This window comes from Ciconia boyciana, chromosome 20, assembly GCF_034638445.1.
Source record: "Ciconia boyciana chromosome 20, ASM3463844v1, whole genome shotgun sequence".
NCBI lineage: Eukaryota > Metazoa > Chordata > Aves > Ciconiiformes > Ciconiidae > Ciconia > Ciconia boyciana.
This window is the reverse complement of record NC_132953.1, coordinates 2,470,575-2,939,836: the sequence shown is the minus strand read 5'-3', so window position 1 is coordinate 2,939,836 and position 469,262 is coordinate 2,470,575. Positions and strand designations below refer to the sequence as shown.

The window sequence follows — 469,262 nt, the reverse complement described above, 5'->3', positions numbered from 1 at the left end:
ACGCTGGCTTACCTGATGGGCAGGGATCTGGCACGGTACGGCACTGACCGGGCGAGTCCGCGTCCTGCGGTCCCTGCGGTGCTGCTCCGCTTCTCCGCTGGCGTACCGGAAAGGTGGCACCGGCAGCGATCCCGCTCCTACCCCGTGGCCCCGGGCGCCTTCGCAGAGCAGGGATGCCACCGTCTTCAGCCGCCACAGCGGCACACATGTCCTTCCCCACGTGCCCGCTTCAAAAGTACCCTTGGGGTGCAGGAAATGCCTCGCCCCGATGCCTCCCCTGGTCCGCGCCTCCCCATGACAGCCCCGCCGCCACCCCGCCACCTCCCTCTGCCAGCCCCAAATGTCTCTCTCCTCGCAGCAGAAATGCTGAACTAGCCCCAGACACGCAGGGCCAGAGGCCGTGGTGTATCGGAGAGCGGAGGCGACGATGAGACGCTGTGGCGCACGCCGAGGCCGGCAGAGCCGGGGCCACCCCCCTCCCCCCCGCACCCCCCATTCTTCTCCTCCCCGGGCCAGGTCGGCTCCCCTGTCCTCCTCCTCCGCCGGGACGGCGTTCGACTTTCTCGTGCCGTGTAACGTGCCATTGTGAGGAACGTGTTGGCTGTCCGAGGCCGGCCCCGCCATGGCTCGGCCGGGCGGCAGACCCCTTCGCGACTGCCGCTCTCCGCATTCGGACGCTCGGGGGGTGGCCGGGTGCCCGGGGCGGGGGGACCGCGGCTCCTGGGTCTCTCCTGCCGATGGCCGCGACGTCCGGTCTTGAGTTTCCGTCGATCATTGTATTCCAAGGGTGGCTATACTACCTGAGATTTGTGCATGTTACATTGTAGTTGTAACCTTTTCTAATTCGGCAAGAATAAGAGATGGTTGTGATTGTGCAGTGTATCAATAAAGTTTGACGAACTTTGTACCTTCGGGGCTTCGCTTCGTGGAACCCGCATGCCCCGGGGAGGGGACATGGCACCCGCCGCACCGAGCCGGGAGGGCTCCCGAGCGCCCGGGACCTCCATCACTCCTGTAGCCTCGCCCGACGCTTAGTTGGAGCCTCTTTTGATCGCCCCGTGATGGCGATGCTTCAAGCCCCCCCAGGCAGGGGCCCGCTGCCATTTGGGCCGTCCCTCGCCCCGTCTCCCACCTCCCCCAGGAATCAGCCTTGCGGCTCCACCGATGGGTCCCAGATCCCGCTCGCCTCCGTCTCCCGATGAGCATGTACCTGTTGATGAAGCCCTGCTGGGTAAGGACCGGCTTTGCTCTCATCGCTCACCTATGTTCGGCAGAAGCGGCGTGATCGGGAGCCTCCTTCCAGCGACAGAGCCGTTCCCGGCATCTTCTCCATCGTCTCGTAACAACGCCTGCTCCAACAACTAAACCTACCCCACCCCGTGACAAGGGACGCCTCTACAGATGACACCACTCCTCAGGGTGGTTTGCTCCTATCGCAATCTGCTAGCACGTGACACGGACAAAACGCCTTCATCGGGACAGACGGCGAAGACCGCGAGGCGAAGGACTACTATCTCACCCTAAAAACACGGGACTGAGGCGGCAGGCTGCTCCCCTGGGGACACTGCACCTTTCTACCCCATCAACACGGAAAAAACATTCAACAAGCTCTCCTAATGTTGGGCTGGTGGCTGCCAAGCGTTGAGACCCCCATCTCGGGCACGTGCCGGAGGACGGCTGTTGCCTGATCCCCTCGTTGCTGCGTGCCGCTGACAGAGCTCGCATGGCCACCGAGTGGATGAGCGTCCCTGTTTCCCTAGGGAAATCCCAAGGCTGACGCCCCTCGGCCACATGTCCCAGGATGGGAAGGCCACTGGGGCACTTGGGGCGACCGTGGGGGAGCGGGGAGGACTAGGGGCTGCGGGACGATGCCGGATGCCTCGGGGGGTTGCTTCCTTTGTGCAATCCCCTCGGTGGGAGCGGGCCTCTCTCTTCGCCTTCCCTGACGTACAGATGAAAAGCCTGGTCCCAAGAGTTTATCCCCGAACCCCGCAGCAAACTGCCCTCCCGCTGATGACGGGCGCTTGTGGGCAGCAGGCGGCTGAGCAAACAGCTCCATCCCGGCACCGCTACAAACTACCGCAACTCCATACATCAGGAACATCTCTGCTGTCCCCATCAGGTGACCCTGGCAGAAAGGTAAGTGCTTCCCAAAACCCGCCAGCCTCCCCGGGACAGGGGTCCGGGAGGGGAGAGCCGCCCTGCTGCCCCAAACACCGCTGCCCCTGCAGCTTTCTGGGTTGTCTGACCCTGGCAGAAAGACCTCGGGCACGGGACGAGCAACATCCAAACCTCCACGCTCCCTTTTGCATCCGTGCTGGGGCCCCAGACAAGATGCCTTCCCTGATGTTCCCTGCAGGAAGGCAAGTGGTGTGGGTGATTGCTGTGGGAAACCCTCTGTTTTGAGCCTCTTCCAAAATAAAACCCCATCAGGGAGCCAGGACTGGTGCCATGAAGGAACACTTGCCTCTTGCCCGCAGCCCGTACGTGTCTCTCCACCAACGGGGCCTTGCTAATGCTTCCACTGGAGAGAAACGCCTGCAGACGCCCAAATGCCCCCGCTCATGGCACGTCCCGACGCCTCGCCTACATTACCCCCCTTTATGTGATCACTGGGGGAGGCAACGTGGCCTGAGCCCGGCCACAGAGTGCCTGCCGGCTCCCTCCCCGGGTCAAGGAGGGGTTTCCTCCATGGCCCTCGGCAACACCCAACCTGTGCGGTCTAAGGACCGCAGCTATGCCCAGAAGGACAGAGAGCATATTTCAGGCCATGACATCCATTCCTCTCCCTCCCACCAAGACGCACCAAGACATATGTCAATAAATTAATACATAAATGCATCCGTCAACCAGCCTCTCCCTCTTTAACTTGCTCTTTGTCTCTCAAACCCTGCCACCAGAAACCCCTTGCTATCTCACCTACAGCACCAAAAAATTTGACATTAAAGGGAGGAGGTGAGGGAGACAGCCCCGGTACCTCCGTACCTGTCCTTGGGTGCCGGGTCAGATCCCTCCCCGCACCCTCAAGCACCTGGGTGCTGCTTCTCCTGCCAGGCTTGCTCTGCCACAGATGACCATCCCGGCCTGGGAGTCCTAAGACCTGCACAAAGACCCCCACCATCTTTTCTCCTGGGAGAAAGGACAAGGACAGAACTGGCCGCAACACACTCTCCTATAAACCACGGGACCGGGAGGACTGGCTCCAGCACAGCCCCGTGGGGCTGGGTTGGCCGGCCACCTCCTCCTGTGCCATCCTGACCCTGGGATGCAGAAAGCTGCCTGCGCCCGGCCGTCCTGTCCCCACGTCCTCGCTTGGGATGTGCCATGAAGGCTTAAGGACATGGCTCTCCCCTTCCCTGGCACCGGTATCTCTCAGCTGCCACATATCACACCACAAAGCAACACCTTGCCATCCATTTTGATCTCTCCCCATTATCTGTGCCCATTTCTTCAGCTGCACAAACTCATCATAGGGTCAGGAAAAAAAAAAACAACAAAAAACCCAAACAGTTCCGGCATCGCTACAGACTTGCTTCTGATCCTACAAAAACATCCTGGGTGCCTTGGGGAAGCAGGCGGCCTGGAGGCTACAGTCGAGGCTGAGGACCAAACGCACCAAGGAACCTTCTGCAAATCAGCAAAAAACCAAGACGCCGGCCCAGACAAGCCCCGACGCAGCCCCGGCCCCTGAGGTCGCACCTACACCCAAACGTGTGGCTCCATCCCGCCGTGCTTCGCCCGTACGCAGCTTTGCACCCGGGCACCCGGTTTCCTACACCCACCGCGTGTCGCTGTCTCTCTCCTTCCCGCGGGACTCACTTTGGCCGCTCCGCAAGCATCCCCTGCAGCGCTGCGCCGCCGGGGCAGAGGGCTACACGGAAACATTTTGGGGCCCCGAGTGGGATCCTGCACGGGGGGAATAGGGCAGAGCTGCGCCCCGCACCCTCGCCGTCTACTCACCAAAGCCTTACCTTGTGACAGCATCCCCGCTGGGCTCACCGGCGAGGTCCGGGTGCCATCTCTCCGACACTCTCCTGGCCCGGTGCAACGATCCGGTGCTCCCACCCGGCATCCCTCCCCCGGCATCCCTCCCCCGGCATCCCTCCCCGCGTCCCCAGCGGCGCGGGGGGAGAGCGCAGGGCGGCCCCGGCCCCCGCGGCAATGACCACAACCAGACGGAGCGGCCACATGGAACAATCGTTTTAATGGATAGGCAGAGAGAGCCCCCTCGCCGCCCGCCCGCCCGCGCCCGGGCCCCCCACGTGCCCCCCACCATCGGCCGCGGGGAAGGAAAGGAAACCGAAGGAGGAAAACCGACCGCAGGGAAGACCCCCGCCGAAACGTACCACGAGTCGACTGGTCCCGCGTTTCAGCCGATGGCACGGCCGACTGCCGATAATCACTTTGCCTTCTTTTCCTAATTTTTTTTTTATATATATATATATACACACACACGCGCACGCACACACACATATACATACATATATATATATATATATAAAAAATATAAAACTGAGCTATATAGATCTCCCTCTGTCCCTCGGTTCGCTTTATTCTGCCGCGAAGGGGCCGGGGCCGCGCGGCAAAAGGTGACGGAGAGGGGCCCCGGTCCCCCACGGCCCTTCAACCCTGGCAACCCGAGGGCAGAAAGGCGATGGGGGTTTGGGGACGCGGGGACCGAGACGCTCGTCTCGTCTCGTTGAGGACCGATACACACCTAACTCCATATACAGCATGCAGTAATGGCAGCGGAAGGACCCTGCTGGGAACTGTGGCTAGAACGCTAACAAAAAAAAAATTATATATATATATGTATATTTATATATACTGTATATATATATCCCATAAAAAGATTCAGCATCTCCCTCCGCCTCGACGCGCGGCGAGCGTCGCCCGTGCCCTCGGCAGGAACTGTTCGGACGACCGCTTTTTGGGCCGCTTTTGGGGGGTTGCGGCGCGGGACGACTCCTCCTCCTCCTCCTCCTCCTCCTCCTCCTCCTCCTCCTCCTCCATGCCAACTCGCCAGGCTCGCGAACCTCCTCGGCCGGTCGCCTCCTCGGGTGCGTGGCACTCGGCAAACCAACTTCTTCTCTCCGCTTGCTCCCCCTCTCCTTTTCTCCTTTCTGGTTTTGTTTCTTTCTCTCTTTTTTTCTTTTTTTTCCTCCCCTCTTTTTTGCGTTTCTGTTTTTTAGGAACTAAGAGTTCTAGGCTCGTATCAGAAAATATAATTAATAAAATTAATCATGACTCAGAATCCCTTATCATTCACGATGTCCGCGGGTGGTACGATGAATGCGTGGCTCGACGCCGGTCTCCTTCCTCCCTTTCCGTTCGTGGCGGCGTGGTAACTGTTGAAGATCTATATATCTATACATATATATATATATATGTATACATGGATATATATATATATATTCTGGAACACAAATGGCGGCACGGTCCATGAGAAGACGGGGAAATCTCAGCAAAGAAGAAAACCGGTGCGTCTGGACGGAGGGGTCCTCGTGGGAGGGAGCGGGCGGGCGGAGGCGGCGAAGGGGACCGGGGTGGGGGGAGCGCCGCGCCCCGACGGCCCCATCCATCCTCCGCGCTGGCCCGTGGCAGAGAACGGCGAAACCGGGGAGGGAAAAGGGGTGGGAGACAAAAAAAATAGGGGGAAAAGAAAAAGACTCAGTCGCGTTGCATCTTCAGCAGGAAGCCTTGGATTTTTTTTTTTTCCTCTCTCCTTTCCAAATTCCCGTTGCGGTTTTTTGCGTGTTTTTCCTCTCTCCCCCTCCCCCAGGTGGCCTGGCCGGATACTCTCTCAATTCTTATGATTATTTTCGGAAACGGTGAACACTTCTTCTTCCTCTCCTTTCTGCTTGCGCTCGCTGGCCGTGGTCGTCGCCGCCGCTGCTCCGCGGGCCGGCTCTCGGGTCAAAACTGGCGGGCGAGCTGGGCGAGCGGGAGGGCCAGCAGCCACGCGCAGCCGCCTCGCCGCCACGCACCGTTGTTCCCGTCATGCACTGCACCGGGGCCTGCGGGAAGGGAGAGAAACGCCCGCGTGGTTAGCCACAAAGCCAACAAAAACCATAAAATAAACAAAAAACCCCAACGAAGCCACACCATTTGGGCCCACTATTGCACATGGTGGCATTGCCTTGTGCGAGAGCTCCCGGGCACCCCCATCCGCCCGGGCCGTCCTTGCGAGCACGGCGCTAGCCATCCCTGTCCCCACCAACCCCGGTCGTTGGGACGCAACCCCGCCATGGTCCCACTTCAGCCCCGAGTCCCCATCCCAAGACCACCCCTTGCTCATCGCCGCCAAGCGACCTCCTCCAACACCCTTTGCCCCTCCTCCAAAATTTGTCCAAGTTTCCAGCCACGCTTGTTGGGGAGATGAGAGCTTTTGCCCAACGCTGCCCACGCTCTGCCAGCCCCAGCGAGCCGGGCGCAGGGGCGACCGCCCCGTTGCTCCCCGCTTGCCTCCCTTGGGGGGACACAATCACCACCCAGCAGAGACACCGCCAGCAGCACTGCACTCAGGACTCGGTGTTTTGCACCTCCCCAGAGCCCGTGTGGGGCTTGCCACTGACAAAATGCTCTGCCCACCGGCCCGGACCATCTCAAGAAGAATGAGATGGGACGAGAAGGGTGGTCAAGAAGAGCCAAGCCCATCCACGCCTTTGGGGATCAGAGGGGGTGAGGAGCTTCTAGCTCACTATGGGAAAGGATGTGGAGGGTGCCTGACCCAGCGGCTTTCACCAAAACACCCCAAACAACTGGCCCAGGGGAACACTAGGCTGGGAAAAGATCTCAGGAAGGCATCCAGGCCAGTGCCCTGCCAGAGCGGGGCTGCCCACGAGGTCTGATCGACCTGTGCTTTTGAAACCCCAGGACACATCCCCTCGCTTCAAAGCCCGACCGGGGCACCGAGAACCATTAACCGTTTGGTGTCCCGCCAGCAGCACTCTTCCAACACACTCACAGAGACCTCGCAACGCTTCCCACTTAGCCCCAAATCCTGGCATGGCCGGGAAGCCGTGCGCAAGGGCAAATCTGGAGACGTGACTGTCTCCGTGCTACCTCCGTAGCCCTCCCGACATCTACAAGTCATCCCAAGGGCTGGTCACTCCATGCATCACAAATGAAGCCGCCTGGCTATGGAACCCCAAAATCGAGACGACACCAAGCCAGCTGGACGGCCGATGAGATTGCCTGGCAGAGTGCCGGCCGCCCTGGCCACGAATAACATCGGGAAGGGGACCGAATGCCTCTCCACCCCTACCACATCCTGGAAAAAAGGCACTAGAAGCATCCCAGAGGAGGAAGGATCTGCCACAAGACCCATTTACACAGCAACACGGGGAAAGCGGACCACAGAGACATCCCTGCTTTTGCCCCAGCGACAGGGAGGAGAGTGCAGCGGCGACGGGGAGGGAGCATGGGAGCGGGGGACCACGGCAGGGGGACACGGCATGCAGAGGGCACAGACCACCACCGGACGGGCACAGTAGGCTGGCGGGGAGGAGGCAGGACGGGAGGGCAGCTAGACAACGGTGAGAAAACCCTAATTCATCGCTATACCAAAGGGAGCTGTGGGGTGGTGGGGCAGGAGGTCGAGGCGGTGGGTGCCACGGCTCCCGCCGAGACAACTTGGGGTGGGAGCTGGAGGGGCCCACAGGGAAACGGAGCAGGGGGAGTGCTGGTGTTGCAGGGGCCCCGAATTACTGACCTTTCCAGGGTGTCAGAGCGGTAGTTGTCTCTTCTAAAAATTAAAGAACAAGGGAAAGTTAAGGCAAAAGGGCAATGGAAAGCGCAGGCTCGAGACTCTTCGCTCAGCCTGCCCTCGACCTGGGGCCGGGGAAAACAAGCAGATGGGATAGCAAGTGTGATGCTGCTGCCCGAATCGCGCCCTAGTCCTCTGGGGCCACGGTCCCCCTGTCCGGGAAGAGTACCACACGAGCTGAAACGAGCCGCCTGCGGGACCCCAGACCTGGGGCGTGGGGCTGGTAACGTCCGCAGTTGCACCCCAAGCAAAAAGCAAAGTGCAGGGGCTAGGATTTGGGGGATCCTGGGGGTTCAGCTCTCCCCCACGCTCCTCCCGTTCCCCTCCGGCGCAGGTTCGGGGCCCATCCATCTTGCAACATCCCAAATGGGTTTATCCCCTGCAACATCCCACATGGGTTTATTGCCCGACACCAGCCTCTGGGAAGCAACACGGACCGCACAACGGGGGAGAAGCGGAGGGCTTCCCCCCCCCCCAACTCCACAAAATGACGTGGTTTCACCAAACACTCCATCACATCACAGACAGCACCAAATGAGCCGCTGAATGAGACGGCAGGCCTATAATAACGAGTGCTACATGTTAAATAAAGCACTAGTTGACCTCCCTGAAAAATTAGATTAAAAAAAGGATTAAAAGATGTACGCTACATTAGCCTCTGTCGCATGGCCCCGGAAAGGCTCACGTCACAGAACCCGCAGGGATTAAACCTCCATTTGGGGGTGGGGAAATCCCCAAAATACTCGCTTGGCTTCAGGAAAAGGGGATACGCATAAAATTGGTCCCCCAAAACTGCATGGGTGAGATGTTTCTCGTGCCGCAGGTAGCGCAGCCATCGCATGCCACTTCCCTCTCGTCTTTCATTACAATAAATAAAGACACATTAACCGCCAGACCAAAGGATCCGGTTGCTTAGGGACCGGTGAGCTCGGCCCGGTGACGCTCGATAGCAGTGCGCGGGGCCACCCGCATTGCTGCTAATTACGGGGGGTTGTTCCCGGCGGTGCCGGGGAGCCCTGCGCCAGGAGAGGGGGGACCCCTGTGTGTCACGGTCCCCGTGGGTCCGCCGTGGGTTAGGGCGGTCCAGGGAACTGTTGCCCCCCAAGGGGACTCAATTGAAAAAGACTGAAAGGATTATTCAATCAATGTGGCTTTATGGAAATTACGGCCGGTCAAAGGACTCCGATTTCATTCCCCGATGGGAGTCACAGTCAGACCGACAAAGCTAAGGGGGATCATGAAACTTAGGCTTAGACTTTGGCAGGACGCTTCACTGCATCCTGCCCGACACTGCCATGACGGCACGAGTCACACAAAACATTGCTCATGGGTTAGAAACCGAATATTTGACAGCTCTCAAAGCCGTCAGCAGGGAGAAGTTGTCTTTAACTTAGGGGGCTTTTCATCCAGGCTTAGGCTTAGTTGTCTTTAACTTAGGATTTTCATCCAGGCTGCATCAGCAGATGCCAGACCGAGGTCCCACTTAAGGTTTAAACCCCATAAACCCGTAGGGAGCCTACAACATCGAGGCTAAGGATGTACACGTAGCCCAGGCTACGCCGGGTCCTTGGCACAACCGGCTTGGCACAGCCACAAAAGGACGGGCCCGGGCCGGGGCGGCTCTGCGGTGCCAGAGGTGTCTGACTCCCTGAAAAATGGGGTTATTGGGGACACCAATTATAAGGAAGCCCGGTGGGGAACAGAGCCGAGATAGTTCCTAGGCAACACTAATGATGGCTTAACGGGCAGCGTTAAGACGCTAATGTTCATCACTGACAGCACGGACTTTTTTGGGGAACAAATGGCTGTTAGGCTCATTAACATCCAAGGTTAGCTCCACGTCGGGGCTGCGGGCACGGAGCCAAGCATCCGAGATGGGACGAGCTCCTCTGCCGCAGCTCAGGGGAACCCGACGCAGCTGCCGATACCCACAGCCGGCGAGGACGAGCCCTTCTTGCGATGCCGCTGGCGAGGCCCCGCAGCTGCGGAGCGTGCTTCCCGGGAAAGCCCGGCATCCTCTACTCTCCCCAAAGCGACCTCTTCCCTGGCCTGGGGCTCCCCTGAACCACATCCAGCCCCTCCGTGAGGATAGCGAGAAGCGGACGTCGCTTCCCAGGGTCTCAACACACCTTGTTTGCCACGCTGCAACGACGTCCTAAACAAAATGACACGTACTTCAGGATTGCCCGCTATCCCGGTGTGCTCTGCACCGCTGAGCGCCCAGCCTCCTAGCCCTGAGCCGCCCCACCGAGGGACCTGGGGACGAGGAAAGCTCGTCTCCCCCTCCGCTCCCCTCCAGACATACAATGACAAGAGGTGAGAAAAAGACAAAGCAGAACAGCCAGGGACACGATGCTTTGCGGCACAGAGCCTTGCAAGTCGCCCGGCGCACGCTGCTTGAGCTTGTGCACTCAGGGAGGAAGCAACAGAAGGGAAAAATTACACGACGATGGATTATTTACGACTTTGCAAAGGCACCGGCATGGGCGATGCCCAGGATGATAGAGATGCCCGGGATAATGGCAGCTGGTTGCCAATACATCGTCCCCCTTCCAGGGAGAACAAAACTATCTGGGAGGAAAAAAGGGTGCGCTGCTTTAGGGGGGGAGTGACACAACACACTGCATGGCCACTGCAAAAGGGTGACAAACACCACGGAAGCACCTACTGAGCCCCTGCCAAGCTGGTCACCGTGCCCGCTCCCGCTGAACCAGAAAAGCTTCCCACGCACGTACAAGACGATGGAAAGAAGACATGAGATGGGCATTGCCTTCTGCAAAGATACAGAGGAGGACAGTGGCAAAGAGAGCAGCTTTCCAGGGACACGCTGCGACGCTTCCTTCCTTTCACTGGGTATTCCTTCCACTTCTTGCAACCATCGCACGCCTACAAGCCGGCCGAGCCCCCGTGTTCGGACCCCCCGGGACCCTGCTGCGCTCCAGTCCCATCTCTCTTACGGAAGAGGGGGTCTCCTGCACGCTCTCTGTGGGTTTAATTAAACCCTTCGTACACGCTAGGAAAGGGTTTGCAATACCAGGACGGCTCGAGGCCGTAGGAAACCGGCGCTTTCCATCAAACGCTCTTAGTGGTGATTAATGCCAACCTCTGCACCGCTCCATGGTTTGCTTATCACGGGCCGGTATTAATGTCACCCACGGTCAGCGCTCGCCACGGAGTGGGACTGCCGGGGGAGGGTGGGTGGCAAGGAGGAGGACGACGCCGGGGTGATGTCGGGAGAGGACGGAGGTCCCCAAGCCTCGCTTCTCCCGTGTGTTCAGCAGTGAGGACTGCCCGCCCCGTATCCCTGGCAGGGAAATATCCCCGCGGCAGTGGCTGGGACGAGGTCTGCTGTCCATCTCCAGCTCTTGGTGGCCGTGAGAGGGATCTGGGGAGCGCGGCCCCCTGCTCTGGCTCTGCTGCCGCCTGAAGAGGCTTGACAAAGGTGTTGAGGAATTACAGCCCTTCCCGACCATGAGCAGTGTCAGATGGACGCATTGCTCTCATCACAGCTCCAGCACGCAGAGAAAACAGCCCCCGGATGCGGGTACAGAGCTGCTCCTGCTCCCTGCCCTCTGCACCTTCCCGCCTCTCTCTGGCACCGTCAGTAAGAATATATCTGCTTGGCAGGAGCAGAAAATGTGACCTGGAAGGTGGCGGAGCCACGGGGGCTGTTTATTTTTGGGTGGGCACGGGGTGCACCGCACCGCAGCCTGCGGCGTGGTCCCGCAGGTTTGCCACAACGACCCTGAGCACCATCTCTCCTCCCGCTGATCAACACAGGAGGATGCCTTGAGACAGAGACTCTCCTAGGTATTCGTCAGAGCGAGAAGATGGAAACCCGCAGCCACGTCCTAACTTTGCATCGATGGTGGACCCCGAACACGGTGCCAACCACCTCAGAGCAGTGGCAGACATGGGGCCTGCGTCAGGAGTTAGGTTTGGAGGTTTTCACGCTCTCCCTGGGCTCGCCGCAACCTCCGGCCCACGTGCCGGGGCAGAAAGGATCAGCAGCAAACGCACCTCTCCCCCAAAAGACAAGAGACACCCTTCCCGTGTCTCGCACGTCGGCCGTCTCGCCGTTAAGCCGGCTGGCTCCCTCGGAGCTACTCACCGTAGAGGATCATGCTGGCGTTGGTGTTTCCTAGCTGGTTGGAGGCTACGCAGGTGTAGTTGCCGTAGTCCTGCTCGGAGACGTTGAAGAAAGTCAGCCTGGAGAAGAAGGCTTTGTTCTCCACTTTCAGTCCTTTCTGTCCTTCAGCCAGCCTGGGAGAAAGGCAGAAGGGGAGAGGGTCATGGGGACGGCATCGGGAGGAGAAGTACCTGCTATTTTCCATGACCCGCTGGTCCTGCCTGAGAGCGGGGACATGAAGCTTGGGGGAAAGATCAGGCATGAAGAGGGAATGTACTGGGAGAGACATGGGAGCTGCTCTGCTGGGTTCTCGTCCCTTAGCTGCCAGCCCACGCTGTCCCCGTGATGTCTACAGGCATCCTCACAGTCTGCTGAAGGGGATGGCTTTGGGGCTTGCCAAATGCCGTGCAGAGGCAGGGATGCGCACACGCCCAAGGAGGGTACCTGGGAAAGGCTCCTTCCCACCCAGCAGAAGAGCCCGGCTTCCCGCTCGCGCTGGCCTCGAGGGCTCCTCGGCCCTCCCGGCTCTGCGGGACGCCTTCTCGCACCTTCCCCTTCCCTGCCCCCCGCCAGCTCCCCACACGCCCCTGACGGGGCTGGCAGCACGCTCAGGCAGCAGACGCGGCTGCAAACCCCTTTGGTGGACCCAAACGCCGGCACGGCGGCGGGCGCTGCACCCTGTAGCGGGGATGCTCTTCTCAGCCACCACAAACGGTGAAGCCTTAACCAAGTACTTTGACTTCCCCGAACTGGTGTCCCCCTTCCGCTTCGCTCCTGCAGCTCTTTTACTTGCTGTTTCCTCCCGGGAGCAGCCAGATCCCCATTATCACCCCTGCCGGGCTCCGACTGCCGATCCGGGTGGGCTGAGCCCGCTCCTGCCGCTGTTTCACGGGCCCTTATGATCTGACCTACTTCTGAGCAAAGCCTTTCATCTGCCATGCAAACATCCGCTGCTTTGTACACTCCGCCTGCTCCTTTCCTCCCAAAACAGCCTAGGCAGGCAGCCCCAGCCTCCCCCGTAGCTACTGTAGCATCTTTTTCGGCTAAAACATGCCTCCTTATTAGCGACCTGCGTGGCTCGTCCTGTGTTTGGATGCACCGCGGCCCCTCTGGGCTTCCCAGGGAGAAGCAATGCAAAAATGGGTTAAAAAAGCTTTGCCTGGGGTCAGGGAGACACATGTGCTGCAGAGTGGGACCCTACCCCTGCCTGCGCTGCTCCCCTCCTCGCTCCCCCGCCACGGCCCTGTGCCGCTGCTTCGGCATGACAACGGGAGCTGCCGGTTGACCTAAAAGGGCGACTTTCACCCCAGCACTGGGCAGGCCGTCTCTGCGGTGTAGCAAACCCTCTCTCTCGACCGACACCACATTTCTTCTGCCTTTCCAAGAGCAAGAGGCTGATGCTGCCTTCCGGCCAAAGTGTTTAAAAAGATGACGGGGATTTCATCTGCTCCTAAGTACTTGGATTCGCACTGCCAATATCACTCTTGGCCATTACGCTTCACCCAAGCGGGGATTTACCACGAGACCGTAAAACGGAGGCACGGGCAGCAGTATCCTGCCCGTGCTGCCCACCCAGAGGGAGGCCAAAACCCGCCTGACAGAGACCCCTGCAAAAATCCCCCCCCTCACATGCCCCTCATCTATTTTCCACCACGCAGACAGCGCTGATTTAAATATAAAGCCCTGGCCTGCTTTGAATAGATATCGAGCGGCGGGCGCTGCGGATGCCAGCCGCCTGCTGAGACACCCGGATTAGCCCCCGGGCGAGCACAACCTGCTGCTGTGGGAGGGGACCTGCCCCCGCATCCAGACCCGGGTTGAGCCAAGGGTTATCAGGGATTCAACTGGCTACCGCAGCCCCATCGCCGAGAGGGGCCCGGTTAGCAAATGCCGAAGCTGCTGGCCCTGGGGGCAGCTTGCACGGGGTCGGTGCGTGCCCTCCCGTTTTGCCCCCCGGGCTCTTACCGCTTGTCGTCTTTGTACCACTGGAAGTCGGCGGAGGGGACGGCGGAGGCTTCACACAGCAGGATGCCCTTCTGCCCCACCGGCACCCCGGTGTTCTTCGCATCCGAGATGTACGGTGGGTCTGGGGGGAAGATGGGAAACCTGGGGTCAACGCCCAGTAGCCTTGGGGCATCCTACCCCCTTCCCTTGCTCCTCAAGCTCCCTTTTCTTTCCCTGCTTAGGGGAAGGAGCCAAAATCATCTCTGAGCCCGTGCCCAGCTCCTACCGCTCTGGTGCTGCTGTCCAGGGGTTGTCGGGCTCATGGGGGACCCCACACCGCAGCCCACCGAGGGCTCCTCCAAGGACTGGAGCCCCCCAGCTCTTGGGCACCAGATGTGCCCCTGTGCTAACCCCAGGCAGCTGAAGGGGTGGCCAGAGAGGGCTTTAGGAGTGTCTTCACTTCTGTCTGAGCACGAAATAAGCTGCTTTCTTCCTCGCTCTCTTTCTTTCTCTCTCGCATTTTTTCTAAAGAAAAAAAAAATTCCTATTTACTGCTCACTTCTCTCCTCTCCCTGGAGGTTATCAGCACAGCATCTCACCATGGGCAGAAAACCCAGGTTGATGGAGACAGCTGAGGAGGAGGTGGTGGAAAAAAATGGAGCTCGAAAAGAAGGGGAAAAAAGGCCAAAACACCACCTGCTCAGAAAACTGCCGCTGCCTGTCTCAGCTCTGGGGCCCGCAGGACGGATTTGCCCTGCTTCCCACCGCCAAAGTCCCATGCCCTCGCAGGGCGGCATGTGACCCGCTCCATCCCCGGCCCCCGACAGCCCCCAGGCTACTCACAGTTGACGGTGACTTTGACTCGCTGGACGACGGGCGCTGCCACGTCGTTGGAGGCACTGCACTCGTACTCGCCCGACTGCTCCCGCGTGATGCCCGTGATCTCCAGGTACTCGTCCTCACTGATGAAGCCCACGGCTGCAGAGGGAAAGGGCCGTGAGTGATGGGGAGGCACGGCAAACCTGTGCGCACCGGCCGGTCACCATCTGCGACCGTGGTGACACCCACCCCGCAAGTCCCGGCTCCTGGCATGCCCACGCGCCTGTGCCCCACCACCCCAAGAAAACCCCTGCCAGAAACGTGTCTGCAAGCGCTGGACCTCTGCGGTGGCCCCGGCCCCGCCAAGCGCATCACTTGCTGGAGATAACGTCCCCATCGTGCGCAGGATGAGCAAAGCGGTCCTCGCCAAACCTGCACCCTGCTAGAATAACCTGAAATCACCTCTCCTGGGCATCTGCGCATCCCACCCCACCCTCCGGCTGGGACGCACCGCCGGGCTCGCCCAGCTCTACATAGACACCCCTCTCTAATTTTCCAGTTTCAATTAATTCACAGCCAGTTTATCCCCGTTAGTTGCGGTGCCAACGTCTCCCTTCAGCTGAATCGCTTTGTCCCTGTGCCGCTCCAAGCTCATTTCTACGGTCCCCGTGGGGGGCCACGCTCGCCCCCCTCTACCCCGCCAGCGCTGCACCACAGCTCCTGGTTTCGCTCAAAGCCGGGCAGATGCGATCGGCAGCCTTTCCTTTTGTCTGGCATCTTACGGCTCCCTTGCTTCCCTCCAAGAGCCCGCTTCGCTTTGAAGCGCTCCTGGAAACCCACGGCGCTCGGCTGGCACGGTGCAGGTGTTGGGCCGCGATAGTCTCCGGGTTGAGAGAGATCACGGCGTTACAACAAATGCAGAGTTAGAGAAAGAAACACGGCAATTAGGACACATCCGCTAAACATCCTGGAGAAACGCCGCTTGCCCCTGAACGAACGGCACGAGCGGGTTTTCGAAAGCCCCCGAACAGGGACAACTTCTCCCTTCCTTTGGTTTACATCTCCCCATCAGATCTCCCGCAGCCGAGATGCCGTAATTACTGTGCGAAGCATCTCCGAGACCAGTGTCACACTTAATATTCCTATAAATTTTAAACGGTAGTCCTTGGTACATATGTGTGGCAATTGGTGTCATATTTTAATTAGGCTTGCCCTACACCATCTGAAATTAATAATAGCTCGAATTACCAGTGTAATTTATAAATTAACATTGCTGCAGCATTAGGAAATAAATTAGCTCTGGACAGCTGTTTCTGGGAGTGAGTGCCAATGGCAGAGAGGCCGAGCGCAGGTCCCCGGTCCCCGGGGGACGTGGCGAGCTCGGCCGGCAGAGTCGGGCGATCCTGTGCTTGCCCTCGCTTTCCATCCGGCTACCACGTCTCTGCGCTAGCGTGATCCAACGGGTCACGGCTTGCCACGCGTGACCAGTCAACCGTATGCATCTTGCTCCTAACAAATGCACGCAAAGTATACACGCGGGAGGCTCCCGTCAACACACACGCTGTCTGCATCCCACCGGCTGATACTTTTATAGCATCTCGTCCTGCGGTACATAAATAGTGAGCGTGGTCACACGCCACCACCCGCCAAGGCGGCCGTCTCAAAAGCACGCGTACGCGGGGGTTCGCACGCAGGGCCCCGAGCTAGCACCGGTGCAATTTCTGTAACGCCCCCGCACAGCTCGACATGGCGAGCTCCTGTGGCGAGCACCCCGGGCACCCACTGGGATCCCACTGCTGCGATCCCAGGTGCTGCTATTGTCAGCTCAGACAAGCGCAAATACGCTCAGCTGTAACGAAATCACACCTTGGCTCTCCCCTGCACCCCGGTGGCCCCGGGGACTTTGCACGTCCGCTGCCCCCTCGCACGCTCAGCAGCCAAACCGAGGAGCCTGCGTGCACACATGGCGTGCATCCCACCATCCCAGGCAGGCTGACCCAAGCGGGAAGGCAGCCCTGCACTGCCCTGCGAGCTTCTTCGGAAAGGGTTGAAGCGAGTTTTCCCGTGCAACCTGCCGTGATGAATTGCTGACACTCACCCACGCCCTCGGCCCCGCGCCAAAATTCCCACCCGAGCGGCTCGCAGTCACAACCGCTGAGCTCATCGGTACTTAGCGCAACCAAAGGGCAAGATATGAAGGCGTTACCCCAAAATCAATATCCTTTGGAGACACACAAATTGCAGCGTTACATCCAGCACTATGTGCTGCAAAAAAAGGAGAAAGGGGGGGGAAAAAAAAAAATCCCTTTTATGGCTGACCTAGAATCGGCTTCTCTGTAGCACAGCGCTGCCTGCTGATAAAATAACGACACAGCCGGTGTCCTTCACATGCTCCGCGCACAAATCTGACTCCGGTTTGTGCAAAGGCTCAGATAACACTCCACTTCCTAACTAACCAAAAGCCCTTTCCCGAGCGCGCCGGAGCCGGCTCGCACGCAGCAAGAATTAGCTCTCGCCGTAGCGTGCGTCCCCGGTTTGATCTGGGAGCAAAGCAGCTCGAGTGCGTTTCATTACCCAGCAAAAGACTTCATTAAAGTAACTGCGAGGGTCAGCTTTCCACCTGCAAAAGCTCTGGAAATTGAGAGATGAAGGCTTCCTCTGTGCCAGCGTAGCACTGAAGTCTGAGATACGTGGTAATCGGCCGACAGAGAGGCAGAGCACAAAGAGTTCAGGGTTTCAGGGTCTGGCGTGCCTCGCTTTGGCAACCGCTGGATTTCCGCTACAGCCCATCGACCCTGACGCTCAGAGCCCGCCCTGGACCGAAACGGGATGCTTTGCACCAGAGCCGACGCCTGCTTTTGCCCTGAGCGTGATCTGGTATTATTCATGCTCAGATAACGATGATGATAGCATGAGGAAGATCGTCCCTCTGGCCAGATCCTGCCTCGTTGGCACCAGCTACTACATCTCTAGGAATAAGGTGACACGAGGGATCCCTGCCCCAAGGGCATCGCTTCCCGCTGGCGAAGCGGGTGACACCAGGCGACCGGGACACCCGCCCGCATCCCCGTCCCCTCCTGCACAAGGGGCTTTGCAGGAAAACCGGGCCCGTAAAGCCTCTTTGCTGCCGCCTGCGCTGCCGGATCGTTCCGGCACCCGTGTCGGCCGAGGGGCGAAGGTGCGGACCGAGGGTAATTGCCGAACCACTCGTCTCCCTGGCCTCTGCATTTTTGCCTATTTATAATGGGAAGTCTTGTTGATAGTTGGACAAATCTCATTCATGAGTGACCGCCAGGAATGGGAAAACAAATAGATGGGACCGAGGGAGCAGGGCTGGGGTTAAGCAAACGCCATCTGTAAGTGCAGACCTTGCTTTATAGAAAGCAACAGGGTGCCCGTGTCACGTGGCTGCTGGGGTCCCCTCGGGGCTGGCGGGGCACGGGAGGGACATTTATCTGCTCGCCGGGTTGCACGGGGACACAGACGCTGCTTTGGGTGAAGCTCAGCTCCCCGGGCTTAGGAGCGAGGCAAGCCCCAGCCCAGGTTTTGGATGGGGGCTATTTGTCCCATCAGTCTCACGCGCATCAGGCCCTTTGGGACTGCTCCCACTGCTCGCCTGAGGCTGGAGCTAGAGCAATGCAATGGGCACCCAACTGCCACGGTCCCTGCCTCCGAAAGCGCCTGGAGCTCGGGGATGCTCGGGGCAGGGCTGGCCCAGGGCCCCGCGGCTCCGGGAGCTCCCCCAGGGCTACCAGCCCTGCTCCGCATAAATTGATGGTGGGAACTTTTCAAGGCTGTCTCTGCTTGAGCACAATTAGGAGCTGAAATATTGCAGGAATTAATGGGAGAGCTCTCATCTCCTCAGGAGCTAGAAAACCAGCAAAGCCAGCTCCCATCATTATTATTATTAATACTAATAACATAATACAGGCCAGAAATGGAACAGCCATGGACTAGGCAAAAGCGTAATCCTTGCTCATCGGCCGAGGATGATGAACTAACCCTGTGTGAGCTGGGGAGATGGAAAACCAGAGCCTGAATCCACCTGCTCGGCGAGCAGGAGCCTGCGCACAGACCGCCATGCGCTATTTAGGACTTGCTCTGCCAGACCTGCAACTCTGCAGATCTCCATAAAAAACCTCAGGGAAGGGGAAGCACAAGCACAAAGGAGCAAGGGGGGAAAACTCAGCCCAGAGCTGCAAAATAGCCAAGACAGACTCAACGCACAATGAACAGCCCACATCATGAGCAGAGCCGGGGAGCTCAGCAGCGTTCGGCGTGGCATTCGGGAGCCTCCATCCAGAGACGGCCGAGCATCACGGCAGCGAGCAGCCCGAAATACAGAGGTACAGATAACCGAATGATGCCTCTCATGTGGCACGGATAAGCCACTGTGGGTACATTAGAGAGATTGCCATCAACAAGGCAGCGGTCGGTGGCACACGTTGCAAGGCCCCCGGCGCAGAGGAGCTTGGCCGTCACGGCGGTGGGGAGCTGTGGAGGCGAGATCCTGGTCTGGCACGGAGCACCGAGGCAGACCCAACAGACGGCAAAGCTGCGCTTGGGGTCCCACACAGCGTGGATGCGATGAGGTGTGGGCAGATGCCTCGTGCATCCATATTCCTCTCTCCTTGCCTTTCTCCTTCCCTTGCTGCTCCGCATTTTCCCAGCTCGACTCGTCTCCCTTCTGCCTCCTCCTACCCGTTTGCTTCCATTGAGCCTCTGACAAGATAATAACTCACCGGAAAGCGAACACATGTTCCCAAATTAAAGACATGCCACTGTCCCCCCTGCTCGCCACTGCAGCCATGTTCAGGTCTCTAGGACACACCGCTTATGGCTTTCCCTGGCTGAACACTGCCCCGCAATGCCATGAAAAAAGCTTCGCTGAACTGGGAGCGAGGCACTTGCTCTCTGCCGCGGTGTCCTGCCAGCGACCCGTGGTGCAGAGGCAAGCGGCACATCTACTGTCGTCGCTTCTGTGCACCACGCTAGCTCCCGAGGACCACAACCCTAAGGAAGCACTCCCTGCCCCTGCCACGTGGCACGTCATGCCAACCGCACGGCACGCGGCACCCAGCAGCAAGGCGTTATCTTCCACGCTGCCACGTGCGCATCCCAACTCCCTGCACCTCGGATCAAGGCGAGCCAGCCCAGCCGCCCAGGGCTGCGATATTTCCACCTCTGAAGCTCAAAGGCGCAACCCCAGCAATCGTCCTGCAATGGGTTTGATCTCTGGATGCCCAAAGTCCCAGGGCCGGTCCCGAGGCGCTACCCTGCCCGTTATGCCGTGCCGCTGCATTTTCCCGGCACGGATCGTCCGGAGAAGGAGAATATTTTATGGAGATAATTTTATTAAAATGTTTACAACAATGCAGATATTGACATCTCATTTCAATCAATAGCACAATTTATTGTCCTTCAAGGTGAACATTAAGCCAAGCTGCCCATTAGTCAATATTTACCTCCAAGGTCTATAAATCTTTATACGGGCTTCAGCAGATGTTGACAGCGGCTGATTCCAGATAAGTAAAAGTAAGAGCGTGAAACATTGCTCCTTTTGGAGGTGAAATAGTAACTAGTTAATTACAGTCCCTACAGCGATTCTGAACTATCAATTTATGGCTACTTCTGGCGATAAAAATTAACATTGTGCAGACTCCAAGTGACGCGCTAAAACCGAGAGCCATATATTTCAAATGCCACTCCGATGAGGTAGTGATGGCCATCCTATAACAGTTTATAGTAAATAAATAAAACACACAAAGGTACTAAGAGCAAATTGTCGGCATCCGAGACCCGCTTCACCTCTCCTCCGCTGTGGCAGCGGGTGGAAAAATGCAGGGTGGGTGATTTAGTAGCATCGCACGGGCAGCTCGGCTCCCGGTGTGCAGGGAAGGAGGTGGGGGAAGGAATCACCCCAAACGTGGGCTCTCCAAGCAGGTAGGACAGCCCTGGTGACACGGGTAAAGAAGAGCTAAGGCTGCCTCCAGCACATGCCCTGGCCGAAGATGGGGGAAGAGGCTTCACCTCTTATTAATCAGTATTACCCACTCCTGACTGCTCAATTAACACATACAGAAGGAAGTTCAGGCAGTTCAAAAATTCCCTTTCCCTTTTTCTTTTGATCAGGCGAATGACACCGGTTAGGGCAGCTTCCCCTCCGCGCACCCCCTCTTTCCAACTCCCCAGTGCCGGCTTAACTCTGCCACGCTCCGGTGGGGAAAGATTGGGGGTAATTAACCTGCTGGAAATCATCCAGAGCAATCATTAAAAAAATGATTTTTTTAAGATTACCCTATCGACCCAGGCAAGCAGAGCATGCTCCTCTCCTCCTCTCGCGAATATTACATCCCCAGATCACAGGCTCCAGCCCATTTCCATCTGCGACCCCCCTTAGAGGAGCGATGCCCTTAGAAAGCACACCCACACGACCAGCGTACGGCAGATATGGGGGGTATGAACCTCCACCTCTTCATTTTTCACAAGCCTTCAGAAGAAGGACTGTAACCCCAGAAACAGGCACACAGAGTCTGCATCGTGCTTACACGGGGCCAAGCCTCTCTCTTTTTGAAGCTTCCCCATGACAAGGAAAGAAATCTCACCTCTTACATGTTTTTCTGTGTTAATTAGCATGTTTCCGTGGCCTGATGTTGCGCAAAGCTCCAGGGGATGGTACTCTCGCTGCCTGGCTTTTGTGCGGTGCTCAGGGCTGCGGGAGCTTTGCAGCAGCTCCCTCCGCTGCTGCAGCCTGGGGTTCCTCCTCATCCTCACACCCCAGGGGCGATGACCGTCACCAGTTGTGCCCAATGTCACCAAAGAGAGGGGAAACATCATGTTTGCCTTACTCGTACCCTTCATTAAATTGGATTTGGCAGAACTCGTACAGCCAATTTTGCTCCGTGCACTCGTGCGCGGTGGCACAGGCTGCGAGGGAGAAGGGTGGCCGGTGCCGACCGCTGCGCCGAGGGCTCCCAACACACCCCGGGCAGGTGCAAGGTGAGCGATAGATGCACGCTTGCCATAAAGTCCTTCTCCTGCACCGGTATCGGTGTCCCCTCCTCCCCCGGGCTGCAGGAGCCTCTCCTCGTGCATGGCCATGCAGCACCCTGGCTTCTCTTCTCCTTGCAACTATTTTGGGCGTAACGGGGAGCCGATAGTGCCTCACGCTTCTCCTTGAGATGTGATGGAGAAGCGCCCCCGGGCATGATTTTGGCCTGACGTGAGCAGAGGTGCTCTGCTCACGTCAATGTTTCAGTATTTCTGAAAGCCCCGTCTCTGGCTGCCGGTGAGCACGGGGACAGGACACCCTCCGAACGCAACCGCCAACCGGGAGCCATCACGAAGGCTGCGGCTCTGCAGCCCCCTGCCAAACCTCTGCTCTTTGCTGCCAGGGAAGACATTTTCTTCAAGTCCTTGTGCTACTCAGAGCTAGATCTGAGATGGGGCTCACCTTTGTGGCTACGTTTGCTCAGTGCATCTACAGTCAGCCCCAAGACCACGCTCAGGGCTCACACGTCCTACAACAACTCAAATATTTAACTATTAAGTGGGTGCATGCAACACATCTCACTAGTCGCTGGGACATGCAACTTGCAGAGACCCTCCAGATGCCACCACATCGCCTGCTCCTGGTCGCTCAGCCTACATTCCCAGCCTATAGCCTATATCCAGCATCCACACCACGCACAGCCAAAGCAAGGCTCGGGGAGCCGGAACGCGAGCGGGCTCCCCCAGCACGGCCACCTCGCCGCCATGCCCTGCGTCCAGGGCCAGACCTCCCGCGCAAAGCCGTGCCACGGCACGCTGGGGATGCCTGCCCGGTCCACTCGCCTCGCCGGTGCTGCACCGCGCAGCCGAGTCAGTCGAGCTGCCCATTATAGCACCATTGTGAAGAATTTTTAGCTTTTAAGTCCTTGAAAGTTTCCCACTGTGACTCGTCAAACAAGATCTTTTTCACTTTTCCTCTCTTCTCCGCTAACAATATTTATACTAATTTCTTTTATTGAAATCTATCTGCCGCCTGTTCTATTAAAGCCGCCTGAGTGGCAGCTCCTATTCTCCGGGAGCCCGCAGCCCATCTATTCTCCAGACAATGAGGTACAAGCAGTCTATCTTCTATTGTGCTCCCCGGCCTTCGGCTCTCAAATCTTCCATCTCAAAAAGCCATGTCAGGGATGCCTCCATGCAAAAGATGGGGATCCCGGGGGCTTCCCGGCGCCAGCCGGGCTCGCTGCCCTCCCTCTCCGGGTGAGCATCTCTGGGCAGACGCTGCCGCGGGACCCGCGATTCCTCGGGGATGCTTCTCTCCCATCCCCTGCGCACCGCAATTCATACTTAAACGCAGTTCATCGCCGTCAGGCGGCTGCTGCACAGGCACGGCTCGCTGCTGCCGGGATGTTTGCACGCCTCAGACAACTTATTTGTTACGGGGAATAAAAGAGGAGCATTAAACCTTTTGTTTGCAAGAAGTAGTTTATGGAAATTAATATTTAAAGAAACAAAACAAAACGACTCGGGCACCAACCACCCTTGAATGAGGCTCTAACTCAGGAGCAAATGAGTTGAATAAAGAACGAGCCCTTTTGTTTCTGCAGGCGGGAGAGCTGGGCTAGCCGGGCTAGCTCGGAGGCAGCTCAGGGCTCGGCAAACTGGCAGCGACTGTCCTTGGCCTCTCCCAGCCCCTGCCTCCTTCCGGGGTGCTGGGAAGGATCCTGAGCCCCAGGAAAAGATCCAGACAGCACATCCCACCCCGTTAGAGCAAATTAGCAGTTCACAAAGTGCCTAAGCGGTGTCAGATCTGTAGCAAAGGTGGGTGTAGGGCTCATTAGGGGACTGCTTTTCTTAACGATACTCATGCATTATTCGCAAGCACAGAGCCGGACATCATCTTCCTCGGCTCCTGGGGTCCACCTGCTCGGAAGGCAAGGTGGTGGCCCTCGCGGTGGCACTGGGAGGGCCGGATGCTCCTAGAGCAAAGGTTTGGCAGAGGCTGCGACTGGCACCGAGACACCTCCCACGCAGCTTTTCTGCCTCCTTGCAGGAACGCGTGCAAAAGGCACATGAAAACCAACTATCGAGGCTCCCACGGAGCCAAGCCTTCTCCAGCGAGCTACTGATGAGACAGCATCTCCCGGCAGCTCCGTGCTCCCGCTCGAGCACCGATGCTGCTCTCGGGGCACCCGAGCCACTCTTCCTCCCATGCTCTCTCCTGCAGCCTAGAGCCAGACCCTAACGAGCCACCCAACAAGAAGCCCTCTCTCCTTTCTTTCCTTACTCTTTCTTCCTCCCCACGATTTTTTCCCTGTTGCCGCTTGCAAGGTGAGAGAGGACAGCGTCGCCAGAATAAAAGATTCTCCTGCGTGCCCTCTCCCAGCAGCGGCCCTAATTCATTTTTCATGGCCCCTTGCAGTGACAAAAGCCGCTGCTTCTCTCTTGTAAGCGTGCGCCATGCAATAAGTCAAAGCTGATGTGCATTTTCCCCCTGGGTGCCGAAGCTGTGCTTTTGATTTAATTTGTCCTGTTGTTTGGCTCTCAGCCTTTGCCGGTGAGTTCCTTTGGAGAGGCGGCAAGGTAGGGCCCCATACGTGTGGAGGGGCTGCCTGACAGATGGGGTACAGTGGGTAGTGTTTAAATAATTTGCTGCAATGCTACCAAGATGTTGGAGAGTGACAGATGCTGCCAGAGAAAATCGCTCAGACAAACACACGCATCCTGTTTGCGGGAGCGCTGCTCCTCGATTAAATCCTGTTGCAACTTGGCTTTCCTGGAGTCCATCCCATTTCTGGCAGCTTTCTCGCTGTCTCTAGGAGAAGCCGTGGTGCACACGGCTTGGCAAGGAGACATAACACCAAGAAATGAGGTGCTCCTGCCTGCTATTTGCAGGTCTCTTGCAAAGCACCCCCCCAAAAAATACCCAGCTGGGATACTGGGGGCGAGATCCACCGCATCCCCTCCCAACCACGCGCCCTTGCATGCAACCAGCATTGCTCTGCAGGCGAGAGCATCCCTGGGATGGGGATGCTCTTGCCGAACGCAAGGAGCCCTGCTTTCCTCCGGATTTCTCTGAAAAACGGCTGCTGGTGGCCAGGACCGTAGGGTCCCTCTGGCTGCAAACTTAAACCCGAAGGCTTTCTCCGTAGGACAAGCTCTTAAGAAGCAATTGCAATCCAAAGCGTTAAATGGCTGTAACCTCAGTTAAGCTGTATTTCAGCCGCATTAAGAAAATATCCCTAGGATGGGAAGCAAGTGGCATAATGGCATTAGAGTGAAAAAATAAGCATCAAGTGCCGGCTAAATCCATTCCCAGCGCTGGCAAGACATCACGGGGATCTGGGAAACTTTCCCTTCTCCCTGCGTATCCCTGCACGTGGCTCCCGGCAAGCCCAGACGTGGCTTTCTGCAGATGGGGCATATTTTCCTTCCCTCTTCTTCCCCTGGGACCCCCTGACCCCTCTTCACCCCCCAGAGCCATCCGAATCACGGCAGGGTGAAGTTCGCTGTCTCCTCTCCATCATCTTTAGCCCGTCTTTATTTTTTCAGACATGCTATTTTCCAGCCCAGTGGCCTTGCTCTGTCCCTCGTGTTTTATGGCACTGATGTCTCCATTTCTGGAGGATCATTCGCAATATTGCGGCTTATTGAGAGAAGCTGGGGAAACGCACGGGCGGCGAGATGGATGGGCTCGGCGTGGCCGGGGGGCTGGCGAGGATGCCGTGAGCCTGGGGAAGGGAGATGGGGAGCGGGGGGCCGTGCCAGGAATTGCAGGGACGCTGGCCTTGGGGTGCTGGGGGGGACTGGGAACAGGGGGACCGGAGACCGGGCTGAGCCCCCTCGCTCCAGCCCATCGTCCCCTCTCCAGGACTCCTGCGAAGGTATCGGCCCTGCTACGGGCGCTGGGAGGGCAGCGAGAGGCATTGCTCTGCAAGGGAAAAGCCATTTTAAATAACAGCGCTGTATCACAGGAAGGGGAAAAACCCATGGGCTACAGCATTGCTCTGGCTTTAAATTATACTGTAGGAAGATAAAAATAAAAGAGAGGAAGACAGAGAGAGAGACCAGGAGGAAAAAGAATTGCCATTGTTTTACCAAGCAGATGGGAAAGTTCAGGGGATCAGAAAAAGACTATTATTATCTTGACTTGACCGAGAGAAGATGGGAAAGGAAGAGGCATTTTTTTTCCCTGCAGTGAGGAATACTGTGGCAGAAGTCATTTCAGCAAAGAAACGGAAGGAAATGGTGCCATCGGCTCCGGGCAGCGCCCGAGTTACCCCCACGGCCTGGGCACACCGCCGGGATTTGGCTTTTTGTCCCCTTCCCCCTGGCAGTGACACCGCATCACGCACCGCTATCTGCAAGGACGGGGCGGCGGGCAGGGGAGGGGTAACCGGGGCGCACATCCATCCCTCACCGCCTCCAGCTGCAGCAACGTGCCAGCTGTGCCACCAGATGTGCCCGCTGCCAGCGGCGCTGCAGCTGGGGGCACCCTGCGGTGGCACTGCTGGCCCCGGTGCAGGCTGCCTGCCCGCTGCCTGCCTGCTGCCTGCCCAGCCTCGTGGCAGGACCACCTGCCCCAACTACCCAAACTCCTGCTGCCCTGCCCCAGAGCGACCGTTCAATCCGCTACAAACCATTAAAGAATACACTAAACACACAACAAATCTCCCCACTTTTCCTGCTGGCCATGTAACCACGAGCAGAACGTGTTGTTGGGTTTCCCCCCCCGCCCCAATTTATGTGACAAGCCCTTTTCCTGCGTGTGCAATGGTGCCTGTAACGCCGGGGCTATTCACTGCCATTCTGTAGCTCGGTACGGGGCAGCCAAGCAGCTCCGGCTCGTGAGCACGTTTCAGCTGCTTGCCCATACAAGCGCAGCAGGGTTTCTCAGCCTCACCAGAGACAAGGAAACTCTCTTTCTATCCATGCTCAGGCTAGGGAAGGGCACAGCCCCAAAGCCCCCGGCACTGGCCAAGCACAGACACCAACAACTGATTTACAAACTGGAGTAGACACTGGTGCGACATCTTCCCTGCCAAGTATCAAGGTCATGGAACAGGGAAACGAGGAGGTGGAGCACAGGTCTACTCCGTCGGAGCATCCTTCGCCCACCGCATCCCTCCTTGCAGCCAGTCTCTTTGCCACTCTCCAAATTTTATCCCTTTCCCTCCAGCATATTTTGCACAGTTTCTTCTTCTCCTCCCCCTTTCCCTCTTCCTCCCCCTGCCACGCGGTCCTTCCCTCGCTCCCTAGACCTCACCTTGCCACTTTTCCTTCTCTGCACCCACGTCTCTCCCGCACCCCGAGGATGCAGAGAGGGGCTGGCAACCTGCCCTGCCTAATCCTGTGGCTACTGACTCCTCGGGCACTTAATATTCACGACAGAGAGAAACATTTCACGGCGAATTGGACGCACATTCAACTGGAAATGGAAATTTTATGACTCTTCTCACTCTGCGCCGCAGATTACACCAGCTGAGAAAACACGGAAGCAAATGAACAACCTGTGAACTGTAAAGTATATTAATAATGAAATCACAGCCTGGGAAATGAAGGCGTTATTCTGTTTATATTCTGCTCCATTAATAGAGAGCGGTCGCGCTAGCTCCACCCCATTAGCCGGCAATCTGCGCCGAGGAAGAGCGCAAGGACGGCAGGGGAACGGCGGCGGTGGGCAAAAACCTCCTTCCCACCGGGGCCAACGTCCCAAGGGCAGGAGGTTGGCTCAGAGCACTTCCTCGCGCTGTCTCTCTCCGCTGACGGATGGTGCGGGCCCGCGAACACGGGGGATGTCTTTGGCCTCGGTGCCCTGCCCCGTGCAAGCTCAGTGAGCGGAGCAGATGTTGCAAGGGAAGGAAGGGAGCAAATGGCGATGCTGGGAAAAAGAAAGGAACAAATGCGGGGGGAAATCAGCTCCAATGCCATCAGAAGCCCCCCAGCAATGCGCTGGCAGCAGGAAAACCATCCACGCTCAGCCTCGCGGCAGAGACGCTTCCTCCCTCTGTTCATTCCCATCGCCCGCCTGCTGGGGTTTGAGCATCTCCACCACCTCTCCAGGCATCCTTCCCACCCCTCATCATGATGTCCCGTCCCTCCGGGGACGGAGGTACCCCATTTGTGCGCCTGCAGCCCCAAGAGTGGTGGCAGACTGAGCCGGGCTAGCAGGGCTTGGGCAAATAAATATTTCGGTGCTATTCCCCCACAGCCAGCCCTGCCCTTGGCTCGGCAGACCTGGGCCACATGTGAGGCAGCCCAGCCGGGCTCTCTCCTCCCCGAAAACAACTGCGGCAGCTTATGCAAAGCACATCATGGGAGCTAAAACGAGCTGGAGCCGAGTTTTCTATAGCTGAAGCGACCCGGTGTTGACAGAATGGGGACGCGTTTCCACAGCTCAGATTTTTATAATAATACCTCGGGGGAGTCTCTGGCAAAGTTTGGCCCAAATATAATTAGTTTGCACAGCTATTAGGGGCTGATAAAAGGTTTTAATTTGTGTGGAGATCTCTCAAATCTCAGACACTCCCGTCCCTTGCTCTTCCCCACGCCAGCCGAATGAAAGGCGAGTCCCAGGCAGGGAGCGAGCTGCCGACACAAAGCCACACATTTACCGGGGAAGGAGGGAGCCGCGCTCAGCGCCGAAGAAAAGACAGAAAATCCGGCAAGCTGACGCTGGCAGCGTATTGGATTTTGTCCGCCTCGTCCCACCACGCTAGAGAAATAACTAACATACCCACTTCTTCCCATGGTTAGCAGAGGCACCGCTGGGGATGGAGGAAAGCCACCGGCGTGGGCGATGCTGCCAGTGGTGTGAAAATCACCATCTCCGCACAAAGCCGGCGCGCGGGATGCTCGGGCGGGGGTGGCGAGGGCGTTATCCCGGGCAATGGGAGCAAATAAAAACTTCCCTGCTGCCCTAACCCGGTCCCACCGCCGCTTCATGCACGCAGGGCTGATGAGATTGTCATGCAAGCGTCAGCTCGGGAGCGAGAAAAAATAAATCTCCAATATTCTTATTAATACCGCTTTGTACGGGGTGCCAGCTCCCTCGCGCTGGGCACGGCGGCAGCACCGATGGGGAACGTTTGTAATACCGTAGCGGCTCTTGCCCTTGTAGGAAAGGTAGCCAGCGACCGACGGGATGAGCCGAAGGATAAAACATGGGGATGCGGGCAGAGCTGCCTGCTTTTGCCCCCCAGCAGGGCAGCAACCGGCAGCACCGCGGCTCCACGAGAGCAACTGGCCCACCCGCTTCCCCAGGCTGAGATAAGGAGCTGAGCACGTTCCGCCTCTGGCAAGGAGGGAAAGCGTGACATTGCAAAGCTACGTTTAGGGAATATGCTGAAGCAGAGAGGGGTCTTTTTCCTCCTTTTCTTAAGGGAAAGATATTGCCTCATTTGTAGCTGGTAGGGGTCTTGTTATTTTTGTACCAAGATGCGTATTTTAAAGGCAGCTATGCCAAATGTGCAAACAAACCAGCTCAGAGAGTTCATTTCCACCATGCGGGGAATCAAAAATATTACTTTTATATATATACACGTACAAGTACATAATCTCCCATCGCTTTGAAAAGGCAGGAGGAACCAGGGCACATCAGTGGAAGGGAAATGCTAAAAGGAGCCACCCACAACCAAGCCCTTCGCACGTGGCACGCTAACCATGTTCAACCCTGGAGCCCGTGATGCAATGCTGGGCCAGATCCTGCTTCATGGGAGCCGATGGGGAAGCTGCTGGCCCTCAAGGGGCTAAATATTCACCCCGCTCCTGGCAGGATCCCGTTGCTGGTCACAGCACATGTCCACATGCTTTGCAAGCAACCCCTGGCAATGCCAGCTTCTCCTTCACCACGACCATGCGCAAAACTAGCGTCCATCTCAAAGTTCTGCTTCTCCAAGAGCACTGCAACCTATTTATTTGCACCCCACGCAGTGCAAACGGAGCCGGGCCACCGGTGACCCTTTTCCCAGCCGATCTGTCCGGCACGCGCTGATTAAGAGCGCATCAAAACCGGTGGCAGATTTACAGGTTAACAATGATTTAGTGGAGTGCACCGCAGCCAAATTAATGCCAGCTATAATGTAGTTTACCTCATTAAACAATGCACACCAAGATCCTGTCTGTTGTAAAACAATTGGTCTCTGAAGCCTAGTGTTCATCTTCCAGGGTTGCTAGGAGATAATAAATGGGTAATATTCCGGCGATAATGGTAATGGAGTCATGGCTCAGAGCTAATATTATGGCAAAGCAGTAATTATTTCAACAGTAAACAAGGGGACAGTTGAGCTGCCGACAGGATTGGAGCCGGTTGAAATGCTTCAGTTAATTTAGCTGGAGCCCAGGCCTGCAACCGCCTCTGGGAAGGAGGACGAGGTGCTCGGCCACCGAATGAGTCCGACGAGCCTCCGTGAGACACTTGGCCACCACGAGACCGGAGGGACGCACGCAACGAGGTGAGGTGGGACGTCACGTACGGCACAGTGGCCAATCCAACCCAATGCTGCAGCTCGGGGCTGGCTCTGTGCTCCACCATACAGCCACAGTAGGAGGACTCGCGTCCCTTCTTTGAGACACCACTTGTGTTGGCTCACACAACACCTCCCCCAATCCTTCTTCCTCAAGAGGGGCTCAAACCCCTCGTTTCTGCAAGGCACTACAAGCTTTGGTTGGCTCTTTGGCACGTGTTCAGCCTGGGGCAACGCAGACAAACTCTCCCTGCTACCTAAACACTAGGAGAGGCGAGACGGGTGCTTGGCCTCCTCCAAAACCACCTGAACCCTCAACAGGAGACAAGAGACAGCGCAGAAACACGAGACCCAGGATGAACACAGAAGCAGCCTTACGCAAACCATCTGCTCACTCCGAGAGAGACTTCCCTGTTAAAAGGACCACCAGAGAGCACGACTCCTTGTCTGAAGTTAATTAGGTGACTTGAGGCAGGGTTAAAGGGAGCAACGCTGTGGGACGCTGAGCCGATCACTGCGAGGGACAAGGCAGCACAGAAGCAGGTGGGGATTTTCCCACCCAAGTGGATCCCCCTTCTCTCGGAGCCTCCCGGCCAGGCTCCAGATATCCGGCCTACAAATATCCCCTGCCTCCTGTCCAGAAAGGATCCTGGAAAGATGAAGGGCAGCAAGAGATGTGCTTAATGGACAAACCTCTGAGAAGGGAGGATGTGTCCCCTGCCCAGGGACAAGCAACTCTTCAAGCTGGATTTTTTTTGCAGTCGCTTGTCCTCTTGTTTTAAGCCCCACCAAGAGCCAGAGAGAATCAATATATCCAAATATACTGGACTTCTCCCAGAGTCCCTTCGCTGGTTTGCTGCTGATGTATAGACAGATGATCTCATGAGACCTCTGCCACATTAGGCCACCGTGTCTCATCTATCTTAAGTGCACATCCGAGCTGTGATTACTACTGCATCCGAGAGCCTCACGTCTTGAATGTATTTATCCTCCCATCGGTCCTGCGAGACAAGGGACTGCTATTGTACCTCTTCCAGGGAGGACGCGGAGGGCCACGGAGGTTGAACGGACTGATTGCCGAGGATATCCGGGCCATGGCAACGTCGGGACCCTGCGAGCATCGCCCCGTCTCGTGCCTCTGCCTTGCGAAGCACCCAGGCGGCACCTACCCCACAAATCACAGCTCGGACTCAGCTCAGGACTCTGGCTCTGCAGAGGATCTAGCTTTCAGTGCCGAGCCTAATCCTGAGATTAATGAGGGATTCCCGCTATAAAGACCTCTCGATCAGACCTCCTACAAGTAAATACACCACCAAGCCAAACCGTAATGTTTTCCTACCCTGGCAGCTGCTGTCTTAAGCCTTACACCAGAATTCATCATGCTACAGCAATAATCAAAAAGCAATTAGACAAGACAATGGCAGAAAAGTCCATCAAGGGTCGTTAAGGATGACGACTTGGATGCAGCCTCTGGCTCAGGACGGCCGCGCGTGGCAGACCGGTGCCGGCCAGGCAGATGTGCCAGCAAAGGTATCTGCGTGCACACACCTAGTTTTTACCCCATTTCCTCGTGTCCCTGGCCCCGTCACAGCAGGATAACCGCGCTTGCCGTCTGACCACAGAGCCCTCGTTATCATCACTGCTAAGCCATGCCTGCTTCTCCCGGACAGAGGCTGCCGAGCTCTCATCCCTCCTGGGAGAGCCCTCACTGCAATTTCTCAGCACTTTTCCCAAGCTTAACGGGCGGCATGACGAGTCTCGTGTCTGCAGCACGGATAAATATCCCCCGGTTAGCTCAACACAGCACCGCTCACTCTGCGAGCGAGCAGCTCCGCGCGCTTCGGCGTCACCCTGTGCTCGGCAGCTCGGGACGCCGCACTTTTTCCCAGCCAAGAAATTCCAGCCTTCGTCCGCCGAGGGATGACAACCAGCCTGACAACATGGCAATCGCCATGACAACATCAGTTACCCCCCAAAAAATAAATAAAGAGCCCAGTAACTATGGAAACACCCGAGTGACCAAAACCAGACTATTAACTAGAAGACCTCTCCGCAGTTTACAGATGGCATCGGCACCGCGAGGCTGGGGACCATAATACATCGACAGCCTTCGAAACAGAGATGCTTGGCACCTATGGGTGCAAACGAGAACGTGCATGGGCACACACAACGCTGCCTTTCGGACCCCAGTGCCCAAGTCCCCTACGCCTCCTCGGGAAAGAGGCTGCTGCCTTCATGCTGGATGTTATATCCTGACCATGGTTATCTACATCCTTCTCTCCCTCTCTGCCCTCCTCCCTGCTGAGGACACCTCTCTTGACTGCCGTCCTAATGGTCTCGGCACCGCAGGGGTGCCAAGGGGGGATGGAGCCGCCCCATCGCATGCCAGAGCTTGGCTTCCAGGTCTGGTTTTGGTGAGCTGCGTTTTCAAGCCCCGCTGCCTGGCGTTCCCAGCCCAGGGCAGAGCCCCAGTGCAGTTAAGCCTCCTCCGCCGAGGGAGGAGCAGCTGTGACCACACCAGCTCCCCTTTTTTTTTTTTCCACCTCAACTTGTTCAGCTGCATTAACAGGAGTTGCCGTGGGTTAGTACAGCATTACTGGGAGAAGAAATAAAAAAGGACAGAGAGAGGTGAGGCAGAAGGACAGAAGATAGGCTGTAACACATCTTGGCTGGACTGGCCACAGGTTCACAAAACCCTTCTCCAGAGCCAGCGTCCTGCTTTTGCCCGCAGCAGGAGGATGAGGATGGGCACCGGCAGGGCCAGCTACTGCGCAAGGCTCTGAGCGGGGATGGAGGCACCGACAGAGCCCGTGCTCGTGTGCTTCACGAGCAGAAAACTCTTGCTCAGGGTCACTCAGCTCTTGAGTTATACAGCAAAAATGCTCTCCTCCTCCTGCCTGCGAGGAACTCTTCCAGCCCCCAAACCAAACAGAGCCTCAAAACCAGGCTTAATGGCTCCCACAACGTGGCAACAACTGCAGACACGAAAATTCAGTAGAGCTTACCAGACCAAGCTGCTAAATGCAGATTGCACTGGACTAGAGCAATGCATGGGAGAGAAAACAGCCGAGCAGTCAAGGGAGCTGGGAGCGGCTGGAAAAGGGTCTCGAGTGAGGTCAGTCACTGCGGAACCGGGCTGCTCTTGGTGTAAAACCTCTGGAGGACCCGACCGCATGCTCCCCCGGTGAGCAAACACTCTTATTTGCTCCATTTCCCACCAAGAGCCGCACAGTAGGCTTACAGCTGCCAAGAAAATAATACAGCCCATGAAGTGCCTTTGCACAGAGGAGCACTCGCCAGCGTAAGCATGGGGACCGGCTCCTTCAGCTACCGGTCTGCCCGTGCCTGGCACAGACAGCGCTATCAAAGCCTCTCCCCAGCGCCATCGGTGAGAGCCGCTTACCCATCCGCTCTGTAAACCCTTAAATTATGCACCAGCCTTCCCTTAACCAATTCTCCCCCGACCCTTTTCTCCACCACTCCAAGCGAGAGGGAGAAAGACGGCAAGAAGCAACAGGAGGCGGCTCGCTCGGGACTTCCCCGGGGATGAGCGGCGAGGCAGACCTACAACCAAGAGAGGGGCTGGCAGCTAGCTTTGGGTCCCCACTCACTCCCGGCTCTCCAAATTAGAGTACATCCTACTAAAGAAAGGGTTACCGTCTCGGCATCTGCTGTAGCACCTCTGTGCACCCGCCCTGGCTCTTATTGCAGTCGCCACGCTTGCAATCCTCGTCTCTCCTATGTGCGCTGAATGCAAAATGGAGAAGTAGAGGTCCCCCTTGGTGGCTTGGCAGACCCAGAGAGAGAAACAGAGGAGCTGCCTACGGAGACGGGCAGAAGTTGTCTTGGGCCACCTCTGGGCTCAGCACCCTCCATCAGCAGGAGGCCAGACTCAAGTAAATCTCTGTGATCATTTGTTCCCTTTGAGTTTTGAAAGCAGAATGCCTAATCATGGCCAAAATCAGGTAAGAGCTGCTGCTGCAAATTACACAGCGCCACAGGTAATTTCTGATTAGCTCACTCTTCCTCTCCTGGTGCATCCTCAGTTTCCATAGCAGCTAAGTCCTAAGTAAAATGGAAACATCTGGTTCAAGCGCAGGTAAAGATTCCCCGGGGAAAGAAACCTGCTGGATGGCAGCAAACACAGAAAATCGCCCTCGCGAAAGACAGAGGCATCATAAGCCGGGAGCCTGGTTAGGAGAGGATGGATGGCGTGCAGGAGAAGGCAGCGAGGGGCACAGGAGTGGGAGAGGAGGGTCCTGGGGGAGCAGGAGGGGATGCAGGGAAAACGAGATGCATGTGAAAAACAGGCGGTGAGGAGCTCAAGCGAGACAAAAAGACATTGTCAGGGTAGACAAGGGGAAGAGGAGAAAGAAAAAAAGGCTTCAAGGTGGGAGCACACGGACTGCCTCAACCATAAATGCTGCCTGATGGTGGCAGATACAGTGACAGCTACCTCGATGCCATGGATAGATGCTCGGGGCCGGAGACGAGCACACGGGTCTGCACCCTGCATTTCATCATTTATCCACGCACAGGCCCCGACCGAAGGCCACCGTCTCGGAGGCACGACCACCTAAGGTGGATAAGCCAACACGTGCACCAGGGCGGGGGGAACGATTTCTACAGAGGCTCCTGTCAAGGGAAGGGGCTGAGATGCCAGCGACTCGGCGCGCTCTCTGCCTGGGCTATGGAGAGCGTTGGACCTGGCCCAGCAGTTTGCTACAGCGCAGACAAATAGGAAAAAATCAATGGAGCTGCACCGAGACACCGCAGCCATTGTCAGGCAGCTGAACAGAGAGAGCAGAGGCGGCACCATCCATCACTGCCGCCTCTGTGTCGTCTCCTTCAGCTGCCGGACAGCCCGGCCGGGGGGTCCCCGAGGAGAACTGGAGGCAGTTGTCTGGGACAGCAGCCCATGCTGGTAAAACCTCAGGGGAAAAATGACTGAGGTTGAACTGAAGCACTTAGATGGGATCAGAGGATCAGAGCCAGGCACTGCCCCTTGGCTGGATGCCTTGTCCCACCCCAAAGCCCCCAGATCTCACCCCCAGCTCATCGGTGAGAACCTTGCAGCCACCTGGGAATAACAGGGCAGCAAAATGCAAAGCAAATGCCAAAAAGCAGCTGGGAAACGGTTTTGAAATAATATGCTCCCGAACGGGCATGTATGGGAATTTGCTTCCCAGCAGTCACACCCACGCAGTTCTGCTCAGGGTTTGCTTACCAATTAACAAGGCCACCAATTAATGCTTCATGTGTTATCCTGCTCATTTGCACTATTTACAGTCCTCCTTTGAAGCAACGTGCGAGAATTCCCCAAAAAGTTTTCAAAATAGGGCCGGACAAGCACATTCAATCCCAACCTGGTACCTACTGCCGGTCCTCCACACGAGCAAAACCATAAGCTCCTCTCCCAGAGCACCAAGATGGATGTTTCTCCACCAGAGTCATCAACTCCTGCATTAAGTCACATCCTTTCGGTGCACATCACCTTCTCTTTGCAACTGAAGTGCCACATCAACCAGCCAACCATACCTCCCCAGCCGCTCGCGAATCCCAGGATATTTCTGGTAATGTTTGGCTCTTACCTTTGGGCGAGATGTGTCTCCAGGTGATTGTTGGATCTGGCCTGCCCGTGGCTATGCAGGTGAGGCTGACGTTGCCGCCCTCGTTGATGGAGATGTCAGAAGAGATCTCGGTGATTTTCGGAGACACTGCAATGACACAAAGAGGGAAATGAAAATGCAACCGGGTCTGCTCCGACTCAAATCTCAAAATGTGAGTGAAGTCAGCTGAATTGCTTTCCTCCCTCCACCTCGACAAGCTATGCAGTAGCCCATCAGTCTCATCTGACTTGACAGGAACACACAGGGGAAAGGGGGGGGCAGAGAAGACAGGGTTGAAATGGGAAGAAATTGTAGCCAGAGGGGATTCAGTCATCTCAGGGAGGCTCGAGACAGCTCCTCCTCAGCACCTCCGTGGTGTGCGAGACAGTACTTCTTCCCCACCCCGCTTCCAGGACTCATCATGTCCTCCCAGCCACGACGAACCCTTTCCAGCAGAGCTGCATCCTACCGAGAAAACACCATCCACCCCCTTTAAACTCCTCCAAAGGCAGCAGTCGCTCCTGGAGCAACAAGAGCACCCAAAGCATGCACATGGCTTGCAGCTCTTTCTGCAGCCATGCAGGCTCTCTGTCATGCCCTTGCAACCAGAAAAGCACTAAGGGGAGCTGGGCATGAAGACGAGAAGTCCACGGACGAGCCTCTAAGGTCTACCATCGTGCAAAGGACGGGAAATTTAATCGGGACGAAAGCCATCCCACTGCATTGGCACCGCGATCATGAGCACTCAGGAGCGGGTCAGATACATGGGGCCCAGACCCAAAGAGAGGACGCACATACAGGACGGGGGGTGACAAGAAGGGGGGTTGAGAAGGGGAAGGGATGAGGAGCAAGCAGGGAGCGCTCGGCCCCTGCTGCTGCGTGAGCGGAAGACGCGATGCGGCTGCCGGGGAGGGCCGGGGTTTCTACGAGCTCTACGGCAGGGCTGTACGAGAAAAACGATTGGCTGCCGTTATCAGCCTGCACCTGCAGAACATAATAAAGACCATCACCTTCCTCGGTTTATTTTTTTTCAGGCCATTCTCCAGAGCCTAGCAGCGGATTGGCACCCCACTGCGGCGCTTTGCAGGAGAGTCACAAATCACTTGCAAAGCATCCTGCTCCTTCCACCCTCCCCGGGCGAGCCCCGTTCATCGACCTGCTTGAAGCTGCAGCCCAGACCATTGCAACACCCCTGTTCCTGGCTTGGACCCCACTCCCGCGCACCCCTTCCCTGCCTCTCCCCACCTCCCACACCTTCCCGGGGCTGCACCGAGCTGGAATGACTGCAATGGCCTTGCACGCATTGCCTCTGCTGTGCAGGTAAGTAATTTATTGATCCGTAAAGCACTCCAAGACGCTCTGGAAGGGATTATGTCATGCCAGTGCCGTGCAATAAAATAAAAAATGATGGATTTTTTGTGAACATGAGGGTGATTTAGGGTTTGTAGTTGGAAGTGTAGTTAAAGTACATTTTAAGTGGAAATCAAGGTGGGTAATGAATTATTCTCTGTTTTGAAGGGCTTCTGGGAGTTCATTTTTTTTGCTGCTCTGGGCACGACAGCTAATCTGCTAATCACGCACCGGAGGACAACTATGGATCAGATGCTCCCAGAACAGTGGGGTCTCTGGGGCTGGGCAATGGAGGGCATGAAGACGACACCGAAAGAAATATTAATATGCATCAGTGTCATTAAGCCCAGTGTAAGGAGACAGCACATGCCTCCTGGGACCACCGGCCCGCACGGAGCTGGGAGATGCTCTGCCCATAGCCAGGTAGTCCACTGAGGAGATGCAATTAATTACAACGGCACTACGATTGCCCCGCCGTGTTCCTGGCGAGGCTGGGACCGCTAGCCAGGAAACCCATGTGCGCTTTAAAAAGAGCGAGCTTACGGTCTGGACAACAAAAATAGGCCAAGGAGGTATTACCGTTGCCATTTCAGAGAGGTGGAACGAGACAAGTGGAGGCGCAGTGAATTGCCTGCCATCACCCGGGAAGAAGCAATAGCTTCCAGCTGTAAGTCCCGACAAAACTAGAGCAATATCTATCATCTTCAATGCGATGCTCGCTAAATCACACAGGAACCTTTCTGATGTTTTTAACTACTGAATCTACATCAACCCCATTCAGCTTGTTTTGCAGAGCTCACTGAGACTTTAAAAAATAAAAATTAAAAAAAAAAATCAAGCCAGACTTTGCACCGCGACTCTGGTAGTGCATACACGGATTTGCACCCGCCCAGGCGAGAGACAAAAATCTGTAATCAAATCAACTGACCAGATTCTAAAACATAATTAAAACAAATTGAACCTGGATTTCCCGAAACACGAGCGTTACATCCTCCTCCTCAGCAATACAGCAGGAGATTTAAATTTTGCTCCATCAGGCAGAGGAGGAGAGATGATTGCATTGCTGCTTGGCCGGGCAACAGGAGACTTTGCAACTCTCTCCGACAAGCACAAAAGCAGCTCGAGCCGCTCGTGCGCTGGGGAAAAAGCCCACCGTGCCCCGGCGAGCCTGGGACAGGCAATTTACTGTGGCCCATCTGGGATGAGATGAGGCAGGAATGGCTGGGAAGTAAACCAGAGCGACAACGTCAGCGAAGTCGTTAGCTAACCCTTAAATTAAATGTGCAGTGGTAGGATTTAACACGACAGTTATTGTATGCTAATTAAACGTTTGAATAATTAACCACACGAACTATTTAAAATGCCTTTCTGGGGACTGAACAGGTATGTTGTAAGGCTTTTACCACACTAGGGAGGGAAACCTTAATAAATAAGTGATGCAAGTATATATTTAATTTTATTTAACGGTCACCGGGGCTCCCGTTCCCTCTGCATTAAAACGCTTTCACCGTCAGCTGGCATTTCTGCAGCAATGGGGCAGAGGAGAAATTTCTTATGCTGAATGCGGGACGCAGATGGAGCTGCACCCCTGTGGGAATGAATAAATAAATAAAGCTAAATAAATGCAGGCTTCCCAGGCGGGAACCCTCTCCTTGCGGGCAGTCCTTTTGTGTTCAGCATCTCTCTTGCTCAGAAGTGATTAAACATGGCAGTGTTGGCCAAGCTGCTCCAGTTACACAGCGCAGATTTCCCCAGAGACGGGCTGGTGTTTTATCGATCTGACTTCTTTTTTTCCCCTATCCTTGCCATGATGATGGGAAAGGTCTCTGGACTGCTCTCAGCCACTGCAGCCCTCCGCAGGTGCCCAGGGCATGCCCCCAGTTTGCCTGGACTTGGTGCTCGCTCGCACACACGGAGTCCCCGAGACAGAAAGCAGCTTGCTTAAATATTTAACCAAACCATATGGCGCGTTACACGTTCGAGGGTGTTCAGTCAGGTGATATATGTCTTTACGGATCCAAGCATATGCACTTGCCTACACAGATATATTCCCTGGCGCACAGACACCCTCCTGCCACTGGCACCGACTATATCCCCGCTACGCTTTCACCTCCAAACGCCCGTCCCGGAGCAAACACAGGTGCAAAAGCTCACGCCTCCCATGCACGTAACCCTTGGCCCTGCCATCTCCTATCATCGTGACTTCCCCATCCACCTTCCTTGCATGCAATGGCCGTGCTGCTGCCCGTGCTTGCCTCTCCCTGACACCGTGTCCCTGCCGCTGTCTCCTGCCGCACCCCTTGGCACAGCTGGGCTCCCTGGGCACCCCAAATTTCAGCCACGCATCGGGCGAGAGGCAAGGAGATCCCTGAGTATTAGGGGAGCGTGGATCTGGAGCAACCTCTCCACCGGAGACAGGGAAGGAGACCTCAGATGAGCCTCACCAAGTTGGGTGCCTTCAGGAGTAATTGCACTTTTTTCCCTTAACCACCTCCTTTCTACCCAGTTTTGGGAGCCAAGCAAGTAGCGCGGAAACACACGTGTCACCTTTCCAGACCTGCAAATCCCTTCTCGTGCGGGAGCTCGCCCCAGCGAAGCGCCCTGCACTGCGGCGGGACTCGCAGCCCCCAGCAGCAGCCGGCGAGCGAGCGGGCTCTCCCGGTAAGCCTAGCAGTGCCTTGCTTCCCCCTCATAAAACATGCAAACCTCCATCTTCCAGCACGAGCAACATCTGCTCCAGATCAAAGGAAACAACAAAGAACAACTATAAAAGCGTCTCGAAGAAAGAAAAAGAGGGAGATTCAGACTTGCGTTCTGCGGGCGATCTGTGATGTGCACTGGCAGCTTCCTGAACATCAGGCTGCTGCTGCTCCTGCTTTTAATAACAGCCTCTTACCGCCGTCACCCACAGACTTCCCCGTGTTTTACAGAGTGCTGCTACCATGGGTCCTGCCTCTGGGACTCGGCGAGCGAGAGCCCTGGCTGCCCCAGCCCTGCTCGCGGCCATGCTACGAGTCGGACCGAGCCCATGCTCCCATGCCAATGATGGCGGGGTCCACCAAGGCCACCTGGGACTGAGAGCCAGGCAGGGACCCCAGTATCGGGCTCCCCATGCAACTCCTCCAGGTTGCAGCCAGAGCAGCTTCCACTTCTCGGGCAGCAGCCGCCGGGCTGGGAGAAGGAACGGTGCTCCCGCTGCCGCAGCGCCAGGCACCTCCATTGTGCCTTCTCCCTCTTGTGTTCAAAACCTTTCTGCTTTTTAAGGAAGGCAGAGAGCCAATTGAGAGACCTGCGCCTTCAATTACAGGTGTATTATAATGGGCTTTTAAATCAGTTTGCGCCACTCTAACACAACCATAATTAAGAGAAAAGCAGAGAGGGCTTCATCCTGCCATCGTATCAACACAGCTCAGGCGCCGTATTGAAGTCCACGGGGTGCGAGGAAGGGCAAACACAGCCTTACAGCCTGCTTCCAGCTACGTTGCTCAGTCACGTAGGCTTGTAGACAAAAACCTTACAATTACAGGAGCCGATCCTGCCCCCCGGCGCTGCCTCTGCCCTGCGTTTGCACAATTTCCCCCTTCCCCAGGTTCGGCTGGGCTTTGCCGAGGGACCGAGCCTCTGCGCAAACCTGGCGGCAGCCGAAGACATGAAGAAAGCAGCCTGGAAATGAAGAGGACATACGTAACGACCTTAATAAGCAATTAATAAATAACTAATGGCAATTGCTCGTTTTAAAGCAAGGCGTAATGAGATGTGTCATACGGCACTGAGATGTGTCTAAATGATTTCCCAAGTAGATAACGGCTCCTGTTGCAGCACAGCTCTCCCGAGCTTGGAGGACGCAAAATTTTTTATGCCCGTCTCTGCAGCAGGTTATACGGCACGGCATCGTAATAAGTCAGAGGAGGAGGGGGGAAACAAGACGTTTCCAATCATTCATTAGTAAAGTATTTGTGAACGCGGGTATAATTCACCACATAAGCAGCAGGGTTTCTGCAGACAAACTTTATAGCTAAGTGCCAAAAGGGAGCCCAATCTGATTCCACTTACGACAGCATAAATCAGTGATACTCCTACTGCAGTCAACAAGGGATATGGCAGAATAAACATGGCACGAAAGGAGAGTAGAGTCTCCAGCACAAGGACTTTTTTCTGACTTTCGGATGGGTCAACGTCACCACCCTGGATTCAGATTGCCGCTACCCTAAGGAGCCGGGGTGCTGCCTGGCTAGACTTGGTCCCTGCTTTCAAGGCTCTGGAGGGATCTACAGCTTTTTTCCTACCACGAAAAGGAAGAAACACCTGACACCAAGCTCCACACCTTTGGGGAATCAAGCAAGAGTTTGCTTAGCATGACTATTAATAAGCAGCTTTATAGAGCAGGCAGAATCCATCATTCAGGTTTGGGAGACCTGAGTTCTGCTTTCACGTTACGATGCCCAAAGGAAGTCGTGGCACTGCTGTGGACTTTGTTGCCTTCTCTAAAAGGAGTTTAATGATGCTGATCTCCTTTATAAACTACTTCATACTCCTCTTTCAAAAAAAACCAAAAACCCAAAAAACCACAACACCCAAAAACCCAAAGAACCCCATAAAGATGTAAGAACAAAGTGTTTGCATCCGTTAACTGTGAAGAAATGCAGACTAACAAGGACTGTGTGATGGTTCAGCTCCCTGTCTAGACAGATCTCATTTTCAGCTCCACGCACGCCGCAGGGAGCAAGGATCTAGTTTCCAGTTCTTGCACCCCGAGCCACCTGGGATTCCCCCCTGCAAGTCAAGCAACGCCTCATAAAAAGCAGAAAATTGAAGGATCTTGAGACACCTGCATCATCTTTCCAGCATCATTGACACCTCTCCTCAAAGCACGACAGCCTCTCTCACAGCTACCTCCGCGGTGACCATCAAAGCGACTGTGACTCCGTGTCACCCTGTCTGGGGACGCAGGGTCCCCGGCTCTGCCCCTCCCGTCCCACCAGGCGCTGGTGGAGGCTCCGTCAGACCCCCTGGGAAAAGTCCCCGCGTGGGGATGAGCCGCAGCGTGCCGAGGGCGCCCAAGAAAGTTTGAACGCGACTTCTTGTTAATACAAAGCTTGTCAAACCCATCACCTAGAAATGCTGAATGTCTTTATTAGATTCTTTTATCTCCCCCTGAGATCGGAGGGACACGACGAGATGATTCTCAGCGGAGATGTCATCATCCAGAAACTAATTAAAGGCTGTGCGGGAAGTCGGGCCACGCGCACTCTGGAGAACAAAACGCATTAGCAACCCGAGTCGAGAAAAATATTACAAGTGAACTTCAGATCAGAAAGGGCAAGCTAGGGATTTGACAATAGCTCTCCTCTCCCTGTCTTTCCTCCCGCTCGTCCCCACACTCCCTCGTTCTGGATAGCTGTCCCCCAGCAGAAGCAAACCGCCGGGATCTCAAAGCTGTCTGGGACCAGCCCCTGCACTGCCATCTCCTGAGGGATGCAGGACAGCGCTGGATCCTCTCCTCTACCAAGTCACGTTCCAGGAGAAAATCATGATTCGTGGAATTTCCTTTTTTTTTTTTAATGTTAGAAAAGCCTCCTTGCTGCTGGTCAATAAGCTGCAGAGAAGGATGGGTTGATGCCTGCACCGCTCCCTGCTCCAGAGGAGTCCTAGGCAAAACGCTCCGTCTCTTTGGGTCTCAACTCTCTATCAATGCAATGACAAGTATTTCTCTTCCTCGCATGCTTATTACGAAGACAACAGCATAAGAGATGATAAGATACCCAGAGCCTATGGTCACAGGAACTGTAGGTGGGGAGATTTCTGCACAGGGACAGTCCTACCAGCCACGTCCTTTGTGTAGCCAGGGCTCACGTAAGCCAAGATGCGCAGATCTAGTTTAGGGCGTGCATCCCGAGTGGATGCTCCTGCAAATAGCACTTCCAACGAGCGGCAAGTTTACATGATATTCCTCAATCTGGTCCATCAGCACACACTGTCCTGCTCAACTCGGCGTGAAACCTCAGCTCCCCTCCCCAAAATCAGCCAGAGGACAAGGGGCCATGCCCCGCGCTGACGGTGCAGGTCCTGCTCCCAGCCCCGCTCCCGGAGAGTGGGGGGCTCTCCCTGTGCCCCCCCAGCTCTCCGTCCACGAGGAGCAAGCATCACGCAGAGGGCCGAGCACGCCGAACCAGCCCTGCACCACTTCGCTTGTCAACAGGGAGCCGGCAGGCACAAAGGAGCTCCAACATCCTTTCCAAAGACACATCAGATGCTCTAATGCAGCCCGCATCTCCAATGAATATAGGGCAGGTGTCTCTGAAGTGAAGTATTAGTTAAAATGATGCTCTTTAAATTACATTTCGGCTATTTCAGGCAGACAGGTTGTGTGTGGGTTGGGTTGGGTTTTTTTATGATCTATCTAGAGGCTTAAAAAGACACAGAGAGAAATAAATCTCCCTTCCATTAAAAACACACTACGCCTTTGCATATTTGTTCTTATCTCCGCGCTCTGGCACTCGTGCTCCCTCTCCCCCGACTCGAGCACAAAGTAAGTGTTTATGATTACACTTTCCACACTGACACTAATCTAATTCGAGGAGCCACGCAGCCCGTGCCCAGGGAAAGCGCGGCAGCTTGCCCGTCCTTGCAGGAGGATGAGCGGCGCTTCCCAAAATGCTGCGACGGACGCCAGGCGCCTGATGGTTTTACTTCAAAAACCATCAAGATTCATGGTGGAACCGAGTGACAGCCCCAAGTTTTGACAGAATCGCAGCTGAAGTCTATTTTGTATCTTCTGGGTCTATCTGTGTCCCTTTCGCCTCTATTTATCCAACTATTTACATCCCTCCTCCCCTCCCAAGCTCCCCTACAACATTTTTGACATCCTCAGACCCCACTGCACTGGGTGCTGTACTGACAAGACACAAAAATACAGCCTTTGTCCCACGGGGCTCTTGAACACATGAAAAAGGAGACAGCAGATGGACGCAGGCTGCATCCTCAGCCCTCCCGGCCCTCACCGCTTGCGAACTACTTTTAGGCACCACGCCGGCATCCGGCTTAGGGGAGGGATGCAACGGGGAGCAAGAGGTGGATGTGCAGAGAGCTGCCCTCGTTGGTGCGGGGAGCAGGGTTGGACGCAAACAATCTCGAACAATACAGGTGTCGTTGCCATCACCGCTTGTCCCCAAACAGCCCCTTTCCTCCCGTCGTTCCCAAGCCCTCTGCACACCAGGCTCCAGCCCTTGCAGGTGCCTCCTCATGCTCCAGCCAGAGCCTTTACTTCTGCTTGGGCTTCTTCCTGTGATCGCCTTTGACTGCAGCGAAAAATTAATGGATCCGGCAGGGAGCACAACCCTATTATTCTCTGATGAGGTGGTCTGGAGGCTGCTCCTTATGACCAGACCTTTTGTTCATCTGCTTATAAAGCAGGAGGTCGGCAAGGCTCAGCAGTTCAAAATGAACCGCAGGTGAGGTGATTTACGCCTCCAGATGCTGCCACTCCTCCTGTCCCCATGGGAACACCTCTCTTCACACAAGACTTGTGAACCCATCCATCACTCCGGCAGAGGCAGGTCTACCTTCCCAAAGCTGCCTTGGTCCACTCCTTCCTCCCCTGAGTCATTTCTTTACACAACCTTGCTCTTGCAGGCTCTCCTCCCTGGGCTCCAGGAGCTCCCCCAGACTTCCTCCCTCCTCCCATGGTCCTGTACCTTCTGCTACCTACCTGTACCTTCTGGTCCTGTACTCCACTGCGCAGCCAAGGGTCACGAGGCACCTTCAAGCATCCACCCTGACCCAACACGCCAACTGCCCCAAACCCAGGGGATCAACCCAAGGCTTGGCCAAAACAGCCAGAAACAAGCAGGAGAGCAGAAGCCCGCGAACCAGAGTCCGTGCAATGACGCACACCATCCTTCCCGCAGCTTAAAATGTCCTTAAAAGAGCGGTCTTAGCACTGCAGGGTTTAGCCCTCAGAAATTTCAGCAAGGGTAGAGGTAGGGTTGGTCTCTGCTGCCTTAACTCACCTTCCCAGCTCACGCACCCCGAGGACGACGCTTTCCCGCGCGTGCCCGGCTTCTCTCGGTACCTGTGCACATCACCGCCTCTGCCTTCTCGGGGTCTGCCAGCAGTGCGGGCGTTAATAACCCTATCATCAAAACACCCCGGTGAGATAAGGGAGTGTTATTATCCCCACTTTACAGGTGGAGAAATGAGGCCCAAAGAGCAGATGGCCCAAAAGCGCCCGTTCGGATCGATGCTCCACCAGCGCCTGCTTTTCAGGCTCCACGGTGCTCGGGAAGCCACGGAAAAGTCACAGGGATGGCTGCCAGGCCAGATATTTCCAACGGGCCGCACCAGACGAGAGCGCTGCGGTTAAAAATTAGTCATCAGGTGGTAGAGAGCACAGCAGGATATCCGTGTACACAGAGGGGCAACTGAAATTTCACCACCAAATTTCAACCCCAGTAGGCAACGCTTGACAGAGTTAAAAGCAAAGGGAAAGGAGGGAGCAACGCTGCCGCAAGGCAGGGATATCGGTGTGCCCCGAGTATGCGGGGGTTGTTCTCCTTTTCCATTAGGACTGCTCCTACATTTCCCATTCCTCCTAAACGAAGCCCACTAGCCGCCTTCTTGGCCACCCCCATGCCTCCGAGAATGCCAGAAAAGCCACAGGGAGTTATCTCCCCCCAGAGCATCCTTTAATTTCCCTATTTGTCTTCCTAATGCCCAGCCTCATCAACGGCACCGTCTATTCCCCATGTGCTCCTGCTTTTCACGGAAGGACTATTTTTACCCCTTCCTTCCTATGCCTCCTTCTCCTCCCATTTAATAATTTCGGAGGCTCTTTATCCACAGTTTCCTTTCCTTTCTTTTCTCTTTCCCTTTCATTTTTAAAACCTGTGGTTCTCCGATTCAAAATCATTACTGTTTTTAACTTGGCTCGAGCCTCTTTAATTAAGTTACTTTCCATTATTTTTTATCTAGTCCATTTGTCTACATCCCCCGCACCCTCCCTCATTCTTCCTTTCCTCCCCAAGGCAGGCTGGGTATGAAATCTTACATTTCCATTTGGCTAACAATCACTTTGAATTTTTAAATGCTATTAAATTGGATCACACCAGTCACTGGACTGGAGTTGTCGAGCTGTGATATTTACTTGCGCCAGTGAAAGGGAAATGAAATTGCGGTGGCGCGGGGCGGGGGGGAGGCGATGGGGGAGCGCAGATTTATTCTGCCCGCGGTACTTGCAAACAGGCACAATCCCTTTGGATTTTCGAGCGAGTTCAAAGGAAACTCTTACGCTCAACCATGAATGTATTGTAATGTCTTTAATAAATCAATTACTTGTTGGCAGGGAAGTGTCTCCAATCCTTGTAATCACCTCAGCCTTGCTGTGTTTTAAGTGCTGAAAAACCACGGAGGTAGACGGGGAGCCAGAAGAAGCATCGGTAGTAGGGCAAACCAGAGAAAGCACTTCTGCTTCGTCTTGCCAGCAAAGGCCGAAAGATGCAGAAAGCGATTTGCATCACGCAAAAACACATCATGCAAAACCACATCATGCATCATGCAAAAACACACCCACCCAGTGACCCCCAGCACCAGAGTAAGGAAATCATGGTGCTGGAGGGACTCTGCCAGCACTGCACGGGGCTCGCCTGTCCCGGAGCAGCTCGTGGGATGCAAAAGCTTGGGAGGATGACCACAACAGGCTCACCAAGAAGCCCAGGTATTAAGCCCGTGGCAATCAGAGCAGCCCCCTGCTCCCGCCTGCCTGGGGCCGAGCATCGCTCTCGCAGGCAATTTGCAAAGCAGCATTTTCCTGCCGCCCCCAAGAGCGAAACAACCTTTTGCTGCACGTTAATTAGGGGCCTGAGTCTTGTACTCCTGCCTTCGGGAGGGTGCCGGTATTTCAATTTTGCTAAAAGAGGCCTTTTCCACTCAAAAATTCGCTAAAAAGAAAGAGAGCAGGATTTGATTACAAAGCAGTCCTGGCCAAATCCAGCCCCTCCTCCCCTCTCTCTGCTGACAACATCCTCCCCTCCACGACAACAATCATCTGAGCACAAACAGACAACAAAGCTTTTCAGAAAGTAATGAACTCCGGTCGGAGCCAAGGCAGGAAGGGTTTAATGTTCAGCTCGGAAAGCTTGGCGAGGCCATCAATTATATAGCCCTGCTGCTGAAGGAGTGAAAAAAAATAATATTTCAGACAGCCTCGGCCAAAAAGAAAAGATAGGGAAGGAAAACACTGCGAGAGAGATTTAATTCCACGAGCAGAAAGAAGTGTTTGCAAAAGAGGAGGAGGATCAAAGGCTGAAGCTCTCGGGCTGGCTGGGAGGAGGAGGGATTACAAGGAGGGCAAACCATGGAGAAGACATCTCTGTTGACTCCTCGTCTCAAAGCGGGCCCAGGCAAGGACAGCTCCGGGTACAAATCGGGGAGCCTGTTCGCTGCAAGGGCTCGGTGATGGGGAGGCTTTGGCAGCGAGGGGGTGGATTGAGACCTGTTCATCTCATCTCACCTAGGACAGCAAGTCAGGACAGGGTCCTGCCACCTCCACTGCCTCGTCCCAGTCTTACACTAGATGCTACCAAGAGAAAGGAGAGGAACCCAGAGCTGAAATCTTCTGGGCATCTCTACTGCTGGCGTGATGGGACCAGCAACCCAGACATGAAAAATGAGCACGTGGGTCCACCTCGAGCAACGAGAGCTCCCTGTCCGCTCCCTGCACCCGGTGGGGCCGTGCTGTAGGGCTCTTCCAGGGATCTGGCCCTGCACTATTGAACACAGCCCCCTAGTTTCTGAGGGATGGGGCAGAAGGGACTCGCTGCTATCCCACACCACCAGCTTCGCAAGCAGACAACCAGCCAGACCCGGAAAACCCAAACCAGAAATATTTCAAGACCACATTTCCACATCTTTTCCGAAGGCCCTTGCCTTTTCATTCTCCGCTTCCCATTTTTCCTCCCTTTTCTCCATTTCGAAATCTCTTTCTCCTCCATTGCAGCACCAGAACGGACAGGAAAAGAAGGGTAAAATGAGATCACAACTCTCCCAATGTTTCAGTGCAACTCCCCTTTTACAAGCTTCAACCTCTCCTTCGAGACCAAAGCAAAACCAGTGCAGAAAACACCACGTTTCCCCCCTGGTCCTCCCGGTCATTTTCCCACAGGCTCGGTGACCTCCTCCAGCCCATTCGTAAGCTCGTGGATATTTGCTGGAGGTCTTCTAGCACTCGGTGCCTGCGGCAGGAGGTGGCCGGGCCGGGCCGGCTCTTCGGCAGCTGTTCCCTTGGCCTCTCCTTTATCTCCAGCACTGTGTGCACATCTGCTTCCCCCTCTGCCTCTTTCCCTGCTGCTGGGAGCCTGGTTTTAAATCACTGCTCAGGCTGCCAGGCGTGGGTTTCATGCCGCCCAGCATGCCCTGTTTGGATGGGGATCCAAAAGCTGTTTGCAAGCCTCCCCTGCCTGCTTTTTTTTTTTTTCCTTCCCATTTTTTTTATCCTCCTGAACCTGCCAGCGCTGCCACACTGCTGTCCCCTCCTCCCTTTTGGCCATGGAGTTATCTTGGCTCTGGAAACATGTTCAGACACCTGGTTGCTGGCAGCGTGGGACTTTGGCAGCGGCTGGCTGCATGCAGCTCTCTGATAGGGAAGGGGAGGCGAGCAGGGCCCAGCCGGTGCGGGTCAACACGACCCACCTTGGCTATCGGGGACGTGCTGGTGGCTGCCTGCATTGCTCCCGCCTGGCCGGTGGCTTTCTCGAGCCTGGCGCTGGCGGCAATCCCACCACCCGCATCTCTCTGGCTTTGCCTGGAGTTTTGGCTGAGGCCAAATGCTGGTTTCGCTGGGGATTTGCACGGTAGAAAAGCACAGCTTTGTACAGCATCGCCCAGGAGCTGTGTTTTAAGAGATGCATTTAGGACAAGACATCGCCATCTGCGGCTTCCTGCCCCAGCAGAGAGTACTGCTCCTGAGCATGGCAATTTTGGCAGAGCAAGGCAGCAAAAACTCCAGGGAGCAAACAGAGCAGGGCACGTGGAGGGATGCCTCACTGCCACTCTGCCCGCGCAGTGGCTCCAGACTAAAGTCCCCTTTCAGATTGCAATTTCTCCACCCTAGCAAAAAAAGAGAGGGCTATATCCTTCCCCCAGCCAACAACACACAAACTTCCCTGAAAAGCTTGGCTGATGGCTCCCCAAAATCCTTTCACTCATGGTCTGTGCAGCATTGCAAGCCGGGATCCCCATGGACCCCACCTTCGACGGCAAAGGCTGCACCAAACAGACCAAACCCCCGCGGGCAGAGCTCCCTGCTCCTGCTCTCCGATTCCTCAAGCCTCTGCAACAGGCTCTGGCTTCTGGACTCACCTCTGGGGGAACTGGCCAGAACAATCAGCTCTAAAGGCCAAAAAGAAGAGCCAGATTAAAGTATCAACTCTGAATTTATGCTCGGGACTTAAGGTTTAATAATGCAACAGAAAATCAATATTTAATAAAGCAAATGATGGAGAAAAACACTGAAAGGGAGATGAGCCACTGCTCGTGTTTTCAAACATGTAACTCCCGGAGGAGCCGGTTTGGCAGGATGGATGCAGTACCAGATTGCCACGAAGAGCTGGCACGCAGGACGCCCCAGGTCCCACCGATTCCAGCTCGGGTGTCAAGGGGGCTCACGGGTCTTTTATTAAAGGACAAACAAGGAATTACTGCAGTGGTCAGAGTCCAAATACCCATGGAGAGAGATCAAATGCTGATGCACAAGGGGAGCCGAGCAGCTGCCTCGCTGAACAGGCCCAGATTTGTGCTAGGGCTGGAGGCTGGGCTTGCAAAACGCGGGCAGGCAGGCAGCAGCGCACCCAAATTCAGGTTTCAAACGCACCGAGAAGAGCTGTCAAGGGACGGAGATCTCCTGACGAGCCAGGAGCGAGCACAGGGGCTCAAAGCAGGAGGATAAATCCCTGCCTGCCAAGCAGGAGAGGAGGCGGTGTAGGTAGTTCAGGGCTGCAAGCTAGCAATCGGGGCATCGAACCCGGCTGGCAGGTGTGGTGGCATGGCAAGCACGGCGGCATGGCACGGGTGGCGGCATGGTGGTGGCATGGCAAGTGTGGTGGTACGGCATGGTGGTGGCATGGCAAGTGTGGTGGTACGGCAAGCGCGGCGGCATGGCAAGGGCGGCGGCATGGCACGGGCGGCGGCATGGCGGTGGCATGGCAAGTGTGGTGGTATGGCAAGCGCGGCGGCATGGCGGTGGCATGGCAAGTGTGGCAGCATGGCAAGCGCGGTGGCATGGCAAGGGCGGCGGCATGGCACAGGCGGCGGCACGGCACAGGCGGCGGCACGGCAAGGGCAGTGGCATGGCAAGCGTGGTGGCATGGCAAGGGCAGCGGCATGGCAAGGGCGGCGGCATGGCAAGGGCGGCGGCATGGCAAGGGCGGCGGCATGGCAAGGGTGGCGGCATGGCAAGGGCGGCGGCATGGCAAGGGCGGCGGCATGGCAAGGGCGGCGGCATGGCAAGGGCGGCGGCATGGCAAGGGCGGCGGCATGGCAAGGGCGGCGCATGGCAAGCGTGTATCCCTCGGCATGCTCGGCCCAGGCAGGACGAGGGACATGCCGCTGCGATGCTGGGGACAGATCGGCAGCTCTGACTCCCTCCCCTGGAGGCTGGAGAAAACTGCAGCGAGCCTGTGCGTGGCACAGAGATGTCACCTGCGCCTTGTGCAAACCCACAGCTATCCCAGCAGCCACGCTCTACCAACGCGTACGAGTTGCCTCACAGCATTTGTCAGATCGGAGCCCCACGAAAGCGGGCTGAACGAGCGAGCCTGAGGAACAGATGCTCCAAGACGTTCAATCCCGCAGCCCCAGCCAGGACTCCCCTCGCTCGAGCCGTACCCGCCCTCGCTCTCCCACGCCTGGGGCTGCACAAAGCACTGATGCCCGACGCTGAGCTGCCGAGCGAACCACGCAACGACCAGCGTTGCAATAGTAGATGTCTTTTGCAGCAGCGATCCTCCCTGTCCCCTTACCCCACGGCCTGCACCGTGCCTTTCCAGCCCCGACACAAGCTGCGCTGCCAGCTGGGACGGGGGGGATTTTTCCCTGTGCCCACCCAGGGGACGGCGGGTGCTGCCTGGGGCGTGCGGCTCGGGATGCACGAAGACCCCTGCCCTGTCTCCAAAAGTTTGGGGACTCTGGATAAGTCCTCTAAACAAAGCAGACTCTCACCCACATAGGTATCAGTGCTCAGCAGGTAGGTATCTCAGCGTGTGTCTCTCTGGGGCAGCAAAGCGAGCTCCGGTGCCCTTGGATGAAACCCCCTCCTCTCACACGCAGCGTGTGCCGGGTTGCCTGCCTGGCCCTGCAGCACAGCAATAATTTGTAGCTTGTGCCGGGATCCTTCACGATGAAAGATGACATATAAATATAAAACGTTATCGCTCCATAACAGCCACATGCTATAAAACGCTGGGCAGAAGGATCTGGAACTAGATGGAGGCAATGCTTTAAATCCTTCCCTGCAGAGTTACTGCCGCTAAAACAACAGACCCGCTCCGAAGAGCTCCGGCAACGGAGGGAGAAGAAGAAAGGCCCCAATAAAAACACCACAATCGTGGAATTAGGCGAATAAGGTGACTTTATACCGGTGTGCCCTTCCTGTACTGACAGCCCTGGGGTAGCTGTAGTACCGGCACGCCAGCGACGTCTCCTCCCATTCATCCCCTGCCGCGACTTTCGGCGGATGCTCCGCGTTACTATAGTAACAATAAAGCGCTGGTACCGATGTTACACTACAACGAGTTGACTCTGCTCCCACGATTACGCTAACAATGCTGTTACTGTAGTAACATTACATCGGTGAGGTCTCACCGTTCCACCTTTAATTTTATTGTCGTAAGATTAAATTGCAATAATGTTATTGAGCCGCCATTAGCGTTACCATGGTAACAATAACATTAAGGTAGCGATATCGCGTTACAGCGGTCCAGCCGTTCCGCCACAAATATTTTAATGTAGTAAAACAAAAGAGATTACTGCAGTAACATTAAACTGCAGTGACCTCATTAAACCACCACCGGCTTTATCACGCTGAACGACGGTACTTTGGAAACCGTACGCAGCGGCGGGGAGATGCCCGGCGTGCATCCCGGAGGCGCGGGTGCTGCCGTGCCACCCCTTCGGCTGGCAAAGTCCTTGGGGAAGGAGGGGGACCTGCCGTGCAGGGGCTGAGCACGAGACCTACAGACAACTCGAGCCTTCCTCCAGCCCTGCTTGGAGAGCTGTCGGCACAGCGTGCCGCTCGCCTCCTGGTTTCACCCGCTCCGCAGAAGGGATTAGCGGAGTCGCTGTTGAATCGCTCCGGGTGAGGCGGGTGACCTCTGCCTGAAAGCGTTTGGAGAGGACGGGGGAACGGGGCTGCCGGGAGCTCACGCGCTCAGGAAGGCTCAAAGAGGAGCAGGCTCTTGTTTTCTAGAAGAGGGGTGATCAGAGGGCAACCTCCGCGGCTCTGCACATCTCCGAGGGACTAGCAAGGAGAGTTACGCCGAGCTCGCCTCGCCGCCACAAAAGTGCATGCAGCTGCAGCTGGGAAGGAGGGAAATAGCGGAGCCACGGGGGTGTCGGAGGTGGAAATGGCCCCAGCGGGCATCGATGTGCCGTCCCAGCACCAGGGCATGGCACAGCCTGCAGGGACCGCAAAGGGTTTGTGTCTGCGCTGCTTAGGGGAGCCCCGCAACACACCGGATTACAGCGTTAGCAGTTCAAAGGGGGAGAAAAACAGGGAAATTAGCCACAGCCTTGGCGTATGCGGAAAAGAAAAACATGAAGGAAATGAAAACGGTCTGTGTGTCCTATGAATCACTGGTTCTTCCTTCCCCTCGCTCCATTCTCCTGCCAATTATTTCTCCTTGGGAACAGGGTACATCCTCCCATGGGTCTGGCGGTGCCTGGCCTGCTAGCATTGCTGGGATGCCAGGCAAGCATGGAGGACGCCTTCCCACCCCTACTCCTCCGTTACCGACCCGCTCCCTTTGTAACAAGGACAGCAGTTAACCCACTGGGGCACCGTTCACCTCCCCATCCCTCCCACTCCTCAGGCCCCCTGCACCAGCGGGGCTCACCCACGCGCTCCGGGAAGGAGGACACGCTGCAGCACAAGTGGGACACGTCCCCGGCGAGATGCAGCGTGCCCGGCTCCCTCCAGCAGCAGAACGGGCACGTAACTGGGGCAGCCCGAAGCCGCAGCGAGGGCAGGTATGCGAGCCCGGAGCAAGCGCTTCCAGTACGGGCTCCGGAGTCTCTGCTTTCCCCCCGCTCCCGCCCCACGATATAATTGCTAATTAATAATAACGTTTAGCTCTCAGATAGCGCGTTCCATCTTCAAAGACCTCTGTTGACATTAATGAATTAATCCTCATCAACCCCCCTGTGAAGTAGGTGACAATTATTATCTCTGCCTCGCAGATGTTAAACTGATTTGCAAAGAGGTCAAGTGACTTGGGGGAGGTCGGAGGGAGCCTGCCCAGCCGCACGCCGGCTACGCGGCCACGTCGCAAGGGAGCGTAGATGGGCACAGATGCGGGTTAAGCCCACCCACCGGGCTGATGGGCCCCCGTGGAGAAGCGAGGGCTGGTATAACCTTGGGAGGGAGATGGAGAGATCCGGGGGCAGCAACGGGAGCAGCAGAGAGGAGGGGATGCTCCCAGGTGGCAGAGCAAAACAGGGATGCAAAGCCAACGAGTAGGACAGCGCGTGAGAGCGCGTGGGAGACCTTCAGTCCTCGACAACAGCCCTGATACAAAAGGAAAAGATGCTTTGACGGACGGACGGTGATTAGCAACAAAAGAGAGACGGGGAAGGAACGCATCAGTCAAAGGAGCCGAGAGCGCGGGCGAAGCGAGGGAGGATTTCGATTTCGTGCTGCTGGTTTCTTCCCCTCCACCGGTTTTGGGAGGCTCTCCCAGCTCTCTGCATGCCATTTAGAAAGCATTATCTAAACCTGCTTTTGCTTCTAGAAGGGACAGCTGCTCTCACAGGGGAAAGGTGCGGACGCACCAGAAAAACCCATGCCAGAAGCAGCTCCTGTGGTTTCTGCTGGGAAGCATCCTACCTAGTGTGAAACTCCAGCCCGTGGCTTCAATACACAGCCAACGTCTACACACCCTCGCTGCCACCGAGTTACCAAACAGCCCTGGGCGAGCCCCTCTGCCCCTCTCAGCCCCAGCACCGGTGGCTTTGGCGGCACAGGGGACAGGCTCAGCCCCACGGGCGCTCGGCCGCACCCCGGCTCCGGCAGCGGTGCCAAAGCTGCTGGGCGGAGGGCGGTCAGGAAGGCTCTGAGCACCTCCGGCAAAAAAACCCAGGCGCGAGCAATGCATTTCCATCTACTCTGTTTTCCCTGCAAGCCACCTTGAGGCCTTTTGGACAAGAGTGACGATGACTGCAGGGACTGATCCTTCCTCCCTGCCACGTGAACGGCTGCCCCTCCGCTCGGCAGGGCAGGCGCTTCCCGTGCACCCCGCTGCAAGGCAGAAAAGCGGCTGCAAAAAGTTATCCTTATTCTCCCACGAGCGAAAGGGGCTTATGGCATCGAAAGGAAAATTAATTGGGCAGACTTCGGCGCTTGAAACAAAGCCGGCTCGGGCACCGCAGCCCCACCGGTGGCTTTATCTCACCGGCACACACCTTGGCAGCGATGCTCCCGGGGTGGCCCCGGCGCTGGGCGAGGTGCCACCGGCATGCCACGTGTGCCCCCCGCCACCAGGGCGGCCCCACGCCACCTACGCCCGCAGCCCCCCGACTCTGGCGAGCAGGTAATTAACTCCCAAACAAAGGCAGGGATTTGCAGATTAACCCAGGCCGGGGAAGGAGTGGGAAAACTCATTTACACCAAACAAAAGGGGAGGGGTGATTAGTTGCTCCAGTGACAACAGAAAGAGCCAGATAGGGCCAGGGAAACTGATAAAGAAGCGAGAAAGCCTAATATCCCCCAGTTGCCTGCCTTATTTTTCTTTTTTCCCCCTTATTTCTTTCTTTCTAAGCACTAAAAATTCCACCATTTTCTGTCATGCAAATTTGTGTGCCTAAGTGAGATTAAACTCTGGCAGGCACCGTGCCTCCTTCCCCAAGTCCATTTCCCGCGCTGAGATAAGGCCAACTTTCCTTAATGCATTTTACAAGGCAGTGGGAGTGTTTTGCAGGCGCGCATTAGAGACGGCTTATTATCAATACAAATAAAAGCTTTCCAGACACCGTCCTCCTCCCTCCCCTCTCTCTTTTAAACCCAGGAACCCGGAGAACAGCTTAAATAGCTGAAGTGTCCTGCCGGGAGCGGGGAGAAGGGGGAGGCTGCGCCTGGGATGCTGCTGCAGGGGCAAGAAGTGGGACTTGCTAAGGAAACCAGAGTGGGATACAGGAGAGGAGAGGAAGGGAAAGCATCGCTCCTCGGAGGTCAGTGGGGCCCAAGTCCTCTTTCTCGCTCTGGGTTTCTGCCTCCCTCCAAGTTCAGAGCTTGCCTGTTGCAAGTGCAGCTTCCCTGGATTCTCTCTCTTTGGGATTTTCACCCAGAAACGCCTCTCTCTTCCCGAGAGTCCGAAGCAAACTCCGGCAAACACGGGCAGTGCTGCTTCTCTGTGCTTTGTCTGGCCTTACGGCAACTCCTCCTAAGAAGAAATGAGGGCTGAGCAAGCGGGACAGGCAGGGACCACCTTCCAGACCCTGCAGATGACATGGGCACTGCCTGAACTGTTCATTTTAGGTCCAGCTGTAGCCTGGGATCTTCTTTCCCGGGGAGATCCAGGTGCAAAGAACCTCCTTGTACCTTTTGCAGCTATGTTGGTGGCTCACATCAACTTGGCATCGCCAACGCTGAGCCTGACCCCATTTAAAGCAGTCCCCGAAACAGCAAGTCTGAACTTTGAAGCATTCAATGCCAAGGGTCTGTTGTCTCGTTCCCGGGCTCATTTGTCCCACATTAGCGCAGAGGCTCACCGGCAGCGGGAAGGAGAGATGCACCGACCTGCTATTCCTGGATCGGCAGCAATCACCTTTTGCCTTTCGTAGCAGGATTGCAAGACTGACAAGTGTTTCTGAAAGCCTGACCGACGAGGAAAGGTGGGAGAAACGGGGCTTGCATCATTTCAGAAAGAAGGTGGCTAAGGGGCAACATGGTAACAACCTTCCCAAAAGCTAAAGGTTGTTACAAAAAGGACATTGATCAATTGTTCCCCACGTCCGCTGGGGATAGGCTGAGAAAAACTCCACTTCGTTTGCGACAAAGAAGGTTTAAGTTAGATATTAGCTATACATTTCCTAATTATAAAGATAGCGAAGCAGGAGAATAGATCGTCTAGGGAGACTGAAGAACCTGCTTTGTTAAAGATTTTTCAAGAATAGCTTTCACACGTGTTTGCCAGCGACGTGTCTGCCTCATTGCAGGGGGACGGGCTAAATTAGCTCTTGAGGTGCCTTCTACCCACCTATTTTGGGAGCTCAGCCATCAATATAGTCAGCCTAGAAATAAATGTGCAGCACTTCCCTTGCTGCAGCGTGGACATCCTTGGTTCCTGGTGGTTTCTAGCTGATTCTCTCCCACTGCCTTGAGGGACCATCCCCAACCCTCAGACCCTAAAGGAAGCTCCTTCTCCCATCCCCATCCCTCGTCTGTTTTTCGCTCTTTCCCCCCACAGCACCGCTTCCTCCGGCAGCCCTTGGCAGACACCAGCGATGCCCCGCTCCCTCCATCCACGGCCGTTTCCCAGCGATGTTCCCTAAACTTGGGGAGAAGGAGGGATGCGCAGCGTGGGCTGAGGGTGTTTGGACCCTGGCCGATATGCACCCATCGCGCCTGCCTGGGGGAGCAGCAGGCTGCTGACATCCCGGCTGGAAGGGGAAGAGCTCCTTGCCCCTCCTCGCCTCCCGGGCCAGTCCCTTTGGAGAGCCCCGGGGCACGACTTAATTGCATCCTGAGAGGCTGGAGTGCTCCTGCCTCCGGAGCTGTGCCCCCAGGCCCTTTCCTAGTGCAGCAAGGGGAAAGTCAGGACCTGCTTAGAGCAACCTGCGCACCTCCCTCTTCCTTTCTGCACCTGGACTAACCCCGTTTGAAAGAGGAGACAGCCTTTCCCACCTCCTCTCACCGCTTCTCCTTTCCTATCAGGCTGCGGGAAGGGGGAAGAGGTCCCACAGCCACACGCTGAACTTGGCACATCCCCGAAATGCGGTGCTCAGACACCCTGCTTTCCTGGGAAGACGGGCTAAGCACTGCTTCCCGCAAGCTGAATGTCTTTTAGGACAGGATTATACCAGCTTGCGTATTTATTGGGCCCATTTTCCAAGGCAGGAGAGTTAATCCTGGCACCCCAGCCAAATTTTAATTGGGGTCATTAAGGCAGGCTTCCCTTTAATTGGACACGATATTCACTTTCATGTCCTGCTCCAGCGCGTTGCTGCACATTATGCTCTTGCCACCTTCCACCCGAGCAAGAGCTGGGTGAGCCAAGCAATAGCTCTTGAAATTAGGGGGCCTGCTCCCGAGAGCCGGTATTTCTGTCAGCAGCGGCAGGGATGTTCAGCACGTTATAGGACTGAGCCCATCACTGAATCCTCCAGTACTTAACTCTACCGCTGCAAGGAGTTAAGATCCGACCTTTTCCTCCCGTACCCAAACGTCTCTTCCTAATGATATAGCAAGACACAGGAGAGATGGACCCGGATGTCTGGTGATATGGGAAATTTAGGTCAGGAAACAGGAATCAGAAGAGAGCTGATAGAAATTGTCCTGCATCACCCCAGCGCCTGATAGCAACTTCAGAACTTGCGGGTGATCGACTTTGGCTTAAGAAACTCAGGCAGGTATTAACAGATTGCAAGATAAACAGCAAGGACCCGGGCTGGCAATGCATCCGCTTTCTCTCCGCGGTTAATGGAGATGGAGAAAGTCCGGCTCTGTTTAGCTTGCTTGATTGCGCGAGGAGGAAAGAGAAAACGGAAAGGGGGGGCGGGGGAAAGAAAGGCCCTGGGTTTGTTTTTTTCCCCCCTTCTATTCATTAGGCTGTCAATAACGCTCAGGCCTGGCATATTGACGGCAGATTAGCTCAACCCAACTCTGTGTACAAGACCAATGCCTTTTTAACCCAGCTTGTTTCCAAATCAATACACCCATCAGCATTCGAAAATTAGCCCGAGACGAGATTCCAATACTCAAGCTGGTGTGTCATGCTAAGAGGGCTCCTGGCCAAATCACAGAAGAAGAAGAAGAAAAAAAGGTTGCTAGCAAGGGATTAGAAATTTTCCATTAATCCTTCCCGAGGCTGCTTCCCTAAGAGCGCAGTGGGCCCCGTGTGTCCCACCATGCGGGCTCCCCCTCGCCCAGCACACGTCCCCACCGAGCCCCGCAGCACGGACACAGGAGCGATCTTGCGCGAACGTCCATCTGCTTGACCATCGCGTGTGGCCACGCTTGTACGTCCCCTCTCGAGAGCGCGTGTGTGCTTGCACGCCTGCTGAAGAGCGCACGCATGCACCCCGCAGACTCTGCAGCCTCGGCGAGGCACGCTCACGTGCCAGCGAGCACGTGCTTGGCCACCACGAGCGCTCCACCACCCCATGCTGGCCTTCCTCCTCCTCTTCCTCCTCCTCCTCCTCCTCCCAGAAGTACAGAGTTTCAACACACAAACACATATTGTTGCTAGGCATACACACACCCCCACAAAGTACACAAATCTGCCAGCTCTGTCTTTTCCCCCAACACAAGTTTTACTTGAAGCATTGCCTCCAGCATGGAAAAGAAAAAAACCCATCAAAATACAACAAGAACAACAACAACAAACAGCAACGCGGGTGTTTGCCAGTGACTACTTCGGGAGGCAGAGCTGCCTGTATCAGAGCCCCGTGACTACTTCAGGAAAGCTGGATCAATGCATTGCCCAGCTTCACTGGGACTCCCCGAGCCTGTTGATCAGCCTCTACGTTAGCACCAAGTTGTCTTACATACTCAACGTAGAGCAACGGGAGGAGAAGACACCAGGGCAAAAGGGAGGAACAGAAATCAAAGCACCAAGCCCAACCCCTCTACGAATTCCCTCCCTCTTACCTTGCACGATGAGATGGACACGCGATGTCTTGGGGTGATTGTCTGTCTGCACAGAGCAGGTGTAGGGACCCTCATCGTACACGTCCACATCTTGGATCTGGATGCTGTACTGGGTTTTGGTGTTGGCCAAGAGCACCACCCGAGGGTCCAAGCACCACTTGTCATTGCCGGCATAGAGGATGCTGCTGCGGTTCAGCCAGGCCACTCGGGTGACTCGGTTATCCACGGAGCACCTGGGGAGAGGCAGAGAGGTAACCTGTCAGTGCTCTGCTCTTGGTTGGGTGCTCTGCCCTCCCTTCCCCAGCCCCTCCTGGTCCTCCTGGCACTATTTTTAGCTTTGCTGCCAGCAGCAGTTTCGGAGACCAAGTGCTCTCAGTGTCCAAAGAGGACAATGTCAGCACTTTACCTGCGGCGCTCAGGGCACTGACATGCATCTGAACTGGTGGCTCCAGAGATTCGCCCAACAGCTTCACAATGATTTCAGATGTAGAGAGGTCAGAGCCACCCAGCACCAGCCACCAAAGGACCTCGCACCCCTCCGTTCCCATTTGCTCCTTCGCAAACTCAGAGACAACCAGAGCCGAGCCCAGACTTCCATCCTGAGTTCAAACCACACTTTTTTGGGGGGATGCAGGTTGCTACCTCCTGCCCAAACCCATCACTTGTCATTCTCTCCACAGACCTTCACATCCTTGCAGCCAGGCAAAGAAATGCAAAGCGGAGCCGGGAAAGCAGCTCGCTCTGCTTCACAAAGGAGCGAGGAAAATTTATCTCAGGAGAAAGCCAGCTCTGAAACACCTCTAAAGAGAAACCTCGAGCTTTCTACCGTTTATCCCTTCTGTCAGCTCTTCCTTCCCTACCCATCAACTGCATCGCTGCATCTCCCTCGCTTACCCCAGCTAAGCATTTCACCTATCTAGTGATGTTTTGGAGGCAGAAATCTTCTATTTCCAGCCTCATTAGGAAACTGAGCCCCCCCAGAAGACAACACGGTGCAAACCTAGAAAAGACTTTGCTCCTGAAGGAGATTATTTTCCTGTCCACGTTAGCAGGGGCCAGCCTTGCTCCCCCCCGAAGCTCTCCGCCAGCCCTGTGACCCTCCATCCCCACGTCCCCAAGCCAGGTTTGAATCCTCCACTTCCATGAACCGTCTCCAGATGAGCAAAGAGCAGAGGGCCTGGAGGCTGTCTGCTGTCCAAGCCCTTCCCTAGGCAGCAGAAACCTGCAGCCCCCCGAGCCAGCTAAAATCCCGCTTCTCTCCAATGGGATTACGGAGCCATTAAGACTTAGCCGCACTTTGCTGGATGCCGGCGACAGAGGATAATGTCCCTGCATAAAACCACTCAGCCTAAGATCCACTGTTTATATTCTCCCCAATCTACTTCATTACTTGAGCAGTGGCTGGGATGCAAATTAACTTCGGAGGCACCAAAAAAGAGCACGGCAGCCTCTGCGAGGTCTCGCACGGGGTAACTTCAACGAATGCGAGGGGCTTAATGGGCTATACACGCCAAATTGCGGTAGCAGGGGAGTTAACGGCAAGGATGAATATATCTGTGGCACGCGGTCCGTCAGGGACTTATCCTGACGCTTTAGGGATTGTTTCTCAGGGTGAGCACGCTTGGGCAGAGCCACCGAGTAAGCAGTAATAATAAAAGCAACCTGCAAGACAGCTCGAGTCCTCGCTGAGATTCATGCAGCCGTCTACAGCCCCTCTCCCTGCATCTGCACGTCCGCCTCCTCGCTGCTGGGCTGCTTCCCTTGCCGTGTCCGCTAGCGGTGCCAGCAAAGACACAGGTACCCACCGAGGGACAAGCTGTCTCGCCTCATCTCGCCTCTTTTTGGAGGTATCTCTTTGGCCCCAGTGATTACAGGAGAAGCCTAAATAACCCTCTCAGCCACAACACACAACTTTTGGAGGTTGGGGATGACAGACCCCCATGAGGTGACGTGCCCAAGGTGAGATGGGTAGTCTGCAGCCCAGGACTCCCCTGCTGATTTGCTAGGCAAGTACCCAAGCTACTGCACCAGCCTCCCTCTCTGGTGTGAAAAACATCCGATAAATTAAACAATTTTACTGCTGTTCCATAATGATATTACGATAATAATAAATTAAATGTGAGCAGATTTTTATTATCTACATAAAAAAAGCAATAGATTCAGCCTGGGCTGAACACCAAGAACTTTGGCTCTTGCTCTCAGCTGCATTACAACTTGAGCAAAACCTGAGAGTTTAGTTGCTCAAGTCGAACAAAACTTGAGATTTCTTCCCAGAGCATTGTACCCCCGACCTCAACTATGCCGGTAGCTTCGACCTACGGGTTTTGAATAAAATGCAGGTGGATATTTGATGCTTGGCTCTGGCCTGCCCATCACGATGCCATGAAATAGGCTCCCGCAATTGCACTGAGCAGCACTTCTGCACAGACACAGGGATGTCCACCCTCGCTGCCAAAGCCGTATCATGGAGAAGGGCTGGGTGATGAGCAGCCAGACGTGGCTTGAATTTCTCGGACCGGTCCCTTCTGCAGAGATTATCCCTGAGGACCTGTAAGCAGGCTGAACTAAAAATATGTATTTCCTCTCTCCTTCTCCACGCCAGTTTTTTTGTGAAATGCATCAGCTTGGAGATCCCTGGATAATAATGGAGCCAGACAGTGTGTAATCCAAGCATTCCCTCTATCATATGGGCATTTAAGTGCTTTTGAAAAGCAACGGGGCTCAGGTAACGCATGAGGCAACAGTGAAATAAGTGCTTTCGCCCTTCACAGCACCCGGTCACAATCTCTTCTTATCACCTAGACACGCTTCTCTGTCCCTGGGATCGGCAAGCTTAAAGTTGTTATTTTATTTTCTTCCCTGCCTCTTAAAGCTCCCAAGCCAATATATATATAATAAAGTGCAGAAACCGCTCCCAGGAAAGACGCACTTTGACCTCTGGATAGGGTGTGCTGTTTAGGGGACGGCGGGTCGTGCTCCTAGCCGAGCTCCTTCCAGCCACCGTGCCAACCCCGCTCCTCCTCGCACAAGTGCCGGTCGGGGTCCCCGCGGCCGAGGCTCGCCACAGCGACCCGATGCTCTTCCACCCAGCCCCTCCATCTGCTCCCCCTTCCCTCCTCCAGCAGCTCCTCTCTCCACAAGCCCGGCGCAGGGACGGGAAGCCCTCCTCTCCTGCATGCAGGCAGCCGAGCGGAAAGCCTTTGGCTTTGGCCGAGAAGCCAGGCTCCAAGCACAGGTGGAGGAGAGCAAAGCCACTGTCGAGCCTGCAGCCTCCCCCCTTTCCACCCTGCTCCTGGCAAGGTGCAAAGCCCAGAGATGCTTCCTCCACCTCGCTGGAGGCTCTCACCCTCCCTCTCGCCCCTCTATGTGCCAGGGAGGGAGGGGAGAGAGAGGTCCCCGGGGTGGCGGAAAACAGCGCTTGCCTCCAAAAAGAAGATGTAAAAATAATTAAGCACAGATGAGGTCATTTTCTCTCTCAAGATCCTTAATCCTTGTTATGTTCCTGCTTGGAAGGCAAGGCCTTCTCCTCCAGGAAGATGAAAAACTGCTGTCTGTCAGCACAAGGAGGAGATGATACTGCTCCCTCTCTCTGCTGGTTCTTTCCCTCCAAACCCAGGGTTCCCAAGCCCCAGGGTTTCTCCTCCGAGAGGTGGAAACGCTGCTAACACACCACTGCTGCATCCGCCTGGGGGTAGGTGGTGATGGTCTGCAGAGAGATACAGCTCCTCACACTGCACCAGACCCTCTGCTCCCTGCTGCCACATTGAGGGCACCTCAAAATGGCCACGAGCGACGGACTTTGGGCATTTTAAGACAGTTGCGTGCACCGACCAAAGGTGAGAGCTGCGTGCGTGCATCCTCCCCGCGCGTCCCAGCCTGCTTGTTCACGCCCTTGTCCCACACTCCCTGGGCAGTGCTGCACGGCGGGTGTAAAGGGGATATGGGCGCAGGCTGGTGCTGCCCTTTCCAGACCCGTTAGCATCTCTGCAGCAAAGCTCCTTGGCTTTGCTATCCGCCCTCTGCAAGCAAGCTGGTCCATTAGGGCTGGCCACTCTCCCCCAAATCAGCTGGTATTCGCGGAGCCTGAGAGGCTGAGCTCGTACAGCCAAAGTCCTCACGCCTGCACCCTCCACACTCCATGCGAGGGGTCCAAGGGTGCAGCCGACAGCCCGCCCGGCTGCAGGGACAGCAGCTGGAGATGAAAATTGGAAGAGGGAAAGCATCGCCATCAGGTTTCTCCCGCCTTGGGTAACACAAGCACAAAGATGAGCAGGGCTGAAAACGCCAACGAAGCCCTCGGTGGGGACAACCCAGCCCTGGCCAGAGGGGAGCAGGCTGCTTTGCAGACATAGACCGGCTACCAAAGAGCCCACGACCAAACTGCAGCCGCCACAAGCCAGTATCAGGAACAAAGAAGCAACAGGGTGCCAAAGCTGAGCGCCCTGACCACTGATCCCACCCGTGCTTCGTACAGCCCCCGGTATCTCCCTGCGTTTTCGGTGCAGACACAGATGGCACACGCCAGCAATGACATGCCCTCCTGAATTTCACTCTTTGCTTTCACGAGTTTGCACACAGAAAATGATGGGAGAGGAGGTGGCACGGCAGTGGGGGGAAGGAGGTTTTTAATTACTGAAGTGTAGTAATTGGCACACAACACTTTTTTTGTTGCCTCTTATGCAGATCGCTGGTGTTCCAGAGGGCTGGGCTGGAGAGCACAGATTGTCTCAACCCAGCAGGACACACAAGAAATGAATAATGTTAATTAGAACTGAAAAGAGCTCAGCGAAATTACCAACCTGATTGCCACTTTCATCACAATTATCAGGGTACAAGCTCCATCGCAGGGAGGCAGGGACGGGGCTAAGCCTGGCTCACCCCAGCAAACTTGGTGGCCCAACCTGGGGCCGTGACCAAGCTGACCCCCCCTGCACTCGACACCCCCCTGGGCTCGCTTCTCCTTCCACCACCACCACCTAATTTTCACTGTGTGCCCGCCCTAGAGAAACCCCCTTCCCAAATCCAGGCCACCTGATGGAGTTTCACTCGCGTTGTGCCACAGCACCGACCCACCATCAAGCACCCCGAGATGTCTCATCTTTTCCTTCCCAGTCTAACTCGGCAATTCCCATACACCTCCGGATTTTGAAGCAATCCCTTCCACGCCAGCAGTGTTTTGTCTCTGCTACGGGCTAGACCAAGCTGGAAATCAGTTTGCAGGAACTAGCTTGGGGTTTAGTTTAAAATTAGGGGGCAAAAGCCTCCCGCTGAGGCTGGGCAAGGAGACAAGCTGCTCCAACCCTGCCTTGTCCCCAGCATCTCATGTTCCAGGCAGAACCTTCCAGCCTCTGCGCTATCAGCCGTGCTATAAATGATCAACTAAACTAGACCGCCGCCGGAGGCAGGAGCTTCACATCTCAGATTTATTTCTGTGATTATCACATTTTATTGTTATTTATTAGGATTAATTAAAGGCTGGGCTGTGAACAACTCAATCCTATTCAAGCACAGTCCCACCGCTCTCATAGACTTTCCTATGATGTTCATGCTCCGGTGGCAACAGAAGTTTGGCCATCAATTCCTGAGCGAAGGGAAAGTTGGGGTCAGATTGTCCAATGCTCCTTGGGACACGTGCTGCCCGTGACCCCGTAAGGCTGGGATGCGCGCACCATGGACAGCCCGAGGTGTGGTTATCATGGAAAAGGTGGTCTGGAACCTTTTTTTATTAATATTTATTAAGCCAAAACCCTCGTTGCCACAACCCAGTCTGGTTTCCCTCTCCTCACTCCCTGCCGTATTGGGTTAAGTCATGCACTAGCAATTTCTACCAATCCAGCCCTTCTTCAGCAGGATTTACAGCATCTGCTCACTTTCCGTGCACATACAGACTGTGTACGCTTACACGCACTCACTGCAGCACCGTATGCTCACATAGGCACCAACACACAATGCTACCCTACACGCCAAGCGCCAACCCGACAGACAAGGCTGGTGCAGACGTACTGCATTTTTTGCAGGTGTTGAGTGCATGCGACACACGCGACACATACCGAGAGCACGCGTGCTCATCGACACACGTGGTAAACGGCGTGTGCACCTCCAGCAATGATCCCGTCCCGCTGACCCCTCCGCACGCTGCAAGCGGGGCAGCAGCGGGGACACCCATCTCAGTCCATCGAGCTTGGATGACTAGGCTTGATAACAGGCTCCACGCAGGGGACGTTCACAGTGGCAGAGGGACTATGGGATTAAAACGGTCCATAGGTTTGGTCCCGGCCTGCTGAAAGCCCCAGCTGTTCACCCAGGCAGCTCTAACAGGGGCTCAAGGCTTGTCCCCACTGGGGTCTGCATGCCTGCGTGGTTGACATGGTGGTGGGGTTCTTGGCACGTCCATCCTCACCTGCGCCCCAGGACTACCCCAGCCATCCTCGGACTCAACCGCAAGATCGGCTGGAGGGCATCCCTTGAGCTCACCCTGATGTGACACCACCAAAGACGCAGCCCGAGGACTTCTTCAAAGCACAGCATGGCTATCGGGGCTGAGAAACCGCTTCCCCGCACGGGGAGCCTGCCGCCTGCCAGGCAGGAGCTGACCAAATGATTAATTTGGCAGCGGGGTCCAGCAGAAAAGGGGGGGGGGGGCCCGCTGGGGCTGGCGCCTACCTCCAGTCCCCCCCCCGCAGCAGCCAGAGCATCTCCAAAGGCTGCAGGGTGAGGTGCCCTCAGATCAGCTGCCGCCCCGGTGCCTCTTCAAAATCACGCTGAGCTGGTCGAAAGCAACGCTCAGAAGTGGAAAATAAAAACCCTTTGTGCTTCCCCCTCTCTTCCCTGCCCAGACAGAGTTTCATCTCGGCTGTTGCAGCGGGAGTCGGGGCTCTGGACCGGGAGGTCCTGCCTTTCCCACCAGCTCACGCTGCAACCCGCAGCAAGTTCCTTGCAAGTCCCTGCCCTTCATTTCTGCCCTCTGCAAGGCTTTGAAGATATTTGGCACCTCCTTGCCAGGGAAGGCGAGTTAACGCATGTTTGTAAAGTACCTGATCTCCTCAATTGAAAGTTTATACATGCAAATGATTCACACTAATTACATTAATAATAATATACTGGGCTCGAAAAGATCCGCCTTGGTTCATTGCCCGGGATTCGCAGAGCTGCAAACAACTCCCAGTATGCTGCCTTAGACGAGCTTATTGGCAAACGCCAAGTAAACAGGAGGAAACCGGACTGGGGAGGAAGGAAGAGCTGCAAAAAGAGCCGGAGCTCCCACTTTGCAGCCTCCTGACCCAGCAGAAGGCAGGGCACGGAGCAGGCAGGAGTCACGCAAGCACCTCTGCGTGCACCCAGCACCCCGCCGGTCCCGGGAGACCCCTGCACTGGCACCGAGGACTGGTGCAAAGCAGGCAGGTCGCAATGCAGCAAGCAGGGATGGCTTGTCTGGAAAAGTCTTTATCTCTCTGCAATGCAGCAGTGCACTAGCACCTTTCCAAGTCCCCTGCTCCCGTGCTCGGCTCATCCAGCCTTTCTATTTATCCTCCTATTGTCTCTGCTAACAACAGGGCTCTGCACATCTATAGCATCTTCCATCTCAGCATCTCGGAGCGTGCCACAAAACATCAATGAGGGCGGCCGCTCCGAGACCGCGCGTCGAGGAAAAGCGTCCCTAACCTGGGCTCCCACCCCTGCGGCTGACCCCGCGGAGCGGCATCGCAGCGTGCTCCTGGCCCATCTGCTTGGGTGCCCTCCAAAAGTGCTAATGGCACCGGGGAACGGGGGTGACGCCAGCACCAAACTGCCTGTAGGCAGCTGTGCAGGGACACGGCCGGTTTACTAATGAAATGCCACCCCGCCGGGGAGCTCCTGCAGCGCCGGAATCCTGCGCTGAGCTCGAGGGACATTTTGTTCCTCCTGATTTTCTCCTTTTTCGCATTCCCTCAGCCCAAGTAATTGCTCGGGGGGCTCCTGGACGCCAGCAGGCAAACAGCCCTGGGCGAAACACCCCTTCCCCGGCGGTCTTTCAGGGTTGCCTACGAAAGAGTCCTCCCTTCTGCAGGGAGAGCAGCACCCCAGACCAGGTCCAGGCTCTGGCAGCTGCCCGCATACCATCTTGAGAAGCTTCAAAAGGAGGCGTGGGAAATGCCACCAGAAGAAAATAACTCCGTAATGATCTCATCCTCTCCTCCCAAGCGTTACAGAGCAGTTTAAACCCTGTAAAATAAGGTCTCCTCATCTGAGGAGGTGTGGAGAAGTCTCCTCTCTCTGCCTCCAAAAACCTGGAGAGATCTCTCCTTGCTATGCGCTTTTCTCTAGAAAAACGCTCCTTTGCCACCTGCAAGCCCTGGGTTGAGCCACTCAAGACACCCCAACTCCCCATCCTTCTCAGCCCCCCCGGCAGCTCCTGCTCTCCTCCTCCAGCCCAGCGGGGAAGTTCCTCCAGGCTGCACTCCCAGCAGTTAGTGCCGATCCCCGGCACTGAACTCGCTCAATTATGAGCCGTGCCCCCTGAATAAATCCTGGTTCTGCTTTGCACAATTGACAGTAATGGCCCGGGAATAAAGCGATGCCATCCACCCCAACGGTCTGCAAAGGAGCGTGTTTAACTAAGCACGCAGGCAAGGGACTGCTGAGCTTAACTGCACTGAAAATGTATTCGAAAGGAAGCGATGCACTTAACTTATTACAAGTGCGGAATTATCACTAAAGTGGCTTTTCCTTAGAAGTTGAGGCACAAAATAGGAATGGCGAGGGCTGAGCGCTCTCTGCCAGGACTGCGGAGAGGAGCGAGCAGGAGCCGGCTGCTGAAGGATGCTGTGGGTCAGGAGGCAGCGGGACAGGAGGAGCAGGGGGCAAGCGGGAGCGAGAAGTGCCGCAAACAGAGGGCTGAAGGGCACCGCGGGGGACAACATGGGGAAAGCAACCCAGGGAAGAGCACGAGATCGGGTATCAGGTTTTTGAAGCACTGGCAGAGCTCTCCAGTAGCGCGGGATACCGCAACGCAGGGCTGCGATGGGGAGACGGGGGAAGCTTGCACTGGTACCGGCTGCGGCTGACCAACCAGGTCTACCTGTAGCAACTGTATCCTGTTACACACTACCTGTATATTTGCAGACTGAGAATAAACCACATCACCTTCCTACGCCGGTTCTCCCTCACGCTCCTAATTGCGATTTCATCACAACACCCAAGCTCATATTGCTTCTACTAGCAGATGGGCAGAGATGGACAGAAAGAGGATGATGAGCAAACCTTTAAAATTGAGAGAGAGAGGTGGTCCAGGCAACACAAGACTGCATGGGAGGAGCAGGGCATCCCAAGCCTTTGGGGATGAATCCCCAAGACTTGTAGCACCAATCGGGGTCCCAGGGTGATGGGGAGAGGACCTTCCCCTTTGGCAGAAGAAAAGGCTACCCCATCCAAGGTCACAAGAGACCAAGACAAGACGGTAACCTGTGCCTCTTGCTCCGACATCTATCTCCTCATGGAAACCAGCCCCCTAGCAAGAACTTACACAGCTTCTTAGAGACACTCAAAACCCACCACGTAGCCAGATCTTCCCCGTCACACAACCAGAAGGTTGTTTGCCACATGAACAAAGTGCAAGCGTCTTGTCTCATGACCTCCTGTCACGATGGGATGGGGACATGTACCTGAGAGAAGGTGCCGGAGGAGACATTGGTGCCACAAGGAAAGTGGAGAACCAAGTATGGAGGAGAGGATGGACAGGAGGGACGTCAAGGAAGGCAACATGACGGAGCCAAAAGCAATGGGACCTTCCCCAGCCGTGCCACTCGCACCAATACCCTCTCCCCCTTTATAAAATGGCACTAATGAGAGCGAAAACAAGAGAGGGAGGGAGGGAAAGGACCCTTCCCAGTACAGACCCCCCCTTTCCTCCCCTCTCCCCTTGAGGACATCATCCTTAAAATATATTTCATTTCACAGCTGCATTATGGTACCACAAAATCCTGCGAATCCAATTTAAGAACAGATTACCTCCTCACTTACTTCATTTGAAGCAATTACATGTTAATTTTCATTGAGACCAGCCTAATGCATACCAATCTGATGCTGCAATCTCATTTGAATACTTGAGGGAACACTAGTTGGGCTCCGGGCTCTGGAGGCTCATATTTAAAGGGCCACTTCACATTTCCTTTCCCTTTTCCCCTGGTTATTTACGCTTTCGTCACACTTGTGGTGCTCCCTCCCTCCCTTCCCGACGTTCCCAACAGCTGGTGCCACTCATGAGACCAACTAAAAAGGCCAAATAAGTTTTGCAGCGAACCTTGCAGAACGATGCTGCACCCATCACCAGCCTGGTCCCCAAGGCAGGACCTTCCCCAGGCCAGAATTCAATATCGCCGACGTCTTTCTGCATCGAGTAAATAACCTTCCAGTGTCAAAGTCACTGGTAAACACGTGCTGCTACTGCACGTCTCTGCAAAGCGACTCCTCCTCCTCCTCCCAGGCCACGAGCAGGCTCCGCCAGGTTTCTAGCTGATGGTTATCTTCTGCTCCCTCATGCTCACTATCTAGCCAGGCCCACGGTATCGATTGGTGTCTTGGACACCAAGCTTTGGGTAATTAATAACGCCACGAGAGTGTGGATTCAGCTCCTGGTTGAGTCGTGGAGGCACGCCGCCTCTGCCTCGCTGTACGCATTTCGGTGATAAGCATTCATGTTGGAGGCTGCACCTTAATTAGATTTTTCAGATTGTAAAGGGCCCTGAGACACTTGTGCAGACACCATATAAATGTATATTGCATTGTACTGTAATTAATCCAAGGTGACGCAGAAGCAGACGGAGCAGGAGCTCACTGATTCACAGTGAGACAGCCAGCCCCAAGACTTCAGCACATGGCAAGCCCAAGCCCACCCTGCAGCCCAAGCTCCATCAGCTGCAAACCAAGCAAGCTCCCTCCTCCTGCCACCCACCGAGTGCTGGGCTACCACCAGAGACGTGTTGGACAACAGGTATTTGCATGAGCATCTCAGAAGCAAAAGGTTTCCAACAAAAAGCAATAAAGACAAGAAGAGATTAATTGCAGCTCTCCCTCCCCAAAAGAAATAATCGATTGCATCGGGCGGTTGTCTATGCCGCTGCCGAAAGCACTTGGACATCACAGCCGTGGGCTGCAGCGGGGCGTCCCCAGACATTCGTGTCCCACATCGGACAGTAGGATGCTCCATGAGCACCGGTGGAAGTGACGGGATAAGGCTGGTGAGATCGTTTTGTTGGAGAAAATCTTTGGGGAAGGAGTTTGCGCTGAGGATAACTCAGGAAAGGTGCAGAAGCTGATGAAGTGATAGAGGAAAAACTATTGTCTGAAACATTATTCAACCTCCTAAAGCCTTCTGCACCCATGGAAGTGACCTGCCAAGAGCTGGGAGAAGGCTTTTGGGTGCTAAGGATGCTAAGAGCTGTGGGACTTAGCGCTGGTCATTTTTTGCCTGACTCATATGAGTTCCCCTTAAAACAGAGACGTGAAATCCGGGGTTGGATAGCGTGGGGCTGGTCTCTGTGCCCATGGGTATTCTGCCTGCAGCAGAGATGCCCTGCTGACTCCGAACACGTGCAAACCTGGAGAGGAGCTCGCTTTGTACATGACCGCCTCACCGTGACGCTGCTCCCTTTGTACTGGGCCAGCCAAGAGGCTTCACACACATTTGGGAACTCCCTTTATTTCAATTAATGCAATACAGCTGCTGCTGCTCGAATCCAACAGCCTTTGCCTCCAGGAAGCCAGCTGAAACACCAAGCAGGCGTCAACCTGAAGCTACAGCACTACCACCGGCACACTGGACCCTTTACGCACAATCGCTGGGCTGGATGAGGCCCCCGGGGAACTTCATGGCTACTCCAAGCCCCACGGTAGCTTGTTTGATGGGTCCCAGCATGGTGGGCGAGATCTCCACCTCGCCACGAACACAATGTCTCAGCCTCAACTGTGCCCAGGTACTGACCCACAACCCTCCAGGGCCTGGGAGGCTGCACTTGCAGAAGGAGAGCATGCTCTCTGCCAAGGCGCCGGGGGGTTTGGACGGGGTGAAATAAGTCTCGGGGCCCCACGGGGTATGGCGAGGAAGCAGATAATCAGGATTCAGGGGAGGAAAGGCAGTTACCTGGGTAACAGTGTGCCACTAACACATCTGCCACCCCGCAGGACTTCCCAGATGCTGCTCAGCTGCAATAGCAGACCCGCAGACCAGACTGCCGCTCCAGCGGCTCTGCGGCTTCACGAGGACGAACGCACGGGTGTTTTCCTCGACACGCTTCCAGGCTGGTGCGAAACCAGAGGTCGCCCTGCCCTGACGCAGCCCCCACCCACGGGCAGCTTTCGGCAGGGCCAGCAGCTCTCGCTACCCATCCCCACAGCCCGAATGACGGTGGCCGTCACCAAGACACAGAAGGGGCTGACATCCCACGCCTCTGCTGTCCTGCCCTGGGCAGCATCCCTTCCTAACAGCCTCGCCACGGTTTTATTTCCTTCTCCATCTCCCAATCACGCTGGCTTCCCAAGAGCTCCTCTGCAGCGAGCGAGGCAGGAGATGCCTCTGCGCTGGGAGACACGGATGCAGATGCCAAGGTGACGCAAGGACACAGCGGGTGCTGGTGATCAGTCCCCACCGAGCGGGCTCCCACAGCCCCAACCTCTTCCACCGTTTCACCCTCATCTCCCCAGCATTCCCGTCACCCGCCCCTCCGCGGCGAGGTGAGGACCGCAGCCTCCTCCGCTCCCCACGCAGCTGACTGCAGTACGTCTTTGGCAGGTGGAGAAGCATCCGCGCTCCAGCTAAAACAACAGGGTTGCGGTGGCTTGGGGACACGCTTTCAAAGCGCCAGGAGAGACTTTGGTTGCCCGTTTCCCACTGAACCAACTCAGTCCCTGTACGTGTCTTTGAAAAACGTGTCCTTTATAGTTTTTCATTTTGATGTCACATCTGTAAGAATATATGGTGGGTTTTTTTTCCTTCTCCTCACCCTCTTCTTCTTTTTAAGAGGAGATGTCACACTTTGAACTCTAATTTTTATTTATTTTCCTAGAAAAGGGCTGACTCCCCACCGAGCATGGAAGGAGAAAGAGAAAGGGAGGTGGGGAGGGAGCCTTCAAAAAGCACCCAGATTTTTTATCAGAGGAACAGAAAGAGAAATTTGTTGATGATCAAACAGATTCAAGTACCTTAAAAGAAAGGGACCGTCAGTAAATGGAAACTAGTTAAGGAATTACATGAAAGACATGGGAGGCACTCAAGAAGCAGAAAAGATGCTGTAACCAAGTGGAAAGCCAAACCCATCAGTCCCAAACCACTGGAGCAGTGAGAATCGGTGGGTGAAGTATCTGCTCTGCAAAAGCAGCAGACGATGGGATAGCTGGTGGTTTGCAGAGGTGCTGAGCCGGCTCAGCACCAGCGGCTGCCTGAGCAAGAGCAGCCCCAGCAGGCTTTTTACCCGCTCGCTTCCCTGCATAGCTAAAACAAGTAGAGGCAGTCAAATAAAGGGCTGCATTGCTTTGAAAAATGGCACCCCGGGGGCTTTGTGTTTTCCTTTTTCTCCTCGGCACCTTCCAGCTCAAGTGTGCTCAGTTTATAAATCCAAAGAGGGTGGGATTGGTTGGGTTTTTGTGTGGTTTTTTTTTTCCCCCTTTGCTTTGGTTTTAATCCACTGGCAGCGCTTTGCAACTCAAGCTGGGATCTGAAAAGCCAGCGGTGCCCTTTGCGGGTTGGGCAACGGCACGCGGGACAGAGCGATTTAGGGAAGGGATGGGCAAGAATAAGAGGAGGAGGAGGAGGAGGAAGAGGAGGGGGAGAGACCACAGCAGCACCGAGATAGCCTGCAGCAGAGTCAGAGGCGGACAGGACTTGAGAGATGGGAGACCAATCCATCCTCAACCCCTAACCCACCTTCTCAAGCCCCTCCTTGCCAAAGCCTTGAGGAGGCCAGATCCTATTGCTTCCTGTGTGACCCACCCGGCTTAGCTCGGAAATCTTTTAAATGGGAAAACAGAGCCGCCGTTTGCTTTCATGCAGAGTCAGTGGTGAGCAAAGCCCAAGGGTTGCATTAGATTAGCAGCCGGCTCCTCCGAAGGCATGGAAACTTTGATCATTTAATATGTATGTGCCGTGTCGGAACGAACAGGTCTCCAAACCCCAGTAAATGTTTTTATTAGGGCAGCTCTGGCTTTTGTGCCCAAGCCTTGCTCCTTTTGGACTCCGGGGATCTTGTTGTGATTGGAGAGACATTGCTTATCATCTCCCTCTCTCCCAAGAAGGGCCGTGCAGCTCCTGCCTTGCTTTTGCCTTGCATCACACTTAAAACGCGTTACAGCCCAGTAGCCTGAATGATGGCACGAGCACCCCGAAACCAGCCCCCGCCTTCCTCAAAGCACTCGTTCCTCTTGCACCTTGCGAGGAGACCCAAAGCACGGACGCAGATATCGACACCGATCACGGCGAGAGCGGGGCTCTGCTCTTCCTCCTCCATCATCACCAAAGCAGCCATCACAACTGCCTGGAGCTTCCAACCCTCCTAGGACAGGGCAGAGTCAGCCACCCTCGGTGGGAACCCACCGGGCAGGAGCAGAAATCTCCTCTCTGGAGCTGGCTTGAGGTATTGCAGGAACCAACCCCAACCTCCCCCGAGCGCAGAAGCAGGAATGAAGTATCTCAGTGTTATCAGAAGCACCATATGATTTTTTTTTTTTTCTCTTCTTTTTCATTTGCAAACGACTCGCAATGGCTCGGGTTTGGAAATGAGTTATTCCCGAAGCGATTATTTGTTGTTGAAAATGTCAACTTTGCCGGAAATTTCAAGGGGAAAAAAAAAAAGGCGTAAGTTGTAGGTCGTTCATGTGTCCGTCCCCCCCCCCCGCTGCAATGCAAAATGAATATACCCCTGCTTGTCTCTGGATTTCCAGCTCCCAGACAGCTGGGCTTCAGATTAGGAAACAGTGCATGAAGAAAGAACGGGGCCAGATATGATCTCGGCATACAAGGACTCCTATTCAAAGGACACTGGGCCAGTATCATAAATATAAGTGCACACAGCTACTTCCCCGCTTACATCTGTGCCTCAAGAAGCCCTACAAGAGCCATTCTGGGGGAGAAATTACACCACTTATGTCCTGTTAAAGCAGCTCACATTTATTTTTTTCTGACTCTAAAAAATATTTACATCCAAAATAGACAAGAAAAGCCTAGTGCCAAGAAAATAGGGGATTTTTATAGATCTTGTTTCTTCAAGAAATTACCAAGACAACAAGTCACTAAGTTCTGAGAAAGGATTTGACATTTTCCTGAGTAAAAATAGCACCTGAAGTGGCACTGCTTAGGATAACACCTTATGGGCAAGTGCTACCAAAGCAACCGGAGAATGAAAACCTTCCCAGGGCACAGCAAAACTCGCCCGTGGGATCCCACCAGGGACGCCTCATTGTCTACCCTTTTCTATAGGATTTCACACTAATTTCCACAGAACTCTATTGGTCTCTTCCCTGTTAAGTTTGATCGGGTTTTTTTTGGTGCCATGAAGGAAATTACAAAGGCTAGCAATTGTCTTGCTTCGAGGCATACACACATCATCAGCTCGGAGCAGAATGACAATTACCCACGCGATGCCATGCTGTACAGCTAGGTGTGTTAGGGGATTTTTGTATTAAGCAGAAGGGCAGGCTTTTTTTTTCTTTCCCCTCCATCAGCTTTGGCTCAAATCCCACGTACAGCCACTTGGGTCACAAGATCTGCCTATAAAAACACATTCCAATGATCCAACCCACGACCGCACCGGGCTACTGCTGCTGAATGCAAGAGCGAGAGGGATGGGTGCGGATAGGTACCGGGTAGGAAGGGACCACCTGGTGCAGGCAAAGGATGCGTCTGCCAGAGATGCAGCTCTGGCACTTTTACCATTCACTCTTTCTCTTAAAAGCAAAAAACCAAACCGAAACAAAACAAAAAAACCCAAACACAAACCAGAAAACCCATCAAACCTGCGCACACGGTATCATGCCATAGAAAAAAGAGACTGGAGGCCAAGTTGAAATACAGGGGGAAAGCCTGGACAACGAATGATTGAACGAGGACACCGGGATTTTGTATAAGCACTATGACCATCACAGCTTTCTCCATTTTCTACCTCCAGCAACAGAAAGCCCTGAGGCACGGGGAGAAAGGCAGACCACGTGGCGTTCCCAGTGCCACAACCACCACGGACCTTACGGGGAAAGCCGCTATGGGCTGCACCATGTGCACCCACCAGCGCGGACGGGATCCGAGCTCTCCCCAGGAACACGCATCCAACTCCCGGAGCTGCGAGCTGGACGCAGCCCAGCTGCATCTCTCCACTCCGGGAGAGATCATGTCTCCGCAAGCCACGGTCCTCTCTTCCCCACGACTGCTAATTAACACCCGACCCGTTTTGTGACTAATGATCCCCTTCCCGTGCACGCACGCCAAGTCCCAGGCGTTGACCCAAGGCCAACGCTGCCTCCTGCGCCTTTGGATGCGGCCGCGCGGGCAGATGGACGGCGAGGAGGAGGAGAAGCAGCGGCAACGCCGACCGTGCCGGGAGAGCCAGGGAAGGGAAGGGACGGGAAGGGGCATGCCTTCTGCTAGGTGCTTTTGTGCACTGATCTGCTGCTCTCCCCAGCTCCTCTGGCGAGGCCAAGCTGCCCCGTCTCATCGCTGCCAACGTGGAGCTTGACCCTATTTATCCAGATGGCCCAAATCTCCCAAGCACCGAGGTTCCCGCAGTTTGCCAGCAAAATGCCCAGCGGTCTCATTACATCCAAACCCTCCTCCTTCACCCAGCCCAGCACATCCACTCCTTCCTCCCTGCCTGCCCCAAAAGTCAGAGGAACAGGCGGAAAGTAGAGACTGGCCTGGAGAGGTGGGGATTTCATCTATCGAGGGGCTTGCTTTCTTCCCCTGTTTTAAAAACTAGAATATGAATGTGTTTATTTATAAATCGGAATTCAAACTAATTATTAGCTGGAGGCTTTCAAGTAAAAATGTAGGTCACGCAATATTTTGTGGGATAATAGCAATTGTCTCTGCTTCAGGAAGCGCATAAGTAATGGAGACTCACTAGTTGTCCAGCTTGGTCAAGCAGCAGATGCATCCACCCGGCAGGCCGTTAGCTCCGGCACCGGCTATAACACAAAATTTAGCACCCTTTCGACTTCTGTCCCCTGCCTTCAGCCCAGCCACCCTCTTCTCTTGCACCCGAGGAGTGCTGGCCCAGAGCTGCGTGGTCCCCACCCCAGCAGCCAGCAAGGGTTTTGCAAAGGGCTTAGACACGGGGGGTTGAAGCACACCGCACAGCATACCCAAACTCACCCCAAAGGACAAGCTGGACCTGACAATTATGATATTTAGAAATAACAATAATAATTTTTGAAAAATCCAAATAGACGAGAATTGTGGAGACTTCAAAGACAGGAGCCCGGGATGCGCATTTTAAGCTACTCCTTAAAACAGAGGTGAAAGCATGGTGAGGCCTTCCTCCTCCTGCCCCTCAGCCATCAGAACCGACTAAACTCATCGCACAAAAGAAACGCTCTTTGTGCCCATTTCTGTTTTAAGAGGAGCCTTTCTAATCTTGGGATGTGAAGAGCTGTGAATCTTCAACAGCTTTTCACCAGTGCCAGTGCTTGTGGGCAGCAGGTATCAAAGCCCAAGCCAAGAAAAGTGAAACGTGGAGTTTACATGTAAGGAAACGTTTTGCAGCGAGAATATCTTTGTGCCCGCACGCAGTCAAAAGGAGATAACTTCTCCAAGCCGGCCCAAGTGCCTGAGACAGCACGCATAGCAAATGTAACCTACTTGCAGTCAACTGTGATCAAGGCAAAACAGAAAGGTTGCCAATTAAAAACACTGAATTATTTCAAAGAACAAAGAAATCTGTGGACATTGTTTGATTGTGCATATTCTGCAAGAGAGGGAAAAAAAAATAAAAAAAGAGGCTAAAAATAGGCTGGATGCTGTGAGCCAGATCCTCAGCCCGGCAAAGACACCAGCTTCGGGGAGTTATGCGGCTTTACCCATGCAGCCGTCATTGTTGCTAAGTTCTGATCTCTATTTAAACTTGCAAAAGGTTTTCTTTTCCTGCAAAAATACAAGAATCTCCCCCCCATCTTGGAGCTCATCTCTCCTAAAGCAGCTCACATGATGATGATCAAAAATAAGCCCTCCAAGCCTAAGCTCACTAACATTCATTTCTCTCCTGCTAATGCTGGACTTCTTACTGTTAATCCCTAAATATATCCTTAAATAAGAATGACAGTACCTGAAGCGCCTAACAACCCCATATCATAAACAGAGACAGCCTCTGCATTCCTAATTTAGCTTGCCACATGAGAGCTGACACTAATCCCAGATCCTGAGTCCCGGATATCTCCAACATAAATGCCATCGCCTTGCTCACCTTGACATCACAGAGCAGCCTGAACTTCCCTTGTCCTGCTCAACTTTCATAACTGGTTGTTGGGTTACCGCATCAAAAATTGCCAATTTTTGCAGGCTGCAATTGCAGGTAACTCCTTGTAGGTCTGAGAGTCCAGTTTTCCAAGGGCTCCAGACCGGCACAGAGCGAAACAGCGAGAAACAGGCATCCAGCCTCCTTCGCAGCCTAACTGCGAGTAAATGGATTTACTCCCAAAATACTGGGAACCTGGGCAAGTGGGTGCACTTAGGATGCAGGAAAAAAGCACTTGACATTTTGCAGGGACTCCAGAAAGAAAGGAAAGTGAGGCTTTACAAAGAAGAGCTTGCCCATCATTCCTCGGTGGATGTTAGTATTTATCTCCAAAAAGGCAATCTGAAAACAAAAGACTACAAGGAACCGCAGCTGTCTCCTGCAAAGCCGGCACCAAACCCAGCATCTTTAACATGAAAAGCAGAGAGGAGGGAAGGATTTTAGCCTCGCTCTGCAAGCAAATTTTAGCACAGCTTTAACTCCACACCAACTTCTGGGGCACGCAGAATAATTACCCCCATCAGGGTGAAGGTTAGCACGCTGCAGCTGCAAGCCAGCCACGAGCCAGAGACAAGAAATACCGCCGGAGCAGCGAGGAGAAGCAGCAAGTGCCAACAAAAAGCCAGGCGCAAGCCCTAAACTTTATTGCAAGCCCCCGTGGACCTGGCAGGCACGCCGTGGGCCAGCTCCAAGCTGGTGAAGGGAAGGTGCCAAAGCCCATCATCCTGTCAAAGCCATCAGCTGGCAGGGCTGCTGTGGCATGCCGGGGTAGGTGGCCCCGCGCCACGGCCGGGGAACGGGCAGCGTCCCCCCGCAAAGCATCTGCCGCCGAGGTGCCACGGTAGGAATAACAAGTCAGAGCAAGCGCTTTGCACCGGTCTTCCGCAAATTTGCATTGCGTAAGCTACGGGCACCCCAGAGCCGAGCGGAGCGCCGGGTCTTTGCAGTCCAAATTGGCTCCGCTCTGCTTAGGAGCGGCAAGAAGCTGGTGCTGTGCTTTAATGCATCGACCCGCGCTACGTCGTGAGCACCTGTAACTACTGGAGGGGCTGGGTGTCTACCAGGGGTTTGGGAGCTGGAGCACCCCTGACCGGGCTGGGCACCCCGAATCGGTGCAGGCGGGCAGCACGCTGGCTTCAGTGCCGTCCCCACCGGCTACTCGCATAATGCGGGTCTGCACGAGCGTGCCGTGAATGGCAAAACAGGGCTTGGCGTTGCTTTGCCTGAAAGCCAGGCACTGGCTCTCCTCGCTTTGATTTTCATCCCGTGGCAAAACGGAAAGGATAACGCCCGCCTAGCTCCCAGGTAGCCGGAGAGATGGTTAGTTATACAGTGCTTGCTGCAAAGCAGCGGCGTTAGTCTTCCAGCACAGAAGCGCTCGCAGATTTTAGAGACGGACGAACGCCCCCGAGGCTTACACCTCTGCAGGACAGGGCAACTACGCTCCAACGCTCAGGTGCTGCGACAGAGGAGACACGCAGATTTCCAGGTTTGATTCCTATCATGGCTGAGATAAGCAGCAACCGCAGCCTGGGAGCGGGTTCAGCTTTCAGGCTTTTGTTCAGAGCTGTGATTTTGCTTTGGGCCCATCCTTAGCCAACAGTGAAGTGGAACAAAATCACTAGAAGAAAGCATTTGGCTTCTCCGTTTCTCTGGACAAGGTCTGGTTCCCCCTCGCTCACACTCCGATGGCTTAGGAAAACAAAATCGCGCTCCTTCTGTGTCTCAGATCACGCACACAAATGGGAACTGGCAAACGTCTCCACCGCTCACCAGCAATTTCTGCTGGAGGAAGGAGACTCAGATCTAAGCACGCCTGCGGTATATACAATTTACATCCCACTTAAGGACTTACAAGACAAAATAAGGGGACTGTGCTGTGTTTGCCTTCTGCTGGACCCGCTTTCATCCTTGGATGGAGCACGCAAAGCTTTGTTCCATGCAATAACACACGAGGATATCTCTTGGTGCTGCCAAACCTTACGATATGACCAAGTATTTCATAACCTCTCTTATTTTCCTTTTAAGCCCCAGCTCTCAGTCGTATGCAGTTATACAAGAACCTCGGCTTTCATTAAGGAAAAATAAACCCTTCGCACTCCTCCCTCTTCCCCTTCCAAAAAAAAAAAACAAACCCCAAATCAAACAAAAAAGACCCAACAAAGCAACACTGAAATGCTTCAGAAACCGCCTCCACTCTTCAGACACATGGTTTTAAAAGCGAGGCTCCAGTTTTGAATCCGTGAGCTCTGCCGTGCGTACTCCGTACCGCACAGGAGCCCCTAGAACAACTCTCAGGCTCCTTCCTGTCTTTAATCTGTCTCAGCAGGCACAATAAACAACTACAAATGGAATAACAATATCGAAAAAGGGGGCCGGGAGGAGGAGACAGAAGATGCTGTAATGCAGAGAAGGCCTGTGAGATACCAGCGAAGGCTTTTAAGAGCCATACATGCTAATTACGGTGTTAAAAATCTGTCAGTCGAAAGGCTGGATATTAAATGGAATTGGCTTTAGATGACAGGGCTGAACTGGATTTTAAAAAATTATTTATTAAAATGCTCTGGATACAAATTACTGTTCTTAGTTCAAAATGTATTATTGTCTCTCTGGCTTTGATCTGCGGAGCACTTTGAGCGATGAAATGGGAAAGGTTGTCAAATTTCCCTCTGCACGCACTCTAAGTGACTCCGCATCCCTCGCCGAAGAGCTGCTTTGCAATTTCCTACAGCAATACCTCTCATTACATCCCCGGGAAGGATCTGCACGCCGCAGCCGTGCCCTGCAGCAACGAGGAGGAGCGGGGTTTGCTCCCCAGCCCTTGCCCGGGGGGTGCCGCTGGCTCGATGGCACGGGCACCGGCCGCCGTTTGCAAGCAGCCCTGGGGCCAGGCTGCGGGCCGAGCTCCTCTCCTGCCTGCCCTGCCTGCTGCAAGGTCTGCAGCAAGGTGCGAGGCCAGTGCTGGGGCGAACTGCTTGGGAGAAAGAGCAGGGACCTGCACGGCCAACTGCCCCACGCTTGGGACTGACAGCGAGCTTGCTGAAGCCAGGGGTAAGGCTGTCTGACCCAGCTTTTTAAACAAGCTTTGGATCTAAGAGCCAGGACTCGGCTTTGCCCGGTGCAAAGCATCCTTGGGAAGGACTCGTCTCTCCTCTCCCGCTGATAGCAAGCGGCCGCTTGGTCTACGCGCACCGGTCAGACAGAAAACAACCGATCTCTTCTAGGAAACCTGAGGCTGAGGGGTGTTGCCCATCTCCAAATCAACGGGGCAGAGAGGCCGGGACTAGCAGCACAGCGTGCTTGTCCTTCAAACAGCCCGGACGAGGTGTGAGGGTCCTCGTGCTGATGTGCGGGCTGCCCGGGAGGCTCCAGCTCCCGGCCGTGCACTGCGGTCCTGTAACCAGCGAGCAGAGCTCAGATGCAAACCCCCTCCAGTGGAAACCCTCGCTTGTGTTTTTGGGCAAGCCCATCACTGCTCTGCACCCCTGCACCACGCCTGGGTCCGGGGAATCGCCCTGCCCTGCCCGAGCAGCCCGGCTCATCCATCACATGCAAATTCACCCGCCGCCTCCAGCAGCCACGTGCCTTGGCTCTCTATAGAGTTCACTCCACTTGGCTCCCAGGTCACCTCCTTCCTTCCCACTTTATCTCTTCTTATTTTTTATTTTTTAATTTTTTTTTTTTTTTTTAACAATGTCTGTACAATTTCACTCTCGATAACACGCAAGTTAATTAAGCCGTGATCTCCTGGAGACAGGTTGCTACAAGGAGATAAGCAGCAGCTTCTGTTCACCATAAACAGCTGTGCTCCTGACCAGCTTCTGGGGATTTGCTGCTTTTGTACAGAAGACAAAACAATCATTGCCAATTAAACCTGGACATCATATTTTCCCCACCATCGGTGAGTCTCTTGACGTCACCTTCCCCATGATCCTTCCAGAGGAGTCGAGGGCGCAGCGGTGTACCGTGCGGCTTAGGGGAAATTAATACCTGAAGTTGTAGTATGCCAGATAACTGCATTAATTCACTGGCGGTGCGGCTGTGCTGCTTGAAAGACAAAAGGCGAGCGGTGCTGGCCCCCTTGCTCCGAGTCACTAGGAAAAAAAAAAAAAATCCCAGGGATAAAAAAAAAAATAATAATCCCAGGGGTGGGGGAAAAAAAAAAAAAAATCCTGCAGGGTCAAGCAAAATGTTTCATTTGACCCAAAAAAACCTTCTCGTTTTTGCATTTATATTCTGACACCAGCTCAGCCGCGAGCGAAGGCAGCTCTCGGCAGCGCGCTGTCAGAGCGGGACACGTCAAGCTGGGCTCTGCCAGGGTTTGCCTGGCACCAGCGGCCGTCCCCATTTTCACCGACTATCAGAGACGACGCACGTTTTACAAGGGCTGGGTGACACCGAGCTGGGGGGTTTGCAAGGGCTTTGGAGGAACAGATCTGGAATTCAAAAGGTCTCAAAACACTGGAGAGATGGCCTGATGCGAAAAGGAGGAAATTCAACAAGTAAAAGCACGAAGCAGGGAAAAATCAAAGCAAATTAAAGCAAAACCAAACAATTTTGCTCTGCCCAGCGTGGGAGACCTTTGCTCAGTTTCCTACCTGCTATTCTTCACCACTGCAGAACCGCTGATTTTTACCAGTTCTCATCGATTTCACCAATAGGAGAACAGCAAACCCCCAGTATGGACCCAGAACCACCCGTAAAACGGGGATAACAACCTTGACATCACTCTACCCAAGGACAGCTACTGCCAAGGCTGGAGGACGTTCCGACCCAGCAGTAACGAGAGACCTGGAGGTGCACAGAGCCGGACTCTCTGCACCCGCTGGCGACGCAGGGCTGGGTGCCGGATCAGAAAAATCACCAAAATGGCAGGATCTGAGACTTTCATACTTCTGGATGTTCAGTAACCTCCTCTTGGGCTGCTCTGCTGCCGACACAATTACCAGAATATCATAAGTGATATGCCAGGAGCTGCTCATTAAACACAGTCACTCTGTCTCAAGGGGTTGGGGGGGGAGAAAAGCAAGGTGGGGGTTCCTTTTTTATTCCCCTTGAATGTGGCTTTAATGATTTTAAATCCCTTCAACCCAATTACAGCTCTGTATCCTGATTAGGGACTCTGAGCTATTGTGCACTGGAGCCATTATCTGGCGGCCCATAGAAAAATTAGTACCTGGAGAGGCTGCACTGGGAAATAAATCTTTCCCTGACATTTTGGGACCAATTCTTGGCCAATTAGAGCACAGTTTGCCGTGTAGGAAATGTGTATCCAAACTGCTCTCCCTGCTGAAAAGGCCAAGCAGAGAACAAGCGTAATCCATGCAAAAGAGAAGGAAAAATTACCCGCCGCAGACTTGTAACTCGCCAGTGCTCCCCGACAAGTTATGCACCCCGCTGCAAAGAGCCGCCTCGCCCAGCAGCGACAAGCTCCCTCTGACCCCAAGGCCGTGGGGCACGGAGCAAAAAAAGCTGCCGATCTTCATGCGACCAGCCCCATCCCGCTCCTCTCCTGTCACCCGTGCCATCTCAGAGCCCTGGGCTTGTCCAGGACATTGCTTTTGCCTGCAAACCCTGAGCCGCACATGTCTGCGGGCACAGAGCGCAAAGGATGGCTACAAAGCCAAAGAAGGGGACCTGAGTGGTGATGGATGTGTCCCAGCATGGCCCCAAGGGTTTTGACCTTGCAATGATGACAGGCCCACCTGGGCAGTCAGGACCATGCTGACGGAGCCAGGCTAGACTTAGCGTGGGCTGCGCAGCAAGCGGTGACGGCTCCGAGACACGCCAGAGGGGACAGGAGAGACCCCAGGTGGATCTGAGGAGGTTTACGTCCAACCTGGGGTGGGATGGACCAGAAAGCTGCTCCACCAGCTCCCTGCAGCTGGCCACAGCGAGAAACGGGAACCCGAAACAAGCCCCCGTGGCACACAGAGAGCGCGTGGGCAAGGTGGACGGACAAGGGGGACATCGGAGATGGCCGGAGGGAAAAAAAGGCAGCAATTTCTTCTGGTTCAACAAGAGAAACACAGCTTCCCTACAGTAAAACCAGGAGGAAGCTCTTTCTGAGCTTTTTCTCCTGCGCTGGCACTTGTCCAGCTGATTTTGCACCTCTCTGTCTCCTCTTCTACCCATCAGCTGGAGTTTTCCTTACAGAGGCTCCCAAATTGCTAAAAGTTGCAAATAACCTCTCGCTTGGGTGTCCCAGGCCCATAACTGGTGCTGTGGACAACCCCACGGTGCAGCACGAGATGCTCCCACAGCCGCCCTACGCGCAGGAACCGCCCGGTCCCCGGCTCTCCCTCCTCCCGTCCCTCTCCTCTGCAGTGTTTCCAGGGCAACGGGGAAAACAAGGATTAAAACAAAACCGAACCCAAGAAGGAGAAGATCATCCCAAATCTACCAGCTCCTGGCTGAGCAGGGGGATCTGCTCAGCCCAAAGACCTGCCACGGGACATCAGGCAAATGCGGGAGGGCAGGTGAGCATCAAGCACAGTATTACACGACGTTTTGAGCATGGATCAGCCCTGGTAGGGTCAGAAACCACAACCACATGGTGCCTCCTGGCTCGGAGAAGATCTCACACTACGTGGCTCCCAGAGCAGACTTCTGCAGCCATGGGGTGGATGCTCCCTCTGGGCCAGCTCCTCGGTGTCTTTGCGAGGGGGGAAAAGCCTGGCTCTACCTTACAGATGAATTTTGAAATAACCAGTAGTCCTGCCCACCCCTCCAGAGGCAAAGGACTGAGCAAAGAGCTAAGACCACAGCAGAAAGCAGGTATCGGCACGTATAAAGCATACCAGCCTCCCCAGCACAAAAACTCCGCTCAGCAAAGACCAAAACCCCCAAAGTTCCCACCTGCCGCCAACTTCGAAACAGAAAGTTGAGCTACAAACGGCAACCGTGTGTTTATGATGTATTTGCACTTGGTTCAACAGCAAGAACAAGGAGAGCAGCCCTGCCTGCCACGAGCACAGCGGTCCAGCTGTGCAGGCACTAATGGCACAGCTGGCTCCGCGCGCCGCAGTGACGGCAGAGCCAGTCGCTTGGCAAATTAAACTGGTTGCCTTGCCTTGCCTTTTAACACCTTCCTCGCTCACCCGCCCGGGGAGGCAGCAGGAGAAGGGATGGAGGGTCTGCGGGTTCATCACGCAGTCAAAGCAACCCGGGGAAGGCTCGAGAGGGAAAGCGCGCACGCAGGCTGGATCAGAATGCATCTCCGCTCTGGGGTCAAGTTAATGTTGCATGGGCATCTTCATGCAACTTTTTGTCTATAATAATACTAATGGTGAGCGGTTAAATTCATCCCTGGTGAGATGATGATCATAGTTAATGGAATTAAATGCAAGGTTTTAATTTGCCTCTTGCTGCTCGGTCCTAGCAACTCCCCAGCCTCCGGCAGAAGCACCAAAAATATGGTGTTTGATCTTCCCTCCCCTGATACTCATGTACTTTTCATAGTATTCACCATCTGGAGGTGAGAAAACCCATCAGGCCTCCCGGCTCCGCTGCAGCACCGGTAATCAGGCAATCTGATGGTGCAGTCCCAGCTCAACCCTCAGCTCTCCCAGCCCACCCTCACCTCCGGGCGTGCCAGAAGCAGAGGTTGAATTTGTGGACCTCAATACGTGGTCCAGCAGCTTCTGGGAAAAGGCTGGGGGCAGGAGAGGTGGGCAGTGCAGGGCTTACATGGCCACAGCATTGCTGGCATCTCCTCTTTCTCCAGGAGCACCCAGGGATGCCGCCAGACCGTGTGTAAATAAGGGAGAAATAAGTGGACATGGTGCAAATTTGGGGATGCAGGCCTATAAGCAGAAGGGTTTGGGGGCTGCTGGGAGCACTGCGGGCAGTTGGGACGGCTGAGCTGCTGGGGAGCACACCCAGCATGGAAAAAAAACATGGAAAAGCTGCAAAACCAAGTAAAGAACCAACCAGGAAAAGTCTGATCCAAATAGACTGGGACAGCAGAGATGAGGGGAAAGGAAAACAGTATTAAAAAAAGCAGCGGCGTGTTGCTGAAATGAGATTAGAACAGTAACAGGTTCACTCCCGTGCCAGCTAAATCCCCATTAAATCAGATTAATGCAGATGGTCTGTATGTAACTGACCAAGAAGATCAATATTGCTGTTTCAGTGGGGGAAGGAAAAAACTTGTCCTGTTTGACAAAAACATATCATTGATTACATACAGCAATCTCCATCAGGGCTACCTTGCTCAGGACTACCAAAATTAGGCTGGCTAGGTGGGACTGGCTAGACCAAAACCATCAGGGGTGGCTCGTGCCCATAACCACTGCACCCCGGAGGTTTTTTCTTTCTTGAGGGGAAGAAAGTTGGGGTTTCTCCCCTTGCCAGGGCTGCGAAGCTGTGTCCCATGGCAGGGCCCTTGCTGGGAAGTCCCTCGGCAGCCACACAGCCCCATTTCTAATCCATCCAGAAGTTTTCCTGTGCCAGCAATACTGAAAAGCCGCATCCCATCCCTAAGTCACACCTGCAATGACATTTTCTATTATTCCCCACTCCTACTAAACCCACTCCCACTTTCTGCTGCGGACAGAATTGCGTCTCCCTGCGGGCAGCGGACATCGCTAGAATTCACCCCTCCCGAAGCCTCCCAGCCCTCCAGGATCCACCGAGAGTTTGCAGAATGAAGAGGGAGGAAGAAGGCAGGGGAGGGAAGGAGGGAAGAGAGCGCAGGAGAGCCTGGGATTATTTTCTCCAGGAGCCATTATCCAAGAGCCTATAGCACCATTAGCACCTGGAGAGGCTGTGCTGTGATATAAATCTTCCCGTGACATTTCAGGACTGATTCCCCGCCAATTAGAGGGCCCTCGCTCACACCATAAGCGGGCTTGCCGTGACAAAGGCCAACCCCGGAGGATGGGAAAATCCATCCGGAGGCGAGACGGAGCGGTGGCATCGCTTTGGGAGGGGGCAGGAAAGCTGGGGAGGGGGACTGGAGCCGGGCATCTCCCCTGCCAGCCTGGTCCGTGCTCCTGCATCGCGCCGGGCGATGGGGAATTGCGTCCGCCGGCTGCCGAGAGCTCCAAAGCCCATCCAAAAGCTCTGGCCCAAGCCCAAGCTTTTCCCAGAGTTTGGAAAAGCACCCAGGAGCTCTGGCTCCCTCTCTCCCCATCTCATCATTAGGGATGGATGCGATGCTCTGCAGAAAGCGCTATTTTTGTTATTCAATCCTGGTTTCGCAAATGGAGAAGGACCAACGTATTTCCACGAACACGCCAATTCGTTCGCCTTTTTGTCCTGGTCTTGAATTCAAAACTCTTGTGTTTAAAACAGTCTTTCGCTGCAACCTTTCCTTTACATTTGCTTTATATCAGCCGTAAATCTGAAAGCTCAAAAGCAAACAGAAGACTACTTTGATTTTGTCGAGGCAAAAGAGTGAAATCCAGTCAGAATATTTTCCTGGATTTTAAACCCAGTGACATTTTGAAACGTTTTGTTTGCGAGCTGAACCCAAATGATTTTTTTTTTTTTTTTTTTGGATACTGCCATCAACGCAAGCACCACTTCCAACCTCAACTCCTGGTTTTTCTAAACAATTTGTCCTCTGCAAGAGCACATTTCCTCCATCTCCCCTCCTATCTGCTTTGCATCGGTGCCTCTAAGTGCAAATACGCTGCGATTCCTCACGGATTACGGCTGCTTAGCACGAGGAAGGTGAGCTATAAGGATCCCTAACTTTCCAAAAAGTATCCCATTTTCCTCATTTTGACATGCTCCCGGCAAACGTGCCGCGCCGGGGTGGGCTGCGAGGGGTTAAGGCAGGCAGGGCTCAGCCCTGCCCATGGAATCCCCCCGGGTGCTCACAAAGCTAAAAATAATCATAAATTGCTTCCCCAGGTAGCGCTCGCCTGTCCCTCAGGGGAATCAATCACAGCATCAAAGGGAAGGCATCTCCAAAGGACTCCGGCAGATGCAGAAATGCACGCGCTCCGAGAGAGGTGCCGGCTGGATAACTGCAGCAAAGCATGTAGTCAGCAACCCCCCCTCCCCACCTGCTTTTTGGGGATTTGTTTTGTTCTTTGGTTGTTGGGTTTGGTTTTTTTAAATTATTTTTAAAGTTTTTTTCAGATTTGCTCAGGAATGAGTAGCAGAAATCTCAAATTTAATTTAATTAGCACCTCCTCCCTGCCTGGAAATGGCTTTTCTTCAACCCTGACGGTTTCATCCTTTGCTGGCTTCCTTTGGCTAACATTGACTACTTCCCTCTGTGTTTCTAATGGACCTGAAAGACTCTTGTTACATACTTTATTTGTGCTCCAGCACCAGCGAAGATAGACTAAAAGCTGCCGGGGGAATAGATTCAGATGGCAAAGGGATGCAGCAGGCCCAGCAAGGAGGGGGGAGAAACAGCACACGCACTGCTTTTTCTTTCTCTCCATCCTAGGGAGATGCTGATTCATTTCGGTTTTTAATTGTATTTATTCCTCGGCAATCAGCGGTGGACGTGGAAGTGACAGGGACGCTAGATGGAAGGCAGCTAATAAGTACCAGCATTTAAAAAAAAAAACCAACAACCTGTGTGCGGATGCTGAGCGCTGTAAATCGGCGTCCGTGCGGGACGAGAGACGTCTGCCAACGTCTCATCGCGAAGCTCTCCGCATACAGCGTTAATGGAGCGGGGAAGGCATTTAAAATGCAAAGATTACCTCCTGCTCTTACAAGCCCCTGCATGTTGAGGGCAGAGGTAAAGCTCCCAGATCAGCAGCTGGACTTGCAAATCCACTTGAACACAGCGGGCAACGAGCACGAAAGGAATAACCTGCCTGCTCAGGCGTCCCTTTCCCCCAAAAAAAGCACCCATGCAAACCCCTCCTTCCCACAAGCGGCAGAAGTAGCCTTGAATACATCCCTCCTGCGAGACAGGAATTTGTTATTCTAAATATATCCTAATTGCACGTTGCCGGCGAGAGCGAGGAGACCCTGCACCGCCGCGGGCACGGCCGAATGAACGCACCTTGATTGGCATCGAGGGCTCCGCTGCGCTGTGTCGTAACACGCGCGTGGCGTGTTTGCCGATGGGGAGGTGGGCTGGCTCTGGGGGGCTGGCTAGGAGCACAGGATTAAGGTGCAGTAGAGGCTCCCTGTGAAATCAGTGTGGACCTTGCCTGCAATCAGGGACAGCAAGGTTACTCTCGTGATTAGCTAAGAAAAACGTAGGCGTAGGGGGTGCACGTATCACCTGCCTGTGTGCCTGTTGTTCAGTGAAGTTATGTAAAGAATTATTTTTGAAGCAAAATTTGATCTCTCGCCAAGAAACGGACCTCTTAAATACTTCTGCCTCAGTTTTGAAGAGATTTGGGGAGCTCTACGGTGCGCTGGCCGGGAGGACTTGCAGGTGTCTGATGAAAACCCTGCATTTCTATGGGAAAAATTTGAGTATTTACAATTGTCTGCTTTCAGAGACGTTTTCTTAAGAGAAAGGGAAAAGAAAAACAAATCCCACTTGACCGTGCCCTTGGCTCCAGCAGGCTGCTACTTAACCCCTTTGTCACCCATAATGTTTTACTAGGGGGTGAGTACAGTCACTTATAAGTGTATAGTCATATATTGCATCAACTATAGTGCTGTTAATCACGATGCTGGGAAGGGATTTGCACTGGGGAGCAGGACAACACCCAGATGGGGGATAAAGCCCATCGCGCTTGGCACAGCACGACAGAGGGAAGGGAAAGCAAGCGGAGACGGAGCCCAGAGCTCTTTGTTCCCAGGCAGGATCTCTTCCACCAGACCTCTCCTGCCAGCGTCTAAAACTGTCAGAGGGATAGGTGATGCCCTCATGGGCACAACCGCGGTGGGACAGACCTGCAGCTGATGGGGACTTGCAATACCCAGAAAGCACAGACTCACAGACACGAGCAGCAGGAGCAAAACGGACACAACTACGTCTCTCCCTCACCTTCCTCCAGCAACCTGGAAACGCGGTACCCTCTCTTGCATCCTTCTCCCTCTGCTCTCCAACCTCTACACCCCATCAAGCCGGCGGGGTGAGCCACTCTCCTCCTGATGATGACCCTCCTGTTGTTCAAGCACGCACACACACACACAGACACTCAGCATTGCACTTTCTAAATATAATCCACTACCTAGCAATTACCGAGTGGAGAGAGTAGTACTGGAGTTGTATTGACTTACAAAGCCCACACAGTCGGAATGCAGCCCAAACAAATCAATGGCATATTTAGCCAAATAAACCGCTCTAGCAAGCTGATGACTCCAAGGCCTCCTTGTATTCACTGGTCTGGAGGCACATTTTACTGGAATGCCCTGTGGTTTGCAGGGAGAGCAGTTTTAAAAGCATGAGGCAAACTAATGCTGGTGCTATGGACCTGACTTCCACATCGGCGGGGGGTTCAACCTGATGATGTCCAAGAAGTCGCATCCAGCTTAAATTATTACACGGTTCTGCCCACTTACGGTCACGAGAATGTTGGCAACCACTCCCAGTCATTCCCTCTTCCCCGTTAAAATCTGATGGTGAGAAAGGATTAGCGACACCGTACCGGGGCTCATGGCTCTTGCAGAAAAGCAGATGGCAAACCAAGACTGTCGAGGAAGAGGAGATACCAGGGAAGAGGTGGTATTGAAGGGGCGAGTGGAAACACAAGCAGGTGTAGCTCAGCTCTTCTACAAAAGCGAGTGCCTTTTGAAATAGCAAACCCAGCCACTTTTGCACCTCATGGCTCCCAATTTCAATTTTCAGCTTAAGAGCCGGAACAGACGTTGGACCATTTGCGCTCAGAGACTGTCTCCCTTCCCCAGAGAAGTCGGTCCTTAAGCCCTCCCACCGACACGGACCCGGTGGCAGCGTCTCGACCCTGCCACGGACAGGGCCAGGTTGCAATAATCACTGTGCAAGCACCAAACAGGTCCCTAAGCAGGCAGGACCTGCTTCTCCCATAGCTCTGTGTCCAGGGAGCAAAAATATTTCCCACACAGAAGCAACAAGTCAAATGACCTAAGTACTTGAGGCCATCTTCTCCAAACCCTTTAAAAATATACATTATTAAACAGGCAAATGTCAACAGAAAATGTAATTTGGAAAGAAAGACCTGAAATGTTTGTTTTGAAAAGTGGTTTTGAAAATGGACGTTTTCCAGGCTTTTTAATTTTTCCTTTTCTTTCTTTCTTTCTTGGCTGAAACTCTTCACCAGATTTGGCAGGGCTTCACAGATGGCGCTGGCCGACCCACAACTGAATTTTCAGAGAATAAGCTATTTGTCCAAAAGAAGAAAACATGCCCAGATTTCCTAGGCTCCAACCCTCTCCCACGCTGCTCTCCCTGCCGCTGCAGCCATCGGCTCGCCCACCCCGCGGCAGAGGCTCCAGCAAGAGACTGCGTGGAGGAAAGCTCCTCTAGGGCAGGCGAGGAGCTATTCCTTCAGCAGCAGACAGATGCAGATGGGCAAAGAGCATCTCTTGCAAAGAGCATCCTCTGCCGTGAGCGGTGGAAGACGCAACAGCACCCAACGCCTTTCCGCAACAGCACCCAACGCCTTTCCACAACAGCACCCAACGCCTTTCCGCAACAGCACCCAATGCCTTTCCACAACAGCACCCAACACCTTTCTGCAACAGCACCCAACGCCTTTCCGCAACTTTGCTTCTCCCTGTGCTTAATGCGGAAGGATATTTGTACCCAACAGGACTGTTTGCTTGCTGAGCAAGTTCCCTTGGTCTCTGCTGCCCGCAAACATGATGCAAAGCTTGGCCTGGGCACACAGAAACGGTCGTGATTCGCAAGTAAACAAATGTGCTGTTTAAGATTTGCTCTATCGCTGGGCAAATCCTCTTTGATTCTGAGCCTCCGGAAGCGGAGCCAGTCGAGGAGACTAATCCCGAGAGCCCCTATTCAGGCAAGCTCAGCACTGAGGCTCTCTGCCGGGGTTGATGCTCAGGGAGGTGCGGGTGCTCAGCACCCATCAGGATGTAGCCCACCAGCTCGCCCCTGCTCTCTCAGCACCTCCAGGAGAGCTGGGAGATGCTTTTTAACGCCACTTCGGAACCTCTTTGCAGCCCACGGCAGGAAAGGAGAGCAGAAAGTGCCGCCGCTCTGCTCGTGTGCAGGCAGGAGGAGACCAGCACCGCGTGCTTTTGCAAGACAAGAGATGCCAGCAGCTCCCCTGACTGCCACGCCGCCGCAATCCCAAAGGTCCCCCCTCACACTGCAACCTCCCCCAAAACCATGATACCACAACCTCGCTGCTTGCAGTAGCAAAAAGGACGACGGGGATGGCTGGCACTGGGCTGCAGAGGGACCGTGACTCCAACTCCACCTCTCCTCAGCACCGAGACCCTCTGACGGACAAAGCACCCACCAGACCCAACCCTGATCTCCTTACAGAGATAACGCTCAGGCCCTGATCCCCAACGAGGGAAACGAGGAGCATTTAGCCATGCCTGGCATGGGAAGACTGGATCCTACAAATGCAGGCTGAAATCCTCGCTTAGCTTGGATTCCCTGCGGTTTTGGGGGCAAGACAGAGAAAGGTGGGTTGACACAAGTATTTAAGGCCCTGGAGAAGCAGACAGGCACCCAGGGGGATTGTCAAAAGACGACATGAGAGTTAGGGCGCTAGGGAAAGTCTTTACCGACCTAACCCTCATCTCCATCAGTACCCCACAGATACAGCACTGGCTCAACCCCTAACGGCATCGTCAGGAGCAACACGTTAATAGCTGATGCATATAAAGACAAGCGAGGATTTGATACAGCTCGGTGGAAGTCACCACATGGCTATGTCATTTGCAGCAGCTGAGAAGCTAGCTGTTGGTGTTTGCTCACAAACAATATGTTCGTCAGGATTTGGCCTCGTCTCTCAACTAGAAGATTTCCTTATGGAAGTTTCTCTGCAGGGAGCAATGCCACAGAAGATGCATGGTGGGATCAGTCTGGCATCCAAAGCTCCCAAAGAAAAGGCACGGCCAGTGCTCTAGTCACCTCCTCTCCATCGGATCCGTCTCTCAGTAAACTAAATATTGCTTCAAATCATTTAAATATTTTTCCCTCCTTGCCTGCAGTGCCCTGATGCTGCTATTGCCCTGCTGGTACTGAGCTAGTGAGGGCCCAAAAGAAGCACTTTGATGGTTTTTTACACTTGCACTTAAAAAAAAAAAAAATCAACTAAAAATCTATTTCTGGTTATTTGTGTTTTTGCTTCCTGACAGGTTCACACCTTTGTTGTCCCTTCAGAGGACGCATCAAACACTTGCGATGTGCCAAGTGACCTGGAAGCGGCCCCAGCTTGTGCTGTGAGATGATACCCAGTGCTCGAGAAGCAGACGCAGCCTCATTTTCCCAGGAAGCACAACGGAGCCGCATCCACCTGGAGGGGAGGGCTCCCAGCGAGCACCGGCAGCCCGATTTTACGACTAGCACGACGCAAAGCCCAAGGAAGTAGGATGATTTTTATGCTCTGGAGAAGTACCGCATGGCAGCTAGCAAGCAAAGTCTTTTTTTTTTTTTTTTTTTTTAAAACCTAGAGGATAGACGCAACTTGGCTGTGCAGCGTGAGCACAGCCGGGGAGCTGAGCCTGGAAGGAAAGCACCCCCCGTCCTGCAACCGAGCCCCCAACCCTACCTGCAAAGTCAATTTACTGCTTGGGTTTATTCGTCGGGAAGAAAATTCCCCATCCGTGGAGGCGTGTAGGGAGGAGGACTGTAAATCTGCCAGCTGCCGCTCCCCACGCCTCCCCGGGGCCGGCCGCAGCCGGAGGGGGTCTGCGCTGCCGAGGGAGCCGCATGCAGCTCGGTGCGGTCGTTCGAGTGTCTGATCAACTGTGGAGAGTTTGCACAGCTTGGGAGGAAATTAGCTCTTCCAACTCATTTCTACAATTGCCAGCTCTTCCTTTTAGCCCCCTGCCTGAGCTCCTTGGAAGAACTGACTTCGCCCATAAAAGCAGTGCAGCAGTTATTGTAATGTCCAGGGACCCCAAATGCTGCTATTTCCAGCACTGTCAATAATAAAAAGGCAAAAAGCCGGTCCCGTGGGCACTGCAACATTCACCCCTTGGGCCCATGGGGCTGCCCACAAAGGCACCTGGTCTTAAATTAATCTGAATTTCTGCAAAGGCTCCCCAGTATCCAGCAGCCTTGGACCCAGTCGGTGGCTCGTTCAACTTCCAGTTTACAAGGGGAATGGCGATTCCCCTCAAGCAACAACACTTCTCACGCCTTGAATGACAAGTACCCGCACAAGACAGGCTGCCCTCCAAGATTTGGGCTGGGAAGCCAAGGGGACCTGGGGAGCCCGACACGCACATCAGGCCCGAGGCCGTGCGCTGTTTTCCCCTCTCTGCTGCTGTTGTGCGGCATCCCATAATGTCATGTCCATTTGCAGATTGCACTTTATTGGTTTTTATTTGGCAGCCTCGCTTGACTCTGCCCTTTAATTTATCCATTATACATTCTGATTAATTGGCCGATAAAGCTCTGTCCAGTTTTTAAAACAAATTCCCAGTCCATTTGCTTTTAGTGGAACTACGAACAAGCAGTTTAACTCATTACATTATAGCGCTCGCGCTTAAGGTTCACTCTGGAAGAAGATATTTCAGGATCATACGTATGGAAAACAGCTCTGATCTGCATTAATAACCCCTCAGAGGGCTGGGGCACGGTGCTAGCGAAGGACTGATCCCATGGCTCTCCCTGCGAGCTGCACGGGAACGGACCCTTCCTCCTGGTGGTCCCTTCCCCAGCAGACGGGAAACCTTTCTATCCATGCACTGACGCCAAGTTAACGATTAGTTCCCATAAAACCAACTTTTGCACCTCTCTTTTTCTGGGCTTCATTGCCCAGCCGCCCTCTTTTGCCACGAGCCATCTCCAGGCTCCCTTTCCTCCCGCGTAACCTCTTTTAGGCTGGGAAAACACCTCCTTAAGCAATGCCTAGAGCCACCGCCGGAGCTTCTTTCCAGCCCACCTCCGTGCCGTTGCCTTCAAAGCCCTCGGTGGTAGCTCCATCACCAGATTTCCGGCTGCCAGCGCGATACGGCCACGGCAGCAATCCCTCATACCCAGATATCTTCAAGCACAAACAACCCCGCCTGAGCAGCACTTCTGGAGGAGAATTCCACACATTGCAGATGCCTCCTTGGGCATCCCCTGCTCCCACACTGCTACTTGCTTTGTCTGCAAAAAAAAGAATCCCTCTTTTTCTCAGCACCCAAAGCCGCAGATGTAAATCTGTCAGACCCTATTACAGGTGCAAATGAGGAGTGACACATGCAGAGATGGGAGCGAGGGGAGAAGCGAATTAATTCTGCCGGGTTGGCTTTTAAAAAGCATGAAAGGGAGAAAGAAAACTAACCGGAAAGCAAACGCCATTTCCCCTGAATATGAAACTAGGAGTGACTAAGCGATGGACTTCCACAGGGCACCTTAATTCCCGTCCGTCAGCCTCTCTGCCTTTTCTCCCCTCGAAACGTTATTATCTATCACTCTCCTGGCGTGAACAGGACTGGGTGCATCTCTCCGTCTCACTAGCTCAGCTGATAAGCTTGACAGACCTGGGCACTGGTGACAGCATTCACATTTCCAGTGGATAAAGTGCCATTTACATGAGGCAAGCGCTGGTGATTTTCCATCAGCTGGGACAGAATGAGGATGGGAACAGCTTGTAAGCTTCCCCTCTGGAGCAGCACTTTTTTTTTTTTCCAGTTTGCTTTTTTTGTTGTTGGTTTTTTTTTGGTTGGGGTTTTGTTGTTGTTTTTTTTAAGGGCAAAATCTGGACCTTCTCCTCCACTCAGATTTATAAACACCACCATGAACAAGGCCCTAGCCCTGATTAAAATTCCCAGCATGCCAGAGTTTGCAAAAATCTCCGGACCAAAGCAAAACAAGCTCAGGGGAAAGTCTGGCAACCCATTATATCTGGCTGTTGTCGAGGGGATTAGAGGGGAATTTGGCATGCTCCCTTTTTCCTTCCTTCGGACTCATGCCTTATATTTTTCAAGGATCCTTCTTTAGACCACGCTGCTTTCTTCTGGAGGAGCTGGTTGGTTTTTAATGTTCCCTTTTGTCTTCCTGACACTGCCGCTTTCTTTGCCTTTTACTTTGCAAATCGTTGCCTTCTTTAGGCAGGAACAACTAAAGGCCAGTTCCCACAAGGGAAACCGGGGGCGGGGGGGGCTGGGGAAAGCGCCTGGTCGAGACAAATTCCTTCAACTATCAGTCTCCTTCCATCCTACGCCTTCAAGTTCTCCATCCTCCTGCTCCAGGCAAGCTGGACCACTCAATGCTTAAGGGAGAGCGTGGTCCACGCACCCTTCTGCTCCAGTTGACCTCATTTTGTCCCATTCTACCATGGGTGAAGAGAAGAGGGTCTGCAAGGCACAGAGCCATCCCCAGGGTTTGCACGGGGGAGCAAGGGGCTGGGGGATGCAGCAAGGATGCTGCTGCAGCACTAGGGTGTGTGAAATAGCTGCAAAACCACTGCCTTGGTCCCAAAGCCCTGCTCGGTGGCTCGTCCCCCCCAGCGCCCAGACGAGTCACGTCGCGAGCAGTCACGCCACCAACACAAGTAAAACTTCATCCCCGGCAAGCGTGATGGAAGCAATAAAGATCTCCGACAGCACTGATAACTGCCAAGGTCACCAGCTTAAGGGCATGCTCCTCTCTGACAACCAAGGCTTTATTGACTTAAAGAAAAAAAAAAAAAAGAAAAAAGAAATCTCTATTTTTGTTTTGTTTTGGTTTGGTTTTTTTACTTCATCTGGAAACTTATTTGCAGGCCTGTTTCAAATCAGGGGTCCCGAAGCCAGGGAGGTGGATCCCCATCCAACAGCCTCTTCGGCTAATCGCTGTCATGTTCGGAGGACCCCGTTAGCTCTGCAATGCATGTGGCTCCACAGAGGAGAGGAGAATGGGACAGAGCTCAACGGCTGCAGCCTTGGAGGTTCATGCACGGCAATGCTGGAGCTAAGGGCAATGCAAGGCCGACAAACCTTGTTTTGGGCTCGAACCAACCAGCAACCCAACTTTTGGCCAATGAACAGCACAACTGATTAAAAGATGGGAAAATCTTTCACTTGCCCTGCGTTCTTTAAATTATACTTGCAAGAAGACTCTACATTTAGGAGGTTTTTTATCAGAATACTAAACCTACCTATTGCTCTACATCTCCATCTTCTTTCCTAATTGGGAAAGGATCTAGATGAGGGGAAAATCTCACACTTTTACCATCGATACTGTTCCTCTTCACCCTCCACAAGCAGAAACCAGGCATTTACACAAAGGACTACAGGACACAGCCATGCCATAGGCGAGGGAGTAGGGAAATAGAGGATGACCTCAGGAACAGGAGGGGGAGTAGCAACAGTGGGAGAGGAAAAAGTAGGAGAGATTTCACCTTGCTTCTGCCCCGTTTCATCTAGGCACCAGCCCATCACTGCTGTAAAGTCATCTGTTTGGCTACCTGCCCGGTGCTGGGGACGGCACGGATGCGCCAAGCCATTGCCCATGGCATTCACCCCCAGCTACAGCCTTTGCCCAGAGGGCACCTGCAAGGAGCTGCTCTGATTTCACACCTAAATTCCTTGTTGCAGAGGGCAACCTCTAACCCCCAGCTATCCAGAGGGGTAGTCGCCCTAAGGTATGCCGCCGGGTTTCCAAGGATATTATGCAAGGATAAGCCCAGGTCCCGTATCTGAGGAAAGGCTGCTCTGCCCGGGGTCAGGCACAGCATGGGTGGGAGGCTGCTGACCACAGGAGCTGAGCAGCAGCCGTGGTGTTTCTTTGCCTCAGCCATTAATCATAAGGACGCAGGGAAGGTTTACAGTTACTCCAAAGCAGGCAGCGAGCCAGTCATAGAGGAGGAGGGAGATACTCCTTTCGGCTTGTCTCCTTCAGGGCTACTTCTGGAAACACCAGAAGCCAGGAGAAGTCTTGGGCTCCATCTCCTCCCTCGAGCCGCTCCAGCAAAGCCCAGGAGCTGCAGCTATCAAAGGAAGCAGGAGGAATCTTCCTCCTTTCTTCCCCCCTGCAAAGCTCCTCCCGGCACGGCAGAGCCGGCCTGGCAGGAGGCTGCGCAGGGAGGAGCTGCTCGCCGGAGAAGCCATTCTCGCCCGCGTGCCTTTGCTTCCTCCTCTCCTGAAACCTGCCTGGGCCAGCCCCTCAACATCTGCCGTGCTGCTCCTCTTGCCCCTCACCTGCTGTTCAGACAGACCTTCCCACCCGTCTCCAGGTGGCCAGCCGCACTGGTTTTTTCCAGCAACCTCCTCCTCCTCCATCCAACCCTGCAGAGCATCTCCGTTCCCACGTCCTCCCGCTGCTGGACACAGCGAGAGCTGGAGGGACTGCAACCTCAACCCGCTTATTCAGCTGCAAAACTCAGATCTGGGAGACGTGATGCTCAAGCTCCTACTGAATTCATCCAGAGATCTGCATAGAGCCTCTGCCTGGCAGAGGGAGGGTGCCCTAACAGCACAGAGCCCGGGAGAAAAAGCTCATTTGCCACTATTAACATTAATTCATACAATCTGCGCCTCGAATCCTAACCCGTGGAAAGGAGATTGCAGGAATTCACAAACCTTTAGGGATACAAATATTGCACAGAGCGCGACAGCCTCGCAAACTGTACAAGATAGGTACGAAAATCAACTCTCAGCCTCGTCGGAGAAGGCTCCAGAGCCCAAGGCAGCTCTGAAGCTCCAGCTCGCCTTGGTTTGCACTGCAAAAAATAACCCCCCGGAGTCCAGACTTGCAGCCATGCCCCCAACTATCTCCCCAGCCGTTCCCTCACAAAGTCTTTCTTCTTGTCCTGGTGCTAAGAAGGGTTATTACTCCTTCCTCATAGCATGTGACAGAAATGTTTGTGCAGAGAAAAAAAAAAATCCCCCAAGTCAGTACATTAATGTCCTGCAATGAAAAATAGATCTGTCTAAATATGCTCAAGGTAATTCAGAATACATTTGAGGTGATTTCAGGCTCTAAAGTCTGCCTGTAACAGCACTTCAGGCTGTGTTTATCAGTGCTTTCCCCTGCACTTGCATTTTTTTTCTCCCTAGTTATTTTTAAAACATTTGCACAACAACAGAACAAAATGATCACGGCTAAGGGTAGAAATCAGCCTCACAGCAGCCTCTCCCAGCAGCTCTGGAAATTTTATCATCCCATTTACTGAACCCAAAGCCTTGCCTACCGCAGGCTGGGGTTCAGCTTAGGTCAAGGCGAGGAGTCTGATCCCCATCCTACAGCCGCAAGTCTGCTACGAGTTCCCTGAATTCAGCCAAGTCAAAGCCAAATTTCAACCTGGGCAACGTGCAGCAATTCAGAGTGACACCAAAGGTCAGGCTTTTAGCTTTGCCTTTGTGGCTCTTGCACAAGAGCTCCCATTTAGCAGCTAAACCTGAGGACGCTCCACAAGTTTCAACAGAACCTGACCCTCCTCTGGGTCAGGTTCTGTTGAACCTGACTCTACCAGAGCAGGTAGAACCTGCTCTCTACCAGAGCAACCGCCCAACAGCCACCCAACCCCACGCCTGCTGAAAGATAAACCTTCCCGACCCAAAGCGTGTGCAGGGTTAGGTTAAACCCCCATATCTGCCGCTGGGAAAGGGCCAGAGTGCCCACTCGGAGAGCTCAGAAAAGCTCCTGCAGGTGCCCTGGACGCCATCCCAGCCCTCCCTGCCGATGCACCGCAAGCAGACAGGAGCTTGAGAGATGACCAAGAGCGGCGAGCCATAGATCCTAGAAATGAAACATCAAACGGGCTGTTCCCAGTAACAGATCACACTGCAGAAGTTCTGCAAAAGCCCATTACACATGCACAGCAGAGCTTTGGGGAACAGCACCGTGGTTCCCCCCCAAAGCTGCAGAATCGCATCCTATTTGCAGAGCAGAGCGGAGTTTTGCAGCAGGGCAAGGAAACCCAAGCAGAAGCAGGCACGCAGGCTGCCGCAGGGGTATTTTCCCCATATGACGAAGAGAAATTGGGCGACTTGTAGCCAGTTCGGATGTATTACCTATGGCAAAACCACCCGGTACAGACCACGCACTGGCAACACACTGCGGCAGAGGAGAGCGCGTGTGCGTGTCGTGCACAACTCGTACGCTGTTCTGAAGTACGAGCTTGAAAAGAAACAAAGAGAGATGGCTTTCGGCTCAAGGGGACCCATCTGTTTTCGAGGAGTATTTATTTATTTATCAATTAATGTATCTATTTTACCTTGTGCTTTTGCACCATCTTGAAAACAAGGAGTCATAATATCCCTCAAGCAATTCTGCCCCTTATCCATCTGGTAAACAGCCATTCCGCTTTATTTTCTTGGTAGTTTGTTTTTTTTTTAAGCTCTCCGGTTTCTAACAGAGCTGAAATCCACCAATTTCATGACAAGGACAACACCATTAATGATGATAGCAGTAATAATGACATTGCACTTGCGCAGCGTGCCTCCGCCGGTAGACTTCAACCCATTTTACAGTCACCTGCAAGCACCCATCTGAGGGAGCCAAACACGATGCTAATTTTAGAAGAAGTAAGAACTTGTAGAGAGAAGCTGAGCTCTTCCTCCAGTCCCAAGACAAGTCTTTAACAGGGTTATAAATAGGAGCCACGATTGCCAGCACCTTTTCTCCCGGTAAATACGGGATATCACGTGTGTGTACGCTCAGTGACATTTTCCCAAGCACTTCTGCAATTAAACCCTTTCTCTGGCTTTACACCGGCTCAGTATAATTACCGAGAGCTTTTCAGGGGCCAGAGCCTGGCGTTTGCCAGCAGAGGGAACCTTCCCATTGCTGGCTGGGAGACTGAGGGACCCAGCAGAGCTTCTCTGCAGCAGCCAGCATCCCTTCTGCTGGCTTTGGGGCCATGGGCACAAGGACGGCTTGGGACCCGCTCGGGCACCCCGACGCGTTTCGAGTCGGTGCAAAGTGCCTGCCTGCTGCACATGCTCCACTTGCTGGGATGGGCACGGGCGGCCAACACAGCCCCGTGCACGAATCTCCCCGCTGACAGCATTGCAAAAAGCCATTTGCATCCCCCCGGGACACGTCCCCGCAGAGCCCACGCTACCTGGCTATTGCTCGACACAGCAGCTGATACCCAAGACTCCCCAGCAGCCCCCAAAATAAAAAGCAGCCTCTTCCCAAGGCCGGGGGGAATGCACAGCTCACAGCCCCGTGGGCAGGGGGGGTCTCTGCCCGTTGGGTGGGAGAGAGCTGCTGCCTTACCCCAAACGTAGCACGCTCAAACCCGATTTATGCGTGACTGAAGCGTGTGCCTGCATCCATTATTCATGCTGCTCACCCTAGGCTATAAAATGTTCCTTTTAAAAAGTTTTTAAGTAAAATTGAGTCTCTAAACGAATGACGCAGGGTTAAACTCTGTCTATTTCCCAGCAAAAACATGAAATTATTTCATCTCTCTATTCCCCCCTTGAATGACGGAGCCGGTGCTGCAGCTGGAGGCAGGGCTAGGAAAGGAGAGACACGCGGGATTTATAGCCTGAAAGCCTCTAACAGTTGTTCACAGCATTAGCTCTCTGCACATTATAAACACTTACCATTTCCATCTCATGCACTGATTGTACTTTGCAGTTATGAAGTTGTTTCCACTTTCTCCTCCCCACCCCCCTCCTTCCCTACTATAATATTTAGTCTGCAGCTCTGCTTATTTACATACTTAATTTCAGTTCTGTTTGCAAACACAAATTAGTTTTGTGCAATTACTTTGTGCATGGACATGGAGTTTATCCGCTTCAGCGATTTAACAACACTGAAAGTGACTGCATAGGACCATATGGCTCTCTATATATAATCACAGTATTACCTGCACATATTAGTTACATAAGAGCTACGTTATAATTAGCGCAGTTCAAAGAGGTTCAAAGAGAGAAGGAAAGGAAAAGAGGAAAGGAAAAGAGAAAAGGGGGGGACACACACACCCCAAAAGGAAAAGTAGAAAAGGAAAAAAGAAAAAAAAAAAAAGGGTGGAAACGCAAAAAAAAAAAAACCAAACCAAAAAAACCAAAAACCAAAACCCACAAGGAAAAAAGAAGAAAAAATAGAAAAGAAAAAAAAAGGGAGGGAAAGGAAAAAATAACACAAAGAAAAGAAAGGCGAAAAGGATTCCCCGACCGCATCACGCTGGCAGCGTGGGAGAACAGAGCTATGCAGGAAATTGATTTTATGACAGAACTGAAAAATCAGGTGAAAAATTGGTTGGGTCAAATTAAATATTTTGCTCAACCAGAAAATAAAGGTTTTGTTTCATCGTCAGGTTCTCTCTTTTTAGTTAGCGTGTTTGTTTAACCTTAATAACAACAGTTTGGTACTTTTTTTTTTTAAGCAAAATAATGTAATTGAAACAAAAATCCAAATGTCTTTCTGGAAAATGAAACAAGTTTTTTCTAGATTGTTTTCTTCCTTTCCCCAACCCAAAATTGCTGGCCTGAGCTTAGTTCAGTAATACTTCCAGTGGACCCAGACCTCCCTTTTCCAGGGAAATGAATATTATCATGAAAACCTGTAATGGGATCTACTGGATGGAAGTTTTTAACCACCCCGGTCAGTGGCTCCTGAGTGCAAAGACATGCAGGGTATTGGGGTGGGGTTTGCAACTATTTCCCACATTTTTTCAGGGGTTTTGGTGGGTTTCTTTTAAAATCAAACTCTGAATAGGCACATTTTTTGCTGAAAAGTAGTTTAGCCACGTCTAGACACCAGGGATCCCTAATGCCCCCCCCAAAGCTGCCTGGTGCTGGTGACCTCGCAAGGGGCGGCTGGGCTTTCCCATTCACGCTCATTCCTGGTGCCGCCAAGACAATTTGCCCTGAAAAGTGTGGAAATTTGGTAGGGACAGCGGGGTCCACATCCCTGACTTCCCAGAGGACCCCAAAGGTGCAGGGACCGCGTCTGAAGGATGCTCTCCCGCTTCGCTCCTCTGCGGTACCCCCTTCTCCCCCTACGGACGTGGCAGGGCAGGTTTTGGCCCCCAGCACTGCCCCTCGAAGGGGCGAGGGGATGGGGAGAAGGGACCCATCCACCACGCGAGCATCCAGCAGCGGCGGTGACGGTACCCTCGCTGCAGCACCTCCACCGCAGCTCAATCTCCACGGCCCATTTAATCACCGGTCTTTCCATACAAGCAGGCAAAGACCCCGCGAGTGCATCGTATTTTATGGTCTGCTAGGAACTGGTGTAAGAACACAAATTCATTTCACGTGCGGTGAACAGCCTCCAGATTGAAAAGCCTGCCGGCCTGGAGCGATGGGAGCCTCTGACCTACCACACAGCATCCCGGACAGCTTTTCCCCTTGGCCCCTTTGGGTGCTGGGGACTTCAAATCGCTTCACAGCTTCACCTATTCCCACAAATGTCGCAGAAATTATTATTTTTTTTTTTTAATTCCCCTTCTCCCCTGCTGCTTGCAAGACAGTCTTTATTTATATAACGCATTTCACATCCAAGGCATTGCTGAGAGCTCTACACAAATATTAATTACCAAGCCCTGGGTGGTAAATTATAAATATCCATTCTCTCAAGATTAAAAATCCTACTTTTAATAATAATAATAATAATAATAATAATAATAATAGACTGCACTGTGGCACATGAAGTGCTACATGAAGGAGTACTCCTTTGCTCCAGGGCTGCAATAAAACACTCTAGACACCAGAAAACTTAAAATAGAGAATGACCGAGGGTCGGTACTTAGCAGCCAGGCCACCAAGGTGGGTACAGGCACACTCAGACACGCAGCTCCCCGAGAGGACGCCGGGCGTTTGCAGCCTTGCAAAACACAGCAAGCTGATGCAGGGGGTGAGTGGAAGTCGGTGCAAATAACGCCGGGTGGGAGCAACGCTTGCAAAGATCTGGCGAGTAACAGAGGGGCTTCGCAGCCCCTAAGCTTCTCTCCTCTGCCTGGCCTTTATCTAGCAGCTGGAAATCGTTACTCTGCGATACCATCTCTTAGGCAAAGCAGGGCAGCATCCCTTTGCTTGTCTAACACTGATTATACCCGGCAGGATTTCTGAGCTACACGAAGTGTCAGAGTCCCCGACAACATGATGATGGACTTGCTGGGTACAAGGCCAGGTGTAATAAGGAAGCAGCTGCTTTTCGATTCTGCTCTGGGATCTCTCGTCCTTGCAGAGCACATTTCTGGGGTGTACTTGACACTCGTTCCCCAAGCAAAAACTGCCACAGCTGACAGTGAGGAATGAGCGGAGCACGCCTGGCGGAGATAAGGCCCTGCAGCGATAAGAGACCCGGGGTCGGTTCTGCTCGTCCGCAGCACGAGGCAGTCCCTGGGGCTGATGCTGCTGCTGCCTGCCCTGCCCGCTCGCAGCTGGGTCCGGACACAACCAAGCAAAACCCAACGCACGACCAAACTCCAAGTCCTTCTGGTTGCCCTGTCGGGACGGCGCAGGACCGCTAATGTGGGACGGCTGAAGCCCATCCGTGAGCAGACCGATGTGTATCTAAGGGATGCGCCTTCAGCAAGATAAGGAGGAAGAGGCAAAGCTTCCTCCTCTCCTTCTTTTTATCTCCTGCCGTAACGCATCTCAGGCCACGCTGACGGTGTCAAACCCCAAACATCTCAGTTCTCCCTAGCAGCCCTTGCAGCCTTAGCAAGACTTGCCAGGTTTCTCCCAGTACTAAAGCAAACCCGCGAGCCACAGGTCGCCTCCAAAGCCCCCGAACAGCAGCCGTTTGCTGCAGTTCTTGCTCTCTGCAGCCCTGCCCAAGCCTGCTCAGCTTCGGATCAAGTGCTCAAGTGCCTCGCTTCCAAGCTATGGATGGTACAAACCGGGCAGATCATTTAGGGCTTGGGATTTTTTTGGTTGTTATTTATTATTATTTTTTTTAATTTTTATTTTCTTTGTTGCTGCCTGCTGGCCTCCCCTTTTCTGTGTAGATCAGAGCAATCAACGAAGAGGACAAAACCCCGGCTTCCCAAAGCGGGAGAGGCAGGCAATCAGAGCTAGTGGAAAGGACATGCCGGGAAGTCAATGAAGATTGGAAATAGCATTTACAAAACTGGGACTCAGCGGGCCCAGGGTACTTTGCCTGGCTGTTTGAACAGTGTGTGCTCCTCTTTCCCTTTGAGTGCAGCAAACAGCTGGTCTCTAAGTAAGGGTACCTGAGGATAATAACGCTGGTGATGATCACTGCAGTAGCCTCCCTGTGCTTCGACCGTGATTTCTGCTTGCATGGCTAGCAAAGTCCGTGCGGCTGACTTTGTACACCGAGGGTGTTTAACGATTTGCCTCTGTCCACTAGCTACCTCCACGCCAGACCCCAGCAATGTTTTAAGGACCTCGAGCAGCTCTCTGTCCCCATACATGGCTGGCAGCAGGGCTAACGGCTCTGCAAGGGGCAGGCAGGAGGCTGGATGCAGCACCCTCACCGCACTCCCCCTCCGGTTGCCCTCATTTTGCACAAAATATTAAGCAGAAACGGACAGTGGCTCAGTTTGCCACCTCATTTCAAAGGCTGGTGCTTCCAGCTGCCTCTTCAAACCACCCTTGTAGAGGAAGGAGGCTTAATTTGGCACTCGTTTAGCAAGAAAAAGCATGGGTCCTACAAAAAACCATGAGCAGAATGTCATAACTATTCAACGCCCAACCACAGCACGATGCCCACTGGATTGCTGTTGCAGCATTATTAAGCATCCTCTCCAGTACAGACGTGCCATCCCCAAGGAACAGCCACAGTAAAGCACGACACATCTTCAGAGGAGCGAAGGGGAGACACACAAAGAGGAGGACAGGGAAAAAACATCTCCAACTAGAAGACTATTTGATTTAAAAAGAAACCTCTCATATGTTCACACAAAGAACAAGAGTAACCGTTACTTCTCAGACAGATTGGAGGTTTGACACGGAAAAAAAGCCCACCCTGTCCCCCTTTTTCTGCCTCAGCACGGTGCCTTGGAGCACAGCCTACGTGTCGGGAAAGCTTTTGCCCATTTTGGCTACCACCACTATTGCAGAGGAGATGGAGAACTTTGGGCTACCAAAATGCCACCTCTCCATCTACTCATCCATAGCCCAGGACCTGATTAGCTACATAACTCCCAAGGAGCAGAATAAGTAGGACCTTCTATAGACTATAGGAGGTCAAGACATATGGGGAGCAATACTAATACCTATAGCCATAACGGCTTCCTCCCAGCCCTGATGTCCCCCATCACCCAGCTGTACTCCCTGTTTCTCCTCCTCCAGCCCCAGCTGTGGTCAATGGGTCCAATTTCACAGCTGCTCAGTTCCAAATTGGACTTGTGCTTCCCAGCTGTACTCCAACTCCCACATTTGTTTCCCATCAGCTTCAATTAGGAAAGGTTTCATTGCCTGACACATCCAACCCTCTGCTCCAGGCTCCTCCAAGGCCACCTTCCTCACCCGCTCCACGCCGAGCGGCTTGAAAGCTTGCAGCCACTGCCTTGGACCCATCTCTTCATCTCCTGCCCTGCCAGCTACGAAACGGCACGGCGTGAAGGCATATATCCCCCTGCCCCACTGATGGGCACCTCTGCTGGGTCTCTCCCTGCCTGCTCTTGCTGAGCCGTGATGCAGAACTGAGCTGGAGAAATCAAAGCTGATACCAATCTTATTATCCAACACGGCCCTATCAGCTGAGACAGCGACATTTATCACATTAATAGGAATGATAGAAGAAAACTGGGATCCTGTCCAACAAGAGCACTTTATCACATGTTGCACTGTCTTACAAATCCAATTATCACCAGCCGAAGGTCTTAACGGCCCTCCAAGAGTGGCTCTGGAAATCTTAAAAGACTATAAAAGCACTTGTCCAGAGCCTGCAGTATCGCCTTTGCCAGGGCATGAGAAGAAGCATCACGTGCTTTTCAGGAGACTGTAGCAGCTTCATCCCTTAAAAGAGAAGTCCAGAAAAGGGGCAGTTGTCACTAGGAAGTCTCCCGTCGTGGCAGGGGAGAAGGAAGGAGAAAGCCAGATGCTATTATCCAGGTGCTATGCCGCACGAAGAAGGGGAGCCCGCCACCGATGGAGCAGGGATGCAAGCGATGCTCTCCCTGCCAAACCACATCCCAGGTCCATGCTCTGCCTCAGGGTGCTGCCCGAAACCTGGGGATGTGTCCATGTAAAGCACGAGGTGCCACCTGAAGGAGAGGCAGCAGGAGTTTGCTCTTCTCCCTGGTTTTCCAGACGGAGAGCGCTGCCAGGAACAGACCGCTACAGGCAGGATCTCAAAGGACTTGGCTGCTCTCTTGCCCTTCTGGCCTGTCTCGCTAGGAAAACACTCGAGCAAAGCTTTTCTCAGGTTCTCACCGAATGAGGAACAGTCAACCTAGCATCAATTCCCTTATTTTCCTTCAGCCATCGGTTATTAAGGTTTCATTCTAGCTTGATCCAAAATGACTTCTCTTCCCCTTTTTCAAGATTGCAAGCAAAGCAAAAAGCAAAAAATTTGCCTTCCCCCCACCCCATTGCTCTAATGATTGTACCTTAAATAATTTATCCACTCCTCTTCTATACTCCCGCCCTTCACTCACCATTACCTAAGTATGCTTCAGCATTCCTCCTCCTGCCCCACTTCAGCTACCGCTTGCGGTCAGAAACAATGACCAGGGGAATTCATCACAGCGGGACAGGCTTTTCATTTCATTCTACTCCGCTGAGCATCTAGAAACAACAGCTTCTTATTTTTACTGTCTCCTGCCCCATGCAGTCATTTCGCTATTCCCCCAGGCACACGTGGCACAGAGACACCTCCGAAAGCCACCGCGAGTGAAGCATCTGGGCACCATTTGTGCCTCGTCTTTGAAAGCCTCCTTTGAACTTCAGCAGGATGCTAAGACCAAATGAGCGTGATGACAGGAGTGAGAAAGACAAGGTGCAGGGCAGTGGAAAATCCCGGCCGTTGTCTTCAGCCATGTGAGTGTGCAGCGCTGGCTTCCCGGCAGCCGAGAGGAACAAATTCTCCTCTTGTTTGTGCTTCGCTAATGCAGGGTTGGCGTGGGTACAATAGGGGAGCGTCTGCTTAATTTTGCACTGGCTTTTACGATGGGTGCAGGGAGCTTGGAGAGGGTTGGGAGACACCTCATCCCCCCTCACGGGGATGGCAGTCTCGCATCCTGGGTGAGAAGAAACGGGACACGTGTCCCCCTCGGCTGCTCTAACCTTTGAGGGGCCCTAACAGCTCTGCCGACGGCTGTCCTTCGTCCTGTTGCCATCGTTAGGGGCAGATTTATGGGATAAAGCCAGAAAGCATGGCCCAACTTTGCTGGACCAGAGGCAGAGGTGATACAGGCTCAACTGGACAGGACTAAAGCATCACTTGGATCCTACCATAGAGAGATGGTCCATCATCAGAGCAGGAGGTGAAGACTATGGCAAGGGCCGTATTCTAGCCCTGATATAGCACAGCCCCTAATCAGCGACAAAGTTCATGGGCACAGAGCCTTTCCTGGATGGCGATTCACCATCTTACACAAGCACAGCAGGTCCCTATAATCTGGATTATTTCTGCCCACTGGAAACCCACTCTCCAGGCATAAAGCTGCCATAAAGTGAGCTTTACCCGGCTGAAGCCTGCAAAGCCAGACCAGCTGCTGCCTCGCATAAGCTCCGGCGGCACCGCCATGAACTAATGCACGCCCGACCCATAGAGCCAACGTGGGAATCTCTCTCCCGATTCACACCCTACATTTCCAGGCATTACTGCTAAATAAAGCACCAACCAGACAAATTACTCCGGTCCTCTACAGGGTCCTCCCTTTTGTGGCCGTGGCACAAGAGGGAGCAACGTGCTTAGCCGCACCTGCATGGCATTACCAGTGCCAGGAAGCAAGGGGTCTCCATCGCGCTGCTCGTAGATATTTAAAGTGATTTAATGGTTGTCATTCATTATTAATCATGGTTATTAGAAGGATGCCTATGAACACATGGAGAATGGGATCTTGCGAGGCTAGACGCCGCACAAACACTGAGCGGAATAAAAAGGTCCCTTCTAGGAAAAGCCCCGCTCTGATAAAACAACAGCACTTGCGGGAAATATTTTGATTTTGGGGGTAGGATAAGGAGAGAGACAGATACACATTTCATAAAAGCTTTTCCAGCTTTTAACCCTGGCGTGTTTCACGGCTGTGTAATCCCAGCAGGGCTTGCCGCTCTCCTCTGCTTACTCATGCCGAGGTGGCCTGGGAGCCCCTATGAGGGACATGGGCTCCACTGTACAGGCTGAGATAAAAAAGAGTTTCTCTTGCCTCCAAGCATCACCCTCCAAAAGACTCCTGGCAGGTATAAACCTAGTGAATTCATAAGGCAGTGGGGAAAAAAACCCAAAATTTGCAGAGCTCCGGGAATGTTCAGGGCAATAAAGAGAGTTTTTAATAAGCGCCGTAATGGAAATTTATGTCAGGGTCCACAAAATATTATAGATGGTAGCTTATGAGGCCCTTGTATTAAAAACAAAGTAAATTATATTATCCTAAAACAGTAGATGAAATTATAAAGAATAAAAAGAAATGGAACATACCCAGCTCCTTCCCCGGCGGCACAGGCACGACCCAGCTCCGCACCCTGGCCCCAGCATCCCACCGCTGGATGCTGCCCCTCACAAATCACTTCGTTGCCTTCGCTCGCTCTTAATTAAAACCAAAAGAAGCTCCCAAGGCTTGGACAACAGAAAGGACCCTCTCCGCGCGCGTACAGCAAAGCGATGGATGACAGCGAGGAGCGTTGGATGCGCAGGGAGATGGAGGGGAGAGAAAGCAGGAGGAAGAAGAGGGGGAAAAAAAGAAAAGAAACCAGCAGAAAACCTGGGGATTTTCAAAAGCGCAGCTTTAATCTTTTTAGAAATGATGGGGATTTGGCAAAGCTGAGATGCATGCCAGGCACCCTGGAGGCACAGGCTGCTTTTAACGCAGGTGCCTCGTCCCGGCACAGGACCCGTGCCCATGCAGGGAGCGTGAGGGTCTCCCAGCTCTCCAGCCCATTTCTCTGCCCCGGGAAGGCTGAGGGACTTGGGGGTGGGCTAAGAAATGAGACCAAGCAGATGCTATCACGCTCCTCGCTTCTCACCACCTTCCCCAGCAGGCTACCCAATCTTCTCTCGGTAAACTATCTCCCGCGCCCTTCATTTTTCACAACTGTGGGGAGAAAGAGAAGGAGGGATAAGAGAAGAAAAATCCCAAAGCTCAGCCACCGTCCATTTTTCAGCCTTGCGAGGTTTCGCTCAGCTTCAGGGATGGCAGAAGGTGCTAGAGCTGGTTGTTCGATGCAGTTTGTTTGCAGCCCATAAAAGCACTTACAAGGTGGATTTTCTTCCATTTCCACAGAGCCCTGCACACCGATGCTGAAAGCTCTGGTAAGAGGAGCTGTCAGGGCACATTATCCAGAGGGGCTGATGCCTCTGGAGAAAGGAAAGTTGAAACTATGAGCGAGAACGAGGAGAGATGACCGCCGAACGAGATGTGCATTAAAAAGAGAGAAGGATACGATCAAGAATTTTAAAATCCATTTGGAGATTCATTGCTTGGTTTTGCATGGACTGATAACACGCCAAACTTCTGCTTTAGCAGGCATTGGGCTTTTTACCTATGCTGCAACCACTGCCCAGTGGCATTGCCTCCTAAAAGGCGGGATTTGTCTTCCCGACAGAGATTTCTAACAGCATGTTGTTTATACCGACGGCAGCGGTCTAAGGTCCTCCCGTAGCATGAGTCCTACTAAATCTCTTGAACGTCTGACATAGGTTGGGACGAGCTCCTCTTGGAGATGCTCTCTGCTGATCCCTGACGGGGCTCAGAGGACCTCCTTACCCACCAACAACCCACGCTTACAGCTCCGCGTTTTGGTCAAATTAATTTTGTCCTGAGCACACAGTTGGTCCAGTGGCAACGGAACAACATTTTCCAAAATTCACAGCGCATCCTTCGTGGTCTCCATCAGCAGCCCCGGTTCAGAAAAGCAGCAAGCACCGGAGCTGGTGCTTCACCTTGTGTGTTGTTATCACCCGGACAACGTTGACACCCTCAGCTACTTCCCCTGAGACCAAAATCCAACGCACCAAACAAGAATGGGGATGATTCACGGTGATTATCACAGCGTGTGCCTGCCCCTGCCTGTGGACAGCCACTACCAGCTGGGGCAGGACACAGCAAAAAGTACCAAATAACCAACTTTTGGGGAAGTTTGTTCCAAACCGCCATCACTGGAAAACCAGTCTGTGGCTTGAAACAGATTTCATGGCCCTTTTGCCCCTTTTTTTTTTTTTTTTTTTAAATTTTTATTATCCTAATGTAATTGAGGATAGTCTCATTCCCTATATTAAGCGCCTAACCCCCCCAGACCGAGTCACGGTGTGAGACAGAAGTGGCCAGGAGGGAGCATGGCAGCTTGTCACATAAAAAAAGTTAGCAGCAGCACATCGCCGGGGGAGGAGGAGGAAGAGAAGGAGGAGGAGGAGGAGGACAGCAGAGGTGTCTCCAGGACTCTGCTCAATCCTGCAAGTCACCATGTCTTCCGCCCTGAGGCCCCTGTCATCCCTCGGCTCATTTTAGACCGGTGCGAGGATCAGCAGCAATTGGAAGTCTGGGTTTTTTAATGCCTGCAGCCTTGGCTTTCTCCCGGCAGAATTCAGAGGAGCTCTGAAAACCCTTCTCGGAAGACACTGAAGGTCTCTCTAATTGGCGCAATGCAGTACTAGGAGAGAGAGGTCCAGAGTAGGTGCAAGAAAGCTGGTTTGGGTACCCGAAGTTAAGAGCATGGCAACACCAAGCCCTGTCCCAGCTAATTAGCCCCTGCAATCAATAGGGTGTGTTAATTTGTTGAGGATACCCCTCTCCAAACCAGTTTCCCCATATCCCTGCTAACGGGGATGGGAGATGCGTGCAGACCACCACGATGTGTGGGGGCTGGGGCTGCCCCTGCCTGCCCCGGGTGAGAGGAGCGAGCCGAGACCCCAGGGTTTCCACGGCTGCCTTGCGACCCTGCGGACACGATGCAGCTCACTGCTGGGCAGCACCTTTCACAACAAAAAAATGACAGATCTGAACACCCCGGAGCAGTGTTACGCTTCCGATGCAAGGGGAAGATTTAAAAAAATGCAAGCAGGGCACAAACTCAAAGGCTGTTCGGTGAGCTAACGCAGCCCTTCTTGGCAAATACCACCCGAAGGAGCCATTTACCTGCTGCTTCTCCATCCATCCGTGCCGCAGGACTTCCTAAGAGGCAGCAGGAACTGGAAAATCTCTTTGACAAGAAGAAAGGTGATATTATTTGCATTACCGAGCGATTGGAATGACTGGCCCGTCGAAGTCTTTGCCATAATCCCTTGAGTTTCCTACTTTTAGAGCTGTTGATCCTTTAGACCCATTGGATACATATGGATTGCTACCGACACAAGCGGTGCTGGTCCAAGCAGGCACAGACCATCAAGGGAAACTACAAACCAGGCTGAATTGCTAAATGAGCACCATGCTGCAAACAAGGGGAAAGATAAACAGCTCAGTCCTGAGGAGCTTGATTTGGGGAGATAATAAATTAGAACTCCCAGGCAGGCAGTATTGAAACATCAGAGTCGAAAGACCATCAATGGTGATCGTCTAACAAAGGAGTATTCATCTCCTCCATGCAGGGTAACTGTACTTGGCTGAGCATCCTTCATAGTAAAATACCGCAGACCTGAGTACCGGGGACAGCATTGCACTGACAATGTAAACACATTAAGAAATCAAAGAGTTACAAGCTCAGATGCCGAGTGTCGCAATCACGTCCAAGCTATTTAGCAAATAACGTGGAAAGAAGACATGATGGATAAAGACGAAATTAATGACTGAACTGGTGCTCAGTGATTATCAAGAAACTAGTGATGAGGACCTGATTACATTCACAATGGATAATAAAGGCTTGCCCCAATCAGTAATATATATACTCAGTGCTTCAAAAGGACTCATTTCCAACACTGGGGAAAATTATGGGAGAAATTGGCTGGAAGGAAAAATGTCAACAGAGAAATGTGGGCTCGTAACACAAAACTTATTAGAGAGCCAAAAAGTCAGGACTCCACAATCCAAAAAAGACAATTTTGGCTAAAAGCCCTATTCTTATTGCTAAAGCAGCAATCAAGCATAATGCAAAAATAAAAGGAGAAATAGACAGCAATCAATGTACATTAGAAGTTATGAAGTGCATTGATAAGGAAAGCTAAAAACACCACGGGGGAGGCAATTGCTGGCTGGCAGAACCACGGAGGTGATTTTAACAGCGCTACACCCAGCCTAGCCCAAGGCAAGCTGGTATCTCACCCCCAGCCTAGCCCAAGGCAGCTGGTTTCTCTCTGCTAAAAGGCATCGCCAGAAATAAATCGGCTTCGAGTCTGCTGCAGACCCTCTGCAGCCCCGGCCGTGACTTGTCACCCCTCTGCAGCTCTGTTCCCAGCTGAGCAATGGGTACAACGATAGCTCCCGTCCCCGTGGTTGGCGTGTTCTTCATGCAATGCAACGACTTCCCACTGCTATCAATGGAGCTGCACCCACCTACCAGTGCAGCACCCTCGTCAACAGGGCTAGAGCCAAATCACCACCGCGACAAACAAATTCACAACCATCCCCAACAGTTTGGACCCAAACTGCCCGATTTTGAGCAGAAACAGGAGTCCAGAACTCCTCCTCCAGACGTTGGTTCCAACCTTTTCCTGTGCAAGGAGTGAATTAATTGCGAACCAGCATCAGGGGGCAATTCGGTTTGGCCGATACAAAAACCACGGTGCTAATGTTGGGAAAGGAGGGGCTGCCCAGCGCGTTTTGTCTTAGGAACCCCAGATCCCAGCTAAGTTTTAGCTCAGGGAATTACAATCAATCTCCCCAGATGCTCAAGCAGAGGAAGATACCTTCCTCCCACCCGGCCCTGAGCGGCAGAGCTGGAAACGCTGCGCACAGACAAACAGATGTGCCAGGCATTGATATTATTGTAACGTCTTTCAAACAATTTGTATCCCCAGAACGGTGGTAAAGAGATACTGTATGGCAAATAAATTAAAGCATTTGGCCATAAAGCCAATAACAGAGAGACAGAGAGAAAGCAGCACAGACATTGGAGGAGCGAGAGGTTTTTAAATGAGATTAAAGAAAGATGGAACATCAACGGGGGGAAAAAAAGGAATCCTAAAAAAAAAATATTAAAGCAGCAGCAAGGATGTGCTTTCTGGGATTTGTGGATATGGCTCGAACAAAAGGGCAGCCCAATTTTGCCAGTCTCACGAAAAGCGCTCGGAGGCGAGAGGTTAAGCCCTTATAAACACCTGAAGAAACAATAACAGTGGAAAACAGAAAACCAGGGGAGGAGAGGAGAGGAGAGAGGGGAGCTGCTCCGCTCGCTCTCCGGCTTGGCTGAGCCGCCCCGCTCGCACCTCCCTGCTCGGCCGGAGCAGGCGGCACAGGTAGACCGACCGCTCGCATGACTGCTGCTATTCGCTCCCAAGTCCCTGGGATGGCTTAAAAAACATTTTTATTAAGCCAGATGGAGAGAGGGGGAAGGGGAAGAGGAGGAGGGGAGGAGGGAGATACGTCTATGTGCCAGGTGCCAACAAGGGGGAAGGAAGAGAAAAAGAGAAATCAAGCGTGGAAAATAAAAGAAAATGTAGTCGGAGATATAAAGCCTGTCAAATTGGCTGCAAACAGTAACAAAAGCAAAGGAGAGATAGTTTTCTCTTTAACAAATGCTTTGATCAGCTGTAGTTGATATAATTACTATATAAAGCTACAGCAAGACAGAAATAAGATACATTTATCTTTGCAGAGCAAAGAGAACCTTTCTGATCACTTCCTTTCTTTCCCAAGCTGTGACAAACAGACTCCAGGCTGGAAGGTCACACAGCTGAGATTTTGCTGCTCCCTCTCCGTGGGGACACAGGACCCGAGCCTGGCCCCTGGGGCTTGGCTTTGCTCGTATGGCCCCCGGGAGCCACCACGGGTCCTGGAGACCACGCCAAGCAATGGGCTGGCACGATGGGCCATGCCCTGGGCACGTAGCTGGCGGAAACGAGGTGGTCGTAGCTATGGAGGAAGCCACTGGTATTGAGTTTTCCTCCTTCTGGTGAGGACCGGCTCAGGGGAAGGGTAGAAACATCCCAGCTGAAAACTCTGGCTGCTGAGAAGCAGATGCCCATGGAAATGAGAAACGGGGAAGGGCTCGGGGTGAGCAGCACCGTGCACACCCAGCAACCAAGACCTCACCTCACCATCACCTTGCATGGTGCAGACAAGAGGACAACAGCCGAGGAAGTTTCCATTGCAAGTCCAGACCCTCAACTTGCTGCTGCAACCGCTCCATGGCTCCAACCACATGTGCTTCGCCTCCTTCCTCCGGCTACACTGACCTTCACCACGTCCCTCTCGCTTGCAACTGCTTCACCATGGCAGCTGGGCAGAGGAGACTCCCAGCACCAAGAAACATTTCCCTGCCCCCGGTAGCGAGGGAAGGCAGGATCCACCCCAAGCGTTCCCATTTTCAGGTCGTACCACACCAAGAGGTCTGATTCTGTAGTTTCCAAACATCACATCTGAATTTCAACCACTCTCATTTATTTTAGTCTAGCTGGGTAACATTAAAAAAAAAAAAAAAAAAGGCAAGCCACAACAAGCTATTTCTATGAAATATTTCCCTTTTGACAAACTGACATTGCTCAATGAAAATACAATTTAGCCAAAAAACCCTGCCAAACCCCAGCAGCTCTCATTGCAACCGCTACCGTGCGCTGAGGTCTGTCCCTGCCTCGGTGACAGCCAGTCTAGCATCTGTTTGTGCAGGGAAAGCAGAGACAGACCCGTAATGCCACTGGGGTTTCAGCCTGGGGCACGGGGGACATGAGTGATCCCAAAGGGTTACTGGGCAGCGCGGTGCTGGAGTGACTGGGTACCTACGTGTGCGTTTGGTGCGAGCACGGACGGCGTAAGCGTGTGCGCGCATAATGCAAGATGAGTGATGCAGCAGAAAACCGTGCCCAGGGGAAGCGAGCGTGTAGGCAGCAGTGCCTACAGCCCAGCAGAAAGCTCTGCAAGATGCATCATGGCTCGCAGCAGGACGACCAAGACGTGCCCGTAAGGACGGCAGAGCACGCAGGTCACCGGGGACGGGGGGGGGTTGGCACCGGTCCCGCATGGGCACCAGGGACAAATGCACGAGGAGCACACGCGTGTCCCTGCCTGCAGGCAGCCTGGCTTGCAGGGGGGAGCGGGGCTCCTCTCTCATACTACATGCAAAGCCCTGATTTATTTAGACTGGAACAATTTGTCGGTGGCTGTAATTTTAACTACCTCCGTGCTGAGGAGCCAATCAGGAGCTGTGCTCATCGAGGCTTTTATGAGTTCCCATAAAAGCAGCAAAATGAAAACTCAGGGGCCCTTAAAATATACTCCATGGGTTTGTGCAGTGCAATTGGAGGCTTTTATGACTCCTGTCAGGGCTTTTATGACCCTGTAAAACTGTGCAGCAGCCTAGCCTGCGATGAAAAGTGGCCTCAGATGTCTTAAAAGCCTAAATGGTCCTGTACATTTATAAGACCTGTTGGTACAATGCAGGGAAACCCCGCGGGACGTCGCCCCGGCTCAGCTCTGCCGCAGCTGGGGCTGGGTGCTGCCAGGAAGGGTGCGGGACGGGAGGCAGCACTGCAGAGGTTTATCATCTCCCTTGAAAGGAGAAAACCCACAGTTTTCCTAAAATATCGTGAAAAATAAGCAGCTGCCCTCCCGTCAGGGGCAGGGCGCAGGCCACGGGAGACACGCTGCCGAGCAATGAGCAACCTGGCTCCGCAAAATGCGATTTGCAAGCAGCCGGGATGCGAACCCAGCCAATCTCCAGAATAAGTGACTTTGATGGCATCACACTCTCATTTCCCAACACAAACACCACTTGATTTAGCAGAAGCAGCAGGGTTTTGTTCCCCCCCCAGCTTAAATGAAGCCAAGACTGTAAGATTAGGGATGCTGCAGGAAAGCAGAAAGAAAACCCATCAGGCAGGCAGTGACAAAGGAGCATTAATAAACTGTACAAGGTACAAAATGCCAAACAGAAATGGGGGAAAGGAACGAAGAGCAAAAAGGATAATACAAGAGCCAGGGACACAGCCAGAGGTTGCAGGATGCTGGGGTTCGGTGCTGCGAGCCAGGGCAGAAGCACGCTGGGTCACTAAGCCACGGAATTGCAGCAAATGGTGCAAGTAAAACCGGTAGCACATCACAGAGGGCATTAACAAAACACATGCCTGATCCCATCAAAAAATAAGCCATTTCCCTATGCTCTCCTGAGCAAGAAAATACACCACAGTCTCCTAAAATAAGAAGAGTTGCTTCATGCATGAGAAAAATGCTCGTATATCAGCACAGGAAAACTTCCAGTCTCCTACACGCCACGTCTAAATATCTGTTTTACTGCTCTGAGAAGGTAAGTGAGGAGACCCATCCCCGGCTGGGTCACACATCCAGCAACGTACAGCCTGAGCTGCTGCCCAGGCGGTGGCTTTGCAGCATTTCTCAGTGAACTGCAAACCAAAAATGACTAGCTAGCGAGACCGGCTGAATACAAAATGGATTTGGGAAAACTATGACCAGCGTGCGAACAACCTGCCCAAACTCACTGAGCTGAAACTGGATGACTTTGTAATCCAGTAGGGATTTTTTCATGGGACTCCAGTGACAATATCTATCTCAGCTTCCCCCTGGGTGATGGTGGGACCAGCGTGGCTGCTGAAGCAACCCCCTCTCTCCCAAAACTTTGCTTTTTGAATAAATAATTTTTAATCCAAGCTCAGATGGCAGAAATCAGTTCCTGATTAATATCGCTAACAGAGAACAAAACCAGCTTCTGATGGATATTTCAGAACACGCTGTTTCTGCCTTCCTCCACCGCTTCAGCAGCCTTGCAGCTTTAGCACAGTGCAGAAAGATGCAGAGAGGTATTAATTCCACCAAACAAGGGCTGAAATGAAAATGCCAACAGATCGGTAATGTGCCAGACCTGCCAAAAAGCTGCAATCCCTCTGTAAGTGCTCCTAAGCAACTCTGCACACCCAGCAAAAAGCAAATCCCATGGTAAAGCCTGCATTTAGCATGCAAGTTATTGGCTATTCATGTTCATAGCCAACACATGCAAAATCAGGGTAAGGTGAAAAAAAGAGAAATTGTCTTTATTTTCCCTTCCCTCTCCCCTCTCCCCCCTCTCCCTTTTTTTAGGAACAGAGCATGGATGTGGAAAATAGCCTATTGAGCCCACTTCCCCGCCTCAGAGGAGCTGCAAATGTGATCCTTTGCTAGCTCAGACAAAATCTGCCATGCTACATTAGGCTTGATAGCAAATTTGCTACTTGCAAGCTTTTATCAAAACTGTATATCTAAAAATCTTAATAATACGGAGCTTTTGGTTGGCCTTCCCGGCTGCCTCCTCCCAGCCCACCGCATCCCTCTCCCCGCCAAGCGCACGGGGCTCTGCTCGGAACCAATTCCCAATTTGGAGCTCAGCATTTTTAGCCAAGCAAGAAAGCAGAGCATGCCAGGGAGGGGAGAAATCGGCCAGATCTCGACGGCTGAAATTTATTCTGGTGCAGAGACGACCGAACAAGGCCTGTACGCTTCTTCCATCCCGCTCGTGACCTATTTTGAGGACTTACAAGTTCATTTCTGAATGAACAAGCCATCCACAGTCAGTGGAACAAATGTAACACAGCCTTCAAGGGCTCTACAGCCAGGTTCCCCAGCGGCTGTTAAGGTGCAAGGGCCGGTCAAAGATTTTTTATTTTTTTTTCCCCCTGAAATTGCTTATACAGAAAGTCTTTCTCCTCGGATACTGTTTGATGTTTAACAAAGGCTCTGCATATGCCGGAGCCCGAGTCTCATGGGGCTGCTGTAATAGCCGGTCCCTTCTACCCAGCCACCTATTTTAATGAAAATTATAGAAATTTAATATCTCTGAGACCTCTTTCCTTCTGTCAAAGTGGGTAGAAATTGGCCAAAGGGCTCAAAAACTACAGAGGGGAAGGAATGGGTACGGCAGACAGACAGAGACTGCATGATTGCATAGTCTCCTCTCTGGAAGGATCCAAACTAAAAATCAATATCTTTTTCTTTTGTCTCCACGGGTTTGTATTTCTTTTTTGGGTTTGGCTTTTTGAGGTCATTTTTTACAGAGCAAAATTTGCCCTTAAAAAAACAAAACCAAAACCCAAGATTCTCCCATGGAAAATTTTCTGTGCCAAACACATGATGGGAGGCTTTCAGCCAGCATCGGTCGGAGCTGCAGGACAGGCTTTGGAAAGGGGATGCTGTCATTCGCATCCCCCTCGCTGCTCAGCGCTCAATACCTGGGGTTTTCCCGAGTCCCATCCCCACGTTGTCTCAAACTACAAGACAGGTGATGGAAAAGCAGAGAAGGTTTTGTGCCTAAAGTACATAGAGGACAACCTACACGGTCGTCCAGTTGGAGGACCAACTCCATGAACTGGAAAAAGACACTTCACCTCCCCAAACCTCTCTGCAAAACACCAGCATCTGCAGCGAAAAAGCTCATTCAGCCTCAAAATCAAGCGAAAAATGAGAAAAACTTTGGTGGAGCCGTTTAAACTGCTCTTCCAGATCCATCTGCAACCGCAGGTTGGAGCCAGATTGACCAGTTTTTTGTTTCTGGAGCGAATTCTATCACCCAGCAACTGGCTGAGCCAGCTGGGAGCTGAGGGGTTTCCTTGAATTATATTAGAGGGATAATCTCCGTGCCCTGGCTCAGGAAGCAGGGGGGTCTTAACTCCATTACCAAAGTCGATAGAGCAGATGGATGCAAAGCTTTCTAGGAAAATGGATGCTCTGCAGATGTCCCTGAGCTAAGCAGGGCAAATGCAAAGGAAGCCATCTGAGATTGCTGGGAGGGACTGCCGAAATGCAGAGGACTCCACTTAATTCTTAATGGAAGTTTGTTCAAGCTTTAGCAAAGGACAAAGCTTTCCCCTCCGCAAGGAGCGCGATGCTCTTGCCAAGTACAACAATATCTGGATTTTGTAGCTTGCCCAGTTCCAGCAGGCCAAATCCTCAAATAATACTTAAAGATATTCTCCGAGGCTGTTCGGCTCTGAGCACGGAAAGCTTGCTAACACTTCCTATCCGAGGGGCAACCAGCGCTTTGGCAGGCTCGCCTGAAATTAAGCTTTCAAATGGTGGCTAATGAGATTCCTTCCTCTCCTTTCAGCCCCTTCAGAAACCTCTGATTTAGGGTAAGACCTTGTGGGCTGGAGCATTTCTTTTGGTTCTCCTTACAATTATAAGGAGGGAGAGATCCCGAGGTTCTCTTTATTCCGCTACAGGGTTTTTTGCAGGGATCCAAATGCCCAAATCCGCCCACCCTGATGTTCTCCTCACCACAGAAATGGCAAAGCTGCCAGCATCTCCTTCCACTTCTCGTATCGATAACTAAGCGTGAAGCTGTCTAGTCTCTCCCAGACAAGTCACCAAGATGAGTATTTTTGCCACATTAACCACCTCGCTCCTCCATTGACTGACTAGTTGCTATGCGGGATCCTCTGTATTTCCATTAGGAAGGGAAAGCGACAACAGAAGCACGTATTTCTTCGGGTTAATCTTGCGTTGTGTCATCTTTCTTTTAAAGCAAACAAAGAAACAATCTGCAAACACACCGAATCCTTCTGGGAAAGGCGAAGGTGTGCATCTACAGGAGGCAATTCCTAAACTCCCCAGGGAAAGCGGCTTGCCCCAAAACGCATTTCCTTGCACCATCTCTCTTGACCGCTTCAGCAATGCTTCTCTGGTTGTCCCCTCGCGCTCTGCCCCTGCTCTGGCCTCCGTTCCCCCCGCCATGCTCAGCACGCCGCATCCCCAATGAGGCTTTGGTCACAGCCACGCTCCTCCGGCAGCACCGATTCCCTCAAGCACAGCGACCAGATAAGACCTTTATCAGCCGTTTCTATTCGGCAACAGGGAGAACACGGGGTGAAATTCAAAGAGGTTGGAGTCGGACTTCATAAAAAGGGCTGATTACCCACTTCACGAACCGCAGCAAAGCGCGGCAGCTCCCTGCGCGCCTCTGTTTTTCCTGCGTTGGCTCGGAAGAGGGATGCTCGAACAGGGAGAGAGCACCCTTGTTTCCTTCTCCCCCTTTCCCAGCCAAGCAACATCTCTATCAGGGCTGCAGAGCCTCCCCAAACCCGTGGCTCCCTGCCTGCAGATCCTAGGTACAAGGTGTTGAGAAGGCATCTCTGTATTTCAACCACTGCCTTTCCAAACTCAAACCCCAGCAGGGAAGGCAAATCCTTGAGGGGCTGAGATCGCCCTCGGCTACACACCGAGCATCTCCCAAGGGAGCTATTTCCTCGCCCTGCTGCACCGCTCCGCATGTGTCAAAGGGAGCAAAGGATTTGGCATGGCACGTCCGAGTCTCACTTAAAAATGAATGGTTTCTTCTATTTCCCCTGAGAAGAAAGGAGCGCACACCCGCACAGACACACACACACAAAATCAATAAGTCGTTGGGTCTCAGGGAACAGCTCTTTTAATTACAACTCTCCCCCGAGCTGGACACGGGGCAGGGTTTGCAGGCTGGCAATGAGGTGCCTGAAGTGGCAGACGGGGAAGGACGGTCCCTGGGGATGTATGGGGGCCGGGGCGACCATCGTGATGCTGGAGGCAGAAGGGTGGGAAATTATCCATTTCCCCCAGTGCTCTCCCAGTCCCACCTGGGGACTGCCCAGATCTGAACTTGCTTCGCTGCAAAGCGGCCGGCCAGTGCAGGAACCTCAAACTAGGCAGCAACGTGCCTGCTATTTATCATAAAGGGACTTAATCCAAAGAACCTTTTGCTGCTGGTTTTATCCGTTGCATTTATCTGCTGATCTCTCCCATCTCATCTCGCATTCAGCGCAGCCTCCCCTGAGCTGCAGCTGGTTTGTGAGCAGCAGGCATAAATCCTGATTTAATACCTGGGAATGGGGGGCAGAGCCCTTTTCTGGGGAGCAGCAGCTGGGGCGATTCCCTTGCAGGGGGCACTGGGATGCTGCCAGTCCCATCAGGCTTCTCCAGGCAAACAGGCAGCCTGAGCCACTTGATCCCCCAAAAGCATTGCCAGAAGAAAGGTGAGATCTTTGCCCTAAGACTCCCCTGGATTCAGCCGGCTCCCCCATCCCTCCCCCCTCCCGCCCGCACACTCTCGCTCCTTCTTTAGCTCTGTTTCCAAGTGCTGAGTTACCATCAAGGAAGGTTTAATAGGGTCCTGGATTTTAAAGCCACTGGCAACACAGTCTAGGCCTTTTATGGTTAGTAATGAATAAAAGAACCCAAATCACCTTTTTTTTCTTTTTTTTTTTTTTTTCCTTTCTCCTCTCTCTTAACAGTCTCTGCCTACAAATTAAAGTCATTGTGCTTCTCGCTCTGTCTCGCTCCTTTTGTCTTCCTCTAACACCATCCTAGCCCATGCAGCACTAGTCCAAGACCTACTGTGCCCTGCTTCCCTTGCCCCCCCCCTTTTTTTTTTTAATACTTTGCAATAGTTACCCTTTCCCATTCTTCTCGTTATTTCCTCTCACTTTCATTCCGTCTTTTCTCCTCCCTATCCTTTCCCTTTTTTTTTTTTTTTACCCCAAAATTGTCACAGGGGTAATGACATTTTGGAGCCACGCTGCGGAATGAAGCCCTTGACTCCTTTCCGTAGGGCTGGCAACCAGCCCCTTCACGCTACAATAAGCCAAAATTGCTACTATCTTGTCACCAATTCTGGTTATTTTTAGCACTCTTTCCCTTAAAGCGCCAGCTCCCTGAATCATGTGATAACAGCAAGAATCTTATCTCCCATCTAAAAAAGTTTCATGCCCTCACAGCTGCCGAGAAGTGCTGGGAAATATGAGTCAGACTTTTAAAAACACGCAGAAAGACTGAGCTTAAGTGCATCTTGCTGAAACCGTAACTCAGAGGGCACCTAACCCCGCTTATTAAATGCTGCTAATTTTTAATTCCATGCTGGAGAGAATTAGCCATCCAAACACTGTCAGGTGGCTTCAAAAGTCTCCCTGTTACCTCTTTTAATTAAGACAGCACAGAAGATCTTCATATCCTTTGGGTGAAGCACTGGCTCTGTTGGACATTTTTTCATTAGCTTCACCATAAATAAGATCGCAAGTCTTGGCATTTACCACAGGAGCAGAATGAAGAAATCAACATGAAGACAAACCCTTTTGGTAACCACAAGTGGATTTCAAGGCAAAACCGACTCTCTTATCTTCACATTTATCTTTATCCCATTGATAAAGCGCTATCAATGCCCGGCAGCTATCTGATGGCACGCTAACGGCTCTATTTGTAGCTTGCAATGCGATAGCCCCGCTCTCTCCCCCCCTGGCCAGCAGATTTTGTATGACAGGAACGTCACACGAGCTTTTCTTCCACTTTTTCACCCGCCCTGGCCTTATTCCGCACGCAGAAATGACCAACCTCAGTGAGCCCTAAATAGCACCCGGATCCCAGTTCACTGGGAATTATATAATTATAATAGAGAAGCCAAGAAGAAAAAGGACAAGAAGAGGAAAAAGATGAACCTCCTGATCTTCATCTCATCTCCCTGTGAGTCCCTGCCTCCTTGTCTCATATTTACCCTTCTCACATGCGCTTACAATTTTTCCTCTGTGAAGTACAGGGAGATGCACTGAACAACGCAGGATATATAAGTACACATTTTAGCGTACTACTGTTATTTATTATTAATAATAGTAATGCTAACTCTGCCCTTGTAGGCACCTCTGTGAGGGAAACAGTGTTTGTAAATGTCAATAAGCAGTTTTCCAAAATGCCCAGGCGCGTGAGGCAGCCGTGCTCCTTCCCTGTGCCATTAAATGGGGGCACATCCCCGTTTCTGTCCCCCCTGGTCCTCATGTCCTTTCTCTGGCTCTTTTTACATGGAGGATATAGCTGGGTAGATGCTTCCTCCACGCCCCACAGAAGAAAAACAAATCCCTTCAGACTAGTCCCCAAAATACTTTTTTCCCCACCTTGGTGACTGAACTTGAACCTCCTTCACTTAACACTCCTTTCAAAATAACTCCCGAGTTAAGCAGTTCAACTTAAAACGACAAGAACTGTGTGTTTGTCCCCCCTCATTCCAAATGACACACTCAAAAATAAAAAGCCATTTTTGTCTTAATGTTTTTCCATGCTTTCCCTTTCCCCCAAATAACTTGAGAGCTCTGGTATGAATGGGGAAATGATTTCAGATGGCCCAAAAGGGCATTATTACTTCTGCAGTAAAAATGCGTGCGGAATTTGATCCGGCTGCCGCCAGAAGAGAGATCCCACATCCAACTGACTACAAAGGCCGATCTATGTAGGACATAAACACTTCACGGAAATTAGAGCAGCACAAGGGCTTCCTCCAAACTCCATCTGGCTCATGGGGACAGCACCATGGCCACCAAGGCCACCGAGGCAGCTCTTGGTGCAGGGGACACGTTGGGTCCCTCTCTTTTGGGACCAAAACCTTTTCACACAAAGTCCACCGGGCTTTGGATGTGTTACCTGGGCTCCACAAAAATTCACCTTCCAGCAGAAGAATTTGTTGAAACGTTGCTGCCTGCCAGAATATGGTTGTACTAAAGGACAGCTGATGCCTGGCATATATCTTCATGACTGAAGACTGTAGACCACGGAACATGAGAGGCAGAGTTAGTTATCTTCTCCTTACCCATGATTGACAGTAAATGTCAGGAAAGATTAGTTATTCTGTATCATATACATGCGTGGCATGTTTTTAATTCTCCTACTGCTCCAGTACTATTTTCAGTCACAGTTGTAATAAATCAAATGTGCTTGCTCTGCGTGAAGAAGAGACTCTGCAAATGGAGAAGACCTGCTGGTCACCCACCGAACCTACCTCACGCGTCCTCAGCCCAGCCAGGGACTTCCCTGCTCTGTGCTATTCTGACCATGAGACATTAATTTCAGTTAAAATTGTAATTAAACCCATTTGCTATTTGTGCATCACCTTCCATCATGACGGACCCAACAACACAAGCTAATAAACAAGTGGGTTGCTTTCCCCATCAGTGAAACACAGCTGCTTCTGGGGTGAAAGTCCCAGTATTTAACAACCTGATGCCAACTGCACAGCAATTTCGGACAGCCAACGGAAAGACATGAAGGAAAAATTTAGAAATGAACAACGGCAAAATCTGGAAGACACTAAAAGTACCGCCTTTGCCAGCAGAAATAAAAAACAACTATCTGGAACGTGGTAAGCAGTCAAAAACTTTGGTTTTACTCTTGTCTAAATGACGGGGCTTATTGCAGCAGTGTGACCTGCCACCACGCTCACGAGAACAACAAACTCGACGTGCTCCGTGGAGAACACGTATTAACGTAGCGTTTTAAATCACAGCCGCCAGCTTTGTGATCGAGCTAATTACGGCTTCGGCGCAAGATACAGCAAGCTCTGCCGCAGCAGCCAGGCTTTCCTGCGGTCAGGCTGGAAGGCAGCCTGCCCGAAACTCCCCTGGCCGTCTGAGCTAGCATTTCCTTGTGCTCAGATCCCCCTTAAATCCATGCTACACAGAGGGGCTGGGAAGGACTCCATCTCGCCCAGCCCTAGGTGCCTAGTCATCTGTACCCAAGCTAGCAGCCTACTTTTCCTTTACTGTCCAAGGAGGGCATCTCTAAGCTGCCACAGATACCTTTTGAAAGACGAGCTGCTTGCTCCTTTACAATCCCTGCAGAGGCTGATTACATGACTAGGTTTTATAGTGCTGAAGTAGGTGAGATTAATCTCATCATAAACCACCAAGATCTCTCTCCGATCAGAAATTCCCCTCTGTGTATGAAACAGCTTCCTAAAAGACCTTCCTATAAGCCAGCCCTGCCTTGTAAAAAAAAAAAAAAAAAAAAAAGAAGCCATTTAGTTGAAGTCTCCCCGGCTAGCTTTAATCACAGCAAAATGCAAAATGGTGACAATTATCACAGATGGAGCTGTGTCACAGGCAGTGAAGCCCTTTTTGTCAGCAGGACCTGGTGACCAAGAGGGTGCTAGGTTTAGATCTTGTTTCCCCAGTGTGAATTACCGGGCAGAGGGGAAGGCATGCCAAGCCTAGGCCGTAGTCCTTTCCGATCGTAACTAGGAGCTGCGGGAACAGAAACTAACTCCACAAGACATGGAGAAACAACAGGGAAGGCTAACGTTGTCCTGACCTGCTGTCTGTCTTGTTAAAAGGGATTTCAACGTGTAAGACAGAGCACGAGTCATTTCCGAGCACATCACAGCTCCGTATTTGCCCGTGCAAACCTGACAGTATCTAACGCCTTGCTTTTCGCACGAGGTTTGAGATTCTTCCGCAGTTTAACAAGCGTCACGTAAATTCAGGCTCTTACTAGGATGACGTGCCCATGAAGCACAAGAAATGGGTTCAGCTGGGACTACCTCCTTCTGGTGCGCGTGTGCGTATCACACAGGCTCAATCCTCCTTCAAGGAGAAGCTGGAAGGAAGACCCTCACTGTGCATCGCATCCCTAAAGATGCTGAACTGCCTGTCCTTGGGAATCAAGTCCTCTGTCTAGGGGAGGAGCGATGAACACAAGGGATATCACGTCTTGACTCTCCGCACGTAACCTAGAGTTGGAGCAGCAGGGCTGGCTAACGCCGGCCTCCTCTTTTGGGATGAACCTGCCTTGCGTGGGCTTTGCTGTTCTCCCTTTTTTGGGGTCCACGCCAAGCTGCCCCTCATTGCACCCAGCCAACCAATTCCAAACCAAAACTTTGAGGCCACCGGAAAACCAACTCCAACTTTAGGCCAAGGTAGTTAGCATCTTTGCTTCATCCCACACGCCTCCTGTCCCCTGTGTCGGTGCTGGTGTTTGCAGACAGCCCTGCAAGCTGACTAGGGGAAGCATGGAGAAGACTGCAATATCTCCGGGGGGCACCAGGTCCCTTCCTAATGGCTTTCATGTCTTCCTGTATCTTTAAATAATTGAAATCTCTTTGTTGCTAAGTACATCCAAGCAAGAGGGCACTAAAAGTTTTAAGCCTCCCTAGGGACACCAGGGCCAGGAAATCTACACAACTCACAAGATGTCCTGCCACCAAAGTACCTTGTCTCCTGAAACGAGACCAACTACGCTGCTCATCCAAGCTGCTTGCCTTAATGGCTGCTCTCTCAGGATGCTTGTCACTACTACGGGAAAGGCGTCCTCCTCTATTCATAACAGCGTTTTCAAATCTAGTTTAAAAAAATCATTTCAGAGTAGAGCATGATGTCTACAAAGTGCTCCTCCAGAGAGAAGTGCCAGCAAGGTAACTTGAGGTTCCTGTCAACCCTAGAAAAGCACAGCACATAGCTATACGTGGCTGGCCCTTATGCAGATGCATTACCCTGCCTAGATCAGGCGTAGCAATGGAGAGGTAGTTGACATCTTTCTGCCCCGTGAATTACCCAAGAGGAGAGAAGACCTAAAAGGTGTATTTTCTCCCCATATATCAGCAAGGCGGGCAACTCCTTTACAGCTACAAGGGGTCCGGACATTGCAACCAGCAGACAGTCACTGGTCGGATCAACTTTGGGTCTGGTTTGGGCCAACACAACGGGTTAAAACTTTGGGTCTGGTTCACTCACGGGAGCGCAGCTACCCGCCGTCAGCCCACCCCGAGCCATTCGGCAGCAGGCTACGGCCGACAGCCAGCAGGATGCCAGCAAGGCATCGCTCGAGTCAGAAATTGGATCTAACAGCTTTCCCTGAAAAGTCTGTGTCTCTTCAGATATGTGCCTAATTAAATCATTTTTTGCATTTTATTTGAAGATAGCGGAGCGCTCTTAAAGACCCTAACAGCTTGCTAACGATCCCGAGATGGTGAGTAAGTATTCGCCGTGTTACAGAGGAAGAAGGTTAGCACCGGAGAGGTGCCTAGGCACGCAAGGGTCTCGGAGGAATGACCCCAGACAACTGTCCTTTGCTGCAACCATCAGTTCACACTTCCGATAACTAAATCCCTGTGCATCACTGCTGATGTAAATAACCATCCATTTATAACTCATTGTAATTACCTGCCTATTTCTGCGTCCCGCCTTCACAAGGTAGTCTCTCTGCAATTATAGTTAATTGCCTTGATTGCTACTGCATATTTCAAGAAAGTTCAGAAAAAAAATACATGAGACAGGATAGTCTAACGAGGAGCCATATGGGGACCAGCACAGAAAGAGTTAATATTTGAGGCATTTGATTTATTTTTCATTCCTGCCACCAAAGCAAACCCTATGCATGTGAAAGCCCTACCAGAACCGCAGACGCAAATCTTGACCATTTCTGTAGCGGCCCATGAAACTTTCTTTGGAAAAAAGTCCGAAGCAGCAGCTGAAACAGCCCCCTGCCAGCCCTCTGCAGATGTTCTCGGCATCACGGTAGCAGCGGCAGGTTTGTATCAGATACCAGGTTTACTGCAGGTATTCTTTAACCCATAATCAACTCATCCTTGGCCAGGCTCTAAATTTCCCGAGGGGGCGAGCTCCATCGGAGGACTGATTTAGTAAAGTACGCAAGCCCCACGGGCTGCCCCCCGGCCTGAGCAATCGCTAGTGATGCTGGAACGCTACCCCCTGCTCTGCCATGGGACTTGAGCACAGGCTTCGACACAAGACCAAATGGCAACCCCAGCTCTGAATGCCACCACAAGCCATCGGTGTCCTCAGCTGCCCTCTGTCCATCCTCCGCTATCCCTCCCTGCCCATGTCTCCTCGCTCCCGCCCAGCGCCCCGCGCCCAGCTCCCGGGGCTGCCCCGACGGCGTTACCATGCCCGGCTGCTCCTCGAGGGGAAGGTCAAGCAGAGCAAAGGCTCCCACCCAACCACGAAACCTCAGCTCGGCTTCCTTCTGAAGGGACATCAATTACTCGGGGCTGTCAGGATGATAAGGCAGCCCAGCCTCCACAATAAGGAGGACATTCAGGCTAATAACTTCCCATTAAGCTCCTCGGAGCTGGATGTTTTCCATGCTTTTCTGCAGGGCTGCTGCCAGGGCTTGTTTGCTCCCCTTACCCAGCTAACTCTTGAAGGGATATGGCTTGAGGCACTGTTGTAAAATAAGCTCTCTACCACCAGCCCTGCCTGGAAATCCTTGGCAGAGCTGGACCGAGAAACCACAACCTCTCAGTTTTCATTCTGATGCCAGGTTAGCCTTCCTCCTCCAAAGGAGGATGACAGCATTCAACGCAGAAGATTTAAACAAGATACAAAAGAAAAGAAAGAAACCTCTTGTCCGTCACTTCTGACCAAGTTACTGCCTGCAAGCACATTGCCAGCGTGCTGAAGGGAAAGCCAGGTGAGGATGGCCGGGATGCCATGTTCCACTCTTTCTCCTCCCGACATTCGCTAACCTTCAAACAGCCTTCACCACGACCTGAGAGGCGAACTGCAAGTGTTCTCGGGTTCAGGGCTAGTTCACGACACAGCTGAATATCCACATTTGCATCCCTCCACTTCTTCAATGCATCCTGCACCTCCTGCCCGCCCTTCCCAGCGGCTTCTCCCCTTCTCCAGGGCCAACCACCACAACGCCACCGCACGCACCGGGGATGGGAATGAGCCCTTCCCTCCCTTCCCGCAAGCCATGGCTCAGGGCACTACCCTAAAGCACTCCGTGTCCTATGTTTCTCAAGAATGCTAAACCGGGCTGGACTTGGGGGGGTTACCTTCACCTCATAAAATTTGCTTGGGAGAAAAAAAAATCTCCAATCCATTAATGCTTCATGAAAATTTTACAAGGTTTCTGCTAAAGGAAGGAAAACAAACAGAGACGGTGTCAGCATCCAGGCACTCTTTAAATCAAACATTCTTTCTCTAATGCATTTTTTTTTTTTTTTTTTAATAGTACCAATCAGGAAAGCAATGAAGCATGAAGCCCACAGCTCCCAGTGCTTCCATTTCCAGCATCTGAATTTTTCCCAGCTCAGGGCGTACGACCCCAGTGCTCCCGTCAGCCCTGTGCCGGCTACAACAGCGTGTCCCACCAAGTTGCTGGAGCAGCTGCGAGGGTGAGCTGAACAACCAAAACCACCGCCCAGGAAGCCAAGGACACAGCATCCTGCCAAGGATCCTGATCTACAGGAGAGATGCTTTGATTGAGTTAATTAACTTTACAGTGCCAGCATCCAGAACCAGAATGGGATCGATGCATGGCGTGCACGGGGACTGTGAGCATCTTTCAAGCACGTGGGGATGGGTGAGGGAGTGAGGAAGCTCCTGTCCTTTTACACCCACCGCAGCATTAACAACTCCTTCGTTAAAAACCAGAGCCTAGGCTGCTTTCCCAGCAGGGAACGGTGCAGCACGGCTGGGCTAGCAACAAGAGGTTTGCCATTAAATCAGCAGCTGAGGTCCAGTCCAGGCAGAGACATTTGGAAACTGGGTACCAGAGTCAGCTCGGGACCTGTCTAATAAGTCTGGGAAAATGTCAAAGGTATTTCTGCAGTATTCACTGTCCAGAAAGGCCCAATAATCTTTTTTTTTCCTCCCTCTTATTTGTGTGTTCCTTTGTTTTTCTGAGACCTTCCCTTTCGCTGCAGAAATGTTCTGCTGCAAACGTACATCATTCCCAAAATCAGGCTTCTTCATAAACAGTATATTAAAAACCAACCCCCCAAAGAAAACTCTGCAACTGAATACAAAACACAGTTATTGAGGAGCTGCACAGTGACAGCTAGCGATGAGAAACAAGAACACCAAAAGTAAGGGGGGAAAAGTAAATAAACAAAACACCGAGCAAAATATTGTGCTGACAATTCAGGAGACATTATATATCTAACAACAAATGTGTATATATAAAATACACATAAGCTTCATGAATCTACATGATATGTAGATATACAACGTTAAATATATATAATTTATTTTGCAAAACTTTAATTTAAAAAGTCAATTTTCAACCATAAATGGTTTTTGCCCTCTTCTACCTGCCACAGACCCTGAGAAAGGAAAAAGTTTTTTTTTTTCCTGAAGAACTGCACAGAGATTTGAGATAATTCCCGGCGGATGGGCAGTGGGGTGGGGGACGGGAAGGACGCAAAGCTGGTGACGAAGCCACCAGCATCTCGGGCACCTCTGCCGCGAGACCCTGCCTCTTGCTGGCCCCCAGCCTCGAGCCCCCCTTATCCCTCACCACCAGCCCTTGGCAGCCTCTATCTTAAACAAAACCAAGACAGAGAGGCAAGAAACCCTTTTGCCCTTTTGACTGGAGCCCTTCAGCAGAGCACCCCCCCTGCTAACACCCCCAAGAGCTCACTCCGTACCCCGCTACCCACAGCCTGGCCACGCTCCATCCCTAAGCGAAAGCTTTGCAGATGGGCAGCAAAAGCATCGGAGCTGCCAAATAAAGCCAGAAGAGGCGGCTTCTCCCATCCATCTTCCCCCACGGCTATTTCACAGAGCTATCTATGGACGTCTAAGCTGGTTAAATAAATAGCGGGCCTCCCAAAACACAGATACACACTGGGGATAAGTCAGATTAGGGGAGCTTCATTTCCACCTCATATTTTTTCTGCTCCATTCTCAAACCCCTCTACCTCTCCCAGCCTGCAGCCAGAGCTGCTGAGCATTAGCAAAGAGCAACGGGAGAGAAACGCACAAGCCTAAGAGAAAAAATTAGCAATAAAGCCTTTGCTGCCTCCATCCCTTGCTCTGGAGAAGCTGGGAGGCTGGTTAATGGATGTCAGTTCTGTTTCCATTGAAGAAAATAAAAATCAATGAAAGCCTCTTAGGCAGGCAGGGCACAGCCACGGCCCTCGTGCTGCCTTGCCTTTCGGCACTCACCGCCCCAGCCAGAAAAGGAGTTTGCACTCGTGTTACCCAACACACGACACACAGCCAAGCAGCCCCTGTAGGGTTCCTATAGTTCCTATAGGGGCCCTATAGTTCCCCTATAGTTCCTATATGGGCAGGAGAAAGCAGAGCATCCCTAACCTAACCCTCAATGCTGTCTCTTTACCTACAGATGTTTACTCCTATGGATTTCTGCAGTGATGGCTGTGCTGGGGTGGGAAGATTCTCAGCTCAGACTGCCACATTGGCAGAGGCCCCGTTGCAGATGCAATTACAAAGATAAATTCTCTTCCGACCACTTTTGGGTTTGTTTTTTTTTTTTTTTTTTTTTTTTCTCCTGTGGTTTTGCCACACTGACACGAACAGCGCTTTGCTGGCAGAAAGGGCCCGCTCTGGGTGGTCTCCATAGGGCTGGACTCTTGATTTTTCCCTTACTGCTAAGGCGTTTCAGCTTCTCATGCAGAAAAGATGCAGCTCGGACATTTCGTTAGCACTAAAAAGAATACTAATGAACTTGCAGGTTTGCTGGGTGAGGTACCTAATGACAAGCCACACGCAGAATTGCTTAGCTGAGTCTCCTGGAATTTAGAGGGATGAGATGCAAATGGACTCAGGATCAAAAAAAAAAAAAAAAAAAAAATCACCAAAAAAACCCCCATTTCTTCCCCCATTTCTGCCTGGTGAAGTATCAGGTGCATTCCTGCTGCTTAACGCCCTTGCCTGGCTCCAATACCACGCCCTGATCAATGTTAGATATTTCCCATTTTGATCCTATGGCTTCTTCTAAATGCTTGGGTTGCGATTTATCACCTCGACATGCAAGCTAGCCATTTGGACCCCGTTTTATAGCAAACGGAGAGAAAAAGGCACTGCTAGGACACAATCTGTCTGACCTATTTTAGACATCTGCCTTAGACTGGGATGAATTGCACCCTAAAAAGGCCCATTGCTCTCCAGCGACTACAAAGGGGGACTAGACAACACGCTCAGATGCAGACATCCATCATCTCAGACACCTGCAGTTACAGGAGCAAGTATCCCAGATTGCTCCTGCTTTTCTGGGCTCCTACAGAAATGCTAATGGATCACGAGCAACCCAGCCTTTGACGGGGTTTTGCCAGTTCCTTTGCTTTTTCTCTCTTCTAACAGCTGCATTTCATCTCGCCTTAGCCCGTGCTGGTCATCTATGTCCCCCTGTAGCCAGTGACAAGGGACAGGACTCTGGGAGATGGACTGGTCCCCTCTCTCTTTCCAAGATCCGCTTAGATCAGGCACCTAATTTGTGGATGCCCAAAGCTAAGACTGATCTGACCGGGAACATCCTGGTTTTACAACTTACTCCCAGATGAAGCAGTCAGCGACACGAGCACGCCGAGCTTCCCTGGTGAACGCCTGACGATGCCACGCAGGCATCGCATTAGCCAGCGCTCACAGGGGGAACGCGTGGCATGCACAGGAGGAGCTGGTTACCCCATCCATCCAAACAGCATGGCACAAAGCCTCTCCGCAGGTTTCTTGCTACCCGTGGTCCCCAGCAAGATCTCCCCAGCCATTTCACATAGGTAATCCCATCCAGCGCCCGCTCAGGTTTTTGCACGCAGGAGGAGCGCGTCCAGCCAACGCCTGGAGGAGAGCTCTTGGAAGAAAGTGCCAGCCCTCCCAGAGCTAACGTCCTACTTGGGCTAAGAAACACTGCACTGAGCGATACAAAACCAGAGACGGGCACTTGGGAAGGTCTGCAGGAGGCACACCCCAGCACGTCGAGCAGAGAGCTCAGCCTGAGACTCCTCCTCTTCACTTGACCTTCTTACCCGCATCCAACCCTCCCCTTTCCTTTCCTCCAGCAAGGGAAGCTCACTACTAACCGGCCAAGCTGCACGCTTGCCTCTGCAGCCGCTGCGGTGCCAGCGATGCTGCATGCCCCTGCCAACAAACACCTCATCCCAGCTCTTGTCGGAGGAGTTCTTCAGCAAACGGCTGCCTGAAAGTACAGCTGCAGCATCTCGGCGTAAGGGTCAGTGCCTCGGAACAGGAGAGGGGGAACAGGGCTCATTTTGGACAGAAAGCCACATGATACAAGAAAGAAAAGATAAGGCGGCACATCCTACCCAAAGCAAAGTCCATCTCCACGGAGGAGCCTTCTACAGCACCAAAAAATAGACCCAAGTCTAATATCTCTCACGCCGGGGAAAGGTTGGATGTGGATCCCGGCTCCCCAGCTGCCTTGTCTCCAAATCATATACCCTAATGTATTTTTAGCCTTGACTCCTACTGGAATTAGCTTATGCAATTGCGCTCTTTGCCTGTGTGCCTCTGTCTAGCAATCTTCCCCAATAATTTGTGAAGCCTTTGGCCAATTTTAACTAAATTTGACAGAGGAACAGATGGCTCAAAGACATTAAGTACCTGCAAGTCTAGTACAGATAGGCAGCCAGGTACAGGAGAGGGACTCTGCGAGTGCCCCACGGAGGGAAAGGCCACATAAAAATGAGATTCATCCTCATCTGAACCTCAGAGAATCCACACAGCACAAAGCCTTTCCAAACGTCCCCGCTGCAGGCGGCAAGTCATTTACTCCTACTTGGGCCAAAAAGAAGCAAACTTGTAAGAAACCAGGGTTTATCGGCTTCTGTGCCAGTCAGAGGACGGGTGTTGCATATGAAAGCAGAGCCTGCGTGAGAATTTAGACGAAGGAGGAAAACCAACAAGGAAGGAAAGTCAAATTGCTGCTGGCATCAAGGAACTGCTGGAAATCTCGCACCGAGAGCAAACCTTCTCACATCTATCCCAGGGCCTTGGACCCTGCAGCCGGGGCGAGGGGATGGTTCAGGCACCAAATTGAGACATTTCTTGCATCAAGGGAGGGCGTGCAGCACATTGTGTCGGCGGCACCGGGCTTGCATGGCACGCTACACGCCAGTAATAGAGCTGCTCATCTCTTTCTCATCAATGTATCTTTTTAATGAAGGAAGATGGCTTTTTAATAAATAAAACCTTTCACCAAAAATAGCCGCACGGTCATCTATAATCCTCTGAAAACTTAAAAAGGCCCAAAGTCGAGATGCAAAGCACGGAGCAATAGTTAGTGGTGGGGAGGTTGGTGCCGAAATAAGGCAGCCACCTCCAAATCTTTTGCAGGGAAAAAAAAAAAAAACCAAAAAAACCCACGCAACCTGCACATACCTGCAAATGCCTCACCCTCCCATCACCAGAATAGTGTCAAAAGCATTTTGCAAACTAATGAATACTCACAAATTCCCAACGGTTAGGCAAGTACTATTGTTCCTATTTCAACACAGGGGGGAAAGAGGCAAAGAGCGGCAAAATGACTCCATCGGAAAGGGTGAGCTAGAGCTACAACCGGGGTGGAGGATGCAGCGGCCCCCCACGCCCTGCCTGAGCCAAAACCGGGGAGGGATTAGGCACCGAGCCGTGGGGCCACCTCCCCTTTCGCGTCTATCAGCACCATCTCCCCTTTCCTCCAAGTAAAACAGATTTGTCCACAAAATCAGCTCCGGGTGGCGCAGCCTCGCCCAGCAGGTACAGATGGGCTCGCTGATCAAGATGAATCATTTGGCACGTTAAAATGACCTGGACGCAACCGCAGAACGGGCTCTTGCTCAGCGACTCCTCCACAGCCAGGGCATCGGGGGAGAAAAACAAGAGGAGCCTCCGAAATAGGGAGGACCTCCACATCTGGCCCCTCCGGCTCGCCTCCCCCCTCCCCACCAAGGTCTGGCTTATTTGCTTCACCAAAGCCCCCCTCCCCACTCTCAGACAAGGTTAATAGGGTAGAGAGAGAGCATCTGTTTATGAGAAGGTTATCAAGTGAAAGGCAGTAACGCAGCCTCCAAACCAGCTTTTCATAGCCTCTTACTTATTATTTAATTTGGCTCCAGTACGTGAAATTAGGCTAATGGCTGTTAAGTGGTTAAGGCACGCACATTGTCCATCTGCCGAGAAGGCTCCGGGCCGTTGTTCTGTTTCAAAGGCTAAGGAGGAAAAATAATATGAGAGTTGCATGCTGTTAGTTTGAGAGCTCATAAATGCATTTTCTCCCTCTTTCCCCTGCTTTTTTATTTCTTTTATCTCCAGTGCTTTGCCTGTTGCAGCATTAGGAACTTCTGGAAAGCGAGCTACTGGCTTTTTTTTTTTTTTTTTGGTCATTGCTGTTGTGCTTTTTTTTTTTTTCCCCTTTATTTTTTTTTAACTGAAGGGAAGGGTGAGCCAGCCGGTTTCAGCAATGCCACAGCGACCAGCTGTTGCAGTCTTCCGATTCCGGCAAGCAAAGTGCAGCATCCCTCGTTTGATATCAGCTGCATTACGAACAAAACGCTGAGCTTTTGTCTCTTCTCCTTGACACCAGGACTGGCAGGCTGTCTCCGTCAACACATCGTCATCTTCACGGTTTTCCTTACACGCAATCTGGAGCCCTCAACCCCTCCCCACCTGGCCTCCTTGCTGCATTTAATAAGTAGCTCCACACACCCCATGGAGGACGTGTGGTTTCCTACATGTTTTAGTCTCAAATGACACAAGCTCAGGCTGGAGCTCCCTCTTCCCTCGAGTCTTGCATATGGCCAATGCCCACGCGGATTCTCGGGTGTCTCGTACAAGAGTTGAGCTCATTCTGTCATTATTTCAGAGGACTAACGAGGTGTCTCAACCTCTACCTGCCTATTTTCATGGAAGTTGTAGAAACAGAACACCCAGCCCTCTGTAAAACCTGACCAAAATCAGCCAGCTGATTCATAAAAGCTAGCAGAAATGGTGAAGGGGAAAAGGGACACAAAAAGGAAGAGGGATCACCTGCACCTTGCTTCCATGAATTCACAAAGAAGCTCTGAACGACTTCTAGGCAAGTGAGCTAGAGAGAGGGTGGCTAAACTGCATGCAAAACCTGGCCAAAAATCCTTAGGGGAAGATCCCATAGACATCAAAACCCATCTCCACAGAGACACTTTTTGTCCCTCGGTCCCCAGACACAGGTTGCAAGCTCTGCCTCACCCACAGCAGGACAACGCCTCACTGCTGGATAAAGCTCTCGCACGGCTGGACCTCTTTTCTTACAAGAGGGTGGGCACGGAAGGATCATGGAGTATCCTGGGCATTTTAAGCAGTTTTTGGCTATCTCCCCAGGAGCAGGCACCTGGGATTGCTGCTGTCCGTCCCCCCAAAGGCTCACGCTTCACTCGTCAGCATTTGACTTAAGGAAGCCGGGACTGGCACCACGGTAGCACCATGGCTTGGGACCTCCTTGGCATCAGCCACAGCGCTCGTGCCCAAGAGCGACGGCTGCTGGGGAGCAGCCCTGCCCGCCCGCAAACCGGAGCCCACGTCAGCAGAGGAACCACCTTCCCGGAGAGCAGCAGGCCCCGACGAGGTGCACTGCAGGCAGGAAAGGGAAGGGGCTCTTGAGCTGCAGCAAAAAAATAACAGCCAAACCCCAGCTCTCTCCTCTTAAGTAAGAGCCGAGCCGTCTCCGAGCGAGAAGGGTTATTTATGGGGACGCAAGGAAGGAGAAGGCAGCTGAAGAGCATTTCTCATTTCCCTCCATTACTGCAACACTTGAAATCCAACTTTATTTCTTCCTTCCCAAGCCAGGGGAAAAAAAAAAAAACCCACAAAAGTCATCCTCCCCTCCCTTGTTATCCTCCTGATTTTGCCAGAGGTTAGCGGGGCTGTTTCAGACTCACAGCAGGAGAAACAAGCAGCAGTTGGCACCCCCCAGAGAAAAGATCAGAGCATTTACCCACAGGCTTGTCCCCCCCACCTCTCCCCAAAGTGGCCCCCGCCGCTGCTTTGCCAAGGTACCGCTTTTCCCGGGTACGGCTGGGGTATCTGCACCGGCTCCTGCTGGCTTTATCCCCATGGCCTGCCTCTCTCGACAGGTATCTGCATGAATTGCTCTTCCCCGGTACTCTATCTGTCTTTGTTCATTAGCCCTGCACAAGGTATATAAATATATATACACACACAAATTCGGTCTGTGTGTGACGACGGCTGGCGTGTGCAGAATGCAAGTGTGCTCGGGGGTGGTTGGTTATAACACTCAAAAACCCCAAATTACCACCCATCTATTCATTTTGATACTTGTCTCCTGGGCTCCTGCTGAACCTAACCCAAAATGCACCATCCGGACTCCGCTTTTTGGGGAAGGGATGAGGAAAAAGGAAATTAAGCTGAGGAGGAGTGCTGATCGCGCTGCCTGACGCGAGAATAAAGCGGCTGTACGCTGGAATAACCACCAAAGCGAGATGCTCAGCCCGTGTCCTGCAGCTCTGCACCTGCTTGCGCTGACAAATAAATGCACGGCATGCAAAGCTGCCGGGGATTATGGAGAGGAGAGCGGGATTCACGGAAACTTGCCCAGATTTGGCCGACCGGTGCGGAAAACTTTCGCTGGTACAGCAATCTCCATTGGGGGGGGGAGTGAGCTTCTGCAATATTTTTTACGCTGGCAAAACCCCTGCTTTGACACATTTATGCTTGCGCGTCTGTACTGTTGCCAGTCCTGCTTATTCCCCTCGCAGGCTGGTAGGAGCTATTACGCTATCCTAGCAGAAGTCTGACACCAGGAGAGTTTTGTGTGAATAGCATATCCCGGCAAATCTGCAGGATAGAGAACATCTAAAAATCAGGTTAAGGGATAAACACTGACAAGCCCTGACTGGAGAAAAGAGAGCGCTCATTCAAACACCTGCACAAACTGGAGGATTGCTACAGTTTTCCCCCAAACCGATGCTGAACCAAATCGGCGGCGACTGAGCCACATGGAAGACCAGAAGAAGGAGGCGATTCCCAAGCTGAAGGACTCATGTGAATCTTGCCAGGGTTTTACAGACCCTTCAATCTGCACCCGGAGCATGGGGGGCTTCCATGTGAATTTGGGGGGAAAGCTGGCAGGGCAGGACTTGCAGGAAGCCTCCTTCGAGGAGTCCTTAGCACTAACATGCTGCCAGGGAGCATATGCAAGGAAGGGAAGCATTACAGCTCTTTGCTTCTGATCATCAGTGTTTTGAAGGGTTTTCTTGGCCTTAGTCGCCAGCAAATTTGGCAAGAGGTTTCCCAAGCACTGAGCTGGCAGTTGTAGGAAAGAGGGTGGCTTTATCCAAGACATAAAAATCCAGGGAGATGGCTTTGAACTAAAGCTGACAGGGGAGAAACGCGAAAGGAAATGTCCTTGCGGACACAGCAGCTGCTTCGGAGGCAGCAGAGAAAATTTGTGGAGATGAGGGTGAGCTTGGAGGAGAGTTTTTCCCAGGCTGGAGGATCGCAGCCTGGAAGGAGAACTGAGGAGGGCAGGCTCCATCTTTTTCCTCCAACTGCTTTGAGAAAAGGAAGCTTTGACTCCCTCCTCTCCTCCCAGGGGAGCGGTGAAGAAGCACGAGATGCTCTCAGCCTGCAGCCTCGCCGGTGGGACGGGAAATTGCCCTGCCCCTGCTGGGATCCGCAGCCCGGGGCACTAAGGGGAGCCATGGTGAAAGGGAGGGAGAGGAGGAGGAAGCTGCGTCTTCAGGCTCTGCAGCAGCAAACAGCCTTAGCGATTAAAACTGAGTGGGCAGTTGTGTATCACTTTGGATTTTCTGCCTGTTTCATCACTAGCAGTGACTCGGGAATATTCTTCATCGCCCTCAAGTGAGGATATGATCATTTTCTGCCACTTGAGATGAGGCTAATTTTACAGCAGCTTAGAGAGAGAGATGTCATGTGCTGATGTCTATACTGCCAGCATCACACATCAGTGTAGCACGGCAAGGCTATAGGTGCTGACTGCTGAAAGTTATACCACCCGATACTGGGAGAGAAACACCCTGGGCCAAGGGAGGGCTGTTTGGAGCTGCAAGGGTCCCTGAAAGGTGAAAGGAGCAAAGCAGTACAGGATCGAGACTTCCCAGCAAGGAGAAAGACAACAGCATCCCCTCTCCAGTCAGGTTTGTTCGGAGGAGAAGCATCCAGACTGCCTGAAGGTTTGGAATATGCTCCTAATAGTACAAGCGTGCTGAGCAAGACCGATGGGCTCCAAGGACAGATCTCTCTGCTCAAATCCAACCCAGTCCCGGAGTGACTGAATTTACCGAAACCAAAGCCTGATGCATGAGGAGCCCACACTCCAAAGTGAAAAGCATTTGCGGTGCCAGTGCCAAATTGCTCCCTTGGCACATCAAAGCCCAGGTCTGGCTGGGCTCCCCATCTCATCCTACCTGTGCTTCCCACGAGGCTGGGACAAGACGGCAGAGGAACCGGTGCCACCACCGGCACTGCAGCTGGACCGCCCGGGATCCTGGCTGGGAACCTATCAGCCCTACAGCCACATTCAAATGGGTTTTCTTGCTCGCTGATCAGGCCATTTATTTATTTTCGAGCTGTAAAAGCTGCCTTCGCACCAGGCCCTGGCAACGCCTCGCTGGGCTCCCTGCGCGAAGCCACAGTCTCCCAGCCACCGGCCGGCACGCGATTCCTTGACAGCCCTGGCTTCACGAGCTAACTGGCAGTGGTAGCTGCATTTGCAGGGGAAACGGAGCGGTACTGCCAGCTTTTAGTGACAAAAGGAGTGTTTATAACAGGCGTGGTGACAGCTGTCCGAATGCCACATTTATTTACAAAACGTTAGTTAAATTACTGACAGTTGGCGCTGCAAAGGGAAGCTGAGAGGAAGAGCTGACATCTCCCCATCGCGCTAATTCGGCAGCCCCGCGGTGCCTCTCCGCACGCCGCGGGGTTTCAGCCTCCCTTTCCACCGCGGGCTGCAAACCCCTTGGTGCTCAGGACATCGCTCTGCACCTTCCCTTCCCACTGAACCTGCAAGGGGTTCGGGCTGCAACTCCCACCGACCCTGGAGGGTCAGTCCCAGCAGGGTGGGCGAAGTTTCTCCTACGCAATGCGTTGCCATCAAGCCTTCAGTCTTTTCTAGAAGGACCAACAGGATATTCATCACTCTGTGGTCTCTTCGGACCTTGGCCATCAGTTGAGCCTACTTAGGGCAGTCCCCGTTGAATGGATGAAGGTCACCAAGCAGACCTCTGAATGGCCAGAAGTGTCTGCAACGCTGGTTTCAGGCTCGTAGAGGTGTCTGAGGTGAAGGGCCCCATGTCTCGCTAAACAATGTCAACAGTCTGCACGCTGCTGGCTTTAAACCAGCGAGGAAATTGCAGCTGCTGTCCTCCACAAGCCAAGGACAACCAGAGAAATTTAGGAGACTCAGCTGACGTGCACCAGCGAAGGCATCTCCCTCAACCAACCACCTCCATGACTAAGCAATAACAACCCAAGACAGGATTTTTGACCTTCTGACCACGTCCTACCCTGCCACAGAGCGTAAGCATCTAGAGAGGGGAGAGGCTTTCTTTAATTTCACGAGTGCACAAGTCAAGGCTAACGGATACCTTTTGCTCTTCGTGTTTGTAGAGGACTAAATCACATCGCACCATCAGAGCATCTCCAAACTGCTCCCTCCCGACGCTGCCGCGTTTTGCCCCGACTCTCACACTGTGCAAGTTTGCTGAGCAAACAGGGTCACGACACGCATTGGCCAGCCTGAAATTTGGCCTTGGAAAACATATATTCAGCATCAACTTTGTCTGATTCAAAGCAGAACAGCTCCTCCAACTAGAAGAAAGCAATAGGAGGGATGACGGAAAAATTGACTCCAAAATGTAAAGCAGTTCAGAGGTGAGCAGGGAAAGATTTTTTTCAGCTAAAGGGAAACTCTGTGTATCCAGAAATCCTTCCCTTCTGATACTGAATGAAATCAAAATCGCACTATCTCCTATAAAACATTTTTAAACCCAAAATCTCGCTTTAGCTTAATCAGAGCATTTCCTGTAAAATTTGACAAGATGCTTCAATGAACTCATAAACTCAGGTTAAAAGAAAGAAATACTATTTTTCCAACCCAACCCAAACCTGCCCTTTTTCCAACAAGGAAATTCTGAACTGAATATTTTCCAGTCAAGGTACACAAGAAAGAAATGGATTGTTTAGTAAAAAGATCTATTTCAGAACTTAAAAAAAAAAAAGTATTTTCTTCTGTAAAAAACTGTACAAGTCTGAAATTTTTGAATAAAAGTATGAGAAGCAGGTGCTCACCTAGCTCCCACTGAATTGCAATGCAAGAAAAGCACCAAACCTTGGAAAATACTTGCTCAAGTTTTTACCTAGGTCGCTCTTCCTTTGAGCTCATCAAGAGCTTTGTAGTGGACTGTAAGAGAAGAACAGGGATGTAAAATAATAAAGATTATCCTGGAATAAAGCCCTCTACCTATAATTTACTGAATTTGGAGGACTTAAGAGTAAGAACCCAAATATACCTTCAAATATTAATGCTGTGCCTATCTGTAGGTCCAAATGATCTTGAGATTTGGAAGTGGCTCTGAACCTGGAGCTGCCCTGCTCTTCCTCCATGCCTTTGAGAATTTGCTTTTCTCGACAGCTTTCTATCATGCTTCTTATCAGAGATGTGTAAGAAACATAAACCTGAAAAACATACCAGTTTGGCTGAACAGAGGATGTGAAGCTGGGAAAATAATGATCCCACCAGGAAAAAAAAAAAAAAAGGGAAGAAAAAAACCAAATCAGACTCAAAAATCCAAAGTAATGAATGTTTGGATCATGTCCGGGGCTCTGCATGTGTCTGATAAAACAGACGCAGGTGTCAGAGCCATTTATGGTTGCAGGCGCAGAGCCGGTCAAAATCTCCCATCTCTGGGAAAAAAAAAAATAAAAAAAAACAAAACTGTGATATTTCACCAGCTGCTCATGTTGGAAGGTGGTTTTATTCCTTATTTACTCTGTCCTCATTGACATGCAGAGCTGGACTCGCACGTCTCCTGTTTGACCCTTGGTGTCCTTTCCTATTCAGCACTCTCCCCAAAGGTGTCCCCACCTTCAGACCAGGCTCAGCTCTCCAGACCTTGTCTCCATCTCACTGACACTGGCTTTTCCAGGGGAGAATCCAGCCGCAAAGTCAAGTTTGCCTTCAGCCTTTCCCTACCCACCCATCTGCTCTTCTGCCTCCCGACTTTGCATACAAACTAACGACCGCTTCCCAGCATGACTGCTGGTGGTGAGAGCCAACACCACTCACCGCCAGCTGAAGAATCCTTATTTAAGGCAAGATTTTTAATGTACTAATGATTAAGACGCGTTTGGCATTTCAGCAAACACTGCATCATCCAGACAGCCAAGCCCAAGTCTCAGACTTGGCTCCTTCACAGCCTTGCACCTCTGAAAACTAAACCTAAGGAGAGCAGAAGGTATTTCCCATTTGCCTTGCAAAGGTGCAGCATGCCACAACGAGCAAACTCTTTCTGGGAGGAGAGGGCTTTCTGCATTGCTATTCCACTCGCAACCCGTTAACAGTTTGCATATTGTAGCAAGACTAAAATGCTGTCTTCCAACCTGATCCACAGTCCATTACAGTTAGGATAAAGACTTGTGGTGACATTAATGAGCACTGGATCAGCCCCTTTGTCGGCATAAATCTCTCTATTGCATTGGTGGGATTGCATTTTCCCATTTGCTTGTTTGTTTGGCTCTGTATTCTCATTACAATTTCTATTAGCCCGTTCTCCCAGTGATGCAGTTGTAGACTGTTCCTTCCTGATTTTCCTCTTTCCTCCTAAAGGAAAATAAGGGTGTCTGAGCTCAAACTGGCAGGTTTGAGTGGGTCTGGGAGTAGGAAAGAACAACTCTGCTAGATCAAGAGGAGGATTTTTCAACAGCGTAAGTTGGAGTAACTCCAGTGAAGCCAACGGAAGAGACAATGATTTAGGCAAGCTGAGGAAGACCCACATCCCCAACCCACCTCTTGTTAACCCACGCACGGAGCTGCCAGTTCACAACGTGCAATGCCAAGCAGCAGCGTCCTCGTTGCCACGAAGGACTCTGCCAAGGCGGAGCAGGGCAGCACAGGGATGGCGCATCAGGATGGCCAAGAGCTAGAGACGAGGCCAGTTGCCATCCCTTGGACTGTCACCCACAAGCGCTTCGGTCCGAGGCTTAGGTTAGCTTACGGTCACGATGAGAGCAGCTTCCCAGCAGAGTTTGGGGCTATAGGTAGTCCCACGGTTGGGGATGGCACTGCTTTCGCTGGCCCCAATCCCTGATTTTGCTTCAGCGCCTACCCAATGATCATCCACCCACCAAGCAGCTCTGCAGTACCACAACCATACACCATATACCCCTGCACTGACAATTCCCTGGCACTCCCAACTGAAAAATGCTCACAGTTGCCCCTTTAAACTCCAAGCAAGGGCAGGATGCTGGTGGACATCTGTGGTGCCCTCCAGTAGGGCACTCGTAGCATTTTCATTACAGTGGGATGCATCCTGCCACAAAAAGACTGCAATGCAAGCAGATGACTCACGGAGCCAGAGAAAGGAAGTGTTGCAATTGCCGCACACGAACATACACATTTATAGGACCTAGGAGAGCACCTAAAGTCACATGAGGAGTCGATAACAGGGCTCAGAACTGAACCTCCATTTCATAACCCCAGCTTAACGATTAGAAGTGCCACTCCAGCAACCTTCCACTGGCCAGCTCTGTCACATGCAAGGATGCTCTGACCTCCCTCCCTCCTCGCCTTTCTTCCTTCTCGTCAGCCCTTCCCATCCCAGAGGAGCAGGGTACAAGTCTGTTTGACTTAAATCTTTCCAGAGCTGGTAGATCGGAGATACTTAACCCTAGGATGGAGATGACAGCTCCAGAAAGGCATGCTTATCCCCTAGGAGACCCCAGCCCGGCCAGCTCCAGTGAACTACAAGCAGCAGCTCTACCAGGAGAGCTATAAAGGGAAACCCTCCTCCGGCACAGCAATCAGGAGCTTGTCTCATCTCAGATGGAAATTGCACTCAGGAAAAAAAAAAAAAAAAAAAAATCCATGCATACGACAGTTTTTTTCCCCACTTTAAGCTGATTCCATCTCTGAGATGGGAGAGAGGTGGCGAAGATTTGCTGACATGTCACTTTAGCAATAAACTCCTCTTTCAAAAACATGCCATCGCAAGCAAAGCAATCGACTCGCAAGCTACAAACAGCCGCGAGCATCGCACGTGGGCACCGCTCGGGGCTTCTGCAGCCCCTCGGATGGAGAATCTCCAGGAACATGGAAAGGAAACCCTGGCCAGAAAGGAGGACCCAGCAATGATGGGAGCAGGGGAGAGGCAGGGGTACCGTGCACCGATGGGAGCAGAAACTCCAGTCCTAACCCTCAGTACTGGTCATGTTTGCACTGATTTCCTGAATAAGGACACAGGTGCAGGAGAACTCTCCCCCTCCTTCACCTTAATACAAGAGGGGACACCACAGCCCTGAATTTCTGCCCTAACCCTCAGGAACAAAAAGGAGAGAGGTTTGAAGGAGAAGGTGAGTGTGCTGGAGTCAGGAGAATAAACTTTGGTTGTTAACGTATGAGTCGGCAGCTGAGCTCCATCCTCACCCCATGCCCATGCCTGCAGGACTGCTGGGGCTGGTCCCATCCAAGCCCACGCCTTCAGAAGTCCTTCACTGCTCAGGAACCAGCGACGGCAAAGTAATTACACCTTGGACTCCAGGCTACGTCCCCCTGGTCTGGGCTTGGGAAGTGGGCAGGGAAGCAACCAGGACCTTCACCCTCTGCCGGGTGAGGCTCTGAAATAAGTATTTGTAGCAGGACAAAAAAATACCAGGTACTGAGCCTGGAGACCATCGGAACGGGATGAATATCTCACAGGAGCAGCGTGCCACAGGCCTAAGCCCTGGGGAGGGAGATGCATGCTGATCCGGTAATGAGGAGTTTGGCAGTTGTGCAAGGATGGGGGAGCTGGTCGAGCAGGGCAGACGGGATTGCTGTGATGAGCAGCGCATGACTCAGGGTGTCCGTGGGGTTGCCAGCATGTGGGAAAAGGCTGGACAAGCAACACCCCTCGCTGGGGTTATTGCAGCTCCTACCACCAGTGAAGGGTGCGGTGGGAGCGGGGAGCCTCGAGCAAAACGGGCACAGAGCTGTGCCGCTACCAAACGAGCTTTAGCAATCACGGCTGGACCCTTTCGCGGACAGCGTCTGCCCTGTCTTGCTTTCCTTATTTGCACCAGGAGCCCAGCCCCACGCCGAGCGCCTGGCAGTGCCCTGCGAGCCCCCCATCGCTCAGCCCCGAGGCTACGGGGATGACAAGCACCACTTTCCCAGGGACAGAGAGCCCGGAGCGGGTACCCCTGCCCCCCAGCAGGCTTTCTGCACTCATCGACTGCAAACCACAAAGGCAGCTGCCCAAAACCTCAGCGGAGAACGGCCATCGCTCAAGCCCCAGCAGGAGCAGCCCTGCCGTGGCACGGGGGGAGAACACACAGCATCCCACCAGCACCCAAGCAAAAGCAGCGTGCTGGAGCACACCACGCTGTTATCTATCAGAGACAGGCCCTATTTTTCATTTTACACAATAACAACACGAAAAGGCAAATTCCTGTGGATAAAGGGGGAAAGATGGGGCAGTGAAGAGTCGCAGAAAACAGACCCGTTTCTGAGAAAGATTCTTTTCTGCTTAGCAAACAAGCACTTTCTGTTTGCATCCGTCAAACAAACATGCTTGATTTTGTTTTGTTTCGCAGCCAAGTTATAATTTCTCCAAAATTATTTCAAGAGCACAACAGGAGCAAAATAAATTTGCAAAACAGGCTTAGGTAAACCATGGTAGAGCTCAGTGGCAAAGTGCACGGCCCTTTCCAATGCCCAAGTGGAAACCACGGGAAACATAAGGGTTAAAAAAAAAAGCTTTGACTCACGTTAAACTCAGATTTGACTTTTAGCATTAGAATCAAAGGGGAAACAAATAAAGGCATCGCATCACCCTGCCAAGAAAACCAGAGACGTACAGAGGAGAAGTGGCCCTCGTCCTACAGCCAGATCTGCAAGCCATCTGCCTGGGGCACCAGCAAATTCGGGGGGACACCACGCAAGTGCCTGTGCATGCTGATGGGATTGTCAGAGCCTCGCCGTGGAAAGCGCTGACTGATGCCAATTAAAGCGAAATCATAATCAAGCCATTTGTTTTGGTGCTGAGAGAACTGCTCCAAAGGTCTCAGCAACGCCTGGACGTGGTTCAAGCGCTGGATGAAAGTTCAGCGTGGGTCTTCTCCAGCATGAAGCCCTCGCTACTAGTGAGGGAAGATGCTGTCCGGACATGGTGGGAGGGGATGCAGACCAGCCTCATCCTCATGATGTGGCCTTGCAAAAGCCAGCAAGAAAGACAGCTCTGACCCGTCTTGTCACACACACGAGCCCTAGGTGTAAGCCCAAGAGCAGGAGCAGCTCCAGCTCAGGGACCAACGCATGCATCAATAAAAACGCCAAGCCGTTGGACCCAACACTCACAAACCCTTTTCCTATTCCTGCAGGTTTTGCTGCATCCAGGAGTAAATCCTGCTCCTGCTATCCCAGATGGTAGCTCTATCCCAAGGTCTAACCCTAGATTTACATTTAATACAATGATCTAAAGTGCTGGTACCAAAGCAAGACACGTGACTGTACCCTCCAGCAGACATCACGAGACAGAAGGAAGTATCTGAACATCCCTGGTGTCTCTGGTCCTAAACTGACTCCTAACAGCAGATTTACGGTAGCCGGGTTAACACGGAGCAAAGCCTGCACCCTGTACGATGGGGGGGGCTCCTCATGGCCGCCAATCCAGCTTCTTTCTCCAGCGCCGAATTAGCTCTGCTCGGAGGGGCTGCGGGGACAGAGCTGAAAAGAGCCTCCTTGGCAGGGCACCGCTGCTCAACAGCAGCTCGGGCTCCTCGGCACCCCACCCCAGATAAAATAACCTATTTCCAACAGCCAAGCCCTCTCCCTCGGGAGGGACAGGACTTTCCGAGTGCTTCAGAGAAGCAGCAACTTCTGCTGCTAAGTTCTCAGCTTGCTCTCCCTTTTGTCAGCTGTAAAAAACCAAGAAGGGACCTCTAGAAACATCTCTTTCCTTCCAAATCCTTGGCTGCGACTCACCATCCTCCCACCTTGCGTGGAAATGAGTGGGAAAAGAGGAGATCCTATTTTTTATTTTTTTTTCCCTTCTTGTGCACCCTTCCCTGACTGCTACCCGGGCAGGGCTGCTGCCTGCGCTCTGGGCAGGAGGTGGCCAGGAGCAGCGGCGGGGTCCGCCGAAGCCTTTCTGAGCGGCATTGCTATTCTGAACAAGTTAACTCCTCCACAACAGATCGATGGTTACGCCGGGAGCGGGGCTAGGGCTGGGAGGGGAGCGGGGCAGGAAGATTCACGCTTCCTTGATTCCCTTCTCAGGAAATGCGTGGTTTTCACGTGCTCGTCTCCCCTCGGCTCCTGCCACAGCGCAGCACGGCTGCAGGGACCGGGACCCACCGGGGGATGCAGCAATGTACCGCTGCCTGCCAGACTAACCGCCTCCACCTTAAACCAGAAGGAAAATGCCCCAAAATGCCAGTGCAATACACAGTCCTCCACCTCTCCAGCTACCAAACCAGTGCACCGAGCTGGCAGCAGCAGCAAGCCCCACTCTAGGGGCAGGACAGCGGGAAACTCATCATTGGCGCAGCCTGCACACCCCAAAGCCCACGCGCCTGTCTGCTGAGGCACGCTCGTACGGACCAGCTGCCTGCGCAGGGACACGGACGTCACCTGCCACCAGACAGGCTCCCCAGCTGAACTGGGATGCGCACACAGCAGCTCTGGGGCGATGGCAAGCCCCTGCCCTCCCTCTCCAGGGCCACCTCCCAGGGGCAGGATTTGTCCCCCTTCCCACCAGGCCTCACGGACAGAAGGAAAGCATCCCTCCTGCTGACTCACCCCGGCTTTCCTTTGTTCTCCACCGACACCGGGCGAGCACCCGGTGCCGGCACACAGCACCGGCATGGTCTGAGCCAGAAACGCTGTGCCAGAACCCCTTTGCAGGCCCCCGCTACAGCGTGAGCGATTCGCCTCCTTCCAGTAAGTTTGCACAGCACCCGTGCCCGTACCACCCTGCTGCTGCTGTCCTCCTGGGTATTTTGCTGCCCAGACCTCCAGTAACCCAAACCCCTCCCTCTGCTACCCCCATGGCAAGATCCGTAGGATTTTTTGGTGCTTGGGAGAGCCCAGCAATTCAGGAGACGAAAGGAGCTACTTTTTTTTTTTGTAGCCCAGCTCAGTGGGGCAAATTCCTAAGGGAGACACCCCGTTCTCCACCCTCGGCCACCCATTTTCAAACCCCTTTGCCCAGTCGTGCCATGACGCAAGACAAATCCGGAGGGACGGCCACAACACAGCTCCCTCCCTTCCTCCTGGGAACACGCAAGGGCTTGGGGGGGAGAAAGCCTTGGCTGCAAACAGCTGAGTTGCAGGAGATACATAGGGAGGGGATTCACCTTTCCAGGGGCCGAACTGAGCCCGTGGTTTAAGTCCTCCCACTGCTTGAAAAGAGACCTGACTGCAATTCCTCCTTAGGTTTTTTGCCCTGCTTTGGCCCTGCTCCACTCGCTGGCATAAAGCAGGAGTGCGGCTTTCGCCGCACACACCCAGCTGGCCCCGCAGATGTTAGTGTCACCTATGCAACGCGCCGGCAGAGGAAAGTCACTCCCCAGCACGCCGGAGTTGCAAGCACCGCTTCCCAGCGCTGCAATTAAAACCTGGCTTTTTATTTTTAATGTCCCTATCAAACATCTTCGCCAGGATCTCTTCTGGGATGACTGCGCCCATCTGCTGCGAGGACAGGGACGGGTATCTGGGCATAAGACGTCCCAGAAGTTACGCCGATCAACATTACAGTTTTGTCGGCAGCCCCTGCACCCCTCAGACTGCTGCTGCAAGCGACAGGACCCCGGTGCAACGCCCAGCCCCACATTTCTCCCCACCCTGAAGAGTTAACGCTAGCAGGTAGCAGCAACCCCCTGCCTCCCGAGCAAGGGGATTTTTAAGGAGGTCAGCATCAACGCGCCCGAAGCCAGCCCCATCCTGCACCCCCCTCATCCCAGGAGGTCTGGGCATGGGGGAAAGGCACAAAACCCACCGGGGGGTCAACAACTCCCCCCTTCCCCAGGCTGGGTTGGTTTGACAGGCACGAAGGCACCCCCGGCACTGCACCCCAGAAGCCCCACCAAACGCAGCCAAAGTGCCCGAGTCACGACTGCCGACAGCAGGAGCTGAGCCCATGGCTCACACCGGTGTAGGGCAGGGGGCCAAGAGGGAATCGCACTCCCCTTTCTTCACCCCCCAGTAACTTTCCCGAAGACAAGTGGGGGGGCTGAGCCAAAGCCCGCTCCGCTGGCACCCAAATCTCCCTCTTGGCTTGCTGCCCGGCGCCCATCCTGCACCGCCAATCAACGTGATGCATCCTCCGTGGGGAAACTGAGTCACGTCCCCGAAGGCACCGGCTTGCCCTCCCCACGCAGTGGGACCCCCCCGTGCCCCCCAAGGCAGAAATCCACCTGCTCCTACCTGAGCGTGGCACTCTCCCCTTGCCGCACAGTCACGTTGTCCATAGCTTTGGGGAAGGTGGCATCTCCGCTGCGCACGGGCACTCCTGCGGGCACAAGGAAGAGCAGCCTGAGACAGAGGACGACTAGGCACCTCCAGGGCAGGGCTAAGCACCCACCGACCCCCATCCTGGGCAGCAGGGACTTTTCCAACAGGCAAAAAACACACCCGACAAGGCCACCGGGAGCGAAAAGGAGGGGCGGGGGGGGGGAGAGGAGGGAAGGGGGTGCGTGCGTGTGGGGACGGGGGGGAGCAAAACCACCGGGGCGAGCGATGCGGAGCTCCACGGAGATCAGGAGAGCCCCCGGCAAGGCAGCCTGCGAGCACTGAGCCTGCCGAGCGGCATCCGGAGGGAGTCCCCGGTATCCTTGGGTGAGGGAGGAGGACGGGAGGGCCGGGAGGGAGGAGGAAGAGGAGGAGGAGAAGTGACAAAGGTGCTGGACGCTGGACGAGCCGGCTCTTCCCGGGAAGCAGTCCGAGGCTCACTTGGGCGAGAGGCGGCGGGGGAGCCGCCCGGCTGCGCCCCGCTCCCGCCCCGCACACTTGTCCCGAGTTGGCAGCGCGGAGCGAGGGCAGTCCGAAAACCAGTCAAAAACCACAAAAAAAAAAAAAAACCACCCCCGGAGCAAGCTAGCAAACGGGTCCGGATGCAAAAAGGCACGGCGGGCAAAGGCCTCCGAGGTGCCCAGCAGTTCTTCTCCCCCAGCCCCGCTGTCGGGTCCCAAAGGCGGGCTGGTCCAGGCGGGATGCAGGGTAGGGGAGGGGACGCCGGTGATGCGGGGACGGCAGGAGGCCGGGATGCGGGGACGGCAGGACGGATGCCGGAGCCCCCGGCTGCCCTCAGCGGCGGGAGAAGGGGCGGCGGGGGAGCGGGCGAGGCGGCGGCGGCGGCGGCAGCAGCATCCCAGCCCCGGCGGCGCGGCGGGCCGGCAGCATCCCCGGGCGGCGCGCAGGCTGACTGCCCGGGGTTGTCATGGCAGCGGCTCCATCGCTGACCGGCGCTGGGGCTCCCGCACACCCGCACGCACCCCACCCCGCACAACGGGCGGAGCGGAGCGGAGCGGAGCGGAGGGGAGCGGAGCGGCGGCGCGCACCTCGCACGCCAGCCTTTAACCCCCGCCGCACCGCGCTCCTCGGGGGACGGGATGTCAGGACACCCCCCCCCCCCCCTTCTCCTCCCTTCCCCTCCGTGCTTACCTGCACCCAGCAGCCACCACCGGACTACCTCTAGCATTTCCCTTCCTCTACCTCTGCACCGTCCCCTCCTCAGGCGGCAAAGCCGCTACGCAGGAGGGGAAACTGAGGCACGGGGCAATTCTCCCCCCCTCCCCCCCCAAAGTCAGGCAGGTGGTGATGAGGAGAGGCAGGAGCGTGCCCTCCTGGTCCTCTGCACCTCACACAGCATGAGCTTAAGTGGCAAATTCCTCCCCAGCCGCAAGCACGGTCCCCGCGTACTTTTTATCAGCTCGTAATTTAACAAATATCGCATTTGCTTATGCCTAGTAATTCCTCCTTCCCTCCGCTAGCGGCTAAACACATTAATATTTCCAGGCACAGTTTCATGCTGGTAAAAGGTGCCGGGGAGCCATCCTCAGAGCACAAAAGTCCTGGAGCCACTGAGCAAATGCAGAGCGAGCGACTGAGCCACAGCTTTCGGGGCGCTGCGCCCCTGGAAGCCCCCCCAGAGCTGCGTCAGCCCAGCGTTAGGGGAAACCAGGCCTCCTCCACCCGCTGTCCCCGACGGCTTCTCCACGACACTGGACCTTATCCAAATGTCCTCCCTCCCTCCATTCCCCACCGTGTGCTCTGCAGCTATTACACGGCACCAATTTTTTTTAATTTTTTTTCTCTGAAATCGCTGCCAACCTGAGCTGGATTCAGACTGGTGACCTAGATGTGAAAGGATCCATAGCCCGTTACTAATCCCTGGAGTCTCCGAATCCCCTGTAAACTACTGCTTAATTCACTAACTGTGCTATTTAATCTCTAAAACATTATGAGCTGTGCCGGGCAGAGGAAACACTCAATCAAATAAAGCTTTATTATTATTGTGCGTGCTGATAGGTCATATGAGAAGGGGATTGCTTTGCAAGTCACTCTACTTCTTCCTCCTCTGAAGGCTCTGCTCCTTGAATTTAGCGCTGGTGTGACGTGCTGCCTCAAGTCCTACTTCTCCCCAGAGGAGACAGCAGCTTTCCCCAGCTCTTGGCAGGAAGAGTTTAATCTCCGCAGCTCACTCTGCTCCTGGCCGGTCCGGCAGGGGAGGGGTAAACGCCTGCCTTTAGCAGATCCCCTTTGGGCCCACAAATTACATGGGAGGGGTCTCTGAAACCTAATGGCAAAAAGCAAGCCCATCAGCGGTAGGGTGAAACTCCTCGGACAGGGTTGTGGCATTGCACTGGGGTGCACAAGTCAGCGAAGAAAAAAAAAAACAAAAAAAACTGCTTTTGCTGATTGCTGCAGCATCCAAGCACCCCCGGCAGGATGAGGACCCTGCCGTGCTACCTATTTGCTGCTGGGGAACACCCTTGTGAGCAGGACCTACAAGCCATCGCCATGCTCATCACGCAGGAGCTTGCTCTCTTCGCGAGGCTGCTCCTTTGGATGGGCAGAGACCACCTCCTGAGTCAGCAAAACCAAAGGGATTCCAATAACCACAGCCAGTTAACCTTTTAACACAGCCCAGATTGCCAGGAGCATCTTTAATCACGAGAGAAAGCACCTGCCTACGCTGAAAGCACACGAGGTTGGGGCAGAACGTGACCAGCTGAGCAGCTTCAGCCCTTGCAAGGGCTGATTTTGGCCCGCTGTTAGGAGATCGTCAGCATCGTTTGAAAATCCCAAGGAATTTAAACCCAGCATTGCCAGCTCCTGCATACTAAAGCCCAGCAGAATCCCTGGTCTATCTCCCCGTCTCCAGCTCTCCCTCTCTTGCATACATACAATGTACATGTAACTCAGCCTGTCACAGCTCATCTCTTTTCTGACAGCTGTAATTGCTTCAGACTATAAAAATATCTATAGACAATAAACACAACGCATGAAAACAGCAAAGAGAAAACGAAATCAAGATTCCTTTAAATAATTCAGTTGCTCCAGCAGCAGAGGAGCCAGCAACTGAGTCCAGCTGTGAAGGTTCAGCAGCAAGAGAAAGAGAGCTTTGTAGCTTCCTCTGGGGATGAGAGAGTCTTTTTTCCTTCGCTGGTTTTTGACCACAGCAGAAGAAGAGTCTGCCGTACACGGGCTAAGCCGCTTGCAAAGCGGCACCTATCCGAGCACGAAACGCAGCCTCTCGCTTTCAGCTTCTTCCCTTTCTTCCTACTTAGATAAAAGTCCTTTATTTTCCGTTGTGAGCAACAGGCAGGAGACAAACAGAACGAGCAAAGCACCGGCACGCTCTAGGTATATATTTATCTCCGTATCTATCTCCTCAACCTCCTTCTTTCCAGCAAGGCTAAAGGCCCCCCTCTCCTGGCAGAGACCACAAACAGGGTAGCACAAGCAGCGCGGGCAGGCGTTGCTTGGGACTGCGGTGGGAGAGGAGCAGCAGCACGGATGGAGGCAGGGGAAGGATTTCCCGTGGGGAGATGGCAACCGGCAGGGAGGATGCTGAAACCACGGACGGGGAAGGGGTTAGGACGAGCAAGAGCCCGTGGGTTTGCTTTGCAGAGGAGCATCTCTATCGGAGCGGCCAGAGAGATGATAGCTGGGGAGGGGGAGCCTTGTAGGCAGAGCAGAGGGCAGCGACTGCAAGCCCGGCCGTTCGTCAGCCAGGCAAAACCGTTCTCAGCAGATATTTACTCAATTTTCTAGAAAGAGACTGGACAGGGTGAAAGGCGGCAGTGCCAGTTCACAGCGACTCCCGTAAACATCTTTCTCTCCTTGGTTCACGTGGGCCTTCGGCCGGCCAGTGGGGGCTTTCATTTTAAGATTTTCAGCAAATCAGTCTCAAAAAATGCCCTCAGGGAAGAACCACGGCGTTTGGCCCAGGCTAGCGTTTCCTGCAGCCCGCTGCAAGGGACCCCAGCTCCTTCTGCAAAGCCCGGCAGCCTTCCAGCAAACGCTGCCCCGGTCTCAGGCTTTTTGAGCAGAACCAAGCCTAAGCGTCTAATCTGCAGATTTGAGTGATCCCGAAGGCTGATAACCAGATGCAAAACCGCAGTTATGGTTCTTCTATCAAGTAAAACAACATGATTGCCGCATTTTTTTTTTCAGCTTTCTCAGAAATACCTAGCACAATTCCAGCATCTATTTTGCATGTAGCTGCTTGCAGGGACGGTTGATAGATCCTCCCATACAACCTATGCCTATATACCTGCCTACAAACCTATATACATACAATACTACGCCTCCCCACACTGAAAGACTTCATTCCCGAAAAAAAAAAAAAAATTTACTTTCAATAAGTAGGTCACTGCAAGGCAATTTGTACAGCCAGATTTTTCTTTTAATTCCTTTTTTCCTTTTCATGAAGCTGATAGATGGCAATCTATAACCCCAAAGTGGAAATTTATTTTTAATCTGAAATTGCCAAATATGATCAGAAACATAATTTATGCTCGAGCCATTCTTGTTCCTTCAAAATGAAAACATGATTTCATAACCCTATTCATGCTATCGCATACCACATTATTCTCCAATAAGTCCAGAGTTGCAAAAAAGTGCTTAATTTTCTTGGCATTAGTCAGGTGAATGACACACAAGTCCGGGGGAGCTTTTCCTGAATAACTACTGAGCCCTCAATGTCTACAACCATTCACTGCGGACACAAAGGACGTGGGCTCCCGCTCCGCTCACCACGCTGACTCATTTATCCCCTTGTTAACGGTGGCCCCAATTAAGAAACAATGATTGAGAGCCTTACTTGGCTGGAGCCATTTTGAGCCCTTCTCACCCCAAAGGCATTCCTGCGCCGAGCTGGAGAAATTGCCCGTTTGGGGCCGTTTTCTAGGCCAGTTTTCTGAATGCAAGAAGCATCCTCCTGGGAACTCAGCCCTCAATCCCTTACACTGAAGGCAGACAGCGACTACCAGCACCCTCTTCACGGTGTTTAAAAACAACGCAAGAGACCCCATTAATCCCCGCTAAAGATGCCATTAATATTTAACTGGCATTTATATAAACTTACAGTAACCGTCCTATTAAATTCGAATTAAGTGTGCTTTTGGGAGCCTTCCCCTAAAGCCACGCCGGGATCCGCTGCCCCGCTGCCTGCACTTTGCACTAGGCGCCTCGCTGTAGAAAGGAACATTTTGTTTGCCCTTTAAAAAACTGCTGGGCTTGGGTTTATTGCTCGCTCTCATCATGCTCAGGGGCCTGGGATTTTCAAGCACGCGTTAACTCCTTCCAGGGCACCCCTGGCTGAGCCGCACTGCCTCGTGCTCACTGCAACCGAGGGGCTGGAGGACCAGCCGCCCCGGGAAAGCTTGCAAAAGCCTGCCCCGAGTCCACGGTTCAAAGCCAAAGCCAGCAAAGGATTCACCTCCCTGCAACGCCTCAAGAGGTAACCCAGAAAGTACCACCTGAGGAAGAGGAAGGTGGCCTGGGCAGGAGGAAGGCCTCGTCACTAGCTGCCAAAATAACCCCTAGCACTGCCATCCCTTATATACGCGGAGATACCCGACAGCATCCTTGAGGATGCTCTGATGTACGCTACAGATGGGCCAGGCAGCGCTGCAGCTCGGACGCGAGCTCGGGAAGGGAGGCACAGCAGTCCCCAGGGCCTGGCTTTTCCTTCGGGATTACTCCTTTCTCCCACAGTTCTCAGTCTTTGAGCATTTTACAACGGCCCAGCCAGCACAACATGCGTATTTATGAAGCTACACCTCCATATGTGCAGCCTTAATATTGAACACCTATACAGGGAGTTAAAAAAAAATTATCGAGGAGATACTGAGCCACCCCGGCACAGTAAAAGTTATGAACAGGGATTGATCCTTGGTACAAATCAATATCGGTTTTATATAAATCTGCTTCTCGTTGCATTGTTGTGAGGTTACGTCGCTATATTAACGCCCCGAAAGGCATCCTTTACTCTCATTCCGCATCCACAGCAGTCTTTGATTGGGATGAATCAGGTGCCAGAGACAGCTGACGACATGGGATAAAACCATGCCATTAGCCATCTAATAGCATTTCATAAGCGTATGACATTAACCCAGTGCTCTACAACTCAATCCACTCTGCGTTTTAACAGGAGCAAGTGCGCACGGGAAGAGCGAAAAAGCTGAATAGGCTGAAAAGCAAAACCAGCCACGCCTCGGGTCCCACTGCGGACGATGGGGAGCTCCAGCATGGCTATCTTAAACGTGAAGACATGAGCTTCTCCCCCCTGAACTTCTGCCCACAGTTTGGGGGCATTCCTGAGCTCTGCATTGAATAACCCTTTGGAGGAGCAGCTCCAAGAGCTGCTGTGCCCTCTCCCGGGCAACAAGGATGGCCCCAAACGAGAGACACCAAGCCAAACCTTCCCCAGCCCATCCGGATATCAACCCACGCATCCCAAACCCCAGGGGAAGCAGGAAGGGAAATGTCCCTGGCCGATGCTGGCCCATCACCACATCCCCCCCCCTTCACCTCCTTTTCCCCAGCCAAGCCCTTTCCTACCAGAAAGCCGCTTGGACCACGCAAACCAGGCGGAGCAGGCACCGGGAGAGGAGTAAATATGTTGATTAAGACCACGACGTTCAATAAAAAGCAGGTATTAAGAGCAGAGCCCCTGAAATCCCTCTTCTGAAACCATGGAGCATGCTCAGCAGCTCAGTGAAACCCCAGCCCACTACCAGGTGTTCGGCATCTTTGAAAATTATACTCTCCTGGAGACACTGATTTGTCTTTTGTCCGCAGCTGGCTTTGGACCTAGATCACCCACCCTCAAAAATAGGGTGGTGAGATGCACACTTCGCTTTCCAACTGCCGACCAGCCACAGCCAAAAAGGGGCTTCTTCAGATGTTCCTCAAACCTGAAGGCCTGCACCTTTGCAGGGCCCATCTTTTGCCAACCTCAAGTCTCATTTCCCAAGGCACCGAGGTTGCCAAATTGCTCGAGCGCTCCTCGGGAACAAAAGCCGGGCACGCTGCTGTCTGCCTGTATCAATTTGAGTTTTGTCACTGGTCCTCTGACCCTCGCGGTGCTATGCATCCAAGAATAATATTAATAATAGTCATGCCATTAAGCAAGATGCTTGGTTTGAATCTGAAGATTTTGAGAAATGATCTCATAAATTTAATTCCCGGGGTACCATCTTTGAGCGTTAACAGGCACAGTCGCTTCTGAATTCTGGGAAATGAGCATAATTACATGGAGATCGACAAGGCACAAATGCCAAGAATTCTGTTAACCTTTAATACTGCAAAAAAACTCTCCCCTTGTAATTATCTCTTTCCTTTGTCTTAAATGTTACTGATGAATATTTAGTGGGATAAGCAAATAAAAGGAGGCTGAGGGGCGCAAGGAAGTGCAGCCCTCTGCAGAGTCAGTCTGCAAACCTCGCAGCATCGCTGTGGGTCGGGGACTGGGGACAGGCTGGGACCCCGGGTCACAAGATCGGACACCCAGGACAATGACAACCCCACGGTGACATGCAGCCACTGCGGAGCCAGCGGAGAGTTTTATGAGTTACAACAAAATCCGAATTAATGCCCAGCACTGCTGCAAACGCACCTTTGCTCAGGTCCGTGGTGCGGGCAGGGAGCGATCCCGCAGCCCCCAGCGGGATGGTTTCAGGTGCCCTTTCTCCAAACCGAACTTTGTCTTGGAATAAAACTTCCTGGGTAAAAAACACATCACCTTTCAAACATATCCTCCCTAGGGTTGCAAATAGCACTGCCCTCTTGCTGCACATTGAGTCTGATGGAAAGAAGATTTTCTCCCGGTGTGAACTGCATTAATATCTGTCACCACTCTGGCATTTCTGCCTATAATGATGAAAAATATGTGCAGAGAATGCGGGGTGCTCTCAGCATCACCTCCCTCCCCATGAAGCGAAATTAGAAGCAGCTGTTCGCGTTCCTGTCCTCTCTTAGGGCCCTACAGCATTATCTCTGGAAGCTTATTATTTGGGAGATGGCACGGGGATAACCGAGACTCATGACCTATCCGTATTCAAAATGTGCCTTGCTGCAGACGGGGGCTCAGCTCTCCCCTCCCCTGAGCTGGAGAACGGTGTAAAGGTCACTCTACTCTTTTAATGTCGCGTCAGACCGACCGCTGCGTGAACAAGGAAAGGAAAAAGGCACATCTCCCTCGCCAGACGGAGAAAACCCATCTCTGTCTTGGGAGGAGCATGCCAGCATGAAGTGGCCGGGCTGTAACCACCTGCAGCACCCAAAGGCTTTTGGACCACCGTCCAGGAGCCCTGGAAGAGGTGGAAGGAGCTTCCTCCTGGCTTCGAAGAGGCTGCTTTCAACCGCATCCCAACCAGCAGACGGACCCGCCGGTTGGGATGAGCAAGGAGGCAGCGAATCCCACGCCATGGAGGAGGGGGATTGCAGCACATCCCTACCCGTGCCCCAAAACGCGGCAGGCAGCAGGGGGGACAAGAGCAAGCACTGGTCACGAGCGTGCCAGCCCCAGACCTTCGAGATGTCAGACGCCAGCTGCCCGGGTCCTCCTGCTCTTCGTTGCTGCTGCAAGCTGTGCTCAACCCAGCTGGAATCGCACCTCCCCATCACTCTGCAAACACGTCCCAAATTAACTGACGCTGCCCGGGCCACCGAGTTTGTGAGCTGGTCCGCCTCGGAGTCCCGCAGTCCCAGCGGAGAGGTTGGGTGTCACGGGGGAGGCTGGAGCAGTCTGCAGAGCAAACTTTCCCTCCAGCCTCAGAGCGAGACCTTTACAGACTCCCTCCTCCCGCGTTCCAGGAGGAACGAAGCCAAAGCAGTATTTATTCACAAAGGACCGGGGAGAAAAATGAAATAAAGGAGGTTAGCTCATTAAGTACGACACCTACCCCTCCCAAGAGAGGTCTGAGGAACCGGCTTTGCAGTCGCTGAGAAGAGGAACACATATGGAGCCCAGAGCCAGGGCTGCTAATAGCAGCGAGGGCTCCAAACCTCCCCGAGGTGGGTGACACCACAACCGGCTTGGACCTGGGGTCCCAGCAGCCCCCATCCACCACCACCCCGGTTACTTCTGACCTCAGGACACGGCAGATGTTTGCTCTCCTGCCTTCTTTTCTTGCCTGCCTCCTCCTCTCTCTTTTTGCCTGCCTTCAACTGGAGCAAGCTTTCTAGTCGCCAAGCTGCTTTTATGCCCCTTTAAAAGGTTATAAAAGCTGTCTTTATATTCCAATAAAGGGATATAAAAACAACCTTTTTCGCAGTTCAATAAATGTGGTTAACTTTTCCCCCATTAATACTTTTTGCCTCAGCGCCGTGCGTATGCGCGGGCTGCTGCAGGGCACGGAGGAGGACGGGGCTTCGGGCATCGAGGAGGACAAGCAGGAGACAGCACAGCATCCCAAGGGAGAAGGAGCAAGAGGCCGAGGCTCAGGTCAGGTCGGGGCACCAGGCAGGTCTGATGCCAAGCAGAGACGAGCATCGCGACCCCAGCTGCTGCCCAGAAAGGAGAGAGATGAGGCTACAGCAAGAAATTTATCACTGGATACCCTGTGCTGGTACATTTACCTCCAAGACAATACCTCCCGAAAGCTGGCTTGGGCCCAAGGAAGGGCTATGCTGCAGCAGGAGAAAAATTCAAAGGGACCAAGCGATGGACTATACACACCAAGGGGCGAGCGGTCGTCCAGCAAGGTTTTGCATCTCCTGGCAAAGCTCTCTGGAACGTAAGCGATGATAAACTGCAGCCATCCTGGTCAGCATCCTCGCACGATCTAGCTAGCTAGCTGCAGCATCTAGGACCGTGCCACCTTTCCTCCTGGGTGACAAGGGACAGGTCGCTTCACCGCTCGCTGGCAACCCCCTGCTCTTTGCACTATCCATTCAGACCTGACGGACCGTGGGTCAGGGATCGTCCCTTTCAGAGCATCAGTGCTGCACGTCGTGTGATGGGACCCTGTTCCCCACCGCAGCCTCCCGACACGGCTCTAATTATTATTTACCATTTGCGCAGCCATCCCATGGCTCGCAATCAGTCTTTCTCAAAAGCGCCTCTTTCCTTGGAAGAGGATCTAAACCCGTCCTGCCGCCCGTCCAACAGCCTCTCCGGGCATTAAAACAAGGAGGTTTATTATTTTTTGTGACAGCCCGTTCTGCAAGGTGAACACAACTCGTATGAATCAAACCGACTTGGATTTCATACATCATTCCCCAGCACCACCAACGTGAAGGGCAGGAGGGGGTTCGGCTGCCGAATACAGAGCAGAAGAGCGTGTTTATCGGTGGTGATCTATTAGTGATCAGGAGGCTGCGGGGACCGTGGCTGCTGGCACGACGCTGCCAGAGGGAGAGGAGCGAGGGAGATGCGAGTCCATAAATAAGGCGTGCCTGGTGCGAGCAGCTATCGGGAGCCGAAATTAAAGCCCAGCACCAAGGCAGTGAGAACCTTTCCAGTCTGTGCCCCCAGTCCCTGACCTAATTTATCCCCCCTGCCCCTCCACACTTACTGTGGGATGGGGACCACACTCCGGCCAGGGCAGGAGCAGAGGAGATGGTCTTGCACGCTTTCGCCGAGAGGCTCCTTGCCCCCACCACGTTCCCTGCCCCAGCTCGCTCCTTCACACCCCTGCAGGCAGGCTGAGCCCACCGCCAGCTAATTAATCTTGCTAATTACCATTACCAGGCTCCTTTTTGAAGGATGCAGGAGAACGACGAGGGCCAAGGGAGAAGGTGAGCATCCGGGGCTCCCCGGGGAATTCAGAAGTGTTTACAGTCCCTGGCACGAGAAAATCCATACTCATCCTGGCTCCAGGAGGCAGGGCTACCCTCCCACGCTCCTATTAGCAATTTCCCATCATCTTTTATTAGGCCTGCATTAATTTGCTGCTCATTTCGGTAGGAATGAAGGCCTAAGAGCCTCGACCCGGTCTCAGGCGAGGAATCCAGGCGTGGAGCCAACGGTGCTGGTAGGAGAGCGGAGGGGAGCGACGGGCTGGGATGCTGACATGGGTTCAGCCGTGCCCTTAGCAGAGCAGAAGCACAGCTGCCATTTCCAAACAGCCTCACACATCTTTTCCACGGCCAGTCAGCATGTGTGGAAGAGGGACCAAGGGCAGGAGGGGCTGGGGGCTCCTCCTGATCTTTATTTAGGGAGCTCATTCTGTGCTGGGGAGGGGGATTTGCTCCGTGCCCCTTTCTAGCAGGAATTTCTGGAGCCCTGTCTCTGCCTGCTGGGAGAATCACAGAATCGTATAGGTTGGAAAAGACCTTTAAGATCATCGAGTCCAACCGTAAACCTAACACTGCCAAGCCCACCGCTACACCATGTCCCTAAGCACCTCATCCAAACGGCTTTTAAATACCTCCAGGGATGGGGACTCCACCACTTCCCTGGGCAGCCTGGTCCAATGCTGGACAACCCTTTCGGTGAAGTAAAATTTCCTAATATCCAGTCTAAACCTCCCCTGGCGCAACCTGAGGCCATTTCCTCTTGTCCTATGGCTTGTTACCTGGGAGAAGAGACCGACCCCCAAGAAGAAGTCACCCGCATCCCACGCTCCAAAACCCAACCCTGCAGAGCAGCTCGGGGCCAGCTATTACCCCCTGGGAGAAACAGGCTCCTAACGCTACACTTCTGTTTCCAAGCCAACATTTCCAAGTAGCTTGTGAAACAGAAATTCTTTTAGGATCCATCTGAATATTTTGTTCCAATAATGCCATAACACCAGCGTACACTTTAGCACATGCACCACATGGAAAGGAGTATTTGAATATCAAAACAAAGTGAATTTACAGGGGTTTTTTAGTTTGTTTGTTTGGTTTTTTTTCCCTCCTGGCAAAGCCATCACTGCAAGTTATCAGTTTCCAACTGTTTGCACCACAGCTTTTCTCTGCACGTCCCTGCTCTCATCAAACCTGCTGCTCTCTGCACCCCGTGTCCTCAGATAACCCGAGATGTGCGGACATGGGTACAAACGGACCTCGCAGCCTGTGGGAAGGGGACCCCAGTGCCGGCAGGGAAGCAAGCAGGGTGGCAGCTCTTTGAGCCCTGCAGAGGAGATGGTGAGAGATGCAAACCTCCGTGTGTCCGAGCCTCAGATATATCCCTCTGCACCCAATGGCACCCACCTCATCCCATCACAGCACCCGCCTCATCCCATCGCAGCACCCGCCTCATCCCATCGCAGCCTCATCCCATCGCAGCACCCGCCTCATCCCATCACACGCTGGCCTTCTCAGAAGACCAAGGCGGGGAGGATCCACTAAAAGCAACAACTTTGGTGCATTTAGACTTAATTTTATATATATATATATATATATATATATATAATATATATATATAATTATATATAAAATTATATATACAATTATATATATATATATTAAAATGCCCCTGCATTTAGAGAGCGAGAGCCACTCTCTAAACCACCCCAGGAAATATTAAAACGGGAGAGCCGACTCAGAGGAGAGCGGTTCACAAACGCCTGCGGTGAGGCGGATGAAACCCAAGGGCTGCAAGCCTTGGATGTGCCTCACTTCAGACGGCGCGGGAGAAAATACAGACGCTCTTAAACTCTGCACCAGATCTGCCAGCACAGAAACTTGAACTCCGCTTTGAACCAGGCGACTGAATTATCTCCCCGGGAAGCGGCCGCCTCCGGGCAGCGTTCGGGAGGCGATGGGGAAGCTGAGCCCGGCCCTCGCTGGTGCGGATGACGGAGGGGTCCAGCGTCTGCCCGGCGGGTGGTGGCCGGGGTGATGCCGCGGGAGGGACTGTCACCGAGCCGGGCGACGCTGGGGCTGCAGCACTCAGGACCCTGCAAAGGATGGGCTGAGGAGATTTGGAGGCTCTCCCAAAATTGCCCTGCATGGGGATGCGGTGGCGAGCCTGGTGCCCGCCACCAGGTAAACTTTGCCACCAGGAAAAGAGGCTTTGCTCCTAAGCACACATCTCCGATGCCAATTACAAGCACGTAATGAGCAAATTGGGTCTGATCCAGAGGGCCTGGGAGCAGCAGCTCTTCAGCTTTGAGACAGCTTTTCCTCATATTATTTAAGGATCCGCTGCCCATTTTTCCCCCTCTTGGTTTTTTTTCTGCATACCTCCAGGCAGTCGGGGAAGAGGACAGGGAGATGAAACCTGGAATACCATGAGATGCGAAGCCCTACGATGAGCACGGTGTTTGACTCCCCCTTCTCTCCCCATCAGCGGACACTGGTGCCCCAAACCAAACGACGATTTAGGGACTTTTGTCCCACGCTGAAATTGGGCTGTCAAAGCCCTTGCTGGCACCCGCTGTGCCTTTCGACTGGCATCAGCGCACAGCTAGCAAACGAAGCGGGCCAAATTTCTCCCTGGCGTAGCTTAATTAAAGTCAATGATGTTACACCAGGGAGGAACCTGGCCCACTGTCCTGAGCTGGAGTCCACAACAAGTCCAGCTGGCAACTCGCAGGCAGCTCAGCAGCGGCAGGAAGGATCCCTGGCACCGGGAGCAGCGCTGGGAACCGTATTCAGCATTTGCGAGTGGGAGACAGACTCAATAAACACAGCGCTAAGTAAACCAGATCCGTAATAAATAACAACCACCAGCGTTTCACCTCTTCCAAACGCTACAGAGAACCCGACCAAATTGTCCTCCCAACTCCCATGAGCGGTGGGGACATTTCATTAGCCCTATTACTCTGACAGGGAAAAGAGTCACCGGGAGCTTAATAATAATAAAAATCCATTATGTTACAGCGCTCGTCATCTGTGTGTCTCAACTAGCTCCAAAAGGCAGGGAAATGGCTCTGCTTGTTTTAATGGAGTAGGGGGGGGGGACGGAGATGCGTGAGGGGGTCAGCAATTAGCTTCAGGTCGCTCATCAAGCCGGACCCGAAGTTTGCTGAGCGGTGCCGCTAAGCCACGTCCAGGCTGGGCTGACGGGCTCGAAGCCGCAAGCAGGACGGATTGGGCAAACTGCTGTTTCACAGCCTTTAAGTGAAGGAGGTTTGTGCCTGGCCGGAGGGATCTGCTACAGCTCGGCTCCGTCTGCCCAACCGAACCTGTGCCAAAAGACCCAGGGGAGGTCCCACCAAAACTTTAACGTGGTTATACGCTAACAGCAGAAGGGGTGCAATTACCCAGCAATCGCGGTATGATTACACGGTAGCTACGCTTCCCACACCTGTAATTTCCACTACATTCCTACAACTCCAAGGCTAGCTCCATGGCTGCAAATTAATTAGCCTAAGTGCAGTATCGGTGGTGCCACTGAATGCTAAAAACACACAGCCACGGTGACCGGGAAGCCAAAGCCGCAATTGTGGAGATGTAGGTAGCCGTACAGCTGAAATGTAGAGAAATTCCAGTTATAGGGACTGGTGGGTGGTGATGAGGTTATTCAAAAGCCTTACCACGGGGTAATTATACTGTATTCGTAAGGTAATTACAGCCCCGCTATTATACGCTACAACCCTCCATTTCACGCCTAATCCCATAAGGTAGATTCAGAGGGATAAAAGGCAGCAGCAAAAGACACCTGACTGTTGGAAGAAGGAAGGACGGACACGGATTGACAGGGGCAGCAAAAGGAGAGGAGGGAGGAATAAAAATGCTCCAGGCATCCGGAGACATTGCTAACGCCCAGACCAGCCCCACGGGCACGCCGACCCTCCGATGCTCCGGGGATTCAGACCAGGCAAGGGGGAAGAACTGGGCTCGGTTGACTGGGACCTATCGAGGAGGTATAAGCATTCATCAAAAGCCAATCTGCTTTTGAAAAGCAGAAAAAGAGGTTACTTCGGATTAATTTTTCACTTCAGAAGCTTTATGGGTGAGTTCTGAAACTGTCAGGTCGAGATGCTTCAATATTTTCTGAATGGAAAGCTTGAGTGCTGGTTCAAAACGCCTCTCTACTTGGATTGTCAGGTAATTTGTACCCAAACATTTAAATTAAAACTTTCTGTTGGCTCATCTGGTTTTTTGGGGAGGCGGATTTGGAGCTTTTGTTTATTTCCCAATTTCTGAAATTCTGATTCTTCATACTCTACTTCAGGGTTGAATGGGGGGGGGGGGGGGGGGGGCGGTGAGGAAACCTAAAAGCCCGTCGCAGAGAGAGAGCATCCAGCCCCAGCTAAAGGGATGAGTTCATCCCTACAGCCCCTTCCCTTGCCCGGTGTCATGTTTGAGCATGTCGTGGTCCTTAGGGCATTTTTTCTGGCAGCACCCTTGTGTGGTGGCAACGCGCTGACCTCCTCCAACGCAATGATGGAGGGACAAGCCATCTGCTAGCACACGAGGCCACCAGAAACAGGGGACAGGCTTGGGCACCCTGCTCGGGAGGAGCGGCCCCCCAGCATCCCAACCCTGAGCCACCTTTCCAGAAACCACCAGAGTTTTCTGGACGCTGCCATGGCTTTCTGCCTTTCAAGTCAATGGGATTTTTGCCCATCGAGCTCAACCTGCACATTTCCAGGGCTTGCCTACACCCAGAGCAGCACAGGGCTCCTCCGCCACAAGGCTGGGTAAATATTCAGATTATTAACTTCCACCCGGCTCCGTCAGGTCCCATTTGGACCTCCAGTGCTGCACAAGCTTATTTAAAACTAGCTTCATTACTCAACGCAGCCCAGTCCCAGCCTGGCAGCCAGACCTGATGTGACTTACGTGTCTCCTACCGCTCCGTATCTCCACCTGATCTTATCTGCCTGGTGCTATTTGCATTCGTATTTCCACTTGCTCATGAGGCAGCGGGTGGGAAGATGCAGGCACAGGAGGGGACGTGCGGTACAGTATCCGTGGTGTAATTCAGCAAGGTCTCCGAATAAACCAAACCCTTTCAGTCGCACAGCACGTCACTGCAACAAGAGACTATTCCCCCCGGTGCTCCAAAAACATTTATGCAGAGCAGACGTGTGGGCATGAAAATACAATCAGATGGGACCCCAACTGTGCTTTTTTCACTTTTTTTTTTTTTCCCCCTCCTTCTTTTTCTTTGTTTTAAGAATAGATGCAGTTGTGAGAGTCAAAATTAAATTGATATTAGAAAATTTCCTGAGGGGAAAAAAGTCACACACTGCCTGCAGAAACAGCATCTCACAGACAGCCGACTAGAAAAGGAAATCCACTGAAACTCAAATATATATATTTAATGAAAAAAAAAAAAAAAATCCCCTAACTTCCCCATCTCAGCAGAAAGTCCCAAAAAGTAAAATTTCCGTGGAACGGATTTTTTTTTTTTTTTTTTTTTTCCCTCCTTGGAAGTACCATTTCAGCTAATGCAAGAAGGACATTTCAGCTACCTCCCAGCCCCTGGAAGAGTCACCTGCGTTTCACAAACTCCCTTTAGATAGGACACAACATGGCAAGCTGCCTTCCAGGTGGGCTTGGGGCAGGGGGGCCTCCCCTCTGCCTCCCAACAGGTCTCCCTGGCCAGCAAGGACAACTCCTCCTGGCTTAGCCATCAGACAGCCAAACCGCTGAGCTCCTTCCAGGCAACCAGCCATCATTAGGTTGATTTAGGTTTTCCTAATGGAAAATCAATTTCTCTGGAAAAACGGACATTGTCCCAAGAAACTGTGTGGTTTTTGCAATAAGGGCACTTTGTGGGGGTAAAGGTGCTTTGATGGAAGATTCCCAGCCAGAGTTTCAAAGGTGGCTTTCTCCACCCTTACTCACCGTGCCCTGATGTGCATTTGGGAACCGGCGAACGGGGGTAAAGCAAAAAGATGCGGATGTGAAAGCGGGGAGCACGCTGCCCGGGTGCGGACACGGAAATCTCTCATGCGTCGGCCTTCCTTGTCTACCTCCAACCTGACAAAAGCACCAGGAGCTTGCATGCTGCAATTTGCATTCGCAGGGAGAGCGGGGACTGCTCCAGATGCATTCACAAGGGGACCCTTCAGATCAGATTAACAAAAAGCCACCGACGGCGACAGTTCCTCTGCTGCGCCGTCGCCTGCTAACAATTTACTGTAACAGCCTCTGAAAAGGGACACGCATTCCTTTGGCATTTATGCACTACTCAGCCCAAGGAAAGGTGGAAGCTCCTTGGGGAGCGCAGCCTCGGGGCAAACGGGAAGGAAGCTGGCAGCACCCACTCGCCCTCACCCCGGGGCATCGCTCCCGGACATGCTGCTCGTCCCAGCCCGCCAGCGCGGGGACACAGCCATCCAGCCTCGGCACCGCTTCAAACGCCGTCCCTCCCCTGCCTGTCACCGATTTTCTTAAATAAAAGCAGCCGGCGTGGCCGGCTCCCCTCCAGGGATGAGTCGAAGCTCCCCAAGCTTCGCACCTCCCCAGCTCCTTTCCAGCCCTGCAATATAGGGCCACCCCTCCATCACCACAGCCCAAGCCAGCACAGCACCGCACCCGTTAAAAACCCTCCCTCGGAGAACCGCCATACCTCCACCGCTCCAAGTTAGACCCTTCCCCCAAACCTTCATTTTCACATCGAAAATAAAAATGGTCATAATTAAGATGGGCTGGTTTTATTAGCCTACAGGTTCCAGTCGTATTTCCGTGCTTTTTTCTGCAACCCTGGCATCTCAAAGCGGCTGCTAAATGAAAGCCCAGATTCCTGCGCAATCGCGTGATGCCAGTAACATTAAGAAAAGCATCAAGGCTGATGAGACCTATGAGACCTGCAGTAAAAACAGGAGGGCTGGTAGCACTGCACGCATCTGCTGCCAGCAACATCCTCCACACCTTCGGCAGCCGATTCCTGCTCTCCAGGCTGGTATCAAAAAGGGTCACGGCACCCCTTTTGTGCAACTCTGCAACGCAGCGGGGCTGAAGCGAGGTGAGAAAGGGAAAAATCAGTGGACCTCAAGAGTCCGTGCTCTGAGAGGGAAGCTAATAAAAAGGCATCATCCCTTCGCAGACAGTGAATTGTTGCTTAAACCCGAGGATCACAGACAGCCCTCTCATCTTAAGGGGAGCAGTCAAGTGAAGAGATTTCCTAGCCATTAAGTCAAGCTATAAAGTGCCCAGAGTAAAGTAGGGTAAGTGGAATTTATCATGGCACCGTATAGACCGTAGGGCCAGGAGAGAGCTGGCTTGGGTCAACAGGTTGACCTCTCGCGTTATCTAAAGATCCTTCCCTTCATCATCCCCATTAACATCTCGTCTCCCGTGCTGCCGGCCGGCGCCTGCGCTCCCTCCCCGGGGACTCTCCCCCCACTGCCCACTTGCTTGCCTGCAAGGCACTTTCTTAATGGCCAGGCAGAAAAACTTTCCCTTCCTTAGCTCCAGGCCACCGCTCCTTGTCCTACCACCTTTGGAGACCATGAATAATTCCCTTTCTTCATTTCCAACCTCGCCTGGAAGGTATTTATAGGCTGTGATCACTTCCCACCTCCTCAGGAGGCTTCTCCTTTGCTAGACTATAATTTAGCATCAGAGCCAGGCAGCCCAGCCTTGCGATGCGCATGCCCGAGGAAGCCACCTCCCCGGCTTCTCTATTAACTACCAGGGAAGGAGTTTTACCCTGCCAATGATTTCCCCCCCGCCCCCCCTCAAATTTGTGCAGGAATCATCCTGCTCCTCCCAGGCAGCGACACAAGTTTAAGGTCCTCTTTGGTCTTAAATAAATACATTTTTTAAAATCACGTGCAGCTAGGAAGGGAAATTTGGGGCAATTGCTTTGCAGTCAGGGATGGCAAAAATTCCTCCAAACCCCTGTGATCTGAGATCTCGGCCATTCAACTAATATCAGGCGGGTTTTTACTTAGGATCAATGACCTTGTTTAGACCCAAACCAACCAAGACCCAGCAAGACCTGCAGCGTAGAGGATGTTTTCTTGGTGGTGGTTGGTTGGAGTTATTCTCATTTCTGCCTTTTTCTATTTCCTAGCAGAGGCGAGGCAGGAGCAGAGACAGCAGAATAACCAACGGGAAGACAATTCCCAAGACAATTCCTGCCTCGTAGCAGAGGAGCCAAAATGCGCAGATGAAAACTCTGCAAATGTTTTGCAAGGGAACAGGAGCCCTTTTGAAGATGGCTGATTTCCCAGCACAAATATTTCATCTAGCCCCGCAAGTTCTCTGCAAAACAGTTTGAGCCCCACAAAAAAAAAAAAAAAACAAACCAACCCAAACCCACAAAAACCTGTCAAAACATTGTGAAGGAAGCTGAAATTTTCTGGTTGCTTAAAAAAAAAAAAAATAATAAATAAATCAGCATCTGCTTGTCCAGCAGACTGGTGGATGTACAGAAGTGCAGGTAAATCAGGTGGTTGGTGTTTCTGCCTTCTCCATGCCACAGCCAAGCAGTTGCAGTGCTCCGTGCTCGAGGGACAGCACAGGGTCACCGGTCCTGGGCAGGGAACAACGTCCCCAGCAGTGGCACTGCTCTGCAAGGGCTCCTTCACTTAATAGATGGTCACAGCCCTGCCAAGCCCGTTGCCGTCGCAACTGGGAGAGAAAGCCTGCAGGTGCAATTCAGTCCGGCCCAGCCGGCATCACTCGGTTAATGAGCTTCTCTCAGGCCATTAATTTTTTGGGGACTTGGGAAGAAATTACCCTCACCCGGGGGGTTGGCTTGTCTTAAGATTGATCGCTCCAGGAAGGAGGACAGCGTTCAAGGGGACAGCCCCTCTCTTCACCCACAGCCCCAACATGAAGCACCTAACCCTGCTGCACCCAAAAAAGAGCTGAACCCTGCTGCACCCACATATGATGTGCCTGATGCCATGCTGCTTTCTCCTCCCTGCCTGGCTGCTTTCCACCCTTCTCCCCCATGACTGCAGCCTCTCCTGCTGTCCCCAGGTTCCCCTGATCCCCACAAACCCTCCCAGCCAGCCCGGCTCCCTCGGCGGCTACCCAGCGGTGCAGATGGCTGCCGGGAGCCCGGGGGAGGCTTTGCCGGCCACCCCTGCAGCACGCGGGGGCTGCGTGCGGGCAGCGAGGCGGGCAGCCCTGCCTGTGCGCAGCGGGCACGCCGGCGAGCCGTCTCGCCCCGTTTCCTCCTCTCCACCTGGCTGCTCTGCCGGCCCGGCTCCTGCCAAGAGCAGCGAGGCGAGGGGAGCGGGGGGAGCGCCGGACGGATGAGCAGCAACTGTCAGCGCAGCCAGCGTCGCGCAGACGCGCCGAACAAGTGCCTAGGGGTGCGTGCCAGCTCCGGACCCGGTGTGCTCACAGCTATTCCTTCGACCCCATCCCCTCGCCCCTGGCTCGCTACGGCTGGGGCACCATCCTTCTTGAGGAGCAAGAAAACCAAACCACTGGACTACGCTCAGCGTGAGGAATACGGATGTTACCGCGCACTCCTGGCTCGCCTGCCAAGCTCGACCAGGGCCCCGAGCCTGTGGTTGCCCCCGGAGCTAGCCTAGAGCAGAGCAAGAGCGACGTGACCTGTCCCCGTGCCGGCGCGGGCTGCGTGTGCGCAGCAGGCTGCCCGAAGCAGCACGCGACCCGCTCCGACACCCAAACTCTCCAGACACATCCCCCCCGAGCTGCTGCCCAGCCCCTCCAGCCCCCTCTCTCCTTTCTCCGTATCCAGCAGCCGGTTATAAAAGCCAGCTGGGAGGGAGGGAGCTGCTGCTTTTTGACAAAGCCAGAACGCAGCTACGACGCGATGAGCTTCCCCTCCCCGTGCAAGCGCCGAGAAGAGGATTGGTACCTTGAGCGCAGCAGGGCTGGGGGCTGATAGGATGCATCAGCTAATTTGCACTAATGGTCCCAGAAAGGCGGGGAGTGCTCTCCAGAGGAGAATGCACTCGAGCAATAACCTAAATAGATCCGCGTTTCCAAGCAAAAAGTCCTTGAGGAGGGAAGAGAGGCCCTACAGTTGAATTTCTCTCCCCACTTGCACCGAAACTTGGCTGGGGATATTGGAAAGGAGCTGCCTGGGCAGGGAAACACACCGGCTCTGCAATCTGGGAAGCAGCTCTTGGAAGAAGCCGGACCACGGCTGGACGTCCAGCCGCGCTTTCGGAGCCCGCTTGGACAGACTGATGGCAGCCCTGGGAAGAGCCCAGCCCGGAGCACGCTTGGCTCTGTCGTCAGCCCAAAGCAAAAAAGTCAGCCCATCTGTGCTGCGACAGGTTGATATAGAGGGCGAAATGCCTAAGTAAAATTCCACAACAGGGCATTAAAAAGATGTAATAAAATATACACGAGTTATTAAATATTGTCATCAAGATGAACCATAAATCAGAGATTTTATGGTTTCTGATTATAAATTCCATTTATTCTGTAAGCGTTTAAAGAAAGAAAAATGGAGACTGAGCAAAGATTTAAGCCCAGCCATGATGCTGCTGATATTTCACTGTTGCTCGTGGATGTCACGTCTGGGGGAGCCCAGCGCTGGGTGCACAGAGTTGCCTGGAAGGAGCCTCTCGCCAGGCAGCTTGCCGTGCCGTCAACCTCCCCAGTGTCCTTACGGACACCGCTACAGATGCTCCTGCCTGTGCAAACACGATGACGGGGTCCCCACGCTGCCTTCCCCACGTGCACCAGACGTCCGCACCCTCGCAGGCACCGCTTCTCCTCTCCACGCCCTGTTTATGGGTTGCGAGACGCAGCTGGCTTTTGCAGAGTGAGAAATCAACATCACTTCGGGGAAGGGGAGGACGAAAATGGTGAGCGTATGTGGGAAATACTACCTTTTCCCCCCCTTCAAATGCCAAGAGGAATACCAAAGAAATTGCTTTCGTGGAAAGACTCAAGGGTTCGAATAAATTGTCAAGTGTCAGTCGCCAGCGCTTCCCCTGTGATGCTTCTCTTGTAGCGGTGACGCTTCTCTTGTAGCCGGCATTTCTCCTTCCCGCTCAGCCCCGGGGCAGAGGGAGATGCAGAGGGACTGAGCTGCACCTCCTGCCACCACGAAGAAACGTCAGGAGAAGCAAACCTTGAAAAGTTTTCTGTGGGAAAACAAGCAAATGGACGGCCTGTGCCCACACCCTTCTGAGGAGCACCTTGGCTCAAGGCAGCCTGAGATTGCCGAAAAAACAGTCTGCCCTAATATTTTATAGGCAGCAGTACCCAGGAGCCTCGATAGCCCTGCCATATCCTAGAGGTGCTCGCTCCAAAACGAGCATTTCCTATGTTTAATGCCCATTCCCATTTTTCAGCCTCACGAAACGGTATTAGATATTCCTTCTCCAACCCTAAAATCGGTTCGCTCGGTTCCCAACCTGCATTTTTCAGCTAAGACCCTTGCCGAAACCCATGTGTGACGTACAGCTTCGCATGGGCAGTTTCCGTTCACCTTAATCTGTTCACCACCCGACTGCAGTTCATTTGCACAGGGACCAAAGCCCACCGACGCAGAACCATAAGCCCAGCAGTTAAATCCCATCCCTCAGATAGGCTGGGTGGAAGGTAGACCACAGGGCAGATCCTGTTTAATTAGGGCTTGTAAAAACGGCTCCGTACTGCACCAGAGAGTGGGGCTGATTTGCAGCTGCCTTTAAAACTGAGCAGGGTTACTGCTTCAGCAGTTTTCCCGGCCAGTTTTATGGATGAAACAATAAAGCAAAAAAAGTTTGCGTGCTGAGAGTTTTACTGCTGAAGCATCTGATAACGTCACGCCAGCTTATCGCGGGATCGAGGGAAGGGGAGTGCTGGGATGGGGAGCAGAGACGCAGACAAGCTGCAGGAGGGAAGCAAACCCAGCCTTGCTAAGCCACAGCAGCTTCTCAACGGGGAGATAAGACGTGCTTAAAACGAGCTTTGCCGTATTTCCAAATAGCCTGTGCAAAGGTTTATATCCTTCCAGATGAAGCAATGATGGGCTGCCAGGCCTGGGAGCCGCCGGCCTGTATTTATCTGCCCGTCGGGGAGCAGCTATTCACCGCGGCCCCGGCACTGAAGCGGCTGGGGTTTACGAGGTGCACCGTGGAGGAGACCCCACCGAACCGTGCTCTGCACCGTGCCTCGACCAGGCGAAAACACTGGGAAATATCATCAACACCTATTAAATAAGGATTTTTTATTTATTTTTTTTTTATTTACTGGGTAGAAATGCTGCCTCCCCCCTCCCAAACTCCTCCTGAGCATCGCAGGCTGCACCTGAACTGCTGTGCTGGGGCTTTACAGCCCAGTGCACCTTGCTGGGCAAGCTCTCCACCTCGCAGAGCGGCTGTTTGCAGAGGGCACCCGCCAAGCAAGAGGCCAGGCTGGGGGACGGGAGCAGGGATAAGTTTATTCCTGATGCTGAGCCTCCAGCGTGCAGCCTGGCCCCTGCACGAGGGGAGCTGGCTCTCCATGAGAGCCCCCAGCGCTACGGCAGCCCTGGGCACGGGCAAGAAAATCCAGGTGGGCGTTTGGAATTAAGTACCAGCAGATCAGGGAAACACGAGGGGAAAAAGTAGCACAGGAGGTTTCTGGGATAGCAAAATAATCAGAGGATGAAAACCTCCCTCAATGCCTATACTCAGCCAGGGCAAATCAGTGCTTCGCCAGCTGTAGCTTTGGGTAAAAATATGATGAAGCAAGCTTTATGCATGAAAAAGGCCAATTTTAAAAAAAAAAAAAAAAAACAAAACAGGGCAAGTGTGAGGAAAAAGAAGAACAGAGCGAGACTGATGGGGTCAGGGCACTGTTAAGGATGTCAATACCCATCACTCACCAATAACCTTTCTGTAACTCCTGACCTAGCAGTGGCTGTCGCGAAACCGCAGCAAAATTAAAGCAGAAACGAAGCAGCATTAGGTCCCGGCGAGAGGAGGCAGCGGCTGACAGGCAAGGTAAGGGCCTGACGGGGAGACAAGAGTGGGCACGGCGCTGGGTCTGCCAACCTGCGCCGAAGCATCCCCCTGCGCTCCCGGGAAAAATGCAAGGGATGCAGGATGCGGCGGGCGGGCAGCGGGAAGGGGGAGCGGGTCAGATGCGTGCTGCCCGGCGCAGCGGGGCACGGAGGAGGAGAGGGCAGGCAGTTCAGCTGACAGCAGCGGGCTGGTGGAGGTGAGCGTCCTCCCCGGGGAGAGGGGAAGGACGAGGCTGATGTAGCCCCAACAGCCGAGGCTGGCGGAGGGACAGCGGCTCGCGACAGCCGGTGGGGTTACAACACAATCGCTCTGTGCTTTGGGGGATTTCTGCTAAGAAAAGGCTATTTCCTCAGGTTCCAGGTGGGTCTGGGGGCCTTCGTGTGGGCCGGTATCCCATCCATCCATCCAAGCAGCAAAAAAAGCAGCAGCAAACCTCCCTCTGCAAGGGCTGGAGCTGCTGCAGCACTGCCCTCCCCTCTCCTCCTGCCCCCTGCTCTCTGTGCAAATTTAAGGCATGTTCAAGATATGGGCTGACCTTTACAGTACACATGAAAAGGCAAAAGGAGAGTTGGAAATGCACAGAAGGGAAAATAGGCCTTGCAAGAGAAAACAGACCGTGCACATCCCAGCTAGCAGAACGGGGGAGATGGGGGAGGAAGGGTCTCTGGCCTAGGATCAGTCCTCACCAAAACCAAAACTAAATCTTCATTTCAATGCCCTCCTGATGCCAAAGGGGAAGTCCCAAGGGCAGACCCCGAGTGCCTTTAGCCCCAGAGCCCGCGGGACCAGCTTTTCTGCTGAGCAGACCTGCCACCACCCTCATCGCACTCCCCCAGAGCTTTGAAACGAGTCTAGCGAGGGGCAAAGCATCAAGCCCCATCAGAAGGGGTTGCCCTTGCTGGGGAGCATCCCTAAGGCTCATTCGCAATGACCTCTCAGCTATTTAAGCAGTCACAGGGAGAGAGATTGAGGGAGGTGAATTCCCCAGGTTGGCTTATGGAGCAGACCGTGGCCAGTAGACCATGGCCAAGTCTTTCCAGCAGCCACTCGCCCATCTCATGCAGCAGGCAGAGCATCTTTCTCCCTCCCCGTCGCATGGATACCTGCTGCCTTTCTGTTTTACCAGCCACTCCCCCATCCTGCTGTTGTGAGAAAAGGAGGACAAGCGCATCCCCCCCGTGCCAGCGGTTCTTCGCCGCACCAGGCACAGCCCTCGCCAAGAAAAAGCACACAGAGGGAAGGCAATCAGGCGAACCGCAGGAGACGCACTGGCACACGCAAACAGCAGCGAACCTGCTGGGAACCCGCGGACGCGTGCGTACGGCAAGGACACGCAGGCTCCTGGGGTCCAGCCTTTCCCGTCACGGCTCTTTCGGCTTTAACTTGGGGCGAGGCGAGGGCTCCTGCCTTGTGGGCATGACCCTCCCTCCATCTCCCAGCCTGGCAGCGGCGTGCAGGATCGGCTCAGGCTCCTCTCTGCAAGACATCCAGAAGCTGAGACAGAGCTGATCCATCTTCCCTGCTGAAAGAGTGTAAACAACTCAGCTGCAGGCTTGGAGTGCAAGAGAGGACACGCAGTTGGAAATTTTAAGGGCCAATTTACTAGGTAATTTACTAAACACGCTAATAATTGACATTGCAAGCACCATACCGCTGTCCCCAGCTCCCTCCTAATACCCGTAGCAAGAGGGAGAGAACAGCTTTCCCTGTCCTAGCCGCTCCGCAAAGCCTCCTCTGCCAGACACGATCCTGTTTGCCATCTGGGCAGCCTCGCTCTGCTCAATCCCAACCAACACAACAGCAACCCTGGCATAAAACACTCTCCTGATTAGTATGCATATTTCCGAGCACTGATTTCACCTGAGGATCTTTGCGAGGGAAGGGTGTGTTGTAATTACCACCTCTTCCCTAGCTGTAATTAAAGACAAACTGAAGGGAGTTATGCCCAGTCTCTTAGTTTCCGTGAAGCTTTTCCCCGTGCCAAAAAAATATCTCTGCAAGAAAACTCCCAGCAGCTTCTTGGAAAAAGGGAGCAGCTCAGACTGGAGTTGCAACCTGTTTCGGATTACAGTAGTTAGACTAGGCTTCCCGTCCAGCCAAGAGGAGAGAGATGGTGTCCAGGTATCCCACATCCTTTAGGCACCTGCTTCAGGAGAGGATGAACTGTCCTCTCTGGGAGGAACACAGGTGACCAGGTTAGACCCGACACCTACGATTTAAGCGACTAAGCCTGGGTGAGGTGAACCCCAGCCTACGTATTCATCAGTAATGGCATCTTTATACCAGTGGAAGTTACACGTTCGGTCCTAAGAGATGTTGAGCTAACCATCCCAGGTCATTTAACCCCTGCACAAACGGGAGGGATGCGGGATGTTTGGTCAGAAATGCTGTTTTGTTGAAATCTAAACTTCCCACGGGAACGTGTTGATTTTGACAAAATCACACTTGTGCTTTTATTGGCTGAGATTCACTTCTTTTCATTTCCAGGCACCTTTGCTGGTTCTTAGTGGTTTATATTCTCATCTAGCAAACCTTTTGGAGAGGCACCCTGCGAACGGGACCAGCTGACCCCCCCTCCTCCTCCCCACCACAAAACTCCATTTCCAGGGCAGGAAATCAAATTCAAAACCCAGTTCAAAATTCAAAACCCAATTCAAAAGTAACGCAAACCTAGGCAATATTGACATCGATTCAAAATCAACACATTCCTGGGCACTATTGATAGCAGCTTCTCATGCCACCACAGCCGGGTGCTCAAAGGACTGGTGAGCACGTTTGCATTTATTTCTGTCCTGCACCTGGCTGGATCCACACGTTAGAAAAAAGGATGAAAAATCTGATGAGCAGTAAGTGACTCCGAGTGCTCAAAGGTGCAGGGGTTTAAAGAGCCCTCTCAACCACTCTCACAAGAAAAACCCAAAACAAGAAACCTCTTGGGCTCCTTAATGGCATTTCACATTGAGCATCTTCAGCCTGAAAATCCCTCAAAACTTGTCACTTACAGCAACCGGGGTCACATTTTGCAATTAATCATTCACTTGATTAATTTTGCCTCCTTTTCGGCTGGCGTGCAGCCTGCCAGTCCCTACAGGCACGGCACGCTGCCGGTGCAATTACTCCGCGGGTGGGCTGCAAGCACGCTGCGTCTGTGCCGCGCGGTCGCAACCGGCCTGGGAAATCGCAGAGCGAGTAATCAATGTCGATGCTGCCTAGATGGGAGCACGAAGCCAAGCCACCCACAGCACCCTGCAAACAGGGCTGGGCATGGACGCAAGGTCAAAGATCTTGCCCAAATGCTTGGTCAGACTTAACAAATTCCTCTGCTGGGTGTAAATGATCTCGCTGAGATATCGCATCACCCACGCCTCCTCGTCATCTTCTCTATCAGGAGATGCTCAGCTCTACACTACTCTCTCCAATGGACCAGCAAAACATTCCTTTAGAGTTGGTTTTGTTTTGGTTTTTTTTCCTGGTGGTGGATTTCTTTCTTTTTCTTCCATTAGGAGACATGTTCATTAGCAAAATATCAGAAACCTCTGGGGCAGCTTGTGCTTCTAATTCATTTTCCAAATGTATAATGAGCCAGGAGTAAATTTTTTAGGGTGAATTTAATTGACCTTTGCAGTGGCATTAGGCAGATTGGCTTAAAGTCTATTAGAGCATAATAGAACCTGGTGAGATTTTAGGGAAGGTTATTGGAAAAACCTATCGAGTTGGACCGCTTTTCTCCTTTCCTCCCCCTTCCTCCCCTTAGCTTTCTTCATGGAGAAAAAGAAGGATGGCTCGAGAATAGAGAGGGATGAACAGAAGGGGAGAGGGATGAACAGACGGGGAGAGAATTAAAAGGGAGAAGTGTGGAAAAGAGTAGGAGGGAGGGAGAGGAGAGCACTTCAAACTGGCCCTCAGCTGCAGAGCGGTGCAGCAGGCTTGGCTGCTCGGGGACGGGCATCAACATCCACCGACCGAGCAGCTGGCCCATTTGCTCGGTGACACGGTGCCAGCTTACACCAGCTGAGGATCAGGCCCTCCGGCGATGGAAGACATCCCAGCTTTGCGGGAATGGCTCGCGAGCCGCTGTCTCATAGGGAAATACGGATCTGCAACGGCTGACAGATGTCGGGCTCGGCGCTGCCTTGCTCTGGATGCCACGGCCAGGGACGCCAGCCTGCTATCCGCACCTGCTTAAAGACACCGTTTTGGGTCAGATATAAGCTGTCCCTGTGGAGGCTGGGGGAGGCAGGTCAGCGACACGGCCCAGCTCCTATCCAGGAGGATATGTCAGACCTCCAGTATTGCTAATAGGGGCTCTCCAGGGGCTGCTGAGAAGCAGCAAAAGGTGAAAAACACTGAATTCCACTCCAGTGCAGAGGAACAGCACCACAAGTAGGCACCGCTCTACAAAACCATGTCCTGCGCACCCCTGTGTCTCTGGTCTTGTGCTCTCAAGAGCACACCTGGGACCCAAACGTACCGTGGTGCTACCCCATACGGCACAAGGAGGCTCCAAGCACCCCAACAGCCCACGCACATACCCAGGAGGTGTTTAGAAAACACCCAGCCTTCGCACCAGCGACAACTCTCCATCCTCTGGGCGTGACTCCTGCCCGCTTCTAGCAGCTGCAGAGAGGGGGTCTCCTTTCAGGGTCAGCACCCTCAACCCAAGCCCCATTTGCAGCAGCAGCCGGGATCTGGGGCTGGGAGGGGGCACAGCACGCGTACGCTGTGCACCCGCACACCTCTGCAAGCGCTCTTAGATGTGCATTAATAAAATTGCAGCAATCAAAGGCCCCGGGCGAAGCACAGACCATCCCAACCCTTCCCCATTTTGCAATCCCAGCACGCCGACCCCAGGAGCATTCCGTGCATTTAGAGAGAAGGTGCCGGATGGGAGCCAGCTCTCCCAGGGATCACGCCACAGTACGGGGGCCTGGTGCCCTGGCAAGGGCTCTGGTTCATGGCACCACTCCGCTTTGCAGCCTCCTCTTGAAGCCAACCCGGGCGGCCGGCTCTCAGCCCCACCGGAGCCAGCCCGTTTATCACAGTCCTGGTCACGGCTCGGCACAGGGGTGCCCCGGGGAGAGCATCCAGAAACACCCTGCTCTAACCCGTCAGCGCTAAAGAAGTATTTTTTCCTTTGGTGTCTTTGCACCAGCCCAGAAACAAGGGCCAGCAAATCAGTCTGGGAAAATCTGCTTGGCAGTATTTTGAAACATCACTTGTTTTCTGGTGGTTTCTTTCCCCACCCAGCCCTGATAATCTCAGGCACACCCTGTCCACGCAGGGGTGGGGGATGAAATGCCGGGCTCGCTCCAGCCCGCACCATTCCCACCCGGCATGCAGCAATCCTCCCTGAACTCATCCCCTCGCCGCCGATGAGGAGACAGGGTGCAAACCCCCGAGATGGGTGAGCGACGTGCCTCTGAGAGCCCAGGGCAGGGCAGGGCTGAACCCAGCTACCCCTGGGCTTGGGCTGGCGCCTTGATGTTGAAACCATCCTCCCTCCCCAGCCCTACAGACCTCCCTTTCGGAGAGCTCCGCCGGGATGCTCTGCTCTACGCCATGGCAGAGAGGCAGCTCTCGCTTGCTTTTCCCCTACTGTGACATAAATGAGATTTCAAGCGTCCCGATTTCCAGTTACAAATCCTCTGCCGTGCACTGACCTGTGCTAAACGTGCCTGCTGTGCCGGCAGGTCTTTGCTCGCGCAAACGCTTATGCACAAGCAGGGGTAGAAGATGCCTCTTGCTGCCCTCCCTGCACCAAACCGGCCACAAAAGGGTTACCGACCTGCTCTCCTTTCCAAACTTTGCTGGTTTCTGTTCCTCCCCTGAGAGGCTGCAGCGAGGGAGAGGAGGGTTTCAAAAGAGAGCCAGAAAATGAGAGAGAAAAGGGGAACGTTTCAGCTGGATGCAGTGAAATGGAAGGCTTTATGTCTTAGAAAATTAAGGGTGTAAGGGGTCTCTTTGTGCTAAATGCTCCGGATGGGATGAAAGTAAATAGAGCTCAGCTGGGCAGGGGAGTTAGGGCGACACTGAGAACAATTTTTAGCCCTGTTAGATATTAATTTCCCATACATCATCTGCCTGTCCTCTGCCTGTTTGAAGTGCTCAAGGTTTCAGGCTTCAAAGCGCACCACGACTGCCATTTGCACAAAGCTCATGGATCCGTGGGGAGCCGCATCAGCAGGTTACAGCCCCGCGTCCCAGCAGGACCCCCTCCCGCACGGCCGGCCCCCCTCCATCGGCAGCCAGGGCCAGCCCGGGGATGCAGCGGCTCGTGCCACCGTGTGGCGAGTTCCTCGGGTCTCTGCTGCAGGAGGGAGCCGGAGCGGGGTGGGGTGGGGAGAAGCCAGAGCAGATGAAAGCGCTGACCCACTTCGCAGCCCAAAGCGCTCATTAAAACCCAACCGCATGTACGCGGATGCCTGGAAAAGCCGGTGGGGTCATAAACCCCATCCCTTGCATCCCTGCCACTGATGAAGTACCTACCAAAATCAATGGCGCTTTGTTAGGTTGCGTCAGCTAACGAGGATAAGGCCATTTATTGTTTCAGCAGTGGAAAGGCTGACGCACCACAAAGACGGGCCTTTGCCTGACTCGGAGCAGGCAGCCTGCAAATATCTGGGGGCTTTCCAGGATGACTTGGCTTTGACAAGAGGCTTCTGTCCTCTAGCAAGATGCCTGGGCTCACGGCGGTGCCAGGGTCCCCCCTCACCTGTCCCCGCTGGGAAAAGCAGCGGGGCATCTTCAGATTCCCACCTAAGGCTTTGCAGCAATTTCATACCACCACCAGTAAGTTTTCCTGCGATGCCTGGCCTGAGCACGGAGCGAAGCAGGCAGAGGTATTCCCAATTTGCTTGTGGGCGAACAGAGGCGCGACTGACCAAAGGGCAGGAGGCAGAGCTGAACCTGAACCAGAGCCAGGCCAGGCAAAGCCCTACCATCTGCCTACTGCAAAGCGAAACAAGCTGAGGTTACTTGATTGAAATAACAAGTGCATAAATATCCAACAAAATAAACAGCAGCCATAATTAATAATAATAAAATAAAATAAAAAATAGCCTTTCCTTTTTGCCCCTGCACTTTGCAGCCACAGCTCTCAGGGCACATATCACGCGCCAGAGCAACAACTAATTATAAGTACCAATTACGATGATAATGAAATAATCTACCTTCGAAAGCTGACTCCCATTAATTTTCTCCTGCTGTAAATAAGGTTGGGCGCTCGCACCGGACACAGCGACCGGCGTGGTTTCACCCTGCCCTGCGTTACCAACCCGCATGGCAGCGGGGGACAGGGCCATCCTTGCTCCCCCAACCCTCCCGCAGCAGCGAGTTCCCCAAGTCGGCAGAAAAACCGTGCACTATTTGGGGCGAGACAGAAGAAAACCAGCACCGCAAAGGCTTGATCTATCCCCTCCTTCCAACGACTGAAAGCAAAGTGAAGCTTTTATTTCATAACACCGTCAGCGGCAGGGGAAAAAAAGGGGGTGAAGGAGGACACTTTGGATGGAGATGCCGAGGAGCAGTGTTTTTCCCCTCCTAGACTGTGACTCAGGAAAGCACGTGGGCACGGACTGATGTGTAAGCCAGCAGTTAAGCAAGAGCCTGACTGATGAAGCACTCAAGGTTTGCACTTCATTGCTCTCCTGAGTCAGAGCCTGCATCTTGCTCCTGCTACCGACTCATCTCACATAAGGCTGCAGATGTCACTTGGCTGACCCACGCCTCCGTTAATCCACGGGGAGACCAGCAATAATGATGCTGAAGCATAGCTCTTCTTTGGTGCCGCCAAGACGCGATAAATACGCTCCGCTTTCTGGCTTCGGATCTGGCTTTTGATTGCAGAGGAGCCCAGTCGATGCATTGCATCAGCTAGGGTGGCCACCAAGCCCTGAAACGCTCTCCTCCAACCTTGCAGAGAGCCGCTGAAGTGCAGTATTTGGTCAGAAATGCAAAATTTGTGGGCTGCAAAGAGGGAAAAGCAAAAAGTCTGCGTGCCAGAGAGGCGCTGAAAGACCCTTGCGTCCCTCGGACAGGATTTTCCCAGCCCAAATGCTTTTGAGCAACGAGATGTGCTAAAAACCACAGGGCTGGGGCTGGCACCAGGGGCTGAGCAAGGCCTGTAGGATTTTTTTTGTTGTTTTTTGTTTTCGACTGACGGCGTCTTTGCTAGAAAATGTCATTTTCAGGAACCGAAACTATCTGTGGATTCAAGTCAGGTTTAGCGAACAGTTTTCGCAGAAAATAAATAGAACGGGGAGAGGAGGGAGCTGAAGAGAAGTCAAAACATCTCACGGTGATGTTTCTTCTGTGTTACATTTCAATCTCTCACTTGAAATGTCATTGTCATTCCAAAAAATTGACATTTATATAAAGGTTAAAAAAAGGCTATGTAAGTGAAGCATATGGGTTTATTTTCAGGTTTGCATAAACTGTTTCATTATGATTTGACAGAAACACTGGTTTTACGCCACTGAAAAAAAAAACCAAACCTCCCTACTTTTCTCCGAGGTGACCCCAAGCCAATGTTATTTCTTTACTCTGGCCACCAACCAAGCTGTGAAAAATAATTTGAAAAGCCATTATTCACCCAGCATTAGCGCAGAGCACCGCTGAGGTTAGATGAGCACGTGGAGCGATTCCCACCGGCGGGAATCTTTCGGAGCAACGTAGGTGTGCAGACCCCCCGGAAAAGTCATGGCGGGTTTCAGCAGCTCTCATGGAGTAAAACCAGCACGAGTCCTTATTGCAGCTAATGGAGGATGCTAAACCCCACGAACACGGAAAAAATGGGGCCGAAACATGACGCAACCAGCATGAGCAGGGAATATAAATTGTCCCATCCCTCCTGATGTTGACCCCGGATCCCAGGAAGCCCACGGAATTGTAACCACCAGCTCTCACTGATTTAAGCCTGCGATTTAATCCTATGATAATTATAACGCCATGCTTCCAGGCTGTTTTTCATTCCCAGACCCTGGAAATCTGAACAAACAATCCCCCCCCGAGGCAGAAAAGGCCCTTTCATCCAACCTCTGAAAGAACCGGTCAAAGTCCTGATTTTTCCGAATTCCCCCCCACGCTGATGTAATGCAAATAAAAATTACAGGGCCGGGGGGAATGATTGACTGGAAAATAGAGGGAAAACTTCTCTGTGAAATGGCCAGTCAATGGGTCTTTTGTGATATATCAATTTGAAATTTCCAACGAGAGGACCGCTGGAGGGGAAATATTCAGACCAACTTTAGGAAGATGTTTGCTTTCCCCGGGCACCCGCTGAGCAGGCGCTTCCCCCCACGGGCAGCATCGGCAGGCAGGAGCGGCCGGGGAAGGACCGAGATGCCCAGCTCCTTCCAACTTCACGCACGGTTGGATCTCAACATCCCCTGGAAGGGGCACACCGAGGATTTCGCCCTGCCCTCTCATCACCCTCCTACCCCAGCACCTAAGAGGAAGAGACTTATTTTTTTACAACCTACTTCAAACGGGCTCTGCTTATAAATTAACCGTTTTAACGGCGTCGGCTCTTCCCAACAGCGGCAAAAATTCAAATCAGAGAGAAAGGCGGGTGGTTTTAGCAGCTGGAGCGCTGGCAACATTTCTGAACTGGATGTCAACTCTGTAGCAGCTCCTTTTCTTTCTTTTTTTAATTCTTTAGTTGTTTTTATTTTTTAATATTTATCTATTCTTCTTTTTAAACAAAGCTTCGAGATCCTTAGAAAAAGGATGCGTGTTTTTCTATTCTATGCTTGGATGATTCTCAGCCCCCTGACGGAGAATCCGGAGGTGCTAACAAAATACAAATGGATAATTAATCACCATAATTGTGGATTGGGTGGTTTTTATTCACTTCAATCTCCTCTGTGGTGTTTCTTCAAAAGAAAAGGGGGGGGGGGGGGGAATCTAGTAGAAAAGAGAAGAAAAGAAAACCCGTAAGCCTAAATGGGCTGCACAGATTTATGGAGAATTAGTTTAGTCCCAGGGACCTTGTGACATGAGAGTCCAACCAAACTCCATTCTTGGCTTTATGATGTTTTCAAGCCCCCTCAATGCAATTATTTCCTTGTCTCCCTACAGCCCATCCATTATTCTCTATAATAATATGTTTTCTGAAACTCCTTTCCATAAACAACTATAGCAGGCAGCAAGAAACCTCATTGTTATTGATATCATGTCACATCACCAGTAAAACGGCTTATGGAAAATGGACTGTGAATGGAGATGGTTTCAATTTAAAACATCCCGACCTTTTACATCATTTAAAGATAAATCAAGCTAACGCGCAGTGACGTCACAGGTGGAAATTCAACCCCGACGGTGCCGGCGACTGGGGGTCATTTTAGGGGCAAGGTTGAGACAATCTTGCTGTGGATCCCAAACCGTTGGTAGGAAACGAGTCCCCAGAGGAGTTTCGTTTGCTCCTTCCACCAAATCCAGCCCTACACCATCGCTTACCCGCCAGCAAGCAAAGGCCTTCTTTGCCCGAGCTGCAGCCGCCAAACTTCTAAAAGCAAAAGGCTACGAGTTTATTTGCCCTTGAACACCACAGTTATGTAAGGAAACAGCACAGCCTCCGAACAGCCAGCAATGCAGTAAAACGTGGTTCTTCACCGCGCATACTGAATACGACGTTCAAAAGCACGCGCGCTACCCAGCTCTCATTAAAACAGCCAGCAGCAATCCTCACTCCCCAAAGCATCATCCTGGGGGGTTCAAACCCACAATTCTCATTATAATAGGTAAAATCACAGCAGTTGCATGGTCTAACTGGTAGTTTCAACGGCAATATCACAAACAAAGCGTACGAGATGCGCTTAAGTATATAAAAGCAATGCTTGCAGCAATGCTTACTCAATGTAGGACTGTATGGTGGATGTCTGGAGGCTGGGCAGATAGAGCTGGGCTATAGCTCAAGCCACACCGATGCTGCCTTTACGCTCAAGCACATGGATCATGCTCACTCGGTCAATTAAGATAGTCCAGTTCTGGTGCTGGCAACATCAAATAGGGAGTAATAAACTTTCTATGCTTTCTAGCTAGACCCAAGAGTATGTCTGACCCACCCCCACCCCACCCCCCCCCTCCCCCAAAGCTCCTCCATGTCTCTCAAAATTTCAGGTACAGTCTGAGTTATCCTAAGCCTTAGAAAAAAAATCCTTCTAGAATCATAGAATCATTTAGGTTGGAAAAGACCTCTAGGATCATCTAGTCCAACCGTCAACCCAACACCTCCATGCCTACTAAACAATGAGGACGATGGAATCAGCTTATTCATAGATTCAAGAATAAAGATTTCATGTTAAAAGATCAAGAGAGAAAATTCCTTATTTGCCACTAAAGAACAATAAAAATTAAATCAACATGCCCCAACAGACCTTGAAGCAGCCCCAGAGGACGAGCTAACTGATCCCAGAGGCCCTTGCATCCTTCCTCATCCTCCTGTTTATTTTGACATTTCTGCAATAGGAGCAGCCAGGCAGCGTACTTTCTCAGGGACCAGATTTTTATCTTCCTAATCATGGTCTGGGACCAATACATGGAAGCATTTACTGGTCCAGAAAGCATTTGTACTGTTCCAGTAACTAAGCACTTTTGAAATACTCTTTTCCACTCGATTGTAGGAGCTGATAGCTCGTGAGCCGCTAGCTAGAGATTGATGCTTCATATGTTTGAAAGCTAAAACTCCAAGAAGAGTATATAGCGCTGGTTTCTAGCTCTAGTGGTTTTCATAACATCCGGCAGCAATATCATGTCAGAACAGCAGCTGCAAAATCTGGTCTTCAATTATTGCCAACTTCAAGTTCAAGGAGAGCTAAATCCAGGGGTTTGGTGCAACCTGTTGTAAAATGTAGCTCTTAACAGGGCTCCCTTGTTTTTTTTCCCCCCCATACATATTTCAGGAGCAACCAGGTGTCCGCACCGAATTAGAGACTGCAGAGTTCAAAGGGGTGCATTGCTAGAGGCATCCCCTGCCACATACAGCTGAAATAAATGGGATAAATGGCACGGATAAACAAAACCTTATTGCTTTCAACCTCAGTCAAAGGGAACCTTCAACCCTTCCCCCCCACCTTTTATAGCCTGCAAAGGGGCGAGTCGAGCAGCAGAAAGTGGTAGGTTGAGACCTGCTTTCCTGTCTGTACTCATTTAGCCCAGGAAAAAAACGCAAAGGAGATTTATGACATCTTTGGGGAGGGCAACCTACATCCCATTAGCTTGCACAGTCTCTAATGCCGTTGTATACGTGAGCAGGTACTACGGAGAGACAGGTGCGTGCTAACCCTGCTGCCCCCATCGCTTTAGAGCCTTATATTCCGGGCTTTCCCACCATTCCCAGCGAGAAGATTCCGGCAGTTAAAATTCACCAGATTACGCACATTTCCACGGGACAGATTATTTAGACAGCAAAGAGATTATTCAGACAGCAGGGCTGCTGAGCTTCCCCCCTGCAATGACACGTGCAAACACGTCCAGAGGAATTTTGATAGCACCACACACGGGTTGTGCAAAAACCCGCAGCAAAGAGTTTCATTTAATGTCATGCGAGCGACCTGTGCCAAGTATTAAAGCAGAGGATCAGGATATGCTAATGCTATCGCTTTTGCAAACAAAATTAATGCTTTTCAAGCCCTGGAGCCACCAGACTCCCCTTCTCCTGCAGGGACTTGTGTTGGGTGAACACTGAGGCATGTGGGAGTTTCATACTCCAGCGATATAAGAGATGAGATTTTAGCACGTAGGGAAGCTACGTAAGGACACAAGAGAAAGGCCATGATGAGTTTCCATCAATCCACAATGTCAAAGGCCAAAAGAGACAATCAAATCTGACAGCCTGAAGATGTCACGCCACGCAATTTCACTCTGTAAGCCCTGTAGGAAACAGAAGGATTATTCCCTTGCACTCGGGCAAACACTATCAAACCCGGTAACTTCTTGCTGATGCAACGTGTAGGTTTTAGCGGGACAATCAGTCTTGCTTAAAAGACTTCAAGTGATGATGAATTTACCATTTTCCCCATGTAATCAAGGGATAGCTTGGTTTGCATCTGGCTTCCATTTCACTGGAGTTCAAAAGATGTATTACACAAACCAGCCTGGATTTAGGTCATGCATCACTGACATCTCCATCGAAAGAGTAAGGCTTTGCCAGCATCTACAAGCTTCTCTACAATCTCCTCTTCCTCCAAACCAGCCCCTCAGTGCCCAGGACGGAAGCCATGCTAGCCGGGGGTTGGTGAAGGGGACGCACCCCCGTGCTGCCTTAACACCAGTCTCCAGCCTGGGAAGCTGCGGAGAACCTCCATGTGCTTCTTGACACCTCCACGCCAGTAAAGAGACAGGGCAAAAGACCCACAAACCTGCTGCAATGGTCAGATCGGACCCAAAGCATCCTCTGGGTCCTGCCTGGGCGGGGAGGAAACATGGGCAAAATAAATAAATAAAAAACCAATCTCCATTTGGAGGCACTAAATCCCCACTCCTTTCCAGATGGCTGGGAGATTTCTCCCAGGTGGTAAATATATTATTAAGAACTCATTTCACCGTGAAATTGACTATTCAAAACACAGACAGAAGTTAATATATTAGGACAACCTGTCTGAAAAACTCACGTTAGAGGGAATTTATTTTTGTTTAATATAAAACGCAGCACTATACACGTGGCCTTCCTCAAGCTTCCTCCATTGTAAGCACCCCGGCAGGAACATGTGTTCATACACTGGGCAGGCTGCTACAACAAGACAAAGGTCACTGGATAAAGTCACCGTCACCTCTGGGGCTCCCCAACAATCAAGGAACATGGTGACTGGGAAGTGGTACCCATGCCTTGGCTAGGATGCCTCTCTAGCTCTCGTTGACCATCTCAATGCTTTCATTCTGGCACTCCTCAGGAGTCCAGCACTTAAAGAGAGGAAATCAAAGCATGGTAATAAGAAAGATCAACTTTCACAGCTGCTCAGAGACTTCCTTCCACTGACTCTGAAGAAAAAAACCCAAGCAACATGATGAGAACACGAAGAACATCTTTCACAAGGGCATCATTTAGGACAGAAGAGTCCTCTGGAGATGACCTGATCTAGTCCCCCACTCTAAGCGGGGGTAGGTTTCAACCTGAAGTTGAGCCTAAACTTCCTCCAAATTTAGATTAAGCCTACACCTTCAAGCTATTTTCATTCACGTACTGAATCCACTCAAAGGTTTGGGAAGGCTGGAACCTAACTGCACAATTAATGCATTATTTCTTATTAACCATTGTCTAATAAGAAGATGCCTAACTAATATGTTTGCTGAAACATTTTCTAGTCGAGTCAATTGTTTTGATTTGGGTAATTATTTAAAAGTATCCCAGATATTTTTGGGCGACCAGCATAATTTTGCAAATTGGTAAAGAATTAGCCTCAAAAGAACGACAAATAATTTCTATTGTTTAATTTGCTTCACAGCCTTTCTGTCAAGGAGCTTCAGCTTTCCTTTGGTGTAAGATCTGCCTGGTGGAAGGTCAGAGAGGGTGACCTTTTTCTTCCCACTTAATAGCAGAGGATGAGAGTCTGACTGCTGGACGCATGCAGACTTCAGAGTGTGTCTTCATTATAAGCTATGCAACATCTCCGAAGTCCTAGCCCTTCTAGGAAAGCACAGATGGAAGAAATCTCTGCAACTCACAGGTCCGTCAGACTAGAACTTCTCCTCTCATTTTAATTCAGCTGCTAATTAACTCACTTTAAGCTAAATGCCTATATCCAGAATAAAGTGAACTCTTTGCAGACCTTTGGTCCAGGACACACATGGCTAAGCATGCCCTCTTCTACAGTGGGTTGGGAGACTGGGTGTATGTTAGCCTGGACAGACATAATACGGGTTGTGCAAGTTCTTCTTTGAGAAGGGAAACTGGTGGAAGATATCTGAGGAGCAAGAGAGCATAGAGGTCCAATAGGAAAGAAGGGAAAGAGTTACCCCATCCTGGAAAAAGCTGGACATTTCAAAGAACCACCGCCTTCCCTACCCCCTTGGAAAATTTCCATACAGAGAAATACAAACACCCCCGCTGTCATCATCCCCGAACCAGCCCCATTTATCGGGAGCCACCTCTAAAATCCAGTATAGCCTTTCTGCTCAGACCTAGAGCAGAAAACCCACTTGAACCTTAAAAAAGCCAGTTATCTGCAGTAATAAAAAATCACGGCCTCTCTTGGCAACTAAATCTCTCAGCTATCAGGCTACAGACTTGGCCTCTGGCTCTTTCTCTCAGTCTCTTCTCCGAGCCATTCTGCTGCAGATAAATAATTAAACACACATTGGAACAGGGACCTGAGCACACGTCTCCTCCATCCCGGCTGAGTGCCCTAGCTGATGGGCTATAAAATCTCTGCTGGCCCAACAAATATTTATTCGTGCAAAATGGAGCAGCTTCGATCATGCTCTATCCTTTTGCTCTTCAGAGAACTCACCCAGGAGCAAACACTGACAACGTGGACGTGTGGTTTTTGTTGGCCAAACTCAGAATGTTTTCATCTCTTGGCTGAACTCGTCATCCTTCCAAACTCAACCATACAAGTAACCTTTGGAATTAGATGAGCGTCTGAGGCGAGCGGGGCAGTAGAGAGGAGGAGCGCGGGACCGGTGATTTCCCACAAGCGCAACGGTAATTTTGTATCTCTCGCCAGTTTGGTGGCAACGTCTGCCAGGCCAGCGCCAGTTTGCCGGCGGCACCTGCCAGGCCGTCACCAGCTTGGCATCGGCATCTGCCCGCGATGGCCACCCAACTAACTGCAAACTCCACCAGGAATAAGCACAGTCCTTGAGGATGCTACAAGATCCCTGGTCCTTTAGGAAGCCCTCTTATTAAAGCCATCCTTCCTTGATTTGCTAGTCCATGCTAGCAAATCAGTTCCTAGACAGAATTTCTCTTTCTCAGCCCTCTTAGTTTTGATTCTCTTCCATCTCCCTTCTCCAGTGGAATAAGCGATCATTAATCCCGTCAAAGGAAATGAGACTTTCGCTCACCTATAGGAACACATCTGAAGTTCCTGCAAGAAGTAACACATTACCTTGATATCCTGACATCATGAAAAATGGTTCTGGGGAACGTGTCTTGCTTTTCTTCTTTTTATCAGTTATTCATTCAAGGCACCAAAACCAGCTGTTATGAGTGGCTGGCATTTGCTTTACAAAGGGAACAGGGGAAAAAAAAAAATGAAGTACGAAAAGCTTCCTCTGCGCATACATTCTTTCTACAAATCTGAGTGCTAATAGTATTTGACATGTTGGTAATTTGGGGTTTTTACCATAATTCATTTAATGTGGTTCTGCTTTATTATTGTACATTTTACACAGTGATGCACAGAAAATGTTGTTGCTTTTCTTCCTCCTTAAACAATTTTATTCCTTCTAGAAATCACTCATTCATGCTAGCCACATTCTAGGCTAGCGAGGGAGGGAAGAAAAAAGCAGAAATCAACCTGAAAATAAGCAGCGAGAGAAGAGAAAATAAATGAAAAGTAAGGAAAAGAGAAAATACAATAGGAAGAGAAAATAAGATGAGAAATTATGCAAATAGAAGAAAACAAAGCCAAGAGCCAGAAGGGCAGAGAGGGGAGCCAGTTGCCCGTGTTTTCGGGGAGCACATCCTACTTCTGCCCAGACACTGGAGCAAAGGGGAATCTAGCTAGTTAAGACTCATTTATATTTATTTTCCATGGAGTTGAGCTACTCTAGCTCAACAACTGAATTTCTTCTCCAAGATCAGAGTGCTTGTGTGACATTAGACAGGATGTTCTTCTGGAAATCTCCGCAGTCTGAAAAAAGCTGGGCAGAAAATAGCTGTTCCTGCTCTATAAAAATTTTGCCCTTTCCAGTGAAGGGAAGGAGGGGGGAAGAAGCCCTAAAAATTCACAAGCCAAAGTTCTCAAATTATTTAAACTCAAGTAAAAATTGGGCCAAAGTGAATATGATCTTTAAATTTCAACCATTTTTGCTTATTAACTAAAAGAAAAATTCAGCTACGCCTCAATTTTTCATTTTCAGCCAGAAAATCACTTTTCTTCCTCAAAAAAAAATCCCATTATATTTTCAAACCTTGCAAAATGCTTTAATTTTCCCTGTATTTGTTAGTCCTGCCCAAGCACTCCTTTGAAACTGGCCCGTTCTCCTGGAAGGCTTCGTCTCCCTAAATCAGCATGTCCCAGCTTAAGAAGAACCAACCACCTTCCATCATCACCTCCTGACCAACCATGGTGGAAGGCGAGTCCACGCCAGCAAAGGGTCCGTGCCAGCGCCATGAATCTCAGCCCACCCTCGGCTCCCCGCGTGCAAAATGGGAAAGGATTCGGTCCCTCAGCTCCCAGCATCTTGGGATAAATGGATGGACAGGAGACAGCCAGAGTCAACTTAGGTGGATGACCAGCAATGGAGACCTGGATAATCCACCCAACCTCTTGCGGTGGGAAGGAGCCACTTTGCTCCCAAGCCATCGCTGATGTTACTACGTCTCTCCGAGACCTTCAAGCTGCCTGCAATCCCCTGTTAGTTAATAAAGAAAGCAAGAGATTCAACAATTGTTTTTGCTTGGGCTGCCTTGTAAAGGCTTCGTCGCTCAGCAATAAAACAAAAGGGGACTAATAACACCCCGCGCCGCAAAAGCAAGTGCCAAGGAAGAGACAGAAATCAATTATCTGGGTGAAATTCAAAGGGAGAGGAAGTGGCAAACATGTACACATCAGCAAACAGCACGCATAATCCCATTAACACAGACGCCGTCTCCCTTGCGGGAGCGCCGAGCCAGGGAGAAAGATGATAATTAAAATAAACAAACAAAAAGTAGCCTCAACTTCACGGGTAAGGGATGGCGGGGCGGCTGGCTGCCATCGGGACGTGGTAGAGGGCAAATGGGGGAGCTGAGATGAAGCTGGGGGGATCGGGGGCATTTCCTAGGGGAGGGGTGCTGGGGGGTTGCTGCACGCTGGAGAAAGCCACCCTTCCCTGTTGCCAGATGCTGCCGAAGAGCAGCAGTACCTGAAGGATGGTTAAATCATGACATCTTCAATGCAACCCGCTGAAACGCAACGTCGCAAGGCTGGAGCAAACCCCAGCGAGGGATGAGCATGCTCTCAGGATGCGCTGCTGCTCCCCACGGCAGGGACCAGCCCCTGGCATCCTCTCCGTCCCGCTCTGCAGGAGCGGAGGTGCTGGGCTGGTACCCTGGCAAACACATAGCCGCCAACAGGCTGTGCCAGGTCTCCCCTAAATGTCTCTGCTCTCTTGGTTGATTCACTGAAAAACTTCAAACTCCATCTCTCCCTGTTTTCTGTCGGGATAAATCACAGCAGCCTCACTGGCTTGCACCAAAACACAATTTAAAACCCATCAGTCTCTTTTTCGTTCAAGGGCTGCTCTGGCAGCTAACGTGGCACGAGCCAAGGCTACGGTGGAGAAACACAACCCTTCCTGGTGGGCATCAGGAGACCATCGCAGAATAGCTGAGCCAGCTGGGAAGATTTCTGCGTGCCATGAGCTGGGGTGCAGGCTGCAGAGAGGGGACACGTGGCTCTCCGGCACATGGCTGTGTGCTCTGGCAGCACAAACCTCAGCCGGGCGGCTGTTGCTATAAATGCATGTTTCCCATGTGGGGCAGTTAGACCCAAAGACACAATTAGAGCCTCTAAAAATGATCAAATTGCAGCCGCAAATGTCAGCGCATCCATAGGGGTTAGGGAAGCCCCGAGTGCATCTAAGTTTTTTGAACCACGTGAAACTCCAGAAGAAGGTACAGGACGGAGCGAGGGGACGGCTACAAAGCTCCTGCAAGCAACCACGCTCGAGAGACCCCTCCCTGCAGACCCTAAGTCCACAAAAATCTCCATTTTTCAGGACTGATGCTGTACGAGGCACTTCAGGCGATTTCGCCAATGCTCTCGCCCTGGAGACAGATTCAAGGAGCCACGCAGGGGAACTGCAAGAAAATAACAAACCAGCATCAACACTTCTCTATTCCCTTGTCATTTCTTAACACTTGGGGCTACACGGAGACAGAGATGACCCTTTCAGTTCTCCCACAGGCGACGACATTTCAAATACTGGTGACCCTCTATTTTATCTCAGGAACCCATCTGGGCAAGGACTGGTTTGGCATAATTGTTTGCGCAGCCCCCATCACAGCTTCCCAGATAAAATGTATTACTCCAGCGTAACTCTCTATTACTTTTTTCCTGAGCATCTGCCACTGGCAGCTTTTGGAGATAGGACACTACGCTGATCTGGTATTGCAATCCCTATTTCTGCTCAGAAAAGGGCTCTCTCCTCCAGAGCCTGTGAGAGTTAATGGAAAACGGGATTCACACCATCTTCCAAGGATTTGGGATGAACCAAATCAAAAAAAGTCTAAATCCTTTTCCCCTCACCCCCACGACTGCTCTCTGTAACAGAGCACCCTTCGCCTCCAACTCTGGCTCAGATATATGTCTATTCTATAATTTATACATTGTCTCCAAAGATGACAGAGCAGGTCATAAATTTGGGAAAAAAAGAAAAAAAAAAAAGAAAAAAAAAGAGGAAAAAAAAGAAGTCCTTTCAAAGGATGGTTTTAACATTAGGCTTTTCATTTAAGGAAAGAGCAATTCAAGTTAATTCCTGGAAATACTGTCCTTTGCCTGCTCCACTCGGTCCATCTGTCCCGGCAGCATCAGCGGCCAGGGACAGGGAGGGAGAGCGAATCTGCAGCCCCAGGCAGCGTGCTGGGACCCGCGACACATCCCCACGAAGAAGGCAAGATTAAAATACAGTCACTTAATCCCCTGCAAAGCCTCTTAAGCGTTTATATCAGGGTCAGCTCAGTTGGTGCTTAGTCAACCTGCCTCTGCAAAACATCCCAATTTAGGCCCTGCCGCTGTCAAGTAGGCTGAAATGAGGGACGGGATCAAAGGCAACGGGGACCAAGCGGATGAAGGCAAATGCCGTGTAAGTAACCCTCATTAGGGAGCAAGGGCCTTTTCCAGCCTCCTCTTTCCCACCCATCCCCTCCCCGGGCTGCTCCCGGATCCATCGCCAAGCCAGCCTGAGCAGCTGCAGAGAGAGATTTTTCTCTTCCCTTGCTTCTCAGCCCTCCAAGTTTCTGCAAGAGATAACCAGGATAACCGAGCCCAGGGATGAGTCCATCAGCTTCAACGGAGTCATTTGCAGCAGAGACAGCTACGCCGCCTGAGCTGGGGGACAGCAGATAGGCTTTTAGCTGGAGAGGTTTGCAGGAGAGTTAAATCCTTATAAAAGCATCCTAAACATGGGTCTTCAACCTCTTGGACTCCCGCACGCCTTCCAGGCTTTCCAGCGGCAGAGCATTAGCACCCAGAAGCAAAAGGCTTGCTTCTCCTAATGACCTTCCCCAGGCTCCTTACAAGCAGCTCACCAAATCCTAGCCACATTATCCTGCAGAAATAAGTCGAAGATCACATTACGAAGCACAACCGGGAATTTTAAGGGCTTGCAGCCGGCGTAATGAAAACAAAACATCCTTTGACAGTTTATTTAGGCTAGGCTCTCTGCTCTGCCACGTTCAGTTTGTATCACCTCAGCAGCCAAAATTTTCCTTTTTCTTTTCTTTTCCCCCCACCATCCCCTTAAGTCAATCAAAATTAGAAGGGAGATCCTGAGCTACAAGGCCAGCTCCTACGCCAGTCCTGCTCCTGACACGTAGCAGCGACGACAGGAGTATGCTGAAATCTGGGTTAATGGTGCACTGGAGCTAGAAACCCAGCCTTGTGCCGTGGGATGTGCTGAGCCGCAGGCTACCAGCCTGTGCTTTCCTGGAGCAAGCTCTTCTGAGCCCGGTTGCCAGTGTGAACCCGGCTACCTCTGCTCTGCAACGCTACCCCGAAGCATCGGCACCGAGGCTCCTCCGAAGCTAAGCAATAACTGGATTCACTGGGAGTTCGTCTCCCCGAAGGTGTAGGAGTAGCACAAACTATTTTTGCCTGAGCTAAGAGTTCATAATACTACACGGAGCTGTCTACTTTGCAAAGGCGTACTGCGCGCATAATTATAACCATAAGCACAAGCGTATATACACGCTCAAATACACACAGACATATATTCAGTTTGCAAAGTCCAGATGATCCTATAGCTGTATTTTAATATTTCAATACCAGGGTCAGAGTGAATCTCACTGACTCCCTCTTATCTTCCCTCCGCATACCAGTGCTGTCAATGCCATCGGCAATTTTACATGTAAATGAGCCCATCCATCACTCCCTGCTCTGCAGCGCCTCACTTCCAAGACTACCATGGAGTTACACCATTAAATCTCCTGGCTTTACAATATACATCATGACATATTTGACATCAATCAGCTGTGTCAGTCCACTCACTGTAAACCATAAACTTGCTCTGCATTCCAGCTCCGTGCACAGTGATTAAAACCTTCTCAGCCTGGCTTCCTGATTACAGTGATAAATGATGATGCCTCCCCTTCTGACTCAACGCTCACCCATCCTCCCTGATCGCCCCCACCCAGGCTGGCACTCGTCCCGAGTTACCCACGGGCACCGCTCACTCCCCCAGCCAGCTCTCGGGTCTTTCCCATCTACCATTTCTGGGCCATTTCTCTTTCTCCTGCAGCTCCATCGGCCCCCACGTCCTTCAAAGTAGCCGCTGGCACAGGTTTCACCATCTCTGGAGTTGGGGTAAAGCATCGGAAGAGATATTCTTGGGAATGACTGTGACCTGGATGGTCACAGTCATCAGACAGCCATCACAGACCCACAGTAGGTGGGTCAACAGTTACCCAAAGTCATCCTTCACATGCACAGCCAACATGTGACAGACTTACACATGTAGTCATCTTTATGTACGTTCAGTGCATCAAGTGACTTCGGTCAGACATACCATAATCCTGCTTCACGCAGCATTGTGCTTTAAGGCACCTATAAAAACCCTGTCTCAATTGTCAGAACGACTGATCCTTCCCTAATCTCATTTGGTTCCCGAAGAGCGAGTGACGTTGAGTGATTCCCGCTGATGTTAAGCATCAGGTCTATCAAGGCAGGGACCAGGTTTCACATCTTAAATGCAAGTTAGAGGGGATAGCTTCAAGGCTACTGAAATTTTGGCCTTCTACTTCATTTTGATCTTTCTGCGGTGGGAAACTCGGGCAAAAGAGTTTAGTTGGACAAGTCTAGACTTTAGTATCTGTTCTGGGGACTTATTTTCTGTCAATCTGCCTGAAACTGCAGAAACTTAATACTTCCACATCATTTTTGTATCGCGTGCACACACTTGTTCTTCTGTCACTGGAAAACGACACTTCTCAGAACAACTGATTTTGCTAGTAACTCCAGCCCAAGATTGAAACCATTTTGGAAGGTGTGATCGCATCACTAAAAAAACCAAACTTGAGCAAAATCACATCGCCACCGAAGACAACATTTTTAGATGGGTTCCTCCGAGGTTAGGAAATCGAGCCATTTGCGGGGGGGGAAAAAAAAAGGAAAAAAAAAAAAAAAAAACAAAACAAAACCACAAGTGAATGCGAGAAGTCACAAACAAGGAGATCATTACAGTTTCCAGCCAACTTATCTCGCTAGAATTTCTTTCAGCATCTAATTATAGCTGTTTCTTGCACCAGAGAAGCCACAGCTTATTGCCATTACGGCCTCCCTCTGCACATCCCCGTGAGAGTCGGGGATAGAAGCCTCGTTAGGACTTGCAGTATCTAAAATAGACTCCTATGGCTTGTACCATCACTTGGGACCTTCCCAGCTGGCCTTTCTGCCACCACGTCACCTTCTGGGCACCTGAAGATAGAAGGGGCACGTGGGCTAGCTCAGAGATGACGTTGTTCCCATCTAGTGCCTTGTAAACAACCTGAGATGAGGCATGGAAATTGTGGGGGAAACCAGCCAGGCAGAAGAGGGAAAAAGTTAGCAGCTCGCTTTCATTCTTGGGACATCCACAGAGAAATGATCCCTCCTTCACTGAAAGATGAATGGGCAGCTGTACAGGTTATGAGGGAGGTTTTATTGCAGATCAATAAATCTGTGTCAGAGACCCCATCTGGAGGGAGTTTTAATTTAAAGAAAAGAGTGATGAATGCCGAAAGACAATAAATCAAAAAGTTGTGAAACCCCATCGGCATTAACCTTCTATCAATGCAAACACAGGCTCTGGGGCACGTGTGGGTACAAGAGTTTGCTGGCCCGACGGACCTGGGTATCAGGGCCATGCAAGACAGGAGCAGCAACAGGGATCAAGGAGCCCAAAGAAACCCAGGATTTATTACTGTGGTGCTATCAGAGATCAGTGGGTGTCAGTAGGAGACAGCGCTCTCAGATCCAAATCGGAGACAAAGCTAGAAAAAAAATAAACCAGGGAGAGTTCACAGCAACAAACTGGAGACAGGACTGACAGCAAGAGGGGAATATCAGAGATTATCTCAAATCTCTCTGCTCGAAGCACGAGGGAAAAAACTTCCCCCCAAAGCCTTCCTTTTCATCATGTGGCTTTCTCCCATCTGCTAGCTGCTGGCTCGGCTCCGAAATGGAAGTCAACTGCAGCTCCCATTGCAAGGACAGCAGCTCTAGCTCAGACATGAGGGCACATCCATAACCCAAACTAACCCAAACCTGGTCAAAGAGGATGGCAAGAGAGGATATATTAATGCCAGAAACCTTCAGAGAGAGGTTCTGGAGGAAGCCCCAGGTCCACAGATGGGGATTCCCAGCTACTCCGCACTAGCACACCTCTGTTGGAGATCAGACCTGGACAACTTGGCTTTCCTCATCAGAGAGGCTCAGGTCCCCTCTTACACTAAGTTAAGGTGAAATCAAGTGCCTGCAGCCCATTGCACACATCTGCACCCACCACCCCCTTGCCTGAGCCTGCCTGCCAGCTGCAACGCATCCCGTTCAGCCTCGCGTCATGCCGAACCGGAGACGCAAGAGAGAAGAAACTCTTAACGTTGATGTTTCCATGTTGCAATGAGCTCGGTGGTTGCAAAAAGGACCGCAGGTAATTGCACACAACACCTTGCAACAGTGCCTTCCCTTGGCTCCCGTGGGTTAAAACATCTGGAGCATTTACTAGAGCTAGAAAACACGCATATTACTCACACTAAAAAAAAAAAAACAAACCCAAAAACCAAACCATCACTTTAAGGAAAGGCAAGAACCATTTTATCTGGATGACCACAGTTATTTTCTGGGTGATCAGTGATTTGGGGTGCTCTTAAGACAATTTACGGAGATCTTGATTTTTCACAGAGCGGGTGCTGGGACAGCACCAGACAGAAACCTCGCCGTCTGGGAGGTTTCCGAACATCTTCAACACCAGTTGCTTTTAAATTTTGGAAATCTGCACTTTTTCTAAATTCCTGAGCCGTGCTATTAATCTTATCTTCCATTAGGAAAATGAGAGCTTTTTAAAAATCCAATTTACTTTTCACCATATACACTTCAGGTTAACTTTATTTTTCACGTTACTCAGCTTGAACTAAGCAATAATCATTTCCAGATTAATGATGATAATTTCAAACACTTTTCAGAGCAGGCATCTTAATATCCTCTCTGGCCAACGGAGAATTTCCTGTTCTACAACAAGATTACATTTAGTAAGATTAAACGCGTTTCTGTTTTGCTGGCGGCGGTGGTGATAGGGACTTCGCAAAAGACTCTCAGCAGCGCTCTCCATCCAGGACAAGCCCAAGAATGCAAAAAAATATGGGTTTTTTTCTTTTTTCCCCCTAAAAATAAATGCAATTAATTTTAAAAGGTACGCTCCTGTAGCGGGTCCTGGAAACAGCCATCCTGCTGGAAAAATACAGTCCTATGCTACCCTGTGTTCTGACACTGGACTCAAATGCCACTTTTTATCCCTAATTCCATTAATTTAACTCCCCAAAAATGTTGTCCTACTAAAACGCTCATTAGTTCACCAGCCTGCGGGCTGTCGGAGCAAGGGAAAGACTCACCAGGTTTAGATCTACAGATGCACTTTACGGAGCTGGGTAAGTGCCGTCAGCTCCATCCTGCAAAGGGGAAACTGAGGCCAAGCGAGGTGACGCTATTGCTTAATTGACACTTAAATTGAAAACACAAATTACATCTTAGAGGATCTAGTCAAGCCAACTGAAAGGGTGTCATCCCAGGGCGCTGATGTTGGTGAGATTAGAAAAATCCTACTACTGTATTCAAGCCTGCTTCTAATGAATTCAGTTTCCTTTAAAAAGACAAATACTATAATGTGAGAGGATATTTCACATCGGCTCTCAAGGGCTTTTTATGGGCTTTGAGCCACCAAAACAAGAGAGCGAGCACAGCAGGCACTTCAGCAGCAAAAGGCAAGCTGACGAGTTGCTGGAAAACACGGACCAGTTTGGATTCATAGTCGATGTGCCTGCAATTCAGGAGCAGACGGGAGAAGAAAACCAAAGGGATAAATGGAAAAGCAGCAAAAATATGATCAGAAAGACATGAAAGAGCTCCCTGCGTTAAAATCACACTAAGTTGTTGCTGATCTTCCCCTGCATCCCAGCTCAGACCTGTCTCGGAGAACTTCACCGCAGCCACGACCCAAACCCTGCCGCTCTCGTGCACTTTCCCACTCTCATCTTCAGCTACGGGTCAGACCACAGCACACATTTCTGCACTCAAACACAATACATTTTCAGGCACGGGGAAGGAAAACCGGTCAGGAATTCACAGACCTTCACTAATGACTTGTACATCACCCGTGATTCACTGAGCTGGTAATGCTTCCTGGCCCCTGAGGTCTGAGCCTGAGTTTTAAAGGCAGCAACGTTTCCCCAAGCAACAGCTCAAAATGCCTGGAGCCATTCACAACAGGACTGCTTATAAAATAAATAAATTAAATGTAAAGAAAAAAACCACAAATCCTTCAGTCAGATGGGAACAGGCAATCCTAAGGCAGGAGAACTACCTGATTAGCATCCCTGTCTGCAGCAAATATCTAATTAGAGGCTGTCTTTCCAAAGAAATTTTACCAGTTTTGTCTTTTTAAGTGGGACAGGAGAGACGTGAGGAACTCCCAACTGCAGGATAGGGCTTGGAGTGCAAAAACGCCCCAGCAGCCCAGACAGATGGAGAAGCCCCAGGCCCACAGAAGACTCGGGAGCTCGCGCGGTTCGGCTCAGGGTTCCACCTTTGAAGCCGATCTGTGCCAGAAACGGGCTGGGGAGATGTGCAACGGTGCTGGTGTACAAATCCAGTACAATTCCCACGAGATACTCTTGTCCCACCCCGCCGATCCATCACCCCATATTTCTGAATTTTATCCATCTTTCCCCAAAGGACATCTGCTCCCATCGCAATCCCCTTCATCAGCAGGGTCACTTTTTAATCGAGGCTCCTTCGGGACCCTGATCTCTCCCTTAGCCCAGCATCTCCTCCCAGGGCAGGTGAGAAGGAAGTTTTTTCCCTGCTCAAACCCAAAGCCTTTGACAGAGAGGCAGAAAGGAGAGCCAGAGCGAATATTAGCGCATCAGCTTTTTGGGTCACCGTTAAAAAGGATCATGTGAAAGGAGGTCAGATAAATATTTAACATGGTTATTAATATCTGCTCCTAATTTCATTCCTCCTCCCCCTCCCCGGCTCCTCCCTTTACTCTTCATCTCTTCATTTTACCCGGTTGATCCCTTTTAAGAAGGTCAGTTGGGATCATAGGACAGAGCTGGCTGGCAAAGGGGGGGCAGAAAGAGATAGCTGCAACCTTCCTCCTGGGGAGCACGGCCTGAATTAGGCTGCTTGCAGGCGATGGATGCCGAGGCATTAACGATAACCTTGGGTTTCTCCTCCCAAGTGCACAGCAGCGTTCAGCCCCAGCGCCGATTGCTGCTTAAACGTGGGGTTTAGCGGTGCAAAACAGCGGTGCAACGCACCCTCACAGATGCACGCACCCACACAAGGGTGAAGACCTCCTACGGAACTGCTGGCAGATCCCCCGGAGCAAAGAGGGGGGACGTTATTCCAGCAAAAAGGGCTATTCTGCGTGCACCAAAAGGGCTCGCCAGTACTTACACACCAGCAGAGAAACAAAGCAGGTGCCCAAAACCCACAAACCATCTCTTCCCCCATGGATGCCAACTGTTAAGGCACCACCGAGCCCACAGTGGTGGGTTTTTCCCTGTTTTTCCATGGGGGACGCAGGATCAGGTCCCACTTTCCTCCTTCCCGGTCCCCCTCTGCCTGGGGAAGGCAGGTCTGAGTCGCTGGGACGCGATAGTGCTGGCACACAGCTACCACTGATATACGCACCGCCTTAGCCAATTCGGGAACTTTGCAGCTGCATATCATGCTTTCTTCCCCCCCCCCCTTTTTTTTTTAAGCCTTATTTACAGGTTTCACAACACACACCTGTAGGCTATACTCCTCCACATTTTACTTGCTGTCCTATACTGCCATCCTGCCATCATTTCTTAAAACAATATTCCTGCAGGGAGAAAGGAGAACCACCTCATCCCATTTTCCTCCACGAACAGCCCAAGCAAGTGCTTTGGGGTCTTTGGGCCACTACCACGATTGCCCACGTCCCTCCCACAGTCCCTTCCCTCCCTGGAAGAGGATGCCAACAGCTCCTCATCCCCTCCGTACACCCAAAACCTCATTTCTCCCGGTGTCCACACCCCACTCGCTGGCTGCCAGGCTGCCTCTGAAAATTTACGGCTCTGCCAAGGAGTGCCGCATGACTTAGGGCCAGGTCTGGTTAAAAATAAAAGGATCCTAACTTGAGCAGATGTAAGTCATCCTACGCCGTGCCGAACCCAGGCAAAGCAATAGCTAGATAAATAATTTTAAAAAGGCGGAGAAAGAAACTCACTTCTCTTGTTTGGGCCTTACAGATAGAGGCAGGCACCTACGGAGAGAGGCACCCGAGGGCAAAAAGGAAAAAAACCAGCAGCCCCACTGCCAGCACACTGGGAGACGCGGGATCCCCCTCCGTCTTTTGGCATCGCTGTCGTTGAACACCCAAAGACACATCCCGTGCCAGAGATTTCAGCTCATCCCTCTGCTTTGCATTACAGGGAAACCCCAGGACACGCTGAGCGACCAGCACGAGGGTCAATGAGTCGAGCGCTCAAACATTAGGGCAGGCATTAAACACAGCTCTTGGCACATCCCCATCCAAAGCATTCTTCGGCACGGGTCCTCATTGCTCGGGTGGCTCCAGGCCTTATTTATTTTACGCTGTTCAAACCCACTCCAAAGACAAAATTATTCACCTCCTCCTCAGCCTTTCTCTGGTGCTTCTCATGACAGTGCTAAATGCTTCGCAAACATCCGCGCATTCATCTTCGCATCCCTCCCTCGGTTTCAGTTTTTTCCCTGTTTTACAGCCGGGAGCGGAGCCCCAAGCCCCCGGCTGCTCAGTCTCCCCGAGTAACCTTTGCCAGCAGGAAAGGAGGATGGGAGGAAAAAAAAAAAGAGCACCAAGCCCAAGTGAGCATCCAGGGGGATGAGGATGACCTTCAGGCGCGGATAAAGTAAACAGTTCAGACCCACGGCATCTGAAGCGCGGCGTGGGATATTTACATGCTTGTATTCAGGCATCTAAATTAAGAAGCCGGTCTCGCTCTGCAAAGATGCATGCAAGAGAGCTGCTTCTTCAGGAGGTCACCCAAGGAGATGCCTGCCTGCTGTGGGACGAGGAGCTCTGCCAGGAGAAGCCACCCTCGCTGCTTTGCCGGATGGCTCTGAGGGACCAGGAGGAGGAATGCTCTGTGGGGATGGCACCCCAGGGACCGCACCGCTCTTCAGAGGTCCAGCCCCAGCAACTGGACATCTCCTGGGCTAGCCCTTAGCTTGATTATACCAGAGAAGCACAGCAGCTGCAGGCAGTACTCAACAGCCACGCATCAACGGTCCCGTTTCTGAAACCAGCCCTTAAGATCTTATTGGCATCCTTTTCTTCCTCCAAACCATCCTCTTCTTCCTCCAGACCTCTCTTCTCTCTCCCTTTTTCAGTATACAAAAGGTCTGCTGCTAAGCAGGGGTTGCCATGATAACAAGACAACCCCTCGGCTGCTTCGGGTGGGGAAAAGCGCCCACATACAATGCCATCCTCCTCTCCCAAAATAAATAAATAAGGAGGGGAAAAAAAAAAAAGATAGATGCTTAGTGTCACTTGAGAGGAGCGCAGAGCAAAAATTATGGCAATTTCCTGAAACTGGAATCAAATGCCCAACTTGCCGGCTCGCAGCAGGCACTGCCATTAATTCAAACACTTGTGCGAGAGCTGGGTTTCCATTAAAGGGGCCAATTTCGAGTCCATTTCCCTGATAAACAGACAGCAGCTAGGCTCCTAAATTGGGGCTTGATAGATTTGATTAGGGCAGAGTTTGCACAGGTTGTGATTTTGGCGAGGAAGACTGCCGTTTGATGCGCGAGAAAAAAATTGCACTCGAAACCCTCCGGCGCTGGCGAGGGGGTGGGAGATGCCCCGCATCCCGGCACCGTCCCAATTATCCCCGGCGGATATCACCGAGCGGCAAGACGTTAGGGGAATTGGAGAGATTAGCCACTGTAAAAACAAAAATGTTATTTAAACAAGGCATAACAAAGTCCAGCTATCTCCTGCGGGCTGCGGCAGGGATTGGCAGAGCTTTCTCCAGCCCCAGCTAGGGACAACTAAGCTGCGAGGAGCTCTGCTATCCGGGATCTGGTTCCTACGGTTTTCTCGCTAGTATTTCCAGCTGGAGGATGGGTTCCTGCACAGCACAGGCATTTGTGGCTGGTCGCTCCTGGTGCGAAGGTGCAACGCACCCAGGATGCTCATACAGGCGTTGCAGGCAGGCAGCCAGACGGATGACGGCAAGCAGCAGCATGGCATTATCTTTCAGTCCTGGGTCTTTAGACTTGAAAGAAGCACGGGGAAGGTGGCATCGCTTTTTCTGCCCTGTCCCAACCTAAGTCAGCATCTCACCAGCCCTGCCTGAAAATCGGGACTACAGCCTGGTGCATTACAGCCCTGGGACAGGGATATTTGGGGCCAGACGATCCCTCCGCTGCTCCCCATCCCAAAGCAAGCTGTCACCACCCCTCCGGGAGAGGGCTGTAATCCCCCATGAGATGGGGAGCGGGATCAGAATTGCCACCGCAAAGGATGAATATTCATTTCGGCATTAAGTCCCCTATCAGGACTTCCAGGCAGGTGGTATTAAGACCGGATCTCCAGAGAGTTTTGTTTTATTCTCGGGAAGCAGAGCCCTGACTTTGAGACACAATAACTCACTTAAGGAAAGCTAATTCGCTCTGCCGGTGAATTTAAAGCACGGCAGAAAGGCGACAGTAAAATGACAGCCTGGCAACACCTCTCGCGTCTCCCCTCGCCCGTGCTCGGATGCTCGCAGGGTACGGCTGCAAATCCCCAGCTCCCCAGGTGCTCACTCAGCCTTTGGTGCAAGGCCTGTTCGAAGGCAGGTAGTGCAAAAGAAAAAGAAAATAATCCATATTGCATTGGGACCGAGTGCTGCGGTGGCATTTACCAAGGTACTTGGTAACTCCTGGTCATGGTACGGGGCTGTGGGAGTCTCCGGAGGATGATAGCTAGCTGGTTCCCCCAGGGAAGAGCAGTTGAATTTTGGAGGTGTGGGGTAAAGGGGGGACAAAATATTCCTTGCTATTGCTTAGCAGCTGGGACACCCCAGCGAGAAACAAAAACCCTTTGCAGGCATGTGCCAGGCTCCCAAAGTGCGAGTGCCTAATGAAAACATTTGCAATTACAATGATAATATTATGATTTTAAAAGGAATTAGATTCTGCTGACCTAAATATTAGCCGTGCAGCAAGTCGGGGCTACGTGGGCTTCTTAAAATAAGATTGCACAGTTCCTTACCGAGGATTTGCAGGCGCGGGGGGTAGGAGATGGAGCCACGCTGCAGTAACCCACACCAGCCCTTGCCCCCAGACCTGCCGGGGCAATACGCTGCCTCAGTTTCCCCACCTTTACAAAAGGCATAAAAAAGGCTAAAATGGAAGATAAGCACTGAGAGCGCGGAATATTTTTCCTCTTAAAAAAAAGAAAAGAAATCATCACAGAAAGATGTTTCTCTCTTCTGAAATTGCACAGTATTAAACTCCTGAGCAGTTGTGACAGGTGCTGTAACAGCAGCATTCATTATCAGTTTTGTTCTGTTTAATGCTCCTCACTCACGTGCTCCTCCCCAGAGCCCGGTTTACTCCTCCTCAGACATCGCGCCGAGTTTGATGCCTCTTAACCCAGTAATTGGGATCACGGCATCCCCAAGGACGCGGAGCTCGACGTCCCGTCCTGCCAGCCCCCGTCAGCCAGCATGTCACTCCGGCTTGCCTGCCAGACCATCTTCTCCCTCCACAGTCCACCTTCCTCAAGGGGTTTGGGGCACCTCACCCCATTTTTTAGCACCGACACCCCGCTGCATCCATCTATCCCACTGTAGGTGACCGAGTCGCCATCAATCAGCTGTATATGTGAACCCTCTTCCGAGCTGCTCGTTGCTCGCCTCCCCGTCACGCATCTCCCTGCAACCCACCCGACGGAAGATCATCCACCCGGCTGTATTAACAAATGTTGGGGGGGGGGGGGCGCAGAAAGTGGTTTATCCACCTCTATCCTCAAGTTTTTTAAAAAAATAACACCTAAAGCTCTTTGGGACTGCATGGAAATGTCAGAAAAGTTAAGCTATTTCCCATACATCTCTCGAAGAGCACAGATCTCCTTGCCAGCGGGCTGGCGTTCCCCATTTGCATGGATGAAGGCAGGCATAAAACACTACCTACTTCAGCCTGCGCACTGATATAAATGAGCACAAGGTCTGCTGACGCTCCCTGCATTCAAGTACCTGGTTGCTGGAGATCACGGCCTCTATTTATCAACAGATATGAAGCTTTTCCTGCTCAAGACACTGCCTTCCCATGCCGGGCAACTCGCGGGTGATTGAAAAGCAGCTCAGTCTCCGTCGGGGAGGAGGTTAATTATAGCTACATCATCATACCACGGACACGCTGCAGCCAGGGTCTGATGAGAAACCTCTTCCCTTCCCTTTGGACTATAAAGACGAACATATTTAATCCCTCCTCTGCTATTCGCAGAGCCCTGCGAGCCCGAGAAGATTCATGGTTGGTTTCTTACAGCGCTGCTCTTCCTGCTAACGATGCCCTTCCTGCTAATATATGCCGGATGGGATTCGCATTAGTCAGAAAGGGGCACCATAAAACAGCATACGGAGGAGTAGAGGAGCCTGCAGGCAATAAAACACCCGGGAGAAGCACTTGCCACCTGAGAAGCAAGCCTTGGTCCCCCCAAAAAGGCTCTGCCCTCCGTGCCGAGCCATCCCACCGCTAGCAGAAATTCTCTTACGCTTGGTATATCGGGAATTTTATATCCCCTGCTCAGCGAGGACATTTCAGCGCTCCGGCCCTAAGAGGCTGCAGCAGGGACCAGATGAGGATACGGCTGGAAAGTCCAAGCATCACCCGGAGGGTGTCACGGGGGTCCTCCTCTCCCTCCCTCCCTCTCTCCCTGCCCACCCTTCCTGAGCAAAAGCAGAGGGTGGAATAAATGCATCATTTTCCTGCTTCTAAATACATATCACAAGCTAAGAGCGGGGGGGAAGCCAACACAGAGGGTTGCAGTGAGCACAGCCGGCTTGGGTGCCGAAGGTCTAGGTGCGACACGAGGCTCTGTCCCCAGCACTGCAGGGAATAGTCCAGAAAGCTGCGATAGTAAGAACTTCCCTTTCTCTGGTCAGATGGTAACGGCAAGAAAAATAACATGCCTTCCCAAAAGAAAAAGAAAAAAAAAAAAAAAAAGAGCAAGAGGAATCAGGAGCAACCTTTCAAAAGGTGTGTCACTTCTTTCCGATTCTTAAATGGCGTCATATCAAAACACCCCATAAAAATGAATCTGAGTGTGTTTTGTAAATTATAGATTAGCCAGAAGTGATCCTTCACTAAAAAGATCAGTGCCAAGTTGCAATTCCAGCAGCGTTTCAGCGGAGCACGCTGGGCAGGAGGTCACAGCAGTCATAACAGTATGTTCTCTCTGTATTATTATTATTCTGATGCAGAAATAATACCGGTGCACTACACAAGGCCGGTGCGTGGGGAAAGAGAATGTGCGTGGTGGGGGATGGAAAGGAGCAAGGACGGGGCTAAAATTGTCTTTATTCCCTTTATCTTGCCCTGACTAACTGAAGGTACATGTCGTACACAGCTGGGCAGAAAAGAAATCACTCCTCTTCCCTCCCGCCTTGGGTCCGCCTCTGAATAATGTGAGATATTCTTGCAAAATCAGGGTCTTACGACCGAGTGGGAGTGAAACTATTGCTCCAAACACGTAGCCTTGGGTGTGAGGCTGAGCAAACAGCTGCATCTCTGGGTCGATAGCAATCCCGGGGAGGGGGTAACCGATGCTCCGCCCGTGTGGAGCATCACCCGTGTGATCCGCTGCCTTTGGGGCTTTATTTCGCTGTTCTCGGCCGGTATCGGAGCAGGGCAGAGTGAAGAGGTTTGTATTAAAGGCACCTCACGCCAAAGGGGGCCCTGAAAAAGCTATATTTGAGTGTTCTGTGAATTTCCAGGGAGCTTTTATTTCTCCCCCTTTGTTTGGCCATTCTTTTCGAACACCAGTAGCAAGATTGGCCAATTATCATAATTGGGTCACCCCTAAAGATTGTGATAGACACCCAGGGCAACCTACCAGAGAGAATCTGACTTATGGCTCATTATTAGCTTGAGCTTGACAGGTTATTTTCAGTAACAGGCAGAAAAGCCATCAGAGCAAAGGCACTGGGGAAAACCTGGGGGCCGTGCAGCCTGCGAGGCTGGAGAGTCGGCTCAGCCACCGCCAAACCCCGCAATGTCACCCTGGGGCAGCTGCTTTCGGCCACGGGCTGCGGGGATGCCGCGTGGTCCGTGTCGGGGTAGACCGCAGGCAGCGGAGCTGCCAATATAGGCATAGCCCCTGCTATCGACGGGACGGATGCTACACCTGCGCACCGGTTCAGCTTGGAAAAGCAGCAACCCAAAGATCAGATGGAGATCCCAAACACCGCAGCAGTCGGGTTCGGCCAAATCTGTGTTTTATCTTATTTTTTGGAGCTATTTTAATACTAGAAGGTTGGCTGCTGGTTTTTGTGATGGCCTGGGGAGACCACCTACTAGATCCTGGTCTTTGCCCATCTCTGGCCTTAATACTCTTGAGTCAAAAAGGTCAAGAATCAAGCGTTTACCTCCAGCCTACATGGTGCACGGTGAAAGCACGCTCGCTTTTGTAACCCACAGCTCATAGGAGGAAAAGAGCAAAACGCTGATTTCTTACTGAACTCCTACAGGACTCCTTCAAAAAGCCCAGTCCCAAATCCCCATCTTCCCCTCCCGTGCTGCAGCGTCTCTTGCCCCACCAGCATGAAGCCCGGACCCCCGGGATGAATTTTCTTCACCCCATCCCTTCCGAGGAGGGGTCCTGCTCCCTTCCCCCTCCCTCCATCGCTGCTATTAACACTCAGCAAACGCGTCTCTATCCAAACCGCGCGCAGGCAGACAGCTCCGCCGAGGAACATCTCTCTCTCTCTCCCCGAGCCGCTAAAGGACTGCGGAATCAGGACGGAACAGATGTTTTAAGGACTTCATAAATCCGTGAAGATAAAAAAACCACCCACCCAGCACTTTCTAACAAAACCCCATGCTGACGGACTGGCGTATCAGAAATAAATACAGCCACCCACAAAACCCTTCTGATAAATCTCCTCTGCGTTATATTCTATATATATTTTATATATATATATATATGTATATGAGCGTGTGTGTATATATATATAAAAATATATATATATGAGTGTGCGTATATAGGAATACTCATGTTTAAAAAAAAAATTGCCAAATTTAGACCATTATGACTAAAAAAAAAATCTTCCTGCCTCTCTCCCATCTCCTCCTGGGCTTCCTTTGCTCCCATTAATCTGACCAGCTCCCCCATCACTCGAGTTTCCCTCTGTCCTCTCCCTCCCACGACTGTTGTCACTCCGCAACTCCCCCCACCATTATCATCTCCCCCAGTAACTCCTCACCCAATTCCAATGCGGTTTTCTAATTAGACTAATTAATTTTCTGCCCAAGTTAATAAGACTGTCTGCAGTTCAGAAATAATTGGACTTCCCAAACACCAATATCCCCTCCCTTCCCCTCTCTCTCTCGGCAGCAAGCAGCGATAGGGCTCCTTAATAATTCAAAATCAGCCTCTGTTTTTTCAACCGATGGCTTTGCATTTCAAGAGTTATTTAGTTTTTTCATTAACACTCTGACACCAGCCTGCCCCTGCCCAGGGAGGCACCGGGAGGGGAGTGCGTGCCAAGGGATGCTCCGGCGTGCGGGGGATCCCTTCCGAGAGGCAGTAAATCCCTTCGGGGATCAGCACACACCGCTCCTCCCATGCTACCGATGACCAGCGTCTTGCTAGATTAATTTTCCCCACACCATGCTTTGCTTTCTCCTTTCTGGAGTTAGCACTGATTTTGGTGCCTGGTACTGTACAGGACAATTTGCTATCAGGAAACTCTTCCATTATAGCCCCCAGCTAAGGCTTTGCTTGAGATAAGACCTTGCAACACATTCAACTACTGCCTGAGGTTGCCTTTCAGCGCTCTGGGATAGATTTGCAAAGGGCAGAAGTCCCTCCTGCTGCCCCTGGGGACAACTTGGTGACGCCCCGACGCCCAAAGCTTGCAGCCCTTAGGTTCACCAAAGGCTAAGTCGGTCTGAATTTCCATCCGAGCTCCACGTGTCATCACTGGCATGATGCTCAACCTGGACAGATACATTTTCCCGGTGGGAAAGGATTCGAGAGCATCACGAAGGACAGCCCACGTAGCTCTCCCTCTCTAAGCCAAGGTGCTGGAGCTCCAAGGGGGGGCTGGACCACACGGTTATGGGGACAGCATCCCGCAGCCTTGAGCCCGAGCAGACAAACACAGGCTGAAGTTCAGAGGTCAGACAGGACAAGTGCTTCAGATTTACCAGCTGAAACGAAATACTGAAGCAGGTCATGAAAAAAAAAAAAAGCAGAATAGCGACAGCAAAGGAAAAAATCTCTCAGTTTTAAAAGCATTAATGGAGCAGACAATTCAACAGCCTTCACCTGAAAGCATCCAAACACTTCAACTTTATAAAAGAAAATGGTTTAGTGACAATGAAGTTCAACGTTTCAATGAAAAAGGCCTGTCAGGCTTGGAGGACAGTGAATCGGGCCATCAGAAGAGGCATATTCACATCAACTCCGACTCATTGCCGAGGTAGAGGAGAGCAAAAGCTTCCCTGTTTTTTGGCAATACGACCCTGGACCGAGAGATCCCGGCTCACTGGGCTCGGATGGGAGGGATGGAGGGAGGATTTCATGTCCTGACATTCGCAGAGCATCTCCTCCGGGTGAAATTTGGGCTGGTCCTACTCAGAAGGTCAGACTAGATTAGAGCGAGCTCTGCCGGCCTTAATACCCTGAAACGGGCGCCCTGCCTCTCGCTCCCCCCTTGCTAATCAAATAAAAGAAAAGAGATAAAATGCCAACCACAAACGAGAGATTTGCAGCTGGGGGATCTAATTCCAGGAGGCTGCAGGCCATAAAAAGAAGGGATCCATTAGCATCCACTTACCTGCCATGATGAAGTGACCGCGATAAAGTGCACAGGATTAAATAAATTTAAGTGAATCCCCTGACGGCATTTTTATGGGATTGAAAGAGGTTTTATCCACTCGCAACCTCTATCCTCGGAGGAAACTGATTCAATAAAAACTAAACCCACTTCATCTAGCAGGAAGGGGAAAAAAAAAAAATACACAAAAACTCCGCAACGTTTACAGAGTCACTAAAGCAGTCAGGAAAAAAATTAGATATAGGGCAAATCCCTGAGTGGCAGAAATGCGCAGAAGTCTGCTGCTATAGCCGAGCCCCGTTAGTTTAATTTCAAACTTTTAAGGCTCCTTCACTCCCTGGGGCAGGAGCAGAGTCGGTCCCTGCTGCCGGGCACCTCGCAAGGGGCAAAAAAAAAAGAAAAAAAAGTATTTCCCATCTTTTGCTCCATCTCCTGAGACTCCCTCCTCCATCCCTCCAGCTCAGCACCTAAATTGCCCCTGCTACCCAACACAAAACCAGCCTGGCTATCCATAACGCCCTGCAACCTCCTCTCCCACCAGCCGGGCCAGAAATACGTCTCACCCCCATCTGCTGACAAGGACAGGAATTAGTCCCTTCCCTGCTCTGCTATTTTGTGCTGAGCTTTGCAAAGGGAGGCACCGCCGCCGCTGCTGCCTGCAGATAAGATGCTGGTGCTCCCCGAGGAGAGCGATGCCATTTCCCATCCACGAGCCCCCGTCTGCCGCCGCCGCCAGCACGCAGCCTGAATGCCGAGCATCCCGAACGCCGAGCATCCCACCCCACCGGGCTCCCAGACCCCCATCCGGAGCAGAAATAATGCTGCCTGGAGCCCCGAGCCTTGTTCTCCCGTGTGTCGGTGTGGCCTCAGTTTCCCCAGGTGGAAAGCAAAGCACGGCACAGAGGGCACAGTCTCTACTGCCTCAGCTCTGAAAGGGAATTTGCATCCAGCAGCGTGGCCCTGGGACTGAATTTGGGGCTGTCAGCCCATGGAAAACCCCTTCTCTGCTGTCGTGTGGGAAATACCTTTTTTAGCCCATAGCCCCATACAAACTCAGAAAAGGCGATGATGCCTCTGAGCCCAGCAGCGGGAAAAATTCCCCGCACCACTGCTCTTTTTCCACCTCCTGTTACCAACCTCTCCCCGTTCCCCTCCTTCCCCCATGCACCCCAATTTTTCCTCTCCGCTCAGTGAGGTACGGCAGTGTTTGATCCCATGGGAAGGTCCTTAAAACCTGCATCAGATCTAGCAAAGCCTCACCCACGGAGATAACCAGCTGCAGTGCTTGCCATCACTTGGACCACGGGCTCAGCATTGCTGGGGTCGTTTTTACCCCCATGAGGGCTCCCTGATCCTCCTGAGAAGTTGTAGAGCTGCAACAACCCAAGAGGACTTCATCCCGACCAGCCCTTTCCTGAGCCATCAGCAAAGAGCAATGCCACCGCACCAAATAACGTCAGACGCACGTGAGCAGGAGACACCAAAACCTGGGGACAGGGGTCTGACACCTTCCTTGTTCAAAACAGGGACATTTGGGGTCCTGCCCCTGCGCAAGAGGGAGCTGAAGGTCAGCAGAGCAGCGCTGCACCCCCCCAGACACATACATGCTTTAAGCATCCCCACATCCATTTGCATCCTGCACCTCCAACCCCGTTGCAGAGCACTTGGGTTTGCAGTACACCCCGCTGCACCCCGTTTTTCTGCCTCTGTATCGCGGGGAGAGACGGATCGACCTCCCAGCAGGGCTTTCAGAGGGGCTTGGCTCCTCCTAACCACAGCCAGCACCCACCTACCCAGCACCTCCAAATTTATCTGCCGCAAGTACGAGCCACCATCACTAAGCTACGTCTTTTGGAGCCTTCTCTCCAGCCCCTCCTAAATTATCCAAGGGGGTCAGAGCTACGAGGCCGGGGGAAGGAAAACCTCTGGTCTTTAGGAGACCCAGCAACAAACTCCGAAAGCCCGCGATGAAAAAATCACAGCGCCGAGAGCGCAGTGGTCTGGCCCCAAACAGCAAACGTTATCGATTCGTATCAGAGGAAGAAGAATAAAAATTAGAAGCTCCTCAGAACAAAGCCATTTTCCTCTGATGTACATTCATGGGGGGAAAAAGCCATTTTAATTACTGATCAAAAATAAATGACTTGCCATTTGCTAGGACTTCTTTCTTTTTTTCTTTTCGAAATTACTTTGTAGAATTACTTAAACTTATTAATATATTTATAAGGAAAGAAAACACCCATAAATGCTTGGAATGCTGAGCCACCGAATTAATTAACATCAAATTACTAGTGGTTACTACAGCTTGATACTAAACATTGCTACCCTATTATGTGGAGGATGGACAAAAATCTCTTGCAGCTGTTAATTATTTCAATTATTAATTTTACTTAATAATTCATATCCCTTTCCCGACCCCCTGGAGTATACCTCGGTATCTACATTTCTTCCTCTCCTCCTCCATTTCTCCCTAACTCCACTTTCAGCACAACAATCCATCACTCTGCAAGGTTACTGGCTTCAGGAGAGAGGGGGGTTTTTTTATTATTTTATTTTATTTTTTATAATCGACAGTCATTTCCTCAGAGAAATACCCCCAGTAAATACCTGCTCTAGAGAAACGATAATAAATCCTTAAAGGTGAACTTAGCTGCTTTTTCCCCTCACGTGCTCCCTCTAAAAAAAATAAAGTAATGTGTCTTAAAAAAAAAAACAACCCTTTGAGAGCCCAAATCCTTAATAGTACACACATGGAGAGCGAATTACAAATAAATCCACTTTAAAGTCAAGCTTCGAGGATTTTTTTAAGCACCTTTTATGTCTGGATTCAGGTTGCGTCCCCCATCCCGACGCCTCTTTGTGCCCCCAGCGTCGCCCAAGGCTGCGCTCGGTCCCCGGACCCCTCCCCAGCGCTCTCCCCGCTGCCCAGCGCAGCACAGGTGGCAGCAGGAAAAGGGAAACTGAGGCACGACCTGCTGCTAAGGAGAGCCATTAATGAACTCGAGCTCCCACCTCTTCCCATCACGCCTGTCTCTCTGCTGGGCCAAAGGGCTGCCCTGCCCCCAGGCATTTCTCATTAGGTGAACACAGCCCTTAAAATACGAAGGGATTAATAAAAGACACACTCACAGCCTTTTTCCTATTTTTTTTTTCCTCTTTTCTCCTGGTTTTTAAGCCCTCAGCATCTGCCTTTTTGAGCTTCTGTGCTTAACCACCCCGAATAGAGACTCACTTCAAAGCGAAAAGGAAAATGGGGATTACAGCGGGACTCCCTATCAGCTGGGGCGTCAGGAAAACTGCCCGGGCTTTGGAAGCGGGTGGGAGCAAGCTCCGTGCACCGAAAACATTGCTCACGGAGAAAGGTGTGCAGCTCCTGAACAAAAGCCCTGCCACTCCCCAAAGGAAAAAGCTTGCAAAGAATGGGAGGGGGGATAAAAATAATAAAAAAAATATATATACAGATTCATATATATTTTTTTTTTCCATAGAACAGCTTAATCCTACAAACACCTGTTGCATTTGGCGCTTGGTATGGTTCGGGGATGCAGCAGAAGTCGGCTCGATGCGCAGCGTAACTACAGCTGGTGCCACCAAACCGTCTCCTGCTCGTGGATGCACGCTTCTGTACTTCTGGATTTGTCTGGAAATTAATTTCCAGATCAAAAGGAGACTGTTTAACGGCAGAAAATAAATGGGGGTTGGTGGAGGATGGAGAAAAGGATGAAAAAACCCCGCGGCCCCAGGGCATTTCTTGCCACCGAGGGGATTAATATTTCTGAGCGGGGTTTGGGGGGAGAGAGGAGGAATTTGGTGTTCAGCTCTGGGGCAGAAAGTCCCAAATTCGATTCCAGGCAGAAAACGTTTAAGGAGAAGAGCAAGCTCTGCACCCCGGCACGCCCGCGCACATACCCACACAGTAACAGCCCTCATCTATTAATCTTCTCCCTTGATCTAGAGGGTAGGGCTAAAATGATGTTTGATGCTCTTTGCTGATCTCTAGAGGGCAAATCAAATAACAAATAAGGGGAAAAGCAGACAGAGAGATACAGCACGGTTTATAGTGCATAAAAAGAGACACATGGAAAAATAAGCATGAGGACTGTTGGCTTGGGGTTGTTTCTGGGAGGGAGGGGAGAGGTCACTTCCAGAACTGAGTTTTTCTTCTTAATTGATCTCTTAAACATTGTGAATAACAAGATATGATTATTTGATGGGTGGCCTGGCTGGCTTTTGCATATTCTTAAATGGGGCGACAACGGTGTAGAGCCTAAATACGATAGCTGAAGCGTCTGGTACTCTGCTCTTGAGTCCAAAAAACACCCTGCCTTTCCGTGGCATCACTTTTCCAGGGGTGCCCAAGCGCTTGGCAAGAACAAACCGAGCTTCGTTCACACCTCCATTAGGCAGCAGGTAAAAATCAGTCCCATTCTGAATAACTGGAGAAACTGGGGCAACAAAGAGGGGAAGCAATTTGCCCATGCTGCCTCAATAATGTGGTTATAAAAGGAATCCAAGACCACTTTTCCCATCTAACCGCTAAACCTAACTCCCTCCCCGAGCAGCTCTGAATAACTGTGTCACTTTTCCTGCAATTTGCAGAGGCCACACGCTGCTCCTCTCTTCCCCTCGCTCCCACTGATTGGCATTTCCATCTCCGCAACGTGGTGTTTTTCCATTCACCAAGGGAAACACGGTTCTTTAGGGGTTCCCGGCTTGTTCTTAAACAGCGAGGGGGTTAGAAAGCACAGGACAAAAGCCCAGCAGCCGCGGAGGGAGCAGGGAGCACGCACGGTCCCTGCTTGGACCCAAACCTACGTGAAATCTGCATTTTCCTCCAGATGCCCCTTTTTTTGTTGGTTTTTTTGCAAAGCAGAGAGCAGCACGCGTCTTGCAGCATTACAGCGGGATAGTCTGCGATCCCGTTCCTGCAATACTTCTCCCACCATTAGCTCTACCGACCAGCACATCCCCAACTTCCCGCTGCCCGTCGATGCAGCAAACCGAGTCCTGATGTATTCTCCCTAGATTAAACCCCACGGCTTTGCATTTTCCTGGCTGGCACGAGTGCACTGCATGCAAGCCTAAACCAAGAGTTACCCCAGAGTTTTCTGCCCCTCCAGCACCCCAGCCCCAAACCTGCTCCCTAACAGGGGACCGCGTGCCTGGTACCTGATGCACCGAGATCATTATCCAAAATCAGCTTTTTCAGCGCAGGCAAGCAACAAACAGATCCCACATCCCTCCCGGCTCCCCCAGAGGCACTTTCCTTTAAGGAAAGGATTGGGTTTTGTTAGCTGGGGTTTTTTTTCCCCCCTCTTTTTCCTCTTAGCCGTGAACGGTTTAACGAGCGTCCTTTTGACCTAGGAAACTTAGTTTTAATTTTCATCACTTTACCCAGAGAACAATGTGTCCTGGGGGCATCTTTGAGCACAATGTACACTTTCATCATCAAAACAAATGCTAGAAATACCCATCTGCCATGTTATCAGAGCGTATTGGCTCACTGAGCCGGACACCGCTTAGGGGACAAGGGAGGCTTTTACTCTTCTCAAAGTCATGAGTGCTCCCTCTAAGCTCTTTAGCATTAGAGACTCCTGTGGAGACGGGTATTAGAAGCTCCATTTCTTTTTTCCCTAGTCGGGAATGATGGGAGATGGACCTTGCTTTGGAGATTTCTGCTCCTACGGGGGAGAAAATAAGAGCGGATCCTCCTTTAGTTGTCCCCATGGGTGCCTTGTAGGGTCGCAGGAGCGCGTTGCTCCCCAGGCGATGCCGCTCGGTGGGAGGGATGGAGAAGCAAGCTGGACCCGAAGCCAAGGACTCATGCCCAAGCCGAAGGTTACCCAGGGTGAGCAAGCATCCAGCAAGGCTCCACCTCAGCTTTCTGTCCCAAAAAAGGGGGGTGACGACTCTCTCTGATCTCTTTTGATCGTGAAGCATTCGCCCCTATCACGCCTTTGCTCTGCACCCAGCGCAACGGGGTCCGGATCTCCGCACCAGCCCCCCGAGCTGTGCTAATGTAAATAATCCAGCGGATGTGTACCAGCTCCATTCAACTCCCTCTGTTATCCAGACCTTCCCAATTCCCCCACCAGCATCCAGACAATCAAGACCTTTCCATGCCACATCACTCCGCTTTATAGGATTTGCCTCCTTTAAGTCCTTTCCCCAAACCCACTTCTCCAAGGAGGTTTGCAAGCTTCAGCCTCCTCTCCGTTTCAGGCTGGAATAATTTGGAATAAGTTATAATAATAGTAAACATAGTAAAAACAACAACAAATCAAACATGCTTTGTTACTCCCCAGGCACACGCATTTGTCTTCCAAGCGACAAAGTAATCACATTTTTGGTTTTAATTTATTACGTGCATTACAGTCGGTGCCTTAGGGGCATTATCACAAGTCACAGCCCCAGTGCGCAACGGGAGGAATCGAGGCTCTTAAATCCTCACCTCCTTTAACTTCTCCACCTGCCAACGACTCCAGAGACAACATCTTTCCCCCGCTTTGAGCTGACTGCAACGGGGCTCAGGAATGGCACCCCAGCTCCGTGGGGCAGAGTCGAGCCCCCGGGAGCACTGGCCCCATGGAGAGGGGAGTTGGAAAACCCGCACAGGCACTGCTGAAAGCCAGGCTGTGTTTAATTTCCTAAGGAACTTGTATAGAGAAGCAAATTTTGACCTATTAGCTTTTACATTCTCCCTTCAAATAGCCTCAAAACATCACGCCCGCCGTTACTGTTTATGGGACACCAACATGCGTGCGGAAAGTCTCGGAAAGGCAGAGAAATACAGAGGGAGCTTCCCACCAGCGGTGCCACCGAGACAGCAGCAGGGACACGTGGGTGAGGACCGGCTACGGAGAGGGATGAGCAGCAGGATCTCTGGGGGAGTTTGGGGGGTGGGCTCAGCATCTTCCCGACTGCTAGGGAATTTGGAAGGATGAAATGGGAAGGTACGAGGCTGCTGGCGTGGTGAGGCTGCATCTGCCGGCAGCCATCTGCTGCCCAGCCTCTCCCTCCGTGCCGAGCAAGGCGTCAAAGCTTCCAGGAGAGATCTCCACGTTCAGGGCGCTTTCAGAGAGGAGGAAAGGGGTTTTCCCCCCTCCCTTGACCGCAAGCTTGCATATGCTGCTGGTGTTTTTGCAGAGCGGGTAGCAACTTGCGCTTGACCCAGCAAATAAGGAGTGCAAGCCCTTCGCATCGGCATCCTGCACCAGACACACAGCCTCTTTGTACAGGAACAGCACCACCAGCGTCCCAATGCATATGCACAAACCGGCTTAGAAAGCACGGAAAGCTCTGTGTCACCTCTACATCGGGCCAGAATAAGCAACGAGCCTTTGCTGGGCTGGGGAAGGGGAAGGAAATGGGATGGGGGCTGCGATTGCCTCCCCCAAGATAACGCTGAGAGAAATCTCTGCTGAGAACCAGACTAATCGCATTTCTTGCCAAGGAGCACAAGCCTTTTGGCAGGTAGGGGATGGATCTCAGGAGCTGACATGTCTCTCTGCCGTCTACAGCTGATGAAGTGTCAAATGAGATGGAACAGAAAGTGAGACCCATCTGGGGAAGCGGGCTCCGCCGGGCTGATTGATACCAGGAGGAGGAGGAGGGCGGCAAGGTGGCGGGAGCGCTGCGGGGACCTGCTGCCGGTCGCTCTCGTGCTCGGCAAGGTGATGCCGAGGGGCACTTTTGGGCTGCCCGGCCCCGAGCATCGCAGTCACTCCTCCTCTTCCTCCTCTCCCGCTGGCCGGTGCGATGCGGGAGCAGCCTTTGTAATTGCCAGCGCAGTCAGCGGTGACAGCGCTCATAGTCCTCAACACAAATAACAATGATCATTAATTACTGTCCTTATTCATTAGCATGAGACGGGGTCCCTGGACAGGCTCCTTCAGATCTGACAGGTAGCTCAGGGGTGCTTGGGTCCAGGGCTTTGCAGGAGGGCTGGTTTTAAATATTCAGATCAGTAGATGGGTTTTTCAGCACTGCAAGAACGGGGGGAGGAGGGAAGTCCATGACTCTCATCGCCGGGTCACGCCGACTCACAAAAATCCCTGCGCAGTCCCTGGGCCAAGGGCTGCAATGCAAACAGGGGCGGGATGGAGACGCGCTGGGAGGAGCAGCAATGCACCCGGAGGTCACTGGTGGGGTGTAATGAAGCTACACCCCCCAAAAAAATAGCAGAGTTGGTAAAGGGGGAAGGACACGTCCCCTAGCCTTGCCCACAGCATCTGCATCCCATACAGGGATTAATAGAAATCAGAAATTGCCAGCCTAGCCCCTGACCTGTCACAGCTCCCTCCATCCTAATAGACCACCAGCCACTCCAGAAGAGCAGAGTGTGACCTTCAAGATGTGGGGGATGAGGTTTCTCAAAAGACCCTTACGGGAATCCGGTCCCGGGCTAATGGAAATCCCCTTCCAGCCCAAGGAGAGACCTTACGTCTCGGGGGTCTGGCTAGTCAGGGACTGAGGCAAGGCACGAGATCCACCAAAATGAAACACAACCGAGAAAACCCTGCTTACAGAAAGCCAAATGCATAAAGCCATGAGGTGCTTGTGTTTCACGATACCCCTTAATAGGATCAGCAAATCAGGGTCAGCATATAAAATACAGCTGCTTTGGAGATCACAAAAAATACTTTAATCTGCGGTGGCTTTTCACCTCCAGGGGCCTGTGAACTGGCATACTCTATCTGCTTATTTAGCTGATCCTGTTAAAAAGGTATCAGAATAAAGCAGAGGGGGGAAAGGGAAAAAAAAATCCTTCATCGTGTGAACTGAGCCAGAGAAAACTTTCCCTCTAGCAAGACTCTGGCAAAAATCCCAGTCCCACTCCACCAGTGCTTTGAAATACAAACAAGAGGATCTGCTGGTCCTAAAGCGAGTTTCCCGCTGCCCGCGGGCAGGTCCTGGAGATGCTCCTCGGAGCTGGGTCTCCAAGCAGGGGTGGTCACCACAGCTCGCGCAAGGACCAGCTGGGAGATAAGGCGACAGGGAGATGCAAGAAAGCAGAAGCAACCTGACCACAGGGAAGCCTCGATGGGTGGGTGCCTTGGAAGGAATAGAGCACGATGGTGCTCATCCCGCCCTGAAGTGAAGCTCCCCTTTTCCCCACCCCGCTGTTACAGCTGTAAGGCAGAGCCTGAGGGCAGCGGCAAGGAGGACTTTGTCACGTAGCAACATCACAAAGTGACCGAGAGAGCTGGGAAGTCGGGGGAGCTGCGGTCAGAGCCGCGCTGCCACGCTGGAGAAGGATGCTCGGCACAAGCCACTGCCCGATAGAGACATCACACGGCGACCATGCATGAGAGAGAGGCAAGAGCTGTCTTCACACATTGCTAAAACCAGGAGAAAAAGCCACAAACAAAGGCAAGATTAAAAAAAAAAACAAACAAACAGCTCTGTAAGGGTCTGCTGCCCACTCAGGTTTGCTGCAGCCTGCTGTCATCCAGCTCCTACCAACCTGTTGCTATTGACTTTTCTATTCTGGCTCTGCTCTTTGGTCAGGTTTACACGTCAAAGGCAATAAAGCAAAGAGCTACGTGAGGTACGAGAGGCACAGCAAGGTATAGGAGCGCTGGGGGGGGGCTGCCGGAGCCCCAGGCACCGCACGCAGCCCCAGGGCCGCTTGATAGGAAAACGGAGCCATTTCTGCGTGCACCTCCTGCTGCAGGGACGGCAGCTGCCCTGCAAAGAGCCTAGCAGCAAATTTCGGGGAGATGGGGAAGAATAAGGCGGTAGAAATAACAGTGCAGGCTGGGCAAATCCCAAAGGGTACAGAGTTCCCTGATTTTGTGTGAAGAGATGGGATCCACATGCCAAAGCACCAGCAAGGCGTGACCGGGCAGGAGTCCATCCTTGCATAATAACTCATCGCTATGGCATAGCTCCTGGAGGATGAGACGGCCTCGGCCCCTCGGACTCCATGGAAAACACCCGACCAGGGCACCGAGCCCTACGTATCACCCTGACAAAAGCAGCTCACCTGTTTCTCACCCATGCTTCCCACCCAGATGGAGGGGATGGGGTCCGGGAGCCTCAGTCCCAGCCCCTGTGCCCGTGCGGTACGGCAACTCGGGCTGCTCACCGGTGACATTTCAGCCCATCACAGCCCCTGCTGTGCTTTGGGGAAGGGGAGGGACCTCCCTCGAAACCACCAGCAAATAACCTTCAGCTTGTTTTAGCCCTTAACATCAGTAAATCTCCCTTAAGGAGAAGGTTAACAGCATTATTTCGGGACAAGTGAGGTTTTGGGGCAGCAGCTTGCCTGGCATCACCCCAAATCCCTGAAACAGAGCCATGAGCTGGAAGTGGCTTTTACATTTAGCCGCACTGTTCATCCCAGGAGACGACGCTGCAAAACGCCCAGCCTGGACCGAGGAGTGACAAGGAGCCGTCCTGCCTGGTCCTGTCCCCATCCCTGGGCTGGGCTGCGGGTGGGAGCCGCTGCGCCGGCCGCTCTCACGGAGGGAGCGCTGCTGCCGGCGCTCGGGGCCAATTCAGCCCCGATCGCTTCCACCCGATCGGAAAGAAAATTGAAAAGACTGCAGCCCTCGCACGCATGCTGCACACCGCGCGGGAGCTGGGGACAGCAGCGCTCCGTGCCTCCAGCCCTGACCTTTATTTTCCATTAATGGACCCGGGTGAGTGTCGGCTGTGTTTGAAGCTGCATAAAATGAACCAAAAATAAGAGGGATAAACAGCAGCAGTTAAGGCCCTTCTTTTTTTTTTTTTTTTTCCTAGAGGAATGCTGAACCGATTGCAGCAGTTATTGACACACAGCAAGCTGCTTCTAGGCGCAGACAACTTGCTGGGAACCAGCTCGCAGCCTGGGGCTGCCGGCCACGAAAGCGGTGAAGACAAAACGCAGAGGAGAGCTGCTCTGCGGGGAGAGGTTTGCAAGTCCCCAGATGCCAGAAAGCATCTGGTTCAAGTGCCAGCAGGACAGAGCCGTCCCACCCCCCTTCAGAGAAAAATATAATAAAAAAATAAGTGAACATCTCTAAGGCTGGGAAGTGAAGACAAGGCACGGGAAGGTGATGCTGAGAGTTACTTTAACTTTATACCAACGTTGCATGCCCTGAGCATTTGTCAGCCACCCCACGGATGCAACTTGCTGCCCTGGGATAATTGGGATATTTTGCCTCTCTGCTCCTGCAGGTCCTTGGGCATCACCCATTTGGCAAAGCCCAAAGAGCTAAGAGGGCTCTTGCATGTGGTTTACGCACCCCAGGCTGTGCCAGCAAACCCCGCACCGAGGAGGCAAGGACTCTGGTGCGAAGCAGCAGCACCAGGAGAGCTCCGATTCGGGCTTTTACGCGCTCAAATTGCCGGCAGAGAGAAAGAAGCCAGCCCAGAACTTTTAAAAACATTAACCTTCACTGGTATTTACAGAGCAAACAGGGAGCTCGCTCGAATTAAATGGCAATGTTTTGCTTCCCTCTGCTATTCCCTCGGCAGCTGCTCGGTGCCCCAGAGACCGAGGCACCGAGCTGCCCCCGGGGAGTCGGGAGGCCACGGGGATGGGCGTCCCAGCCCTCCGGCCACCTCCAGCCCTGTGACACCTCCTGAGCAGGCAGCCGGGCACGGTGCGGGAAGGCGTGCAGGGCTGGGGTCGGGTTAAGATAAGCCGTTTTAGGATTCCAGTGCATGCTGTGCTAGACCGCTAACTCTTTAATACTTCAAATCCAAGCTCATCTCTCAGCTAGGCCTTTAATTTAAATTTAGCTGGATAGCTGCTCCATGTTTAATAAATAACTATTGATTATTTAAAGAGCACCTGGGTTGAGGTTTACCACCTAAGGCTGGGTACACATGTAAAAATACACAGTACCTATTACTGCCTTATTAAACCTTAGTCCTAGGCATGTGCTTAATAGCCACTTGCTATTTAATTAGCCAGTGATTTCAGGGCTTGTTGGGGAAAAAAAATAAATAAATACCAACAGGGATGTAGCTCTGACAGCCCGGGGAAACGGCACCTCCTTCCCCTTTTGCTGTCCACGGAGGGCACGGTCTCGCTGCTGTCCGTGCCCAGCATGGAGGAGGGACGAGAGGCGTGGGGAGGGCGAGGTGGTGGCTTCGCCTGCCCCGCTGTCCCCCTTCGATCCAGCACAGCAGGGGGCTGAAGCAATCCCCTGGGGGCTGAAACGCCTGTGACCGAGCCCCGTGCCACCACCCATGGGGGCACCAGCCCCGTGTGGCTGCAGGGTCAAGCCAAGCGATGCCCAAGCCCTGATCACCCAACAAAGGCAGCTGCTGAACCCCCGTCTCCCAAAATCCAAGCCCAGAGCTGCCATCTCCTCCTCTGCGACCACATCTCACCACAAACGTTCTTAAAATCCCCACAGGAGCAAATTAAGTCCTGTTGTTTGCAGCAAGCAACGCCTGTGTCTCCCCCTTCCCCTGGACTCAGCATTACCATATTTCACACTGAACGCCAGATATTTAAAGGTAAGTTTCCATCAGGATCCATGAGGATTTATCTACACGGGCTCCCATTAGCGGTAATAAGATGAAGGCGATCAGCCTCATACATTTCACTTTGGCCAGTATAAATGCCTTCACATTCATTAGACAGATGTCTGCTGGAGTCATGGGCAGGAAAGAGCAGCGGGGAAAAAAAAGAAGAAGAGGGGGATGAAAAAGAAGAAAAAACACTCCCAGGCTACTTCTAGCTTTGTCTTTGCCTGGAAGGTGGTTGGGCTTAGCGGAGATTCGGCAAACACCGGCCGGGAGGGTGCAAGGCAGCCTGTTCCACCCGGCCCCTCCGATGGCAGCAGTCCCTTGCCCATTTCTCCTCGCAGACACAGCCCTTGCACTCGTTACTGGGTGGATCGGGGATTATTTTGGCTGTTTCTTTGCAGGATTTCTAGTTGCTCGTTTGCTCCATCCCAGCGGAGGTTGCCATCTGCCAGCGCGTCACCCCGACAAGCGATTTTGTGAGTGCCACGGTCGGCGTCACTGTGAAGGTGACACTTTCCAGGGGGCTGGCTATGGTTTTTGTCTGCGTTTAAATTTATTCACAGAGCAACTTCAAAAAAAAAAAGTATTCAAACGCAACTAGGAAAAGACTTTGTAAAAATAGTCATTACAAAACTCCACGCTTTCAGATATTGTTATTGTTCCAGTGAGCCCCAGAGATAACAGCTGAAATCAGGGCCCTGCTGTGCACTTCACAAACATGCAAAAACGGTCCCTCCCTTCAGAAAAGGTCTGCACTTGCTCTGAATTATAGTACAGACAGTGGAGACTTGGTGCTAAGCACTGCAGACAAGTTGGATGTCTTATCACGCGTTCACGCCGACAGATGTTAACTCTGAAGCATACTGATGGCGAGCTAAAAGTCATCGTGGTGTTGCAGTCAACTTGCTCAGCTACTCTTTGGCTCTGTGCACAGCCTTCTGCTTCCTCTCCAAGTAAAGGTCCCTTAGCACCCATAAACTAACCCAAAAAGGGCAGTCAGAGAGCATTAACCCCCAGGCAGCAGCCACGCAGAGCTGGGTAGCCCACTATTAGCGTGGCCCAACATCCTTTGCATCGTCAGCTCCCCGCAGCCACGAAACAGCCTGCCGTTATCTCCTACTCTTCCTCCCCGCTCACTGGGTGAACGCGGGGTCCGGACAACCTTTGCAAAGCTCCTGCGCCGTTGAGCCAAGTCACCGCTTTCCTGACGTGACATTTGTTATCCCGAATTACCGGCTCGGCTTCATTTTAAAGTCATTTGCACTGATTACTCTGACTGCTGCCTTTGGTAGTCAATGACTTAGATTAACTAATCAAAACACATAGGAAAATATTTTAAATATCTCTATATTCACCTAAATTCCTTTAGCGTCCTGCTTTGCATCGTCTTGGCTTAAATTGATGCCCACTTGTTCCTCTAATCTGACACTAGCTCAAAAAGCCTCGTGGCATCAATCCGCCCAATTCCCTTCAGAAATGTGTAAGCCCTCAACGAAGCCCCTTCTTAATCTCCTTTTTGCCAGCAATTACGGAGCCGGTGTCTCTAACTCAGGCTGGATAAGAGTCCCCACGTCCCCATCGGGTTGCCTTTTGTTAGCTTGGCTGCTCCGTGTCGCTCCTGCAGCATCGCCAGCCCCACAGTCCCCTGCCCTGCTATGCTACGGGAGGGGGGGGGTTTAATGCATTTACAAACTACTGAGCCTTTGGGGTAGTTTAGGTCCTTACTTTCAAGATTTTCACTAAAACCACCAGACAATAAAATTTTAATTTAAAAAAAAAAAAAAAAAAAAGAGGGAAGAAAGTTGAAATTCTCAATTCTAAATTCCAGATTGTGGCAAATCCACAGCAGAAAATGAATTCCCTGGATAAGTGCATGCTTCCAAAAGAGGATGCATTTGCTCTGCAGCACCACAGCACCTCTCCTATCCCACTTTCATGTACCCCAGGACCCCTCACTGCACCCACTCATTTCTTCCCCCCTAAAACTCATGCAGCAATCCCATTTCTTGCTCTGGAGACGATGTCGGCTCCCCTGAGCTCCCCTCCAAAAAGCCACGGGTGCCTCTTGGCTCCCTGGCATGCGACGACTTCACCCCTTTCTTTCCACGGTCCCTGGGACCCATCAGGGCTATCGGCATTAGGAAGAGACTGCCGAGAAGGACGGCTACGTGTGCGGACAGACAAACAGACAGCCATCCAGCCCTCCCTGAGCCAGCGCTTCTGCCTCTGCTCCCTGCTGGGATGGATTGTCGTGGTTTAGCATGCAACAAACTCCTTACAGACTTGGCATCGGGAGGAAAAGCAGCTGCAAGGGCCCCAGCCAACTCTCGACGGGAGGGAATATGCCTTAGGCACAGGTCGTAAACACACGTGCGGTGAAGCTGCTCGGATGAGAAGTAATTTCAGCTCGGCATAGCCTGATGGCAGGAAAGCAAACAAATGGCTGACCAGCGGGAGCCCGCTCTGCCCACGGCGTGCGGGAGCCGGGAAGGGCTCTGCCCGGCACAGGCAGCTGGCCGCGCCCCGAAACCGAGGGGAGAGCTCCCGGAGGCAACGAAGGGCCCACCTGGGCTCAGGAGCCCCAAAACCCTGCGACGCAAGCGCCGGATGGGACAGGAGGAGGAGGAGGGAGGAGAAGAGATGATGCTGCCTTGCTGTTTCTACAAGGATGCTCGGTGTGTTTGCACAGGGGCAGAGACGATGTGGCGCTGGCAGGAGAAGCGACCCGTGCTCGTAGGCGAAATCTCCGAGGGTCCAGCCTGGAGACGCCCCAGGACGGGCAGGGAGGGGACGATCCCCATGAGAGGTGCAGTGATTTCCCCCACGGAGCGTTACAGGAGCCCAGGGCAAGCCTGTGCCCAGCTCCGTGCCCAGCCCGCTGCAAGACCTTCTCTTCCTTCCCCCGCCAAGCCTTACATCTCTCTTGCAGAGTTTGAGCACTAAATCTTCTGAGCACTGGAAAAAATCCCCCACGCACCTTCTCGAACCAGCCACTCGCTGCTCCCACTCCCCTGAGCACTTCCCACTACAGCAATGAGTTCTGTCCGGCCTCGGAGCCCTGCACCATGCCATGCTTGCACCCGTCTGCTGCAACCTGTGCAAGCGGGGACAGCAGGGCTTTGCTGCAAGCCACTGCTCTGGTGATATCGCAGAGCAAAGGAGGGAGGAGAAGAGCAGGAGGGAGGAGAAGAGCAGGACCAAGCTGAGCCACCTGCACAGGCATCGCGTCCCAGACTGAGGACACTCAAGGTCAGGGAAGAGGTGCAGCTCCACGCCGCAGCCACGCTCAGAAAAATCACGTTCCCCCAACTTATCTCTTTTTTTTTCCCCAAGTCTTCAGCAGAGATGATGGGGTGAGAGCCGGGAGGATGGCAGGGTGAGGACCACGGGGCTTTTCCACAGCTCGTTTTCGCCATCTAGTGCTCTGCTCTCCACCGAGAAGCTAACTAAAGCGATCCCGCACCCTCTTCCACTGAGATACAGGCAAAAACACGGATTATTTCACATGTACAGAACTGCCCGGGATGGAAACCAGTCCCTGAGGTGGTTCAGACCCGGTGCCTGTGCACCTGAGGCCCCAGAGCTGGAGATGGTCATAAATGCTCGCATTTGAGCCATTTTTAAGGAGTATTTTTTGCATGTGGATGCAGAGAACATAACTGAGCGGTCCCAGCTGGGCACAGGAAAGGTACGGGGAGGACACACTGGTTTTTGTACCTGAAACCTCGCTTTCTGCCTCTGCTTTCCCCATGCCCAGGGTGCTGCCCCCTTCTCCCTGGCTTTGAGAAATTGCTGAGAGTGCCTAGGGTTCCCCAACCAAAAAAGGGCAGGATGGAGGAAAACCTCTCTCTTTAACAACGCAGAGAAAATTATCTATTTTCATACCTCATCGGTATGCTGGGAATCTTAAGGGAGGAAAGTTTGCCAATGCCTTCTTGAAGGATAAATGCCTGAATGCACATCCATAAGACCCAAAATGTATACTCCTCCCCAACAGACCGGGCAAGGGAAAAGCAGATTTTGATACCCACCAGCATGCCCCACATCAGCCCGGACGGACATTTGCTAACCTAAAAATGACAAAGCAAGCATTTTAATTGGTACGGAAAACGCGGCGAGCCCTTCCTGCGACCCCCCCTGGGGAGGAGCACAGCAGATGCTCCAAAGCGAGCAGGAGAGCACAGCCCCAGCCCCACGCAAAGCTGCAGCAGAAACCACGTAAGCCAGAAAATAACGAACCGGAGCTCAGCCCAGCACGCCGAGCCCGTTTCTCTCTGGAGCAAAGCGCTGCGGGATGCTCAGCCGCTGCACGAGTTGCCAGCAGCACCGGGGCAGGGCAGGGCTGCCTGGAGAGGATGGTCTCCAGCAAACCCTGTGGTCCTGGTCCCCAAAGTGCCACCAGCCTGCTTCGCAGTGCTGCAGGAGGGGATTGCCATCTGCTGACAAGCCGCAGCCCTGCACGCTCCTGCAGCAAGCCCTGCCTGCGCGCTCCTGCCTGCAAGGGCCGCTGGGCAGGCAGGGGCTGCCTGCTTCCCTCCGGGCACTGCCCTTGCTGGGGATGGAGCTCATGGCTGCACCTTGCTTCTCCACGGCTCTCCTGGAGTCCGGCGAGCTACAGGGTGGCTTTCCCCATCCTGGGTGGGATGAGGCCCCTGGCCCGGGATGCTGCCCCGTTACCGGCACGGCGGGGGAAAGGCAGAGGCATCTACCGGCAGCGGCTGCTACTCACGAGTGAATAATCAGCTTATTACAGATTCAGATAGAAAATCATAATATTTGCTAATCACAATATTAATTTCTTGCTAATTGGCTGCCTGATGGCACAGGCAGAGCAAGGGGGCACCAGCTGGCTGCGGGAGCAGTGCCTTGCCTGGCTGCTACGCCGTGCCGGAGGCTTTGGCTTCCTCCAGCAAGAAACCAGAGGTGTTCGGGTGCAGAACCAGAGGTCCCCATTCTGCGGGTTGCAGCCTTTCACCATCCTGCCAGAGGGACCCTCAACCTCCACTTATCTGAGGGCAGGAGGAGGGAAAGGGGCTCAATACAAGGGCAGGGAAACTGAGGCATAAAACACCCATCCCATATGAACTACGACAAGAGCAAAGCAGAGGACCCAGAAGCTCTAGGCAGCATTTTGACACTTGCACCCTCTTTTTTTGCAGCTTCACACCAAGAAACCAACACCACCGCTCCCCATCCACCTCCAGAACTGTCCCCATGCCCCTTCCCTTGGGGACAAGGGGCCGGGGAGGAGGAGGGCGGCTTTCGGCAGCGGCTCTGCCCCGTTCGCAGGTAACCGGAGCCTGTGCGACATTATGCAGGTTGGATGCCAGGCAAGGCTGATCACAGAGTCATTGCTGCTGCTGCTAATGAGGCCCTTAGGCTAATTAAAAAGACGAGTAGAACACAAAAACATAATGAGGAGCCAGTTTATCAGTCAATCGGAGGACATGAATACGCCAATAAAAGTTTGAACTACCTCCTTGCTGCCAGCAGCCCGGCTCTGGCCCAGCCCAGGGCTGGAGGGGGACCAGACGCTCACCAAAATGGCTTTGTGCTGCTCAGCTTCTGGCCGAGGACAAAACGGGGAGACGAGAGGCCGGGGAGAGGCGTGCAGCCTCCTCTCCAGCGCTCTCTGCCCGCCTGGCCCAGGGCTGCTTGCATTTACTGGGCAGAGGATGGAGGGCTTGAACGGCATCTGGCGAGAGGGGCTCGGGTAGCTCATCCTCTTTGGAGCTGGAGAACGTCAGTAGGTCCGCACGGACATCGATGGACCCCCCGGCCTCAGCCCCACGCCTCTAGGCTCCATGGACATCACGCTTTGCCCACGCGAGGGACAGCAGCAACACTCCCCACCTCCTGCGGGCTTCGAGGCTCTTCCCTGGCCACGCACGGCACCTCGGCTGTCTGTGACATACGTCTGCGTGCGCAGAGCTGCTCGGCTCCCTGCCTGGGCTCGCTCGGGATCTGCGAGGGCAGAGGACGGCGGTGGGAGGCTCTTTCTAGCCGGGCCCCTTGAAGCTGCATTCCCCTCCCTTGGGTTTCACATTAGCCTCTAACCAGGCGGAACGAATGGGCAGGAGAGGCTGCAATCCCGCTGCCAGCGCGTTCTTGGTGTTATTAATATTATTCTTCTTCTTCTCCCTATGCCAGGCTCAGGGAGTGACAGTTGCAAGATGAGCGCCTCAAGCGAACCACGGGGCTGGGGGAGGAGAGGACGGCTAGCAGTGCCTGGTCCCACTCCGAGGGCACCCAAAAAGTGTGGCCGGGGGACAGGTCCCCGCCCGGCCCCAGCTGGGGGGTCCCAGCATCTCCCAGAGCCCCCACCCAGGCACGCAGCCCCACTCCCTTCACCTACAAGCAGAGGACGCAGCCGGGTGTTGGTTCTGGAGGTGTTTTTGCTGACGAATGCCTTTCACGGGTTTCCTCACTAAGCTCTCCGGCCCTGTTTACGGATGAGCCGGGAAATCTCAGGGGCGTCTTTGCCATAAACAAATGTAAACACTTATACCTAAACAGCAGCAGCTGGAGCTGGCGTGCCTGGGTGCCCCAGGGCACCGGCGGCACGCTGCCTGCCGCCGATCCAACGCCGGCGCAGGGACGGAGGGAAGGAGGAGGGATGCTCTGCGGCTGGGAGAGGGCTGCAGGGGTTTTGGGCATGGGAAAGGGCAAAGCAGCACGAGAGCAAAGGACTGGTGGGGGAAAAGGAGGGGACGTCCAGCAGGAAAGGAGGATTGAGGAAGTTGCCCCTTCTCAAACCTATCGACGGGCACTCGGTCGCTGCCTGCACGTCCAAGCACCTGATTTCCCAAGACAGCCCCTGATTACTGCTGTGCCACACGTTCCCTTGCAGGAGAGGAATTCCAGATACATCACCGGAGATGTCGGGGGTGCTCCTCCTGGGCTGCGATTCATTACAGCAAGGCAGACACTTTGCAGGAGGCGGCGATCCCGCTTCGTTTGGGGTCCCTGCCCCTGGGGCCAGGGCTGGCCTGTCCCCCGAGCTGCTCTGCACACCAAGGTAATGAACTCGCAGCGGCTGCTCGGCCCGGGGGCGGCAGGCAGCGCAGCACGGGCAGTCTCTGCCTGCAGGAGATGCTCCCTGCAGTGCCCCCCTTCAGCCTAGCTGCAACCATTTCCCTATATTAAGCTGATTTTCAGCGCCCTCCTTTTGCGTGACCCCAGAAACGCAAGATTCACCCCACTCGATGCGATAAACCCCACCGGTGCCGAGTCACTCCCCAAATACACCCCTGGGTGGTCCAGGCCTGACAGCCCCCCCGACTCAGGGAGCTCCCCATCTCCTTTGCCGGAGCGCCGCAGCAGCCCCAGCTCCTCTCCGCTGCCTGCCAGGCCAGCTCCGAAATGGGGATGCTAATTAAATTACACTGCCAGGCGAAACTGCTTCGTCAAGTAAATAAATAAATAAAAATTAGAAGGTCACCAAAGTTGTGTTTGGAGACCATCGCATTAGCATACATCTGCATAGCAATGAAGGGAAAAAAGGGCCATTTAAAGAGAGCTGGTAATTTACCCAGCCAAGTAAACTTCATTACCTTTAAGTAGCACCACACGACAAGCACTAATTCACACCTTTAACGACCCTGGCACAGATGGCAGAGAGGCACCCAGGGAAGGCAGGGGCAGCCAAGGTGCCCTGGCCCCCCCCGGAGGCTGTGGTCGTGGTGGGGGGCACAGCATCACCCCCCCAGCACCCTCAACACCCGCCTGGGCCGGGGGATTTGGGTGCCGCAGCGTATCAATGCCAAAACTTCACGTTCTGGGGGTACAACTGCAGCCGGAGCATGGCACACGGGGGGGCTTGGCTTCAGGTCCTGCAGCCCACCCATGGCCGAGCTCCCTCCGAAACCCCGCTGAGCACGGTGGAGCACATCCCCCTCGGCACCAGCACCCACAGCATCGCCGTCTCGCATCGCACCAGAGGTCCGAGCAGCGGCTGGGGAGGACGATGGGGAAAACGGGGCTGCTCCCCTTCTGCTTTTGGATAACCCAGCACCCCGTCCATCCTCCCAGACATCTCTGCTCCGTACCGGAGCCTTGTAGTACCCGGCGGAGCCGTACGAGGCCACCACAGCCCCGCGCTCCCATCCCTGCCTCTCCATTAAATGCAGCATCTGATTTCTCCAGGCTGTTATGTGTATATTTATTTCCAATGAGGTCAGGAGTATCAAGGTTGTAAAATAACATATTTTCACTTGTTTTCTTCCCAGATCTCATACAAAGCGCTTCCGAAGTCAATTATCTCCCGGAGGCTGTGCTCCCCGCACACGTACGCCCGCTCGGCTCTGCCTTGCGGCACATCAACCGTCTGACATCGCCGTGCCGGGGGGGCCAGAAACCGGGGTGGGGGATGAAGGAGAGAAGGGAAGGGGGGAAAACGCAAGTCCCCGATGGGGATGTCAAGCTTCTGAAACGACAATTGCTTGCAAAAGACAATCGGCAGCTCAGGAGCGCTTCGAGAGCCTGCGCTGGCATGGAAAGCCCAGCCGGGAGGGACGCAGCTGAGTTCCACCACAGCAAGGAGCTCATCTCCAGCTCTATCCAGAGATTAAATTGTCACCCCTCAGTAGGCAGCAGGAGGGGAAATGGGATGCCAGCTTCCCCAGGGCGTTGCGGTTATGCTCTTCATTAGAAGAGGACAGGGCTGTTTGGCCATAACAGTTCTCCTTGCAGAAATGCCCCTTCCAGTCGTGGCATCCTCCTTGGGGGTTCAGCATATTTTGTTAGCATAAGGGCTCCCCTTTTTGTATGGGCTGCGTCCTCAACCCACCAAAAAAAAGGTTGCTTTATTGGACTCAAGGGGCATTGGAGAAGGTCTCAAAGAGGCAGAAAGTCACGGCAGGAATATTACAGGAGAAGACACCAGCCCACCCAGCAGGTTAGGACCCCTTCTGGGAAATTCAGATTCAAGCCCCCTCTCAAAATCAAGCACAACCGAAATCTCAGTGTTCCTTCACGCAAAGTCCCGGCCAGCCCTAATGGGTGGGAGCAAGCGTCACCATCCCCGCGCGGGCCACGAAGCCAGGATGACATCCCCGTTTGCTGCTTCCCTTCCCCTCCCACCTGCTTCGCCGTATTTTCAAATACAGACGTTGCAAAAGACCGCTTTTTGCAATGTCTCATTTCATTCCTCATCAGATGCTTTCACAGAGCATAATCCCGGCTTGTCAGCCAGCCCTTGCAGAAAGGAGTAAATCCTGTTTGATCCATTCCTGTGCGCTTTGAAAATGCAGAAGAGCACCTGAGGCAGAAACACAATAACCTGGTGCGTAGGGGCCTTGCTGGGCTCCTTAATTATCCAGGCACCAGGGTCCTTTAGCTCTGGCTAGAAGTGGTTTAGCACGGCTATTTCTCAGCTTATTTCTCTCTTCCTTTAACCCACGTACTGACGCGACTAGCTAACAGTTGACGGAAAACGATAATAACATTTTTAAAAGACAAGGTCGGGGGTTATTTCTTTTCTCTCTCCCCTTCTTGAGACAATAGCGATGACGATGGTGGTCATCACTGGCAGCCTAAGGTAATTTCACGCGGCGACTGAGGGCTCGCTATGAGCCGGGATCACTCGCTGATCCTCTTCCCCCTTCCCTTGGCCTCTTGGGGGCAAGGAGGTGCCAGGGCAGGGCACAGACACGGAGCAAGCGTTGGCAGGCATGGAGAGCATTTCTCCCAGCTACCAGGGGAACAAATATCCTTCCCCACATGGGTACGCAGCAGGTCCCAGCATCCCCATCCCTCCTGTCCCTGATCGCTTTCCTTTTATGCCCTTATAGGCAAAGACCCCAGCAAAGAAGCTTTCTCAAAGCATTTAGGCAACTGCCACCCGCTGCCATCAGTGGAAGCCTAGCACTACAATACCTTGAAGAAAATGGATCCCAGGCTGGGATTCAGGAAACATTTAAGGGCTCGGACACGGGGTCTGTGGACAAGGCAGAGTTGCAATAACCGACTGCTCTTAACCTTTCGCAATCCGAAGTCAAGAGCATTTGCTTACGCCTCTGGGGAAAGACGGGCACGCTATTGCTCTTGCTTTTATATTTTCTGCAGGCTACGTGCTCGGGCAGGGCCAGCTAGTTAACCGGAGAGAGCTTTCACCTCTCCTTCCCCACCACGTGCCCAGCCCCCAGGAGTTAAGTAGGTTGGACATGGACCCCAGGGATGAGGACCAGCATAAAGATGTCTTAAACTGGCGTGACCGACTCTCACGCAGACCCAGAAATACCCTCTCGGCGGCACAGCTACACACAGGCTATTAGATTTGTATTGTGTTAACTAGACCCATCTCAGAGCAACGCAGCTGGAGCGGTACGAATGCGTTCGGAGACAGACCCTTAGAAGCAGCACAGATATTATTATGAAGTATTTATTATGGCACTTCCCGAGCACCTTGTAATTACAGATGCCTGTATCCTCGCAACCCTCTTCAAAGGCAATGTACCACTATTACTTCCCCTTAACAGACAGTGATCTCCGATCCAGGGAGGCGAAGAAAAGGGTTTGCAAAATAACACTTACATAATGCTGGAAATGCTCAGCAGGATTTGCAAAAGCATCTGTGTGAGTATCTGACTCGTTCTGCTACTTGGATAAAACCCGCCCAGGGCATCAAAACTAAACCTGGTCAGCAGCGGCACAGACTTCAGGTCCTCCAAGAAGAGCGGAGGGAAGCAGAGTCCCAGAAGAACATCTTGGCCACCAGATCCATCCCACCCACCCTGGCATCTGCATGGGGAGGTGACAAGGGGTCATTGCTAGGGCTGCCAAATTAAAACGTGATGCAGGTACTGACAGCACAGACATCTCCTTCCATCCCTCCTTTGCCTTCTCCCCAACCCCGCTAAGACCCCACAAAGCGTTCTCCCCAGCTGCTTGGTATGAAAGACACTGCGCAAAATGAACTTGTGTTGCAAAGTAATTGCACCTGGAAGGCAGAGCCGCCGCTGCAACCAAACACCGGGCGCTGCCTCTTTGAATTTTGCTAGAAGAGCCGGAATACATCGGGAATAAAAACAACAAAGAAGAAAATTGGGACAAGCCACGCTAATACAGTGGAGGTGGGAGCAGCCAGTAGCTGGAAAGAAGAGTGGGGGTGGAATGATTTTCCTTATTCCCTCGAGAGATATAGGCATACATATATCTATATAATTTTTTTTTTGTTTTTAAGATGTTCCTGCTTCTTCTCCCCCCTTAAAACCCAGCCTGGTTTCAGCTGCTGCTGTGCCATTACCTCCAGGGCAATTTGAGGCACGATGGTGGCTCACAGGGATGTACCTGCCCCAGTTTTAAGCCACCTTTTTCAGAAAGCAGCAATGACCAAGCTACAGACAGAGCTCGCTCGCCAAAACCCTTGCAGCCAAAACTCTGCAACCCCCATTTGCAGAGTGACATAGATGAACAATCCAAATCCTACTTCCCAACTTTTTTTTTTTTTTAATTACCATTATTTTTTTAAAAACCCCTAGGATGCATTTCTTTGAATTGCCATTTCTTCATGCCCACGGGTTTGCACCGCGCCTGGCATGGGGCTCCGGGCTGGCAGGGACCTGCAGGCATCGCTGCAAGACTGCCGATTCATACAAGCAGGGAGGGACACCCCTGGAAATCTGTGATGTCCCCTGGAAATCACCCTGCTGCTCGGCTTACGCGTCACCTCGCAAAGGTGATCCTGCTTGGAGACCAACGTATTATCACCTCTTCTTTTTATTTTTTTTTTTTTTTTTTGGTTTGTTTCCTAAAGCACCTCACTCCAGCAATAACTTGGAGAGATGTCTTGGGATGCCAAATAACAAAATGCATTTCCGCAGCGGCTTCATAATTAATGTTTGCATCGTTTATCTTTCATGGAAAGATTATTCTGACTAACGAGGTTCTGGGCCACTAATTCATTACAGTGCCTTGTCACTTCCTGCTCCTTCTTATTACCCAGAAATAGACTCATTAGTCAGAGTTCAATGACAGGGAGAAATTGTGTTCGTTAATTTAATTCCTCTTCTCTCCCTTTCTGGGTCGGTGTTTGTCCAAAATCAGGGATTAAAAGGAGAGGGAGGAAACACGACCTGTTGCGCTGTTCGGTGCTTCCCCCGTGCTTTCCACCTCGCTCAGGGGGAGAAAGCATCGTGCGTCGCTGAGCCCATCGCTTCTCCGCAGTGACAGACGCGTACAGGGATGGCTCATCTTCTCGGGCTTTAGCCTTAAAGCTTTTTCATGGCCTGGGCTTGTGAGCCCAAGGCTCTCTGCAGCGGGTTGCAGTTGAATTTCTCGCACCGGCTGCACTCAAGAGAGGCAGGGAACCGGCTACCCCGACTTGGAGGGAGCTGGAGCAAAGCAGACCTCCCCCACATCCCACTGAGCCCATCCCCTTTCCACCAATACCTATAATACGCTTCCCGATTGGGGATTTATCACCTCGGTGTGATGGAGTCACAGCTCCGTATTTCACAATTATCCACTTCTACGTTGCTGTTATCACTCGCTGTCTTGCTCCCAGTGGTATTTCCAAGCTGGGCATCCCCCAAAAAGCCACAAGGAGCTGGCCCGGAGCAGCAAAGAAATAAATAAATAGATGGCCAAGGAAGAGGGGAAATCGATCCCAAACGAGAAAGGATAAGAGTTGCTGGCAGGAATCGAAGGGATCGATAGGCAGCGCCTGGACCCTGGTCCCACCACGGCGGAGCTGCCCCATCAACCAGCAAAAACCTGCAAACGCTCGGCAGCACCAGCACGTGGGATGGGCAGGTATTAAAAGCAGCAGGTCCGTTTATTTTCTTCTTGGCTCTTGATCAAGGCCCTTTTCTTACCAGCTACAGTCTCCACAGCACGGCACAGGCTTTTTTCTTACATTTATACAGCCCCAAGCAGCCGGCCAAGGAGGAACTGCTTTCAGCCTTTGTGTCGGGGGCATAAGGTGGAGGTGCAGGGACAGGCAGGGGGAATTAGGGGAAAAGAGGGAGAAAAAGCTATTTTAGTCCCCCCTCACATGTGCTAAAACCTGAGCAACGGGTTTAACACCTGCAGTATTTAACACATTTAATACAGCAAAGCCAAGACCAGCAGGGCAACGCAATAGGGAGCACGCTCAGAGGCATCTGCTGTCAGGACTGCTCAGCACGGAAAGGGTTAAAAGCCCTTTGATTTACACGGTTTTGGCAGCATATTCCTGGGTTTCCTACAGGTAATTACAGTAATTGTGGAATGTAAACACTTTACAAAAAAGATCAAAACCAGGGGTGTGAACAGGAGAGGCATGAGGACGAGCAAGATCAAAGGAAAAATTATTAAAATCTATATAGTGCTGCTTCCTAATTCCTGTGAAGCCTGATAACGGGGCTGGAGGGGTGAGGGAACGGCCTCAGTGCCGCATTAGACTCCCAGCCCATATATTCCCACCATCTCATTAAGCTCGCTTGTTAAACCATATGAGAAAACCTCCATCCAGCACCACCCGAAACCCATCCCTCACAGTCCATGCCCCAGCGCCGCAGGGCACGTGTTACATTCCCGACGCCAAACCACGGCGAGGGGATGCACGACCTCACCCTTTTGGGGAAGAAATTGCTCAATTTGTTGCTTTTCCAAGCGGGATCCGAGCAGAAACTCAAGAGCTTGGGACCGCTTTTGACTTTGCGGTCCCCCCCGTCGGCGATGCTCTCCCGCTCTAATCTGCACACGGCAGGAGGATCCGCTTCTCCCTGCGGGATCGGCTATTAACAGTTGACGCTTCGTTTAAACAAAGCCTTGAGATTGTCCAAATATTTGCCTCAAACACACTTTGCGTTTTGCCTCTCGGCTCAGCTCCCCTCGAGGGTGTTTCACTCCAACTTGCCCATCTATCTCGGGTCCCCCAGGCCAGCGCCGCAGCCCGGGTACCGCTGCCGCCGGCGATGCTCGGGACTCGCCGGGAGCTCAGGGATGACATCTCAAGTGCCGCCTGATAAAGCAAACCTCGAGCCTACACATCGGCTCCCTCCCCCTCCCCGAAACAAAACATCAAAGCAAAAGGAAAATTATCTTCTTGGAGCAAAGTGGGTTTAAAGTCATTTACTTTCCATTTTCTCTTTTTGTTCTGCAAATCTGGGCGGAGGAAAAAAGAACAGCAAAGTTCAAAATGGAAATTGAAACACTGACTTTTTTCAGACCTTTCTTTTCCTCCCAGCCCAAAAAAAAGGTTCAATTTGTACTTCTAATACAAACTAATTATCTATTCGCGGGAACGTGCTTCACCCCCCCCCCCCACGCACACCTTGTCTCCTCCAAGGTCTCCCCACGCCTCCACCCCTGCTCCTCCTAACTCACCCATGCTAGAGCGGCGAAATGCTACGCGCCTGGAGAAGGGTTTGACGCTTTCTTTGAGTAAAGAGAATAAGCAGCTGAGAAACAAGGATACGGCTTAAAAAATATTCCCCCCACAGCAAGCTGCTAATGAAGACCAGCTATCTCGGAGGGTCCCAGGGAGCTGCGCATCCACGCAGAGCTGGGGTGCGATTGCACGGACAACAAAACAACTCCATATAGACCGGAGATCTCCACGGCCCATATTTATTCTCTCCCAGCCTCTTTTCCCATCCTGCCTTCAATTTCAGGTCCAAAAAATGCAGATTTCCCCGCATTTCCCCTGCCAGCAGCTCAGCCGAAGCCGGGCTCTGGAATAACCCAGGCGCGCAGCTGGTTGCTTGGAGCATCAGCACGAGAGCACGCAGAGAGGGATCGTGGCGTGGTGGTCAGCTCCGTTGATGAGAAGTGGAAAGGGAGATGAAAAATAAAGAGCGAGCTGACAACAAGGGTTACAACATGCTCCACGCTCGTCTGGGCTCCATGAGGGTGGCAGGAGAGAAAGGACGCGCTGCTGTTTGCTTAGGTAGGTTTTTTTGCTGTTGTTTACAGCTACTTTTTTCTCTTGCTAGACTTCCAGATAAGCCCTGCAGCTGCATACCCGCTCGGCAATACCCTGTCCTGCCAACATACACGTGGTTATGAAGATATCTTGCTGCAGAGCAAAACAGGGCAGGAAACAATAATTCTTTCCCGCCCGTTCCTGGACGGTGCCCAGAGCATTTGCTGCCGTAATTTAGGTTTGCCTTGCCAGGCCAAATTTTCGGAAGAAGTCAGCGCACTCGCAGATGATCAGTCTGGAAAGGCCCCCAAGAAATTACCTCATTCCTACTGCAAACTACCAGCAAAACCAGCTCCCACTAAACCATCCCAGATATTCACGCGACGCCGTTCCCACGTTGCGCTGCAGCCCAGAAATGCAAGAGCAAGGTTTGCCCCATCAGCCCTGCCCTAGCAGCTTTTGGGGATGAGAGGGATGCGCAGGAAGGCAAGGAGATGTTTAGTTTCATTGACACACGTACTCCAGGAGCTACGACAGTATTTCCATGTGCTAACTGGATTCGTTTCCATCTCTATCATGTTTTTCCCCTATGCCAACGCACCAAAAGCATCGCTACACCCAGCATCGTTAATAAAAGGGATGAATAAGCAGCAAGCTGCAAAAACATCAGCTAGCCACCACATCCATACGCTTCACCAACGCATCCAGCCCACCAAAACCCACGGCACGACCCAGAAACGGGGAGCGAGCCCCATGCCCATGCTCCTGCCCCCAGGCACGTGTTTCTCCTGCTTCCCAAGGGCTGCCGGGAAGGTCCCTCCTGAGGCTCTTTCCAATATTTTTCTCAAAACTGGACGCAACGGAGGATTTTGTGACTGCCACGGTGGCTGTGGGTCCCCCGAGGGCTGTACCCCTTCCCCGGGTCGGCGGCGGTCCCTGCTTGGAGCCACCTACCTGCGCAGCTCTCTGATCCCTCTCTCCCAGTGCCACCGGCTGCTGTGCCTGTGTGGCTCTTTCACTGCATTTCTTATCCCCCCCGCTTTAAAAAAAAAAAAAAAAAAAAATCCCAACTTTGCCTTAAGGACAAGTAGAATAAAATGTCACTTACCTATTAGGAAAAAAAAAAAAGAGAACAAGAGAAGAAAGAGGGAAAGTATTACACACGCATTCTTTGAAATCAGGTCAGCTTAAAGCTTTGAAATGGCAAAAATTGAAAGATATTTTCCTCCCACTTCCCTTCCTCTTCCCCCCCCTCCCTTAAAGGATTCTCTACTATCAAAGTGTTTCCTTGAGTCCAGTTTTCTCTCTGTTATGGCTTTTTTTTTTTTGCTCCATACTGCGCCAATGTCCACCTCCCCCCGCCATACGCAGTGCACGTGGCTGCTTCCCCTCCGAGGGGACAAAGGGAAGAGCTGGAGAAAAGCAAAATAACAAATCAAGGGGGAGAAACGGTGGCGGGGAGATGACATGGAGGAGTTCATCTCAATACACCTAAGCTGAGCGCTTCAGTGGCCTCTGTCTTTGCATGCCTCAGTACTTCCCAATTCATTTTCCCAGACTGGCCCCCAATTTCCCAAAATTGCCCCCATTTAAGGGATGGGAAATGCCTTCCCGCTCCTCCTGCAGCTCAGGACCGACCCACGCAGGGCTTTCTCCAGCTCATTCCTGAACGATTTAAGCAAAAGGCTCCTACCCCATCTTTTACAGCACTGTCTGCAGCCTAACAGGCCCTAACGCTAAGGAAAGCTTAGTACCAAAAGCGGTTTTTATTATTAAAGAGAAGTTTTATCATCTCCATCCATCCACCTGCCCACCTTTACAACACGCTCGTTGCTGGTATACGAGCGATGTATTGAAAACATCAAATGTGTAGAAACGCAACGTACAGTCTCACTTGTTCCGCCGAGGAGGGGGGAGAAATTTGGTCTCATCCCTTTGCAAAGCACCCGCAGCCGCGGATGCTGCCTGAACGGGAAGACCGCGGGTATATTTAAGCCTTGCTGAAGACGCGGGGGTTATTCGTCCAGGCCGAGCATCGTGCTAAGACGGCAGCACAGATTCCCACAGAGACCTGATGGGAGGAACAGATGTAGGACCGCCTGCACCCATCCATATGCCTCTCCCAGCCGGCTGCTGCCTGCCCCACAGTTCAGCAGGCAGGGGCGCGGGCTGCCGGCAATGACAGCGATCGCCTGCACGCAGGCAGGACGCATGCTGAAGCGGCAGCACGCCAGCTGGGGCATGCAGGGTGCTTTGGCGGGAGGAAAGCACGTCCCGCGGCACCCTGGTCTCCTGTTTGCCAATACACCATCCCCGATCCCTGCTCCTGGGCAGAGTGAACGGTTGCTACCGGGAGTAGCGTACGCACAAAAGAAATCCTTCTGCTTGAGCCCGGCTCAATTCGTTGCGCTTGTGATGGGCAGCGGGGGTTTATTGCAAACCGCCAGGCTGAGACGGTCCAGCGGTCCCCATTCGTAACGGGAGGCTGGAGCACCGAGCGCTCGGTCCTCTGCGATCGCAACGCCACGGTCGGCCGCTGATGCTCAGTCCTCTCCTCCCTCCTCCTCCCCTCGCCGGAACCACAAACGCCCGACACCCCAACCCTGCCTGCTGGCCCCGCGCCCCTCTTTTGTGGGTACACGAGACATAAACCCCTCTCCCTTTCTTTCCTGCAAAGACGCAAGGTCGATACCTGCTCGAGGATGTCCTAATAGCTCTGCAGCCCCAGCCCGGAGCAAGGCAAACGAAACCCGCTCCAATGAATTACCCGTTGCTCTTTCTAACACCATGATAAAACCCCGAGCGGTGACAGCCTGCCTGCTCCTCATCCCTTTCAACTCACGGGGTTTCTCTCCCTTTTAGCTTTAACAGCAGAAGTCCCTGCGGTGGGTTTAACTCTCCTCCCTCCCGCTGCCTGGCGAGGAGTTCGGTGCTGCTGGGGCAGGGAGATGAAGGCAGCCCCGAGCAGGCAGGAGTCAGGTTCAGCTTCTTCCCACGGTGTGGGAGCAAGCAAGCAAGCAAAAAGACCACGAAGCCCTCCTGCGCCAGCCGAGGCTGCGGCAGTGCCAGCCGCAGCGCAGCCATCGCTAGATGGGGACAGAGCCCCGCCGAAGCCGGGGAAGGTGCCCAGCATCCCCACAGCCGGGAAGGCCGAGAGGGACCACAGCCCCTTTTCATTGACCGACTCCACTGCTGGCTGCAAAGCTCGAGTGGGAATGTGAGAAAATCCCTTCTGGAAAATCCAGCGTGAGAGTCAAAACCTTTTCACCAGGCGTGTGTCCCCTCGCCGGGTGCCCGCAGCATCCCCGCTCTGATGCTCTGCCACTTCCCCAGCAAAATGCTTTGCTTTACGATCGGTTTTCTAAGGTCTCCCCTCTCAAACGACGACTGCTTTGAGCGGAGCTCTTGCTCTCCCCTCCTCCCCGCTTTGTAGCAAGTTTTCCTGTGTATTGTGGGTTTTTTGCAGCAAGCATATTTATTGATCTTTCACAGTGGGCAAAGCAACACGTTCTGCACCTGTGGGGATCCGCATTTGCAGGACCCACGGGGCTCTCGGCCATCCCTCATGAAACAGGAGGGAGGATTAGGGGGCAGAAAAATGCATGACAGCTTTAAACTGCTGCTCCTGTCACCCAGCAGGACACGGGTCCACACAAGCACACAAAAAGCATTCCTTTTATTCACTTCTTACTGAAATGATGTGTTTTTTCCAACTGACAAGATTTTCCTGTTTAAAATCCTGCCCTACAGCTTGTCCACAAGAAAATCACTGCAAATCACCCCGGGGTGCTGTGGTGGATCTGCTCAGACTGGCAGCGAGCGCAGAGGCAGACTGCCACTGACCACCCTCCCTACGAACAACTGAACTTCACCTTGGGTGCCCCTATTTCTCCCAATTCTCTGCTTACAATGCTCAATTCCAGCCACAGCAAAGCAAATGGATCCTCCCCAAGCAGCAACACGCAGGGACGCTGCATCCCTTAGGGAGTATCATTGCTAATCTTCAAGCAGCAACCCTCTTTTCCTAACATCTGTAAATAAACCCCAGGGTCTAGGGTCTCCTTCACTTCAACACCCCGCCACGCTACATCAGGAGAGGAGCTGCTTTGGTCCTCAGCCCCTTCTAGGCTTGAAAATCTCCCACGGTCCTGCAGTTATAGCATGACGGAGGGGAAGGCACAGCTCTCATGGTCCCCATGCTCGCACCTTCCCCTCAAACCCACAGCTCCCTCCAGCAGCCCCATCCACAGCTACAGCAGTGAATTGGAAGGCATCAGAAGACGCTTTACTATCCCACCACCCCTCTCCCTCCTCCCAGCCCCTCTTGCTCCCCAGTATCACATGCACCAACCCTTGCTCTTGTTGCATTTCTCTCTCCCGAGGCAGGGGAGAGGGAAAAACTAATCACTTTTTAAAAGTTCATGAAAAAAAAGAAGGAAAAAGGAAGGGGGATTAGGTCAGAGAAGGAGGGATGTGCGGAGGTGTTGCTAGTATCGGTACCAGGGGACCTCGGTTCCCTTCCCCGCAGTTTCTTCAAGGCTGAGGGCGGTAAATAAAAGGAGGATAACAAATCTGAGCAAGGAGGGCTCAGGCACCGAAGGAGTAGGGGTCCCTGCACACAGGGGGCACGAAAGGGCACATGCAGAGGAGGCAGAATGAGCCACAGCCCTGGGGAAACTTATAATTTCTTCCCCCTCACCGATACTTTTAATAACCAATTAATATTTAGTCAACAAGCAGCACTGCTAAATCCAAGGAGATGGATTTCACAGGAGGGCTATTTCATGTTAAATGAGCACTGACTCATCAGCAGCATTTACCAAGGATTATGGATTAGCCGCGTGCCCGGTATCCATCGCTACAAATCCAGCGGGGAGGCGGCTGCCGGCGGTGCCAGCACGCGGCCGTCCCCCGGCACGGGGAGCACCTGCAGCCGCTTCCCCAGCCCCTCCGAGGGACATGAGCGCAGAGTCCGTCCGCCTGCTCAGACCCACCCCTAACAGAGACATTTCCCAAATAGGAGCCAAAGCGGGTGCCCCCGAGCAATGATTTGAGACCCTTGAAGTCCCCCCGAGATAGAACACGGCACAGAGCCGGGATGGAGCAAAGCTGATACGCACCAGGATAGAGGAGAGGAAAGCATCCTCACCACCAATCCCCTGAAAAACAGGGCACGCAGCATCACACCCCGCAAAAAATTTTGCAGAGGGATCCCTCCCTGAAACCGTGTTTTACCAAGGCTCAGTCGCTTGTGCAAAGTAGCAGAAAATGCACCGTGGGTCCTAGAGGAGCGCTGGGCTGCAGCAGACGGCGAGGGAAGCATCGCCGCTCTGGAAAGGCTGCTGCTTCTCTGGACGAAAAGGGAAAACTCAGCCTCCCCAGTCCCGTCTCTGGTCTCCCCAGGGAAAGTACTTCTTCCCTGCTGAGCCAAACGCCAGCAACCACACGCCAGCTTCCCCAACCCGCTTGCACCCCATCCCTTTCGCATCCCTCTCCAAACCAGGGCGGGTACCACGGGGCGAGGGCAGGCGGGACCCGGGCAGAGGCAGGCTGCGGGCACGCGCCCCGCGCCGCCGCTTATCGGCGTTGCTTCTGCTGGAGGAGGTGATTAACTCCCTGACCTACCGAGCTTTAACGCGACCTCCGAGAATAGATAGAATCTTGTTATCTTGTAATGAGTTTTATGGCTTATTTCAGTACATTTTGGCCATGTTTCTCCAGTGATTAGGGCAATTATCAGCCTGTGCGTTTCAGGATTATGAATTATGGAGCCTGTGAAAGACTACAGAGATTTAATATCTCCCAGCATCCCTCCACCTCACTTCCAGCACTTAGCTCGCTCTAGACTCTATGTTTGGAGCATGGGAACGATAGCACAGCAAAGGAATTATGCATCAAAGCTTGCGAGCGTGATCCAGCCGCTATAATTAATAACAGATAACATTTAACACTGCCTGACCCGGGGGCGCAGGGCACAGTCACATCCCTGGGGTACCACCAGCAGGGATGCAGGCGACATCCATCAGGGGATGGGGAGCAGAGCCTGGATGTCCTGCCCTGAGGGTCCCTTTTCAGGACTGAGTCCCAGCTCCCAAGCTTGGCCGCAGGCTGGAACTTGGGGGAGGTGATTTAATCCCTAAATGCTTGAAACGGAGGCTGTAGACACCCAGCCCATCTGACCCGGCCTGTGGCTATTTGGGGCTCTCTGGCTCAGCTGGCTGGGGACACCCAGCTCTATTCGTGGCCCTCTCCCTGGGGTGCCCTCTCCCATCTGGGGCTTATTTAGAAACCTAATGCCACTGAGCGGCTTAGGGCTGGACTGCGCACACGGGATTCGCGGCAGGGGAAGGGAGAGATTCCCGTCAGATGCAACTTGGCTTAGAGCCGCTCCGAGCTGCTGTCTGAGCAAAAGGCGTAGACAAGCTGGAGGCATTCACGTGGACAACAGCGGAAGCACCTTGCTCTCCTAAAGGCCCCAAAAATGTTTCAAAGCACCTCAAGAATAGGCATCAGCACGACTTCATGGAAGGGGAAACCGAGGCACAACACATCGCTGTTGGGACTGAACCTCCACGTCCAGCCCGGAGCTTTACGATGGGGTCCCCACGCACAAAACCAGCCCGAGCTACGCGTGCCCTGTTAGCGGGAGGGGAGGGCAGGGCTGCCCGGGGGCTCGTGGCAGGGTAAGGTGGGGAGAGAGAGCATCAGCAGCACATTTGGCTGTTCAGCAGCCCCAGCAGCCCTGCCCTGGATCGCAGCCCTTGCATCGTAGGAGCGTGAAACCAAAGGGCAATCCCTGCCCCAAAGCCAGCCCTGCACGTGCAGAGACAGAGAGTCCAGATGCACCGAACCCGTGCTCAGCGTCTCCCCCCATCACAAGGCTTCACGGGCCAAATAGCCCAGAGGCACAAAGGACAGCTGGAGGCTCTTGTGAGCCCGCAGATCTTGCCTAAATGTAAAAACAGCCTGGCTGGCTGTCCCCCGGCTGCGACGGGCACAGCAGAGACCAGGCAGGGCCAAGTCCTGCTGCCATCGCCCATCCTTAATTCGGTCCAGATGGAGCCTTTTAATGATCTCGATCCAGGCTTGGTTTTATTTTTATTTTTTCCTCCCTGCAAATGATCACTAGAACTTGATGGCTGCTTGGGAAAACACAGACGGCAGCAGAAACATTTCGGTGCGAGGAGCCGCGCTGGCTCAGCTTCCTCTTCTCCCCCCTTGTATGGATGCGGGCGCTTCTTCCGAGCAGAAAAAACGTAAAATATTAATTTTGTGTAGAAATAAAATTAAGCCCTCGGAAATGGGCTCCAAGAAATAAAGCCATCGCTTGAGTTAATTAAGAAGTGATTATATTCAATGCCTGTAATAAAGGCTTCACGACACAGGACACGCCGAGCTGCCACGATAGCCCAGGATGGGGAAGGACCTGGGCATCGTCCTGGGTAAGTGACGGGGGAAGAGCTGCACCAGGGCTGTCCCCAGCCCTCGCCCCGTCCCCTTTGCTCCATTCCATGCCTCAACCTGCTGCCCATCTCGCTCAGCTGCTCGCCCGGTGCCTCTCCTGCACCGTGCCGGGCTAGGCTAAGTCAATTCACAAAGCACTAGATGCAAAAAATATGCAAAACCAGGCTTCCCCCAAGGGGTGCAAGTGCCTCTGCCCTCCACGAGATGACAGATAAAATCCCCTGTTACTGGAGGAAGGTAATTTGACATAACAGCTGTTCTGACATTCTCTCCCTATGGATATTGCCAGCAATAAGAATGCAAATCAGCGCTCTTTGCACTTCTCCTGGAGAGCAACTTTCACCTGGAGAGTCGAGAGCACTTCCAAAATGTGAACTCATTAAAGCGTCCCTTCCTCCCGGCGAGGCCGAGCCCGCGATGCCTGTCTGACTCCGCTCTGTCCGCAGCCAGCCCAGGAACAAAACCTGCAGTCTGGTGGCTGGAGCAGAGAGAAATTAAGAAACTTGTCTTTATCTTGGCAGTAAAACCACTGCCTAGCTCCTTGCCTCAGTTTCCAGGATCAAGATCTCCAGGATCAAGATGCCTGCCACGGTAAAAGACCTGGAGATGCGGCAGAGACGAGGGCTGCAGGCAGCAAGGGCTTGGGGTGACTACGGTCAGGGAGGTGAGATGCTTTCACTCGCCGAGCACCGTTTCTCCAACTCAAAACGAAGCCATCCACGTACATGCCGTCCCCCAAGTCCTCCCATGCTCTAAATCCACCCCCCAGGGACGAGCCCCCTGTGCAAGGGGCTGTGCTGGTGTTAGAGCCTCCGGCGCGTCCGAGGAAGAGGCACAACGCTGTCCTTCCTCCCCACCGCTCCACCGCCTGGGCAGGAGATGCTCCAAAACTCGAGTGAAAATGGTTAGTGCCCCGCTGCTTTCTGTATGGCAGCTACTAATTATCCCTTGAAATTTATAGGCTCCTGGGATGCATGCAGATGGGTATTTAAGTTAGCAGCAGCCTCGGATCGTCTGCCATTCATTCCACGGCGATCCCTGGTTTTGCTCGGGCACCGACCACCCTCTGTGGCATTAGCACTCTTCTACAGCTGCAGACTGGACACCCCAAATTTGCACCGTAGCTCTTCAAGGGGGAGAAGTGAAAAGGTCCCCTTTGCCCAAAACCCTCTGCCCCAGATGGGATCCGTTCAGCTTCCCCCATCCATAGGGACCCGAAGCCGTGTCCGTCTCCCGCTTGCCGGCATATGGCCAGCCACCCCCTCATATAGCATTCAGGGGGGCTCGCTCCCTCCTGTTGATGATATTTTACTTTGTATAATTAAACCTTAATGAGAATAGGGACCAGAGCTTCCCTAGCGAGTAGCCTAACCTCTGAACGAGGGAGCCACTCGGATTCCTAATTAATAAATACCTATTGGTATACAAAGCAGAGAGCTCCAAGCAGGAGGGCAGCCCAGCACCTCCCATCCACCAACGTCCTTCAGGGCTTCCCGGTGAGCTGTGGGTGCAAATTCCCCAGGCAAAAAGGAGGATTGATTCCCAGGCAGCTGCTCTAAGCCCTCAGCTACTGGATTAAAACACAGTTATCACCACTCCATTTCTTCCGTCAATCTAGACCCTAGTTTTTTTTTTTCCTCCTGCAGTTGAGCATTTTGATTAATTCAAATCACATCACTCCCAGACAAGCAACACGGCGAATTTACTATCCGCTGAAAAACACTTGTTCAGGTGGATGGAGGCTCCTCCGCTCCCAAAGACCCAGGTCCGAGCCGCTACGGCATACGGGAAAACCACCTCAACCTTAAACTCTCTGCCGGGGCTCAAGCACGGGCAAACCTTGGAGGAGCCAGCCTAAGCTGATGCATCCCCAGCAGCCTCCCTCCATCTCTTCGAACAAGCCCCGAAAGACAAATGTCAAAACAGAAGGCATGTACGAGTGCGGAGCGCACAGCCGTCCCCGTCCTGGAGGAGATGCTCCAACACATCCTCAAATCCGGCCTTTGATGGAGGGAGGAGGGATGCTGGCAGCGTGTAAGGTTGGGTTTTAGACCTCATGTTAGAAAAATGTATATTTTTCCATCCTGCAAACCAAAATATGGCCCTGGCTCAGCTTGACCAACTCAAATTAAAACTGTTTGCAGCTGCTTTATTATTATTTTAACTGAAATTGGTAAAGTAGCAGCTATTTTTTTCAGGACAGACAACCCCTAAGGTGTCCACTTCTCACCACGAGGGTCCCAAGGCACAATGCTCCTACAAAACAGGAAAATTTTATAATCCTCCATCACACGTAGGAAACCGAACCCCAGAGAGGGGGACTTGCCACCATCTGTGGCAGAGCAAGAAAGAAAAATCAGGTGTCCCGAGCCCCCCACAAGCTCCCAATGCCCGGGGCCATCCTCACTCTCCAAACCAATGAAAACCCCGAAAATGGACACACTTAAACAGCCTTAACCCTCCATTAAATCAGTTCAGTCTCACTCAGTAATTTACTGTTGCAAGCAAAATCAATTTAAGCAAAGGTTAAACTAGTTCTGTCTGTATTAGGAGTTTGCACCGTTTTAAATAAATTGATTTAAAATCAATTTACTTGATTTTGTGCAACTTTTCTAATACAAGCAAAGACGTCGCTATGCTCGGGTTGAGTTTCGGTCCACTGCTTGCTTTATTTCATTGCTGGCGCTTTCCCAAAAGATGTCAAATGCCAAATTTGGATGATAACTTTAAGTAATGATGAAGAGCTCCATAGTTAACCCAGCTTTAAACAGATATTATTGCCTATAAAAGTCATGGTACTCTTCCAAAAGGAGGTAGCATCGCCCAAAGTTTTCTGGGCAGCACAGGAGAGAGTCCAACCTGCTTTTCGCAAGCAGCCAAAGGAGAGTCGATACACAAAAAAAGCTTTTCTTTTTTTTGTTCCCCATCCCTGGGTACTGTCCTGCCCTCTCTTCTTTGGTGGTCCAGGCTTAGATCGGGAGCGGGTCCAGGTGCGGCTTCAAAGCATCTTTAGCACGACAAGGACTTAATAATAACCCATCTCTTCAACTTCTGCAAAGCCCTCCCTGAAACGAGGCCATGAAAGCACCCTGTTGACTGCCTCATCCCATCACGAGGGTGGAAAAAGGAATAAAAATAGCTTGAGCACAGTGCACAGCGCTGCAAGGAAAAAAAAAAAAAAAAGAAAGTCCCTTCTCTTTGTCAGGCAAAACTGACCTCTCGTCCCATGAAGAATAACCCCCCAGCAGACTGCCGCAAGCTTGCAAAAAGCTGGGTACCACTGGATTTTCACCTCTGCGGTCTGCATAAAACGGTGAGGCAGAACCTTTTGTGTGCATCCTCATCTCTAACCCAAAAAATTCCCAGAGCATGAGGAGCCCAGCCATGGAGGTGGCTGGGAGGCGGGGGGAATGGCAAGCCGAGGGGTTGCGTTACGGTCCTAAGGGGCAGGATGCACGCAGGTGGGACGAGGATGGAGGAGTCGCCTAAAATTGGGGGAGTAGAGGTCTAGTCAATGTAGAAAGACATCCCGAAAGACCATATAGCGCGCTGAGACCTGAATTACCCATTAGTATCCCTTGAGTATTGCAGGAACCACGTTGTCAAAGATTTCTCCCCGGCAGCGTACCACGCCAGATGACGTTATTCTCTGGAGCAGTCAATTCCTCCTGAGGTCTGCTAAACTCTCAGCCTCCATAATAACTTGGGGCAGGAGGTCTCACAGGGCGATTGCATCCCTACTAAAATTTTATTATGGGTATAAAATTCCCCTGTATCAGGTTTAATTTTGTTAATTTTCAATTCCATAGGACATCCCTTGGATCTTGAATTATGAGAGAGAGCAAGTAGGAGTTGCAGCTGACCTGCTCTCCGTCATTAACCATTCCATGAACACTGCAAAACGCTCCAGAGAAGAACTGAAATGTTTGGCAAACAAGACCCTGATCTCTCCATCACCTCCCCGGGCAAACAGAGGAGTAATTCGTTTGCACCCAGAGCACGTGCCTCGGTGATGGCCAGGCACCTCCAAGCTTGGTTGCAGACCAAAGGAAATAATTTTAAGCTATGAGTGGCCATGCCCCTGCAAATCTGCAGCTGCCCATGCCAGAGACTGCAGCAGGTTTGATGCTCGTTTTATTCTTGCACCTTACCCCACCGTGCATTCATACCTTGCACAACCAAGCACCTCCTCTAGTTTCTTCTACCGCTCCCATCCCCGGGCGTTATGACAGGAACTATTTGCAAGTTAATATATTTTACAGCTGACGATGCAGGGAGTGACGTGCAGAGATTGGATTTTATTTCCCAGCTCTACAGGATGGAGAAGAAAAGGATCAGAGGGGAGGGCAGAGGATTTGTGGTTTTGGAGGAGGGGGCTGAGGAGAGGACAAGGTTGGAAATTTCCTCCTGGCAGCCCTTTTCAAGAAGAGTTATTAGAATTTATTTTCAATTATACACAAGAATAAGCCGTCTGCAGTATAGTTAACTTTCAATTTCAACCAATTTTCGACGCATTCAATCATAGATGCCTCAGTGATTAAGAATCTATGTTGCAAAACAATTCCCACTTTGCAACAATGCAATCAAACAGATCTACAACTCATAACCCATTATCCAAGAGTTTCTCAGCTCATTGGTGAAGTGAAATAGGATTTACCAAGCATCCCCTTTTTTACCCGGCGAGCCCCCAAGCTCATTTGCAAACAGATCTGCGACTCAAAACAACCCACGCAGGGATTTTTTTTTTTTTTTGGTGGCTTGTGTTGTTTTTCCTCCCCCTCTCTCCGTAGATGCAGAAGTGCAAGGCTGAGATGCAGCGGGTTTGCTGTTTGCAAACAGCGGAGACGCATCGGAGGACAGCGGGGGACCAGAGGGGGACTTTCCATCACCCATAAGGGTGAAGGCATGGAGAGGGCTTCAGGAAAGATGCTCCGCTTGCAGCTGGCTGCTTTCCTCCCACCCTTTTGCATCTTAGCAAGTGCAACGATGCTCCCACCAACAATACGCAGACAGGTCACGACAGCCAGCGATGCGCTGTACCCCTTCCCCACCGCGGGCTCGGTGATGCACCCTGCCTTCCCCCATCCTGCTGCGGTCCCTGGGGAGGAGGGGAACCCACCCAGGCTTCGCGGGGCTGGAGAAGGATGGTGGCTAAAGGATGCCTCCTGCCTCCGCAGCCCCGAGAAGCACCGGGTAAATTGGCGAGCACTGCGTGGCGAGCACGCCACGGGGGCAGCGACTTCAAAAACAAGATGCTTCCTCTCCTGAGACCATTTTAAGTAGATAAATATGACTCGGAGCAGCACAGACCCCCTTACAACCCTCACCGAGCAAAGCTGCCAATTATCCCTGCTCCTGGAGATGCTAATGCGCCCATCTGCTATTCAGCGCACGGAGCATGACTGTCCAGCCCCGCTCACAGGGCCCTCTGCAAAAGGCCACCGGGTCCCTCCGGGAAGGGACAGGTCACAATTTCACGGTGAAGATGTTGGGATAGAAGGGCTCAGGCTGACGGGAGAGGAGGAGGAGGACTTTAAAGCTCGCTGAGCCTGGAGGATAGGCAATAAAGCACGTAGAAGCCTGCTGAAAGAAATGGCTTTCCTGGGCAAAGTGTCATTTTGTCAAGACCAAACTTGTCCCTGGGAACGAGTTGATTTTGAGTAAAAAGCCATCAGAATAAAAAGCATGAGGGACCAGGTGTTTGAATGACATGCTTTGGAAAGGCAAAGGGGAAGCGCCACAAACCAGCTGCGCAGACCTCAGATTGGGTCCCTATGCTCTGAAAATTACACCCTACGGAAAGTGCAGCGAAAACCCAAAAACCCCCGTTTTGCCCTGATTTGGGACAGTGGGCACTGACAGGGTCCATGCAAGCAGACAGACGTCCCCGGTAAGGGACAGCCCGGCAGAAGACGGGCTCCCCATCCCAAGGGACCACGCACGCACCCCCTGCACCAGCTCCTCTCTCTCTTTGATGCCGACAAATAACAATGTCAAACTGGGGAAGACACCTGGGAGAGCCGAGGCACTTGTGCTACAAGATAATTAGAGATTATTATAATCGAAATTTCATTGCCACATCAAACTGTGTCTTTTAGCATTAATTAATCTCCTCTCCCAGCCTCTGAGCACTCTCGGCTCTCACGCTGTAGGACAGCAGCTTGTCAAACACACCAAAGACTTGCATCTCATTACCTTATCAGAGGGGGTGAGCAGGGAGCCGGGGAGCAGCAGACAGATTCCCCGGCGCAGCCAGGGACGTGAGGACGCCTGCAAACCTGCTCCCTGGTTTGCAAACTTGTCGAACAAGGCGCACGAGGGATCTTCCTCTACCTCTCGCCCCCTCCCCGATAAAAGCAAGCCTAGAAAAGATGCTGCTTCCTCGCCGGGAGCTCGTCCCGCTCCGCTATATGACCTTGAATAAATCATATAAATTAAAACTGATGACAACCTTGCAGGAAGCCGGGGTCCTCATGGCTTGCTTTCCCAGGTGATTCAGGCTCCAAAGAGTCAACGCAACTATGCTGCTATCTCAGTTATGTTGTAGAAATTCACCTTTAGCATCCCGTTACCAGCCTGATGCATGATACTTTCTTCTTTTGGGAGGTTTAGGGAAGGTGGGAGGCTAAATCTAGTTTTCTACATGAGTTTCACAGCACCGGCTGGATGACACCAGGCAAGACTGGCCTTGAAGGACCAACTAAGAGGTGGGGAAGATGGACTCAACTTGAGACACCTTAAGGAGACCTATTTCAAAAGCTCTCAGCACCTCTGAAAAAAACCAAAACAAACCCCAAAACCAACAAAAAAAACCACCTGCAAGGGGAGAAACCTCAGACGGGAGCCTGGTGCCACACGCTGCATCACTTTCAACAGTGGCTGGAGAAACTGGGCACCCTCAGCCCCGCCGCAGCATCTGGCCGGGGCTGGCAGCAAGGGCTGTGTATATATTGGTGATACGCATGAGATGCTATATGTCCTAGTCATTGATTCTCCACTGCTTTCATACCTCATCTGAAAATAAATATCCTCTCCCTTGTTTCCACCTCTCCACTCCCCCCTTTCCCCGTTATTGGCTTTGTGACGGAAGGCTTTAATTTATTCCTCCTGCCATATCTTTGCGCCGCTGTTTTCTTGCGATTTACACCATATATTACCCACCGTCTTGTGTCATTTAACTCTAGAAAGCACTCCGAGATACAGTTTGCTTGAAGGATGCTGGAGCCATTAATCCTGATTCCACAGCCCTGCAGAATGCCCATGGCATTGCCACTGCACACACACACGACCCTCCTCGGCTCCTGCTCTTTTACAGCCATCCCCGCACCGATACCCGCTGCCTGGCCCTATTTTAACACCAAATGAGCAAAATCAAGGCCCTCCTGACCACGCGTGGTTTCCTCCCCTCCCTATCCGCCGGGCAGAAGCTCGTGGGTGCAAATGGTACCAGGTCCAGGAGAGCAGCGTGGGCAGCTGGACCATGGCAAGCAGAAACCAGTCCGGGGAGGAGAACTACCAGTCCCTTCCGTCCCAGAAAATGGGACAATGAGAAGATGAGAAACGCATCAGCTACGTCAGATCCTCTCCTCTGAGCCGCTAAGTGCCACGCTGCCTGGAAATTGCTCACCAGAGGGAGAGCTTTGATGAAAAATAGAAAGGGGGGGAAAAAAAAAAAAAAAAAGAGGAAAAATTTAATGAAATGAAAAAATGTCATTTATTTTATTTATTTATTGGAATATTTCCGTGTAGGGAGAGGAGGATGGGCATGATTATTCATTGTATTCTACATGGCAGGCTCTGCAGGGAAACGCTGCCGTTGCGCTCACGTCCCCGCGCCGCCTGACACGTCATTAGGGCGTATTTAATTGCGCTTGCGATTGAGAGATGAGAAAGCCCCCGTCTCAAAGAGCTGCAAGTTCAACACAACACCCTCCCGCTTCAGCAGAGGCCGGGCACCGAGCGACTTCAGTTGCAGGGAACCAGTCACTTAACTGAACAGCTACCAGGCTGGAAAAGGCGAACGAGACCCCCGTGCCAAACCCACGCCCTACCTCGTGCTCGTGCCTATTTCACAGCGAGCGAGCGCTATCTTGATTTAAAACCACGTCTGTTCTCAGCACCGCTGACACAACGGCAATCTGCAGCCCTCCTGCGGCATTTTCCATATGCGGATCTCACCGGCAAGGATATTTCCTTGTTCTTATTGTACCGATGGGGAAACTGAGGCACGTGGGCAGCAAACCGGCTTTCCCTAACCCGTGCAACACCCGAGCGGCAGCGCTTCGGCTCCTGCCTGTCAGGGCAGCACCTCCTCTCCTGGGCTGCTCTGGAGATGCTGCATTTCCATAACCCCTCGTTTCTACTGCACGCACGGTAATTTTAACAGCCTTCCCACCGTAGCGGTGATGAAGCAGCAAGGTTTGCGGGGAGAGGCGATCTCTTTCATTAGAGCAGCTGAGGCAGTTGGAAAAAGCCCCTTTTAGGCTGAAAAGCCAGATCTGATCGAGCCCTGATGAAGGAATGCTGCATTTGCCCACCTTCTCTGGCTCCCTAATAAAAGCTCGCTCCTTCAGCACGCTTCCCTGCTAACTAACTTTTTAAAACACAGGAGCAGCAAACAGCAGCCCCTACCTCCTGCATTCAGCACACCGCGAACATTTGCAAAAACCCCTGGGATTTGCAAATATTTCTATGATTTCCCAGCGGCCCACAGAAACCTCACAAGCAAGAAACTATTACAAGCCCACGAATAACGGGTGACCTTAAATTACCACTTGGATTCAAGCAAAATGCTCACCAGTCGCTTTTTTTTTTTTTTTCTGGAGGGAGTGGGATCAGTTTTCCAATCCCCCCAGGAGAAAAGCAGTCATCTCTGAAGCAACAGGCGCTTGCTTTCTATCACTGAAGCCAAAATAATGGCTCACACGCAGACACGCTCCCCTGCACGCAGCTCAGCATCTCCCAGAATGAGGAGGAACAAGGGAAGAAGGCTGAAGAAGGTTGGGTTTGTGGGGTTGGGTTTTTCGCTTTGGGTTTGTTTTTTTTTTAAACTATAATTTAAAGGCCAAAGCACTAACGAGTGCACAAGGGCAAGAGGCGACAAATGCCTCGGTGAAAAATACAAAATTACCATGTTAATGGATGAGTGTTGACTCCCTGGCAGTCCCCGGGGAGGCCTGTTTGATTTCGTTAGCTTGTTAGCACAAGGATTTGATACAAGCGATTAATGCTGAGTTCATTAAGGGGGGGTGAGTGCTTTTTCTTTTCTTCTGGATTCAGCACAGGGAAAGGGGCAGGGGAGGAAGGCGGGGAGCAAAGCTGCTCCATCGGTAGGAAGGCTGTACCAGAGGACGCAGAGGACAGAAGCAGCTCAGCACACCAGCGTCCAACCCAACCCATTGGCACCCGCCCCTGAAACGCAGCGGCATCAGGATGCTGCCCGTTTTGGGCTTCGAGCATCAATCTCTGCCCCCAGCACCCTCACACCCCAAGCAAGGAATTGCCCTCCTTCATCCCCCCCCACCATCACAACAGTGACCAGCTTTGATCCCGAAGCCTGAAAAGAATCAACCACCAGCAAGATCCCAGCTCTGCAGCGGGAAGGAGCCAAGGCAGAGCCCTGGGAAGCGCTGACCTTGCCCATGGGCACCCGGAGCATCACCGGCAGAAGCCACCGTTGGACCAGAGTCACCAGCCACCAGGACGCGTGCATCTGCCTCTCGGCAGCGGGGCAATGCACGCACCGTGCCCACGGCTCTGCCGTCCCAGCCCACCTCTGCGGAGGGATGCTCTGGGATGCAGGGCTGCATCCAGCCCTGCTCACGGCACCAGCCACGAGCATCTGTCCCAAGGGGAAAACCATCACCCCTTAGAAGGGAAGCAGAGCAGTGCCATCCAGAGCCAGGTCCTGCGACAGACCTGTGCCACGATCCGGCCAGGCTCGGGGAATAGCTCCCGTTTGACACGGCAAGGTCAGCTCCTGCCTCCTGCCCCCGCTTTGGGAGCTCCCCACCGGCCATGGCACCTCTCTTAGATCCAGCTTCTGGGCTTCCCTCCCAGGGGAAGCTCCCTCTGGCACAGCTAGGAGATTTCAGAGCCTTTGGAGAGAAACAAGGAGCAAGCAGGGATGAATGCCCCTTTCCAGGGGGATAACTGGATGCCTGGAAGAGCCAGGGCCGCCTGGCCTGAGCCAGAAGCACACCACAGCCCAGCTGCCTGCTTTCCCCTAGCCCTTAGTTCAGATAAAGCCCCTGTTCAGCAAAATCTGTTTGTTTGGGGTTTTTTTTGTTGAGGAAGCACAAGCGGAGGTGGAAGGTTAAGTCCACTTAGCTGCTCTTTGCGGGCTCTCCGGCCGCTTTGGCAGATGAGGTCCTGCACAGCAGGCAGCTTTGAGAAATGCACGCAGCTGGCGCTGGCTGCGTCCGTGCCCGTCCTCTCCCCCAGGTGAAACGCGAGCCGGGCGATCTGCAGAAACGCAGCTTGCCCTTGCCCGCTCCCATCCACACGCAGCCGGCTCGCAGCCCTGGCAGCCCCCCGGCCCGACCCAGCGCCCGCCACCGATGCGCTCCCGCAATTCGACGCAGAGATGCAGACCCATTTGCTGCGTGTCGATCTGCTGGAGGGCAGGAAGGCTCCACAGAGGGACCTGGACAGGCTGGATCGATGGGCCGAGGCCAACTGTATGAGGTTCAACAAGGCCAAATGCCAGGTCCTGCACTTGGGTCACAGCAACCCCATGCAACGCTACAGGCTTGGGGAAGAGTGGCTGGAAAGCTGTCTCGTGGAAAAGGACCTTGGGGATGTTGGTCGACAGCCGGCTGAATATGAGCCAGCAGTGTGCCCGGGTGGCCAAGAAGGCCAATGGCATCCTGGCTTGTATCAGAAATAGCGTGGCCAGCAGGACCAGGGCAGTGATCGTCCCCTTGTACTTGGCACTGGTGAGGCCGCACCTCGAATGCTGTGTTCAGTGTTGGGCCCCTCGCTACAAGAGAGACATGGAGGGGCTGGAGCGTGTCCAGAGAAGGGCAACGGAGCTGGGGAAGGGTCTGGAGCACAAGGCTGATGGGGAGCGGCTGAGGGACCTGGGGTTGTTCAGCCTGGAGAAGCGGAGGCTGAGGGGAGACCTCATCGCTCTCTACAACTGCCTGAAAGGAGGGTGTGGTGAGGTGGGGTCGGTCTCTTCTCCCAGGTAACAAGGGATAGCACGAGAGGAAACGGCCTCAAGTTGCGCCAGGGGAGGTTTAGACTGGATATTAGGAAAAATTTCCTCACGGAAAGGGTTGTCCAGCACTGGAAGAGGCTGCCCAGGGAAGTGGTGGAGTCGCCATCCCTGGAGGGATTTAAAAGCCGTGTAGATGTGGTGCTTGGGGACATGGTGTAGTGGTGGGCTTGGCAGCGCTAGGTTAACGGTTGGACGTGATGCTCTTAAAGGTCTTTTCCAACCTAAACAATTCTGTCATTGTAACCAGCACAGCTCTACCACGGGAGGGGTGGCAAGGTGGAGAGGGGAGTGAAGTGACTGCAAATAAAAAGGTGGTGGTTTGTTTTTTGGGGGTTTTTTTTGTTGGTGGTGGTGGATTTTGTTTTGTTTTAAATAAAGACCTGCCTCTCTTTTCCTTTGGCTCCTTCCCCCTTAATCTTCTCTCCTCTGGCCTTTCTGCTAAGCGCAGCTCCCCAAGCAGGGGGCTGCATTTTCATATCCCGTCACCTGGGGCTAAGAGCTGTAAAGACACTTCTCAGTCACAGCTGCACCCTGCCACATCAGCTCAAGTCATCGGGCCATTACGAAACTATTAGCAGCTTCTCACAGATTTCCCCCCCCCCCGCTTTCCCCAGATGCCGATAGACCTCACCGGGTCCTCGGAGGGGGCCCGAAGACGTCACCGGCTACAGCAATTCTCTGCTGCTCCTCCGACCGCTCTCCCAGACGGAGAGGCTCGTATTTTAGAACAGGCATTTAGCTTTTATGCTACGCTTTGCATTTTGCAGCAGGCGATGGGCACGCTCGCAGAGCTGGGATGTGCCGGGAGCGCTGGCAGCCCGCTCACCTCCCGACGCCAGCCCTGCTCTGCCGGCTTGCAATGCACTCCCATGGGGGAAAGCTCCCCTCTGCAAGGCTCCGTCTCCTCCGACCTCCCCTGTGAGGAAGGCAGCCCGAGAGGAGGTGGTGAGACGGGCAGGTTTAATGATAAAGACAACCCTCACCTCAACGGAGCACAAACCAGCTCCTCGGGGAAGCGAGGGTCTGGCAGAGCTGCCACGACCCGTTTCAAATGAGAAAAGCCAGCACGGAAAGGGACAAGTGGCACCACCAGAGCCAAACACGCTGGGGATGCAACTCAGGAGCCCCAACACAAACACCAGCTCTGCTCGGAGAACAGGCACGGGTGCCTGAGCCGGGGATGTCGGCTGTACCGGGAGCCAGGTTGGGCAGAGACCGGCAGAGACGCACAAACACTCATCTCAGCCTCAGCTCTGCACAAAGCCCACGAACAAAGTTCGTGCACGAGCTCTTCTCGACGCAAAGCTCACCAGGAGCTCGGTTTGGGGCAAACCGGTAGCCCAGGCAAGCACCGAGCGGTAGATTTGGGCTGGCACAGCAGGCTGCACGCCAGAAAGCCCCGACGACAAATTGCATCCGCACCACGATGCCAATTAGCTGCTCCGAGAGGTTAAGACAATGCAAGCCCCGTCCCTGCCAGACAGAAAATGCCAAGGGAACGTGTACTGAAAGGTTTGGCCTCCTTAGCATCTCTCCAAAGTAATTCCACTTGTAACTCATAAAGCTTCCCCAGCCGACTGCACCGTGCTTGCCAGCTCCTGGATGAGACAGACATTTGTATGAGATATACAAAGCCATTTAGCTGTTCAAAAGCTATCAGCACTTACATGCAAGGTTGAAGCAGGACAGATTCTGCTGTATTCAGGGCATCAAAGGGGATTATCCAGGAAATGATAACAGATTTTAATTTAGATCGTCCAAGATGGGTACTGGGGCTGGGGAGGGAGAGCTAGAGAGAGGCTAGCTTAGCTCCAGATTGTAAGAGGAGGGGGGAAAAAAAAGAAAAATAAATAAAAACGGAGAGATGGCTGATAGCAAAAGTTGTGTCCAGCAATTTGCCATGCTGACTAGAAGGCCTCGCACACACGGCAGCCACGCTGTCGTCCCTCTGCCTGGACGCCTACCCGCGCTCCTTCCCCACCTAATCCCCCCCATCCTTCGCTATTCCAGGATGAACGCCGAGCCACAGCCCCCCGCCACCAAATATTGCCATTTTTCCTGGGCACAGCCTCTTTTCCTGCTCAGAGATATATTTTCCAGGCAGGAGAGGAAGAGGCTGCCCATTCGGCTGCAACTGCCGGGTATCAGGCAGTCTATCAACGGCTTCTGGGTACATTAAGTTCTCCTTTGCAACAAGATCTCTATATTCCAGTCCTCCCAACCTGATTTTCCATGCAGATTTAAAGAGCTCTACACAATGAACACCGCTACATTTCAGGCGCGCCGCTGCTGCGACACAGGCAGGAGCACTCGGTTTTATGTACTTTCAGGTATCTAATTTGAGAGGCAGGGTCTGAGGATTTCCACGCAAAGGAAGGATGGACGGAGGTACCTCCAGAGATGATCGACGTCAGTGCTTTGTGAGCTGCTTTTCTGGAGTTGCTGGAGGCCCTACTAAATTTTGGACGCTCCCTCAAAATCAAAACGTTTCATTAAAAACCACAAGAAAGGGGCCCTGGCTTTTAAATTGTTTTAATTGAAGATACATCGCAAATCCTTCCAGACTGATGAATAGTTCAAGTCGATCTCAACCCTTGTTTTCTTTTTAGAAGGAGCTATTTGCCTCATGTCCTCTCCTGCCACATGGCTTCTTTGCAGGTTTTGCCTTTCTATTTCCGACAGTCCCAGATGGGATCTATGAATAAAACTAAAGAGGAGCTGGAGATAGGCTCCGAGTCATTAATGCAGCAAATATAGACACTGCTCAGGATCTAAGGCGTGGAGGGGGGAAAGAAAAGCTTCTACCTCTCTTCTCGGGGACGGATTCAGGCTGGTGTGAAATGATGTATCCCCGCTGACGTTAACAGAGCAGAGGGCCTGGTTCTTCCCTTTTAATCCCCAGATAAATTCAGCGTACACTGAATTTACCAGGCAGTATATAAAACGTACTCCCTGGGGGTTAGGGGCATCTGGCTATGCATGGCACATCTTTCCTGCCCACAGTGCCCATCTCATGGGTCCGCTCTTGGAGAAAAAGCCCAAACGAATCTGCTGGATGATATATCCTTTCACCTATGGAAAGGTGTTTTTTCTATAGAGTTCTGTGGGAACCAGATCCCATGCGTACAAGATAAATTTACACACTGGTTTGACCTGGGTGTCTGCCCAGAGACCTCTGCATCCCAGCCACCCATCCCCAAAACACCCGCCCTCAACATGCAGCAAGGATGCGGCTGGCTCGGGGTGGTAGACACCCACCAACCTGTCCAAGAGGATAACTCAGAGCTATTTTCAGTCCTGACCATTTGGGGATTTTGATCAAAATCCCGGCATTTTGTTGAGAAAATTTCTTGGTACGATTTCTCACCCAGCTTTGCACAACTGGGGTGCCTGGAGGGGTTAGAAGAGGGATCTGCTTTGGGCTGGAGTAGAGTTAATTCTCTTCCCAGTAGCTGGTATGGGGCTGTGTTCTGGATTTGTGCTGAACACAGTGTTGATCACCCAGGGATGGTTTCGTTACTGCTGAGCAGTGCTGACACACAGCCAAGGCCTTTTCTGCTCCTCACCCCACCCCACCAGCGAGTGGGCTGGGGGGCACAAGAAGCTGGGAGGGGACACGGCTGGGACAGCTGACCCCAACCGACCAAAGGGACATTCCACACCGCATGGCGTCATGCTCAGCATGTAAAGCTGGGGAAGAAGAGGGAAGGGGGGACATTGAGTGATGGCGTTTGTCTTCCCAAGTCACCGTTACATGCGCTGGAGCCCTCCTTTCCCGGAGATGGCTGAACACCCGCCTGCCCATGGGAAGGAGTGAATGAACTCCTTGCTTTGCTTCGCTTGCGTGCACGACTTCTGCTTTACCTATTAAACTGCCTTTATCTCAACCCACAAGTTTTCTCACTTTTACTCTCCCGATTCTCTCCCCCATCCCACCGGGGGGAGTGAGTGAGCGGCTGGGTGGGGCTTGGTTGTCGGCTGGGGTTAAACCACAACAAAGCCCAAGAAACGCACCCAGCATCCCAAAAACAACCCAAATCCTCCAGCTTCCCAAGCTGACGCCCAGGACAGATCTGCAAGCATGGCCTGTGCATGGCCTGTGCATGACCCAAAACCAAGAGGGATGAGCCCCGTGTGACACCCTGAATGTCACCAGCCCCACCACCTCCATCTGCGCAACCTGTAGGCAGGGAAGTCCCATCTGTTTCCAGGCCTCTGAGGTTGACCTGATGTCCAGTGAGATAACCAGAACCTCTGAAAAGCACCCAAAACCTTGGCAGAAACCCTCCCATCGCCCATGCGGTCCATGGAGAAAATCCCCTGTCCACCCACCCAGAGCAAACCCACCGTCCATCCTCGCTTCCCCTTCTTGGCAATTAAAGTAATAAATAAAGGTGAAGGAATCTCATTTCATTTTTAATGCAAAAGGCATGGAAACGGAGAACGAATGGCACCGCTGAGAGGCAAGGGGCCATAATTAAAACCTCCCCCTTTTTATTTTCTTGCTGTTTTTCTGAAGGCCTGACTAAAATGCCTGTAAAACCTTCCTCCACAAAAGCGGGAGAAAGACCCCCCCCTTCCCCTCCCACTGCCCGCCACTAAATGGAATGAAATGGATTTTTCAAATGTCGTGCTAGTATCCACTTAATATATTTTCCTATAGACAGGACAATAATATATATTTTAATCACTTTTCTACAGGCAAATAAACGGCATGGAAGCCTGGCCTTCACTGGCGCTTGGAAATTATGAATTTTTCAATAACCTTTTCTATTATTCATCCTGTGTTATTCCGTAACATTTCTATGTGAGGAATGTGCTTGCCAGACACTTTATGAATCTCTTCTTTTATTTATTAAACAGCAAGGTGTCTCCCTGAAACCCCTCCTCCCTCCTCTGGAAAGATGTCAGTGGAGCCTGAGCAAGGCTTAAGACATATATAATTACACCTTGGGTTATTAATAATTTCCCCTCCGTAAGAGCGGCCACGTGAGCAGCTCCTGGGATGCAGCTGGCTCAGCCTCAGGTGGTTTTCAGGGCAGATGCAGGGAACAAAGTCCAAAGTTTAGGGAGCGGGAAGAGGGTAATGGGGTGGGCTCAAGGGAGATGTCCTGTAAAAGCATCCTTCTGCGATGCACCGTAAATACAGGGAGGGATTCACCGCCGGCATAAACCAGCACAGCTCCCTTGTCTCTCGCAGGGCTGAGCCAAATTAGAGCTAAGCTAAGGGCTGGGTCTGTCGTCTTGTGTTTGGGAGAAGGGATGTAAAGCCAGCTTTGCATCCCTGGTTCCCGTGGGTGCCCTCCACGAGGGTCTGCACCGTCTCCTGCTGGGTAGGATGGTTGGCAGCCAAAAAAAAAGCCTTTTTGCACACAAAAACGCCAGTGCCCCGGCTCTCCCCCGGCATTTGCACGATGACCTGCTGCAGGAAAGACCCCGTAAAGAAAAATAATGCCCTTTTTCACCTCCTTGGTAGCACTGATGCCTTCACCTCTCCCTCCCTCCGCAGCAGAGGGGATGAGCACGTGCTGGGGCTTTGCCGGTGTTTGCGATGCCGTGTACGGCACAGGAGGGGATCAGAAAGGGAAGCACCGCTTCCCGACACCTAATACCGGCTTAATTATCTGATGATATCTGTGACTTACGTCCCTTCACAATGCAGAGACCTCGGCAGCTGAAGGCAAAGAGATCCTTTGATGCAAACCAATTAGGAATACAGATCCGACATTCAAGAGAGCTGAATGGTTTATGTGTATGTTAAAAAAAAAAAAAGCAAAGGAGGTGACAAGGAAGAAGACCTGGAATTAATCTAAGTGTTGTGCTCATGTATACCCACAAGGTAATAGTTAAAAAGATTTATAATTTAGAGGGAATGACCTCTTGGGGGAAGAGTGGGGGTGCTCTTTTTGCACAACCGGGACCTTATTATTTTGCAAATGACATCTCCATCGCAAGGCAGAGCCTCTCTCGCTAAAATACGTATGAATAAATGATACGTGGAGGAGCTGCTTTATGCAGATTCTTGGCAGAGATAGGAAGAAAAAAAGAAAGAAAGAAAAAAAAAAGAGATAGAAAATTAAGGCATAGATTTCCCATGATGTTCCCGCTCCCGTCCCCAGGGTTCAGATACCACCACCATTTGGGAATTAAAAAATAAATAAATAAGTAAAATAAAATGATAGAAAAACACCGCCTGAAGCTCTGCGCTTAGAAAGAGGGAGAAGGAATTTAAAAATGTGATGATGGATCCAAAAGCAGCTTTGGCAGCACAGCTCGGAGTGGGTCACAGCAGCGAGCCCATCCCTAACGCGCGGTCCTGGTTGAAGCATCTGGGGACCTTATCCCACACACGCGGAGAAATCGAGTTCCCGGGGCGAGCCACCAAGGGCTGGCCAAACTCAGATCCGAACCCCGATTCCTCCATCCACGCTCAGTATCTTTAATTAGATTATCTCTCCTGCCCGTCGCAAGGACACAAGGAAGGATGTCACCCCAGTCGTGGCCAGGAGCCTATTTCATACCTGTTCAAATACTGATAACTCTTAGTCCCGCAGCCTCAGGTAGCTGCAGGCTGACACTTGGCAAAATATTTCTCTGATAACTGCTTGTAATCAGTATGGGAAAACAGCCCCCCTGAACCCAGCAAAAAAAATTAAATAAAAGAAAAAAAAAAAGCAACCGTGAGAGAAGGACAGTGACAGTAATGGATTTTCAGGGGCGGGAAATGCTTTTGCCCAACTTTTTGTTGTTGCAGCAGGGGGCTGGAATAGGAGGAATTGATTGCAGGGCAAGGAAGCGGCTTGATGTGCCGAGGGCAGCGTGCCAGCCGGGAGAGCAGGCCCTCGCGCCAGGGTCCTCTCTAGACAGCCTCCCGAAAAAAAAAAAATCATTCTCCTACTATTGTTACTGATATCGTGGTAACGTGGAGAATCCACGAGCCAGGGTCCTACCGGAGGAAAAAAAAAAAAAACAAAACCCACAACTAAAATAAGCAAAAATTCCAGGAAACGCATTTCTTTCTATAGCATGCAGATGAGGAGAGGGTCCACAAAGAACCACCAGGTAGGTGCAATCACCAGGACTGCAAAGCCTGCTGCTGAGGCAGAAACCTTGCATTTTTTATGCCAGGTGTGAAATGGAGTGACTGTGGGTGCAGAGTGGCACCGATTCCCCAATGCCCTAATTAGGCAGAATTCATATTTCATGCCCAGCGCTGGTTATTTTTAAACTTGCAAATCTAACGTGAGCAGAAAGCTGAAAAGACGAGCGATTCCAGCCAGGGCAGGGAGAAAGAGAGGTCCATGGCCAACGGCGGGACGGGGGGTGAAGCGACAGGAGAGCGGGGCATGAGGAGGGCTGGGGCAGGACGGGAGCACTCTAAACAAGGACAAGTTCAATGCCCAGCGTCAATGCCATCGGGGAGCAGCAGAGCTGCCCAGGACAGGCAGGAACCTTGCAGCCTCCCAGCATCCACCCTCAGCAAGGCTGGGAGAAGGGAGTGATTGCTTAGGGATTTCCAGGCAGATAGAGGAAGGGGTGGCTCAGAGATGGGAGAAGGAAGCCTGCTCAGATGGTGGGATCGCCATCCTCGTGTAGCCCTCCATAGCAGCATCAGCATGGAAGACTAACCTGGTTTTCCCAATCCCACAGGCATTTCTGGACACCGAGCAACAGATGCTCCCGAGTGTATGCACTCAACTGCAGGCAACACTGCCAAAAGCACAGCGTTGAGGGCCACCGAAAACTGAGGTCTCCCACATCCCAACCCGTTGCCTTTCCTCTCCCTCTTCTTCCTCGCCGTACATGTTCTGGCAATAGGGTTCAACCTCAGCTAGTGGAAAGGAAAGGCTTGCTGGTGAACCTCAGGACAACTGGGAGTCCCCAGCAAAATTAAATGAAGGTACCAGGGTCTGTGATGGCCAACATCTTCAGAAGGATCTGGCGGATCTAGCTCCGTGTAGGTACCAAAAGAAATAGTTAAATTTTCCAGTGTGCTCAAGAAGTTGGCTGTTGAGTTCCTCGGAAATGCAGGAATTTGTCCAGCTGTCCAAGCTGAGCGCTTTGGAAAATGCAGACTGAACTAAGCACTTGGAAAACAGCTTCCAAGTATCTCTGAAGCTTTACCCTTAAACGACAGTCACCGGCAGCTCCAACTTTTTAATGGCACCCAAAGTATTTTCAGCCTGGTTTCCTGAGGAAATGAGGCTTACACGCCGGCAGTGCCTGCCCGGCTGCTTCCTTTCTCCATCTCTAGTGATTTCTAAACCTTATAACCCATTTCAATAAAATCTGATAGAAGGACACATTTATCTCCCAGATACAAGTTTGGGGAAAATAGGAAGCTAGTCAGATGAAAGATTCTATTAATGCTCTTACCGAGAGAAAGGCAGGACTGTGAATTCAACTTTTCTTAGACATCAGAAAATCTAGCACGAGTTCGCTCTCAAGACACAGACACACAGGGATCCAAGAATAATTATTTCTGCTGCTCACGGAAGTAGCTGTGTGGTTTTTTTATATATATGAAATCAACACCAGAATATTTGCCTGGATAAACTAATCGAAATTGCTTGTTGGATGAGTTCACCGGCTATAAAACCCCGCAGTTACAAGGTATAATTACAGCGGCTTTTATTTTCCTCAACAAAAAAAGTCTTCATTAAAACAGAGTTAAGGTTGTAAACAGATCATTAATTTATAACAACATTATCAGATGGGTTACAGTTATTAAAAGAGCACACACCGAAGAGCCAGGAAACCGAGGACTGAAGGTTAAAACAAGCTGAAATTTGGAAAGCTGCGTTTCATAAATATCACAGCCACAGCCTGATCAGCAGCAGGGCTAACGCAGCAAGGACACGGGGAGAGATCTGCATTACAGATGGGCTGGTAGGAGGCCCGGCGCAGCGGAGAGATGCTTCGGTAACAGGCGTGGGGCGACGGGCACGGCGCTTCCCCGGGAGATCTGCCCCGCTGAATAGGGCAGGCAGCCCAGCAGGTACCCAGGAGGCTGGCGCTCACCCCGGATGACACCTCCTGAGCCCTTTTTGGGCTGCAACTCATCTCCCACAGAAGCACGGATTATACCCCAAAGGATTATACCCCAACGGGGGTCTGCCCGGCTAAGCCAGCCCCACGTGAAACCCTCCAGGTGACCACGCGTGCCCAAGGGCAGTGACAGTCACGGGGACTACACCAGGTGATGCACAGCAAAGCTCCTCTTCTCTTTTGGAGGAAATCTCATTTTTATTGCCTACGGAGAGCAAAGACCAACGCCACCCCTGAATCACAGCAGATATAAGGACCACGATAAGATTTCAGGCCGTGAATTAAGGAGCTGGCACGTCCCTTTGCGGATCAATTCGAGCAAAGGTTTCTCCTAGAGGAGCAGCAGACAAGAGCTAACAGAAAATTAGGGCGAGCGCACGCAGAGGGGGGGAAATCACAGGAATTCAGAGAAAATAAGGTTTCTTCGCTGCGTGCTTTCCCTCCAAACCTTGTGTTTGCATTCCTTTTATCCCTTACTTTTATTGTAAGTACCAAGCGTTAGCCAAGCAAAACTCCTGGAGGAGCCAAGCGAGCTGGTGTGATGGACCCGGCAAGGAAGAGACAAGCATCCCAGGCGGCCCCGACCCCCAGCAAATCTGAGATTTGGTGTCTTGCCATAAAGCAGGGCACAGGCACAACCTAGTCCCTCCTCCCAGCCACGGCTCGAGGCCTCCCGCTTCCCTTGAAACCTGCTTCAGGTCTGATTTCAGTGCATCGAGTGGAGAGAGAGAGAGAAAGAGAGAAATACAACCCTGGAAAACCTTTTAAAGCCTGCACAGCTCTCCCTTGATGGCACATTGTTAAAAGGGATGTTATTCCGAGGGGACACTGTGAATCTATACAGTCAATGCTCCAGCACTTTAGTGGCAAAACAACTCAATAGCCTCAATTGACTGCATGAAATTCTATCATTTTACCACTATAAAGAAAGGCAGGAGAAAAAAAAAAAATAAATAAGAGACCACATTGCATTTGTCTTTCGTTAGCTCCCTGTGCAAGAGCATCTCAATCGCTGTCCTTAGCACAATACGAGCCAACTCCTAAGTGGCTACAAAAAGGCAAACGCATCCAAAACGCATTCCCCACACTCCAGAGCTATTCTCATGACTACCCCAAAAAGAACAGCCTCGGCAGCATATAGAAACAGCATCATCCCCAGCCAGCTGCCTTGATTACCACCTTCCCTCTGATGAAGATGATGCGGGATATGATTAAAGATGCTCTGAAAAGACACAGAAGTAATAGATGAGAACTTTTTGCCTCCTTCCCCCAGCTAGGTCACTAGGTGTTCCTCCTCAGTGGCTGATTTCTTATTCCAAATTTGTCTGGACCCTGCTCTTCATCAGCAGAAGAGCTCCGAGACCGCCAGCGCCTCGATTGTTCCTCTCCTGCTGATTGGGCTTTGTGGCTCTCGGAGAGCTTCTGCTTGATGGCAGGAGTCTGTCTGCACCCTCCATCCTCTGGCGTTTAAGGGGGCTCGAAGGGATCGTGAAGGGTTCAGAGCATCACAGAGAACCAGCAAGTATTATTTTCTTAAAGCCAAACCCCTGCCTCGCTTCTTTTTACCCCTTTTTTCCTGCCGTACATTCAGGAATTCAGCTGCTTTCACCACAGCTGCTAGGAAACATGCCAATAACCATGAGCTGTCCTCGATACATCCCCACGAGGGAGGGAAAAGATGCTTTTACTTCGAGTAGCACAATCTAGCAGACAGGTCACCGGGCTGAGAGAGCAGCCAGGCGCCTGGCTCCCTCCCCACGCGCTGCGGCGTGACTTTGGGCGAGTCACCGCGCTTCTCCGGTTCCCCTTTTGTTTTTCCTTTCCTTTTGCCCTTCTCTGCCACCTGACACACGGGCTGTTTCCTTGTCCCCTGTCCAAACCCCAGCCGCTGCATCGCTCCCTGCAAGCGCTAACGAGCGATGCCATTGAAACCTGGGCATGCAGGGCTGAACATCTGTGCCTCCACTAAAACCTCTGGATTTAGGGGTCTGCGGGCACGGGAGCAGCGCAGGCAGGGGGGCTTTGCCTCCGTCCCCTGCCCTTCCAGCCCCTCTGCCCACCCCGACAGCCTCTCCCCAGCCCCAGGGTCCATCTCCATCCCACGGCAGCCCATATTACACCGGGTCAGAGCGGGGGACCGAGCAGCAGCTCGAGTCCTGCCGGCACCAGCGCATCGATGCCAGGAGGGACTGCGCAGACTTGTGCAGCCTCCTCTGTTCGAGGCAGCACCTGCCGGGATTTCTCATCGCAGGCAATTGATATTCTACCGAGCATCTTTGGAAAATAAACTGCAAACAAGACGCTGCAGGCTATAAAATCACTCCCTCTCCTTTGCTTTAGATCGCAGCTTAATAAAAGCATAACACAAGCTAGCCGAGGAAACCGCCGCACTTTGCCCAACCACATCATCCCTTTGTGTATTATTAATCGGTTTCAAGTTGTACCACGGTTTCCTGGGGCGGGAAGGAGAAAGGGGGTCTCCGGTTGCGGAGGAGACTGTCTCTTCCTTTCAGGATTCGGCAAGAAAAGTCTCACTTAACAGAGCCGCGGAGAAAGAGAGTGGCACTTACACCTCTGGTTTGCCGTGTTGCTCGTGGTGAGGATCGATACGAAAAGTCATTTGGGGCTTATCTCTGCCGAAGGACACAAACACAGGCAGGCTCTTCCAGCCCCAAGCTGGAGAAGAGATTTCAGTCAAGGCAGGTGGAAATAGCATCGTTGCGCGGTGGGAAGCCAGACACCCCGAGGCAGAGCGGGCTGTGCCAGCTGCTAACGCTGCTCGTCTCCCACCCACACCTGCAAGTGCCATGCGTGGAGCAAAGGGGTTTGCACTACGGGTCCCCGGGATGCAGCCCCCCTCGAAGCGCAGCAGCGCTGGGCTCCCAGGGGTCCCGCAGTAGTCCCGGCTAGCAGCCCTGGTCCTCCGGCTTTCTCGGAGCTACGCTCGGCGCTCCTCCAGAGAGCTGCCCCTCCCCAGGCAGCCTGCTCCAAGCCCAACCAGCATTGCAAGCCCATTTTTGAGAGCTGAGTGGGGCCCTAAGTGTACCCAGGCGTTTTACAGCAGAGCAGCTGATGTCTCTCACCCAGAGCTTTCCCCACCTCTCCCTTGCTTCATGCTGGGTCCCCGCTCGGTTTGCGAGCGGCTCAGTGCAGGGGTCTCCTCCCAGGGCCCTGAGCTTTGCACGCTCCCGACTGCCCCAAAAAACCACCGCATACAAGAACAATAATACAGAGCTTTGCAACCTCTTCCCGGACCCTCAGCGTGGATTTGGTTTTAGGGCACATGCAGACTCCTCTCTAAAAGCTCCCGGGTCAGACTGAGCAGCTCCCTGGGTGCTGCAGCTCCGAGATGCCGAGTGCTCCCGTCTGCAGGGTTTCTGCATCGCCCAGCCCCTGCACGAGGAAGGGTTTTACCCCGTGGCCGGGCAGAGAGGCACGTGAAGGCAGAGAGCAGCACAGGGAGGAGACCAACAGGCTGCTGCAGAGCTTTCCAATAATTTTTCGCTCCCGCTGAAAAAGTACAATATATTGTCTATTTGGGAGCAGTTTAAGTTGGTTCATTTCACACAGTAAATTAACCTGATTTCTTTAATAGGGGATTTTTATTTGGTGTCAAGCCCCAACTGTTATACCAAATACTGTGCCCTGAGACTCCAGCTATTAAACCTTCTCTCTGTGCTACGTGCATACCGAGCAGAAAGCGCTGCCAGACACACTGCTGGGGCAGCAGGCTTGGTGACACTTTGAAATAATGGCTCAATCATTTCTAAACGCCTCGGCTATTTACTGCTGCCACCTGACCCAGGAGATTTCTCGAAGCAAAACTGCTTTTTAGATTTACCAAATGGAAAACAAGGCATGGGGGAGCCTCCCTGAGTGCAGACCCTTCCCCAGCTCCTGCGGGGATGCTGAGGGCAGCTCGGTGCTGCTCTCCGACCACATGCAAATTCGCTCTGAGATGAGATAAAACACTAAAACACCCTAAGCATCCTGGCCAGGAAGAATATTCAAGGTTTTCCTCTTCTGGCAGGGCTCGGTCTCGACTTTCTTTCAAACAGCTACTGCAGACCAGATGGGAGCTCAGCCCCTTTGCTGGAAATTGGTACTCTCTGTGCCAGGGATTAAATGAGGCCCTTGCGCAGGCTGCGGTCAGGCCGTTTCCAGTTGCGCAAATAGCGGCAAGGATCCGGCAGCCCGCTCGCCCCCTCGGCTCTCCGCCACGGCTAACGGGGCTCCACGCCGCTTTAATGGGGCCAGAACCGGCGGCCAAGCCAGGAGGTCTCCAGCCCTTGCTCTGCGAGCCGAGAGGCACCGTCTTTTGCAATTAAGAAAAAACCCCCGAGACTTACGGTAATTCCCGACGGGGGAAAAGTAGCTCTTCGGGAGTAGGGCTGTGGGAATTTTTTTTCCCCTTCCACAAAAAAACCCAAGCTCAAAGCTGCACCCCACGGCACGTAGCTGACGGCGCCCCACAAGCCACCCGCTACGGCAGAGCCCGGCCCCGATGCCGAAATCCCGCCGCTGCGGGGGGACAAGCTCCCCTTCTGCCCCGCTCCCCCCTCCCTAACGCCTCCCATCCATCCCGCACCACTCCGGCAGCCGTCGCCTCGGCATCCAGCCGCTCTGCTCCAATCCACGCCTGGTTTAACAGCTGACAAATGCCCCCAGTTAATTTTTCTCCTCTACCCCCATCTGGGGTGCTGCTGACATTTTGATATTTCCCGGTGAGATTATCCTTCACATAATGAATTTTCTCCCCAGCCCCTCCTTTTTTTTTTTTTTTTTTGTGCCTTTTGGCTTATGCTGGCACACACTCTCTCTCAACTCTGCCGACTCCGGGAGCATGCCCGACACAAGATGAATCGCCCAGAGACTCCTGGTGCATCCTTCTTTACACTTCACATCTTCCCACCGCCGATGAGAAATAGGTTTTTTCCTCATCCATCATAAGTCAGCATGACAAGGCTGTCGTTCTCCAGCACCGCATCGCTGTATCATGCGCCTCTCCGTCCCGCTTGGCTGAGCAGCCCGCTTCCCCGCGAGCATCTGGGACCTTTCCAAAGTGCTTTCGGTTGTATCGGGGATTTGGGCACCGAGCAAAAGTTATTTCCGAACTCTTCCTTCCTCCCCCTTGGACTGTGCCCCAGGAACATGCTGCACAGCTCGGGCGGTGTTAATGCTAAGGAGAAGTGATGTTGCAAGGGGAAACTGAGGCACGGAGCACATTCCTTGACTCCCATGAGGTCTGACTGTGTCGGTGGCAGAGCGGGGAATAAAAACCCGCAGATCCTGCCTTTTTACACTGCACAAAGCCAGCACTGCTTCAGTAACCATCTCCCAGCACAGCCAGAAGGTAGCCGTGACCCCACAGCTCACTGGAAACCTTGCCTTTGCCAGACAAAAGCTCCCTCAAGACCCCCTTTCACTGCCCCCAAACCGTAAAATGCAACCCCAAACTAAACACACACGCGTGCATAGAAAATGCTCACACTATTAAATAGAAGTGCTTCCCAAAACCCAAGTGACGGCATCAAAAATAAAAAATAAAAAGGTAAAATTGTCAATTCTCATCTCTTCAATAAACTCCAAGAGCTTCATCTCAATTTTCCTCCTGTAGCATCAGTCAAAACAGAGCATTTCTGCCTCAGATACAATTTGATATGGATACTTCCCTATTTCTGACACAGGGTATTTTTCCAACAATTTCCACTTATTTGGAAATTTCTCTCGGGCCTGGGACAGAAGGAATTTGGGGTGGGGGAATCACCTACTATGAATTCAGCCGACACGAAGGCCATTAGAAAGCCGGACCCTCCTGCAGCGGTTACGAGCAACCCGCTGCTTTTCACCCCACGCTGAGCATCCTTCCTCGCAAAGCCAGTTTGCGAGAGCACGACAGCGGCACTCGGGGTGGTTTTGGACTGAGGATATCGCGCAAACGGGGGAAATCAGAGGCAGGTGAGGGTCAGACGGCTCCGCATTGCATGCTACAACCCAGCCCTACATCAGAGCTCGCTTCCATGACAAGTGCAGGTAACTTCACTCCAAACCATCAAAGAAATGGGAGGGAAAGCTGTCCCAAGGAGATGGAGAAGCAATGGCTTAGCAGTTAGCCATTGGGCTTGGACCCCCGTGAGCAGGTTACCCTCCGGGCTCTGCTGTGCATGCCCAGATAAGTCACTGCATTTTGTGCTTTTGCCCTCAAAATTCACTGCAATAATGCATGTGGCGATGGGGCTGCAGGAGATCCCTTTCCATACCTGGTCCCTACAAAACCGGCCCCTCCAACAGGGGACCTGCGGTTTGGAGTCCTGCAGTGAAGGTGACTCCGTGGGTCCCGCCACAGAAGCAGGGAAGAGCTCCTGGCCAGGAGCCCTCTTGTCATTCCCAAGACAAGTAGCTCAGCCAGGAAAAGAAGATTTAACTGTGTTTGCTTCAAAACCCCCAAATGAGTTCCCTCCCATCTGCCGGGACAGATTGATCTCTTAAGTCAAGTGTAAATCGCCTGAAAACTCCCTTGGAGCATTTAGGCAAGAGGGGAAGGAGGCAGGGAATTGTGCTCCTCTCTTAGGGTTCACGTCCTGCAAGGACGCTGCCTGTAAGCAGGGTAATTATCCAGCACGCTTCTTGGATATAACAATTTCAGCTTGGTAGTTCACTTCCTAATGTCTTTTATCTGCAGGTAAAGATCTTTCCACTCCAAAATGAGAATCCCGGTTCCCTAAAAGCCTGCAGAGCTCCTTATTCAACTTCCTAAATAGTGCTGACTCTGCATTATGGGGAGGGGGGGGGGAAATCCCTCGCCCATCACCCAGGTCGCAGGTACCCCCGGGAGGAACTGGGCACCGCTTCTGAGCGCTGGACAGTGTCACAAGATGGAGAGGAGCTTCTAGCAACGAAGCTGTAAGCAGCAAGATGGAGAAAATGTGGCCTAAGTAGTGGACATCAAGCATCATGCCAAATTGTGTGTTTGCAGACCATCCAAAAACCAGAGAACTGCCAATATTTCAAAGTTACAAAGGCGAGATATATATATGTATCTATCTATATATATATCTCTATCTATCTCTACCTATTTTTAAACTCTCGGGCTCATTAGTCAAGTTCAAGCTGTGTTGCTCTACTAGAAAGGCTCTGATGATGCCATTTTTATTCCCTGCTGGTATCTGATTTTTCTCTTTACTTTTGCAAGTTAAAGTTTTCAGAGAGACATGCTCAAAACTCCCTTTCTGTAAAGCCGTATCAATGGCAACTAATCCCGTGCAAACCTGTGGAGGATGCTCGCAGTATTGTTCATCCCAAACCTTCAGCAGGAGTCTAGCCCTCAAAAACCAGATTTGAAAATACTGGGGTGTCTTTTCCTTTTAATAACACCTTTCTAACCTTAAAAACTGCTTTAGGTCCATGCTTTTGAGTTGTTTTCCACCTCGGTGGAAGAAGAGATCGCTCCACGGCATTACCAAAATCCTACAGGTGATTGCAAAGTCCTACGTAAGGGCACTGCACCGGCTGGACACTTAGAGACCCTGGGAGAGGAATCCGAGCGTCTGAATTTTGCTGCGGCAATACCTGCTGAATGCAAACTGCAAAATAACCGGGGACTTGAGACGCTCATAGCTATTTGAAATAGCGGGATGAAAGAATAACTCTTTTCCGTGAACAGTCACCAAAACAAATCACTCCTGAGCATACGCTCAGGCAAATCGGGAGGAAAACCAGAGATGCACAAACAGGCCGGCCATGTTAGATGCAATGCAAGAGGTAGAAACTTCCCAAATGAATAGATGCTGCTCGGTCCTGCCGAGCCCAGGAAGAGGGGGTGACCGAGGAGCTGGGAGTCAGGGGGCATTTGGGGAAGCAGTCCTGAGCCACGACGAGCTCAGGGTGCACATGCTGCTCACCCTCCCGCTGCAAGCGGGTAGCAGGAAAGATGGTGGAGGCACTGGCGTGCTCGAACGTTCTGGCAACGCTACTGGGACATGCATAAAACATAGCAAGCTCTGCCTCAGCCCCAGCAGGAGGTATTAGCTGCATTAGCACCGCAATCTGAATTTTATCTCTCCCAGGACAAACGCAATTCCTAGTGCCACAGGAGGTCCAGAGGACCCAGATTTACTTCTCTCCAACTGGGATATTTAGAGTGAGAGGCGAAACGTCCACCTCACCCTACGTAAAACCCTCCCTGCCTTGGCGGGCAATAGACACGCTTGAGATGGTGACAGCACGATGCCGGGCTCCCCCCCACCTGCGCATCAAGCATTCACGTTGCAAGGGCAGGATGAGGATCCAGAAATTGCAGATAAAACCCCCAGGTTTCAAAAAGAAACATCCCTACAGACCTTGCAGCAGTCCCAAATCCTGCATTGGAAGAGGACAGGCACCACTGACCCCATCCGCCCCAGCAGAGCCAGCTCCTGCCCACCACCTCCAACCACGTCCCCATCCTCGCCCGCCTGGGTGCAGGAGGCAATGCCCGTGTTGCACCAGTGCCTCCCACCTCGCCTGCCCCAGCAAAGCCTCGTCAGGGCCGGCAGTGCCCAGCTGTGGGCGATAAACAGCTGGAGACGGACATGGGGAGGGAAAGTCTCTGGGAAGAAAGCGATGGAAGCTGTCATGTGTCACCGAGCCGCAGCCACCGAGGCTAATTGAGCCTTCAGGCCTCGCTCCTCCCGATGACGGGAACGGGTAAGATTAATGAACAGAACCAACCTTTTTATTTTTTTCCCTTTTTTTATGATTCTTTTTTCCTAGGGAAGTTTGAGCACAGCAGCAGAACTAGGATCAATAGGGGGAAAATGTAGATGATAACTGGCCTTTAAGATAACATCTAGGACTTGCACGTCCTGCTCAACTACAGATCCCAATCCTGCCCGACGGGCATAATTTTGGCACACAGTCCCGTTGACTCCTGCAAAGCAGCTCCGTCACTGGAGAGAGGCCAAGGACTGCTGTTGCTTCAGGGACCGAGGTCTGTCCTTGGTCCCTTCATCAGGTTCCTTCATCAGGAAAGAAACAAGGGACTTGGCTTTATGGGGCAGCAGGAGGGATGGCTGGCAGCTGACCCCCAGCACGTGGAAGGCTCCCGACCCATCCATCGCTTCTGGGAACACGTTCAAGCTCTGCAATATCATATCCAATATTAGCACCCTCCGTCAGTGCAATATAAATATAATTAAGATCTGCAGAGGAGCCAATTGCCATTGCCACGGGGACAGCTTGGGGTTTTGAAGCAAGCTTCAGCTGCAGACCAGGGATGGGAGGAAGAGCACAATCTGATGGGTCAGACCTGTGAGCAGCATCATCTCTAGCCAGGGCCAACACCACCCGTGCCAGCCAAAGCAACTGCACGGCTACCAACCTAGAATCACAGAATCACAGAATCGTTTAGGTTGGAAAAGACCTTTAAGATCATCGAGTCTGACCGTAAACCTAACACTGCCAAGCCCACCGCTACACCATGTCCCTAAGCACCTCATCCAAACGGCTTTTAAATACCTCCAGGGATGGGGACTCAGCCACTGCCCTGGGCAGCCTGGTCCAATGCTGGACAACCCTTTCGGTGAAGTAAAATTTCCTAATATCCAGTCTAAACCTCCCCTGGCGCAACTTGAGGCCGTTTCCTCTCATCCTATCCCTTGTTACCTGGGAGAAGAGACCGACCCCACCTCTCCACAGCCTCCTTTCAGGCAGTTGTAGAGAGCGATGAGGTCTCCCCTCAGCCTCCTTTTCTCCAGGCTGAACAACCCCAGGTCCCTCAGCCGCTCCCCATCAGCCTTGTGCTCCAGACCCTGCACCAGCTCCGTTGCCCTTCTCTGGACACACAAACCTCTTTGAATTTATCCCGAGTGGCTTCAGCTTCTCAGAGCCATACCTATCCAGGTGGGAAGGCAGCGCAGCCCCCCAAGATAAGCAGCCACCCCATCTCCAGCATGGGCACCCGCTTGAAGGGAGGGCAGAGGAAAGGGGACAGGACGGCGGGGATTACAACACGCTTGCAAACCGGGACCTTCTGCATCGCGCAGCATCTTAGCTGAATATCCAAGCAGGCTGGCACGGCGCAGCTCGGGGACGCGTTCGACCCGAAGCGCCGGTTATTATGCGAGTCAGGCAGCTTTCGTGACAATTAGGCATCTCTCGGAGACGGCGCAGGTGGCTGGCTGCCTGCACCTGGGGCTGGGCGCAGTGCCGCGCACGGGGCTGCCGCCATGGGAAAGCGGGGGGCTGGTTTGGGGGAGCTGCTCCCCTTGCTTCACTTTTTCCAACTGCCCTCCTGCCTCGGAGGGTGGTATCAGGACCGCAAGTCACTTCGAGATCCGGCACGACTTATTGCAATTCTTTTCCGTGCACCTCAATCACGGTGCAAAAGAGCCCCGCTACGGAAGCCACCCGAGACAGGACAAGCGCCGGCTGTGCAGAGAAGATCTGACTTAATTCAGCTCCCAGCCACCAAAGGCATCCAAAGTTCTGGCTAACGACCTCTCCCATCGCGTCAAGGCGCTAATCAGCTTCGAGTGCTGATTTCGCACGACTTCTGGAGGCAGGCGAGCTCCCTGGCAGGAGCGTGGACGTGGACTCCTCCAGACCTCTCTCTCTCTTCATCAGTTACTGTTTTGGGTAATGATGAAGCAGGGGAATTGATTTGAAGCCTAATGAATAATCAGCCACCATCAATAATTGTAATCACTAATCTGGTGCAATTAGAGGCAATTATAATAAATGCAATTTCCTCCCGAGCTGCTAACGAACTGCAAAAATATGAATTGACTTGAACTGGCTGCCTGTGATTTATGCAGTCGCAGGATCAAGGATCCCATTACACCAACGAAGGCTCTTAAAGGGACAGGGAAGTTGGTTTGTCCCCCTTCTCCATCCCACCCTCCCAGCAAAGCCACCAAACTTTACAAGGAGTCCTAAAGCAGCATCATAAAAAGGATGAAATCCCTTTTTTTTTTTTCTCCTCTCTCCCTCCATGTGAGACCCATCACATCGATGTACGTACAATTCCCACGCTAGCTCCTGCAAACCAGGGATTATATGTGCGAGGAGAGGTGCCACACGCCACGTCCGTGTGCGTGGAGAGATTGCCACCTATTGGCACATCCACGCGGGCGATGGAGGAGATAGCATCATCTGCAGATACAGATCAGCAGTTCAAGCAGCAGGTTCTTGTCATTTTGGAGATGAAACAGCCAATTTCGAGTTGCCTATTATCCTTACGATGCCGTTAAAGGCAATATTTCAAAGTACCTTTTAATTTCAAGTGCCCGGGATGACACGCACAGCCTCAATTTGAAAAGGTGATAAGCACAAGAGTGGGATCTTATGAGAGTTTTTGAGATGAAAAGCAAGCTCACAAGCACTTTTTCCTCCCAAACGGAACAGAAAGATCTTGACGAAAAGCACAAACCGTTTCCTGAAACAGAAGAGCTGAATTCAACAAAAGACTTGAATTGAAGTCGCCAAAAGGAACCATTTCAGGGATTTTTGGCAGGGCCCAACTTCTCCGACAATTTGGGAACTCATCAAAACTGGACTTTGCCAATAAAAGGTTCGATTCCTACAAAAGTGGTTCTAATGTCGATAGAGTTCCAGTCTCAAAACACATTTGATGACACACCAGGAGGAAATAGCTGTCACCGGGCAGGTAGACACACCAAGGCGCTGTATTTCTATAGCGTCTCAATCCCGAGGCTGGAGAGACATTAAACCAGCCCAATCGGGCACATAAATAAGCATGCCTCAATGAGCAAACCCCTACTCAATACCAGCTATTATTCTCCTCGGAGTCAATAGCTTCCACTCTTACGTCGGTAAATCTTGATACTCACCTCCACAGAAATCAATAGCTGCCTATTATTGGCCTGTAATTGTTACAAAAATTTAATCAAGGGTCAATAAAGGAAAGGAACAAGTCTATCGCAGCGGCACAAGAATTTCAAACGCAAAGTATGTCACTGACCAATTAACCAGTACTCTTGACTTTTGCTAATATTTATTACTGGGGCAACTGCAATGCCCAGAAGACTCAATCTCAGCTTCGGATGGAAAGCTCTAGACAAGGAACAGAACTACCACCATTGCCCAAATGGCTCGCAAGGCAGACCACCAACTATATTGCGTAGAAATGGGTACAAACTGCTGTGGAAATGATCACTGCAATAAGTCCGGGTCCAAAACTAACCACTAAGTGAGCTCTGAGAAATTAAAAGACAAATGAGACACTCATTCCCATACGAAATAAAAGTCGGCGATAACCAGTAGAAGCTGGTGACGTTTCTTCTGAGCGTATTTTGGAAATGCAAACTGGGTTTCTGTACAAAATAACTACTTCTGTGGAGATTATTTGGATCAAATTCTCCTTAAAAAAAGGAAAGAAATTTAGAAGAGAAAGGGATTAAATCCAGGGGGTTGGTCTGCTCTCTGTTCTTCATTTATTTATGTCTTGCAGTGAAAAAAGAGAGGAAAGATAGCAGGGAAATTATAGCAAGTCTCAATGTCTTTCAAAAGAAAAAATAATTGTCATTTCTGACCTGTGTCAGTCCTTGCTAATCATTTCTGAGGAGAGGCTTAAGGGGACCATGAAAGTTTCCCCGGAGCTGCCCTCTCCCTGCAACAGAGCAGTGGTTAATGCACATTGCCCCTTGGAAAAAAAAAAAAAAAAATCAGATTTCCAGTTTTCATATATATTTGGAGAGGCTCTGGCCTGGAGATCTCTCCTGCCTCATCCTCCACTTGCCTTCTGGTCTTTAAAACTAACATTTTCAAGCTTCCCATAAATCCAGCAAGTTTATTTCATGCAAAGGTCCCCATCAACACAGGAACCGAAGCAGCAGGGAGCGTGCCCCAGACCTTCTGCACAGAGCTCACAGGGCTAAGAGCATTTAGTCATATTTATGAGAACCCTTGGGAACTTAGCTAAGGAAGTCTAGGGTCACTTTTGCTCCTCCTCTTCTCCAAAACACCTCCTCTACTGATGTCTGCTTACCACCTACCCTTCCAATGCATGAACCTAAATATTTCCAAACCACTCTATTCCCATGCGCATGTCTCCCCAAAACAAAACCAGGCCACATTGGTGCTTCAGGGTTTTACGCCCAAGCAAGGACCTAAATAGAGCCATCACATAGAACCACAGAGAACACACAACCACAAAAAAAAACCCAAAAAAAACCTAAACCACCCCCTTAACAGATTCTATTTAATTACCCAGCAACAAACGCTGCCTCCACCCTAAAGATGCAGGAGTAGCGCAGGCATCTCCAAACCCTCGCATCCTCCGCTGAAATTTCCAATTGCAAAACATTTTTCCCCCCTGCGGCACAAAACAAGTAATAAATATGGAAATCCGTAAAGCCAGCGAAAACAGGGACTCCGCTGTCTCACGCCAACAAAGTACAGCGCGGCTTCGTAAGGAAATGAGCAGGTTTATTCCTTCGCTGCGCTTTGATTAATTCCTTACGGTTTCTTGTTATTGCCGGTCCATCACCGGCGGGGACGCGGGGAGGAGAGAGATGGAAGGTGGGTGCGCCGGGGGATGCGGCGAAGCATCCTCACCTCCACGAACCCGCCCCGTCACTACTTTGTAGGTTTGAAGCTTCATTCAACTCTCCCGTTCAACTGTTGCCAGTGATATTTTCCGCCGGTGACTTCCACGGGCCGGCTAAACCCTAGTTAAAATGATATTTCCTTTGATCACTCATATATTTCTTGCTTTGTTGTTTCCCCAAGAACTCTGTCATTCTTTCCTGCCAGGGTGGAGATGGCCAAAACCCCCAAAAAGCTATTTCAGGGTTTGGTTCCTTAGCGCATATATAACAAGAAAGCCTCGCCCCATCCAAAGACAGGATAAAAACCTTAATTTGCTGCAAGTTTGTAAAAAAATTCAGCTGTATTTCAAATCAGACCCGAAGCGGTTTGAAGTTCTCTCTGAACGCTTGGCTGCTGGGCAACTGGAGCATTTCATTTACGCGAAACAATTTCTGTTTGCTTCAGTTTTCCCTGCCTTCCAATTCTATATTGCGAGATGCAATCAGAGAAGTGAAAATAAAGCAATTAAAGAAATCGCATGACGGCCATTGATACCAATCAGTTTCAAGAGGGTCTCGGCACCCAACCCGCACAATATTTGATTTTCTAGAACGGGTCATGGGTTGGTTTTTTGTTTTTTTTTCATAAGGAGTTGGAGCCTGGATCCGTCCAAATTTGCATACAAAGGATGACAATGATGCTCTCAAGATCCTCGGAAGCAGCAAGCCCTTGCATTGCTGAGTTCTATGTGAAACTACGTTTCTTATTCATGCAACCCGAATTTACTCCTTGGAGCTCAAGGATCAGGTTTGGTCCTTACTCAGTCTCCTGCCCTTTCCTTGCTCATCTCTACCTTTATGTGCTCCTCCCAGAGCTCCCATTTACACCGAGTAAACGCACCCCAAACCACCTTCCCCTCCTCTCCATATAAGCGGCCGCCCCGGTAATCACAAAGCAGCTTATTTTTAATTGTGCTGAAACTAAATTGTTATTTAAACTTCAGATCTCGCTTTTCTCCCCCAAGACCCCTTTAATTCCTCCCAGATGTTAATTATACTGAACCACAAAGCTGCAAAAATCTCAGGCTGGTTGAAGAAAAAGCCCCTCTGGCCGGATCCCGACGTGAAATCGATGAAGCCGCCGGAGCTGTATCAATTTACACCCGTGCCGAGCTTTGGGCATGGGAACCGCGTGCCTATCTACAGCACCGCGAGGACAACGCTTCCCAAAGGACCTAGATGATTTTAGAGGTCTAATTCCCATTTTTCCATACAGTTCCGTGCCTAAGCTCCACTAATTTTTAACGAAACCTCGTGGTCTGCCAAATCTCTTTGGAAATTTGGAGAGGAGCCTCCAACCCATCCGGCTGTTGTACCCTGGGTGTCTACAGCTTTGCCCGTACGCTTGTTCCCCCATTCATTTTTCTTAGCAAATAATGAGGACACTGGAGTCAGCAAAGATTTATCTGGGCAGATTTGGCAGCATTTACATATTTATTTGGAACCGCACGATATAAATTGAATTGCGGGCTCCTTCCATCAGGACATATTAGCAGCTCACACAAGGATAATGTTTTTCTATTACATCTGTACATGGGGAAGCAGGACTTGCACCTCGCTTCATCATTTCAGATGTGTTTTAGAGTTTCTGCTACTCAATTACTTTGTTATTGGGTGGGTTTTTTGTTGTTTTTTTTTTTTCTTTAAATACCCGTCACGGTAGGTTGTGGCATTTTGGTGGCTGACTTGATAACCCTTAGGATATGAAAGGGAATGTGAAAAGCAGAGAGAAAACACTGCTCTTCTTTCTCCTCCTCATCACGGTTCAGCAGCAGATATAACCCGTAACAAATTGATTTGTCAGAAGGAGAGAGACAGCACACGGTATTAAGAAATTATGAATTATTAGGGAGCTTTAAAAGTGGAAAAATTGATACCTATAAACCACGGGGAAAACACATTGCTAGGACTAGATGCCAAACCCTTTGGGATTAGCAATGCCTTTGCACAGTGCTGTAACACAGGTACTGCAACGCTAAAAACCCCAGCAAGAACGGGGCCAGTCTCCGTTTTTAAGTCCTGTTTCCATGCCAAACCATCAAGAGGGATGCTCCAGCTCCAATTCCCCTCCCGCTCACGACGGCTCTTCACAAATCAAAAGCATTGCCCATTTCTTCGTCTCCTCTCCAAACTCCGCGCTCCTCTCATCTGCTCAGCCTCGCAGGAAGCTCGTTAAACAATTCATTGAAAGTGCCTGAAATATAACGAGCAATGGGAGGGTTTGGTGGGCCGGAGCCAGCAGGCAGAGGGGACTGTGCGTCCTTGGGGTCTGTGCAGAGCCGAGGTGCTCGGGATGGCCCGAAAATCCACATCTGGAAGTGGCCATGTCCTGCTCCGGGCGGTACGGAGCGGCTCGCATCCTTGCACAGGCAAGTTTACTTATTTCTCTATCTCCTGCTGGTAGAGAGCAGGTTGCTTGGAAGAAAATAATAATAATAATAATAATAAAGAACCTCGAGGAATGCAAAAGAGCAGGATGGAGCCCAGGGGAGCTGCGACACTGCAGACAGCTAACGGCCTGACCTCGTCCACCAAGAGCCAAAGCGCAAACGAGCTGCAGGCAGCGCGGAGCTGCCTGCTCCCGGGATGCTCCCACGGCTGCCTCCCGCATCTCCCTGCTCTCTTTCGGCCACAATCACCAAATCACCTCATCTCAGCAGCTCTTTAGCCACGGCGACCTGGGGGATCATCCCAGGTCACCCCATACACGGTCCACCCCATCGTGCCACCATGCACGGACATGCCATCGGCACGCAGCCCCTCCCGGGACCCAGCCAGGCGTCCAGCACTGCCTCTCCCAGCTCTGCCCAGAGATACGAGATTTTAACCCACTTCATTCACACAACATTAACCCCACCTCCGCAATCCCTGGGAGAAACAGGAGTTTAGCCTAATATGTATTTAAAGATCGAACGTATGTATATATTTCCAAATATCTGCCACCCAGACACACAGCTAATCCACTTCCAGACATTTTACCAATTATCCCAGGGTCTTCTGCACAGCCCATTACCCCGTAGATGTTACTAAGTGCTGCATAAACAACCTTCTCCGCTGCGTGGCTGACACTTAAGCGGACAAGTGTAAGTGTATTGCAGCAGGGCAGCAAATGGAGCCATAACAGTCACAGCAGCGAGCTCCCCCAACTGCGAAAGCCATTATCGTCGGCACATCTGTGCCGCTTGCCCACCCAGAAATTGCCTAGAAGAGCCACATCAGCAGAAAAACCTCCCACCCTCCGCAACCGCTGATGTCCTGCCCCGCAGGGTCAAGCAAAATTTGGGGTTTGCAGGAGGTTGTTGACTCTGCGGGGCTCACTCGCGTGATGTCAGGGATCCGGCACGGCTGCCCGGGCGGAAAGCACTTTCTGTATATCCTTACACCACAATTAACCACGTGTCCCACACGCGTGTGCACACACTCGTCTGTGCGCGGGCTGGAGGCGAGCAGAGCTATAGCAAGGTCGGGACGCAAGAAGAAAGCCTTGCAAAGGAATGGCATCCAAGGGCTTGATTTTTCCCCATCCCTACCAAAACCAGGGTCTCGCTCATCACAGCAGCTCCGGGACGCGGGTTTCGTGCACAGGGAGTTTCTTTGCACGGAGGAGGAGAGGACGGCGGGGACCGCAGCCCCCTCTCCATCCACCGCTGGGTCTGCCCCGATGCGGTGGGTGAGGGACGCGTCCCAGCACAGCCTGGCACCCTCTCCGTCGTTTCCTGCAGCCCGAGCCGAGCCAGCGCACCCAATCCCCCGGCTCAGGGAAGCGTGGCACAGCCGGGCTGATAACCCTCATCCTCCCAGCCTGCTTCATGCAACAGCCCTGCGGGAATCCCCGGAGCCCCACTCTCCTCCTCCTCTGCCCAGAGACACCAGGAAGCAATTCTCCTCTTAAACTGGGACCAGTCCAATCTAACTCTCTGGCAACTGGGCAGCACCTCGAGCTTCCCCGACAGCCCACCCAGCCCACGCCACCAGCTCCAAACATCACCACATGCTTTGCCCCTTCCCTTCCCTCCTCCCTGTTGTTTTTAAAAGCAGCCAGACTGTTAATTAAAAAGGCAGAAATCAATTGCCCTCATCTCCCCATCAGAAGCTCCTCTGCATGCAAGGATTAAAGTCTGCTTCTACTTTAAGTCAATTAGAGATAAGGGGAAGCTGACATTTCTACAACCTGCCTTATCAAAGCGCTTGAAAACTGCTCAGATTAAAATGTAAAAAGATTATTTCTTCAGCTCTCTCTGCCTCTCTCTTTTTTTTTTATTATTATTCATAAGAAACCCGACAATCGGTTGCCGATAGTCCGAGACAGCCCTGCTCCGCCATGGAGTTATTAGTAATTCTCAGTTCCACCCGGGACGGGTGCTGGCACAAGCATCCTGCCGGGACGCTGCGATCCCCCGGCACCCCCAAAACGGGGGGCAGGAGGCAAAGAGACCTCACGACTGCAAAACCCAGTCCCCGTGGGCCATGTCCTGCCTTACCCCAGCCTCCCCTGCGGAAAGGGTCAAACCCTCGGTCTGGAGCAGATCCTAATGAGGCTCTGCTGAACCTAATTAGCTGCAGGCAGGAGGAAGCCGGGATGCAAGCCTCAACACCCTGCATCAGCTGCAGGCCAGGGACCACATATGAACCCAGAACAGGGTCTGAATGATAAATACAGCTGGGGACGGGGACAGGGACACTGCTGGCACGGTGCGTGCTTTGTCAGCAGTGCCTGGGAGCCTCCACCTCGGACCTGCATCTGCCCAGTGAAAAACGCAACCCCTGCTCTGGGATTTACCTCCCTGCATCAGCCAGCTAATGCCCTCCGAGGCGTTCCGGGGAATGGGACAAAACGGGGCTGGAGCTGGAAAAATAACTCGGCATCGAGTTAGCTCTTTTGATGGGAAGGAGGTACCTGATGGGATGAAAACTGTGGCATATCTCCCCTGTCCATCCATCCCCACCCATCAGTCTGTATTCTCCTCAAAATGCAGGTTTAGGAAAGAAGAGAAAATATTAAAGTTTCATATCAAAAATGTTTGGGGATCTTTCGGAAACACTCAAAATGTTAGAAGCAAACCGCAACAGCAACAGAGGGATTTCACTGATGTTTTTCACATAAAAAAAAAAAAAAGAAAATCTCCTTTCAGCACCAGCTGCAGGAAGCAGAAAGCTCTTTATTCCCCAAAGCAGCAGTGCCATCCCCAAAGGCACCGAGACTGAAATGCCTACGTCTGGCACAACATCTGAGTTGTTCCCCGGGCTGGCCCGTGCCCCCACCGCCTCTCGTGCCCTCCGAGCCCTGCGAGTCCCTGCCCTCGCAGCGACAGCGTCCCGCTGTACGGCTTCAAGGCAAGCGGTCACTGCAGCACCGTCAGCGCGGAAAGGCCACCGGAGCACCCGATGGCAAACCTGCCCAGCGAACGGAGCGGGAGGTGGGAGCGGCCAGGGCAACGGCGTCTTTCAGATGTGCACACACACAAAAAAAAAAAGGCGGGGGGGGAAGAGGAAAAAAAGGGGGGGAAAGGGGGGAAAAAAAGGGGGGGAAAGAGGGGGAAAAAAGGGGGAAAGGGGGAAAAAAGGGGGGGGGAAAAGGGGGAAAAAAAGGGAAAAAGAAAGGGGGAAAAAAAGGAGGAAAAAGGAAAATAAGGGGGGAAGGAAAATAAGGGGAGAAAAGGAAAAAAGGAAAAAGAAAAAGCGAGGGAAAGGGGGAGGGGAAAAGGGGGAAGGGAGGAGAAGGGGAAGGGGAAGGGGAAGGAAATAAGAGGGGAAAAGGAAAAAGGGGGCAAGGAAAAAGGGGGAAAGGAAAAAGGGGGAAAGTAAAAAAGGGAAAGAAAAAGGGGGAAGAAAAAAGGGGGGAAGAAAAAGGGGGAAGGAAAAAGGGGAAGGAAAAAAGGGGGAGGAAAAAAGGGGGAGGAAAAAAGGGGGGAGGAAAAAAGGGGGGAGGAAAAAAGGGGGAAGGAAAAAGGGGGGGAAGGAAAAAGGGGGAAGGAAAAAGGGGGAAGGAAAAAGGGGGGAAAGGAAAAAGGGGGAAGGAAAAAGGGGGGAAGGAAAAAGGGGAAGGAAAAAGGGGAAGGAAAAAGGGGGGAAAAGGAAAAAGGGGGAAAAGGAAAAAGGGGAAGGAAAAGGGGGGGAAAAAGGAAAAGGGGGAAAAGGAAAAAGGGGGAGAAAAGGAAAAGGGGGAAAAGGAAAAAGGGGGGGAAAAGGAAAAAGGGGGGAAAAGGAAAAAGGAAAGGGAAAAAGGGGGAAAGGGAAAAAGGGGGAAAGGGAAAAAGGGGGAAAGGGAAAAAGGGGGAAAGGAAAAAGGGGGGAAAAGGAAAAAGGGGGAAAAGGAAAAAGGGGAAAAGGAAAAAGGGGGAAAAGGAAAAGGGGGGAGGAAAAAGGGGGAAAGGAAAAAGGGGGAGGAAAAAGGGGGAAGGAAAAAGGGGAGGAAAAAGGGGGGAAGGAAAAAGGGGAGGAAAAAGGGGGGGAAGGAAAAAGGGGAGAAAAAGGGGGAGGAAAAGGGGGAAAGGAAAAAGGGGGAGGAAAAGGGGGAAGGAAAAAGGGGGAAGGAAAAAGGGGGGAAGAAAAAGGGGGGAAAGAAAAAGGGGGGAAGAAAAAGGGGGAAGGAAAAGGGGGGAAGGAAAAGGGGGGAAGGAAAAAGGGGGAAGGAAAAAGGGGGGAAGGAAAAAGGAAAGGAAAAAGGGGGAAAAGGAAAAAAGGGGAAAAGGAAAAAAGGGGAAAAGGAAAAAGGGGGAAAAGGAAAAAGGGGGGAAAAGGAAAAAGGGGAAGGAAAAAAGGGAAAGGAAAAAAGGGGGGAAAGGAAAAAAGGGGGAAAAGGAAAAAAGGGGGAAAAGGAAAAAGGGGAAAAAGAAAAGGAAAAAGGGGAAAAGGAAAAAAGGGGGAAAAGGAAAAAAGGGGAAAAGGAAAAAAGGGGGAAAAGGAAAAAGGGGGAAAAGGAAAAAGGGGGGAAAGGAAAAAAGGGGAAAGGAAAAAAGGGGGAAGGAAAAGAGGGGGGAAAAGGAAAAAAGGGGGGAAAAGGAAAAGAGGGGGGAAAAGGAAAAAAGGGGGGAAAAGGAAAAAAGGGGGGGGAAGGGGGGGGAAGGGAAAAAAAAGAAAAAATAAAAGCGGAAAAAACTGGTGGGAGGAAAGTGGGGGCAGAGGACAGGGAGCTGGGGGCTGCCAGGGAGATGCAGCGCGTGCTCTGCTTGCACCAATGCCTGCAAAACCACACTAAAGGCAAAAAATCCCCCAAAGCAAACCACCCAACAAAGCCCCGAGGAGATGCAAAGCACAGCGCTGGCTCAGCATCTGGGGGAACGCCACTAAGGGGCTGGACTACCATAAACCAAGAGCAGGACTCACGGGCCCCATGTCTGCCTCTGCCCGTCTCTGTATCCGTGCCTCGGTTTCCCCATCTGCAGAGGAGGCTTAATCCTTACCATTGGCATGAGGTTTTCATTAACTTAAACCCTTAAAGATTTATAAAGCACTTGTGAAGGCTCCCGCGTAGGAAATATTCCAATGTCACTGAAAACGTCAACTATAACATATTAAATCTCTCTCGCTTAAAAAAACAATAATATGAGATTATGTCCCAGGAGGAAGTTCTCCCACTAGACTTCTCTGTTCTTATAAAAACGATCTAGCATCACTTAACGGCTCATAAATTCCATCTCACATTAAGCAGATATTAAACACGTATTTATAAAGGTTTAAACAGATCAGTTCACTTAATTTTCAGTTCTCCTTTAGGCAAAAAATAGCACATTTCAATCGTGAGAAAGTCCTGCTGTGGCTAATGGAGGAGGATCTGCATCAGACCAGACCCTGAGACCCTGCGCAGGAGGGACCGGGGGACAGGCGGGGACGTTTCCTGAGGACACGCAAGCACCAGGCTCAGCAGCACTTTATGGCCCTCCAGGACAGCACCGACAGACAAGTCCACCACGCAGAAATACGAGATCCCGCACTTAAGCAGGTCAGAGGGACTTAAAAGTTAAGCATAGGATATAATTCCCATCTACTTTAAAAAGGGTATAAAAACAGTTTAATTCCCCATTCAGCTGCATGGACCAGATCTTTGACAAATTGCTGTCCATCCAGCAAACTGAGTTAAGTATATTATTCTTAATTCCTTTTTTTTTTTCTTTTTTTTTTTTAACCCAAGTCTTTGGTCAGTCCATTTTAACAGCCCATTCCAGCATCCTGGAAAGGAGAAACTCTCTCCAAAGAGCATCTGGGCAACCATCCGCTGCATAAAATACATAAGCACAGTCACTGAAATTCCTCATGGTCAAAATAATCCTGGCCTTTCACGAGATCTAGAAACATCATTTGAATGCTTTTATCTAAAGTAGTCTAAAAATGGGGTGGGGGACTCAACCAGACCTGCTCCTCGGGTCAGGCACTGCTTTTTGGGTCCATCAATGTGATTTTTAGAAGACAAATACAGACACAAACTCACGTTGGTCTGATGGAGAAGTTTTCCCTGATTGTCTTAAGCAACAGAAAGGCTGGATTTGCTGAGATAATCAAGGTTTTAAAGCTCAGTAAATAGCAGAGAAGTACACCGCAGCCCAGGAAAAACAGCGTATTTGGAAGGGAAAGGGGGTCAGGACGAGCACCGCTCCCACGTCCAGGAGGTTTCCCTCTTGGGTGGCAAGCAAGGTCAAACCAGACAGAGCAACCTGGGATCTTCCCATCCGACCCACAACCTCCACAAACGAGCTCCTGAGCTGAATCCCCAAATACCGACAGCAGGAAGCTTTCCAACGCAGCTGGTCTGCTGGGGAGCAATTAGAGCGTAAGGACATGGAGAAGAAATTAAATCAATTCCTTGGTCATCTTCACCACAGCAGGCACGGGGGAGACGGCTGTCCCAGGCTCACCCCTTCTGCGCACTGAAGGGGGATTATCGGTGGCAGGATCGGAGCGGGAAGCAAAGAATTAAATGACAAGCCCTGGGACGGGCGGTGACATTGAGAAGGTGACCTCCAGTTGCAGGTTGTGCGGGAGCCTCAGCCACCTTATTCCAACTAAAACTTATCCTCTCTTCCTCGAAACCAACTGCTGGACCAAACGCTGAGACCGACGGCCAATGCTGTATCCATCCGAAAAAAGCAAGGATGACAGACCAAGCAGGCGTCCTTGCAAAACCCAGCAATTTGGCTGAGACATGATGAGTAACCCTCAAGCCGGTTTTCTATACTTAATCCACTGACTGCTTCCAAGACTTCCACAAAAGGCTTTTTTTTAAAAAAAAACAAACAACAAACTCTATTATTATCGTATAAAGCAATCTATGTACATAATATTTCTCAAATGCTCTGTGCCTTCGGTCGAAAATTTCTAGGTTTGACAAAGAATGACTATTACTATCTAGATGAGCATGATACAATAGAGTAAAACCAGACATCTTTATTCCCTGGGAAAAAAGTCAAAACATGTAAATTCTCTTTTATAAGAAATTCTGAGACTTTGAAATCTGGGGGAAAACCTGGGGCAAATCTCTGAAACTGTGAATTTCCTTCACATCACAGAATATTCCCAGAAACAGTCTTCTGACCTCACTGAACACTTTCATTTTGATTCCAATGTTTTCTTATTATATGGGCCCTTGCAAACCTCGTGAAGTTCAACAGGGCCAAGTGCAAGGTCCTGCACGTGGGTCGGGGCAATCCCAAGCACAAATACAGGCTGGGCAGAGAAGGGATTGAGCGCAGCCCTGAGGAGAAGAGCTTGGGGGTGTTGGTCGACGAGAAGCTCAACATGACCCGCAACATGTGCTTGCAGCCCAGAAAGCCAACATATCCTGGGCTGCATCAAAGGAAGCATGGCCAGCAGGTCGAGGGAGGTGATTCTCCCTCTCTACTTCGCTCTCATGAAATCCCGCCTGGAGCACTGCGTCCAGCTCTGGGGCTCCAACATAAGAAGGACGTGGACCTGTTGGAGCAAGTCCAGAGGAGGGCCACGAAGATGATCCGAGGGCTGGAGCACGTCTCCTATGAAGACAGGCTGAGAGACTCGGGGTTGTCCAGCCTGGAGAAGAGAAGGCTCCGAGGAGACCTTATAGCAGCCTGCCAGTACCTGAAGGGGCCTATGAGAAAGCTGGAGAGGGACTTTTTACAAGGGCATGTAGTGATAGGACAAGGGGTCATGGCTTTAAACTGGAAGAGGGTAGATTTAGGTTAGATATAAGGAAGAAATTCTTCACTCTGAGGGTGGTGAGACACTGGAACAGGTTGCCCAGAGAAGCTGTGGATGCCCCATCCCTGGAAGTGTTCAAGGCCAGGTTGGATGGGGCTTTGAGCAACCTGGTCTAGTGGAAGGTGTCCCTGTCCGTGGCGGGGGAGTTGGAACTAGATGATCTTTAACGTTCCTTCCAACCCAAACCATTCCATGATTCTACGATGATTCTATGATAAGGCAAAAAGACAAGGCTGGAACATAACACTCCAGCCTATGAAAAGGATACCCACTGGTGACGCTCTGCAAAAGCTCCAGTGGAAGCGACCTTACCAGATATTCTGATTTCACTGTAACTGGTGATGGAAAAGCCTCCCACCACAAACCTGCTGCCTAGTACTTCCCAGTCCTCAAAGAGGAGGAACAGAGGAGCCCCTCCACAAAATTCCACAGGCAACACCGTGCAAAGGTACAAGATGAGACCCCTCTTTCTGCAAGGCATTATTAACCTCCCTGTCACCGGGTATCATTAAAAAGAGGAGCTTAAAAAGGGAACCAAAAGGATGGAGGACTTATACGAGCAATGAGAACTTGCATAGCTCCGTGACAGAATAAAACAAGCCCTCGTGCTTCATGGTCAGAAAGAAACTTCTCCAAGCGGGACGTTACTCTGCAGCCACACTCTGGGAAGCTTCTTGGACCTTCCCCAGACTCCCATTTTTCAGAAAGAGGACAGAGGACAAGCTGGCCCACTGATCCTACAAGCCCCACGCTAGTCCGAAAGCTGGGAGAACTGCAAAATAAAATGACAAAACCCTTGTGTTTCTGTGACAGGGTCACTGGAAGCGTGGCACTGACTTGTCCCTTTTAATGAGTGTTAATGCTCTCCTTTCATTTCCGCGGCCATGGGATGCCAACACATTTATCTGTTTTATGAGTCTCAGTTCAATTTCAAGAGACATTTCTTTGGACATCGAACATTGTAATTTGCACTAGCTCCCCATTGCGAACGGCTGAAGTTTGAAAAATCACCGAGTGAGTGATCAAACACATTATAAAAATAGTCAGGCAAATGCACCACTATCTTCTCCTCAAGAGCCATTTATAGGGGCCAATCCAAAAGCCATTGAAGTCAATGGAAAGACTCCTGCAGAATTCAATGGGGTTTTGATCGAGTCCTTATTGTGCTATCCATAAGAAATAGGTCAGATATTTATATATAGTCTTGAAATGTTGTGTGCCACCATGCTGGCAGCTTGCCTTTTTGAGTCACGGCGTAACTTTTTGCCGTACCTGCTGCAAACCCGAGTATTTTGCAAGTCCACGTCTCTAACGTTTCCCACTTTGGCACCGCTGCCACGTTAGCTTTCACCTCGGCTCGTCGCTTCTGCTGCACGAAACCCATGCCAGCACATTTCTCCCCTGACCTGGTAATGGTTTCATGTCCAGTTTGCACTCCCTTTGCACAAGAATAACTCAAACCCGCGGCAGAAAATTCCTCCTGGCATCCACCCGGAGGGAATAATAGAGGGTGCGTAGCTAAGCAAGAGCCTGCACCTTTCAACAAGAGCCAGTTATTAAACCAACACACCTGAACAGGGGCAAACACTCTTGTGAGCGTGAACCTATTCCAGTTTAAAAAGGGCTTGTTCCAGCTTAATCTTAAATATGTTCCCAATCAAGCTGAGCTGAAGTGGAGCCACTCACCCTTGCGTGTTTTCCAGCTTAAATATATCAGGTTAAATTCATATTAAAACCGCATGGGGAGACAAGCCTTGTGCTGTCAGCAAGACCTTCGTTACGCACACCTTGAGAGCACGACTGCAAATTAACAACCTTATTTTGCATTCAGTATGTGCTATTTTGCGATAACTTGGGAGGGGGCTTAGAGTAGGTTCGGTGAACATTATTTCAATTGAACGCACAGGCTTCCAGTGAAATAATTGTGACTCGTTAACAAAGTTAGTTCCTTCAGCTCCAGTTTTAGTTTAGATGAGGCTTTAGAGTCAATATTTTCTGGGGCAACAAACCTCACCTTTATTCATATGACGCACCTACCATTTTTTGAGCGCTCCGAGATAAATAAAAGCAGCCCTTTAAACTATTATTTATAAGCTTAAATTCATACAAGTGAATCAGCCCACTGAAAGTGGTAATACTTCTCATATACTCCAAGTGAAATACATGTCTGTTTACCAATTAGTAGGACTGCAGTAGGTTTATTCGGTGTAGAGTTCCACGTTAATTATTTATACCACTTTGCAATACGCTAGTAAATGTATAGTAGCATCTCCTCTAAGAGTAATGAGACCTTAGTCCTGTGGAAACTCCCTGCAGCATCTGTTATTAAAACTTCATTGAAGTGAGAGAAGAAATGGATGTTTTTGCATTTGCAGCGTGAGTAGCAAACTTCTACCGAGTCGAATTTAGCCTTTGTACGATTTGGTCCTTTCAGTAAAAATCAATGGCGAGAAACAGCAACACATATGTTTTCACTAGCCCTTTTATAAGAAGGACACTTTGGGAATGTGTGTCACTTTAATGACTCGTCATTTTAAGCAACCGAGGACCGGGGAGATGGGTGAGCGGCTCTGAGGTACGCTAATGGAGCTTAAGGTAGGTGTTCTTGTAGGATCAATTTGACTGCAGATAAGTCTTGCTTCTTGGCATGGATTTGATGAATGCTGGGCATGGCTTAAAGATGAGATAATCTGCTCAATTTATTCTTATTATTTATTTGCTATCCTTGTGACAAAATGAATTATGATTCTGCACTGAGCCAGAAGCAGGGATAAAGTTACCATTGGGGAAGAATATGTCATTGTAATAGTATCTTGTTGTTTTTTTTTCTTCTTCCCTGAATGAAATCAGTACACTGAAAAAATGCTTCGCACATAACCTGGAGGAATCATTTCCAGACAGCAGAGGGGTAAACTGAGCCTTTTTGCTTCGCTGTACAAACACAATTACTACAACAACAGCTTAATACAATTGTTTATACAGATGCCTAGTGTCTTCCACAGTGAAGAAAAATCCACGTCTTTCTAGGGAGCGATGCGAGGCTCAGCGATCCCGTGCTAGAGGAGTGCTTGGGAAGCAGAGGGCTGGAGAACGGGGCTGTGACTTGGGGGGTCTTGATGATCCCCGCTCGCGCCAGCGCGGTGCGAACCCCTCCTTCACCCGAGGTCTGCAGCAACCTTGGGAAGAGCCTCCCGTGACGCCGGGGCGGCAGCGCCCGGCTGCCAGATGCACCCAAGTCACGCTCGCCCGCATTGCCGGCCAAGCCTGACGTGCAATCTGCGGCAGGTCTACCTGCCTTCCCGAGAAGTGCCAGCAGCCCAACGCCGTTTCTCCTCAGCAGGTCACTAGCTCCACAGGAGGGCTTTCGGGGGCAGGAACAAGCACGGAGCAAAGAGCCAGCGGTTCAGCTAATGTACCAACAACAACAACAACAAAAAATCATCATGTTCTCTTTACTTCACGTGAAATACCACACCAGCTGCTTCAAGCACCTTGCCGAGGAGATCTGCAGCTACCTTAGCGCCAAGGTTTCACCCACCGTGGGACAACCCGCATGGACATGCACCTCTACCATCAGCAGATGATGCCTCAACCCCTTGGTGCATGAAGCAAGACGGTCACCTCGTTGGTATTTAGCCAGCAGCCAAGACAGATAGCTTGACTATGGGGTAGACTCACATTTAGCTCCCTCCTTGCAATAATTTGATGCATGGCTTCGGGTCGACTGCCTCCATTCCTCAATCTCCTAACAGGGTGAATACTTCCCTGCGATACAGCTTGCTAGTGTATAAACGCAGCAGTAGCAATAGTCTGATGTTCTATACACCACAGCCCATTAATTTACTATCAAAGGGGTGTTACAAGGATAACTGCATTAATGATCAAGCCTTTGAACGTCTGATTGTTGGGTAGCCGAGAATGTGTCAAGGAACGTGATAGACAGGTACTTAAATTTGCTACCTACACACAGCGCCGGGTATTAACCCTTCATCAATACTTTATGTTTATTTTCCCTCACATAAAGAAAGGGCACGAGCCTTTTGAAGAGCAGAGCAGCGCAAGGTTAAAGCCCTGAAAAGTCCTGATCAAGGAGCCGACTGGATTACAGCCAAAGCTGCGGCGAATTTCTCTCTCTCTTCCAAGACAGGGATCTAAACACAAAGAAATAGGTTTTGGGGGGAATTCCGCCTAATTCCATCAAATCCTTTTTGTCATTTCTTCACCATCCTTTAAACATCTGACAAGGCCAATCGACCGCGCCAGGCACAGAGGGAATCGCAGAGCCGGGGCTATAACTCTAAGTTCATTAAGCGTGAATTATTATTTGAGCCAGCCTCAATTTTCGCCAGCAGAATTAGACATTCCTAAAATAATGTCCCTGACACATGCAGAAAATGGGCTTTACGGCTCTCACCTTGAACTCCGCCAGAACTCCCACCTCATCTGTTACCCTTCCACAGGCAGGAGACGGAGCGCAGCGCCGCAGCTTCACCTTTAATTATGCCAGGTATTTAAGGGCTAATGTTCATAGAAGAGGAGTATACGAGGCAATAAATGGCTTTTGCGGGTGATTAAATGCCCAAGCAGAACAGAGACACTTGATAAGCGCAAAGGCCATTTGCTCGATTATGCTCCCGATGCCGTGAACTTTATTCCCGCTTCCCAACGAGGAAGGAGAACATTCAACAAGCTGTAGACAGGGAAAGAAAAACATCAACGTACTGGATTTTTTTTTTTTTCCTTCGCCATTCACTGAAGTTTACTCCGCCCAAGTGCAACAACTTCCAAAGTTTAAAAGGACGGGTGAAACGTCGCAAATCACCCGGAGCAAGGAGGACGCCGGCCCAAAAGCTTGCTGCAGGGAACAGAAATGACCCTCCTCTACAGCTCCTTTCCACGGAGCTAATCCATGGAGCCAACCCACGGAGCAAGGAGAATTTAAAGCAGCAACACAGCCTGGGACACAGGCAATTTGCAAGGTTTGGTGATGCTGTTGCTTCCCTTAAGGGCCGGCGAGCAGCGTGGGACGTGCCAAGGGCTCGTACCAGCCCTGAGGACAGGAGATGGGACCCGAACCACGGCGGCACCAGGTTTGGACATGCCTTGGGCAGGGTGAAGTGGGGCTCTGCACCAAGAAATGCCCCAAAGGGTCTGGCTGAGCCTCTGCTGGCTTCATGAAATGGTTGTGGGGGAGAAAAAAAGTCACCTTTAAGTCAAAAACCTTATTTTTATTAAGTATTTAAATTCAATTTGGGGTTCTTTTTTATAACGTTGCATTGCAAAAGTTTTTTGGTTTGGTTTTTGGGGTTTTTTTTTATTTTTATTTTCCTGGAAATGGTGGGGAATCTCCAGAAACACCTTTGTATCAGCGTTTCCTTGCATTTCTAGCCGCAGCCCACGGGCTGCAAAAGCAGCGCTTAAATACCAGTCTAGCCATATGTCCAGCAGCACAAGAAATCTATAACTCTATTTTGCATCGGGTCACTTCCACCCAGCGTGACTAAGGGCATCAGCACCATTTGTTAGCAGGCAGATATTCGCTATTTCCTGCCGGCGACTAACCGAGAGCTTTTCCTTGCCATAAAACTGCGCACAGAACCCATCTCCTCAGCCTTTTAATTTCCTCACGTCTCTGCTGAGCCCAGAAACTTGCCCGTCTTTTTGCCAGCAGCGCGTTTCGGAGCTGCCCCTCTGCGAGCCCCGGGGATGCACAGCTCACCGTGAAATCCCACCGCTCCGCTTCAGCGTGCACGCACGGAGAGAGTATCGCCCATCCCGGTATTTCTCTCCCTAGAATAAATTCTCCATATCCAGCAAATTTGCCCTGTTTTTTCCTTCCTCTTATTTAATAATGATATTTACCTCTCCGGAAGGACACGGCCATTGCCACACACAAGACCGCGATCTAATTTATCCAGTTCCTTTTCATAACTCCCAATGCTCCGTTATTAGGGCAACTTTATATTTCTCTTGTAGTCAAAGGCCACAGCCCCAGTCACCCCATGTTTCAGACCATTAAGAAATAAGTTAAACATTAGACCCCAGAGGAAATCTGAGGCCCTCTACTGTTAAGCTTTTGTTGCAATGAAAATTGATCTATTTGTCTTATTCTCCATTTCCCATCAAGCAGACAGCTTTCAGCTCCTAACAAGGCTCGGCCATGCATGGCTTTCATACCCACCATATCCTTGGTACGGGGTACAAAGCTTCAGACTCTTGCAAGCTCAACTATCCAGCATGCATTAAAAAAAAAATCATTGCAAATTATTATTAAAAAATTAATAAAAATATATTCAATATAAAATTATTTCATGAAAAATCATGTTAAGGTTCAAAGAGAGCATAGGCAGGCCTATGTTTTCCCTCCCCTCCTTGCTTCTCCTCCTCCCACACGAACGCTTCTACAAATAAAACCCAAAGATCGTCACTACAACCTAATTTTCCTTCTGGGTGGGAAAGGAGCATCCTGTTTTGGTATGGACAGGAATAAAACACTCCTCTCCAAGCAAAATATTCCTGTTTCTTCTGACTGGCTTGCCCCCATCGCTGAGCCGTTTGTTATTATTTGTTTCCTAGCTGCAGAAACGGATGTCTCTCTTGAAATCCCATCGGTCTGGGATACGTTGCCAGCAGCGGCCAGCGCCAGATGCTTCAGGAGGTGGAAAACCCCCTCCAGGACCCACCCCAATGTGCTTTGCTGCACTGGGAGATGCGTTTTTTCCCTGCCAAAGCCCAAATCCTCCATCTCCCCACTCCTTGGCGAGCCAAAGGATTTGGCCACAGCCAGCTCGGGGGGCAAAGCAGGGAGAAACCGCAGCTCCCTTCTCCATGCTGCTGCCTCTCACGCTTTTTTTCCCTTCCCTCTTTCTCTTGCAGGCAGTTCCCCCAGGAACCGGCGAAGAAATAGGCATCGGTCCTTGTGCCGCAGGGCATCGCTGCGATGCGTGTGGCCCTGCACGGGGAAACAGCACTTCCCCCCAAAGCTCGAGGGAAAAGGGGGATGAGAGAAATAAAATTAAGCCCCCGAGAGAGCCTGCAGCAGCCAGGCTCCGTCACCCTGATCCCCGCCTGCCCCTTGCAGCCGCAGTCCTTGGGGGAAAACGGGGCTGCAAACGTGTTGCTGTAGCATTGCAAATGCAGAGCACGTGCAAATGCATCGCCCCAGCAGATTTGGGCAGGGGGATGGAGATAATCCGGGGCTTGGGGAGAGAAATGTGGAAATCCTCCATGCACGAGCTGAAAGCGGGGACTCCCGGGCAGAGAAGCACTGTCTTGTCTTGACCACGAGAGAAAACTCCCCTCCCCAGACTTGTCATAAGGAGACCTTATGCAAGAGAAGAAAAATTAATTTAGTGAACAGAACAGCTTCTGTGATACTGATATTACTATTTCATTTCTACGATAGCAGAAGCGGCAGCTCTCTCCCCAGGCAGGACCCTGCTACGCTGGGTGCTGTTCAAAGACACAGGAGCAGATGGCTGCTAGGAAAGGATGCTGGATATGGAAAAAAAAGGTAAATACCCTCGTATTGGTGTTTCTGCTTTACTGCGAGAGAAATCCAAGCACGTGGAGACAGAGTGATTTGTGCCCATCGTGTGGCCCCAAGGCACCAGGTGGGATATAGATCCTGAAAGCACAGAGAGAGTAGGACCTACCAAAACACAGACACGCACACCCCATTTAAGGCTTGCAACGGGTTCAGACAGAATTACCCCCAAGAGCCCAAAATTCAGCCTGAGCATCCCAACGCCTTGCACCCCCCGCATCGGCGTGGTCCAAAAAGGGGCGAGGGGTGCGTGGGGAGCACTGTCAGTCTGCAAAACCCGGCCAGCCCGCGCCATCCGGGGAGCCTGCGTGAACACCCGGCAGGCGAAGCTCTCCAAACGACAGCTCGGCAGCGTTTGAAGCCCCCAGCATCGCTTCTCCTCCGCACTATTAACGCAGCAGGTGCCGGGTTGTTTACACCGAGCTGCCGGCATAGCTCAGGTGTTGATTTTTTTTTTTTTTTTGCTTTAATTCAGCATCTTGGGAAAGGGTGGTGTTTAGCTGATGAGAGTCAGGAAGCCAACAGGCACGGTACTGGATGATTTCCTAGAAAGTCTCACCCTGAAGACTAAAAAGAAGGCTCACAGGATGGGATTAATTTGTCCAAGGGACATATATCTCCACTGGCTTTGCTGGGAAGAGAGCAGCAGGGGGAGATGCAGCTTTGAAGAGCCCCTTGGCCATCCCACCCATCCCCATCAAAGCCTGCGACACTTTGCACCGATTCGAGCCCAGCACCGGTGCTTCAGGAGCATGGAGAGCTGCAGCCACCCGGTCTGAGCAGAGAAAACCTCGGGATTTTCTGAACTGGGGAGAACCGGGAGCAGCCTGAGCTAAAACGCTCCCTGGTAAGCGCCAGGGTCGCTGTCCCCAGCAGCCCTCTCGACACCCCCTCCTCGCTCAGACGTGCACGGGCAGGACTGAACAGCGCAGGAAGCAAATCCTGAAGTGCAGCAGACGGTACCAATTTTGCATTAACTCTCTGCTGGGGCAGCTCAGGAGCCCTTCCCCATGTTGTGCCCACGTCCTTGCTGCAGAAGTACCTGGGATGTCCCTCCCAGGGACACCCGCCGCCTCCCTCTCCACCTCCTCTTGCAGCTGCGACTCTGCGAAAGCTAGTTTGCTGTTGTCTTATTTTTCCCCAAATGTTATCAGTCTAAGAGAAGATATTCTCTCTTGTCACACATTTTCCCCTCAATAAAATGTGACATTTTCTTGCCTTCACCTATTTATTGCACAACATGATCTCACTCTCTGGTGCTGATTTACATGCAGAACTTATCAATTTTTTTTAAATTTTTTTTTTAATTGGGGAAGAAACTCTTCTACTTTGGTTGCATTCCTAAAGCAGTGATTTAAAAGCCTGGAGCGAGCTGTTTACAGATAGGCAAATTTCTGTTTAGCGCTCTTGAGATCTCTTTTCAAAGCTCAGACTTCCTTTATAACCTTGGATAAATCACGGGGGATTCTTCTGCAAGCTTTTATTAACTTGGACCATGCATTTCCCCTTGGCTCAGCTGTCTGTAAAATGGGAATAACGATAGCTGCTTTATTATCTGTGGGGCAGGTCTGTCTCTTGCAATCTGCTTGTACAGCACCTAGCACGAGGATGCCTGACGTCAGGTTGGGACTTTTGGGCAGCTGTAGAAATGTGATGACAGATCGGGTTTGCAAGAGAGCTAGATAGGACCTTGTTAGCTATCGGGCAGAGGTGATAATAGATAAGATAAAGCATACATGCCTATACCACTGTAAGACAAGAAGGGTCGGGCCAGTCTCCTGTATCAATTTGCAGCTAGGTATGACAAAACCCCAGCGGACGTCCCGGGGAAATAGGTGCTACTCAGAGAATAGTATGGGGAGCTGCTTATTTACTGATGTCAAAAAGTGTGGAAGCAGCTGCAAGGAGCCATCAACCTGTGATTGCCCTGGAAAATAATCCCGTCTTCCTGGCTTTCCGCGATCGGAGCTGGAGAAAAATCAATCCGGAGCGGAGACTGGATACAGCGATACAATATTTATGGCTTTGGCACTCGAGTTGGGCGCTGCCCGCCGAGGAGGGGATGAAGTGCGGTTGCTTGCGTGCCCCGTGGGTGCCCAAGTGATGCCCAAATGGAGTCGGATTCATTTGCACCCGTAGGTACTGCCCGCTCTGCCGTCCCTGCGCTAGCTGAGGGATTTCTAGCAAGGCCATAAATGCATCACCCTCCTACGTAACAAGTCCTATAGCTTCATCGACATTTCCATATGCATGAAAGCAAGGGAAGGAGTAGAGCCCTGAAGATGAGCCCTGCTATACCCTGAGCTTCCCTGCTATACCCAGGGGGTTTCCCTGCCCGGGGCGGGTGCTCTGTGCACGGCCGCTGCCGGGAAACCCCCGTCCCGCGATGCTACGGACTCAATGGTCCCACTGCAGCCAGGAGCTGGATGTGACCTCCCCACCGGAGCCTGTCCAGCCACCCTAGCCAAGGCTGATGGCAGCGATGCAGAGCCACAGTGACAGAGGAGACTCATCCAGGGGCTAGCGATGGAGAGGAGGAACAGACGGGTCCTGCCAGAGCTTCTCCAGGTTTATTAATTCCTTCAAGGCCACACGGAGACCACCGGGCACCCAACTCATCGCTTTGCTTGCTGAGAGCAGTCACAGAGATGCTCGGTCCTGGCACGCACGTGTGCAAGGAGGGCACGGAGGGAGCAAGGAGCGTTAAGTCCACGGTTCCAGATACCAACCCCACTAGAAACAGCCAAACCACCCCCACCCCATCACCCCAGCCGCCAGCACGTATTGCCCGGCAATACTGCCCGGCCAAGCCGCGGCGATGCCCCAAGAGCACGGAAAGCAGCAATGGGGGATCCGGCAGACCCCCACACAAGCACCATCAGCGAGGGCTGGCGCGGGTGGCGGGCACCGTTCCCCCTCCATCTCCGGGATAATTTATAGGGCTGTCCTGGTGACACACCGTCTCAGTAACTGCAGAATGGCAGTTGTAAAAAATCCCATTTGCCAGCGTATTAGAATCCTATTAGCGTTCCCGGTGGAGAAATAATGCCGGCCCTCCTGGCGGGATTAAAGGGACTAGGTCTCAGCCTCTGCAGTTTTATGGCCCTCTCCCCCATTTGCTGATCAAACTGACAGATATAAAGCTGCAGGCGAGAAGTGTCCTTGGCCCATAAGCCCCACGATGAAAAAAAAAACAAAAAAAACCCAAAAAACCACCTTTGAAGCAACATGAGTGCCGGTAACCAGGCACCAGCACTGCCAGGGCAGTGAAAGGGGCTATTTCTGCTTCCTTGCACCATCTTCTCCTTCAACCCAAATTTTTTTTGGGGGGGAAGGTGCATGGCTGGTGCAGCACCACGGAGACATGGCAGGAAGGACAGCGGGGCAAGCGCTGGCGCTGCCTCCCATACACATCCCCGTGCAACGCAGGGTGCTGCGGGTAGGACCTAATGAACTCTGTCTCGCCTCCTGGCCGTTTTAAAGACCTGTTTTCACAAAACACAGGCAGCTGCATAATTATTGTAATGATCACTCATAAATGCCTATTGATCGTCTGGGGATGCTGCAGGGAAAAAAGGCTAATAAAAGTAAGCGGATGGAGCAGCACCAGTGGGCAATCCCCAAGCGAAAGGCTCAGAGCTGGGGTCGAACATCAAACTTTCAGCCCCTCAAGGACAGGCTTTGACTTTCAAGCTAAAGAAGTGACTCTGTTCCCTAGAGACATTGCAGGTCACCATCTGCACAAGCAAGTAGGAGCTCGCAGAGAGGGCACGCAACAAGCCTTCATCACCTTCGCTCACCACACGCTCTCCAGAGCTGAAAGCCCACGTGCCCATTTTACAGACAGGGAAGTAGAGTCCAAAGAGGGGAAGCAACTTTCATGCAAGCCGAAATAATTTGTCTTCCAGCCCTTAGCCGTGTGCCTGGGCAGAATTACTTGCGTGCGCTCACACCAGCACCCTCCCTTACACCCCAAACCAGCTGCAGATACGTTTCAGGAGCAACATGCTCCTGCAACACATCGCCTTGCCACGCAAAAAGCTCTCCGCTTCTGCAGTATGATTTTCCTCCTTTTTGTGGCCTTAGGCACAAGGATGCCCAGCCAGAGCAGGGCTGAACGTACGCTCAGCACAAGGAAGGGTTGGGTTTTTTTCCTTCCCGAGACACAAACGGGAGCTAGCGCCGCACGCAGATGCTCCCAGGGCACGTGTGCTGCCTTTCGGGGTCTCCAGGGACTTGCCTGCCCGTGGAGAGCCCCGTGCCTCCCCAGGGCAGAGGAGACAGCATGGGGCTGGACGCCAGCAGCCCTGGCAGCCTTCCCCGCTCCCTGGGCTAGCAAGCACAGCCCGGCTGGGGAGAATAAATAAATAATTGCGGACTGCTTGCTCAGCACAGCTGTAAATAGTTCATGAGCTCCAGGAGATTTATTCCCCTCTTCTCGCCTTAACGAGCCCACAGCAGCCACGGAGAGATGGGAAGGTTCATAGTTTACAGCCACCGACCAGGGTTTTTCGGGGGGGAACAGGGAGCCCCGTGCTGCACGGCAGAGGCAGGCGGGACTCACGGGAACAGCAGGCACAGACCCACCGGCATCGGCTCATCCAGCGGCTCACGCTTGTGCCCGCTCCCGAAAATAGGAATTATAGATCCACCAGCCGATGAGCAAATGCTTTTCCTAACCCTCAAGGATTTGCTAAGAGGTCCTTGACGATGATCCCATTTGCTGCCTACCTTCATCCTGAAATGGCTGTATCCACCAGCCATTAGGAGGACCCTTCTCAAGAGATTTACAGCATGGTCTTAGACAAACTCAGGAGACCCAGTCGGGCTCCCAGGGAAACGGTCTGTCCACAAGAGATTTGCGACGCAAAGAGGACGCGGGAGGTATTAAGAGTTAATGAAGAGGTATAAGCATAACAGCCACCCCAGGGACAAACACTTACAGCTGAGGACTGCAGAAGGAGTCGACTGTTCATCCAAGCTTTCATTTTGAGGTCCCTGCTTTATTTCCAAAGCGAACTTGGCCAGACAGGGTTGCTCCAGGAGAATTTCTCCCATGCCACCTCTCCCTTCGAGCCATCAAACAAAAGGGCCAGCAAAGCACGTGAGCTCCACCAGGCACCCACCCCTCCTCGCAGCAGAGCCAGCGCTGTAAAGGCTTTATCAATCCCCGGAGCCATCCAGCCTCCCCTGCTAGGTCTCTTTATTATGTGCCTTGACATTTCAAAGGGTTATATTTCCGCCTGCGAGAACCATCAGTCCAGCAGCACACAGTAATATATGGAGTAATAGAGTCTCAGCACAGCAGGTTTAATCTCATATTGCTGAAGCCCCTGGTGTCCTAGCTGAAGTAAGTTTGTCATTAGGAATTCCTTTCTCCCGACTGCAAGCTTGTTTTGTTTGGGGTTATTATTTTTCCCCTAAAGAGAAGAGAAACACTCGAGATTGATTTATGACTTTCCCATTTCCTCCTATGCAATGCAAACTGGCAAGCTCCAGGCAGGAGGAGAGCGCGAGGTGGAAAGAGCCCAGCACTTGCTCTCCCTGCCAGCCAGCACAGCGACGCCGTGTCACCGCCACCACCAGCTGGGTGACACCTTGGGGACCCTCTCAAGCCCTGAGCAGGGTCAGAGCCTTTTGCGGAGAGAACTCCACAGCTTCACCCCAGCAGATTTACCAGCAGTGCTCGAGAGCCACGAAAGATTAATGATCAGCCGTGGTGCATCCACTAATTCAATGAGAGGGCTGGCTCTGAAGGGGCAAGGCAGAGGAAAGGAATATAATCATGGTATTTTTCATGGTGCCAACTTGGATTCGGATGGACAAGGCAGCAAATAGGGCAGCAGAGACTTGGGAAAAAAAAAATAAATAAATCAGAGTTCCTCTGCACCTTTCAGGGTTACCCAAGGGAAAGGGGTTGAGCCCCTAAAAGCTGAAAACACTAGGAGCAGATCAAAGATGTGCAGAAAAGGTGCTGGAGGCAGCAGCCTGCCCAGCCAGGAGAGGGCCCTGGTGCTCCCAAGCTCATGGGTCATGTTCCTCCAGACTAAGGAGGCTTAAATTTACCTCCCAGTCTAACCGCAGCACTTGGGAGAAGATGCGAGCATGAAACCATTTCATTTTCTCTAGGTATCCCAATCATCTGGGAAAGATGAGCTTCAGAGGTCAGTCTGAGCATGACACGCCAGCAGTGACACGTTGCACTGCTGGAGATGGGCTCCTGCCCTTCACCTCCATCCCAATGCTCCTGCCTTGGGATACGGCCGAGCTGCTTGTGCAGCAGCTTCCGAACCGTCGCGAATTGAAGCCCAGCATCCCCGAACACAACCCGACGCTCACCGGTGTTTCCTTTCGCACGTTGCTTCGTGACTTCTGGCAGTTCAGCAGCTCCTTCGAGAGCATCCCAGCTAGCCCTGCCCCACGGCTCAGCATACATACAGCTGACAGCAGGAGCTCTCCCAGCCACCCTCCAACCTACGTCATCTTGCTCCTCAGTCAAAGCCCTGGAGCCCATCGGCTTCTGCAGCTGATAGCACAGGAGCGAGCGATGCAGCAAGTCCTCTCCCTCTGCCCGAGCATCCCGGCACACCTCCGTGGTTGCGACAGCCATGGGAGTGCTTTAGCACGAGCCCAGAGCAAGGCTTGAACACGCGTCTCCAGACCCCTAATGTGATGTGCCCTAATAGCCACGAGAATTTGCAGACTGCAACGCAAAAGCCAGGATTAAATCAAGAACGGTAATGGGGCTGCAGCCTTCTGGAGCCAGCTTAGGGCAAGAGGGCCCATGGGACAGACTAGCTTTGTGCTCAGCTGTTGCATGACTCCAAAAAAGGGGGAATGAGGTGCAGAGAGCTGGGACACAGATGCATGCAGCAATGCTAGATACCAGCTTGAAAGCCCCACGTAGCGAGCCTGCAGCACCACATCTACCTCTAGCTGGAAAGGGGAAACACCACCACAGCCTCCAGCTCCTCAGAGCCCTTCCCAGACTCCTGGGACAGATGAGTAATAGCGAAAGGCTTTATCTCAGACCCCCAAAGTGCAGGAAAATCAGAGAAAGAGCCAAGCACACCATCCCCAAACAGAAACACCAGCTAAATGAAAGGACTTGGGAAGCCCGTCCACACTTGGGGCTTTGGCAATAGATTGTGTTCTGTTGTAGGAGCTTTAGTCCTTGACACATTTGATTGCTTCTTTCCCCTGGAGCATGGTCATTCCTGGGATCATAGCTTCATGGAGGAACGAGATAAAAAGGTGCCAGGAACGACGCCAAAACTCCTGGGCTTAATCCATCCAAGGCTAGTTGACATTTTCCAGTTGAAATCTCCGGCTCTATCGGAGCAGGCGATGCTCTGGCAGGTGCCAGATAGCAAACCGGAGGACGTTGACCCAGCGAGATGCTTCAATCGGATGTCTCAGCCGTGACAAACAAGGAGCTCAGCTGGCCTCTTTGCGATCTTCAGATTTCCATTTAGGAAACTAATCGCAGAAGCTTAGGGGTGCTTTGTGGGGTCACCCAGGTGCATCTGAACAAGCAGGAGCCACGTGGGCTTGCAGAAGTCCTTGGGGGCAACAAATGCCTCTGGAAAAACCCAGTGAGAGCTTCAGAGGAAACCCATTGCATCTCTGCACCGGCAATCAAAGCCCCTGGTAACCAGCAGATAAGAGCTGGAGGGGAATCAGGCTGAACTGAGCACGGCACGCTCCCGTTCGTGGGACCACGCACCCGCTGCATGCCCCGACGGCAGCTCCTCTCGGCTGTCCACGGCAGCAGGAGGACACCACAGGCTCGTGAACATGCAGGGCAGGAAGACAGCCAGCCAGAATTAACATCTTCAATAAAATAATAACACAGGTGAGAGACTTGTTTGCCTGACCACAGCTTGACGGCTGGGGAAGCAAGGGAAAAAGCCATGCTGGGGTGAAACGAGGCCTGGAGGCTGCCTGGCAAAAACGTCCTTCCCTCCTCCTGGCATTTGCACCCCTCTTCCAGCCCTCTCCCCACCACCGATCCCACCAGGAGCCATGGGAAAGACACCTACGCCAAACCCATGGGTGTGGGAGCGAAGAGGTCACTGGGCGCATAAGGACCAAAGATTTAAAGCGCATTCTGTCTCCTAAAGCACAAGGATCAGACCCACCCGTGCTGGGGCAGCTTGGGAATCCCAAAATAGCATGGCCGAGATCCCCAGGTGAGGGCATAGGCTCGTGCGTTTCCCCAGACAGCAGGGCAGCCTGTCCCTCCGGCAGCAGAAAGGCATCCTCTCTCGCCAGCAAACCAATCACCGCCGTATTGATTACATTTCAGCTAGCGAGAATCCCATCCAGGCAGCGGGCCGGGCAGGACCGGAGAGGCAGCGACAGGGCTGGCAGCACTATCGAGCCTGCCTAACAGCAAAAAATGCATTTCAATCCAGAGGCACCTCTCGTGCCCCATGCCATAGCCAGCATCCCTGGAAAAACCTGCTTAAAGACTCGCTATTACGCGTAGAAGAGCCCCTCTGCTACAAATCCCAGCCATGCTGCCAGGTCCTTGTGCGTATTTCTATTTTCCCAGCTCTTTGCTCCCTTCCCAATCAACTCGTCTTGCTTTTGTGCTAGGTAGGACAGCAATCAGTCCCTCCCGCAGGCGCTGGGACCCAGGGCTTAACCTCGCAACCTCAACTAAAGCAAGGGGGTTTCCTCCTGCAGAAGCGATCCCTGTCTTTCCTTGCCGTGTCTCCAGCGGCGAAGAGCTGTATACCCCACCTGGCTCTTTAACCTACACCAGCAGCCCTTCGAGAGGCTCCGGCTCCATCAACAAGGCTTTCTACAGGGATGCGATTTCAGGGTCAGCCACTCTTCTCACGCGTGTCTCTTGGCAGCGCGTCCCGACACAGCCCTAGGATGCTGTAGCATGGCAGCAGAGCATTTCCCTGCGCTCGCTACGGAGGGCAGCAGGTATGGAGCCGGCGAGCCCAAGCCCCAGCTTGCCGCAGGGTTGAGAGGCCTTCATGGCGCAGGAGGAGGCTGAAGTTTCTCCCTCTCTTTTGTCAGGTCAAATTTACTGCAACAGGAGAACATTTCAGGAGAGATTTGTCATTGTTTGTGGCGGTTTGGAAAGCTCCTAAATATGCTCTGTGCAATCGTGAACGTAAATTGAATAGAAGGAAAAGCAATTTGCGAGGCATTAAAATCCCTCTGCAGGTTCCTTTGAAATGATCGATGTCTTAAACCACGATGTTATCTAGATGTAACCGAGTTGGGCAACGCAATCCAATCCCCGAAGTCATTGCCTTCACAGGTAACTTATCAGCCTGTGGACCACATTCGCTCCCGACCTCGGCGCAGGCATCGCTGCGCCTGCAAAGCACTCGACTCCCTATCTCTTACGGTGCCTTTATCACAGAGCAAGAGAAGGGTGGAACCCGCATAGCCAAATTTCCAGATGCACGTGCCTGGCCTCGCTGAGCTCCCGCCGAGCGGCGTTGCAGCCCCAGATGCCTGCAAGAGGGGACCAGGACCACCTCTGCTCCTATTTTTGCACGACGCACAAAAACCAAGCGACGTCGCTTGGCACGAAGCTGTTAACCCTTAAGAAGCGCAGTTATCAGCCCCGTGCAGCGTGTCCTCGCAGCTTCCCAGCTCCCCCACCCGAAGCACAGGCAACCTGCAGCAAAACGGGAGCAATCACCGCATATCCCCGTTCCCCGGGGGAGCGTATTTTTTTGGAGGAGATTCATTGCACCGGGTGCCTGCCAGATCTCAGCGTGCTGCAATGCAAGCGCAAGGCAACACGTGGGATCTAGATCTGAGATCGCACAGCCGGACAGGCATAAACCCGAGCAAGCAGCAATCCTACTTATCAAACTTCTGGGCCATACCCGCAGCCCGTGCCTCTTCACCGTGAAAAGGTTTGTGTCTGATGTGTTAAGGATTATGGAGGTTTAAGAGCCTTTACAAGCTTTCACAGGACGGGACTTTGCAAAAAAAAAGCCTGGATGGCTCCAGCAGCGGTTATGCAAAGCCACCGCTGAAATGACTGCTCTCCATAATGCTCTTTATATATGTAAGCCCGGTTGCTGGATCCAGCCCCGGTCCCCCGGCAGCCCAGAGCCACGCCGGTGCACGCACGCACCGACACAAAGCACGTGCGTTAGTTGCAAGGCGGCTTCCCACAGCGCCCATCAATCCGCCCGCAAGGAACGGGTAAGAGCAAGGGGGCCGTATGGGCCGGGTGTTGTTTAATGCACTATAGGAAGGAGCCGCGACGCTGAGCTGATGAGGAGGATACAAGAACGGGGACAGAACAGACAATGATCCGCCGAGCAGAGGCATCCGCCTCCTGCGGCGACCGCTGCTCCCTGATTCCCAGGGCACCGGTCTGCAGCAGGCAGATAGGCGATGATTTCTCCGCAAGAGAAGTTTCTTCCTAATCACATTAGCTAGAGCTGGGCCCGTGCCCTGAAGCGGGCAGGTTTGTATCTATTTCAAAGCCCTCGCTTATTAAAATAAATTCACTATTAGAGCTGTGGACCATCTTGCGCATATATAAGCAGAAGGCCTTTTGGGAGTGGGGTTTCCAGTCACAGAGCAAGGATAGAAGGCGAGGAAGGAGTGAGCTAGCCAGAAGGGACGAGGGGAGGCGAGAGAAAGGGTTAAAGCTCCCTCCTTCCCTCCCCAGCCCAGGCAGAGCAAGCCTCTCTCAATCAGTGTGTGATTGCAATCAGCAGGAAGGTGCCGTTTGCATTAAACAGAGCAGACAGGGAGAAAAAAAAAAAAAAAAAAAAAAAAACCCAGGCTGTGCAATCTGCAAAATTTATGTAAAAATCACAAACAACAATAAAAAACAGCTTTTTTTTTTTTTTTCCCCCTCCACTTCCCCTTGTTATTATTTTCTCCAAGGGCAGAGGACCGGGATGGAGCAGGGAGCCAGCACTTCCCGGTCCCCCTGCCTGCGCCCGGGCTGCCGTACCTAAATCCTCCCTATGTCAAGCCTTGCAATTACTCTCCTTTACTACTAATTTTCCCTCATGTTTTTTAATTAAATTCTCCGCTTCCTTCAAATACCAGTCAATGAACCATCCAGATTTCCTCCAAATACCCTTGAAAATGTTGAATCAGGCAATTAAGTGCAGCGCAGTGCGATGATACCCAAAGAAACGTCGCCGAAGAGGCATTGCCCAGAGCACGCGTGGCCGCAGCAAGAGCTGGGGAGGAGGGCTGGGGTAAAAACACAGAGAACTTGGCCACGCTGGATTTTCGGCATCCTCACGTCAGCAGCCAACTGCGGTAGCAGCACCCAACCTGCTCGTTATAACTTCGGGAAAAAAGGTAACGACAATCCTGAAGATGGCACTCATGGGCTACCCTTCCCTAGCCAACCTCCCTTCCTGACCCTCCCTAATGAGAGGTTGCCCAGTGCCCTGAAGTGGGATGATTCAGAGCTCCTCCAAACTCTCCAAGGTTGTCCAGGTTGGCGGTGAAACGTGTCCTTCCCGCCCACCCTCCCACAGCTACGCTTTTGGTTTCAGAGGTGGCTGGTGACAAGGGATTTGAGGCTGAAGACCAAGAAGAAAAAAAAAAAAGGCTGAGAAACTTCAGGAGTAACATTGCGTTTTGTAAGAAGGCAGAAAAAAGGGGAGAAGAAAGATTTTTCTTTCATCGGTTTGACATTTGCTGCTTTTCGGTTTCGCTCAGCAGCATCTCCTGTCCGTACACCACGAGACAAGCGGGCCAGCGGCTCTGGTTATTCGCCTGGATCCCCTGTACCGACACGGGACCGAGTTATAGCTCAGCATCGAGCCTCCATGGGAATTGGATGAAATGTGACAGTTTTGCTCGGCGTTCCGCTTTGAGAGCTGAGGCTTGTTTGAACGAGCAACTCAAAGGGAAGGGAAAGGGCCTTCAAAGCCCCCCGTGGCTTGGGACTGCATGAAAAAGCCCCTGTGAGCCCTCGCCAGCTTGATAACACCCTTGTTCCCTTTGTGCAGGGCTCGCTCACACCTCCGCGGAGCATCGCCGAGAGCTCAGGACTGAGCCCACGCAAGTCCTTGTTGCTCCACAGGGTTGCCGGAGCTAGTTACAACCCCGAGCAGGCGAGTGCTTCGTGCAGAGCGGCCAAGACTGAACTACGCTTCAGCCGGGCTGCTGAGCCACCGACAAGGGTTGGGCTTTCACCCTCTCCACCAACGAGCCTTTCCAAGTCATCGTCAACATCGGAGTGGCTCAGGGCACCGGCGGTTGGACCGTGAAATGAGTGGTTGGAAGCAATTGGATCGATGATATGGAGCAAGAGTGGATCCTAAGATGCATTTCTGTGCATCGCAGCGCTCGTGGCTGAAGACCCAACTTCAGCTGCGTCTGAACCTCCTCCGCATCCTTGGCTGCCTTGGATTTGGCATTCCAGCTTGGTACAGCCACGCGCACGCAGGGGCGTATTCTGTATTTAGACCGACTTATCCCAAAGACGAAGAGAGATGGTGGGAAGGCAGCGTTTCACGCCTTGGGGGACAGGCAGAGACACAAGCAAAAGGATAACCAGGCACGTTCTCCCCCCTCTCCTCACCTCACCTTGAACACGGTGACTTTCAGAAGCGTTAAACCCGGGACACTATGCCAAGCAGCGCGTTACGAGGGCTGCAATGATAGGATCAGGCAAGACTAGTAATAACTAGAGGCTTTATTAGGCTCACTTATTTATTTATTTCAACGAGCAGTAGGTGTTAGCCTCAGGTGGGTGAAGAAGTGCCAGTATTGGGGACAGTAAACAGGGTAATATGTTATTGAGAACTCTTCTATTTGTAAGCAGAGGGCTGCTCGCACTGCTCCTGTGCTCTATGCATTATTTATAGCCCTGCCTAGCACCACCGTCCCCTTTATCTGCCTTCCAAGGGGCTTGCTAAGAAAATGAATCTTTGACTCAGCAATTTTTATCCCAGCCAAATGAAAGAGAAATACACACATCTATATAAACCGCATCCACTCTGGGGAGGTGACAGGGAGCTAATCCAGCCCGCCGAGAGGCTGCAGGTATTGGCTCTCAGCGGCTCAGAGGGAAGAGATTTAGCTCGTACATAAATTGTCTACGGCTCTTCCCCTTCTGCTGACCTCTACCGCCGCGTCTGTCTGTCCTTAGGCTGCGTGCCGCTGAAGCAAACCCAAACCCCAGCCTTTGGGAGAGCTTAGAAGTGCCTAATGCACTCTAGGTGCTGCCATCAATTAAATAAATCTGCACAGTACATCAAAGAAATAAATAAAAAAGTGGAGAAGACTGAAAAGCTCCACTTTTTTTTCCTATATGCACATATACACACATGTACTTAAAGCCGATTTTTCAAACAATAAAACACTGTTGAATTTTTTCTGCATGAAAAATTAATTCTGTCTCACAGCCATCTAAAAAGCAAATAAGCAAACAAACAAACTAACCCTTCTTGGTGGAAAACATCACCCAAACCATTGCTGATGAATCCTCTTCGCCACACAAACAGACACAATTTCCAACCAGCCCTCGATGCCCTTATTGCTCCCACCACCAGGAACAAGGAGCGGACAATACAACTATGAAAATAAAACATCAATAATAAAACAGCATTAATCAGCAGGGCCCTCTTGGAGAGAGGCAAAGGAGAAGGGAGTTATTCCTTTCCCCATCCTAGCTGCGTTTGCCTGGGAGTACGGATCTGCCTGTTTGCACAGGTATCCACCCCGAGCCCCGGCTTGCAGCGCAGCCGCCGCCACCAGCTAATTATCACCTCTTCCTCTCCCGCATCCAGGCTCTTTATAAATAGTTCTTTTAATCAGGGCCGCTTCCCCCACCGGGAGCCCGTGCGCAATCCTAGCACGGGTTGCAAATGGGTGCCCCAGATCTATTTTGCGCTGTGCCAGGGAGCCGAGCTCCCCGGGGGGCTGTGCCTCCGGCAGGCCCCCGTCATCGGTGCACATCGGTTCTGCAAGCTGGCTGGCCTGGTTGGAGCGGGAGAAGGTGCTTGAGCTGCCTGATCCATAGGAAGGAATTTTCCTTCCCCCTGGGATGGAAACCATAACGCTGCTGGTTCCTGCAGGTGAGGAGCCAAAGGCGTTCGTATCCTCACAGATAAACCAGGGCTAGAAAGCCGCTGAGAAGCGACGCTGAAGACATTTGCAATATGCACCAAGTTGCATCAGACCCTGCTAGTGGGGAAACGACTCCTCCTTTCTCCCCTTTACAGCTCCTCTTGGTAAAGCCCCGCCTGGCAAATCCTCTCCATGATAACGGGTGGGAGAAGGGGCTCCCTTCATCCCAACTCCCATCTCAGTGGGAACAAAAGCCAAAACACCCAAATGGGTTTTGCAATCCTCGGCGTGAACGCAGCCATAGAGTAGCCAGGGACTAATCCATCCCCGCCTTGCGAGCGCTGCCCTGCTCAGGCAAACCTCTGTGCACCAGCGCTGGTAAACCCGCGGCACCGGCTGCCACGACGCCGTGCTGATCATCAGCAACGCACCGCTACGGCAGGCCAGCGACACGGCATTACGGGGCATTTGGTGTCCCCTCGATTCCTCGTTCCTGGACACCGTCCTCAGCTTACCCTTGCGCTCTAGGTGACCGGAGCGCCCGGGCGTGGGGAAGCTGCAGAAACAACCGTGCTTCCAAAAAGCCGGCAATTAGGGTGCAGCAGCAGGACACGTGGCCCTTGGGTGACTCCTTCAGAGCATCCCGCACCCGGGACCACCCTGTGAGTACGCACCCAGGATCCCACACCACTCGCGTTTCTCCTCAGAAGGACAGACCATGAAATATCATCCTTAAAAACAATCAAACCAACCCAAAACCCTTTCCCTGTGATTTTTTTTGGGGGGCAGGCGGTGGTTCGGATGCTAAGGGGTGGTCTCCCTCACCCTGCAGCCACCATCCCGGCGTGACACGGCTCCCGTACAGCCGTGCCTTTGGCTCCGGGACAGCTCGGCTCTACCAGCTGGTGGGGAGAAAGGTCGACCAAGCGACAGCCAGCACCAGCACTCGCAGGCTGAAATCCATCACAAGACAGGTGGAACAAGCTGGGCTTTTTGTTGTTGTTGGGTTTTGGGTTTTTTTTGAGACATTTGCTGCCCATAAAAGCCTTTCCTAACATAGAAAGCACATCCCCTGCCACCGGCACAGAGGTGGGCTCGGCCGTCCCAGCCCAGGAGACGCGTTCGTTATTGAAGACCGGAAAAGCATTAAAATAATTGAAAAGGTAAATAAAAGAGAGGCGGCGAAGGAGAATGTGGCTGGCAGTGCCTTCTGCTCGTTAGGAAAGGGGGGCACTTAACATTACACAGACAGCAAATTAGCCTTTAATCATCGCCTGCGTTCACCGGGTTTTATCTGCGAGCGTGTTTCAGCCCTGGCACCTTCCTCGCGCCGGCAGCCCTGGGGACTCCAGCTTGCCTCCTGTTTATTCCCCAGCTGCTTTGTTGTCTCAGATCAGCAGAATTAGGGAGCCGTGTCGGCAGAAGATACTTCTGTGCAGCCAGCAAGAAGTTCACACAGAAAATTGATACTCGCTGCAAATTATTTTGGATGATTTACTGGAATGAATTAACTCGCAGCGACGCGGAGAAAATTCCAACGCCGCTGCCGCCTGCCTCCCACCAGCAGCACCCACGGATAGCATGGCTCAGATTTTAGCCTTAACTTTGTTTTGTGAGGATGAGGATGGCAGCAGCTCGAAGAGGGCCCTTACTAGGGCTCAGTTTTGCTACCTGTAAAAGGGGCTGCTCACTGTGGCTCGGGGAGCTCCGACATGGATGCATTTGCTGCGTGGATGCTTGTAAAGCCTCTGGGTTTGGGCTGCAGCACGTGCCATGCAAAACCAAGCTGACCCCACAAACTCACGTCAAGCTACTCATCAAATTTAGGGCAGGGATGCTCAACTGGCATCCCGTGATTTGCTCAAGAGTTCAAGAATTACGTTGCGGTTTTCTAAAGGGCACTGGGAGAGGTGCTCCGTGGACGAAACCCCTTGCAGACCCTGGGTTGCATATGCTGGCACCCTGGGAAGTTTTGAGAGGGGTGCGAGCGCGCAGGGAGGGCAGGGGCTGTTTCACCCCAGCTCTGCTACCTCGGTTTCCCTGTTTGCACAAAAGCAGAGATAATGCCGCTGACTGATCTTTTTCAGGCCTTTTGAAGTCTCAGGATGAAAGACTCGGAGCTTAACAGAGGGGAAAAAGGATCGCGTCCCGCTGGGACAGCTCTTCCCTTTGTCCGCATGCCCTTGTGACGGTGACTTCTGCGGTGCTCCCTCGCCTCCAAACCAGGGCACCGAAGTGGCCCGGGGGTTCCCCGAGGGATCCTTGTGACTCGGACTCCCACGCCGGGGCTCGGCGTGACTGCCAGCCAGCTCAGCGGAGGGTTACGCTAAGTCAATAGCATTTAGGGATTGCTCTCGGGCCGCGAACGCACCCGGGCCAGCCCCGCTCTTGCCGCGACTCCGCTGACTTTGACGGGCTTACAAGAGGGATGAACTCAATCCCTCAATCCTGGATTTCCCTCCCACCACCTCCCTGGCCCGAAATATGATCAGCATGGTTTGTTGGGAAGAGGGAATCCTCCCGCGCCTGGGGCTTCCTCAACCATCCATCCATCCACCCACAAATGGCAAAACCAAGATGAAAAGGTTCCTCCTCTTCTTTACGTGGCTGGAGGAGAGGAAGACGAGGTCGGCCGCAAGCTGCCTCGACACTTCCTGCGTCCTGGGATTGCTCATAACCCTGCCTAATCCCTTGAGTAGCTTAAAGCGTCCTCAGGGATCCGCTGCTTTACGTGCTGAGCCCTGCAAAGCCAAGAACAGCGAAGGACACTCGCTGCAACCACGTCCCCACCCGGGGAAGGAGCCCACGAGTGAGGATGCCCAGAGGCATCGCTGCCCACCACAAACCCCATTTTCAGGGGGGGATCTGGGCTACCGTCCCTCCCCCGGCACAGGACCCTGTGCTAAAAGCAATACTGATTTTCACCCTCCCGTCAGCCCCGGGTACAGATGTCCATCAGGCAGGAGTTAGCCCACATTTACCCCACGCCTGCCCGCCGGCCGGCCGCTGCCCCCTCCCCGCAGGGCACCCAGCCCTGCCAGGCTCTGTTTTCCCCATGGTCAATTCAAGTAATAGCCTGTACGTAACCGCCTAAACACTGCAAACTCTTTGAAACAAAAAAGCATGGAAATTGGTTTCAAGGCTCCAGCAGTTTCTAAATAATGGATGTTTAAGATAATAACAACAAAAAAAAAAGAAGCTAGTTACATACAAAGCGGACTCTAGAAAAGAAAAGAAAAAAAAAAAAGGTGGAGCATGTTCTCAATGCGAACCTCCAAAAAACCCTGAAACGGCACAGAGGGAGCAAACAGGGACCAAGAACCACTGGCTACAGCTGCTGATTTAACCCCGTGCTCTTGCAGTGGAGCAGACCTCATTTGCCTGTGCTCCCCTCCCCAGCTCCTCTTTGCTTTATATTCCACCTAGATGCAGATGCAATATATTCTGTCAGTGCAAAATCTGGGCTGAAAAACGTGCCGGCCTTCGGGAGATGCCTGGATTGGGTCAGAGGGGCGCGAGGAAGAGGGTGCACGCCGAGCGCGAGCATTGCAGTTGGGCTCAAGAGATGGAAAGGAACTGAAAATCTGGAAGGCATCAACTTTCGGCTCTCTCCGTTAGCCAAAAGACATCCTTGGCTACTACTCAAAGTGAAGGACGACTGAACTGCTCATTCCTGTACGGCAACATCATCTGCACAGCTCGATTCCAGCCGCAAAAGGAATCTAGTATTCGCCTAAATCCATAAAACTTTCTTAACGCCGGGCTCGCAGCTGGGGTGCACGTGGATGGCCACCTCCCAGGAGCTCACAAGCAGGGAGGAGGTCGCTGTGATCACAAAAAATGAGGATTTTGGAGACCGGGGAACAGCTGGGCAGCACGGGAAGGAGGCTGCAGTACCACTAACAAGGAAAAGCCGTAAGAGGACGGGGGAGCAGCGAGTCCCCGCTTGCCGGCTTGCTCTGCACAATGCCCCCCATGCCATCAAAGCGAGGGCTCAGCCTCCTGTCATCGGGTGAGCACGGCAGGGCTGCGGGCTCGTGCCCGTGGCAGGGGGGCATTCACGCACCCCAGTCGGTTTTGAGTCCCATGCTGCAAGAAGAGGAGAGAATTTGCTTTTCCTCTTCAACAGGTATCAAAAGCTCGGTCACCGGTGACCACCCTTCAGGAGAAGGGAAAGTTTTGGAGAGCTGAGCGATGCTCCCCATGCCTGCGGCGGGACCCCCCCACAGCAAGCCCATCAAAGGAGCTCCTGGGTGCCCCGAGGGCAGCGACACCGACTGGAAGGGACGCTCGCTTTAATTACACCGAGCACGTTACCTTTACGCGTCGCCCAAATTATATACACACTTGTAATTCACTCAAAGGGGCTTTTTCGCCCAAGTCAGCAAAATAAAGAGATTCAATTACAGCCTTTGACTGGGTCTGCTTATTGTTATTTATAATACAATACATCCCGGCTGCTAGGGAGAGAGATGTACAGGTGCTGAAATGTTGGCTGTCTTGCCAGTTAATTGAAACACCGGCGCCTTGCTAAGATTGCTTCTCCCGGCCTCCCCGACGCCGGGCGGTGGCATCTACCTGCTGCACCGCCATAGAGAAGCGCTGTCTCCAAAGGACGCCTGCGGTAGGAGCAGACCTCTTAATAGCCGCCAACTCCTGCGCTCCAAACCCAATAGCCGCCGAGGTACAATGGGGGGTTTCAAATGAATCCTGGAAGAGTGCTTGGAGGAGAATGGCTCTATTTTTGAAGAATGGCACGGGGGGTATCCACAGCCATTTCCTCTGAATGGCTTCAGACCCAGCTGCACTTTATAAGCAAAGAGATGAATTCTAGCCCCCCCCTCTCCCCGCCTCTAGCTGCCCAGTCTCGCTCCATCTGCGATGAAGTCATGCTACCTGGGTCCTTTCTGTCCCTGCCTCGCTCTTAGGGAAAGGATGCCGAGGTCGAAAATGAACTCATTAGCTGCTGCCGGGGCACAAAGCGGGAGGAGAAGTGGCTTTCCCTCCCGGAGCAAGGGCAGGCTTCGCCAGGCTCGTGGGAAGAGCTCGGCTTAGTGCCAAGGACTTCACAGCTCGCCCGGATCAAGGCACAGCGGGGATAATTTCCCAGGCGTGCAGCATCCAACGCCGCCGATGCGGGCGGCAAACACCCTCTCACCAACAGCAGCTTCCCAAGAAAGCACAAACCCAAACAAGTATTTGCCCAGTCCCCGTCTACTCCTCACCGCCCTTCGGGGCAACACATCACCTAGTCCTGACTCCAAATACCCCAGCTCAGGAATAAATAATAATATAGGGAGTCAATATGATGCTCGTCGGCTGCTTCTCTCTCCATCCGCATGGACAGCAAGCCTGGCCCCAAGGATGACCTTTGAAAACCAGTATAGAGCCACGTCTAGTGAGTCTCGCTTCCCCTTTCCTAAAGTGGAAATGAATGCACGTGATAATCAGGATAATCAGTATCTCAAGCGGACTGACAGTCCCCGGTGCTCCTCCTGGCTAGCGGAGGAGATAGTCTCACCGTGTAGGCAGCAAGACATGGGGAGATGCAAGCTCCATGCAAATCTCTCTTCCCATCCTTGGCAGCTCCATCTCTTGATCATTTCTGACAGCCCAAATTTTGTCAGCCAGATGCATTTACAAAAAAAAAAAAAAAAAAAAAGGGGAAAAAAAGAAAAACAGAGCAAGTCAAAGCAAGTTGGAGATGCGATTGGGGGAGGGAAGAGGGAATAAGAAGTAGGAGGAAAGGAAAGGTCCCTGGAGATAGCAGTGAATATGTAAACTTTCTCGATTTCCTCTGCCTACTCATACCTCTGTGTGTTAACAACTAGACAGACATCTTGTATATATTTGATAAATAAGCCTCTCCATTTATTCAGGGGAGTGAATTTGTAGCTATTATGATTCAAATGGCATGACAGGTTCTGGATTGTTGTATTTTTTGCTATTGAGTTTACAAAAAAAACCAACATGAAAATTGCAAAATTCAAAGCAATTTTCTTCGGCTATGGATCCTCACAATGCACAGATAGATAGATAGATACAGTTATATATATATGTACAAAAAAAATACAAAAGCCAGTCCGAGTGCCTCTTCCCTTGAGACAGGAGGATGAGGGGCACAATAAATAATTTAGAAATTGCTACCATAACTTGATTCAGAGTGATGGATCTGGCATGTGTTACAACAAGGCACATGCTGTATTCATTACCCATTGAGCTACATTTTAATTTCTCCCTCATTAACCTTATCTGTGACTGGGGTTGTGCATCAAGTCAAATCCTTCGGATGTCAATCAATTCATTAGACGGTTGTTTAGTTTGTCATATGTGCTGTTATCGCTTATTAGACTGCCACGCCGATCAATCAATCAAAAGGCAGCGAGGAGCTGGCTGGAAGGGGACACACCACGGCAGGCAGCGCTCCGCGGAGGGGGCTGCCTGGAGCAGAGCCCGTGCCTCCGTAAGGAGCATGAACGTTTGGCAAAAGCGGAAGGGGAGAAAAAAAAAAAAAACCTCAAAGAAATTCAAATAGTTCCCCCATTAAGCGTCGTTGAAAACCACAGCTTTGTTTCAGATCACTGAAGCAAGCTATTTATAATAAAAATTATACTAATAATTTTTATTATTATAAAATAATAATAAGGTTAGCTAAGCGTTTACCGTCAGGGGCTGAAAACTTAGTACAAAAGATGTCGTACCACCTGCCCGCCGGCACGGAAAATCTCCCCTCCTAAGCAATCCATCCCGCCTCGGATTCCACCTCATATCTGCCTCCCATCGAGTTCTTCAAACGTCCCCCGATGTTTCCACTCGATGGAGCATCAAAGAAAGGCTCTGGGCTGGCTGGATCTATATTCCCACCCAAGCCCACCTTCTCGGCATTGCCCATTTGAGCATCGTTACTGTGCGTGGATTAAGCCAGAGGCCTCACCCGCCCTGCTGGGAGAGGGGCTGGATTCGGGCAAGCACCCCCCGGCACAGCCCGTGCAGGATGGGGGTCCCAGGAGCACCACGCACCCTGCGCCGGAGCCAACCTCGCTCCCTCGTATCCATTTATTTTCACTGGTGACGCTACAGGGGGAAGCACAAGGGCGCTTGCATGAAGGCACAGCAAGTTTTGATTCATTTCCTTGGCTTCCAGCAAGTCCTCGTGCAGAAACCTCCGTGCCAGCTCAAAACCCCTCCGTGGAGCACCCAGAACCACGTCGCAGCCCAGCAAGGGGCTGCGGGTGATGCTACAACCCCTGCGCCCCATCAGTAACGCTGACTTCTCATTCCTCCTTCCTCTCCCCGGTGTGTGGCTGTGGGTGCTGGCAAGCTGAGCCCCTCCACCGAAATAAAACGCAAGACTCTGGCCGAGGGCTGCAGCCGACGCCACGCAAAGCCTTCATGCTCCGATTCATACGCGCCTGGCCAAGCCGTTCAGTTTGCAAGGCTGTTTGTACGGATGAAAAGCAGAGGAAATCCCAGCACGGGCACTTTAGTTCCGCTCAGCATTTCCCCCACCCCTCCACCACCTAAAATAAAACAAGCAACAACATACTAGCTTTTTTTTTTTTTGCCCCCCTTTTTTTTTTTTTTTTTTGAGCCAGGTATTCACCAGAAAGGTGGGATACGATTCACTTGCAGCAGAGGAGCTTTGCCAGCTCCCAATCCAGGAAGCCAACCACCCTGCTCATGTGAAATAGTGGAAAATAGTGAAAAAATAGTGGAAAATATTTTCAATTCCACTGAAAATAGTAGAACCACGGAGCCTGCAACCAGCATCGCTGACCACCAGCCAGAAAACATCAACTACAGCCTTTCCCTGCAAAGCATCAGGGCACCCGTGGCTCCGGGTCCTGCGCTATCTGCCAGGACTCCTCAGCCGCTGTGCTGAGCATCACCAGCTGAAACCACCCCTTCAACCTGCTCTTAGGTAAAGCTAAGAGCCAGGGAGAGCCTAATTACCTTCCTCCTCATCAGCAGCCCGAGACAGCAAAGCCAGCCAGGTCCAGGCTTGGCTTTTCTACCAAACCCTTTAAAAATAGCGTTCAGTTGCCTTAGGAATCGCTTCTGCAGCAAAGCAGAGGCAAAGCCTGCAGCAGGTCCGGGACTCCTGTCTCTCTGCCGTGTCCTTGCCCAGCAGAAAACCCAGCACAGACACAGAGTGACAGGTAAAATAGCATCCCGCCGCTCTCAAAGGCAGGCTGAGGTCAAACCTCCGTGGGGATGCTCAGAAAACATCTCAAGGGCTCCCTGACCTTCCATACCACACACGGGATGAAGAGGGTCACTCCAGATGCCACCGCAGAAGGCGTGTTTGTGCTAGGACTTGCTGCGGAAAGCTTTCGTCTCCCACCAGCAGAAATGTTTGCAGATGAGCGAAAGCTTCCAGAAGGCTCAGCGAAACATCCACATTTTTTAGGGGCTCGTCTGAACCCATTAGCACATCTTAATTGCTATCGGCGCAGAGGAACGACAGACTTTCGCACGTCTGCCGAGTCTGCCTGCCTGCTCAGGGATAAGGAAAAAGCACCGGCACGCAGACCCGAATCCTGCAGGCTGGAAGTTCGGTCTCCTCCAGGCACAATCTGTCCTCGGGGCTCCTCAGCTGTTTGCAGGAGGAAAGGCAGGGAGAGGGAAAGGAGCCAACGCTCGTCTCCCAGCCCTCCTCTTGGCGAACGCCGGGAATCGCACCGGGGCTTGCCAAAACGTGCGAGCGCCGGAGCCGAGCCCGGAGAGACACCCACGTTCCCCGCGAGCCAGCACCGGAGTCACGCACGCCGACGCCTTACGTGCCTACGACGCCGTGGGGACGCGGCGAGGTTGCCCGAGGACAGAAAGGCTTCCCCGAACCGGGGAGGGAGGTGGCAGCCAAGGGACGGCATCTCCCCACCGGCACCTGGGCAGACCCCACCGCGGCTGCTGGGAAAAACTTGGGGCTGCTGCAGAGCATCGGTTAATTTGTAATCATGGAAACGGCCAGCCCGGGTCAGCGGCTGTCGGTGGAGGAGCCGGGGAGTGCTGCCGGTTGTGATCTGTTCATTTTTATTATTTTTTTTTCATTTCTTTTAAGGGGATTTCATTTAAAAAAGCTGCCTTGATAAGGAATTTACCAGGGCAAAATGAGATTACACCAGCGCCCAGGGTAGCTAAAAGCAGCAACGTTGCTGGGGACTCAGAGGCTGCTGCTTATACCATCTCTCTATCATCACATATATCCTTCTATCTAATCTATCTAGCACCGTATATACCCTTTAGCTCACCAGCTCTCGCAATCCTTGCCCTCTATCCATCATCCACCTATTCATCAACACACATCCAGCTCTATCTACCTAGCCATCACTATAAATATCCCATCCATCCATCTCTCCCAATCTATCTCTCATCAGAGAGACCCTTTCCCTATCTACCTACGTATATATACACATATATATCTACGCACACACCTCCCCGTCTGTCCATCTGTCATCAGCACAGTGCTCACCTCCTCTCCCCTTCCACCCCGCTACCCCTCACCGCACGTATCCTTCTATCTGCCGGCCCATCCGTCACAGCCGCTCACTCGCAGGGGCCGGGGTGCCTCTCTGCTCAATTTACTACCCGAGGGCACCAAATATTTTGCCGTGGAGCACCGGATCCATACCCTATCAAGCAGTGGGTCCCTTTCTCCCACGCCCTGGCAGTCCCGGAGAGGGGATCGAGCGGGTTAGTGTTGGGAAAGGTGCTCTGAGCCAGCCACAGCGACTTGTCGCTGGAGCAGATGAGGAGCGCTCACGCCGCCGAGCCCGCTGCGCTGGACCTGCCCGTGCCACGACACATGCATGCGCAGGCAGGAGAAAGGAGAAAGCTCCTGGTCTGGGCAGGAGGAAGCCAGGACAGCGCATAAAACGCAAGCAACCACTTATAATGAAGGCGCTGAGCACCTTCTGCTAGCGTGCAGCAATAATTTAAAGTAAAATCTTGATCCCCATGCTGGGGAAGAGCATCAGCGCCCCGTATCCCCCCTAGATCCTGCCTAGCCCCTTTGCAGTGCTCTGCCTAGTGCAAAGGGCAGGTGGGGGAATTTCCCCAGCACACAGCGATGCATATGCCACCGCGGCAGAGCCCAGGTCTCCAAAACCCCATATTCCCTCTCCAAGTCAGCTGCTGACCAAATCACGGTGTAACCTGCCCCTCACCGACTGCCAGGCTGGGCACAGCACCTCCACGCTGGAGCCAAAAGGCAGCTTCGGCGTGGGATGGCGGGCGGGGGTGATGCTGCCGAGCGGCCCCGAGACGCAAAATTGGCCAGAGAGAAGAAAACACACAAGCGGTGCTTAAAAACTGAAAGCTGTTACTTTAATTACGGGCTTTCTGCTTTATCACCAATAGCGTTTCTCACACATTCATCAGCAAACCTGGTAATAAATCAATCGTGGGTAGCCAGGAGCTGCAGTCTGGCTCCTTCCCTTTCTCTTCCCTGCTCCCTGCGAGCTCTTGCACCATTAGTATGCAGTCCGGCACTGCCAGTCTGTGCATTTCTCATCGGCTTTGGACTGGAGCTGGTATCAAGCGGATGCCCCCAGCACAGATTTCACACAGCCAGCTTTGGCTGTGGGGAAGGCAGGCGCTGGCAGAGGAGACGGCGGACGTGCCTGTGTCTCTCGGGGCACGTTCCCAGACCTGCCTGCACGTCATATGGGTATTTCTGCACCCACACGGTTTTGGGGGGGGGACACGCGGCGATGGGGCAGCTGGGCAGGCAGGGTGGCTCGTGCCCTGTGGCTGGGTGCAGGCACCGGCTGCTGTGCAGGTTCCTGCTCTGTCTGCTCCTGGTTTTGTGCCCAGAAATGCTGACGGCAGGGCCACGGTGGAGGGCTGTCAGCTCGCTGGCTGTGCAGGGGGGTGACCCCCACCTCAGGTACAAAATATTTTCCATGCACTGACATTGGTACTGCAGGGCAGTTCACGCACTTTATCGCACCCGCTGTCGAACGCAGACAGAAAACTTCAGTCTGGGTGAGAACCACATAAAGGTGTTTTCCTGTGTCTTTGCTGTGTCCTCGCAGGGCAGCCACGGAAAGCAGGCGCTGCTACCTGTCCCATACCCAAAAAAGCCAAATTTGCAGGCCAGCTGAAATGGTGCAATGCCCAGCCGTGCTGCACGGGAGCTGCCAGGCTTATCCCCGCACGCATGAATTCCTGGAGGGGACATTGCATCCCCTGAGTGCCATCACAACTCCCGGACAAGGCAAAGCACTCCTGTCCGGATTGCTGGCGGGGCCAGAGCAGGATTCGGCACGGGGAACAGAGGACAAGGACGATGACCCTGGCTGAGGACTGCGTGCACAGGCTGGTTGGCACCTACCCGCTCCTCTGCGGCAAAACCACCAGCAGCTCTGGTGCTCGGACGTGAATTAAACATTCCAAACTCTTCATTTCTCCACTCTTTCATTTCACTAGCACCTCTCTGAGCTTCCCAAATCTTTCTTTTTCCCCCCACTATTTGAGTGCTTCCGAGCTCCGCTCTCCATCAGCAAACCCCGGATGCGCGGTGGCAGAGGTCCGCCCCTCGCAGCACACCGATACCTGCCGCTTCCCGTCAGCCACGCGAGCGCTGCCCAGATGTGCGCAGCAGCAGCCCAGATGTGCGCGGCACAGCGCCAGGCTGCCGGGGCGGCGATGGAGAGGGAGCAGCTGTCTCACCTCCCGCTCCCCCGCTCCGATTCAGCCTGCCTCGGCGCTGACCCCCCATCACCGCAGCGTCTGCTGTGCAAAATGAGGAGACAGGCTCCCTCCAATTCCTCGTGGAGCGAGTGTGCAAATCAAATTGACCTTGAACACTAATTGACCCTCTAATTAGCACTCTCAGCAGAGAAGCAAAGGACCAGGAGGAGACTGTCTTTTCAGAGGAGGTGGCAGAGCCTTGGCCGGGGGAAGAGGAGCAGCCATCCCTCCACGCTGTGTGTTTCCGCACGGGTGAAAGGGCACATCTGCACATTTAACTATGAAAATCCCCTCCTCGAGGCTGATCCTTGGGAGCAGGAGCTGGCCTGAAGCTGGGACCACGGTACCAGGAGGTGCCGCGCAACCCGGCCACCCCACCGCACACACCTTCCCATCCCTGCAGAGTCCCACACTGGATCACAAGCATCTTCCTGGGATCTCCCCCCAGGCCGTTGCCTGCGGAGGAGGTCGGCTCCAGCCCTCCCTGCCCAGGGTCTGCATCTCCATCACGTAACCGACCATCACCATCCATCACTCCTCCATCTCTCACCCTCCCACGCCAACGCACGCATTTCGCTCTGCTTATCCCCTCCTTTAGCCTGGCATTCGGAGCTCTGGGCTTGACATTTTCATCTACGAGTATTTACAGGAGGGCAGATCCGAGGAACCAGCCACAGGTGATTTCCCCTCACCGCCAGCTCCGCTCCGCACAGAGCCACAGGGGCCAGATACCTCACTGCAGCTATCATTAATTCTGCAAATCCCCAAAGCCCACCTTCCTGCCAGCCCCGTTCTGGGGAACCTGGAGACACAACGTGCCCGCTGCCCCTGCCTCCTCCGGCTGGAGCCGCTCTCCCCCCTGAGCCCCAGGGGCCAGATCCTGCTGGGTCCACGGGCAATTTGGGGAAGCGTTACACAAGGAGAGACTAAGACCCTCCACGGCATTGCTTCCCAGCGATGAGCAAGCAAGCCAGGGAAGAGCAGGGGTCACCCCTGCTTTGGGTCCGGCAATGGAGGGACCCGAATCCAGGGCTGGTCCCACTCCAGTGCAGAGCAAAGCCGAAGAGCAGCACTTGCAAACATAAACCCAGACCTTTACACACTTTCTTTCAAAAAATAACCAACCGACCCAAAGTGATTGCAACCACCAGAAAGCAAAGGAGATTATTCTGCTACGATTGCTGCCAGGAGCTGCCGGTGAACTGGAAACTCGGGTCGCAGCTCCTCTTTGGAGCTGCTCCTGCAGAAGGGACACCTTGGCTTCCAGCTCAGACGAGCTCCATCGGCCGTCACCATCCTCCATAGCTCATGTGGACGGTCAGTAAAGCGGTGAGGTCTCTCCTACACCCGCCAAGCTGCCTCTCTGCCCCAGATGACAATCCTGATGCCACTGAGGAATCTCCACCTAGCAGGGATGACGTCCCAGAATAACCATCGTCATTGACCAGCGTGGCAGCAGCGGTGCCCAGCTGGGCTGGGCAAGATGGGACAAGTCGAGCATCACCTCCACCCCCAGCATGGCTCAGAGTCCAGACCGGCACACAACCAACGAGGCCCCAGTAAAAACCAGTGCTCCTGGCTCACACCTCGCTGTGGGAGCGGGATCGGAAGGTGCAATACTGGCGAGCTCCCGGCTCCCTTCCTCGCAGCGAGCGGTGCTGGCAGCACACCCAGGGAGCTGGGCTGTGCGCTCACCAGCTGCTGCTTTCTTCACCTAGTTGCCTCCCTGACCATAACTGCTCTTTAATTATTTAATGCCTGTAAAATACCTCGAGACTTTGCATTGGAAGGGAGATGAACTGCAGGACCTAAAATTGGTCTTTTCCATCTCAAACTCCTTGCATTTTATTCTGGGATGAAAGGAGCTCTATTAGGCAAAGCATCAGTATTATTAGATTTCCTTGGAGCCCTAACAAACGGATATTAGATTATTACTGCAGATGCATTTCTAAGGCACTCATCACCAGAGTATCTGGGCATCAATTACACAGATTTAGAGATAAAAATGCTTCCCCCAGGAGAACAGGGTACAAAACCCCTTCTCTTTTTGCCTCCCGTTCCCATTTCTTCCAAATACGTTCACCTCCCTCCCACTGCCTTCCGCAGAGCCAGAGCTGCTTACAAGGAAAGCTCTCCAGTTGATGGGCAACCCTTCAATCTTTGAAACATCTGAAGCAGCAAAAGCTTTTTGTAAAGACTGGCAGGAGTCAGCTGAAGAGATTTCAATGTGCAAATGGACATAAAAAGATGCAAGACGGGGAATGAAACGCCGGATTTATTGTTCTAAGGACAAAGGATTTGCTATTAGATGAGATGACCCGATGGCCCGGCCCCAGCACCTACAGGTCATGCCACACAGAAAGCGGATCCTGCTTCAGGGGCGAATGGGAAAAGCTGCAAAGTTTGGGTTTGACTGTGCTGATAACGTCTCTGATAATTCCCTGCGTTACTATTGCCATTATGCTAACCCCTAGCAACACCACAGGAGTTGCGCTGGATATTGAACATACAAATCCACGGCTGGAAGCGCTTAAAGGCTGAAGAGAAAAGATCAAAGTTTGAGAGGGAAAGCAAGGAGAAGGGGCTTGGCCAGGATCACACGACTGGTCTGCAGCAGGGACCAAGATGCTCCTCATCCCCCAGGTCCTAGCGTGCAGGCAGGCTGGCGTGGGACCACGCCGCATCACCCCTGCCCAACTCAGCCTTTCTTGCCCTTCCAGCTTATCTCGCTTCCAAAACCACTAAATATCGTGATGTATACAAGTGCTTTAATTTCAACAGCTAGTTCCAGAGATTGCAATTTGGCCCAATTTCAGAGCAAAGCATCAAACCGATCACTTTCTCTGGCAGTGTCAGGCCATGCTCGTTCCAACCCATAGGTAAATGCTTCACGACTACACCCAGGAGATGCTTCCAGCCCTTCTCGCAGCTCAGCTCGCTCTCCCCTTGCTCGCACAGCAAGCTGCCAGAAGGGGCAAAACCTGAACCAAATCTCCTAATTCTTTTCTCCAGTTGCTGCAGACCAGGCTCCCTTCCCCGGCACGGCTTCGCCCTGCCTCTGCGAGCCAAGCCCAGCTGCTTGGCTCATCTCAAAGCACCTTCTGCATCACTGGTGGAGACAAAGCCGGCTGCTCCGGCAAGCCCAGCTTTGTGCATTGGCCAGAGCAGCCGCTGCACAGCGGGGAAAGCAGCTCTATTTCAATAAAAAGCTTTCAAAAGTGTCCTCCGCTTCTATCCATGAGCGGGACTCCAACTCAGAGCTAGGACCAGGGTCTCCCCTTACAATGCCAGCTCTGCTCCCACCGAGGTCAGGAGCCCTACGGGTGAGCCACTGCTCAAAGCTTGACACTTCTCAACATATAGATGTATGCACGTAACCCTTCCAGCGGTCAGGTGCAACCTCCAAGCAACACAGGTATTGGCATTGAACGGCCTCGACATCGTCATGATGGACCAGACGTGATGGACCCTCTGTGTGAAACCTGCCAGCCCTGGGAGCGGTGCCTCAGGGGTTAAACGCTTTGCAGGATGACTGGGAAGGCCCAGCGCATCAGCATGAGAAATCCAGACCGACGTGGAGGTACGCCATGGTCCTGTCATCCTGCCCTATAGGGAAAACCCGCTCGGCCACCAGCCTCATAGGAAAGATTAAGGGGAGCCGGGGCTCAGCGCTGGGGCATGCTGAAGGGAGAGGGCTTGCGATGGGCAGGACCCTACGCAGAGGGACCCTAAGCAAAGGGATTCGGCTACGTCCAAGGAGGCCGTGGCTAGCAAAAGAACCACAAATCCAAGAAAAAAAAGAGAGCATTATTCCTGCCCCTTCACTGCAAGATGCTGACAGCAGCGTCCAGCCGAGGGGCTAGCACAGGGGGACGGCTTGTTTGTGCAACGGGACCCAGTGCCGAGCGCGGACGCTGGCACAGCCGAAGCTCAGACATTAAAGAACAAAAACCACCCCCCACCCCTCTTCTGGATGATTTTATGAGTTACAAGGTCAATGCGCTTGGTCCTCTCCTGGGCAGAGGATGCAGCTTGACCTTGTGCTGCTGCTCTAAGCGTGCCTGTGAAGGCACTTTTCAACTGCAGCAAGGGTCAGGCACCAGCAGCATCTCTGCTCATCTCCCAAATCCCTGCCGTGCTCCAGCCGGAGCCAGGGGATCTCACTGCTGAAGCCCCACAAGGCTGCAGGTCTCCTCCGCCCCTGCCAACCCCATGCACGAGCCACCAGAGCAACTCCATCACCACCTTTGGTATCTGTGCTGAGGAGGAAAAGATATTCCAGCAAATCACCCACCCTGAACAGATTTATAAGGAAGAGGAGGAAGGTTCCTCAAAGGCTCAGAGACCCGTCTGTTCCCCCTCTCCTCCATCACAAGCATCTCTCCGTGTTTCACGAGCAACCTCAGAAATCAATGCTCAATCACAGTCAGTTCCTTTGGTTTATTTTTTTTTTCCTAGCTTGAACTCAAACCTCCTTCCACGCGGGGAGAGCTGGGGAAGAACCACCCAGCGCTTCACAAGCACAAAAAATGCAGAGAGGATGAGGCAACGCCGAGATGGGAGAAGGGCAGGAGACCTTCCCTTCCAGCGCGTTGCTTCGGGTGCCACCAGGCACGACCAGCGCAAGCCAGCAATCGAGCAAGGGATGCAAGGTGTGGGAAAAGGGGGTCTCTGCATGCTGGTTGGGATTTCCTAGGTATTTTTCTAGATTTTGCATCACCTAGGCCGTGCTCGGTGCACCAGCCCTGCTGCAATTCTCCCATGATGACCGGTTAAAGGAAAAAAGAAGGCAGTTATCAAAAATCCCTGGCAGCAAGGACAGAGGAGCACCCGGGCACATGTCCCGCTCTGATTTCTTCACCAGCAACGTCTCTCCATCAACATTGCCACCCATTAGCTGCCGCCTTCGCCCCAGCCAAGCATCCGATGCTTTGGGTCAAGGACCACGTCTTTGAAAGGAGGAGGCAGGACTAGCAGGTTCCTGTCTTGGCTCTGCCTGCAGCGACGTTGGGCAAGTCACAGGAGCTCCTGCTTCTGCAACGGGCACCAACTCCTTACAGCCCAGCACCAAAGGGACTCGAACCCACCGGGGCTTCTCCAAAACCCTCGCCGGCAGAGAAAAGCCCTCCTGCAGCACCGTGGCTCCCTTCTTCACCAGCCGGGGCTCACCTTTGCAAAGTTAATTGCAAAGACGGCAGCGCCTGAGCAGAAGGCAACCGGCGGGGCTCGCTGGAAAAGCCAATTCCCACAATAAAGAGCTGATGGGATTTCTATGTGGAAGGGGGCAGAGAGGGGCAGGGGTGAGGGAGCCGAGCACGTCCCAGACAATCGCTCCGCCGGCGCTAACGTGCGGATAAATAGCCGGTGCCGACATCTGCTGAGAAATACCTTCCCCGCTCCACACGGAGAATTGCAATCTAATAATATCCCATCTGCCCCCCCCGCCCCGCTTCTCCATCCCTCCCCCACCCAATTACCAAGCCTGACATTATCCGTCATCTTCCCTTTGTGTCGGCGAGAATCCAAATGCAGACGCCGGGAAATTAATAATAATTGTTGTGTCAAAATGCGGGATGTAATCAGGATGCGGCGTGGAAGCTAATACAAACACAAACAAATGGTATTTATCCTCCCGAAAGATCCCTCCCTTCCCTAAGGGACGCTGATGATAATACTCATGGAAGAGATGAATCAGTGCTAATATAGGGATTAGGAATAGATCCCAAACCCCAGCCTAGGCTGCAATCAAAAGGAGCGCTCTTAATTGAAATTAGAGCTGGGATTTCTGTGCCTCTGCAGAGACAGGTTAAGCCCATCGGGGCTAAACAGAAGGGAAAATAAAAATAGCATCTTTATTCGAGAACAAGAAGGTGGGCAATGAGAATAAAGATCCTCTCTGGCTTCGGCACACCTGGTTTTCACAGCCCTAGCTTTTAAGGCTGGGTTTTGTCCCAGCGTCGATTCCCGCAGGCAGGGCAGAGACGATGCACTCCTGCTTCTCTCTGCCTTTTCAGCTCGAGCGCGGGTTCAGAAAGGATATTTCAAGATCAAACCGTGCTTCCCGTGCTCCCACGAAACCCGGGGCGAGCTGAGCTCGGTCCTGTTCCCTACCCTTTCCTGTAACTTTTTACCACTCCGCAAGTGAAACGTGCTCTTTACCCCAATGCTCACACCAGCAAAGATAAGCGCCCTCGCTTTTATTCCTTTTATTCTGCAGCCGAGGCGCGCGGGCACAAAAGGTGAGGGACAGACCACCAGAAAAAAGGCACAACTCTGGCTTCTATTGCTGCTTCAACACCCGCGTCCCTCTGTACCCTGGGACTGATATCCTAGGTGGCAGAAACACACCTTCATCTCCTGCTGGCTCACCCCAATAAGCAGCCCCCAAGCTAAGGACATCCGAACATGTGCCATTTACTCAAAGAGGCTGAATTCTTCCTAAATCCCAGTCCCAGGCAAGAGGGATGCTTAGGAGCCAGGTACTTAATGGCAGCATCTCACTTATTCTCTTTCCAAAGGTCTTGGGGATGGACTGACTCCTCTTACCTTCTCTCCCCCAACCCTAAGCATCACCCCGAGTGGGTGTCACTTCGAGGAGAGTCACACACACGAGAAGCAGAAAATAAGGATCCAGCCACGGTTTAGTCCCACGAGCTTATTAGCAATTCCTGTGCTTTAACACAAAATCAGACTTTACTTCTAAAAACAGGTTTCTAAATTCTTGGCTTGGGAACGGTGCCACAGTCTGCGCCTTCCGCTAGCAAATACAAACCTAGACTAAAAACAGGCCCCAAAATAAATCAGCCGGCTCCAAACACTCCTGGTCCCAGCAGTGGTTGGGATTTGGCTCTGACCTTCACCAATCTCGCTCCTGCTTCCCCTGCCCCTAGCCCAGTTGTGCAAAAAGCCCCGCCAGGAAAATCACATTTCCAGAGCCGAGAGGCAGAGGGAAAGCCCTCTGCGAAGCTGCCCGAGAGCCTGCGCAGACTTAATTCATCTGCTCGGCAGCAGCAGGTCCTCCAGGGCAACCCAAGGGGTTGCAGGTCAAGAGAGACTCAGTCGAGTATGGCCGGTTGGACATGACTTAGATGTATTCCTATTCCCCATCTAAACTTTCGGTATCTCTACAGTGTCCTCTCCAGGAAAAGCTGGCGCGACAGCAAACACGAGCGCATTCAAAAAAAACCAAAACACAACATAGCAGCAAATGCTGATATTGCTGGTCACCCCAGCTGTGTCGCTCCACGACGATGCCGTGGATTTTACAAGCCTCCTTGCATCCCGGCCAGACTTTGATTTATACCTTCAAGGTGCAGAAAGCTTTGCAGACACCAAGCTGACTAGACAGCTGTAACGATCAAGATTTCAGGCAGCGATCTGGTGATACAGAGACCGGAGTTTTGAAGACCGCCCATAAAATTCCTTAGTAGCTTTTGTTTGTACAGTCAATTACAAGTGCACCAGCGATCCGGCAAGGACAGCTTTGGATTAGCCTTAAGACTAGACTTTGAGAGCAGCTCCCAGCTCTGAAGAGCCTGGCTCATTGTATATTGAGCCACTGAATCCAGTACAGGTCTTGAGGCCGGTCCAGAGCTAAATTGATTTTAAACACAGGCACCATCTAGAAATTCAGCGCTTTCGCAGCCAGATGCATTTGGAGTTGGTTTGCAGCTGGGCAGAGAAGACTATTAGGAGTTCAGGCATGTACAGCTAAATGAGCTCCCCAAGGTTGCTCAGCAGGACAGGGATTCATCTCATCCAGTTTCTGCTCCCAAAAACTTGGCTGTCTGGTCCAATGCAGAAATCTGGCTCCTCCGGCAGGAGCGGAGGTCGATGCCTCTCAAAAACCTCTACCTAAGGACGATACGAACCGCGCTTCGGCACTGCCTCTCTCCCTGTTAGCCACCCTAACGCGGGCTGGACCGCAGCCTCCACGCCCCAGAGCTGCTGCAGCTAATTACAATACTCCGCCTAAAAAAACTTAGCAGAAAAGCAAAGACCCAAAAAGTTCTTGTTCCTCCTGCCACCTCAAAACATGCACTTGATTCCCCAGACTGATTTTCCTGTCTGTAAAGCACATGCCCGCGCTGTCGGCGTCCCGAGGCCGGACAGCCTCCAGGTCCTCCTCCCGGCTCTACCATCCCCTCGCCGAGCCGGTGCCGTGCCTATTTGATCCCTCTCAAGTCACAAATTACGACGGCGAAAGAGGAGCCGGGCGAGGACAAGCTTGCAAGACACGGCCGCTCCGCAGCAAAGCCTGCACCCGTGGCAGGGCTTGCGGCTGGATCATGGATGGTTGCGAGCATGAAAATTCATTCATATGAATTTGGAATATAATTCCTGACACAAGATGTATCACTGCTGCCACACTACAATCCCAGATAAGGACACAGCAGTAACAGATGGAGGAACAAGGCACTTATCTTGTTAGCTGATGGATTTATCTCTCCTTCCCCCACCCTTCCCTACATATTCCATAGCGTGCAGAGTGCCACATTCCTCGGCAGAGCAGCATATGGAGCACGAATTGATTTCTTCCTAACACCCCCTCCACACTTTAATTCAATAAGAGCTGGAGTGGCGGATAAACAGCTTGTTGTGCTAGGAAAATTTCAAAACAGTCAAGAAAATGTCAAACTGTCTTTTTTATGAGCGCCTTTTTTTTTTTTGCCTTTTTTCTTTTTTTTTTTTTCTTCTTTTCCTTTTTCTTTCCCCCCTCCTCCTCAGGCACTCATCGCTGCACGAGCTCGGTCCGGAGAGAGCGGTCCTTTCCCAGCTGCGGCAATGCAGGCACCGGAGCATCTTCTGTCAGGCCAGTCCATGGCAGAAGGTGGCTTTGGTTCCATCCTTGGATGGAAGCTGGGAACAGAGCGGCTCTGGGTAAAAGATTAGGCAGATGGTTTCATCTGGCAGCTCCCTTAATCTCATTACTGGAGCTGGTGGAAGTTTTTAATGTGATCTCTCTTTCCTTCTCTACCCTCGCTCCATTCAAAATGACTTTTCCCCCCCTAAAGACGACACATATTTCTGTGGTGGTTTCTTTGTTAGGCACAAACAAAAACTCTTTAAAAAAAAAAAAAAAATCCATTTTTGGTGTCCTCTCCCTCTCTTTCAGTGCTTTATTTTAGCTCTGAAAAGAAGGAAGCCTCAGAAAGGAGGAAAAAGCACAATCACACATTTTCTGGATCTGGCTTAAAAATATGGAGCATTTTGGAAATACTAGGGACACGCTTCTGAAGATCACAAGCCGCCTCGTGTGCTCTTGCCTTGCAGACCCCTGTGCAACGTCACCTTCGCTGGTAACCTAAGCAGAGGCAACGGCTGTGGCACGGGAGTTTATCTGGGGATGTGGAGATCCGACCCGGACCGGACACCAGTGCGTCCCACTGCTCAAGGGTCCTTGCAGGCCTCCAGACTTGCAGATCTCTCCCAAGCACCTTGCCCCGGCTATTCCTCACACAGCCGCACATTTCCTTCCACCCTGTAAATCAACCAAGAGCCTTAATCTCCTCCCAAACGCACCACGCCACCGCTCCCCATGCCTGCCACAGCTTCCTCTCCCGAAGGCTTCGTGCAAGACAAAAGCCTTCGTGCTTTTCCTCCCCCAGCCGCGCGTGCTTTCAGCAGCTCCTTTCCCTCGCCGTTCAGCTAACGTGAACCTCTCTGCGGAGCAGAGACCCCCCCAGCCCAGCCCCAAAGCCCAGCCCAGGAGCACGCACAGCCTGAGCCGTCCCTGGCTCACAGCGAGCAGCTCCCGGCACTGGGTGAAAGCCTTCTCCAAGTCAGTTTGGAGAAGGTGGTGGAGGAATGAGACCCGGTCCAAAAGCCTGCTTTCACATTTTGAAAAAAATTAACACAAGCATGAGGGAAAATAAAAATAAAAGAGGGGGAACGTGCTCCCAGAGATGGCACCAAACCCAATGGATTCCCAACAAGTTCAACAGCAGACCTCACTCAACTTAATGAATAAAGATGTGCCCCCTAAGGAATGTAGGAGCTGCTTTGTTTCCTTCCAAATTTCTCCTGGAAAGTCTCTGCACTGATGCAGGACCAACTGCAACCCAGATGCGCACAGAAGAGCCCACGCACCCACGGTTAGATGCCATCGGTGGCCTCAGCACCCTGGTCGGGATGCAACACCATCGCCACCTTCTCCCATAGCGCTGGCAAGTCCTACCGTAGGTCAAGCAAGGAACTGGCATCTGCAAACCCCAATCCAGGCCAACACCACCTGCAGACCCACTGGGGAGCAGAAAGGCAGACAGAAACCCGCGGGGCGGGCAGCAACACGATGCTCGGGGACGCACACCCCTGCAGAGCAAGCGTGCAAGAGGGAAAGCAGCTGCTGGTAGCACGCAGCAGCGGCACGCTGGCACAGAGCAACTTGGGTCGGGCGCTCGTTGTGCACGAGCTGGGATCCTTTTTGGGGAGAAGGGGACCCGCAGGAACGTGTCCAAGGGAGGAGGGCTCCGTCCTGCTGCTTTCCACCTCCCTGCCGTCTGCCTGCTGCTGTGCTAGAAGACGAAAGCCGTCTCCCCACCCCCTCTGCAGCAGAGCAGTGCAGAAGGCTGCAGGATCCTGCAGGGAGACGGCGTGTTTAGCATGCAGGAGAGAGTGCTGAGCAAAAGCCCTGTCTCGTGCCACGGTGCACAGGGCCTGCCAAGCAGCTGGCCAGGAGCAGCAAAACGCCGCTGGAAGGAGTGGGGTGGCGGGTGAATTCGTAGCCCCTCCGCTGCTCTCCCCTCTTCTTCCCACTCAGCTCATGGTTGCAAAGTAGGGCTTGGGTTTGGTGCTTAACCTCCCTGCCTCAGTTTCCCTCTGCAAAGCAGCAGTGACAGCTCAGAGCAGCAAAGCGATGCCGGGATCCTGCCACCCCTCTTGCTACAGCCCCCGACTGTCGGGCAGGAGCATCGCGGAACTCATCTCTTCGCTCCAGGAGCATCACATCTCTTTGTTCCATCCTTTCCTCCCCAACTGCAGCTCCTACCAGCTTGCACTAGGGACCCACAACCCCTAATGTCAGCAGCAGCACCCAAGCACCCACGGGTGATGCATCCCAGCCAGCACCCACCCCGTGCCACAGCCCCCAGCTCTCCTCCTCCGCTGCAGGCTGGGGCTCGCCCCCTCGGAGCCTTACCTGCTGCCGGCATCCCCACCTCGTCCCTTCCCCACCTGCCTCCAAGGCCACACCGGGGAGGGGACCAAAGCGGGTGGCAGCGCACCGAGGGCAGCCAGTCCCCGTGTGACACCGGTGCCTCTGATCGGCTCCAACCCCCCGCATCCGCCTCCCCCCCAAAGGGCATGGCGAGCCCCTTCTCCCCCCCACCCCGGGACCCTTTCAAACCTGTCCCTTTCAAGCGAGGCTGTCGCCAAGCACCCAATTACGGCTCCGTGGCCAAGGATGAAAAGCTGCTCTCGAGAGCATCCTGTTGAGAAAACTCTCTTCCCACCCCCCCCCCCTCTTTTCAAGGTTCCTTTTCCCTCCCTTCTCATGAGGTTAAAGAGCTAAAGACCAACTCGGAGACAGATAATAGAGTGACAGTGCCTCATAAAAAAGCAGCCGAAGCTTTGGAGAAAGCTGGCATACGGTGCATTAGGGATTTCTGTCGCGGCAGCTGGGAGTAACAGTGACCCTCTGAACTCAATTTGCTCCACGGCTTTAAAACGAAGGAAAGCCTTTGGACTGTCAAACTCCTCCTCTGGCTTCCAAAGGTGGCTGCAGACTCCAGTACGAGCTTTTGGGGGCCCAGCATGCTCCTCACCCTAAAGGTATTGCTCCTGGTTCCCACCTGGGGATGGAGGTGGCATCCCAGACCCTGCGGAGATGAGGCTAGGCGGGACGCGGTGCAGAAGGGAGCGCGACCCACCAGAGGGGACCAACGCCGAGCCCTGGGCTGCGGATACACGTATTTATTCATTACAGAGTGGTAGCAACCCTTCAGGGGATTACTTTCATGCAACGGCCCTCCTTACAGTTCCCCCTGCCCCAACACAGCAAGAGCAGAGGGGCAAGGAGGGGACACGTGCAAGGTTCGTGCTGCATGCAAATAGCTCGGTGCTGCTGCACAAACCCATCACATTCTCCTCTGCCGCTGTCTTTTTTTTTTTTTTTTAAACGAGTAGAAATTCTTCCCACTACGCATTAGCGCCCGACGTAATGGTGCAAAGCATTTTTCATTTATCATCATAATGCCAGTCAAACGAACCCCCTAATAACATAAATGCAAGAGGAAAGCTATTAGAGTTTATTTGTGCAGTGGCTTTGAACTCGTCCCCACTGCTCCAACCGTGTAACTGGAGGGGATGGATGGAGCTTGCATCTTTAGGCCCTTTCATTGAAAGCTATTCCTCAGCTAGCCAGAGTCTTTCCTTACAGACCATTGCAACCCCGTGCGTGTTGCTGTATTTGCTGAATTATCAAAATAAATACCTAAATACCTGAAATAATCCAGCCCTGTTTAGAATCACAAGCAGCCACCGAGATCTTTTGTGCCTTTCCACAGATGCGATGTGCTCCAAGTTGAGGCACGGGGGAACAACACACCTGGCTATTAGCCCTCACCTTCAGCTAAAGATCTCCAAATTCTTTGCCTGCTGTTCCTCCCACACACACCTGAAAGAGAGGCATTTACCTTCTGCACCGCAGAGCCCCGCGTGGACTCCCTATCCCAGCTCTGCACGTCCGACGAGCACCGTCAGAGCTTCTCCGACGCAGCTCAGTCCAGACCTCCGCCTCTGCGACCCACAGACCATGCACGCTAGGGAGACCACTGCTCATGCAATAGCTCTACTGGTTTCACCGAGGCTTATTTGCACGAGGAAACTTGCCTATATGTAAAAGTACTCGGAAGATTCAAGTCATTCCTCTATACAGCTCTTCGCTCTCCTTTGCTGCAGCCATTCCCATCCTAGGGTTTCACCACAAGCATCTCCCCCTCCTGCCTCGCAGGTCCATTCTCATCGCTCCAGCTCTAGCCCTCAGCACTCCCCATCCCCAACATCTTCCAGCTTAACTTGTCCCAACAGCTCTCATCCCACAGAAGCTCCGTCCTGGAGAGTCATCGCAAGGCATTTCATTTTATATACAATAATTTCCTCATTAAGCCTAAATTAAATGCATATTTCAGAACCTACGAGCGAGAGCAAACTGTTCAGTCTTATGCTTTATTAAACAAAAATCTTTGTGTGGAAAGAGCCTTGGTGCCAAATTACAGCCTCGCTGATGGGGCCGAGCTATTCCCAACCGTACAGTAACCGGCGTGTCAAGATGTGCAATGCTGGCAGAGACGACCTGCACTGCGGAGGGAAACAGAACAGCACCCGCCTGACAAATTAGTTTACTCATTAAGTTAAGAAGCCTATTTTGCTTGACTTCTACAAATCAGCATGCTTAGCAGTCGGGAAACTTCCAGGGAAGGGATGTGCCCAGTGCGGTTGCAAGCCGGCAGGAGCCCCAGCCTATTGCCACCACCGTGCAAGAGGAAGCTTTCTCCCCTTCATCATTTTGTCCGCCGGAGCAGGGAAAATTCACTGTATATACGAGTGGATAGTAAGAAATCCAGGCTCATTCAGGGCCTGGATGTAGGGGAGGACAGGAGACGCTGTGTATTTGCAGTAGAGCACGCATACCGGGTTGGAGCTACGGTGGAGGGCTGCAGGTTTAGCAACCGCGCCGCAGTGCCAAGGAGGGACCCGTCCCTGGGGTATAGGTTGGGGACGAGGTGCCATCCGTGAAGCACAGCCGGTGGTGTGGAAGAGCATCCCCATGCCAAAAATAGCGGGCGATGCTGGGGATCAGGCTGAGGTGCAGAGAGGTGCTCGCCAGCCCCCTGCCTATAGCCAGAACCAACAGGCTATCAACCATCTCCCCTTCGGCTTTGCAGCCTTCCAAAGCAATAAAAATAGCCACCAATAAAATCTAGATATATTTAAAAAGCTCTACCCCTGCCTCTCAGTTTGCGGTTGATGGGCTCTGGGACACGGACTTTGCAAAGAGCTTCCCTGGGTGCAGAGGTGCAGCGGGAGCCGAGAGGGAGGGGAGAAGGGGCGGGAGACAAAACTTGGGTGGAAAGAAGATGACATGAATTGAGAGCAAGAGTCACGGCAGAGGAGAGCTCGCAAGAAGGGAAAGACAATAAAACCCAGAGAGGCAGACAGAGATTAATGAGTGTTTCCCAAATATGATAATTTCTGGACATCAACACATTAAATTTAATATCCTCATGGGCTACTGAGAAGGACTGCATCTCCCTGACCCTATGCACAGAGGGGAGAGGTCCCAGCTGGCTTTGCAGGACCCAGGCACCGCCAACCCACCCCGTGGCACATCTGCCTGAGCTTTTCTGTGCACAGGGGATGTATTTTCTACTGCAGCGTAGCTCCGAGCCTGTGCATTTGTGCCTCCTCTGCAGCAGCACACCCAGCTGTCAGCGGCCAGGCGCCGGTGACACGTCCCCGAGCGCGGGCTGAGGACACAACAGCCTGTTTTGGGAAGGTGTCTGTCAACGAGCCCGCGTGCATCCCTGCCACCACGTCGACGTGCCAGGACGCCGTTGCGGCACGCTGCGACCTCCGAGGAGATGCCAAATCGCATCCATTGTGGGCGGCTAGCCGGGCGTTAGCCTCCCGGGCTCCATCCGGACAGAGAGCAGTCGGGGGGAGGCTCAGCCCTGAAATCCCGGTGTTTAACACCAACCTAAGGCACAAGCCGGGCAGGGATTTCTGCGGGGTTTAACTCTGCCATGCATTTTGCACAAGCAAAGCGTTGTTGTGGTTTCTCAGGCACTGCTGGAGGGGCAAATCCTGCCCTTTTTCTCACCCGAGACTTATAGGCAATAGGACTGCTTTCCTGAGATATTTCAGACTAGGTCTGTTGTTGCAACACCGGAGTTTGCCGGGTGCTTCTCGACACCGTCCAGCCACTCTGCACCATAACCGTGTGTGCATCCAAGCCCTGCATAAACCACGCTTGAGCTGTCACAGCCTGGCGTTGCCTGCTTTAAAAAAGCTACCATAAAGCCCATGGGAAAGGGGACTCCCTCCCACTATCTCCACAGAAACCACTGAAGCAGACAGATGTGCTCTAGCAACCATCAGCACACCCTGCCGCGACCCCTTGGCTTGCAACTGCATTTACTTCGCAGGTCTCGTCCGTGCCAAAGGCTGCTCCGAGGCAGAGCCGTTGCTCCGGAGTCAGACAGTTTGCCCAGCACTGCAGTCCCTGTCAGCTCCCCACCAAGATTTGTGGGCTGTGCAGAATTGCTTTATTGACATTTAAAGGTCTTTGCCAACCTAGTCCCCACATATCTTTGTTATGGAGGACGGGATTTGCTACACCCAAGTCTGCTGCCTTAAAGTTCAGAGTCAAGTCTAAGCCATTTTTGCCTTCTCGGCTGCTATAAGTCACCGGCTCGGTGACAAGAAGCATACCCGGGGCCCCTTCACAGCCCCGCGGGGTCTGCCATGGCCACCAAAGCCTTACAGCCACCGTGCACGGGGCATTGAGGCAGGAGGCTCCGCTAGCACAAGCAGCAGAGAAGTCCTTCCTACAAGGAGCTGGACCCATGCAGACACGTGCCACGTGGTTTGGACAAGCAGCTAAGATGATGGCTGCAAACTGCCTGATGTCCCCAGCTGGAGCAGGACACAACCAGGAGAGCCCCCAACCCAAAATGACCACGTGCAAGCATGCGACAGGGAGAGCATGGAGAGGACGAGAGCCAAGGGCATGGGTGCTCCACCCCTGGCAAGCCCTCACCAAACCAAGAACCAAGGGACAGACAGAAGGACGCAGAGTACTTAAAGCACAACATGGCAGGACCATGGTCCATCAAGCCCCTATTATGTTCAAGGGAGCTCAGTGTTTGGGAAAGTGCAGGGAAAAGCCTGAGACTGGGGTGTGCCTAGTAAAGATGGACTGCAGGCTTTACGGGGGAAGGTAATTTGGGTGAGAGTGCTGATGAAATGATAGAGTTCACAACCCAATGGAAAGCAAGCCGCAGAATAAGGATAACGGACTTCAAAAGCCAGACTTTAACAAATTCAGGAAGCTGGTAGATGGGGTCTCCTGGGAAAATAATCTAAGGTACAAAGAAGGGGAGAGCTGGCAGTTACTGAAAGAGACTATATTACATGCACAATAGCAGGCTATCCCCATGCAAAAGGAAGATAGGAAGCATAGTAAGAGGCTGCTATGGCTGAATCAGGAGCCATTCAATGACCTAGAAATAAAGAAGGAACCATAGGGGGAGAAAAAAAAAAAATACAGAAACAAGGGCTCATAAGTAGGGGTGGGTATAACAGAATCGCTATAGCATACAGGGATAAAGTCAGCAGCACTAACATGCAAAACAAGTTTCAATGAGCGAGGGACACAAGAGGAGAACAAAAAGGCTCTTGGATGTGTTCAAAGGAAGAGGAAAAGGAAGGTTAGGTCCATTACCAAGCAGGAGAGGAGAGCATGCGGCAGAGACCTTCACTGCCGTGCTTGATTGTATCTGTATACAGAAAGGTATACGGTAAGCAGACAGCTCCAAAATACACGTTAACAGGGAGCTGGGTGTTCATGCCAGAGCAGGGAGGGAAAGAGGAGGGTTAAAAAAAAATAAGCTGGCAGAGACTGAGGAAGCTCTCCTGAGAGTGCTGAAAAATCAGGCAGAATCGTCCCTGAGCCACCAGCGCTGCTCTTTGGGAGCTCGTGGAGGCCAGCAGAAAGGGCAAGAAATCTTCATATCTTTAAGAAAAAAGCCGGGAGCTGTAGGCAATCAGCTCAGCTTCAATCACCAGGAAGATACTAAAACAAACGACGAAACTATCACAGCTTGTAAGTCCCGGGAATTTAATAAAGTGAGGGGAAAAAAAAAAAAAAAAGCAACACACACAACACACAACCACCACCAACATGAGTTTGTCAAGAACAGATCATGTCAAACCAACCTAATTTCCGCCTTGACAGGATAACTAGACTTGGTGGATAAGAGGCAAGCTGTAGACATGATATACCTTGACTTTAATAAGGCTTCTGATGCCAGTCCCACACGGCACCCTCCGAGGAAGGTTGAGGAAACACAGTCCGTATGTAATCGCCGAGGCTGGGGCAGAGGGGAGGAGGGATAACAGCCTGTTGACAAAGCGCTCTCAAAGAACCCTTATCTATTATTTATGACCAAGCTAGGAGGGCAACCTACAGTGGGATGCCTCTAGGGCTTGTCCCGAGCCCCGCTCTCTCCAACATTTGCATTTAACATCTTGCATTATGGATCCAGGGGCATGCTTATTAGAATTTGCGGATGATGCCAAGCTAGGAGAAGAGCGGCTGGAAGGGCTCCGAGGCTAGGACCAGAATCTCAAATCACCTCTGTAACGAGCAATAGGTAATCCGATATGGACAAGCGCGATGTGATACGCTCAGGGAGGAAAAATCAAATGCACGTATAAAAATGAGGAAGACCGGCTAGGGAACCACGTGCAGAAGAGGACCAGGGTGTTACAGCAGACCACAAATTACAAAGGAATCGACCGGGCTACAAAAGATGGCAAATCTTATGTTAACATGAGCGTTGTAAGAAGGACAAAGGAGAATTATTTCGCTCCACTTGGTTTAATTCAAGGCCTCAGCTGCAGTACTTCATCCCGACGCGGACATCACGCTTTCAGAAAGCTAAAGGTTAAGTCACTGCGGCTTAACACGTTAGCACCCACCCGCTGACCTGCGCTAACCGCACCGTCTTCCTCCACAGCACATCTGGCTCTGCCGACCCCGCAGGTTGAGGTTCCCTTTCTTTTGAGATTAATCTAAACTGCCTTTGCCACAGCGCAAGACACACATCTCTAACTGATGCGATGCAATCGATTGCACGTCCGCGCCACGGACGAGTAGGGGTGAGTCCACGGAATAGTAATGAAATTGGTGAGAGATGCAGACAACTCTAGAGAAAGATGAAAGACGCTGGGGTTGCTTTGTCACTAAAAGAAAAGATTGAGTAAGACATGACAGCACTCTTCCCATACATAAATATCATATGAAGGAAGCGGTGAATAATTATTTGCCACATCCCTTCAAAGAAGCAAAAGAAGAAAACAGCCTAATTTGCCGCAGAGAAGATTTTAGTTGGGCGCTTGGAATAACTTTCACTCAGGCTCGTGAAACCCTTACAGAAGGTCTCCAGGAAGCTACGCCACCTCCATCACCAAAGAGCAGCTCAGTTGCCCGTGAAGGATGTCCCACGCGTGCCCAACTCCACTCCAGGGCAACATCAACTGGGATCCCACCTAGCCCTACGGTTTTGCAACCCTACAGAGGTTATTCAGCAGCAGACTAAGACACAGCAAGCTTTCAGGGTTCACAAACACGTTGCGGCAGCGTAACAACGGACTGGACCACAAAACCATTTTCTCCCACTGGCGAGCGACGGCCGTGCAAGAAACCTCCGCAATGTCAATGAGATCCATCTGCAAGCACCTGCTCACTAGTGGGAGCAAAGGCTCCACCATCCAGACAGCATGACCCCACAAATCACAGGAAGCCACACTCAGCGCTTTTATTCTTTATTGTTACAGTTCAGACAGCTCCATTATTTATCCAGATTACTTATTCATGTCCTATTTCCAGGGACAACCCGCTTTGCTGGATAGAGTTATCATAGTCTCTCCTCACCCCCAGCTCTTGTCCCCTTTTACACGGTATTTGGACATGGTGCTACCACTGTTCATGTAATAACGTTGGCTTTGACTAGAGAGGCATCCCATCCATCTCAGCCCATCACGGGTGACCATCCCGTTACTCGTTTGTCCCCTCTCTCACACCACTCAAGGGTTCTGACAAGGGGAGGATTGAAAAAGCTCAGCCAAAAATGACAGTTAAGTCTCAGACCCTGATTGACAGAAGCACTGAAAATTTCCTGAGGCAACTCAATCAGACCAGGTTTTCTGTCCATCTTTAGAAACCGAAGAAGCTAAACCAATACAGACAAATATTACTCCTACCTGGAGAGACAGCAAGGGCTTGTCATTAAAGAGCAGGGTGGCTGCTGGCTTGAATCCAATAGAGATATCCAACAGATTTCCATATCCCCCAGCACCACAGTGTTTTAATCACCCTCATTTCAAGGCTGCACCTCAGCGCGCAGATGGACTTTTATCCGTTTTGCCAAGATTTGAAGGCTGAAAGGTTATCGTGCTGGGTCAGTACCTGTCTCCGAGCTGACTTAGATCACACCATTCGCCCCGAGGCGAGCGAGACCCCAGGTCAGACCCCTGGACACAGCCCTACCTCCCAGACAAGCCCCCATCACCCAAGCTGAACAGGACTGGTGGCTCCTGAAGCCAGCCAGGTCCATGAAACACGTCCTCCTTCCCCCGAGGGGCTCATTTTCCCTGTCTGAAGTGCTAACATATTAAAGTTTCACCCCCTGTGAGAAAGCAGTTAGAGAAGAAAAAGTATTTCTAAGAGCAAAACATGCCATTTCTAGAACTTGTGATTGCCCCTCTGCCAAGCCCCATGTGGATCCTGCACCTCCAGGTACCATTATCATCAGCTCAAACCCACATCTGCAGCATCCGTCCTCTCCATCACGCCTCCTCCTTATGGCACATACGACTTCCCCAAGACCACACTGAGGTGGAATAAAAAAACAAAACAAAACCACAAAACAAAATACCAAACAAACCTCAAAACAGCAGCAGAGCGAATTCCCTTAACAAAATGCTTAACTCTTGTTAAACAAAGGGAGGTTTCTCCAAGGAGCGATCACAATCAGAGCAGCCGCCTAACTAGGCTTCAGACAGCACTCCAGGCACACATTCCTGCCTGTCAGACAGCACTCCGCAAGGCTTGCACCCTATTGCAACGGGTGCTGAGCACCTCCGAGCACGCACGGCAGATTTTAGGCTGCTGCTGGCTTCAGCGAGAAGCGAAAATACTGAAAACCTGAGCCAGAAGCACTCTCAACCTCGAGTATCAGGTGCAACAATTTTTAGTGACTTGCTCAGTATTTCATCGTTCTTGCTAAAAAAAACAGGGCAAAAGCAAGAACTCCAATTGACCCTGTGCGTTCATCTCTCTTCACTGGCTTAATCTTACATATCCTCACAGGCATGACCCACGCACACCACAGACCTCCTACCAAACACATCAACACCACCGCCAAGGCATTTCATGACCTACAAGCAGACATCTATTTCCAGGTCACTTGAAAAGAGCTACAACAAGCGTGAAGTCCCAAGAAATCGCATGCTGAGCGCATAAATACTCCCAAGCTCCAACTTCCAGCCTCTTTTCTGAGTTCTCCTTTGAGGCGCAGAATGGCAGCAGCGGCTGAGAGATGCTCTAATCAGTGCATCTAATTTCAAACAGCGTAAGGACCATGTTATGCCTCGGGATAAACGTGAAAGGCTGCCATTGAAGTAAAAAAAGAGGTACGCACTTCAGAAGCTGGAATTTGGCCTTTAAAAAAAAAGTTACTAAAACTAAAATATTAAAGTGCATTTAAAAACATAATAAGGCAGATTAGCAATCAGAGTGGCATGCTGGGGGACTGATAACTGAGGAGGATTCCAGGGGCAGATACCACTATTGAAAGAAGGCCAAAAAGGCCTTGTTTAGAGTAAAAATGGCTTTTGATCCAAAATACAGCATGGAAATTCATTTTTTCCTCATGCATTTTCCATGACAGAAACAGCCCAATCAGCCTTGTTTTAAGCAGCGATGCTGAAGCTCCCACCTGGAGTGTTTTGCACTGGGAGGGATGGGAAATTGCCTGGTGACTCAGTAGCATGAGGCAAGCTACGGCCCCCTCCCTCTCATAGATATTCAAACCACTTTTGACTCATTCAGAAAATTATTTGACCCAGCTTGATCCCAACTTTCTGAACCATGCAGCAGAGGAGCTGCAAAAGTCCTGCTCCCTCACCAATCCTGCTGGAATCGGGTCTCGATTTTATTTGCTCAGTAAAATGTCCGTCCAGGAGACACCTTTCATCTCTTAGCGCTGTCCTAAAAAGCAGAGAAGTCATCGGAAGGAGTTAGCTTTGGGAATGGGCTGGGAAGGATGGTGCGTGGAAGTGCTGGGAGGATCGGGGGAGCTTAATGCTTTTCTTCAAAGATCTACTCGGCGTCTTACTCAGCGCTTCTTGAGACACAACTAACTAATGAGGCAGCAACGTGGTGAGCTGCAAAGGCTGGAGCGCCTGTTGCTCTAGCCCCAAACCTTGCACCGTCTTCAGACTGAGGAGCCGATACAGGTTCTGACACCCATCAAACTTCAGCGTGCCTACAGGCTAGCGAGGAGCGACCCAGGGCCACCTCTGCCAAGACCCCTCTTCTGTCTAGCAATCCCCTCGGCCTCCTGGCTTTGCAGAAATCCTCCCGCCCAGGGGAGCTCGGCAGTTTCAGTTCCCCAAGACTGGTGGGCTGAGCTCATTCCCAGCGCGACTCAATGACTGAATTTTGCCTGGCTTAGGGTAGAAAGGAAGATGACATCTTCTCTCATGCTAGACCTCAGAAGCTTGCGTGATAACCTTCTTATAAAGAAGGGGCAGATGGCTCACGTTCAGTCCAAAGTTCACATGCATTAGCCCAAAATATGGCTCACGTCTACTGAATCTCTAAAGTCTCTGCACAACTCATGGGACACCTCCCTCACCGAACCCCTTTAAGGTATCACAACCAGCACGTGAACAGCCATGAGAAGGCGCTCACCGTGATGGGGCTCAGTGGTCCAAGGAAACGGGGTGGGAGGTGTTTCTCCCGGGGCCCCATCCACAACGGGAAGAAGAGTGACCCCCATGCGCTAACTACAATCAGGATCCCAGCTCAGTCTGAGTGGCTTGGTCCAGGGGACCTCCAGCTGACTCCCTCCTCCCCAGCACGCTTTCATGTTCAGGTGGTGCTTGGCTCCCTCGAAACGCAGGGATGTTCAAGCCTTGTTACTTCTGCTGGGGTCAGGGAGACTGAAAACATAAGTGTATAATCCTTTCACAAGTTAATTAAAGTACCCATCCATCCTTCATTCAAGCCATTAGCCACGGGTTTTTACAATTAATTATTTGGAACTGAATCAAACAAACAAACAGAAGACACAGAAAGAAGAGAGAAAGCAAAGCAGAGACAGGGCACTCCTGCGGCAGGGCATTAGCCAGGCTCCTCCGTGCCTCCCAAAGCAAGCCACGAACCCGTTTTAGCCAACAAAAGGGTGCGCTGGAGGTGGGGGCCCTGGTTCAAGTTTGGGTGCCATGCCAAGCTGCTTCTGTGACCTTGGAAAAACCTCGTCGTCTCTCCTCACCTCTCTGCCAGCCCCTCATGCCGTGACCCGTTGCTGTGCGCCGTGCCCAGCACGCCCTCCCTTTGCCCCTGGCAGAGCCTTCAAGCGCAAATAAACAACAAATAAATGATTTACAAACCATGAGGACTCTTTGGGTGAGGTCTTGGTAGGCTGGGGCACTCGGGCGGACAGGAGCCAGCGCTCCCAGCGCTGAGTTGCCCCACTGCCCGAGGGCTTGCAAAAGCATCTGCAAGACCTCAAAGGAGCCGAGAACAGAGCGGAGGAGCATTTCCACCCGCACCGACAGCCCGGGAAGGGCTCCTGAATATTGCAAGGGGGGCAAGCAGCTCTCCTCCTGGCGCAGGTGGAGGCTGGGTCCCCAGCGAAGCTCTTTGGCCTAGTTTATCTCCTCTCTTCTACGATCTCTCTCCTTTTTGAATGCTTCATTTCAGCACAGGTATGCGAGGGGAGAAGGGGAGGTGGGGAACAGGGAACCATCCTTCCTTTTCTCCGCTTTTTTTCCTTGCATTTCCTCTCCTCTCATTTGCTGTCACAGCTACGCTCTGTCTCTTATCCCCAACCTCCCTCTCCTCCATGCCCTCCCTACTCCCCATCAAGACAAGGTTTAATGTCTTTCCATCTCTTCCCTCTTCCCGGGTAAATTGCAGCGAGCCTGCCGGCTGCTCGGGTGGAACACACTGTTTTATATGCACCATAAAAGGAGAGAAGTCTGTAAACAATATTATTTTTAATAAAATCCTAGGCTTTGGCAGGCCAGCTGCTTTTGTGTCTGTCTTAATTTAATCAGACGATCAGCTCTCTCAAGCAGCAAGAGGGAATGAAAAGCATTAGCAAGGAATCAAGGAACTGGTGAGGAAGAGACATGATTTCTATCAAGCGCTTTCTGGCCCGGTGTGTTGCTATGTGAGCAGGACCAAGTTTTCAGGAAACAGATTCCCAGCCTGGCTCATCCGAAAACAACTTTGTCAAGGCGCAAGAAGGACATGAGCACATCTAGGCTCATGCTAACTAACACTCATGCTACAATGCTTGAAAAGAGCCACACGGCTGGTACGGGCGATGAACAAACCCAGGCTTAATGATATTTTCAGTTAGAGAAGATCACTGTGGCTCTCCCCGGGCACTGGCAGGTCTCTGTCGTACTCCACGCTCCCCAGGACGGGAATCCTGCCCGGTTCGGTGACCCCCCAATGCTTGCACCCAGGTACAGCCACCCAAAACAGCATCCATCAGCTCCCTGCCCACGGTCAAACCCCAAACCACGCTGGCATGCCCCATTTGCCATGTCAAAATTCAAAACCAAATAAATACAATGATAGTTTTAAGGATGAAACATTAAATTCTGCAATTAAATCCCTGAAGGTCCAGCCAAGGCTACAGCACGCATGGGCAAGGGGAAATGCCCTCTCCAAAGAGCAGCAGGGAGGAGATGAGGTTGGCGGCTGGAACACGGGGAGAAGGAGGGCAGCCCCGAGCATCCCTTGACACGCAGCATCGCAAGCAGCAGCTGAGTTTGAAGGGTGTCACTTACAGGCAGCAAAAACCTGGCAGAAGCAGCTGATTCTATGACACTTCTGTTCTTCAAGACCAAGCAACAGTCAGCGAACATCTGCCGTGCACAGACAACTCCCTTCCTCTTGCACCAAGCCCTCACAAGAGGCTTCGCTGCCAGCAGGCTCAGAACTTGGCCATGATGTCCTCTGAGCCTAAACCATTGCAGATGTGATCGCTGCCTCCTTCTCCTGGAAATTTTTTTGCAGCTAGGGCAGCCTGGAGCAGAGACCAGGACTCGCCTGGCTTGGGAGCAATCAAGGGTTCCTCCGCTTCCACTCAAAGCCACAAATCCTTCAGAACAGAGATCCTCAAAAATATGAAATAATAATCGCTAATTACAGACACAAAGTAAACAAATTAATTGATATTTACTTGTTTACCCAGTTACAAAAAATGTTAATCACTTAGCATGTATTTAAGATATTAAACTGTGCTAAGGCGCAGCCATAAATATCACCAGTAAAGCAAATATGGTGCTTGGCACTGCAAAGGAATTAAAATTAGTATTTAATTACAAGAAATCGCTCGAAGTTCTTTTGCTACCATTAATCACTTTCAATTATGAATGTAATTATAAGTCATCTTTTCTCTTTGGGTGGTCGCTGCTGGGGCCTGAATCGGTGACCCCCTGCTCCAGAAGAGAGAACCCCACTTTGCTCACCAGATGACAATTCCTCGCCAACTGTGCTAACGGGACCGATCAATTAGTGCCTTTACAAAGCTCCTAAGTGCCAAGGGCATGCAAACAGGGAGAGGGTGAGGAGGAAGACTGAGTTACTACATCCCCTTCGCTTGCACCGATTTTTACACCATCCACCCGCCAGCGGCGTCGAGAACAGAATCAGGGCTACCGAGATAGAGAAATTGATGTGAAACATATTCCGTCCTCCAGTCATTAAAGGACGAGACGATAATGTTATCTCTGGCTACGAGGCAAATCAAAGCCTAGAGAGTTCCTTCCCTGCGACACGAAGCTTTTCAGCGGGGACGCGTGGCAGCTCGACTCCTCGCAGGCAGAAGAGCAGCGCGTTAGAGGGCACTGCCGAAACTTGCCCCCTCCACCTCTTGGCTCTACTCTCCCCCAGTCCTCACCTTCTCTTGGGCAGGCAGTTATGAGCCAAATTGGCTCTACCTGGGTTGCACTATGGTCAGCATCACCTCTCGGCTGTACGAGATGGAGCATGCTCACTGTGGAGGTAATTTTCAGCTACGGATGGGTTCTCAGGGGTATCTGCAGAGGGAGTCAAAAACATAATTAAGAAAAGCAAACCTATTGGCAGCAAGCTCTGATTCTTTTTTATGTGAGGGGTGGCATTTTTCTTCTGGGGAACGTACAAATCAAAAAAAAAAAAAAAAAAAAGGCTGAAAAACTACCCCTCTGCTCAGTGCTGAGCCTCCATCATTGGTTCAGACTTCGCTCAAGGAGTTTGGGACAGTGGAGCTCAAGCCCTGACCGCAGGCGGTCAATGGAAATAAATCCATGCACCAGGTTGGACGAAGGCTGCTGCTGGCAGAGCATCTCCAATCCGGGACACCGGGGCCCCGATAACCGTGACGCTCCCCCACGTATCACTGCCTTGACTCCCCCCCAAGCCCATTCAGCCTCGCAGCCTGCTTCTGGCACCGCACGGTACCAAAGACAACCAAAACGCAGAAGACAACGCGGAAAATCAAATGGAAACGTTCCCTTTTGGTTCCCTTGGTACTTCTGCACAGGGAATGTGATTAGACTGTCCTTATCTTGGTGGGAACAGTTGTTAGCAATAATGAAATCATCCAGTCCTTTTCTTTTTGAAATCCAGCCACATCCTTTGGCTCCAGGAAATAGGGGCAGTGACATGTGCTGTTTTCATAAAAAGCCACAAGACAACATATTTCATTGCAATAAATTCCCTTCCCTCAAGTGAAGAGCGGAGGAGAGAGATTTCAAGGACGAAAAAAGTTTCAGCCAAAAGAAGGGGCTGAGCTGAACTTCTGCCCATCCGACACTTCTCGTGAAGCTGGCTCTTCACAATCTGAAGAAGGTTGGATGACAACACCACTCGTTGCTTTCTTCTCTCTCCACGCTTGCTCCTTCTGTCTCAGCTCCTCCGATGATAGCAGGAATCGCCTGTGGAATTTCCACACTGACATGAAGCCCAACGTGACAACTCTCTGCCAGGAAAGCCCAGCCTCTGGAGGATGGCCACTCCTCTCCCCGCGTTGGCCGAGAGGACTCAAGCCAAAAGCTCCATGTGTTTCTCCCAACAGAGACTCGTGGCCAGCTTGGAGTTGAGAATAAGCTTGCTAGGTTGTAAATCTAGCCAAACTGCATGCTTCATCCTCACCTCATCCTCCCCGCGCCCTTTCACCACTTGGTTTCGGATCCAGACCAAAATCCAAATTCCCTGCTAGGTGCTCCTCTCTGCCTAAGGTCAACCCGGCATCCCCGCGGACTCGGGCATCCCGGCGAGCGCGTTGCCACCCGGGCGAGATGACACACATCGCGACTTAGCGGCTTTGCACCTGAATTAACCAGGCGCCGTCCCCTCGCGCCGTGCTGTGCTGCCTCCTAATTAGCAGACTGTGTTTTGCCGTCCTCCCGGTACTTGGCTGAGTCTCCCCTTCCCTCTGCTCCTCGCTTATTCTGTTCACTGAACTAATTGCTGAGCGCCCGCACCCTGGGTGTCTGCTGCTGTTGGAGAAGATTAGTATTTTTACAGAGGGGGAAAAAAGATTTAAAAAAAAAAAAAAAAAGATTGTGTTTTTTCAAGCAGATGAAAGGAGAGCCCAAGGAGATGTGCATTTGACTCTCAAACACGCTCCTTCAAGTCTCCCTCAGCAGTACTTAAAGGCGTTTCCAAAGCAAGACTTTATGAATGCTAAATGAACCCAGCGCCTTGTTCCTCTGCCACAAGAAAGGAAAAAACTTCTTTTTTATATACAATATTTCCTTTATGGCTGACACTGTGCATCATGCATTGCTACTACCAGCCCCACTTCAGACACGAACGCTGACCTTCACAAAGTCACAGCGAGGCCGCTGCCTCACCGGGCTGGAGCAGCACGCCGCTGGGCAGGGGTCGAGGATCCCGGCTGGATCCAAGTAGCCACGTATCGTTTCACCCGCTGCTTTCCAGAAAGGGCAAGGTGAGAACACCACAAACGGGGAAAAGTTGAAAGTCTTGCTTTCAATTGCTGTGATCTTGGATGCCCCAGCCAAACTTGGGACATTGGTTGAGAAGTATCACCTTCCAGAAAGCTTTCTCAGGATGCAGCTCAGACAAGAGGGATGCAGGTTGGGCAGGGGAATGATGAACCGGGGGGAAACAGCCCAGCAAGCCAGAAGGGACAAGGGAGAAAACGCACCGCTGACCATCCAGCACTGCAAGCCATCTGTACCGCCACCTCTGCTTCACCGAGGGACGCTGGTGGGGTCCTCCTTCGGTACCCAAGGGTACTGGTGCCCAGTACCCAAACTCTCCTCGATTTCAGAAAAGACAGGCAACGAGGACATGGAGGCATTCAGCATCCGAGCACCTTTGGCCATCTGGGTCATTTGGTCAAGGCCACGCAACGCTCTTGCAAATGGAGCCAACGGCACAACGCAACGCCAGGATTGCGCAACGCCCTCGCTGCGAGCCTGCTCCCGAGCCCAGGCTCGCCCTTACTGAGGATTTTCAGCAGGATCGCTACCTTTCCCTACCTGTGAAATGGGGGAGAAGCGCATTTAACTTCGCACAAAACACTCTGGGCAGAAGCCAGTCCATACTCTTAGGAAAACACCCACCCAAAGGAAGTCTTGGGAGATTTAATTAGCTACCGTCTGTGCCGTTTGAGCTTGTTAGGTGCTCTATAATTGCTAAATATTATTATTATCTCCGCAGGTACAGCAGTTTGTTAGGATAATGATAGTGATTGACATTTCCCTGGCATCTTTCATCCCAACCACATCCCGTATTACTCTATTATAAAATACTGCTCTGCCTTGATTCTCCATACGTCTCCGAACTGTCAACGCGATCATAGCTGCCTCTGCGTTGCCAAAAGGCGTAAAGGCACAAAGCGGCTCTTGCGAGTTCACGGGACGTATCAGAAGCTCAGCAAGGACCAGCTCAACTTTATGCTCAAGAATACAAGTTGCACAGGTATACGGATGGTATAGACGGGCTCTACTTCAACATCGACTTAGAGCAAAGCTGCAAGAAGTGGTCCTGAAAGCCACCACGGCACTCAAAAACCTCCCTCGTCCATCCTCATCCCCCTCTCCAGACAGGCAGCAGCGGGTACCACAACCCAACTACCACTTTGAAAAAATATATTCCAGAGACAGCAAAGCAGAGGGCCCACCAAGTGATTAATTGGAGACTATCAGTTTGGGATAGGTCTCTAAATTCTCATTAAGTCAGGTGCTGAGGCATCGCACATTAATCCAGAACATTTCCCCTTCGGCCCAAACAAATAAATAACTCTTGTATAATTCAGGGAGAATTGGGTGGAGCCATCTCTCCCCCTCTCCGTCTCTTTGCAAGTAACCAGTGAATAAAACATCGCCCGCAAATCTATTAGGCTAATTTTAAATCCTGACAATTTAGCAGCACTTCAACAAGATAAGAGCCATTTATTAAAAGCCACAGTTCATTAAGCCAAATGCTGCTGGCGTATTTACTCAGAGAAACGGGGCTGGGCTCAGCTCTCACCAAGACCAGAACTCCCCAAAGAGCAGAAGTGATCCCGTTTCACCCGAAAAGAGAGGCCAGCACAAACCTTCGCCCACCCCAAGCCTACACGCGTTTGCCTCCCACCGAGGCGGCTGGATGTCGGGGCTGCCTCACCCCATCTTGCTGAGCAATGGGTGATCGTGAAGCAAGAGTCACGGGATGCTTTGCAGGTCTATTACCCAGGGTTATGAAAAGCCTCCAGGAGCTCCATCAGAGAAGCAGCTCACACGGCTCCACGCGTTGCAGCAAAGCCGTGCACCACCACACTGGGGACCCCTCCCAAAAGGATCAAAACCAGAATCCGGATCCAACACGCACCGCTTAGGACCCGTTCCCGTTGACGGCGAGCACAGACTGACTTCAGACAGAGGACGATTACTTCCGACAGCAATCCAAGAGAGGGTTTAAGAAGAGCTGTTGCTTGCCAAAAGCTACCAGATTGCACCCGGAGCTTTCCTTCCTCCAAGCTGCTGCCTGACATCTCTGCTAAGCCCCCTCTGCTGTACCACGGCGTCGGCTCCCAGAGGACACAGGGCTGTGACGATGACAGCGGGTGCTTTGGGACACAGGGAAAGGGCTCGGGGTTTCCTGCTTCCAGGGCGGCAGCAGGAAAGAGAAGGAGACGGACTCACCGCTGCGAGCAGCCCCGCTCTCTGGGAACTGGGATTTTTGTTAACCTTCACGAGGGATGAGTTTTGACGCTCCGCTCAAACCAAGCTGCCGAGGGGATGCAACCACCACAACCCCGTAAAACCAAGCTATGCATGAGCCCACCTTATGCCAAAGCAAGCTTGCCCAGCAAAGCCATGCCCAAGCACAACCTGGCAGAGCACACGCGGCCCTCTCAAGCTCTGCACCGGCATCGATGAGCTTACTCCCCTCTGGGAACCGCTTGCTGCGTGGTTCCCAGCGGCTCCCGGGTCTCTGCAGGTACGGAGCGATCGCAAGGGGCTCGGTAGTACCCGAGAGATGGAAGCCAGGAGGGAGGGAGCTGTGCCAGCATCACTGCGAGGAGCAGGCAGCAGAGGGCAGTGAAGAAATCCCATCTCGCAGAGTTTGTGAGTGTAATTCATTCCAGCGGGAGACATCCAAGAGACTTTATCAAGTGCAATTGTCCCACTGCGCCTTTCACCTGCACACACTTGCAAGACAGTCTGGAGTCACTACAGAGTCTCCCTTTACAGTCAAAGCTGAAAGGAGCATTATAAAGGTGAATTAACATTTAAAAAGAATGTAAAAAACCCAGAACTGTTCTAATGATGATTAATGGGAAGCTATAAGGGAGGCCATGACCTCCTAGTGTCATTAAATGGATTGGCAGGTTTCTGAGCATTAATTATAAATAGCCACAGGAGTTCGAGTGCTTAGTAGAATGATGATAAATCCATGACACAGGAAGAGGGACAAGGAGTCAGGAGCACAGGGGAACACGTGCCTGCGTGTGCACGCACACGGCGTGCAAGGAAATATGGGTTTGCACACGTTATGCGTGGGAGAGGCAGAAAGCAAAAAAGTGGAAACGAGTCCGTCCGAGCACGCTTCTGTGTTTGGGTGGATACGAGGATGGAGAGAGAGAGAGAAATGGGTAAATGATAAATTAGGCCCTGCCAGTCAATCGCATTTTCTAAATGTTTTATATCCCAAAAGCTATAAAAGCAATATTCCTTTCTGGCCTTATTGGAGCCATTTCTGTAAGGCAATCACATCTGTTTCCTCGGGGATTTGAACTGAACTGTGCCTTGGCTTTTTTTTTTCCCTCCCCTTTATATTTACTCTCTAGCCTGCTACCAAAGAAGAGTCAGAGCATGCATACAAATAGGGAGGAGTGAAAAAACAAACACCACCGAACCAGTGGCCAGCGGTGATGAACAGACAAAAAGCGGCTGCAAACTTCTCCAAATTCCCCAGCCCATTAGCAAAGCAATGGCTGCAATAATCAGGGGCCGCCTGGATTTTGAATCAGTCAGCTCTTATGGTTAATGTTTCCTCCGCTTTAATGTGCGTTATTCCACAATTGCGTTGATATTATGGAGATCTGCATCCCGGGGCAGTGCCGTGCATCACCTCGGATGTGCTGATCCGCCCAGCCTGCCCGGGATTTGCAGTGCCGTACCAATGGCGTCACCGCTGCTCTTGCAAGAGCCCTTGGAGAGATGCTCACCGATAAAAGCCCAAATCCCTCTCTGAATACCACAGGGACCCAGAGCCGCAGCCACAAAGGTACATTTGCTCCACAAGGCAGGAGGTGAGTTTTTACAGGGGTGTGAAAACAGGAGTTCATTGCAAAGAGAGTATCAGCAAACTGTCAGAGCCCTGGGATCGTGGGTCTGAATAAATACAAGGGATGAATGGAGCGAGGACCTCGGGCTCATTAATGAGCTCTCGCGGTGAATCGCATCAACTGCAGAGGGTGAAGGCCCCTCTTGCTGCCAATGAAGAGAACAAAAGGCTCCGGGTGAGATGCCAGAGGGGCAGCCCCGTGCCTGGGCACCCAGAACCCCCCCTTCGCTCTCAAGAGGCAGCCTGGAGGCTCCCAGACCCCATACAGCTCTCTGCATCGGCAGCCGCATCCCATCACCCGGGGCGCTTCCATTGGGATCGGGATCCCTCTTTACTCCGGCACATCTGCAAACCGCTGTTTCGGCTTCTGCCTGCTCTACGGAGAAGCAAAAGCACAAGCCAAAATCACCTCCACCGAAATTAAAAATATTCCTGTTTCTATTTAGGTTTAAGTATCATTACCGTGCTGGGCTCTTCCAGGGGGAAGCATTACTTCAACTGATTGGAAAACGGTGGCGAAGGAACAGGTTCTCCGTACAATTTTCTTCGTATCCTATTAGTTGCAATACAATTACAGTGAATACATCAATTCTTAGCCCCAGCAGCTCCTGGAAAGAGCCACCTATTAAAAGCTGGCTTATTAATGGAATTGTACATCCAGGATTAATCGGGCCGTGTTGGCCATTTCCATTTCTCACTCCACAAGTGCTTTTGTTTGCTTAATAGGCTGAAGTAACTTGAGAATGACACAACTTAGAGCTTTCCCCATTTGCTGTGCATATCGCCAGCAAATTTAATATCACTTGCCTTTCCTTTCTGGTGTTGCTCTGGGATAAAGCCTGGCACATGCCGTCAGGGAAATCCACGCAGCGGGGTGGGGAGGGGGAGAAGGGGCTTTTCTGCCTTTGGCAGAGCCAGCAAGGGGAGACCCCTAATTGATCTAAGGCTTTAAACCCCACGGGAATTTGCAATACCAAAAACAACTGCCAAAGCAAAGCGGGCTGGATGAGAGCCAGGCTACCACTGCAATATCATCTCACGAGCGCTTCGAAAGCCTCCACAGCTGGGGGGGGACACCTCCAGCCATCCCCTGAAGCCCCATCACATCACGACCGTGGGACGACCAGCCCCATTCCCAGGCACCGTCCCCGCAGTCCGAAGCAAGGACCGCCGTCTCCCAGTGCAGATATTCCGGTGGCAGCAAAGTCAATGCATGTTGAAGCAGGGTAATATAGTATGACTTTTCCCTTTAATGGAATTTTTCTAGCCCACTAGGAAAAAAAAGACTCCATTAGCCATACTACAAAGGCTGCTACTTATTAGTATTTTAGAACAGCGGCAAAAACATTTCTTGAATCTAATTATTGCTGACAAATATGAAAATTGAAATCAAAGTTAAATTTTCAGCTACAGTGCCTCATACGGCAGCAGCTCGCCAGCTCCCAACTATTGCATCAACACATTTATTCTGCCGAGAAGGCTGCAGAGATTGGGCCCCCCCACTCCCTCCAGCCCACCCCTCCATCTTCAGCGGCATTAACTCTGACATATTCATCTCAACAGCCGGGGCCGCATAACTAACTTCATGTTTACCAGTCGCACGCAGCCGACAGATCGGAGCGAGGCTTGCAGGGGCTGAAGAAGAAGGGAATAGGGCTTTTTTTTTTAAAAAAAATTTATTTTTATTTATTTCCAACTTTGCTCTCTCCCACCCCCTTCCAACCTGATCTCAAAAAGGAGTCACTGGGTGATTTTTAAATTCCTCAAGATAGAGAATCTGGAAGGGAGGGGAGAGTGGAGAGGGGGGAGGGAAAAAAAAGCGCCTTGTCAACATATTTCCTTTCTCCTACCTCCCCCCAACATACTGTAAAAATCAATCCCCTTTGTCATTTCGCTCTGCTTGTGTGAATGTTTAATGGCTGTCGAGGGAGATAATGATTGCTGCTAGGAAATTCATTTCAGATTTGCTATTTATAAAGTACTTGGTGCTCAGGTGGGAAATTAACATAAGGAAGGGGGAAAGGGACCGAACCGGGGGGGGGGGGAAGGCAAGCAGCAGGAGAGGAGGGATGAGATGCTGCGGGGCTGGCTGGAAGGGGCCAATACCCCAAGGAGGATTTGCATCTATTCCCATCTCTGCTGGGACAGAAGGAAAAGGCTCGCACACGGCGGGGACAACCACGCTGGGGACATATAGGTGCTCCCGAGCACCGCCAGCCCCTTCCTGGCGTGAACCCATGGTGCAAGGGATACGGAGCCAGGGTTATCGGCCAAGCGGCTGGTGGCTTTTGCAGCCAGTGATGCTCCTTGCACACCATCAGCCAAAAAACCCGACCACCAACACCAGCACCACCGATGGTTTGTACCCCAGCTCCTTCTCCAGCCTCCCAGCCCAGACCCTCGCCCCCCCGGATTAACTGCAAACCTCCTTCGAGTCCCCCCTCCCTGCAAAGCCCAACAACCTGTTGCCACGCATTTGATTTTTGAATCCCGGGGGAATCCCCGCCTGCGATATAGCCAGATCCCGTACAGCCAGCGGTACGCACGCTGCCATTGAGTTGCTAATTCCTTGTCTCAGAAGTTGCTTTTCACTTTCTGATTTTTCAATAATAGGCTTGGTATGAATCCCTTAAGCTTCTGAAATAAGCCGAAAACCGCTTTTCCAGCCATTTACATAAACACAAGTGGATCAGAAGGAATAATCATAGTTTATGCATTATTTGGGGGCTTTTGAGCCGGCTGCTAATGTGATGTCAGGTTTTGAAGCCCAAAACATACAACGCATTGACGTACAGAAAAGCGGCACAAAAGGTAAACAATAAATAATACACATTTTTTAACGTTGTCTTCAATGACAAGGCGGCTTTGGCTTCGCCGCTACCCCAGCCTCTAATGGATCCTGCTCCCCGCCAGCCTTGTTCCAGAAAGGGCTTCATTAAGAGAGATGTCACTCACGCTAAATCCAAATTCACCTCTTGCCAACCAGCCCTGCTGCTCTCCCGTGCCTTGGCCCGCTATCAAAAACCCCGGTGCTGGCTTTGGGGATTGACTTCGCAAAAAAAAAAAAAAAAAAAACCAACAAAAGTCTAATGCAGGCACCCTCTGATCTATAAATACCATCTGTCCTGCAGAAAGGGAATAAAGCTAGAAAACAACCAAACCAACCCAGGAACTTAGTGCTATTCACTAGATAACTCCTACAAAAGGGGGGGGAAAAAAACCCCACTTAAACGGCGAGATGATATTACAGTATTAATGAACCTTGCTTCACTTCAAGTGCTTGTCACGCTTCCAATGAGGCGGGTCAGATTTGGCTTTCAAACCAGTTCTTTAAATCAAGAATGCCGTTTCTGGCAAAATCAAAACATTAGCAGAGGATCTGTTTTGTAGAAACAACAATAAAAAAAAAAAGTAACAAGGCTCGAGACTCCAGGCTCTTTTGATACCACTGGAATGCAGCCTTCGGATCTCTTTTTTGTTTGAAATCACTTCACAACTTTGTACGTAAAGCCTTCCGCAAGCTCCAAATCAGAACAAAAATACTTCAAAATCAATCCCTATTTTTCCCCAGAATTTACTTTCACTGGGAATTTGCGACTGTTCTATTTTATTCCGCTCTGGAAGAAATAAAAAACCCACTCCGCTTCATTTCTAATATTACACAATTTCCTGTGGCATTCCGTACTTCTTAGCAGCTGCTGTCTCCCATGGCGAGTCACGGGAGGATGCAAACCGGCCACACGAGCCGAGTATCACAAGCTCTTTTCCAAGGTAAATCAGGGTTTCCCCGTGCTCAGTGATGTACAATTATATAGCGGGGGGGAAAGACCCCGTTTTCAAGGCAAACCCAGGTTCGCTAGACCAGACACAAGAGGGGAAAGACAGCTGGGATTCCTTATGGAGCGCGTGGCCAAGCGAGGAAGGGGAATGACCACGCAATGAGGCCAGATTGCTGCAGGACGAGCAAAGGACGTGAACTCAGGACCCACGTCCCAGTCCAGGACCTCCAGGCTCGCAGCATCTTTCTCTGCTCCTTCCCACCAAAGCCCTGCCCCATCCTCCCTGCAAAGCCAGACCCACCGCAGCTCCAGAACCGAGTGCTTGGCATGGGCCATAGCTCGCTAGATGGACAGAGGTGCCCTCAGGCAAGGTGCTGAGCACCCTTGCACCCCACTGATGCTGGCGTCCACCCACCTCCAGCAGGTCCTCAGCGCTGCACCGTGACTTTTTAGCCTGGCAGCAGCTACCTCGCTCTGCCCGCATCCCCGTGGGAAGGCAGAGGATGCCGTGCCAGCTTCCATCACCGCCTCCCCAGTGCTTTAAAGGAAATACTCCAGCCACCGGTAATTTATGCACGTTGGGTCCCTGGGATCCTGGATTCCTCACACAGCTGCTACAAAGCATTTTGGAGCGGCGGCTCCTCGGCTGCATGAAGCCCTGCTCGGAGGGCCTTTTTCGGCTCCCCCTGATTAGTAAGCGAAGCATGCGGGAGGTGGAGGAGTCAGAGGAAGGGAAAGCGGGGGGGAGGATGCCAAGAACCGAACGCTGTCTTTAGTGGGAACAGTCAACGGGACAAGGGGGTCAAGGGGTCAATTAATTTACAACAGCTTTCAGCATTGGACATATTAACTGTAAGCGCATCAAAAATCCATGATAGCCTTCTTGGCGGGAGATAACAGAGCACGGCAAAGGCAGCACCTCTGATTTATTATTAACCAAGAGCAAGGTGCATGCTTCGGGAAGGAGGAGGGAGATGGCTAGCTCCTCCGAGCTAGCAGCCACAGCTCCAAACGTGCTGGGAGCATGGGGTGCACGATGCCTGCAGGATGCACCAGCACCCGCAAAAGGGCTGGAGGCCCCCAGGATTAGGGTGCCCCAACCGGGATTAGGGTGCCCCAGGGGATGCAGTGACAAAGAGCTCATCCTTTGCAATTTTTATTTTTTTTTTTGGCCTATAAAAGCTGCTAAAGGCATGGAAAGACTCATGTGCGGAGGTGCAGGATGCTGGCTGAAGATGGGAGACAGAAGTATGGCTTGGACTTCTACTACAGAATCCCAAAATCTGGCACCTTGCTTCATTCGAGACCCTATTTGAAACCAAGAGCTCAATTCCAAGTCCTAGTTGCAGCTCCAAGGCAGCTGCAAGCCTTTGCCATGAACATCTGAGACGGATCGTGTTTGGGTCCCGCTGAGTCTAACGGGAGATTTGCCACTGCGCATCAAAGGAGCACTACCAGTAACACTAAAAAAAATAAAAAATAAAAAATCGTATTTACCCTCTTTAAAGCTTTGCTCTAGTAAGGCATCCCTTCACCTGGGGAACAAGCAAAGAAAATTTTGCCCTTTCCTGCCACTATTGAAGTTTGGGAAAGAAAGACAGATGCAAAAGAGGTTTTTTTTCTGATCCCCATAGCCAGAAAGATACTCCCCACGTGGTGCCTCGCAGGCTGCGGAGGAAGGCTGGAGCCCACCTCCGCCGTCTGACTGCGAGTTGCCTGGAAAGCAGCCTCGTGAGCTCTCCCCCTCCACCTCCACCCTGGTTTATCACAGAAAACAGCAAGCCCTGCTTGCTAACTTGACCTAGATCTGTCAACTGATCAATTTTTTCCCCATCGGGAAAAAATAAAATGGGGGGGAATCACAAATATGGATATTTTTAAGCAAAAAGCAGCAAGAAAAACACATGAAGCAGATACTTCCAATACTGAATGTGCTCATCTCATGCACAAGTCAGGGTTGGCACAAGAGGAAGACAGAAAAGCCATGAGCCAGGGCTACTACGATGGTCAAAATGCATACATGGATAAAGAAAAAGTAGTTTTTGCTAAGCACTAGGACATCCCAAAACTGGTTGCAGTCTCCAGAGCATCCAGCCGCACCAAGTCTTGTAAACAGGGATGGTCCCTATGATGCTTCAGAGTTTTACCAGAGGAGGTTTTTTCCAAGCTCACAGCTACCACCTGATCTTCTCTTTCTGCTTGTCAAACCCAGATTCACCTCCTCTCGACCGGTCAGTGAGTCCCATCCCAAACGTGGGACGGCTGACCAGTCCCCTACCTCCTTGGCCATGCAGCCCAGGTCTGCTTCATTGCCTCCTCACGTATCCCACTGTAGATAACCACAGCCTGCATCTCCGTGCCTACATTTTTACAACAGTAAGCAACTGCACGTCCTGAAACGTGTGGCCGCGTGTACGGGACCTCGCACATCTCTGTTCCACAACTGCGGCTCCTAAAGCTATTGTAGCTCCAGCACGAGCCACCTCCAGCACACGTTCCCCATCACACCGCACTATAAGGTTCTCTCATCGCAAAAGACAACTCTTTCGATAGAGATCTCTCCATGTACGCAGCGTAGAGCAACCACAACAAGTTTACTCCTCGTTACGTTCTGCCAGCCCACCGCTGCATGGCCAGATCAGCGGAGGGACGCTCCCGGGGAAGCGGCGATACCCCACGCACGAAAAACCCCACGTGCAACGCTGCACAGAGCGCCCACAGCAAAGCCACCGACCCAACCGAGATCCCAAGCGCCAACCCAGCGTTTTGGGTGCCATCCCACGTTTCTGCGTAATGCAGCCTGCTTTCAAAAGCATCTTTCCAATGGCAAAGGTCTGCTTGGGTTCCTGTTTACTCCGCTGAGTCTTAAAAATGTGCCAATTAATCCCATGCGGTGGCCTCATTTTCCAGAGGTGCTGGATACCTGCTTACAGCTTCAATTAAAATCAACAAGAATGACAGATATTCTGCAACGCTCCAAATCAGGCCATTGAGGAACCAGAGCGCATTTCCTTCCTTTTATGTACTACATATAACTGGGTTATCTAATCATGTAGGTATTGATTATTACTGTTATTACCTATTAAATAGCTATTTTCTGCTGTTGGGGTGAATATCACATTTTATTGACCTGCACGGTAACTATTAACCACCACAAAGCCACATCTAATATTTTCCCCGGGGAACAATAAATCCAGGTATTCACAGAAAGATGTCGATACACGTAATTTTTCTTATACGCATTCATTAGCGCAATTACCTTCTTGCACGACCTGCCAGAAGGTTTCCCCTCCCACCTCCGCCGAGAAAAAGTCCTCCCGGGATGCACAGCCCCGACCCATGCTCCCGAATCCTGCCCTTCCCGAGGGGAAGCAGCCGGCTGCTCCCCCCTATAGATGCATCTCCGGGCCAGGTCCAGCCTTCTCATCGCACACGAGCGTAGCCCGTGCGTTGGTTTGGGAGTTATCTGCAACCCAGCCACATCGACGGAGCGAATAATTCTTTCGGATGAGGAACGCTCCACGTGCAATGTTGACATATGCTATTATTTTACATACCTATTTCAGCTTGTATGCTTATTAGAATAAGGTCTTTATGCTAATTTGTAAATCAAATTCCCATAATTCTTGGCTTACTGATGCTAAAGGCCCAGCTAAATCTTCTATGACCTTTTAGCCTGGTTAATCCTTTTACGCATGGTTGAGTGAAGAGTTTTCTTCTCTCTGCCACTCCTCCCAAGTGCTGGGGTGGGATTTTTGCTCAAGCCCTCCTCTTCCTCAAGAGACGCAGGTGGGTGCAAGTCAGGGACACAGGGCACACACGCGAGACCATCTCTCTACTTCAAAACATGGAAAGAGGGAAGATAAAACACTGCTGTCGGGTCCTTAAATACGCTCTAGATATTCATTGCCTATATTTAAAAATCACGCAGAAAAAAATACAGCAAACACAATGAGAGCTGTGTTGCCAAATGGGCACTCACTTCCCGACGCCCGGGGCTATCCCAGCCCTCTGTAGCCTCTCCTCTTCCCAGCTCCTTTCCCCAAGCCGGGGCTGGACCTTCGGCCAGCTCTGCCCTTCCCACGTGCTGATGCGATGGGCACCGGCATCTCATTCCCGTGGAGCTGCGGCATCCAAGCAAGCACTCCAGCCTCGCTCTCTAGTACCAACACCCCGTAGTCAACAGCTCCCTTGGGAACGGCAGCATCGCCGTGCACAAAACCATGCCGGACATTTCAGGGCTCAGAGGGCTCCTTCCTAATGGACACGACACTCAACAGCTGCCGTCTGGGGGGCACGTTTCCAAAAAACCAACAGTGAATCTGCAAAACTTGGAGGACCTATGGATGTTTGCACAAACGCAGATGGTCAAGCACTTAGGAATTATCCCACTTCATGCTCCACTTTACTCTCAAGCATACTCACAAACCACTTTTCTTATTGTTTGTTTGGCTGTAAATAGGTAAATGACCTGGAGTATTGATAAACTGCTGCAGAGGGCAGCACAGATCTCCAGCTATTTGTAGTAGATTTGTGCAAAACAGTTTTCCTGCATGAAAATAATTTTCGCGTTTTCAAACCCAAGCCAACTCCACTTTTGTATACCAAGCGAGAGAGAAAAGTCAGAAATTCAAAAGAATACTGTGAATATTAGGAGAGTTCACAAAGCAGCAGCACCATACTGCTGATATTTGGCAATGCATGCTATACTTATATCTTACGTTTGGGGCCGAACTACCCCCAATTTCTCAAAACCCCCTGAAAAAGTTTTTCTAAAAAGCAAAATTATTTTTGCTGGGTGGGGTTTTTTTTATTTTTTTAGTGACTCTTTGAAATACAATTATGCAAGAAAACCTCCCAGAGGACTCCTTCCCTCCAACAACCCTGCATACCCAACATCTCCCAGCCCAAAAAAGGCCCAAACTTTTTGCTGCTGAACGCTGCCCTGTGCAATATCGTGCCCAGCACCCCGCGGCTCTGCCCTGGGTCCCCCTGGACCACGGTGCAGTGTGGCTCCCCGCTTCCCCCCACCCCAGCAGTGACTCGGGGACTGCTGGCACCCACATCAGACTCCTGCAAGGCAGAGGGCTTGGGGGGTTTTGGCTTGGGGAGGCAGCGCATTCCTCCCCACCACTCTGCTGCAGAGGAGAATTAAAAAAAATTTTAAAAAGGAAAAAAAAACCAAAAAACTACTTTCTGATCTGTAAGCTTTGCTGGAAGCAGGGAGAAGAAGCATAAGAGATGACCAGAGGCAGGGAGTAAGACTCCAAGGAAGCCAAGGCAGGAGCCAAAAGCAAGCGTTAAAATAAATAAATAAATAGATAAATTAAAAGCACAAATTCTGGGGAGAAGAAATGAGGAGGGGAAGGGCAGCTTCGCCCCGCTCCTGGGGAGTCCCAACCCTCCACCATCCCACCTGGGCTCCCCGCAGAGGCAGCAGCCAAGGGGGTCTGGGTTCCCCCATCCCCAGGAAAGCCCCCGGGGAGCCGGGGGTGCAGGGATGCCGGCATCCCGGAGAGCACGAGCGGGAAGCAGCAACCCTGGGAGAAGGAGAGAGCTTGAGGAGGAGGGAAGGGAGGGAAGAGAGGGAAGGCAGGCGAAGAGGAGAAATGCCTTGGCGTGTGATGTGCATGCTAAGCAGCCCGCCCCGGTCGATATGGCAGGGGTGGCTCTCCGCAAGAGCGGGCCCAGCCTGCCCGGGAGAAGAGAAGTTTGAGCGGCGATGGCGGCTGGCCATCTCCCCCCGCTCGCCCGGCACCCACCAGCCCCCAGCCCCACGCAGGCAGGGGCTTCACACCCCACCGGAGCCCTGCTGCAGAGCACCTCGGCCGAAGGGGGGGCGGGGGGACGGGCCGGACCCAAGCAGAGCTGATTTGGGCATGCAGGGACCCAAACCCCGTCCCCAGCCCTCGGCGGGCAGCGCAGAGGCAGCCGCCCGCGGCCGCTCTCCCTTTCCCCGTGCAGACGGAGGGTGCATCCATCCCCGCAAAGCCCCGCTCCCCGCCCGGAGCCCCGGGCACCATCCGCAGCCCGGGCACGGTGCAATGCAGCCCCCCCCCAGCCCGGGCGCATCCCCCCCGGCCCGGCCCGGCGGAGCCCGAGCTCCGCAGCCGGCCCGCTGCAGGATGCGGCCCCGTCCTCCCCTCCGGCGGAGGTAACCCCGCTCCCACAGCCCCTCCAGATGGCTGCCAGGAGACTAACGCAAGCTGACAGGCTCAGCGCTCCCGGCCAGATGGGGCTGGCTCCTGCCTCCTCCTTCCCCCCCCATCCCCTTGCTTTTTGCTCTTTTTTTTGTTTTTATTTTTCTCCTTGCACCCCCCCCCCCCCTCCAAGCACCGTCCCCCGGGAGGGGGAGGAAGCCGTGCTCGCCCGGGACAAGGACTTCCCAACTCCCCAGCCCGGTGGGGACGGGCAGAACCCGGGGCTTGCACCGAGTTTTTGGGACGACCTTGCAAGCGGGTCCGGCAATGCAAAGAGGGAGGGAGGGAGGGGGGGGGACCCGACACCACCACCCCCAGCCTGTTGGATGCGTTGCTCCTGCGGGAACTAAGTTGAGATGGCAGAGTCGGTCGGCACCGGTTCCAAAAAAAGAAAAGAAAAAAAAAGGGGGGGGGGGAAGAAAAATCAGCACGGGGGGTGCTGCGCCATGGGAGAAGTTCCCCCGCAGCCCGAGGGGAGGGAGCAGGAATTGGGAGATGCCGCCGTGCCGTACCCCGCATCCGCACCCCCCGCAACTTAGCGCGGGCTGGGGACCCTCTCCCGGCTGTGCCCCGCTCCGGAGGCCCCTTCCTCCCCCCCCAGCCCCCCCGGAGGGTGCTGCCTCGGCTGCATCCCCCGCAGCATCCCCGCCCGGCCCTACCTTGCGAGAGGAGGAGCGCGGCCATCCCGGCGAAGATCACCCAAGAGACGGGGTGCTGCATTTTCGCCTGGGCCATGTTTCACGGCGGGCTGCGTTGTTTCTTTTCCCCTCCTTTCCCCCCCCCCCCCCAACTCACTGCCTGGCGGGGAGAGGTTTAAAAATCCAGCGTTTCCCGGAGCAATAGCACAGGAAGGTGGAAGGGGAAGGGGGGGAGGGGGGAAAGGAAGGATGGAAAAAAAAAAAAAAAAAAGAGAAATGCACACCACAGGGTGGGGGAGGGAAAAAACCTAAAATGAAAAAAAAAAAAAAAGGGGGGGGGGAAGGGGGGTCGGAAGGGGTGGCAAGGTGCGAGGGACAGGCGCTGCCGTGCCCGCCGCTCCGGCCCGCACACGCCGCCCGGCTGCCACACGCCGCCGGCCGCGCAGGCAGCCCTCCCCCGCGCCGCACTCATTGGCTGCGGGGACCCCCCCCGCACCGGCATCCGTCTGTCCGTCCCCCCCCGGCATCCATATCCCCCCACCCCGGCAGCCTCCCCTGGGGGCTCCCCCGCCGCCCGCAGGTCGGCACTGCCCTTCCCCGCCGGGAAAAGGGGGGTGACACCCCCCCCCGTGACTGCAGAGGTGCCGTGACTCAGTTCCCCCACCTGCGGGATGCTGGGAGGGGGGCCCCCCTCGTACCCCCCCCGCCTCACCCGAAAGCAAGAGGGGCGGCCGCAGCGCTGCCCGAACAAACCTCTTCCTCCCGTAGGGCTACCTCCCATAGGGAAATGGCTCTAAAAGCAAATTTGATAGGGAATAACTCTTCGGTTTGTAGCATGAATCTACTTCTATTCCAGATCAAGGCTTTCCCCCCCCCCCCCCGGGCTGTAACCACGCTCATCAGATTCCCCACACCCAGACCATCACTGCTCTGAGCAGCATCTGGGCCACTTGCACCCTGCTTCGGTTCAAACCACGCTCCTCTAAACTTAAAACTCCTTGCCACGGACCAGTTTCTGGTGCCTATTTCACAACAATGGAACCAAAATAGACCTTTCCCCAACTCAAGATACTTAAAACCACCACATCTGTTCATACCACAACCCAATGCCAAGAGCGTGACACCAACACGCCGCTGTACACGAGGTCCTGAAGACTTTATTTTTTGTAGCCTTTGCCCAATATGGAGAATATTAGAGGCACTGAACCCCAAGACTCCTATTTGAGACAACCCAAATAACTAATATCTTGTTAAATATTCATTATTTTCTTTGGTGGTAAGGATGTCTCATTTTGTTGCTTGAGGTGACTCACAGCCCCTTAAAACAACATTATAGGCAGAAAAATGACAAAGCAAAAAAAAAAAAGATAGCTTGGCTTTTTGTATTTATTCCTCCTCAGAGGCTTCCAAAAATCTGAGCTGTTCACTTTGCAATTCAGAAGAAGATTTGGCTGCAAACTCTTGGAAAATCCAGCTGTGTTTCTCTCTCTTCTCTCTATCGCTGCCGCCCAGAGAGACTCTCCGAGTCAGATCTGGGCCAGCCATTCTGCTGAAAAAGGTGACAAACCACAGGCGCCAGTCCCCCTCCTGAAGTCCCATCGACAGGTCTGACAATAACGATCCGCACGGCAAAAGTTGGCAGCCGGGGAGGGATCGGCAGCTCCAGTCGGATGTCCCCAACAGCCCTCTTTGGTGGCCGCACGTCCCTGCCACCAGCCAAAGAGTCACGGTGTCCCTAACCAGGGAGATGGCATTTCACCATCCTCAGGTTTTCCCCAAGACCTCCATGGCTATCATCCATCGATTTTCATGGGGGTCTTGCCAAAACAGCAGCTAGCGTAAAGCTGTGGCCTGATGCAGAGAGCTTTCAGCTCTCCTTCCTTTTCCTCTCCCAAGCTTGGTTCAAACCGTAGAGCTCGAGGAGGTTTGCCTGATCCAGAGCTCCCCACCACCATTTTATGGTACCACCAGGAGAAGTCTATAGCCTGCTAGTGCCTGCACAACCTCCCAGCTCATTAGGATGGGAAGAGCTAACAGCAATGGTACCACTAATGATCCAGTCCTGGATCATTAGCTCAGGTCAGCAGGATATTTCTTGGGAAGCGAATAAAGGCTCTGGCGTATTTAATTCCCCATCCTACCTGCCTTGCGATGTTTGAGCGGTTCCTCTAGCTCAACAGAGCAATGCACACATCTGTCCCTGCCCCAGTGACCTCCAGCTGATACATGTGGGATGGGGAGATGCTTGGTAAGAGGTAAGCATTCCTACCGCCGTCGCATCATCTCATCCTCTCCGCTTCCTCCCCACTACTCCACCAACGCGAGTTACCTACGATAACACGAGATGCCACACAGCAATTCTTATCACCTTTCACAACGCTTCTGAATTTGACCCCAGCTGCCGAGCCGACTACCGTACTTAGAGCAGCTGGAAGCAGTTGATTAGGTTAGTTTGGTTTATTACCTACCCATTATGCTTTAAAAAACACAACTTCCCTGTCTATTTGCCTAAGCAGAGAGAGCAGTTTATAAGGCGGCCCTATGCAGTAGCTGCTCTTCTTACGGATTTGCTCTATGCATTATTAATTCACGCAGTGCTTGTTCCGAGCACGTATATTTACCCGATGCACCAGAACAGCTCTTAAGGAGCCTTTGGCTTGTGGCTTTGTGGAACATCAACTTTTCATGTTGAACAGCAGGTGATGTTCAACAGAATGCCTTGCAATAAATGCCTAATATCCATTACGCTCATACATATCTATGTGCCGGGCTGATACGAACATACAGATAGCAGGGCTGCACTCCCGAGATAGAAGGACGGGGGGAAGAAGTTATTCATTGGAAATCACACATATATATGGTGTTAAACAGGGATACCGTGCCTCCACACGTACCGAGTTGCAGAAGGCCCCCTTTGGCTGAAATTTCCGCAAAATTTTAGATGAGATTTCCCCCCCCCGCCCCCCCCCGGGTCTGAATAGAAGACCAAAATACAACACCTTAGCTAAAAGTCTGCAGGGGGAAAAAAAAAAAAGTTACATGCTGCTTTGAAAGGAAACCTCTAACTGGCTCTAAAAGGAGCCTTGTGACCTTGCTGAACAGCACTGCATAATTTTTAATAGACATTTTTTTGCTGGAACTGACATACTCCCAGGCGTGGTTTTATTCTGCTAACATTTTTCCAGAGGGAAATGCCATGTTTCATTGGATTTTTTTCATCATCGCTACATATATACACACCTATAATTACTATATGCATTACAATAGCATTCACAAGCCTTTGATAAGATCCTGGTTCCATTATGTTAGACTTTGTATGTACACCCGGTAAAAGACAGTCCCTCCCTTGAGCTCTTAAAGTCAAAATAGAGAAAGCAGAGAAAGGTGTTGAGACAAGAGCAAATTATTTCTCGTTTTACGGCTAAAAAAATAAGACTTAGAAAGGCTAAGTCACCGCATAAGGTCAGGAAGGGAATTTCCAGCCATGTCAAGAACTGAACAAAAACCTCCCGAATCTTAAGAAAGGGTTGCAGCGTTTGCCTGCTTCCTCTTTCAGCGTTTCCCCACCTGAGGTTACTTCTGCTTCGAGTTTCACCACCGCAAAGGGGAGAGTTAAGGGAACGCTTCTACCAGCTATACCAAAATATCAGAGGTGAGTTACGTGCAAAACACCCTTGTTCTTAATGGGGGATAGGAACTGAGGGGGCAATTTGTTAAGCTTCAGCTCAACGCATACCCCAGCCCACGTCTGCACACAAAAGCATTTTGGCACTCCCGTGCCCTTGCGTGCACAGGACACACAGAGCCAGACAGACGAGTGCCCGCAGGCAGCCGCCGTGCGCGTGGATGCCTGGCTTTGCTCCTTTAATTACACCTCCTACGGGCGAGAAAGATAAACCCAAATGGAGTGACTTCATGAAGGGAGGAAGCCTATAAGTTATTCATAAGTTCAGGCTCAAGCTCCTCTCTTGCTTTCACTCCATGACACCTTCAAAACATATTATTCATCTATTTTTTCCTCCTCTGGGAAGAGAGATGATAATTGTAGTAAATATATCACTGCCAAGTCATCCTCGCAGCCTCTGAGCCTGCACGGCACTAGGGGTAGGGATCCGAGGCAGCGGCTGCTCTCGAGACATTTTGGGATGCCCAGGCTCTGTGAAGGACATCCTCACGCTGCCGTGAGGACCACGCTGGTGGCCAGCAAACCCCCTGGGGGAAAACCTCCACCCAGCCCATCACCCAGACATTTACCACCCCCAACACTTTCAGGTGGCAAAAACCAAACCCTACGGCTCCCATCACCTCCAGCCCATTTCCAGTGAAAGCCCCGCGATCCCCACTGGGCATTTGCAAACAGCTCCACGGCAAGTTGAGCAGAAGACTTCCCTACATCCCCACCGAGCCTGGCAGAGCTCGGACGGGGACCGCCGATTCCCTTGGGTTGCTGCACCCCATTTTCATCCCAGCCTGATGGCGTTTGGGCAAATTTTGGGCTCCGTTTCTGCCTCGCAGAAAAAAAAAGCCACAATCGCCAGCAGCCCTGCCTGCAGAGAGCCTTTGGAAACAAGAGCCACAGCACAGAGGTTTTGTTTGCCCTCTCAAGGCTGTTCCAGACAGAATAAAGCACCTAATGCTACTGCCAACTGAAGCAGCTCTCCTTGAGCTCGAGAGGTTAGTTTTTCTGAATGCAGTGACACGGATCCTCGTCTCGGCCCCATAGCACAGAGGATTTGTTGTACTCCGGTGCAAAAATAACCCTGAAAGCAACATCTATGGTCACACCGGGGAGGGGAGGGCTACAGCGCCTGGGAGAAGAGAGACGGGGCATGGATTTTATTTGTCCTCGATTCCTAGGGAGGTCATTTACTGCAGTGCCCCTGGCACTTCCCCAGCCCTTTCTAGCACATTTGATTCTTGTGAGTTTTCTTAATCTCATCTCCTTCATTGGTTATTGCTCCTTCAGTGCTGAACTCAGCAAGATCGCTTCTGTTTAGAGAAAGATTAGCGCCGAGTACATTAAACACGGTAATGCCATGTACTAAAGGGCACTGGGTCACCACCCCAGCTCCGAATGCCCCGTAACACCTTCCCAAAAACGGGTGCCTCTTGCTGGGCCAGCTTTTAGCTCAAGTCTGCGATGCCTAATGCACGCCAGCCTCTCCCCAAGCAGCAGCCCCAGTGGAGCACGTGGCAAGGAACCCTTCGGAGATAAAAACCCCAGCAACCAGCAGCTCCAGTGCTGAGCACACCTTATTTCTCATTAAAATTGAACCGATGGCAAATTACGTGCTGAGGAACAGTACGATCTTCACAGCAGAAGCAGCACAAAGAAAGGGTAGGTGGAGAAGGAGCTCTGTGAGCCCCAAACTCCTTAAACTCCTCCTCAAAGCTGCAAACTCAGAGGGAGCAGTGACCGGCACCCTTGCAGGGAGGGGACGCGCACAGTGCCGTGCTTGCAAACCATGCCCTCGCTTAGAGCGCGAGGACCAGTCATCTGCATTGCCTGGAGAATAAAATTTTCCCAATTTCAAGCACGTTGCAACACAGAAGTGAAACAACAGGGTTTGACCTGAGAAGGTGCTAAGGGCCACTGGAGAGGTGCTCAACGGCCACAGTCTGCTTGGGCCCGCTATCCCCTTAATTCATTCCTTTCCCCCAAACAAACCAGATTCCTCCTTATTCCAAAGATTTTGCGGGGACGTTTTCCAGCATCCCACCCGCCAGAGCACGTGCTGCCGTTAGTCCCCGTCCCAACCGGACTCTTATCGCGGCTCACCGCCTCCGCTCCCTGCTTTCCAGTTGATTAGATGTCTATTTACCTACGGATTACAAGGAGGCAACAAGTCCACCCGGGGAAGAGGCACTGTTGCATGGGCAAAGACTCTGCAAACAGATGGCTCGAGGAGATAGAGGATGTTTACTACCTCATGCAGGCTTCTGGGCTTGAGGGTGACACAGCCCTGGCACATCCCTACGTTTCTCTTCATATTTTTCCTCATCAAGCTCTCTACCACCCTCTCCGGGACTTGGAGAGTGAAGACAAAGACTCAGCCAGCTGCTTGGGTCTGTCCTGGAAGATGTTGCAAGACGTACTGGTTTTAAAATACCTGCCCTCAGAGCTCTCAGATTTTTACGTTTCTAACTATCTTTTCAAAACCGACAATGGGATATTCATTTTGGGGGTGAAAACACTCGCACAGCCCTTCTCCAGCCCCTCTGAAGCGAGCGATCACAGCGAGACGGCCAGGGCTCAGCAGCAACCCAGCGCACCAGTTTGGCTTGCGGGCAATAGAGGAGCCTGCAACCACCTCGACGTCCCAGGTGATCTCACCTTCGGCAAACTCACCAGGACCTGGGAACACACAGAAAGCCACCAATTGACCAATATTCTCAGTTCTGGAAGGGCCATCCTCAGCGCGGCAGAGGTGATGCCTTCGCTGCAGTGCTCACGCACACCCAGCACCTATTTTGCTTTCGAGAGCTGGTGCGACACCTCTGAATCCAGCCCAGCCTCTAATCACCGGTCAATCCTTGGCAGGCCTCAAACATAAGAGCCTTTGTACTCCAGACAAAGACAGAGGGGAAAAATAAACGTGCACGTTACAAAACACTTTGCGATGAAAGTGCCATTTGAGACCCTGCAGACCATCTAGGGATTTTTTTTCCCCCATCTACTTCACATCTCCCATTCTCCAGCTGCCAAAAAAGAAACCCAAGTAAGCCAGCCCTGGGAGGAACGAGATTCATTTTCCCCCAAATAACCCGCATTTGCAATTCTAGCTTCTCCCGCTCATCCTGCCGCCCCAAATTAATTGCATTCCCTGCATGCTCCTTTTCCTTCTCCCCCCACCCCAATCTTGAAAGGCTTGTGGTGTCTACAGTATGCTCAAAGCACGTTCAAGATTAGTTCTGTAACCTGCCCGGCAGAGTCAGAAAATTGAACGTGGTAGAAAAAGAAGGGAACGGGGGGAAAAAAAAAAAAAAGAAAGAAAAAGAGCCAGCTCTTGTCAAGAGCGTGGTAGTACAAGGAAGTAATTTTTCTCTCCCCATTTCAGTTGGACGTTGCTGTTTACGTCCGCGCTAGACGCTGCATCCTTTCTTCTCCATCGTGCAGCTGTAGCATCGGCAAATTGGAGAGGGGAGGCACGGGGGGAAGGCAATAGCAATTGAAATTGGATCCTATTGAATTTTCAATAGGACACCAAAATATATACATATTTCAGCGTGCGCCTGTACAGATATAGAAGTCAATGGAGGAATCTGTGAATAGTTGGTTCCAAATAATTACAGTGGGGGGAATCATTGGAATAATTAGCAGTTGCTACCAGAACATTCAGGGAAATGAAACGCCGACTGCTGTTTATTAAACAGCTCTTGATTTTCAGTTTAGGGTGTTTGGGATGAAATTAGGTGGCAAATACACAGCATCACTGAACGATTGGAAAAGCCTGGGATCATTAAGGTTGTTCAAGCTGCCTTGCTCGGTCCCTCCGTTTCTTTCCCTCTTTCTGCCTTTCCTCGCCGTTTCCTTCGTCCTTCCCTTCCCACTGCAGCAGCCTCGGGAAGGGGCTCTCGTGCAGCTCTGATACTACAGGAGGAAGAAAGATGGTCTCTGCCCTCAGACCTCACCACTGCACCACGGGCACTGCAGCAGCACTGCAGGAGCGTGTCCAGAGAAGGGCAACGGAGCTGGGGAAGGGTCTGGAGCACAAGGCTGATGGGGAGCGGCTGAGGGACCTGGGGTTGTTCAGCCTGGAGAAAAGGAGGCTGAGGGGAGACCTCATCGCTCTCTACAACTGCCTGAAAGGAGGGTGTGGTGAGGTGGGGTCGGTCTCTTCTCCCAGGTAACAAGGGATAGGATGAGAGGAAACGGCCTCAAGTTGCGCCAGGGGAGGTTTGGACTGGATATTAGGAAATTTTACTTCACTGAAAGGGTTGTCAAGCATTGGAACAGGCTGCCCAGGGCAGTGGTGGAGTCGCCATCCCTGGAGGTATTTAAAAGCCGTTTGGATGAGGTGCTTAGGGACATGGTGTAGCGGTGGGCTTGGTAGTGTTAGGTTTACGGTTGGACTCAATGATCTTAAAGGTCTTTTCCAACCTATACGATTCTGTGGGATGCCGGTGCTGGACCTGAGCAGCTGGCTGGAATGATAGACAACGAGGTGGGATGGGACTTGGAGATTCAGCAACTAGAGGATCACCCTTTATCAGCTGCAACTTTCAAAAACTTTGAAGTACTGGGTTTTTTCACCAACATCCTTGGAAAGATGACACGCAGCCCACCTGTACTCCCACGCCTCCCACACCGCCTGGCATACGCTTAGCTTTCTTCTTTCTTCAACAAGGCTAAAGGCCATGTAAAATGGCTGTGCAGCACAGGAGAGACCCAGAGCACGAGCAACAGGCTTGAGCCTTGCAACAGCAAAGCATCTGCTAGGAAAAGGAGCAGGAAGAGCACACAACCCATGTATGAAAAACAGGTAGATTCTGGAAACTTGTATTTAGGAAGAAATACTAATTTCTCAGCCTAATAGACATTTTCTGACACGGTTCTCAGCTTTGCAAAGTAAGACAGAAAAAAAAAACAGATTAAAAAAACCCCCGTAACCTCAGAAATGCACATCCCTAGCCTGCTGGAGGCTGTTCCCACCATCCCCACGCCCGAGTCAGGATTACGAACGAGGACGTTGCATTTGGATCCTGGTGGAATGCAGAGAGGAAAGCAGAAAGAGGGGCAGGATGCCGCCAGGGAAGGGAGATGGGGAGCATAAGTCCACGTCCTTCACCTGCTCCTACGCGCTCTGCCCCCAGCTGCCGCAGCGTAATGTAACCAGACGTGGATCGACTGAGGAAGGAGAGATGAAGTTTTAAGGAGATGGAAGCGCCTATGCGTATATGCACACGATTTAGATATCTCAAAAGATTTCACACTGTATTTCACGTAATTCACATTTCTAAGCTTCTCCCTTAGCAATGCAAGAGGCGAGCCTAAATGAGACAAGTCAAAAGCCTCATAACCTTGAAACATCACCAGGTTTGCAAAATCACTTTCAAAAGCTTCCAGTTCTGGATTAAGCGGGGTTACCTAACGCCAGTCAGATGAAACCACGCTCTCAAAAACTCGCTGTGTGGGCAACTTTGCACCTCACAGCCATAGTATAAACCACCTTCAATGGTTTGAAAACACAGTTACGCCCTTCAGACACGTCACCTCGTAATCAGAAAAAAAAAACAACCCAGTCTACGGTACTTCGGAGATGTCTTCTCCTCCAGGTGATGCAGCAGTCCAGCGCAGCCAGGAGAGTCGATGTGTCTGCAAGCCAGGCTGGCCCTGCCTGTGACAAGATGACGCTGCTCATTCACGCAAGGTGCAGAGAATTCAACTCTTTCTTGCTAGTTTAGTTACTGGGGAAGCAAATAAAACAATTTCTAACAATTTTTTTATGAGCGTAACAAAATGGCCTAAGGAGATGCGGAGAAGCTTTCCCCTTTGCACAGTCCAATCCTGAGCTGGAAAACGTAAGAAACTCCACAGCAATTTTTTGGGTTGTAACATTGTCCTCAAGCACTGAGCATCCTCAGCCCACACCAGGATCTGTACACAAGGATGCAGGAGAAGTGCCCGACTGTGCAAACGAACAGAGCAGGGAATTCAGGCTGTGCCAACAAACAGAGCAGGGAATTCAGGCTGTGCCCCAGTGAAAACAGGGGCCCAAACCCATAAAACTAGAGGGAAAGATACAGACTCGCTATTAAACACGAAGCTAAAGCGATCCCACGGCTTATTGACAGCTCTGCCACATCCCTCCGTGCTAACTTGGCTTATCATACCCATTAACACTCCGCAATTCAGTAGCCTCTTTCTTTGCACCACCTCTGCTCTGCAGTAAAGCCAGCTTCCAGCATTGGAGAGAAAAAAAAAAAAAAAAACAACTAAAAAAACCACAATGAAGCAAGCATCCAACACAATAAAAATAAATTAAAACCCCTAGAGGACACTGAAGAGTTGTGGCTTCTTTCACTGCATTTTCCAAGGTGCTGTTTAAACACAGACAGGGGAAGGTGCATAAATACATCAGTTCAGCCCTCTGGCCTGCAGAAGCGTTGGCAGAGCACAAAGAGCGACGGGAGCTGGGATAATTATACCTCCGTCTCTGTAGAGCCGGCACGGCCGCAGCCCACTGCCTGGGTTATGCTCCGCAACAGCTCGCCCGTCCCCACGCAACAGGCTTTTGGCCCTGACCCGGTCAACGCTGGAGTGGGAGGGATGCGAAATTACCAGCAAGATGCTATCTAATCCCCTTCGCAAATCATCCGCTGATTTGCGAGAGGTGTCAAAATGGAGCTCTCTCGGCCCCCACGCCTCCAAGGTGTGGGTTTTCTAACCCCAACAGGCACCCGGCTTCCTCGCGCTGGCTGCTGCAAAAACACATCTTCCCCACCAGCACCCCCAGAAGTTTTACATCTAAGCAAGAAACAGCCAATATTTCCAGCTGGGACCGTTCTTTGCCTTCTTTTGCTGCCCATGGTGGGAGAGACCGCAGAGGAGATGCTGGCCCTGCACACCGTAGCCCCTTCCCTGCTATCTTAAGGGATGCAATGTTAATTTGCTCCAGGGAAGGCTCGCCTGCACAGCACGTAGACAGAGAACACGGGTCGCACATAGAACACGGGTCGCACATATGCACCAGGAGGGCAGTTTCCTCCCCCAAGCACTGGCTTTACTGGCATTTCTCCGCAAAACGCACAGCCAAGCCTCTGTGCTCTGCAGGGGTGCCCCAGGAGAAAGCACAGCCTCGGACGTGCTTCGAAGTTAGCAGGGGATGGGGAGCAAAGAGCATTTGCCTCTTATTGCATCTTGCACATCCATGTTTCCCGTCCTTTCTCACTTCACCCTAGACCCCCCCCCGGCCACACACCCGATAGCTCGAGCTGGAGATCCTGTTACCTCCCGGGCTAGCAGCCCATGCATGGGCACGAGCGGGGTCAAAAGCATCTCGAGCTATAGCTTGACCTGAAAAGGTAGAGCAGATGGATGATAACCACTGCAAAGCGCTGCAGTGCACGCTACCAACGCCACCAGATCCGGCTGAAGCTTCAAAAGCAACCTGCCGCAAGGAGGGGGATTAATACCTAAAAGCCCTCTTTCATTTTGCAAGACCCAGGTCTCCAGACAGCAATGGGAGAGGCCAACTCACCTGCTGGCAAGTGGTGAGTTGCAAAGGTCCTGAGCACAGCCTGTGACACCAAAAATAAAGTTATTTCTCCTGCCAGACAGCACCCATTCCCCTCAGAGTTGTACGTCTGCCCAAACCACCCTCCTGCCCGCCTTTTATCCCAGGAGGAGGTGGCCCACCAACACCTACCACCTGGGAGGCCATTAATCAGTCCCAGGCAGGGCAAAACCCAATTCCTCTGAGCAGCGTTCACAGGCATTGCAGCTCACAGCCCAAGGAGCTGCATCAGGCTCAGGTGGTCTGTGGTTATCGATAAACTCCACAGGCTTTTTCAGCCATGAGCGAGCAGCAGCTCCAACAGCTGAGCAGACAAGCCCCTGCTTTCTCCGACTTTCTGCTGCAGATACAGGTTTCTTCAGCTCCTTTCCCCGGTGACTGCACAACTTTGCAGGCATTAAACCAGACGTAGCTGCATGGCAGTTGCTCCTTGAATTCCTCCCACTTGTTAAGCCAAAAAAAAAAAAGAGCCCTTGGTGTCTCCAGGTCACTGCTCAAGGCAAATCCTCCCCACCTGGATGGTCCTCAGCCACCTGGGGAATCAGCCCACCCGCAACATGCAGAGTTTTGGGCAAAGCATGCTCCTGTCCCTCTTTTAAGAGCTAGAAAAGAGCAAAGGGTCAGCAGGATGGAAAGGGACAAAGAGCTTTGGGGACATCACCGGGAGATGCACGCTTGGAAATCCACGCCGCATGCGCCGGTAGCATCGCTGCGGTGTCGGAGCATCTGCGGGGAAGATAACCCACCGCTGCCCCGATGCTCTCCACGACTGCAGCCTCCCTCCTTTGTCCGTTCCATCTAATGCAATAACACTCATCATCATAAATATTGTTAAAAGTTAAAGCCTCTCTGGAGACTTCAGATCTCCGCCACAGGTGCTCAGGCTGTGGTAACTGGGTGACTCATTCATTCAAGGAAATGCAATTTAAAATCTATGCCATTTTTTAAAACACAAAGCTTTTCCCCCCTCCACCCCCCGTTTCTGGCCCAAGCCCAGCAGTAGCCATGCTCCCCCTGTGCTTAGCAGGACTACTTCTCTGGCGGAGGAACACGACACAGACCTTACCCTCTCCCATCCCCTCAATCCTGATTTTAAAATCTCCCCTCAGTTTTGCAGAGCCCTTCTGATTATTTTTTCCTTCTAACATTCATATTAAAAAGTAACTAAAAAAGGGAAGTTGGAGAAAACTGGAAGGGAAAAGAGCTACGAGGATAGATTGGGTGATAGAAACCAGCTGAGCTGAAGGACATTGAGAAACTCTTTAGTCTGGGGGGGGGAGAAGAGGGACATCCACCTGGATCAAAGGAGAAAATGCCAGGTGATTTCTCCTAGCAGGGAAAAGAAGACACAGCAATAACCAACAACCAAAAGTTAAAGACAGACAAATTAAATACAGCACAAATGTTTAGCAGCAAGGGTGATTAACCTTTAAAATCCACTACCAATGGCAGTTCTGGATTCAGCATCTCCCGAGATCCTTAAATCAACCCTGAACACCTTTTTGGAAGATTTATGTTCGACAAACACGAAATCCTAGGCTCAGGAAAGAGGTATCTAATGACTTTCTGGGGCCTGTTTATGTGATCTAAAAGTCCCTTCTGGCCCTAAATTCATTGCGCCGCTGCAGCTGATCCTCAATTGATCTTGGGAAGCACAATCCTGCACGGCCAACCCTGAAATCAAAACCCAGAGTTTGTCATTGAAGCTGCTCGCTATGTTTCTGCTGTCACAATCTCCTGCCTGCGCATTGCCCAAAATTCAAGCTAAACCAAAACACGATGAAACGAGGGAAAGTTTCAACCAAACCTTCTCCCCCTCTTGGCCTTCTCCTCCTGCCTGTTTGCAGCTGACTTTTGGTGAGAATAAAGCAAAAAAAAAAAGGCGGCTGGAGAGATTATTCTTGCAAAGTTGCTTCTAGGTCCAATTTTGCAAATCCAAACGAGAAACAAATCGACTCAAGCAGCTGCCCTGGCTTTGCCAGGCAGCCCAATACTGTTTGCATCCAAGTGGCTCTGTGCTATACAATGTGGACAGGTTACCGGGACAGGTTGTCCTGCTGCTTGGACAGAACAAGCAACGACAGAAAAATGCTTTAGAGCGGTGTAATTGCAATCGCGGTGGAAGTTTTGTGTACATAGACCTACTGGCAGAGGGAGAGATCATGCTTCCAGCCAGCAATATCATAGCAGCAAACATTTCAAGTGCCAAGGTCTGCCGTGGCTCCTTCTCCCTGCCTTTCCTCTCCAAGATGATGCCCTTCATTTGCTCTTGCCCTGAGCTCTCACGCTCAGTGATTACCAGAAGTCACTGGAGCTTTGTGTAGCTCATCTCGTGGTTACTACGCTGTGCACCACCTGAAAAACACCCCGGGCTCCTGCGCAGCCTAAGGACACGGCTGCGGGGTGGAGGACAGCACCCAGGACACGTTGCATGGTCACAGCATTAGGAGAGATGAGTTTCCAACACTCAAATTAAGGACAAACACGCAGGAACGGAGCGTGGCTCTCACCTGCACGTTAAGCTAACACACACAAACAGAATATAACCCAGCATCACCCTTCTCCTAAGATTTCCCTTCGCTGCTGATTTATATCAGCAACCTCTTCTAGCGCAGACCGGGTTGCAACCCCTCTTCTCTCCCTTTCCGCTTCAAGATGTTGCCCTTTCTTTGCTCCGGGTTCATTTGCTCTTCCAGCAAAGGATTCCCCTGCACCGCCAGTATTTAGCAGCAAAGCACACAGTTCAACCAATGTCTTCTCCCGAGCTGGGCTTCCCCCAGGAATCTTCCGCCTATCTCAGCCTCTACCATCGTTGACCCAGGCGTGGATTTACATGCATGCACTCGAGGCGTGCAGCAAGTGGAAACGCAGAGATTTAGCCTTTGCCTGGCTGGCCTGCACAGTGCGAGCAGCGAACGAGCAATAACCTGAAATTCAACGCCTCCTTCACCACGCGCTGGGGCTGAAATCTCAACGGCAGCATCTTCCCTCTCCATCAGTCCCATTAACCCTGGCTAATGAACGCCTTGCCCTGCCTCGGGCACGCTTCTGCTTGCGGTGCCCCAGCCAGAAGCTCCACTCACACCCTCCGCACTCCTGCGGCGCATTTCATAGGATCCCACCGCTCCAAATTCCAAGAGGCCAACACTCTCTTGACTTGCTCCTGGCACCCGGCAGCACCAGAGGAAGACAGGAGCGATGCCTTCTCCATTGCAAGCTAGGAGGGGGCTGCATTTACCCATGGAGGAGCTGGATGCGGGCCTGAAGTCAGCAGCATCCCTCTGATCCAAGCACGATCAGAAACAGTGGTTTTGGAGGGCTACCAAGAGATCTGTCGTGCCTTGTCCCGAGCCGGAAATTGTTTCTCCACAGCTTGACTTCCAGTGAAGTCACAGGCTGCCCACGGCGGCACCGAAATACTTTTGTCTCTCTGATACGACTCTGTTACGTGCCCGGGGTACCCAGTAAAGCCCCAGCAAGCCTCCCAAAACCCAGCCAACCTGCATCCCCCTCCATCCTTTGCCTGGGGATGCAGCCTTGCTCCCCCCACGGGCAGCAGCTCCGACGGAGGAAACCGCAGGCCAAGGCAATCTGGAAGCAACACCTGACTCCTGCCTGTTTTGAGCAGCTTTCAGGCAGTTTTCTGGCTCCGAAAAAAACAGGGGAGGACTTGGCTGCTATGGCACGCTGTCAGAGAGGAGGGAAGAAGCCAACAGGTCTCCTCGTCCTCTTTTTCCCTACCCAGCCCTAGGGCAGGGGGACAAGATGCCCCTGCGAAAAGACAAAATCCCACCACGGAAAATCCCCCAGGAAACTTGGTGATTGCTTTGCCAGGAGGAGGCAGGGGAGTCGAGAGCCCGAGCCGCTCACCGGCCGCCTGCTGAACGTACCAAAGGGGTAAATTAAATGCATTCATCTCACCGCAACTCACAATGGGGACATTTTTACCCGACACACAAGTTTCTGACAATCAACCTAATTTACTTCAATAATAAATGAAAAAGGGAAGTTTTCTTTTATAATAGCAATCAGGGATAAGTGCTGCGGCGCTTTTTTGTGTGGATTTTTTTTTTTCTTAAAGCAAACTCCGTTCAACTCATTCTCTTTAAATAAAATGATTCCTTTCTCTATTATTCATTTGAAATACAGGAGGAGGACATGAGAGACTGTGGAAGTGCATAGTTTGTTTCTGACATCTCTGGAACAGTTTTTAGGAAGACAAAACACATGGAGCTTAGGGGTTTGGTAGTTACGAGCCCAGTATTTCCATTTCCTCCGTTTTGTGATTTTATCACATTGCCCATCACTCTAATGCCTCCATGCAAATCTTTGCTAGTTGAACCTGTGTTATTTGCTTGCTGGTATTCACGAAGAGCAGTAGTTTAAGGGTCCTGCCTCCACGTGCGAGATGCAGCTATGCAGCAAATGCTTGCAGGGCATCCGTATGGTTTTCACACCAAACCATAAAGTATCCGTGACTAATGCCAAGAGAAACTCCAGCTTTGGTCGGGAGATTCAGTGGGGAAACGCTCCTCGGGATGCAAAAGGCACGGGAAGGGGCAGCTCCTAAAAGGCTGGTTATCCCCTTGCTTTAGGTATAGCCTTGCACCAGCTGCTGAGAGCATCCCTACAGCTGCAGACCTGTCTCCTTTCAATCCCAACAGGCAGGATTCACCTTCATCCCCCCCCGTATATTTTTAATATAAATTTATAAGACATACCCGGAGCAGCCTTTGTCAACAGAGAGAGACCAGCACCTCCAGAGAGCAATTCATCCCCCCAGCCTGTCCGGGAGGAGACAAATGGCCTCTGGAGATGCCTATTTCTCTCCACCGACTGGGAGGGAGCCCCAGGCGACCAACCCCGATGTTGACATCTAACTTGTAGACATGGAAGTCAGAGCTGATTAATCCAACCCATTACTGGAGGCCTTTAATTTTTGCTGGCTTGATTTACAAGTGCTTGCTCAGCGCATTGAGCCCCAATGCCAGAACGGAGAGCAGACCCAAAGAGTCCTTTCTCCTCTTCCCACCTTGGATGTGACCGTCTTTACTCTGCCATGCACCTCACAGTATTAAATACAGATAAAGTAAGAATTTGCTGAAAACTTTCTCTTGGAACTTGAGGAAGTAAAAATGTTCAATTAACGTGCATTGTTGCCAAGGTTTTTAAACACACTTGGAGGTGACAAGCTCTTTCTAGAGGAAGAATGTATCATTATCCTCATTTTGTAGATGGGGAAATGGCTGAGTCATGAATAAAACACAGGTCCGGAGCCATAATCTACTGCTCTGTCCCTGTGAAATATATATAACACACAGCGTTCCTAGGTACAACCCCAGGGGCTCCACCTGCCATCAGCACCATTTCCCAGGAGGAGAGAGACCTGCCTGGATACAGCTGTGCCACATCTGGACTCACAGACTTGGCTGGCGTTAACCAAGAGGGATGAAGGTGCCCACGGTCTGGAGGCATCTCCATCATTTTGGGGAGGGAGGCTCAGCGCGGTCACGTCCCGGGGAATGGATGTGAGCCCCTCGGCTCGCACCCTGCCAGCAAAACTGCAGATAACGACGCTCGACAGAGCTTAGTGATCTAGTCTGGACAGCCCAAGCCCAGCTTCAGGGCTGGCGATGGCTTCTTGCTGCATTTCAGCAGCAGGTAGCACAGCAATGGCTTTGCCCAGCACAGCAGAGGCTCTGATACTGCCCACGTGTCCTTTTTGCTATAGCTGCAGGTTGACAGCATCTCGAGAACAGCGATCAGCCCCTTCCTCTCAGCAGCTCACCATGCTCCTGTGGGGGAAAGACCTGCCTGGAGCCCACACCGCATCAGTCTTGCATCCTAACTGGGTGCCTCCTGAGGGCTAATTAGGCTTGAGACCCTGACCAGTGCTCGGGGGTACATTTCAAGCTGTCTCCCCCGGCCTCCGTGAGATGAATCCAGCCCTTGGCTGTTCAGTTTTTGTTAATTGCAGCTATTCCGGAGGCACAATGGAGCATTTTTTATTCCTCCAGCATTGTGTGCTAGCAGGTGGATCCCATTACTGCCTGCGCCTGGCAATGCTAACGGCACCACGTCCCTGCCCTCCCAACACCATGGCTCCTGCAGGTGGGAGCCACCAGCTGCAAGGGAGGAGATAGGAGCCTGAAGGAGTTGTCTTCTGCGACAAGCAAAAGCTAGGACATCCCCTGCTTAACACAGACACCGTCTTGCTGACACCGTGCTCGACCTGTTCGCTCAGCTGAAAATTACAGACTAACCTCTCTTCAGCTGGGAACACGCTTTCCTGCTCTCAGTGTAATGAAGTCCAGGTTCGTAAAGCAAGTTTCCAGCATCGTGTTGCAGCCATGCATGCAGAGATGGCCCTAAGTGTACACTTACATCATTTTCGCAGGGTTGTTTTCCATCTACCAACAGGCCAGTCAATTAAAACTGGCTGTGCTGCACTAATTTTTCACTCAGCAGTACTTGCTAAGCCAGTACATAGAGGAGACTGATGCAATGGCTCACCAAGCCACAGAGCAGCCTGGGTCAGGGCTTGCTTTTGGCCACGGTTCCCCTGGGCCGGAGCTTAAAGTAGCTCCTGGATGTGGCTAAGAGGTTTATTTGGCTTTTTTTCAGTGCAGACCCAACTTGATTCTTCTGGGAGAAATTTTGACCAATTCCCTTGCTTCTTCCTTGAGGGTACTGCAGCTGAAAGAAGGCAGCAAGAGAGATCTGCAGGCAATTTAGAGCTTGGAGAGGCAACGATTTTCCCCCAGAGAGAATGGAAAAGCCAGGGACATTGCACTGGAGAGCTGAACAAAGTAGGCACGTGTTGTGGGAGCAACAAAACCCACCGACTGCCACCTCCCCTCCCTACGTATCCCATCTCACACCCAAGACATCGCTCCTCCTCCATCCTTTCCCTGCTCCAGTGCTCCCAACTCCATCCACCGTCCCTCCTCGCTGCTCTCCTGCGGCATAGCCCCCACTAATCTATGCACTGGAGCTCCAGCTCAGCTATTGATCACTGTTTGCGGGCTCTCTGTAAACTTTGGTTGTAAAGGTTTCATTAGGCTGCCTCACGGTCATTACATCAAGTAATGGAAAACATCCATCTTCTCCTGCTCCTCTGCAGCAGCCAATGGAAAGCGGTCTGAAGAGTGTTAATCAAGCTATGAAAATCATTAGCAGCTCACGCCTTGGTGAAGAGAAAAACCCTGCTTGGGTTCAGAGGCCACAGTACCTCAGGAGGAGTCCGTTCTCCCACTACCAGGGCTCATCGCTTGTGTTTCGAGATGAACGAAGGCTTCGCTCCTCTCCAAGGACTGCTGTGGACAGCCACGCGTCCTGCTACCCGGGGCATGGTGCCACCCCAGCCTGCAAGCAAGCAGGGCATCTCCACAAGCTCCAGGGTATCATTTCTCCACAGGTTACTCCGCTTTCCATATTTACACAAGCTCAAAACTGGACCTTTGCAAAGGTGAGTCAAGATCCCAAACCTCCCCTTGTTCCTTGCACATGTTTTGCCCTGTGCAGCTGGATGCCAAAGGAGCAGAAGGGAATCAGGCTCCCTTGGGGCTCTTGTGGGGCTGGGGAACTTCTGAAGCCAATACCCGGTGTTTAATCAAGGCTAAACACTCACTGTCACCCTTCTCTCCGGCAGCAAACATCCCCAGCCTTACAGGCGAGCAGTAACCTGGAAGTCGCGCTCCAGTACCTACTTTTTAGTCCTGCTACAGCCAAACAGCAGGGAGCCATCCCTCACTGCAGAGCTCCCACACGGGGTATCAGACCCCTCTCTCTCTTAAGGCTCAATATCGCCCAAGGTTAATATTCTTCACGGAGATTAAGTCCAGCTACTTGCAACAGCATCTTAAAAAAAAAAAAAAACAAACCACAAAACAAAAAAACAAACCAGGGTTCCCGCAAAGATGTTAAAAAAAATAAAAATAATCAACGTTCACACATCAAGAAAAAGCGCAACAACTTTTGAGACTGCATCCAACAGCATCGCTGCAGATCCTCGACTCGCACGGCGCCGTCTCTCCCAGCAACGCCAAGCTCGAGGCTGCATTTCCCAAAGGCCTTTCAACGACAGCGAAGCAGGCTTGGACGTGAGAAGCCACCAGCCCAACCCAAGCTCGACAAAGCATGAAGAGATTCAAATATGTTTTGCCCTGTGCCAGGTTGCGACTGTTTGGAGAGGAGCAGATTTGAGACTCAACAGCAGCCTCTAGTTTCAGAGGCCAGTACTGTTCTTGCCCCTGGACCCTCCCCAGCACGAGAGGATATTTGCTGACCCTAAAAGTTGTTGCAGTTATCTTGGAAGCAAAAGATCTTTTTTGTGGCAGTCCTTCCATGTTATTTTAGCAGCTGCTGTCTTACAGACTGCTGGAGTAAGAGATTAATGCTTTAATTATACCATCTGAAAGCTGGGAGGCTGAGCTTTCGAATGGTATACAGCACTGACTTCTGGCACTGGTGGATCTTGAGGGAGTACGCGCTAAAATCAAGCTGGAATCCAAGTGAGGAATAAAAGTGGAAAAAGAAGTAAGACAGTAATCAGAATAATGTACTTTTAATGCCCAATATCTCACAACCAGCTGGGTTTAGAAATTAAAGCTTCATGCTTGTTGCAAGTGGGGGATCCTGTCTTGCAAAGACTTAATCTCTCCCGTCTCCAGCCCTGGTGTCGCAGGAGGCATCGGATGGTAAAGCTCCCTGCGTTTGCTCCGTGCTCTGGAGCACGTCTGTAAGCATCTGATCATCCTCCTTCCCCACCCAGACCGTTCAGGGGTACGTCCAACTGCTCCTGCACCCCCTGCCCTCCCTCGGTCACGGCCGGCAGCACGACAGAGGGCTGCTCCATCCCTACCACAGGCAAGGAGGACCAAGCTGAGGACAACCAAGCTGGATTCCCTCGTTATTCACCAGTAATGCCTCCACCACACGTGGCAGCTCCGGTGCTGGCTCGGCTGGAGCATAACCAAGGCTGGTTCTGCATCCCTGCCACCTCCGCATCCCCGCCGTTTTCCTCCTCTCTTCTTCCACTCCTCGTTTCTCTCTCTCTGCCTCCATTCTCTCGCCACCTCCTAACCTATTTTTCTCTCCTCTCCCCCCTCCCCACCATCCCTCTCTCCACCCCCCCTCCCTCCTACTTAGGAGGAGATCAATGTACTGGGAATGCTGACTAGGGAATTAAATCCAGCCAGCCTGTCTCTTTGAGAGACCTCTCACTAATCAGCTTGGATGGCTTCCTATTCCCCCCCTCCACTCGACAGAGAACCTGCGATGAATGTGTCCATCCCCGGTTCTTGTCAGCCTGCACACAAGGAGGCAAATGTCTCTCTCATCTGCTCTGCACTCAGCTTTTCTTCTCCGTTTCGGCATCAAGGAGGTTGGAGGCAATAGCAGGACTACCTTGTCTGCTTCTATTTTCTCGCCGAGCTGTGATCTCGACTAGAACGCAGTCCGCGAGCGAGTAATTCCTTCCCCTCAGCTGTGGGGCCCGTCTGTAGCACGTGGGGCTTCTATGTTTTGCCACTTCTCTTCTCAGAGCACAGCTGAGAAGGAGAATGGCGCAAATCGGGCTTTTCAGAGCCCCATTTATCTTCCTCCACATCTTTCAACTGAGGAGTTTTACAGGAATTACGCTTACAGGCACGCCGCCGTGCCTTCCACGCTGGGGGCTGTCCTCCGCCTGGCTCTGCGAGAAAGGATGCTCAGGCGGAGGCTCTTCTGAAGCCCCGGGCAGGGCAGAGGCAGAGCTGAGCACGGAAACCAGGCAGCTCAGCTCACACGACCCCATCGCAGTTGCGTTTCCAAAGCTCTCCAAAAACCCAGCCCCAAACTGCAGCCGGTTCTGCCTTCATGGCTAAAGCCAGCTCAGATTTCCATCCCGCGGGGACTTCTGCTGCTCTGAAATCTGCTTGCTTGCCCCCGAACCAGCGCTGACGAGTCCCTCTGCCTTTTCCATCTATTTGTTTTCAGTGAGTTCTGAAAAAGGTTCGGTTGGGAAACATCGAAATGTTTCTTTTTGACATTTCTGCTGCCTGGCGCTCTTGAACTGCAGTGTTTAACTTGGGCTTTTTGGGCTGCATCGAAACATCAGCTCAGCACGGGTCAGGATTCAGTTCCTGCAATGCAGTGTCAGGAGAAACGTGGACGTGCGGCAGGGGATCGGGAACCCGAGCTGGGAACCTGGCCCATGGAGCCCATGATCCAAAATACGATCCCTTGGACACGGCAGACGGATACGCACATTAATATTCAACTAAAAGAAAACTTTTGCCTTGCTTTGATGAAGCAAAACATACTAATTTCAGCTGCCCAAAGCCTGCTGCAAAGATCTCGCTAGAGCCCTCCGAGCAAAATAACATGGGGGGCGACCAAGTCCTCTTACAAATAATTAAAAACAAAAGTCAATTTTGTAGCATCTATGTGCTCCTTAAACAGGCAGTCCCATGAGCAGTAAAACTAATGAAGCCTGGCTGCCTATGGATCGGTGTCTCACGGCTCAATTCCCTGATGTCTAATGAGGTGCAAGCTCTGATCAAAGTTTTTCCCCACCCTCGGGGAATTCATAACAATACACTCATCTGGGGATCCTCCAAGGCTCTAGCAAAGGATGAGCTCACGCCGCTGCCTCTCCTCCCGCAGCGGCTTTCACTGGGTGGTTTCTCCCCTCCCCACCAAGCTGCCTACACCAAACCCACTGCCTTTGGGCGCAAGTTGGTTGAAAAGGCTCAAAAGTATCCCACGGAGCCCCATGGGAGGTGCTTCCCCAGAAATCCAGGTGCAAAGAGCTTGCCAGAGACTTTCCAGCCTATGCTGCTGCATGCAAGAGTCGTTCGCACGAGAAGGAAACGTAGATGTTGCAGGCAGCAGGACAGAGCCCTTCTCCTAATCAAAGCCAGCATCTCACCGCTGCGGATACAGCATTTGCATCACCCCCCCCCCTTCTCTCCTAGGAGCCAGGGGCTGTAAAAGGGGCTCCAGGGGCTCCTCGGAGCCAGGAAAGCTGTAGAGTAGGACACTAAAACCCATTTGAGATGTGTGGGTGGAGAAGAGACAAGTCACACCGGAGAAGAGATGTTGTTTGGTCCGAGGGGAGGCAGACGAGGAGCGGTAGGAGCTCACCAGCTGCTGGTGCTTTATTGTAATAGAGGAACACAACCGATGCAGAAGTAATTTCCTTGCATGGCTGCCTACGCGGGATGCAAGTGAAGTGAACCAAACTGTATGCCAACATGTGTACGACTACGCCTGTGCGCTTAAACATGCATGCAAACAAGCTCTGCTTCTCCAAAATCTCCCATAGGCTCATCGCTGCATCCAAATGAAGCAACCTCAGCGTTTACCAGCTTTTCTAGAGCTCACTGACAGCCAAAATACAAGATTTCAGCTTCCGAGGCCCTCCTAGGACTATCGTCTTTCTAGCGGTGACTTTTTAATCAACTTTTTCAGTCACTGGCAAAGATGTTAGAGCTGAGCCCGACATACCATACCTTGGTGCATGCCCACTGTGACCAAGGGAGGTAGGTTCAAGCAGCCCAGCTGAGTCTTTGCAAGCCCTAATACAACAGGAGGAACCTCAGCAGACCACGGGAGGACATAAAAGGAGGGGAAACAGAGCTTTTTCCCAGCCACCGCCCTGGGTCTGTTTTCCCTTTACCATCTCAGTCCACGACAGCGTGAAGATGCAATTCCCTGCTTCACCGTTCCCTCTGAATTCAGCTCACAGGGACGTTGCTCTGGCATCACTTGGCTGTTGGGGCCCTTGCCGTGGAGCGCCCTGGCACGTGGGTTGTGACAATTTATACCGAATACATCAAACTGATACAAGCACAACATTTCTGGTGCCGCTGCATCTGCAACAGCAGCCGTGGCCAGCCGGGATCTATCACTTGGGAGATGTGATCACCTCGTCGCACTCACGCCTAGCAAAGCCCTGAGCAGCTCCAGAGCAAGGAGCAATGACGTGCAACCGTGCAATGCCACCCTTAAAGCAAATAGCGTCGTCTTAACGGCCGGAGCACACGCTGGCCTGAACACTTGCACACAGTGCTGCCTTGCCGATGTGGATGCAACCGCTCGGGTTTAGGATCTCTGCAGAGACGTGGGTGCCCGAGTTGGAGCTGGCTGCATTTGCCCCTCACTTGAGCAAAGCTAAATCCACTTACACCAGCACCGGTGAGATGCCTCGAGCCGCCTCTGGCAACGCAGGAGCTCACTGCTGCAGGGCGACGGGATGTCCTTTGCTCAATGCAAAACAAACTGATGAAACCCCAAAACCCCGGCATCGGGGCAGGCCGGCAGGCTGCGGGAGAAGCTGTCGGCGCCGAGGCACTGGCGTGCGATGAAGGGATGCGCCAGCCTTTCCCCGCTCCAGCCGGAGCCGCGGATGCTGACGGCTGTCAGTGCCTGGCCAGAAGGGCAGTTTGCTCTGCTCTGATAGGAGACGGATGCGCTCCCGCTCTTTAAGCTGGCAGCATCTGCTCATTTCCATCGCCGCACCGCCCGGCTTTGTGCTGAGATTACGTGGCATCAGACCGCAGCTGACATGAGGTACCCGACACTTGCGTGCCCTTACGAGACCCCCTCTCGCAGCCGGTGCCCGCTCGGCATGCCAAGGAGCGGCGAAGGAGGCATTAGCGGTGTGACCTTGCCTGCCGGGCTCGGGAGACCTTTGAAACGGGGACTACACTTGACCCTCATCCTCTTCTTAATTAACAGCACGGGTATTAAATTGCAGCCTCTTATTCATGGACAGGTGTGCATCTTTGTCAGAGGTCCCTGCTTAAATCATCCGCCTCGTCTCCAATAACAATGTTAACGATGCTCAGAGCCGGCTCTGGACTGTAAAACATATTTCCCTGATGTTTGTTCAATAATTCCCTGAGAATTAAAAACATCTATTACCGGCTGCAGGATGCTAAGAGGCCCCTGGAGCAGAGACCAGGCTGTAACTCACTGGAAGGGCTCAGCTGATGCCACAGATGCTGGGATCCGAGCACCAGGCTCTGGCACTCCGCGGTGCTTGGTGCTGTACCAACTCCCGGGCACCGCAGCACACTCACAGCCCAGGATAGGCACGGCTGATAACCCCCAAGGTCCCTGATGTGCTCCAGGAGTGCTCCTGGACCCAGATCTCCAGCTGCTCTTTACTGTCCCGTTACCACTATAAGTACCAGGACGTTATCCCAAGGCACCGGGACCATATCAAGGCTCCACGAGACAAAACATCCCAAAATAGGGTCCTTGCTCTGCATCGCTCACAAGGCTCCGTATAAAAGGAGGGAGGAAAGCTGCTGAAGCAAGGCAAGCGCGGAAGGAGGGAGGATCACGCTGTGCCACTCGGTGGCACTGCGGGAACGGAGCCCAGGTGTCCCCAGCCACGTCCCAGGCAGCATCACCAGCCTGCTCAAAGCACCTATTTATCCCCCAAATCTTAAGCTGTAGAGTGCGCGAGAGCTGCCTCGACACAGACCACGCCACAGAATAGTCCCCATCCCTGTCATGACTTCTGGCAGCTCAGAAATGTTGTTTCTGGAAAAATATTTATCCTGTTAATGAAGCAGAGGCAGCAGCGGAGGCCCCGGAAGGTCAGAGCAGCACTCATTGCAATCAGCTCCCTTCACAGCTCCCGCTGAATGGGGCTCTGATTGCAGATGCCAATCAGAGCACTCAATTTTGCCTGCCTATTTGGAAATTAAAACATAAAGGCACTTTCCCAGACACTGCATTTAAGGGTGGTTTATATAACATAATCTTGTGGGCAGAAAGCCAGATGGATTCGGAGGGTGGGACGCTGGAGCCGAGTGAGTCGATGTAGATCGGAAATACATCTTACACATCTTAAAACACACGCTCCAGGGAGAGTTAGAGGAGGGGTCGGGGGCTGCTACCCATCGAAACCCCGCTACCATCACCCAGAGCCTCCAGGACACGAGGTCTTGGTGCAGGTGCCATCTCTGTGCCTCAGGACTGAGCTGTTTCCAGTGGCCGCTAGCCAAACTGCAGGCTGCAGTTTTGGTTCCGCTGCCTGTTATTTTTAATTATTATATTGGTATTTCTAAGCATCTTTGCATCTCACCCAAGCACTGAGACAGTTGGGTGATCAGCAGGCAAGAGGAGAAATGAAAACAAACTAATCCAGTCCTGCAAAAGCTCAGATCGTAAAATGCACAACGCTCAACTGCTGCGGAGCGGCTGGACTCGTCCCACAGTAAGCTCTCATGATTTCCATTTAAATCATCTGAATTAAAGAGCAGTTCAAGTTAGAGCATCTGCCTGAAGATTTTCATGCCTTTCCATGCCCCCAGGAGCACAGCTGTTTGGATCAGAGGCGGAGGAGCTAGCTGCAAAATCACCAGCCGAAGACTGATGGAAATTAGACCTAAGCTGGAAACTATCCGCTTGCACGTTCCCAAGCGCGTAGGGATGAGATCTCACCCTGCTGAGCTGCGTCCCAAGGGGACACTTAGGTGACAGCACACGGAGGACCCAAGTTCACCATTCCCCAGGTTTTGCACAATTTAAGAGGAGCCAAGCAGAAAAGCACGTCCGGGGTTGCTACCCGCTCGGATGCGTTTCAGAAGATGTGAGGGAGCAGCTCCAGAGCTGACAAGCCAGCTTCTGCGGGGCAATACACTCATCCCCTCTGCTCCCTGGGCCCCGAGGAGGGGCTGGGACCCTGGGGCAATGCACGTCACCCCTTTCCTGAGACTGTCGCTTGTTCCTTGCACGCTCAGAGGACGTGCTGGTAAGCAGGCACCGATCAAGCGATCCCAGGTGAGACCTGTTCCATCTGGCCCAAGTATGATTTTCTTTGCACGTTACTCTTAAACCAGCAAACGCTTCCAGCCCTCGTTGTCCTAGGGAAGCAAGGAGCTGAATGCAAACCTCTCCCAGAGCAGGCAAAGCTGGCCAGGGAGCCAGAGGCAGCTCTGTCCATCCCTCGGGGCTGGGGGGAGAGTGACACGGCCCTGGGATGCCTCTGACGTGGGCTATGGGATGCTCCAGCTGAGAGCTCAGACAAGAGCCACCTTGTTGGGAGCAAAAACAATAGCGAATGATGCCCCGGGCAGCTCCTGCCTGGGCACACGACGGGGCTGTCTCGGCAAGCCCCGCAGCCCACTTCACAAGCCCACCCGGCACCGCAGGGACGTGGCAGCCTCCTGCCATCCTTGGTATGCGTAACCCTCAGGGGCACGTCCAACCTGACCATTTCCATCCGCCGGTTCAGAAACACGGGGAGAGCAACGAGGATGTAACAGGGGGGGAACGCACCAAGAAGAATAATCCTGTTTTCTCTAGATTAGCCCCTTTTCCCCATATAGCCTCCCCGCCCCGTGCAGGAGCTCACGTTAGCACACCGGTTATGCAAGCACCTTATAGAGAGCTCCTATTTAAAGCTCTGCTTTGGTGACAGCACATGACACAGACATTTCAATCCCCCACACAAACCATCCTGATGCGTTTCTGCTCATTCATTCCCTTCGCTCGCAACCCGCTGGAGTACGCATCTGCTCCCAGATCTTCCCACCGTGTGGAAACACTGTTCTCGAGTGCTTCCATGCCTGTACTCCAGGCTGTACTCCAAAAGAAAGGCTTTAATTACAGGGTAAGAGAGCCCATCAGATCTCTTAATTTAGCCTGCCTTTTTATTAATTAAAACACAAGACATTTAAAGGAGAAAAGTGTTGGTGGGCAACTGAAAGCAAAGCCCCTGGCAGCGCTTAGGTGAGGTAAGCGATGCACAAGCAACTGCTTCCCATGCTCCTTGCTTTCTGCCCCAGGGGCAGAGACGAGGCAAGTTGTAGCTCTAGCTTCACTTCCAAAAAAAACAGTCACATCACCAATACGTGGCAGCTCTTTAAAACACTCAGGGGAGCACAGGACAGCAGCGGAGAGGGGTCCTCATCTCTGCAGGAGCTCCAGCGCATCGTGCCAGCAGCCCTACAGCTACCCCAGCTGAGCAGCAGCCCTAAATCCCCCCACATCTTGAGGCTGGTGTCCCCAGGAGAGCCGCATCCTGCCACGGGAAGGATGCTCAACCCACGAAGCCACACGGCCCCGTCGAAGCTCAGCTCAGCACCTTCCTTACAGGCAGGTGAGATCGTTGCTGCAGGACGGCGGCTCTTGTGTTGCACAAGGCCGGCTCCGAAAAGCGCAGTGCAAGATGCCGCGACGGCTGCGTGCATCAACACAAAACCCAGGCTTGCATGAGCTTTCGGTGGGGCTCAGGTATCTCTCAGCCAGTATTTGTGTGTGGGTACGGGAGCGTTTCTATCTATCCTGGGTACTCATCCAGCGAGCAAATATCCTCTGCCTGAAGCAGTCTCTGTGTGTGCAGATACCAGCTAGACCTACCAGAAGAAGGGGGGAAAAAAAAAAAAATCCAAACCCAAAGCTTTCCTCCGGCATTCATCATTTTAATTAGCGAAGCTGTGCCTTGAATCTCAATGGGAGATTATACCATAAAGAGAGCCAGGCGGAATAGCACAAGTGTCTCCTCTCACTTCAGAAATGAGCAGAGCTGTCCGTGAAATTATTAGTAATATTATGTGTCCCATTTACAGCTCAACGTGCACGTCCTGGGGGCTCACCCGGCAGCAACAAGCCATCTAATGGCTGGGATAGTTTCAAGCCTACAGCAGCGACTGTCAAGCCAGATGACATTTCCAGCACCAGTGTCCTTCCAAATCGTTCAATCTCAGGGCTTGGTCCTTCATCCCTTTCCTTCTCTTCACCCACCCAGACGTCCCCCGGTTGTCATTCACAGTGCCCCTGGCACTGTAATAAAAATGCTGGGAGGCGAAGGAGGCTTCTAGCACAGTCAAGCCCGTGGCACTGAGTTCCCTACACATCACACGCATGCATGCCGTGTATGCGCCATCCATACAGATACGCCAAGGAAATAAATAAGTATATATGCACTAAGTCTTCCATGCCCCAAACGTCCTCAGGTAACTATAAAAATCACAAGAGTACATAAAAGCATGGTCCTTGTTCATTGGCCTTTGACAGCAGTCGCCTTATTCTCTCTTCAAAGGGTTAAAAACTACTTCTTGGAAGATTAAAGCCACGATTTCACATTAAATAGTCCAGGAGCTGGGCCTGCACAGCCCTGACTGTATTTGTGCGTCTCCTCTGAGCATGGGCAATCCTAAGGGACCGCTTCTGCTCGCCACGAGGGAGAGATAACGGGGTGGTAGTGAAACCCCACATCCAGCATTCCCCATAAATTGTTATGACCCGTCCCGTTGCCTGAATAAATAGGTATGAAGCAGCAAGCTAGAGAATCACCCCAGTTTGCCTACCCTAAAAGCCTCCTTGCCGTAATCTCATTTCTTTATTAAAGGCGCCTTGGCTTGCAGTGCCAGCCTGTACAGAAACACTGCTCTGCCACCGTGATCGGGTTTAGAGCTCCTTCCCTCTCATCGAGTGGAAGTTACCACAGTAAAGAGCATTTCAGTCATACAGCATTATGACTTTATGCTGAATTGGAGGCTGCAAACGTGTTCACCATCCCCTCAGCGTTCAGATAATAAAAAAAATGAGGGAGCGCCAACTGGAAACTCAGCCTGGCACCGAACCAAAACCCCCTTCCCGAGGTTAAAAATTAAACAGGCAACGTTGGAAGGAGTTAAAGCCGCTCTGTGCGTTTTCACACGCTCGTGCGGGTTTTCGGGAGCTTGGCTGGCACCTCCGGCAGAAGTGCCAACGCGCCTCGAGGCAGCCTGGTGCTCTGGCAGCATCCCGGACAGCGGGCTTCACCGGCTGCGCCTGCCTTCCCTCTTCACAAGGCGATGGGTGAAGCCACCTCCTCTGTAAAAAAAAAAAGCTCCAAACCTACGGGTGGAAATGCTAATAAGAGCTAGTTATACTTATTAAAGCAATTCCCTAGCAGCCGACGCAAAGAGGACGTTACAGGAAAGCCTGCTTTCCGAGATGACTAGCGCAATTTGTAGATCGTTATCGCTCAGATAAAATCAGATAACTTTAGAACAATTGGAAATGTTGAGTTTAGACCATCTCCCCTTGGGATATAATATATGCTTTAATGATGCCACGTGTAAGTAACGCTAGAATTGCCAGCAGTGATACATTCCCACCGCGGAGAACAGAGCCAGGATCTGTGACTGTCAAAATAAACCCTCCCAAACCAAAGGAAAGGCATCATTAGCCAGCGGCAGCGGTGCTTTTATCCTCCCCGTGGGCGGAAAAAAGCCACCTCTGTCCCCTTCAGCCACTCTTTGGCAGCACCTAATGCACTCGGAGCTGTTAAAAGACTTATGGGTGGGACGAGAGCCAAACTGGAGGTGTAAAAAGCCTCCGAGACCTCCCAGAGGCTGGTGAGGGCTAATGTAAGAGGAAGAGTTTGACCCTAAATTGAGAATATATAAAAAAAAGGCAAAAAAAAAAAAAGAGCATCTCATAACAGGACCTCATCTCACTTCAACTCTTCCCGCTCTGCAGCCAAGCACTTGCCACAAGCCTCTATCCTCTGCACATCAACAAAAATCATATCCCCTGGACCCAAGCCAGGCTGGAGCAGTAAAGAGGACTTAAACACAGCCCTCTGACTCCACACACAGTCCCCTGCCCCGAGTAAATCTGTAATGCCCAATATTCAGCCATTGAAAACGCGATTAGTAAGGGTGGGTTGAGGCTTGGCCAGCCCAGAGCTATATAGGAATAATAAAGGGGAGGCTGCCCACCTGCCTTCCAAAACACAGGCCCATTAAACCGCAGGGAGGAGGGATGCTCACGCACTCGTGGACGATGGCAGTGGTTGTTCTTGCATCGTCTCATAAATATTTAACAGTAAGCACTCTGTAAAGAAGAATGTTATTAAGGCTGGTGTAGTCTGTGGCTCCAAATGTGGCCATACATCAGATGTTGCCAGTCTAGTATGCATAACCCTCTTAGAGCAGCCGGTGGCAAATCAGTTTCTTCAGGGTAGGGAAAAAAAGAAAAGGAAAAAAAAAAAGGAAAAAAAGTAAAATCCCGAGTTGCAGAGCCCTGGGGAGATGCGTGAGATGTTTGAGGGATATCCTACCAATAGATCAGACCTCCACAATCACCTACAGCAATAGAGATATCTCAGAAATGGGGGAAGAAAGGGAGGGCGAAAAGGCAAACACACCAATAAAACAGAATGCACTAGATGAAAAGCAATTCTTGGCAGCAATTTTTAGCATAAACACATTGTTGGGTTTTTTCTTTCCTGCAATAGCAAATTAATCTTTTTATTGCTGCCGAAGATGCTCTAATAATATTTATTCCAACACTTTACGCTTTATTGTGATACTTTTGACTTCTTTTAGGGTCTTGTTTCTTTTTTTTTTTTCCCCCTGGACTATTGATTACATTTGCTTCATCACAGCCCTGACAGCCCCAAAGGGAGGAACGGAAGGAAAGCTTGCTCCAGCTGAGAGCAACCCTACCCGCACCCCTTTCGCGCAGGTTACGAGCCAGCCTGGGCTCCTGCTTGCCTTTTGGAGCACCCAGGAGTCACGAAGCAAACCAGCCTCCTGCTTTTCAGCAAGCTTTAGCAGCTCATTGAAGCCAGCGAGAGGTTTTTCCAACGTTGGGGATCAAGTCCAAGAGCCTGGAGCAGCATCCTGCCCCAAAATATGAATTTAAGACCCCATCTTTGGAGCGCGCAAGCTTCTCCCCGCTAATCTCCTGTTTGCTGCTGGTTTCCCCCGTGCACCTACGTTGCCAATGGGTAACACGGAATAAAAACAAGCGACCCAGCCAGTTCCCCCATGGGCACACGCAGCCTGGAGAACCCCACTTTTGTTTGCATTTCAACCTGCATCCTGATGCTAAAATATCACCACATCCACATACTGTCCTCCTAAGCGACGCGGTCCTTGCCAGGTATTTATTTCTGTTCCAAAACGCTGATAATTTCTTTTATTAGGCTTCCACAAACTGGTCACTTACTCTCACTGTATAACCAGGATTGCTTATAGTGGCTGTTGCTCATTGACCATCTGAGCAATGACATATGAAGTATATTTAAATAGGAAATAGGCCTATTAAGACACTTTGCAATATGGCAGTAGCGAAAGCAGCCTGCGAGTTCATCATTTGGTTTAAAAATATTGAAAGTTATTTTAATTCCCTAATTATCATAATGAAAACCTGGGGAGAGGAGGCGTTTGTGGAGAGGAGGGAGGGCTGGTGGGACGACAGGAGAGGCAAAGATGGGCCGGGAAGGGGATTTATAAGGCACAATTCCCCCAAACAAGCGTTTGTATGGTGAGACAGCCCTGGGCCCAAAGGCCAGGGGGATGGATCCTGCACCTTTCTATCCGAAATATTGGCTCCAGAAGGCACAGAAAGCTGTTAGGAGGCAAGCTGCTGCTGCTCGGCGCCTGCAGCAAGCAGCTGGTGGGTCCCTGCTCCACGTGGAAATGTCCAGAGCGTCCAAGAAACCCCAAGAAGCATCACCAAAAGATGAGGACCAGGTGGACCCGGCGCTCGCTCTGCACATCCCTCCGCTCCCATCCACGCACCGTCCTCGCCCGCTTTCCACACCCGCACCCCAAAACGCTCGCTGCTCCCCGGCCGCGCGAGCCCAAGCCAGGCTTCGGCGATACCAGAGCAGTCCTGCTTTGTCAGTACTGAGTTCATTTAATCTGTGCATGTGTTTAATTCCCCGCTCTGGCATTTTTCTCCTCTATCACTTTTCACAGACTGTCAGTCCCGAAATCCTTTACAGAGCAACCACATGCCATACCTGCTTAGGAATTACGCCAGCTCGAGCAGTCATTAGGCACTTTCCATGTCCTACACGCAGCTGTGAACATTCACACCAGTGAGACTTAATCAGTCAGTGTATCAGCTGCAAGCGGAGCGGGGCGGTAAGCAGGGATGTCACCAACTGCTCCCCTGCCTTGAAAGCTTTCAGGTTGCTATTGGGTTTTTTTTTTTTCTCCTTAACATTTCAAAAGTTCCATTTGCTTTTTTTCTGCTTGTGGAGTTTCAGCATCCAAGCAGAGACTCCTTATTGCCCATTTACCCCACTAATGCCCCTACCCACGGCAATTCACCCCTTCCCCTGACCTTGTCTGCCTCCTCTGGTGCAAATTCTCCTTCCACCTTTCCCTGGACATGCAGAGGTGCCTGCAACTGAGGACAGGGTCCTGGCTAGATGCGCTATTGCTCTGATATGATCTGGCAGCTACTGAGACACAGATTTGCAAAGGCGTTTAGGTACCTAAAGATGCACAGCGGTTGCCTGGTGGGATTCTCACGTGGCACAAGCCAGAGGTGCCTATTCCCCACCGAAACCTGCAAGAGGTAAATGCATCGCCTGCTCAAGCGCTGCCGAGATTTCCGCGTCTCTCTGCTCCGCTGGCCCCCCTGCAAACCCCACAGCAGTTCTCAGCTGCCTCTTTGCCCAGCAGAGGCTAAGACAACACCATCTACAGCTCACATTGCAACAGGCTCCAGCCCTCACAGCACATCAACCTTACAAGAAATTAGTACCCAAGCAGCTGCTTCCAGCTTTAGCTGCTTATCCACCCCTGCGGACCAGGCTTTAGCACCAGGGGGGTCAGGCAAGCCCTTTTGCTCAACAAGTACAAACTCGGGCTTTAGACTGAAGTCACAGGTTGAGTGCTTTCTTAAACTGCGTCTAGGGGAATGGTCTTCGCAGCTGGCTCGCGCCTTTTCTCCCTGGCGCTGCTGCTGCCTCAACGTCTGTGCCGGTGCTTCAGCGTCTGATGTTTTATTTTAAGTGCTTCACTGCTAAGACTGGGGCTACTCTTGTATTCAAAAAGCACCTGTTTGATTTTTAGATGCTACCACCAGAGTAAATAATCTTTCCTTCCTTCTGCCCAGCACATGCTGCCAGTAAATCTCTAAGCAGTTTTATTTTGGTTTTTTATAAACAAAGGGCAGTTTAAGACAAGGAAACTGAGGCACGCAAAGAGGACAGGACCTGCTCACCCATCACTCAGCAGAGAGCCACAGCCCCAGCTGGGAATGCAATCACTAAAACCCAACAGAGAAGGTGATGGGAAGCCTTCCCTGCACTCCAGCCTGGCTCTGACCCACGCCTCCCCAATAAACCCAATCCCGTGGCAATTTCCATCCTGACAAGCTCTATTTTCCCCCCTGGAGTCATTAGAAAAAAACCACAAGGGTGGCAGAGGAAAGGCGGTGCTCGCCCTTCGCAAGGTCAAGCAAAATCCCTCAAAGTGTCATAGAGTTTTGAGAGTCCTAAATGAAGAAATTGCTTAATCTACCTGGGGGATTGCAGCTATTATATCCACTGCCGTAAACAAGCTTCAGATCCAGCTTCTAAGGATTGCACCGACAGAGAGGAGCAGAGGCTAAATTGACAAGTTGTCTCTGCTGCCCTTGAAACTCAATTTGCCATCGCTCACCTCATTTCAAATTAGCACAGAAAGAAGCCTCGCCAGCCAAGGCTGCTCTTTTGGGGCTCGGTTACACAAGATCCCTGCTACCTGCTCTGCATGCCGGCAGCCCAGGGTTTTGTCCTGTTGCAACAGTCATGGGGGGAAAAAAGGAGATTAAATGCAGACCCTCGAACATGATCAAAGCTGCCTAGATTAGGGAGAAATTCAGCCTTTTGCCAACAAACCCGCAAAAGGTGTGTACATCCCTTAAATCCTCCCCTGAAGGCTTCAAGGGAACGAGCACAAGAGCAGACCTCTGCGTAGAGATGAAGTTTATACCTGCTCTGAGGCTGGGCTCATGTGGGACCAAACTGAGCGTTCACAGTGGGTCAGCATGCCTCGAGGAAGAAGAGATCCTCCAGATTGGTGGTGTGTGGTTTGGTTTGTTTTTTTTTAATAGGGCCCTGAATAAAAATGTGTTTGAATCACATTTGCAACAAGTGTTCAGCATCCAGGGAACTCACTTTGTATTTTCAAATGGGGAATTTTCAATAGCTAAAATTTCAGGTGAGAATTTCCCATCGATGCTGGAAGGGTCGTCTAAAAATTCAAAAATCAGCAAAATTATAGGCAATCACCCCCTGATATTTCACAAGGAAAGTTGGGTCCAAGTAACTCTGATAATGACTTTTCAACACTTATCACTTTTTTGGGGGAGGGGGGTTGCATCAGACACCCAGTGTCAGGGATCAGACAGTTCTTTCTAATTTGGGAACGGACCCCAAATCAGTAGCTTTACTCCAGGAGCCCTGCTCTCAGGTCCATCGGATGCAGAATACACCAGCAGAAAGGTGACTTGTGGCCTTATGCCTCCCAAATCCAATCAGCCAATTATGCTCCCTAATTGCCTACGATAGATTTAATTGGGCTGGGCCAACATGCAGCACCTCAAATAAGTTTCCCTCAAAAAAAAGAGAAAGCAGCACAGCAATCGCCCTTGGCATTAGAGGTTATCCTTGAGCCCAAACTGGTCTTGGTTTCAGACCTCAACCTGGATGGGCTGGTTTGGGCTGGAGTAGAGTTAATTCTCTTCCCAGTAGCTGGTATGGGGCTGTGTTCTGGATTTGTGCTGAACACAGTGTTGATCACCCAGGGATGGTTTCGTTATTGCTAAGCAGTGCTGACACACAGCCAAGGCCTTTTCTGCTCCTCACCCCACCCCACCAGCGAGTGGGCTGGGGGGCACAAGAAGCTGGGAGGGGACACGGCTGGGACAGCTGACCCCAACCGACCAAAGGGACATTCCACACCGCATGGCGTCATGCTCAGCATATAGAGCTGGGGAAGAAGAAGGAAGGAGGGGGACATTCGGAGTGATGGCGTTTATCTTCCCAAGTCGCCGTTACGCGTGATGGAGCCCTGCTTTCCCGGAGATGGCTGAACACCCGCCTGCGCGTGGGAAGGAGTGAATGAACTCCTTGTTTTGCTTTGCTTGTGTGCACGACTTCTGCTTTACCTATTAAACTGCCTTTATCTCAACCCACAAGTTTTCTCACTTTTACTCTCCCGATTCTCTCCCCCATCCCACCGGGGGGGGAGTGAGTGAGCGGCTGGGTGGGGCTTGGTTGTCAGCTGGGGTTAAACCACAACAGTCCTTTTTGGCACCCAATGCGGGGCTCAAAGGGTTCAAGATAACGACAGATTTGATTGGAATGTGCTAGATCGAATCTATAGCTGTTACTGCTGTTTAGCTATTGGTCGGCAGGCTCCTGGGCTTGCCATGGGGCTGGCTTGCCTTACTGTATGTCAGAGTCTAGGGCTCGTCAGTGCCTGCTCTTTGCTTTCGCTGCTTGCTGCAGGGCTGCGCCGCTGATCACCTTACCGTGCTGCGCCTGGGAACTCTGTGATAACAGCAGCGGCCGCGCGCCGGGGCTGGCAGACGGCCCGGGCGTCGCTGCTGTTTCTGCGCTGCTGGACTGGACAGGCTGGAACTCCAGCGGGAACTGGGGTCGAAGGGACTGTGACCCGGGGATGAGTCCACGCGGGAGCAGGACACCCCGAAGCGCCTGTGGCCGTGGTTATGTCTGTGCCGCAGCAGGTATACCTCTGAAGGGACTGTGGCCCAAGGATAAGTCCACACTGGAGAAGGTGCACCTCGAAGCATCTGTGGCTAAGTCCACGCTGCAGCAGGTACACCTTGAAGCATCAGTGGCTGTGCGTGAGGTCATGCTGGAGCACCTCAAAGCGTGTGGCCACAGATAAGCCCATGACAGAGCAGGTACGCCCCTGGAGGGACTGCAGCCATGGGTAAGGCCATGTTAAAACAAGTTTACTTCTGAAGGGACTGTGGGTAAGACGATGCTGGAGCAGGTACATCTCCAGGAGCATTGTGGCCCCTGGAGAAGGCCACGCTGGAACAGGGGCACCTCAAAGCGACTGTGGCTGTGGATGAGTCCATGCCGCAGGGGGTATACCCCTGGAGAGACCGTGGCTCATAGATAAGGCTCCACTTGGAGCAGGTACGCCCCTAAGGGACTGCAGTCTGTGGAGAAGTCCAAGCCAGAGCAGGGGCAAGGGGACAAGTTCATTGCAATGTTAAACCAGATGGTCTGGCCCAAAGAGACCAGGGGTGGAGATTGTAATGGAAATACCTTTAAATTGTTGTAACCCAGGATTTGGTTGCATCTTATAGGAATTACTATAGCAGGAACCACCTGAGGAACCTCTGAGGACCTTCAGAGTGACAGCATTTGTCTCCCCAGGTCACCATTACGGATGACGGAGCCCTGCTTCCCTGCAGATGGCTGAAGACCTGCCTGCCAATAGGAAGCGATGAATGAATTCCTTGTTTTGCTCTGCTTACGTCCGCAGCTTTTGCTTTACCTGTTAAACTGCCTTCATCTCAACCCACGAGGTTTCTCACTTTTATTCTTCTGATTCTCTCCCCCATCCCCGAGGGGGGAGCGAGCGAGCGAGCGGCTGTGTAGGGCTTAGCTGCCAGCTGGGATTAAACCACAACACTGGTTCTGGTGCCAACTGCTGCCACCGCTTGTGCACGCTTGATGGTACCTAATGCCAACAGCTCCCTGCCCTTCCACGGGATGGAGCTTATTTACACGTGCTGGTACAGACCATCACACGCTCACCAGTGCTCTCGGGGCACCGATGAGGGATGCAGCAGCCAGAGCAGATGAGGACATGCAATTGGCAGAGGTGCACGAGCAGAGCGGGGCTGTAATTGGGCTCACCAGCACAGCCATAGCAAAGTGTGAAGCTGCCCTCTTGCCTGTCTGCAGCAGCTGATTCCCCTCTCCTATCGCCACTCACACAGACTGGCATGTGTCCATCAACGTGCCTTTCACCAAGGAGGAGTTACAACCTTGATGCAGTCTCTCCTTCATTGCTCTCAGGAGAAGCCCCACCTTCTCATCTCCAGGAGCCTCCTGGAGATGGCCAAACCCAGCTCTGCAGCCCTCAGGCAGGGAGGACAACATCCACAGATGCTCCTGAGCTGCAAAAGTCTTCCCCGAAGCAGCTCCCCAGGACCACACAGGGAGCTAGGCAAGCGAGGAAGAGGAGGAGAAACATGACGTTGGGGAGAGACGGAGAACAAGGATGCTGCTTCTTGCTCTCCCTAGTTTTGTTCAGCACCGACCACAACCAGGGCTACAGACGCTTGGTGCAACCAAGCTCCTCCAAACCCTACTCTGCAGTGGGGATGTGACAAAGCCACATCGCATTTGGTCACCCACAGCACGCAGAGGGGCAACGGGCTTCACGTCGCAGCCTGCTGCCTTTGCTCCCTGCACAAAGGGCCCGTTGACAGCTCGGTTAACAATAGCCTTTGGCCCGAGCCTGCAGCGGCACTCGAACCCGCTCCTCAGGCATTGCTGCGAGCGTGATGCGCAGCAACAAGAGGGCTTATGTTTCGCAGGGCAGGAGGCGGATAAAGAGCCAGTGTTTGCTGCCGCCGGCGTTACCGGCTGACCCGCTCCCGCAAACAAGCGCCTGCCTTTCCCCATGCCCAGATCCGTGACTCCCGTGACTCCCCTGACCCCCTCCAACAGCCCAGCACCACGCTGCTGCCCTGCGAGGGGACAGCAAGGGGCACTCGGACGCTGGAAGGAGGCAGGTACCGTGCACAAGTCCCTGACTCGGGCTCTCCGGGGGCGCAGGGAGAGCAGTGCCAGCAGCGTAAGCACGTCTCTCGAGCATCACAGCTCTAGCGTTCGCCTTCATCCATTTTTTGGAGCACACCGCCAACACCTTATGCAAAAATACGGGGGGTCCAAGCAAGAGCCAGACTTTGGTTTCCATCTCCCTCCAGACACGGTATTTGCTGGGGAGCCCTGCGGGTTGCAGGGGGACCGAGAGGGGCTGTGTCAGCCCCTACCACCCTGCTGACACACAGCCCCTTTATCCTTCTGCCCCCAAAATACACCCCTAGGTTAGGCTGAAGAGTAGCAAATCATTTTAAGTGGCATGTAGAGACACAACCAATGCTTGTGGCATGTGGAAACACAACCTTGACACCTGCAATTAGCTTGTGATTCTCTTAAGAGCATCATGTGCTAAAGCAGCACGTGTTAAGAAATTTCTGGTTGGTTCAGGTTTCACAGCACCAAATAAGCCACAAAACTAGCATTTTCTTTCCCCCAAAAACAACAGAGCATGGACATAAAGGAAAGCAAAAAGGCGATTAATAGTTCCCAGTAAATCCCGAACAATTAGGAGGCAGGTACCACTGACAGACCTGTTGCAGCACCCAGCCTGGATTCACCAGATTCACTGGATTCAGTCTGGGTGCAAGGCACAAATTTTCAGCCAGTTGGTATCTTTTTGTGCTCTCTATCTCAAGTTAAACCAGCACAGGCTCACACCAAACGCTCTCGCTCTGGCTCCCAGGTTTCAAATGCATCGCGCGCACTTCATCCTTTTGACTCCAGCTGTGACTGTCGGCGCGTCCCAGCTCTGCGGCACAGAAACCTTTTCCCCTCCTCTCACCCTCTCTAATTCATTCCCTGTGCCAGGCCGAGGCACCCAGCGCCTGGCACATCGACCTGCCTGCACCCCGTGCAGCTGCGGCCGTGACAGCAGCCTCCGCTCCCAGCCCGGGGGGTTGTTATCTACATCAGTGACTGCAGGAGAAAGCAAAACCCTGCCTGCTTTCATAGCGGATGGCGACGCTCACCTTTCTGCCACCGTGCCCGCTAACTAAACGCGAGGCCAAATGCACGAGCAGATGGAGAAGCAAACATGAAATGCCCCCCCGCTGCTTCCACTTGAATCGGCCACAGGTGATTCCCGTGCCCTGCTAGGCACAGGAGATGCTGAGCTCGTGGGGCAATGGAAACAAGCAGGGAGGGGGGATTAGGTCCTGGAGTAGTGGACACCCAAGAAATAACCGAGCTATCCATCACAGAGCATCGAGCGCATTAGCAGAAGCATTTGCCTGAGCAAATTACCTTGAATAGTCATTATCGCAGAGCTCATTGCTCACGGAGCAGGGAGAGAGCTGCAAGCGCAGGCAGCAGCCTGGCTAGGCAGGCGGGTTACGGCGGGGCTGGCGGGCACGAACACAGAAAGGAAACCTGGGCTCTGCCAAAATGCATCATTTCACAACCCCCTGCTTCCTCCCAGGTTTCTGGCCCCGATCCTACAGCAAGATGCACCGAAATCGTACCCGACGGAGGCTGGGGAGCACTGTGCTCTCGGGACCCATGGCTGGCATTCCCCTATAGCAGAACATATAGGGCCAGATCCATAAGGAGCATCCCAAACCCCGTAAACCAACTCCTGCTGATTTATGTCACCAAGGATCTTCCTACAACCCAAGCCCGAATTGAAAGCGATCCTCAGAGAAGCCCTGCGTCTCCCCGAGTCCCCACCGGCAAAAGGAGCTTTTGACAGTGGTGTGTGATGTAGAATTTGACTTTGAATGACTATAATAAAGTGTTTTTATTTTTAAGCTGTTTTATCCCGTTTCCCTAGCTCACAAGGAGTGCACCTTGGTGTCAACAGGACTCTTTTGTCTTTGTAAGCTATTTTGAGGCAAAATATCTGTAAATTACTTCCCCAAACCTCCACACAAGCAGATCATGCAGAGAAAATAGGCTTTGCAGGAATGCAGTAAATTGTTTCTGTCACACAAGGAAATATAACCAATAGAAATCGTTATGGATGAGTCATTATGAGAAGGACCAAAAAAATTAACCTTCATCCATTTCCTTCATCTCTGTGCGCATGCAAGGGTGTGCGCGGGAGAAGAAAGGTGGCGAGCGCCTGCTAAGTGAGTGTGTTAGCCCCAGGGAAAGGTGGGACACGCACGCAGATATAGAAAGAAAAAACCTGATGTGGGGCCGAGCATTTGGGAGGGGGTGCAAGGAGAGGGGTGCGCAGGGCTGCTGCAAAAGGAGAGCGAGATCAGCCCCCACCCCGAGATGGGAAGGGATGCTCCAGGGTGGCAGAGAGCTCCGTTCAATCCCGTTATGCAGGAGGGGGATTCTCCTTTCCCACTATTATGCATTGCTTTTGTTTATCTGTGTCCTCAAATCCCTTCTCAGCCCTTCCAAACATCCGGAGGCAGGTACATTTAAGGAGGAAGGTGAAGCAAAGCTCCCCGAGCACCAGCAAGCCCGGGCTCTCCCCCACCTACTGCCACCAAAACACATCCCAACGCACAGTTTTCTTGCTTGATCCTCTGCAACACCAGCACGAACATGCGGGGTTGTCTTTGTTGGAGGTTTGGTTGGTGTTGGTTTTTTTCGGTTGAATACACAGAAAAGATAAAAAAAAAGCTGAAGTGTGGGCCAATGAGCACGGGGACATCTGCTGCCCGCACGGGAGAGGTGGCTCCGAGAGACAGAAACATCAGCTAGAGGAGTACACGTGAACACGGCAGGACAAAACATTTATTCCCACTCATTTAGGGTAAGTGCTGTCAGTAGTAACGCCAGCTTATGCGCCTCCCGTCGCCCCCCCATCCCGCACGGGCTCTGCTTCAGCCCCTCACCATTAACCCAGCGCTTTTGCCCGCATATTTTGCTTCGTACCTGTGCGCATTTGTTACAGATATTAAAAAAAAAAAAAAAGAAAATCCATTTCCAGAGTGGCAGATAACGATTCCTCCAGCCACACCGTGCAAACAACGCGGCGGAAAAGGCTCAAGTGTTAAATGTTCCCTAATGTGCAGTAATTGATTTCCATGTGAGCAGTAATGGATTTGGTCACATCATGCAACAATAGATTTGACATGGGTTCTTGCTGATATCATAAACATACTTAAGTCGTTAGCCTTGTGCCCGAGAATTAGGCCTTTAATAGCACTGACCTCTGCGACCCACGCCGGCCGGCGCTGCACATACAGCAACCAAAACCTTCGGGGCTGGTTCGTAGTCAAGGACGCAGCCGGCAATTTAACAGCTAAAAGCCGCTCAGAGCTACGCCAAATGCATCCCGGAGTTTTACTCCGGCCGTTTGCTTGCACATACGCAATTCCCATCCAGCTTTTCTCCTTCCCAGCCTCCTCGCACGGCAGTTGCACACCCCAAGATGTTGTCTACCAGGGGGTAGCAGCATCCCGCAGCCCAGCCACTTGCAGGTTCCCGCACCCGTTGCGAACATCAGAACCACCTTGTCTCCTGTTGTAGGAAACACCAGCTGAAGCCCAGCAACATCTCCCATCAGTGGCGGCCTCCTCGGAGGGACAGAAAGGTGGTTGGGGCAGGAATTGTTTCTCTGAGTATTTACAAGCATTGCAGCAGTGTTAAAAATCTATTATTTTCACTCCAGCGCTGCAGCACCGCTTGCCTTCTGTCGAGAAGTGATTGGGCTCCTGTCCATCAGGGACACTGAGTGATTGTACTGAGAAAATTGCATTCAGCAGTGGGGGATTTAAGAGGGTGCTTGTCCTCAAACAGGGCTCCAATTAATTAACTCAGAGGAAGGGGCTGCTTGGGGTTTGCTTGCTCTTTTCTGTGTTTTCCTTGGTGCATTTAATTTATTGGCGGGTGGCTTGTTTTGTTTCCTTCTCGCTTTTCTGTTTGTCTTTAAGACTCTTTGCGGGATGATAAAGCATAGGGAATGTATTTACTCGGCAGGGAATTAATTGGCAAGCAGGCAGGAGAAATGGCTGGGCCAAGCCCTAAATCCCAACCCTCGCGCCGCACCTGCCAGCACCGGGAAATTGAAAAGCCATGGCTGGCCAGCCCGGCACGCTCACGGGATTTTGCAGCACAGGGGTGTCAAGGTCCACTGGAAGCAGTACCAGGAAAGGACCTCAGGGATGGGGCTCTCACCCCAACTCTGCCACCCCCGTGTCATGCAAAAAAATGGGGACAACACCAATGGCATGGGCATGAGGGATGTACTAGAGCCGGTTTTGCAGAAAGTGGGAGCTTGGCGGCAAGGCTGAGCTCTGAAGAGACTGGGAAGGTCTTTTATTAGGATGGTGGCTTCTCTCCAAGTCAGATCAGCGATGTTTTGCGGCGTACAACGTAGGGTTGCAATACTTTCTGCTCCTCCCTCCATGCTTTGAACACCTAGTAGATAAGAAACTCCTCAAGACATGGATGACTCCATTTTTTCAACAACTAGCACTGGAGGCTTTGACCTCAGATAGAGTCCTATCATGCAGACCATACCCCAGAAGATAATAATCTACATTTAAAGAGAATTAGCGATTGCCACTGCATACGGAGAGACTGTGGTGCACAACCGGTGGCACCACATTTCTGGGCTTCAACCAAAGCACAACAGAGATGTGGAGAAGCACTGCAGGGACAAATGTGACCACATTGAGAAATGTGGGTCCCCGTGGCTGGGATAGGATGTAGGGGAGCACAGCCTCCAGGATGCAATTCCCACATTTCCAATAGAAGCATGTTCTCCAAGAGCAGATGGAGACCAGGGCGCTGGAGGTGCATGCACGGCTTATGGTGACCCACCACTCAACACCACCTCTGCTCATTGAAGATCCGCTGCCCCACCACTCCAGGCGAGCCCTCCCCAAACACAACCACCACCACGTCCGCAACCACCCAGCCCTGCCATTTCCTTCAGACCTCAAGACATATCACATCGCCGCTGCCATTTCAAGGGGTGAGAAAGGTCCTAATCTTGCCCTCAGCCCTAATCTTTCAAAGGAATTAATCTTCAAAGCAATCTCGTCCCAGCTACACTGTAGACAAAATTTTGATTTATGAGTTGCAGCAACAGCTGAGCTCCTCTGATACTGGAGAGGTGGGAAAGCATTGGGTGGATGGGGACAGGGCTAGGAGAAACCTCAACAGAAATCAGCACCCGGACCACAGCTGGAGCAAACAGCACATTTCTGTCCTTGGGAATTTCCAATGGGAAAATCCAATTTTCTTCATTAACCAGAAAAAGCAAGTTTCCCACCTCCCCAAAATCTTTTTTTTTTTTTTTTTAAGGAAAAAAGTTGACCTCAGCAATATCACAACAACCTCAAAGGCTTTGCTTTCCTCCTATAATACTAGCTGTGTGTCTACTACAAGCTGCAACGTAGCCTACGCAAACGCAAAATGATCAGCTGAACCAAGGGATTTGGTTTCATTGAAATAAAACATTTTGATGAAGTTCCAAATGAGAAAATGGTGATGGCCCCACAAAATGGTTTGATTTTGGTGAATCTGTGTTTTCATTTTGAAAACTGATTCATTAGAAAATTTTTTCAGCCAGCTCTAATCAAAGTGCTTCAGGCATTTTCGAAAATTTCAGTCTCGAGCTTCAAAACAACTTAATTTGTGTTGTAAAGCAGAGAAGTTTATGACAGAGATACAGTGAATGGTAGCACTTTGACTTTGCAGACGCTTCAACTTTAAGAAATTAAATTAATTTGTAATGTGGGAGAGTAATTTCCAAAGTTTCTTTTCTGAAGTACAGAAAGTATATTCAAACTCATCTCACGGCAGACTTTATAAATATAATATAAGGTTGTCATCTTCACGCTTACAGCTTGCTTTTCACTAACACCATCTCCATTTAAAATTTCTTAGGGTCGTGAGCAAATGAAATACAAGAGCGAGCTCGTTTCTGTTCGGGAAAACTCAAGTGATGGGATCATTATATAGAGCATCTCCAAAGGAAAAAGGCGATGCATAGAAAGAAAGGATAGAGAAAAATAGAGGGTGTATAGCAAAAAATGGAAAGAGAATGAGAACATCACGGGAAATGCTCATTCCAACAAGAGCCCCATTCACCCTGGCTTGTCTTTCCCTTCAGGGTTAGTTCTTGTTTCATTACAGATTAACACAGCATCTCTTCTCTCGAGTCTCACTTGCTGGAGATCGCTACATCCATTTAAATGGATTTCAAAAGCTGGGATTGATCTATGCCAAGTTGTAATTTTGGACGCTAGCATGATGGGTAATGCACTTCAGCCTTTGCCGAGAGTGAAGGAGGTGTGTGAATTGCTTCCTTGATATGACAAATTCATTAGATAAAGGAACCCGAGAAAAGGCACGGTACTTAAAAAGCATCTGGTGGCATGAAGCGCAGATGCGCAGGAAAGGGGGTTGTGGCACGGCTCGGCGGGTTTACATTAGAGTAAAGAGCTGAACAAAAGAGAGTTGTACAGGGGGACTGGAAGGGACCTCTGGGTCAAGCAGCCTCACTTTTTCCCATCAGACATAGCCACGTAATATCATTCCGATGGCTACTTGAACCCGTGAACTCCGTAGCATGGGAAGCATCTCGAAACGCTGACCAGGCAGACTATGGGAAAAAAGAAATATCATTCCCCTAAGTCCGAGGGGATTGTGGACCTTGTCTGAAATGCTACTGCACAAGACAGCCAGTAGAGACATATGATGCCAGAAATGATGCCAGAATTGAACCATGATGCCAGAAATGTGCTCTGCTGTCCAGGCTGGATGCAGAGGACTGGACACAGCTATGGGCTGTATAATCCCTGCTAACATGCCAGCTCCGGCCACTGCCATCCGCAAGCACTAGGGACCCGGTAGCTCACTGAGCCGGCCCTCTCTCTCCAGCCTTGGTTTAAATTCAGCTCCAACGCCGCGGGGAAACGAGCACGGCAGGCTCCGAGTACCTGCTCTGGTGCTTTTGCTCACAGAAAAAACAGGATAGAGAAATAGGAGGATGCTTTGGCAGCCACGTAAGAGAGACTCATGGAAACTTCAGGTGGGAGGGGGGAGGAAAGAGCTGGAGATCATCAGGGTATTGCAAAGCAGGAGACTGAAAAAGGGGAAGGATGCTCTTACGGAGAACAGGGGGAAGAGCTAGGAAAGCTAGTAAGAGATCAGGGATGCTAAAAGCCATAGGGTTTAGAGGGTCCAGCAGTGTCTCCGTGTGCGTTGCAGGAGCCCGTGCAAAGGAGAGCGGGGAAGCCACGGAGCATGGTCCTGCAGCAGACCGAAGCTCCGTGATCAAAGAGGAGCAGGTCGGGCTCAAGCTCCTCCAGAAACCCCCTGCCAGAAACCTCCCTGCCACAACGGCAGCCCCGAGTGCCTGTATCCACCCAGCCCTTTGCCCTTCACAAAGCTACTTTATCTAAAATAAGCCTAGCATAGTGACATTACTTAATGGATACAGCGAGACGCAGGGAGGTGGAATCCAGCACGAAGAGATTATCGTGGCAGGAGAGCCGCTCGCAGCCACGGCGCTGGCAACAGCCTTCCCGTGCCAGCAAGCGAGCTGCCAGATTGATTTTGATCTCATTAACGTGTTTCGGGGCCAGCCGGCAGCGTGGTGCTGCCGTGGGCGAAGCGGCACGCGATGCCTTCCTCCGAACCCTCGGCAAAGGGGAAATATTTTAAATAGAGATGTTCTACCACCCGGAGCACTCAAGGCACCAGAGTGCTGGAAACGTGGGTCCTATATCTGGGCTTTTTATTCATTTATCAGTCCTGCAGCTCACTATTATTTGTATTTCACGTAAGGTAATGAGGATAACGCATCGTGCTACCCAGGGAAAAGTCTTCCCTGCACTTCACTTGGGACTGTATAAATCGAACATCCCCTTTAGACCACAGTGCAAGGGGATGGTGCTGCCCAGTGGGTCATGTACCAGGCTGGGACCTGGTGTCCCTGCTCTGCTGCTGGCTCAGTAGATAACCTTGAGCAAGTCAAATCCTCTCTACTGGCTCCTAAGTAAAATCGGGATAATCAACAGATTTGAGGTCCCCCAGTGGAAAGCACTCCATTTTTCTTTTCAGGGATTGCAGAACATACGGAGGGTCTCCAGCAAAGCCTGCATGAGATACCACAACAGGAGGAGACAACAAACCTGTCACCTACAAGGCATCGATGCATTAATTACCCTGCAGGAGCAGTCTCTCAGCGTAGGGTAGCATGCACATAGCCACCCCTTTGCAACCGGACCGAGCCAAGAGCGAAGCTGGGACCACCACACAGCCCTCGCACAGAGAGGCCACTTCCAGCTGCCGCTAGCAAAAAAGGACCCGTTGCTGTCGATCTCCGCAGGTTCCCCCGCTCCCTCCACCATGCTCATCGACCGCCCGACACGGCGCACTGGCCTCCGCCGAGCAAGAGTTCAGCTTCAAAGCCATTCAAATCCACAGATGTGAGGGGCTGCTCACAGCTCAGTTTAAACCAAGTTCACCGCTGTTTGGTCTACGTCAATTAAGAACAAATTTAAGCTAATGAGAAGTAAGTGTCCAGACAGGGCTTTACATCGATTTGGTTAAACCAATGTAAGAGAGCAAGTGCACGTGTGGACGTGTGCATGCATGTGCGTGGATAACTATCGCACCTCGGCAGTTTACCACCAAACCTTCCTCGGTTAATTCCGGAGGTTTTTCAAATGAAGCCACCAAGCTTGCCATGTTTTGTTTTGTTTTAAAGTAACCACGCTCCCCCCAGTACTTCTAAACCCTGTGTGAAATAGTCACTGTTTTCTTTTGTACAGAAAAGTTGGGAGATAAATTGCAGATGATTCAGTAAATAACTCAGCCTATGACCTTGATGCTTATTGATTCCTCAAGCTGTTTATCTTTCTTGTGTGCTCCCCAGCAAAAACAATTATCACTTAATTATAAAGCAGCTTGGCTTGAGGGAACCGCCAATTGGCTGGCAAGCTTTGCAAAGGGGTGAGTTCATCCGTGTGCACCACGCAGCCCCGAACAAAGCGACTGCTTAAGATTCAGAGCCACCAACTTCATTATTTTCTTCCTAGCTCATGTTTTTCCCCTCGTTTTAAAATCACTTAAGGATGTTTAGCCAATCCGGGTGTTTGCCCGAACACTCGCAATAGATGGGATTGAAACAGCAGGTGCCAACACTGGAAAAGGGGGGAAGAAAAAAAAAAAGGACAACTATGATGATAAAAAGAAGCACAAGGAAAGGCTATTGGGCCTGGAAATAAAATACCTGGACTGTTCTCTCCTTCAGTGACCTTGGGTAAGGTATTTTCTCTCCATCTCCATTGCCTCCCCTTTTTCTCTATGCAGAGCCGTACCCGCACGCAAAATCCCACACCAAGTATTGGTCTTGCTCTTGACCCAAGTTTTGCAATGCCACTGGGACGTGAATAACGACAGCGCTCGGCGCTTCTGCAGCCATGCGTGCTTTTGCAAAGCACTTCGTAGCATCCATTAGCACAGGAGAAAGGGAATTATCATCTCCACCCCGAGGAGGAGAAGGGAAAGGTAGGTCCCCTTGGCTAGAAACAAAGGATCTGCAAATTTTTTTGCACGTTTGGGCTGTACCACCTTCCAGCAAGAGGACGGCCCCTTGCAGGGGCTCCCAGAGGTTAGCAAGAGTCCTGCGTGGCTCATGGTCTAGAGCTGGCCCACGACAGATTTCCCAAAGCCATTTGGTGGCATTTCTACCCGTATGACCACGTCACCGGGACCGACAGAGCTACTCCCCTCCCTTTACAGCAGAGAAGGCAGCAGGACGTCTCCCTGCAGCTCAGAGGGCTTTGCGGATGCCTTTGCAGCACATGATCCTTCTGCCGGACATCGCACGTATGGCTGAAGACATTTCGGGGTATGACTTCTGGGTGCAGACCTGGTGGGTCAGTTACCCAACGGCGCTAGCTCCGCGTGTGGCAAACTTGTTATTTCAGAGCTAGGATGTGCTCTGAAAGCCTACCAGCCCTCCAAGTACCCAGCAGCTCAAAACCCCACAGTACTGGAGCATCGCAGCCCCAGGACCTCCCGTGGGCTGCCACCGCATGCGGCTTCATACTCCAGAGACTCCCTAAACGTGGCTCTGCCCTGCAAAAAAACACACAACTCGGATCAGAGCCGCTTCATTTCCCAGCACTAGATGCTCTTTTGCTGCTGGCTTCCCCAAACCTGTCCTCCTCCTCCGCGAAACCTCAACACCAGCAAACGCGATTAGGGGGCTCCCGGACACTGATGTAATCAGACAGTGCAGATTGAGGGATCCAATGCAATGAAGAGCAGCAGCAGCCGAAACCACTAAATGGCCAAAACATCATTACACCCTGTAAAGAAATAAGAGACAGGGAATACATCCCGGAGCCGGCCCTGCGGAGCTGCATGGGGACGCCAAGCCTCTATCCCTGCCTTGCAAGCAGGTGCCAGGAGCAAAGCCACACGATGGCACTGTATTTTCCAGAGCCCTCCGATTTCAGCAGCGGTGCCTGGCCGTGCAAGACACAATGCAGCATTTACCTGTGCAATAGCAAGGGGGACAGCTGCTTTGCTTCTCAGGGTTGGTATAAGGAGAAAACCGCAAGGACAGCATGGCACGACGCTCCTGAAATATTAATATTAACCCAAAGACAGCTATTCCCAGGCTGTGCCTATAGGAACAGCTAGAAGGAAAAGCTCGGGTTTGGCAGGAAAGTTGCAAAGACCCCACAAATCGCTGCAGGCTCAGCACAGGGGGCTCGGGAGAGGCTTTGCAGGGCATCCGTGCCCGAGTGCTGGAAACCACTCAAGCTGGGGTCACCGCTCAGCAGCTCTAACGATCACGGCTCTGGCAGCCTCGGCAGAGCAGCGCCGAGCCGTCTCTAACAGCATCGTTTTAACCCCATTTCGATCCACGGCAGAGGTGCTCTCCGTCACACCGCGGGCAGGAGGGAGCTCTGCGGAGGACACCGAGCGTTCGGCGTGCTCGCGGCAGCATGATCGCTTTATACTCAGGCGCTTTCTAATGTCTCAAGTCGAATAAAAGGAGACTTGGATGTCATCTGTGGGTACTCCGAGAGCTTTTATGCCGTTAAGGAGCTCCCAGTAAATCTCAGGACCTCGGATCCAACTTGTCTGCAGTTCCCAGGCTGTTGGTTTTAATTAATTACTGCCTTGCAACTGGAGTCGCAAGGATTGCAAACAGATCAGACCACAGCTTGTATGAAGGTTGTTATCACTACTTATAATGTGTAGAGCTGCCCATAATTACCCCTATTCCTTTCGTTCACCAGCCAGGTATCAGAGAAACCATTCCTACCCATTTTGTTGGGTTTTTTATCTTTTAACGCAGTTTAAGGAGTGAAAATAAGCAATACCTTCCCTCAAACTCCTCTCTCCTCCCCATCATGATGTATGTACAGCGAGTCTGCCTTATACCTATCACACCCCAGACCCAGATGCGCATCTTTCCGAAGGTAAGTACGAGTATCCTCTGCATCTGCTCATCAGCCGTTAAGCCACGTGGCAGGAGGATATTCTACATCCTTGTCTTTCCACAGACAGGGAAGCCAATCCAGCCTTGGAAACAGCAAGGTTTTATGGCCCTGTATTTCACAGGGAGCAGCCACGAGCAATCCAGTATATACGGTACCCTTGCAGGAGGGGATTGTCACATTAAAAAACTCTAAATGCTTAAAAGGGTTTTCGTTTAGGCTCTCCTGCCGCGAAGTGTCTTCAAGGGCCCCAGATTTATTATTTCATCAGAAGATCAGAGAGGGGAAGTTTGTAGGAGATCAAACAAATACGAATACATTAGAAGAGACAGTAGGAGAGGCTGGCGAAATTGTCGGATTAAATAAAGCGGCGTCAGAATCCGCACCGACCAGGCGGGCTGTTTTCCCTCGCAGCTCCCACCCTGCGGTCCCCCAAACCCTGCCCAGGCAGCACCAACCAGGGAGAGACCAGCAGGGTCCTGAGGTGGGGAATAAAGCCCCCGGTGTCAGCAGGACCCACCTCCTGATCCACTTGCTCCTTCCACCCCTTTCCCACCACATCAGGTCTGGCAGCTCTAGGATTCAGGGGAGCCAGTGGTTTTTTGCAAGAGAAGATCCGGCACGGCACCGCCAACACCAAGTCCTGGAGCGTGCATTAGCCGGGATCTGCGGATGTGGTGAGAAAACCACCGTAAGACACAAGAGCATCTCCTTGTCATACATGCCACGGTAGAGGAAAATGGTCAGAGACGAGGCTGGGGAGCCTCTGCATGTCACTACGGATCCACCATAGGTATCAGAGATGACTAAAACCAAGAAAAGCTGCAACGCTGCAGGACATTTCTAGCACCCCGTTATGCTACCAGTTAATAAAGGTAGATTTTTATGACGGCAGAGGCAAGTAGACTTCCTACCAAATTTCACTGTAGGTCAAAGATTTGGAAAATACCCCGCGAGAGGTGATGCAAAGGGAAAAGATGGATCTTCCGAAAAATGCCTTGAGATGGGCATGAAGTTGCTTCCTGGCTCTGCTGCAGACTCTCTGGGTTACTTCTCTCTCCATGCCTCAGTTTCCCCATTACAAAAGCAAGCCTCATCACCTTGTTTTCCCACACTTCCTAGGATGGTGAAATAGCTCTTCCATTCAAACCCATCCGTGCCAAACCCCAGCACAGTCCCCTTAAATATCAGCTGGTGCTTTTGACCCTTTAAGAACTGGGGCTTGCTGCAGAAAACAGCAATTATCCTTATGCTACGCCAGAGACTCGACTCAGGCCCGTGCTGTTGGGCGCCGCTATTTCATGCCATGCCTTCTTCAACATTTGTGAGTTGAGACACGTCAGCCTTTCTGCTTCCTTGCTCCCCTCCGCAGCCGGTAGCAGCTGAGCAGGCTTCAGAGCCTTCTGTTCCCATCCCACCCCCAGCACCTCTCGGCTCCTCTGCAGCTGTCAGCTCGCATGGCTTCATCTCGGGAGATCAGTGGGCGGACATGAATATACACCAAATATATATAGCAACGTGCACAGGAAGGCCTTGCTTCTGCTCACACGTCTCGTGGGAGCAGGTCGGGAAACGGGTTGCAAGCGCATCTCCTCCCTTAAATCCTCATTCACAAGGAGGAACGTCACACCTCCGAGGTCAAGCCACGCGGAGTTTTAATTCATTAAGCTAACTTCAGTGCTGGCTGAGTCTGCAGTCTTGGAGAAAACTGCTATTTTATTGGGGTAGAAATGGGAAGGCTTTGCTTGCTGCTACCCAGGCAGTCATCACCAGAATTTGGGTTCCCACCAGCACCTCCTCTGCTAGCCTGGCCTTGGGCACATCATCCAAGGATTAACGCAAGAGCGGCAACCCTGACTGCCACTAATTCTCTGCATTGTTGATGCACCCCCAGGACCAGCTTTCTTCTCCTCTTCTCCACCAGCACCACCACACAGCCGTGCCTGCACGCTGCCAAAAATCACCCCCCGAGCAAGCAGGCATGGCCCCATCCCAAATGATTCGGGAGGACGGACAGTGGTGCTGCCTCCCAAGACAGACCAGCAGCTTCCCCCTCTTGCAAACTATTTAAATAATGGGTTAAGACAGCCTGCAACATCGCCGGGCAGGTCTGTGGGACACAGAAGGGGGAAGGAGCATTTAGTCGGATGCTCTGCGGTGTGATGGAGAGCCTCCGTGCAGCAGGGCAGGAGGCAGGGAGGTGCCATGTCACCAAAATACCAAACACAGTATCTCCAAGTGACCTCGACCCCCAGACTCATGCCTGCCACAGAGAAAAAGGCAGGGAGGAAAGAGGAAAAATAATGTTTTCGCTCCTGGCAGCTCGGCAGAGACAGCACCTGCTTCTGCCTGCTCCAGACTCAGCAAAACTCAGCTTTCATCACCTGATAGTGTACACGGCAAGCCCACGCAGACACACAAAAATCAATGCGCATCGATCCCTAAGCCAGGAATTCATAAACTCCTTTAAAGGTCAAGGATTGATTTTTCACTTTCTGTAAAAAGAAGAGACTCCTGCCATCATCCTCCCGCCCCATCAACTGACTCGTCCCGCAGCACAGCGCCGGCATCCTGGCAGAGGTTTGCCAAGCATGTACACCTTCCTGCCTGTAGCATAAAAGTGGCACATGTATATATATATACACACACCATGCAGTCGGTACCGGTGCTCATAGCAATGCGTGTGTCCATTTAACTCCTCGCTTGCTGGAGGTCCTGTTTTTAAGGGCTTTGGAGAAGGCTGAACCCTCGCAGGCAGCCCTCCAGGGAGCAGCATCCCTTCCCGCACCTCGATGCCCACAGCCTCGCCAAAGCAGGGTCTGATTTATTAATTTGAGGACCACCATCACTGACTGTTGTGCCTTTCTAGGCCCACCAGGACCTAAAATCACGTCATCCAGCATCCTACAGCAGCTCCCGGCCACGAGGCGCTTTGGAGGACAGCAACAACCCCCTTCGCTCCAAAAAACGCGTACATCCAGCCTCACGACACGAGGGTCTGATGGACATCCCCGCTGTGTCAGCAAGGGGTGCAAGCAGCCCACCCCAAACCAACGCGGGCACTCGCCTCCCCTGCCCCTCGGCTCCCCTCCAAAAGCAGCAGCCGGCAGCGACAGCTAATTGCTGCAAAATAGCTAGTCTCCATTTCAGGGTGCTGCTTTCTTTTGCTTTAGTAGCTGGCAAATCAAGCCTCCAAGGAATTATAACAACCCTGCCCTGGCCCCGTTCCCTGGATTTCTGGCCCCTTTCCCTGGCACGCCTCCTCGCCGGGCTGGAAGTCCCTCCGTCTCTGCCCAAAGCCCCTTCTCCCTCCTCGCACGCCTGCCTGGCTTCCAGCCAGTTTTCACACGCACAGCACCATCGCCTCTATAGGTCAGCACTTTGCACCGAAATCCCTCGCTCCTTTAGGTCCCAAGGAGCTAATTCCAGAAGGAGCTACGTTGTACAAGCCTTTTCTATCATCCCTGTCCCTGCCTAAGCCTGGTCCACCTCTGCAACACCTATCTACGTTCACTGCTTGCTATTATCCGCAACTCCCCCTCTGTCCAGATACAGGATGCAAAGCTTCGAAATGCAAAAAGCTTTCCCCAGCTGCGCCGTGACTTACTGCTGTTTGGAGGCGCAAGAAAACAAATTTAAACGGTGCTGGGTTTAATTGATTTCTCTGCGTTTCCTCAATGGAAGTTCAGCAGGGAAGGTCAGAAGTGCAGAACCATAATGGGTGCAGCTGGCGACGGCATGCGGAGGAGCAGCCGTGCAGGGGCTGATCCATGCCTCGGCACATTGGCGAGGCTTTACATGTACTTTAGCAAGCGTTACGGCAGTCCCAGAAACCATCGCTGCGGTTGGAAGTCAAGGGCGCCTGTTGCAGGAGGGAGTTTTCCTCCTTTGCAAAGCTCAGGGAGGCTGTTTCGGATGATGCTTGGCTCCAAAGCGCACGCTTCCCAGCTAGAAAAGCATCATTTAAATGATCCTTTGCAGCAAACAAAGGGTTCGGCATAACAGCTCTGGGGTTCCCTGAACGCTTCCTACTGAAACATTGCCTCCCCAAAGGGAAGCTTGGAGCCAGCTTGTGGGACAACCTCAAGAAAACTCACAAATAAGTCCCTTTTGTAGCAAAAACGTCCGTATTTGAATAAAAAGCACAAGTGCCGCTTTCTGGCCAGCACTGCCGAGCTCTGTCAGCACTTGGCTAGTGCTCGCTGTCCCGGCTTGGCTGCGCACAGCCTCTCCTTACGCGTCGTCCCTCCAAACGCGCTCGATGCCACGGCATCACATCTGCGCGCGGGGAGGAGGCAGATTATTATGTTATAGGGAATGGAAGCGACCGTCAGCTCTCCCCGCCCGCTTTTTAAGGGATGTTTAATGCAGGAGGATGCTCAAAAATAGAGGGAAGCGTAAACACCCCTAATGAGCGTAATTAGAATTCTGCACCCGCTGCTAAGGAACAAAACCGAAGCTCCTCAAAGGTTAAGGGATTTGGTATGCTGGTTTGTGGCTGTTGCAGCCACGGCCCCAGACCCAAAACACCGATGCATTCAGAGGGGAAAGATGACAGGAGACCATTTTGGGCCGGTAGCACAAAAGACAGATTCAGACCGACCGCAAGCCTCACGCCAGCTGCTCGATGATGTTCCCAGCGCTACTGGAAAGGGGGAAGGGAGTAACACGAAGTCATTAAAGCCAACTTACAAGAGAAGATTATGTTAAAAGAGCCTCCTCGAGCTCTACGATGCTGCCGAAGCAGCACGGTTTGATAGGGAGAGAGGAGAAAGCTCCCTGGACACGAGCGATGCTGCGGAGGACGGACAGCCACAGGACTGCCCGCTCCAGCAAAAACCAGCTCAGTTCCCAGCTCTGGCACATCCTCCCACACGACCTTGGGCAAGGCATTTAATCTTCTTCTCGGCCTCGTTTTCTTGATGCTTGCCTCGGAGAACTTTGGGCTAAGACTTTGTCTTACAAGGGGTTTGGCTACACTTGAATGCTTACTTTAAATTCAGTAATTGCCAATTAAATCAACATGCTTAGCATACTTTCATGGACTGTGCTTTTTTCCAGCTAAACATGTTCACCTTAATTAAAGGAGTCTGCAAGTCATTGCAAAGCCATCATGTCCTGCCAGTTCAGTCTTATCATTTAAGCATTTGTATGCCCACAAAACCAATTTTGTATGACTGGCACTAAGGGATGGGACCTTCTGTTCATTAGGGCTTCAAAGTGCCACTAGGCAAGAAAATTAAATCCGATTCAGATGGGAGGAGAAGGATGTACAAAAAAAGACAAGTATTTTCCATAAAGGGAAAGGGACTAGACTGTCTTGAACTGCATTTATACAAGATGTAACATATGGGACCTATTCTGAGGCAAAAGGGCAAGGTCTGGGCGAAGCTGGCCGCAGAGGTTAGGTTTGCAAGTCTATTGCTAGCTTTTCTGCTTTTTACCAAAAGGATGCGATCTTTGTATTTATGGTTTATAAGGTAGTTGGCGTGTTAGGCTTGTGATGCTCAGCCCCTGCTCCCTAAATAGAGGATGCTGCAAATGCAAGGAAGAAGGGGAACCACCAGAGGGGATGTACTCAAGAGAGACCGATTTTAGATCACAAACTCTTTTGTCACATTGCAGGACTCGAGTCCGGCAGCAAAAGAGGATAAAGGTGATTAAGGAAGAGATTTACCTGCTCTTCCAAGCAAAACAGCTCACGGGCTGATTAGAGCAAGGCAGGGAACACCTCGGGCAAGCCTCACGCCTGCAGCCCCTGCTGCACGAGGTTCATGCTGTGGGAGCATGGATCCAGAAACGTGCCCCTCGTAAGCGATGCAGTCACGTTTTATCGGTCAGTGCTCAGAAGTCGCTGCAAGAAGCGGCCAGCGGTGAGCTGGGCTGGACTGGGAGAAGGCCAGACCTCAACCAGCCAGACCAGCAATGCAAACGCCCTGGCAAAGGTGCGCAGCAGGGGATGGGGAGAGGGGTTTGGCTACGTGGGAAGGATGGGTGGGTTGTTACTCGAGGGGCTTTTAGGGGAGGAAAGAAGGAGATGCAAGAGAGGGAGAAATAAAACATCCTGCAAACAAGCCAGCCGGGGACCTGCGGACATATCAGCAATGCACTGCACAATACAAACACCCAGCACGCGCGCCTCCATCCCAAACCTCCCCAACCCATCCTGCCAGCAACTTGCACAAGCGTTAAGCAGCACTCGATTAACAGCAACGGTGAGAAGCTACGGGCATGGGGCTGTGCCCCACGGCACCCATGGGAACAGCCCAAAGCTGCCCCAAAATCTTCCTGACCAAGTTGGGATCGCCCAGCCCCCTTTGCAGTAGGGCTGCTGGAGTCTTTTAAGGTAAAACCACCAAAACTTTGTAGGAAAGCAAAGAGTTTCTTTTTTTTTTTTTTTTTAAGAGGATTTGTTTCAGAAAAGCTGTCAAAAATGTTTAATTGATGAAAAGCTGGATTTTCAAGGAAAGACATGTTTCAGAAGTGACACTGATAGCCAAGTGAGTAGAAAGTCTGGGGTTGAGTGTGAGGAGTGGGTGGGAGTGCAGGGGAAGAATACATTAGAGTTGCAAATGCAAAATGAAACAAAGCCCTCCATCATTTCGAAATCTTTACTAAAAGGGAGTTTTACTTTTTGACCTGATCAGCAGTTCACATGCTGCCATTTGGTCTCCGAGCCAGTCAAGAGCAGCAATAACCACCTAGTCCCTTAAAGACCTATTTTATGGTCACAGGGAAGGTAAAAACCTGACATTTCCTTAATATCACAGAGGGGCCCAGGGCTTGAAAAGTAATCCTTTGTCCCGATGCTGGCAGAGACCTGGATTTCAGCTGCCCCGTGCTCCGAGCGCTGACAAAGCTCTTGCCACTCATTGCCAAGTGGCTTGAAGACGGATTTCTTGCTCCTGTACCAGATGATGCAACGCATTATATACATTACTAGTGTTTTACCATCTATTTTGAACGGGAAGTGCTCATTTAAAGAAATCTAGAGGGACATGGGATGGTGCCTGTGTGATGTACGATCGGCAAGAGCTAGCAGCCAGAAATGGTAGGATACCGAATCCTGCAAACAGGTACCGGGAGAGCTCGACTCCAGCACTTTGATGTCGTAAAACTGAAGTTAAAATGAGCAAGGGAACGCAACAAGGCAACTCAAGGATCAAAATATTCCCTAGTATTTTCAGGGAAAAAAACTTCTTTGTACCCCCGTGGCTTATAAATCATGCAGCAAGACTACAAAGCTAGAGACTTCTGTGTTTGACTCGCGTTGCTGTGCTTTCCTTGGAGAGGAACAGTTTGACCTCAGGATGTCAGCATTAAATAAGACAAAACCAGCAACGACGCTCTCCTTTTTCAATCCTATTGTCGCAGCGTTTCGCCCACTTCAAACAAAGTGCCGCATCTCTGCAACCGCCTCTCTCCTGGGAGCCCGTTCGCTGTAGGACACCCATAAACTTTTGGGAGCAGATGCTGCTCAGGCAGCCCCCCTCATGCTAAGGTGCAGCCCCCAGGGCTGAGGCTCCCATAGATAAATTCATGAAGTGGTGTTGGAAGCTGAAGCATGGCCCCAGGATGGAGAGCGATGCCTAGAAGCTGGGGTCACAGCCTTTGGCATGCATTTTTGATGCCTTGGCATAGGAAGGGCCACCAGCGCCAGCTGCTGCGGCCATGAGATGTTTCGGGGGGGACCAGACATGCCGGCTGCCCCTCGCAGCGTGGTAGCATCCCAGCTCCGAGAGCACGTTCCCAGAGTTGGGATTTCGCAGGCAGGTGCCCTGGGCAGCGGCGCGTGGCCGGCTCCGGCTCGCATCCGAGCTGCGCTTCTCAGAGGAAACATCAGGTCTGCTTAGTTAGACATCGCGAAAGACTTGCAGAGCTGTCTATAAATAATCAGTCTCTGTGCAATAAACATGCCCAGACAACTCTGCCAAGACACCGCAGTCCCCACGCTCTGCATTTCCAGGTCTTTTCTTGTTAGGGAGCTGCCAGTTCCCAATCTCCTGAGCAGCCTAACAAATGCACGGTACAAGCCAGGAGGGCTTGGGGGGGGAAACAAAGATGCCCATCAGCTTTATGTAGCAAAACAGCCATCCAAAGCTGGCTCCTGAGGAAGCAAAGCATTCCATACCATCGCTGCAGTGACCTTGAGAGAGTCAAGGTGGGTTCTTGTCCAGAAAACAGCTGGGAAACAGCTGGAGCAGGGATGGACCTCAATCTTTGGGGCTGAAGGAAAGGGTTAAGCTATTCCTTAAAAGCCAGTGGTTCTTCACATCGAAAGAAGATATCAAGATGATGCCTAGGGACCCTGCACCACCCAGGTCTAAATCTAAAAATCGGTCTAAAGGGTTCTCCGATAGCATGTGCAGAATAAAACAGTTCCTATTTTAGTGCTTTCCCCTGAATTTTCCCACACAAGGAAGACATACAGGATGTTTGGCCTCCTGATAAAACTCCAAAGAACAAGCCACCAACATAACGGGTCAATTAAAAACATGTACATGAGTTTGCAGGGCTGAAAACATGACCAGAACAGTTGAAGCAGCTGAAATACACTCCTTTCAGATGGCTTTTTTCTTTCACCATCCCTTAAAAATAACTCCGTGTAGCTGGCTTGATAGAAAACACACACCATTTGGAAACAATTTGCCTCTTTTTTCTAATTTCTTTTTTCCTGGCTGAAAACACACGCGGAGTAGACCGCTTGGGTCAGCACAAAACCACGTTTGGGGGTGAATAAACTAGTTGCTGTGAGCAATTTGCCCAAGCACTGCTTCAGGCCAAATTGGAGAGTTCAACTCCCAGACACTGAAAGCTGGCCCGAAATTACCGCACGGACTCAGAGACCATTCGCTCCAAGTGAGAAACTAAACATTATTTACCCCGAATAATGCAAGAGGATGGCCGTGTAGCCCGAGCAACGTGCGTGATGCTCCAGCACAGGCTCTGCAAGGTGAGGTTTGAAGCCGAGACAGTATCTTGCCTGATTTTGGTGGGTGTTTTGAGCTTAGAGATGGACCCTGCGGTCAGGTGCATGTGGCAAGGAACAGCTTGGATGGTGTATAATGGAGGCATTACCCTTGACACCGCTGCAGCAAGCCTGCAATTGCCTTGCTCGTTAGAGCTGGCAAGAAAGCGTGCCGCTTCTCCCCATCCCTGCCTCTCGCTCAGAACCTCCATGCCACATGCATGCACGGCAGGACTCAGTCGGAGCTGCTCTAGCCCCTTTCCTCCTACAAAACCACCGAGAAACTTCTTTGAGGCCACAATCTGCCCATCTTTAAAGCAAATGGAAGTGTCCAAAGCGCATCAGCCCTCGGCAGCTGCCTGCAGGGCAGCAGGGAAGGAGAGGCAAGGACTCCGAGGAGCTCCTTCAAGGAGAAAGGATGGGCTTCTCCCCTGCCTTTGGGAGATGGACCCAACCCCAGGAGGACAGCAAGAACCACCCTCCTCTCCAGGCGATGCTGCAGCCCTTGTGCTTATTTCGGATATAAGAAACCCCAACCCTCCCAAACAGCCCTCGAGAGCACGTGCTGAACCAGACAGGGCTGGGAAGAAAGTATCATCGCTTTTAAAGCGAGAGGGAGCGAACACGAGGGCAGCTCCGACCGCTTGCCACAGGTTATTCAGCTTAGGTCTTTTTTCCCCCGTTTGGGCAAATTATGGGGGGGAAAACTACAGAAAACGGTCAGATCAAGACCAAGCTGCCGGTAGAGTAATTCAATGCTTAGCAAACTGCAGCCAAAAGTGATTGGCAACTTTCAAACAGCCTCTTCAGTATCTTAAAAGGACCAATCTTCGGACAGGGCTGGGCACTTTCCTTCTGAAAACTTGGTCCATTTACGTGTACCTTAAATAAGATGAAGAGAAAAAAAGTCACTGAAGCACTTTTGAACTTCTCAGCCTCTGATTAACTGCGAGTCATTATTTCTGAGCTCAGCCTGGTCACCCGAGGCATACGGGATCAATTCTGCTTCCCGATTTTTAGATGGCCAGTGAGAAAGATTTCCAGCGAAGACATGTACGTGGCAGTCTCACGACGGCTGGCCCTTTGGAGATGAGCCAAACGGCGGGGCAAGGAGGAGAAAAAAAAACGAGCCCAACACAAAGCCTGCTGTTGTGTTTAGCGTCTTATAATCTAGCGGAGCAGCTAGATGCTTTAATTGAAATCAAGCCGGCCAGATTGGAAAGGAGGGAGCGAAACCCCGACAAAATAAATTCTCTGCGAGACACAGCTTGCCAGTATATCTGCTTCGTGACACCTCCTGTAAACCCCAGAAATGCGAATTGCATCGAGCGCAGTCCCATCTCCGCGAAGAGCACCGAAAGGCGAGCGAGCGGGATGGCACCGAGCAGCCACGCAGATTCCAATTGAGGCTTTGCAGGCACCGTTGCGGCAGCGTTTGCCGATGGCCGGGATGGCCGGACAGGCTGGGCCACCTTGCACGCCCCGCTTGCCCAGGACCACGTTAGTGATGCTCTGCAGGGTGGTAAAGGTTTGTACGGATGCTGCGGCTAACGCTCGGTTGAGGCATGGGAAATCCTGCAATGCAGAAGGGACAGCAGGGTGGGGACCATCTGCAAAGGACTGCATAGGCTGGCAGAGAAAAGAAAAAAAATCCTGCTGACTTTGAGGAGAACGGCAATTTTGGAGCAGGTACTACAGCACAGTGACCCCCAGGCGGCCCTTCCCATCGCCAAGCCTCAGCTCCCCCCGGACCAAGGACCGGGGTAATGCTCCCCCAGAGAGGGGTCCCTGGCTCTTTGCTGTTTGCACCCACCAGGCTCCTGGAGAGCCCGAGATGCAGGGACACGCTCCTTCGGCTTCTTAAACGCACAACTCAACCTAGTTGCGCCACAAGTCACCACCACGATACCTCTTCCCCTCTAGTCCCAGCTAACAACATCCAGACCCCACAGATCTTCTTAGTCCCCCCAACCTCTACCAGACAACGGGAGCACCAGGCAGTACCCTACCTACAACAAAAAGCCCACGAGCTCCTGCCCGGCACAGCAAACCCCAGCACCGCCTCACTAAAACCCTCGCCTGCCTCACCATCGCTGGCCACGGCTGCGTGTCCACGCTGTTGCGTGCCCGTCAAGCCATGGCGGAGCACAGAAGCCCGAGAAAGTGTTAAATATTGCGGCAGCACAGCCCTAAGTGGGAACCCAACCACAGACCCTCCATTGCTCCCACATCGGCCCCAAGGAGACCGAGAACTGACTGAATGACTCCAGCAATTAACTTACTTAGTCTCTAACCCAGTTCCTTTTAAGGTAAATTTGCTCGTGTTAATGGAAAAGGGTATTTTGGTTTTCCATCACCTGCCAAGTCATTTAAAAAATTGTTTTCCCCCTTCTCCCCTCTGCATTCACGACTTAATTGCAACAGCTCTTTGACAGCAGATAGGTTCCAGTGGGCTGCCACTCCAGATGTCAGGAACATGTTAGCAGGAAGGGGCCCTGTAGGATATTTATGGCTTTAATTCCTCGGTAGAGGGTTTTGTTCTGTCATGCGGTGACACACGAATTGCTACTCATTTGATCCTGTATTTCCACATCACTGACACTTTATGAAGGGCTCCTGGCTTCTCTCTACCGTCTCCAAAGTTATCGGTCCCTCCTCTGCCAGCGCTGCCCTGGATAAGCTGGGCAGCTGGAAATGCCAAAAGGGCTTTTCAGCAGCAGGGCTCCCTCCTGCACAGCACTGGCAGAGGAGGAGGGAGCTGAGGACTTGCAAAAAAAGACCACCAAGGTGCCTGGAAAGGAGCAGCACAGGTCATTTAGCTCCTCTTCTCCATCCCTCTATCAGCAAAGCGGAGGCTTTCACAGCGATCCCCTTGTTGAAGCGGCTGCAAGGCTTTGCCGGAGCAGATCCCTTGTCTCATCCTGCAACAGGACCGAGAAGTCTCAGGTCTGGGCTCCACAACCCTGAATAAACAGAAGATGCCGGGCTCTGCCCCACAGAGCTACACCTACAGCTCCGCTAACACGTTGCGAGCGATGCGCAGCCCCAAACCGACCAGAAATAGATGCAGGATCCGTCCCCGGCTCCAAACTGCCTGAATATTAGCAGCTTGATCCCAGATCTGGGATCAGCAAGCACGTTAAGCAATTACTCTTCACGCAGCACCGTTCTCCATCATCACGTTCACACACAAGCATGTGATGAACCACCCCATAAAACAGGGGAAGCCGAAGGGAAGGGATTCCCATGCTGCACTGGAAACGGGCTAAAGGAGCAGATTTGCCAAAAAAAAAAAAAAACCACCAAAAAATAAAAAAAACACACTGTCATATGCACTCAGCAGAAGCGGCCAGGTTTTCTGACAGAGGGAAGGCGCGCAGCTGCTGTGGGTACGGGAACCATGTGTTTCAGGATGGCATTTCGTTCAGCTCTGCTAGGAACAAGCCCCGCGCTCGCGCAGATCCCGAAGGCTCGGGAAGCTGCTCGCCGCCGCACCAGGACTCTGCCTCGGAGCCAACGCATCAACCCAGCTCGTGCTCCTTAATCAAAAGCCACCCTTTAAAATAAGGAGCATCGGGGGAGACAACAGATGGTGTGTGATTTTTTGGGGGCCATGAGGCGTGTCGGTGGCACAGGCAGGGCTAAACCCCATCCCTCTGCTCATCCCTGGGCAGCGAGGGCAGGAGTACGGTGGGAGATGAAGTCTCCTGCTGACCCGCCAAGCGCAGTGAATTCCCATCATTTCCCAGCTCCAAATTGCCTGAAAATAGCAACACCAAAAAAAAAAAAAAAATCCTGTGGCTTTCTATTTGCTATAGTTTATATACAACAAGAACAAGTGCATACAAATACTTTCATTATTTTGTCAATGCAATTAGCTTGGGAAGCACCAATCTGAGCTACCGCTTCCCTCGCCCTGCCGCCTCCCAGTCCGGGAGGAAATTAGCTTTGCTAAACACAGCACTTCGATTTTTTTCCCTTCTCCAACATGCACATTTGCAGGCAGATTGCGCGCTCTCTCTCCTCCCGCCCCAGAAAAGCAATCTTGCCAGAGCATTGCGATTTCTCCATCTGATGGAGCCACCCTCCTGAGAAACGCACTGGGGGTCCTTCCCTCCATCAGCACGGCGTCCCCTGCCATTTGCTTCCACCAGACAGCTTGCCGGCTAGCCACGAGCTACCAATTTGCAGAGGAAAACGGGACGGGGAACGAAGAAAAAAGGACAGGGAGGACCAGGGTTTAACGGCACGAGTCAGCCTAGCTCTAGGGCTTCTTGTACCGCATCAAAAATCCTGCAGTTACACGATACAAAGCGCCGGCGAGGTATAAAGTCACCCTGCCATTTCAAATTTGTTCAGTGGTTTTTGACAGGTTGACTTTGTAGCAGCCCATTTTACACTGGATCAAATATTGTCTGTGCGTGCTGCTGTAACAGCGAGGGAGATCTCACCCAGCTCCCCAGAGGCAGCATCGCTGCCACGGCAGAGCTCTGCTTCAGCAGGGAAGGGACCCTGCTGGCACCCAGCCTGGATGAGAGCTGCATAATATTGGACAAATCTGGGGAAAATAACTGGAAAGGCATAATATCACCCTTGAGGGGGAGAAGGGGCGACGGCAAAGCCGCGCGGCTCTTTAAACGAGTCTTTTGCAAAGAGCCCCGAGCCACTGGCTCGGTTGCTCTTGGGCTCTCGCGTGGCTCTCTCGTGCGACAGGGCCGCGATGCCAACGGCGTTGCTGCTCGGTCCACGGGGAAGCGGCGTCGGGAGCAAGTGACCCCCAGAGACAGCACAGCCGTCCCATCGCTCTCTCCAGGACCGCAAGCTGGACCTCACACGTCCCCTCCGCTGCTCGACACCTCCAGCACCCATCTGTCTCCTGGGCACGGAGCCCTTTCGGGGCTAATTGACTTCTTTTTCCTAATCTTGTCCCGTCTGCATGCACGATCATGCAGCCATTCCTCTTGCATAGGACATAGAAGAGCCATTCAAGCTTGGGCTATTAATTAAAACCCGGTAATGCTAATTTTACTGCCAAGTTGGAAGATCCTTACTGCATTTTATTAGGTAATTGCCACTTGTAAGGGGTTTAAATTGATATCTTTGTTAGACGATGCAATACAGGATAGTTATAATAATAGCTGAAATCATATCCTATAAACGTTCAGCCAGCGCTCGCTCCAGACGTCGCTCCAGCGTGCGCCTCTGAGCTGAATGGGGAATTGCTTCCCCATCGGAGACCTCGATCCCAGGGCAGAGACGTCCCGAACCAGACAACTCATCTAGTCCTCCTGCAAAAATCGTGTCTTCTGGCCTACGTCTAAGTGGAGAGAAAGGGGAAACCGAAGGGCAGCAGGGAATAGCCTCTGATCACCCCAAAACATTGCCTTCCCACCACTTTTTTGTTCTCTCTCTTTATCTATTAGCCAGCACGGAAAAACCAGCCACCTGCACTGCTGAGTCATTTCCAATCTAAAATAAAAAGCCAATGCATTTTTGCCTTTTTAGAAACTGTTTTCTCATTCCAGGGGCTGATTTGTGTCAATCTGAATCACCCGGATACTGCATTGTAGGGACAACTTATTTTCCCAGCAGATCTTGACCGCCTTCCCCTTAGCGTCCCTTGTAACATGCTTATCGCCAAAGCACCCGAGCACCTTCCAGCCAAGCCTTAGCTGTTACATGACAGCCGATAGAAACATCGGTTTTCCCATCCTTTCCCTGGGGAGAGGTGCACAGGGATGATGCTCGTGATTAAGCAGACTTTGCTTTTGCTTGAACACCGGCTCTGTGGAGGTGGGGGACCATCCCAAGGGCTGCAGCAAAGCAAGATGCTCCATCTGCAGCGTATCGCTGCTGGGAAAAATGCAAAACCCCATCAGCAACAGCCGCAGCCTCCAATTTCCCTCCAATTTCTGCAGGATCCCAGTTTCCCGCAACGCCTGCTCCTTTTTTCCTCCCCAACCTCTGGCTCTACCAGGGGATGAGAAATAAATAGCCCCAGCTTGAGCTCAGGCTTTTCAGAGAATTACAGCCTACGGACAGCTTTATAACAGGTCTGTCTGAGTCACCAGCGATGCCCGTGACCGCCGCGTTTGGATCCCATGGCCCTGGGAAGGAGCCGGCAGAAGTGCGGAGCAAGGGCTGCCCAGGGGCGAGGAGGGGGGGATGCTGTCCTCATCGCTGTCCCACCCGGGAGGGGACATGCCGCAGCAAGCAAAGGACCTGTGCACGCAGACAGAGAAGGAGCCAGGGTTGGACCCGGCAGGGAGGTGGTACCCATGTGGGTGGCAGTGAGCTCCCCCAAAATGAGAAGTCCCAGGGGTGGGGGGGCTGCCGCTCGGCACTCTGCCTCCCTGCACGCCATCAATCCCTGCCTTCAGCCCTTTGTCCTCTTCCTCACGTCCGCGCCCTTGAAAGCCGTCTCTCCCATCTGATCTCTCCGCACGCCAACTTTCCTTCCACACCCTCTCATCCACCCTTTTCTTTTTCTGCTTTCCCCATTTCTTTGTTCCCTCACCTGCTCTTCCCTTCACAAAGATTAAAGCTAATGATTTTCCCCCCCTCTCTTTGGCAGACTGGAATTACTGGCCTGTGCTCCTCCAGAGGAAAAAGCCTGTCGCAAGTGCAAATGACGTTGCAAATCACCTTTGCATACGTGGAAAGGAGCAGCAGCGGCTTCAGGAAGAGGGGGACGAGCGTTGCCCCAGCCTCAGCCCAAAAATGAGGCAGAGCGATGGCCTGGTTTTCCCAGGGGAAAATTAGTGTTCAGGAAAACGAGGCTATAGCTCCCTGATTTCCAGCTAAAAGGCAAGAAAAGGAGCTTTACTGGTAAATTTGGGGGTTGGGGGGGATGTCTAGCCCAGCCTCAGCTCGCCAGCACAGGTATTTCAGCCCAAGGTTGGCTACCTGAGAGGTGAGGGAGGTAGCCACCGGCCAGCCCCTGCCTCCAGATACGGAGGCGGCAAGAGCATCAGTGGTTCTGCAAGGAGCCCGTGCCAGATGCCCTCGGCCAAGGGATCTCACCTCCCAGCCAAGTATCTAGAGGAGAGCAGGAATGCTGGAGAGGAGAAGAGCTGCCCACGGCCACTCGGCAGCGATCACCAAGTTTAAAAAGCAAACTCAAATTAACACAGGACATTTGCAGCCTGAGAAATTACAGGTTCCCCGCACTAACAAGGACCCAGGGTCTCTTGTTGGGCATCAGGTTCCTCACAGCTTGCAGCAGAGTCGACCCCGACTGATAAATTTACAGCGATGGAGAAAATAAACACAGGAAATAAGAGGATTCACCTTCTTAAATGTTTAAAGCCTATTATCAAAATAGGTGCGCGGCGTTGCCATTATAAATGTCATTCCTAACACCTTCTGATTCCCCCCTCCCCACCTCCCCCACTTTTACACCAAAGTGTCCAACCTATTAGGGAACAAAAGGAAGCTGCCTTTTAAATCTCATTCACTCCAGCTCCTTGCCTGATAGATGGCTTCCCCTCTGAAGCTCTGTTTCACATAAAAGCATCTCAGCACGGTGCTGTAAATCTGGTCTACATCAGCTTTTATAGGAGGCTGGGTTGGGTCCATGACTAAATTACCATTTATTTATTTGCTCGCTTGAAATATCTAAAAAAAAAAAACCTGCTACCACTCAGATTGGAGGGCTGGCCCCACTAAAACGTGTTTTGCAAAGGGGGCTGGATGGAGTAGAGCCACCGCGGGTCCACCCGCAGCGGGAGGAGGCTGAGCCGAGCCGATACGGCAGCGGGATCCTCCTTCCCAACCTGGTGCCCGCAAGGGATAAGCGGGACCGGGCCGATGTGGAGCCAGGAGCTTTGCGCCTGCAGCTCCTGGGTGTCTGTCCGGCTGCCTCGCATGCTTTACGTTCCCGCTAATCTCTGAATAATTGTGCATTAAATAATTACCACCAGCATCTGAAGAATTATGCATTAAATAACTACATCCAAGGCAGGGAAACTGAGGCACAAAGAGGCATTACTTGCCAAGGGCCATATATTAAGGCAGTGGTAGGTTTGCAAGAAAAGCAAAGGATGCCCGTCTCTCTACCCTACCGCTTCGAGGCAGCACGTTCACATCCACGGGCACAGCTACGAGGCACCTCCATCTCCAGCAGCCATTGCAAGAAAGGGGAGAAAGATGGGAATCGGGCTTGGGATTTAACGAAGTGTTTCACTTCCATTTCAAGCTTTTATTGCTTTTCACTTTTCTAATAAATATAAAGAATGTTTCAAACAAAAGGTCAGCTGAACCAAAGACTGCTTCTGTTAATAATTGACACTTATGCTTTTTTTAAAAAATTATTTTTTCCCAGACATCGACAGCTTGGGGAAAACCATGCAAAATGGCCAAACTTTGGGCTTTCCCCCTCTGCAGGGCTCCCTCAAAAGTCTCACCTGGTTCCTGCCAGCCCCATCCGAGGGTCCATGCTAGCACGTATCCCAGTGTGCAGGGGGAGACACCCCAGACCCACCGTGAGCCTCCCGGGTCAGGGGAAACACAGCTCCTTCCTCTTCCCCATCATCCTCTACAGACTCGTGCATCAAGACAAAGATCCCAAACCGCACGCACATCCCGTGGGAAAAGCCTTCGTCCCCGCACGCAGCTCATCAATTAAACAGCGGCTATCCACAATAATCCACCTTTGCCCTGCGGCGAGTTTTACTACCTCCGGCCCCCTCTTCTAATAATCAATATTGATTTTACCGCCTGTGTTATTATCCCAGTTTGGAGATTTATTTTCTTGTTTTGCATCGTGCTATAAACAACCCGTCTCCACGCAAGCCCTTACGTTACTTCTCTTTGGGATAATTATATCTTGCCCCACTGGCGAGCCACGGTGCTTATACCGTATTGGAAAATAATCATCAGCTCCCACGTGGAGGCGTTTGGGTTACGGTCGGGGCACACACGCGGGGACACGGGTGCAGAGGAGCCGCACCACTTGCGGCAAGCCCTCAGGCTTGCTCTCCTTCCACTTATCTCGATCATCTACTGCCTTTTCGGCTTCGCCCTCGCTCTCTGAAAGCAAAGCGTCGCCATCGGCACCGGGCGCCCAGCGCCGGCTGACCCCGTGGTGTGACGAGTCTGCCGACCCCTGCACCCAATTAGCAGAACAGACCATGTGAAACACGCACTTGACATTGATATGATTTAACATTAATAACCAGGTTTCAAATATTTATTACAGTGGCTGTTTTTAATAAATATTTCATGAACACCATTTTTTAAATTTTTTTCCCCCCTCTCCTCTTCCATTGCCAGCTTTGTGGGCTTAATTTGCCTTAATGAGGATAAAAATCGCTCTGATAAATTGCTCCTTTGCAAATGCACACGACGCGAGAGCAACACTTGTCTGAAATATTTGTCATGCGGAGCTGAGCGTCTGGCTAGGCGTTTGCAAACGGAGCCCGAGAGCAAGGGAGGATAATGAAGCAAGGGAGGATATCCCCCTCCTCATCACCCCTGCCCCAACGAGGTCCAAACAAGGTCCCAGACATGAGTCAGAGCAAAAGGGCAGCTTGACTGTATGATAACATGCAGGAGAGGAGACGATATCTCCGGCTTTTATCTTATATTGAGGGAACTATCTAACATTTTCTTTGCAGTAAGAGCTCGTGTATGTTTATGCCCTGATCACGGGGAAGTCTTGAGTTAATACACCGAGGTTTAGCATTAAGAGGTATTGAACTAAAAGCTTTATGGAGCACATGCGGCTAAGCTGAAGCTTTACCCAAAACTAACCCAAACACGTGTCCCTCGCCCCGCAGGCACCAGGCTGGGGAGATCTTCGGCAGCAGCACCGATAGCCCAGAGCTCTGCTCAGCCCACCCGTCCATCCCCGCGTGGGAAGGACCCACGGCTCGCTTGTACTCGACTCTTCCTTCCCGAACACAACGGGGGTTTATTTTAGGAGCTTGGCTGGCTTGGCCAGCTCAGCAAACAGTATCTAGGTTTCTCTCTTCTCCAGTATTTATGTTGTGAGCAGACATGGGAGACAATTAGAAGCTGTATAATCAGCAGCGCCAGGGGCAGGGCTTTCATGTGCACGGTGCTTGGGGACTCTCAGGAGGGGTTATTACCATACGAAGCATCCTTGGCTCAGCTTTGCTCAGCCGCAGCTTTCTGCCACCCTCCTCCAGCCCCCAAACCGAGAGGAAATCCGAGCGGGATGCGCAGAGAGCACCACAAAAGACGCTTGAGAAGCAGAACTTCACTTTGTCTTTCGCTGCTTTTTCATTTCTTTTGATGTTTAATTTTCCTTCTCTCCTTAGCTTTTTTTTTTTTTAAGGCAGTTTTTGGCACATATTACAACCCTCCAGCCTTCTCTCCACGCACATTCCCCTCTTTAGATTGCTGCAGAAAGCACCCCTGTTGCAGAAAGGGGGGGAGTCAAAATCCCATCCCATGGCCAAGAGCCCATAGAGGGGGTGATGAGGAGCAAGCATCAGGGCAAGACCCAGTCCAAACACGCCCTGTGGGAAACCGCTCCATATCCTCTGCCAGCAGGGATTTTTGAAACGAACACACGCAAACGAACTACTTGGAGGAATCAGAGAGATCTCCAAGCTGTTTTCCTCCCCCAAATACTTTCCAGGTTCTGTGGTGACCCCCCTTTACGTGCTCTGCTCCCTCCATCCTAGACGAACATCAAGGAACTAGAAAGAGCCAAAATGAACCAAAGCAATTCAACTCTGCCTCAACTGCAACAGCTATTTCTGGCAAGAGCAACAACTTTATTATCCTCCTTAACTCCAAATTGAATCGTGCGGAATAGAGAATGTTTATCAAGGAATATGGAATATGAAAAATAAAGGAATATGAAACCATTGCTAAGCAGAAGAGACTCCCCCCCTCCCCTCGGGAGTTAATTTCAATAATCGGGAAGTTTTGAATGGAAAAGAAGAAAAAAAAAATTCCTATTCAAGAAAGCCCTTCCGATGGTTCAGAGATGCAAAACTCAACGGGACTTTTGCCACACTCGGTAAAAAAAGATCAGGCTGATAGGTGCTTTGAGCCATGATTATGAATAGTGATGGAGAGATGAAGCAGAAATGCAACAGCTTGGTTTTAATGAGAATTATCTAGAGAATGGCATTTTTTACCCATTCAGCAATTCAATTATTTTAATGCCTTGCATCCCCCCCCCCACCCCAATCTCACTTTTACCAGGTGCGCAGAAAGTTACCAAAAATATCAATTGGGAAATGTCAGAATGAAAAATCTCAGCATTTCACTTCAAAGCAAAGCGTTCCGCTTCAAAATGTTGGCGTTTTATAATTCAGTAAGCCGATTTGAAGCATCTTATCTGGCAGTCCTCTGTCAAAAATGGGAAAATCGACTTTTTCTTCCAACAGTTTGGATAAAACCCTGTATTTTCCTAGGCACATTTTGAGTCACATTCAATCACCTTTTGTTTTAATGTTGTTATCTCTGCTGCGTCTCTTCATAGAAAATCTTTTCCTGCTTAGGAAACAGGAGCTTGTCTCCAGTCAAATCCTACCATGCTCTGACCAAAATCACTAATAAGCTTTAAGATCCTCAAAAAACCCACCCAACGTAAGAATACCGTTTATTGCTTAGGCAGGTAATGCCACGCAGAACATAGGAGCCACATATTTGGGATAGCGTTACTGTCTTGTATTCATTGCTTAGCAGAACAGTCTGATTCTTGGCCAGCCCCAAGGCATTGGGGGACTAAACACGGCCAGAAAACCCAGTTTCATGGTTTTAACACCACACCAGCGTCCGCTGCAAAACAAAACCACTGACTTCCAGCAGGCTTCAGTGTCGGAGATGAGCATTATGCAAACCAGTCCCTTCACAGAGGGAAAACCTTGTTTTAAAAGCCTTTACAAACCCTGGACTTGCAGTCTAACAGCCAACATCTTCCCCGGGCAGGATCACACGTACAAGACGACTGCAACAGCAGCAGCCAGGACTTGCATCCCTGACCAGCTCCCCACCCAAAGGCAGCAGCATCCCAGGGCCAGGGTCCCTCTCCCCTTGTTAACGACCGGTCACCCTAAAGCAAGAGCAAAGCGGCCAGAGCTGGATATATTTTTGCAATTGCAAGGCACGACTCCATTTTTTTGCCAGCAGAGCAAGATAATTATCTTAACGGGGTATTTCTGCATATGCACGCACGCAGACGCATGAGGAAAATATGTGCTTTTATTTTATAAGCTCATTGAGATTCTAATCTTACGACAAATAAGGCATGGCATCTAGATGGAGGGTATTATGAGAAAATCAATATTGATTATTAGGAGCAAATATGCAGGATATGGCTGACAGTTAAAAATCCTTTTAAGATCTTGGGAGAAAAATGACAGTTAGACACTACAAATATGGCAGCGCTGATTCAACAGCTTAATCACAGAGTCAATCAATAGAGACTTTGGGCAACGTTTGTAGAGTTGCAAAAACCTCAGCCTGGCAGAAAACAGGGCAAAAGTGGTTATTTTATAAGAGCTGCACTGTGGGGGGGACACCAGAGGGGATTTTGGAGGTTTTGGCTTCCTGAATATCTGCTGCATAGATCACCTGGAGACCAAACCCAAGTCTGTAGGTGCCACAGGTTGAAGGAGCGACCGGTGGGAGAAGCATTAGGCAGGCAAGGCGCAGGAGGAGTCACTAGGTACTCGCATGCGGTGTAAGCATATACGTGTATAACCACAGACAACGTCCGGTGATAACGTTTGCGCAGCAAACTCCAGCGACATGCTCCCCCTTGCCAGGTTTCAATTTGAACTGGGGGAGGAAAAAGAGTTTCAATCCCTATTGCACAGGGAGCAAACAGGGGTTTGCCTCCCTCTGCAAGCACCCGTTTTCCCCTCGGGGCACAGAGGCGATAACACAGGGGCAAAGCCCTGAGCGGAGCTTGCTCTGAAACGCAGGGTCTGCTCCAGGATTGCAGGCAGGATTTCACAGCTGGGCAGCAGTCGACATCCCCAATTACAGAGCCTCGGGAATCAAAGCACTGCATCACCCTCCTGCCTTGCTCCACACTAGTCATAGCCCGGCAGCACGCTCACGCACGTACACACCCGGAGTGTCACCTCTCCTGCTGCACCCTGCTTATCTTGTCATTATTTTTTATTCTTATTATTAATTTATTTTTGCAAAGGGGCCATCTCACACAGCTGCATCCCAACCGAGCGATACCTACCCCCCGCGAACAGCGGCAGGGGATAGCCCGGCGCCCGGGAACAACACTCATTACGTTCGTATCAATGGCCTCCCACCTCCTCGGCACGCCGCGACGATTCAGACGCAGACCTTTGCGGAGCGAGCGAACGGGGTTTGCGAGCGTTCCGCGCGTTACGGGAGAAAGCGTAACGCGTTCTGGCAGTCAATCGAATATGACATGATAATGAATGTTAACATCATGCGCGCCCCTTCGCCAACAGAGGGGAAAGTCATGTTAGATTACAGCTAAACATGGTGCCGGTGTGAATGCTGTTTGCCTCTCTCATTGCTTTCTCTCCCTTTTTCCAGCCTCGGTGTTTGCTCACTCCTCACTCGACATCTTGCAGCCACCCAGGAATCACAGACCAAGGGCTGATCACCACCAAGCCCCAAAAGCACGAGGTAGCCCTCGAAGCAATGCATTTGGAGCTGAACGGGGAGGCGAACCTCTTTGCTCAACCCACCTCCAGCAAGGAGCCGATTCAGGGTCACCAAAAAAAAAAACCTCTCACAGAAAGGCTTCTCTATAGTCCCATTTTCTGTGCAATCCTCCCCTTGCAGAAGGCTGGTGTTACTCAGGACCACGCAGCACTGATGCTGCACAGGATGCTCTTCAGGGCTTGTACCCCTCCATGCAAGACAAGGTGCCCATGTGTGAAACCAGCAGCAGAGAGCCCCACCATGAGCCAACACAAAGGTCAGACTGGGGAAATTGAGGAGTTGAGTGCTTTTGATCATACACCGTCTCCCAGCAGGAGCCAGCATATGGCCTGGGAAGCCCTGGAGGCTGCCAAATTCCCTACCTCTCTTTGGGGAAAGAGGTCCCCTACCTCTCTTTGGGGAAAGAGGTCCCCAACCTCTCTTTGGGGAAAGAGGTCCCCAACCTCTCTTTGGGGAAAGAGGTCCCCTATCAAAGAGGTTATTTTTCAAGCAATAAAAGAAAGAATTAGGGAATTCAGGGCTTCTCCCCCACCCCAGTGTCCAACAGCAAGGACTCGCCTTGCTCAGAGCGCTGCGGGAAGAGGGACCCTTGGCAGCCTGCCCAGCACGCTTGGTCCTGCCTGATCCATCACCGCTCGATCCCGGCTCCCACGGTTACGCTTAGGGTAAAGCGGCAGCTGAGGTGGGAAAACAAACAATAGCAATCAAGTGGCTCCAACGCAAGGGGTGTTCGAGGTGCTGAGCTGATGAGGCTCCCCACTTCATCGCTAATTGGGACGGCCACTTAAAAATAACGCTACCTAATCACCGTGAGGTCCTCCAGGGCACGGGCCATGGCATTATGCTGGGAGACTGATGCTGCTGGAGAGCTGGTACCTTAAAAGTCACGGTAAGGGAAGCAGCACCAGGACTGTCCTCTGTCTATGAGTATTGGGGCTTTTCATCTGAAGATTTATATGCAGAAGCAGCAAAACTTTCTCTGCAGGCACCCAGCCTGCTGTAACAACCGGTTTCTTTGGGATTGCCAGGATGCAGCATTGCTCTCTAATGCTGCAGCAGCACACGCTGGACCCGGTGGTCCCCCCCGCTGAGGACCTTGAATAACCTGGAGGCCCGGCTGCAGACACACCGTGAGGCAGACACAGAAAGAGACACGCTGCTCACATTGCAGATGCATCGATCACGCCGATCCCTTTGCAGGGACACGCTGATATCATACCACATCTCAGGAGATGAGCGAGATAGATCAGAGCTAACCCTCGGAGGACGCTTTGCCCTCTTCGCTTTGAGCAAAGACCAAAGCGGCTTTCCTGCCGTATTGGAGATAAGGACCAAACGACAGCCTGCAGTGATCCCTGCAAGGAGAGGATGCCTGCAAGGCAACCTGGCCAGGCTTAATATCGCTTCACACATGTCCAGGGATCTCTGTTGCCTCCTCGGCTCCCCTGCCATGGTCCTAGCAGCCCTTCCAGCCCTCCCAGTGCCTCCACAGCCCTCCCATGCCAGCACCCACCCCTCAGCCTGCCCCAATGCATTAACTCCACACTGCAAATGCCATCATTAGTCCAGCAGCAAGGCTTCCCATCCCAGCTGTCTTTTTGGCAAGGCACCACCTAAACCTTAATCTTATTTTAAGATTACCCTGTCCCAAACCATACCCTCACCTCCACCCCCCATCCCTAGCCATCCTCCCTCACCTAATCCTGGCTCACACCCAGCCCTGCTAATAAGAACCCCGACAATGAAGTTTTAGCAAACTTTGCTGGAGTTCAGCCAGGAGCCAGCTGCCCTCCGCGCCGCCGGCGCGATCCACCCGTGGCTGCCGGCTCAGTGGGCGTGAAGGGGCCGTGCAGAATACAAATGGACTCTTTCACTTAGCAGGAGGCAGGTAATTTCTTTTGTCCCCGCTGATGCATTATTGATTGTGATGAATGTCAGAGCAGGAGCCTGTTCCAAAAGCCATTAAACAATAATTTCATCTCCGGAGGGTAATTGATTGTCAGAGGGAGCAGCTTTGCTAGTTGCAAGGTGGCAATGACGGGGAATGTTTGTATTTGGGTGGGGACGGAGGGAGTCTTGGGCAAACTTCATGATTTATTAATCAGACATGGAAAAAAGAGTTGGGAGAACAAGTGCACTGAAAATAAGAGGCCGACCTCTTCCGAGCTGCTGGGCAAAGCTGGGAAGAGCTGAGAGCCGGCCTGACCCCAGCCCGGCTCTGTCACGCTTTGCAGGACACCCCTAATGGCACTATTCTGGGGGCTGCTCGGCTCCAGCAACGCACCCCAAAGCTGACCCGCCACTGCCCTCGTTATTCCAGTCTGTGGCCCACATGCTAAATTGCTTTTCTGATGCACCTCATCTCCTGCCCTGCTTCTCTGCTAATGCACTGCCAGCACAGCCTATGCAGCGAGCCATCGCACCCAATATCACCCGCCTGTCCACCTCCAAACACTCCACTGACCCCAATTTATCTCACCAGCACACGCGTTTCACTGATTTCAACGAACATTTAAGACTACATCACATCCCCATGAAGAGAGCAATGGAAGAAACAGGAGCGGCAAGGTCTGGATTTGGGAACCGGGATTAGATTTGCACCTTGTGGCATCCAGTGGGGAAGCAGCTTCAGCCACCAGGCAGCAAAGGGAGAGGGGGAAGGACTCCCCCCCCATCCCAGAGGAGAAGAACAAGAGCCCGACAGCCTCAAAATTAATTGTCACTGGTCAAGCACGAGGGCTCGACAGTCCCTTGACACTGAAGGGACACGCAACCCTGCGAAGGGACACTGCTGTCCCCAGCCGTGCACAGCCCTCCAGGAGGGCACGACGCAGCACGGTGCAATGATGCACACATCCCTGTGTGTCTGTCCGTCTGTCTGCCGGTGCCGGAGGAGGGCAGCGAGGGGCGGCAACGGGAGCAGCATCCTTGCTGTGTGTCTTGCAGCAGGAATGGGAGAGAAAAATCCCACTGTCAGGAGGAGAGAGGGAGTTTATCCATCTCCTCCGTGATGCCCGAGAGGTGGATTTATCATGGATTTCCCTTTCTCCTGTACTTCATTTGGCAGTTCATTATCTTGTCAGCTGGAACCAGCCGGCTCCCCCAGCACCCTCCATCACTCACATGCTGCCACACAAACCCCTGCAGGAGCCACGCACAAGACCCAGGTAAATGCCCACCTGGACCACTTGAAGGCCACATCTGATCTGGGAGAGGACAGTTCCCCGCGGCTGGGCAACAGGTTACAGGAAGAGTCGGAGTGCAATTTTGGGGCATTTGCTCCTCGTGTGTCCCATGTCTGCACCCCGGCAGCCTTTCTGCACCAAGCTGGGAAAGGGCATCCCTAAGTCCAGCTGGTGCTTTCCAGTCGAGACTGCGCTTTTCTTTCTTTGGTTGCTTTTATATCTAGATATATTTAGTCCAATACGAACAAGAAAGGAAGTCCTATGCTTTGGGTGCAAAAATACAGCATTGCTGAAGCAACTCACCTTTAAACACCTTCCCCATGATGGGCTAGTTTGAAAATTAAAAAAGAAATACCACCAAAACCACAAACAAGTTTAAAATTATAGTCCTTCCAATGGTTTCAGACAATGCCTTTTGCCTTCGTATCAACCACAAGGCCTGGAAATATTTCTAACAAAAAAATGTGAGTCTCTCCCCACCACAAAACTCTCACAGGAGCAAGAAATATTAGCGAAATGTCTGTTCTAGGGAGGAAAGAGTAATTTTTAAAGCTGTAGTTCTGCTCTATGCTGAAGTCATCCCCTTCGACTGCTATGAGATGGGTATGCTGCTTCTGATGCTTCAAACTACTGATGACATTCCTGGCATCAAACCCAAAAGCAGGGCTGTTATGCCAGCTTTCAAGTCAATAAATGATAGAAGATGGACCATGACCCAAAACACAAGCCTAGATCTTCCAAGGCTATTGCAAGCTCAAAGCCTGGCCAAACCAAGCCAAGCAGACCGTACAAAGTACCCTGGCAAGGAGATGCAGCAGTCCATCTCCTCTCCCATGAGCTCAGCTGGTGCAGTTACCCCATTTGCTAGGTATATTTGCCAGGATATCTTCATAACTGGGGTAGACCACATATGGTTGTGATCCATATGTATAAGCAGGTGCCTGCCTCAACCATTTGCATATTTATACCCCTTTGCTGCCATAGGCATCCTGCAACTCCATGCTACCAAAGGAGATACCAGCTGCATCACCATCGCTGCTCCTACAGAGGACAGTTCCTTGACTTTCAGAACCAGACCTTGAAAAAGTTTAGTACCTACCTTCTGTGTTTTTGTTTTCATTCGTTTTCTCCATTACGTTTTCAACGATCAATACCATTATTTGAATAAAAATGCACCATGTGCAAGAGCAAGTGCCATACAGAGCATACCAATTGAACACGCTGCCTCGAAGTGGAGCCATCGAGGGAAAACGTAGTTCTCCCAGGGAGCAAGAGGCCATCAAACCTGGATACCGGCACACCACTGAGCCACGCTCCTCACAGAGCACTGAAGGGAACAAAGAAGAAAGAAAAGCAAAGAACCCAATCCCAACTTCAAAAGCCTTCCCGTTTCAAAGCATTGCACGAACATTAACTGACTTGCCTGCCCAACACCTCTTTGTGGTAGACACTATGATTTTCTGTACTGCAGGAGCAGCTTGGTTCAGGCCCCAGCCTGAAGCTTTGCAGGTTTGAAGCTCATTCATCCAATGCAGCTTCAGCAGCCAAGTGAGTGGCAGGTCCCCCGGGGACCAACCTGCCCTTCCCCGGGAGCTGGTGGGCTCTGCCAGGATAGAGAAGGGGCAGCACAAGTGGTTTCTTCATCAACCTGAAGATTTATTAAGCCATTATAGACGATCTAGTGGAAGATCTCATTTGGAGCAACACCCATCCTCATGGTAAGTCCATGCCAGACTAAGTCCAAGACATGAACTACAAGGGTGCTCTCCCACATCACAGGAGGACGCCGGGGCCCAGCTAAGGAGACACGCACACACCTTCCCATCGCCTGCCCCCAAACCCTCTTTCCTTACGCTCAATACCAGCAGGGAAATGCTCAGCCAGGATCTGAGCCCAGAGCTCCTCTCCCAAGCATCCTCTGCAACCATCCCAGCCCGCGGCTCAGCTTAAGAAATCAAAGCACGGCGACTTGAAGCACCGCTTGTAGCTTAGCTTTCGCTGCTGCTGTTAACCCCAGCGACCTTTCTGGCTCTGCCCTGCCAACACAGAGGAAAACAAGCCACTTGACAGGCTCCCTTCTGCTCCCAAGGAGCATTTCCCCGGGGAGGGGGGAAGATCAAGGAAAGCACCGGCTCCCTGTCTAAAAGATGAGGAGATATATTCCAGCCGACATTCAGCACTATCAACATTTTATGAGCTTTGGAATCCACTTAGTTAGCCAATATTTTACTTAGCTCCAGTTTAGATTTAAAAACTTGACCTTCTCCAGGCGCACGTCTGCATTGCATTTCACTCGGCCCCGTTCAGCTGAGCGTGCCAAGTACCAGATTATTTATCCCCCCATTTTTATTATTGCACTGTTATTTGTTCATTTGTACTATTCAAAAATCAATAACAAGATGGGGCTCCCTAAACAGACACTCAGGGCACCCGCACAGCTCTCCAAGGCAGTTATCGCATATAGCAAGAGGCAAATGACCCAGAGCAGCTCTCCTCCTGGCCAGAAAGGCTGTAAATCAGGACACAAAGCAGCCCTGATCCTTCTCCTGCTGTTGAGGGAATAGAAAATTGCTTTTCACCTCTGAGTAGGGCAGCGGTTTGGATGCCCAGATGCAGATCAGAGCCCCTCCGGACCTGAAAGTGCTTTACGGGGGGAAAAAATCATCCCTCTTTGATGATGGCAAAGGCCCAAGGATAGAGCAAGGCATCAACCGCCTGGCTGGCACATTCCAGCTCCGAGAGCAACAGAACAGACCAACCAAGAAGGGAGATCTCCTGGAGAGAAGCGAGTAGCGGGACAAGCCACTCGAAATACCCAGCACCCGAGATCAGGGCTGGAAAACCCATGGGGCTCCCATCCCAGGGGCTGAGCAACCGCAGCACGAGCAGCGGGTGACAACAGCAGCGACACAAAACACCGACACAGGCACCTGGTTCCTTTATCTCCTCCTTCCAGACAGAAACACCTCAGTAATGAGGCTAATTAATACCCCACAACACTTGGCTAGGCATACAGCTTCCCAAAAGAAGATGCTCCCCATTCTACTTGCCTGCCCAGGGCGCACCACACACAGACACCAGAACCAGCGGTTCCCCGATCACATCTCAGCGCAGCAAACATGCTATAGGTGAGCAGCCACTGTCCCCTTCCTCACGCCGCCTGCCTAAAGTAATAATGGGTGAAACAATTGCGTTTTAATACAGAAAATTGATTCCGTTTGGTTTATTCATTAACAAATGTGAGCACACGCCAATCGGGCATGATTTATGCCCACAATTTGCAAAATTATTTCTCTATTGATCAGCCCAGGTTTGTTTTCTTGTAGGTTCACTCAATTAGAGGGAATAACACTCAGGTGGGCAAATTAATCAGTCTTAAGTATGGAGAGGGACCTGGCAAGCCCTGGTGCCGATGCAAACCCTCACCCAGCAACCCCTGCTGAGGTGAGCTTTAGCCTTGCAAAACAGCCAGCGCAAGGTTTTCAGCATCGTCTCGCTCCCACTAAAATTGAGGTTCAGAGGTTCTCTCTGCTTCTGATCAAAAGCAGAGCCATTTGAGACCTGCAAAGCTTTCTTTCAGAGGCTTTCGTATCCAGTCCTCTGCACCCAACTTGTCTCAATTCCAACTCCCGCAGCACCTCCTCGGCCCCGTACCCCCATGCATCTTCAGATGAGCAACTCCTACGACCGGCCACCGCTCCGGGGAGGGTGGCCACCAGCCCATCAGCAGAACAAAGGGCAAGCTATAGGAAAAGCACATACGTATGGAGCAGCATCACTTAGCATTGCCCACAGCACAGAGATTGCAATCTCCTACGTGGTTATCGCTGCACGGCAGAGCAACCCAACTCCTCTGTTAAGGCTAAAGGAGTAGGCACGCATCTGCCAGGAAACCTCCGAGCGTGGCTTGACGCGGTACTGCCTCCCACTCCCCATCCTGCCCTTGCGGCAGAGCTGATGGACAGGGCTGTGCACTCTCCTTATCTGCTCCAGCGCAAAGTCAGGCAGCAACGTCAGCCAAGAGGGGCTCGAGCGAGCCCGCGCTGAGGCAGGCAGAGTGTAATCATACGGGCTCATCTCTTCTACAGAAGCCAGCTTTTAAGGACCATTTAAGGCGCTTTCCTTCCTCTCAGTGTTTGCAGCAGAACCCAATAAATCACAGAGCAACTCCTCCAGCAGCAGCCACAACACTGCTCCCTGCAAACTCCGCTCTCCCCACATTTTTCCCCTATGCCAGAGGGAAGCGTTCCCCACTAGCGTGCTGAACCTCACATGAAACGCATGCTCAGGGCACAGAGTCCCTGCCCGCGCACCCCGAGCGACGCACAGCGTGGATGCAGAACCAACCCCGCAGATGCGGCACGCGAGGAAGGGGGCTTGTCTCTGTCTTTGCACGCGTCAGGGCCAATTTTTTCTTGAATGAGATATATATGTGGCAGCGTGATATTAAATTACAAGTCAAATAGTACAAAGGCTTTTAATTACACGCCAAACACAAGCTGCTGTCAGAGAGGAGACACCAGGCTCGATGGCCCATCAGGCTGTTCCGCTCTGGCAATTCCTATCTACCCGGTAAAAGTCCGGGAAATTGGATCGGTAATGGGAACGGGGGCCTTTCACCTCTGGACCAGCCATTCAAATCCAGCCCGGGAGGGAGAAGGAAAGTCATTACTAACCTGACGGCCAGGCGGCAGCCGGTGCGAAATGAGTCGGTGGGTCTGCAAGCCCCGAGGAGCACAAGGAATGGGTTGCAGAGCCTCCGAGCGACACCGGTTTGATGTCACAAAGCCAGAAGGAGCGGGACAGAGCATCCTCCCCAGCTGCCCGCAACCAAGTGCCATCGCTTTCTGCCAGGAGGGACGCTGCAGACCCTGGCTCCCAGAGCGTGGGGTCTGGACCGGTCCTCCTGGATGTTTTTAGCAGCATCTCATCCCCTCCCTGCGTACGGCTTGAGGATATCCCCTTCCCATTTACGGAAAACTCTCAAAGCATTTACGCTCCTCTCCCGGCAAGCATGCTGCAAACAGTTTGGTCTAGCAGAGATGAAGAGTACACTGTGATGCCGGCTGTTTTAACAACCTCTCGCTGCAAAACCAACCCCTCTGCAATTGATGTGCTTATACCCTCGTAGCCCCCCAAGAGGTGGAAAGGCATTGCACTCATCATTAAGAGCAAGGCACCACGGCACCAAGCGACAAGGGACTTTACGGCCACACCAGGACTTTGTGGCAGAGCCAGGTAGCAAAACGGAGAGCGTCTGCAGTTCGGCCGAGTCCATCCACAACTCTCCTTGCTCCGTCTCCCCATGCCTGCAGGGCTCCTAACAGGGAAGGTGAAACAAGAGCAGGGCTGAGCCGCCTTGCAAGCATGCTTCAGTCAAGATGTACATTGCAAAAAAGAAAAAAAAGAAAAAAGGCAGCTGAGTGCCATTGTTCCTGGGCATGTTACACTAATCCACACGCCGCCCGCTTTGGTACCCAGGCTGTCGCATCTGCAAGCTCTGCCTCCAATCTGTAAGGCTAATTTGTTCAACAGCTTTGTTCTCTCTCGGGAACCGGGTCGTTGGTCACAGAAGATTGATTAAGCTTTTGGTGAATCAACATTAATGAAAATCAACACTGTCTAATGAGTGTTTTTTATGGCAGCCCCATAAAAAGCATTAGGACAGGTAAACAAAGTAACAGCCAGGCAAATCAACGAGGTCCCGTCCTCCCCAAGCCCCTCCAGCATGGGAAGAGCCCGCTACCAGCTGGCAGACAGGGACCTTCCCCGCACGTCCCCAGGGACGGGATGCTCGTACAAGCTGTGCTCGCCTTTGCCAGCCTCTCACATTTCTGCAGACTCATCTTCAGCACGAGCTGTGTAAGATCATACCCCCGGCCAGCCCATTGCTAGAGACAAGCTGAATTTAGCTCTAGAGATTGGGAATTTCTGGTCTGTGAATGGGATCCTTTCATCCTTACCTATTCCCTTCCTGCCCTGCGGGGTAAATTCAACTAAAATAGCACCAGAGTTTGCTTTTTGAAGACCCACTCCTTGCAAAACAAATGAAAAATATTAATAAAAGGCTACCCTGAACTGAGTATTTTGTTTCTGCAGGCCAGTCAGCCTACAAGATCGCAGCCAAACGCCTGCTTTAGGGCAAGGAGCATCAGCAGAGCTGTGCTGGGTCAGACCAAAAGTCTCCCTTGCTGGGCTCCTTTGCTCTCCCTCTGGGCTCCAAAATGATGCTTGACTGGGGAAATCACGGTAATCGAATCAATCCTCAGCCTTTGACTGCGGTATCAGGGCTGCAATCTCGTGGCTGTGGGACTGGCACTGCCATAGCATGGAAACGACTGGCAGAGGTTTTTGTTTCTTCCCAAGGTGCTTCAGCACTTCAGCTTTTTCCGAGCCATCCTTTAGAGGCTCCAGATCTAAATGGGATGATTGCAGGAGGCTTCTTGTTACAGGACATCATTAAAAATAATGTATGTGCTTGAACTGCAGTCAGCAGGGCCTTGCCAGGTATAAGCGAGGGGAAAGGCGAGCTCTCTGATCTTGGATAGAGAGAACAAGCTATTAAAAAGGAATTTAGCCTCTCATACAGAGCCATCAAACTGTTGGAAAGCCCTGGTCTCTGCCTCTGGGCTCTCGTCCCTTTCAAGGGCAGAAGAACTCCAGGCTTCAGCCCTTCAACTGTATTTGAATATTCAATTTTTTAAAATCAGCTCTTGTACCACTTTGGCACCAACTCATTTGACCAGGAGAGTCAAGGCACTGACAACTTCCACAGTTTTAGCTCAGCGATATGTTCCTCCCCTTGAAGCACCAGCTCAAGTCACACTAGTGGGACAGAAATCATCTCTTTTGTTAAACATATACACACACCAAAAAAAAATAAATTGTTCTAAGGCTAGGCAGAAAGTCTCGCTAGGGTTTGACAGGGAAGAGATGTGCAAGACGCCCAGCTGGGAATTCCCTCCTTGTCACCAGGATGACAGCGAGGAAGCAGCTCGGGGATTTCTCCCTTACCATCCCTCCCTCGCAACACCGTCAGCAGCACCCCCAGCACCAACACGAGCAACGCTGGCACCTTTTGCATTGGAAAGGCTCCCGCAGGCATCACGGCAAGCCCCACACAGATGTGAAATCCTTGGGACCGCAATAAGAGTCGCTGCAAATAATTATTGGCAGAAATGAGCCTATTTTCAATAGGCACCAGCCCGGGTGAGAGGCAAGCGTGAGCTCCTGCACCACCCTGGACCCAGCCCCGTCTTGCTCTACTCCTTCTCCGCATCCTCCGGTCTCCCCCGAGGAGCCCACCCAGCAGACCCACTCCTCATCCCCCCCCAGCTCCCGTTTCCCCTGCACACCCTGAAAGCCAGCAGCGTCATCCTCGTATGGCGTAACATTTTTAATCGATGCTGTGAGTTCCCGTGCATGCAGCCCCTTGTATCTCTTTGGTCTTGGCAATGTATTATTCATGTGCTCCCTTGTTGCTGTACAAGCCAAGAAAAAATAGAGAAAGATTAATTCCTAGGGAAAAAAAATAAAATAAAAGCAGGATTGCCTTTTTTTTTTTTTTAAAAGGACTCCGATCCATTCAAAGAGCTGCCTTCTCCAAGCCTCCTGTGTCACTGCTGATTGAGTTTCTTCTCTCCTCAGCTCCCGGTTCTGTTAGAGTATCTTGTCTCCTTAGTATTACTGTCGCACTTCCTTTTCATATGCCTGAAATATATACTATTGTGTTCTGACTTTTAGTTTTTGTGCAGGGATCCCTTTCATGTCTCATCTTCTGTAAGGTCCTTTTTTCTTGGCAGTCAAGTGCATGAATGTTTGCTGCCAGGAGATTTTGCTTCTATTGTATTCCAGACATATTATAATTTTTTTTTTTTTGTTCTATATTGTCTGTGAGGCGTTCCATGGGTATTTTTCATGCTAGCATGACTTTTACCACGTGGATGCTGCCTGCCTTGCTCTTGCCCCTGCGTGCACGAGAACAGCCTCCTCAAACAAGCATGCAAAGGGGTAAGAGGGCAGGGAGCTGGGGCAGCACTGCTCGGGGTCACGATTGAACTAATTCTCTTTCCCCACACTACACGTGGTTTTATTGCCGCTGCTCCCTTTGCAGAACTGGGACACCGAATAGCAGAGCGGCTCGTACCAGGCCAGGCTGCAAATAAGACCAAAAAAAAAAAAGCAACCGGGGATTTCTGTCCCAGGGCCCGTGAAAGGACTTCTCTGCTAATCCTGACCTAAATTGCCACGGGATTGTTTTCTGCTGCTACTTCTTGTAACTTCGGTAACATTTTTCAGTCTTAACAACAGCAAAGTCCCAAACGAGCATAACTGAAGAGGAACAGCAGTTTTTAGGGGGGGGGGGGGGGGGAAAGAGCAGTTTTTAGGCTCTGGAAGCCTGCAGTAGGAGAGCAGAGCAGAGCCCAGGAAGCCCACTAGCTCTGCTGGCCCCCAGTTTGCCTCCCCAGATCAACTGGGATACCAAACCTGCTTCCAGCAAGAGGCTTGTGCGACTGCAGGAGCCAACAAGAAGGGGGTCCCCATTGCCCGAGGAGGACTGAGCCGAGTCTCAGAGCAGGGAACACCAGAGACAAGCACCAATGACCCCAGGACCCCCAGCCTCCCTGGGCAAGCCAGCAGCCACATACGGTGCCCACGGGAAGCAAAGAGAACGGGGCTACGGCCACGTCCCTCTTGCAAAGTCAGCCCTGTGCAAGAGGGTGGGATGCACTTTGCTGCGTGCGTGGCTGCAGGCTCAGCGGACAGAGGATGGGCTCTGCCTTCCTCCCCTACCCACACACACACTTTGTTTCAACTATTCCAGCACGCATTCAACCAACCGCTTGAAATAACATGGATAAAGCTTTGCTGCTTGTGCTACGGCAAGTTTTGTCTGTCTCGCAGTGCGGGAACATGCATTTTAGTTACACAGCACTGTCAAACCTTCACTCCTTATCTGTCTACCAAGCTAAAGGAGTCCTTCCTGCAGCTCAGCCTGGTTCCTCAAGTTCTGCTCTTCCTCACATCCTACACCCCACCTCTCTAGGTCAAGAAGAAAAAACTCTGCAACCCCTTTATCAGCCTACACGGTTCTTCCAGTGCAACCCAATCACGCCTCAAAAGCGACAGCCTCAACGCATGGGGTGTTTCTAATCCTTCTGTCCTCTAGATGTGAAAATATCAGAAAATCCAGAGTTTATACAGCTTCAAACAACTCCACTGGGGGCCTAAAGACTGAACGGCTTCTGGAGAGATTAGTACTCCCATAACACACTTGTGACCAGGCTTTCTGATCTCTATCAGCATCCCTCGAAGAGCAGCTCCTTTTCCCATTTGTTCTTTGGACCCCTGTCCTCAACTCTTTGACTAATTATAGTTTATTGGTTGTTATGGCAACTATGGATTTCTCTCGGCATCCAACTCTCATGATTTGGCCGCAAATTGCAACACCAGACGAATACAAATAGGGTTTTAAATCCTTCTTGCTCGCTAGCCTTCTGGTAAATCCCCCCACAAAGAAAGAGCTGTCCCATTGGCTTGCTCTTATTGTCGTTACTCAAAGAGCCTGCAAAGCCGGAGCAGGACCTTCTGCGCCCCGTGGTAGGTAGGAAACGACCTGCTTTAAGTCAGACGGCCAGCACGCTCCCACCCCAAAGGAGCTTGAGCTCATTACCAAGCAGACATGAATATACCATGTCACCCACTTCATCTCACACCTACTGTGACAGTTTTCCCACACTTGCTCAGTAATAACTGAAGCCAGACACACACCAAGAGTCAAGCTAAGGTCAACTCAACCCATTCCAGATGAGGATGCCCTGTTCAAGCAGGACCGCACAGCTCAGCTGGGGACCGCTTAATTCAGTCGATGCAAGAGCACACCCAGAAGCCAAAGCCAAGGGCCTTCCCGTCCCTTTCCCTTATCACCTTGTGCGCAAACACTCAGATAACGGCTATGAACAGCTCAGGGACACAAGGCTGCTTCCACCAGCAGGTACATCCAGGGGCATCCTCCTCTCCATTCTTCAAGCATCTCGCCCCAAGGAGAGGAGGATATCCCTGAGCCCTTCCACAGTATTTCTAATTGCAGTCAGTGAAAACAACGCTCTGTACTCCATTTCTTCATGTCGGCTATGATGCATTGTCAATGCTACGTGATCAGCTCCACCGGAGCTCGGACACTACCTCTGAAACCTTCACTCCTTCAGTGGCCCTTGCATGGGGACGGAGCAGGGAGGCAGCTTTCCCACAGCACTACCTGTACAAGGAGACTGCTTTGAAGCAAATATCGCACTCATTATTTCTGTCCATATCAGCAGCACAGGCTGACCAGATTGGTAAAATGAGAAAATTACTTGCTCCAGGCTTGGAGACAACAGCACCCTCCTGAGCTGCAGTCCAGCTCCCAAGCACAAGGGCTTTCCAGTTAGAGGCTTGGCAAATTAACATGCCCCATATGCTGCAGGGGTTTTGCACAGTGAAGGCCTTCCATACAGTACATTGCATTACCAGCCAGAAAAAAAAACAACGCAGGTCTCATCCACTCATGATCCATCATTATACGTCACACTTGTCTAGTCATGTCTACTCTGAACTTCAAGCTTTCCAGGAATGACATTCAACTCCCCCATCCCCAAGGACCTGCCCTGCAGCCAGGGTTTTGCAAGTCAGGGATTATTTTGGCTCAGCCATGAAAGCAATTAAGGCTGGCATACACCAAACCGACTTTCAGTGTTCCCCCCTTCCTCGCCAAAACAGAAGCAAACACGAGTTTCATGGTGAGTAAACCCTATCAGGCCAGAGCGAGTAATTTCATTTTTGGGTACACGATGCAAGGCAAAAAAAAGCCAGATCCCCCAACTTGGGCCGTGGACCACATCCCCTTTTCGCACCCCCAGCAACACACACCGACTGCACGACAGGAAGACCTGAGCACGTTTCCTCCTAAACCAGAGCAAGGACCAGCTCTCCCACCTCTCCAGGAAGGGTTTCTCTGGTGGGCAACACTCACTTTTCTTAGCAAGGCATTTAAGTAACCCATGGAAAATGGGAAGCCCCATAAAATACCATCGACAAGTCACCGACCCATAGTATAAATGCAACATCATTGTCCGCCTGCTGCTCGCAGCCGCCCATATGCATTTTTCTGGCAAACACATCCAGTTTTAGGATGACAGAAAAGGCATGGCAGCTGGGGAAGGGGTGACCCAATTTCTTCCTATTCCTTGCAAGATGGTTTGCCTTTTCCTTACAGCACTCTGCCCACTATGGCTGCGGGGGGATGGTGAGAAAGTTGCTCTGTGACATTCATGAAGTGCCTGCTGATGGAGAGCTCTGTTTACCAAGGCAGCTGGGAAGGGACCTACCATCAGCTCCCAGCGTGTAGGAGATCAATACTGTAATTGGGCCTGTTTGTAGCACATGAACTATTGTAGCAATAGGGGCAATGCAAGGGGGGGGACTGGGACAGGCTGGCTTAGCGGGGGCTTGCTGCCCTCTGCCATCCTGCAGCAGCCCCAGGGACAGTGGCCTCCTTGGCTAGTTTTGGCACGGGTGAGGGAGGTGGGGATGGGGTTGCACCCCCGATGCACTAACGGGGAGCACCAACCCACACCTCTCCTGCTGCAAACTGTGCAGAGCCCGACATCCCCCCTGCCCAGCCCAGGCAAGGCAGCTGCCGACCCCCTGCAGCGCAGGCAGAGCCTGCCTGCATCCCCTCTGCAGGCAGGTACTGCGTCCAGTCCTTCCACAACTCTTCAACTTCAATAAGACTTAATGCACAGAAAAATCACAAATAAACCTTCACAGTGATTTCGGAGGGGACAGGAGGAGGGAGAAAATAAATCCGTCAGCTGCATGGATTTCGAGGAAACGGAGAAAATGAAGCATTACAAGTGGCAGTAATTCAATAAAGCATCAGGAGCCCAACACCAAGACCTCCACCCAGCCTGGGAGTGCAATTAGACAGCTAACGATGGGAACCTCCCCCTTGGCATTGCTGGCAGTGCCTCCCCAGGGGGACAGGGCTCCCCTCCCGCAGAATCACACAATCATATAGGTTGGAAAAGACCTTTAAGATCATCAAGTCCAACCGTAAACCTCACACTACCAAGACCACTGCTATACCATGTCCACCACCACGTTAAAGGTTCCTTGCCAGTGTTCGTGAGCAGGTCTATCTGCCAGCCTGCAAGAGGGAATAAGCATTAGCTCCATCTTAGAGAAAATAAACTGATGGAGGGTCCTTTCTGTCTCTGGGAGCATCCCAAGCACAGGCATTTCAGCTGAGGAGCCACCTCTGAGGAGCTTGGCCTCACCAAGCAGCAAGTCTAGCTTCTAGAAGTCATCCTATCCCCTCCTTCCCACCTACAGGGGACCAAACTGCTGAGCTTCTTCAGCTGCTCACACCTTTTGGGGTGCAACAGCAATATATGACTCCAGGTGTCCTAAAAGAGGCCAAAGTGCTGAGTTTTTGGCAAGTCAGGCAAGCTTGGACCAAGGTGAGGTGTCACCACCACCAACCCAGCTCCCATCTGCCCAGCCCATGGGTGCTCAGGTGCGGGTGCCTGCGTGGGCACCACCTGCCATCTCGTGGGCGGCGGGAACAGAGCACGGGGACTTTTCCCCCCATGGGCTCCCCCAGGGCTTCTTCGTCCCCTTTACCGTTATAAAGCATTTATCCCAAGTCCACGCACTCGCCGCTCCCCCGGTGAGCACAGCATCGCTTCAGAGGTCACCATGTTGGCTGTACATTTAGGTGAATTATTCATAGGCCAGTATCAAATATTAAAAGCAGAGTTATATTGACTTATTCTTTGTATATTCAAGAATACTTTCACCAGTAAATTGCTCTTTCCTTTTTTCCCCTCCTTTGGACTGTTTCCTGAGCAGCCCAAGGGCCTGCTGATGTGTCTTGCTGTTTAATTGCATCTTTACGCTCCTGCCATGCTCTCTCTCCGGATGGAGACCAGTTGGACCTTGCTGGGAGCACAGAAATCATCCAGGCCAGCAGGCTGTAAATTTCTGGTTCTCTCCAGCCAGGAAAACCTTCACTCCAGCCTCTCCCGCCTCCCTTGCTCAGCTCAGCAGTCTCAGGAGCAAATCCCGCTGCCAATATTTAAGAGAAACGTGGCCTCTTTAGCATTGCATCTTAGAAATGACAAGGTCTTCTGCTCTCCCCCACAGATGCGTTCTTGAAGAAGTCCAGAGGAAAGCATCTACATCCCCATCTAGTCCAACTGCTTCTGGTTGCCTTTCTGCCTCCATCCCCAGAAGCCACTGAACAGGACCTTGCTGCTGCAAGGTCTCAGCTCCCTAATTCCCCGATCCCACCACCATCCCAAGAAAGCACCCCAGATCCTGCTCCTGGAGCAGGCTGGAGTCCCCTCCGCTTCCACTGCAATGGGGTCAAGCCTGCCTTTCCTCCTCCCCAACACCTGCAGAAGCCTCTGGAGAAGGAAAGAGAAGAAAAAGGGAATACGTGAATATACCAGCCATCATTTTCATGGGAATCTGCAATGCAGACGGGCTCAGGGAAACTCATTCAGCCACAGCATCACCTGCTCCCAGCTCCGAGGGATGGATCCAGACAGCAGTGCCTGCTCCCAGGGGGATGGGAGGGGAAGAGCCCGGGAAGAAAGAGGCACCAGTGGTACTGGAGACTCGGGCAGCTTTTGCGCAACTGGGATGAGGAGTTTCCCTCCTCTTAACCGGGCCACGTCTGCTACGGAGACGCTCCATCGCAGGTGTCACGCTGCGGCAGGCGGAGACGCAGCACCAGCCACTTACCAAAACATTAAAGTTCTCCTAAGCCGCCGAGTTAATTCCTCAAACGCCCTTTCAAAGGGCTAGATAAATACAATCTGGGAGCATCTCCGCTCCCTCGGCTCACATATCTTTAGTCAGGCAGAGAGATAACATTTCATACAGATTGAGACAGTTTAAGCAAAGGTTGCTGGCTAACCTTTCCAGCAATGGCTGTTTCCAGCACTCCGGTTTCCCTCCCCAGCAAGGAAACCCGGTGCAAGCCCAGCTGCTGCCCGTGCTCCCAGCAAGCAATGGCAGGATGCAGCCTCACGATTTTTGCCAGCATTACAAGCAATCTTCTGCATTTTTTTCAGTGCTGGAACCCTGATACTTCCAGGATGGAGTGCCAAAGCTATATTATTATGTTATACACCCTGGCCACCAGCCCTACGTGGGCGTACATGTGCAGTTCACTCCAACTCAGCCTACCGACCGGTCTTTATCCGGTTCTTAGTCTCTCGGCTGAGGCCAAGGGTAACAACTTTTTCTCCCAGTGAAGACCAGCCTCTTCAAAGTCCTAGCTACAAGCAAGGCTGGAAGTATTCTCCACAACACTGCTTGCAGCTCACCTTCGCAATGGAAGCTGCGGACCACCCTGGCCTTGATTTGAACCGAGCTCCAAGCTCATCCCCCAGGCTCTTCCCAAACGCAGCAGGACATGGCAGAGGAGCTCTGCTCCTACAGCCTCTGCCAAGCACTGCAACCCAGCGCAGACTCCAGCGTGGCCCACGGAGAAGATCCGCACCTCAGCAAGATCCAAGCACAGCCCAAATCCAGCTTTCGAGCCTTGGAGAGCTGAGCAGCATTTGGAGCGAAGGTTTTAGCTGAAGCTGTCAACCACAGGGTCCAAGCAGGACATGCCATCCCATCTCAAACTCCTCTGCTTGGCTGGGATGGGCTCAAAGTGCAGCAGAAGTCGTTTCCCTTATGGCTCATCTCACCGTCCCTTGCCATAGGAGCCCTCAGACAAACAGGCAGGGCCACAGTGAGATGGGGGACATCTCAAAACCCACGGCTGGCAAGGAAGGGAAGGAGGAATACTGGCAAATGACAGAGCCCTTATCTTAATTACAGGCTTATTTGCATTTAAATGAAGGTTATTCTATAATTACCACCAAATGTTTTGTGTTGCAGCTGAAATACCTCTCCATGGGCTGTCAAGCTCCTTCCCATTTTCATTTTCTCTTGCCATTCTTCTGCTTTCTAATCAGCTGGCACACGCAGGGAGGCATTCACACCACCCAGCTCCACTGCAGCAGTGCCAGCCCACCGCCTCGCCTTTGGGCAGGGGGCCTCGGGTACCACCGCAGCCCAGCATCCCTCCCAGGGGAGAAGGGAAAGGATGCAGCTCGCTGCCCTCTCCACTAGCACCATGGGGGATGAGCAGGTCTGAAGTTCAGACACCGATTTGTGCAGGCTTCAGGGCAAAACCAAAGCAAGCCTTCTCTCCGTGCACATGCACACACGCAATTAGCTCGTCAGACTTGTTGCAACAGGGTGCTGTGAAAGGCAGAAGCGTGGGCAAGGTCAGCAAGAGATTAAATTCAGGGAGAAAAGAGGTTTGGAATAGGAGCTGAATCTCCTATCTAGCTCGGGAAGTCCCTAACCCTCAGGTTGCTGGAAACCAGCATCCAAGGATGTCTCCAGCCTCTCCTGTCTTTTTGCTGTCGATGGTTATTCCTGCAGGCAGGACAGAGACAAACCAGAACCCAGGGAGGGATGTTTGCGCTGTAGCTAGCACTTCCTCGCAACAGATAAAGCGCTCCCATAGAGAAAATAACACCCAATTATATCATTCAAAACAATCACAGTGAACAAACCCATGCAAATGGCCAAATTAAGGCTGAATGAGAAGCCTTCTGCTATTTCCTAAATTGCTATACCTTTAATCAAGCTCCTTTAACAATCTCTCATGAACATTTTCTCTATCTAGCCAGGAGAACCACATTAACCAACCAGCCCATACGGGGATGAACAAGACAGCAGCTATTAGAGCCACAGCAGAGTCTCCTGTTTACGAGTCGGTAGTAATGAAAACAGACAGTTATCTCTCACTAGACCCATCGCTCCTCTCCCTGGCTCTTACCCACCGCTGAATCTCAGCTTCTGCACAGCCTTCGCATCCCCCTGCCAAACTCCAAGTCTCTGCCTCCATCTCATGGAGAGACTGAATCTCTTCAGCTCCACTGTGAAGTTAAGGGTTTTCCCCTCCACCTTTTTCTTTTTTTTAAAAAAAACAGACAAAAACCACCCCCTCTCCAACAATTTCATATAGCCCGAGGCAGTCTTACAGCATGGAAATTTTTAGCCTGAACAATTATCGCTTGGCAGAGAGTTAACTTGCTGCAAACAGGATCTTATAATGGGCAGTCTTGGCTATAAGCAACTTTGCTGGCTCCATTTAAAGCAAGCTCCATACCCCAGGACAGATAAACCCCCTCCAGCCCATTTCACAGCTATTTATGTTTAATAAGAGGCAGCACCCGCAGCATGGGAAATGAGCGGCACATCCGCGATGCAGGTTGGGTGCTGATGCACATGCCAAACCGATTCATCTTGTTCCTCCATCACACGGACAGAAGATATATAAAGGCAAAACCCCCCAACAAGCCCCAGTCCTGGCAGTATAACTGTCTCCTCTATTTTCTCAGCAACCCCAGCAAGGGATGCAGACACAGCCCCTACCGCTCCACCACCACTCTTAGGGCTGCCTCCAGTACTTCCCAAGGCAATTCCATAGCTGAACACCTTTGTTTCACCCTCACTATCAGCCTCCAGTCCCCAGACACCGTTATTTTTTATCACGGAGCCCATGGTGCCAGCAGACCCCAGGGAGGACGCTCTTCCTGCAGCCCAATTGCCCTTAGGTTACACAGCAAGGCTTGGAGGGCAGGGAGATTTTAAGGCACCCCGGAAAGCTACAGCTTCCAGATTTAGCTGGTGTTTTGAGTGGGGTATTTTAGATGCAGAAGCCTACGTGCATGAAAACTCCAGCAACTCGGCATCCAAGAATGTCCTTAACTTATAAAATCTGAAAGGTCCCTCCTCCTCCCCCCCCCCCTCCCCAAGCAGTAGTTTCATTAGTCCACACTGATTCCCATCTCTAAATTGCATCAAGAGAAGACAAGCCTGTAGCCTCAGCTTTCCTCGCAGATGCCATGCAAAGCAGCCCTGTCACAGGGGATTTCACAGGGCTGGTGATGAGGCTTCAGCGAGTGACTGCCTGGGATGCAGTCATGGTCCGTTAATTAAGTGACAGCATTTGCCTGGTGCAGAGGTGGAGCTGGGAGGGCTATTAGGTGGAAGCAGGAGATGCTACGGACACTGGAAGGTAGATACAGCTGCAGCAAGGCGCGTCGGACCTCACTAGGTGCAGCTCAGCCCCCTTTGTAGGATGATTTAGACTGGAAAGGATCTGCTAGGGGAACAGAAAGACCCTCATCTCCCCAGCCTCAGGGCACGAGGGGCTTATCGAGCCTGCGCCCTGCCAGCAGCAAGCATTTGGAGACGTAAGGATTTGTTTCAGACCCATCCTTAACACACCAGTCTATGCAAAAAGCAACTTCCCGGCACGCTGGAAGTCCTCAAGCCCTGGCAGAGCCCAGCACCAGACATCTTACACTGGAGAGTCAGTGCTATCCTTCCCATTCGCTCTCAGAGGATTCAGTACAAAATGAAACTCCTCTGAGCTTCTAATCTAGTTAAAAATCTTTTCCAAACCTTCCTTCCTCTGGAAGGGGGGGAAAAAAAAAAAAAAGAAAAGAGAGGCAAGAAACATCGCATCTCTCTTCCTTCTTCATCTCCCTCCCCTCTGCCTTCAAGTGCTCCTTGGAGTGTCTCTGCGGAATCATGTTTATATGCAGTGAGTGCTGTTGTTAGTTAATAACATCGCGATCACTGAACCTCCCTAATGAAAGAGAGAGACAACATAAACTGTCATTTCAAACAAACATGCAATCAGGGTACCAGCAGCTCTGAAAATATTATCTTCCCCGATTTCACGGGCTTCACGCAGGAAATAGGCTGCTTTCATGGAGATTCTGGTGCATCGCTCCTCACGCACAGGATCCGGGAGCGGGCTGGGAGCGGTAGGGACACATTAAAGCCATGAAATTGGCTGGGCTATGAAGGAGGAATTGTTTTAACAGCTGGAGCCGGGAAGGACAAATAACAGCCATGATTATATCTTCATTGCTCATCGTAACCAATGCACCAGGCAAGTTGTAATTAGACTGTGAAGAGCTGAAGGTTTGATAGCGAAGGCTTTGAGCTCGTGATTAGACACAGCGCATTTGTGCGTGCCCCGCAGCCACCCTGCCCCTTTCATGAGCCCAGAGCAGAGCTCAGGTCAGGCACTTGGGTGCTGCTGCAAATGCTGCTCGACCTGCACAAGAGCAGCGCCCGGTACGCTGCGGCCATGCACTGCGCTTCTTCCTCCTCCCCTTACTCACAACCCACACGCCTGTCTTCACAGCCCTAGAAAAGTCACCATCTTCCAGCTCTGAGGTGATCTCCAGCTGATAGAAAGCTTTAAGCCTACAAAGCAATGCTGATTTAGAGCAGCTACTGAGCAGCTCTGGGTTTTGAAGACCTCGATAATCTTGAGCGTCAACTGTTCTAGATAGCCATGTTGATGATGATAATGGTCCTTTCCATGCGGAGGAAACTTCTCCTCTAGGTTCACAGACCCACTAACGAGGGTTCGGCAAGCCACTGGGGCTTAGACACCTTGGGAGAACGTGGCTTGGGATGGATTGCCTTCCCAGCCACCAGCCACCCTGCTCAGGGCTGATGGAAGCAGAAGGAGATCTGCCTGGGTTCACCTGCAGCCACCCTACGCAACCCTTCCATGGGAGCCAAATCCAGAATGGGTTTGCCTTACAGCTCCGTGGTCCAACACTGCCTTTTGGATCTGCTTGGACAAGCTGCTATTTCCTTTCCCATACCAACCAGAATTAAATAGTCTCCTGCTGACAGCCTGCATTCCTGCACAGGCTTCTCAAGACACCCCTAACCTGAACAGAGATCAGGCAGAGACACAGCTGAGAACTTCCAAGAGCTTTCCCTCGACTCTTTCCCCCCATACACACCATCAGGGATCCCTCGGGAAAGCCAGACTCCAAGATAAAGCCTCCTCTTCCTCCTGAAGCCATCACCACCAAGGTGAGCAGAGGGACCAGGAGAAGGAGCACGCCTCAACTTGCAAGTGAAGGCAGTTCCCCACCACTGAATTAGTCTGATGGAGCTTGAGGAGATAAACCTAGACAAGAGGGGCTGAGTGTTCCCCTGAAAAATATTTATTTTGGCAACCATTTTAAGAACAAGCGCCTTGGAAAAAGCCAAGCTGCACTTATCTCCTGGTCCCCTCTCTGGCCATCATCGGATGGAAGGAGAACGGGGCGAAAACCACCCATCCCTAGCCACGCGCCAGTGCCTACGAAAAGGGATAGCGTTAAGGGAGGTAAATGCCAGCAAAAATCTCTCCCTGTAGGTAAAGGAGAGGGCTAATTTCCCCCCCACCTCAACATTTTAATAGACAACCAACAGGACTCCCGCGCGCGGCAGACAGACCTCGTGGGAGAGCCGCGCGGGAGGTGACAGCGCTGCCACCGAAGCTTGGCAGCCGAATTCAAATGAAGTTTAAAAACTCTTCTGACATTTAAGAAAAATCAACAAGCATCTAAAGTGATGAGGGGACCAGGCATATAACTGGCTGAATGTCACATTTAAAGCTAGAAAGATAGCAGCTGCTTTATCTCCTAAAGCAGGTGGCTGGAGTGGTAAATAAGGCACAGAGGGCCAGATTCTGCTCTTGCACCTGCATCCCTTCATTGACTGCGATGGAGCGACTCTGGATTTGCACCAACGTGACAGACAGCCAGAACAGAATTGGAGAGTCTATCAAACTTTAATACTTCTGAGCATCAACAACGAGCGTGCTACCAGCCCCCTGCCTTGACTTGAAATATCTTATACGGGCCACAGTCACACCAGTAAAAATTTATTGATTTAAATTGGCAGTGCCCTTTTTGAATCAGTTGTCGTTCTGACTGATGTACAGATATGAGCAAAAGGACATTTGAAGCATTTTAATGCACTTTTTACTGCATTATCTCTCACCATGATCTTAGCGGCTTCATGGAAATGACTCACATAGCGAGTAGAAGAACCCAATGTAATTAACGACCTGGCAACTCTATAATGATCCTTTCTACATAAAAAGGTCTTCCCTATACTATGAATAGACTTGAAGTAATTTATTGCAATCCATATAAAGATGAGACTGCTTTGACCTTGGGGATTTTCTTTAAGTTTTTTTTTTTTAAACAACCATAATTGCTAAGAAGATTTTAAGTGATAGCAGTTTAAAGAAAAATTTTTAAATGCGATGTGAAAAGTGAAGAATCATCATGAACAGCCTTCAGAGAGAATATTAACAAGCATCCTCTGCATCACTTAGGGGGGATATTTCACGACTAAACAATAGATTTCTTCTGTTTCTCATGGGCATTACTCTAATCCTCAAAACACTGAAGCACAGATGTAGTTTTACTCCCACAAGTAGCTCCCAGGAAATTATGAATATGCAGGAAAGCCTGTGGGGAAGCCAAGAACAAGCAGTTTCAGTGCGTTCCCCAGGCTGTCCCATGAAGCCAACAGTTTGCCTTTTATGGACCCAACCCAGCTGAGCCTCAGATTTGCACACGTTTGGCCCGTCCCCTCTCCTCTAACAGCACGCGGACCTTCGTGCTCACGCAAACATCTTTTCCCCGCCGTCCCGAGCTGCCTATGCAGTCCACGCATCAACACTCCTTATATTCAGATTGAGCTCAACCATGATTTACTGCTGCCGGGCTGTTGGTAAATCGTTAGCTTTATGTCCAGCATGATAGCTTCATATTGGCTTTTACTGTTTGCAGTAAAGCCTTTACTCTTTCCATCTTGCTAACACCTTGTCTCCCTGCGCGCGTTGCTTGCTTTCCCCTTGTTTCTCATTTCATCTGGCTCGTGCGTTTTTCATATTCCCCCGTCCCCTGCATTTTCACAGGGAAAGCATCATAGGCAGGTGATTTAAGCAGAAGTTGAGTTCAGTCTATCAGGGCTCTTTTCAAGGTCTTTGAGAGAGGCAGGGACACCTGGAAAGGGGTCACATCACACACTGGATTAGTTGTCGCAGGACATCTAACACGACGTGCTGGAGTGACTTCCACCCTTTGAAGTGCCCGGAGCTGTTTTGATTCCTTTCCCAGAGCTTTGGGGCCGTCTCGATTACAAGGAAACATGTTGAGCAAAGGAATAAATCTGGCCCAGAAAAGGGTAAGTTGTAGGTCTGACTGGAAAAAGCTGGGATGGAACAGCTTTCCGTCAGAGAAATGCGATTTGTTGGAAGTGAAACACTCTGCAGAGTCAGGTCTTTTTCTGCAGAAATTTCATTTCACAGAAGAGGGGGGGGAAAAAATAACATCCGACAGCTTTGAATCATCCTGCTTTGATACTCCTCGAAATCCGGTATTTGCATTCTTTGTTTTGAAACAACTTTAACCTCAGACTTGTTTTCCCTCAATTGTTTTCCATTGCGCTTTGTCAAGTAAGACATAAATAAGCTAATGCAAAACCAAGATATGTTCCTGCCTGTAACGTTTTGAAGGAGTTTGGAAACCCAGCATTTTGCTCCCATTCAAAACAAAGCCACTGTCACCAAAACTCACAGCTGAAGACAGAATTTTGCTGCTGGAAGGGCATAAAAATATCTATGTATTTCCAAATTCATGCCTTGGATGAGGATAGAGTCACCACCCTTTCCACCAAGTGGAAATGCTTAAAATAGTCAAGAAGCATCAAAATGACTACAGCAAAAGACAATATTTTTTTTTCCACTTCTTCTAGGCTAAGTTTTATCGTATTAAATATACAGGATTAATTTTTATATGATTTAAGCTTTAATTAAACATGAGTATTATATTTAAGAGAAACAAAGAGAAGCAACAAGTCAATACCCACTATTTTGATTTCAAGTCACTTAAAATACTGGTCGAAGCGATCAGACTTAGCATGAGCTAAAAAGCATCTTCCAGAAGAAAGTTATTTCTCAAAAAGAAGAAAGTTATTTCTCTAAAACCCAAAACAAAAACAAAACACACACACCCCCCCCCTGCTTCCTATTGACTATCAGATCACATCACTTACAATCGCTACCATATCTCACATTAAAAAATTAAGTCCATAACTGCAGAGAAACATCTACCCATTCCTTTTATAGCTTCTTGCCACAACGAGCTATATATCTCCATTATCACGGCACTATCACCAACACACAATAGATCTGGGCTCGCATCGTAAATAACGCTTTCATGTAACAAAGTTACACTTAGGAGCAGAGGCATAAATTAACACTCAGCCATGTAACTCTAAATAGTGTTTTAGGCCTTGTCAGAAACCAATTATGCAAAATATCCTTCTTGCAAAGATCTGCTCGTGATACTTCAAAGCATTACCTCATTTCAACCGCCGTGGACAAGGCATGGGGCTGTGAATCAGGAGATGAGGGCTTAGCTGGGGGGTGCTTGGATGATTAAACCCTCTGAAGTCATCTAATTACTGACATCACTGCTGGAAAGCATCTCTACGCCTTCCAAAAAAAAAAATAATTCTAATTTGTCATTTCTATGCCGGTAATGAAGATGCCTCCACCCAGATCCAAGCCTGTTATCCCAAGTCAGTGAATATCCTGAAATCTAAATAAACAGGAGGGACTACCGGGAGCGAGATTTGCAAGGTTTAATAAAAGATATTGCCAATAAAGTTTGCGCTGCCTGTATCTTTACACCATTTTGGCTGCAACCCAGAGGACTACAACGTAGCCTTCCTCCAGCCAGGAACCGAGGCACATGAAGATTAAATGCCTTTCTCAAGGTCACACGCAACCCCGTGGGAGAGGTGGGGAAAAATGAGAAGCATCCTTTACCTTTCCATCCCCGGTTGGATATCCAAAACTGGAACCAGACAGAAATCGCTAGCTGGCTGTAAAAATCTTGGCTGCTTTCCGTTCAAGTGAGGAATGGGTATGAAAATCCCTATGGATGTTTACTAAAGTCCCTGGCAATTGTTTATCGAGAGGCATTTTATTGTCCCAAATACCCTGTCCCTAAGAAACATGCCATTTCTCCCCCCCCCCCCTTTATCACGATGCTCCTACCTCACCCAGCAGCCATTCAGATTTTAAGATTTCCATGATCCTCCCCAAACCCTACTGCCCAAGCACGGCTCCCATTGATCCGCAGGCACTTCTTTTGGCCAGCTGAAGCCATCTCCTCCTGGCCACATCGACTGCTCATGCCTCCCTCAACTCGCAAGAATTTGCTGCAAATCTGATAGCAGATGTGATTTCCAGCTGGGTCTATAGACCGACCACAGCAGGTTCATTAATAACAATTATTAAGTGCTTTATGTTACAAATTAGGCCTGTAGGAATACAAAAAATATCCAGCCGGTTGGTTTACGGTCGCTTGTCGGAAAGAACTGTAAATTCCCATTATCACAACACTATCACCATGGCAAAATGGGTATAGGAACTCACTATAAATAATGCTTTAAAATAGCTAAATCATCATTGGATGCAAGGTCATAAATTAGTACCCATATGCAACGCCACGGAAGGCCTCAGCTAACAGCTTCCATGCATCAGCCAGCAAACGCACAGATTTTTGGAAGTCGCATGGAGAGCATCTTCCTTTTGCTGCTTCCTAGCACCCAGACAGCCCCAAAAGCTGCACCAGAAATGACAACTACATTGCTCTGGGCGTTTTGCTTAACATATATAGAAACTTCATACCAATAACCTTTGGGAATTGATAGGTCGGGTAACAGAGGAGCCAGTAAAACGGTGGAGGGAGGAAATAAATTGCTCCCAGCCATGCCCTCAAGAGCTGCCATGACTCCGCAGGCAGGCTGGGAAGAGATGCAGAAACCCAGGCAGCCAACGCTGGCTGGAAAATGCAGAGAAGCAGGGCTTGCTGCAGGATGACAGGAGGCCAGACTAGGAAAAAAAAAGTTAATTAAATTATTTCATTCCCCACCCTAAGGGACAGCCAGCCCAGGAGAGATGACAGGGCAGACCGGAGAAGCTCCTTCTGCTCCGTCCTCCTACTAACAAGCTTCAGCTCCCCGGTGCGTGGCACGATGGCACCAAGAAGGAGGGCAAAAGACTCAAAGCCAGAAGAAACCTAGCCTTCTGCCCACAAAGAGGGATGGGAAAAATCATTGCCACTCTCCTCACCCAACAGTCCCCTACTTTGTTCCGTAACAGCAATTTTTCCCAGGGATCCTTGCTCCCCTCAAGAGTACACCGAAGGTGCAGCGGACACAGATAAAATGGATCTGCATGCACAAGAAGAGATGCCGAGGCCACAGACCCCACTAGGGATATCTCAGGCATAACGTCTTGATCAATGGTCTGGACGAGGGGATCGAGTGCACCCTCAGAGAGTTTGCAGACGACACCAAGTTGGGCGGGAGTGTCAATCTGCTGGAGGGCAGGAAGGCTCTGCAGAGGGACCTGGACAGGCTGGATCGATGGGCCGAGGCCAACTGTATGGGGTTCAACAAGGCCAAATGCCAGGTCCTGCACTTGGGTCACAGCAACCCCATGCAATGCTACAGGCTTGGGGAAGAGCGGCTGGAAAGCTGCCTGGCAGAAAAGGACCTGGGGGTGTTGGTCGACAGACGGCTGAATATGAGCCAGCAGTGTGCCCGGGTGGCCAAGAAGGCCAATGGCATCCTGGCTTGTATCAGAAATAGCGTGGCCAGCAGGGCTAGGGCAGTGATCGTCCCCTGTACTCGGCACTGGTGAGGCCGCACCTCGAATGCTGTGTTCAGTGTTGGGCCCCTCGCTACAAGAGAGACATTGAGGGGCTGGAGCGTGTCCAGAGAAGGGCAACGGAGCTGGGGAAGGGTCTGGAGCACAAGGCTGATGGGGAGCGGCTGAGGGACCTGGGGTTGTTCAGCCTGGAGAAAAGGAGGCTGAGGGGAGACCTCATCACTCTCTACAACTGCCTGAAAGGAGGCTGTAGAGAGGTGGGGTCGGTCTCTTCTCCCAGGTAAGAAGGGATAGGATGAGAGGAAACGGCCTCAAGTGGCGCTAGGGGAGGTTTAGACTGGATATTAGGAAAAATTTCTTCACCGAAAGGGTTGTCCAGCACTGGAAGAGGCTGCCCAGGGAAGCGGTGGAGTCGCCATCCCTGGAGGGATTTAAAAGCCATTTGGATGAGGTGCTTGGGGACATGGTGTAGTGGTGGGCTTGGCAGCGCTAGGTTAACGGTTGGACGTGATGATCTTAAAGGTCTTTTTCAACCTAAGCGATTCTATTCTATTTATTTTCAGTCGCTTCTGCCCGGGGCTGGATGCGAGGCATTAGAGAAGAGGGAGCTTATTCATCCCATTACTGGGCCCTTGAGGCATCCCGTTCCCCCCACCATGAAAATTTTAATAAAACCGGTGCATCGACTTTCAATTAGAAGGCCGTAAAACGGTTCATTTTCATCTGTTTGTTGCACAGTAACACAGATCCTCGGGAGAAAAGAGCGCCTTTTCCAGACTGTCTGCGACGCAGAGAGCATTAATTGAATATTCTGTTGAAACCACCTTCAATTAGTGCCTCCGAGTTTTGCATGACATTCATCACTGCAACTCGCCCGATTCTGCATGCAGCACGTTTGGGGTTTTGTGATGCGCACATCACATTAACTTGCAGCATTACCCCGAAAATAACAATTTTATTTGCTAATGAGATGCTAGCCGGTGTAGGGTAGGCGGCTGCTGCTGCACAAGGCATGGCTTCCCAGTCTGGCCGGCGTAAAGCAGAATGGGTTCCCCAACCCCAGAAAAAATCAGTGTTGATAATAAATCCCTCATGCTAACCCAAACCACACCATTGCTCTTCCAGTTTCTCTGTATGGGGAAGTTGAGGCCAACCCTATGGCTGACGTTATAATATAGATGCAGCACCCTTCATGGAACCCCAACAGCCTGGAATCCAAAGTTAAGTGCTTTCACATCCCAGGTGGGATTCAAGATATAAGTGTTTGTCCTATGGATCCTGAGGCACCATCAAGCCCTAAACTTCCTTTTTTGGCCACGCTTTAGGAAAAAGTCCAAGCCGAGTGCTGGCCAGGAGACAGATGCAAGGACAAAAAACTCACTCCAGCTCCTCCTTCTGCTGGGTGCAAGCCTCACCCACACCGAGGGATGGCTGAAGCCATCCACTCCAGGTGTCATTCTCCTGATAACCAAAGGAGTTTTGCTGCAAATGCTGGCCCAGACTCGTTCAGCTCCGAGAGCAAAGGAGTCCCCACTGCGATACCCAAAGCTCCGCAGAGCTGCGATGCTGCTCTCCCCCACCTCACAGGCAATCACTCAGCATGGAGCAGAGATGCTGGAAGATATTCTGGTGGAAAGGTGCTTTCATCTTCTCAAAAAAAAAAAGCACGTTTCAAATTTTGTATGCATCTCTGCTGACTGGGGGGATCTTTTTCTGCTGAGTCCTAATACGCAGCGACCTCCTTTCCACTCATTTCAGCAACTGCCGGAGTCTCTCCAAACATTGATGCAAAAGGCAGAGCGGAGCCAAGGTGTTTTTCAGGCACCAGAAGCTTGTGACCAAATACTCCACAGCAGCACAAGAAATGACGGGACCAAGGAGACTTAGCGGACGCATGGATGGGGGATTTAGACACGTTACACATGGCCGTGCATCTCTCATACGATGGAAACGGTTCAGTTGGTTTAGGTCATTATATGTCATTGGGTCACCAGGGAAGCAGCACAGCTTAGAAGGATGAGCCATGCGAGCAGGATGCATCACTTCCCTACGGCACAGCCTCAGTTTCACCAACTTTAAGAAAGTAAAATAAAAAAAAAAAAAGACTGGAGCAGACTTTGTAAAGCATACCATCACGTACTGAGAGCATACTATCACCTACTGAGGTGACGTGCTATATTAGCAAGGTGATATTAATAAGCAGATCTTACATGCAAAATTTTACATACAAAATGGCATGACGTTTAACCTTGTCTAGTGCACAGCAAGCTGATTTTTTTAATTACAGGGTGGTGGGTTGGTTGGTTTTTTTTTTATCCCACTGCAGCTCCATCATTAGCTTCAGCCAGCAAATCACTGGAAGGCTGCAGGTGAGGAGGGGAGTAAAAAAGGGTCCATAGGCACGCATCCACATGGAATTAGCAGCTATGCACGGCAGCAGCGTGCGTGAGGGTAGCTGGCCACTTAGATGAGCAATTACCACGGCTACGCCACGCATGCACTGATTGAGGTCCCCTCCCAGCACCAAATCACTGCTCAAGCCTCAGGCTGAGCGGTTGCAGTGCAAAGCCGCTGTGACATTTAAGGCTCAGCATGGGGCAAATTTCACTTATTGTACATAAACCATCCACGCCTGCATTTTCACCAAGGCTTGGAGTTGGGCTCTTGGCTTCCACCGAAGATGCAGAGAAAACGCATGTCTGCTTCAAGAAAAACCCAAATACAGCAGCAACCCGAGTGCTTTTGAGAAATCCCCCCACTCCGGCCAACATTTTTTTTAATTGTTTCTCAACTTCCTATCTGCAGATCTGCAGAGCACTCTAATATAATCAGGTACTCTGCACAGGGGATTAGCAGGCTTATATCCCGTGGATCCAATCAGGAAAGTCTATCAGCAAAACATACTTATGTTGATACAGCTATTATAATCTGCATAATTCTTCTGAGTTCACATACTTAATGGATAGCAAACAGAGTCATTACTGCTGCAACTTACATCCATAGGATCTCTATGAGCCATTCACTGCAGTGTTTTTTATTATTCATAGCTTTAGTTATTGATTTTCAGGAGAAGATACATGCTTTTAAGCATCATAAAAGCAAGAGAGGAAAACAAATAGCACTATTCCAAGATTAATACGCTGCTCATAATAAAAGTATAGCTGTCACATTGCACTGTGTAGAGCTGATGGAGCCTTGACAAATTCCATGCAAAATGGCTGAGTTGCTTAAGAAGCTTGTTAAATAATTTAAAGGCAAGTTTTACTGGAGGCAAGAAAGTTCTTCCCCAAATCCACTTTCTTAGATTTATGAGCTAGGAGTATGTTAATCAACCCGAGTGCAGGATTCAGCCGGGATGTTTCCTCCCAGCAGGGCACAGCCTGGGTGGAGGGTTTAAGCAGGGATATACGATATGATAAAGTGTGCTCCCTGTATGGTTCACGTCTGCAAGGTCTCCAAGCCACGGTCCAGCTGACACGCTTGGATGCAATGGCGATCCGTGCTCGTCAAACCACGGGGCACCAGAAATCCTCCGAGGAGGACTCGTATACCCTTGATGGTGTCAGGACCGCTCAACCTGCCGCTTCCCACCTCTCTAACGCAGGACTCGTCTCAAACCCAGACAACTTGATGACACCTCAAGATCCCCCCAGGGCTGGGGCTGGCTAAGAAGAGACTCTTCCTCTCCTGCCCCGGTGCATTTCCATAGCAAACTCATCTATCAGGACAAAACACCCCCCAGGAGGTACAAGCGATGCACGGGGACATCTTCAGCCCGCACAGTCCAGAACCGGCCCTGGGAAGGGCTGGTCAACCCTTGAGCATCTCAGCGTGACAACAGCTCTTTTATTGCCTTGCACTCCCTGGCAGATGGAGACCTGCACTGCTAAATCAACCAGGTAGATCAGAGCTATCATCCCAAGCAGAAAGACTCCCAGCTTCAGGATATTTACGCGAGGAATAGCTTCCAGTGCCCAAGAGCCCCTTCAAAATCAACATCACAGGACAGCAAGCGCAAAGCCAAGCTCAAAGCCAGCGGAGCATCGCAGAAAAGCAACAACATGCTTGTTTGTTCACTGAAAGGCTCACGTAGGAGGCAAAGGACCTTCCAAATTACAACATTTCTATAGCAACTAGGGTCCCACCATGGTCTTTTTGTTCCAGACACTGTACAGACTGTCTCCATATTAATAACACTGCTTCCCAAAGAGGCAGGAAACAAAAAGAAAAACACCCACAAAATCAAATATAAGGAGCCAGTCTGCTCTAATACCTAGGCAAGGAGGGATGCAGCTAGGAGAAGGCTCTCCAATAGCTTGCAAAACACCAGTATTCAGTGTAGGCACCTAAAGGACCTTATAAGCCGTCTTGAGGGCTGTGCTGGGGATGCTTTGCAGCTCATGTCAGAGCTCGAGTCGTGAAAATCATCCCGAGAGCTTCACGCTCCCCTCTTCCAAGTCTCCAGAAGAAGAGCTGGGTGTTTAAGTCTTCCATACCTGACCTCCGTGTTCCTACTTTAACGAACAAGTCCATTTATTTGCGGTTACTTTGGCAGACCCGACCGCCGAAGCGCTGCTTATAAGATACTCGTCCTCCAAACAGCACAGCAACGCAGGGAACAGCCCCAGTTTTGCTATGGGCAATGATCAAGGACAGGATTTATGTGACCTGCCTTCCCCATCCATCTAAGCAAGCTCTTCATGCCTATTTTGGGAGGGGAAAGGGAGTGGAAATCAGCCTGGGGATGAAGCTACTTGCTCTGACAGCACCTTGCCATGCCACCCCATCTTTTGCAAGAAGAAATTAGAAGAAGAGGAATTGCACCTTAAGTTATTTCCCACATAGGAAACTGTTGTCAAAACAGGGAATTGTGGATATTTTTCCTCATCCTAGCCAGCAGCAGCTATCCCTCCTCCGTAACAGGAGAGCCACAGCATCAAAGCCTCTGCCGGAGATGAAGGAGCGAGTTTTACTGTTCTGGGAGGAGCTCTAGGAGATGGCACACTCGAGCCAGTTCATTTTTTCCTGCATCATTTACATCGACCCCCATTAAAACTTCCAGGCGGCTGCAACTTTCATAAAGCATCTTCGCAGAGGCATCGCCCTTCCCAAGAGGGGCCCGTTAAGCAAAGCACTACTTAACTAAGCCGGGCGTAAATATTTCAGGACCCCAGAAATGTCTCCCTGTCCCACCCCTTGTGCTTGCAAGCAGGAAAATTTGTGATTCGAATAAAGCCAGGCGCTGGAGAAAGGCAAAGCATCTCAGGCAGATGAATTTAAGCCCAAATATCAGCCATTTGGGAGGACCCGCATCGCTGAAGGCAGGCGGGAGCTGGTTTGTACCCAGCATCTCACCTCCCGAGACCAGCAAGGCTCTTTGCTCCTTGCACCGCAGGCTCTGTTCTGCGGTGATCCATTAATAATAAGCTGTCAGATTCCTGGTTTGTACCCGTTATAAATTAATCTCTTTTAATTGGCCGTGCTTCCCAGCCCAACTCGGGAACAAGAGCTCCCCACGGGTCCTGCACACCACACGGTTATATGGCACCGAAGAGTTAGTACCTGCCCAAGGACCCCGCTGGCCCCCTCCCACCTGCAATAAAAGAAAGCCAGCGGGGGAACGGGGATGTTTGTCACCACCAGCACCACGAGCGAAATGCGTTGGCATCGCTCCGGCAGCTCAGCATCCTCCAGCTCCGGTACCCTAACGTAAGGGCAGGCTGCTCAGCCCATGCAACAACTTGCAGAAACTCCTCTCCCCAGAATCCTTCTTGAAGAGGGAAGGGGAATGAGAGCAGATGGGGAGGGCTGGAGGCAAGGGGGAAACCGAGGCACGAGGCTTTAACTGCAATGGGGCGAGCATGGTGTGCTCCAGCAGAGGAGGAGGAGACTGTAAACCTC

The 469,262-nt window shown here is 51.9% G+C and overlaps 1 protein-coding gene across 3 annotated transcripts; it reads right to left on the bottom strand.

The window, feature by feature from the left end:
* Window positions 1–5,916: 5,916 nt before the first annotated feature.
* LOC140661807 (protein CEPU-1) lies at window positions 5,917–363,834 on the bottom strand. 3 transcript variants are annotated; one of them, XM_072884532.1, is made up of 9 exons: window positions 363,759–363,834; window positions 149,814–149,898; window positions 59,147–59,379; window positions 35,707–35,832; window positions 14,685–14,819; window positions 13,863–13,983; window positions 11,880–12,031; window positions 7,715–7,747; window positions 5,917–6,017 (listed from the first exon to the last, which is right to left on the bottom strand). In XM_072884532.1, exons 1-9 carry the CDS (start codon window positions 363,832–363,834, stop codon window positions 5,917–5,919), a joined length of 1,062 nt encoding a protein of 353 aa, XP_072740633.1. The 3 variants fall into 3 exon arrangements, with proteins under 3 accessions (XP_072740633.1, XP_072740630.1, XP_072740631.1); XM_072884529.1 differs by lacking the exon at window positions 363,759–363,834 and having other exon boundaries at window positions 149,814–149,980; XM_072884530.1 differs by lacking the exons at window positions 7,715–7,747; window positions 363,759–363,834 and having other exon boundaries at window positions 149,814–149,980.
* Window positions 363,835–469,262: the final 105,428 nt, after the last annotated feature.

What these genes read in the sequence shown, in the direction of transcription:
- LOC140661807 (XM_072884529.1), bottom strand. Translation starts at nt 149,980, where the DNA reads ATGGGGGTCGGTGGGTGCTTAGCCCTGCCCTGGAGGTGCCTAGTCGTC. An exon ending in TGTCCATCTCATCGTGCAAG is followed by an intron (nt 35,833 to 59,146) that starts GTAAGAGGGAGG and finishes GTGTCATTGCAG; the next exon opens with TGTCTCCGAAAATCACCGAG. An exon ending in GAGACACATCTCGCCCAAAG is followed by an intron (nt 14,820 to 35,706) that starts GTAAGAGCCAAA and finishes TTCCCTCTGCAG; the next exon opens with CCGTGGGCTTCATCAGTGAG.